The sequence below is a fragment of the Typopeltis vanoorti genome, chromosome 6, assembly GCF_054136105.1.
Source record: "Typopeltis vanoorti isolate ZY-2024b chromosome 6, IOZ_Tvanoo_1.0, whole genome shotgun sequence".
Lineage (NCBI taxonomy): Eukaryota > Metazoa > Arthropoda > Arachnida > Uropygi > Thelyphonidae > Typopeltis > Typopeltis vanoorti.
The window spans coordinates 155,257,367-155,783,667 of NC_143554.1; the positions used below are offsets into that span (position 1 = coordinate 155,257,367).

General features: G+C 37.7%; 1 protein-coding gene across 4 annotated transcripts; it reads left to right on the forward strand.

The window, feature by feature from the left end:
• The first annotated feature begins 15,430 nt into the window (after positions 1-15,430).
• On the forward strand, positions 15,431-439,747 carry LOC150106126 (uncharacterized). Of its 4 annotated transcripts, XM_090393871.1 has the most exons (25): positions 15,431-15,536; positions 25,237-25,330; positions 31,419-31,577; positions 33,631-33,789; positions 33,951-34,106; positions 36,064-36,222; positions 39,999-40,157; positions 74,568-74,723; positions 87,471-87,629; positions 87,775-87,930; positions 93,270-93,428; positions 98,569-98,736; positions 116,489-116,644; positions 137,063-137,218; positions 158,555-158,713; positions 175,958-176,116; positions 183,918-184,076; positions 207,406-207,564; positions 254,533-254,688; positions 329,723-329,881; positions 361,134-361,292; positions 382,806-382,949; positions 401,926-401,988; positions 416,022-416,084; positions 439,317-439,747. In XM_090393871.1, exons 2-25 carry the CDS (start codon positions 25,253-25,255, stop codon positions 439,638-439,640), a joined length of 3,684 nt encoding a protein of 1,227 aa, XP_090249997.1. In that variant the 5' UTR covers positions 15,431-15,536; positions 25,237-25,252; the 3' UTR covers positions 439,641-439,747. The 4 variants fall into 4 exon arrangements, with proteins under 4 accessions (XP_090249997.1, XP_090249998.1, XP_090249999.1 ...); XM_090393872.1 differs by lacking the exon at positions 416,022-416,084; XM_090393873.1 differs by lacking the exon at positions 207,406-207,564.
• The last annotated feature ends 86,554 nt before the right edge of the window (positions 439,748-526,301 follow it).

Here is a 526,301-nt window from a genome sequence, read left to right on the forward strand (position 1 = left end):
AAAACGAAAAGGAGAGGTGAGATTGTAATGTAAAACGGATTATACTGCATATTTTGTAACCAACAATAAATTGAAAGCTTTGAATACATTACCTCACACAACGTTAGTCATAAATATAATTGGGCGGTACAAATTTATCGATCAGTAATAGATTGTAAATTAAGAAGATGAAGACTATATTGTTACAAATGAGAAATTAGTAAAACATATTCTTGATATAGGAACTTTAGGGAGTTTAAAAGGAGATTGGATATTTTTTATTAGTAATATCAATGCCATTTACTTATTGCGGTTGGCTTCCGGTGGAGATTAAACTGCCCACTCAGTCTCCAAAAGGTAGACAGGGTTAAAAGGGCCTCGTCTACCTTTTTATGTACTTATTGCTGGATAAAATTAACCAACACGGAAAGTGTTTGTGGCTAAACTTAACTTCATCATTCATCATTATCATTGGTAAATCCTTTACTCTACCAATCATGGCAGGTGCAATATGATCTTATGATTTTCCTACCTTAAAAGCCATCAATGCCCACAATATACCAAATGGCTTGGCTTCTATAATTTTAATTTATTATGATCCTTTATAAAGGATGTATTTTGGGTGTAAAACACTTGCGTTCTTCTGGGTTATTTGCCTTATTTTTTGATGAAAAATCCCAGTTTATCTCGTTTAGGGCCTCCCTCGATGAGTCTAAGGAGAGACATTCTGTCTTATTGTTCTTACTGTTACCGACATTGAAACAAAGTAGGTAACAGTAAGAAAAGAAAAAAAAATGAAAAACTAATTAAAAGTTAATTTAAATTAAATTCGTCTTCTAACTAAGGCAGAAATTCTGTGGTGACACTTTCCATGATGCCCTAAGCACGTGCTTATTTTGCTTAATGGTTAATCCAACCTTGTGTGGAATGTTAAAAGGAACATGCTGTCTTTTCAAACGTTCAGAAATGTTTTTAAAATGTTGGATCATAAGTTATAAGTAAAGTATGTTGCATTATATTTTCCGAGAAAAATAAAAGAAATTAAAACGTGTAATAAAAGTAGTATTTGTCTCAAACTACACACATACACATACATTATTTATTTAGTATTACCTTATGTGGTCTAACTTGGTTTTTGCTAATAGTTCATGTAAAATAATTACAAAATTAAGTAATCAGCGCACTCATATATCACTTTGCATCTGAGAACAATGCCAATGGGAAGGACAGTTTGCATAACCTGCTTTCCAAATAAGATTAATCATGAAAAACAGTCAGATATGAGATCTGTACAGTGGCGATTATTCTTGCATTTCAGTATTCTGATGTGAGAGATCAAACATGTTCGTCCAAAACCAATATCTCCATCAGTGCATTCGAAAAGATGACTCTTCACGAATGAATGCAGTAGATTTGAACAATGAAGCAAACAAATAACTAATAACCAAAGTAATGTCATTACTTGATTAGTTATTAGTTTATTTCATTAAGTTTTGACTATCAATCGAACGTCGATTGTGAACTACAGTAAAGTAAATTGAGCTTCTTGAGTGACATTAATGAAGTGCCAATCTTTCTTAGTTCCAACACACTAGTGAATCAATCTTTCTAGCCTACTGGTGAATTAAATAAGAATAACGAACTATCCCGATTTCTGTTCCAATTGTACCGTTTAAACAGGAAAAGGGTATGATTGGATAAAATGAAGGCAACAGTCCTTCTCTAGTTCTGGCTACATGGATCCTCCATAACTTACGAAAATGACGTTCTTTGGTTGGAAATACCAGGATGCTCTTGTTCAGTTTAAACTAAATAAGAGCATCGACTAACAAGACTTTTATGCTCTGCCAAGAATCAACATTAGTCCATCAACATAGTTACAAAATACCAGATTATCCTTGATAGAAAAAAAAAAATAAAGATGCATTTTTGACGAATTTCTCAATATTTGCATCTTCGTCATTTGAAACCTTTGTTCCTAATCCTTCTCTATACGGTATCTTGGCTCCAACATTCTTATAAAACTTTCCTATAAATGAAATAGGCCCTTTTATCTCATACATTTCATTGTCTTGGCCATTCCTAATGACGTTTATCTAATGACCACATTCATTTTCTCATCCTTTTGTAAAGGTAGAGCTATGTACTTAAAAATTGATTTTACCAACAACAGCAGTGCAGTTATTTTTTTTTTAATCTTACTACACGTACATATCTTGTCTTGCCTTGTTTCAGATCAACTACTTCTAATATTCCAAATTTTTCCTCACTAGTTCAAACTTATCATTTAAATTTTTCATTAACTGGTCCGTCAGTAGCAGACTGTCTGCAAACTTCGAATACTATAATACTTCATCTTGTGTTTTACCAATGAACTCATCCAAATACTATTGCGAACAACAGTTCATTGTCAATCCCTGATTTAGAAGTTGAATAAGACACACCTTTTTTCTCAACAAGGGCTCCTTTTTACATTATACTTGATAGAGTCAGTATATTTACATTGAGTTATTTTGCTGTCCAAATCACGTCAAATGATTTGCCTAGGAATTCATATATGGCTTATCTATCAAAACTGCGCGATATAATATTTATATTCATCAAGTGAATAAAGGTCAACACATGTGAAAAGAATGTGCAAAAATAGATTTATTACCTTCATCCTTATTAGAAGGACAACACCAGGGAGAAAAAAAAAAGGGAACGGTAAACAGAATCCATCCTCACATCATCATCATCCATCGTAGGCGTTATCAAAACTTATGCGCCCAGCTCGTTCCATCTATTCTGTTGAAACTCCTTCGTTGAAATAACTAAACAGAACAAATGGAGGGCGATTTCTTTAGATTCTACAATTCTTCTTTCCAGTTCATCACAGCATCGAAAGATATTTTCCGATTTGTCCCAGATGACTAGATAAATGATAGAGTTTTTATCCTTAGTGCCATCAGAATTCAGGACGTGGTTAGACAGAGCACTTGCTCAGGTTCTGCATAGGTGATGTCTCTCTTATGTTCCTCTAGACGTAATTCGATGGATTTTTCAGTCTGGCCAAAATAAGGCATGTTTCAGTTGCTCAAATACAGTAAACCCCGGGATATTTCAAGTTGTTATGTTTTTGCTTAGGCGTACTGAGCAAGGAACGAAATTTAAGTAGGGTAGCAAGAGAAGCCCGGATATTATATTTTTTGAGAACTTTGGCTAATTTTGCAAAACGGAATTGATATATGGTAGGGATATGTAACCTTTTTCACTATTTCTATTTTCAGTATGGCGAAGAGGTGAATTGAATAGTAGCTTATTAACTGTTTGTTTTGAATAAATTTTACTGAAAGGTTGTTATGAGAAATTGAAGTTCTTTGTAGAGATAATGCTACGTTTTTGAGGCGGATAGTGATGGGAGTGTGCATGGAGATATCAGTTGGTGTGAGTGGGTTTTCTGTAAATAGAGATTTTTAATTTCTGAGATACACGAGTGAGTTTGACATCTAGGAACGGAAGAGAACCATCAATCTCTAATTCTGCAGTAGATTGGATTTTCGGGTGTTGACTGTTGAGATGGTTTCTAGGAAATTATTTCAGGAATCAGTCCATGACTCCAATTATGAAGATGTCATCTATATATCTTTTCCATAACCTAGATTTCAATGGAAATGAAAGATTGCTTTTGCCTCAAAAGATTTCAAATATAAATTCGCCGGTATGGGAGATAAATGATTGCCCATGACTAAGCCAAAGTTCTATTTGTAAATAGTGTCCTTAAACTGGAAATAACCAGAATTAATACAATGGGTTAATAAAAGTAATGGGTTAATAAATAAAAGTGATCCAAAGCAGTATTTTTTTAATTAACCTATTTTACATATAATGTAAATTTTAAGCGAAAATATTACAGTTTCTTTCATGTGACTAAAGAACAGATTCTTATTCATATCATAATAATATGCATAATATGCAAGTGATATAACAGCATATTTCGTGTATTATTAGTAATTATAATACTACCATAATAATTTACTATTGTAGTTCACAGTAATACAAGGAAATATGAATACATATTAAAGTTTACATTTTTTTTTCTTCCAGAATTGACAAAATATGATCATACTGAGTATGCACAATATATACAACCTAACACATCATATTTTCTGTTTAGTACAACCATATAGTAAATCATAATAATAATAATAATCACAATGACAATGATAAAGTTTATTGTCATACAGAGAATACACACACACACACACGCGCGCGCACGCGCAGGCACAATGAAAGATATTTTCTGTACAGTACAAAGATTCAGTACAAAATGCAGAATATTTAATTTTTTATAAATACAGTGGTATCTCGCTAATCCGAACTAATAAAAACCATGCTCGTTCGGATTAGCAAATTTTCACCGAAGAGACAACAACAACTAGCGTTTAAGACAAAAAAATCAGATTCTAATGGTACATCAATTTAATTCTGTAAATAAATGAAGTATCTGATAGAAAAAAAAGCTAGTATACTGTAATGTAAAACTTAAAAAATAATACAGTACACAGTTTAGTTTAGTAAAAAAATTACTTTGTATGTACCTGGATTGTTGAGGATTCTGATTTAATAAAATTGCTTAGTACATAACTTAATTTGCGTAAAATATATCAATTTCTTGTACACAACACGCAAAAAAAAAAAATGTTTACACAAAATAACAAAAAAAAAAGTTTTTTTTTATTTCTTTGTCAAAAAGTCACTGATTTTCTTTTGCTTCTTGGAAGCTAAACTTTTTTCGAATGCTTCTCGGAGCTGCATTAGCAATAAAATTTTGTGGAATGGCGTATCATTCTGCTTAGCTCATTCTATACATATATTAAAACTGTCAACTGCTTCTTCATGTTTTACTTTTTTTTCCTTCGAGTTCTTTATTGTCATCATCGTCTGCTAATTCATTCTGTAGCGTCATATTTATAATTTAAGCATCTGATTTGATTTCGAACTCACTTTCGGTTCTACCTGTAACCCACTCAGTAACATCTGTTTGTGAAATTTGAACATCTGGACTTATATTTTTATCCAAATTATGCACGTTTTGAATTTCCTCTTTTTGCGTATCACCGTAGTTATCTTGGTAAATTTTAGAACGCCACAGTTTTTTCCATGACGCTCGAATTGCTTCAGGTTCGACGACTTCCCAGGCAAACGTGAACACACAATCAAAATAGACCTACAGTATAACCGTGCAATCGACAGTATGAAAAAATACCGTACTGTAATAATAATAAAATAAATAATAATAGTTAAAATAATAATTATTAAATAAAAATAATAGTACACAATATAATAATACGTAATAAATAAGACTTTTTTTTCTTTCAAACCGCAGTTCGTATTACTGGAGGGTTCTGACTAAAGAGGTTCGGATTATCGAGATACCACTGTATAAATATACATTTTTAATTAGCTAAATATTTATCCATAGCATTTGGTGGGTAACTTGGATATGTCGTATTTGTGTCCTCGTATTGGTTTTGAAAGGAATTCGTTTTTTTTTTTTTTTTTTGAATGTGTTTGTATATGTATATGTATGGATGGATTAGCGCGAATGTGCATACAATTCGCTATACTGTACTATACAGTAATACAACACACTATTCAATAATTATCATTAATAATAATAATAATAATAACTGGAAAAGTGTATATAAATATACATAATTTTTCTGCTTTTTGATTTCAATATTTTTATACATTCTGCATTTAATACAGATATTTTACAACATATAATTTAATGATAATGATAGTAATAACAAGTCGATATCAATATCAAACTTTGTTTGATATTGATATCGACGTGGAATCGCCATCGAGTCGTTCCCGACTCCTGGCGACTCCACGAACATACACTCTCCATTCCGATCTGTCCCTGACCATGTCTTTCAGAACCTCCAAGCGCACCCCAGTTGCTTCTTTAACTCCATCCACCCATCTAATTCTTGGTCTTCCTCTTCTCCTGCTTCCATCAACTTTAGCAAGCATCATCATCATCTTCTCCAGACTGTCATTTGCTCGTATAATATGTCCGAAGTATGACAATTTTTCTTGATGATCATAGCTTCGAGGGAGCAATCTGGCTTTATTCTGTCTATCACTGATTTATTGGTTTGCTTTGCATTCTATGGTATTCTTAATAAGCGTCTCCAAACCCATAATTCAAATGCATCTATCTTCCTTCTTTCACTCTTTCTCAGGGTCCAATTTTCACATCCATATAGCATCACAGGAAATACCATTGCTTTCACGATTCTGATTTTTGTTGTGAGGCTAATATCTTGATCTTTAAAGATCTTGCTTAAATTTGTCATTGCTTTTTTCCGAGTAACAATCTTCTTCTAACTTTTTCAGTACAATAACCATCTTTATCAATTCGGGATCCTAGGGACACAAAATTCTTAACTGCTTCCATTTTCTCCCCATCTACTTCAAAATCATTAAGTTCACATGTTGCCATAACTTTTGTCTTTTTGAGGTTTAGTTTAAGCCCATATTTAGCACTTTCTTCTTTAACTTTCATAATAAGTTCCTTCAAATCTTCTTTGCATTCTGCTAGTAAGGTGGTATCATCTGCATAACTCAAATTATTAATATTTTTCCACCAATTTTAATTCCAACTGAAGATTCTTCCAGCCCTGCCATTCTTAAAATGTATTCGCTGTACAAGTTAAACAGGTACGGAGATCAAATACATCCTTGTCGCACCCCTTTACCTATTGTGAAATACTCAGTTTCTCCAAGATCTGTTCGGACAGTAGCTTCTTGTTCCTAATAAAGATTTCTCAGAAGGATAATGAAAGGCTCTGGACTCCCATTGTTCTTAACACATTCCACAGTTTCACGTGAGTTACAGAGTTAAAAGCTTTGCTATACTCAAGGAAACAAAGGCAGACATTCTAGTGATGTTCCTGTGCCCTTTCTATTATCCATTTTACATTTGCGATTTGATCTCTTGTTCTTCTTCCTTTTCAAAATCCTGCCTATTCCTCCGGTATTTCTCTCTTCATGAATGGTTCCAGTCTTTTCTGAATGATCTTAAATGAGACTTTACTTGCATGAAATCAATGCTATAGTTCTGTAATTTTCGCACTCTCTTGCATCGCCTTTCTTCAATAAAGGTATATAAACTGATTTTTTCCATTCCCTAGGCCATGTAGTTATGATCCAAATTTGCTGACATGGAGCTATTAAAATTTTAACTGCCTCTTCTCCCAGGGCTTTGAGCAGCTCAATGAGTATTCCATCTCCTCCTGGTGCCTTCTTACTAGATAGCTGTTGCAGTGCCCACCTCACTTCACTCTCCACAGGTACTGGTTCCAGTGTATAATTCTGCTTTTCAAATTTCTCAGTAATTTTGGAGTCCTTTCTGTAAAGGTCTTCTATATACTCTTTCCATCTTTCTTTGATGTCTGCAGCTTCTATAAGATATCCTTTTTGTTTACTTTTTCAATATTGTCACCTTGGCACTAAACTTCTCTGTCAGTTCTTTGTTTTTTTTGAAAAGATCTCTTGTTTTTTTCCTTTCTTGTTTTGGTCTTCTATTTGTTGGCATTCCAGGTTAAATTATTTTCCCTTGTCTCTTCTGGCTTGTCGTTGAAACTCTGCATTCAAATGCCGTACTTCCTGCAAATTTCCTGTGGGGTTCATTTTCCTCCTTTCCTGAGCTGTTTTGATGGCATCTTCTGACATCCATTTGGACTTCTTCTTCTTACAAACTGTTGGAATATTCTTCTTTGCTTCTGTTTTAATTATATCTTTAATGTCTTCCCATAGTTCATCTGGTTCTCTTTCGCACAAGTTAAGTGTGTTGAATCTGTTGTATTCAGCAACTATTGTATTCAGCTGGTATGCTTCCAAGATCATATCTGATAGACCTTTGTTGTGTTGTATTCAGTTTCCGTAGTTTCACATGTATCGTAGCCACTAATAACTCATGGTCTGTTCCACAGTCTGGACCTGGAAAGGTCTTGACAGACAGAATTGCACTTTTTCACCATCTTTGTCAAAGTATATGGTCAATTTGATTTCTGTGTTGTCCATCAGGTGATATCCATGTGTACAATCTTCTTTTGTGCTGTTTAAAGCAGGTTTAGCAACAAACAAAGAATTCTCTGCACAAAACTCAACTAGTCTCGTCCCTGCAGTGTTACGAATATATTTTTATTCGTATAAATATAAATTTAAATTTAAATTTAAATTTTAAATTTAAAATATAAATATTTATATTTTAAATTTATATTTATATTTAAAATTTTAAATATAAATATAAAATTTTCTGGCCGTACGCAACGGTACGCAGTACCGCACCTTTTTTCTTAAGTTTTTAAAAAATTTACGATTTATTGACAGCAAAATGTATTATAAATATTCCGGTAGATGGTGCTGTGTTCACGAATTGAATTTTCAGTTTTCATTACTCGTAAGTTGGTACCCTGCTTTCCTGTTTCATAGGTTGCTACGCAACCGAAAACTTTGGTACGTTCACTTTCGATTGCTTCCAATATCAGTTTATCAGTTCTTATTCACTCTGCAACAGGCAGGTGTTCACGTGAGTTTTGAATTAATCTAAGTTAAATCAGTGCAATCATTGTTCAAAGTGAGTAAAATAAGCAGTGACTTTATTGCCAATGAGTTAAAAAAGGAAGGCTGAAGAAGCAGAAATTGTTGAATCTACCTGTCATCCTGTAAAACAGAAAACTAGCACCGAAAATACACTTGGTGAAGAGAAAAAAGATTTACGATCATAAGGAGAGGGCAGCTCACAAAGCGTGCGAAAAAATAAAACCTGAAGCAAAAAACGAAACGTTAGAGAAAGTTTTCATAAATACTTTGTCTCATAATAAAGTCGTAACAGGAAAAGTGTTTCGAACCGCTTACAAAGTTGGGAGGAGAAATCAATCATTTAACATAACAACTTTGAAGACAAAATAAATTTACAGGAACTTAATGGCCTAGACATTGGATTTATTCTTCATTCTGCAAATGTTTGCATTAACATTGTGAGCCATATCGCAAATGAAATGAGAAAAACATTAATAGACGATATAGTGAACTCCAGGAACAAAATATCGTTACTTATTGATGAATCAACAATTGTGAGTAACACAACAACATTGATTGTGATTGTTCGTATAGTTCTTCCTGAACTTTCGGCTCCTGTGTCTTTTCCCTTATTTGATCAAACTATCACATGTAACTGCTAGAGGAATTCTAAACTCTTTATTTAGTATCTTGAGTGTTTAGGATTATCTGAAAATTACTTAAAGGAGTATTTATTGTCTGTACTTGTGATGGTACAGTCGTGTTGTTTGGTGAGCGTAATGGTGTAAGGAGGCTAATGCAGGAGACGTTTCCTAGTGTTATTTTCTGGGATTGTGCTAGCCAATCCCTTGAATTGTCTATTAGTGACACAGTGAACAATGTGCCAGGAGTGAATCGCTTTAAGATTTCATGGACAAACTTTATTTGACTCTTCATGCTTCACCTAAGAATGCTACAGAACTACAGGAATGTGCAGCGACTCTAGAACTTCAACTTCTTAAAATTGGCAGACTTTTACGCACTCACTGGGTTGCATCTAGTTTTCTTTTTCTGAAGTCCGGCAAGACATTGAAGCTCTCGTTCATCACTTTCTGGAGGCAGAAAAAGACAGCAGAAGAAGCAAAATAGATCGCTTTCTTTATGAGGGCCTTTTAAGAAAAATAACATCATGCAAATTTGTTCTTGATTTGGGCCTTATGTGTGATGCTCTCCAAGAACTTAGTGAACTAAGTCTAGATTTACAAGAGAGAAATCTTAACTTGTACAAAGTAGACAGGAAGATACAGTTCAACTTTTTGAAGAAATAATTGAAAATCCTGGTCTGTACTACAGCATTTCAATTCAAAGTCAGAAAAACATGAAGTCCAAAGGGATTGAGCTCCACAAAAATGAAAGACACAGTCCTACAATAAGTTCATCTGCTTTCTATAAAAGTCTGAAAGAAGCTGTTGGAAAGCGTCTGCTTGAAGGAGATGATACTGATTTGCCTGAATGTGCTGAGATTTTAGATTCCAAGTATTGGCCAGAAAATCCTGGGAAGCATCTGACATTTTGAAGCTGAAATTAAAAGTTAGCACGCAAATTTTGCTTAAATGAAAGAGAAGCAGTTCGTGGTTTCCATAAATATCTTCAAGAAAATAAAGTCCTAGACATACTACCTCCTCTAAAGCACACTTTGGGGATAATCGCAATATCTTCCAGTGAATGTGTTAGGGGTTTCCTCAGATAAATCCTACAGTAATTTCATTCAGGTCATCTCTGCATGTATGGACAATTTCTGCACTGATGTTCATCAGGATAGTAGGACCTCTTCTCACTCAATTCAACCCTAGAAAATATGTGGACTCGTGTCTGCTCCGAGGTCGTCATTTTGCAGTTGATACCAAAAGTAAGAAGCGATCTAGAGACGACGAGGGTATATCGGAGGATATGTTAAAAGTGTGGAAGTTGCTGTAATAGCATCTTCATGGTGAGTACCGGCACCTTTTTTTCCAGGAAAAAAGCATTGCGAATACCTAAACCAAAACGACCTGCTGTTCCTTTTTCCTCAGTTTCTCACACTTTTGCATTCCAATCTCCAATAAGTAGCCATAAATCTCGCTTTGGTTCTGCATCTATTCTATCACTTCTTGTAACTTGCCATAAAATTCTTCAATGTCTTCTTCTAATGTCTCTGTACTAGGTGCATGAACCTGAATGATGGTCACATTCATTGGATGTCCACTCACTCTGAGAGAAATGATTCTGTCACTCACTGGATTATAACCCAATACATACCTAGCCATCTTTTTCCTGAGTAAGAAAGATACTCCATTTTTTCGACTTGTCTCATGTCCTGATTAATACACCATGTAGTCACCTGACTAAAAAATTCCTGTCCATCTAAGTTCATTTATTCCCTATATATATACAGCTTCTTGCGCTCCATTCCCATCTTTATTATTTCCAGCTTACCTTAGTTCATACTTCTAACATTCCAAATTCCAATCCTGTGTTTTTTTTGTGAAACAGGGAGCCTCCCTTTTCCAACCAGCAACATCCGTGACCAAGCTTCCTTCCGGGTTTGACCTGGACACATCATGAAAACACAGGATTGGAATTTGGAATGGTAGAACTGGGAGCTCTCTGTTCTTCCCCAGTTGCATGTTGGATGCCTTCAGGCCCAGGGGTCTTACTATCCAGCACCATATCGTACTTTCTCATTTTTGGCATGTTCATGGAATGTTCTTGGCAAGGTACACAGGTGGTTTGCCATTGCCTTCCTCTGGAATATTTTCGACTTTCCAGTCTAGATCCGCCCTGTTCTGTGAAAACGGGGGAACCTCTGGATGTGACTCTTCGCCACGCAGTGTGGTCTTGGTAAAGAAGAGGCTAGGTCTCTGTAATAGAGATGTATTGCACATATTACACCCTGGAATAATTCCCTGTAAAGAAAATTATCCCTTACTTTGCTAGTATACAGAGCGTTATTGTTGTATTTTTATCACAACAAACACACCCACCCATACACGTGTGTGTGTGTGTGTGTGTGTGTGTGTGTGTGTGTGTGTGTGTGTGTGTGTGTGTGTGTGTGTGTGTGTGTGTGTGTGTGTGTGTGTGTGTGTGTGTGTGTGTGTGTGTGTGTGTGTGTGTGTGTGTGTGTGTGTGTGTGTGTGTGTGTGTGTGTGTGTGTGTGTGTGTGCAACCACTGCATGAGCATGGTTTAGCCTTTTTGAATGGGTGGTGGTGAACTTGAATATGCTGTATTTGTGTCCTCATATTGGAGTTTGAGAGGAATTCGTTATAGTGGTTTTCTTTTTTTTTTTTTTTTTTTGATGTGTTTGTGTATGTATATTTTCCTTCTAATTTCAGGTCTTGCTGTAATATTTATATAGCGCCTGTTTCAGCTCTCTGTAGGTCCTTAGGTTTCTCTCGTCGAATGGCAGTTTGTTGATCATGTCAGGTATTTAGAAGTTTCGGGTTTTTTCGTAGTGATTATTATACTTATATGTTACACAGTTTGCTAAATATGTCTTTTTATCTGATATGTTCTTCTGGTTAGTCTGTAGCATGGACTGAAGTAATGTTTTAGCATGACTGCGTGTATAGTGGCATAAGAGTTTCACCTTAAATATTTTGTGTTCTGTCATTGCTGCCCGTATGGGTGTGAGGCTCTTCCCTTTGTTCCCAGAATATCAGTTTTACCATTTTATTCTGCAACGATTGTAATCTGTTAAGTTTATTGTCTGCGCAAAATGCGTATGATGTAATTGCGTATCTTAAAATGTTTTCATATAATGCTTTATATATTAGTATTTTTGTTTGTGTCGGGGCAATATCTCTTAATCAACATAGTTTGATTGCTATTATTATTATTATTATTATTATTATTATTATTATTATTACTATGTGACATCACCAGGGAGTTCAAAGACTCATCGAGGCAACGATTAACCCCTTCCAACTACTATCCGCGCTCAAAGTTTCTTAACTTTTTGCGTAAGCCATTAGTAGCAGAGGCTTTACCAATTCTGAGTTTGTTGTGTAGATAATTTTTATGGCTATTCCAACTTTGATCAGCATCGAAGTGACGTGGGAGATAATGTGTTGTTTTCATCTGTGTTTTGTGGTTTGAGATAAATGTTTGTGTATAGGAGGAGGGATGTCGGATAGTGAGATTAATTATATATATATATATACTGTATATATATATACAGTATATACCGTTTTCAGTTAGCCAGTTAGTGATAAGATTAATGCCGTGTTGCATATTTGTGTAAACTATGATTGCGTTGTTGTGAATGGATATGGCCATTTACTTAAGGGGAGTTGGCTAATATCGTGTGTGTGTATGTTAAACAGAATGGGAAAAAGAGCAGCTCCTTGTGATACTCCACAAGGAGCTGTTCTGGTAACCACAAGCAAGTTACCACAGAGTTCTGGTTCCACAGGTTCTGGTAAACCATGGTTACCAGAACCTCTTTGCTGTCTGCTGATCCTATACGTGTGATGCGTTTTCTGTTTTTCATGTATGCTTTGAACCACTGGAGTCGATGACCTCCGATTCAGATATGTGTTAGTTTGTTCAACAAGATTTTGTGTGTTAGTATGTCAAACGCTTTTGTTACGGCAATAAAAGCAACTAATATTTCTGTTTTTATCTAACGCAGCGTTTATTAGGTCTGTGAAATCTTCCAGGAGTGTTGCTGTTCTTTTATTTTTTTTTAAAAGCAATATTGTATTTTGGGATTATGTAATTGGATAGTCTGCGATATATAATACACTCCATGATTTGGTTGATTACAGACAATGTGGCGATGAGATACATGATTGTCATTATCTTATCGTCACATTACTTCTGTGGTCTGTCATTACTTATATTGTTTCTTTCTCCATGTTTATGTATAGGAGTGATTAATGCAGTCTTTAGTGTTTCAAGTGTGTGCTCCGTTTCGAAGATTATATTTAACACCTTTAGTATAACAGGACATAGTGAGTGTCTTTCGATGTGTTTTGGTCTAATTTCGTATATTCTTGGTCCTTTGTTGCGGTTAATTTGATGAATTGCAAGTGTTTTTCTGATTTCGTCGTTTACTATAGTTTCGTTTAGGATGCCATTATACTGTTTTGTAATCTCGTTGAGTTTTAATGGTTCTGGTTCAATATATCATTGTAATGCAGTAATACAGTGACATAAAGGTTTGCCAGTTTACACGTTTTGACAAGCTGCTGTATAGCTGTTTGGAGGGGGCCCGTTTATTTATGTGGTCAATACGGGATGAAGTGATTGTGTTTTCAACTATCTCTTCTCGTGTATACGACCGTATGGATGGGCTTATGTTGTATGCTAATAGGAGGCCTAGATATCGTGCTGTATTGTTATTTATGTTCATAATGTTTATATTTCTGTCACCTATTATTATCAGGTATTCTGAGGTGCCTCCTTTTGTGGTAGAAAGCCGTCTGTTTAATTCATCTAGAAATTTTGTGGTCTTAAATTGGGTGATCTGTATATTGCGTTTAATATCAAGTTCTCTTGTTTGATATTTCTAACTTAGATGCATATATTTTCTGCAAATTCTAATTTATAGTTTATTTCTATTACTTCTAATTTATGGTTGCTAAATATTATTATACCACCGCCTTGTTTAGTTTGTTTGCAGTGTTTGTGTTGTGGTAGGTTTGGCATTTGGCAACTGGTTGCCTCCTCGTTTGTTATGGATATGCTGTTAGTACTAAAATATCTATGTTGTCTATCTATATATTTATGTAGTATATATTTATGTAGTATTTATGTAGCAAGCTTATTCTTCAGATAAGCTTGCAGTATCAGCCAATATTTTTGATTGCTCCTGATGTTGATATGGAGAATAGATAGTCCTTTTTGGAGCCAGTCTCCTGTTTCCATCTAGTCCAAGTACTCATCGCGAGAGGGCTCTCTGCTTCACTTCGCTAAATACATCTCACCTAAGGCTCTAAATAACAGGAACGCTTACAGGCGCCATCTTGGTTCCATCTTGGCGGTTAGAGCTCGTATCATTTATCCGTAAAATGAAGGCTGTATAACATTCATAAGCAGGGCTGGCCATCTCGGTGATGCAGTGGGTACAATACACCCAGGCATCACGATCAAGTGGGCACAGTCGGTACACATTAAACGTTATGTTAACCTGTTATATTCCGAATGTTTTTTTTTTGTTTTGTTTTGCTTTCCTGTGCCAAAATCATTTGCAAGTAAGAGGTTTTACAATACGTTTATTTCGAATCCTTTAATTTTTACCTTTGAAAAATATTTTAGAGCCCAAAAAGACTTCTTACATCCTGGCTCCTTTATAGAGAAGGCCGGTTCTGTTCATAAGCATTCATTTTACGTGGAATTCGTAAAGAAAGACTTCGTATGACCTTTATCATTGGTTGTACTGCTTTATATGTATATAATTAAACATTACCGTTCGCTATAAAGTCGAAAAAAATCAAGAGCTCAAACTAATACGACTCTGAACACAAAATGACAGCCAGTAAGCGTACCTGTTATTTAGAGCATTAAACTCACCTTTTCTACTACTACTTAATTCTCGTACTACGACACTACTACCATCAGCGCCATCTACCGCCCATCATTGATGGGTGGTAGATGGCGCTGCACACAAAAATTTGCACACAAAAACAGTATTTTTTGTGTGCAAATTGCGTGTGTTCTGAATAATAATAATAATAACTTTTACGCAAACATATACTAAATAAAGAGTTTCCCAAGTAATGCATACGGTGTACATCACGAAATGTGTCATTGCCTAATGTCAATTTAAAAAAATAACAAAATAAATGCACGCGCAGTCACACTATCTCACTTCCAAGGTTTACTAATTATCAACTGTCGGAATGATGATTAGCTGATAATTTAGAACAGCGTTAAAGAAACTAGTTTAGTTTTGCTTTCGGTTAAAACTAGTTTAATTTTGCTTTCAGTTAGACCAATAGTGAAACATCTGATCCATTAAGTGAGTATTCGCCTCTGTTTTTTCTTTTTTGTTTCTTTGCTTTTCGTTAAGTGCGTGCAGTTATGTTTCAAAAATAGATTAACGCGCAGTGTATTTATATTTATTTGCATAATCGTTTTAGTTAATATATGTTACACTGATGTGTATGTGTACGTCTGTAGATGCGTGGACGTGCATTGGCTACCATCCACTATGTTCTGAATTCACCTCATTTACTGCCTCAACATTCCAGTTTGTAGGACCTCAAAGCGACAAGCGTGATTTTTTTTTTTTAATTCCTGTTGCTTTTTCTTAATTTGATTTTCTTACTTTTTTTATCAAGAAATCTTGATAATTTCCTCATCAAGAAATCTTGATGAGGGTACGAAAAGTGCAGTATGAACAACATTTAGCTCATGCGACTAAAAATCCTAGGGAATTTTTTTGATATGTGGCCAATAGAGAAAGGAATGATTGTGGAAGGATTGCGCTGATTGGTGAAAATGGAGGAATGATAACCGCTGCAGAGGATATAATTGAGATATTTAATGATCGATTTATAAAAGTATTTCATTCTCGTGAATGTGATATTGTGCAGAACTTGAATGCAGTGGGAAAGGAGGAGGAGGAGGAGATGTTAGTAAGTGAGCAGGAGGTATATGGCGAATTGAATAAACTTGATGTAAATAAGGCTCTATGACTTAATGCTATTTTAACTCAAGTTTTGAACGAATGTTCCGGGAGTTAACAACAGCTTTTACATATCTTTTTAATGCGAGTTTTGCAATGACCCAAGTCCCAAAGGAGTGGAAACTGGTTAAAATTGTAAGGATTCAAATGGGAGGTAATAAGACTACGACTTTGAATAATAGCCCAGTCTGTGCGTCTGGTTTAAGTGTTAGAGAAGTTAACTAGGACCAAGTTTCATAATTGGGTTGACAATAGAAAAATATTCTTTGGTCGCCCGCATGGGTTTGTGAAAGGAAAATTGGGTTTTAGCAATCTGCTTCCTTTTTATAATAAAGTGACAAATTCATTGGATAAGAATGATGAATACACAGTGGTATATTTAGATTTTGCAAAGGCCTTTTGATAAATTGGCACACAACAATATAATAATAATAATTAAATACGAACGGATGGGGCTAAACAGTAGAATAGTGCGCTGGATTGGAGATTGGCTGTCTCATAGGTATTCGTGAGTTGTCTTTGGAGGAGAGATATCACAGAAGAGGAAAGTTACTAGTACTCTACCTCAGGGCTCTGTTTTGGAGCCGTTTCTGTTTAATTTGTATGTAAATTATATTGGGAGAAGTCTGTAAAAGTGTGAGTTCTTGGTTGATTTCTCTATGATTCCGCTGTAAGCCTAAATTTAAATTGAAAACCTCTACCTGCTTGGGCGAGAGATCGACTAGCTCGGAAATCGCCACTAGATGGTAATTTCAGGTCTATGAATTTGATGTTGTACGACAACATATCATTGCAGCAAAATCATTTGATATGGCTGCAAGACATCTATTTAACTGAAGAATTCGGATGCCAAACCATCGCAAGACTAGAGACCAGGCCAAGTCAGGGAGAGGTAACCACATGTTTGCAAGTGAGTCGTTCTGTGGTTCACAGACTGTGGATGCAATTCCAATAGCAACAGACAACATTCTGGATATATAATTAAGGAAGGCCACGAGTTACAAGAACACTAGGTAACCGATATCTATTCGCCGAAACAGGAGTGCTACCCCAAATCAACTACGATCTGATATCGAGTGAGCTACAGGAACATTAATATCTGCTTTCACTGTGAGCAGAAGGTTTCACAGTGATTTGCATGTTAAGACTCTGGTAGTCTTCAAGCCCTTATCCCTCACCCCACAGAAAAGAATGTCTGAAAGGGGAAAGGCTCCACATCATCTGGACGAAAGGACAATGAGTTGGTATTGTTTACAGACCAGTCCCGGTTTGCTCACAAAGCGATACCAGGAAGACTCTGATCTCGAGAGGATCAGGAACCCGTTATTATCCTTCTAATATCCGCGAAATGGACACTTATGATGGAGGTAGTATGATGGTTCGGGGAGGAATCTCATTGGGTGGACTCAACAAGCTGTTTGTGCTTCCTAGGCAACCACGAATGCTATATCTTAAACGGATGAGATTCTGAACCACTGTATCCGTCCATCTGTGTGTGCGTTGTGAAGACATTAATCCTACAAGACGATAATGCTCGTCCTCATGAAGTAAGCTTCGTTATCTTCGAGAAGAGACTATCATATGTATTGACTGGACAGCTAAGACTTTTGACTTTAATTCTATTGAACATGCCTGGGATGCTCTCAAGTCCATCCCTAAAACTTAAGGGACTTATGAGAGTTTTTCAGGACCAATGGTTGCAATTACCATCTAAGCTCCTGGAAACCATTATATGAAAATATGAAATATCGTTATGAGCGCTGTATTGCTGTAAAGGGCGACAACATTACTTATCGAGACGCTTTGACAATCTCATTTTGACTTCTTGTTTTTGACCATTGTCTTCATGTACCCATTTTAAACCATTTAATTACAATTTTTGTAGATGTTTCTTTCACATGTCGCATCTTTTTTTTTTTTTTTTACTGAATTGCATAAAAATCCATCATACAATTTTTTGCCAGTTGTCATAATTTTTCCACTTTGTTCCTTAATTTATAGAAATTAGCGCATGGCTCTTGAGAGGTATTTACCGAATGGATACAAAAGAGAGAGAGATTTTTCATCATCATCATCAAATTCCTGTCATGAACCCTCAAAGGGTGTACAGGATATGATAGTACTACATGAAAAATTTACATCATTACTAACTTCCTATCTACAATTTTCCTCCAAATCAGTATGTTACTTGTCAAGACTCCAACAATATCAGATCTTATATTTCTATCGTCTAAGGCACTTTGTACCGTATCAATCCACCTATATCTTGGTCTTCCTCTGGGTAGTTTTCCTGCCAACCTGGCAGAGAACGCTTGTTTTGCTAATCTTTCCTGTCCCATTCTATTTAAGTGACCATACCACCTGAGATTAGCTCTGCTAACGCATTCCTGGATGCTAACAATGTCAAGTTCTTCCCTAATATCCTCATTTTTAATATGATATTGCCATTGATGCCATCTGTTCACGCCTCTAATCTTTCTCAGGACTCTCATATCTGCGGTCTCTAGTCTTTGGTCAAGTGTTTTACTTCTGACTCAACTCTCAGATCCATAAGTTAAAACTGGTTTGAACACTGTCTTGTATACAGCTAATTTAGTGTTCTGACTAATTTCTCTCTTTTTCCATATGAATTTATTCAATTGACTTCCCACCATACCAGCTTTGCTGATTCTGTTGTCTATTTCTATATTTAATTTACCATCTTCAGTAAAAATTGTGCCTAAGTAGCTGAAATGTTTTACTTGTTCCACAGGTTCTCCATTCACAACACAGTTGACATTTTCAATGATTCTGCCTATTTTCATTGTCTTTGTCTTTTTATTGCTGACCTTCATACCATATCTATTACAACAGCTATTCAATTTAGTCAGAGAATCTTGCAGACTTGTAGCGGATTTATTTAGAAGTATAACATCATCTGCATAAAGCAAAGAGCTGACATTAACATCTCCAATTTTGATATCAGGTTTAATACCACTTTCCTTCATAATGTGATCCATATAGATAATGAATAACAGAGGGGATAAAGTACATCCTTGTCTCACGCCAGATTTAACATTAAACCATCTTCCTGTACTTCCTTCAATTCTAACTGCTGACTTACAACTCAAATAAAGACTAAGTATTGCTTGATATAATGCCCCATTGACACCATACAACTGCAGCGTATTGAATAGCTTCTCTCTTGGCACCATATCATATGCCTTTTCCAAATCGACAAAACTTAAATACAGATCTTTGTTATATTCCCATGCTTTCTCGACTATTTGTCGTAAAGTGAAGATTTGATCCTGATAGCCTCTATTTGGCCTGAATCCAGCTTGTTCTTCACCGAGCTTTTCTTCCACAATTCTTCTCAACCGTTTCTCAAGTATACTTGCATAGATCTTGCCAGGAACACTCAGTAGGGAAATACCTCTGTAATTTTCACATTCAATTTTATTTCCCTTTTTATATATGGGTACTATTAGAGCTCTACTCCAATCATCGGGAATTCTTCCCTCTGTCCAGGCTTTCTGAACTATTCAGTGCAGCCACTGTAAGACTTTTATACCACCATACTTCAGCATTTCTGGTCTAATATCATCTACTCCTGCTGCCTTTCCACATTTCAAGCCTTTGATGGCTTTCTCTACTTCAAGTATGGATATGTATTCCTGAGTGCATGCCTGGTCAGTGTTTTTTACCACTATACTGTCATCACTGCTTGTTTCATTTAGCAAGAGAGAGTTTTCAGATAATGGAAAATTATTTATTAATTCATTACTTGGAGAGTAGAATGCATTGCCTGAGTATCTTGTAAATGAGTTTCAGTAATGATAGATATTCTATTGGCAGGACAAAATTTTTGTTAGACTGTGGACTTTTGCAATGCACGTTTACTTATTTCACATTGTAGTATAATGTGATGTATACTTTTTATTTATATAAAGGTTGGTCGATTGGTAAAGCCTCTGCTATTAATGGCTCACGCAAAAAGTTAAGCAAGTTTGAGCGCGGTTAATAGTTGGAATTGGATCAATCGTTCAATGCTGTTGGCACACTCTCCCTAGATGAGTCTATGGACTACCTGGAAGTGTCACATAATAATAATAATAATAGTAATAATAATAATATGTAAACCTATTTCTATCTTTCATTAACGATGAAACAATAACATTGATGAGTCATTAACGAGAGTTAATGTAATAATAATAATAATAATAATAATATAGGCATATCACTAACCCCCTTATCTTAAAATTATGGTTATGAAAGTCAAAGATGAGTCTTTGACTCCATGAAGGTTTTTTTAATAATAAGGGAGTTGCATACGCAGTGGCATATTTAGATTTTGAAGGCGTTTGATAAATGCCAAATGACATGCTGGTAATTAAATTGGAACGAATGGGGCTGAACAGTAGATTAGTTCGCTGGATTGGAGATTGGCTGTCTGATAGTATCAGCAAGTTGTCTGTAGAGGAGCGATTCCCAGAAGAGAAAAGTTACTAGTGGTGTACCCCAAGGGTCTGTTTTGGGTTAATTGCTGTTTAATTTGTATATAAATGATATTTGGAGAGGTTTGAATGGTGATATGCATTTGTTTGCAAATGATGCGATGAGGAGAGCTATCAGAAGCAAAGCGAATGCTGTGGCTTTGCAAGAGGATTTGAGTACATTGACTGAATGGGTTAATGCGTTGGGTTCTCAGTTCAATCTTGCAAAGTGTAACGTTTTGAAATTTAGGAAGTAGAGTTGGGATATTGTAGTTATTATAGATCTGTAGATCACTGGGAATGATTGTAGACAAGGACCTAAAATTTCCGGAACATATTACTAAAATTGTGAGGACAACACAGCGGATAATGGAAATGATGCGGAGGACACCGAATTGTAGAAGTAAGGATAATTAAAAGAAACACACGTATTAACCACAGTGAAAATTATTTAATTGTAAATATTTCATCCTAAGTATCTTAGGACATCATCAGCACAGTAGTTTACAACAATAATAGGAATAACATACAGTTAGGACGCATGATTACAACAGAATCTCATTAAACTTGCGTAACAGAAGTTTGTTACAGAAGTAAAAAAAAAACTAATAATAACTATTTTACACAATTTTGTATGACAATTTCCCATACTTTAGGAATAGTAAGAACGTAACTGTAATGATTATGTTTTTGTTACGTTTTGTATTTGAAAGCTATTATATCCTTAAAACGTAACAAAAACATAATCATTACCAGAGCTGATAAAGGAAATACCACTTTGGTTCTTGATACCAATTCATATGACCGAAAAATGAATTTACTTCTTCGAGATCGTAATACTTACGCCAAATTGGATTATTATTATTATTATTATTATTATTCCTGATACCTCCAAGGAGTCCGAAGACTCATCGTGGGAGGACATCTACAACTGTCTCTGCACCTAGCCTCTACTACGAATCATCTCTATCAACGCCATCTGCCGCCCACCTCCAACACCACCACAACTAGTAATTTTTGTCTGTAAATTGCGTGTGTTCTGAAGGGCCGATTTGTATGTATGCGGGATGAAAAACCCGAGTTTCCGGGAGAAAAAACCCTGCTACCTCCGTATGAGATCGGCTAACTCACCTTCGATTGAAATCGACCAGATAAAGATTCCTCCCGTCGCGACGAGAATCGAACTTAGGCCTATTCCAATCGAAGGGCGCAATGTACCGTTATGATCCTACATAACGTGAACTCAGAAAATTAAATAAGCTACTTAATGAAACTTCCTCTTAGATCAAGAAACAATCAAAAAACTTAAGATTCTAGGATGTCTGGCATGGCATACCATGCCAGACCTCCTAGAATTTATGGTTTACCTAAGCCACACAAAACTAATGTTCCACTCAGACCCGTCGTAGACTGTGTTTACAGTCCAACTTACAAGTTATCAAGATTCTTATCCAACCTTCTCCGTCTTCATATAGGCCACTCAGTCTCTTCAATCAAAAATTCTACAGAGTTGGACACAAAAATGAAAGACATTCAACTGTCAAAAACTGACTTGTTAATCAGCTTCGACATTGTCTCCCTCTTCACGAACATTCCCCATAAAGAAACAATAGAATTACTAACTCAAACATTTCCGTCTGATATAGTTGAATAGTTCAAGTTTTTTATTGCATCAGGTTACTTCACCTGGAAAGGTCAAATTTACAAGTAAGAAGAAGGAATAGCAATTGGATCTCCTTTATCACCAAACCTAGCAAACGTGTTTCTAGAACACCTTGAGGAAAAAATATTCACTTTTGAACCCAAACCAAAAATTTATTTAAGATATGTGGACGACGTATTTGCAGTCTGGGATCATCCCGAACATGAATTACAACTGTTTCTAGATAAAATTAACCTCTTCATCATCGCATCAACTTTACGTTAGAAAAAGAATCTCCACAGGGTTTCTCCTTTTTGGATTTACACATTCAAAGAAAAGGAAATATTTACAATTAAATAATTTTCACTGTGGTTAATACGTGTGTATCTTTTAATTATGATCTCACCACAGGTTTCGTTATTTAAAAAAGAAATAAGGATGTTATGGTTCCCTTGAATAAGGCTTTGATCAGGCCACATATGGATTACCACAGATTTGGTTTCCTGGTGAAGATTTATTGGAAAAGGTTCAGAGACGATTGACTAAGGTGGTTTCTGGTCTCTGGAATGTTGAGTATGAAGACAGATTGACAAAAATGCAATTTGCAGGAATTGGTGGATAGAAGGAAAAGAGGAGATATGATCGAGACAAACACACTGTTAAGATGTTATTACAAGATTAATGTAGGGGAGATTTTGCATAGAATGGGTGAAGATAGGAAGGGAATAATAGATCTTCCCTGGAAGCTGTATAAGGAGAGTGTGAGCAAGGGGTGAAGAACAGGTTTTTTGCATGGAAAGCGATGAATGATTGGAATGCATTGCCTGAGAGTATGGTGAGCGTAGAGACAGTAAACATATTTAAGGCACGGTATGATAAACTGTGTGTAACAGTAGACCTCCCACGATGAGTCTTTGAATCCATGGAGGATTTTTATATTAATATTAGTAATAATAATAATTGTAATTGTAATTGGGAGTATTAAGCACTGTCTATTCTTTTAATAAATTTAGTTCAATCCTTTATCCAAGTGTAAGCAAACAAAGTTTGTGCCTGAAGTATCTTCCGGACTGAGGCAACTCGTGGTAAAGGTGCACCAAGCTTTCATCACTTGTCTTCGTATCTCCCATAATGCAAAGCACATCTCCTCGGACATGTATAATGCTATGCATTAAGGAAAGGGCCACTACCCAGACCGGTTTCTACCTTTATTGAGGTCTCGTAAGTGGGAGCCAGACACAGAGGTGGAATAATGGAGAAGTCATATTTACCTATATGAGTTGCCAAAAGGTGTCTCACCTTATTATTAAATTACTCTGGATTTAGAGAAAGATGTTGTAAGATTTTTTCACTTGGTTAGACTATAATAAATTTAATTTAATCCTTTATCCAAGTGTAAGCAAACAAAGTCTGCGCCTGAAGTGTCTTCAGGACTAAGGCAACTCTTGGTAAAGGTGGGCCAAGATCTCATCACTTGTCTTAGTATCTACCATAATGCAAAGCACATTTCCTTGGGGATATGTCCGCAAGATCCACCTTTACCACGAGTTGCCTCAGTCCTGAAGATACTTCAAGCGCAAACTTTGTTTGCTTACACTTGGATTAAGGATTAAACTAAATTTATTATAGTGAAAAAATCTTCCAACGCTGTCTATTATTATTCCTTTTTCTGTTATCCACTTATATGCATTGAAAGACTTCATTTGTATGGAATACTGTACAAGACAACAACAAAAAAAAAAAAAAGCCTAAAAAAAAGAAAATGAAACTTTTGCTAAGAAACCTATATGTGAGTCATCATAAAAATCAAATCAAATCAAGGACTCTGTGTCGATACTAGCGCCGTCTTGTAAGAAATATGTTATGCATAATCATATTATGAAATCATGTCGGATGGCTTTACGAAAGTTGACTCTAGTATTCAAGTAAGTTGAATTTCTTTTATTTTAAACAGCTTGGTGATAAATTCTATTTCCTCAATGAAAATTAAAAATGAAATTATTCAAATAAGCACAAATATGAATATAGTTCTAGGTAGAACACTTACGATGACGAAAATGTAGGCCTAACATCTATTTTATGTTCCAGTACATTTACAGTATGCATTGTGATATTATGTATTTATGTGACAATGCATATTATATTGTGTTAGACCATAGGTTCCCAAAGGGCGGTACCGCCCCCAATGGTCGCTGAAACCGTCTAGGGGGGGGGGGACTATAGTGGGATCAAAGCATTTGGGGACGTTCAGGGGTCTAGGGGTCGGTGGCTCTTTATAGAAGAAATTAATAATATATATTTAAAAATTAATTATTTTCGTGATTTTGCGATTAGACAATCATTTAAAATTTAAATGTTGCATTTTAATTCATCTTATGCCCGTCTTACACGATCAATTTTTTTATCAATTTTCTATTTCAATTATTTAATCATTTGAAAATTTACCATGTCAGATAGAAATAGATGTCAATTTTCTATGTCAATAAGAAAATAGAGCATGTATATATGTGTGTATAATAGGTTATGTTTACAGTAGCAAATATATTCGTTATATTTCATTTCAAAATGTATATAAAATATATAAAACCACTTTTCTAATTGATTTGTACAAAAATAAACCCAATTTTATATAATGGGGGCGTTACAAAATTTATGTTTTGCAAAGTGGGCGGTGGCCCGAAAACGTTTGTAAACCTAGACTATATATTACTTTACGAAAATACTTTAGGTAAAATACGAAATTTTACTTTGTCAATTTCTGAGTTTAATGAAAATTCTTGCTTTTATGGTTTTTTATTTATTTATTTATTATATATATATTTAATATAAGAGTGTTAGAGGAAAAAAATTCATACCCAAGAACTATGTGAATAATGAGTTTGTGGAATTTTATTTGATCCGTTCTTTTAAACAGAGGGCAGATCGCAGTGATGACTAGCGTAGAAAATGGTGAGATTACAGAAAAATGCTCCTACTGCGAAGAGTCTTTCCAGAACACTGAGATTAGGGTAATATATATGTATATCACAGATCCCATTTTAAATTTATAGTTCAAGGATGGGCTATATTATACGAGTGAAAAAACTTCACGTATCTAGCCATAAACTTTATAATTATTATAATTATTATTATCATTATCATCATGATTATTATTTTCCTATATTTCAGTTGGCAGGTATTTAAAAAAAAATCGGGTAGATATGTGTAATCTTTAATTGTATGAGAATGCCTACAAATATTCTTAAAATTAAAATCATTCTTGTGGTAGAAATTTCTGGGATATCCTTTACATATATGGGTTTTCTTATGTAGCGTACTGGTCTATTCTTGTTATGAACGTACAAAGTAAAATCTCTCCGATTTTTTTTTAATCCAATGTAAAATACACCTTTATAGAAATTCATATATATTTATTTGTGTTTAATTGATTAAAATCTCAGACTGAAAATATCCATTACTTGAGACCAAAACAAAGCAATTAAAATGTCATAATGTTGGTGTATTGTATTCTAAAGAATTCTCTGTAATCGAAAGGCCTGGTAGCTCATTGCGGGTGCATTTTCGTAAAATATTTTTAGCTAGTTCTTGAAGTTTGCTCCAAATCCTATTTCGTTTATTCCTTCAAAGATGTATTCATGGTTTACTGCGTCAAAAGCTCTTTCGATGTCTAAATCATAAATAAAACTCTCCGCACCTGCCCAAATCAATTGTTCCGTACGCATTCGCGGCTCGTGGCTTGAAATCGTGGGGGTGCTGCAACTTTCGAAATATACATACACACTTTAAGTACAGTGTATACGTGTTTGGATAAAATGTCAAAATTATGGTAAAAATTTAAAAAAAAAATTAAACATGAAAAAATATTGTTTATTATCGATAAAATTATACAGTTTGGTATAATTCAAAATTACTTAAAAATAAAACCCATTATCATAATCCCAATAATGTTCTAAAATAAAAACTATAACAAATGTTATGTCTTTAATTTAATGTCCAGATATTTAAAGAAACGGAGTAAACACGATTTACTCCGCATTACGCTAATAGCTTGCATCTCACTATGATGCTTGTTTGCGTAGCAATATTACACTGTGATGCTAGCGTCCTTCGCCCTCCTAAGTGCCACAAAATTGATTTTTATTAGTTTTTATACAAAATAAGAGAATTGTATAGGATTGTTGATGATAAAATTAAATATTACAAGCAGATATAAATAAATTAATAAATATATTTATATATCGAGAAAAATTAGGGTGCTGCAGTTCTGCAGTGCTTATGCACGAATGGCTCCTGTCCGTACGACAAGGTGACCCTCTCTCTCTCTATGGTCCTCTTTGTATTAGCACTTGAACCACTAATTAGAGCCATAAACACAATTAAACAAATATTCATAAATATTCATGGTGAAAGCAAAGCAAAATTGCTAGCTTATGCCGATGACATAATACTCACTCTAGAAAATGAAAAATATACAATAAAATAAAATAAAACAATAAGAATATTGGACTCCTTTGCAAAGGCCTCAGCTCTTAGGATGAACATGACGAAGTCTTGCTATTTGGTGGTCGGCGACTGGAAAAAGGAACCTAAAATACCTGCGGGAATGTTGAGAAAAAAATACTTGCCAGTATTTAGGAATAAAATTGGAGACCCAGACACATGTAGATCAATGGAAAGAGCTGTGAAGCAATGTTCAAAAATTAATAATATACGAAATAAACACCTTTCTGTGAAAGGCAAAGCTAGGATTTGCAATATATACTTAGTCTCTCGCTTGTGGTACCAAATACATAACATATCATACCACAGACAATGGAGAGATAAAATTCACATGGTTTTTTGCGACATACGTATCGGGTTCACAATATGAACCAATACGTACAATGCTCTTCCACGAAATAGAAGCTGGAGGTCTCGGTCTAGTTAATATACACCTAAAAACATTAATAATCAGAGCCATAAATGCAGTAAAAGCGCATAATAAATTATACCACCGATACTCAATTGCTTTTTTACAAAAGTGCCTTTCTGACAAAGTCATCAGCTCTCTTCGCTCGATCAAAAAAAAAAAAACACCAAGAATGTTCATTGAAATGGCTGAAGGATACCGGTTTATACAAGAAAATTACGGCATTGAGAAGTTACTACATACCAAATCAAGAGCAATATATGCAAAACTATCTATAACCATTTTTCCGATAACTCAGCATCCAGAACAAAAAGAGGAGAGATCAAACTAAGCTCAGTCTTAAAACAATGTATTTCGTCTTCCAATAAGTCCATTCTATAAAACATTTTTATTTAAAATTCATCACGTTTATTTTGCTTACCAACGAAAATGGGTTGTGGCAAAAGGAATACTGTTGGATGGGCTTGTAACCCGTCAGTTCTTTAAACAGCCAGAAACACTTTACCACATGATGATTTATTGTAAAAAAGCACTCTTTCAAAGACTCCAGAAGAAATCTGGAATCTTGAAACTATGGATGCTACGGAATCAAATAATAAATGAAAATCTAATATTTTGGCTAAACGAGAAAAAGTTAAGCAGAGTACAAACAATCATAATTATTATAACTATGTTTACTGTTTAGACATGCAGGTCTGAACATATTGACAGAACAGGCAGTGCAAATATACAAACAAAGTTTCATAGATACCTTCAAGATGTCATGAGGACCTCAATCCTTTTGAAAAAGATGAACGCAGAGGAATGAGAGCCCTTACGAATTCACTTGCATCAGATTAACCAAGGCTACCTTTCAGAAAGAACTTTATATATAAGTTAGTTTTGTGTGTGTATGTGTGTGTGTGTGTGTGTGTGTGTGAGAGAGAGAGAGAGAGCATAAGTTAATAAGACAATTTCTGGAATGCTAAGTGAATTTTAAGTAATCAAAATGTGTATTCTAATAACAGTGCGTTAAAAGAGCTAACAATTAAATAGTTAATAACAGTAAAACAAAGGTATTAAGAGTTAAAACCTGAATGTAACTAATAATGTAATTAATGTCATGTAACTATTCACTATTAATGTTAATGACTATGAGAAGTAAATTCACAAAATTAATTACTTGTAACAAATAGTAATATATTTAACGAGATTAAAGCATATGTAAATATATCTTCCATTTATGATATCTTGTATTTATCAGTAACTTGCTCAAGTTTTATAACACAATAACGGCTGAACTGGATAAGAGATATAGGTTTACAGTGATACTGCTGGACCTGGCTAAGGCATTTGACAAGATACCACATGGAATTCTAATCCGTAAACTGCAACATATGGGAATGGATATAGGATTGGTGAGATGGATAGGTGGGTGGTTGATGGAGAGATATCAGAGAGTAGTTTATTCAGGAGTAGCGTCCAAAAGACGGCCTGTGAGAAGTGGTGTGCCGCACGGTTCTGTTCTTGGACCACTGCTGTTTAATTTGTTAATTAACGATATAGGGAAGGATCTAAGAGGAACAGTTTTATTCGCTGATGATGCAAAGTTGGGTAGGGCAATAGTGAATGCAGAAGCTGTCAAAATCTTGCAGGACAACTTGGATAGATTGGAGTTCTGGGCTAAGGAGAATGGATGTCAATTTAATGTGACAAAATGTAAGGTTATGCATTTTGGGGTGAAAAGATTAGCAGCAGTATACCACATTGGTGGAACAGTACTCCAGGAGATTGATGAGGCCAGGGACTTGGGAGTGTTGGTGGATAGGGAGATGAAGTTTAGGGGAACATTGCAAAAGTGGCTAAATCAGCTCATCAACTCACTTGGTTGTTGAAAAATACTTTGACGAGCAGAGACAAGCAAGTTAATGTGCCTCTGTACCGAGCCTTTATAAGACCTCATCTCGACTACTGTGTCCAGTGGTCACCTAGGTTTCTTCTTGATGGGGAGAAGGTTGAGAGGATCCAGAGGCGAGTGACCAAGATGATAGCAGGTCTATGGAATGAACCTTATGAGAACAGGTTGAAGATTTGTGGGTTGCAGAAATTGATTGAGGCGGAAAAGAGGAGATATGATTGAGACATTCAAATTACTAAAGGGTTTCTATAGGATTAATTCAGAGGATATTTTTGAGAACAGGACTGGCGGTGGGAGAACTAGGGGACACCTATGGAAGCTGGGCAGTAGTGTGGTTAGCAATGGTGTTAGAGCTGGGTTCTTTACTTTCAGAGTGGTAAATGAGTGGAATAAGCTGCCAGAGTCTGTTGTGTGTGCTATGACAGTGAGTGCGTTCAAGGCAAGGCAAGGTATGATAGATACTGTGAGAATGTCGTATAATTGTGCTGACATGATGTTTAGGCCCCCCCCTCGATGAGTCTAAGTACTTCCTGGAGTTGCCCGTAATAATAATAATAATAATAATGTATTTATTTTTACTGCCATGTATTTATTTGTTATTGATTTAATAAAATATACTCAATGGAAGTGGTGCTTGCATCCTCTAAACTAGGCTGCCTGAAGGTAGACTTATGTTCAAGACTAGTCACCGACTGGAGGAACGTTTTGTAAGCGTCAAGCGGTTTTCGAGTCAGTCGATCCCTGGCACAGACCAGCAGGTATTTTTCCCGGAAATTCGGGTTTGGTTCAAATTTCGGGTTTAGTTCAAATTTCGGGTTTAGTTCAAACTCACAAAACTGCATTAGTTCCAGTTTTGTGATGCTGTATATTTTATGTTTATAATTACGCGCCATTTAATGCTTATTTAATATTTAGCTATTTAATGCTTACTGTACATCAGTGAAGGCATGAAAGCTTTGTGTTAGTGAGCCCCATCCTCTTCTTTGCGTTTCTCTCATCTGTATCTCCGGAACATTTTCAATTGTTCTTGCCTCTTGTCATAAAATCATATTTCCAAGTAATTACCGTTATTATTAATGCTTAATTATATATAAATAACTGAATTTATATATAATTTAGCATTAATATATTTGATTAATAAAGTAAGGTTTGTCAAATATATCTATTTCTCTGATATGTAGTTTTATCAGTTCCTCATTCAAGAAGTAGAAACCTATCGTATTAGTATATAGTGACTGTACTAATAGAGGTATAAGAGAGGGGAATCTTGTTATTGTGTTTGAATAACTGGTTGAAGCTTGTAGCCTTATTGTTATCTTTTGTGAAGAAAGCTTTTCTAGAAAATAGATGGATATAAAAAATAAGGAACTGGAGAAGCGGGTTCGGTAAGTGGAGCAGCAATTGAACTTTAGATGGATGTTGGACTGCTACGTGTTATTATATGCATAAATAAAAATGAAGGAATGATGAATGTAATTTCAGTGGAACTACGCCTGTGGAAATACCTGACAAGATATATCTTGTGTGAAAAGCGGTTTGGAGCAGGAAAAAAAAGGATCATCGATTAGTTGAACAGCTCCCTCTTTTCTACAGCATCGAGAATTTAGTTTATTATTATTATTATTATTTCACCATTTCCAAATCTGAGAAAAGTATTTTCAAATTTGTGCAACTTTAGTAGCCACACATTGTAAAGTAACGTCTAATAAATTTATTCTTTTTGGCGAAAAGAACAAATTTATCGGGGGCTGAAGCGAATTGCAATGTGCTTTTGGGTCAGAAAAGGCTTCGAGGAAACAGTACATGAAGTAAGATCTGGATATTATTAAAAGTAGCAGGTGAACAGAGATCATTTTTTGAGAACAAGAAGACAGGATTATGTTTTGGTAGTACTAAAGATGAACTATTTTGTCTTCATCCAATGAAGAACAGCATGGAGATCGGTCTGTAAGGCATCATCATCATCACTGACAACATCAAACTTCTCAGAATCATCTGATTAAATTCATTATTTTTTTTCACCATTAGCTAGTTGATTAACCGATAATGATATATTGTTCCTTAAGCTTTTCCCAAATACATCTCATTGTTTTAGGAATTTTCAAATGAAAACATTTCTATCAAAGTTGCGTTCAGTTCTACTGTCAAAAAAAAAAAATAAATAAAAAATAAATAAATAATAATAATAAAATCAAATAAAATAAATAAATAAATAAAATAAAATAAAAAGGCCTAGATATCTTAATAGAGAAAAGCCTGTTAAGATATTAAGATGTGTTTTCTTCGATAGGCTCATGAATCTCAGTGTGGCTCTTCTAAAATAAAGTGTCCAAATTGTCAGTCAGAAATCGTTCGCAAAAATTTGGACAGTCATCTAAAGAAAAAGTGTCCTGCGCTACGTGTCAAATGTTCTCCATGTGGAAAAGATTTCAGCCAAGCAGCCATTTCTGTAAGTTTTTTTTTTTTTTTTTTTTTAAATCCATGACATAAAATTCTGCAACTTAACAAATCAAGCAGTCCTTTCGCCGGACTAGTTGGCAGAACAGATAGCCTCTCCGTTCTCCCGCCTATATGCTGGCTGTGACTGTCCAAAGCGAATTTTACTGCGGCAAATACTTGTGAATATTTTTAGGTAGCAGATAATTGTCCTTGCCTGGTATGAGCACATTACCCATGTTTGAAAAAGTATCGTGTTTGGTCTCTAGAGTAGGATTCCCTATCATATAATCTAATTTTAATGGAGAGGTCCAAAAATCCGCTGAGAACTCGGCAACAATTGTAAAAAGGGTCCAAGCTATCAGTGGGTTCAACAACGCGACTCTTAAGGATGATCACCGAAAGTTTTGCGTGAATGCAGAATAACCGTAGTTAACGTCATGCGCTTCCAGACAAATGCGACCATCATATTATGATTATGCAAATATTTTTCAAAAATCCTTAGGGATTTTTTTCAGTAAATATTCGGTTTACCAAATATTTAGAATAACTACTTGACAAAAATTAATATGAGAATGATCCATATGATACTTGTATTACATCTTTCAGCATGCAGTCTTGTAGTGTTATCCTACTATCAAATCCAAGTTTACAAAAGTTTCTAAAATTAACACATTTATACATGTTAAATTTAAGGAATCAACGTAGTGTTACAAAATGATGAAGAAGACATACGGTACATGTCACAGCATTGAACGTGCAAATTGTGTTAGGTATTTTAATGAACGCCCTGAAAGCTTAATTTTTGTCTTTGTGTGACTTCTCCCTATGAAAGGTCATAAATCTCTTCCAATTTTCTTCTTTGTGCTGATGCGATTTTGGCAACACAAAGACAGAATGTTTTTTCTGAACTTAAGTTTTATTACAGTATTAGTTTTTTATGCCCCCCCCCTCCAATTGACGAGAGGTTATAAACCAATCGTACATATTTTAGTATCCTAGGTGATCTAAGAATTAAATAATCGCGAACCTTACCCTAGAGACAAGCATGGAGCTTTTTCAAGCAACTTCAGGTTCCCAACAAGCAGCGTGTCCGTCTATGCTTCTACAGGGGAATTCGAATACAACTGTTAGTTGGAGAGTCAGAAGGCTAACCATTCTGCCAAATACACCAGCAAACAAATGTTTATATATACTCGTGCGTGTATGCGTGCGCATGCGCGCTCTATACACAGTTATGTCAAGTTTTATTTATTAAAAAACAAAAGCTCTTATATGATGAGCAACCTCCAACTTATCCAAACCATTTGTTTATACATCGCTGTCGATACAATTAGTGATGTAACTCGCTTCTCGTCTAGTTATTATGAGAATAAGTAACAACATTAAATGTAATAAATATAAATATAAATTATAAAAATATAATAAATTTTATGTTTATTATATTTTTATAATTCTATTTGTTCTTAATTAGGTCTTAATTCTATTTGTTCCCCCCCCCCCCAACGTTCGCGAAGTTTTTTTTTCGCAGTGTATATATTGTGGAAAGTGATTTTGAGCTCTGTTTGTTTTACTTAAAGACATTCAAATATTACAAAATATTAGAAGACTGTGCTTTACTTATAATTGATTCATTTATAGTTTTTATGCTGGGAATTTTTACCCCTCCCGTGTCCTCTCATGTTTAATAAATTATTTTGAGCATGTTCACCCCCCCCTTCCTTCAGAGTTTTAGAAGATCGATGCTTTTATGTGATCTCCAGTGATGACGATAGTAATCGTTAGAATCATTAAGATGGAGTCTTTCATTATATTTTGATTATCGTGTAAATTGTTGAAATAAAGGCTTAAGTACCTGGAGTAACAAGCCTTTTACTTTATTGTTAAATACCATTTCTTATCCCAAGTTAGTATATTTAAATTGTTTCACTGAACATAACATGAATTTTCTCAGACTCCTTGTGTGTGTATGTGTTATATTTTGTCAATCACTGTTACCATACTGAGAATTCTTTACTTTAAAATTGCTGTATCAGTACGTACTTCCGTTGGTGCTTTCTTAACAGGATCACCGGGCTGTGTGTGGCAGTGTGAAGGTGAAATGCCCCAACTGCAGTTCTGAAATGGAACGCAAGAAAGTGGAGTCCCATTTAACTCAACGCTGTCCTATGCGACTGGTGAAATGTTCGTATTGCGACCAAGAATTCAAGAATGCTGAAGTTAGCGTAAGTTAATAATTATGTTGTTCCAATTGATGTGCTTAATAAATCATAATATTATTGTTTTTTTATTAAAACTTTTTTATTAAATAAAAAAAGTTATAAAGTTTCAGTCATATATTGAAAAGTGATAAAAAATATTTCAGTGTTATTGTTTCTCTTTTCAGAAACACGAAGAATGCTGTGATCAGTTAACAGTGAAGTGTGGAGATTGTCATTTTAAGATCATTCGCAAGAATCGCGATCAGCATACATCCGAGTGTCCCATGAAGCTTTTAAACTGTTCCCACTGTACCAGTCAGTTTCCGAGAAAGGATCTATCTGTAAGTTCGTCACAAATACAACATGTTAACATAACCTCTAGCTTACACCTTTATGTTTTCGATTGGAATGTGTTCGTGTGATTATTATTATTATTTATGGGCAATAAACATAATTACATAAATTATGAAAACGATGTAGAAAAGAAGCTGCCAGAACCTGAAAACTACTGGCATTGATGGTGTTACATAATCTCATATTTCATTTGATGTTTACGCTCTACGGTGCTTTTTTTTTTTTTTTTTTTTCTCCCTCTGTCACAACCCGGTAACGTTTTCAGAATGACCACTAATAGAAGCAAGTGTATCAAGCTAGATTTTCTGTAAGTGGTAATCCCATCCTCAAAAGATTATGAATGATGAATGTATACTGCACACTGATGCTGCGCTCGTGGGGGATAGAGAAGTTAGATGTTAGATAATCCTGTAGTGGCTTAAAAAAGTACCGTCAGGTCTCGAAAGCAGATACCCACAGCCCACCTTCTATGGCTGATCTGTTATATAACCTAAATGAATAAGAAAATCTCTTAGCTGTCAGAATGATAAACGTGTGTATTATTTCATCACTAGTTTCAAATATAACTCTGATTACGAATATAACAAGAGAGTATTAAGAACAATTCAGTGAATATAATAAAAACCTCCATAGCTCAGTCAGTCAGTATAGACGAAGCCCTTTGGTCGGAAAGACCTGGGTTCGATTCCCGTCAGTGAACATGAGGAACCTTTATGTGGTTTCCTTCGACGAAAGATGAGTAAGCCGTCTTATACCGGAGATAGGGAGGGAGTTTTTCGTTCTCCCGAATAGGTAAACCTGCCCGTGAACCAGTACCGTAAAGGGCGTGTCAAAATCAGCGTATTGCCGATATAAAAGTCCGCTATTTTATATTGTATTTTTAAATTTTGGCAATACGCCGCTTTAGACACACAAATTCTGCAACTCATTTTGATGGGATTAATAGTAAGTATTTAACATATTGCATTTAGTAAAATTTAACTTGTTACATTTAAATTTTTCAAAATTTTTGTCATTCTTGGGTTGGGGGGGTGGCACAAGTTAGACACTTGCCGCAGGCGCTTCATACCCTCGTTACTCTACTGCCGTGAACAACACACGCTTCTACAGACGTAGGACACCTCCAGGAATAAGGAGTAACCAACCTCTTCCCCAGGATTTCGGTTCCATCAAAATTTGTAACGATGGAAGAAACTCGGAAATCAGAAACATCGATATGCGATGAATTTTAGAGTTCAATTGGGCAAATTCAGTTAAACTCTTACGATAGATGTGCTGTATGGAAAAAAACAAAACAAAGCTATGTAATGCTGTTATCGGGTTAATGTTCAACAAGAATTTTGAAAAAAAAAAAAAGATTTTCTTAATGCTTAGCTTAAAAATAAGCCATTTATTTTAAAAATCTGTTTTGTAATATGCAGTAGTGGCTTTGTGGGCCATTCTCAAGCAATTTCCGGTGTATTTTGGTTGCTAGTCAGCCTTTGACCTCCACTGGATGTATTTTTGATACAGCGATAGTTCGGGATGGTCGTATCATACACTGTGAATTTCTTATAACAGGAATTTTTACTCTTAACAGCTGAACCTAAAATGCATGACAAGTACGCATCTCGACGAAATTTGTTTACGAGACCTTAAAAGACGTTGAGATACAAGAAATCCTATGTACAAAACATCTGGCAATGTTATCTAGTCGTTAATATCTGTTTTGTTACTGGCGCGCGCGCACACATAAGTATGTAAAATATTAAAAGAGCTGCTAGTGGTTTTCAGGTTTATCCAAACATTTCTGGGCATATTCTTTTCATTTTTGTTTATACTTTTGATGTGAATCCATTAACATGTAAGGTTTTGTTTGTTTCTTTAACTTATTCTCAATTTAAAAATGAATATATATGTATAGATTAATTATTGTTAGCTGTGTGCGTGTTCTGTACATTTCAGGAGCATGAAGCATCATGTGAGTTCTCGAGACTGAGTTGTCCGAATTGTAATACAGAACTAGCTCGCAAGAACATGTCCGCCCATTTGAACAGCAGATGTCCTGCTCTGTTTATCATGTGTTCCTACTGTCAGCAAAAATACAAGAAAGACAGAATTAGCGTGAGTTGAATTGTTTTATTTCAGTTAGTTATAATAATTATATATACAGTATAAACAAATAATTTGTCGAGTCTTTTTAGCCAGTCCACTGCGGAATCCCACTGCCATATCGTGTTCTTAATGCTTCGTAACATTAATTTTTATTATTATTCAAAGTTGTGTGAGTTTTGTGGTCGATTTTTCTGAGTTAAAGGGTTAAAAATTCCATTTCCCGAAGCAAAACTCTTAATCCATTTTTTAAAATCATCATTCTACAGAATACGGATTATTATTATTATGTTAGATCAAAAAGAAAAAGAAAGACTATAGGTGTGATTTTAGTCACACACTAGTGGATCGTTTTCTACCCCCTCCCCAGTAGCGCACTCAGGGTTTTTTCTTGGGGGGGGGGAGTTAAATAGACGATTTGAGAATACACACTACGCATCGCATACGGCCTATGACTGAGCATTTGTCTGGTTCCCATCTGCCATACGGCCGGGGGAGGGTAGCTATATGCTACCATTCTAGGGAGAGATGATTATGAGCAAGGTGGTTTCCCGTTGCCTTCCTTGCCGTAAGTATTTATGACTGTAACCTGTGTGTTCACGGGGCCGGTTTGCCTGCTTGCAGGATGAAAAACCCCAGATAAACTGGCGGAAAAAACCCTGCTGCCGACGCCCAAGACCGGCTAACTTGGCTATGGCTGAGGAAGATCCTTAAGCTCCTCACGTGGTGGACGGAAATCGAACCTAGGACACTCCTTCCCCAGGCATACGGTTGCGAAGCGCAAAGCCACTAGGCTAACCGCGCGGACATTGAGCATTTGTAATGATCGCTAATTCATAAGTAGTAAGTAGTATAGAAATAGAAGACACAACATAAATAAATAAATAAAAAAGAATTTTAATTAGAAAAGATTTTTGGAAAATTTTCTAGTGGTTTTTTTTTTGCGCCTTTTTTCTTTGGGGGGGGGGGGAACAGGCTGGCCCCTTGACCCTCCTCTGGGTGCGCCACTTCCCCCCCACCACCTCTGGTTCTTGAGTTCATCGATTTCTGCGCGTGCGTAGGAAACTCGGACTTTAAAAATTGATTTCTGAAAAGAACATACGATTTCAGTGATGCAAGATGGCATTTTTCTGCCATGCGTTCGTGCGCTCTTTCGTTTGTGCACAACCTATTTCTAAAAAATTAGGCTAGACTGTAATTAGGTTTCTGCCGGTGACGAAATTCCCTAGAAATTTTTAATTTTACTTGTCTCGAGTTCCGAGAGAAACAACTCAAGATGTGAGACCTTTCATAAATTTAAATTTACGAATTCTCAGAAAAATAATTTTTAATTTTAGTAAAATGTGTATTGTATCATATTATAATTATTATTATTATTCCTGACACCTGACACATATAGATTATAGACAATGATTGACATTTTATTTCGAATAAATGAAACTATTCAATCACTGAAACAAAATATGATGTCATTCGTTAATTTATACATCGATTTGTTTCCTTTAAATATAATGCAATAATAATATTCTTATGACTAATATGACTAGAAATCAAGTGCAACGAAACTGCAACATGAAATTGACATTTTTCTTGCACTTAGCTTCTCCGAGTCGGTTTATTCTCAGCATTCCTCCTCTTATCAAGTGGTTCATTAATTAAACAAAAACAAAACAAAAAAGGTAAACAAATAACATCCAGTACAATATGGTGTTATTATTTTTTCAGTTTTATTTTTACTGGTTTACATATCATAATGTGTTGGTGGGATAAAAATTCTCATAATTTTAATTATGTATACATATTATGGGCCAAGTGATTGATACGGACATTATGAATAATACCCGTATTAATCACTTGGCTCATAACACACATTTCTCTACAACATATGGGGATATATATATTATAAATTAATAAAAATAAATTAATTAATAATAGCTTAGCATTTTATTTTAGAATTTGCAACATTTTCAAATAATATATATGCTGCAGAGCCGTAACAAGCATTTCTTGTCCTCTTTTCAAGGTTTTCTTTTGGAGCACTTTACATTTTTTATGGAAATAAATAATAATGAATATAAATACGACATTGCAATAAAGTTTATTAATAATTTTTATGTTTTTTAAAATATTTTATATATTAATTAATACTTCAAATATGTAATATATTTTTAAACGAAAATAATTATTTTAATTGCGCTTCTCTTGCTTCCATTTCAGCAAATTCATCGATGATAGCATCATGAATAATAAATTTTGCGATTTCATATTCGAATTATTTTGTCACTTTCTCAATTTACTTTGAGTGATAAAGTTGACATTGAACTGATTCTTAAATTTAATCTGCGTCTTCTTGTGAAAAGGGGTTTAATTTTTTTTATCGTTGGGTGGACCCACTCATATATACGTGTTTTCATGTGTATCTGCTTAACTACAAGCTAGTGATGTAAGCATTATGTATGAGCGCGTTGGGAGCTTTGTCTGTTTACTTTTCAGAGTGGGTTTTCTTTTCTTTTCTTTCTTTCTTTTTTTTTTTTTTAATTAAAAAAAAAATAGAACTGTTTGCTAATAGTTAACAGTCGATTCTGAAAACAAACAAACAAAAAAAAAATTTAAATATAACATATTTGAACAGAACGAAATCTATCTTGCCACTCATATTTTTATTTTTATTGTAATTGTAAATGAGAAAGGCGCTCATGAAAAAATAGCGACTGCTTACGACAAAACATAAATTCAGTTTAACTTCTAATTAGTCGATCTGATTTTGGACTGTGCGAGAAACAATGGTTTAATGACTTTGAGGAATCATCATAATCAGATTAAAAATACGACTGGTATTAATAACGATAACTTGTTTTTCATAATTGTAAATGGTCAGTCATATTTTTAGTTTCAGAACCATTTTGCACAAAACTGAAAGCTCAAAAAAAAAAAAGAATGAAGGAGAAGAAAACAAAACAACAACAACAAAAAAAAACATCGTTTGATTTGAATTTCTTTTATAGGTTTAGATTTTATATGAATAGTATTCAATTGCAATGCCCGAGTTCTTTCTTTCTGGATCGTTTGTCATTATTTTTGTCACAGACTAGAATTGTGAGTATAGAATAAAATATTCACACTGTTATGAGTTTGTATCTCTCGATTTCATTCTATTTTATATCAAACTCATCATCAGATGAACGCTTTTGCTTTAGTATATGCCTACGAAATCCTATATTTTATAAAAAGGAAAGAATGTGACTAAAACCTTATTACTCAAAAATATAACAAATAAAACATATTTTAATTGAAGTTTATGATTTAAAAAAAATTTTTTTTTTTTACTCAAACTAAAAATTATGAACTTATGAAGTGGGGGAAGTATTTCATTAACTTTTATTTCTTGTGGGTTTATTATTATTTATTATTATTACATGACGGAGGAACTTTCGAGGGAAACCACACTAGATGCACTGCGCAACATCAGGTTTCAGTCTTCAGCATGTGCGTCCGCAGAGGGCGCAAACGGGGCCCTTGCTCCCCCTCTCCTCACGTGATCTACTTGTGTAAAAAAACCCCCCAAAAATTGAATAATTAAATAAAAATTTATTGGTGTAATTATTTGTCTCCAAGTTCTCCCCCCCCCCGGGAAATTTTCTTTGCCCCCTGGAAAATTTTCTACTGACGCCCATGGTCTTCAGTGACTATGAAACCTTATTAAAATATTTTGAAATTTTACGAAAAAAATTTTTTTTCTGGTATAGAGACAGTACCGAAAACGTGTACAATATTTCATTTATTTTCAGGAACATGAAGATTTTTGTAAACAACAGTCAATGAAATGTCCGCACTGCCCAGCTGTGTTCGCACGCTTGCATCAGAATATTCATAAAAACTCTGAATGTCCAATGAGCATTGTCAAGTGTGCTCTTTGCGAAAAGGAATTCCCTAGGAAAGAGCAGACCGTAAGTGTTTTCTAAGCTGTAGCAAATGTGGCTCAGTAAATGCATTACTGGTAGTTTAAAGAGAGAGGATAAATAGGCTTTATTATTTTCGCAATTATTTTATAAATGTAATTGAGTTCAGTTTTTAATATTATTTATTTAAAAGGAATGTATTAAAACATTTTATACGGTTTTGCATATTTTGTTTGCTCTTTAAAAATTTACAGTATTATTTGGAATGATTGATTATTACCCTTTCTGATATTAATATTCCCAATTTACCCAAGATCCTCTGTTAGTAGTCGTAATACTGCCTATATAAGAGTTAACCTGGGAATTTCCCTAATCATGGAGACTTTTGTGATGGTGTCAATTTTGCTAATTGGGTAATCTGTTACAGACTATTTTTTTCCAATTTCTAGAAGAGAAGGAAGAAAATTTTGAAGAAATTTTGAAGGGACACAGAAGTAATGGTCAAATTGAAGAAGTACTCTAATCGGGTACTTCTATTAGAAGATTGTTTTTATTGTATTATGCATTTTTATGTTATGATAATTAAATATTAAAAATTATCAAGCATGTGACTTATAGTATTAATGTAACCATCAGTTGATTTGGTGCTCTAGATTTAGTTTATGCTTTTAGTGAATCAACCTTGTTGTGGAGTATGTTTATATTACAATGGTTCAGGTTCAACAATTCTTAGGGAGGTCTTGGGTGCATCACCCCAAATATGGGAGCAATATTCAAAGGTTAGTTGGATCTGAGACTTGTGTTTAGAGGAAGAGAAGTAATGTTTTGAATGGGTTTTTAGACACTGAGGAAGCTATATATGTAATGTGCTTGTGCCAAGGATAAATTGGATGTGACAATGAAACAAAGAAGAGAAAGCTGATCTTGAAAGGAAATTGGAACATTATCAAAAGTAAGAGGGAGTGAGATAGGTTTTTCCTTGTGGGTATTGAACTTAACCAAGTTATCTTCACTCCATTTAAGGATGTTAAGGAGATCAGTGTTTAAATAATTGGTTATGGAAGATCTTGGGGCTTCTATCACCTGAGTACTGTAGGGCTTCTCAAATGAGGAAGAGGAATGAAGAGGACTGTTATCGGCAAAGCTGTGAATAGAATTTGAAGTCAGTGAGAGAGAGAGAGAGAATGAGAGAATTGTTGATGTAAAGGAGGAAGATCATAGGTGAGAGTACAGAACTTGGGTATTCCAGCATTGATGGAGAAATCTGATGAGAGGAAGCCATCCATTATGACATGCAATGAACGACTAGTGAGGAAGCTGGCAATTCAACCACAGAGTGCAGAAGGGAGGTCATAAGAAGGTAGCTTTTTTTCAATAGGCCTCAGTTTCCAGACACAATTGAATGCCTTTGAATTATCATGAGCAGTTACATGGGTTTCTCCAAATCTCTTCCTGGCCTGTGTCTCCAAAGGTAGGTGAGATTAGTTAGAAGGTCAGCTGTGGAACGAGAATACCAGTATCCATATTGGTGATCACTAATTAACTGATGAGTCTCCAGGAAGTGAAGAAGCTGTCTGTTGATAATCTTTTTCATCACTGAGATGAAAACAGCAGGACGATTGTTAGATGGCCGATTTTTGTCTTTCTTTTTTGATACAGTCTGGATGAAGGCTTGCTTGGATGCTATTAGGATTCCATCCAGAATTAACATCCAGGATGGTTGTTAATTTTGGAACACAAGTTTTGACCACAACTAGAGGAATGCCATCTGAAACCAGGAGCATTGTTAGTATTGTGATTAATCAGGGTTTCACTGATGTCCTAGCATAATTTGGTAAAGGACAGTCTTGTTTCATGGAGCAAGAAGATGCAAAAAATATCTTTTTTTTTATTTTGCAAAGAAATTTGATTAGAATATCACATGACAAAAAATTATTGAAACTAAAGGGAGTAGAAATGATTTGTAAATTAGTGGCATTGAATATAGGGCTGAGAGATATCATTGGGAGACACCAGATTTTTCAAGAGGAGATGTTAGCTAGTATACAGCAGAGTTATGTTTGGGCCACCATTGCTTGTTTATAATGAAAAGAATGACAGGAAAAATAGGCGTATGAGTGTGAACATGAACAAAATGAAGGATAGAGTGCTGTATGGAGACTCTTTAGTACGAGGTGTGTTAGTAGAGGATTTGACAAAATCATACCAACCTGGTGCGAACATAAAGGATGTAACTGAGTCTATTAGAGAGCAAAAGGAAAGGGTAAAAGAAATGATTGTTGTGGCAGGTACGAATGATTTGAAAGGAGATAAAATGGAAATGATAGAAGACCTTAATGAATTGTTTGAGGTAGCAAAAGAAAAGAGTGAGAGAGTTAGAATGATTAGTCTTTTGCCACGGTATGACAGTGAAATGCTTAAAAGGAGGGCCATAATTGCGAATGACTTTATGCGTGGGTTATGTATGACGAGTGGTGTGGAATTTGTGGATGTGTGGAGTGAGTTTGATGGGCAAAAGGATCTATATAAGATGGATGGCTTGCATTTGAATGGTTACGGTGTAAGGAGACTTGAGAAAGTGTTGCTGAATGTAGTCGATGTGCAAATTCAGGGAAACTAGATTTATTAAGGGGGGAGGGTAGATATACAGTCCTTAGGGAGCCAGTTGAATGTATGAATGAATATAATATGCCGAAGCAAATAAGGACAACGAATCAGAGAGGGATAGTTAATATAAGGCATCAAGGTAGGGTTGGGGCTAATGGGGGTCGCAAATTCATGTACGCTAATGCTAGGAGTATTAGGAACAAGAAGGAAGAGTTTTTGGCCATGGTTGGCACTTCCAGACCACAGGTTATTGGTATTAGTGAATCAAGGCTGACTGTAGATGATATAGCTAGTGGGATTGAATGTGATGGGTATAGTGTGTTCAGGAATGACAGAGAGAATAAAATGGGGGGAGGAGTATTGTTGATGATAGCTGATGAGCTCCAGCCAAGGAGAATAGAAGTTGAATTGCAGGATAGAGAAAAGAGCACATTTGAGGCCATTTGGTGTGAGATTGTGGCTAGCAGAACTAAATATACAATTGGGTGCTGCTATAGACCAGGTCATGGAAAAGATGATGGTGACAGTATGCACAAGCAAATAGAAGAAATGAGGGGAAGGAGGGTGATTATTATGGGAGATTTCAACTATGGTCACATTGATTGGAGTGAGGAGAGGACTCACGGGAGGAAGGAATTGGATTTTATGCGGTTATTAAGGGATAACTATCTGCGACAGCATGTAATGGAAAATACTAGAGGTCAGAGAGTGCTTGGCATAGTAATTACATCTGAGGATTTGGCTGTAACAAATATGACCACATTGCCACCAATTGGTGAGAGTGATCATAGGGTCTTGACTTGGGAGGTGGCTAAAGGTGTGGAAATTTCAATTAAAACAGGGTACATCTGGAATTATCGGGCTGGAAAGTATGACAAGCTTAGGAGTTTGATTGGTTCAGTGCCATGGCATGTACAACTGCAAGGACTAGAAGTTGATAGTGCATGGGAGGCAGCTAAGAAGTGTTTGCATGAAGCAATGGCTGTCTGTATACCTAGAGTCCGAATAATAAATCAAGTAGGGGTTAAATGGATGAATAACACGATTAAGCTTGAGCTGCATAAAAAGAAACAACTATGGAGGGAATTTAAGGAGAAAGGTGACTGGCAGGCACATGAACGGTATAAAGCGCAGGCCAGAAGGTAACGAGTGTGGTAAGAAAAGCAAAAAAGGATTACATTTGCCATGCAGGCTAAAGAGAATCCTAAACAGTTTTTTAGATATATAGCAAGTAAAAGGAAAAATGCACATGACAGAATGATTTTAAAGAATGCCGATGGTAGGGAGGTAACTGAATCAGTTGATATAGTTGAGTTACTGAGTGAGCACTTTGCAAGTATATATCAACCAGGTGGTGACATTGCAGAAACGAATAAACCTGTAGATTATATGGGAATTGTGGTGAATGAAGTGGAGGTGAGTAGTCTATTGTATAACCTCAATGTCAATACATCCGTGGGATTGGATGGTATACCAGCTCGTGTCGTACGAAAAGCAGCTAAAGAATTTTCAGTACCCTTGACCATTTTGTTTAATTTGAGTCTCGGGTCTGGGTTAGTTCCGAGGGGGGTGGAAAGAGGGGAAAATTGTTCCAATGCATAAAGGTGGTCCCATGACTGCCGTTGAAAATTACTGACCGATTAGCATATCAGGAATCATTGTCAAGGTCTTAGAGAAATTAGTCAAGAAAAGAATACAGGATTGGATAGATGTAAATGGGATATTGTATGGGGGACAACATGGTTTTGTGAAGGGTAGATCATGCCTCAGTAACTTGCTCACGTTTTATAACACAGTGACAGCTGAACTGGATAGGGTTAATGGGTTTACAGTGATACTACTGGACGTTGCCAAGGCCTTTGACAGGATACCACATGGAACCCTAATCAGTAAACTGGAGCAGATGGGGATAGATATAGGAGTGGTGAGATGGATAGGAGGGTGGCTGAAGGAGAGATACCAGAGAGTGGTTTTTTCAGGAGTTGAGTCTAAAAGGCGGCTTGTGATACAGGTGTGGCACAGGGCTCTGTTCTTGGACTTCTGCTTTTCAATTTGTTTATCAATGATATAGGAAAGGATTTGAGAGGAAGCGTTCACTTGTTTGCTGATGATGCAAAGTTGGGTAGAGCAATTGTGAGTGCGCAGGATGTCAAAATTTTAAAGGATGATTTGGATAGTTTTGAGGACTGGGCTAGGAAAAATGGATGTCAATTTAATGTGGTAAAGTGTAAGGTTATGCACTTTGGGGTGAAAAGAATAGCAGCAGTATATCGCATTGGTGGAACCGTACTCCAGGAGATTGATGATGCCAGGGATTTGGGAGTGTTGGTGGATAGGGAATTGAAGTTTAGGGGGCACATTGCAAAAGTGACTAAATCAGCTCATCAAATCACTTGGCTTCTGAAAAATACTTTAACATGTAGAGACAAACAAGTTGTTGTTCCTCTGTATCGAGTCTTGATAAGACCCCATCTGGACTACTGTGCCCAGTTATTGGCGCGAGGGTTTCTTCGTGATGGGGAGGAAGTGGAGAGGATCCAGAGACGAGTGACCAAGATGATAGCAGGTCTGTGGAATGAACCTTATAAGAATAGGTTGAAGATTTGTGGGTTGCAGAGATTGGACGATAGGCGAAGGAGAGGTATGATTGAGACATTCAAATTACTGAAGGGTTTCTATAAGATTGATCCAGAATATATTTTTGAAAATATGACTGGTGGTGGGAAGACTAGGGGCTATGCATGGAAGCTGGGCAAGAGCGTGGTTGACAAGGGTGTTAGAGCTAGGTTTTTTACTTGCAGAGTGGTGAATGAGTGGAATAAGCTTAAAGAGTTTGTTGTGGGTGCTACCACCGTGAATGAGTTCAAGGCAAGGTATGATAGATACTGTGTCAATGTCGAATAGTTGTTCTTGACATGATGTTCGGGCCTCCCTCGATGAGTCTGTCGACTCCTTGGAATTGCCCGGAACAATAATAATAATAATAATACCTGTATTATAGTTGGAGATTTGAAGAGAGATATTCAGTATTTTTTTTTAGAGAGACAATATCCAAGATATTGTCTCAAGATATCCAAGGGGGTCAACCTATAGTACACTCACTGTGGATGGGCAATGATGAACTTCTTAACATTTGGCTAGAAAAAATGTGGATGGTATTCCTTGGGAAACACATATAGTAGGAGACTGTTCAAGAGGGTAGCATTGGAAGAGATGAATGAAGAGGAGGAGGAGAAATTTGTCCTGTGTGTTTGGAGTTGAAGTATGAAAGGATGTTGGTTGGTTGCGCACATTGGGATTGATTTCACTGAGTGTGATAGGATTATTGATGCCTATTCTGATGAACAGCAACCATAGAAGTATTTATAGAAGATTCATGCCAAAGAAACTGAATTCCTGTGTGAAAGTGTGTAGCGATCACTTTCTAACAGTCCTTTCTTTAACTTTCTAAAATTATTATCATCATCATCATCATCATCATCAAATTCCTGCCGTGTATCCTCAAGGGGTGTACAGGATATGATAGTACTACATGAAAAAAAAAATTACATCATTATTAATTTCCTATCTACAATTTTCCTCCAAATCAGTATGTTACTTGTCAAGACTCCAACATTATCAGATCTTATATTTCTATCATCTAAGGCACTTTGTACTGTATCAATCCACCTATATCTTGGTCTTCCTCTGGGTCGTTTTGCTGCCAACCTGTCAGAGAACACTTGTTTTGCTAATCTTTCCTCGCCCATTCTGTTTAAGTGACCATACCACCCGAGATTAGCTCTGCTAACGCATTCCTGGATGCTGACAATGTCAAGTTTTTTCCTAATATCCTCATTTTTAATATGATATTGCCATTGATGCCATCTGTTCATGCCTCTAATCCTTCTCAGGACTCTCATATCTGCGGTCTCTAGTCTTTGGCCAAGTGTTTTACTTCTGACCCAGCTCTCAGATCCATAAGTTAAAACTAGTTTGAACACTGTCTTGTATACAGCTAATTTAGTGTTCTGACTAATTTCTCTCTTATTCCATATGAATTTATTCAGTTGACTTCCCACCATACCAGCTTTGCTGATTCTATTGTCTATTTCTATATTTAATTTACCATCTTCAGTAAAAATTGTGCCTAAATAGCTGAAATGTTTTACTTGTTCCACAGGTTCTCCATTCACAACACAGTTAACATTTTCAATGATTCTGCCTATTTTCATTGTCTTTGTCTTTTTATTGCTGACCTTCATACAATTATTATTATTATTATTATTGTTGTTCCGGGAAACTCCAGGGAGACGACAGACTCATCGAGGGAGGCCCTAACATCATGTCTGGAACAACTATTCAACATTCACACAGTATCTATCATATCTTGCCTTGAACTCATTCACGGTCGTAGCACCCACAACAGACTCTGGAAGCTTATTCCACTCGTTCACCATTCTCCAAGTAAAAAACCTAGCTCTAACACCCTTGTCAACCACGCTCTTGCCCCGCTTCCATGCATGGCCTCTAGTCCTCCCACCACCAGTCATATTTTCAAAAATATCCTCTGTATCAATCTTATAAAAATCCTTCAGTAATTTGAATGTCTCAATCATATCACCCCTCCTTCACATATCGTCCAATTTCTGCAACCCACAAATCCTCAACCTATTCTCATAAGGTTCATTCCACAGACCTACTATCAACTTGGTCTGTTTGAGGAAGTGGACCCTCTCCACTTCCTCCCCATCACGAAGAAACCCTGGTGCCCATAACTGGGCACAGAAGTCCAGATGGGGTCTTATCAAGGCTCGATACAGAGGAACAACAACTTGTTTGTCTCTGCATGTTAAAGTATTTTTCATAAACCAAGTGATTTGGTGAGCTGTTTTAGTCACTTTTGCAATGTGCCCCCTAAACTTCAACTCCCTATCCACCAGCACTCCCAAATCCCTGGCCTCATTAATCTCCTGGAGTATGGTTCCACCAATGCAATATACTGCTGCTATTCTTTTCACCCCAAAGTTCATAACCTTACACTTTGCCACATTACACTGACATCCATTTTTCCTAGCTCAGTCCTCCAAACTATCCAAATCATCCTGTAAAATTTTGACATCCTGTGCACTCACAATTGCTCTACCCAACTTTGCATCATCAGCAAACAAGTGAACACTTCCTCTGAAATCCTTTCCCTTGGACCACCGCTTTTCAAATTGAAAAGCGGTGGTCCAAGAACAGAGCCCTGCGGCACTCCACTAGTCACAAGATGTCTTTTTGACTCCACTCCTGAATAAACCACTCTCTGGTATCTCTCCTTCAACCACCCTCCTATCTATCTTACCAACCCTATATCTATCCCCATCTGCTCCAGTTTACTGATTAGGGTTCCATGTGGTATCCTGTCAAAGGCCTTGGCAAGGTCCAGTAGTATCACTTTAAACCCATTACCACTATCCAGTTCAGCCGTCACTGTGTTATAAAACGTGAGCAAGTTACTGAGGCATGATCTACCCTTCACAAAACCATGTTGTCCCCCATACAATATCCCATTTTCATCTATCCAATCCTGTATTCTTTTCTTGACTAATTTCTCTAAGACCTTGACAATGATTCCTGATATGCTAATCGGTCGGTAATTTACAACAGCAGTCTTGGAACCACCTTTATGCAGTGGAACTATTTTCCCCTCCTTCCACCTGCTCGGGACTAACTCAGACCAGAGACTCAAATTAAACAAAATGGTGAAAGGTACTGACAATTCTTTAGCTGCTTCTCGTACTACATGAGCTGGTATACCTTCCAATCCCACAGATGTATTGACCTTGAGGTTATGTAATAGACTACTCACCTCCTCTTCATTCACCACAATTCCCGTATAATCTACTGGTTTATTTGTTTCTGCAATGTCACCACCTGGATTATATATTCTTGCAAAGTGCTCACTTAGTAACTCAACTATCTCAAATGATTCAGTTACCTCCCTACCCTCGGCATTCTTTAAAATCATTCTGCCATGTACATTTTTCCTTTTACTTGCTATATATATAAAAACTGTTTAGGATTCTCTTTAGTCTACATGGCCAATGTTCTTTCGTAATCCTTTTTTGCTTTTCTTACCACACTCGTCATCCTTCTGGCCTGCGCTTTATACCGTTCATGTGCCTGCCGGTCATCTTTCTCCTTAAATTCCCTCCATAGTTGTTTCTTTTTTTGCTGCTCAAGCTTAATGGTGTTATTCATTATTTTAACCCCTACTTGATTTATTATTCGGACTCTAGGTATACAGTCAGCCATTGCTTCATGCAAGCACTTCTTAACTACCTCCCATGCACTATCAACTTCTAGTCCTTGCAGTTGTACATGCCATGGCACTGAGCCAATCAAACTCCTAAGCTTGTCATACTTTCGAGCCCGATAATTCCACATGTACCCTGTCTTAATTGAAAATTCTACACCTTTAGCCACCTCCCAAGTCAAAATCCTATGATTACTCTCACCGATTGGTGGCAATGTGGTCATATTTGTTACAGCCAAATACTCAGATGTAATTACTAGGTCAAGCACTCTCTGACCCCTAGTATTTTCCATTGCATGCTGTCGCAGATAGTTATCTCTTAATAACTGCATAAAATCCAATTCCTTCCTCCCGTGTGTCCTCTCCTCACTCCAATCAATGCGACCATAGTTGAAATCTCCCAAAATAATCACCCTCCTTCCACTCATTTCTTCTATTTGCTTGTGCATACTGTCACCATCATCTTTTCCATCACCTGGTCTATAGCAGCACCCAATTGTATATTTAGTTCTGCTAGCCACAATCTCACACCAAATGGCCTCAAATGTGCTCTTTTCTCTATCTTGCAATTCAACTTCTCTTCTCCTTGGCTGTAGCTCATCAGCGATTATCAACTATACTCCTCCCCCCATTTTATTCTCTCTGTCATTCCTGAACACACTATACCCATCACATTCAATCCCACTAGCTATATCATCTACAGTCAGCCATGTTTCACTAATACCAATAACCTGTGGTCTGGAAGTGCCAACCATGGCGCCAAAAACTCTTCCTTCGTGTTCCTCCCCCCATTTTATTCTCTCTGTCATTCCTGAACACACTATACCCATCACATTCAATCCTACTAGCTATATCATCTACAGTCAGCCATGTTTCACTAATACCAGTAACCTGTGGTCTGGAAGTGCCAACCATAGCCAAAAACTCTTCCTTCTTGTTCCTAATACTCCTAGTATTAGTGTACATGAATTTAAGACCCCCATTAGCCCCAACCCTACCTTGATGCCTTATATTAACTATCCCACTCTGGTTTGTAGTCCTTATTTGCTCTAGAATATTGTATTCATTCTTACATTCAACTGCCTCCATAAGGACTGTATATCTACTCCCCCCCCCCTTAACAAATCTAGTTTCCCTGAATTTGCACATCAACTACATTCAGCAACACTTTCTCAAGTCTTTTTACACCATAACCATTCAAATGCAAGCCATCCATCTTATATAGATCCTTTCGCCCATCAAACTCACTCCCCACGTCCAGAAAATTCACACCACTCGTCATACATAACCCATAATCATATCTATTACAACAGCTATTCAATTTAGTCAGAGAATCTTGTAGACTTGCAGCAGATTTATTTAGAAGTATAACATCATCCGCATAAAGCAAAGAGCTGACATTAACATCTCCAATTTTGATATCATTTTTAATACCACTTTCCTTCATAATGTGATCCATGTAGATAATGAATAATAGAAGGGATAATGTACATCCTTGTCTCACACCAGATTTAACATTAAACCATCTTCCTGTACTTCCTTCAATTCTAACTGCTGACTTACAACTCAAATAAAGACTAAGTATTGCTTGATATAATGCCCCATTGACACCATATAACTGCAGCGTATTGAATAGCTTCTCTCTTCGCACCTTGTCATATGCCTTTTCCAGATCGACAAAACTTAAATACAGATCTTTGTTATATTCCTATGCTTTCTCGATATTTGTCGTAAAGTGAACAACTGATCCTGACAGCCTCTATTTGGTCTGAATCCAGCTTGTTCTTCACCAAACTTTTCTTCCACAATTCTTCTCAAGTATACTTGCATAGATCTTGCCAGGAACACTCAGTAGGGAAATACCTATGTAAAATTCTCACATGCAGTTTTATTTCCCTTTTTATATATGGGTACTATGAGAGCTCTACTCCAGTCATCGGGAATTCGTCCCTCTGTCCAGGCTTTCTGAACTATGCAGTGCAGCCACTGTAGGTCTCTTATACCACCATACTTCAGCATTTCTGGTCGAATATCATCTACTCCTGCTGCCTTTCCACATTTCAAGCCTTTGATGGCTTTTATTACTTCAAGTATGAATATGTATTCCTGACTGCATGCCTGGTCAGTATCTTTTACCACTGTGCTGTCATCACTGCTTGTTTTTTCATTTATCAGATTTTCAAAGTAATTACTCCATACTTCAAGGATATCTTTTTCTCCTGCTTTCATGTCACCTTTTTCATCTCTAATTCCTTTTACAGCACTCTTTCCTTCATTCTTAAGTTTCTTCAACAACCTCCAGAATATTTTGCCACCTTCTTGATATTTATTTTCTATGTTCTTGCCAAAGTCCTCACATGACTTTGGTTTAGCTAGTTTTACACAGTGTTTAGCATTCTTGCATTTGTCTCTATATTCTCTAAGAGCACAAGCTGACTTATTTGACAGGAACTTTTGGTATGCTTTCTTCTTTTCCTTCACTGCCTGTTTAACTTCCTGTGTCCACCAGGGAGTTCTGATTTTTTTATCCTTACAGACAACCTCACCACATGTCTCTCTGGCAGAATCAATCAATGTTTTTCTTCAGAGTTTGCCACTGAATCTCCAAGGTTTGATTCCTGTTCTCAAACTCTTTCATTTTTTCTCAATAATCTTTGTGTATTTTAGTCTACAGTTCACATCTGAGAGCTGCTCAACTTTTATTCGCTTTAAAACTTTCTTACATGTTATTCTTTTCAATATGAAATTCAATTTTATCCTGCTCAAGACTAAATTGTGATCAATTCCAATTTCAAATCCTCTGTACACTCTGGTGTCCTGCACCAGGGAGAAAACATCACTATCAACAATAACATAGTCAATGAGACTTTTCTTATTCCTAGCCTCTTCTCTCCATGTGAATTTGTGCACATTTTTATGTTGGAACATGGTGTTAGTAATAATCTGTCCATGTCCTGAGCAGAAATCCAACAGATATTTGCCATTATTATTAGCTTCGCTCTTTTCTCCAAATTTTCCCAAAATATTTTTGTATGTCTCACAATCATTTCCTACTCTACTATTTAGATCCCCAACAAGGACCAACTTTTCATTTTTCATTGTGTCAGTTGCTTTTTCTAAAGCCTCAAAAAATGTCTCCACTTCTACCTTAGTAGAACCTTCTGTGGGACCATAGGCACAAATAAGTCTCATTGGTGTGCTTAAGGGTCAAAGCTGTATAACTGAGAGGAGACCTCCACATAGCCTTTAAAGGAATGTGGAGAACCGACCAGGGCTTCTGACCTAATGTCCAATCCTCACCTTCTCGTGGTGCACCCTGTTGGGTATCTACTTGGATACTGAACGGACGAGGATGGGCTGGCAATTTGGGATTTAGCCGACCAAATTATATTCTTATTGGTTAAACCAAAATATAGTATGATAAATTATTATTATTATTATTATTATTATTAACATCTAACTCCCACGTAGTCAAAAGACTCATTGCCAGAGGTCCATACTCTCTCTCTCTCTCTCTCATGCAAAAATATCATAGAATTGTGCTTTAAACCTATTCACAGTTTCATGCTCACCACACCTTCAGGCAATGCATTCCACTCATCAATCACTTTCCATACAAAAATCCTGTTTCTCATTTCCCCTCTAGGCACCCTCCATATACAGCTTTCAGGTATGGGCTCTTGTTCTACCCTTGTCTCCTTCTACTGTACGAAAAATCTTCTCCACATTAATCTGGTAACAATCCCTCACCAACTTTATGTCTCAAGAATATCCCCTCTTCTATTCACAAAACTGTGCAAGTTGCATCCCTCAATCTCTCGATTTATCTGACATTCCATAGAATTGACACTGACTTTTAAACTTTCTCTGGACCTTCTCCAATACATCTTCATCTGCCTGAAAACCAGGGAACCAAATTTGTACACAGTAGTCTATATGTGACCTGATAAAGCCTTATACAAGGGAACCATAACCTCTTTGCTTCTTCATGTCAATGTCCTCCTCATTATTGCCATAATTTTTATGATGTTCTTAGAGTTTTAGCAATGTGAACCCTAAACGTCAGGTTTCTATCAACCATCATTCTGAGATCTCTTGTGTCTTCCACTTCCTTCAGAATTTCCCCATTAATTGTATACTCTGAATGATAACCTTGCCTACCAAAATTCAAGATCTTGAACTTGGAAACATTAAACTGATTGCTGCAATCACTTGCCCGCTCACATAATCTATTGAGATCCTCCTGCAAGCTCAACATTTGCTCTGCTACTCATAGTTCTTCCCAACTTAACATCATTGGCAAACAGCTGTATATCTTCAGTGAAACCAGTCCCAATGTCTTTAAAGTACATGTTAAATAATATTGGTTCCAAAACAAGTCCCTGCAGTTCTTCACTAGTGACACTAGTGACCTTCCTCTTTTGAGATATCACTCCTCTATGCACCACCTGCTGATACCTATCTGACAGCTAGTCCAACTCACTAAACTGTTATCTAATCCCATCTGTTTCAATTTAGCTAGCAGTTTGTTATGTGGCAGTCTTATCAAAGGCGTTTGAAAAATCCAATTACAACACTGTATATGCATCTCCTTTATCCAGTGGATTTGTCACCTTGTAATATGTAAGCAGATTGCTAAAGCATGAATTCCTCCTAACAAAGCCATACTGACCATCATAAAGAGGTGCAAAGTAAAAAATTAGGAGCTGTTTGGAGTTAAATCTTAACCTAATTTTTTCTATGTAGAGGAGGCAATATTTGTAATATATTTGTTCCAAGAGAGAAGAGAGAGAGAGAGATTAAAGTTAGAGTTATCCCAAGAAGATAAATCTCATCTTGAATAGACATTTGAGTATTTTTAAGGATAGGTTCTTTTCTGTGGGAAATAATGCAGAGCTATGTTTTGCTAGCATTGAAGTTGACACGGTTTGCTAAATCCCATTGATGAATGTTTTGAAGATCAGAATTTAATGTGGTAGAGGTTAAAGGTTAAAGTCTGCAGGTTGTGGTGCTTTTGTGCTTTGCAAGGTTTGTCAAATGAAAAGGAGGAGGAGGAGGAGTGCAGTTTGCTATCATCAGCAAAACTGTGTATTGATTAGCAGTCTCCCTGTGTAGAAGTGGCATTTGCACTCTGTGATGCTTGACCGCACAAAGAAAGACTTGGGTTCAAATCTAGTCACCGACTAGAGGAATATTTTCTATGCCTTTTTTTTGACCGGTTCTGGAGTTGATCAATCTCTGGCATGGGCAAGCAGTTTTTTTCTCCTGGGTTTTAACTTGGGTTTTAACTTGGGTTTTTCATCCTGTAAACTCAAGAAAATCAGCTGTCGAACTCACACTTTTTCAGACATTAAAAATATTGTGTTAGGATTTGGGACCATGAGATGGTGGCACATGTTAGCCACCATAGATGGCTAACCATCTATGGTGGCTGATTAATTAGTGATAATTAGTTACTGATTAATTAGTGATAGCCTTGGGCCAGCCATCTCTGATTGGCTGCCAGTGGAGATTGAACTGCCTACTCAGTCTCCAAAAGTTAGATAGGGCTAAATCAGCCTCGCCTACTCCCTATATGGGAACCAAAAGGCGTTAGCTGATTTTTTTTTTTTTTTTGATAAATTATCTATTCAGTGGGAATAGATAATTTATATATAGAAGAAAGAGAGTGACTAAAGAACAGAGCCTTGTGAGACCTCAGCATTAGTTGTGTAAGGAGCCATGGTGTTTGTCTGGTCAGAAAGCTGACTAACCAATTGCACAAGTTGGGGAGGGGACCACATGTTGAGAGTTTACTTAATTGACCTCTGTGCCACAAATGATCAAAGCCTTGGAGATTTCAAGGGCAAACTTAACATTTGATAACTTGAGATTCACCAAATGTTTCCATGGCGTTTGTCTAATGATGGGTGACATAGGTTAGTAGATCTGCTGTTGGAATCTATACTAGCAGTTATTTATTAGTTGATAGCTTTCAAGATAGTATAGGAGTTGGGTTTAATGGTTCTTTCATTTGTAGAAAGAACTGAGGTGAGAAATTGGAAAGTAGTTTGAAGATAAAAATCTGTCACCCTTCTTAAGAAGGGCAACAGATCTTTATCTTCAAACTACTTATAGGTTGTATGAGCTAATTTTTAGACTGCTGGGTAAATACCAATGGATTAAGAAAGTGTAAATAGGCAGCATAGAGGTGGTGTCAACTCTGCAGCACAGACCTTTATAACAAATGGAGGAATACCATCAGAACAGGAGACTTTTTTTGGTATCCAATTTGAACAAACTTTTTCTGATCTCTTTCTGGTAAAAGGCCAAGTGGGACATTGAGTGTTTGGAACAGTTGGGGAATATTTACCATAATTAGCTAAGCACAAATTGGAGGTGAAATATGAAGTTAGGAGTTTGGCTTTTTCTGTGGGTGATGATGCATTTGTATCATTTAGGTGTAATAGTGGTGGGGGTAGTGTTGGGGCAGAAGTAATGGCCCAGAGGGCATGGCTGCTGTTTCACAAGGGTGCAAATTTTCTGTCTCTTTAGATTCCTGAAAGTCAGTTTTTGATGTGCTGATGGTTTTCTTGCAGCTGCTTCAGGATATGATATGAGCAGTATAGAAAGACAGAGTTTTGGAAATGTTTGCAGATGATGCAAAATTTGGGAATATAATAGCAGATAATTACTAGGGCACATCAGGATGATTGGAATAGTTTGGAAACATGCACATATGTTATGGAATAGATATGGAGATACTGGTTCACTGTTACCAAATGTTAAGTTTTACTCAGTGGCGGAAGAACTGAATTATACTTTATTATATCAGCGAAATTGGCACTTGCAAAAGTGATGGAAGCATAGGATTTAGTATATTAGTTTTACTTCCAAGCCTCCATATAATGCAAAGACATTGGGAGGTCAGACACTCACACTACAATAACTGTTATACCTTGCCTTGAAGACATTCAATATTGGAGCACTCTCCACCCACTCTGGTAATGTATTCTACGCACCTCTTGAAGCAAAGTTCTCCAATATTATAAACTTCAGTCCATCTTCTCTGGCTAGAGTGCATAACTTTGCACTTAGCAAGATTGCAATGACATCCTCATTCTTCCAACCAAAACACCAGGCTATTTAAATCCTCTTGTAACTACATCACATCAGAATTTCCTAGCATCACTCCCCACCTTCCATGTAAAATGCCTCTTTTTTCACTTCCTTACTCATATGACCTTTGTACTGGTTCCAGGGCTAACCTCTCATTCTTACATCATCCATTATCCTTTGCAATACCCTCTATATACTTGATACTCCCTTTCCCCTACATATATGTTTTGATCATATTATCTCCTCTCCTCTCCATCAAGCTCTGAAGACTACATTCCCTCAATCTATCTTCATACACACACGTTCTTAGTTATTTGCTTCTGCACTCTCTCTAATGTTTCCTTATTGCCAATATGGCTAGGTGACCAGATCTGTACATTTTCTAGAAATCCAAATGAGGCCTTAAACAGTGGAATTATTACCTTCTTATCCACATGTCAGTGTTTCTTGTATAATAAAAGCAATTTTCAGGATAACTCCCAACTTTTGCAATGTGTCCTCTGAACATCAGTTCTTTATTCACCACGATCCCAAGGTCCCTCACCTCCTGAAGCAAACTTCTCCAATATTACAAACTTCATTCCATCTTCTCTGGCTAGAGTGGATAACTTTGCACTACAAGATTGCAATGACATCCTCATTCTTCCATCCAAAGCACCAGCCTATTTAAATCCTCTTGTAACTATATCACATCAGAATTTCCTGGCATTACTCTTAATTTAGCATCATCAGCAAACTACTGAATATCTCCTCTCACACCCTGAAATATATCATTGATATATAAATTAAACAACAGTGGTCCCAAAACAGAATCTGGTGTTGCTCCAGTTGTCACCTTCCTTTTTTGGGACACTGCATGCCCATTTACACAAATCACTGATTCCTGTCAGTCAACCATCCCTGTAACCAAGCTACCAAACAATCTTTCTCCACCCTGCTTAATTTCAACAGTGGTTTATGATGTGGAGGTACATACTATTACGCACAATGCTTATCCAACTGTGCCTTAACTGATTCAGTGTGTCTACATTCACAACACACTCAGGCAATGCATTCCACTCACCAACCACTCTCCATGCAAAGAACCTGCTCCTCACTCTTCTGCTCATATCCTCCTTACACAATTTCCAGTGATGGCCTTTTGTTCTATCCCCACCCTCCCATTCCATGAAAAATTTCTTCCATGTCAACTTGTTAACAACCCTTGACTATTTTATATATCTCAATCATATCCCCCCCCATCCTCCTCCTATTCATGAGGTTTTGCAGTTTACATTCTCTCAATCTGTCTTCATACTCCACATTCCAAAGACAACAGACCACTTTTGTGAATCTTCTCTGGACCCTTTCCAACATATCCTTGTCACCATGAAAACCCGGTGACCAAATCTGTGCACAATAATCCATGTGAGGCCTTGATTAGGCCTCATATGGATTATTGCAGAGTCATGCAGGTGTTATGGTCTTATAAGAGGACTTGAATAGATTTTATGAATGGGTAAGTAAGTGGATGAACAAGCTTCTATAAGATTGTGCTCCCTAATTTACCATTATTGCGAGTGTTTTTCCATTGAAATTAACCATCAAACGGAAACCTAACAGCAGGTGCCGAGCAGCGGAATACTTTCAGTACAACCTGTAAGTGCTTTTAGTGTATTAAATCAGTTATCCTTCCAATTCAAAATCAGCCACGTGTAAGCGCACACGATACTACCATACGCAGCAAAGATATTGGCACTAAAAGCCAACGGCAAAATAGCACCACGTGTCTTGCCGGCACAGTGCTGTCGACTGCAACCGACAATCCAATTACGTGCCACAGCCACAAAACAGACAAAAAATGGCATATTCTGTGAGTTCTGTTGCCACTGGCTGCACGCTTCCTGTGCAAAAATTGACGAAGCTGCACATAAGCTACTTATTGAAATTAACCATCCGTTCTTCTGTTCGCTGCGCCTTCCTTTGGTAAAACAATTTCTGAACATAGGCAAGCATGTCGAAAATCTCGAACAGCACATCGATGCTTTAAATGAAACTTTTACTGACAAAATACTTGCAGTCAAAGCTAAGCTAAATCAAATAGAAAACCAGCACAGCGCAAGCTCTGCTCCACCAGTGAAAGAACTTTGCGATCTAATCGCATTAATGGTAAACAACTTGATGGAGGCTGAACACAAAAAACTCAATGCCATCATTCTGAACTTCCCGATGGAAAACAGAAAATCACTACAAGAGGACATCAAGAAACTAGCTGAAGAATTATTATTATTATTATTATTATTATTATTATTATTATTATTATTATTATTATTATTATTATTCAGGCCTCCATGGAGTCAAAAGACTCATTGTTGGAGGTCCTTCCTAAGAACATAAAGTCTGTCAAGACTCATCGAGGGGAGGTTCCCCTTAAGAAACACAAAGTCTATCATACCACTCCTTAAACTCATTGACCGTTCTCGCTCTCACCACTCCATCAGGCAATGCATTGCACAGTTCAACTACCCTCCGTGCAAAGAAACTACCCCTCACCTTCTTGCTCACAGTTTCCTTTCGTAACTTCCAGGGATGGCCTCTTGTCATCACTCCTTCCCGCTGTTCAACCAAGCAAAAGAACTCCCCAGTGTCAACCCTGTAACTACCTCTCAATAGTTTAAAAGTCTCAATCATATCACTTCTCCTTCTATCCAGTCCACATTCCCTCAGCCAATCCTCATAACCAAAATAGTACAGTCCTTAAACCATCTTTGTCATCCGTCTTTGTACTCTTTCCACAGTTAATTTATCCCCTTGAAATCCTGGCGACCAAATCTGAGAACAATAGTCTAAGCGTGGTCTGATCAGAGACTTATACAACGGAATAATAACCCTTTTATCTCTGCAGGTCAGTGTCCTTCTCATAATTACAGCAATCCTCTTTGTTACCTTCACCACCTTTGCAATATGTCCCCTAAATTTGAGGTTTCTATAAATCATCAACCCCAGATCTCTTGTCTCCCCTACTTCCTCCAGTATAACTCCTCCCATAGAGTATGCAGCATCCCATCGCTGTTTCCCAAACCTCAAGACCTTACATTTTGCTACATTAAACTGATCCCCATTCATCATGTCGAATGCAACATCGATCCCGAGAATATCATCAGGTGCCATCGTTTCGGGCCTATAAATAAAAGGAAGGATGGTACAAAATTTCTGCGCCTAGTAAAAGTGACTGGCGACACTCCGACAAGCACATCAAAAATAACAACAGCGATCAACAACAAGTTCAAAGACTCCCTCCCCCAATTGCGCGTATGTGCACAACCAGACTTATCATTTGCACAAAGAGAACGAAGACGCCAGCTTCGAAGACAACTTGAAGAAAAATGTAAAAATGGTGACAACAGTTGGACAATCAACTACAGACAAGATAAACTGGCGAAAAAACCAAGTGATGCCACTAACAGCCACCATGGAGACCAGCAGGTAGCCACCACATAGGAAATGTGCAAGACCTATACGGTCCAACAAACATCCCACAAAACCCTACACATCCACTTCACCATCATCCATGGCCTAAACTCCAACCTGAATAGTGTCCACTACCACCTACAGTCTACCAAACCCCACCTACTCTTCCTAGATTTCCCCAAATCTCCCCCCCCCCCAGCACCACTTATCTCAACCTCCCAAGCTACTCACTCTTCAACAACTTTCACCCCAAGGGTGAATACATCCTTGTCGGCACATACATCCACTCAGACATACCTTGCCAGAGAGCATCTAACCTAGAATCACCCAACTTTGTCCTTCTTTGGTTGAAAATATCCCTTCCCCCACACAGTTCAATTCATCTGCTGCCTCTATCGCTTCCCCAACGCAACCAACCATCCTGAGCTCTTTAATTTCCTCTCCCTAAAAGTTGACTTTCTCTAATCCCATTTTCCCCAACGCAACCAACCATCCTGAGCTCTTTAATTTGCTCTCCCTAAAAGTTGACTTTCTCTAATCCCATTTTCCCAAGAGCGAAATCATCCTTCTAAGAGATTTTAATGTCCACAACACTAGCTGACTTTCCTCCTCCAGTTGTACAGATCTTGCAGGCAGAGATGCAGAAACATTTGCAATCACCTTACACAACTTGTCGAGATGCCAACCAGAATACCAGATAACCCAAACCACTCCCCAAACACCCTAGATCTCTTCCTCACCAATGACCCCTCCAAATACACAGTGAAGGTAGTGAGCCCCCTGGGAAATTCTGACTACAACCTAGTGCTCATCTCCTCCCCCCCCATGCAACAACATTTACACAGACACTCCCATACAAGAGTATTTGGCACTATAACAGTGCTAAGTGGGACAGCCTCTGCAACTTCTATGCCGCATTCCCATGGTTGGACTATTGCTTCCGGCCTTCCAACCCAAACATATGCACCAAGCTTATTACCAAAGTAATCCTCACCAGCATGAATACGTACATTCCACACAACACTCTGAGCTGACATTCCCTAACGAAACCCTGGTTCTCCAAAAGATGTGCCAAGGCTGTAGAGATGAAACATCAGACATATGACAACTGGCTGAAATCAAGACCCTCATCCTCCCTCAAAGCTTACACCGAAGCCCGTAAAAGATGCAAAAAAACAATCGACACTTCCAAAACAGAATTTGAAAGAGCAAAAAGCAGGAAACTAGCAGCCTGTCCAAACAGCAGCCGAGCCTTTTAGTCTTTTGCCAAAACAATTGGCTGCAACTTCTGTCCAACACTATTCCCACCCCTATACACCCTGATGGCACTACTGCCTCATCATGCACAGAAAAAGCCAATCTTCTGGCTTCATACTTTGCTTCAAATGCATGCATAACTGACGATGGTAAATGTCCCCCAACCATTCCAGACACCCAACATACGATGCCCCCTATATCCTTTTGCCAGGATGAAATCAGAAAAATGCTGTCCCAATTAGACACAAAAAAGTCTCCTGGCCCTGATGGCATTCCCCCAATTGTTCTGAAATAATGTGCTCCAGAACTGACCTGTATATACTCTCCTACTCTGCTGGATATATAAACCTATATTCAGCCCATTCCCAAGAAGGGTGACAAGTCACTGCCATCCAATTACCGCCCTATCTCATTTACCTCAGTCCTGTCAAAGGTAATGGAAAAAATCATCAATTCCCACCTCCTACACTATTTTGAAGACACTCACCAAATAAATGACTGTCAGTATGGATTCCGCCACTGCCCATCAACAGGAGATCTACTCGCATACGTCACCCATCTCTGGACAAATGCTATGGAGAGGTTTGGCGAATCTTAAGTGGTTGCACTACATATCCAAAGCCTTTGACCGGGTCTGGCACAAAGGCCTACTAGGTAAACTACCATCATTCCGTCTGACCCAGGACTTCTGTAGGTGGATTGTCAGTTTTCTGTCTGGACGCACACTGTGTGATGGTGGATGGCTCCCTCTCCTTGCACCACTCAATCAATGCTGGGGTCCTGCAGGGTTCTGTCCTCTCACTAACCCTGTTCCTGCTGTACATCAATGACTTACTGCAATTGACCTCCAACCCAATACACAGTTTTGCCTCACCTCATCCTACAGAACATCAACCACCACCACCCTCAACTGTGATCTCCGAGCCATCCTACAATGGGGTTCGGATAACCTCATAAATTTCAACGCCAACAAAACCCAGTTCTGTACTATTTCCCATAAAAAAGAACAACGTTTTCCCAGTATCCTTTTCGACGATACCCAAATTTCCAGACAGCCTGAGATCTCGCTTCTCGGAATCACCCTCACATCAAACCTCTCCTGGCACAAACATATCTCATACATTGCATCCTCATCCTCAAAAAAACTAGGATTTCTCTTCCGCTCAAGATGTTACTTCACCTCTGAATGGTTACTAACATTATACAAGTCACAAATCCATCCAACTATTGAATACTGCTCCCACATATGGGGTGGGGCCCCTAAAAGCTCTCTCAAAATGCTCGACTCATTACAGAGGAGGGCAATTTGACTTATCAATGATCCACCCTTACTAACTCTCTCTCCCACTTTCACACAGACATTTGGTCTCTGCAGTAAGTATATTCTACAAATATTTCCATGGGAAATGCTCATCTGAAATAACATCAATAATTCCCCCGCTCAGTATTAAGCTCATAGGAACACGTGCAGCTGCTGCACAACATCCCTTCACAGTACACCTAGAAACAAACAGAACAAATTTCTTTTCCTCTTCCTTCATCCCTGCAACTGCTGCACTGTGGAACAGTCTCCCACCTGCTGTGTTTCTCAACAAATTCAATATAAAGTCATTCAAATCAAATGTAAACAAATTCCTCCTTTCCCAACCCACCACCCATACACTTTACTAATGTACTATAGGTTGACCAATCAACCTCCTGTGTATGGGCCAAACATTTAAAAAAAAAAAAAAAAAAAGTGGAACTGTCAGTTCAACGTTGCAAAGTGTAAGGTTTTGAGATTTTGTAAGCAATGATGGGATGCAAAGTATACACTTGGTGGAAAAACTTTACATGAAGTAGAGGTGATGAGAGATCTCGGAGTGATGCTGGACAAGGACCTGAAATTCAGGGGCCACATTGCACAAGTCATGAAGATGTCACATCGGATAATGGCAATGATGCAATGGACCTGACATGCAGAAATAGAGATGTTATGATGCCATTGTATAAGGTCTTGATCAGGACTCATATGAATTATTGTGCACAGATTTGGCCGCCACATTTTCTTGGTGATGAGGATATGCTGAACGGGTCCAGAGAAGATTCACAAAGGTAATCAGCGGTCTTTGGAATGTGGAGTATCGGGACACATTGAGAGAATGTCTGTTGTAGAGCCTTGTGAATAGGAGGAAGGGGGGGGGGATATGATGGAGACATGTAAACTAGTCAGAAGTTGTTATCAGTTTGACATGGCAGAGATTATTCATGGAATGGGAGAGGGGGGAGATAGAACAAGAGGCTATCACTAGAAACTGTATAAAGAATGTGAGCTGAGGAGTGAGGAGAACTTTCTTTGCATGGCGAGTGGTTGGTGAGTGGAATGCATTGCCTGAGTGTGATGTTAATGTTTTGAATTGAATTGAATCAGTTTAAATCATGGTTGGATGAGCATTGTGTACAATAGTATGTACCTCCCACGATGAGTCTTTTACTCCATGGAGGATAGATGTTAATAATAATAATAATAATAATAAACGTTGCCATGGTTTTTTTTTTTTTTTTTCCTCTGTGAGCAAACAAGGCACAAATTTAACAGGCACACATTTTATTTGCAAATCTTCTGTTAATATTCACTGGCATGACAAATTCGTCTCTTCAGAAACTTGCTCAGTGATCTTTTGATGATCTCTACTTGTTGAAGGCTGCCAGATTGTGGTTTGTCTTCAACTGACATGCTCCCCCCCCCCATTTTTGAAATGGGAAAACTACTCTTAGAACTCTGTTTTACCTAAAGCATTGTGCTTACAGGCTTGCCGAACCATGACAATAGTTTCTTGGAAGTTTATTTTTCACTTGGTTAGACTATAATAAATTTAGTTTAATCCTTTATCCAAGTGTAAGTAAACAAAATTTGCACCTGAAAATATCTTCAGGAGTGGGGTAAGGTAGTGCAACACCAGGCAACTCCGAGCAAAGGTGGACCGAGCTCTCATCACTCCTTGTCTCAGTATCTCCCATAATGCAAAGCACATCTCCTTGCGGACATATATACTGCTATGCATTAAGACAAGAGCCACTACCCAGACCAGTTTCAATCTTTATTGAGGTCTCGTCAGTGGGAGGCAGACCCAACCGTGGAGATACTAAGGCAGAAGCAATAGGAGAGGTCATTTACCTATACAAGTTGCCAACAGATATACCACCTTATTATTGAATTACACTGGATTTAGAGAAAGATGTTGGAAGTTTATTTTGCACTTGGTTAGACTATAATAAATTTAGTTTAATCCTTTATCCAAGGGTAAGCAAGCAAAGTTTGTGCCTGAGTTTCAGGTGCAAACAGTGGAAATCTGCTCACTCCTGATGCCTAGCAGCATCATCCATAACTAGAAAATGCACTCGTACCAAGTTCAGATTTCGGTTATTTTGAGTATCCCCCTCATATGTTAGCAGAAATATGTGAAGAGAAAGGTGAGGAGTTTATGAATGTGTTTGATAGACTGCATATAAATGGTTTTAGTGCAAATTATCTGGAGCAGCTATTCTTGGAAGAGAGAGTAATGAATGCAGAGAATATTTCTGAGGAAGTAAGTAGTGATGTAGAAGAGCAAAAGAGTAAGCTTTGAGAGATTAAAGGGGTGCTTATGAATGGGGGAGATGAGTTGTATGGGTGAGAAGAATGAGAAAACAGGAGTTCATGGCAGACAGGAAAATGGAGAAATCAGAGAAAACAGGGAGACATTGCTTATGAAGGTTTGATGCTGGAAGTGGGGGTGAATGTGTGAGCAGACATGAAAGGAATGGGATATCCAGAAATCTGACAGGGAAGCATTTGGGTCTGGTAATGAGAGAGTGAGAAATAGATAGAGTAAGTTGTGGAGTCATATCTTAGAAGTGGTAGGACTTGTTATAGGCTCAGAAATGAACTAGTATATTTGTATCTGAATGCAAAGTATGAGCAATAAGGGTAATGAACTTGTTGTAGTGACAGAGTTTGTTCACCAAAATGGTTGAAATAAGTGAGATTTGGTTGGATAAGAATGACATCCTGACAGGAATATAAATGGAGTGCTATGATGTTTTTCATAAGGATAGAAAAACAAAAATTGAAGTTAAGTGCTGTTGATGATAGATGAGGAATTCTGCACATGAACTAGGTAGAGATGCAAGGAGGAAATAGGGGGTGGTACATTTGAGGTAGTAACATGTGGGATACAGTAGGCTAGAATTAATTTTTAGTTAGGTATTGTGTACAGTAATCACAGTGAAATATATAAGCAAATTAGCCAAGCAATAAGAAAAGAGCAATCATTATTAATAATTTTAATTATAGCAGTATAGATTAGAATAAAGAGATAGCATCTGTAAGTAAATTTCTCTTTTTTTTTTTTTTAGGACATCTACCTTGGACAGTATGTTACACGGAATGTGAGAAGATCAAGGGTCTTAAAGTTGATCATCTCATTAGTGGATGTTATTATAAATGGGGTGTTGAATCGCCATCTATTTGGTGACAGGCACCATGAAGTGATCCCCAGGTAGTGGTAATGGTGATCCACATGAGGACTTCTGTGAGAAAAGTATATTTGTGCTGCTGGTGATTATGAAAAGCTCAAAAAGCCGTGCTATAGAGCAGAGGCATTGTCTGAATGTATTCCAAGTGAAGGTTAAATAAGGTGCGTGTGATATTGATGAATGAAGAGGTTAAGTATGCAGTAGGAAGAATGTATGTCATTATGGAGATGACATAAGATGAGCAGTAATAATCATTTCCATGAGGAGCACATTGACCAGGCAAGGAAGGTACTCATTTTGTAAGGATAGCAAAGGTGCAGTATAAGGAGGGTGTGAGCAAGGGAGTGAGAAGCAGGTTTTTTTTGTATGGGGAGTTGAGTTGTGAATGACTGGAATGCATTGCCCGAGAGCATGGAGTCTGCAGAGAATTTGAATGTGTTTCAGGCATAGTATGATGAGCTGTGTGTATGACAAAAGGGACCTGCTAGATGAGTCTGTGACTCCATGGAGTTTTAGAATAATACTAATACTACTACTAACGATAATAATCAACAGCAGTTAGCTAACAAAGAGCAAAAAAAAATTTTAAGGAGTTCTTTTGATATGTGATCAGCAGAAAGAAGGATAATTATATAAATACAGCATTGGTTGGTGAAAATACCAGAAGGATAACCACCATGGATAAAATAGTTGAGATAAATGAGATGAGTATTTTGTGAAGGTATTTCATCGTCGTGAATTTAAAATCATGCAGAGGTTAAGTGCAATAGGAAGAGAGAAGGAGGAACTGATCTTGAGTGATCAGGAGATTATGGGGGATTGAGTAAAATTTATGTCGATATGCTATATCACTGCATGTTTTGATGGGGAACTTACCAGGAAGGTCACATCTGCCTTGATGTACTTCTTTAATATGAGCCTTACATTGGTCCAAGTTCCAAAGGAGTGGAAGAAGTACAGTATTGTTCTGCTTTATAAGGGAGTAGACAAGACTCAAGGTCTGTAGTATAGGCCAATCTGTGTATGTCTGGAGTTGTAGTTAAAGTGTAGGAGATGTCAGCAAGGACCAAGATCCAGAATTGAGTTAACAACAGTATCATTCACTTTAATTGAGAGTATGGGGTGCAAAAGGATGGTTATGTTTTTACAATTTACTTAGTTACTATAATGGGATAGCAAGGAGATGCATACACATTGGTATATTTAGATTCTGCAAAGCCCTTTGATAGATTGCCACATGTCAAATTGGTAATAAAATTGGGATGGATTGAGTTGGATATTAAATTAGAACATTACATCGGAGATGACTGTCTGATAGGTATGAGCAAGTTGTGTATGGTGGTGCAGTATACTGGAAGAGAAAAGTCACTAGTGATGTGCCCAAAGAATCTATTTTGGGGCCATTACTGTGTAACTTGGGTGTTAATTAACGATATTGGTAAAGGAAAACTTTTGAGTGTGGATATTTAGTTGTTTACAAATAATGTAAGAGTCAGGAAGAACTGTGAGGAATATAGCAGATGTGACTTTACAAAAGGATTGGAGAGATTCTGTGAATTGTCGAGTGAGTGGAATTGCCAATTCATTATGCTGAGTAAAGATTTTAAAATTCAGGCAGGAAAGATGGGATGCAGAATATGCAATTGGTAAGGATATCTTAAAAGAGGTGGAGGAGATGAGGGATCTGAGGAGAGCGGGATAATTATTATTATTATTATTATTATTATTATTATTATTATTATTACGGGTATCTCCATGGAGTCAGTAGACTCATCGCAGGAGACCCAAGCTAGCAAAACAATATCTGTCATATCTCTTCTTGAATTCATTTACAGATGAAGAGCTCACAACAAAGTCAGGCAATGAATTCCACTCATTCACCACCCTCCAGGCAAAAAACCTTGTTCTGACACCTTTGTTAACCACACTCTTCTTTAATTTCCAGAGATGACCTCTTGTTCTTCCATCACTATCACACAGCGGAAACATTTCCCCTGCATCAATCCTATAAAAACCTTTTAGTAATTTGAATGTTTCTATCATATCCCCTCTTCTTCGCCTATCAACCAATCTCTGCAATCCACAAGCTCTCAATCTATCAACGTAGGGAGCATTTTTTATATCACTCACCAACTTGGTCACTCTTCTCTGAACCTTCTCCACAGCCTCCTCATCTCCAAGGAATCCAGGTGACCAGACCTGAGCACAGTAATCCAAATGTGGAAGTATCAATGCTTTATAAAGGGGAATAATAACCTCTTTATCTCTGGATGTCAGTGTGTTCCTCAACAACCAAGTAATCCTATGAGCAATCTTGGACACCTTAGCAATGTGTCCTCTGAACTTCATCTCCTTATCTACCAATACCCCTAAGTCCCTAGCCTCATCAATCTCTTGGAGTACCTTTCCATCGATGTAGTACACAGCTGGTAATCTTTTAATCCCAAAATGCAAGACTTTACACTTTTCCACATTGAACTGACATCCATTTTCTTTTGCCCATTTTACCAGCTTATTTAAATCCTCCTGCAAACTTTCAACATCAGCTTGATTTTTTATTGCACTACACAACTTTGCATCATCAGCAAACAACTGAATATCTCCCTTTAAGCCGTTTCCTATATTATTTATATACAAATTAAACAACATTGGCCCAAGCACAGAGCCCTGAGGCACACCACTGGTCACCTGCCTCATTCTGGACTCGGCTCCTCCATACACCACCTTATGGTATCTCTCCCTGAGCCATTCTCCTATCCATATCACCAATTTAATATCCATTCCCATCTGCTCCAATTTGCGTAACAGTGTTCTATGGGGTATCCTGTCAAAAGCCTTAGCAAAATCCAGAAGTATCACTGTGTAGCCAGTTCCCTTGTCCAACTCTGATGTTATTCTATTATGGATAGTTAATAGATTGCTAAGGCAGGATCTACCTTTAACAAAACCATGTTGGCCTCTATAGAGTATCATATCCTGATCCACCCATTCTTGAATTTTGTCTTTAACCAACTTTTCCAATATTTTTACCACTACTCCTGAGATGGTGATTGGTCTGTAATTCAATACTGCAGTTTTAGAGCCACCCTTATGCAAAGGAACCACTTTGCCTAACTTCCACTCCCTAGGGACCATACCAGAGTTCAAACTTAAATTAAATATCCAGGTAAGAGAGGTTGACAATTCATTTGCACATTCACGCAACACCCGAGCTGATATTCCATCTAAGCCTACCGCAGTGTTTGCATTTAAGTTTCGCAATATATTTAATACCTCTGATTCTTTAGCTTCAATTCTCACATTAGGTATTGCTATAGGTATAGAGATATCCTCACTTGGGTGATAGACTTTTGAGAAGTGATCACTCAGTAACTCGACTATTACATCTGATTTTGTCACCTCAATACCATCAGCACCCACTAAGGTTATCCTTCCGAAGTCATTCTTCCTCTTACTTGCCACATAGCGGAAGAACTCTTTGGGATTACCCTTGATCTCTTTGGCTAAGGTCTTCTCATAATCTGATTTAGCTTTTCTTACTATGCTGGTAACCTTCCTAGCTTGAGCCTTGTACTGCTCATGGGTGTCCTGATCGCCCTTCTCCTTGTAAATTCTCCATAACATTTTCTTTTTTTGTAGTTCAAGCTTGATACTACTGCTCATCCATCTAATGCCTGCCTTGTTTGACCTCCTGACCATGGGGACACAATCTGATATTGCTTTCCTCAGATACCCGCTGATTTTATCCCAAGCACTGCTAACATCTTTCCCTTGCAATATGTTCTGCCATGGGATGGCTGCAAGCTCACTCCGAAGCTTGTTATAATTGCCTAACCTGTAGTTTCGTACATACCCCTTCTTAATAGAAAAATCCACAGATTTTGCAACCTCCCAAGTCAATACCACATGATCGCTTTCACCAACTGGAGGTAACGAGGTCACCTTACTTAAGCATATAACCTCTGAACCAATAACCAGGTCCAACACTCTCACACCACGTGTCCCTTCAGTTACGTGCTGTTTCAAGTAATTATCTCGTAGCAGATGTATGAACTCCATTTCCTTTTTGCTACGTGATATTTCCTCCTTCCAATTGATATCACCATAATTAAAATCCCCCATAATAATCACTAAGCCTTCACTCATTGCACTAAGTTGCTGATGCATGAATTCAATATCTCCCCCTGTACTCCCTGGCCTATAGCAGCATCCAACTGTATATTTGGTTGCGTTGGTCACTATTTCGCACCAGACTGCCTCAAATGAACTCTCATTCACATGTCTATCATCATGATATACTACTTTCTTTGGCTGCAACACATCAGCTATCATCAACAGTACTCCTCCTCCTGTTCTATCTTCTCTATCCTCCCTGAAAATACTGTACCCATCACATTCAATTCCAGTGACCACATCTTCTGCTGACAGCCAAGTTTCACTAATGCCTACAACTTTTGGTGAGATTTCACTGACTAATGCCAAAAATTCTTCTCTCTTATTTCTAATGCTTCTAGCATTGGTATACAAAAATTGCAGATTCCCTCTAGATCTTGTACCGGCTTTAGAACTGATATATAAGTCACTAACTACCGTAGTCCTATGCCGATTTTTTTCCCCTCTCTTCTGCAATTTATTCTGCCTATAAGGATCAATAAATACACAATCAGTGCTAAAGTTTCTCTCTCTTACACTCAACCTTTTCAATATTAGTTTCCCTGCCCAATAACTTCAACCTGTTCAGAAAACAATAACTTCTTCAATCTCTTATGTCCTTCCATGTTAAGATGCAGTCCATCTCTAGCATACAACTGCCTTTTTCCTTCAAACACACTCCAAACATCAACAAACTCCAGACCTCTTTATCTGCACATTCTTGCAATCATATCATTCATTATCATTGCTCGTCTACTTAACTCGTAATTGTCAAAACGAGGCAGCACACACACTATTCTCCCATTGACACTTTTCCTCTTCACAATATCTAATAATGTTCTTAAATCTTTTCCTACCCGATTTATACTACCTCTCAGGTCATTCGTACCCACCATAACTATCATCTTGTCTGTTTCATGCCCTCTCTTTATTGCTAAAGCCACTCTTTCTATTGTACCATCAGCCAAGCACTCCTCATGCATACCACTCTCCATACCCTTAATCATAGAATCACCATATATTTTACCACTATTAACTTCATTCAAGTTCACACTCATGGACTCATTCTCTACACTATTCAGCATGACTCTCCCAGCTTCATTACTCAACTCTCTATTACTTACCCCCCCACTCTCACTACATCTCATTTCTTCTTGGCTACTTGTGGTTTTATTATGTTGACTCCCAATCACTCCCATACTATTTATTACTGAATCATTCACCAAAGACTCACCCATATGTAATCCTGTTCTAGTTACTTCAGCTAAAGTAATCTCTATAGTCCTAATTTCTCTGTTTAACACATTACAAGGACCTAAATTTTCCTGGATATGTTTGCTAAAATTGAACAGAGAACAGCAAATGATGCAGAGGACACTGATGTGTAGAAGTAAGGATGTTATGGTTTCGTTATATAAGGCATATCATATATGGGTTTTTGTGCCTAAATTTGGTCACTGATTTTCAAAAGGATGAAATAATATTAGAAAAGGTCCAGAGGTCATTGACTAAGATGGTTTCTGGTATCCAGAATGTTGTGCTTGAAGAAAGGTTTAGGAAATGCAATTTGCAGTGTCCAGTGGATAGGAGGAAAAGGGTGAGGGGTGATATGATAGAGACATATAAGTTGGTGATTGGTTATTACCAGATTAATTTAGAAGAGGTTTTATATAGAATGCAGTAGATGGGAGTGGTGGGAAGAACAGAGGTCATCCTTGGGTGCTGTCAGGGCAGGAGAGGGCATGAGATGCTGGTTTTTGGCCAAAATAGTGGTGAGTGATTGGAATGCATTGCCTGAGAGTATTGAATGCAGACAGTGAATGCATTTAAGGCATTGGTTTTACGAGTAGTGTGTGTGTGCGTGCGTGCGTGCGTGTGTGTGCGTGCGTGCGTGCGTGTGAGAGAGAGAGAGAGAGTAACTTCCAACAATGAGACTTTTGATCCCATGCAGGTCTAATGATAATGATAATATTAATAAATCTTCTTATCTACCATACTGCACCTATCAGATCATCTGTATTTGCCAAAATAATCATCTCTTTCATAATCTCTGTGACATATTTAGACTGTTGCATGTGATGCTACTGATATGAATAATCTCTTCTATTTTGTAACAGAACAGAATATGTTTTGAAACAAATGATTCGTATAGAAATTAATTATTATTATTATTATTATTATTATTTCACCCTCCATAAAGTCGACAGACTCATCGTAGGAGGTTCATTCAACTGACAACATATTAATCATACAGAATCTTAAAAGTCCTTAACACTCCTTGCATTAACAACTCATTCTGGTAATGCATTCCATTCATTGACAATTCTCCATGTAAAAAATCTACTCCTCTCACTCTTCTTCACCACACTTTTACATAACTTTCAGGAATGACCTCTGGTTCTTCCCCTCTCACCTGCTACTCTTTTTATAATCCCCTCTGGATTAATCTGATAAAATCTTCTTACTAACTTAAATGTCTCTATCATACACCTCTCTTCCTCCTATCCACCAAACTCTGCAATCCACATCTCTTCAACCTCTCTCCACAGCCAGCATTCCAAAGTCCCGATATTGTCTTAGTCACTCACCTCTGGACCCCTCTCCAATGTCTCCACATCACATTGAAAACCAGGTGACCAGATCTGAGCACAATAGTCCAAGTGTGGTCTGACCAGTTCCTTATACAGTGGGCACAACCACTTCCTTATCCCTGAATGTTAGAGTACTTCTTATCATAGCAGCACTACGATGTGCAACCTTTGCAACCCTAGCAATATGCCTTCTAAACTTCAGTCTACTATCAACCATCACTCCCAGATCTCTAATTTCATCCACTTCCTGCAGTACGGCACCATCGATATAGCACACGGCCTTATATTTCTGCACTCCAAAATGCAATACCTTGCACTTATTGATATTAAAACTACAACCCCACTCTTTTGTCCAAATAAAAAGTCTATTCAAATCTTCTTGAAGGGATTCAGCATCAGCAGTGCTACTTATAATTCTTCCCAACTTTGCATCATCAGCAAATAACTGAACATCCCCAGTCAGTCCACATGATATATTGTTTACAAATGTTAAACAGCAGGCGCCCAAAGAACAGAACCCTCGGGAATGCCACTAGTCACCCTTCTTTTTTTGAGACACTGCTCCATCATACACAATCTGCTCATATCGTTCAGAGAGCCAATCTCTGATCCATCTGGTCTATTCGCATCCTGTGCAGCTTGTACACCAACTTATCATGTGGTGATCTATCAAACACTTTTGCAAAGTCTAAGAATATCACTGTATATGATTTTCCCTTATCTAACACACTCGTCACCTTATCATAAAATGCAAGTAAATTACTGAAACAGGACCTATCCTTTACAAATCCATGTTGACCTTTATAAAGAATGCCATGTCCATCAACCCAATTCTGTATTCTATTCCTCACCAATCTTTCCAACACCTTAACTACAACTGCACTTATACAGACTGGCCTATAGTTGGAGACTTCTGTCTTGGAACCATGCTTGTGGAGTGGTACTATTTTGCCCTCTTTCCACTCCTTAGGAACCTTAGCCACCCCAAGACTTTCATTAAATAACCAGGTCAAGGGCATAACCAACTGTCATGCACATTCCTTAAGCATACGTGGTGATATGTCATCCATTCCCATGGCCTTATTCACATCTAACCCAACCAACATCTGATACGCCTCTGTTTCTTTCACTTCCATTTCTCCTAATACTTGTCTCTCTTCTGCCAGTATGATATATGCTGATAAAGTACTCGTTCAATAATTCCACTATATCCTTTGTAGCTGTTAGTCTGCTGCCCTGGCTATTCTTCAGTGTTAGTCTGTCATAATTATTCTTCATCTTGCTTGCCATGTAACGGAAAAATTCCCCTGAGTTAACCTTGGCCTGACCATCCAATCTCCTATCATACTGCACCTTTCCTTTCCTTACCATGCTCATCACCTTTCTAGCCTGCACCTTATACTCTTCATGGATCTGATCACCACCAACTGCCTTGTACCTCCTCCATAACATTTTCTTTTCCAGCACAGCTTGCTTGATTTCACTGTTCATCCATTTCACTCCCACTCTATTTACTCACTTAACCCTTGGTATGCAGTCATACATTGCTTTTGTCAGATACTGCCTAATGAGTTTCTATGCATTACCAACATCCTTTCCACTCAGCTCATCTACTCAACATACTGATGCTAACTGGCTACAGGAGCTTCCTATAATCACCTGCTTTATACTTCCACACCATTTTTGGCAGTGACCTTTTCTAGTTTCATCACTTCCCGAACAAGTACCTCATGATCATCTTCCCAACTGGCGGCAGTGGCAACAATCTCATTAACAACTACGTCTTGTGAAGTTATCACTAAATCCAAAACATTAAAGCCTCTAGTTGCTTCAGTCACATGCTGCTTAATATACATATCTCTCAGAAATTCCACAAACTCACTCTCCTTTTCCCATACACTATCTCCTCCTTCCAGTCTATATTCCTGTAATTAAAGTCTTCCATCAGGATCACCTTCATTTTACATGCCCAACTATTTGCCAACATTTCACAATCAGTATTCTCTGCATTCCCTGGCCTATAACAGCATCCTATCAGATATACTAATCTGTTGATTTCAACTACGCACCACACAGATTCAAAATCTGTGCATGTACCATCAACTGCAACTCTTTACAGACACAATTACTCTGTAATCATTAACAGCACTCCCCCCTCCTCTTTTCACATCTCTATCCTTCTGGAAAATTATGTATCCTTCTAATTCTATTCCCAACATCACATCCTCCTCCTCTGACAACCAAGTTTCGTTTATTTTGTGTATTGTATTGGTGGGATTAATTGTATACTAATTGAATGTACTACCACAACAACGTTTTTGGTATTCAGTGTAATTATCTATAACTATTATTATTCTGATTTTGATTATTGTTTTGATTATTTGGTTATTTGTTATTTATGTCTTTCTAATTTAATCACTGTAAATAGGGATTAAATATAACTTTATTATGATAAAATGAAATGAATTTTGATGCTTATTTGAAACAACCACAGTCCATCAATACATAATTAACTTTGTTTTGCAGAATCATGAAGGAACATGTCAGTTTGCAGTTATCGAATGTCTTTATTGTAAGACTGGGATTACTCGCATGTCCCTTACTGGACACACAGTACACTGTACTGAAAAACCTGTAGAATGCATTTATTGTAAAAATCAGTTTCCCATAGTGAACATTTCTGTAAGTAGAGATTAGCAATATTATTATTACAAAATTTAAAGTTCAAGGCAATTTACATATATATCATCATCATCATCATCATCAAATATCTGATATATACCCTCAAGGGGTGTACTGAATATGGTAGTACTACATGAAAAATTTACATCATTACTAACTTCCTGTCTACAATTTTTCCTCCAAATCAGTTTGTTACCTGTCAAAAACTCCAATATTATCAGATCTTATACTTCTGTCTTCTAAGGCACTTTTTACTGTATCAATCCACATATATCTTGGTCTTCCTCTGGGTTTTTTTCCTGCCAACCTGGCAGAGAACAATTGTTTTGCTAATCTTTCCTCTCCCATTTTGTTTAAGTGACCATACCATTTGAGATTAGCTCAGCTAATGCATTCCTGGATGCTAACAGTGTCAAGTAGTTCTTTCCTACTATGCTCGTTTTTAATATGATATTGCCATTGATGCCATCTGTTCATGCCCCTAATCTTTCTCAGGATTCTCATATCTGCTGTCTCTAGTCTTTGGTCATTTTTTTACTTCTGACCCACCTCACAGATCCATAAGTTAAAATTGGTTTGAACACTGTCTTGTATACAGCTAATTTAGTGTTTTGGCTAATTTCTCTCTTATTCCATATAAATTTATTCAGTTGACTTCCTACCATTTCAGCTTTCTTGATTCTGTTGTCTATTTCCATATTTAATTTATCATCTATACTAAAAATCGTGCCTAAGTAGCTCAAATGTTTTACTTGTTCTGCAGGTTCTCCATTCACAATGCAATTGATACTTGAAATGTTTCTGCCCATTTTCATGTGGTCCATTTTGTCTTTTTAATGCTGACCTTCATACCATATCTATTACAACAGTTATTCAATTTAGTCAGGGAATCTTGCAGACCTGTAGCTGATTTACAGGGTGTTCGGGATAAATTTGACAGTTTCGTAAGGAAAAAGAAAATCTTCTTTGTATCTATTAAATTTAATGAATTGACAAAAAAACATTACAGGCAGAGTTAATTACAATACTATCAACAAGATTTACTCAAAATAACCACCATTAGCATCGATCACAGCTTCAATTCTGCTTCGGAACCTCGAACAAGCTGATGCTACAGTCTCCCTGGGAAGGGCCGCAAAAACTGTTTTAATTTTATCCATTAACTGGGCTTTTGTAATACTGGAAGTGCGATTGGTGTCTTTTTAAACTGCGCCCCATACAAAATAATCCATGGGGTTAAGGTCTGGGGAGTTTGGAGGCCAAACATTTGGACTGGTGAAGTCGTAGAAATTTTCAGACAACCATTTTTGACTTTTCCCAGATGTGTGGCAAGGGGCCGAATCCTGCTGCCATACATACGGCCTACCATTGGCTACCCTTGTTATCCAGGGCTTGACTACAGTTAGCAACTCCACGAACAAAGCCCGAATTCCAATGCCAGGGTTCTTCAACACCTGTTCCTGCAGATTTGCGAGGAATTCTGCTGTACGAATGCAATCAGATCGTCTGCTAGGGATCTTTCTTCTTGCTACATCCTCGTAGTCACCATTGCAAGTTTCTAGTTCATGCCTGATTGTTTTTACTGTATTCAGGGAGCATTGGGCAGCAGTCGTAATATCCTTATTTTGATGGCGGGCACGAATCATCATGATACAAGTTATTCTCTTCCATGATTCAGGTGGGTTCCAGCTATCCATCCTTTCTGACATCTTGTATATGAATGAAGAAGGGTCCAAACTTTTAAATGAAGAGAAGTGTGTGTTAATACATGTAACTTACGGAAAAATATAATTAATTATAAATATGTCAAATTTATCCCGAACACCCTGTATTTAGAGGTATAATATCATCCACATAAAGCAAAGAGCTGACATTAACATCTCCAATGCTTAATACCACTTTCCTTCATAATGTGATCCATATAGATAATGAATAACATAGGGGATAATGTACATCCTTGTCTGACACCTTCCAACAATTTAGCATTGAACCACCTTCCTGTACTTCCTTCAATTCTAACTTCTGACTTACAATTTGAATTGTAAGTCAGAAGTTCTTCAAATAAAGACTAAGTATTGCTTGATATAATGCCCCATTGACATCATATAAACTGTAGTATTTTGAATTGCTTCTCTCTTGGCACCTTTCGTATGTCTTTTCCAGATCTACAAAACTTAAATACAGATCTTTGTTATATTCCCATGATTTCTCATCTATCTGTCAAAATCTGATCCTGACAACCTCTATTTGGCCTGAATCCAGTTTGTTCTTCACCAAGCTTCTCTTCCACAATCCTTCTCAACCGTTTCTCAAGTATACTTGCATATATCTTACCAGGAACACTCCGTAGGGAAATACCTCTATAATTCTTACATTCAGTTTTATTTTCTTTTTTATATATAGGTACTATGAGAGCTCTACTCCAATCATTTCCTACTCTGCTATTTAGATCCCCAACAAGGACCAACTTTTCCTTTTTCATTGTATCAGTTGCTTTTTCTGAAGAATCCAAAAATGGCCTAGAATTCGTCCTTCTGTCCAGGCCTTCTGAACTATGCTCCACACACACACACACACACACACACACACACACACACACACACACACACACACAATTTTTTCCCCCATATATTATAGTATATGAAAGTATATATAAGTACTATAGTAGTGGAAAGTAGAATATAAGACATAATAGGGATGACTGAAACAAAAATGACAAAATGTGGGGAGATTTTTCTGAGCAATAAATACAAAACATTGTATTCAAGCAATGACAATCACGGAAAAGAAGGTGTAGCTATAGTATTGAACACAAAATACGAGGCTAATCTTCTTGAATGGCAAGTAATATCAAGTAGAATGATGTGGGCAAATATCCGAATGGGAAATTGGACAATGTGCCTATCGTCCCACACAAGGTTCTACTAAGGCAGAAGTAGAGGAATTTTTTGAGGCTTTAGAAAAAGCTACTGACACAATGAAAAAGGAAAAGTTGGTCCTTGTTTGGGGATCTAAATAGCAGAGTAGGAATTTATTGTCAGACGTACAAAAATATTTTGGGAAAATTTGAAGAAATGAGCAAAGCTAATAATAACGCACATACCTGTTGGATTTCTACTCAGGACATGGACTGGTTATTACTAACATAATGTTCCAACATAAAAATGTGCACAAATTTACATGGACAGAAGAGGCAAGGAATAAGAAAAGTCTCATTGACTGTGCTATTGTTGATAGTGATGTTTTCCCACTGGTGCAGGACACGAGAGTGTACAGAGGATTTGAAATCGGAAGTGATCCCTATTTAGTATTAAGCAGGATAAAATTAAATTTCATACTGAAAATAAGAAATAAGAACATGTAAGAAAGTTTTAAAATGAATAAAAGTTGAGCTGATCTCAGATGTAAACTGTAGAATAAAATACACAAACATTATTCAAGAAAAAATGAGACTTTGAGAAAGGGAACGAAACCTTGTAGAGTCAGTAGCAAGTCCTGAAGATAATATTCATTGATTCAGCAGAACCACATGTGGTGAGGTTGCCTGCTAGGATAGAAAAATCAGAACCCCATGGTGGACACAGGAAGTTAAAGACGCAGTGAAGGAAAAGAAGAAAGCATATGTCGCGAGTGCACGTTTGAAAGAGAAGGATGGGGGGAAAGACAGGCGAAAAAATGTTAAAAAATCAGGAAAAAAGAAAAAGAGTGATTTGACAACCGTAACGGATGTTAAAAGGGACAAAAGTGAGGCGGAAAGAAACGAAATTGAGAGAACGAATGAAAGTAGAAATGGCGTGATGCAGAAATCGCAAGTAAAAAAAATCGAAAGAATGAATGATAGCAAAAAAAGAATGACTGATGGCGAAAGTTGGACGCATGTTGGAACGAAAGTACTGAACCAAAGAAAGGTGAATGACAGTAAAAGTGAGAAGAATGATAGCGAAAGTTGGACACATGTTGGAACGAAAGTACTGAAGCAAAGAAAGGTGAATGACAGTAAAAGTGAGAAGTATGATAGCGAAAGTTGGATGCATGTTAGTCCGAAAGTACGGAAACAAAGAAAGATATGTGAGAGTGAAAGTGAGAAGAATGATAGTGAAAGTTGGACATATGTTGGACCGAAAGTATGGAAACAAAGAAGAATGAATGAGAGGGAAAGTGAGAAGAGGTGGTCGAGAGTTAGAAAGTTAGAAAGATTTAATGATAGAGAGAATGTGTCGCGAGGTTCGGAAGGTGAATTAGATTGGATGAAGCAAGAAATGAAATGGATGCGGAATGAAATTAAGAGAATTCAGGTAAAAACTGTTAAAATAAATCATGATGGCATGTAAGAGTTAACAAAAGATGAGCGAGTGGCGTTGTATGGCGACTCCATTATTAAAGGTGTGCCAGAGGATAAAATGTACAAGATATGTTTTCCAGGCGGTAAAATGAGTAGAGTGATTGAGGCATTGAATATGAGGCGGGAACGAGCAAAAGAGTTAATTGTATTAATTGGTACAAATGATTTGAGAGAGAACAAAGAGCATGTCAAAATGAATGTCAGGAGACTGCTTGGAAAGATAAAGGAGAATAGTGTGACAGGAAGGGTAGTCAGTGTGTTGCCTAGGTATGATTGTGGTGAAATGAGGCGGAGAGCAAGGATTATGAATGATATTCTGGCTGAAATGTGTGAGGAGATGGGAGTACAGTTTGTTAATGTGTGGAATGAGTTTGAGGGACGAAGTGAGCTGTATGGGAGCGATCGACTGCATTTGAGTGGTTATGGTGTGAGTCGCTTGGAGAGACTGCTGCTGGAAAGTGGAGAAGTGAACAGAGAGAATGAATCAGATCAAGAGGGGAGTGATGTGGAAGAGCAGGAGAGTAAGACAGGAGAGATTGAAGGAGTGGAAATGAATGGGGAAGTGAGTGGTATGAGTATAGAAAATGAGAGAATGGGTGTGCAAGAGGAGCAGGGAAACGGGGAGGCTCAGGGTGGACAGGGATACACAGCGTGAGAAAGGTGGATGCTCCAAGAGGAGGTGAGAGCATGTGTAGGCAGGAAAGTAATGGGATGATCAGGGATCAAAAGGAAATAGATGGAATTGCAAAGGGTTCTAAAATGAAGAAGCAGAAAGGGAAATGGCCCCAGTCCAGCATGCAGAGATCACATCGAGTGAGTGGTATCAGTGGAACTAGCTGTAGATCCAGAAATGAGTTGTTGTGTTTGTATACGAATGCTAGAAGTATAAGAAACAAGGCGGATGAAATGGTTGCACTAATTGTGTCTGTGCACCCAGAGATTGTCGGAATAAGTGAGACATGGTTAGATGAGGATGACATCCTGACAGCAATAGAGATGGAAAGGTATGATGTGTTTCGTGAGGATAGAAGGGGTAAAAAGGGAGGGGGAGTGCTATTGATGATAGAGAAAGAGTTATGTCCATACAAGGTAGAGATGCAAGAGGGAAATGGGGCCAGTGGTTTTTAGGCAGTATGGTGTGAGATAGAGGTGAATAGAATCAAATACTTGGTGGGATGTTGTTATAGACCTGGTAATGTGGATGGTGGTGATAGTGAAATGTATAGTCAAATAAGCCAAGCAAATAAGAAAAGGGTGATCATTATGGGTGATTTTAATTATGGCAATATAGACTGGAATGAAGAGATAGCAACTGGAAGTAAAGAAAATGAGTTTCTTGAGTTTTTGAGGGATAACTACCTCAGACAGTATGTAACAGAGGGCACAAGAGGATTAAGGGTCTTGGATTTGGTCATCTCATCGGAGGATGTAATTATCAATGAGGTATCAAATCATCCACCAATTGGTGAAAGTGACCATGAGGTGATTACTTGGGTGGTTGCCAGCAGTGCAACACCCCTGTGAAAAAAGGGTATATGTGGAACTACAAGGGGGGGGGGTGATTATGAAGAGCTCAGGAAACAGCTTGCAGGTGTAGCATGGAATGAGGAGTTAGCTGGAAAAGAGATCAATGCAGCTTGGGGGATTTTCAAAAAATATTTAGTAGATGCAATGTCTAAATGTATACCATGGGTGAGAAGGTTAAATAAGGTAGGTGTGAGATGGATGAATAAAGAGATTAAGCATGCAATACAGAGAAAAAGGGCATTGTGGAGGCAGCATAAGAGAAGTGGAAGTAACCAATTTCATGAGGTCTACAAAGACCAGGCAAGGAGGGTGACTTGGTTGGTGAGAGTAGCTAAAGAGAGGTATGAACAGCAGTTAGCTAATGAAGCTAAAAAGAATCCTAGGGAGTTCTTTTGATATGTAGCCAGCAAAAGAAAGAATGATTATGGAAGGATGACATTGATTGGAGGAAATGGTATAAAGACAGCTGTTGCAGAATGTGTGGTGGAGATACTTAATGAGCAGTTCATAAAGATCTTTCAATCTTGTGAATGTGACTTCATGGAGAGTTTAAGAGCAGTTGATGATGGGGAGGAGAGACTGACTGTAAGTGAGCAAGAGGTGTTTGGGGAGTTGAGTAAACTAGATGTAAATAAGGCTGTGGGACTTGATAATATATCACCGCATATTCTGATGGAATGTTGCAGAGAGTTGACACCTGCCTTGACATATTTTTTTAATACGAGTCTTCCACTTGGTCAAGTCCCTAAAGAGTGGAAGGAGGGCAAGATTGTGCCACTTCATAAAGGAGGTGATCGAACTCAAGCATCAAACTATAGGCCTATCTGTGTATCAGGTGTTGTGGTTAAGTTGTTGGAGAAGTTTGTGAGAACTAGGATCCAGAGTTGGATTGACAACAATGGTATAATCTTTGATGGACAGCATAGATTTGCTAAAGGGAGGTCGTGTTTTAGTAATCTACTTACTTATTACAATAAAGTGACTGCTTCCTTGGACAGAGGAGAAGGATACACAGTAATATACTTGGATTTCGCAAAAACTTTTGATAGAGTACCTCATGATAAGTTGACAGTCAAACTAGAGCAGATGGGGTTGGATATTAGATTAGTGCATTGGATTGGAGACTGGCTATCTGATAGGTATCAACAAGTTGTGTATGGGAGTGCAATATCCAGGAAAAGGAAAGTCACTAGTGGAGTGCCTCAGGGATCTGTTTTAGAGCCATTACTATTTAACTTGTATATTAATGATATTAGCGAAGATTTGGATGGAGATATTCAGTTGTTTGCAGATGATGCAAAGTTGGGACGAACCATGAAGAGTAGTGAAGATGTTGTGGCCTTGCAAGAAGACTTGAATAAATTGAGTGATTGGGCAAGCAAATGGGGATGTGAGTTCAATGTTGCAAAATGTAAGGCTTTAAAATTTGGAAAACAAAGATGGGATGCAGAATTTATGCTTGGTGAGAATATATTGTTGGAAGTAGAGGAAATAAGAGATCTGAGGGTGATAGTGGATAAGGATCTAAAATTTAGGGGACACATCGCCAAAATTGTGAAGATAACACAAAGACTTCTGGGAATGATGCGGAGGAAGGACACTGACGTGTAGAAGTAAGGAGATTCTTGTTCCATTGTATAAGGCTTTGATTAGGCCACACATGGACTATTGTGCCCAGATTTGGTCACCTGGTTTTCAGAAGGATGAAGAGATGTTGGAAAGGGTCCAAAGGTGGCTGACTAAGGTGGTTTCTGACCTCTGGAATGTTCAGTATGAGGAAAGATTGAAAAGATGTAATTTGCAGTCTGGTGGAGAGAAGGAAGAGGGGAGATATAATAGAGACCTACAAGTTGGTAAAGGGTTGTTATAAGATCAATGGTGGAGAAGTTCTACAGAGAATAGTGGGAGATCAAGGGAGAACCTGAGGTCATCCCTGGAAACTGTATAAAGAGGGTGTGAGTAGGGTAGTGAGAGGCAGGTTTTTTTCGTGCAGAGTTGTGAATGATTGGAATGCCTTGCCTGAGATTGTGGTGTCTGCAAGGAGTTTGAATGTGTTTAAGACGCGGTATGATGAGATGTGTGTGAGATAAAAGGACCTCCTAGATGAGTCTTTGACTCCATGAGGTCTTGTTTAATAATAATAATAATAATAATAATAATATCAAAAGTTCCTGACAAATAAGTCAGCTTGTGCTCTTAGAGAATACAGAGACAAATGTAAGAAAGCTAAACACTGTGTAAAACTAGCTAAACAAAAGTCATGGGAGGACTTTGGTAAGAACATAGAAAATAAATATCAAGAAGGTGGCAAAATATTTTGGAGGCTGTTAAAAAATCTGAAAAATGGAGAAGAGAGTGCTGTAAAAGGAATTAGAGATGATAAAGGTGACATGAAAACTGGTGAAAGAGATATCCTTGATGTATGGAGTAATTACTTTGGAAAATTGTTAAATGAAACAAGCAGGAAAACAGCACAGTAGTAAAAAACACTCAGCAGACATGCAATCAGGAATACATGTCCATACTCGAATAGATGATATTCGACCAGAAATGCTCAAGTATGGAGGTACAAAAGTTTTACAGTGGCTGCACTGCATAGTTCAGAAGCCCTGGACAGAGGGTCGAATTCCAGATAATTGGAGTAGAGCTCTCATAGTACCCATATATATAAAGGGAAATAAAACTGAATGAGAGAATTACAGAGGTATTTCCCTATTGAGTGTTCCTGGTAAGATTTATTCAAGTATACTTGAGAAACAGTTGAGAAGGATTGTGGAAGACAAGGTTAGTGAAGAACAAGCTGGATTCAGGCCAAATAAAGGCAGTCAGGATCAATTTTTCACTTTTTGACAGATAGATGAGAAATCATGGAAATATAACAAAGATCTCTTTTTAAGTTTTGTAGATCTGGAAAAGGCATAGGACAGGATGCCAAGGGAAATGCTGCTCAAAGTGCTACATTTGTATGACTTGAAATTTTTCAGGAAATGACAATGCATACTAAAATATCATTATTATTAAGAGAGATCTCCAGGAAGTCAGAGACTCATAGAGGGAGGCCACATACCACACACACCAGCTATGATACTTATTCTTGAATTCATTCACTCTGCTTGTACACACAACATCCAATGGCAATCCATTCCAGTCACTCACCACCCTCTGAGAGAAAAATCTAGCCCTCATCCCCCTCTTAGCAGCCTTCATTCTCAGCTTCCATGGATGCCCTCTCGTCCTTTCCCCCACCCTCCATAAATTGAAATCCTGTATGACCTTTCAGAAGTTTATGTCTCAATCGTATCACCCCTCTTTCTCCTATTTGCTAGTGTCTGCAGTCTACAAATTCTCAATCTGTCTTCATAATCGGTATTCCATAATCCTGATATCATTTTTACTTCCTTTGTACTCTCTTCAATATATCAGATTCACAATGGAAACCAGGAGACCAGACCTGCATGCAATAGTCCAAGTGAGGTCTTATCAAGGCCTTGTAAAGAGGCATAAATGATATCGTTATCTTTGCATGTGAACGTTTATTTCAGTATTCCAATTATCTTTTGAGTTGTATTTGCAATCTTTGCCATATGGCCCCTGAACTTCAACTAACTATCTATTAACACTCCAAGATCCCTAGCCTCATCAGTTTCTTCTAGCCTTATCCCACGAATATAATATGACACTGGATATCTAATCATGCCGAAGTGAATGACTAATTTTACTGACATTGAACTGACACCCATTTTCCCATGCTCACAATTCCAGCCTATTCAAATCATTCTACAAGTACTACATATCAGTATATCTGAACTGTGGAATGTTGAATATGAAGATAGGTTGAGACGATGCAATTTTGAGAGTCTAGTGGATAGGAAGAAGATGGGTGATATATTAGATACATACAAGTTAGTAAGGGCTTGTTATAGGATTAACGTTGAAGAGGTTTTTCATAAAAATGTTTGGAGATTGGGGAAGATCAAGAGGTCACTCCTGGAAGCTATATAAGGAGAGAGAAGTAGGTGTTTTTGCATAGAGAGTTGCGAATGATTGGAATGCATTGCCTGAGAGTGTGGTGTCTGCATAGAATTTGAATGCATTTTAAGGCATGGTAATATGAGCTGTGTGTATGACAAAAGGGACCTCCTGGATGAGTCTGCGACGTCATGGGATCTTGGGATAATAATAATAAGACAAAATGGATAAAAGGTAACTTCTGTTAACTAAAAACTTACACTTCAGTATGACTTCACTGTCCCAAAGTTAAAAAAGCTTTGTTCCAGTGAAATCCTCCTCTTCGATATCTTCTGATGTAAACTTCCACCACTATACCCTAGCTAATTATTTTGTGCACTACTTTGAATACCTGTTTCTCCAAAGCATCTCTTAAAAATCTTTGTATAACAGAGATACATGTTGATATTTTTGTGGTTTGCTAATTTTTTATATTCAGATTTCAATACTTTGTACCATGATGAAAGCCATTGACCTTTGACTACACTTTACACTAGAAATAGAAAGCAACCATTCTATTTCCTTTTTAGATATCTTTATTTTTCTTCATTCAGAGGAGGATGAAGAAATATCACAGTGAACAATGTATTCATGCTTTATCTCATCACTGTCCTTGCCAAAAATTCCAGCATTGTCAAAATGTCATTCACGAAGCTTGTTCTCTTTTCCCCATTGAAGTATTGTTAACTCAAAAATACAGTATATCAAATCCACCTTCTTGTCTCTAATGGTTTCAATGAGTCCTTCATCTACGAAGCCATTAACAGTTATAGCATTTCTACATCTCAGTTCTCTCAGCAAGATGTTTTTATTAATAATGATAATAATAATTTATTAATAATATTAATAAAAATCTATTCCTCACACTCCTCTTCATGACACTCTTACATTTATATTTTATTTTAAGTGTCATGAAGAGGAGTGTGAGGAATAGATTTCTACAGGAAGGTTTTATGGCGAGGTACAGCACCACCTCAATCCCTCCAGCCATGGGTCTGAATTGTCAGCTATGCCAGTGCCGAGCCTGGATAAAAAATAGGAGTGATTGAGGTGGTGCCATACCTCCCTGTAAAAGGGACTCATGACCGTTGAGTCACCAAATGAAATAAAATATCACATTAATTTGTTTCCTCGTATTCTCCAAACTCTGCAGTCCATTCCACATTCATTCAACCTCGCTCTCTACAGCTAACATTCCAGAGGCGTGATATTGTCTTAGTCACTCACCTCTGGACCCTCTACAATATTTCCACTTCACAATGAAACCATCTGATTCAATCTGACCACAATAGTCCAAATGTGGTCTAACCTGTGCATTATGTGTTTCTAAGTCTAAAAAACTGCCATTTTCTTAGCCATTTGACAGGGTGCCACATGATAAGCTGATATTTTAGTTGCAGCACATGGGTCTGGATGTCAGATTGGTCAACTGGATTCAGGATTGGCTGTCTGATAGGTATCAGAGAGTGGTGTATGGTGGAGCAATATCAAAGAAGTAGAAGGTTACAAGTGGGGTTCCACATGGCTCAGTACTGGGACATATATTGTTTAACCTTTATATCAATGACATTGTCCATGGATTGCAAGGGGATATTCAGTTGTTTGCCGATAATGCAAAGCTGGGAAGGGTTATTAGTAATAGTGCAGATGTGGTAGCCTTACAAGAAGATTTGAATAAGCTAGATAGATGGGCAAATGAATGGGAGAGTTTCAGTTCTGCAGCAAAATGTAAGGTCTTGAGGTTTGGGAAACATCAATGGGAGGAGTTATACTGGAGGAAGTAGGGGAGACAAGAGAGCTGGGATTGATGATTAATAGAAACCTGAAATTTAGGGGACATATTGCAAAGGTGGTGAAGGTAACACAGAGGATTGCTGCAATAATGAGGACACTAACCTGCAGAGATAAAACAGTTATCATTCCATTGTATAAGACCCTGATCAGACCACACTTGGACTATTGTTCTCAGATTTGGTCCCCAGGATTTGAAGGGGATAAATTAACAGGACTCTACAATGATAGTTACGAGGATCGGCTGAGGGAATGTGGACTGCAGAGTTTGGTGGATAGAAGAAGGAGAGGTGATATGATTGAGACTTTTAAACTCTTGAGAGGTGCTTACGGGGTTGACACTGGGGAGTTCTTTTGCTTGGTTGAACAGCTGGAAGGAGTGAGAAGAGGCCATCCCTTGAAGTTACGAAAGGAAACTGTGAGCAAGAGAGTGAGGAGTGGTTTCTTTGCATGGAGGATGGTTGAACCATGAAATGCATCGGCTGATGGAGTGGTGAGAGAGAGAATAGTCAGTGAGTTTAAGGAGTGGTATGATGGACTTTGTGTTTCTTTGGGAGGGATCCCCCCCTCGATGAGTCTTGATAGACTTTGTGTTTCTTAGGAAGAACCTCCCGTGATGAGTCTTTTGACTCCATTTAGGCCTGCATGATGATAATAATAATTATACAGTGGCACAATCACCTTCTTATCCTAACATGTTACTGGAACTTTTTATCATATGATAGTGTACTTCTTTTTTTTTTTCATATCTAGAATAAGGGACCATTTTGACTTTGTGCAAGGGAGTTAGAAAGTTTTCTGCATGGAATGCATTATTTCACAGAGTTGCAATTGTGTAGAAAGTAAATGATTTTATGATGTGATTGAACCTAAAGTGGAGTTCCTGCAGTGAGTCAAAAAACTCAATTCAGGAACTCTAGATGGAGTCTCTTGATTCTGTTTGGTCTTAGACACAAACTCCCATCCAAGCATTGGTGTGTGTGTGTGTTATATTTTGTCAATCACTGTTACTATACTGCGAATTCATCAGTTTAAAATTGCTGTATCAGTACGTACTTCCGTTGGTGTTTTCTTAACAGGATCACCGGGCTGTGTGTGGCAGTGTGAAGGTGAAATGCCTCTACTGCAGGTCTCGGATGGAACGCAAGAAAGTGGAGTCTCATTTAGCTCAACAATGTCCTATGCTACTGGTGAAATGTTCGTACTGCGACCAAGAATTCAAGAATGCTGAAGTTAGCGTAAGTTAATAATTATGTTGTTCCAATTGATGTGCTTGATAAATCATAATATTATTGTTTTTTTATTAAATAAAAAAATATAAAGTTTCGGTCATATATTGAAAAGTGATAAAAAATATTTCAGTGTTATTGTTTCTCTTTTCAGAAACACGAAGAATGCTGTGATCAGTTAACAGTAAAGTGTGGAGATTGTCATTTTAAGATCATTCACAAGAATCACGATCAGCATGCATCTGAGTGTCCCATGAAGCTTTTAAACTGTTCCCACTGTACCAGTCAGTTCCTGAGAAAGGATCTATCTGTAATAAACTAAACATATTTGGTCGTTTGATAATTAAAAATACAAACTTATTTAATATTGACCATTTACAAACATCTTACATTACCAGTTTTGCCAGCAAACTGTGCTTTTTCAAGGCATTTAAGGAAAGACATAAAAACTAGTAAATGCAAATTGAAAGGAACATAAAAACGTTGTAAACAAACTAGTAGCTAAGGTTACACATTCGCGTAATAGAGAGGACTTATTGTTCTTATTCATTATCTCACATGTGTGTTCGTTGTAAACGTGTAATGTAATTACTGGTTAGCTGTAGTTCAGATTGATTCTTCTTGTCTGGGGAAGACAAGAAGAATCAAGCTCCCAGCACATTTCTACTGTAGTGATCCCTTTCATCAAGTCAATTTCTTATCAAATAGCCAGAATACTAAGAGCCTACAACATCAGAGTGGTCTTCAAACCAACCACCAGCATCAGACAGGTTTTAGGATCCCCAAAAGATAAGGTGCCATTCTACAAATATCCAGGAGTATATTACATTCCTTGCTCCTGTGGTCTTGCCTACACCGGTCAAACTTCACGGAGTTTAGAAATCAGACAAAAAGAACATGTTGGTGATGTAAACCACAACAGAAGTATCTCTTCCGGCTTAGCACATCATTTCTGTATGTCTAACCACACGATAGAGTGGCAAAACAGCTCCATGCCATATCTGGATGATGACTACAGACATCGTTTATTCAAGGAAGCCACAATAGTGTTAATAACCAGTGAAAACCTCAACAGAAATCAGGGTGCAATCGTAAACAGTTTGTGAAAAAACCTGATCCTCTCTCTAAATCCATCTGAACTACAGCTAGCCAGTAATCATATTACACGTTTACAACAAACACGCATGCGTGATAATGAATAAGTCCTTTCAGTATCTGACACTTGAACAAGTAACCTTAGCTACTAGTTTGTTTACAACGTTTTTATGTTCCTTTCAATTTGCATTTACTAGTTTTTATGTCTTTCTGTAAACGCCTTGAAAAAGCTAGACAGTTTGCTGGTGAAACTGGTAGGCTATAATGTAAGATGTTTGTAAATGGTCAGTATTAAATACGTTTGTATTTTTGAACTATCTGTAAGTTCATCACAAATACAAAATGTTAACATAACCTCTTCCTTCCACCTTTATGTTTTTGATTGGAACGTGTTCATGTGATTATTATTATTATTTATGCGCAATGAACATAATTACATAAATTATGAAAACAATGTAGAAAAGAAGCTGCCAGAACCTGAAAACTACTAGCATTGATGTCACAACCTGGTAACATTTTCAGAATGACCACTAATACAAGCAAGTGTATCAAGCAAGATTTTCTGTAAGTGGTAATCCTATCCACAAAAGATTATGAATGTATACTGCACACTGATGCTGTGCTCGTAGGGATGGGGGAGTTAGATGTTAGATAATCCTGTAGTGGCAAAGCAGATCCCCACAGCACATGTTTTATGGCTGACCTGCCCCGTGAACCAGTGCCATAACGAGGTTGTGTCTATAGCGTTGTATTGCCAAAATAAATAGATATGCAAGTCCGCTATTTTATATTGTATTTTTAAATTTCGACAATACGCCGCTTTAGACACTCAAATTCTGCAACTTGTTTTGATGGGATTAATAAGTATTTAACATATTGCATTTAGTAAAATTTAACTTGTGACATTTAAATTTTTCAAGATTTTTGTCATTTTTGGGTTGGGGGGGTGCAAGTTTGACACTTGCCACAGGCACTTTACACCCTCGTTACTGTACTGCTGTGAATATACGCTTTTGAAGACATAGAAATAAGGAGTAACCAACATCTTCCCTAGGAATTTAATTCCATCAAAATTTCTAATGATGGAAGAAACTTAGAAATCAGAAACATTGATATGTGATGAATTTTAGAGTTCAATGGAGCAAATTCAGTTAAACTCTTACGGAAGATGTGCTGTATGGAAAAAGCAAAACAAAGCAATGTAATGCTGTTGTCAGGTTAATGTTCAACAAGAATTTTGAAAAAAAGATTTTCTTAATGTTTGGCATAAAAATAAGTCATTTATTTTAAAAATCTGTTTCGTAATATACAGTAGTGGCTTTGTGGGCCATTCTCAAGTAATTTCCAGTGTATTTTGGTTGCCAGTCAGCCTCTGAGCTCCACTCAATGTATTTTTGATACATGGATAGTTCGGGATGGTCGTATCATACACTGTGAATTTCTTATAACAGGAATTTTTACTCTTAACAGCTGAACCTAAGAAATGCATGACAAGTATGCAGCTCAAAGAAATTTGTTTATGGGACTTTAAAAGACGTTAGATACAAGAAATCCTATGTACAAAATATTTGGCAATGTTATCTAGTCATTAATATCCATTTTGTTACTGGCATGCGCGCATACACATGCACACACACACAAACACATATGTAAAATATTAAAAGAGCTGCTAGTGGTTTTCAGGTTTATCCAAAAATTTCTGGGCATATTCTTTCAAGACTCCAGAAGAAATCTGGAGTCTTGAAACAATGGATGCCACAGAATCAAATAATAAATGAAAATCTCGTATTTTGGGCGAAAAGAGAAAAGTTAAGCAGAGTACAAACAATCATAATTATTATTACTACGTTTACTGTTTAGACATGCAAGTCTGATCATGTGCATGACAGAACAGGTGGTGCAAATATAAAAACAAAGTTCCATAGATACCTTCAAGACGTCATGAGGAACTCTATCCTTTTGAAAAAGATAAACGCAGAGGAATGAGAGTCCTTAGGAATTCACTTGCATTAAATTAACCAAGGCTACCTTTCAGAAAGAACTTTATATATAAGTTAGTTTTTTTTTGTGTGTGTGTGTGTGTGTGTGTGTCAGTGAGAGAGAGAGAGAGAGAGCATAAGTTAATAAGACAATTTCTGGAATGCTAAGTGAACTTTAAGAAATCAAAATGTGTAATCTAATAACACTGTGTTAAAAGGGCTAACAGTTAAATAGTTAATAACAGTAAAACAAAGGTATTAAGAGTTAAAACCTGAATGTAACTAATAATGTAATTAATGTCATGTAACTATTCACTATTAATGACTATGATAAGTAAATTCACAAAATGAATTACTTGTAACAAATAGTAATATATTTAAGAAGGTTAAAGCATATGTAAATATATTTTCTATTTATGATGTATTTATTTTTACTGCTATATATTTATTTGTTATTAGTTTAATAAAATATACTCAGTGGAAGCGGTGCTTGCATCTTCTGAACTAGGCTGCCCGAAGGTAGACTTATGTTCAAGTCTAGTTACCGACTGGAGGAAATTTTTGTAAGCCTATCGTCAACCGGTTCTCGGGTTAGTCAATCCCTGGCACAGACAAGCAGGTTTCTTCCCAGAAATTCGGGTTTTTCGTCCCGTAAACTCAAGAAAATCGACCGTAGAACCCACGTTATTTCGGACAGTAACATATCCTGTTAGGATTGGTTACCAAGAGAATGCAGCACTTGTTTTCCCATCTCTTCATCGGTGCCGCCTGTAATTAGTGATAGACATCGGCCTGCTATCTCTGATTGCTATCAGTGGAGATTGAACTGTCCACTCAGTCTCCAAAAGCTAGATAGGGTTTAAAGACCTCGCCTACTCCTATAAAGGAATAAAAGGTGTTAGCTGATTTAATTATTTATTTATTCGAAAATTCAGTAATGGCTGAAGAATTAACTTTTTTCATAATTTGACAGTAACAAGATTTCGATAAACGTTTAGTGGAAGGTCGAGAATCCTTTCCTAAAAATAATAATGAATAAAAAATGTAAACAAAATAAATAATTATAAAACAAACATAAAACTAAATGCAGGAGACTCATCTTTATTTAAAAATTCGAAGAGTCCCTTCCTAAATAGAATTCATCTTTTTAAATCCAAGTGACACATGCATAATTCTGATCTTTTTTCTGGTGTACCTACACAAGTGGGATTAGTTCCAGTTTTGTTATGCTGTATATTTTATGCTTATAATTATGCACTATTTAATGCTTATTTAATATTTCGCTATTTAATGCTTACTGTACATCAGCGAAGGCATGAAAGCTTTGTGTAGGTGAGCCCCATCCTCTTTTTACGTCTAACTAACTTTTCGTTGCGTTTCTCTCATCTGTATCTCTGAAACATTTTCAATTGTTCTTGCCTCTTGTCATAAAATCATATTTCCAAGTAATTACCATTATTATTAATGCTTAATTATATATAAATAACTAAATTTATATATAATTAAGCATTAATATATTTGACTTAATAAATTAGGGTTTATCAAATATATCTATTTCTCTGATATGTAGTTTTATCGGTTTCTCATTCAAGAAGTAGAAACCTGTCGTATTAGTATATAGTGACTGTACTAATAGGGGTATAAGAGAGGGGAATCTTGTTATTGTGTTTGAATAACTGGTTGAAGCTTGTAGCCTTATTGCTATCTTTTGTGAAGATAGCTTTTCTAGAAAATAGATGGATATAAAAAATAAGGAACTGGAGAAGCGGGTTCGATAAGTGGAGTAGCAATTGAACTGTAGATGGATGTTGGACTGCTATGTGTTATTATATGCATAAATAAAAATGAAGGAATGATGAATGTAATTTCAGTGGAACTACGCCTTTGGAAATACCTGACAAGATATATCTTGTGTGAAAAGCGGTTTGGAGCGGGAAAAAAAGGTTCATCGACTGGCCGAACAACTCCCTCTTTTGGACAGCATCGAGATTTTAGTTTATTATTATTATTTTTTTTTTTTTTTCACCATTTCCAAATCTGAGAAAAATATTTTCACATTTGTGCAATTTTAGTAGCCACACATTGAAAAGTAACGTCTCATAAATTTATTCTTTTTAGCGAAAAGAACAAATTTATCGGGGACTGAAGCGAATTGCAATGTGCTTTTGGGTCAGAAAAGGCTTCAAGGAAACAGTACATGAAGTAAGATCTGGATATTATTAAAAGTAGGAGGTGGTGAACAGAGATTATTTTTTTGAGAACAAGAAGACAGGATTATATTTTGGTAGTACTAAAGATGAACTATTTTGTCTTCATCCAATGAAGACAAAATAGTTCATCTGATTTACCGATAATGATATATTGTTCCTTAAGCTTTTCCCAAATGCATCTCATTGTTTTAAGAACTTTCAAATGAAAGCATTTCTGTCAAAGTTGTGATCAGTTCTACTGTCAAAAAAAAAAATAAATAAATAAAATTAATTAATTAATAAATGAAATAAAATAAAATAAAAAGGGCTAGATATCTTAATAGATAAAAGTCTGTTAAGATATTAAGATGTGTTTTCTTCGGTAGGCTCATGAATCTCAATGTGGCTCTTCTAAAATAAAGTGTCCAAATTGCCAGTCAGAAATCGTTCGCAAAAATTTGGACAGTCATCTAAAGAAAAAGTGTCCTGCGCTACGTGTCAAATGTTCTCCATGTGGAAAAGATTTCAGCCAAGCAACCATTTCTGTAAGTTTTTTTTTTTTTTTTTTTAAATCCATGAAATAAAATTCTGCAACTTAACAAATCAAGCAGTCCTCTCGCTGGACTAGTTTGCAGAATAGATCCTCTCCGTTCTTCTGCCTATATGTGTGACTATCCAAAGCGAATCTTACTGCGGCAAATACTTGTGAATATTTTTAGGTAGGTAGGAGATAATTGTCCTTGCCTGGTATGAGCACATTACCCATGTTTGAAAAAGTATCATATTTGGTCTGTAGAGTAGGATTCCCTATCATATAATCTAATTTTAATGGAGAGCTTTGCGGTCCAAAAATCCGCTGAGAACTCGAGAAAAAATTGTAAAAAGGGTCCTAGCTTTCAGTAGGTTCAACAACTTGACTCTTAAGGATGATCGCCGAAAGCTTTTGTGTGGAGGCAGAATAACTGTAGTTAATGTCATGCGCTTCCAGACAAATGCTGACATCACATTATGATTATGCAAATATTTTTCAAAACTTTCTTAGGGATTTTTTTCAGTAAATATTCGTTTACCAAATGTTTAGAATAACTACTTGACAAAAATTAACATGACAGTGATCCATATGATACTTGCATTACATCTTTCAGCATGCAGTCTTGTAGTGTTATCGTACTATCAAATCCAAGTGTGCAAAAGTTTCTAAATTTAACACATTTATACATATTAAATTTAAGGAATCAACGTAGTGTTACAAAATGATGAAGAAGACATACTGTACATGTCACACAATTGAACGTTCAAATTGTGTTAGTTTTAAAAGAGGTAAACCGTGAGTAGACATATCGGTACACAATAAATAACGGAAAAAACTCACGTAGAAAGATTATTTATTGGTATAATTTTACAAATCAGCTAATCTTTCCTAACTTTTTATTGTATTAATTTTTTTTTTTTTTTAGGAAAGTTATTGACCTTTTTAGTTATCTTACACCAGCTACTTAGGTGGCGCTTTTCGGAATTGTCAGTTAGTGTTTAATTTTGAGCTTAATGTACTGAAGATGCCTTTGATACACAGGCAAAAATTATACTAATAAATAATCTTTCTACGTGAGTTTTTTCCATTATTTATTGTGTACTGAAATTGTGTTAGGTATTTTAATGAACACCCTGAAAGCTTAATTTTTGTCTTCTTTGTGTGACTTTTCCCTTTGAAAGGTCATAAATCTCTTCCATTTTCTTCTTTGTGCTGACGTGATTTTGTCAACACAAAGACGGAATGTTTTTTCTGATCTTAACTTTTATTACAGTATTAGTTTTTTATGCCCCCCCCCTCTCCCATTGATGTTAGGTTATAAACCAATTGTACATATTTTAGTATCCTAGGTGATTTTATAATTAAATAATCGCGAACCCTACCCTAGAGATAAGCATGTAGTTTTTTTAAGCCACTTCAGGGTCCCAACAAGCAGCGTGTCCATCCATGCTTCTACAGGAGAATTCGAATACATCTGTTAGTTGGAGAGTCAAAAGGCTAACCATTCTGCCAACTACACCAACAAACTAATGTTTATATATACTCGTGCATGTGTGCGTGCGCATGCTCACTCTAGAAACAGTTATGTCAAGTTTTATTTATTAAAAAACAAATGCTCTTACATGATGAGCAACCTCCAACTTTTCTAAACCATTTGTTTATATGTCGCTGTCGATAGAATTAGTGATGTAACTTGCTTCTCGTCTCATTATTATGAGAATAAGTAACAACATCAAATATAATAATTATAAATATAAAAATATAATAAATTTTATATGTTTTTGTAGGGAGTTAGTGATCCTATTCCCTCCCCCCCCACACACACGTTCGTAAAGTTTTTTTTGCGCATATATATTGTGGAAAGTGATTTTGAGATCTGTTTATTTTACTTAAAGACATTTAAATATTACAAAATATTACAAGATTTTACACTTTACTTATAACTGATTCATTGATGATTTTTATGCTGAGCATTTTTACCCCTCCCATATCTTCTCATGTTTAATAAATTATTTTGAGCATGTTCTATACAAAGATAGAATTTAACTAATTTTGTTGTTTATTTTTGATAGAACAATTATAGAAAGGGAATATTTTTATCAACTACCACACGAATGAACAAAAAAGATTTCTTGGATGACTTCTTGTATTAATCCATGCTTACCTTCACAAAATTGCTTATTTTGGTATAATCGAAGTGCTTCCCGCGTTAAGCAGCTTTTAATAACTTTGCCAATCATGAAAAGGTTCAGACATCACTCCCCCCCCTCTTTAGTTTTAGAAGATCGATATTTTTATGTGATCTCCAGTGATGACGATAGTAATCGTTAGAATCATTATCACAAAAAGCAAATACTCCATCCTAACATTGGTTAATTTTAATTATCCTGTAAACTTGTTGAAATATACTTAAGTCTTAAGTACCTGCAGTAACAAGCCTTTTTGCTTTATTGTTAAATACCATTTTTTATCCGAAGTTAGTATATTTAAATTGTTTCACTGAACATGAATTTTCTCAGACTCTTTGTGTGTGTGTGTGTGTGTGTGTGTGTGTGTGTGTGTGTGTGTGTGTGTGTGTGTGTGTGTGTGTGTGTGTGTGTGTGTGTGTGTGTGTGTGTGTGTGTGTGTGTGTGTGTGTGTGTGTGTGTGTGTGTGTGTGTGTGTGTGTGTGTGTGTGTGTGTGTGTGTGCGTGCGTGCATTTAAATTTTGTCAATCACTGTTACCATACTGCAAATTCATCCGTTTAAAATTGCTGAATGTTTAATGCCAAATCAGTTTAAAATTGGCTTCTAGTTGAATGAAGGAATTCAATTAATACATCAGTAAAAGGTTAAAAAAAAATGACAAATGTGAGTTGTGCATTGTAGTAGTCTGATACTGAGGCAACTCTTGCTAAAGATTATGCTTTCCCATATACTATTGACAAGTTATTATTATTATTATTATTATTATTTTGGGCAACTCCAGGAGTCCTTAGACTCATCGAGGGAGGCACTAAACATCATGTCAACACAACTATGCGATTACATTCTCACATTATCTATCATACCTTGCCTTGAACTCGTTCACTGTCATAGCACCCACAACAGACTCTGGCAGCTTATTCCACTCATTTACCACTCTAAAAGTAAAGAACCAGCTCTAACACCCCTGCTAACCACACTCTTGCCCAGCTTCCATTGGTGTCCCCTAGTTCTCCCACACCAGTCCTGATCTCAAAAATATCCTCTGAATTAATCCTATAGAATCCCTTTAGCAATTTGAATGTTTCAATCATATCTCCCCTCCTCCACCTATCAACTAGTTTCTGCAACCCACAAATCTTCAACCTGTTCTCATATGGTTCATTCCGTAGACCTGTTATCATCTTAGTCACTCGCCTCTGGATCCTCTCCACCTCCTCCCCATCAAGAAGGAACCGAGGTGACTAAATCTGAGCACAGTAGTCGAGATGAGGTCTTATCAAGGCTCGGTACAGAGGTACAATAACTTGCTTGTCTCTGCTCGTCAAGGTATTTTTCAACAACCAAGTGAGTTGATGAGCTGATTTAGCTACTTTTGCAATGTGCCCCCTAAACTTCATCTCCCTATCCACCAACATTCCCAAGTCCCTGGCCTCATCAATCTCTTGGAGTACAGTTCCACCAATGTGGTATACTGCTGCTAATCTTTTCACCCCAAAATGCATAACCTTACATTTTGTCACATTAAATTGACATCCATTCTCCTTAGCCCAGAACTCCAATCTATCTAAGTCATCCTGCAAGACTTTGACATCTTCTGCATTCACTATTGCCCTACCCAACTTTGCATCATCATCAGCGAACAAATGAATTCTTCCACTTAGATCCTTCCCTATATCGTTAATGAACAGATTAAACAGCAGTGGTCCAAGAACAGAACCTTGCGGCACACCACTAGTCACAGGCCGTCTTTTAGACTCTACTCCTGAATAAACTACTCTTTGATATCTCTCCATCAACCAACCACCTATCCATCTCACCAACCCTATATCCATTCCCATATGTTGTAGTTTATGGATTAGTATTCATGTGGTATCCTGTCAAACGCCTTTGCCAGGTCCAGCAGTATCACTGTAAACCCATTACCCCTATCCAGTTCAGCCGTCACTGTGTTATAAAACGTGAGCAAGTTACTGAGGCATGATCTACCCTTCACAAAACCATGTTATCCCCCATACAATATCCCATTTTCATCTATCCAATCCTGTATTCTTTTCTTGACTAATTTCTCTAAGACCTTGACAATGATTCCTGATATGCTAATCGGTCGGTAATTTACAACAGCAGTCTTGGAACCACCTTTATGCAGTGGAACTATTTTCCCCTTCTTCCACCCGCTCGGGACTAACCCAGACCCGAGACTCAAATTAAACAAAATGGTCAAGGGTACTGACAATTCTTTAGCTGCTTCATGCAAGACCCATGCCGGTATACCATCCAATCCCACAGATGTGTTCACATTAAGGTTCTGTAATAGACTAGTCACCTCCACTTCATTCATCACTATTCCCATATAAACTAATGGTTCCTTCATTTTTTCAATGTCACCACCTGGATGATATGCTTTTGCAAAGTGCGCGCTCAGTAACTCCACTATATCGACTGATTCAGTGACCTCCTTACCATCGTCATTCCTTAAAATCATTTTGCCGTGTACAGTTTTTTTCTTTGGCATTATTCTAAATGACCCATTCCTATTTTTTGTCCTTAGTGCTGGCTCGGGTACATTATATACATTCTTACATCTTACATGTACATTCTTACATCTTATATATACATTCTTACATCTGTCTCACTGATGTCTGCATATGCATTCCCCCCCCCCCCTCCTTGGTAGTTCTAGTTTCCCTGGTTTTGCACATCCATTTTCACTTCATTCAGCAACACTCTTTTCCAAACTGATTCAAGGAAGTACTAACTTTTTATAGTTTCTTGTGAAAACTTGTATCTAATTGGTGTGTTGAAAATAGATATTTTGTCCACTTTTATCACAAATAAAGTTTTTTTTTTACTCATTTTAAAATTTATTTAATTTTCTTTCAATTAGGAAATACATGGCACTTTGAATAATACACAGAACAATGCATATAAATTTGACATATATTATAGTTATTCATTTTCTTCTATAGCAACATCAGCAGATTTGTGCACATCGAACCATCAACTGTCCTGATTGTGGTATTAAACTCATTCAAATGAATCTTAAAGCTCACAAGTCTTCCAATTGTCCTGTGAATCTCATGATGGTTGTAAGATGTCCTCACTGTGCTTGTGAACTTCTTAAAAAAGATCTTGCAGTAAGGCTAAATTGATTTTAATTTACTTAAAATGATTGCTTATTGATTACAATCAAAATTTGACTGGCATATGCTGATGATCCCTACATTATTGGGAAGATTTAGCTAACAAGAAACACTAGTACATAAACAATTCTGTATTTTTAATAAAATATAAATTATATTTTATCATCATCATCACCATCATCAAATTCCTGCCATGTACCCTGAAGGGGTGTACAGGATATGATAGTACTACATGAAAAATTACATCATTACTAATTTCCTATCTACAATTTTCCTCCAAATCAGTCTGTTACTTATCAAGACTCCAACATTATTAGATCTTATATTTCTATTGTCTAAGGCACGTTGTACAGTATTAATCCACCTATATCTTGGTCTTCCTCTGGGTCGTTTTCCTGCCAACCTGGCAGAGAACACTTGTTTTGCTAATCTTTCCATGCCCATTCTATTTAAGTGACCATAACACCTGAGATTAGCTCTGCTAATGCATTCCTGGATGATGACAATGTCAAGTTCTTTCCTAATATCCTTGTTTTTAATATGATATTGCAATTGATGCCATCTATTCACGCCTCTAATCTTTTTCAGGACTCTCATATCTGCGGTCTCTAGTCTTTGGCCAAGTGTTTTACTTCTGACCCAGCTCTCAGATCCATAAGTTAAAACTGGTTTGAAAACTGTCTTGTATACAGCTAATTTAGTGTTCCGACTAATTTCTCTCTTATTCCATATGAATTTATTCAACTGACTTCCTACCATACCAGCTTTGTTGATTCTGTTGTCTATTTCCATATTTAATTTACCATCTTCACTAAAAATCGTGCCTAAGTAGCTGAAATGTTTTACTTATTTCAGCGGTTCTCCATTCACAACGCAGTTCACATTTTCAACGATTCTGCCTATTTTCATCGTCTTTGTCTTTTTATTGCTGACCTTCATACCATATCTATTACAACAGTCTGCAAGATTCCCAATTTAGTCAGGGAATCTTGCAGACTTGTAGCGGATTTATTTAGAAGTATAACATCATCCTCATAAAACAAAGAGCTGAATTAACATCTCCAATTTTGATATTCTTAATACCACTTTCCTTCATAATGTGATCCATATATATAATGAAGAACAGAGGGAATAATGTACATTCTTTTCTCACACCAGATTTAACATTAAACCATCTTCCTGTACTTCCTTCAGTTCTAACTGCTGACTTACAACTCAAATAAAGACTAAGTATTGCTTGATATAATGCGCCATTGACACCATATAACTGCAGCGTATTGAATAGCTTCTCTCTTGGCACTTTGTCATATGCCTTCTCCAGATCAACAAAACTTAAATACAGATCTTTGTTATATTCCCATGCTTTCTCAACTACAGGGTGTTCGGGATAAATTTGACATATTTATAATTAATTATATTTTTCCGTAAGTTACATGTATTAACACACACTTCTCTTCATTTAAAAGTTTGGACCCTTCTTCATTCATATACAAGATGTCAGAAAGGATGGATAGCTGGAACCCACCTGAATCATGGAAGAGAATAACTTGTATCATGATGATTCGTGCCCGCCATCAAAATAAGGATATTACGACTGCTGCCCAATGCTCCCTGAATACAGTAAAAACAATCAGGCATGAACTAGAGACTTGCAATGGTGACTACGAGGATGTAGCAAGAAGAAAGATCCCTAGCAGACGATCTGATTGCGTTCGTACAGCAGAATTCCTCGCAAATCTGCAGGAACAGGTGTTGAAGAACCCTGGCATTGGAATTCGGGCTTTGTTCGTGGAGTTGCTAACTGTAGTCAAGCCCTGGATAACAAGGGTAGCCAATGGTAGGCCGTATGTATGGCAGCAGGATTCGGCCCCTTGCCACACCTCTGGGAAAAGTCAAAAATGGTTGTCTGAAAATTTCTACGACTTCACCAGTCCAAATGTTTGGCCTCCAAACTCCCCAGACCTTAACCCCATGGATTATTTTGTATGGGGCGCAGTTGAAAAAGACACCAATCGCACTTCCAGTAATACAAAAGCCCAGTTAATGGATAAAATTAAAACAGTTTTTGCGGCCCTTCCCAGGGAGACTGTAGCATCAGCTTGTTCGAGGTTCCGAAGCAGAATTGAAGCTGTGATCGATGCTAATGGTGGTTATTTTGAGTAAATCTTGTTGATAGTATTGTAATTAACTCTGCCTGTAATGTTTTTTTGTCAATTCATTAAATTTAATAGATACAAAGAAGATTTTCTTTTTCCTTACGAAACTGTCAAATTTATCCCGAACACCCTGTATTTGTCTTAAAGTGAAAATCTGAACCTGACAGCCTCTATTTGGCATGAATCCAGCTTCACCAAGCTTTTCTTCCATAATTCTTCTCCACCATTTCTCAAGTATACTTTCATATATCTTACCAGGAACACTCAGTAGGGAAATACCTCTGTAATTCTCATATTCAGTTTTATTTCCCTTTTTATATATGGGTACTATGAGAGCTCTACTCCAATCATCGGGAATTCGTCCCGCTATTCAGAGTTTCTGAAGTATGCAGTGCAGCCACTGTAAGACTTTTATACCACCATACTTCAGCATTTCTGGTCGAATATCATCTACTCCTACTGCCTTTCCACATTTCAAGCCTTTGTTGGCTTTTTGTACTTCAATTATGGATGTGTATTCTTGACTACTTACCTACTGAGTGTTTTTTACCAAAGTGCTATCACTGCTTGTTTCATTTAGCAATTTTTCGAAGTAATTACTCCATACTTCAAGGATATCTTTTTCTCCTGTTTTCATGTCACCTTTGTCATCTCTAACTCCTTTTACAGCACTCTTTCCTCCATTTCTAATCTTCTTCAACAACCTCTAGAATATCTTACCACTTTCTTCATATTTGTTTTCTGTGTTCTTGCCAAAGTCCTCCCATGACTTTTGTTTAGCTAGTTTTACACAGTGTTTAGCTTTCTTATATTTGTCTCTGGATTCTCTAAGAGCACAAGCTGACTTATTTGCCAGGAACTTTTGATATGCTTTCTTCTTTTCCTTCACTGCTTCTTTTAATTTATATTTTAATTTATATATAATTAAAATATATTTTGAATTTAAATTCATAAAAAAATATTTAAAAATTAAAAACTATTGAAATAATCTAAGAGAATCAGAAAATGTATTGGTCCACCTTTGCTTGGAGTAGCCTGGTGTTGCACCACCTTACCTCAGACCTGAAGATATTTTCAGGTGCAAACTTTGTTTGCTTACACTTGGATAAAGGATTAAACTAAATTTATTATAGTCTAACCAAGTGCAAAATAAACTTCCAACATCTTTCTCTAAATCCAGAGTAATTCAATAATATGGTGATACACCTGTCTCCAACTTGTATAGTTAAATATGACCTCTCCAATTGCTTCTGCCTTAGTATCCTCACGTTTGGGTCTGCCTTCAACTGACGAGACCTCAATAAAAGTCCAAACCGGTCTGGATAGTGGCCCTTCCCTTAATGCATAACAGTATACATCTCTGCAAGGAGATGTGCTTTGCATTATTGGAGATACTGAGACAAGGAATGATGAGAACTTTTTTCACCTTTGCTCAGAGTTGCCTGGTGTTGCATCACCTTACCTCAGTCCTTAAGATATTTTCAGGTGCAACTTTGTTTGCTTACACTTGGATAAAGAATTAAACTAAATTTATTACAGAAAATGTATGTTTCATGCCAAATTCTAATCCTATTTTTTGCACCTTACACACACATGCGCTGAACTTCCCTGTCAGTTCCCTGATCTTTTTGAAAAGATCTCTTGTTTTTCCTTTCTTGTTTTCATCTTCTGTTTGTTCACATTCCTGGTTGAAGTATTTTTCCTTGTCTCTTCTGGCTTGTTTTTGAAACTGCATTCAAATGCTGTACTTTTTGCAAATTTCCTGTGGCCTTCATTTTCCTCCTTTCCTGAGTAGTTTTGATGGCATCTTCTGACAGCCATTTAGTCTTCTTCTTCTTACAAACTGTTGGAATTGTGTTGTTTCCATTTGTTTTCAGTTTCCTTAATTGCACATATATCGTAGCCACTAATAATTCATGGTCTGTTCCACTGTCTGCACCGAAAAGTCTTGACAGACTGAATTGCACTTCTCCATCTTCTTTGTCCAAGTATATAGTCAATTTGATTTCTGTATTGTCCATCAGGTGATATCCATGTGTGCAATATTCGTTTGTGCTGTTTAAAGCAGGTGTTAGTAACAAACAAAGAATTCTTTGCACAAAACTCAACTAGTCTCTTCCCTGCAGTGTTACGTATATCTAAACCAAAATGACCTATTATTCCTTGTTCCTCAGTTACTCCCATTTTTGCATTCCAATCTGTGATAAGTAGCCATAAATCTCGCTTTGGTGTTGCATGTATCACTTCATATAACTTTCCATAAAATTCTTCTATGTCTTCTCCGGTGCCTCTAGTGGGTGCATAATCTCTTAGAGAAATGATTCTATCACTCACTGGATTATAGCCTAATACATACCTAGCCATCTTTTTCGTGATTAAGAAAGATAATCCATTTTTATGACTCGTCTCATGCCCTGAATAATACACCATATAGTCCCCTGTCTGAAAATGGCCTATACCTGTCCATCTAAGTTCACTTATTCCCAATTATCCAGCTTGTTTGCTGATGATATGAAATTAGGTAGAGTAATAGTTAATCAAGGCGATGTGGAGAACTTGCAATATGATTAGAATTTAAATAGGCTTTTGATATGGGCAAAAGATATGGGTATCAGTTTAATGTGGAGAAATGTAAAGTTATGCATTTTGGGAAAAATAGATTGCAAGCCATGTATCACATTGATGGTACTGTAGTCCAGGAAATACATGAAGCTAGAGATTTAGGGGTGTGGTAGACAGAGAGTTAAAGTTTAGAGGATATACTGCTAAGGTTGCAAAGATAGCCCATAAGATTATTTGACTATTAAAGAACACATTAACATGTTGACATAAGGAAGTTGTTATTCCTCTTTATAAGGCCTTGTGAAATTAGGTAGAACATCTGGATTACTGTGGTCGAGTCTCGTCCCCTGGGTTTTTTGGGGATGAGGAAGCAGTGGAGAGGATTCAGAGGCAAGTGACCAAGATGGTGAGTGTCCTGTGGAATGTTGCGCATGAGGAAAGATTGAGGATGTGTGGATTGCAGAAGTTGGTTGATAGGAGAAAAAGAGGGGATATGATAGAAACATTTAAGTTGCTTAAAGGGTTTTATAGGATAGATGCAGGAGAAATGTTTCAGCACTTGGCTAGAGGTCCAAGAACAAGAGGTTATCCGTAGAAGTTGAATAAAGGTGTGTTAGTTGGGATGTGAGGACTAGATTTTTTGCTTGGAGAGTTGTGAATGAGTGGAATAGGTTGCTAGAGTCAGTTCCAAATGCTTTGTCTGTAAACGGGTTCAAGGAGAGGTATGATAGATTGTGTGGATAGATTGGATCTCGGGCAGTGAGCCTTCAGACTCCATGGAGGTGCCCATATAATAATAATAATAATAATAAAATAATAATAATTTTGTTGTGAGGGATGATGCTGGGAAAGTTTCCGATTCTATCTGCCTGTTGTTTCTTCCTGGTGTGTGTGTGTGTGTGTGTGTATGTGTGTGTGTGTGTGTGTGTAATCGAGAAAAGCTTACCATATTATATATTATATATTATAAGATCATAAGAGGATAAATTAACCCTGGAGAGGTACACAGGCAAATAACCAAAATTATAACTACACAGTTTGGTGGCTAGAAGATGAAGTAGTGACATGATTGAGGTATATTTAAACTGTTGAGAGGTATTTATGGAATAGACATGGGGGGGTGGTATGATTTTTCATATAGTAGAACAAAGGGGAGGAACACAGAGAAGAGGACATACCTGGAAGCTGTGAAAGGAGGTGGTGAGTAGAAGCATGAGAAGTAGCTTCTGGCTTTTTTGCATGGAGGGTGGTTGGACTATTGAATTCATTGCCTAATAGAGTGGTGGATGTGCACATGGTGAACGAGTTTAAGGAATGGTATGATACACTATCTGTTGTCTAAGATGGGCTTCCTGTGATGTCTTATGACTCCATCAAGGGTCCAGAGTAATTTATTTATTTATTTAAAAAATTTTTTTTTTTTAGATTAAACAATTTATTTGCTAATCCGATAAAATCGTTAGCCTTATTGCAGCATAAATAAAATTATTTTGGCTTTGTTAAAAACAGTTGATGATTACATACTCTTCTGAACTAAATAATTTAAGTAGGTTGGTAAGCGCAGTTAGTAGTTGGAAGGGGGTTAATCGTTCAATGCTGTTGACACACTCTCCATCGATGAGTCTTTGGACTCCCTGGAGGTGTCAAATTTTTTTTGTTTATTTATTTATTTTTTTTATTATATTGCATGCATTTGCTACAGTTATTACATACGTTACATACATTTGATTACATATGATACATTACTTACATTTGTTTATATATGATACTTACATTACATACATTTGTTTACATATAATACATACATTACATATATCGGTTTACATGTGATAAGTACATTACTTCCATTTGGTTACATATGATACATCTTGGATGAGAAGTAATTTCTCTGCTTTCATCCTCGAAGCTTATATGTAAGCTTATCTGAGGATGACACCAGTTGGTTATTATTTATTGGTTTGTTTGCTGTGTTGGGAAGCTACAAAATCTATGATTGAGAAATTCGCGCGCACACACACGCACGCACGCACGCACGCACGCACGCACGCACACACACACACACACACACACACACACACAATAACTTGGAATGATGTATTGATGCGTTACTGAACTGGAAGCCTCAACGAACATGTTGTGTTTTATAGCTAAGATGAAAAGCCAAACGGCTATTTTTCTGGCGAGGTTGATAAATTGGGGGGATAAAAATCCCTTATTGTTTTTCAGCCAGTATGGAAACTCTAAGATCGAAAACTATGATCTAAACGTTTCATGCCAACGAACTATCGGTGAATCCAAGCATAAGTGACCACTTGGTAGTACCACACCAAGGCAACTCGATGCAAAGGTGGAGCAAGATCCCTCACTATTCTTGATATTTTCTCATAATGAAAAAACACACAGCTCCTAGGAGGTGTAGTACTGCTTTACATTATGAGGAAAGGTCACTACCCAGACTGGTTTCAACCTTTTTTGAGGTCTCATCAGTGAGTGGCTAGGCCTAGATGATATCAAAGTTTAAGTGAAAAGAACTTACATACCTTCGCTATACGAATGCCAGAAAGGTGTGCCACTATATTATATAATAACATATTATAGCTAAGATGAAAAGCCAAACGGCTATTTTTCTGGCAAGGTTGATAAATTGGGGGGATAAAAATCCCTTATTGTTTTTCAGCCAGTCTTAGCTATAATATATTATTATATAATATAGTGGCACACCTTTCTGGCATTCATATAGCAAAGGTATGTAAGTTCTTTTCACTTAAACTTTGATATCATCTAGGTCTAGCTACTCACTGATGAGGCCTCAAAAAAGGTTGAAACCGGTCTGGGTAGTGACCTTTCCTCATAATGTAAAGCAGTACTACATCTTCTAGGAGCTGTGTGTTTTCACATTATGAGAAAATATCAAGAATAGTGAGGGAGCTTGCTCCACCTTTGCATCAAGTTGCCTTGGTGTGGTACTACCAAGTGGTCACTTACGCTTGGATTCGCCGATAGTTTGTCGGCATGAAACGTTTAGATCGTAGTTTTCGATCTTAGAGTTTCGCATACTGGCTGAAAAACAATAAGGGATTTTTATCCCCCCAATTTATGTTATGTTTCATTAAATTTGTATGGTATTTTGAGTGCGTGTGTCTTGTTCATAGTATGTCCTTAGAGCTCTTTTCAGGCTATTGTAGTTTGTAAGGTTTCTGTATTCAAAACGTAATTTGCTTATAATGTCTAGGATGTAGAAGTTCATGTGCCCTTTCCGTAGTGATTATTGTATTTATATGTGATATAATTAGTTGTCTGAGGTCTTGTTATGCGATATGTGTTTCTGACTGTCCTGTAGTTGGCATTGAAATACGTTTTAGCAAAGCTGCATATTGACATAAATGTTTTACTCTCAGTATTTTGTGTTCTGACATTGCAGAGTATATAAAGTTGTTATTGTCTCTTTGTTCCCAAAAGATCAGTTTTATGATTTTGTACTGTAACGACATTAATCTATTTAGTTTGTGGGGTGCACCGAAAGCATACGTTGTTATAGCGTATCTTAGTATATTTTGGCATAGTGCTTTGTATATTAGTGTTTTTAGGCATTTAGGAACTATGTCTTTTAACCTGTAGAGTTTGCCAGTTATTGTTCGGAGTTTGTTGTGTAGATGGTTTATGTGGCTATTCCAGTTCATATCTGCATCGAAGTAAATTCCAAGATATCGCATTGTTTCAATCTGAATGATTGTGGTGGTTTCGCTGTTCTGTGTGTTTTTTATGTTGGAGAGTTGATGTTGGATGGTTATATATTTGTTATCAACTGGTTGAGTCAGTGGATTTCTGAATATCATTAATTTTGTCTTATCTGAGTTTAGGTGTATGGAGTTTTTCGTGAGCTAGTCTGTGATCAGATTTATGTCATGTTGCATATTTTTTTGGGCTATGTTTGTGTTATTATGGATGGATATTATCACTGTATCATCTGCATATTGGAATATCTTACCTTTGAGAGGTATCTGATTAATATCGAGCATGTGAATGTTGAATAGAGTTGGGGAGAGTACAGCTCCCTGTGGCACTCCACAGGTTACTGGTAGCTCCCTACTTCAGTTTGACCCAATACATGTGATATGCTTTCTATTTTGGAGGTAGTTTGTAAACCACCTGTGCAGAGGCCTGTCTATTCCAACATGCCTCAGCTTTTCTATCAAGGTTTGATGTGTGAGTTTATCAAATGCTTTAATTAGTCAATAAAGACTACCATGGCAATTTTTTTTTTTTGTCTAAGGTGGTATTAATTACGTTTGTAAAGCCTTCCAAGAGAGATGTTGTTCCCTTATTTTTCTGAAAATCATATTGTGTTTTGGGGATAATATGGAAGGTCTCTGTATATGCTGTGAGTTTCTTCAGTGTAATCCGCTCCATAATTTGATTGATAATCGGTAATATTGCTGTGGGTCTGTAATTGCTGATTAAATTTCTTTCTCCATGTTTGTATATGTGTGTGATTATGGCAGTCTTTAGCATGCTTGGTATCTGTTCTCTTTTAATTATTTTGTTTATTAATTTTAGTAGGATAGGTCCTAAGCTAGTTGCATGTTGCTTGATATCCTTTGGTCTTATACCATCAATTCCTGGGCCTTTGTTTGGTTTGATTTGATGTATTGCAGAGAGAAGTTCTGCTTCTTTTATCGTTGGGAACCATAATGTCTGTTTTGATTGTGGTCCAAGTGGAGAATCACGTTTTGTGATTGGGGGAATATTTGCAGTTCTTAGATGGAGTCTGCAAAGTATTGGTTAAAGTCATTTGCTAGTTGTTAGATAGGTTTTGCGTCTTTCATGAAGCTGTGTTTTATGGTTTCGGAGGCCGTGGTGTTGGGAGCATAATCTAGCATCTCGTTGATCAGGTGCCAGGTTTGTTTCATGTTGTTTTGTGCAGAAGTTAATTTATCTCTGTAGTAGTTTCTCGTTGCATTTCTTATTTGTGTTGTAAGGCAATTCCTTGTTATCCTATATTCAGTTTTTAAAGCTGTGTTATTTGTGCATCACTTTAATTCTTTCCATAGAGCGTCCTTTCTATGTATTTCTAGGATTAAGTTTTTGTGTTATCCAAGGATTTTGAGTTGTTTTTGAGCGAATTCTCACTTTCTTTGCAGCTTTCTTATATATTTCCTCCAGTGTGAGCCTAATGTTGTATAAGATATCTGCTGATTCTGATGCCATGTGTTCCCAGTTCGTTTTTCTTATTTCGTGGTTGACTTCTTCGTCTATTATTGTTTTGTGTTGCTTTTCTTCTGTGGCGCGTTGCATGGATATTGTCTTAGTATGCAGGTTTAGAGCCTTGAAGTAATAATCTGCTACTTTGCATTTTATGACTGATGCAGTGTAACTGTTTGGTGGTGCTCGGACGCTTATATGTCATAATTATAATTATGTGCTCGGACACATAATTATGACTGGATATGAAATCCATTTGGCACGGTTAATACATTGAGTTGTGAATTTTTGTTACAATGGATGATACTCTAAAAATGAAATTCTCCGAAATAACTCTTGAGGAATTTTGGATTTTTGTCCAAGCCGAATACCCAGCTCTCTCCACAAGGGCAATGAAAATTTTGTTCAGTTTTCAACATCACATTTGTGTGAGCTGAAAGTTTATTTTTCACTTGGTTCGACTATAATAAATTTAGTTTAATCTTTTATCCAAGTGTGAGCAAGCAAAGTTTGTGCCTGAAAATATCTTCAGGACATTCTTAAGATGGTGCAACACCAGGAAACTCGTTGGAAAGGTGGATGAAGCTATCATCACTCATATCTCAGTATCTCCTATAATGCAAAGCACATCTCCTTGCGGACATATATGCTGCTATGCATTAGGGTAAGGGCCACTACCCAGACCAGTTTCGACCTTTATTGAGGTGTATTTAAGTAAAGACCTCTCTAAAAATTAGACAATCCTGAAAGATCGTCCAACTCAGCTTTGTTCCACTCAGTGACAGGCTCACCCTGTGATGAAGAACTTCTCAGTGTTGGCTCTACCCAGTGGCAGGCTCACCTCACCACCAGACAGAGCCATAATCTCAGCGGTGGCTCTACACAGAGGCAGGCAAAAACCTACCCCAAGCAGAGCCTCTCATATATCTCTTCAGTGGGAGCCAGGCCCAGAAGTGGAGATACCAAGGCAGAAGTAATGGAGGTCATCCTTACCTATACGAGTTGCCAAAAGGTGTACCACCTTATTATTAAATTACTCTGGATTCAGAGAAAGATGTTGAAAGTTTATTTTTCACTTGTTAGACTATAATAAATTTAGTTTAATTCTTTATCCAAGTGTGAGCAAACAAAGTTTGCGCCTGAAAATATCTTCAGGACTGACTTACGGTAGTGAAACACCAGGCAACTCGTTGCAAACGTGGATGAAGCTATCATCCACCTATCTCAGTATCTCCCATAATGCAAAGCACATCTCCTTGCAGACATGTATGCTGCTATGCATTAAGGTAAGGGCCACTGAGGATGACCTCCATTACTTCTGCCTTGGTATCTACACTTCTGGGGGCCTGGCTCCCAATATAGACAAACAGAGGAGAGTAGCTATATCACATATTAGACATGATATTGCTGAAATCTGGAAAAGCCAACAAGCTCAAGTATCGTATTTCATTTTTAAAAAAGGCAAGTTCGTGCATATTTTTATTGTTAGTTTTATGACCCTAATGCTTTTGGTGTTCCCCAAGTTTTTCTTATAATCAAAAGTCTTCCATGACTTTGAAAAGGTTAAGAACCACTGAACCACATTAGGGTAAGAAAATGATATACCTTCCAGTTCTGTGGCCTTGTTGGCATCAAGTTTACTCAATTCCTCACATACCTCCTGCTCACTCACCATCAGTGGTTCCTCGCCCATTCCTACTGCTGTCAAGTCTTTGCTAAAGACTGCATATCCTTCCATCTCAATTCCTGTTAGAATGTCATCTTTGTTTAACCATGTCTCACTTATACCAACAATTTTTGGGTGAATGAACACGATCAATGCTACAATTTCATTTCCCTTGTTTCAAATGCTTCTAGCATTTGTAAACATACACAGTAGCTCATTTCTGTTTCTATAACAAGTCCCACTAATCACACTTCTTGGACATGACTCCTCTACACTCTCCCTATCCACTCCTGTCAATCATCACTGATAGTACACCCTCTCTCCAGACCTAAATATAGTCCCCACATCCTTGACTGTCGTAATCCTTTCTTGCACACTCACACATCTACTCTTGAAACCATCATCCACAGTTTTTACACAGTGTCCCCTGTCCAACCTGACCTCCTCTGTTTCCCTGTCCACTTTGTGTTTCTTCTGTCTTATTCTCTCCACTCGTGCCACTCATCTCTCCATTCACAAACTTGCCTACCTTACTCCCCTGTTATTCCACAACACCTCTTGTTTCCTTGGGTCTTACATTCACTCCAGTCATTCTCTCTTGCAGCAACAGTTTCTCCAACTGGCTCTCATCAAATCCATTTAAATGAAGTCCATCTCTTTTATACAGCTCTATCCACCCCTCAAACTCATCCCACACATTCACAAATTGAACTTTTTTCTCTGCACACAACTCTTCTAGCATATCATTCAAAACTTCACTCACATTCTCAACTCATTATTATCATATCTGGGCAACATGCTAACTACCTTACCTCCACACTGTTATCTTTTACCCTCCTTAGCATCATAACATCCCTCCTTACATTCTTCTTGTTACCAATCAGAGCATTCATGGCAACTACCATATTTGCCATATACCCATCATTTTGAATTTATATAACAACCTCCAGTGTGGGATCATGTTAAATATTGGCAGAATCCAAAATTATTGGAGTATATCCATTTTCCTTATCCAACTCTGCAGTCACTCTGTTATGAAATATGAGTAAATTGAGTAAACTAAAACAAAATCTATCCTAAAGAAAGCTGTATTCTCCTCTATACAAGATTAAGGTTGTATCTTTTAGTTATTCATGGAGTACATGCAAGTGGAAACAGTAATCAAACAATGGAAAAGAGGAGTAGAAATTAATCACGAATGTCATCCCATTGCCAGCAAAGATTGGTCAATTAGTAGAACCTAAAATCTAAAGAACTGCTACTAATGGCTCGCAAAAAGTTAAGCAAATTTGAGCAAGGTTAGTAGTTGGAAAGGGTTCAATCATTCGATGCTGTTGGCACACTCTCCCTCGATGAGTCTTTGGACTCCCAGGAGGTGTCACATAATAATAATAATAATAATAATAATAAATTGTTACCATTGTAGTGCCAACAAATAAAAGACTCAGAATGACTGAGTGAATGATATTACATAGAGAAGAAAATATGGACAAGGTTATGGTCTGATTTATGAAGAGGAGAGCTGGCTATAAATATCCGTAGTTGGAAGGAAACACAAAGGCATCTCATCTAGCTTGATCGGAGGTAGAGAAGGGGTGCCAATTTGAGTTGTGAATAGAAGTCATCAAGGAAGAAAGAAGTCTCACTATTGCCAAAAAAAAAAAAAAAATCTTCAGAAAGAAATTATTTGCCTCTGCCATAAAATTATCAAAGTCGAAATAAAGTTCAATTCTGTTGTGAAAATATGAAATTTTAAATTTCACATTTGATGCATGCACATATACATATTTTGTATCAGAGAATATGAGCAAAAGTATTGCTTACTTTAAAATTGGAGCAAAATATATAAACTAGCAGAAAATATATACATATCAATTTAAATAATAACTGTTTCATTCATTTTGCAAAGACCAATTATATAGAAAAACCAGCAAGGTGAAAGTGCAAAAAACAGTAGATTACAATATTTTGAAAAAAAATTAGTGATATGATTAAAGAATTGCATATTATTCTCTATAAAGCAAAGTTGTGGAAGAATAATTCGCAGATTTCCTTCAGGAAATCTGCGAATTATTCTTCGAAATATGATTTTGAACAAAGATAACATAATCTAGAACATTGGCAGATGGTTTTTTTTTTTTTTTTAAATAATATTTCAAATAATTATCGTCGAATAAGCGATTAGACAAAATTAGCACAAAAACATTAAACATTGATTCTCCAAGGTAATGCAATATTTAAGTGAAGAAAGTATGCAAGGATTTATATTTTGTCCTGGAATTTAAAACTGTACAATGAAAATAGAAAATAAAAATAATTTCTATATTTTTAGTCTCTCTAATATAACTAAGAGTCCAGTTGCCCAGCATAAAACAAGGAACTGCGTTCCTTGTTATGGAGAACTGAGACTCAGCTTTGCGAGATAATCTGGTTAAGTGTTCTCTACAGCATGAATGATTATCGCACCTTCTAAAGGACAGAACAGCCTAATTGCACTTCTTATCCATGTTCTTTCGACAGGTGTACTGAATCGTATCCAGATTTAGCTGGACGTATATATACGTCCTGGCTGGTTGGAGGGTTAATGTGGAGAAATGTAAAGTTATGCATTTTGGAAAAAAATAGATTACAAGCCATGTATCACATTGATGGTATTATAGTGTAAGAAATAAATGAAGCTATACATTTAGGAGTGGTGATAGACAGAGAGTTAAAGTTAAGAGGACATATTGCTAAAGTTGCAAAGGTAGCCCATAAGATCACTTTGCTATTAATAAACACATTAACATGTAGACATAAGGTAATTGCTATTCCTCTTTATAAGGCCTTGATATGCCCACATCTGAATTACTGTATTCAAGTCTGGTCACCTGGGTGTTTTTGGGGATGAGGAATTGGTGGAGAGGATTCAGAGGTCAGTGACCAAGATGGTGAGTAGCCTGTGGAATGTTTCCTATAAGGACAGGTTAAAGATGTGTGGATTGCAGAAGTTTGTTTATAGGAGAAAAAGAGGGAATATGATAGAAACATTTAAGTTGCTTAAAGGGTTTTATAGGCGATGTAGGGGAAATGTTTCAGCACTTGGCTAGAGGGACCAGAACAAGGAGTTATCCCTTGATGTTGAATAAAGGTGTGATGAATAGGGATGTGAGAACTTGATTTTTTGCTTGGAGAGTTGTGAATGAGTGGAATAGGTTGCTAGAGTCAGTTCTGAGTGTTTTATCTGTTAATGGGTTCAAGGAGAGGTATGATAGATTGTGTGGATAGATTGGGTCTTGGGCGATGAGTTTTCAACTCAGTGCCCATATAATAATAATAATAATAATAATAAGTGCCCTGAACACTGATATCCACAGTTTCCTTGATTTGGATGAAGGAAACCTCATCAACTTCAGTGCTTCCAAAATGCAGTTTTGGAAGCATTGAAGTTGACAAAACACAGTTTTGTTTGTTTCTGATAAAAAAAGACCTCAGATTTTCTCTGCTTACTTTTGATAATGTTCACCTCAACAGTCAAAACCAAATCAGTCTTCTCGGACTGACTCTTACTCCGATCCCTTTCTTGGCACAATGATATCACTGCTATAACAGCAACAGCTTTCAAAAAACTTGTCATCCTTTTCTGTTCAAGATGGCACTTCTCTACTGAACAGTCACCTATTCTGTATAAATCCCAAATCCAACCAACATTGGAATACTGCTCTCATGGGGTGGTGAAGATAAGAACTTCATAAAAATGTTTGATGCTGTTCAGAAAAGGGCAGTTCAGTTGAAAAATGAAATAGGGCAGATTGAACTAAATAGAAGGAGATATCAGGAGTGATATGCAACAAAAATGCACTGAAAGAAGTAAAAACAAGTATATATAAATCAGTCATTAGACTGGCCTTGTACAGAGCAGAGAAATGGGCAACAACTCAGGAGGAACAATTGGAAAGAACAGAGATGAGGTTGCTAAGATGGATAAATCTAACATCAAGGAAAGATCATAGGAGGAACCAAGATATAAGGAAGTAGATGGGGGCTAGAAAAATTAGTGACAAAATGAGAGAAAGTAGACTGAAATGGGCCAGCCATGTATGGAGAAGACTGATAGGCCACCCAATTCAGAGAGTGACAACAATAGAAGTGAAGGGTAGGAAAAGAAAAGGAAGACCATGGAAAAGATTGCAGGAAAACATCAAAAGGGGATATGGAAGAAGTTGGAGTGGAAAGGATTGATGTCCAAGATAGAAATAAGCAGACGAAAATTGTCTGAGCATCAGAGTCACTGTCTCATGAAGTATCATGGAGTATCTTCGCAATTCGGCTGCTTGTATATAGAGGCTAATGACCTTGCATCATTTGCCTTAGTATCCCATAATGCAAAACACACATACCCTTTTGGATGTATATAATGCTATGCATTATGGGAAGTGCCACTACCCAGACCAGTTTCTACCTTTATTGAGGTATGCTAGAGTGCAGGTATACCTCTCTAGAAATTCTGAGTGATCTACAAGATCTAAATCTCACTGAGTGACCCTAAAGGATCACTACTAAACTCATCATGCCAGGACAGGAAGCTCAGCAGTGGCTCCACTCAGTGACAGACAAAAATCAGCCATTAGGTAGAACCTCTACTAACCTGGAAGCAACCTGTTTAAGTGTGAGACTACTTCTCCAAAACTTGGGCAGTCCCTGAGATCATCCAATAATGGGTAACTTAAAGGATTATTTAGCTCATTACCCAGTGGTAGTTTTACTTAGTAATAGTCCCACCGAGAAGAACCCTCATTGGTGGCTCTACCCAATGGCAGGCCTGCTCTTCCATCGAGCAGAGCTGCTCATATCTCAGGGAAAAGCATCCACCAAAGCAGCTGCGAGACCACTTCAGCAGACTTCCAACATCTGCAGAAACCTGTTTAGATATGAGGTTTCCTCTACAAAAACTCAGTTCACCCAATAATGAGTGACCCAAATGATTATTTAGCGCTTTACTCAGTGGTAGTTCTACTCAGTAAGAGGCTCACCCCACCACTGAGCAGGGCTCTCAGCAGTGAGGTCCACCCTACCACTGAGCAGAGTTGCAAGTTCACTATAGCAGACTTTCCAAATCCATAGGAAACTGCATCAGTGGGAGCCAGATCCACAAAGGATACCAAGTTTGAAGCAATGCAGAGCTCATATATTTTCTATATACAAATTGTGAAAATTTTTGTCATTTTATTATTAAAATACTCTGGGTCAGAGATAGATGCAGAAAGTTTTTCCACTTGCTTAGACTATAAATTAAATATGCCCAAGAAATTATGTTTGTGGTTTAATCCTTTATCCAGGTGTAAGTAAACAAAGTTTGCATGTGAAGTATTTTCATGATCTCACCGATCCAGAGTATTTTAATAAGGTGATACACATTTTCAGTACTTGTATATGGTAAACATATGACTTTTGCATTACTCCAACCTTGGTATCTCTTCTGAGTCTGGTTCCCATTGATGAGACCTCAATATAGGTCGAAACCGGTCTGGGTAGTTGTTCATCTCATCATGCATAGCATTATACACATCCAAAAGGATGTATGCTTTGCATTATAGGTTGCTGTGGCAACTGATGTGAAGTCATTAGTCATTATATACAAGTTGCCCAGTCGTGAGATACCTCATGTGCAAACGATGTTTGTTTACACTTGAATAAAGGGTTAAACCAAGAATATCATTTTTTGGCATCTTTAACTTATAACCAATGAGTGCAATAAAGTGTGGAAAGTAAGTTTTTAGCAAATTCTGATCGAAAAAATAGAAAATTCTTGGTTTGGCATTCTCAGACATGAATTGTGTGATTGATGAATGCTGCCCATGTACTGTCCTTTTTTATAGAAGAAGTCATGTAGAAACCAGGAAATTAATTTTCCAATGCAACGGCATGATTGAGAGATTACTGTTTGTTTGACTTTCCTCTGTTCATTCAACATATCCACGCCATCTCAATCTATAGGCTCTGATTTATAATTCTTATATAGTTCTCTGTTATGGTTCTTATATAGTTCTATGTTATGTGCATATACACAAGCTAAATTCTTAATTCCACTGATGTTTTCTTCCAGTTGTTAAAACTGGAGACATCAATTTCTTATTGAATATAAATATAATATCAAATCATCTTTTTTTTTTTTTTCTAGGACCATGAAGAAACTTGTGACTATGCTACAATTATTTGTACTAATTGTAATGCAAAATTTTTCCGTATGGCTTTCCTAACACATACTTTAAAATGTTCTGCAGAATCTGTAGAACAGGTTCATCACGCACTTGAATCATTAGCGAAGGATATTTCTGTAAGTTGTTAGAATTTAGTATGGTTTATGTAAGAATTTTAAAAATTCATTTGTCATAGCTCATATTCATACAGAAAATTACTGCTGGTATATATAGTTGGTTTCTAAAATTATAATTATCAGGTTGGAATATAACAAAAAATATTCACTTTAGTTGAACACTGTTATCATATTTTTATTTTATTATAAGGTGGACCTTTAATAGAACTGGATGGATTTGTTTTAATATTATAATTTTTGAAATATTTGTTTTAATATTATAATTTTTGAAATATTTGTTTTTATAATAATTTATTTTTTTACAGTAAATTCAAATAACAATTAAGAGTTACATGTATAATTTTTCATGTACATATTTAATTTAGTATATGTAACCAGGCACAATAAATTATGTAATCATTATTGTCAGTGGATTGCAGGGGGATATTCAGTTGTTTGCAGATGATGTGATGCTGGGAAAGGTTATTAGTAATAGTGCAGATGTGGTAGCCCTGCAAAAGGATTTGAATAAACTAGACAGATGGAAAAATGAATGGGGTTGTCAGTTTCATGCAGCAAAATATAAGGTTTTGAGGTTTGGGACACATTGATGGGACACTTCATACTCTATTCGAGGAGTCAAACTGGAGGAAGCAGGGGGAGACGAGATCTGGGGTTTATGATTGATAGAAACCTGAAATTCAGGGGATATATTGCAAAGGTGGCGAAGGTAACACAGAGGATTGCTGCAATACTGAGAAGAAATCTGACCTGCAGAGATAAAAGAGTTATCATTTCGTTGTATAAGACCCTGATCAGACCACACTTAGACTATTGTTCTCAGATTTGGTCCCCAGGATTTGAAGGGGATAAATTAACTGTGGAAAAGATACAAAGACAGATGACAAAGATGGTCTCAGGACTGTACAAGGATAGTTATGAGAATCAGCTGAGGGAATGTGGACTGCAAAGTTTGGTAGATAGAAGAAGGAGAGGTGATATGATTGAGACTTTCAAACTGTTGAGAGGCGGTTAAAGGGTTGACATTGAGGAGTTCTTTCACTTGGTTGAACAGCAGGAAGGAGTGATGACAAGGGGCCATCCATGGAAGTTATGAAAGGAAGCTGCGAGCAAGAGGGTGAGGAGTGGTTTCTTTGCATGGAGGGTGGTTAAACTGTGGAATGCATTGCCTGATAGAGTGGTGAGAACAAGAACAGTGAATGAGTTCAGAGAGTGGTATGATAGACTTTGTGTTTCCTAGGAATGACCTCCCATGATGAGTCTTGATAGACTGTGTTTCGTAGGAAGGACCTCCCATGATGAGTCTTTTGACTCCATGGAGAACTGAATAATAATAATTATACCTTATTCAAGATAAACAAAAAAAGAATATATATATATATATATATATATATATATGTATAATTTTTAGTGAATGATTACAGAAGTACAAGGATGATGTTCCTTAGTAATATTAGTTCAGGTAATCAGTTTAAGTAATGTGACCTGGATGTTAATTGTAGTAATAGGATTATGCTTAATATGTTGTTATAATCTCACTGTCTTTGAAGCTATATTAAGCGTTTGTGAATAAAGTGGAATTATTGTTTACTATTTGTATTTTTGTGTGTATGTGTATGTGGTGTTTTCTATTGTGGGTTCAAATCCCGCTGTGGGCATCGATGTTTGTGGTTGTCTGTGAAAATACTAGTGTGGGCAGTAGATGGCGTTGGTGTAGATGATTGTAGTTGCAGTTTGTTGTAGTTGGTGAATTGAGTGGTGGAGACAGAGAGCTGTAGAATAGGTGCTGTCCCTCGATGAGTCCTTAGACTCACTGGAGGTGTCATTTAATAATAATAATAATAATAATAATAATAATATTGGATGTTCCAGAAACTTGATCCACTGCAAGCACCTTTTGAACAGCCTCATTTGACTACTTTCTTTACAGCTTTGATTTTCAATGTCACCGTTGCTCTTCTATCTGCAAACTAATATTTTGTAAGGCAGAGTGAGTTTTTGGACATTTGAAATCTCTTAATTGAGTAATTATGGTTGGCCCCCATGCATCATCAAAGGCTCCTTGTACATTGAGTAAGATCAGTAATCATCTTTTAATAAACATCTTTTTTTTTTTTTTTGCTGTAGACTGTCGTTTGTGAACTTTTTAATCTCCATGATTGCATCTAGAGTGCTTGATCGAGGTCTAAATGCATATTGATTGCAGCTTATTAGGTCTCTTGAATAGACAAAGTGCATGGGCATGCAATGTGTGTGTGTGTGTGTGTGTGTGTGTGTGTGTGTGTGTGTGTGTGTGTGTGTGTGTGTGTGTGTGTGTGTGTGTGTGTGTGTGTGTGTGTGTGTGTGTGTGTGTGTGTGTGTGTGTGTTTTGAATAGACAAAGTGCATGTGCATGCAAAGTGTATGTGCGTGCATGCTTGGTAATAATCATGAACAGCTTGGTTCAGATTCCCTGCTTTCAAATTAAAATGGATTGGTAATGACATTATGAAAGGTAACTGTGGGCCCAAAAGGATGTTGAAATGAATGTACTACACAAATGATAGAAGAATAAGAAATAAAGAAGAGTAGTATTTGGAATTGGTCAACCTGACTTGGCTAAAAGTTATCAGTATCACTAAGACCTGGTTGGCAGAAATGATATAGTTGCAGGAATAGAATGTAATGGATATTGTATTTTCACTGAGGATACAGGGAATAGGAGGATATGAGGAGGGGTATTACTAATCATAGTTGAAGAACTTTGTCCAACAAAAATAAAAGTTGGAAGGATTTTACATCTGAGCGACATGGTTCATACTTAAGGATACAGAGAAAAATGCAGATGCCATTCATCAGCAGATTAGCGCAGGCTGAGCAATTATTATGGGAGAAATTCAGAAGAATTTCCTTCTTCCAATGTATATTGGGATATACATTGGAAGAAGGAAATGGTACTTGGCAAGATGGAAATGGAATTAATATGGTTAATAGGGGTTAATTACCTGAAACAGTATGTGATAGAGGAGACAAGGCATTTAAGAACTTTTGATCTGTTAATAACATCAGAGAATCTATCCATAACAACAGTGGCAACTCTACCTCCAATCAGGAAAATTGACCATGCAGTCTTATTCTGGGAGATTGCTCAACACATAGAATTCACAGTCAAGAAAATGTTTATATGGGAAATTACAATGTAGGCTAATATTAACTAAAATAGATTTAATTAATATTCCAATATTTTGGCAAAGTGAAATTGCCATCAGCAGGGAACAAAAAATAATGAAATACATACATGCAGGTGCTATACTAAGTAATGAAGATGAAGCATGTTTCTGGTAGTAAGACTTATACGTTGGTTAGACATAACTGGTAATTAGTTTACGGAATTAACAACGCATATAAAGTATATTAATTAAAGGTAACTTTAATGAATAACTTCTATATTTCGGCAATGTCACATTGCCACCTTCAGGAACATAAAGATATGGTATGTGCACTCAGGAACTAACACAAAGCAAATGAGGAAGAAAGCAAGAAACTAATATTGTTCCTAAAGTCCTAATGGTGCCCTCTTGCAGGCTAATTTGGCAGTCTTGGCAGTTGGGCTGAAGTTCTCATAATGAAAGTCTCCCAAATTTGGGGCAGTTTCATGCACCCAAATTTGTTGAGGTTAGGAACGTTTTTTAGAGCTGCTGAAGATTCTTTGAATAATCTTTCGTATTTAAACTTGCTGCAATGAATTATTTTTGTTTTCTTCCAACGAATTTTATGGTGGGTATCCAAGGCATGGTCTGCCAGCCCAGAGTGGCTGTACTGGTGAAACCGGATGTAGTCTTGGTGTTCTGAAATCCTGATATTTGTTGTTCTGCCTGTTTGGCCAAAGTAGGACAATTTGCAACTGCAAGGGACCTGGTATACACCAGGTAGGTGTAGGGGAAGTGGTTGGTCTTTGGTAGAGCGGATAAGGGATGCCAACTTTTTATATGGTCTGTAACAGGAAGTAAGGTCATATTTTTTGAGGATATTGGTTATTTTCTCAGAGGTGCCCTGGATGTAGGGGATGGTGATAGACTTGGTGTAATCTTTATTGTGGAGGGGGGGGAAGGGGGTTGTGGTTTACAGGTTTTAGTATTTTTTGGATTTTTTTGGAGCTATAGCCATTGGCTAAGAAAGTGTTGAGGATGTGGTTTAGTTCAATAGTCAAAGGGCCTTGTCATCTAAGCAGATTAATTTTGCCCTGTTATATAGTTTTTATCACCCCATATTGTTGTGAGGGGGGGGGGGATTGCTGGTGAATGTATCTGCCAGTGTGGGTGGGTTTTCTGTAAACAGAGAAAACCAAAGATCCATCAAGCTGGCAGGTGATTAAAGTGTCTAGGAAGGTGAGGGTGTTGTTTTCCTCTTTTTCTAAGGTGAACTGGACTCTAGGGTGTTGGTTGTTTAAGTGTGCTAGGAAGGAGTGGAGTGTGTCTTAGCCATGTGGCCAAATAGCAAACACATCATCCACATAACGAAGCCAAATAGTGGGTTTTTGTGGGGCGGAGTTTAAGGCTTTCTCTTCAAATGTCTCCATAAAGAAATTGGCCAAGGGTGGGGAAAGTAGTGAACCCATGGCTGTCCCCTCTATCTGTTTGTAGAACTTTCCTTGCCAAACAAAATAGCCTGAATTCATTGTGAACTGAAATAGGGCTGAGATATCGGAAGGAAACTTGGCTTGGATGAGCTCAAGGGTTTCTTTGAGTGGGACATTAGTGAATAGGGAGGAGACGTCAAAACTGACCATTATGTCAGTGTGTTGGAGTGTGAGGTTTTCTATACTGGCTTTAAAGTGGGCTGAGTTTTTTATGTGTGATGGTGTGTTGCCAGTGTAGTGTGTGAGCGTTTTGGCTAAATGTTTGGCTAATTTATATCTGGGGGAATCAATGCCATCCACTATGGGACGTAATGGCACATTTTGTTTATGTATTTTTGGGAGTCCATATAATCAGGGGGGTCTAGAGTTATAAGGTTTAAGTTTGTTGGTGACTTCCACAGGCCACGAAGTGACTTTCTTAAGGAGTCTGTGGATAGTTCTAATCTGAGAGCTGGTCGGATTATATTCAAAGGGGAGGTAAGTAGTACGGTCTAGTACTAAAGAATTTAGCTTACCTTGGTAGTCTTTTTGATTGAGTACCACAGTGGCGCTTCCCTTATCAGCTTTGGTGATTACTATGTTTTTGTTGTTTTTCAATTCTTGTAGGGGTGTATATTCGTTTTTGGATAAGTTGGATTTTGGATGTTTGGCTTTGGTGAGAACACCGACTACATCCAGTCTCACGTTGTTGGCGATATGGTTAGGCAGGTTGCGAATTCCACGCTCTATTTGGATCATGATTTCTTCAGCAGGTATCCTTTTAGGAGCTAGGGCGAAATTGTGACCACGTGAAAGTGCTGTGAGTGCTTCAGGCTTTAAAACTGCTGACGAGAGGTTGACTACAGTGTTGAGTGGTGGCTGAGGTATGGAAGTAGAAGTCTTTGTCAGGTTTTCATATTTTTTCACATGCCGACTACGTATTTTTTCGAATTCCTTTCTTGCCGATGCGCCTGAGATGTCATGAAGTATAGACCATAGATCAAGGCCGAGTGTATTCGACAGCTCTTCCTCTAGTGCCCGTAAGGTTTTGTTTTCATCGGCAAGGAGAACACGCGTCGCAGTAATTTGTTCTCTTAACAGGGCGAAGCTAGTGCGGTTATAAATGCGTAGAGCTTTCTCGGAAGTGAATCGGTGCTTCAATTTGACACATTAGGGATCACTTTGTTATCCCGGCAGCGTTTTAGGAACGTCAGACGATTTTTTTGCCTCGATATCTTCAACCTCAATTTGCCATATTGACGGGCCTTTCGTGCGATTGCATCTCCGTAGATGATCATGATTCTGGTAGTAAGACTTATACGTTGGTTAGACATAACTGGTAATTAGTTTACGGAATTAACAACGCATATAAAGTATATTAATTAAAGGTAACTTTAATGAATAACTTCTATATTTCAGCAATGTCACATTGCCACCTTCAGGAACATAAAGATATGGTATGTGCACTCAGGAACTAACACAAAGCAAATGAGGAAGAAAGCAAGAAACTAATATTGTTCCTAAAGTCCTAATGGTGCCCTCTTGCGGGCTAATTTGGTAGTCTTGGCATTTCGGCTGAAGTTCTCATAATGAAAGTCTCCCAAATTTGGGGCAGTTTCATGCACCCAAATTTGTTGAGGTTAGGAACGTTTTTTAGAGTTGCTGAAGATTCTTTGAATAATCTTTCGTATTTAAACTTGCTGCGATGAATTATTTTTGTTTTCTTCCAACGAATTTTATGGTGGGTATCCAAGGCATGGTCTGCCAGCCCAGAGCGGCTGTACTGGTGAAACCGGATGTTTCATCCGGTTTCAAAGAAACCCTTGAGCTCATCCAAGCCAAGTTTCCCCCCGATATCTCAGCCCTATTTCAGTTCACAATGAACTCAGGCTATTTCTTTTGGCAAGGAAAGTTTTACCAACAGATAGATGGGACAGCCATGGGTTCACCACTTTCCCCACCCTTGGCCAATTTCTTTATGGAGACATTTGAAGAGAAAGCCTTAAACTCCGCCCCACAAAAACCCACTATTTGGCTTCGTTATGTGGATGATGTGTTTGCTATTTGGCCACATGGCTCAGACACACACCACTCCTTCCTAGCACACTTAAACAACCAACACCCCAGAGTCCAGTTCACCTTAGAAAAAGAGGAAAACAACACCCTCCCCTTCCTAGACACTTTAATCACCCGCCAGCTTGATGGATCTTTGGTTTTCTCTGTTTACAGAAAACCCACCCACACTGGCAGATACATTCACCAGCAATCCCCCCCCCCCATCACAACAATATGGGGATGATAAAAACACTATATAACAGGGCAAAATTAATCTGCTCAGATGACAAGGCCCTGACTATTGAACTTAACCACATCCTCAAAACTTTCTTAGCCAATGGCTATAAACCCAAAAAAATCCAAAAAATACTAAAACCTGTAAACCACAACCCCCCTCCCCCCCCTCCACAATAAAGATTACACCAAGTCTATCACCATCCCCTACATCCAGGGCACCTCTGAGAAAATAACCAATATCCTCAAAAAATATGACCTTACTTCCTGTTACAGACCATATAAAAAGTTGGCATCCCTTATCCGCTCTACCAAAGACCAACCACTTCCCCTAGACCTACCTGGTGTATACCAGGTCCCTTGCAGCTGCAAATTGTCCTACTTTGGCCAAACAGGCAGAACAACAAATATCAGGATTTCAGAACACCAAGACTACATCCGGTTTCACCAGTACAGCCGCTCTGGGCTGGCAGACCATGCCTTGGATACCCACCATAAAATTCGTTGGAAGAAAACAAAAATAATTCATTGCAGCAAGTTTAAATACGAAAGATTATTCAAAGAATCTTCAGCAGCTCTAAAATACGTTCCTAACCTCAACAAATTTGGGTGCATGAAACTGCCCCAAATTTGGGAGACTTTCATTATGAGAACTTCAGCCCAACTGCCAAGACTACCAAATTAGCCCGCAAGAGGGCACCATTAGGACTTTAGGAACAATATTAGTTTCTTGCTTTCTTCCTCATTTGCTTTGTGTTAGTTCCTGAGTGCACATACCATATCTTTATATTCCTGAAGATGGCAATGTGACATTGCCGAAATATAGAAGTTATTCATTAAAGTTACCTTTAATTGAAGATGAAGCATGTCAACTGAAAGTAGGCCTATAATTTAAATAATCTCTCCTAGCAGGCTAAATTTGACTTCCCTGGCTGTTGCGCTGAAGTACGGTGGATGAGAGCTTCCCAAATTTGGGACAGTTTCATGCAACCAAATTTGTTGAGGTTACGTTAATTTCTTAAAGCAGATGTATATTCAATTAAAAGTCTTTTATATTTATATTTGCTGTGATGGAGTAAAGTGGCTTTGTTTCAGCAGATTCTATGGTTAGAGTCTAAAGCATGGTCAACAAGTCCTGAATGGCTGCAGTGATTGAAAAGAAATAATCCTCATGTTCAGCAATTCTGATGTTGCCTTTCCTGCATATTTGGTCATGGTAGAATAGTTTACACTACATATTCTAATAATTATAATTATCCAGGTCATTTATATACCCACAGCCAGCAACTAACTCTGATTCTTCAGTGTTAGATTATCATATCATTGTGCCACCCAGAAAGAATGTTTTATATATCTCTAGCAATCAAATATTTATTCATTGCCATTTAACTATCCTTAAACTTCCTTCACTGTACTGATTTCCCCTTTCTTATTCATGTCAGTCATTTCATGAAATGCTCGGCTTCATCCTCTCCACAGTATATGTTTCACTCTTGTCCAAGTTCTTCTAACTCAAATAATGCTCCAATGTTAGAAAATCTTTCAAATCAAGATTAAGATGCAAAGAAGCTGTCTTGTAGGCCTTTTCAAGGTGAGGTAGTTGTTCTTGTCTGGAGGTGGAAGGATTATTTTACCAGAATTTTGAGTTCTTTCATCCTGCAAACCCTTCAGAAGAGACAAAAGAATATACACAATGAGACATAATACACTATTTCATAGTCTTAATTGCCTCTACTGTAATTGAAAATAATGAAAACCTAAGATCTTCCACCCTACTTTCATTGCCTGTTTTTCCCGTTTTTTTATTTTTTTTTTGTTTGCACTTAGCTATGATAGTCTTTTTCAGCCCATCCTCTCTCTCTCTCTCTCACACACACACACACACACACACACACACACACACACACACACACTACTGTTCTCTTTCTTTTCAAAATTTTTTCATATTTTTCAGTGCATACATAAAACAATTTGGAGCTCATTCACCAAGAAAAACACAGCTCAAAAACCACTACAGCTTCAAGTTAAAGGATTACATCCTGCCAAGTTACTTGAACTTTTGATCTAGGAACAATATTCATAAGCAGAAAAAATATACTGAGTTATATAATATAACTCAACAAAATAACAAATTGAAGAGCTGCTTTACATTTCAAAAGAATCATGTCTTTGTATTCATTTTAGAAATTATGGACTTTACAACCGTATTGTAAATAATTATTTTAATTTCCCGACGTTTTGACCTTAATATGAAGGTCATCATCTGGAGTATACACAAGTATACAAGGACAAGCTGAGTTACATTTCACACAGTATGCTAAAGAGACAATGATTTGATCAATGGTTATTCTACTGGCATGACCTCTAGTGAAAATATAATTTATATATATATATATATATATATATATATATATATGAAATAAATTCTACTTTAGAGTATTAAAGTAAAACACAACACAAAAACTAGGTGTCATTAATACTCTAAAAAACAAGGCTTTGAAGATTTGCTCCAAAGAAACAAGCACTTAAAGACGAATTTAAAGTTATCAGCAATACTTTCCTAAAAAATGCAGCCAAAACATTATCAACAAATTCTCTACAAGACCTCACTAAAAACAAAGATAAACTAGACTACAATAAAACTATAACCATTCCATACATTAAAGGGACATCAGATAAAAACCAAATACTACAGAAATACAACCTTAAAGCCACCTTTAAACTTCCAGCAAAATTAAAAAGCTTACTCAACTCATCCGAAGACCCACTCCCTCTGCTGGTCTACCCTGGAGTATACCGTATTTATTACACCCGTAATCTACCATATATAGGGGAAACAGGATGCACAATTCTTATCGGACAAAAGGAACATAAACAACTCATTAAATATAATAACTATGGTCAGTGCCGGCGCTAGGGTCTTTGCTACCCACCTGCAATTTCTATCTAAGCGCCCCTGTAATGATCTGGGCATATGTGTTTCTTCTACGATAATCAAAATTTAAATAATTTGAAAAATTTAAATAAATTTTGACAGAACAGCCACACGTTGGTCCGCTAAATGTAACAAACTGGGGGTGTTGACTAGGCAGGATAATCGTTAAAAACCCGAATATTCAAAAAATTCTCAAAAGTTAAAGCAAATTTTGATAAAGCCACTTCACTTTAATCGCTGAATATAATGATACAGGGATTATAGCCTTCTCACTGACCCGAATCGCTAACAAAATTAAAATGAATTTTAATTAAAGTTAAAATTTATTTGAACTAAAGTTTAAAAAATTCTTGCATTTTACTAAATTCTTAGTAACTTGTAAAAAATTTTTTAATAATTTTTATAAGTGGAACTATCTTTTAGGAAATATATAAGAGAAACTCAAGATAGATGAGAAAATAAGAAAAGAATTCAGAAATAATTAGAACATTTAATATAAGTATTCAAAAAATAAAATCTTTACAGAATAAAAGAAAATAAATTAAATTACATAAATATACTTGAAATTTTTTTATTAAAATTTTTGGGTTCTTGATTTCATATTCACAAAATTAGAAATAATGGTCTTAATGTCTAATTCCGCACATATATCATTTTCAATAGCTATTAACGACAAACTAACAAGCCTTTTTTGTGACATACTTGTTCTTAAGTAGGTTTTAATCAATTTCAACTTGTAAAAGGAATGTTCATTGCTCGCTACACTAACAGGTAAGGTTAATAGTATTCTTAAAGCAATTGAAAAGTTAGGGAAAGATAAATTATTGGACACAATAAAATTAAGAATATCGAAAGGACTTTTGAATATTTAAATTAACCTTCCGAAAAATATCCCGGAAAGCACATAACTCGTCATATAGTTCTATTGCATTTACGTCTTTATTGTCGCCGTCCTTCAAAAGAATCTCTAGACCGTCACAGTTTTTTCGTAAATCTTCATTATTATTTTGTAGTAATCTATACAATAAATTGAAATTATCATAACATGTTTTTAGCTGTTCAAAACGTTCTATTAATGAACACATTGCAACGTTTAGAAGTGTATAAAACACATTCACTCTAAATTTATCTTCTGGCGATTGTGGCATTTTATCATGATGCTCGTAGTCAAATTGTTATGTCTTTTTTCATCGTCGAACTTCCGTTCCAGTTTAAAATTCTTGTTCTCCACCCACCTCTTCACTCAGTTCTTTTGCCGTTTTTAGAACGTCTTTAAAATTTGTATCTGATCGATACTCTTGTAAGAATATTTTTAAGTTTTCAATAGATTGTAAATCAAGTGTAATGTTCATATTTTTGTCTTGAAGCATTTTACTCATAGGTTATTCTGTTAAGTAAATCATGCCAAGTTATAAGAGAGCAAATAAATTTGTTGTCCTTTATTTTAGCACATATTGTTTGTGCTTCATGCTGAGTTTCTTTATTAAAATTTTCATTATTTAAAATTTCAAAAAGTGCATCATAAATTTCTCCTAACTGATATAGTAGAGGGCAGATTGCATTAATTTTACTTTCCCATTGCATTTCTGATGCATGTTTCAATGTTAATTTTTTTATGAACTTTAAAAGGATTGCCCAACGTTTGTAAGAGAATGAAAAGAAATTGTATATTTCTTGAATAATTGCAAAGAAACTTATTGTATCTGCATTCACTTTGGCTGCATCATTATTAATGATTAAATTTAGAGTATGAGCAGCACATGGCACGTAAAAAGCTAGAGGATTTTTGTTCAAAAGCAAATTTTGGAGCCCATGTTTTTTCCCTTTCATATTTGCCCCATTGTCATACCCTTGACCCTGCATGTCTTCAATGGGAATGTTCCATTTTTCCAGTTGTTCCATTATTGTTGTACAAATAAAGGTCCTGTGGAATCTGATAGATCTGCAAAACCTAAAAAGTTTTCCCTGATCTTGACAGTTGCACTGTCACAGAAAACAAAGCTAATAATGGTCATTTGTTCTGTTTTACTTGCATCAGGTGTGCAGTCTAAAATTATGGAATAATATTTAGATTTTCAAATTGATAATAAAATTGTATCCTTGACTGCGTTACTTAAAGTTTCCAATATTTCATTTTGTCTGTCTTTACTCAAATAGTGTACTCTATTATTTCCTTGTAGGGTCCTTTCAACATGATTTTCCATAGCAGGATCAAACTTCGCCAACAGTTTGACTAATTTTTAAAAATTGCCATTATTCCTTTCATATAATTTATCAGATGATCTGCGAAAAGCAGCTAAATTTTGTTACCAAGGAATTTTATAATTTCAATCAAGCATTCTAAAACACTCGTCCAATGTTTCTTTTCCATTTCATACATGCTTTGAGTCTGGCAATCAATAGTAGTTTTGTTTTTTAAATTTTCATCAAGTTCCTTCCATTTTAAGAAATTTGTCATGTGAGTTAAACTAGTCTCATGTCTATGCAAAGTTGTACTTACATTTCTCCAATTGTTATAACCTTCTACAAGACTATTTCATTCAGTAGGTGCAAAAAGTTTACAACAAAAGCAAAAAACAGAATTTAAAGTTTCAGAATAAATGAGCCATGTTCTTGGCACGAGCTCCCCGTTTTCCATTCTTCTATTATAATACGTGTCGCCAAATTTACGACCATATGTATCTCTTAGATATATTATATTTTTCTTTTGAACAGACCTCATTTCAATTAAAATAACTATAATTTTTCACCAATATTTCCCCATTCACCTGGATCTTCTAAATTTACAGAGACTAACAATGTGTTAGTTTCGTGGTCAATACAACTAAATCGTCTTTTAAACTGTTTTTCACCTAAATCCTGCATCTTGTTATTATTATTATTATTATTATTATTATTATTTCCCAAAACCTCATGGAGTCAAAGACTCATCTGCGAGGTCCTTTTATCACACACACACACACACACATCTCATCATACCGTGTCTTAAACACACTCAAACTCCTTGCAGACACCACACTCTCAGGCAAGGCATTCCAATCATTTACAACTCTGCACGAAAGAAACCTACCTCTCACTTCCCTACTCACACCCTCTTTATACAATTTCCAGGGATGACCTCAGGTTCTCCCTTGATCTCCCACTATTCTCTGTAGAACTTCTCCACCATTGATCTTATAAAAACCCTTTACCAACTTGTAGGTCTCTATTATATCTCCCCTCTTCCTTCTCTCCACCAGACTGCAAATTACATCTTCTCAATCTTTCCTCATACTGAACATTCCAGAGGTCAGAAACCACCTTAGTCAGCCACCTTTGGACCCTTTCCAACATCTCTTCATCCTTCTGAAAACCAAGTGACCAAATCTGGGCACAATAGTCCATGTGTGGCCTAATCAAAGCCTTATACAATGGAACAAGAATCTCCTTACTTCTACACGTCAGTGTCCTCCGCATCATTCCCAGAAGTCTTTGTGTTGTCTTCACAATTTTGGCTATGTGTCCCCTAAATTTTAGATCCTTATCCACTGTCACTCCCAGATCTCTTATTTTCTCTACCTCCAACAATATATTCTCACCAAGCATAAATTCTGCATTCAATCTTTGTTTTCCAAATTTTTAAACCTTCCATTTTGCAACATTGAACTCACATAACCATTTGCTTGTCCAATCGCTCAATTTATTCAAGTCTTCTTGCAAGACAACAACATCTTCACTACTCTTTATGGTTCATCCCAACTTTGCATCATCTGCAAACAACTGAATATCTCCATCCAAATCTTCGCCAATATCATTAATATACAAGTTAAATAGTAATGGCCCTAAAACAGACCCCTGAGGCACTCCACTAGTGACTTTCCTTTTCCTGGATATCACACCCCCCAGATAGCTTGTTGATACCTATCAGATAGCCAGTCTCCAATCCAATGCACTAATCTAATATCCAACCCCATCTGCTCTAGTTTGACTCAACTTATCATGAAGTACTCTATCAAAAGCCTTTGCGAAATCCAAGTATATTACTGTGTATCCTTCTCCTCTGTCCAAGAAAGCAGTTACCTTATTGTAAGAAGTAAGTAGATTACTAAGACATGACCTTTCTTTAGCAAATACATGCTTTCCATCAAAGATAATGCCATTGTTGTCAACCCAATTCTGGATCCTAGTTCTCACAAGCTTCTCCAACAATTAACTACAACATCTGACACACAGATAGGCCTATAGTTTGATGCTTGAGTTCTATCACCTCCTTTATGAAGTGGCACAATCTTGCCCTCCTTCCACCCCTTAGGAACTTGACCCAGTCCAAGTTTCATATTAAAAAAATATGTCAAGGTAGGCGTCAACTTTCTTGCACATTCCTTAGGAATACGTGGTGATATATTATCAAGTTCCACAGCCTTATTAACATCTAGTTTACTCAACTACCCATACACCTCTTGCTTGTTTACAATCAGTCTCTCCTCCCCATCATCGTCAACTGCTCTCAATCTCTCCATGAAGTCACATTCACAAGACTAAAGACCTTTATGAACTGCTCATTAAGTATCTCCACCACACATTCTGCAACAGCTGTCTTTATACCATTTTTTTCCAATCAATATCATCCTTCCATAATCATTCTTTCTTTTGCTGGCTACATATCGAAAGACATCCTTAGGATTCTTTTTGGCTTCATTAGCTAACTGCTGTTCATACCTCTCTTTAGCTACCATCACTAACCAAGTCACGCTCCTTGCCTGGTTTTTGTAGACCTTGTGGAATTGGTTATTTCCACTTCTCTTATGCTGCCTCCACAATGCCCTTTTTCTCTATATTGCATGCTTAATCTCTTTATTCATTCATCTCACACCTACCTTATTTACCTCCTCACCCTTGGAATACATTTAGACATTGCATCTACTAGTTAGTTTTTGAAAATCCACCAAGCTGCATTGATCTCTTTTCCAGTTAACTCCTCATTCCATGCTACACCCGTAAGCTGTCTCCTGAGCTCTTCATAATCACCCCCCTTTTAGTTCCACATACACCCTTTTTCTCACAGAGGTCCTCACATTGCTGGCAACCACCCAGGTAATCACCTCATGGTCACTCTCACCAATTGGTGGATGATTTGACAACTCATTTATAATTACATCTTCTAATGAGGTGACCAAATCCAAGACTCTCAATCCTTGTGTGCCCTCTGTTACATACTGTCTGAGGTAGTTATCCCTCAAAAACTCAAGAAACTCATTTTCTTTACTTCCAGTTGCTATCTCTTCATTCCAGTCTATATTGCCATAATTAAAATCGTTCATAATGATCACCATTTTCTTATTTTCTTGGCTAATTTGATTATACATTTCATTATCACACTATCTACATTAACTGGTCTATAACAACATCCAACGAAGTATTTGATTCCATTCACTTCTATCTCACACCATACTACCTCAAAACCACTCGCACTATTTTCCTCTTGCATCTCTGCTTTGTATGGACATAACTCTTCCTCTATTATCAATAGCACTCCCCCTCTTTTTTTACTCCTTCCATCCTCAACGAAACACATCATACCCTCCCATCTCTATTCCTGTCAGGATGTTGTCCTCTTCCCATGTCTCACTTATTCTGACAATCTTTGGGTGAACAGACGCAATTAGTGCAACCACTTCATCTGCCTTGTCTCTTATACTTCTAGCATTTGTATACAAACACAACAGCTCATTTCTGGATCTAGAGTTAGCTCCACTGATACTACTCACTCGATGTGATCTCTCCATGCTCGACTGAGGCCATTTCCCTTTCTACTTATTCATTTTAGAACCCTTTTCAAATCCAGTTGTTTCCTCTTGATCCCAGGTCATCCCATTCCTTTCCTGTCTACACATGCTCTCACCTCCTCTTGGAGCATCCACCTTTCTCACACTGTGTATCCCTGTCCACCCTGAGCCTCCCCGTTTCCCTGCTCCTCTTGCACACCCAATCTCTCATTTCTATACTCATACCGCTCACTTTTCCATTCATAACCACCTCTTCAATCTCTACTGTCTTACTCTCATGCTCTTCCACATCACTTCCCACTTTATCTGATTCATTTTCTCTAATCACTTCTCTGCCTTCCAGCAGTAGTCTCACCAAGCGACTCACACCATAACCACTCAAATGCAGTCCATCGCTCCTATACAGTTCATTTCATCCTTCAAGCTCATTCTACACATTAACAAACTGTACTCCCATCTCTTCACACTTCAGCTAGCATATCATTCATAATCCTTGCTCTCTGCCTCATCTCACCACAGTCATACCTAGGCAACACGCTCACTACACTTCCTGTCACACTATTCTCTTTTATCCTTTTAAGCAGCCTCCTGATATCCATTCTGATGTGCTCTTTGTACTCTGTCAAATGATTCATACTTATTAAAACCATCACCTCCTTTGCTTGCTCCCTCCTCATATCCAATGCCTGAATCACTCTTCTCATTTTACCACCTGAAAAACATTTGTATGGACCATGTACATCTTATCATTCAGCACACCTTCAATAATGGAGTCGCCTACAATGTCACTCGCTCATCTTCCATTAACTCTTTCATGCCATCATGATTCGTTTTAATAGTTTTTACCCAAATTTTCTTAATTTCATTCCGCATCCATTTCATCTCTTGCTTCATCCAATCCAATTCAACTTCCAAATCTCACATTGCATTCTCTCTATCTTTCAATCTTTCTAATTTTCTAACTCTCGATCCCCTCTTCTCACTTTCACTCTTATTCATCCTTCTGTGTTTCCATTCTTTCGGTCCAACTTTCACTATTATTCATTCTTTCGATTTTTTCCACTTTCGATTCCTGCGTTATGCCATTTCCAGTTTATTCGTTCTCTCAATTTCATTTCCTTCTGCCACTCTGGCCTCACTTTCGTCCTTTTTAACATCTGTTACTGTTTTCAGATGACTCGTTTCCTTTTTTAATAATTTTTTAACATTTTTTTGCCTCTCTTTCACACCATCCTTCTCTTTTGAATGTACACTCATTTTCGGCATGACATTCTCGCTATTAACAATTTCTGTCATCATTTTCATTTTAGCATTCATCAGTTCCTCCTTCAGGTCACACTTCGCACACACCCTCCTTTCATCCACCCTAAACATCCACAAATCATGTATGTAATCGAAATAATAATATAGCACACCTCACACTTAATGAAACGACTGAAGTCTAAGTTAAAGTCATGGAATCACAAAGCCGTTGCCATGTTTCCTCTGCCGGTTACTACTCTAAGGTCTAATAATAACGAATTCGTAATTAAGTTTAGGCAAAACAATATTCCCCACACTAATAATAACTTTAGTGCATAACTTTTACAGCAGCTCTTACTCAAACAAATACTCACATATACTTAATTATTGCAAGAATAAATTATCTCAATCCGTAACCCTTCTTACTCACGTCCGCCAAGCATGACTCATGAGCGCCCTCTATTTCCTCTATCACCACAAATATATATGTGGTGATATATTATCAATTCCCACAGCCTTATTTACATCTAGTCTGCTCAACTTTCCATACACCTCTTGCTCATTTTTATAACACAGTCGTAAAGTTTCATAATTTCTAAAATGAATGCTGATCAACGTGTAACACTAAAGGAAAGGGATCTGTCTTTGTATGATAATAGATACATAATAGATGCTTAGCATGATAAAGGTCGATAAACTTTTGACAGATCATTATAGGATATTATAGGATATTTAATTATATGGAAGGTGGGGAGATGACAAGGGGGCATCTGTGGAAGTTAAGTTTGTTTGAATGGAACACTTTGGCTGTTGATGTAGTTCTATGAGGGAGCTGAAAAGTCAACACCTAGAATAACCACAAGAAAGAAAATATCTTAAAACCCTTTAACCTCCATGTTCATCAAATTAATGTTCTTTAATAAAATTTTTAAAAAAAGAACAAATTGATAATTTGTTCTTTTTCTTTTATTATTATTTATTATTATTATTATTATTATTATTATTATTATTATTATTATTATTAACATTTTATCTCCATGGATTCAGAGACTCATCGTGGGAGGTACACACTATTGCTCACAATGCTCATCCAACCGTGCTTTAAACTGATTCAGTGTGTCTACAACAACACACTCAGGCAATGCAGTCCACTCACCAACCATGCAAAGAACTTACTCCTTTCCTCACTCCTCTGCTCACACCCTCTTTATACAGTTTCCAGTGATGGCCTCTTGTTCTATCCCCGCTCCCATTCTATGAACAATCTCTTCTGTGTCGACCCAATAACAACACCTGACTAGCTTATTTGTCTCAATCATATCCCACTCTTCCTCCTATTCATGAGGCTCTGCAACTTACATTCTTTCAATCTCTCCTTGTACTCCACATTCTAGACCACTGACCACCTTTGTGAATCTTCCCTGGACCCTTTCCAACATATCCTCATCACAATGAAAACCCAGTGGCCAAATCTGTGAACAGTAATCCATATGAGGCCTTATGCAATGGAATCATAACCTCTCTATTTCTGCATGTCAGTGTCCTTTCCATCATTGCCATTATTTGATGTGATGTCTTCACAACTTGTGCAATGTGGCCCCTGAATTTCAGGTCCTTGTCCACCATCACTCCTAGATCTCTCATCTCCTCTACTTCCGTTAAAGTTTCATCACCAAGTGCATACTTTGCATCCCATCATTGCTTACCAAATCTCAAAACCTTGCACTTTGCAACATTGAATTGACAGTTCCACTTACCTACCCATGCATGCAATCCATTCATGTTCTTTTGTGAGGCCATAACATCCACTTCACTCTGCATTGCTCTCCCCAGTTTTGCTTCATCTACAAACATATCACTAGTTAAACACATCCCAATACAATTAACATACAAATTAAACAACACTGGCCCCAAAACTGACCCCTGCAGCACCACTTGTGACCTTTCTCTTTCAGGATACCTATCTGATAGCTAGTCACTAATCCAACTCAAAAATCTGTTATCCAGTCCCATCTGTTTCAATTTATTTAAGCACTTGTTGTGTGGCAGTCTATCAAAAGCCTTTGCAAAATCTAAATACACCACTGTACATGCATCTCTCCTGTCCAAGGTATTTGTCATCATCTTATAGTACATAAGTAAGTTAGTGAAACATGATCTCCCCTTAACAAACCAATGATAACAACCACAGAGAATAGTACTGTTATCAGTCCATTTTTGTATCCTACTTCTCACTAATCTTTCTAGTACCTTCGCCACAACTCCCGATATACAGACCAGCCTATAATTTGAAGCTACAGCCTTTATCACTTTTATGCAGTGGAACAATTTTATCCTCCTTCCACTCCCTTGGAACCTGTACATTGTAAGACTTTGTAAGGTTGTTATCATTGGTATTAAACAGGCATATCAATGATACTGTCAGTTCCCTGGAACATTCCCTTAAGATGCATGGTGATATGCCATCTAATCCTATCGCCTTATTGACATCGAGGTTATTTATTCCCTCAAATAACTCATGCTCACTCACGATTAAGCCATTCCTTCCTATGTTCCTCCCCCTCCTAGAATGAAACACCCTTATAAATTGATCACCGAATACCTCAACAATGTCTTCTGCAGCAGTTACCATTCTATAATTTTCATCCATTAACTTTCTCTTACCATGATCATTTTTCCTTCTACTTGCCACACATCTAAAAAATTCTCTAGGGTTTTTCTCTGCCTGATTTGCCAATTTCTGCCCATACTCCATTTTTTATTTTCCTTACTAACTGAGTCACCCTCCTGGCTTGTTCTTTATACTCTTCATGTAACTGATTATTACCATTGTTCCTCTTGTACTTCCTCCAAAGTACTTTCTTTTTTCAGATGTCATGCTTAAGCCCCTCATGCATCCATTTTACACCTACCTTATTCAGCCTTTTAGCCTTAGGAATACATTCACACATTGATGCTGTTATGTATTTCTTTGTCAGTTCCCATGCTGCATTTATTTCCTTACCACTGAACTCCTTGTTCCATGCTATAGCTCCAAGCTGTTTACTAAGTTTGTCATAACTACCAGCCTTATAATTTTACATATATCCTTTCCTCACAAGAGTAGCCACAATATCAGTGATCACTTCATGATCACTTTCACCAACTGGAGAAAAGTGTGAAACTCCTCTCGCAATTACATCCTCTGATGAAATGATCAGATCTAGAACTCTCGATCCTCGCATGCCCTCCTTTATGTGCTGCCTGAGATAGTTATCTATCAAGAACTCGAGAATTCATTTTCCTTATTCCCAAATGCTATTTCTTCATTGAAATATATACTACAATAATTAAAATCACCCATAATAATTATGCTTCCTTTGTTCACTAATCCAAGTTCTTTATATATTTCAGGATTATCATGGGGGGTAATCCTGATTATCAAACTTTTCAGCATGCCATTGTAGTGTGAATGGTTTTAAGAGAAAGTATGACAGCTGGTGTGTGTGATGTATGGCCTCCCTCGATGAGTCCTTAACTCCCTGGAAGTCTAATAATAATGATATTAGTAAATAGAAAATTTCATGTTTTTTTTTTTTTTCCTTTTCACAGAAGAATCAGTCATGTTTAAAAAGCACATCCAGTGGTCCAGACAGTAACCTACAAAGTAGCTCAGCAAATCTGAAGAAATGCATGACTTCTGAATATGTTCAACAGACCACTAATTGTTCTCATTGTGGAGATGAATTTTCAATGGAAGAAATTGCAGTAAGTTTTAGACTAAATATCAATATCATAATCTGTAGAGAGGACCAAAAAGGCTTCAGAGACAATCTCTTTCTTTCTTCTTAAAAAAAAAAATAAAAATAGAATAATAATCATGTGTATCTGTTAATCATTATTAATAATGAAAATCCTGAACATGTTGCTCCTAATTAGTATATATCTAATGTAAATGCTGGAAAAAGAAATAATATAAATACTATTTAAAATTCATGCAAATTATAGGAACTGAAATAAGAATTTTGTTCAAATTCTGTAAAATTGCTCTGATCCTTTAAACAAATAATATGTATTATATGCATTATAAAACAGCTGATATGTATTATAACATATATAATGGAATAACATAGCTTTAATAGATGTTAATATAATTCTTTATTTCTTCTTCCCATTGTTCCCAAAGGACTGTAGAGTAGGAAATATTCCTCACAGATATCTTCCTCTCAGTCCATGAATGACACTTTATTTTTAGCTTGATTATTATTATTATTATTATTATTATTATTATTATTATTATTATTATTATTCAGGCCTCCATGGAGTCAAAAGACTCACGTGAGAGGTCCTTCCTAAGAACATAAAGTCTGTCAAGACTCATCGAAGGGAAGTCACCCGCTGAGAAACACAAAGTCTATCATACCACTCCTTAAACTCATTGACCGTTCTCACCCTCACCACTCTATCAGGCAATGCATTCCACGGCTCAACCACCCTCCATGCAAAGAAACCACTCCTCACCCTCTTGCTCACAGTTTCCTTTCGTAACTTCCAGGGATGGCCTCTTGTCATCACTCCTTCCCACTGTTCAACCAAGTGAAAGAACTCCCCAGTGTCAACCCTGTAACCACCTCTCAACAGTTTAAAAGTCTCAATCATATCACCTCTCCTTCTTCTATCCGCCAAACTCTGCAGTCCAAATTCCCTCAGCTGATTCTCATAACTATCCTTGTACAGTCCTGAAACTATCTTTGTCATCCGTCTTTGTATCCTTTCCACAGTTAATTTATCCCCTTCAAATCCTGGGGACCAAATCTGAGAACAGTAATCCAAGTGTGGTCTGATCAGAGACTTATACAATGGAATAATAACCCTCTTATCTCTGCAGGTCAGTGTCCTTCTCATAATTGCAGCAATCCTCTGTGTTACCTTCACCACCTTTGCAATATGTCCCCTAAACTTCAGGTTTCTATCAATCATCAACCCCAGATCTCTTGTTTCCCCAACTTCCTCCAGTATAACTCATCCCATAGGGTATACAGCATCCCATCGATGTTTCCCAAACCTCAAGACCGTACATTTTGCTGCATTAAATTGAAACCCCCAATCATTTGCCCATCTATCTGCCCAGGAGTTTCTCCAATCATTTGCCCAGGAGTATCCAGAATAAGGGAGAAGAATTGGTGGCGCAGATAGCATCAGCCTGGCCAAAAATTATTGCGATCACTGAGACGTGGTTGACAGAAGGGGATATAACAACAGGAATAGAAGTCGCTGGGTATAGCATTTTTCATCAGGATAGGAGGTGAAAGCGTGGTGGTGGGGTACTGCTTATGATAAGTGATGACCTATGTCCTCTAAGAGTGGAGAATTTGGAAGGAAGTGAGACAAATGATTTTGAGAGCGTATGGTGTGAGGTAGAGGTAGGCAAGACAGGATATTTAGTGGGGTGTTGCTACAGACCCAGGAGCACAGAGGATGGAGACCAGAAGATGTTTAGACAGCTAAGTTTGGCGAGTGCAAGAAGAATGATTGTTATGGGAGATTTTAACTTCAGTTGTATAAATTGGAGAGAGGAAGATGCATGTAGCAATAGGAGAATGGAATTTCTAGAATTCTTGAGGGACAAATGTCTTAGGCAACATGTAACAGAGGGAACAAGAGGTTCAAAAGTTTTGGATGTGGTTATAGCAACAGAAGAGTTGATAATAACTGAGTTGACATCTCTCCCACCAGTTGGAGAGAGTGACCATATGGTGTTGACTTGGAAAATGAATAGACATGCAGGAGTATCAAAGAGACAGGAACTTATGTGGAATTATAAGGCAGGTGATTATAATAGTCTTAGACGTCAACTTCGGGAAGTTTCATGGAGGGAGGAATTGGAAGGCCGAGATATTGTTAGTGCGTTGGAAATTGTGAAAGAATATTTGTTATCAGCAATGATAACAAATATTCTTTCACATGATGTAAGATGTATTCCACTAGTGAAGAAGAAGAGGACGCAATTTGGAGTAAAGTGGATGACAAGCAATATTAAACAGGAATTGCATGCGAAAAAGAGGCTATGGAAGAGATATAAGGAGACAGGTGAAGAGATCCATGAGGAATATAAGACACAGGCCAGAAGAGTGACTAGTGTGGTAAGGAAAGCGAAACTGGAATATGAGAGAAGATTGGCCCTAAGATCCAAAGAAAATCCTAGGGAATTTTTTAGCTATGTGGCCAGTAGGAGGAGAAATGACTATGGAAGAATGATATTGTGGGATAAAAATGGGAATAGAGTGACTGATGCAGAGGACATAGTGGAATTGTTCAATGAACACTTTATTGGAGTATTTCATCCTAGAGGAGTCAGTTTTAATGCTAGAGGGATAGGACTGGTTCGAGGTCTGGAGGTACAGGAGGAGAGTGTGTTTCAGATACTGAGTACTCTGGATGTCAGTAAAGCTGTAGGACTGGATGGTATTTCACCACGATTTTTGAGAGAATGTGCTAGGGAATTGACAGTGCCTTTAACCTAGCTTTTCAATGAAAGTCAGGCTTTGGCAAAGGTGCCCAGGGAATGGAAGGAAGGTAAGATAGTGCCATTGCATAAGGGTGGTAACAGACTGGAAGTGTCTAATTATAGGCCAGTCTGTGTGTCATCAGTAGTTGTTAAGATCTTGGAGAAAGTAGTGAGGGACCGTATACAGCACTGGGCAGATGAGGGTAATGTTATCTGTGGGAGTCAACATGGATTTGTGAAAGGGTGCTCTTGTTTTAGCAATATGCTAGCCTTTTATAATAAAGTTACAAGAACATTAGATGAGGGAAAAGCATATACTGCAATTTTCTTAGACTTAGCAAAGGCATTTGACAGGGTGACACATGACAAGCTGATATTTAAGTTGCAACACATGGGTCTGGATGTCAGATTGGTCAACTGGATTCAAGATTGGCTGTCTGACAGGTATCAGAGAGTTGTGTATGGTGGAGCAGTTTCCAGGAGGCAGAGGGTTACAAGTGGGGTCCCACAGGGCTCAGTACTAGGACCTATATTGTTTAATCTTTATATCAATGACATAGCCAGTGGATTGCAGAGGGATATTCAGTTGTTTGCAGATGATGCGAAGCTGGGAAGGATTATTAGTAATAGTGCAGATGTGGTAGCCCTGCAAGAGGATTTAAATAAGCTAGATAGATGGGCAAATGAATGGGGCTGTCTGTTCAAATCAGCAAAATGTAAGGTCTTGAGGTTTGGGAAACATCGATGGGATGCTGCATATTCTATGGGAGGAGTTATACCGGAGGAAGTAGGGGATACAAGAGATCTGGGGTTGATGATTGATAGAAACCTGAAGTTTAGGGGACATATTGCAAAGGTGGTGAAGGTAACACAGAGGATTGCTGCTATTATGAGAAGGACACTGACTTGCAGAGATAAGAGGGTTATCATTCCGTTGTTTAAGTCTCTGATCAGACCACACTTGGACTATTGTTCTCAGATTTGGTCCCCAGGATTTGCAGGGGATAAATTAACTGTGGAAAGGATACAAAGACGGATGACAATGATGGTTTCAGGACTGTACAAGGATAGTTATGAGGATCGGCTGAGAGAATGTGGACTGCAGAGTTTGGTGGATAGAAGAAGGAGAGGTGATATGATTGAGACTTTTAAACTGTTGAGAGGTGGTTACAGGGTTAACACTGAGGAGTTCTTTCGCTTGGTTGAACAACAGGAAGGAGTGATGACAAGAGGCCATCCCTGGAAGTTATGAAAGGAAATTGTGAGCAAGAGGGTAAGGAGTGGTTTCTTCGTGTGGAGGGTGGTTGAGCCGTGGAATGCATTGCCTGATGGAGTGGTGGGAGTGAAAACGGTCAGTGAGTTTAAAGTGTGGTATGATAGACTTTGTGTTTCTCAGGGGGGGACCTCCCCTCGATGAGTCTTGACAGACTTTATGTCTTAGGAAGGATCTCCCTCGATGAGTCTTTTGACTCCTTGGAGGCCTGAATAATAATAATAATATCTAGCTTATTCAAATCCTCTTGCAGGGCTACCACATCTGCACTATTACTAATAATCCTTCCCAGCTTCGCATCATCTGCAAACAACTGAATATCCTCTTGCAATCCACTGGCAATGTCATTGATATAAAGGTTAAACAATATAGGTCCTAGTACTGAGCCCTGTGGGACCCCACTTGTAACCCTCTGTCTCCTTAAAACTGCTCCACCATACACAACTCTCTGATACCTATCAGACAGCCAATCCTGAATCCAGTTGACCAATCTGACATCCAGACCCATGTGTTGCAACTTAAATATCAGCTTATCATGTGGCACCCTGTCAAATGCCTTTGCTAAGTCTAAGAAAATTGCTGTATATGCTTTTCCCTCATCTAATGTTCTTGTAATTTTATTATAAAAGGCTAGCATATTGCTAAAACAAGAGCACCCTTTCACAAATCCATGTTGACTCCCACAGATAACATTACCCTCATCTGCCCAGTGCTGTATACGGTCCCTCACTACTTTCTCCAAGATCATAACAACTAATGATGACACACAGACTGGTCTATAATTAGAAACTTCCAGTCTGTTACCACCCTTATGCAGTGGCACTATCTTACCTTCCTTCCATTCCCTGGGCACCTTTGCTGAAGCCAGACTTTCATTGAAAAGCTAGGTTAAAGGCACTGTCAGTTCCCTACCACATTCTCTCAAAACTCGTGGTAAAATACCATTCAGTCCCAAAGCTTTATTGACATCCTGAGTTCTCAGTATCTCAAACACACTATCCTCCTGTACCTGTAAACCTTGAACCTGCCCTATCCCTCTAGCATTAAAACTGACTCCTCCAGAATGAAATACTCCAATAAAGTGGTCATTGAACAATTCCGCTATGTCCTCTGCATCAGTCACTCTATTCCCATTTTTATCCCATAATATCATTCTTCCACAGTCATTTTTCCTCCTACTGGCCACATAGCTAAAAAATTCCCTAGGATTTTCTTTGGATCTTAGCGCCAATCTCCTTTCATATTTCAGTTTTGCTTTCCTTACCACAGTAGTCACTCTTCTGGCCTGTGTCTTATATTCCTCATGGATCTCTTCACCTGTCTCCTTATATCTCTTCCATAGCCTCTTTTTCACATGCAATTCCTGTTTAATATTGTTTGTCATCCACTTTACTCCAAATTGTGTCCTCTTCTTCTTCACTAGTGGAATACATCTTACATCATGTGAAAGAATATTTGTTATCATTGCTGATAACAAATATTCTTTCACAATTTCCAACGCACTAACGATATCTCGGCCTTCCAATTCCTCACTCCATGAAACTTCCCGAAGTTGATGTCTAAGACTATTATAATCACCTGCATTATAATTCCACATAAGTTCCCGTCTCTGTGATACTCCTGTATGTCTATTCATTTTCTAAGTCCAAACCATATGGTCACTCTCTCCAACTGGTGGGAGAGATGTCATCTCAGTTAATATCAACTCTTCTTATGCTATAACCAAATCCAAAACTCTTGGACCTCTTGTTCCCTCTGTTACATGTTGCCTAAGACATTTGTCCCTCAAGAATTCTAGAAATTCCATTCCACTATTGCTACATGCATCTTCCTCTTTCTCTCCAATTTATACTACTATAGTTAAAATCTCCGATAACAATCATTCTTCTTGCACTTCCCAAACTTAGCTGTCTAAACATCTTCTGGTCCCCATCCTCCGTGCTCCTAGGTCTGTTGCAACACCCCACTAAATATCCTGTCTTGCCTACCTCTACCTCACACCATATGCTTTCAAAATCATTTGTCTCACTTCCTTCCAAAGCCTCCACTCTTAGAGGACATAGGTCATCACTTATCATAAGCAGTACCCCACCACCGCGCTTTCCCCTCCTATCATGACGAAAAATGCTATACCCAGCGACTTCTATTCCTGTTATTATATCCCCTTCTGTCAACCACCTCTCAGTGATCCCAATAATTTTTGGCCAGGCTGATGCTATCTGCGCCACCAATTCCTCTCCCTTATTCTGGATACTCCTGGGATTAGTATAAAGCATATAAATGCCATTGTTTCTATACCCAGCATTATCCCTTCTAGACTCCACTATGCTCAGTTTTACCTGACATCGTCTCCCTTCTCCCATGCATCCATTCCCACAAGAGACCACCCCTGCTATCATCCTCTCTGGGACACACTGACCTCTTCAGAACAGCAATCTCTCCAGATGCCTACGTCTTTCCTCATTCAAATGTAAATGGTCTCTCGTATACAATTCCTTTCTTTCCTCAAACGCACTCCAAGTATCCACATATACCAGTCCTCTCTCCTCACACATTCTTGCTATTATGCCATTCAATATCACCGCTCTTCTGCTCAGCTCATCATTATCATACCTAGGCAACATGCACACTATTTTTCCTCTCTCTGTCTTCTTCCATACAGTCTCAAGCAAAAATCTCATATATGTCTCGCTGCCCGACTTACATTACCACTCAAGTCATTCGTTCCTACCATCACAATCATCTCATCCACCCTTTCACATCTCTTAATTGCCATAGCCACCCTTTCTGTTGCTCCTCCTGGCAAACACTCCTCACGCATCCTATCTTGAACACCACAGATCATTGAGTTGCCATACATTATACCTCTTACCATTCCCTCTCTCCTATTGTTTCCATTCTCTCTTCTTCTTTCATTCCCATAGATCTCTCCCGTTCCCTCTCCTCTACTGCTATTCTCTCTTCTAGAATTCCCATACCTCTCTCTCTCCTACTGTTTCCATTCTCTCCTCTTCTAGCACTCCCATACATCTCTCTCATTCCCTCTCTCCTACTGTTTCCATTTTCTCCACTTCTAGCACTTCCATATCCCTCTCTCATTCTGTCTCTCCTACTGTTTCCATCCTCTCGTCTTCTAGCATTCCCATACCTCTCTCTCATTCCTTCTCTCCTACCATTTCCATTCTCTCATCTTCTAGCACTTCCATATATCTCTCTCTCTCATTCTCTCTCTCCTACTGTTTCCATCCTCTCGTCTGCTAGCATTCCCATAGCTCTCTCTTATTCCCTCTCTTCTACTGTTTCCTTTCTCTCCTCTTCTAACACTCCCTAAATTCTCTCTCTCTCCTACTCTGATTCGCCTTGCATTTATCTCTTCCATTCTCCTAATCTTATCTTTCATACTTCTGCTCTCATTCACAAGACATTCCACCTCCTCTTTCAACTCATCTATCTCCCTCTGCAGGTCAGTTACTCTTAATCTAAATTCACTCTCCCAAACAAAACCATCTCCTAAACTTTCACAGTCACTCACACCTTCCACACTATTAACTATTATTTTCTCATTCGTATATATCTTTTTTCATTCTCTCCTATCACACTACTCGTCTTCCTACATTCATTCGCTGTTCCTGGAGCAACAGTCAGATATCGATGTTTCTAATGCACTTATTTCCTCTAACTGCCTGCATTTTGCGCATATACGCTCTCCGCTCTCTTTCACAAGCCACATATCTAATTCCCGAGACGCATACATGCCACATGTACTGCATGCCACAAAGTCCCTTATGATATTTCTAATAATTGAGTTCTTAAATGGCGGAGGACTTGGCGATACGCCACTTGCGACTGCTAGTGAATCCATCATCATTCCTTACTGCCGAGTAGCGTAATCTTTAATGATTATTCAATTAATAAATTCCATTAAATAAATAATAGAAAAAAAATAGTACATACAATTACAAGCAAAAAAAACATTTAAGTACTAAATATAATTAAATTAAATTAAATATAACTAAATACAGTAATGAAAACTTAGCTTCTTATCTTCGTTTTGTCTTTCACCGTTAGGCATTCGATTCCGACGGTAACCAAAATATATTATATCGTGACAGCAACTAACTTCCAAAATACAACCACTGAAGTACACTCGTATTCAGAGAAACAATTTAGCACTCAAAAACGTAGAAAAATGGGGAAAAAAACGGACTATTCACCGATTAAAAATCACTTTCTTCTGCACAGCTCAAATTCACCGCCATGTGCTACAGCGATGCTAGCGCCACTCAAACGTTATCAATATTCATCTTGTACTGCTTCCAAAGTACCTTCTTCTTCTTCTTCTTCCAGATTTCATGCTTAAGCCCCTCATGCATCCATTTTACATCTACCTTATTCAGCCTTTTGACCTTCAGAATACATTCACACATTGATGCTGTTATGTATAACTTTGTCAGTTCCCAAGGATCATTTATTTCCTTACCACTCAACTTCTCATTCCATGCTACAGCTACAGGCTGTCTACTGAGCTTCTCATAATCACCAGCCTTATAATTCCACACATGTTCAATGCATATATGGCTAGCCTCAACCCAAGTGATCACTTCATGATCACTTTCACTAACTGGAGGAATGTGTGAAACCCCACTCACAATTGCATTCTCTGACAATATGATCGGATCTATAATTCTCGATCCTTGCTTGTCCTCCTTTATATGCCACATGAGATAGTCTCAAAGAACTCAAGAAATTAATTTTTCTTATTCCCAAATGCTATTTCTTCATTCCAGTCTATATGGCACCATAGTTAAAATTGTCCATAATAATTACCTCTCCTTTGTTCATTAATCTAAGTTGTTTATACGTTTCTTCATCACCACCCTCCACATTCCCTGGTCTATAGCAGCATCCACCTAAATATATCTTCCAGTCAATCTCCATGTTAAACCACACTGACTCATAATCATTGCCACTATTTCCTTCTTTCATGTCTACTTTATGTGGACATAAATCCCTGCTCTCATCAGTAGCCCTCCTTCTCCTCCCTTCTTGTCCTTTCCATCCTCTCGAAACTTCCATTTCTATTCCTGTTAGAATATCATCTTCATTCAACTGTTTCACTTATTCCAATGATTTCCCTTATTTCTGATACTTCTGGCTTTTGTAAACAAACACAGTGATTCATTTTTACATCTATAACCAGTTGTATCCACCTCGTTATGAACATTATTTGGATTGATATTTACAGTTTGCTTAGAATTAGATTGTAGAATCTGTCTGTATGAACATACATATGTTTACATAAATTGAGGATTCCTTGATGTAAGAAAAAATATTTTAGTTATTTTGCCATAGTGAAAAGTCTGGGAATTACTGATCTAATCCTTAGCCCACCCATGGTGTTATATATGATAATTTTACTGCTGAAAGTTTATTTTTCACTTGATTAGACTATCATAAAATTTAGTTTAATCCTTTATCCAAGTGTGAACAAACAAAGTTTGCACCTGAAAATATCTTCAGGACTGGGGTAAGGTAGTACAACACCGGACAGCTCGTAGCAAAGGTGGACCAAGCTAACATCACTCCTATCTCAGTATCTCCCATAATGCAAAACACATCTCCTTGTGGATATGTATAATGTTATGCATTAAGGGAAGGGCCATTACCCAAACTAGTTTCGACCTTTATTGAGGTCTCTTCAGTGGATGCCAGGCCCAGAGTGGATATACCAGGCAGAAGCAATAGCGAGGACATCTTTACCTATAGGAGTGCCAAAAGGCGTGCCACCTTTTTATTCAATTACTCTGGATTTAGAGAAAGATGTTGAAAGTTTATTTATCACTTGGCTAGACTATAATAAATTTAGTTTACTCCTTTATCCAAGTGTGAGCAAACAAAGTTTGCACCTGAAAATATCTTCAGGACTGGGGTAAGGTAGTACAACACCGGACAGCTCGTAGCAAAGGTGGACCAAGCTAACATCACTCCTATCTCAGTATCTCCCATAATGCAAAACACATCTCCTTGTGGATATGTATAATGTTGTGCATTAAGGGAAGGGCCATGACCCAGACTAGTTTCGACCTTTATTGAGGTCTCTTCAGTGGGAGCCAGGCTGTAAGGAGATGTATTTTGCATTATGGGAGATACTGAGATAGGAGTGATGTTAGCTTGGTCCACCTTTGCTACAAGTTGTCCGGGTGTTGTACTACCTTACCCCAGTCCTGAAGATATTTTCAGGTGCAAACTTTGTTTGCTCACACTTGGATAAAGGATTAAACTAAATTTATTATAGTCTAACCAAGTGAAAAATAAACTTTCAACATCTAAATCCAGAGTAATTGAATAAAAAGGTGGCACACCTTTTGGCAACTCCTATAGGTAAAGATGACCTTGCCATTGCTTCTGCCTGGTATCTCCACCTCTGGGCTTGGCTCCCACTGAAGAGACCTCAATAGAGGTCTCTTCAGTAGTTATGGGAAGGTCATCAGCATAGATAAAATTTATAGTTCCTGGAAAGATGGGGAGATCATTGACGTAAATGTTGAAAATGAATGGTGATAATACACTTTTCTGGGGGAGGCCATTTTTGGGGGGATGCCAGCAGCTGTTCCCCCCCCTGGTTCCACAAAAAATAGTGTTTGTTTTTGAAGAGTGATTGATCAGGAGAACTAGGTGATAGTCTCTAGTGATAGTCTGTATATTTTATTTCTGAGTGTGAGATGGTTTATGGTATCATATGCTGCAGTTAGATCTACAGACTGCTCCTGTGGCTAATTTTAGCTCATATATTGAGTGCGGTTGAGAATTTGTGATGTACAGAATTTGTCTGGTTTGAAACTAGCCTGCTCAGCAATAAGATGGGCTTCAATTAGGGGTTGTAGCCTGTTCAAAATTAATCATTCATGGAGTTTTAAGAGGTTGCTGAGTAGTGATATTGGTCTGTAATTTTTTCTTCGGTTGGAGTTTTCCCTGGTTTCAGAAAGGCCACCATTCTATCATGCCTCCAGATAGTTGGTATCCTTAGGGTTCCGAGGCAAGTTTGTATAGTTTTAATAACCACTCTTTAGTCCTGGATCCAAAATGTTTAATTTGTTTATTATAGATATTATCAAGGCCTTCAGATTTTCTAGGTTTTAATAGGTTTATGGCAGCATTGAGTTCATTGATGGTGAAATCGGAGCAAATCATATTTTGTTCCTCTCTTGGGGTTCTAGGTATCTTATTTTTTGGGTGCTTTTTTAGGGAATTTTCCATTCAGCAAAAGCTGGTGAGCAGTTTGAATGAGAAATCCTTCCTAATTCTATTGATAAAGTTCCATGCCTTTCTACTACTATGGGTCATATCAAGGGCTTCTATTTCTTTTTTCCATGGGGAATGCCTTTCCTCTGCCATCTTGGAGCATAATTTTTCTCCTGCTTGGATCCTCTGAGAAAGGGTTGGTGTTGTAACGTTGTAAGTAATTAGCATACTGAGTTTGTATGTCGCTGGAAAGGCCTGGAATGTAGTTTGTGCAGCATCCTTGGGGGATGTGTTTGGTGGAGATTTCCTCAGTATTTTTATGAATTGAAGTATACTCTCGAGTGTTTAGAGGGACTAGTTCTATGGAGTGGTCAAGATCTTCCATGAAACCCTTCCAATTAACTTTTTTTTTTTTTTTTTGGAAATTAAATTGTTGTCTGTAAGGGACTGTGTTAGGCATAATGGCTGGGTTGAATTGAAGCATTATATGTCTATGTTGAGTTTGTGGAATGGGATTTAAAACCTTTTTAATACAAATTTTGGATATTTTTGAGCTAATATGAGGTCAGGGTTATAGCCTTGCTTCCATCTGCCAATGTTGAAAGAAGCAGGGAGCTTTGGATTATGTATCAGATTTAGAGAAATGTTTTCACCCCATTTTTCAACAAGTTCTTCATATTCGTTGGACTTTGTGTAGCCCCAGTTAATACTATGGCTGTTACAGTCACCTAATACAACATTAGTCAGGCATGCATTATTATTGAGGAGAATGTCAGGGAAGGAGAAAGCTTCTCCTGCTAGTTTATAAACTGAAGTGATTGAGATATTTCAATGATTGTAATAATTCAATGTTTCTGTTGTTGTTGTTTGAGTCAATGGACGATGTAATTAAGTTTTCTTTTGGAAATATTGCACTACCATTTTTATCATGGGGTATCTCTTTGATGAGTTTCATGCCATGGATGTAAGGTCTTGCGGCACCTTCCCCTCTGTGAGTTTCTTGCAAACAGAGTACATCACAGTCATTATCTCTACAAATATTTGCAATGAGATCTTGTTTGACACTGGAGAAACATTCAATATCAAGTGATATTATTTTTACGCCTGGCTCCAGGTGCTTTCCTTCAGGGCAGGAATTTGGGAGCATTTTGGTTTGCAGGGTGGGCGCAGCAGCTAGGTTCTCATTCCTGCACCCTGTTAGGGGGAAGCTAAAGCTGCTATCAACCAAACGCAAGTGATCGAACTATATAATATCAGCAGTAGATTACCTCTTTCTCTTTAATCACTTACCCACACATTGTGCTCTTGTGTTCAGGACTGGATTTAAGGTTGTTGTTGTAAGCTATAACTCTTAAGAGCCCCCCCCCCAATCTACTGAGGAAATTTTAGATTATTATTATTATTATTATTATTATTATTATTACATCACACCTCCAGGGAGTCCAAAGACTCATTGAGGGAGGGTATCTACTCTACAATTCTTTGTTTCACTACTCCACCAACCTTCATCATCTACCACCAATGCCATCTATCGCCAACTACCACCACTAGTACTTTCACAGACAATCACAAACATCCATGCCCAAGGCAGGATTCGAACCCGCAGCCTTTTGGCTGGAGAGCGGATATGCTAACCACTCAGCCAACCAGGCTGGCAACTTATTTATACTAATGCAAAGACCCCTTGTAATGTAAGGCTCTAAGCTGCAGCTTGTGTAGTATATGCATAAATCTGGCTTTGATTATAGGTCCTGTGAGCTTTTCATGTTTAAAAATTTTTAATCATAATTTAAAAAAAAAAATACAACTTGTACACTATAAAGACTAATTCTGCTAATGTATATTAATATATATACTTTATATATGTTTTAGTTGGTATTATTTATTGTTCACCAGCAACAGTTTAAAAACATGTATCCTTGCAATGTAGAAAATTTTTCATTTCAGTATGGGCACGACGACTAGTAAAAGTTAGCTTTAGGCTAACTTTTACTAGTTGTGTGGAATTCCAGAACCATTATAATTTTAATTCTAGTCACCAGCTAGAATCAAAGTAGTTTTCCCGGCATGTACCTCCATAGTTCAGTCAGAAAAATGAGGGCCAACACTGTGCCTTTTGATTGGAAAAGACCCTTTGATTCTTGTGATGACTGAGAGGTATCTTTTATATGGGCTTTTTTTTCAGTGGAAGGTGAATTTTCCAATCTCATATGAGGGTTGCAGAGTTTTATTCTCCCAGAAACTTGGATTTTCATTTTGCATAAGGACTAATTAACCAGAGAAAACACATGCAATTAACAGGCAAAATGAGCTCTTAAATGCTTTGGAGCTATCACATAAGGATAATACTATAACACCCCCCCCCAACTTTACTAATTTATTTGCTCCCATCGTATCTTCTCTTCTCAATCTGTTTACTCAAATTATTGCATTCATTTAATCTCTCCTTCCTAAGCAACACTCCCCATGCTTGATATTATTATTATTATTATTATATCTGAGACCCCCAGAGAGTCAAGGACTCATTGAGGGAGGCTATATAAATCACCCAAACCAGCTATCATACCTTCCCTTAAATTCATTGACACTAGATTCACTCACTACCGCTAAGGACAAATTATTTCACTCACTCACTGCTCTCTGGGAGAAAAACCTAGCCCTTACTTCTTGACTGCAAATAAATTTACTTCCATGGATGCCCCCGTGTTATCTCCCACCTTCCATATAACGAAAAATTTCATCATTTGATATCCTATAACACCCAATCAAAAGTTTATAGACCTATATCATATCACCCCTCTTTCTCCTGTTAACCAGAGTCTGCAATCCACATGCTTACAATCTGTCCTCATAATCTAAATCCCATAATCCGGATATAATCTTTGTAACTCTTCTTTGCACCCTTTCCATAGCTTCTTTATCCTCTTAGAACTTGGGAGACCAAATCTGCACACAATAATCCAGGTCTTATCAAAGCCTTATAACGAGGCAAAATGACTTCCTCATTATTACATGTTAAGGTTCACTTCAACATCACAATTATCCTCTGAGTTGTATTTGCACCTTTTGCTGCATCCCTTGCCTCTTCAGTTTCTTGCCATAACCTCGCTAATATAATATGCCACTGGAACTCTAATCACAACAAAGTGCATAACTTTACACTTACTAACATTAAATTGATATTTTTCGTTTGCTCAAATTTCCAGTCTATTCAAATCATTTTGTAATTGCTGAATATCAGTAGCATCTTTATTTTATTATTTTTTTATTATTTATCTTTATTACAGTTACTGACTCTTCTGAAATGTTTCAAGGCAGTAACCTCATCCTGATGAATTCAAACAACTTATCCAAACACAGTAGTCCAACTGTATGTTTTCCCTCAACCTGCTGGTTGTGAGTAGGAATGCTACTTTACTAGTGAATTATTGTACACGGGTGGAACATAGGTAGAAAAGGGTGGTTTCCCATTCCCCCCCCTTTTCCAATAATATTCTATGTCTGTAGGTATATGTGTTCATAGAGCCAATTTGCCTGTTCTAAGGAATGAACAAATTGAGTTTGAGGACAAAAAAAATCCTCCATATGAGATGCTTATTTACCTCCGAAAAGCCCTGATAAATTTCTTCTCATAATCGAAGGTGAGTTATCCGATCTCATGCGAAGGTAGCAGGGTTTATTCTCCTGGAAACTCGGGTTTTTCATCCTGCATACAGAAAAATCGGCCCTTCAGAATTTACAGACAAAAATACTAGTTGTGGTGGAGATGGGTGGTAGATGGCGTTGATGGAGTTAATTCATAGTAGAGGTTCGGTGTAGTGGTTGAGACAGGTGTCCTCCCGCGATAAGTCTTCGGACTCCTTGGAGGTATCAGGAATAATAATAATAATAATAATAATAATAGGCAGGACTCGAACCCAGGTCTTTCCAGTTAAAGGGTTCCATCAGAATAAACTGAGATCAGAGTTTCCAGTCCTTTAAATGTAATTTTATCAAATTAAAAAAAGTTGTTGGTGATTCTCTTCAACATTGCATTTATCTGTCATGATAGTTTTACTACTGGCAGTATAATGGAAATGAGTATTATATTTCATCTAAGTTCTAAGTTTCCAGCTATCCATGATACTAGTCAAATCCTTTGTGTTTCAGTTCATCTCTCTCTCTCTCTCTCTCTCTCACACACACACACACACACAGAGAGCTTGGAAAGAAGTCAATGGACATCATAGTGTGAGGAACAGACAGCCACAGCACCCACCTTAATAAGATGTCCTTTCTCTGTAATGACTGCAGCAATCCTATGTTGCATACTTTCCACAAATGTATGATAGTGATCAATATGATATTTGGACAAGCCTCCGGAGCTCAGTCAGTATAGACGAATTCTGACAGGAATCAAAAGACAGGAATCAAAATACCTGTTTTTGATTCCTGTCAGTGACGTGAGAAACCTCTATCTGGTCTCTTTCAACTAAAGGTGATTTAGCCGGTCTTATACAGAGGTAGGAGGTTTTTTTCACCTGGAAACTTGGTTTCTCCCCCCCCCCCCCCCAGAACAGGCAAACAAACCGGCCTGTGAACACACATATCTACAGACATAGGACACTGGTAGGCATAGGGCTAACCACCTTGTCCTCAATATGGTAGCAGTTAAGTGAATAGAAATCCTCTGCACTGCAAGGTAATAGAGGAGTGAAGGAATAAGAAAAAAATAAGAAAGAATGAATTTTGGACCATTCTTCCTGTAATGAGGTCCTGGATCATTGTGGGGCAGACATCCCTTGACCTCACCTGACGCTGAAGTTCCTTCCATAGATGTTCAGTACAGTTGAGATCAGGACTCTGTGGATACGTCAAGTTGATGGCATTCATGTCCACAAACCATGCATTTACAGCAGCAGCAGTAGGTTTACATATGGTACATGGTCTTGCTGAAAGAGACAATGGTCAGTTCTGTAGAAATAACACAAAGGAGGGAGCACTGCACTGTTCAGAATGTTCAATACCTATCAGACTTCAATGTTCAAGGCACCACAAACAGAGGTCCAAGGTCAAACCAGGAAAAATGGGACAATTCCATGACACCACCACCTCCAAATTTCATAGTTGGAGTTATGCATTCTGGTAAGAGACATTTCAGACCCATCTTAGAAGGCAAACACTGTTACACACAAAACTCATCAAACCATGCTTTTAACTCATTCAGTGCATCCACATTCACTATGTCAGACAGTGCATTGCACGCATCAACCACTCTCCATGCAGAGAACCAGCTCCTTATGCCCTTGATCAGTCTACTTAGACTGTTTCCAGGAATGTCCCTTTGTTCTACCCCTTCTTTCATTTGTTGAAAAATTTCTTCCACAATAACCTTTGTAACAACTCTTTATAATTGTCTCACTGATATCCCCTCTCTTCCTCCTATTCACAAGGGTTTGCAAACAGCATTCCCTCAATCTATCTTCATAATTCCATCCAAGACCAGTTACTATCTTAGTTAGTCTTCTCTGGACCCTTTCCCGCATATCCTCAACACAATGAAAACCAGGGGACCATATCTGTGCCCAATAATCAATATGAGGCCTAATCAAGGATATTATTATTATTATTATTATTATTATTACCCAAGACCCCATGGAGTCAAAAACTCATCTAGGAGGTCCTTTTATCAAACACACAGCTTATCATGCCGTGCTTTAAAAATACTCAAATTCTCTTCAGACGCCACACTCTCAGGCAAGGCATTCCCATCATTCACAACTCATATCTCCCCCTCATATCTCTATCATATCTCCCCCTCCTCCTCCTGTCCACCAGACTCTGCAACTTGCATCTTCTAAGTCTTTCTTCATACTCGACATTCCAGAGGTTAGAAACTACTTTAGTCAGTTGCCTCTGGAACTTCTCCAACATCTCTTCATCTTTCTGAAAACCAGGTGATCAAATCTGGGCACAATAATCCATGTATGGCCTAATCAAAGCCTTATACAATGGAACAAGAATCTCTCTACTTCTACAAGACAGTGTCCTCTGCATCATTCCCGGAAGCCTTTGTGTTGTCTTCACAATTTTGGCTATGTGACCCCTAAATTTCAGATGCTTACCAACTATCACCCCAAGATCTCTTATTTCCTCCAACTCTGACAATATATCTTCACCAAGCGTAAATTCCGCATCCCATCTTTGTTTTCCAAATTCTCAGGGGATTGCAAGGGGATATTTAGTTGTTTGTGGATGATGAGAAGCTGAGAAGGATTATTAGTAATAGTGCAGATGTGGTAGCCCTGCAAGAGGATTTGAATAAGCTAGATAGATGGGCAAATGAATGGGGGATATCAGTTTAATGCAGCAAAATGTAAGGTCTTTGAGGTTTGAGAAACATCGTTGGGATGCCGCATACTCTAAGGGAGGAGTTATACTGGAGGAAGTAGGGGAGACAAGAGATCTGGGGTTGATGATTGATAGAAACCTGAAATTTAGGGGACATATTGCAAAGGTGGTGAAGGTAACACAGAGGATTGCTGCAATAATGAGAAGGACACTGACCTGCAGAGATAAAACGGTTATCATTCTGTTGTATAAGACTCTGATCAGACATAAATTTAGTTTAATCCTTTATCCAAGTGTGAGCAAACAAAGTTTGTGCCTGAAAGTATCTTCAGGGCTGGGGTAAGGTGGTGCAACACCAGGGCGACTCCTTGCAAAGGTGGTGGAGCAAGCTACTATCATACCTGTCTCAGTATCTCCCATAATGCAAAACACATTTCCTTGCGGATATGTCTAATGTTATGCATTAAGGGAAGGGCCACTACCCAGACTAGTTTTGATCTTTATTGTGGTCTCTTCAGTGGGAGCCAGACCCAATTGGATATACCAGCCAGAAGCATTAGCAAGGTCATCTCTACCTATACGAGTTGCCAAATGGTCTGCCACCTTTTTAATAAATTATTCTGGATTTAGAGTAAATATAATAAAATATATAAATATAATATAATAAATAATATATAATAATATATATGTAATATAATATAATATAATATAATATAATATAATATAATATAATATAATAAAAAATATAATAAAATATAATAAAATAAAATTTATTATATAATAAATATAATAAAATATAATAAAAAATACAATAAAACTAAATTTATTATAATCTAACCAAGTGAAAAATAAACTTTCAACATCTTTCTCTAAATCCAGAGTAATTTATTAAAAAGGTGGCACACCATTTGGCAACTCGTATAGGTAGAGATGACCTTGCTAATGCTTCTGGCTGGTATCTCCACTTGGGCCTGGCTCCCACTGAAGAGACTTCAATAAAGGTCGAAACTAGTCTGGGTAGTGGCCCTTCCCTTAATGCATAACATTAGACATATCCGCAAGGAGATGTGTTTTGCATTATGGGAGATACTAAGATAGGAGAGATAGTAGCTTGCTCCACCTTTGCAAGGAGTTGCCCTGGTGTTGCACCACCTTACCCCAGTCCTGAAGATACTTTCAGGTGCAAACTTTGTTTGCTCACACTTGGATAAAGGATTAAACTAAATTTATTATATTCTAACCAAGTGAAAAATAAACTTTCAACTCTGAAATCTGATCAGACCACATTTAGACTATTGTTCTCACATTTGGTCCCCAGGATTTGAAGGGGATAATTTAACTGTGGAAAGGGTACAAAGACGGATAACAAAGATGATTTCAGGACTGTACAATGTTAGTTATGAGGATCGGCTGAGGGAATGTGGACTGCAGAGTTTGGTGGATAGAAGAAGGAGAGGTGATATGATTGAGACTTTTAAACTGTTTAAAGGTGGTTACAGGGTTAACACTGGGGAGTTCTTTCACTTGGTTAAACAGCAGGAAGGAGTGATGACAAGAGGCCATCCCTGGTAGTTATGAAAGGAAGCTGTGAGCAAGAGGGTGAGGAGTGGTTTCTTTGTATGGAGAGTGGTTGAACCATAGAATGCATTGCCTGATGGAGTGGTGAGAGCAAGAATGGTCAATGAGTTTAAGGAGTGTTATGATAGACTTTGTGTTTCTTAGGGGGAGACCTCCCCTCGATGAGTCTTGATAGATTTTGTGTTTCTTAGAAAGGACCTCCCATGATGAGTCTTTTGACTCCATGGAAGCCTGGATAATAATAATATTAATAATAAAATTTTAAAACCTTACATTTTGCAACATTGAACTCACATTCCCATTCCCGTGCCCAATCACTCAATTTATTCATGTCTTCTTGTAATGCCAGAACATCTCTGTTCTTTATAGTTCGTCCCAACTTTAATCATCTGCAAACAACTGAATATCTCCATCCAAATCTTCACCAATATCATTAATAACAAATTAAACAGCAGGCCCTAAAACAGACCCCTGAGGCATGCCGCTAGTAACTTTCCTTTTCCTGGATATCACTCCACCATAAACAACTTGTTGATTACCTATCAGATAGCCAGTCTTCAATCCAATGCACCAATCTAATATCTAATCCCATCCACTCTAGTTTGACTATCAACTTATCATGCGGTAATCTATCAAAGCCTTTGCGAAATCTAAGTATATTACTGTGTACCCTTCTCCTCTATCCATGGAAGCAGTCACCTTATTGTAATAAGTAAGTATATTACTAAAATATGAACTCCCTTTAGCCAATTCATGCTGTCCATCAAAGATAATACCATAGTTTTCAACCCAATTCTGAATCCTTGTTCTCACAAGCTTCTCCAACAACTTAACTACAGCACCTGACACACAGATAGGCCTATAGTTTGATGCTCGAGTTCTATCATCTCTTTCCACTCCTTAGGAACTTGACCGAGTGCAAGATTCATATTAAAAAAATATGTCAAGACAGGTGTCAACTCCCTGGCACATTCCTTTAGAATACGTCGTGATATATTATCAAGCCTTATTAACATCTAGTTTACTCAACCCCATACACCTCTTGCTCACTTACAGTCAGTCTCTCTTCCCCATTATCAACTGCTCTCAATCTCTCCATGAAGTCACATTCACAAGATTGAAAGACCTTTATTAACTGCTCATTAAGTATATCAACCACACCTTCTGCAACAGCTGTCTTTATACCATTTTTCTCCAATGAATATCATCCTTCCATAATCATTCTTTCTTTTGCTGGCTACATATCGATTATTTTACAATATCCAGAACTTTATTTCTACAAGTTAAGGTCCTCTGCATCATTGCCATGATCAGATGCAATGTCTTCCAACTTGTTCAGGGTGACCTCTGAATTTCAGATCCCAGTCCACCAAAATTTCCCCGACAAATATATACTTTGAATCCTAATGTTGGCTACCAAATTTCAGAGTCTTACAATTTACAACATTAAAATAACAGTTTGATACTGTTTCCCACTCATACAATCTTGTATTTTATTTTATTTTTTTCACACTGTTAGTTATGGCATTCTTTCAATGTATTATCAGATTTTATTTTGCAGCTTTTTACTGTATCTTTTTTTAAATTAATTTACATACACTTGTGCTGTCAATTGTACCCTGTGCATTTATATCTACTTTCTAGAACAATCCAAATTTCAAAATATTTCACAAAATGGCTAAAAATATTATTATTATTATTACTGATGCCTCCACGGAGTCCAGGGACTCATCAAGGGAGGATACATGCTCTACAACTCTCTGTCTCCACCATTCAATCCACCAACTGCAATGAACCACTACACCAATGCCATCTACTGCCCCACACTAGTATTTTTCACAATCACAAACATCCATGTGTGCAGCGAAATTCGAACCCACAGCCTTTTGGCTGGAGAGCAGATGCTCTAACCACTCAGCCAACCAGGCCTGCTAATATATTCTTCTTTTTTCTGGTAAGTATTCTAGTGTTTCATTTCTAAATGGATGTTATAAAGAATCAAGGTATAGTAATTTAAAACTCTGCAAATATGACAAGAAATATATATCTCCTTACATTATAGGATTTTTCACTAATTTTGTTTCTAGTGAAAAATAAAGAAACTTGCATTTTTAATACTCATCTATCGATGATAACCCAACTGCTCACTTTTTTCTTTTTTTTTTTTTTGCAGAATCATAAAACTCTCTGTGGACATGCAACTGTGGAGTGTCCTGATTGTAAGGCAAAAGTTGTTCGTATAGCTCTCAACTCTCACTTGGCTTCCAAATGTCCAGAAAAGCAAGTGGAATGCTTCCATTGCAAGAAGAATGTCTCAAGAAAGGAGCTTTCTGTAAGTTGAGATCAGAACACCCTGATAATACTTAACAAGTAATTAAAATTAGTCATCACTAGTTATGGATACTTTTTTAAAATTAGGTAACTTTAGTTTCCTTTGTGTGTAATAAATGCAAATTATTAGAATGTTGTATATTCTTACTGTTGAAACTGAAGTTCCTTTCCAACTTTTTTTTTTTTTTTGCACAAATTCCAAATCATTTTTCCCTTTAACAAACTCATGGTTATCAGCATAGGTTTGTTAAAGGGAGAATCATGTTTTACTAACTTACTTATGTATTATAACAAAGTAACAAATACCTTGGACAGAGGAGATTCATATACAGTGGTGTACTTGGATTTTGCAAAAGCCTTTCATAGATTGCCACGAGACAAACTGTTAAATAAATTAAACAGACTTCTGAGTTGGATCATTGGCTGGCTATCAGATAGGCATCAAAAAGTTGTATGGGGGGGGGGGGGGTGCAGTATCCCAAAAGAAGAGTGTCACTAGTGGTGTACAGCAGGGATCAATTTTAGGACCATTGTTGTTTGATTTGTATGTTAATGATATTGCGATGGGTTTAACTAGCGATCTGCAGCTGTTTGCAAATAATGCAAAATTGGGGAGAGTCAAGCAGATATTATGGCCTTATAGGAGGACTTGAATATGTTATATGAATGAGAGGTAAGTGGAATGTCAGTTTAATGTTGCAAAATGTAAGGCTTTGATAGGTATTATTTCTTGAAAAATTGCCATATTAGGTTCCCATGTAAGGTTTTGATTCTTTCCCATAAAAGGGAATTACACCACACCACATTACATTACATTACAAAACCTTACATTTCCATGTAAGGTTTTTGAGATTTGGTAAGCAACGATGGGATGCAAAGTATACACTTGGTGGAGAAACTTTATAGGAAGTAGAGGAGATGAGAGATCTGGAAGGGGGGGGGGGGGGGATGGTCGATAAGGATCTCGAATTCGACGGCCACATTGCACAGGTTGTGAAGACATCACACTGCATAATAGCAATGATAGAAATACAGAGGTTATGATGTCATTATATAAGAGGCCTTATGCAATTGAATCATATGGGTATAAATTAAAGATACCAAGAAATTATCTACTTGGTTTAATCCTTTATCCAAGTGTAAACAAACAAAGTTTATGTCTGAAGTATTTTCAGGACTGAGGCAACTCATATGTTGAAGCTAATGACTTCACATCACTTGCCTTAGTATCGCATAATGTAAAGCACATATCCTTATGGACACGTATTATGTTATGCATTATGGGAGGGGTCACTATCCAGACCAGTTTTGACTTTTATTGAGGTCTCATTAGTGGAAACCAGACCCAGAAATGATACTAAGGTTTAAGTAATGCACAAGTCATATTTTCATATACGAGCCAAATGGTGTCACACCTTATTATTAAAATACTCTGGATTAGAGATAGTTATTGGAAGTTTTTTCACTTGTTTATACTATAAATTAATGATTTTTTGGCTACTTGTATATGAAAATATGACGTGCATTACTTCAACCTTAATATCATCCTTGGGTCTGGCTCCCACTGATGAGACCTCAGTAAAGGTCAGAACTGGTCTGGGTCCCTTTCCATAATGCACAGCATTATACATGTCCGTAAGGATATGTGCTTTACATTATGGGATACTAAGGCAAGTGATGTGGAGTTGTTAGCTTCTATATACAAGTTGCCCCAGTTCTGAAAATTCTTCACTTGAATAAAGGATTAAAACAATCATATATTATTATTATTATTCAGGCCTCCAAGGAGTCAAAAGACTCATCGAGGGAGGTCCTTCCTAAGACATAAAGTCTGTCAAGACTCATCGAGGGGAGGTCCCCCCCTGAGAAACACAAAGTTTATCATACCACTCTTTAAAGTCACTGACTGTTCTCGCTCCCACCACTCCATCAGGCAATGCATTCCACGGCTCAACCACCCTCCACAATATAATTTCTTGGTATTTTTGATTTATAGTATAACCAAGTGAAAAATCTTCCTGCATCATTTGGGTTATTGTGCGCAGATCTGGTTTCCAAGTTTTCATGCTTACAAGGATATGTTGGAAAGGGTCCAGAGAAGATTCACAAAGGTTGTCAATGGTCTTTGGAATGTGAAGTATGAGGACAGGTTGAGAGAATGTAAATTGCAAAGCCACATGAATAAGAGGAAGGGGGTGGACACGATTTGGACATCTAAGGTAATCAGGGGTTGTTATCAGGTTTACATGAAAAAGATATTTTATAGAATGAAAGAGGGGGGGGGGATAGAACAAGGGGGCCATTGCTGGAAATTGTATAATAGGGTGTTAACATAGAAGCATGTTATTTATATGGAGAGTGGTTGGTGAGCAGAATGCGTTGCCTGAGTGTGTTGTGAATGTAGTCACATTGAATCTGTTTAAGGCACAGTGGATGAGGATTGTGTGCAGTAATGGGTACCTTTAACGATAAGTCTCTAACTCCATGGAGGTCAGATATTAATAATAATAATAATAATGCTTACGAATAACAGGTGTGGTGAGCTTGCTGTTCAGCTGTAAAAGGATGTTGAACAGCTGTTACTCATGTTCCTGTAGGTTAAGCATAAATGTGGAGCATTATGGATGCTAGTTTTGCTGAACAATGTCCATGAAAATATCTGTATAATCACAATATGGAAACTGACCATCTATCAGATAGTGCTGAAGGTATTTAATTATAATTAGGGGTAAAGGAAGGATGGCAAGCTTGTGGAATGGTTAAGTAACATGAGCATGAGTGTAGTGACAGAAACATGGATTTTTTATTATTATTAATTATTATTAGCATCTGACCTCAATGGAGTCAGAGACTCATTGTGGGAGGTACATACTATTACACACAAAGCTCATCCAACTCTACCTTAAACTCATTCAATAAGTCTACAATCACAACACACTCACAATACATTCAAGTCACTATCACTCTCCATGTAATAAATCTGCTCCTCATAGCTTTGCACACACCTCCCTCATACAGTTTCCAGAGGTGACCTCTTGTTCCATTCCCCTTCACCATTCTATGAAAAAATTTCTTCCATGTTAACATCCCCCCTAACCAATTTATATGCCTCAGTCATATCCTCCTTTCTCCACCTATTATGAGGTGACTTTGCAAATTAAATCCTTTCAATATATATTCATACTCCACATTCCAAAGACCAGTTATGACTTTTGTGAATCTTCTATGTAACATATCTTTACATGAAAGCAAAGTGACCAAATCTGTTCACAGTAATCTATTTGAGGCCTGATCAAGGACTTATACAATAAATTCATAACCTCTGTTTCTGCATATCCTGATACTATGCATCATTACCATTATTGGATGTGACAGTTTCACAACTTACACAATGTGGCCCCTGAATTTCAGGTTCTTTTTGCCAACACTCTGAAATCTCTCATCTTCTCTGCCTCTATCAAAGTTTCGCCTGCAAGTGTGAACTTGGCATCCCATTGTTGCTTAGCAAATTTCGAAACCTTACTTTGCAACACTGAACTGATAGTTCCACTTCTCTGCCCATTCATACATTCTATTCAAATCCTTCTGTAAGGCCAATGACATCTGCTTGCTTTGCATCATTGTCTTTAATTTTGCTTCATCTGCAAAGTGTTGCATATTACCAGGTAAACCAATCCCAATATTATTAATATACAAAATTGAATAACAGTAGCCCCAATACAGACCCATGGCACACCACTAGTGACTTTCCTACTTCGGGTACTACACCCTTAAATGCAACTTTCTGATACCTATCTGACAGCCAGTTACCAACCAGCTCACTAGTCTGTTATCCATTCTCATATGTATTTAACTGTTTGTCGTGTGGCAGTCTATCAAAAGCGTTTTGCAAAATCTAAGTATACCACTGTATATGCATTTTCCTTGTCCAATACATTTTTATTTTTCATCTTTTAATAGTACATAAGTAAGTTGCTAAAACATAAAGTTACAAGAGCAGTAGATGAGGAAAAGGCATATGCTGCCATTTTCTTGGATTTAGCGAAGGCATTTGACAGGGTGCCACATGATAAATAAGCTGATATTTAAGTGCAGCACATGGGTCTGGATGTCAGGTTGGTCAACTGGATTCAGGATTGGCTATCTGATAGGTATCAGAGAGTTGTGTATGGTGGGACAGTTTCAAGGAGGGAGAGGGTTACATGTGGGGTCCCACAGGGCTCAATACTGGGACCTATATTGTTTAACCTTTATATCAATGACATTGTCAGTGGATTGCAAGGGGATAGTCAGTTGTTTGCGAATGATGTGAAGCTGGGAAGGGTTATTAGTAATAGTGCAGATGTGGTAACCCTGCAAGATGATTTGAATAAGCTAGACGGATGAGCAAATGAATGGGGGTGTCGGTTTAATACAGCAAAATGTAAGGTCATCGAAAATAAACAAGCTGAGATGAGTGAGAATATAAATGGAAAGGAAGAAGAAAATGATCCCTCAGTAATTAGAGACACCCAACAAGATGATGTGAAAAAAACCTTTCACATTTCAAGTGTGGCAGTAAATCAGGAGAAGGATATAGAGCCCACGGAAGGTAATGATAAAGGTGCAATAGAAATAAACGTTATAGAAAAAGAAAAAGGGAGAAATGACAGACGTCCTACACGTCCAGATCACGTGCAGTTACGCACCTTAGCTAGACTACAGAGAATTCAAAAGGTGAAAAAAGGTAATAGTAATGAGCGCACTAATTATGATGGATCTAAGAAAAACAGAAGTTCCCATAACAATTCAAGGTGGATCAGGCACAGAAAACATGAGGCTGATGTACAATCTCAGGGGCAGTTTAATTATGCCAACTTCCTTTGTTTTCTTTTCATGCTTAGAAGAATGATAAGTGGATTGTTAGGATGGAATTTAGCTATTGCTATGAAGGCTTACTGATTGTGCAAGTCTTATGAATAAGTTTAACGGAAAATTAAGTAGGTGCAAAACTTGGAAAGATAATAGAGAAATTAAATGTGTTAACGAGAAAGGAGCACCGTATAAAAACATTGAGGAGGATTACAAACCTGAGTATTGTCCACTCCAGAGAGAGAATAACACACAGCACACAGTTAATGTAAAGAAAAAAAATTTTTTTCATCCACATTCGTGTCATGAAAAAATTTTTTCATGAAAGGGTGGGCCTATGTAAAAACTCGATGTTATGAAAATTAATAAAATCTCTAGTACATTGATTTTTACTGTAGGAACACAACTTAAAAACCTTGTATATAATGTATCTATGTTTCGTATGTTTAAACTTTGTATAAAGATCAAAATAAGCCCAAAGGGAATTAACTCGCTCATTGTTTAAGAGCAGAAGTAGGATGTTTGAAACCAAGGGTAGTGTCTGTAAGTCGGCAGTTTCTTTTGCAACATATTTACAAGTCCTGTAGCAGTTGACCTTCAAGGTCAGTATTGAAAAGGGACGGCCTCCATCAGTCGGAAAGTCCCATAGGCCACGTAGCCGGATTAAGCACATCAAAGGGGAAGAATAGGATTTTGTCAAAAGTTCGAGAACTTGCTCGTAACTATGCACAAGACATGTACGGGGACATTTGGGGTCCTATAAACTTAACCCAAAGTGCAAGGGTATTGAGAATATAAGGCTTGGAATTTTGTTGAGAAGGGCTTCTTGTTTCCATCTTGAGTGAGCTATCCATGAGAGGTCGAGGAAGAAGTGCCGTTAGTTCCGGGGGGGGGGGAGACGGAGTTCCATCCACCAAGGGAATTTCCAGTCCAAAGCCAAGGATAAAATCGGAGGCGACAGTCTGAGAAGAATTCCTGCTACTGGTCCTGAAGCCTTTGCCACTCTGTTCGAGTACGTGCATGCCCATCAGCCTACGCAGTTCTTCACTGGTTAGTTTCAGACGCTGGAAGATGCCAGTCTTGTGTCCCGTTTGACCAATGCGATGATTCCTTAATGTTGCCCTGTGACTCCCATCAAGGAAAAGAAGAAAACACGGAACGGAGAAGAAATCCCTGAAGCCCCAGAAAAGAAAAGGAAAAGAAACAAGGAGGGAAGGCGTATGCAAGACAGTCAGAGACCCATGTGAGTCTGTATGTTAATTATTTTATGTTTGTGATATAAGAGAATTCCCCTCAAGGAACTGCTGAACTATTTAATATAGAAAAATTGTGGTTTATGGAATGTGAGCATAGTTAATTTCCCTAAGAAAAATTGGACTAATTAAGATTTCCTTTGATTAATGGGTGTTAATTTAATTGCTTATTATCACATCATAGAGCTGTTTTAATCAAAGGGAATGAAATATGCCAATGTGATTATCAGTCAGTTAACTAAGTCTTTAAGATGAGAATCTAAGAGTTATATAATGTGTGTGTGGTGCAAGGTTGATGACTAATTACGACATTGTTAATGCGCACCTAGAAATTTCTTGTTCTGTGTGAATAATATTTGGTATATGTGATATAGAATGCATTATCTGAGATTTTAATTAGAGAAAAAAATAAGAGAGTTCACTAAGTAATGTGTGTTAATTTAGTTGCTTATTATCACATCACAGAGCTGTTCTAATCAAAGGGAATGAAATATGCCAAAGTGATTATCAGTCAATTAACTAAGTCTTTAAGATGAGAATCTAAGAGTCATATAATGTCTGTGTGGTGCATGGTTGATGACTAATTACGATTGTTAATGCACACCTAGAAATTTCTTATTCTGTGTGAATAATATTTAGTATTTGTGATATAGAATGCCTTATCTGAGATTTAATTAGAGAAAAAAAAATAAGAGAGTTCACTAAGTATTACATTTGAGTAATTATTCAAGATTAATGAATTTCTTGTATGAGTGAAGTTTTGATTTCATGTATTGTATAGTAAGTATTAGATTAGTAATTAAATTTTGTTTATATATTAGTACATAACGGTTTGGCCTCATTTTTTTGTCTTTTGCAATGCACTGATTCAAAAATAAACTCGGATCTGTAAAGTGGGAGCCCAAAGGTTATTAGAGTCCTTTTTGAGATAAATAGATAGTTATAGGGCCAGGACTGCAAAGCAAATTGATAACTTGGGGATGATAAAGAGATTTTGTTGTGAAAGATTTAGTAACCTACTGGAAGTACTATATTTCTTGCACCATATCGAGACATGGATGGTGCAGTCAAAAATCTAAATAAATATTTCCATTGCTCTCGGGTAGAAGGAGTATAGAATACAGAAGGTAGGAATCTAGAGTATAAAAAATGGGAACGTATAAAATTAAGTAACGATATATGACATTGTTGCAGCATCACCTGGATATATATATAAGTAAAGCATCCCAAGATAATAATAGATCTCAAGAATCAACAAAATAAAAATATAACCCACATTTACAATCTTACCATCATTAACATAATTCTTCCTTCTGCTTGCTACTTATTAGAAAAACTCTCTAGGGTTTTTCTGGGGATAATTTAGTAATGTCTGCTCATGCTCATCTTTTGCTATTCTTACCAATTGAGTCACCTCCCTGGATTGCTCTCTGTACTCCTGATGCAACTGACTGTTACCATTATTCATCTATTGCTGCCTCCACAGTATCCTTTCTTCCAGATTTCATGTAGCACCTCCATAGCACAATTGGAAGAATGACGGTTGTGCTGTTCGATTAGAAAAGGCCTAAGTTCGATTGCCCTCATGATGGGAGGAATCTTTATATGGACTTTTTCAATTGAAGGTGAGTTAGCCGATCTCGTACGGAGGTAGCAGGATTTTTTCTCCCAGAAACTCGGGTTTTTCATCTGGCATACAGACAAATTGGCCCTTCAGAACACACGCAATTTACAGACAAAAAATACTAGCTGTGATGGTGGTTGTGGGCGGTAGATGGCATTGGTGTAGATGATTGGTAGTAGAGGTTCGGTATAGTAGTGGAGACGGGGAGTGTACAGTGGGTGTCCTGCCGCGATGAGTCTTCGGACTCCTTGGAGGTGTCACAAATAATAATAATAATAATGATGATGATGTGTAATCCTTTCATTTATTTGATATCTTATTCAGCCTTTTAATCTTTGGAATACATTCACACATTTGTGGGTTTGGATGGGCCCTCTTTATTTGAGCAATTTGTTATAAGGCAACATCTGCAGTGTGAGGTGTTTGGTGGGTGCAGAAAAATGTTTATATTGCTATATGTTAAGAGAAAGTTACATAACATATTTGGTGGTTCTGGCTCATGTCATTTAGGTGAAACTCACTGTAGGGCTTATTTGATTTCTTAAGGAAGAGGGTCCATCCAAACCTTTATGTTAATTTAACATAAAGAGAAGGCTTTCCAATCTTCATCACTTGTTCTTCATAAAGTGGTTGAATAGTCAGTTAGAGTCAGTAACTACATTTTATAGAAACCTGACTATAATTGGGTAGTTAATCCTGTCTAAATACTGTGCTATGTCTGTTATTTGCATGCATTCTCAGAATATTTGTTTGTCTTGTCGGAAGAGAAATCTTGCTGTTTCCTTATGAAACTAGCTCCCACACTCCTACTTGAAATTCCCTGATAAAGGTTCTTTACATCCTAAATAGGATTTCAATTTCTACCTGAAGAGTATCTGTCATCTCTGTATTTATTTGGTTATGGAGTCTCTTCAACAGAGGCTTTTCAACAGATTGTTAATTCATTGACCATAATTACTGTATGAATGTAGAAAGAACCTGCAGTACCAAGATGTTGATCAGGACTACTAATGAATTATTTAGTTAATGGCTGTTCTCACTGTGTGTGCACAGAAAGTATTACATGTACTTTCTGCACACACACCAGTCTTTATATCTGAAATGTGACTAATGCCATGACTATTTACTAAGAGAGAGAGAGAGAGAAAGCATAGTTTGTCAGATACAGATGATTTGAAACATAAATACAGAATGAGAGAGGATATGAAACAAAAGAAGAAGAAAAAACTTAACGAAAGAGAGAACTGAGAGTGTAAATCATTCATTGTGGAATAATAGGAGTAACTGAAAAGGAAGATCATGATAGCAGAGATAGCATTAGGTAGAACAAATGGTATTCAGATGGTGGGCGTGCAGAACAGTTTTAATGACAGATAGATCTATATTTGAAGAATGGCTTTCATTGAATAATTTGGGGTTAGTTGCTTGCAAAAAAAAAAAAAAAAGTGTTGGTCAGAAAGTGTGATACTGGACATGTAAAATCAGGGAAACTAAAACTGCTAAGGTAGAAACATGAGAATTAATATATATATATATATATATATATATATATATATATATATATATATATATATATATATATATATATATATATATATATATATATATATATATATATATATATCAGGGCTCCGATGGGCTACTGAGTGCATCCCCTAGGTGGTGGATGGGGGGAACTGATTACCACCCGTTGGATATCAGGGCAGCTCTGAATATGTTGAATAAAAGAGACTGGTGATTCCATGTGAAAATATTATCATTCACCAACCTGCACTGGGCCAGCATGGTGAATTTATGGCCTAGCCTTCCAAGATGAATCAGACAGAAATAAAATGGCCCTCATTCTCCAGAGGCCAGATTGTTACCACCTACGGCAGCAGGCAGTTAAACAAGAAGGCAGAGGTGCTAAGAATCCCCGGGTAACCAGATCATGCTGCCACTGGAAAATAGACCTTGGAACATTAAACTGTAGGACTCTAAGCAATGAAGCACAGCTAACTGAACTAGCTGAAGAGCTAAAGCCACTAAAATGGGACATTCTTCGACCCTGTCAAGTTAGACGTAATGGTGAAGAAATTCTTCAATTAAAAAATGGAGACATACTATATTATTCAGGCCAAGATAAGGAAAGAATCAGTGGAGTTGAATTTGTGATCAACAAAAAATTGAAGAACAGCATAATAGAATTTGACAGTATATCTGGTTATTGGTTCAGAGGTTATATGCATAAGTAAGGTGTCCTCGTTACCTCCAGTTGGTGAAAGCGATCATGTGGTATTGACTTGGGAGGTTGCAAAATCTGTGGATTTTTCTATTAAGAAGGGGTATGTACGGAACTACAGTTTAGGCAATTATAACAAGCTTCGGAGTGAGCTTGCAGCCATCCCATGGCAGAACATATTGCAAGGGAAAGATGTTAGCAGTGCTTGGGATAAAATCAGCGGGTATCTGAGGAAAGCAATATCAGATTGTGTCCCCATGGTCAGGAGGTCAAACAAGGCAGGCATTAGATGGATGAGCAGTAGTATCAAGCTTGAACTGCAAAAAAAGAAAATGTTATGGAGAATTTACAAGGAGAAAGGCGATCAGGACACCCATGAGCAGTACAAGGCTCAAGCTAGGAAGGTTACCAAAAAGCTAAATCAGATTATGAGAAGACCTTAGCCAAAGAGATCAAGGGTAATCCCAAAGAGTTCTTCTGCTATGTGGCAAGTAAGAGGAAGAATGACTTCGGAAGGATAACCTTAGTGGGTGCTGATGGTATTGAGGTGACAAAATCAGATGTAATAGTCGAGTTACTGAGTGATCACTTTTCAAAAGTCTATCACCCAAGTGAGGATATCTCTATACCAATACCTAATGTGAGAATTGAAGCTAAAGAATCAGAGGTATTAAATATATTTCAAAACTTAAATGCAAACACTGCGGTAGGCTTAGATGGAATATCAGCTCGGGTGTTGCGTGAATGTGCAAATGAATTGTCAACCCCTCTTACCTGGATATTTAATTTAAGTTTGAACTCTGGTATGGTCCCTAGGGAGTGGAAGTTAGGCAAAGTGGTTCCTTTGCATAAGGATGGCTCTAAAACTGCGGTATTGAATTACAGACCAATCACCATCTCAGGAGTAGTGGTAAAAGTATTGGAAAAGTTGGTTAAAGACAAAATTCAAGAATGGGTGGATCAGGATATGATACTCTATAGAGGCCAACATGGTTTTGTTAAAGGTAGATCCTGCCTTAGCAATCTATTAACTATTCATAATAGAATAACATCTGAGTTGGACAAAGGAACTGGCTACACAGTGGTACTTCTGGATTTTGCTAAGGCTTTTGACAGGATACCCCATAGAACACTGTTACGCAAATTGGAGCAGATGGGAATGGATATTAAATTGGTGATATGGATAGGAGAATGGCTCAGGGAGAGATACCATAAGGTGGTGTATGGAGGAGCCGAGTCCAGAATGAGGCAGGTAACCAGTGGTGTGCCTCAGGGCTCTGTGCTTGGGCCAATGTTGTTTAATTTGTATATAAATGATATAGGAAACGGCTTAAAGGGAGATATTCAGTTGTTTGCTGATGATGCAAAGTTGTGTAGTGAAATAAAAAATCAAGTTGATGTTGAAAGTTTGCACGCGGATTTAAATAAGCTGGTAAAATGGGCAAAAGAAAATGGATGTCAGTTCAATGTGGAAAAGTGTAAAGTCATGCATTTTGGGATTAAAAGATTACCAGCTGTGTACTACATCGATGGAAAGGTACTCCAAGAGATTGATGAGGCTAGGGACTTAGGGGTATTGGTAGATAGGGAGATGAAGTTCAGAGGACACATTGCTAAGGTGTCCAAGATTGCACATAGGATTACTTGGTTGTTGAGGAACACACTGACATCCAGAGATAAAGAGGTTATTATTCCCCTTTATAAAGCATTGATACTTCCACATTTGGATTACTGTGCTCAGGTCTGGTCACCTGGATTCCTTGGAGATGAGGAGGCTGTGGAGAGGGTTCAGAGAAGAGTGACCAAGTTGGTGAGTGATATAAAAAATGCTCCCTATTGATAGATTGAGAGCTTGTGGATTGCAGAGATTGGTTGATAGGCGAAGAAGAGGGGATATGATAGAAACATTCAAATTACTAAAAGGTTTTTATAGGATTGATGCAGGGGAATTGTTTCAGCTGTGTGATAGTGATGGAAGAACAAGAGGTCATCTCTGGAAATTAAAGAAGAGCGTGGTTAACAAAGGTGTCAGAACAAGGTTTTTTGCCTGGAGGGTGGTGAATGAGTGGAATTCATTGCCTGACTTAGTTGTGAGCTCTTCGTTTGTAAATGAATTCAAGAAGGGATATGACAGATATTGTTTTGCTAGTTTGGGTCTCCTGCGATGAGTCTACTGACTCCATGGAGATACCCGTAATAATAATAATAATAATAATAATAATAATAATCTGATCGAATAACAAGCATTGTTTTTCCTCAAAAAGATATACCCTTAAGATCATCCAAGATCATCAAGAAAATGCCACCAACAATAAGTCCTAATGAAGAAATCGAAGTCTTCTATCATGATGTATCTCAACTGTACAATAAAGGAAAACATCATTTCAGAAGTGTAATGAGAGACTTTAATGCTAGAATTGGTATACAACAATCAGATGAAAGCTCAATGGGAAATTTTGGATATGGCATGAGAGATGATAGAGGAGCAAGGTTAGTAGAATTTGCAGAGAAAGAAAACCTCTACATCATGAATTCTTTTTGAAGAAAAAAACACATGGGAAGTGTACATGGAAAAGCCCAAATGGAAAAACTAGTGAAATTGACTTTATCCTCAGCAATAAGAAAAACATCTTTCAAGACTGCTCTGTTATAAACACCTTCAACATTGGAAGTGACCATCGCATGGTACATAGTAAAATCCAAATAAACTGCCAAAAAGAAAGAAGAAAAATGTTTCGAAGACCAAAGAAAAACATAGATGTACACAAACTCCACATTAAAAAAGATATATTCCAACACAAACTAAACAATAGATTTAAACATCTTATTATAGATGACAATGCTTATCTATCAGAAAGTATTGACATTATTACTCAAAACCTTTTACAGTGTTCACTTGAAATAGCTGATACCACAGAACAGAAACAAGACAAAATTTCTAAAGAAACAATACAGCTGATGAAGAAACGAAGAGAAATGAAACAATCAAATAACCTATAGAATAACTGGAGAGATATGATATAGACTTACAAGTTAGTAAGGGGTTGTTATAGGATCACTGTTGGAGAGGTTCTACAGAAAACAGTGGGAGATCAGGAAAGAACCAGAGGTCATCCCTGGAAATTGTATAAAGAGGGTGTGAGTGGGAGAGTGAGAAGCAGGGTTTTTTGTGCAGAGTTGTGAATGATTGAAATAAGGGTAATGCCACAGTCGTTCTTAATACCAGTGAATACAATCGTAAAATGAACATTATCCTCCGCGATCGCGCTACCTACATCCCACTAGAACACGACCCCACAAAAACACAAGTTAAGAAACTAAAAATCTTACTCAAAAAAGTATCTTCCTGGTCCCTTGACGTCACGAAAAAACTTAAACCTTTCCACTCCCGTCCCCCCCGAATATACGGTTTACCAAAAATCCACAAATCTAATTCCCCACTCAGGCCTATAGTAGATGTCACCAATATGCACCTTGCTATAGACTATCTAAACAGCTGGCCAACTCTCTGATCCCCCTCACCGGAAGGTCCCCTTCCTATATAAAAAAACTCGACCCACTTTAAAGCCCTCACAGAAAATTTAACCTTGAATAAGACAGACATATTGGTAAGCTTTGATATCTCCTCTTTGTTTACCAATATTCCCTTAATTGACACCTTATCTCTCTTAGAAAACGTTTTTCCCTCTGACATCTTAGATCTCTTTTCCTTTGCCATTAACTCTGGGTATTTCTCTTGGAACAAAAAAATCTACAAGCAGATAGAGGGAACTGCCATGGATTCCCCCCTCTCACCCCCCCTTGCCAATTTCTATATGGAAGATTTCGAAAAACGAGCCATAGACTCAGCCCCACTCAAACCTTCTATCTGGCTAAGATATGTAGATGGTGTGTTCTCTATTTGGCCTCATGGCCCAGACACGTTAGACTCCTTCCTCAGTCATCTCAATAGTCTACATCCAAGAATCCAGTTCACTATGGAAAAGGAAAAGAACAATTGTTTACCCTTCCTAGACACTTTAGTCACACGCCTGCCTAATGATACACTTACCTTCACCGTATACAGAAAACCCACACACACAGGCAGATACATTCACAAACTCTCCCACCACCACCCCTCTCAACAATATGGCATTATTAAAACTCTTACCAAGAGAGCCCACAATCTTTGTTCCAGTGGAACCGCCCTCACTACTGAGCTTAACCACATACACAGCACTTTCCTCTCCAATGGCTACAGCGATCACAGTATCAAAAAAATAATCAACATCTCCCCCATTCCCCGTCCTTCTCGTCAACAAGATTTTAAAAATGCCATCACCATACCCTACATCCGTGGCACATCCGAAAAAATAGCCAAGATACTAAAACAGTACAACCTACACACAGCATATAAGCCCCACCGCAAACTTGCTACCCTTATCCGTTCTACAAAAGATCAGCTCCCTCCTCTCTCTCTGCCTGGAGTTTACAAAGTACCCTGTTCCTGTAAGCTGGCGTACTTTGGACAGACAGGCAGATCAGCATCCATCCGTCTAGAGGAACACAAGTCTTACATCTTCAAACACAACTATGGCCATTCAGGCTTGGCTGACCATGTTTTGGACACCACCCACAGAGTATCATGGAAGAAAACCACCATGCTCCACCACAGCAAATTCAAGAAAGAGAGACTTTTCTTAGAAGCAGCAGCAGCTCTCAAAAACCAACCAAATCTCAATAAATACGGTTGCATTAAGCTTCCGAAGATTTGGGAAACACTCATCACCCAGAGTTCCCACCTTACATTCCAGGCTCCCTACTACTGCCCTTAAAGGGTGCTCTACCTAGATAGGACTTTAGTGTCACCCACGTGGTTGGGCTTAGTATTGTTTGTTATTTGTGTATATGTTACATTAATTGTTTTTGTAATCCCCGTAGATGTCCTAGTGACCAGGACGAAATATAGGAAGTATTAAATTCTATTTTAATTCTTTTTGAGTGTTGTAAAAAATCCATTAAGCCTCCAACATGATGTCCTCACAACACTTAAGCCTCTACACACGTATTCTACACATGTTGCCTGAGAGTGTGGTGTCTGCAGAGAATTTGAATGTGTTTAAAGTATGGTATGATGAGCTGTGTGTATGATAAAAGGACCTCCTAGATGAGTCTTGAGTCTATGGGATTTGGGTAATAATAATAATAATAAAATTGAATACACCGAATTTTGCAAAATGATCAGGAAACGTATCACGGAAGAAATAAGAAAAATTAATTGTAAATTCATACAACAAACAATTGAAAACAACCATAGTCTCAAAAAATTCAAACAGCAATTAATGAACTGCAGTAAACAGATGGTTTCAGTCAAACTACAAGATGGGACCATCACCAGAGATAGGTATGCTATAGCAAAAAGAGTTGAAGAATTTTACTAAATATTATATCAGGATGATGAATTAAATGAAAAAAACACAACTATGAAACAGCTGACGTATTGTAGATTCTACAAGAAGAAGTTATGTGGAGCATCCAAAGCTTGCAAAATGGGAAAGCTGCAGGTGAGATTGGAGTTATAGCTGAACTTCTAAAAACAGGTGGAGAAATAATCTACAAACTCTTATCAAAATTATTTACTTTATGCCTGAAGAAAAACAATGTACCAAGAACAAGGAAGAAGACTATTCCCTAATTCTGATACATAAAAAGGTGAGGTAGAAGACATGACGAACTAAAGAACTATCAGTCTACTATCAATGGTTTACAAAGTGTTTACAAGTCTTAGCTCATAGGCTTTTTACGACTCTAGACCTAGCACAACCAAAAGAACAGGCAGGCTTTCGAAGGGGCTTTAGTACAACGGACCATATTCAAGTTGCACAGCAGATTATTGAACGGTGTAATGAATATCAATTACCACTATGCCTTGGTTTTATTGACTATGAGACAGCATTTGATTCAGTAAAAACTTGTGCAATATTTAAAGCATTATGAAACCAACAAGTGGAGGAACCATACATCAGAACCATCAAATCAGCACACACCAATAGAGCTCTATCAGAAGATACAACCAAAACAGAATCTAATGCAGAAGATTATAAAATGGAAGCTGCAATTATTTGGACACATCTATAGAATGAATGAGGACCGGAAGATAAAGACATTTATGTTTGCTATTTTGGATGGTTTAAACAGAAGAGGTAGACCATACGGAGAAAATGGATAGATGATATAAAAGACTGGTGTCGAATGGGTGTAAAAAAACTGTGACACTGTGCACTGGACAAAGAAAGGTGGAAGAAGATAGTGAAACAAGCATCAGACATCAATGGGCAGTGAGCCCATGGTTCATGATGATGATGATGATGATTATAATAAAGACCACTACGTAGACCAATTTCAACCTTTATTGAGGTCTCATCAGTCGGTACCAGACCCAGAAGTGATACCAAGGTTGAAGTAATGCAGAAGTCATATTTCCATATAGAAGTTCTCAAAAGGTGTCACACCTCATTACTAAAATACTCTGGATTATAGACAGATGTTAAAAGTTTTTTTTTTTCACTTGATTATACTATAAATTAAAGATGCGAAGAAATTATACTCTTGGTTTCATCTTTTATCATAAGCAAACAAAGTTTGTGCTTAAAGTAAAGTCACAACTGAGTTACTTGTATATAAGAACCTATATATACACACTCTTACTCAATGCATTCCACTCACTAATTTATACTCTCCATGTAAAAAAGTTTTTCTATTCCTTAGTAACCTGCTCACGTCATTCTTATATAGCTTCTAGGGATGACTTCTTATTCTACCTCTCTCTCTCTCTCTCTCTTTTTCTCTGTGTGATCTATGAAAAATATCTTCCGCATCAATCTAGTAACATCTTGTTGAATCCATAGAATCCTGAAATAATATTAATATGTCTAATTTTAATCTGTTCTGCTAATCTTTTACACTGTCATTCCCCTGATGATGATGTGATATTCTCTCGAAATGTCAGTTTATTTTATTTTTTAATAAATAAAGATTTTGTTTAATCAGTTTCTCTCTCTCTCTCTCTCTCTCTTTCATTATACTTCACAAATAATCATTTGTATAATCTAGAAGATTTTTTTAATCTTAAAATTTTAAACATTCTTACTATTCAGTGTAATAAAAATTGTTACTGGCTAAAATTACAAGAAAAAAAAAGCTTTTGTTTTTTAGATCTTTACTAATAATGAAAGTCAAAGAAGTCAAATCAAGTTAGTAAGTACTACTATATTTCAGTTTGTTGATTCATATATTCTTTCTTCTTTTCTTCTGCAGGGTCATGAAATGAACTGCAAACATGCAGTTGTCAAATGCCCATTTTGCAAAATTGAACTTGCTGTTATGAACATGGATTCTCACCTCACTTTGGAATGCCCAGTGAATTATGTTAAGTGTCATCACTGTGAACAAAATTTTCCAAGAAAAAAACTGCAAGTAAGTTTCAAAATTTCGTTATATAAAAATTAAGGATAATTAAAAATTAAAAATTTCATATAAGTAAGCATTTCACTATTTTTTGGCTTATTGAGAAACATCTTTGTAGGACATTTGTAAACATATTCATGCTATTAATAAATTAACAAGTGAAAGTTAGTGATAAGGGGGTGAAAGAAAGTATGAATGAGGTAAAGGAAGTAAAGTGTGGCCGAACGATAGGTAGCGAGATAGAGAGTGAAATTGTCGGAATGCAAGATTTAATGAAACAGATATTGGAAATGAAAAATGAAATGAAAAATATGTTGAGTGATGTTAGGCATCTAGTGGAAACTAATGAAAGTATGCAAGAAAACAGAATGAAAGAACAAAGAGTAAAAGAAGTGAGGATTGATTCCAGGATAGCTGTATATGGAGACTCCATAATTAGAGGGCTAGTTACTAACAGAGTCCATAAGGTCTGCTATCCGGGTAGAAGAATGAGTACAATAATTAAGCCGTTTGACATGAGGAAGAAACGAGCAAGAGACAGAGAGTTAGTTGTGATTGTGGGGACGAATGATCTAACTGGACATAAGAAGGATGTGAGGACGAATATCAGTAGACTATTGAGGAGAGTGAAAGATAACAGTGTAGTAGGAATGGTAGTCAGTGTATTACCCAGGTATGATGTCGATGAGTTGCGACGGAGAGCCAAAATCATGAATGGTATGTTGGCACAGCTGTGTGAGGAGAAGGGAGTGGAGTTTATGAATGTATGGCATGTGTTTGCGGGAAGAATGAAATTATATAGGCATGATGGGTTGCATTTAAATGGCTTTGGAGTGAGTGTGCTAGAGAAAGTGTTGTTGGATGAAAGTATAGTGTGTGGAAGTACAGTATGTAATGTGTGCCAGAGATCAGAAGGAAGAGATGAAGAGAAAAATCAGGAGATTTGTAGTTAAGAGACAGAAGTGCTTGGCAGTGGAAACAGTAGTAGTGTGAGAGAGGAAAAGAGAACGGGAATACAAGAGGAACAGGGAAATGTGGGGAGCTCGGGTGGACAGGGAGACATGTCATAGAGAGAGTGAATGCTGAAAGTGGCAGTGAATGTGTGTATGAAGATGGAATATATTGCAATGTGGGTGAAGAAGTGGAGACTGAGCAGGTATGTGGTAAGCGGTGATAAAGATGATTTGGTAGTTGTAGTGGGAAAATCACAACCAACATATGGCTTGAATAGGACTGGCTATAGACCTAAAAATAAACTGTTATGTTTGTTTACAAATGCTAGAAATATCAGAAATCAAGGGTATGAAATTTGCTGTTTTAAGGATACTTGTGACATAAGACTGAATGATAAATGCACGTAAACACAAGAAAGATATTTAATTAACCAAATATTTCGGTCTGGAAATAGCAGACCATCTTCAGTGGTATTACAAGAACAGTTTTAAAAAATATAAGCTAGAATATTAACAATAGATCATTAAAAATAGAACATGCCACGTGATGTTATATCACTAAGTATTAAGTATAAAATGGAACATTTTGAAGTAGAGACATGATTGAAAAAAAAAAAAATTAATGAGTAATCTTGATTAGACTTTCCCAGATTTTTGATATAGATATACAGTCATTACGATTCAGGTTGGGATGATGGAGTAAGGCCTCCACGCTTTCCTTGAACAAACGTTCGAACCTATAACGGGATCTATGTAAGAGGCGAGTCCTGGACCAAAAGATGCTGTGGTCAGTTTCAATCCCGTGTTGAGCCAATCCAGACTTTTCAGGTTTGTTGTGAAGAATGGAGGATTGATGTTCTTGGATTCTTTTTTCAAGAAAACGTCCAGTCTGTCCAAAATAGGAAAGATCACAATTGCAAGGAATTTGATAAACTCCAGGAAGAGATAAAGTTGAGCATTTGTCTTTAGAAGAAGGAAAATGAGAAGACAACTTGTTAATAGGTGAATATGTAGTTGTTAAATCATATTTCTTTAAAATTCTTGTGATAGGTTCTGAAAAATAGTAGAACAACAAAAGTAGAACAATTAGTTTTGGCTCTTCTGATGAGGCATTTTATAATTCCTGTTTTTTGACAAGGATGATGGGCTGATTCTTTAAGAATATAACGACCTATGAACGTTGGTTTCCTGTATACTGTAGTTGTAGGAATATTTGAAGGTGACTGGATGAGGAGAACGTCTAAAAAAGATAACTGGTTGTTTTCTTCTATTTCCATAGTAAACTTTATACGATGATGCAAGGAATTAATAATGTTTAAAAAAGAAGGTAAAGAGATATAGATGATATAGATATACATATAGATATAGATAAAAAAGGTATAGATGACATCTTTACTATTTGGCCTCACAGCAAAAACTCTTTACCTTCTTTTTTAAACAGTATTAATTCCTTGCATCTTCGTATAAAGTTTACTATGGAAATAGAAGAAAACAACCAGTTATCTTTTTTAGACGTTCTCCTCATCTCCGGTCACCTTCAAATATTCATACAACTACAGTATACAGGAAACCAATGTTCACAGGTCGTTATATTCTTAAAGAATCAGCCCATCATCCTTGTCAAAAAACAGGAATTATAAAATGCCTCATCAGAAGAGACAAAACTAATTGTTCTACTTTTGATTATCTACAGAAAGAACTTTCTACTATCCAACAACACATGAAACTCAATGGCTCTTCTAAAATAAATACTCAACATTTTCTCAATTCTTATAATCCTCCACAAAAACAACGTTTCAATATGTCGAGTGCCTAATCCTTATATCTCCAGTATTGCAGAACCTATCGCAAGAATTTTAAAGAAATATGATTTAACAACTACGTATTCACCTATTAACAAATTGTCTTCTCATTTTCCTTCTCCTAAAGACAAACGCTCAACTTTATCTCTTCCTGGAGTTTATCAAATTCCTTGCAACTATGAACATCCAGTCTGTCCTATTTTGGACAGACTGGATGTTCTCTTGAAAGTTCTCACTAGCTTCTCCAACAACTTAACCACAACACCTGAACCACAGATAGGCCAATAATTTAATGCTTGAGTTTTATCACCTTCCTTAAGAAGTGGCAGAATCTTGCCCTCTTTTCACTCCTTTGGAACTCGACCCAGTGCAAGACTCATATTAAAAAAATATATTGAGGCAGATGTCATCTCCCTGGCACATTCCTTCAGAATATGTGGTGATAGATTATCAAGTGGCACAGCCTTATTAACATCAAGTTTGCTCAATTCCCCATACACCTCTTGTTCACTTACAGTCATTCTCTCTCTCTCTCTCCTCCCCATCATCAAATGATCCCAATCTCTCCATGATGTCACATTTACAAGAATGAAAAACCGTTATGAACTGTCGATTAAATATCTCCACTATATCTTCTGCAGCTGTTGTCCTTATACCATTTTCTCCAATCGATGTTGTCATCCTTCCATAATCATTCATTTTTTTTTGCTGGCTACACATTGTAAGAACTCCCTAGGATTCTTTTTGGTTCATTAGCTAACTGTTGCTCATACCTCTCTTTTGTTACCCTTAAAACCAAGTCACCCTCCTTGCCTGGTCTTTGTAATCCTCATGGAATTTGTTATTACCACTTCTCTTATGCTACCTCCATAATGCCTTTTTTCTCTGTATCGCATGCTTAATCTCATTCATCCATTTCACATCTACCTTATTTAACCTTCTGCCCGTTGGAATACATTTATACATGCTTCTACTAGATAGTTCTTGAATATCCCCCAAGCTGCATTGATCTCTTTTCTAACTTCATTCCATGCTACACCTGCAAGCTGTCTCCAGTGCTCCTCATAATCACCAGCTTTGTAGTTTCACATATACCCTTTTCTCACAGAGATCTTCCCACTGCTGGCAACCACCAACTAATCACTTCATGGTCACTCTCACCTAGAGGGTGATTTGACTTTTCATTTGAATTACATCCTTTAATGAGATGATCAAATTCAAGACCCCCAATCCTCGTGTGTTCTGTGTTACATACTGTCTGAAGAAGTTGCCCCTGAAAAACTCAAGAAATCCATTTTCTGTACTTTCAGTTGCTATCTCATCATCCTAGTGTATATTGACATAATTAAACCCATAATGATCACCCTTTTCTTATTTGCTTATCCAAGCAAATAAGACGAGGGTGATCATTATGGTGTATACATAGTTGATTATACTGTTAATGTGATTTATATTATACTGTTGTTGTGATTATACATCAATGATGTTGATTATACTTTCCATAGTCACTACCATCCACATTACCAGGTCTATAACAACATCCAACTAAGTATTTCACTCTATTCACCTCTATCTCACACCATACTGCCTCAAAATCACTGGCACTATTTCCTTCTTGCATCTCTACTTTGTATAGACATAACTCTCTCTGTCATTAATAGCACTTCCTCTCCCTTTTACTCTTTCTATCCTTACTAAACACATCATACCCTTCCATCTCTATTCCTGTCAGGATGTTATCCTCATCCAACCATGTGTCATTTATTCCAACAATTTTTGAGTAAATAGACTCAATTAATGCAACCATGTCATTTGCCTTGTTTCTTACACTTCTGGCATTTGTATACAAACACAGCAGCTTATTCTTGGATCTATAGCTAGTTGCACTGATACCAATTATTTCACGTGACTTCTTCTTGCTTAACTCGAGCCATTTCTTTTTTTCCTTGTTCATCTTAGAACTTTCTTCAAATCCAACTATTTTCCCTTGATCCCAGGTCTTCTCCTTCCCTTTTTCTTTTTGTGCACATGTGCATTCACATCCTCTTGGAGTATCTACCTTTCTCATGCTGTGTTCCTCTGTCCATCCTGAGCCTCTCCATTTCCCTGTCTGTCTTGCACACCTGCTCTCTCATTTTCTATACTCATGCTCATTTCTTCATTCATAACTTTTTCTACCTCTTCAATCTCTCCTGTCTTACTCTCCCATTATTCCATATCGCTTCTCACTTGATTCGATTCATTCTTTGCTCTCACTTCTCTACCTTCCAGTAGCAGTCTCCCCAAGCAACTCACATTAAAATTACTTAAATGCAATCCGTCACTCCTATATGTTCACTTTGTCCTTCAAACTCATTCCACGCATTAACAAACTGCAATCCTTTCTTCTCACACATTTCAGCTAACATATCATTCATAATTCTTGCTCTCTGCCTCATCTCACCACTGTCATACCTGGGCAACATGTTTACTACCTTTCCTATCACATTATTCTCTTTTATCCTTCTCAACAACCTCCTGATATCCAATCGTTCATGTTTTTTGTTTGCAGTCAAGTCATTTTTATCAATTACAACTACCAGCCTTATTCTTATTTCCTCTGCAAGAATTCATTAAAGCTATGAAGTACATAAATCCCTACTCATATCGAGGCATTTCCACTGGGGATCACTCATTTAAAGTTCGTAAATCAATTGTAAATTCAATGTTAAGATAAGAAAATTAAATAAAAAAAAAGAAAAGAAAAGAGATATAGAGTGAATCTAGGAACAGGAGGTGCTTACCTCCAGAGGTCTTGAATCCCAAATCCAGCTTTCAAAGAATTCAACATCTTGTCAGATATTAAAGTTAACTCAGTGCAGAATTCATACATTTTCTATACAGGTAGTCAAATGATTGATGCAGAACCATGTTATTAATTTCCTGTGGATAAGAAATAGTTACAGAAATTTTTTTTCACTTGATTACAAATTATATTATACTCAACAAGGAATTATATTCTTGTTTTGTTCCTTTACTCAAATATAAGCAAACAAAGTTTGTGAGTGAGGTATCTTCATGACTAGTTTACTTGTATTATACATAGAGGCTTGATTTCACAACATTTTTCAGGATTGATCTAATATGAAGATATCAAGGCTATCTCCTCAACCCTGTAACCACCTCTCAACAGTTTAAAAGTCTCAATCATATCACCTCTCCTTCTTCTATCCACCAAACTCTGCAGTCCACATTCTCTCAGCCGATCCTCATAACTATCCTTGTACAGTCCCACTTAATATTATTATTAAGTGACACCACCAAGGAGTCCAAGGATTTGTCAGGAGATGGCATTTCACTCCACATAATGCGTTGTCTATATTACATAATCCTTCATTGACACAACACTTTCTGCTGCTACTAATAGTATTTCTGTCTGTAGTTAGTTAGCATAAGATGTTGCAACACAGCCACGAGGCCCTAAAATGGATGTATGGCACCATCTCATGAAACAATACAAAACTACTGGTGGTAATGTATTTTTGTCTATAAATTGCATGTATACTCTGCTCAATTTGTCTATATGCAGGATAGAAGAAGGAGAGGTGATATAATTGAGACTTTTAAACTGTTGAGAGGTGGTTACAGGGTTGACACTGGGGAGTTCTTTCGCTTGGTTGAACAGCGGGAAGGAGTGATGACAAGAGGCCATCCCTGGAAGTTACTAAAGGAAACTGTGAGCAAGAGGGTGAGGAGTGGTTTCTTTGTGTGGAGGGTGGTTGAGCCATGGAATGCATTGCCTGATGGAGTTGTGGGAGCGAGAACGGTCAGTGAGTTTAAAGAGTGGTGTGATAGACTTTGTGTTTCTCAGGGGGGGACCTCCCCTTGATGAGTCTTGACAGACTTTATGTCTTAGAAAGGACCTCCCTCGATGAGTCTTTTGACTCCTTGGAGGCTTGAATAATAATAATAATAATAATAATATCCTCTAAATCTGTCTGATAGATATCTCTCAGCAATTTATGTGACACAATCTCTGAATTTGTCCTCTTACTTGAAATTGTTTTAGTCTGTCTTTATTCTCTCTCTCTCTCTCTCTCTCTCTCTGTAGTATGTGTCCTTATCACCCAGATATTCATGTAACTGATATTCATGCAAAGTCTGATATTCATCAAACATTGCAGCTATTGCTTTTCACTCTTTGCTCATCTTTATGCATATCCTTAAACTCTCATGTTTCCATTTATATTAGTATTATTATGCAGGTTCCTCCATGTTGTTGATTCATTGAGATTGCTTCTTCTAATTGCACAGTACCTGCTATAATTACCATCTCTCACTGATACCATTCAACATACAGGGTCTGCGCAGTTAGCCTAGTGGCTATGCGCTTTGCAACCATATGACTGGAGAAGGAGTGTCCTAGGTTCGATTCCTGTCGGTGATGTAAGGAGCTTAAGGATCTTCCTCAGTCATAGCCAAGTTAGCTGGTCTTGGGTGCGGACAGCAGGGTTTTCACCCAGTTTATCTGGGGTTTTTTTCATCCCTCAAGCAGGCAAACCGACCCTGTGAACACACATGGATACAGTCAGGAATACTTAAGACAATCCCTCCAGCCATAGGTCTGAATTGTCAGCTATGCCGGTCCTGAGCTGGGATAAAAAATAGGGGGGGGATTGAGGTGGTGCCGTACCTCCTCATAAAAGGGGCTCACGGCCGTTGAATCACCATACAAAATGAATGAATGAATGAATGAATGAACATATAAGCATTCAGTACACTTAACATTTGACATGCGCACGCGCGCGCACACACACACACACACACACCACCACCACACAATTTGAGAATAGCTCTGACATATTGTGTCTGCTGTATTCATCCTGAATTCAATGTTTTATAGAAATAATCTTATTCTATGACCACTAAATTAAAATACTATAATGTTAAAAGGAAACAAATTTTTCCATTATAGTCTAATTATAGGAAATTTATTATATGCTTTAATATATTTTAATTGACTCAAATAATGTGGAGAAAAGTTTTTAATATACTTGCTGTTAATTTCTTTTGCAGAACCACGAACGTATGTGTGAGCTGGCTATGGTCAAATGTCCAAATTGTAAATCAAAAATGCAACCATCAAAGTTAAGTACACACATCAGTAACAGATGTCCAATGGTACGCGCAACGTGCAAGCATTGTTCCAAAGAAATAAAAAAAGTTGATCTTCATGTATGTTTCACATGTAATTTGTATTTCATAATCATGGCTTTAAGAAAACATTTTCTTTAAGTGAGGTCATATTAAACTAAGTGAGGTTCATATTAATCTGATACCTTTTATTTATTTATTTGTTTTTTGCTGCTACCATTCATGAAAAGTTGATGTACAGAATATCATTGGTGGGTCATAGTTAAACTTTTCAGAAATTCTATTCTAGAAATCAAACATGAACATTTTTTCAACTGTTTATAAAGTTTCAAGTGAGCCAGATAGTGGTCCTACTTTAGGTGAATGAAAAGTCATCCATCAACTAAAGTCTTGTCTTTCAGTGGTAGACATGACTATGGTGAGAGAGTGATACTGTCACGATATATATATATATATATATATATAGAAAGTTTTTTTAACGTTGGGTGTATTATATGTTAAAGATACCAAAAAATTTTATACTTGGTTTTAATCCTTTTATATAATACACCCAAGGTAAAAAACTTTCTACATCTTTCTCTCATTCAGAGATTTTTATTAAGAAGGTCAAGCACCTTTTGTCTACTTATATATGAGGTATATATGACTTCTGCATTACTTCAACCTTGGTATCTCTCCCGGCTCTGACTTGCACTGAAGAGACCTCAATAAAGGTCGAAACTGGTCTGGGTAGTGGCCTTTCCCATTATGCATTACATTATACCTGCCTGAAAGGGGAGGGGGGTGCTTTGTATTATTGGATACATACTAAGGCAAGTGATATGAAGTCTTCAGCCTCTATATACAAGTAGCTCAGACGTGAATATATTTCATGCGCCAAGCTTTGAGAAAAGTTTGGGAAAAGGGTTAAAACCAAGTATAAAATTTCTTGGTATCTTTAACATATATATATTACTATTATTATTATTATTATTATTATTATATAACACCTCCAAGGAGTCGAAAGACTCATTGAGGGAGGGCACCTACTCTACAACTCTTCGTCTTCACCAACCACAACTATCTTCATCATCTACACCAGCGCTTCCCAAATTGTAGGCAGTGGCCCCCTTGGGGCGCCGTTAGTTTTGTTGAGTGGGGGCATGAAATAATTAAACCAAATTTAAAATGTTTTAAGACATTTTTTGTGCCATTTTAAATGTGTATGTAAGATGCTAAAAATGCAACATTTGCATTTGTTTTTTGTAATATTCCCTGTGTATGTTTTATATTGAATATAAATACAATAAATATTATAATAAAATATGTCTGTGTTACAATTTTTTTTTTCCGATGGAGGCCATAAAATATTTTAATTTTTGCAAAGGGGCCTTTACATCCATGTTTGGGAAGCACTGATCTACACCAAGCCATCTGCCACCGACCACCACTACTAGTATCATAGACAATCACAAACATCCATGCCCGTGTGCAGGATTCAAACCCACAGCCTGGTTTGAATTCAAACCCACAGTCAATAATTTTAATGACTTAAACCACCAAGATAATTAAGAATAAAAGTTTAATACGGACACAATGAAGTTGGCTTAACAATGAAACTAGTTGTGTCCATATTAAACATTTATTCTTAATTATCTCGGTGGTTTAAGTCATTAAAATTATTGAACATATATATATGTCCAAATATAAATAAATATATATAGTAAATATATGTATGTTGCCGGTCTGGTTGGCCGAGTGGGTGGAGAGCAGATACGCCAACCACTCGGCCAACCAGACCGGCAACATACATATATTTACTATATATATTTATTTATATTTGGACATATATATATGTTCAATAATTTTAATAACTTAAACCACCGAGATAATTAAGAATAAATGTTTAATATGGACACAACTAGTTTCATTGTTAAGCCAACTTCATTGTGTCCGTATTAAACTTTTATTCTTAATTATCTTGGTGGGTTAAGTCATTAAAATTATTGAACATGTTCATAAACCAAGTCAATCTGCATATAAATATATATATTATTCAGGCCTCCATGGAGTCAAAAGACTCATTGTGGGAGGTCTTTTCTAAGAAACAAGTCTGTCAAGACTCATCGAGGGAGGTCCTTCCTAGGAAACACAAAGGCTATCATACCACTCATTAAACTCATTGACCGTTCTCACTCTCACCACTCTATCAGGCAATGCATTCCATGGTTCAACCACCCTCCATGCAAAGAAACCACTCCTCACCCTTTTTCTCACAGTTTCCTTTCATAACTTCCAGGGATGGCCCCTTGTCAGGACTCCTTCTCACTGTTCAACCAAGCGAAAGAACTCCCCATTGTCAACCCCGTAACCACCTCTCAACAGTTTGAAAGTCTCAATCATATCATCTCTCCTTCTTCTATCCACCAAATTCTGCAGTCCGCACTCCCTCAGCCGATCCTCATAACTAACATTGTACAGTCCTGAAACCATCTTCGTAATCTGCCTCTGTACCTTTTCCACAGTTAATTTATCCCATTTAAATCCTGAGGACCAGATCTGGGAACAATAGTCTAAGTGTGGTCTGATCAGAGTCTTATACAACAGAACAATAACCCTTTTATCTCTGCAGGTCAGTGTCCTTCTCATTATTGCAATCCTCTGTGTTACCTTCACCACCTTTGCAATATGTCCCCTAAATTTCAGGTTTCTATCAATCATCAACCCCAGATCTCTTGTCTCTCCTACTTCCTCTAATTTAACTCCTCCCATAGAGTATGCAATGTGCCATCGATGTTTCCCAAACCTTAAGACCTTACATTTTGCTGCATTAAACTGAAACCCCCATTCATTTGCCCATCTATTTAGCTTATTCAAATCCTCTTGCAGGGCTACCACATCTGCACTATTACTAATAACCCTTCCCAGCTTTGCATCATCCACAAACAACTGAATATCCCATTGCAACCCATTGCAATCTTTATATCAATGGACAATATCATTGATATAAAGGTTAAACAATATAGGTCCCAGTACTGAGCCCTGTGGAACCCCACTTGTAACCTTCTGCCTCTTTGGTATTGCTCCAACATACACAACTCTCTGATACTAATCGGACAGCCAATCCTGAATCCAGTTGACCAATCTGACATCCAGAGTCATGTGCCGCAACTTGAATATCAGCTTATCATGTAGCACCCTGTCAAATGCCTTTGCTAAGTCTAGGAAAATGGCAATATATGCCTTTCCTTCATCTAATGCTCTTGTAACTTTATTATAAAATACTAACATATTGCTAAAACAAGAGCGCCCCTTCAAAAATCCATGTTGACTCTCACAGATAATATTACCCTCATGTGTATATATATATGTAGAAAGTTTTTTACCTTGGGTATATATTATGTTAAAGATACCAAGCAATTTTTTAGGTCTGGTTCCCACTGACGAGACCTCAATAAAGGTCGAAACTGGTATGGGTAGTGACCATTACCTTAATGCATAGCATCATACATTTCTGCAAGGAAATGTGCCTTACATTAGGGGGAATATTCTAAGGAAAGTGATCAGAGCCTACTCCACCTTTGCAGCGAGTTGCCTAGTGTTGCACTACGTGCAGCCGCAAACTTGACTTACTTGTCTGTTTGCTTACTTGGGAAAAAGGATTAAAAACCTAGCTTATAAAATTGGTTGGTATCTTTAACACATATATATATGAAAAAGCTTTAGTGACTGATACCAAGAGAAAAAAGATGACATGGTATATTTGAAAAGATACTACTAGTTTACTAGTTTCGTTTACTAGTTTACTAGTAGTATCTTTTCAAATATACCATGTCATCTTTTTATTCTCTGTATCAGTCATTAAAGCTTTTTCATAATAATCCAACCGAGTAAAAATGAATTCTGAAAAAAAAAAAAAAAATAAAATAAAATATATATATATATATATATATACATACATACATATACAGATTAGATGAATGTGTAAACTTACAACAAATAAAAATCAATTGTATAGGGAAATATGTTGGGTTTATTTGGCTGTAATAATATAAAAGTGAAAACCAACTAGTTTTGCCACAGATACTTGTGGCTTCTTTTGGGTTAGGATGAACAAAAAAATACAATAAAAGGTTAACCTGAACTATAACATTCTGAAAATACAGAACATGTAGGCACAATTACAGTATTAGAAAGGAAAACCACATGGAGCATGGGAACTTTCACAGGTTGGTTATTGTTCAGTGATGTGTGCAAGATAGTCGTGTGAAAAGTTAGTATATCTTAGCTTAACTTTTGTATTTAAATATAAATAAGAGGATGAGCATTTATTTCACACATATTGATAAATTTCATACTTAAGATTTCAGCCGTTTATCAGAAGATTAAGTTTATCTAGGGTAGCAATAATAGTACCTCTGTGTCTTATGCCGTTCCCACTGAATACTGAAATAAATGTGTGCTGTTACTGCACAGTTTGTGTTTGAAACTGTTTTATGTTGTTGAGATAAAATACAGCATCTCAACGAAAACCAACCATAGCTATAGACTGAGACACCCTCATTCAGTCCTGGGGAAAAAAAAAGAAAAATGCTGATATTATTATATTATTATTAAATATAATAATATAATATAATGGGAGACCCATCCTAGACAACACAAAGTCATACTATTCCTAAAACCTGTTAACTGTTTGCATGATCACCATCCTAGCGTATAGTGCATTCCATGATTCAATCACCCTCAATGCAAATAAGCCACTTTTTATTATCTTACTCACCACTTCTTTTGCAATTTCCATGAATGACCTCTTGTCCTTGTTCCTTTCTATTGTTCTGCTATAAGTTTGAATATCTTAATCATGTCACCACTTCATCTTCTAGCTAAACAACACTGCAGTTTGCATGGTTTCATGGATACCCATAGTCCATCCTCATAACCAACATTGTACAGCTATGTTATTATTTTTATTGCACTTTGTATCCTTTCCAAGGTTACTCTCCTATTGGTGGATCACAAATTTCAAGCCCTCATATTTAACTGAATTGATGAACTGCATCCACATTCCTTTGCCCAAATTTCCTTATTCAAATCCATCTGATGGGCCACAACATGGGAATTACTACTAATAACAATTCTTAGCCTTACATCATCATCACATTATCTACCTACAATCCAGCAACAATATAATTAACAAAGATTAAACAGCAAAGGATTCAGTACTGAGTTCACTGTAGTCTCACTTATAACTTTCCTTGATACTCTTTTCTCCACTCATATTTCTCAGACAGCCAGTTACCTAATTCACTAATCTCATATCTAACTGTATGTGCTGCAATGTAAATGTCAACATTTTGTAAGGATCACTATCAGATGATTTTACAAAAAAAAAAAAAAAAAATCAGTACGAGTACATGATTTTCCCTCATCAACTGTTTTCATTACTTAGTCATAAAGCACAAGTGGATTACTAAAACAACAATTCCCCTCAACAAATTCACCTGACCTTCTCAGACATTATTACACTCAATTCTGCCAATTCTGTACACTATCTCTCACTAATTTCTCCAAAATCTTAACAACTACAGAAGAAATACAAACTGCCCCCCCCCATTGTACCACAACCCTTATACAATGACACTATCTTACTCTCCTTTAGCTACTTAGACACTTTTTCTAGTAGTGAGACTGTTAACAAATAGCCAGTTCCTTAACACCTTCTCTCCAACTCGTGGCTATATCTCATCCAGTCTCACCATCTTCTTGACTTCCAGCATACATAATATTCAAAATACATTCTCTGCATTCTCTGCAAAATACATTCTCTTATTAATCTCTCCCTTGACATGAATTAACTCATTTTATATAGTCATCCACTTTATACCAAAACACCAAAACAAAAGAGATGATGAGAGATCTGGGAGTGGTGGTAGAATAAGATCTGAAATTAAGCGGCCACATTAACCTCTCTTTTTCTGCCTGACGTGCAGAAAAAGAGAGGTTATGATGCCATTGTATAAGGCCTTGATCAGGCCTCATATGTATTATTGTGCACAGATTTGGTCACAAGTTTTCATCGTGATGAGGATATGTTAGAAAGGGTTCAGAGAAGATCCACAAAAGTGGTCAGTGGTCTTTGAAATGTGGAGTACGAGGACAAATTGAGAGAACGTAAATCCTCCTCTTCCTCCTATTCGTTAATAGGAGGAGGAGGGGGGATATGATTGAGACACATAAGCTAGTCAGGGGTTGTTATCAGGTTGACATGGAATAGAATTTTCATAGAAAAGAGAGGGGGATAGAACAAGAGGCCATCCCTGGAAACTGTATAAGGAGGGTGTGAGCAGAGGAGTGAGAGAAGGTTCTTTACATATAAAGTGGTTGGTGAATGGAAGGCCCAGTTGGATGAACTTTGTGTATAATAGTTCATACCTCCCACTATGAGTCCCTGACTCCATAGAGGTCAGATGTTAATAATAATAATAATAAGAAACATTTTATCTTTTAAACTTAAGGTGTATATTTTGCCATTGCTGCTGATAAATATTGATTAAATATCTCCATGCACTGCTAGTATCTTTCTCTTCAAGTTTTTCTACCCATGGAACTTCCCCTAGCTGATTTACAAGATTATTATAGTTTCCTGCCTTATAATTGTACATAAATTTCAGTTGTTTGCAGATGAAGTAAAGCTTAGAAGAGTTATTGGAGAGGGGGGAAAATGAATAAAGAGTTCAATTTAATGCAACAATGTAAGGTATCAAAGTTGGGAATTGTAGAGGAAGTGGAGGAGGCAAGAGACCTTGGATTGATGACTGATAGAAACTTGAAGTTTAAGTGACATATCACAAAGATGGGGAAGATAATCCGACAATTACTGCAATACTGAGAAGCAATGCTGACCAGAAGAGATAGAAGATTGATGATTCTATTGTATAAAGCCAAAAAACCTGCTTCTCATTCCCCTATTCACACCCTCTTTATACAGTTTCCAGGGATGACCACTGATTCTCTCCTGATCTCCCACTATTTTCTGTAGAACCTCTCCAGCATTCATCCTATAACAACCCCTTACCAACTTATAGGTCTCTATCATATCCCCCCCCTCTTCCTCCTGTCCACCGGACTCTGCAAATTACATTTTCTCAATCTTTCCTCATACTCGAAATTCTAGAGGTTAGAAACTACCTTAGTCAGTTGCCTCTGGATCCTTTCCAACATCTCCTCATCCTTCTGAAAACTAGGTGACCAAATCCAGGCACAACAGTCCATGTGTGTGGCCTAATGAAAGCCTTATACAATAGAACAAGAATCTCCCTACTTCTACAAGTCAGTGTCCTCCCCATCATTCCCAGAAGCCTTTGTGTTGTCTTCACAATTTTGGCTATATGTCCCCTAAATTTCAGATCCTTACCAACTATTCCCTCCCAGATCTCTTGTTTCCTCCATCTCCGACAATATATTCTCACCAAGCATAAATTCTTCATCCCATCTTTGTTTTCCAAATTTTAAACCTTACATTTTGCAACATTGAATGCACATCCCCATTCCTGTGTCCAATCACTCAATTTATTCAAGTCTTCTTGTAAGGCCACAACATCTTCTCTACTCTTCATGGTTCGTCCCAACTTTGCATCATCTGCAAACAACTGAATATCTTCATCCAAATCTTCACCAATATCATTAATATACAAGTTAGAGAGCAATGGCCCTAAAACAGACTAGTGGTGTGCTCCTCAGGTACACCACTAGTAACTTTTCTTTTCCTGTATATCGCTTCCCAATACACAACTTGATGATACCTATCAGATAGCCAGTCTCCAATCCAGTGCATCAATCTAATATCCAACTCCATCCACTCTAGTTTGACTATCAACTTATGATGCTGTAATCTATCAAAAGCCTTTGCAAAATCTAAGTATATTACTGTGCTCAGATTTGGTTACTAGAATTTGAAGGTGATTTGGAGAGGGTGCAGAAGCAGATAACAAAAATGATCAATGATATCAGGATTTGACAATATTAGTGAGGAGTATACTGAGAGCATGGACTGCATTTAATAGATAAAAGAAGAAAAGGTGATGTGATCAAGATGTTTAAAGTGGTGAGAGGTAGTTAAAATGATGACACTGGAGAAACTTTTCATAGGGTAGAACAAGGGAGACATTCCTTGTAGTTATGGATAGAAGGGGGGTTGGACTGTGAAATATATTGTTGCCTGATGTAGTAGCGAGAGCACGAAGAGTGAATGAGTTTAAGAAGTAGCATGTTAAACTTTGTGTTGTCTAAGATATGCCTCCCACAATTAGTTTGTGATGCTATGGAAGTCCTGAATAATAATAAACCCCTTTCTTTTTGATTCTTCAACATGTATATTCATTGTACAAATGAAAATTACATTGTCACATTCACTAGCTGGATACAAGGATCACATCTTATAATCATATCCTCTTATGATTATAAATCTCATGTTCTATTTACTACACATTGCCTGATAGTCTTCTCTCAAGAATTCTAGAAATTCCATTCTTTCACTTAGTTTATACTGCTATGGTTACAGTTTCCAGTAATGATCACTCGCTTTGCACCTGCAAAACATACATTTCATTCCTGATTCCAATAATCACTGTGCCGGCTGATGCTATCATTGTCACCAATTTATTTTCTTTATTTCTGATACTCCTTTCTTAATTTCTGATCTTCAACTTGTTATCGGTTCATTCCATAGACCAGCTACCATCTTGGTCACTCGCCTTTAGATCCTCTCTACCTCCTCCTCATTAAGAAGAAACCCTGGTGCCCAGATCTGGGCACAGTAGTCAAGATGGGCATTTATCAATTCTCAATAAAGAGGAATGATAACCTGCTTGTCTCTGCTTGTCAAAGTATTCTTAAGTAACCAAGAGATTTGATGAGTTAATTAGCCACTTTTGCTATGTGCCCCCTCCAAACTTCAACTCCCTATCTATCCACCAACACTCCGAAATCCCTGGCTTTGTCAATTTCCTGGAGTACAGTTCCATCGATGTGGTATACCTCTGATAATCTTTTCATCCCAAAATGCATAACCTTACACTTGCCATATTAAACTGACATCCATTTTCCTTAGCCCAGTCTGCAATCTATCCAAATCATCCTGCAAAATTTTGACTTCATGTATATTCACTTTTGCTCTACCCATCTTTGCATCATTGGCAAATAACTGAACAGTTCCTCTCAGACACTTTCTTATATCATTAATGAATAAATTAAATAGCAGTGGTTCAAGAACAGAGCCCTGCGGCACACCACTAGTCACAGGCCTTCTTTTGGACTCTACTCCTGAGTAAACTACTCTCTGATATCTCTCCATCAACCATCCTCCTGTCCATCTTGCAATCCTATATCTATCCCCATGTGCTGCAGTTTACTGATTAGAATTCCATGTGATATCCTGTCAATGGCCTTTGCAAAGTCCAGCAGTATCACTGTAAACCCATTACCCTTATCCAGTTCAGCTGTCACTGTATTGATGCTGCCCCCAAAACAGTATCCCATTTCCATCTATCCATTCCTGTATTTTGCTCTTGACTAATTTCTCCAATACCTTGACAATAACTCCTGATATGCTCATCAGTCGGTAATTTGTAACAGCAGTCTTGGAGCCTCCTTTATGCAATGGAACTATTTTCCCCTCTTTCCACTCCCTCAGGACTAACCCAGAGCTCAGTCTTAAATTAAACAATATGGTCAAGGGCACTGACAATTCCTTTGCTGCATCATGTAAGACTCGAGCTGGTATACCATCTAATCCCACAGATATATTCAAATTAAAGTTCTGTAATATACTATTCACCTCCATTTCATTCACCTCAATTCCCATATAAGCCATTGGTTCCCTCATTCCCTCAATATCACTGTCTGGATGATGTACTCTTAGTAATTCTACAATTTCGTCTGATTCAGTTACCTCCCTACCATCAACATTCCTTAAAATCATTCTGGCATATTAATTTTTTCTTTTACTTGCAGCATATTGAAAGAACTGTTTGGGATTCTCTTTAGCCTGCGTTGCTAATTTCCTTTCATAATCTGCTTTTGTTTTCTTACCATACTATATACCCTTCTGGTCTGTGCTTTATACTGTTCATGGGCCTGCTGGTCACCTTTCTCCTTAAATTCCCTCCACAGTTGTTTCTTTTTTTTGCAGCTCAAGCTTAATAGTGTTATTCATCCATTTAACCCCTACTTGATTTACAATCCGGACTCTAGATATACAGTCAGCCATTACCTCCTTCAAATGCTTCTTTACCACTTTCCGTGCACTATCAATCTCCAGTCCTCACAGTTTTACTTGCGATGGCACTGAACCAAGCAATCTCCTAAGCATATCATACTTACCAGCCTGGTAATTCCACATGTACCCTTTCTTAATTGAAAATTCCACACATTTAGCCACCTCCCAGGTCAAGACCTTATGATTACTCTCACTAGTGGCAGCAACGTGGTCATATTCATAGTCAAATTCTCAGATGCAGTTACTAGATTGAGCACTCTTGAATCCCTAGTATATTCCATTACATGCTGTCTCAGGTCGTTATCCCTTAGTAACTTGCATAAAATCCATTTCCTTCCTCCCAGGTGTCCTTTCCTCTTTCCAATGGCTCAATGTTATCATAGTTGAAATCCCCCCATAATAATACCTGTCCTCCACTCATTGAGTCTGTTTCCTATACATGCTATCTCCATCATCTATTCCATTGGCTGGTCTATAGCAGCACCTAACTGTATATTTTGTCCTGCTGGCCTCAGTCTCACACCAGATAGCCTCAAATGTGCTTATTTTCACTATCCTGCAGTTGAACTTCTGTTCTCTTTGGTTGCAGTTCATCAGATATCATCAGTAACAATATTTTTTTAAAACTAAATAACTTATCTTTCGGAGCTCTTCAAATGCAGTCCTACCATCAAACATGCCACCTGATGGCAGAGTGTATATTGGGCACATGGTAAATGACACAGCAGGTTATAGTATGAGAAGAAGATGCAAAAGATGGTAGATTTATATGGATTTATTTCAATTGCAGGTGAATTACCAGGTCTTATATGGAGGTAGCATGATTTTTCTCCCAGAAAATCGTATTTTTCATCCTGCATACAGACAAATCAGCCTTAAGAACACACGCAATTTACAGACAAAAAATACTATGATGGTGGTGGGCAGCAGAAGGCTTGGTGTAGGTGATGACAATGATTGTGTCAATTCACTGTAGTTGGTGGATTAAGTGATAGAAATAGAGAGTTGCAGAATAGGTGCCCTCCCTCGATGAGTCTTTGCACTCCTTGGATGTGTCATGTTATAATAATAATAATAATCATGGTAGATTGGTAGAAAAATGAATAAGGAATGGTAACAAAGATAGCATGAAAGATATAAGCACAAGTGAGAATATTAAGAAAGAATTGGTAAGGTTTAAGAATGAATTAAGAGTGAGATAGAACAATTGGAGAAGAGGTTAGAATTTCGAATTTAAGAAGGAAAGTGGCAGTTGAGTCAGAGATGAACGATTGTGGTGGAAAAGCTGAAAGTAGTGTAGTGCTGTATGGTAATAATATAGTGAAAGATGTGAAAATGAAGAAGGTGTTACAGGTATGTCTGACAGTAGCAACAATAGGAAGAGTGATTAGGCTATGGAGAGGAGAGGAAAAGCAGAGGAATTGACTTTGTTGGTTGGAACAAATGACTTGCAAGGAAGTGTGAATGGGGTAGCACATGTTTAAAGTGTTGCTAGAGACAGTGTAGCAAAAGAATGTGTTGCTAGGGTATGATAATGGAGAGCTGAGAAGAAGAGCAGTGATCACAAATAGCATGGTAGCTAGAATGTGCAGGAAGAGAGAATTTGAATTTGTTGATGTGTGGGATAAATTTGAAGGTAGGAGAGCTGTTTTCTACAGATGGTCTGCATTTGAGAGAGAGAGAGTGGAAGTGAGAAGCTGCATAGATTGTTGATGAGAGGAGGTGAGCATGTAGCCAGTGTCATAGAAATGGAAATTAGACAGTGGAACTGCAAATGTAAGATACCAGAATTGTGAGATAAGGGACAAAGGAAGACAAAATAGAGATGGCTTTGGTGGGATCAACAGAGTCAAATTACTGGAATGATGCATAATTTATATATGGGATATATATGCAATTTAATTTATATATCGGATAAGGAATTGTGGGAAGTGTAAAGAGTATTAGGAATAAGCGTACAGAGTTTGTGGTCTTGATACAGTTAGTCAGCCCGCATATCATTGATGTCAATGGGACATAGTTAACAGAGTATGATGTGCTTACAGAAATTTTTTTGATTGCTACAGAATTTTTTTGAAAAGAGAAAAAAGATAAAAGAGGAGATGGATATTATGGTTTCAGACCAGTTATATCCTCTCAAGGTGGAACTTGAGACCATTTGATGTGAAGTTGAAGTTAGCAAAAATTTTAGATATTTAGTGGGATGTTGCTATAAGGCCTGGGAATTCAGAGGGAGAAGATTCTGAAATGTTCAGACTGATGAGCGACAGGAGGTTTATAAAAATGGGAAATTAATTATGGCAACATTGACTGGAAGCTGGAAATATCATGTGTGAGTAAGGAAGATTGAGTTTCTTGAGCTACTCAGGGACAACTATCTTGTGAATCATGTAGTTGAGGCAACATGTGGGACTCGAGTGTTAGATTTAATAATATCATTTCATACAGTATGATAGAAGATGTCACTCCATTGCCACCAGTTCGGGAGAGTGGGTACAGTGATTACAATGATAAATTAAGGAAACATATTGGTGATGTTGATGAGATGTGGATCCTCAGAAAAATTCTTAGAGTCCCATGGACTGCCAAAAAAACTACTTAGAAATATTAGAGATAATTGGAGAAGATAGGAATCTGCTGAAAGCCATTAAGAAAAGGAAAACCACCTACCTTGGTCACATACTAAGGCATGAATCCCTACAAAAAACACTTTCAGAAGGAATGATACAAGGAAAATGAAGAAGAGGAAGACAAAGAACAGATTGGATGGGAAATATTAAGGACTGGACCTTTTTTTCCTATGAAGAATGCAAAAGAGAAGCAAAAAAAAAAAAACCATACATGGTGGAAGCTCACGGTAGTCAACCTCCTGGAAGGAGATGACATCTGACAAAAAAAAAAAAAAAATTCGTGAGGGATTTGGTCCAGAATAAATTACTTATGGCAGTGTTAGATTGTATTCCTCAGGTTCGGAGGATAAATAAAGTAGCAATAAAATGAATGAATCATGAAATTATGCAAGAACTTCTGAGCAAGAGGATGTTATTGAGGGAATATAAAGAAAACAGGGTACCAATTAGCAGCATGAGGAGTATAAGGGGAAAGCTTGGAAGGTGACAAGTGTAGTAAGGAAAGAGAAATTTTCATATGAAAGCTGAAGTAGCAAAGCAAAGCCCTAGAGAATTTTATGGTTATATTACTAGTAGAAAAACAGGGGTGAATATGGAAGGCTGACTTTAGTTGCTGCAGATGGAACAGGAGTCACATCTGCTGAAGATATAGTGGAAATGTTTAATGAGTATTTTGTTAGTATATTTCATGTAGGAGGGATAAGGTAGTGTTGAACAGCAATAGGAAGGAAGATAGACAACTCACAGTACAAGAATGGAAACTTTAAAATTTTAATTAACCATGATGTTAATAAGCCTGTGGGATTGGATGGGATAGCACTACATATATTAAGGAAATGTACAAAGGAACTGGCTGTAACCTTCACTTTGACTGTTCAACAGAAGTCTGGCAACAGGCACAGTACCAGAAGAGTGGAAAGAAGGAAAAATAGTTCATAAGGGAGAATCCATGTCCGTAGTGTCAAACTATAGGCCAATGCAGGGCCGTTTCTACATTTTGCAGACCCTGTGCGAAATGGAAAAGCAGGGTCCCTGAAAGTTAGTAACATTTATGGAAATTTTAAATGGAAGAATATCTTGTTAATTAATTAATTAAATCAACTATGAAGTGTTTGTATGTACATGATATATTATTTTATTATGTAAGTACATATTATCATATAAATACACCAGAACGATGATTTATTTAATAATATAAATAATAATATAAAAATAAGAAAAAAATATCCATTTTTACTATAAAGAATGAAATATATGTATAACAACTTATAAGATTTAAAAGAAATCTTAATATATTAAATTTTATTTAACCTAATGCGCTTATCAATAAAATCATTTATAACTATCTTCTTCTTCTTCTTCTTCTTCTGCAGCTTCTCCCACTTAAGTGAGGTCACTGTTTGTAATGAGTCTCCTCCACACCTTCCTGTCTTGGGCTGTCACTACATCCAAGTTTCTTCATCTTCAAGTCCTCTTCTACCAGCTCCCTCCATCTCTTCTTTGGCCGCCCACGCTTCCGCCTTCCTTGCACATCCATCTGCATGACCCTTCTTCCCACATATTCGTCCTCCCTCCTCATCACATAACCAAACCATCTCAACCTTGCCTCCTGTATTTTTGCTCCTAAGTTCATAACTTTCACTGTTCCCCTGACATAGTCATTTCTCAGACGATCCTTTCTGGTCACACTGCACATCCACCTAAGCATTCTCATCTCTGCTACTTCCATCCTGTTGATGTTATTTTTCCTCAGGGCTACAGTTTCTATAGCATATGTCATAGCTGGCCTCACTACTGTCCTATAAATTTTGCCTTTCAGATTGATCGGCACCCTCTTATCGCATAACACTCCAGCCATCTCCCTCCATTTCCTCCAACCCGCTTGTATCCTGCATCCCACTTCCTTCTCAGCTCCTCCATCTTCTTCCACTGTTGAACCTAAGTATCTAAAGTCTCTCACCTTCCTGATGACATTTCCTTCCAGCTCCAGATCTGTCTCCTGGCCGCTGCCAACTGCGCAACACATATACTCTGTCTTACTTCTGCTCAGTCTCATACCTCTCTCTTCCAGTACTTTTCTCCATCTCTCCAGTTTAGTTCCCGCTTCTTCTCTTGAATCTACACACAACAAGATGTCATCTGCATACAACATTGTCCAAGGCACATCTTCTCTCACCTCCTCTGTTACCACCTCCATCACAATATTAAACAGAAACGGACTTAATGCTGACCCTTGATGCAAGCCAACTGTTACTTGAAAACTTTCTGTCTGTCCCAAACAGGTCCAAACACTTGTCTTCACATTTCTGTACATTTCCCGCACCAGCCTGACATATTCTCCGGTACCTTCTTCTCCCTCAGACACCTCCAGACTTCTTGCCTTGGCACTCTATCGTATGCTTTCTCCAGATCAATAAATACCAGGTGTAGCTCCCTTTGTTTCTCTCGATATTTTTCCATCATCTGCCGTAACCCAAAGATAGCATCTGTTGTTGATCTACCAGGCATGAATCCAAATTGTTCCCTTGCAATCTCCACCTCCTTCCTCAATCTACCATCAAGAACCCTTTCTAGGATCTTCATTGTGTGGGACATCAACTTTATTCCTCTGTAATTTTTACAGTCTTGTTGTGCATCCCCTTTACCCTTGTAGATGGGGACAAGAGTACTCTCCCTCCATTCTTCGGGTATATTTTCCTGTTGGCAAACTTTCATGAACAGGTCCCACAGCAGGTCAATTCCCTCTTCCCCCCAGTGCCTTCCATGCCTCCACTGGAATTCTGTCGGGGCCCACCGATTTTCCATTCCTCATCCTCTTCATGGCCTCCGTCACTTCCACTCTACTGATGTTCTGCACCATCCCCTCAGAAGGCTGCCCATCTCCTCTGAGAGTCCTTGCATTTTCCTCATTCAAAAGTCCCTCAGAGTATATTTTCCATCTGTTTCTTATGTCCACATCTCTCCATAATACTCTTCCTTCAGCATCTTTGATCTGCCTCACATGTAAGATGTCCTTTGCTGCTTATTTCTACATTTCGCTAGTGGTAAATTTTTCTCTGTCCTTCCTTTGTTTCTAATTGATCATACAGATCTTGATATGCCATGGCCTTCGCCTGTGCCACAACTCTTGGCTTCTTGCTTTCTCTCTTTGTACACCTCTCTGTCCTCTTCCACTCTTGACTCATCCCACTTCTGCTTTGCCTTCCTCTTATCTGTCATTGCCACTTGTACATCATTATTCCACCACCAACCCTCCTTCTGCTCTCTAAACATTCCAGATGTCTCACCAAGCACCTCGACTGCACAGCTCAGGATTACTTTTGAATTATGTTTCCACCAATCCTGTACACTTTCCAGTCCATCCGAAATCCTCTCTAACACCCTCTCCCTAAAACGATTCCTCACACTCTCCTCTTTTAAGCGAAACCACTTAATTGTCTTCATCCCACGGCATCCAGAAGTTCTTATCTTCGATCTTATTTTAAAGTCTGCGCATAACATTCGGTGTTGTTGTGCTACTTGATCTGTTGGAATTACTTTACAATTTGTCACAACCTTAAGATGTTTTCTTCTAGTCAAAATATAGTCAGTTTGTGAGCTGTTGTTACCACTCCTAAATGTTATCAAATATTCTTCCCTCTTGTAGAAAAACGAGTTCACAATTGCCAGATCAAACGCTACTGCAAAATCACTTATAACTATCCAAATTCAAATTTTTTGCAATTTCATGCTCTATAGATATTATTGCCAGGGACGACAAACGTTCTTGAGACATAGAAGATCGCAAATAGGTTTTTATTAATTTTAATTTGGAAATTGACCTTTCTACTGATGCGACTGTAACTGGACTGGTCAATAATATTTTAAATGGCATAGTAATATTTGGATAAATATCCGACAAATTATTTGCAATTATGAATTTTAAAATATTAATGGATGCATCTTCTGGAACAATATTTCTAAAAATAATTAATTCAAATTAAAATTCAGATTCATCAATATCTTTATTTAATTTTTGATACAGCTGTTTGCAGCAAAATTTTAATTCATTTTCTGTAATTTTTCTTATTAATTTCATATCATAAAGAAATCCAAATGATTTTTGGTGAATTTCATGCAATTCAAATCTTTTTTTGACAGATTGTAGAGCAGTATCTAAAATTACAAAAAAGAAATTTATCCTAAAATTATCTTTGTTATCACCTATGACGTACTCGACTTCCTTTAAATTTAATTTCTATTTCTAATAGATTTGACAGTTCTTTAGCAATCTCAAAACAGCTATCAAATCCTGATATTCTCTGCTCTTCAAAGTACTGCACTAACTCTTTAATATGCTAATTTGCTATGTCTATGGGAATTTTTGCATTTTGTAATACTTTACTTACTAAATGAACTTTTGACAAAAGCTCATACCAAATTAAAAGGCTTAGTATAAACTCAAATGATTATCTGATGCAGTTATAAATAATTATTTTAGTGCATTTAAAAATTCTGGAATTTGAAAATGTACAGCTCTAACTGATTCTATTCTACATTCCCATCTTGTATCACATAACGGTTTTGGAGTTAATTGCTTAACAAATTTGTTTAATTTTTTGTATAACATTAAAAAATTTTATTGCTATAATTGATGATTTTGCAACATCCCCTAAAATCAAATTTAAATTATGACAGGTGCAAGGAGTATAAAATGCCTTTTCGTTTTCATTTAAAATGTAAGCACGGACTCCCTTATATACTCCTTTCATATTCGCTCCATTATCATACCCTTGCCCACTATAATCTGACAATTTAAGATTTAATTTATTCAAAAGTGATTTTATATTTTCATATGTACCTTTTACCAGTAGTGTCATTAGTTGTTAAAAACATAAAAAAGTGTTCACAAATTTCAACATCTGCTTCAAATATATGTAAAAATCTAAAAATTACTGAAATTTGCTCCTGATAACTAACATCAGGAGTAGAATTGAGAATTATTGAATAGTACTTTGCCTGTGGTATCATATTTACAATATTTTGGTTCCCATATCAACAATTAATTCATTTTGCACAATGGATGATAGATACGAATTTTGTTTCTCTCCTATAATTTTTTTCCCGAACATCTCATTAAATGATCTTTTAAAAGTGGATCAAATTCTGCAATTAATTCTATGATTCTAAAAAAATTACCATTATGGGCAGTGTTCAAAGTATCAAAATTACCTCTAAAAGCTAAATTTTGTTTGGATAAATAAAGAATTGCTGCTACTATTTGTCTTAAAACATTTCTTAACCGTTCTGCTTCAAATTTTATGAATTTTTATTTGCCTGATCAATTGTATTGTGATTTTTTAAATTACATTCCATTTGTGTCCATGAATACATGCATTTCATGTGCACTGGATTTTGTTCGTGTGACTTTAATCTTTCACTTACATGTCGCCAGTCAGAAAAGCCATTATTAGATAAAAAAATTATCATCAGAAGAAAATAATTTGCAACAAAAACAAAAAATAGAGTTGGAAGAGTTTGAATATACAAGCCAACTTCTGTTTTACTTCTCTCCGTTTGCAATTGTCCTAACATGTACCTCCTAACATGTACATTCTAGCTCTTGCATCTTATTTGCAATATTATAAATGTTGAGCTGTGGAAAAACACCTTTTTTGGGCCATGTTGCTGGATCATCAATAGTAAATTGTTCACCTTCCTCTGGTGTCTCAGTTTTCGGATCTTCAATAGTCATTGTTTGACCAAGCGCCTCATGTTCTCCGCTTCCTTTGAGTATTTCAGAACTTTCATTATTAATTAATGTTGAAGCCAAAGAACTGTTTGTAGTTATTTCAGAACTCCCGATAGATTTAATTATAAAATAAGTTAATAAATTAAAACAAAATTACTTACCTAATAAATAAAATATATCTAAAATAGATAATATTTGAAAATAAATAAATCTAATATAGATTGAAAACTGCTATTGAAGAAAAATTCTGATGTCGGATAACCTAAAACCAGTTTAAAAAAATATATTTTTTAAGATGTTTTGCAATAATGTCACATAAAAAAATTGCCATAACAGTACGTGTATATACTTACTTGTTCATAAAATCATAAACTAAAATCAAAAAACTTCTTAAAATTATTAAAACACCTGTTTTAAAATGCACTTTTCCCTATTTAACACTATGTTGTACGATATTGTTATATATCTCTTACAGTGGTTTCAAATACTACCGCTCTAGTGCTATGATCTTATTTCACTTACTATAACAACAACAATAGTTGGTTGTAAAATTATATACGTATATTTTTCTATATAATAATATTTTTTATATAATAATTACAATATTAATTTATATAATAATTTAAAAAAAATTAATTGATTTGCTTTTTTAAATTTTTTGTGCTTTGCAGGGCCCTGTGCCACCGCACAGTTCGCACACCCATGAATACGGCCTTGGGCCAATGTGTATATCGAGTGTATTGGTAAAGATGTTAGAGAGACTGGTTAGAGACAGAATATAAATGTTGATTGATGAGAATGGAAGGCCTCTGAGAGGGTAGCATGAGTTTGTTAAGGAGAGGTCATACTTTAGTAACTTGGTTATGCTATATAATAGGGTGACTAGCATATTGGATGAGTGAGATGTTTATACAGTTATTTATTTGGCTTTTGCAAAAGCATTTTATTGAGTACCACATGATAGACTACTTTTGAAAATTGGATAGGATTAGGTTGGACAGTCATTTGGTAGCTTGGTTACAAAGCTGGTTGAATAATAGGAGCCAGCAAGTTGTGCATGGAGATGCAGTGTTCCATAAAAGGAAGGTGATGAGTGGGAGGTGCCACAGGGTTTGTTTTGAGACCACTGCTGTTTAATTTATATATCAATGAAATAGTTCAGAGTGTAAATGGAGATATGCAGTTGTTTGCTGATGATCCTAAATTAGGAAAAGCAATGTCAGAAAATTCAGATATGTTGCTGTCACAAAAGGATTTGAATAGGTTGGTGTGTTTTGGGTTGAAGAATGGGGTCATTTCAATGTTGGGCAGAGAAAATGGAATAAGTTTTACCACATTGGAGGAACTTTGCTTCAGGAGGTGGAGGAAGCAAGGGATCTGGTCATCTTGGTGGATTGGGAACTGAAGTTCAGGAGATACATTGCGAAAGTCATAAGAGTTATCCAAAAAATCCCTGCTATAATGGGGTGATAGTTCCTTTCTATAAGGTTCTAATTAGGCCTCATTTCGATCTCTGTGTACAGATCTGGTCACCAGGCTCTGTTAGTGATAAAGAAACATTGGAGAGAGTGCAGAGGCAAATAGTGCAAAGCTGGCCTGATTGGTCAAGTGGTTATCGTATCCACTCTCCACTCGAAAGGCTGTGGGTTTGAATCCCGCCATGGGCATGAATGTTTGTGACTGTCTGTGAAAAATAATGGTGGTGGTGGGTAATAGATGGCATTGGTGTAGATGATGTGGTTCGCTGTAGTTGGTGGACTGAGGTGGAGACAAAGAGTTGTAGAGTAGGTGCCCTCCCTCAATGAGTCTTTGGACTCCTTGGAGGTGTCATGTAATAATAATAATAATAATTATTATTATAATAACCAAGACTGTCTCAGCATTCTGGAAGATTCAGTATGATGTCAGATTGAGGGAATGTGGTCTTCAGAGGGGAGGCAATATGATTGAGATATATAAGCTGTTGAGAGGAGACTACCAAATAGATACAGGGGAATTATTGCATAGGTTGATGGATAATGAATAAGAAATAGAAGTCACCTTAGGAGACTATTCAAGGGTCATGTGAAGAAAGGGGGGGGAGATTTTTTCTTTGTGGGAAGTGAACGAGTGGATTGCATTTCCAGAATGGGTGGTGAGTGCTCCAACATTTAATGTGTTCAAAGCAAGGTATGATAGTTATTGTGTCTGCAAGTATTTTACCTCATTCAGTGAGTCTTTTGACTCCATGGAGGTTGGAAGTAATACTAATACTTATTTAATCTTGTTATCTTCTTGATAACAATAAAGACTTCAATAAAGGGCAAAACAAGTCTGAGTTAATGATCCTTCTCATTCATGTCTACACATTCCTGAATTCTGTCTTTTAAAATCAATTTTTTCCAATACTTTAACCAACACTCCTGTGATACTGATAGGCCTATAATTTGCTACTCATAGAGAATACTTTATGCATAGGAACTGTTTTGCTGTATTTCCACTCACTTGGCACCTTCCCAGAATTGAGGCTCAAATTATACAGCTTGATCAGAGGGAGTTCCAATTCCCTTGCACATTCCCATAATACTGGGGCTGATGTGCCAACTTACACCATGGCTGTACTTGCATTAAGGTTCATCAGTATCATAAAGCACATACAGTTCATCTACCTTTATTTTCCCATAGTCAATGTTACATCTGGCACTGTTTAAATATTTTGTTTACTTCTGTTACCTCCCTACTATTGGCCCTCATTAAAGTTATCATACCATAATCATTCTTCCATTTACTTGCCACATGGAAAAATGATATATCATGATATATTTATTGCTGTTATTGTTCTGAGTCGATCTCTGATCTATGTAACTAATATGCTATCTATTATGCTATCTATGCAACTAATATGCTATCTAATATGCTATCTAATATATACCAGAAAGAAGTTGCTGTGACCAGGTCCTTGCAGGACCTGGTCACAGCAACTTCTTTCTGGCCTGAAGCCAGCTTGTTCAGTCGGAAGTGCTCTTTCGATGAGTGGTGAAATTTTTTAAGGAGAATTCTTTCAAAGAGCTTAAAGGTGGTGCAAAGCAAGGAGATAGGTCGCAGGTTTTTCACATCATTTGGATCTTTCCCTGGTTTGGGCACGGCAATTATTTTGGCTTCCCGCCATAGCTTTGGTAGTTTACCAGTCATAATGATTTCTGAGAAAAGGGCAGCCAGCCATGTTTGGTCATGTTGACCAAGATGTTTTAGGAACTCAGGGAGTATACCATCCACTCCTGCAGCTTTGCCATTCTTGGTTAGTTTTAAGGCTATTTGTACCTCTTCCTGAGATACTGGGTGCACGAGTTCAGGAAACTCAGGTTCCATCCTCAGGATTTGTCTGGTGGAAGCTTGTACAGCAATTTTCTTGGTAGAGCTGGGATGAATCTTGGAGTTTTTCAATAAATGGTTAGCCATTTAATCAGGGGTTATCTCTGTTGTTTTGTGTGTTGTTGGCTCTGCTCCACCTAATTTTCTCAGAAGTGACCAGCTTCTCCAACTAGATGTGACGAAATCGAGTTCATTGATGGTTGAGATCCATCTTTCCTTTCTGTTTTTATCCAGGGTTGATATGAGCTCCTTAGCAATAGTTGGATCTTCAGATTCCTCATATTTGGTTAGGAGTTCCTCACTTTCTCTACTCCAACATGGGATATATTGTTTTCTGTAGCCTCAAGGGATAGAGGCTTTTGCTGCCGATTTCAGTAGTTTAACAAATCTAGGATAGCAATTAGGAGTGGGTGGAATTGCTCTAATGGTTTGTTCGATTTGTGTCTGAAATGCAGTCCAGATGGACCTGCGGAGATTCCATCTAACGATTTGTGTTCCACTAATAACTTGGATTGATGTTCCTATCTCTATTAATGTAGGACGATGTTGACTATTAGGAAATCTGGTAAGGATGGTTCTAGTTGAATTCTAGCTAGATTATTACCATCCCAGTTGTTAGAGGAATAGCCACACATGGTGTGATGGGAATTGAAGTCACCAACATAGATAGCAGGGTGAGGAGGAGGTCGGTCCATCTGATTAGGCCAGGATTGCGATAGAGGTTCATAGACATTGTATATGGTGATATTTTGAACTTTAATACCTATGGAGTATTCTGTATTAGAAACACTGGGTTATATTCTTGAGACCAGGCTGGATATAGGTTGCTAGGCCAAGCTTGAGGTGGCAGTTATAAGACATGAAAATGAGTCCTGGGATCTTTAGTCTATTGAGGGCTCTGTCAGGCACATGGGTTTCCAGGAGAGCCAAGACGTCAATTGTTTTATATTTGGCTATTTTGCTGATGACTTCAGCTTTGGATTTAGATATCCCTTCTATGTTTAGTGAACATATCTTGAGGTAGTGTTGAATAGGGGACTGCAACATATTTTTTGAAGCTTTCCCTCCACCTGAACAAGCGACGCGATCCTTGTTATTCCGGGCGACAACGATCGAGCTTTTTATGGTTTGTATTCATCATAATTGTGAGTAGTCCAGGAGGCTTGGAAACCTTTGGATGCCTTGTTTGAGACATTAGCTTCATGTTGCCTGTGATTCATCTCTGGGGCTTCTTTTGTCTGAAGCACCAACAATGTACCACAAGTCAACACTACTGGCAGCGGCGGGGGGGGGTCTCAATCCCCCATTATCATGGTAAGTAATTAATATGCTACAATTTCTTTTACTGGTTTGGTATTATTAGATGACAAGTGAAAATAAAGTTATTGTTATTCTCATTGGATTGCCCATTACTAATCCAATTAAATATTTTTTCCTACCTAGAAACATGAGTCATACTGTGGTCGTGTTGTCACACACTGTCCACTGTGCATCACACGAATTCCTAGAATGAAGCATACTGAGCATATCCTTTCTGAATGTCCAATGACTATTATAAAATGTTCACATTGTGGATACCAGTTCATCAGAAAAAAGATTTCTGTAAGACTGTTACTAATTTTTGTATCTACGTTATATTTGAATTAACGCTCACAAATTCCATTTTTAATTGTAGTCATCATCATCATTATCATCATCAAATTCTTGATATGTACCCTCAAGGGGTGTTTATGATATGATAGTACTGCACGAAAAACTTACACCATTACTAACTTCGTATCTACACTAATAAGAGCAGATATGCTAACAAGAGCAGACAGCCAGCATGGCTGGCCGAGTGGTTAGCATATCTACTCTCCAGCCAAACGGCTGTAGGTTCAAATCCCGCCATGGGCATGGATGTTTGTGATTGCCTGTGGAAATACTAGTGGTGGTGGTCGGTGGTAGATGGCAGTAGGTGGGGTTGCGGTCAGTTGGTGGATGGAGTGGAGACAGAGCTGTGGAGCAGGTGCCCTCCCTCGATGAGTCTTTGGACTCCCTGGAGGTGCCTAATAATAATAATAATAATAATAACTAATCTACAATATCTCGGTCTTCCTATGGGTTATATTCTTGCAACCTGGCAAAGAACACTTTTTTTGCTAATCTTTCCTCTCCCATTCTGTTTAAATGACCATAACACCTGAGATTAGCTCAGCTAACACATTCCTGGATGCTAACAATGTTAAGTTCTTTCTTTAGATTATATTTGGTCATTCAAATACAATTATTTTTTACTAAATGATTTAAGGAAATTACAACGTCAACTAGGATTTACATTAAAATAAATTTTAATATACTGCAATATTTCAGCAATGTCACATTGGCATTTTCAAGAAACTTAAGAACAAGACACGTGCATGCAAGCACAACAAACAATAAGTGAGGAAGAAACAGGAAGCTATTATTTCTCTTAAAGTCTTAATGGTGCCCCCTAGCGGGCAATGTTGCTATTCTTGGGCGATTGGGCTGAAGGTCTTCTGATGTAGGTTTGCCAAATTTGAGGCAGCCTCATGCAGATCAAATTTGTTGAGGTTTGGATGTTTCTTAGGGCTGAAGCTGATTCCATGAAAAGCCTTTCGTATATTTGTATTTGCTACAGTGTATTATCGAGGCTTTCTTCCACCATATTCTATGGCAGGTATCCAGCACGTGGCCAGCAAGACCAGAGTGGCTGTATTGGTGAAACCGGATGTAGTCCTTGTGTTCTGAGATTCTAATATTGGCTGTCCTGCCTGTTTGGCCAAAGTAGGACAGCTTACAGCTGAAAGGGACCTGGTATACACCAGGCAGGTCTGGGAGGGGGGGGGGTCTTTAGTAGAACGGATAAGGGATGCCAATTTTTTATATGGTCTATAACAAGAAGTTAAGTCATGTTTTTTTAGGATTTTTGTAATTTTTTCCGAGGTGCCTCGGATATAGGGTATGGTGATGGATTTAGAGTAATCCTTGTTGTGAGGGGGGGGGGGGTTGTGGTTTACTGGTTTCAATATATTTTGGATTTTTTGGGGTGGGTAGCCATTGGCTGAGAAAGTGTTGAGAATGTGGTTTAGTTCTGTGGTTAGGGCATTGTCATTTGAACAGATAAGTTTAGCCCTGTTGTGTAGTGTCTTAATGACTCCATATTGTTGCGAGGAGGAGTGATGTGATTGTTGGTGAATGTATCTGCCTGTATGGGTGTTTATTTTCTATAGACTGAGAAAACCAAGGTTCCATCAGGCTGGCAGGTGACCAGTGTGTCTAAGAAAGGAAGGCAGTTGTTTTTTTCTTCTTCCAGGGTGAATTTGATTCTGGGGTGTTGGTTGTTTAAGTGTGTTACCAAGGAGAGGAGTGCATCGGAGCCATGTGGCCAAATAGCGAACACATCATCAACTCAGCGAAGCCAAATGGTTGGTTTTGGTGGGGCAGAGTTTAATGCTTTCTCTTCAAAAGTATCCATATAAAAGTTGGCCAAGGGTGGGCACAGTGGAGAACCCATGACTGTCCCCTCTATTTGTTTGTAGAATTTTCCTTGCCAAACAAAATAGCTGAGTTCATTGTGAACTGAAATAGGACTGTAATATCGGGAGGAAATTTAGCTGGGATTAGCTCTAAGGATTCTTTGAGTGGGACATTTGTAAATAAGGAAGAGACATCAAAACTGACCATTATGTCAGTGTGTTTGAGTGTAAGGTTTTCTGTGCTGGCTTTTGAAGTGGGCTGAGTTTTTTATGTGTGAAGGTGTGTTGCCAGTATAGTGTGAGAGAGCTTTGACCAAATGTTTAGCTAGTTTGTATGTGGGGGAATCAAAGCCATTCACTATGGGACGTAATGGCACATTTTCCTTATGTATTTTTGGGAGTACATAAATACGGGGGGACGGGGGGTATGGAGTTAAATGATTTTAATTTGTTAGTGATTTCCACAGGCCAAGAAGTGACCTTCTTAAGGAGCATGTGGAGTTTTCTAATTTGTGAGTTGGTGGGATTGTACTCGATAGGGAGGTAAGTAGCCCGATCTAACAATTGAGCTTTCAGCTTACCTGTGGTAATCCTTTTGGTTAAGCAATACTGTGACGTTCCCTTTATCAGCTTTAGTGATTATTTTTTTCTTGTTTTTCTTTAATTCCAGTAGAGATTTAATTTCCTTACTGGGCATGTTGGCTTTTGGTGGTTTAGCTTTGGTCAGAACACAAGCTACATCCAGTCTAATATCATTGGCAACGTGGTTTGGAAGGTGTTGTATCCCGCGTTTAATTCTTATCATAATATCTTCAGCAGGTATTCTTCTGGGCGCAATGGCGAAGTTGTGGCCACGTGCAAGAGCATCGAGTGCTTCAGGTTTTACACTAAATGACGAAAGGTTGACCACTGTTTCAGTTGGAAGTTGTGGTTTCGAGATCGAGTTCTTTTTCAAATTTTCAAATTTTTTGATCTGTCGATCTCGTACTTTTTTAAATTCTTTCTCCGCTGCTGCGCACGAGATGTCATATAAAATAGACCAAATTTCGTGGCTTAATGTGCTTGAAAGGTCACCTTTGAGTGCCTGTATAGCTAAGTTAGCATCATTCAGGAAATTGGCATTCCTTATCTGCTCTACTAAAGACCCCCCCGTAAGCTGTCCTACTGTCCTACTTTGGCCAAACAGGCTGGACAGCCAATATCAGAATCTCAGAACACAAGGACTACATCTGGTTTCACCAATACAGCCACTCTAGTCTTGCTGACCACGTGTTGGATACCTGATTTCTTCCACTGTAGAATACGGTGGAAGAAAGCCTCGATAATACACTGTAGTAAATACAAATATATGAAAGGTTTTTCATGGAATCGGCTTCAGCCCTAAGAAACAATCCAAACCTCAATAAATTTGGCTGCATGAGACTGCCTCAAATTTGGGAAACCTACATCAGAAGACCTTCAGCCCAATCACCCAAGAATACCAACATAGGGGGCATCATTAGGACTTTAGAAGAAATAATTGCTTCCTGCTTCTTCCTCACTTACTGTTTGTTGTGCCTGCATGCACGTATCTTGTTCTTAAGTTTCTTGAAAATGGCAACTTGACATTGCCGAAATATTGAAGTATATTCAAATTTATTTTAATGTATATCCTAGTTGACGTTGTAATTTCCTTAAATCATTTAGTAAAAAAATGCATAACCAATGTCTTAGCCTTTCCACGAGAAACATACAATTAAAATGAAATATATATTGATCTTTAATTAATATATATTGATTAAAGATCAGATTTGACAAAATCAACATTGATTTTTTCAAAAATCAATGTTAGCATTAGATGTTTATAAATCATGGTCAATTAAAGACCAATATATATTTCATTTTAATTATTAAGTTCTTTCCTTAATATCCTCAGTTTTAATATGACATCGCCACTGACACCATCTGTTCATGCCTCTAATCTTTCTCAGGACTCTCATATCTGTGGTCTCTAGTCTTTGGTCAAGTGTTTTATATCTAACCCAGCTCTCAGATCCATAAGTTAAACTTGGTTTGAACACTGTCTTGTACACAGCTAATTTAGTGTTTTGACTAATTTCTCTCTCATTCCATATAAATTTATTCAATTGACTTCCTACCATACCAGCTTTGTTGATTCTGTTGTCTATTTCCATATTTAATTTACCATCTTCACTGAAAATCGTGCCTAAGGAGCTGAAATGTTTTACTTGTTCTATAGGTTCTCCAATCAAAATGCAGTTGATATTTTCAACGATTCTGCCTATTTTCATTGTCATTGTCTTGTTATTGCTGACCTTCATACCAAATCTATTACAACAGTTATCAGTTTAGTCAGGGAATCTTGCAGACTTGTAGCAGATTTATTTAGGAGTATAACATCATCTGCATAGAGTAAAGGCTGAGATTAAGATATCCAATTTTGATATCAGGTTTATTATTATTATTTGATGCCTCCAGGGAGTCCAAAGGCTCATTGAGGGAGGGGTGCTTGCTCTACAGCTCTAATACAGCTTGCTCTACAGCTCAGTTTAATACCACTTTCCTTCATAATATGATCCATATAGATAATGAATAACAGAGGGGATAATGTACATCCTTGTCAGACACCTGATTTAATATTAAACCATCTTCCTGTACTTAATTCAATTCTAACTGCTGATTTACAACTCAAATAAAGACTAAGTATTGCTTGAAATATTGCTCCATTGATACCATACAACTGTACCACTTTGAAGAGCTTCTCTCTTGGAACCGTGTCATATGCCTTTTCCAGATCTACAAAACTTAAATACAGATCTTTGTTATATTCCCACAATTTCTCAACTATTTGTCGTAACGTGAAAATTTGATCCTGACAGCCTCTATTTGGCCTTTGTTCTTCACCAAGCTTCCACTTCCACAATTCCTCTCAATTGTTTCTTAAGTATACTTGAATAAATCTTACCAGGAACACTCAATGGGAAAATACCTCTGTAATTCTCACATTCAGTTTTATTTCCCTTTTTATATATGGGTAGTATGAGAGCTCTCTTCCAATCATCTGGAATTCGTCCCTCTGTCCAAGCCTTCTGAACTATGCAGTGCAGCCACTGTATGACTTTTATACCTGCATACTTCGGCATTTCTGGTCGAATATCATCTATTCTCGCTGCCTTTCCATATTTCAGGCTTTTGATGGCTTCTTCTACTTCAAGTATGGATATGTATTCCCGATTGCATGTCTGTTGAGTGTTTTTTACTACTGTTCTGCCATCACTGCTTGTTTCATTTAGCAATTTTTTGAAGTGATCACTCCATACGTTAAGGATTACTTAATTTCACCAGTTTTCATGTCGCCTTTATCATCTCTAATTCCTTTTACAACACTCTTTCCGCCATTTCTGAACTTTTTCAACTGCCTCCAGAATATTTTGACACCTTCCTGATATTTATTTTCTATGTTCTTACCAAATTCTTCTTATGACTTTTGTTTAGGTAAATTTACACAGTTTTTAACTTTCTTACATTTGTCTCTATATTCTCTAAGCGCACAAGCTGATTATTTGCCAGGAACTTTTGATATGCTTTCTTCTTTTTCTTCACTGCTTCTTTAACTTCCTGTGTCTACCGTTCGGTTCTGATTTTTCTATTCTTGGAGAAAAACCTCACCACATGCCTCTCTGGCTGAATCAATCTATGTTTTCTTCAGAATTTGCCACTGACTCTCCAGTGTTTGGTTCCTGTTCTCAAACTCTTTCATTTTTTCTTGAATAATGTTTGTGTATTTTAGTCTACAGTTTACATCTGAGATCAGCTCAACTTTTATTAATTTTAAAACTTTCTTACATGTTTTTATTTTCAGTATGAAATTCAATTTTATCCTGCTTAAGACTAAATTGTGATCACTTTCAATTTCAAATCCTCTGTACACTCTAGTGTCCTCCACCAGTGGGAAAACATAACTATCATCAATAACACAGTCAATGAGACTGTTCTTATTCCTTGCCTCTTCTCTCCATGTGAATTTATGCATATTTTTATATTGCAGCATTGTGTTAGTAATCACATCTCCCGAGCAGAAATCCAACAGGTATTTGCCATTATTATTGGCTTTGGTCTTTTCTCCAAATTTTCCAAAAATATTTTTGTATGTCTGTCAATCATTTCCTACTGTGCTATTTAGATCCCCAACAAGGACCAACTTTTCCTTTTTCATTGTGTCAGTTGTTTTCTCTAAAGCCTAAAAAAATTCCTTTACTTCTGCCTTAGAGAACCTTTTGTGGGACCATAGGCACAAATAAGTCTTATTGTCCAATTCACCATTCTGATATTTGTCCACATCACTCTACTTGATACTGCTTGCCATTCAAGAAGATTAGACTCAATATTTTGTGTTCAATACTATAGCTACACCTTCTTTTCCCTGATTGTCATTGCCTGAATATAACATTTTGTATTTATTGCACAGAAAAATCGTACCAAATTTTGTCTTTTTTGTTTCATTCACCATTATTTATGTTGATCTGTTACTTATCCAGTTCCAGTAGCTGACTTTTCGCTGTTTGCCTTGGTTCCCTGGTGAAAAGAACATGGACCTTGTTTTACCAGGCGACGCCCCAGCCGTCATGAAATTCTGTCATGTTGTACCATCATTTTATATTTTGCTTTAAGCCAATACGAATATATTTGGTTGGCTAAATCTCAAATTGCCAGCCCGTCCTTGTTTGCTGAGTATCAAGGTAGATACCTAACAGGATGCACCACAAGAAGGTGAGGATTAGAAATTAGGTTAGAAGACCTGGTCGGTTATCCACTTTCCTTTAAACGTGATGTGAAGGTCTCCTCAAAACAGAGATGTGGCCAGTGACCGTGGAAGAGACAGGAACCTCACCACATAGTTTACTATGGTAAGTAATGTTTTACCAGTGGGAAAACATCACTATCATCAATAACACAGTCAATGAGACTGTTCTTATTCCTTGCCTCTTCTCTCCATGTGAATTTAGGCACATTTTTATATTGGAGCATTGTGTTAGTAATAACATCTCCTGAGCAGAAATCCGACAGGTATTTGCCATTATTATTAGCTTTGGTCTTTTCTCCAAATTTTCCAAAAATATTTTTGTATATCTGTCAATTATTTCCTACTGTGCTATTTAGATCCCCAACAAGGACCAACTTTTCCTTTTTCATAGAAAAAGGAAAAATTTGTCCTTGTTGGGGATCTAAATGACCATAGAAACAAGGTTGGACCCTCTGCAACTTTTGTCTCTTGGAAAACTTACAGGAAAGAAGAGAAAGAAACTCGGGAACGTAAGACACTATGAAAATAGCATATGATGAAGATACCTTAACCCCTCCGCAGAGGGTATCTTCTGATCCCTCATGTCTGAAAACCAAGAGTCTTCTCTTAAGGCTTACAACTTGGAATGTAAGGACCTTATATGAAGCTGGGAAGTTAGATGACCTCATACAAGAACTTGAAGCGTTCACAGTGAGGTCAAATGGACTAATAGAAAAATAAACAGAAAGAGCCATTTAATTATATACTCATGTGGAGACAGTCATAGGAATGGAGTAGCATTTGTACTAAAAAATAAGATTGTGCAATCCTTACTTGGATTTTATTATTATTATTATTATTATTTGACACCTCCAGGGAGTCCAAAGACTCATCGAGGGAGGACACCTGCTGTACCACTCTTTCTCCATCAATCCATTAGCTGACTCCACCGACGCCATATACCGCCAACCACTACCACTAGTATTTCCACAGACAATCACAAACATCCATGCTCATGGTGGGATTCAAGCCCACAGCCTTTTGGCTGGAGAGTGAATACGCTAACCACTCAGCCAGCCAGGCTGGCAAAAAATCTTCTTGTAATAAGTAAGTAGATTACTAAAGCATGACCTCCCTTTAGTAAATCCATGCTGTCCATCAAAGATAATACCATTGTTGTCAATCCAATTCTGGATCCTACTTCTCACAAGCTTCTCCAACAACTTAACTACAACACCTGACACACAGATAGGCCTATAGTTTGATGCTTGAGTTCTATCACCTCCTTTATAAAGAGGCACAATCTTGCCCTCCTTAGGAACTTGACCCAGTGCAAGACTCGTATTAAAAAAATATGTCAAGGCTGGCATCAACTCCCCATACACCTCTTGCTCACTTACAGTCAGTCTCTCCTCCCCATCAACTATTGCTCTCCATGTAGTAGTCACATTCACAAGATTGAAAGACCTTTATGAACTGCTCATTAAGTATCTCCACCACTTAATAGTCCATGTGTTTTCATCCGGAAGGCAAATGTCACATCCTACTAATGCAGGAGAAGGAGCTAAGAGAACTTCAATGAGCTAAACTTACTGAAAGTGCCCATATGTGATGAAATCATGTTCTTAAAACCAACCTCAATGAAGACCATATTATTCTCCACTGATATCATTGCCATTTACGCTAATAATACTGTGCCAAAATTAAGTCTTTATCTTGAATTCTGTGTGCATTAGACTCTCAAGAACATTTCGTTTCACTAAAGGCGAGTTCGTAATAATAAGGACATCCTGGTTGAACAACACATTTCTGAAATACGATTTCAGATATGATTTATACGTATAAATGTGTGTTTTATACGTATAAATGTATAAATACCGATATATGCCAACACAAAAGTTTTTACTTTCTCTCCTTTGCAATCGAATCCTCATGATGCCATTAAAAATCATAATACTTATTCTTAATTTTATAAAGTGACAAGCACATTCATGAACCTGAATTGGTATAAAATTGCAGCTCAACCTTTTGATATTTTTATTGTCCAAATATATGCAACTACTTCTGATTACCCAGAAGAAGATGTAGAATGTTTCTATGAATGAATTAAATATGCACTTAATTCAAATTGCTACATCAGATGACATAATTATCGTTATGGGAGATCTAAATGCTAAAGTAGGCTCAGAAAATTATTATTATTATTATTGATTATTAATTAACTTAAGGAATTCACAATGTACACTAGAATATAAATTAAATTAAACTTTAATCTATATTTCCAATATTTCAGCAACATCACGTTGCCATCTTCAAAGGAACTTAAAGACGTGCACACAGGCACTACACACAGTAGATGAGGAAGAAGCAAGGAAGCTATTGTTTCTCCTAAAAGTCCTGATGGTGCCCCCTAGTGGGCTATTTAGGTATTCTTGGCTGTTGAGCTGAAGGTCTCCTGATGTACGTCTCCCAAATTTGAGGCAGTCTCATGCATCCAAATTTGTTGAAGTTTGGCATGTTTCTTAGGGCTGATTCCATGAAAAAGTCTTTGAAATTTGAACTTGCTACAGTGTAGTATTGTGGCTTTCTTCCTCAATATTTTGTGGAAGAAAGTGGCGTGTATCTAGTGCATGGTCTGCAAGACCAGAGTGGCTATACTGGTGAAAACGGATGTAGTCCTTTCTGAAATTCTGATATTCGCTGTCCTGCCTGTTTGGCCAAAGTAGGACATCTTACAGCTGCAAGGGACCTGGTATACATCAGGTAGGTCTAGGGGAAGTGGTTGGTCTTTAGTGGAGCAGATAAGGGATGTCAATTTTCTATATGGTCTGTAACAAGAGGTCAAGTCATGTTTTTTTAAGATTTTGGTAATTTTTTCTGAGGTGCCTCGGATGTAGGTAATTGTGATGGATTTAGAGTAATCCTTGTTGTGAAGGGGGGAAGAGAGTTGTGGTTTACTGGTTTCAATATTTTTTGGAATTTTTTTGGGTGTGGGGGGGTAGCCATTGGCTGAGAAAGTGTTGAGGATGTGATTTAGTTCAGTGGTTAGGGCATTGTCATTTGAACAGCTTAGTTTAACCCTGTTGTGTAGTGTCTTAATAACTCCATATTGTTGAGGGGGGGGGGGAGATTGTTGGTGAATATATCTGCCTGTATGAGTGGGTTTTCTATAAACTGAGAAAACCATGAAACTAGTGTGTCTAGGAAAGGGAGGCTGTTGTTTTCTTCTTTTTTCCAGGGTGAACTTGATTCTGGGGTGTTGGTTGTTTAAGTGTGTTTAGAAGGAGAGGAGTGTATCAGAGCCATGTGGCCAAATAGCGAATACATCATCAACATAGCGAAGCCATATGGTTGGTTTTTGTGGGGCAGAGTTTAATGCTTTCTCTTCAAAAAGTCCATAAAGAAGTTGGCCAAGGGTGGGGAGAGTGGAGAACCCATGGCTGTCCCCTCTATTTGTTTGTAGAATTTTCCCTGCCAAATGAAATAGGCTGAGTTCATTGTGAACTGAAATAGGACTGAGATATCAGGAGGAAATTTAGTTTGGATTAGCTCTACGGATTCTTTGAGTGGGACATTTGTGAATAAGGAGACATCAAAACTGACCATTATGTCAGTATGTTAAAGTGTAAGGTTTCTATGCTGGCTTTGAAGTGGGCTGAGTTTTTTATGTGTGATGGTGTGTTGCCAGTATAGTGTGTGAGCGCTTTGGCCAAATGTTTAGCTAATTTATATGTGGGAGAATTCATGCCATCCACTATGGGATGTAATGGCACATTTTCTTTATGTATTTTTGGGAGGCCATATATATGGGGGGGGGGGGGTATAGAGTAAAATGGTTTTAATTTGTTAGTAACTTCTACAGGCCAAGAAGTGACCTTCTTAAGGAGCCTATGGAGTTTTCTGATTTGTGAGTTGGTGGAATTGTATTCAATAGAGAGGTAAGTAGCCCTATCTAATGATAGAACATTAAGCTTACCTGTGTAGTCCATTTGGTTGAGTACTACAGTGGCATTTCCCTTTTCCGCTTTGGTGATTACTATTTCTTTGTTTTTCTTCATTTCCTGCAGAGCTTTATATTCACTATTGGATATGTTGGTTTTTGGTGGTCTAGCTTTGGTGAGAACACAAGCTACATCCAGTCTAGTATTGTTGACGATGTGGTTTGGAAGGTGGCAGAGCCCACATTCAATCTGGATCATTATATCCTCGGTTGGTATTTTTCTGGGAGCAATGTCAAAGTTGTGGCCACATGAAAGAACAATGAGTGCTGCAGGCTTCAACGTAACTGAAGAAAGGTTGACTACAGTGTTGGTTGGAAGGTTTGGTTTGGAGGTCGAGTTCTTTTTTAATTTCTCAAATTTCTTGATATGTCGACCTCGTATTTTCTGAAATTCTTTATCTGCCACAGTGTACAAGACATCATATAAAATTGACCAAAGCTCATGATTTAACGTGTTGGAAAGCTCTTCTCAAGCACTCGAATAGCTTTGTTTGCATCAGCTAGGAGAAAGAATGCGCGTGGCGGCAATTTGTTCCTGTAGCAGAGCATTGCTGGTGGCATAGTTATAAATTCAGAGAGCCTTTTGCGAAAAGAAACGGTGCTTAAATTTCACATAATTTTGGATTACCTGATTATCCCAGCAGCATTTTAAGAAGGTCAGATGATTCAGTTGTCTTGATAACTTCAGCTTCATTTTACCGTATTGGTGGGCCTTGTGTGTGATGGAATCTCCATGGATGATAGTAATTCTGGTAGAAAGGCTTATACGTTGGTTACACATGATTATTAATTAACTTAAGGAATTCACAACGTACACTAGAATATAAATTAAATTGAACTTTAATCTATATTTCCAATATTTCCGCAACGTCACATTGTCATCTTCAAAGGAACTTAAAATAAAGACACATGCATGTGGCCACAACTTTGCCATTGCTCCTAGAAAAATACCGGCCAAGGATATAATGATCCAGATTGAATGCGGGATCCACCAACTTTCAAACCACATCGCCAACAATATCAGGTCACCATCAGGACTTTTAGGAGAAACAATAGCTTCCTCGCTTTGTCCTCATTTACTGTGTGTGGTGCGTGCGTGCATGCACATGTCTTTATTTTAAGTTCCTTTGAAGATGGCAACGTGATGTTGCCGAAATATTGGAAATATAGATTAAAGTTTAATTTAATTTATATTCTAGTGCATGTTGTGAATTCCTTAAGTTAATTAATAATCATGTTTAACCAATAAGCCTTTCTAAAAGAATTATTATTATTATTATTATTATTATTATTATTATTATTATTATTATTACTATTATTCAGGCCTCCATGGAGTCAAAAGACTCATTGTGAGAGGTCCTTCCTAGGAAACACAAAGTCCATCATATCTCTCCTTAAACTCATTGACCGTTCTCGCTCTCACAACCCTATCAGGCAATGCATTCTATGGTTCAACCACTCTCCATGCAAAGAAACCACTCCTCACCCTCTTGCTCACAGTTTCCTTTCGCAACTTCCAGGGATCTTCCTGCATGGGAAACCAGAGCCTGGGACATAGAAATCCAAGAGGAGAAATATTAATACAGTCCTGTGAAGAAAACAATCTGGTAATAGCAAATACTTTATTTAGCCACCCTCCTAGAAGACATTACACATGGAAAAGTCCTTGAGATAGCTGTAGGAACTATATTGACTATATAATGATTAAAAAAAGATTCTACAAAAACATCTTACAATCCAAAACATACCCAGGGGCTGATATTGGACCAGACCACAAACCTGTGGTCATTAAAGCAGCAATAAAATTAAAGAAAACAATGAAATCTATAAATTTCAGTAAGGAAATACCATGAGTAGACATATTACTAACTATTATAATAACTAAATATATTCAAAGGAATATATTCAAAGGAATATATTCAAAAAGTATTCAAAGGAACTCTAAAATCATGATAGAATAGATAAGCTGATGCAAGAAGATTTGGAGGGACCTACTATTCTTACTTGGGAAGTAATAAATGCCATTAGGAAACTGAAACCAGGAAAAGCTCCAGGAATGGTTGAAATTATGGCAGATATCTAAAGGCTTTAGATGATAAGGCTATAAGATCACTGACTGACACATGTAACAAAATATACGAAACTGGACACCTGCCAAAAGATTTTAAGCACTCGACGTTCCTACCAGTACCTAAAAAATCGAAGACAATCAAATGTGAAGAGTACAGAACAGTCAGTGTGATCAGTCAGATAGCAAAAGTTATGTTATATATCATCCTGGAAAGAAATAAACATAAAATCAAATTGGAAATGAATGAAACACAGTCTGGTTTTCAGGAAAATAAAGGAACTAGAGAAGGACGGACTGTTCAACATTAGACCTATTATAGAAAGATATCTGGAGAAGCAGAAAGAAGTCTGTTTATGTTTTATTGAGTACACAAAGGCCTTTGACAATATACAACATGAACAACTAATCAAATGCATCAGAAAATTAGGAGTAGATGATAAAGATGCCAGATTACTAATAAATCTATATTGGGAGCAAACTGACGCAATAAAATATCGGGAGAAACCTCGGAGGAATTCCCATTAAAGAAGGGGTGTCAGACAAGGCTGTGTTCTTTCTCCTATATATGTTTAACCTCTATACTAAATATCTTCCAGCAATTAGAAGAATTTAAAGGAGTCAGCATAGGAGGCAGGCAGTGGCGCACCCAGAGGGGGGGGCCAAGGGGCCCTTCCCCCCAAAGAAAAAGGGAAAAAACACTAGAAAATTTTCCAAAATCTTTTCCTAATTAATAAAATTCATTTTTTTTATTTATGTTATGTCGTGTCTTCTATTTCTATACTACTTATGAATTAGCGATCATTGCAGATGCTCAGTCATAGGTCATATGTGATGCATAGTATGTATTCTCAAATTGTCTACTCAACTTGAGTTCTCCCTCAAGATTAAATCCTGAGTGTGCTACTGGAGGCAGGAATATAAATAACTTAAGATATGCAGATGATACAGTGCTACTGCTAACTGAAAATGAAAAATATCTTCAAAACCTACTAGCTGAAGCTAAGTGAAAAAATATGGACTTAATTTCAACTTCAAAAAAAAAAAAAACATGCTGGTAACAAGAGAAAAAGGGAAAATACCCGATATAAATATTAAGATCAGAGGAAATACTTTAGATCAAGTAGAGAGTTATATATATTTGGGTCAACTAATTACAGAGAATGGAAAGTGATATGGAAATATTAAGAAGAATAGAAATTGCTAGCTCAACCTTCATTAGCATGAAAAACATTCTGAACTCAAGGGAAATTCACACAAAAACAAGAATTAGGCTGTCCAAATGCTACGTATGGTCAACGCTGTTTTATGCAGCAGAAACCTGGGCAATATCAAAATATTATGAAAATAAACTAAAAGCCGTTGAGATGTGGATCCTCAGAAAAATTCTTAGAGTCCCATGGACTGCCAAAAAAACTAATTTAGAAATATTAGAGATGATTGGAGAAAATAGGACTCTGTTGAAAACCATTAAGAAAAGGAAAACCACCTACCTTAATCACATACTAAGGCATGAATCCCTACAAAAAAACACTTCTAGAAGGAATGATTCAAGGACAAAGAAGAAGAGGAAGACAAAGAACAGATTGGATGGGAAATATTAAGGACTGGACCTTTTTGTCCTATGAAGAATGTAAAAGAGAAGCACAAGGAGGTCTCCTCTCAGTTATACAGCCTTGACTCTTAAGCACCCCTTTGATTGTAGTGATGGGATAATTTTTTTTTTTTTTTGAAAATCTGTACATCTATGAAGTTATTATTATTATTACACCCTCCATGGAGTCGACAGACTCATCATGAGAGGTTCATTCAACTGACAACATCTTAAAATCATTAACACTCCTTGTATTAATAACACATTCTGGTAATGCATTCCATTCACTGACAATTGTCCATGAAAAAACTACTCCTCACATCCCTCTTCCCCACACTCTTTCATAAGTTCCAGGAATGCCCTCTGGTTCTTTCCCTCTCACCTTCTACTCTCTTTTATAATTCCTTCTGGTCTAATCTGATAAAATCCTCTCACTAACTTAAATGACTCTATCATATCACCTCTTTATTGCCAGTTCACAAAAATCTGCAATCCACATTTCTTCAACCTCTCTCCACAGCCAGCATTTCAAACTCCTGTTATTGTCTTAGTCACTTGTCTCTAGATCTACTCTAATGCTTCCACATCACATTGAAAACCTGGTGACCCAAATTTGAGCACAATAATCCAAGTGTGGTATGACCACTGCTTTATACAGTGACACAACTAGTTCCTTCTTTCTACATGTTAGAGCACCTTATCATAGTGACAATATAATGCGCAGTCTTTGCAATACAATTCTTCATCATTATGCGATCTTCAGCAATATGCCCTCTAAACTTCGGTCTACCGACAACCATCGCTCCCAAATTTCAAATCTCATTCACCTCCTGCAGTTCAATACAGTACACAGTGTAATAATATTAATATCTCCTTTCTTTTAATTTATTTATAGGCATACTCATGTGCTTGTAATTATTATTTATTTAATTACTTATCATCAAACCTTCGAACTGCGCCTTTATATTCCTTTCCCTATCAGTCATAATACCAAGTTTGTAGTCTTTTCTGAGCTAGTTCAATCACTGTTAATCCTCTCTGGCTATAATTTACTTTCCTCCCTTTCTCAAGGTCGCAAGTATGCTAATTTTCACGTGTACTTAGTCTAGATTCAGGAAGTGCTTCAGGCTGGAACCAATTCCCTTGTCTATCTTGCTGACTTTCTCATGAACTTTAAAATCTTTAAAAATTTATTTGTTTTTTCGACTGTGCCATTAAAGATCACGTAGAGGAATAGTATGTCTTTCCCTTATATGCAAGAGAAATATCCAGCTCAACACGGAAATATCTCTAAAGTTTAATTCTAATTCAAGCAACGTTTAAAACTAAAAATCAGTCAGTCGTGGCTATTCTATCTTCTGGACACACAGGTTCTATGTTTTATGAGACAGTGCATTGGCAGGGCAGAATCAGGCAAGCTGTTAACAAACAAAACTGTTTATTCATTCTAAATCAAGGTAATTACAAGGATTAAATCTACACGTATCAAAATATCTATCTCTGATCAACTCAGCTAAATAACAATGGAAACAAAGCAAAACACGTGTCTGGTTCTCTGCTCAATTAGATTAGCAATTCTCACTTAAGCCTTTTGATATAAAACAATATAAATGCTCATAACAGTCAGACACGTGGATAGACATATATACACTATAACATAACTTAACTCATGCTAAAACAGAATTAGGCATAACTAAACTTTGCAATCAATTTCCCCTTCATCACATAACATTAGCAAATTTCTTTGAACTCTATACACAATCAGTTCACCGTTAATCAGAAGTACTGCTTTCCGACTTCATGAATGTTCTTTTCGCTAACAAACTATGGGATCGGCATTCTTAGCCTTAATTTTCACAATCTAGGAAAGTTCTAGAAAATTCTTACTTGCAACCTTGTCAGCTAGCTCAGTACACTAGATCCTAGAGATCACGACCACGTTCCTCTTCCTTCTGGTGAAAACGACATTCGGGAACTAGATCTTGGTAACGATGATACAGCCTACATTCTTGGAGATCATCTAGAACTGCATGGTGGGACTTCTGGAATAGACCATCACTGCTGTTACGAACCTCCTATTATCGTCAGACTTCTACTGGCAGGACTTGAATCTGCTGTCCTTGGAACAGCTGGACACAGGAACCTCTTTGAGATGAGACCGGAAGCGAGAGACAGGAACAGAGCCTTTGGCCCTTCAATTTCACCCTTTTATCCTACTCTTCCAACCTTGGAATGGTCTCAGATTAAACCGCCCAGATATTCTCTGAGGGGTTTACTCTACCACCCCACTATCGTTGAATTCTGGTGAGAAAACCCGTAGCCCATTGTCTTTCGCAGCTTTCGCTAGCATCAGGTCTATATGTCTAATCCTGTCTGAGCTATTTCTTTGTTTGTAAGTGGGGGTTTCTGTGGTTTAGAAGTTCATAAGGTATATTCCGGTAATTGGTCCACATTTTTTTTATTAAGCTAAAAGCACAATAAAGAAATAAAACCCGACAAGTTTCGTAAGTCGTTTGACTTTCATCTTCAGGGGTAAAAGGTAACTGCAAGTTAAAACAACAAAAAGAGAAATTAATACTTCATACTATACAGTTGTAGCCATCTGACTGTTTATAAAATTAAAAAATCAGAATGCAGATTCAAAGCAGTGCTAAGTTTAAACAATGCTTGATGATGCCACATTCTGTTGTTCACGATCATAATGTCCGAGGTCTGACTGAGGTATATTTTTTATCAAAGCTGATCAAACTTGGTGTAGAATTAAGCCTTGGTTTTTAATGCATTGTGTGGGAATTCTAAGCATGTTTGCAGCTTCTTTAAATTTCCTTATGTAACAGTTTTTTTCTATATAAGACATGTTTGTTTTCTGCCAGAGTACATTGCAGCCGGTGGAAGTGGTATGGAAAGCTAGACCTGATTTGTGTTCCCTTCTGTTTTGTACATCCTTTTGGTGTTCGTTCATACATATTTCCCCAGATCTTCCTGTTTGTCCTATGTAGCAGATGCCTCAAGAATAATAAATTTTATAAACACCTGGTTTTTTAAAGGATGATGTGGAAGTTTCGGGGGATATAGAAATATTGAAATTTTTTCCAGCAGCAGAAAGGCTACTTTGATGTTATGTTTGTTTAGTAATTTAGCAATCTTGTCTGTAACATTCTTGATATATGGAAGCGTGATCGTGTTTTTGAAATCTTGTTTCTGTGGGATGCTTCTAACAAGTCTGTGGAGGATTTTTTTTATAGTCTTGGGTTAATAACCGTTTTTTTTGAGGATCTGTGTTAAATATTCCAATTCTTCATTTCTTTGTTTTTCTGTGCTGGAAATATTATAAGCTCTGTCCCTCAGGGTTTTTTATTAGACCTATTTTTTGCGAAGGATGGTGGTGTGAGGCCGCATTAAGAAATCTTCCTGTGTTGGTGGGTTTTCTATATATTGAGAAAGAAAGTTTATTATCTTTTTATTTATTATTATTATTATTATTATTATTTCCCAAGACCTCATGGAGTCAAAGACTCATCTGGGAGATCCTTTTATCACACACACATCTCATCATACCATGTCTTAAACAGACTCAAACTCCTTGCAGACACCACACTCTCAGGCAAGGCATTCCAATTATTCACAACCCTGCACGAAAAAAACCTGCCTCACACTCCCCTACTCACACCCTCTTTATACAGTTTCCAGGGATGACCTCTGGTTCTCTCCTGATCTCCCACTATTCTCTGTAGAACTTCTCCACCATTGATCTTATAACAACCCCTTACCAGCTTGTAGGTCTCTATCATATCTTCCCTCTTCCTTCTCCCCACCAGACTCTGCAAATTACATCTTCTCAATCTTTCCTCATACTCAACATTCCAGAGGTCAGAAACTACGTTAGTCAGTCGCCTTTAGACCCTTTCCAACATCTCTTCATCCTTCTGAAAACCCGGTGATCAAATTTGGGCACAATAGTGCCCAAATTTGTGTGGCATAATCAAAGCCTTATACAATGGAACAAGAATCTCCCTACTTCTACGCGTCAGTGTCCTCCGCATCATTCCTAGAAGTCTTTGTATTGTCTTCACAATTTTGGCAATGTGTCCCCTAAATTTTAGATCCTTATCCATTATCACCCTCAGATCTCTTATTTCCTCTACCTCCAACAATATATTCTCACCAAGCATAAACTCTGCATCCCATCTTTCTTTTCCAAACTTTAAAACCTTACATTTTGCAACATTGAACTCACATCCCAATCACTCAGTTTATTGAAGTCTTCTTGCAAGGCCACAACATCTTCACCACTCTTTATGGTTCATCCCAACTTTGCATCATCTGCAAACAAATGAATATCTCCATCCAAATCTTCGCCAATATCATTAATATACAAGTTAAATAGTACTGGCCCTAAAACATACACCTGAGGCACTCCACTAGTGACTTTCCTTTTCCTGGATATTGCACCCCCATAGACAGCTTGTTGATACCTATCAAATAGCCAGTCTCCAATCCAATGCACTAATCTAATATCCAACCCCATCTGCTTTAGTTTGACTGTCAACTTATCATGAGGTACTCTAACAAAAGCCTTTGTGAAATCCAAGTATATTACTGTGTATCTTTTTCCTCTGTCCAAGGAAGCAGTCACTTTATTGTAATAAGTAAGTAGATTACTAAAACATGACCTCCCTTTAGCAAATCCATGCTGTCCATCAAAGATTATACCATTGTTGTCAACCCAACTCTGGATCCTAGTTCTCACAAGCTTCTCCAACAACTTAACCACAACACCTGACAGAGAGATAGGCCTATAGTTTGATGCTTGAGTTCGATCACCTCCTTTATGAAGTGGCACAATCTTGCCCTCCTTCTACTCTTTAGGAACTTGACCAAGTGCAAGACTCGTATTAAAAAAAATATATGTCAAGGCAGGTGTCAACTCTCTGGCACATTCCTTCAGAATACGTGGTGATATATTATCAAGTCCCACAGCCTTATTTACATCTAGTTTACTCAACTCCTCAAACACCTTTTGCTCACTTACAGTCAGTCTCTCCTCCCCATCATCAACTGCTCTCAATCTCTCCATGAAGTCACATTCACAAGATTGAAAGATCTTTTTGAACTGCTCATTAAGTATCTCCACCACACATTCTGCAACAGCTGTCTTTATACCATTTCCTCCAATCAGTGTCATCCTTCCATAATCATTCTTTCTTTTGCTGGCTACATATCGAAAGAACTCCCTAGGATTCTTTTTGGCTTCATTAGCTAACTGCTGTTCATACCGTTCTTTAGCTACTCTCACCAACCAAGTCACCCTCCTTGCCTGGTCTTTGTAGACCTCATGAAAGTGGTTACTTCCACTTCTCTTATGCTGCCTCCACAATGCCCTATATTCATCCATCTCACACCTACCTTATTTAACCTTCTCACCCTTGGAATACATTTAGACATTGCATCTATTAAATAGTTTTTGAAAATCCCCCAAGCTGCATTGATCTCTTTTCCACCTAACTCCTCATTCCATGTTATACCCGCAAGCTGTCTCCTGAGCTCTTAATAATCCCCCTTGTAGTTCCACATATGCCCTTTTTTCATAGGGGTCCTTGCACTGCTGCAAGGATTTATTATTATCAATTATCAAGCATCCCACAGAAACAAGATTTCAAAAACGCCATCGCGCTTCCATATATCAAGAATGTTACAGACAAGATGGCTAAATTACTAAACAAACATAACATCAAAGTAGCCTTTCTGCCACTGGAAAAAATTTCACGATTTCTATATCCCCCGAAACCTCCACATCATCCTTTAAAAAAAACTGGTGTTTATAAAATTTATTATTCTTGAGGCATCTGCTACATAGGACAGACAGGAAGATATATCACGGAAATATGCATGAACGAACACCAAAAAGATGTACAAAACAGAAGAGAACACAAATCAGGTCTAGCTTTCCATACCACTTCCACCAGCCGCAACGTACTCTGGCAGAAAACAAACATGTCTTATATAGAAACAAACTGTTACATAAGGAAATTTAAAGAAGCTGCAGGCATGCTTAGAATTCCAACACAATGTGCAATAAAAACCAAGGCTTAATTCTACACCAAGTTCGGGCAGCTTTGATAAAAAAATATACCTCAGTCAGACCTCGGACATTATGATCGTGAACAACAGAATGTGGCATCATCCAGCATTGTTTAAACTTAGCACTGCTTTGAATCTGCATTCTGATTTTTTAATTTTATAAACAGTCAGATGGCTACAACTGTATAGTATGAAGTATTAATTTCTCTTTTTTGTTGTTTTAACTTGCAGTTACCTTTTACCCCTGAAGATGTAAGTCAAATGACTTACAATACTTGTCGGATTTTATTTCTTTATTGTGCTTTTAGCTTAATATTTCTTTGTTTGTATAATTTCAGCAGTTCTTAAATATTTTAACGATTTTACTCTAATATTTCACCAGATTCAATACAGCAAAAAAATTTGAGGTAAACATTAATTCAATTACAAGTATTTTGTATAATTTGTTATTTCCAAGTAAAGAACAATTTTAAATTAAATAAAATTTAAAAAAATTAAAGAAAAATCGGTATAGAAAAATTTTGTTCTAATTTTTCATACAAGATTTTACAACAGCCTTATATTTCTGCACTCCAAAATGCAATACATTGCACTTATTAATATTAAACTACAACCTCACTTGTTTGTCTAAGTCAAGAGTCTGTTCAAATCTTCCTGAAGGGAACTAATTTTAGCAGTGGTACTTGTAATTCTTTCTAACTTTGCATTATCAAGAAATAACTGAACATCTCCTGTCAGTCATTTCTGGAACTGTTCAAGGGTCATGTGAAGAAAGGGGGGGGGTTTCTTCGTGGGCACTGAACGAGTGGATTGCATATCCAGAATGGGTGATGAGTCTTCCAACATTTATTGTGTTCAAAGCAAGGTATGATGGTTATTGTGGTTTTCAAGTATTCTATCTCATGCAGTTAGTCTTCTGACTCCAGGAGGCTTGGAAGGCCAAATTAGTAATGCTAATACTAATTTAATCTTGTTATCTTCTTGAGTCTGTCTTTCCACTAATGAGACTTCAATAAAGATCAAAACAAGTCTGAGTTAATGTTCTTCTCATTTCTGAAATTCTGTGCTTTAAAATCAGTTTTTCCAATACTTTAACCACCATTTTGCGATACCAATAGGCCTATAATTTGCTAGTCTTGCTACTCATGGAGACTCCTTAATGCATAGGAACTATTTTTCTCTATTTCCACGTACCTTCCCAGAATTGAGGCTCAAATTATACAGCTTGGTCAGAGGAAGGCCAATTCCCTTGCACATTCCCATAATACAATGACTGATGTACCATGACTGTGCTTTCATTAAAATTCATCACATATAATTCATCTACCTTTATTTTCCCATAATCAATATTACATCTGGCACTGACACCCTTGCAAAATGAGCATTCAGCAACTTAACCTTTGATAGATTACTGCATGACAAGTTGATAGTCAAACTAGAGTAGATGGGGTTAGATATTAGATTAGTACATTGGATCAGAGATTGGCTATCGGTATCAGCAAGTTGTTTATGGGGGAGCAATATCCAGGAAGAAGAAAGTCACTGGTGGTGTGACTCAGTGGTCTGTTTTAGGGCCATTGCTGTTTAACCCATATATTGGCAAAGATTTGGATCTGGATATTCAGTTGTTTGCAGATGGTGCAATGTTAGGACTAACTATAAAGAGTAGAGATATGGTCTTATTATTCAAGAGATATTCAAGTATTATATGGTCTTATAATACTTGAATAAATTGAGTGAATGGGCATGGAAATGGGGATGCAAGTTCAATTTTGCAAAATGTAAGGTTTTAATTTAAATTTAAGATATGTTGGAAATGGTCCAGAGATGACTTACTAGTTTCTGATCTCTGGAATGTTGAATATGAGGAAAGATTGAGAAGATGCAATTTATAGAGTCTAGTGCAGTGGTCGCCAAAGTGGTCGATATCCGACTCCCAGGGGTCGATATAACATTGTTAGGGGTCGATTCGGGCTTGGAGGTCGATTGGGGGTCGATATAAAAATATAAGACATCATTGTATGGGTAATATTTAATTCGGTTAACTTGAATTACCTCCATCCTCAATGACAATGCAATTAAGAGTGAATCGTGGGAATAGTGACATGAATAGGATCTGTAAGATGGAGCAAGGTCATGAAAATAGTTACGGAGGCCAATGAAGTATGCCAAAATGACATATTTACCAATAAACGGATGTCTGTGGTTCCTGCCCGTCTGACGCAGCGGGAGCGAGATTGCATCACATGCACGGTAGCTTATTTACTTATACTTACATGTATTCGATCCCTGTCTCATTTTTGCGCATCTAAATACAAGTGAGCGTTAAAGTTCTAAAATTCATCAACATACATATTATAATTCAATCGTTACTCATTCATGAACTAAACTTCTCTATGTTGAAGAGTTGAGCAGTGCTGGTAGTAATACCAGTGATATTAATACCAATAGTTTATTAATATCACTAGTAATACCAGTGATATTACTAGTGATAGTAATAGTAGTAGTAATAGTAATATAATAATTGGTGTGAGGTAGAGGTAGGCAAGACAGGATATTTAGTGGGGTGTTGCTACAGACCCAGGAGCACAGAGGATGGGGACCAGGAGATGTTTAGACAGCTAAGTTTGGCAAGTGCAAGAAGAATGATTGTTATGGGAGATTTTAACTTCAGTAGTATAAATTGGAGAGAGGAAGATGCATGTAGCAATAGGGGAATGGAATTTCTAGAATTCTTGAGGGACAAATGTCTTAGGCAACATGTAACAGAGGGAACAAGAGGTTCAAAAGTTTTGTATTTGGTTATAGCATCAGAAGAGTTGATAATAACTGAGTTGACGTCTCTCCCACCAGTTGGAGAGAGTGACCATATGGTGTTGACTTGGAAAATGAATAGACATGCAGGAGTATCAAAGAGACGGGAACTTATGTGGAATTATAAGGCAGGTGATTATAATAGTCTTAGACGTCAACCTCGGGAAGTTTCATGGAGGGAGGAATTGGAAGGCCGGGATATCACTAGTGCGTGGGAAATTGTGAAAGAATATTTGTTATCAGCAATGGTAAGTTGTATACCACGAGTGAAGAAGAGGACGCAATTTGGAGTAAAGTGGATGACAAACAATATTAAACAGGAATTGCATGCGAAAAAGAGGCTATGTAAGAGATATAAGGAGACAGGTGAAGAGATGCATGAGGAATATAAGACACAGGCCAGAAGAGTGACTAGTGTGGTAAGGAAAGCGAAACTGGAATATGAGAGGAGATTGGCCCTAAGATCCAAAGAAAATCCTAGGGAATTTTTTAGCTATGTGGCCAGTAGGAGGAGAAATGACTGTGGAAGAATGATATTGTGCGATAAAAATGGGAATAGAGTGACTGATGCAGAGGACATAATGGAATTGTTCAATGAACACTTTATTGGAGTATTTCATCCTAGAGGAATCAGTTTTAATGCTAGAGGGATAGGACTGGTTTGAGGTCTGGAGGTACAGGAGGAGAGTGTGTTTCAGATACTGAGTACTCTGGATGTCACTAAAGCTGTGGGACTGGATGGTATTTCACCACGAGTTTTGAGAGAATGTGCTAGGGAATTGACAGTGCCTTTAACGTGGCTTTTCAATGAAAGTCAGGCTTTGGCAAAGGTGCCCAGGGAATGGAAGGAAGGTAAGATAGTGCCATTGCATAAGGGTGGTAACAGACTGGAAGTGTCTAATTATAGGCCAGTCTGTGTGTCATCAGTAGTTGTTAAGATTTTATGTTGGAGGTTTAATGGATTTTTTACAACACTCAAAAAGAATTAAAATAGAATTTAATGCTTCCTATATTTCGTCCTAGTCACTAGGACATCTACGGGGATTACAAAGACAATTAATGTAACATGCTCACAAAAACTTACAATACTAAGCCCAACCACGTGGGTGACAATAAAGTCCTATCTAGGTGGAGCGCCCTCTAAGGGCAGTAGTCGGTGGCCTGGAATGTAAGGTGGGACCTCTGGTGATGACTGTTTCCCAAATCTTCGGAAGCTTAATGCAACCATATTTGTTAAGATTTGGTTGGTTTCTGAGAGCTGCTGCTGCTTTTAAGAAAAGTCTCTCTTTCTTGAATTTGCTGTGGTGGAGCATGGTGGTTTTCTTCCATGATACTCTGTGGGTGGTGTCCAAAACATGGTCAGCCAAGCCTGAATGGCCATAGTTGTATTTAACGATGTACGACTTGTGTTCCTCCAGGCGGATGGATGCTGATCTGCCTGTCTGTCCAAAGTACGCAAGCTTACAGGAACAGGGTACTTTGTAAACTCCAGGCAGAGAGAGAGGAGGGAGCTGATCTTTCGTAGAACGGATAAGGGTAGCCAGTTTGCCGTAGGGCTTATATGCTGTGTGTAGGTTATACTTTTTTAATATCTTGGCTATTTTTTCCGAAGTGCCACGGATATAGGGTATGGTGATGGCATTTTTAAATTCTTGTTGACGAGAGGGACGGGGAATGGGGGAGGAATTGATTATTTTTTTGATGCTGTGTTCGCTGTAGCCATTGGAGAGGAAAGTTCTGTGTATGTGGTTAAGCTCAGTAGTGAGGGCGGTTCCACTGGAACAAAGATTGTGGGCTCTCTTGGTAAGGGTTTTAATGATGCCATATTGTTGTGAGGGGTGGTGGTGGGAGAGTTTGTGAATGTATCTGCCTGTGTGTGTGGGTTTTCTGTATACAGTGAAGGCAAGTGTATCATTAGGCAGGCATGTAACTAAGGTGTCTAGGAAGGGTAAACAATTGTTCTTTTCCCATTTCCATAGTAAACTGGATTCTTGGATGTAGGCTATTGAGATGACCGAGGAACGAGTCTAACGTGTCTGGGCCATGAGGCCAAATAGAGAACACATCATCTACATATCTTAGCCAGATAGAAGGTTTGAGTGGGGCTGAGTCTATGGCTTGTTTTTCGAAATCTTCCATATAGAAATTGGCAAGGGGGGTGAGAGGGGGGAGCCCATGGCGGTTCCCTCTATCTGCTTGTAGATTTTGTTATTCCAAGCGAAATACCCAGAGTTGATGGCGAAGGAAATGAGATCTAAGATGTCAGAGGGAAAAACGTTTTCTAAGAGAGATAAAGTGTCAGTTAAGGGAATATTGATAAACAAGGAGGAGATATCAAAGCTTATTAATATATCTGTATTATTCAAGGTTAAATTTTCTGTGAGGGCTTTAAAGTGGGTTGAGTTTTTTATATAGGAAGCTGAATTTCCGGTGAGGGGGGACAGAGAGTTGGCCAGCTGTTTAGACAGTCTATAACAAGGTGCATTGGTGGCATCTACTATAGGCCTGAGTGGGGAATTAGGTTTGTGGATTTTTGGTAATCCGTATATTCGGGGGGGACGGGAGCGAAAAGGTTTAAGTTTTTTCGTGACGTCGGGGGGGCCAGGAGGTTACTTTTTTAAGTAAGATTTTTAATTTCTTAACTTGCGTTTTTGTGGGGTCCTGCTAGAACACAACCCCGGAGTTTACAAAGTACCCTGTTCCTGTAAGCTTGCGTACTTTGGACAGACAGGCAGATCAGCATCCATCCGCCTGGAGGAACACAAGTCGTACATCGTTAAACACAACTATGGCCATTCAGGCTTGGCTGACCATGTTTTGTCTGTTTGATAGGTATCAGAGAGTTGTGTATGGTGGAGCAGTTTCCAGGAGGCAGAGGGTTACAAGTTGGGTCCCACAGGGCTCAGTACTAGGACCTATATTGTTTAACCTTTATATCAATGACATAGCCAGTGAATTGCAGGGGGATATTCAGTTGTTTGCAGATGATGCGAAGCTGGAAAGGATTATTAGTAATAGTGCAGATGTGGTAGCCCTGCAAGAGGATTTAAATACGCTAGATAGATGGGCAAATGAATGGGGGTTTCAGTTTAATGCAGCAAAATGTAAGGTCTTGAGGTTTGGGAAACATCGATGGGATGCTGCATACTCTATGGGAGGAGTTATACTGGAGGAAGTAGGGGAGACAAGAGATCTGGGGTTGATGATTGATAGAAACCTGAAGTTTAGGGGACATATTGCAAAGGTGGTGAAGGTAACACAGAGGATTGCTGCTATTATGAGAAGGACACTGACCTGCAGAGATAAGAGGGTTATCATTCCATTGTATAAGTCTCTGATCAGACCACACTTGGACTATTGTTCTCAAGTTTGGTCCCCAGGATTTGAAGGGGATAAATTAACTGTGGAAAGGATACAAAGACGGATGACAAAGATGGTTTCAGGACTGTACAAGGATAGTTATGAGGATCGGCTGAGAGAATGTGGACTGCAGAGTTTGGTGGATAGAAGAAGGAGAGGTGATATGATTGAGACTTTTAAACTGTTGAGAGGTGGTTACAGGGTTGACACTGGGGAGTTCTTTCGCTTGGTTGAACAGCAGGAAGGAGTGATGACAAAAGGCTTGGTTGAACAGCGGGAAGGAGTGATGACAAGAGGCCATCCCTGGAAGTTACGAAAGGAAACTGTGAGCAAGAGGGTAAAGAGTGGTTTCTTTGTGTGGAGGGTGGTTGAGCCGTGGAATGCATTGCCTTATGGAGTGGTGGGAGCGAGAACGGTCAGTGAGTTTAAAGAGTAGTATGATAGACTTTGTGTTTCTCAGGGGGGGGGACCTCCCCTCGGTTATTCTTTTGACTCCTTGGAGGCCTGAATAATAATAATAATATATACTATATTATACATACAATAAACACTGTAACTCTAAAATAAACAATCTAAAAACTCACATAAGCATCTTTTTTGCTTGTCCTATTATAATTACATAATAGTAAAATAGAGGTGGTCGATAAAACGTCAAGAAACTCTTGAAGGGGTCGACGGTCAAAGAAGTTTGGTGACCCCTGGTCTAGTGGATAGGAGGAAGAGGGGTGATATGATAGAGACAAGTTAGTAAGAGGTTGTTATAGGATCAATGTTGGAGAGGTTTTACAGCAAACAGTGAGAGATCAGGGAAGAACCTGAGCATATTCCGGTTCTGGAAGCTGTGTAAGGTTGGTGTGAGCAGGGGAAGGAGAAGCAGGTTTTTTGCATGCAGAGTTGTGAATGATTGGAATGCCTTGCCTGAGAGTGTGGTTTCTTCAGAGAATTTGAGTGTGTTTAAGGTACGGCATAATGAGCTGTGTCTATGATAAAAGGACTGCCTAGATGAGTCTTTGACTCCATGGGGTTGGTCCAAGGGGTTTGTAAATGATATATCATGCTATATCATTTACAAACAAGTTAAACACGAGGGGTCAAGAACAGAATCCTGAGGCACACTACTGGTTACACTCCTTTTTTGAGACACTACTCTATTATATACAACTGTCTGTTATTGTTCAGAACCAATCTCTGCTATATATCTAACTAATATGCTATCTATTCCCATCCTCTGCAGCGTGTACACCAATTTTTCATATGGTAATCTATCAAACACTTTTGCAACGTCCAAGATTGATTCTCCCTTATCTAACACACCCAGTCTTCTTCTTCTTCTTCATGTGGCTTCCTCAGTGAGAGGGTGCAGCACCATTTCCATCCAGTTCTCTATGTTGTTGGCTTTTGTTTTTGTTTCTGCATAGGTATGTGATCCTGTCCATGATCTTATATCTTCAAGCCATGTGCTTTGTTTTTTGCCTCTTGATCCTTTTCCCATAATTTTTCCTTCTAAAACTGTTAGTATCCTCTGTCCTGCTGAACCTCTCAGTACATGTCCCACTAATCTCATCTTTCTCAATCAGAGAAAGATGAGATTAGAGAGAATGAGAACACAGAGATTTTATTACAGGAAATTTCATTTCCTGTAATAAAGATGTGTGTTCTCATTCTCTGTAGGACATCTGTATTTGTCACATGAGATTTTCATAGCTCTCCTGTAGCATCACATTTCATACTCTGTTGTTGAATATCCAGGTCTCAGTTCCATATGTGAAGACTGGCCACACTAGTGTTCTTATCATTCTTTTCTTTGTCTAGATACCCACAGAACTTCTGAGCAGATCTTTATTTTTCCAGAAGACATCTTTAGCTATGGCTGTTCTTATTTTTATTTCTTTATCTTGCTTTCCATCTGCAGTCAAGTAGGTGCCTAAATATACGTATTCTGTTGTATGTTCAATTTTCACATTGTTTATGAATATTTCTGGCTCAGATCTGTTTTCTTTTGAGATTTTCATAAATTGGTCTTTTTTGCATTTATATCTAATCCAAAATGCTTTACTTTCTTCAGTTAGTAACTGCAGTAATTTGATTAATTTGTTTCTGTTTTCTGCTGGTAGAATGGTATCATCAGCATATCTAAGATTGTTGTAATTTATACCATTGATACTCATTCCTATCTTTTGTTTTTTAATCTGTTTTGTCACTGTCTCACAATAGACATTAAACAGATTTGGTGAAAGGATAAACCTTGTCTAACTCCTCTTTTTATTTTCACTACAGAAGCCTCAGAGTTAAATGGCTGCATTTTCTGTTTAGTGTAAATCATTTTTATAATCTTAAGTACATGATCTTCTATGTCTAATTTATCTAATATATTGAACATTTTATTATGTTTTACCTGGTCAAAGGCCTCCTGAAAGTCTATGAAGCATATGTAAATGTTCCTATTTCCTTCAAGTGATCTTTCTATTATTGTTTGTAGTTCCAGGATAGCATTAATGGTTCCCATTCCTATTCTGAAGCCTTTCTGTTGTTCACTGAATTCACTGCTTATGGCTCTTTGAATTTGTTTGTTAACAATGGTTAAAATAATTTTAGATGCATGGGATATTAGGCTCACAGTTCTGTAATCCTCGCAATTTTGTACATTATTTTTCTTTGGAATTGGTATGCAGATAGATGTAAAAACATCAGGTAATTCTATTGTTTTATAGATGTCCTGAATGAATTCTACTAAATAGTTGTTATTATTGCCAGTCAAAGCTTTCAGCAGCTCAGCCAGGATATTATTGCATCCAGGGGATTTATTATTAGGAAGATTCTTAATTACGTGTTCTATATCCTTTCTTGTCGGTAGAGTGGTATCTGTTGTTATGTTTAACTTAAGGTCTCGTGAATCATTTATCATGTTACCAATTTCATCATCATAGAGATCTGATAAATACTGCACCCATCTTCCATTTATCTTTTCCTTATCAATGATTTCCATCTTTGTCCTTGATATTATTAGACTGTGCACATTATTGCATCCAGGGGATTTATTATTAGGAAGATTCTTAATTACGTGTTCTATATCCTTTCTTGTCGGTAGAGTGGTATCTGTTGTTATGTTTAACTTAAGGTCTCGTGAATCATTTATCATGTTACCAATTTCATCATCATAGAGATCTGATAAATACTGCACCCATCTTCCATTTATCTTTTCCTTATCAATGATTTCCATCTTTGTCCTTGATATTATTAGACTGTGCACATTTTGCTTTCTCATTAAGTTCTTTCACTTTCAGGAATGCTTCTCTGGTTTTGTTCCTATTTTATAATTCTTCTATCCTTATCTAACACACTAATTACCTTATCATAAAATAAAGGTATATTGCTAAAACAACACCTATCCTTCACAAATCAGGGCTGATTTGTGAACAACCATGTCGATGGCATGGCTAACTGTTGTACACATTCCTTAAGAATACGTGGTCATACATCACCCATTCTCACAGCCTTATTGACATCTAACCCAATCAACACCTGTTACCCCTATGATTCTTTCACTTACAATTTTTCTAATACTTTCATCCCTTCTAAATATTGTCGTGCATCATTTATGCCAGTATGATATACACTGATAAAGTACTCATTCACTAATTCCACTATATCCTTTGCAATGGTTCACTCTGCTACCATAACTATCCACCAATGTGAATCTGCCATAATTATTCTTTCTCTTGCTTGCCATATAGTGGAAAAATTCTCTTAAATTAACCTTGACCTGACTAGCCAATCTTCTCTCATACTGCACATTTTCTTTCTTCACCATAGTTGCCACCTTCCCTAGCCTGCAAGTTATACTCTTAATAGATCCAATCACCACCAACTGTCATGGACCTCCTCCATAGCATTTTCTTTTCAAACACAGCGTTCTTGATTTTACATGCTTGTTCATCCATTTCACTCCTACTCTATTCATTTGCTTAACCCTTGGTATGCAGTTATACATTGCTTGTGTCAGATACAGCCTTATGAATTTCCATGCACAGTCAACATCTTTTCTGCACAGCTCATCTACCCAACATATTAATGCTAATTGACTAGAGAGAGAGAGAGAGAGAGAGAGAGCTTCCCATAAGTGTATGGGAAGTGGTATGAGTATAGATAATGAGAGAATGGGTGTGCAAGAGGAGCAGGGAAACGGGGAGGCTCAGGGTGGACAGGGATACACAGCGTGAGAAAGGTGGATGTTCCAAGAGGAGGTGAGAGAATGTGTAGGCAGGAAAGTAATGGGATGATCAGGGATCAAAAGGAAACAGATGGAATTGCAAAGGGTTCTAAAATGAAGAAGCAGAAAGGGAAATGGCCCCAGTCCAGCATGGAGAGATCACATCGAGTGAGTGGTATCAGTGGAACTAGCTGTAGATCCAGAAATGAGTTGTTGTGTTTGTATACGAATGCTAGAAGTATAAGAAACAAGGCGGATGAAATGGTTGCACTAATTGCGTCTGTGCACCCAGAGATTGTCGGAATAAGTGAGACATGGTTAGATGAGGATGACATCCTGACAGGAATAGAGATGGAAAGGTATGATGTGTTTCGTGAGGATAGAAGGGGTAAAAAGGGAGGGGGAGTGCTATTGATGATAGAGAAAGAGTTATGTCCATACAAGGTAGAGATGCAAGGGGGAAATGGGGCCAGTGGTTTTGAGGCAGTATGATGTGAGATAGAGGTGAATAGAATCAAATACTTGGTGGGATGTTGTTATAGACCTGGTAATGTGGATGGTGGTGATAGTGAAATGTATAGTCAAATAAGCCAAGCAAATAAGAAAAGGGTGATCATTATGGGTGATTTTAATTATGGCAATATAGACTGGAATGAAGAGATAGCAACTGGAAGTAAAGAAAATGAGTTTCTTGAGTTTTTGAGGGATAACTACCTCAGACAGTATGTAACAGAGGGCACAAGAGGATTAAGGGTCTTGGATTTGGTCATCTCATCGGAGGATGTAATTATCAATGAGGTATCAAATCATCCACCAATTGGTGAAAGTGACCATGAGGTGATTACTTGGGTGGTTGCCAGCAGTGCAAGGACCCCTGTGAAAAAAGGGTATATGTGGAACTACAAGGGGGGTGATTATGAAGAGCTCAGGAGACAGCTTGCAGGTGTAGCATGGAATGAGGAGTTAGCTGGAAAAGAGATCAATGCAGCTTGGGGGATTTTCAAAAAATATTTAGTGGATGCAATGTCGAAATGTATACCATGGGTGAGAAGGTTAAATAAGTTAGGTGTGAGATGGATGAATAAAGAGATTAAGCATGCAATACAGAGAAAAAGGGCATTGTGGAGGCAGCATAAGAGAAGTGGAAGTAACCAATTTCATGAGTTCTACAAAGACCAGGCAAGGAGAGTGACTTGGTTGGTGAGAGTAGCTAAAGAGAGGTATGAACAGCAGTTAGCTAATGAAGCTAAAAAGAATCCTAGGGAGTTCTTTCGATATGTAGCCAGCAAAAGAAAGAATGATTATGGAAGGATGATATTGATTGGAGGAAATGGTATAAAGACAGCTGTTGCAGAATGTGTGGTGGAGATACTTAATGAGCAGTTCATAGAGGACTTTCAATCTTGTGAATGTGACTTCATGGAGAGATTGAGAGCAGTTGATGATGGGGAGGAGAGACTGACTGTAAGTGAGCAAGAGGTGTTTGGACATGTTTGGGGAGTTGAGTAAACTAGATGTAAATAAGGCTGTGGGACTTGATAATATATCACCGCGTATTCTGAAGGAATGTGCCAGAGAGTTGACACCTGCCTTGACATATTTTTTTAATACGAGTCTTGCACTTGGTCAAGTCCCTAAAGAGTGGAAGGAGGGCAAGATTGTGCCACTTCATAAAGGAGGTGATCGAACTCAAGCATCAAACTATAGGCCTATCTGTGTGTCGGGTGTTGTGGTTAAGTTGTTGGAGAAGCTTGTGAGAACTAGAATCCAGAGTTGGGTTGACAACAATGGTATAATCTTTGATGGACAGCATGGATTTGCTAAAGGGAGGTCGTGTTTTAGTAATCTACTTACTTATTACAATAAAGTGACTGCTTCCTTGGACAGAGGAGAAGGATACACAGTAATATACTTGGATTTCGCAAAAGCTTTTGATAGAGTGCCTCATGATAAGTTGACAGTCAAACTAGAGCAGATGGGGTTGGATTTTAGATTAGTGCATTGGATTGGAGACTGGCTATCTGATAGGTATCAACAAGTTGTGTATGGGGGTGCAATATCCAGGAAAAGGAAAGTCACTAGTGGAGTGCCTCAGGGATCTGTTTTAGGGCCATTACTGTTTAACTTGTATATTAATGATATTGGCAAAGATTTGGATGGAGATATTCAGTTGTTTGCAGATGATGCAAAGTTGGGACGAACCATAAAGAGTAGTGAAGATGTTGTGGCCTTGCAAGAAGACTTGAATAAATTGAGTGATTGGGCAAGCAAATGGGGGTGTGAGTTCAATGTTGCAAAATGTAAGGTTTTAAAATTTGGAAAACAAAGATGGGATGCAGAATTTATGCTTGGTAAGAATATATTGTTGGAAGTAGAGGAAATAAGAGATCTGGGAGTGATAGTGGATAAGGATCTAAAATTTAGGGGTCACATCGCCAAAATTGTGAAGACAACACAAAGACTTCTGGGAATGATGAGGAGGACACTGACGTGTAGAAGTAGGGAGATTCTTGTTCCATTGTATAAGGCTTTGATTAGGCCACACATGGACTATTGTGCCCAGATTTGGTCACCTGGTTTTCAGAAGGATGAAGAGATGTTGGAAAGGGTCCAAAGGCGACTGACTAAGGTAGTTTCTGACCTCTGGAATGTCGAGTATGAGGAAAGATTGAAAAGATGTAATTTGCAGAGACTAGTGGAGAGAAGGAAGAGGGGAGATATGATAGAGACCTACAAGTTGGTAAGGGGTTGCTATAGGATCAATGGTGGAGAAGTTCTACAGCGAATAGTGGGAGATCAGGGGAGAACCAGAGGTCATCCCTGGAAACTGTATAAAGAGGGTGTGAGTAGGGGAGTGAGAGGCAGGTTTTTTTCGTGCAGAGTTGTGAATGATTGGAATGCTTTGCCTGAGAGTGTGGTGTCTGCAAGGAGTTTGAATGTGTTTAAGACCCGGTATGATGAGATGTGCGTGAGATAAAAGGACCTACTAGATGAGTATTTGACTCCATGAGGTCTTGTTTAATAATAATAATAATAATAATAATAATCACCTGCCTTATATTTCCACATATATCCGTTTTTTGGCAGTAATCTTTTCTTGTTTAACCACTTCCAAAAACAAGTACCTCATGATCACTCTCACCAACTGGTGGTACTGTTAATACCCCATTAACAACTACATCTTGTGAAGTTATCACCAAATCTAAAATATTAAAGCCTGTAGTTTCTTCAGTCATATACTGCTTAATATATTTATCTCTCAGAAATTCAACAAACTCACTCTCTTTGGTCCCGTACACTATCTCTTCCTTCTATTGTATATTCCTGTAATTAAAGTCTTAAATCAGGATCATCTTATTTTTATATGCCCAACCAATTTGCCTAAACGAATCACATTCGGTATTCTCTACATTCCCTGGGCTATAACAGCATCCTATCAGATATACTAGCATGTTAATTTCAACTTCATACGACATAGATTCAAAATCTGTGCATGTATTATCAACTTTGACACTTTGTAGCTACAATTCCCTTCCTTTATTTCCGATCATATCTCTCCATACTCAGAATCTGAGATATTATTTTGAATTATTATTATTATTCAGGCCTCCATGGAGTCAAAAGACTCTTTGTTGGAGGTCCTTTCTAAGAAACACAAGTCTAGCAAGACTCATCGAGGGAGGTCCCTCCTAGGAAACACAAAGTCTATTATTATTATTATTATTATTATTACGGGCAACACCAAGGAGTCGACAGACTCATCAAGGGAGGCCCTAACATCATGTCAAGATCAACTATTCATCTTTCACACAGTATCTATCATACCTCGCCTTAAACTCATTCACGGTCATAGCACCCACAACAGACTCTGGCAGCTTATTCCACTCATTTACCACTCTCCAAGTAAAGAACCTAGCTCTAACACCCCTGTTAACCACATTTTTGCCCAGCTTCCATATATGGCCCCTAGTCCTCCCACCACCTTCTATTCTCAAAAATATCTTCTGGATTAATCTTATAGAAACCCTTCAGTAACTTGCATGTCTCAATCATATCACCCCTCCGCCTATCAATCAATTTTTGCAATCCACAAATCTTCAATCTATTCTCATAAGGTTCATTCCACAGACCTGCCACCATCTTGGTCACTTGTCTCTGGATCCTCTCCAAGTCTATCATACCATTCCTTAAATGCATTGACCGTTCTTGCTCTCACCACTATATCAGGCAATGCATTCCATGGTTCAACCACTCTCCATGCAAAGAAACCACTCCTCACCCTCTTTCTCACAGTTTCCTTCGTAACTTCCGGAGATGACCCCTTGTCATGATCCCTTCCCACTGTTCAACCAAGTGAAAGAACTCCCTAGTGTCAACCTTGTAACCACCTCTCAACAGTTTAAAAGTCTCAATCATATCACCTCTCCTTCTTCTATCCACCAAACTCTGCAGTCCACATTCCCTCAGCTGATCCTCATAACTAACATTGTACAGTCCTGACACCATCTTTGTTATCTGGAGTTGTACCCTTTCAACGGTTAATTTATCCCCTTCAAATCCTGGGGACCTGATCTGAGAACAATAGTCTAAGTGTAGTCTGATCAGAGTCTTATACAACAGAATGATAACCCTCTTATCTCTGCAGGGCAGTGTCCTTCTCATTATTGCAGCAATCCTCTGTGTTACCTTCACCACCTTTGCAATATGTCCCCTAAACTTCAGGTTTCTATCAACCATCAACCCCAGATCTCTTGTCTCCCCTACTTCCTCCAGTTTAACTCCTCCCATAGAGTATGCAGCATCCCAACGATGTTTCCCAAACCTCAAGACCTTACATTTTGCTGCATTAAACTGAAACCCCATTCATTTGCCCATCTATCTAGCTTATTCAAATCCTCTTGCAGGGCTACCACATTGCACTATTACTAATAATCCTTCCCAGCTTCGCATCATCTGCAAACAACTGAATATCCCCTTGCAATCCACCTAACAATGTCATTGATATAAAGGTTAAACAAAATAGGTCCCAGTACTGAGCCCTGTATGACCCTACTTGTAACCCTCTGCTTCCTTGAAACTGCCCCACCATACACAACTTTCTGATACCTATTGGACAGCCAATCCTGAATCCAGTTGACCAATCTGACATCCAATCCCATGTGCTGCAACGTAAATATCAGCTTATCATGTGGCACTCTGTCAAATGCCTTCGCTAAGTCTTAGAAAATTGCAGTATATGCCTTTCCCTCATCTAATGCCCTTTTAACTTTATCATAAAAGGCTAGCATATTTCTAAAACAAGAGAGCCCCTTCACAAATCCATGTTGACTCGCACAGATAACATTACCCTCATCTGCCCAATGCTGTATACGGTCCCTCACTATTTTCTCTAAGATCTTACTAACTACTGATGGCAAATATCAGAATGCAATATGGTATTATAAATGTAGAAATCATTAATAATTTTAATTAATGTTATTGAGCTTATTTGTTATTAAATAGTTTTAATGGTGGCTTGATTTTTTTGAAGTTTTTCTTATGTTTTAATGAAAATTTAACTTGCTTATAATAATTCAAGTTGCAGTTGTTTATTCACAGTAATTATTAGTTGAATAGAAAAGCTTATCTTCTTCTTCTTCTTCCTATCATGGAATATAGGCCATGTGGCCTGTTCCAGTCTCATGCCATCTCTTTCTTGGTCTTCCGATTGTTCTTTTTCCACTTATTTTGTATCTGTATAATATTTTTGGTAGTCTGCTGTTGTCCATTCGATTTAAATGTTCTAGCTATTTTTGTTTATACTGTCTTATGTAGTAATTAATTGGTTTGATTTTTAGGGATTGTAAGATTTCTTCATTTGTTTTGTGGTCCCACTTGGTATATCCAGCTGTTTTTCTGAGGAACTTCATTTCTGCTGTTTGAATTCGTTTTTCATCTTTCCTTTTCATGGTCCATGTTTCGCTTCCGTATAGTAGAGTTGGTTTTGACAAGACATTATATAGTCTGATTCTAGTGTGTTTTTGTACCAAGGATGGCTTAAATATACTATTTATTATGCCATTTACTTTGACAAAGTTTGATATTTTAGTGTCTATGTCTTTTTCTTCTTCATATGATAGATCACATCCCAAGTATCTGAAAGTGTTTATTTGTTCTAGTATTTTATTATCTATCACTATTTTACTTCTTATTGGGTTTTCTCCTTTGAATGCCATTATTTTTGTTTTTTCTTTGGATATTGTCATATTATATTGCTTTGAGATATCATTTAATGATTTTAATGATCTTTGTAAGTCATCTTCTGATGTAGCTAATACTATTTGATCTTATGATTCTTCAAAATTTTCTGAAATCAGAATATAATGAAAATGGCTAGTTTTATTTCTAATTGTAACTGCTGTGAAGTGAAACTGAAACTAACACGAACAGTTTCTCTGTGGTATATGCTGTTTTTTTCCTTTTCTAACTTCTCTTAAATTTCACGGAGAAACCATATTTGAATCATAAATCCTAAACTAAAAACTTATTTATTTACCTGCTGAAAGGCAACTAAGTAAATAAGTTTTTAGTAAATTTAGTTATTGGAAATGAAAAATGAAATGCCAGAGATCAGAAGAAAGAGATGAAGGGAAAAATCAGGAGAGTGGTACTGAACAGACAGAAGTGCTTGGCAGTGTAAACATCAGTAGTGTGAGAGAGGAAGAAAGAACAGGAATACAAAAGGAACAGTGAAACAGGATGAGCTCGGGTGGAGACAGGAAGACATGGCATAGGGAGAGTGAATGTTGAAAGTGGTATTGAATGTGTGTATGAAGATGGAGTATATTGTGATGCGGGTGGAGAAGTTCAGACTGAGTGGTGTAGTAGGGAAATCGCAACCAACATATGGCTTGGATAGGACTGGCTATAGACCTAAAAATGAACTGCTGTGTTTGTGTACAAATGCTAGAAGTATCAGAAATAAATGGGATGAAATGACTGAGTTTATTCGCTCCCAAATTTGGGAATAAAGAAAATGAATTTCTTGAGTTCTTGAGAAATAACTATCTCAGGCAGCACATAAAGAAGGGCACGCTGGGATCAAGAGTTCTAGATCTCATCATTTCATCAGAGGATTTTCAAATTGGAATAAGTGAAAATGGTTGAATGAAGATGATATCGTAACATGAATAGAAATGGAAGGGTACAGTATTTTTCACGAGGATAGAGGGGCAAGAATGAAGGGGAAAGTGCTGCTAATGATTGCAGGTGAATTAAGTCCACATAAGGGAAAAAATGAAAGGGGGAAATAGTGGCAATGGTTATGAGTGGAAATTGAGAGGAAGACGTATTTAGTTGAATGTTGCTATAGGCCCAGGTGGTGATGAAGAAATGTATAAACAACTCAGATTAGTGAACAAATGAAGGGTAATTATTATGGGTGATTTTAATTATGGTGGTATAGATGGGATGAAGAGATAGCATTTGGGAATAAAGAAAATGAATTTCTTGAGAGATAACTATCTCAGGCAGCACATAAAGAAGGGCATGCAGGGATCAACAGTTCTAGATCTCATCATTTCATCAGAGGATGTAATTGTTAGAGGGGTTTCAAATTTTCCTTCAGTTGGTGAAAGTGATCATTGTTATAGTTATTATTGTTACATGACAACTCCAGGGAGTCCAAAGACTCATCGATGGAGGGCACCTACTCTACAACTATCTGTCTCCACTAACTACAACGAACCACCATCTACACCAGTGGTTCTCAAACTGGGTGTGCCGCAGCACCCTAGGGTGTTGCAAGTATGCTACAAGGGTGGCGCAAAATTTTGAATCATTTATTTGAAAAAAACAAAATATTCAATTGCCACAAATAACTAAATCAAAAACAAAAAAATTATATATTTTGATTTTAATGGATGAAGCGTATATAAAAATTATAATTTTTTGTATCACTCATATATTATATCCTGGGATTTCATTAGATCACCACGTCGTAGTAACTAGATATGTGACAGCACATAAATACTGGGGGAAAATGAACTAATGAATGGTTAGTTGTCCTGCTGTCTATTTTAATATTTCTCTGTTCAGTGTGACAAGTATTATACATGATCATTTCCCCTAAACAAAAATCATGAGTCTTTTGTCATCAGTGAACAAAGTACGATATTAAAGTCGTTAAATTCAGTGAGTAGAGGTTTTTCTTATTGTTATATATTCCAACTGTAACAAAAAAATAGAAAAAATCGACCATTATTTTCCAGACATTTCAGTCAATTTATACGATTGGATTCGAAATCCATTTGTAGAGTCAACATCAGCAATGAGTGAGTTAAGTCTTATAGAAGCCGAAGAATTAATTGATATAAGTAACGATCGTACGTTGAGATTGAAGCATTCAGAAATGTGTCTGAATTCATTTTGGATAACAACTATGAAGGAGTACCCCAATATAGGATTCAAAGCACTTAACATTTTATTGCAATTTTCTACATCTTATTTGTGTGAACTGAGTTTTTCTGCACTTGTAAATATTAAAACAAAGAAGAGAGAAAGACTAAAGGCCCTTGAAAATGAGATGAGAATATGTCTCTCAAAAACAAGGCCTAATATCAAAGAAATATGCAAACAACACCAGGCACATATTTCACATTAAGTTCATATTTTATTATCTGAACCTTTATAATAGCTTTTGTTTTGTATGTTTTGGGGTTGTTTGAAAATAAACCAATTTAGTTTAAATAAAATCTGTTTTCTTTTAAACACGCTTTCCTTCATATCTTTAGTATCTGTAATATCAATTTATTTATGGGTTATATATGCGAATCTTTCAGAATCAATTAATCGGCACTTTACTCTCTATAAAAAGCAAATAATACTAGGGGTGCCATGAAATTTATTTATTGATTTTAGTGTGCTGCCAGACAAAAAAGTTTGAGAACCACTGATCTACACCAATGCCATCTACTGCCAAACACCACCACTAGTATTTTCACAGACAATCACAAACATCCATGCCCATGGTGTGATTCGAACCCACAGGCTCTTGACTGGAAAGTGGACACGCTAACTACTCTGCCAGCCATGCTGGCAATCATGAAGTAATCACCTGTGTTGTGGCTAGTCATATGCAGACTTTTGTGAGGAAAGGATATATGTGGAATTATAAGGCTGGTGATTATGACAAGTCTAGCAGACAGCTAAGCTTGTCATAATCTGCTCATTCCATGTTATGGCTCTGCTAAGCAGAGTTATAGCATGAAACGAGGAATTAAGTGGTAAGGAAATAAATTCTGTACGGGAACTGACAAAGAAATACATAACAGCATCAATGTATACGAATGTATTCCGAAGGCCAAAAGGCTGAATAAGGTAGGTGTAAAATGGGTGAATATGGAGCTTAAGGATGAAATCTGGAAAAAGAAAGTACTATGAAGGAAGTACAAGATGAATAATGATAATAATCAGTCACATGAAGAGTATAAAGAGCAAGCCAGGATAGTGACTCAGTTAGTAAGCAAAACAAAAGTATAATATGAGCAGAAATTGGAAAATCAGGGAAAGAAAAACCGTAGAGAGTTTTTTAGATATGTGGCAGGAAGAAGGAAGAATGAACATGGTAAGATAAAGACAAGGGATGAAAGTGGTAGAATGGTAACTACTGCAGAAGACATTGTTGAGGTATTCAGTGATCAATTTATAAGGTTGTTTCATCCTGATCAGGGTGGTATCATAAGGAAATTAAGTGTAGAGGACATAGGATGGAATGGCTTAATTGTGAGTGAGCAGGAGGTATTTGAAGAAATAAATAATGTTGATGTCAATAAGGCAATAGATTTTTGATGACATATCACCATGCATCTTAAGGGAATGTTCCAGGGATTTGGCATGCCTGTTTAATAGGAGTCTTATAACAACACAGGTTTCAAGAGAGTTGAAGAAGAGTAAAATTGTTTCACTGCATAAAGGTGGTGATAAGGCTATAGCTTCAAATTATAGGCCAATCTTTGTATCTGGAGTTGTGAAGTACTGGAGAGATTGGTGAGAAGTAGGATACAGAAATGGTTTGATAACAACAGTATCCTATGTTGTTATCAGCAAGGGTTTGTGTTTTATAACTTACTTATGTACTATACTGGATTTTGCAAAAGCTTTTGATAGACGGCCTCACACGACAAGCTGTTACATAAAATGAAAGAGATGGTATTAGATAACAGACTTCTGAGTTGGATTAGTGACTGGCTGTCAGATAGGTAACAGAAAGTTGTAGATGGGGTGCAGTATCTCAAAAGAGAAAGGTCACAAGTGGTGTGCTGTAGGTGTCAGTGTTGGGACCATTGTAGTTCAGTTTGTATACTAATGATATTGGGAAGGATTTAACTAGTGATATGCAGCTGTTTGCAGATGATGCAAAATTGAAGAGAGCAATGCAGAGTCAAGCAGATATTATGGTGTTATAGGAGGACTTGAATAGATTGCATGAATGGGCAACGTTACAAAGTGTCAGGTTTTGAAATTTGGTAAGCAGCAATGGGATGCAAAGTATACACTTGGTAGGGAAACTTCAAAGGAGGTAGAGAAGATGAAAGATCTAGGAGTGCTGGTTGATGAGGACCTGAAATTCAGGGGTCACATTGCACAAGGAGTGAAGACACCACATCGGATAATGGCAATGATGCAGAGGACCCTGATATGCAGAAACGAAGAGGTTTTGTTTGCTATGTATAAGGCCTAGATCAGATCTCATATCATTTAGTGTGCACTAGATTTTCATGGTGAAAATCTAGTGCACAATATCAAGGGTCCAGAGAAGATTCACAGAGGTGGTGGTCAGTGGTCTTTGGAATGTGCAGTATGAGGATAGATTGAGAGAATGTATGTTATAAAGCGTCGTGAATAGGAAAAGAAGAGGGGGGGGATATGATTGAGACATATAAGATAGTCAGGGGTGGTTATCAGGTTGAGATGGAAGAGATTTGTCATTGAATTGCAGAGGGAGGGGTAGAACAAGATGCTATTGTTGGAAACTGTATGAAGAAGGTATGAGCAGAGGAGTGATGAGCAGGTTCTTTGCATGGAGAGTGGTGGCAAGTGTAATACATTGCCTGAGTGTGTTGTGAATTTAGACATATTGTATCAGTTTAAGGCATGTTTGGATGAGCATTGTGTGTGCAATACTGTGTACTTCCCACAATGAATCTCTAACTCCATGGAGGTCATATGATAATAATAATAATTATTATTATTACTGTGATAGGAGAGAATGAGAAAATAATAGTTGATAGTGTGGAAGGTGTGAGTGAGTGTGAAAGTTTAGGAGATGGTTTTCTTTGGGAGAGTGAATTTAGATTAAGAGTGACTCAATTGCAGAGGGAGATAGATGCGTTGAAAGAGGAGGTGGAATGTCTTGTGAATGAGAGCAGAAGTATGAAAGATAAGATTAGGAGAATGGAAGAGATAAATGCAAGGAGAATCAGAGTAGGAGAGAGAGAGAATTTAGGGAGTATGAGTGAGATGTATGGGGGTGCTAGAAGAGGATACAATGGAAACAGTAGAAGAGAGGGAATGAGAGAGAGGTATGGGAATGCTAGCAGACGAGAGGATGAAAACAGTAGGAGAGACAGAATGAGAGAGAGATATGGAAGTGCTAGAAGAGGAGAGAATGGAAACGGTAGGAGAGATGGAATGAGAGAGAGGTATGGGAATGCTAGAAGACGAGAGGATGGAACCAGTAGTAGGAGAGACAGAACGAGAGAGGGATATGGAAGTGCTAGAAGTGGAGAAAATGGAAACAGTAGGAGAGAGGGAATGAGAGAGATGTATGGGAGTGCTAGAAGAGGAGAGAATGGAAACAGTAGAAAAGAGAGGTATGGGAATGAAAGAAGAGGAGAGAATGGAAACAATAGGAGCGAGAGAATGGTAAGAGGTATAATGTATGGCGACTCAATGATCCGCGGTGTTCAAGATAGGATGCGTGAGGAGTGTTTGCCAGGAGGAACAATAGAAAGGGTGGCTATGGCAATTAAGAGAGGTGAAAGGGTGGATGAGATGATTGTGATGATAGGAACGAATGACTTGAGTGATAATGTAAGTCGGGCAGCGAGAGATATGAGATTTTTGCTTGAGACTGTACGGAAGAAGACAGAGAGAGGAAAAATAGTGTGCATGTTGCCTAGGTATGATAATGATGAGCTGAGCAGAAGAGCGGTGATATTGAATGGCATAATAGCGAGAATGTGTGACAAGAGAGGACTGGTATATGTGGATGCTTGGAGTGCGTTTGAGGAGAGAGAGGAATTGTATGCGAGAGACTGTTTACATTTGAATGAGGAAGGACATAGGCATCTGGAGAGATTGCTGTTCTGAACAAGTCAGTGTGTCCCAAGGAGGATGATAGCAGGGGTGGCCTCTTGTGGGAATGGATACTTGGGAGAAGGGAGACAATGTCAGGTAACACTGAGCCCAGTGGAGTCTAGAAGGGATAATGCTGGGTATAGAAACAATGGCATTTATATGCTTTATACTAATGCCAGGAGTATCCGGAATAAGGGAGAGGAATTGGTGGCGCAGATAGCATCAGCCTGGCCAAAAATTATTGCGATCACTGAGACGTGGTTGACAGAAGGGGATATAACAACAGGAATAGAAGTCACTGGGTATAGCATTTTTCTTCAGGATAGGAGGGGAACGCATGGTGGTGGGGTACTGCTTATGATAAGTGATGACCTATGTCCTCTAAGAGTGGAGAATTTGGAAGGAAGTGAGACAAATGATTTTGAGAGCGTATGGTGTGAGGTAGAGCTAGGCAAGACAGGATATTTAGTGGGGTGTTGCTACAGACCCAGGAGCACAGAGGATGGGGACCAGGAGATGTTTAGACAGCTAAGTTTGGCAAGTGCAAGAAGAATGATTGTTATGGGAGATTTTAACTTCAGTAGTATAAATTGGAGAGAGGAAGATGCATGTAGCAATAGGGGAATGGAATTTCTAGAATTGTTGAGGGTCAAATGTCTTAGACAACATGTAACAGAGGGAACAAGAGGTTCAAAAGTTTTGGATGTGGTTATAGCATCAGAAGAGTTGATAATAACTGAGATGACATCTCTCCCACCAGTTGGAGAGAGTGACCATATGGTGTTGACTTGGAAAATGAATAGACATGCAGGAGTATCAAAGAGACGGGAACTTATGTGGAATTATAAGGCAGGTGATTATAATAGTCTTAGACGTCAACTTCGGGAAGTTTCATGGAGGGAGGAATTGGATGGCCGGGATATCACTAGTGCGTGGGAAATTGTGAAAGAATATTTGTTATCAGCAATGGTAAGTTGTATACCACGAGTGAAGAAGAGGACGCAATTTGGAGTAAAGTGGATGACAAACAATATTAAACAGGAATTGCATGCGAAAAAGAGGCTATAGAAGAGATATAAGGAGACAGGGGAAGAGATGCATGAGGAATATAAGACACAGGCCAGAAGAGTGACTAGTGTGGTAAGGAAAGCGAAACTGGAATATGAGAGGAGATTGGCCCTAAGATCCAAAGAAAATCCTAGGGAATTTTTTAGCTATGTGGCCAGTAGGAGGAGAAATGGCTGTGGAAGAATGATATTGTGGGATAAAAATGGGAATAGAGTGACTGATACAGAGGACATAGTGGAATTGTTCAATGACACTTTATTGGAGTATTTCATCCTAGAGGAGTCAGTTTTAATGCTAGAGGGATAGGACTGGTTCGAGGTCTGGAGGTACAGGAAGAGAGTGTGTTTCAGATACTGAGTACTCTGGATGTCAATAAAGCTGTGGGACTGGATAGTATTTCACATAGTTTTGAGATAGTTTTGAGAGAATGTGCTAGGGAATTGACAGTGCCTTTAACGTGTCTTTTCAATGAAAGTCTGGCTTTGGCAAAGGTGCCTAGGGAATGGAAGGAAGGTAAGATAGTGCCATTACATTAGGGTGGTAACAGACTGGAAGTGTCTAATTATAGGCCAGTCTGTGTGTCATCAGTAGTTGTTAAGATCTTGGAGAAAGTAGTGAGGGACCGTATACAGCATTGGGCAGATGAGGGTAATGTTATCTGTGAGAATCAACATGGATTTGTGAAAGGACGCTCTTGTTTTAGCAATATGCTAGCCTTTTATAATAAAGTTACAAGAACATTAGACGAGGGAAAGGCATATACTGCAATTTTCTTAGACTTGGCAAAGGCATTTGACAGGGTGCCACATGATAAGCTGATATTTAAGTTGCAGCACATGGGTCTGGATGTCAGATTGGTCAACTGGATTCAGGATTGGCTGTCTGATAGGTATCAGAGAGTTGTGTATGGTGTAGCAGTTTCAAGGAGGCAGAGGGTTACAAGTGGGGTCCCACAGGGCTCAGTACTAGGACCTATATTGTTTAACCTTTATATCAATGACATAGCCAGTGGATTGCAGGGGGATATTCAGTTGTTTGCGGATGATGCGAAGCTGGGAAGGATTATTAGTAATAGTGCAATGTGGTAGCCCTGCAAGAGGATTTAAATAAGCTAGATAGATGGGCAAATGAATGGGGGTTTCAGTTTAATGCAGCAAAATGTAAGGTCTTGAGGTTTGGGAAACATCGATGGGATGCTGCATACTCTATGGGAGGAGTTATACTGGAGGAAGTAGGGGAGACAAGAGATCTGTGGTTGATAATTGATAGAAACCTGAAGTTTAGGGGATATATTGCAAAGGTGGTGAAGGTATCACAGAGGATTGCTGCTATTATGAGAAGGACACTGACCTGCAGAGATAAGAGGGTTATCATTCCGTTGTATAAGTCTCTGATCAGACCACACTTGGACTATTGTTCTCAGATTTGGTCCCCAGGATTTGAAGGGGATAAATTAACTGTGGAAAGGATACAAAGACGGATGACAAAGATGGTTTCAGGCCTGTACAAGGATAGTTATGAGGATCGGCTGAGAGAATGTGGACTGCAGAGTTTGGTGGATAGAAGAAGGAGAGGTGATATGATTGAGACTTTTAAACTGTTGAGAGATGGTTACAGGGTTGACACTGAGGAGTTCTTTTGCTTGGTTAAACAGCGGGAAGGAGTGATGACAAGAGGCCATCCCTGGAAGTTACGAAAGGAAACTGTGAGCAAGAGGGTAAGGAGTGGTTTCTTTGTGTGGAGGGTGATTGAGCCGTGGAATGCATTGCCTGATGGAGTGGTGGGAGCGAGAACGGTCAGTGAGTTTAAAGAGTGGTATGATAGACTTTATGTTTCTCAGGGGAAATTTTTTCAGGGGAAAGATTTCTAAGACTTTATGTCTTAGGAAGGACCTCCCTCGAAGAGTCTTTTGACTCCTTGGAGGCCTGAATAATAATAATAATAATAATAATATGACTAATTGAAGAGAAGAATATTACAGGAACTAAATAGTGTCCTTCACTTATGTGGGCCTTGTAATATGTTGCAAAACCTACTAAGGCTGAGGTATCATGTTTCACACTGGCTTGTGTATCTGGAATTGTATTTAAGATGTTGGAGAGGTTAATGAGGAAGAGCCTATCACTCCATTCCCAGACTGGGTTGCTAGGCAGGAATCTCTTTGGAGTCAGCATTGGTTTTTTAGGGGGATATGCATTAGCAAAAAATTATCAGTATATTACAACAGGAGGGCAGTTGTTTTCGACTAAGGATATTGTTCTTTATTTTTAATGTGAATTCCACTCATGACAGTTTATAAGCTCACAATGCACTACTAGATGCTCTATCAACTATCAGTTGGATGATTCAGAATGCCTTCTGTAGTTTTATTTAGCTCATTAAATTCTCATCTTTAACATATGATGTTAATTTATATTCAAGCACATTCTTATCTTTTAACCTTGCTGTTAGTCCTATTATTCTTTAATCTCCAGAAATAAACTTTTATGATTAATATAAGCTCACAATGCACTACTAGATGCTCTATCAACTATCAGTTGGACGATTCAGAGTGCCTTCTGTAGTTTTATTTAGCTCAATAAATTCTCATCTTTAACATATGATGTTAATTTATATTCATGCACATTCTTATCTTTTAACCTTGCTGTTACTCCTATTATTCTTTAATCTCCAGAAATAAACTTTTATGATTAATACTGTTGGCTTCTTTTATCATATTCATTCTTTGTCACTAGTATATTCCTAACATTACTTTCATATTTAACTTCTTATAGAAACATGAAGAAGCCTGTGACTTTGCACCTGTGACTTGTCCCTACTGTAACATTCAAAGGATTCGTAGAAACCTGGATGGACATGTATTAGAATGTTTATTAAAACCAGTGAAATGTTCTCATTGTCAATGTGAATTTCAGAGACAAGACATTTCAGTAAGTTGTTATGAATGTTAAGTATCCAGACTAAAGAAGTAAACACTTATATAATAAATTTAGTTTAATCCTTTATCCAAGTGTGAGCAAACAAAGTTTGCACCTGAAAATTAATGCTTAATGGCCCTTCTCTTATTGCATAACATTATACATATCCACAAGGAGATGTGTTTTGCATTATGGGAGATACTAAGATAGGAGTGATGTTAGCTTGGTCCACCTTTGCTACGAGTTGCCTGGTGTTGTACTACCTTACCCCAGTCCTGAAGATATTTTCAGGCGCAAATGTTTGCTCACACTTGGATAAAGGATTAAACTAAATTTATTATAGTCTAACCAAGTGAAAAATAAACTTTAAACACTTATATATAGGATGATAATATATTTGTATTAATTATTGACAAGGGTAAAAATGGAAGTATGTGTGGTATGTTGTTATATCCAATTTCTGATGAACAAATTACTGTGGACTCTTCTACAACGAAAAAATCTACTCTTTTTTTTTTTTTTTTTTTTTTTTTTTTTTTTTTTTAAGTGATAAATCTCTTTCTTCCCCTACCACAGGAAATATATCTCCAACATTTTGCATAGTTGATTAGTACCACCTTTTAAAGTACATTTAAGATTGCCACGTTTTGTAAGATTATAGAATCTGGAAATCCTTAAGAGACCAAATATGAAACTATTTCCAAGTTAGTTCTGGCTTCCAGTAAGCAGAATGGTCATTTCAGATTGTTTGATGAAATTCATCCATCACTCAAAGATATTCACACACATTCATTGTTGCCCACATTATTTGAATGCACAGCCTCTTAGTTAGAGAGCAGATAACTCAGTTAACTAGGCCTGCAAATCTTCAGGTCTAGATTGTAAAAGTCTTGTACAGATCACTACATGAAAAGGTAAGTTGTAATTTATATTGACGAGGATAGGGCTGAATAATAGATTAGCAAATTGGATAGAAGATTGGCCACCTTATAAATATCAGTAAATTTTGTGTGGAAGTATCTCAGAAAAGCAAGGTGGCTAAATGAAAATTTCAGGGCACACTTAATATAAATGTTAATGATATCGAGAGAAGTTTAATGAGTGATGTGATTGTATGTTAATTGTATACCGATTAAAGCTAGGTAGATTAATGAGGAGTGAAGCTGATTTAGAAGATATCCAGGAGGATTATAATCAATTTTCTGTATGACTAGATAAGTGGAGTAACTAATCCAATCCATTCAATCTGTGCACTATTTTGCAAATAGGAAGGTGAGGATAGAATAGTTTCTAATTAGTTAATAGGAATGTATGGAAGAAATAAGAATCATAGAGTGATTTTGGGCATGGGGTTGAAATTTAGGATACACATTGCAAATATTGCAAGGAACAACTCAACAGAATATGTCAATGATAAGGAGGACAAGGATATTTAGTAATAATGACATTTATTTCACTGTACAATGACTTAATCAGTCTGTGTTTAGATGATTATGTTTAGATTTCCTCATCTGTCACCTTTATAAAAGCAGTGTCAGGTTTTTAGAATGTTGAGTATAAGAAGAGATTATGGAAATACGATTTGCAGAGCTTGATAGATTGGAGAAAGAGAGAGCTGATATGATAAAGACATACAGATTTTTAAGGCATTTGTAACAAAGAACATGTAGACAAAATCTACATTGTGTACAAGACAATGTAGACAAAATTTACATGTAGTTGGTTTAGATGTTACTGGTTAATCATAACAGTACTTCGTCACCGAGAAAAGAAATATAATTGAACTTGCTACTATTTCACTGGTTTTCTACCTAGCATCTTAAGAACACACATTGCAACTGTGACAAGATTGCAACACTCAGCTAGATAGTTGTAGAAACAGTTCAAACTGTAACAGAAAAAAAAAAAAAAAAACAGTTGTTAGTGTGTAATTTGAGTTCTAAAGATGATGAATATAAAATCAGTGAATTTATTAGTAAGTCCAGTTATATATTTTTCTCTTGAGGTTGTTTATATCATGAGGTACTATTATGAACACAGAGTCTATCATATCACTCCTTAAAGTTGTCCATGCCTTTACTCAATCAGACAGTGCATTCCACAACCTAAGCACACCCAAATAAAGCCGCTCCTTGCCCCTTGCTCATCATTTCCATTTGCCTTGGAAATGATGGACCCTTGTTCCTTGTTCCTTTCCCTTATTCTACCAAATGAAATCTCCCATCAGAGTCACTTTGGTAAGTACTACTCAACTTCATGTTGGAGGTTTAACCCTTTCTGACCTGAATTTTTTTTTACAAGTGAAAAAAATTTTTCTTTCTATTTATTTTGCCTTTAGGTCTAAAAAAGCAAGGATATCAAGTATTTTTCTGAAAAATACATTTTCATTTTTCAGAAAATGAATGGGGATGAACTGATTATTTTTTTAATTCTCTAATCACTGTAGCCATTGGATAAGAAGATGTTGTGTATGGTTGAGTTCAGTTGAAAGAGAAGTTCCACTGGAACAAAAATTATAAGCTCTATTGGTTAATGATGCTAATCATTAACTAATAGAGCCTATTAACGATTGTTTAATGAGTTTTAATGATGCCATATTATTGAGAAGGGTGGTGGTGGGAAAGTTTGTGGATCTTCCTGTGTGAGTGGGTTTTCTGTATGAGGGTGGTTGAAAAGTTCTCAGCCTAACAATGAAAAAATGAATTTGTAATTTCATAATTATTTATATTTTTCAACACAATTTCCCTTAAGACAAATACATTTATTCCATTGATGCTCCAGTGCCCTTATCCCATTACTGTAGTGGTTCTAAGTAAGATTTGCAAAATATCCCTCTGCAGCTGCAATCACCTCTTGATTCGAAGAAAAACACTGAACATCAAGGATGAGTTTTAGTTTTGGGAAGAAATAGAAGTCAGAGGGAGCCAAATCTGGGGAATAGGGTGTATTCCAACAATTCATAGTGCAGATCTCTTAATTTTCCCATTGCCAAAACACCTTTGTGGGCAGATGCATTGTCCTGATGAAAGATGATTTTTTTTCTTCTGCAAACCAGGTCTTTACTCACAAATTTTTTCATCTAGTCTGGTTAAAAGATCGGAATAACATTCCCCGGTTATTGTTTTACCATTTTTTCAACATAATTAATAAACAAAATTCCTTTAGCATCCCAAAACACCAATGCCATGGCCTTTCCTGCTTATGGAACTGACTTTGTCTTCTTTAGTGATGAACAACCGGCTTCTGTCCACTGTTTTGACTGCTGTTTGGATTCTAGTGTGTAATGGTGAATCCAGGTCTCATCCATAGTAATAAATCGATGCACAAAATCCATGTTATTCTTGTTAAAACGCTCCAAGCTCTGTTCAGAGATTTTCATGAGAGTGTGTTTTTGATCTGCTGTGAACAAGCGTGGCACCCATCTTACACAACGCTTTTTCATTTGCAATTCTTCATGCAAAATATATCCTACACATTGCTTTGAAATGCCTATAGTTTCAGCAATTTCACTGCACTTTGACTTGCCGGTCATCCAATACCATATTATGCACTTGATTAATGATTTCTGCTGTTGTTACACCTTTTGGGCTTCCTTCACGTGGATCATCTTCAAGGCTGGTACGGCTACGTTTAAACTTGGCAGCACATTTCTTAATTGTTGAAAATGAAGAAGAGTGCCCATAAACTTTTCTGAACTTCGAATGAATTTCTTTTGCCGTTAAACCTTCCTTTACAAAGAATTTTACAACTGCACGATACTCAATTTTATCCATTTCAAAGGATACAGACAACACTTTTGCTTCAGACAGCTGTATAAAAGAAACTACTTGATAGAATGACTTGTAATTTCGCATGGATGCTTATGACAGATGTACCAACTTAAAAAAAAATCTTGCTGATAGTGTTGCATCTATGGTCAAGGCCAAGATCTTTTCAGACCACCCTTGTATACAGTGAAGGAAAGGTTATCATTTGGAAGGCATGTTACTAGCGTGTCTAGGAAGGGTAAACTATTGTTATTTTACTTTCCATCATAAATTGGATTCTTGGATGTAGAGTATGAAGGTGACTGAGGAAGTAGTCTAATGTGTCTGGGCCATGAGGACAAACTGAGAACACATCATCTTAGCCATATAGAAGCATCTTAGCCACACAGGAAAAGCCTTTGGCTCTTCATATAATTAGCCATATAGAAGGTTTGAGAGGGACTAAGTCTGTGGCCTGTTTTTAAAGATTTTCCATGTAAAAATTGGTGAGGGGGGAACCCATAGCAGTTCCCTCTATCTATTTGTAAATTTTTTGTTCTTCCAGGAAAAATAACCAGCGCCTCCGTAGCGCAATTGGAAGAACAACGGTACATTGCGCCCTTCGATTGGAATAGGCCTAAGTTCGATTCTCGTCGCGACGGGAGGAATCTTTATCTGGTCGATTTCAATCGATGGTGAGTTAGCCGATCTCATACGGAGGTAGTAGGGTTTTTTCTCCCGGAAACTCGGGTTTTTCATCCCGAGTTTTGTCTTTAAATATCTTTAAATTTTATCTTTAAATATCTCAGCGCCTCCGTAGCGCAATTGGAAGAACGACGGTACATTGCGCCCTTCGATTGGAATAGGCCTAAGTTCGATTCTCGTCGCGATGGGAGGAATCTTTATCTGGTCGATTTCAATCGATGGTGAGTTAGCCGATCTCATACGGAGGTAGTAGGGTTTTTTCTCCCGGAAACTCGGGTTTTTCATCCCGCATACATACAAATCGGCCCTTCAGAACACACACAATTTACAGACAAAAATTACTAGTTGTTGTGGTGTTGGAGGTGGGCGATAGATGGCGTTGATTCGTAGTAGAGGTAAGGTGTAGAGACAGTTGAAGATGTCCTCCCGCGATGAGTCTTCGGACTCCTTGGAGGTATCACGAATAATAATTGATGGCAAAGGAAAATAGATCTAAGATATCTGAAATAAAATCGTTTTTTAAGAGTGTTAAGTGTCATTTAAGGGAATATTGACAAAATATGATGTGCTGTCAAAGTTTACCAATATATCTGTATTAAAGTTAAATTCTGAATCAAGGTTTTGAAATGGATAGAGTTTTTTTATATAGGATGTGGTAAGTCCAGTGAGGGCATAAGAGAGTTTGCTAGCTGTATTGAAAATTTGTAGCATGGAGTATCAGAGTATCAACTATAGCTCTTAGGGGTTGGGGGGGGGGGGGAATTAGATTTGTGGATTTTTGGTAAACCATATATCCAGGGGGGGGGGGAGAACAAGAACCGAAGGGTTTGAGGTTTTTTGTAATGTCTGGCAGCCAGGAAGATACTTTTCAACTAAATTTTTTTAATTTCTTAACTTGTGATTTTTGTGGGATCATGATCTAGGTAGCATGATCTCAGAGAATATGGATACCACTCAACAGTTTAAATATCTCAGTAATATCTATGAATTCAAATTTATTATTAATATTATTATTATTATTCAGGCCTCCATGGAGTCAAGAGACTCATTGTGGGAGGTTTTTCTTAGGAAACAAAAAGTCTATCATACCATTCCTTGAACTCATTGACCATTCTTACTCTCACCACTCTATCAGGCAATGCATTCCACTGCAGTTCAACCACTCTCCACGCAAAGAAGCCACTCCTCGCCCTCTTCCTCACAGCTTCCTTTTTTAACTTCCAGGGATGGCCCCTTGTCATCACTGCTTCCCGCTGTTCCACCCAAGTGAAAAAATTCACCAATGTCCACACCCTGTAACTGCCTCTCAACAGTTTAAAAGTCTTGATCACATCACCTCTTCTTCTTCTAAATACCAAATTATGCAGTCCACATTCCATCAGCCAATCCTGATAACTGATATAGTACTGAAACCATCTTTGTTATCTGCCACTGTACCCTTTCCACAATTAATTTATCCCCTTCAAATCCTGGGGACCAAATTTGAGAACAATAGCTAAGTGTGGTCTGATCAGGATCTTATACAACGGAATGATAACTCTTTTATCTCTGCAGGTCAGCATTCTTCTCAGTATTGCAGCAATCCTCTGGGTTAACTTCACTACCTTTGCAATATGCTCCCTGAATTTCAGTTTTCTATCAATCATCACTCCAGATCTCTTGTCTCCTCTACTTCCTCCAGTACAGCTCCTCCAATATCGAGTATGCAGCCTCCCATCAATGGATCCCATACTTCAAGACTTTACATTTTGCTGCATTAAGCCGATACCTCCATTCATTTGCCCTTGTGTCTAGTTTATCCAAATCCTCTTGCAGGGCTGCCACATCTGCACTATTACTGATAACCCTTCCCAGCTTTACATCATCTGCAAACTGAATATACTCTTGCAATCCATTGACAATCTCATTAATAAAAAGATTGCAAAATACAGGTCCCAGTACTGAGCCCTGTGGAACCCCACTTGTAACCTTCTGCCTCCTTGATATTGCCCCAGCATACACAACACTCTGATACCTATCAGATAGCCAATCCTGAGTCCAGTTGACTAACCCAACATTTAAACCCATGTGCTGCAACTTAAATATCAGATTATCATGTGGCACTCTGTCAAATGCCTTTTCAAAATAAAAAAAAAAAGGCAATATATGCCTTTCCCTGATCAACTACCATTGTCACTTTATTATAAAAGGCAATCATATTACTAAAGCAAGAGTGCCCTTTAACAAATCCGTGTTGATTCACTGTAGATAACATTACTCTCATCTGCTCAATGCTGTATACAGTCCCTCACTAATTTCTCCAAAACCTTAACAACTACTGATGACACACAAACTGGCCTATAATTAGACACTTCCGGTCTGCTACTCTACTTATGAAATGGCACTATCTTACCTTCCTTCCATTCCATGGGCACCTTTCCCGCAGCCAGACTTTCATTTAAAAGCCAGGACAAAGGCACTGTCAGTTCCCTAGCACATTCTCTCAAAACTCGTGGTGAAATACCATCCAGTCCCACAGCTTTACTAACATCAAGAATACTCAGTATTTGGAACACACTCTCCTCCTGCACCTCTAAATCTCAAACCTGCCCTATACCTCTAGTATTAAAATTTACTCCTCCAGGATGAAATACTCCAATAAAGTGCTCATTGAAAAACTCCACTATTTCCTCTGCATCAGTCACTCTATTCCCATTTTTATCCCACAATATCATTCTTCCACAGCCATTTCTCCTCCTACTGGCCACATAGCTAAAAAATTCCCTAGGATTTTCTTTAGATTTTAGATCTTAGTTGTAATATCTTCAGGTTCCTCCGCCATTGTAATATCTTCTGCTGTCTGCGCCATTGTAAACATATTTTATTTTTTCTGCCTATATATGTAATATCTCTTTATCTTTACTCTCTTCTACCTTTATTCTATTCCTAATTCTTTATAGCTTTACTCTAATGTGCTCTTTTGTCTCTTATCCTTTCTCATTTACTCTTCTGCATACTATGATTATCCACCTTAGTGTGTTTCAGATACTGAGTACTCTGGATGTCGGTAAAGCTGTGGGACTGGATGGTATTTCACCACGATTTTTGAGAGAATGTGCTAGGGAATTGACAGTGCCTTTAACCTAGCTTTTCAATGAAAGTCAGGCTTTGGCAAAGGTGCCCAGGGAATGGAAGGAAGGTAAGATAGTGCCATTGCATAAGGGTGGTAACAGACTGGAAGTGTCTAATTATAGGCCAGTCTGTGTGTCATCAGAAGTTGTTAAGATCTTGGAGAAAGTAGTGAGGGACCGTGTACAGCATTGGGCAGATGAGGGTAATGTTATCTGTGAGAATCAACATGGATTTGTGAAAGGACGCTCTTCTTTTAGCAATATGCTAGCCTTTTATAATAACGTTACAAGAGCATTAGATGAGGGAAAGGCATATACTGCAATTTTCTTAGACTTGGCGAAGGCATTTGACAGGGTGCCACATGATAAGCTGATATTTAAGTTGCAGCACATGGGTCTGGATGTCAGATTGGTCAACTGGATTCAGGATTGGCTATCTGATAGGTATCAGAGAGTTGTGTATGGTGGAGCAGTTTCCAGGAGGCAGAGGGTTACAAGTGGGGTCCCACAGGGCTCAGTACTAGGACCTATATTGTTTAACCTTTATATCAATGACATAGCCAGTGGATTGCAGGGGGATATTCAGTTGTTTGCAGATGATGCGAAGCTTGGAAGGATTATTAGTAATAGTGCAGATGTGGTAGCCCTGCAAGAGGATTTAAATAAGCTAGATAGATCGGCAAATGAATGGGGGTGTCATTTTAATGCAGCAAAATGTAAGGTCTTGAGGTTTGGGAAACATCGATGGGATGCTGCATACTCTATGGGAGGAGTTATACTGGAGGAAGTAGGGGAGACAAGAGATCTGGGGTTGATGATTGATAGAAACCTGAAGTTTAGGGGACATATTGCAAAGGTGGTGAAGGTAACACAGAGGATTGCTGCTATTATGAGAAGGACACTGACCTGCAGAGATAAGAGGGTTATCATTCCGTTGTATAAGTCTCTGATCAGACCACACTTGGACTATTGTTCTCAGATTTGGTCCCCAGGATTTGAAGGGGATAAATTAACTGTGGAAAGGATACAAAGACGGATGACAAAGATGGTTTCAGGACTGTACAAGGATAGTTATGAGGATCGGCTGAGAGAATGTGGACTGCAGAGTTTGGTGGATAGAAGAAGGAGAGGTGATATGATTGAGACTTTTAAACTGTTGAGAGGTGGTTACAGGGTTGACACTGGGGAGTTCTTTCGCTTGGTTGATCAGCGGGAAGGAGTGATGACAAGAGGCCATCCCTGGAAGTTACGAAAGGAAACTGTGAGCAAGAGGGTAAGGAGTGGTTTCTTTGTGTGGAGGGTGGTTGAGCCGTGGAATGCATTGCCTGATGGAGTGGTGGGAGCGAGAACGGTCAGTGGGTTTAAGGAGTGGTATGATAAACTTTGTGTTTCTCAGGGGGGGACCTCCCCTCGATGAGTCTTGACAGACTTTATGTCTTAGAAAGGACCTCCCTCGATGAGTCTTTTGACTCCTTGGAGGCCTGAATAATAATAATAATAATAATAATAATAATGCCTATGAATACTGGAAATTTATTTGTCAGACTGCGCCACCAATATATCATTTAATTGGCATGAGACTAAATAAAACTTCCGGTAGATTTCTTCTACTTTTATTCTATTCCTAATTCTTTATAGCTTTACTCTAATGCATTTTTTTTGTCTCTTATCCTTTCTCATTTATGCAGTATGCAGTAGAATGATTATCCACCTTTTGTATTTACTAGTAGAATGCCTATGAATACTGGAAATTTATTTGTCAGACTGTGCCACCAATATATCATTTAATTGGCATAAGACTAAATAAAACTTCTGGTAGATTTCCCTCTCTCTCTCACAAGTGAAGATTCTTTTATCAATGTTTACTTTAACAGTCATGGTTTGTAAGTAACTGAACTGTGTTTTTATTGCCATAAATTATTTCCCGCTCACAAGTCCGATTTATTTAAGGACAGTGCAGTTGAAAAATAAAAGATCAGGCAGCACTCTTTTAGCAAATAATTAAAACACATTTATTTGCAAATTATACATGAATTAAACAATAGGAAAATTGCTTTCTCTATCTATTTAAAAAATCTTTAGCATAAATTAGAACCTTTTTACTTTAACACTAATTAACTTCTTTAACTCACAATCTTATTTACTCTCTGCTTACAAATTCAACTTAGTAAACCTCTAGTTTACTTGCAAAGAGGTTAGCTAACTCTGTGTTAAGTTATTTTTACAATTTTTATATTTACTTCCAATATGCCTATCGATTCTCTTAATGACACTTCTTTCTGCTATTAACCAAATTCTTAAAAGTCTTTCTATAACATACTATAAGAGGAACTGTACAAAAGTATGGAACTTATAAAGGCTCTGTATCGCACATTCAGTCAAAAGTCTTGCACAAAAAGTTCTAAGGCAATTCTTTCATCTCACATCTTGAGCTTCCTTTGACAGGATAGGAATTGAAAGCATGGTGGTGGTAGAGTACTGCTTATGATAAGTGATGACTTATGTCCTCTAAGCATGGAGTCTTTGGAAGGCAGTGACACTAATAATTTTGAAAACGTATGGTGTGATGTAGAGGTGGGCAAGACAGGATATTTAGTGGGGTGTTGCTACAAACCAAGGAGCACAAAGGATGGGGACCAGGAGATGTTTAGACAGTTAAATTTGGCAAGTGCAAGAAGAATGATTGTTATGGAAGATTTCAACTACAGCAGTATAAATTGGTGAGAGGAAGATGCATGTAGTAATAAGGGAATGTAATTTCTAGAATTCTTACAGAAAAATATCTTAGGCAACATGTAATAGAGGGAACAAGAGGTTCAAGAGTTTTGGATTTGGTCATAGCATCAGAAGGGTTGATAATAATTGAGATGACATCTCTCCCACCATTTGAAGAGAGTGATCATGTGGTTTTCACTTGGAAGATGAATAGACATGCAGGAGTATCAAAGAGGTGGAAACATATATGAAATTATAAGGCAATTGATTATAATAGTCTTAGACATCAACTTGTGGGAAAGTTTTAAGGAGGGAGGAATTGGAAGGCCAGAATATCATTAGTGATTGGGAAATTGTGGAGGAATATTTGCTAGCAGCAATAGCAAGCTGTATTCCATAAGTGAAGAAGAGGACACAATTTGGAGTAAAGTGGATGACAAACAATATTAAACAAGCACTGCATGCCAAAAAGAGGCTATGGAAGAAATATAAGGAGACAGGTAAAGAACAGATGCATGAAGAATATAAGACACATACCAGGAGAGTGACTAGGATGGCAAGGAAGGCGAAACTGGAAGAATAAGAGAAAAGATTGGCCCTAAGATCTGAAGAAGATCCTAGGGAATTTTTTAGATATGTGGCTAGTATGAGAAGAAATGATTGTGGAAGAATGACATTGTGAGATAAAAATGGGAATAGTGTGACTGATCCAGAGGACATAGTGGAATTGTTCAATGAACACTTTATTGGAGTATTTCATCCTGGAGGAGTAAATTTTAACTAGAGGGATAGGGCAGGTTTGAGGTTTAGAGGTGCAGGAGGAGAGTGTGTTCCAAATACTGAGTACTCTGGATGTCAGTACAGCTGTGGGACTGGATGGTATTTCACCACGAGTTTTTAGAGAATGTGCTAAAGAACTGACAGCTCCTTTGACCTGGCTTTTCATTGAAAGTCTGGCTATGGGAATGGTGCCCAGGAAATGGAAGGAAGGTAAGATAGTGCCATTGTATAAGTGCAAAAGCAGACTGGAAGTTTCTAATTATAAACCAGTTTGTGTGTTGTCAGTAGTTAGTAAGGTCTTGGAGAAAGTAGTGAGAGACCGTATACAGCATTGGGCAGATGAGGGTAATGTTATCTGTGAGAGTCAACATGGATTTGTGAAAGGGCGCTCTTGTTTTAGCAATATGCTAGCCTTTTATAATAAAGTTACAAGAGCAGTAGATGAGGAAAAGGCATATATTGCCATTTTCTTGGATTTAGCAAAGGTATTTGACAGGGTGCCACATGATAAGCTGATATTTAAGTTGCAGCACATGGGTCTGGATGTCAGGTTGGTCAACTGGATTCAGGATTGGCTGTCCGATAAGTATAATAGAGTTGTGTATGGTGGGGCAGTTTCAAGGAGACAGAGGGTTACAGGTGGGATCCCACAGGACTCAGCAGTGGGATCTATATTTTTTAACCTTTATATCAATGACATTGTCAGTGGATTCTACGGGGATATTCAGTTGTTTGCGGATGATGACATGGGAAGGGTTATTAGTAATAGTGCAGATGTTGTAGCCCCCTAAGAGGATTTGAATAAGCTAGACTGATGGGCAAATGAATGGGGGTTTCAGTTTAATGCAGCAAAATGTAAGGTCTTGAGGTTTGGGACACATTGATGGGATGCTGCATACTCTATTGGAGTAGCTATACTTGGTGAAGTAGGGGAGACAAGAGATCTAGGGTTGATGATTGTTAGAAACCTGAAATTTAAGAGACATATTGCAAAGGTGGTGACGGTGACATAGAGGATTACTGTAATAATGAGAAGGACGCTGACTTGCAGAGATAAAAGAGTTATCATTCCATTGTATAAGACCCTGATCAGACCACACTTAGACTATTGTTCTCAGATTTGGTCCCCATGATTTGAAGGGGATAAATTAACTGTGGAAATGGTACAAAGGCAGATAACAAAGGTGGTTTCAGAACTGTACAATGTTAGTTATGAGGATCAGTTGAGGGAATGTGGACTGCAGAGTTTGGTGGATAGAAGAAGGAGAGGTGATATGATTGAGACTTTTAAGCTGCTAAGAGGTGGTTACAGGGGTGACACTGGGGAGTTCTTTCACTTGGTTGAACAGCAGGAAGGAGTGATGACAAGGGGCCATCCCTTGAAGTTACGAAAGGAAACTGTGAGCAAGAGGGTGAGGAGTGGTTTCTTTGCATGGAGGTTGGTTGTACAATGGAATGCATTGCCTGATAGAGTTTTGAGAGAGAGAACGGTCAATGAGTTTAAGGAGTGGTATGATAGAATTTGTGTTTCCTAGGAGAGACCTCTCGTGATGAGTCTTGATAGACTTTGTGTTTCCTAGGAAGGACCTCCCGCAATGAGTCTTTTGACTCCATGTAGTCCTGAATAATAATAATAATAATAAACAGTCGAACATGTAGAACTGCTGGAATATGATTGTGGATGTCTAATGTGTGTGTGTGTTTAATGCATCTATAGTATTCTGTATTCTTTTTTTACTGGTACAACCATGGGTTAGAGGTGATGTTATTGATTGGCAAAAGGGTGCCATTGTCTTTGAAAGAGAACATGGACATTCCTTGCAAGAGGTGGCAAAGATTTTTATAGTGTCTGAATTTATAGTTAGTAGCATCTATTTACAGTGGAAGAAGTATGGAAGCTATCACCATAGGCAGAACAACTGTGGTAGAATCTCTATGACAACAAATTGGGATCTCAAGTGTTAGGGACAACTACCAACAGCTGAACATTCCCACATTCGTCAAGAACTGCTTCGACAGTATAATGCTGGACCCAGTATCAGAAATGAACCTTACAGAGAGGACACTGTATGGATTAGGCATTATCAGCCATATTGCACAGATATGTCGTAAGTTAACAACTGGCCAGAAGAAAAATCACCTTGCTTGGGCAAAGCAGCATTGTCACTGGACTGTTGACCAATGGAGACAAATAATATGGTTCAAAGAATCCAGATTCTGCTTGTATTCCAATGATAGCTGCTCCAGGGTCATGCAGAAGGCTGGAGTAGCTTTTAATCCTGAATGTATCCAAAGAGCTGTGCAATAAGGTGGTGGTGGTGGTGGTGGCACTGTCATGTTTTCGAGTGTATTTCAAGTGCTGGCCCATTCGTTGAGGTGTTCAATCGCATGAAATCCACGAGTTATATGACACTTTTAAATAATGAAGTTTTGCCATTTTTCCAGATTTTGGTACCGGGACACATGGTAGATCCTGAGTTTTCAAGATTATAACTCCCATATAGCTATAATTGTGCTGGATTGGTTTGCAGACATGAGAAACATGTTCCTCGTCTCAATTGGCCAACCAGTTCACCTAATGTGAATGTTATTGAAAAAATCTGGGAGATGTTAGAAGTGCCATTGAGAAGAAACATCAACACCCTGCAAATTTGGATAATTAAGGATCCTTTAAGTATGGAGTGGAATAAACTTGATATGCATATGATGAGTCATACTGACAGCATGCCATAAAATAAAGTCCAAGCTGTAATTAAAGCAGGTGGTGATATAACTCTATATTCATGAATAAAACTTGCATTCCATAATTTTTTTGTCCAGTGTGCTTATGTTAATACAAGTAATAACTTGGATGATATACCCTTGCAAAGTAGTCACTCAGTAACTCAACTATTTCATCTGCTTCTGTTAACCTCATGTCCATCATCACTCATGTCCACCATCATTCAGGCTAATCTTCCATAGTCATTCTTCTTCTTACTTGCTACATAAAGAAAGAACTGTTGGGATTTCTTTTGGCTTGCTCAGTTAGATTCTTTTTGTAATCAAATTTTTCCTTTTTTGCCTGAGCCTTGTACTGTTTATGAGTTTCTGGTCACCTTTCTGCTTATATACCCTCCACAAGATTTTCTTCTTCTGCAGCTCATGCTTTATGATATTACTTATCCATCTAACTCCTACCTGATTAACCCTCCTTACCTTAGGTATACAATTTAATATTGCTTTATCTAGATGACCTTAACTATCTACCATACACTACTAACATCCTTATGCTGCACTGTCATGGTCATAGTGGTGTGTTTGTTTTACGTATTTTTGGCAGGCCATAAATTCTCAGAGTGGTCAACTGGTTAACTACAACCCTACAAACTGCATCAAAAAGCAAAAAACAGAATTAATCAAATCAGTGATCACATGGCCAGAGAAAACAGTAAAAAACTAATACTGCACTATGCCCGTGCTCCCAGAATTTATGGCCTGTGAAAATTATACAAAACAAACACACCACTACAACTGATAATTGAAGGTATCGACAGCCCTAATTATCACTTAGCCAAAAAGACACTAGCTGCCACATTCAAGGAATTGGTAGATCATTCCTCCTCCTACATAAAAAATATCCAACACTTCAATAAAAAAGATTAGAAACATCACACTCAATGGTGAAGATTTATTAGTCAGCTTTGACATAGCTGCCCCTTTCATTAATGTCTCGATGAATGATACTATTCTTCTCATACAGAACACATTTCTGTCTGATATCACAGTCCTCTTTCCCCACATACTTTGCTCCAGGTATTTTGTGTGGCAAAATAATTTTTACCTACAGAAAGAAGGTACAGCCATGGGCTCACCACTTCCCCCCACCACCACCTCCCATAACTAACTTTTAGATGGAAGACTTCGAGCATTGAGCTCTAGATTCAGCAAGTCTAAAGCCCCAAAGTCTGGCTCAGATATGTTGATGATATTTTTGCTGTTTGGCCCCATGGCCACAAAATATTAAATGCATTCCTAAACCACTTGAACAAACAACATAAATGTGTAGAAAGGCTTATGTGTTTGTTGTACATGTTGATTAATTTTGACAGTATATATTAGAACACAGGCTGATAAGTAAATAATTATTTATTGACTTATTGCTGATATTTTGCTGGTATTCTAATGAGCATTTTCAGAGCACAAAAAACAGTTTATCACTGTGTGTGAGACAAAAACAATCTGGTTTAAAAATGGGACTGGTTTGAACAACAACACAAAGACTAAAGTCCTAATTAGGCACCCTGTATGTAAAAAAAAATGGAGAGAGAAAGCAGGTACCAGTTATTTCTTAAGATGACTGTCTCCCAAATCTTAGGCAAATTTATACAGCCATACTTGGTGAGGTTTGGAGTATGTTTCACAGCTTCTCTTGATTCTAAGAACAATCTCTCTGACTTGTAAAAAACAGAAGTTTTGCACAGAAGCTTTTACAAGTTAGAGAGATTGTTCTTAGAATCAACAGAAACCATGAAACATACTCCGAACCTCAACAAGTATGGCTGTATAGATTTGCCTAAGATTTGGGAGACAGTCATCTTAAATCTTAAGACATAACTAGTGCCTGCTTTCTCTCTCCATTTTTTTCATTTTTTTTTAACATAGAGGATGCCTAATTAGGACTCTAGTCTTTGTGTTGTAGCTACAATTGTTCAAACTAGTCCCATTTTTACAGCAGATTGTTGTTGTCTCATGCACAATGACAAACTGTTTTTTGTGCTCTGAAGATGCTGGTTAGAATACCAGCGAAATATCAGCAATAAGTCAATAAATAATTATTTACTTATCAGTCTGTGCTCCATCAATATATACCATTCAAAATTAATCAACACAAACAATATAAATGTATTGAATCCATTCGCCATTAAGATTGAAAACAATAGCTCCCTTCCTTTTCTAGACACACTTGTCATGTGTCTTTCCTCTCCTTGGCTGCCTCTCCTTCATGGTCTTCTGCAAATGTACACACATGGGCTAATACATACACATAAAAATTCATACCACATCCAACACAAAAACTAGGGATCATCTGTACTTTCAAACACAGAGCCCTAACAATTTGCTCCAATGAACAGGCTTTGAACAAAGAATATGAAATTATTGTTATTATTATTACATAACACCTCCATGGAGTCCAAAGACTCATCAGTGGAGGGCATCTACTCTACACCTCTATCTCCAGCACTTTTATCCCAACTTTTTTAAAAAAATGGCTACAATAAAAAAACAGTTCACAAGATCCTCCACAAAAATGTCATTAAAAGCAAGAAAGATTTACAAGAATTTAGATTCATCTTACTTTTATGTAGTGTCATGTACCTTGTGTCCTGTACATATATATGTTTTCCTGATGTTTTTCAAAACGTCAAATGTTATTTTCTTAATTATAAGTCTAGTAATTATTCTACCAGTGCATTGTGTCCCCATAAATTCTTCACTATCTCTCAGTAGGTCTATAAATTCCATTTCCCTCCTGAAATGTGAGCATTTTTTCTTCCAGTCTATATCTCCATAGTTGAAGTTCCCCCATAATAATCACTCGACTTGTACTCATTGTACTAATTTGCCAATGCATGCCTTCGAATATCAAGCATGGAATTCCTTGGGCCTATAGTAACAATCAACTGTATATTTTGTCTAACTGGCCTTGATCTCACACCAGACTGCTTCAAATGAACAGTCACCCTCCTGCCTATCTCCTATTCTTTTTTCCTGCAATTCACCTGCTATCAGTAGTCCATCCTGTCTTCTCTATTTTCCCCTGAAAATACCAAACCCTTCACATTTTATCCCTGTAACTATATCATCTGCTGTTAGCTGTCTCACTACTGCCTATAATAATATTATTATTATTATTATTATTCGTGACACCTCCAAGGAGTCCGAAGACTCATCGCAGGAGGACACCTATTGTACAACTCTCTGTCTCCACCACTACACCGAACCTGTTTGGAAAGGTTGCACTAACTAATGCCAAAAACTTCTCCATCTTGTTCCTGATATTTCTGCCAAGTAAACAGAAACTGCAGCATACCTTTAGGCCTCCACCCACTAGCAGTATACAAATTAAGAAGAAAGGAGGCTAACATTTATCCCTGGGATAGATCATTTTTTAACTTTTTCTGCTTACCGATTTCTTTTCTTGAAATCACTTGAAGTATTTATTGCTTATCATATTGTTTACTGGATAGACTGTAGTTATGCATGGGATGACTTGAATGAGTTTGTATATTAGACCCTCCCTCCAAACAGTGTAAGCTTGCTTCTGTAAATAATGTCAATGTTAGGACCTGATAACAGCAAATACAGAGGTCACCTAAAACCTGTTTGTTCTATAGGTATATTTGTTCCATAATAGTATGGTTAATTCTGTTAAAAATAAGCTTTTCTAGGAGTTTGTTATGTGTAGTTAAGTAGCACAATAGGTCTATAGCTCTGAGGTTGATCCTTTGGCTTACCAGGTGGTAAGGCAAAGCCACTTGCTGGCCTGGTTGGCTGAGTGGTTAGTATATCCACTCTCCAGCCAAAAGGCTGCGGGTTCGAATCCCGGCATGGACATGGATGTTTGTTTGTGAAAATATTAGTAGTGGCGGTCGGTGGTAGATGGCGTTGGTGTAGATGATGTAGGTAGTTACGGTTGGTGGAGTGGTGGAGACGGAAAGCTGTAGAGTAGTTACCCTCCCTCGATGAGTCTTTGGACTCCCTGGAGGTGTTAAGTAATAATAATAATAATCATAATAAACAGGTGTTTTAGTAGAGCCATGATTTTTGTTTTCTTTAACTGGTTTGGGAAGATTCCAGTTTTCAGAATATCTGAAATAAATTGTGCAAGCCACTTTTTTGGCATTTGTTCCCATATTCAGGAGAAATTCCATATGGAAACTATCAAAACCTGGATCTCTCAGATTTTACTTTTCTCAGCACTAAATCATGTCCTTTGCAGAAAAAGATCTTCAAAATTCTGATTCATAGGTTAATCAGAATTTTGATTTAAGTTCTTGAAGTTCTCTGGTAATTTTTGTGTGGTTTTGTCATTCATAGATTTTGAAGCATTTATGATATGATTGGTGATTACATTTCATGTAATTTTAAGTAGTTTCTTAAATTCCTGTAATCTCAATCAACTTGCATAAAAGACTCCTTGCGTTTCTTCTTGAATATTTGAAATTTGAGACATTCTATGGTCTCCAACCATCTTTGTCTTCTTGAATTTTCTAAACTGTAGAATAATGAAGGTTGTCATCTTCCAATCATGAGGAAAATCCTAGGAAACTTCTCATATATAGTCAACACAGGCCCATAATGGGACCGTTGTTGTTATTCAATTTGTATACTAATGATATTGGTATGGGATTAACTAGTGATATACAAAACTGGGAAGAGCAACACTGAATCAAGCAGATGTTATGACCTTACAGGTGGAATTGGATAGCAGGTAAGTGGATCTTTCAGTTCAATGATGCAAAGTGTAGGGTTTCAAATTTGGTAAGCAACAATGGGATGCAAAGTATACACATGGTTGGGAAACTTTAAAGAAGGTAGAGGAGATGAGGGATCTGGGAGTGGTGGTGGAGGACAAGGACCTGAAATTCAGGGGCTACAAATTCACAAGTGGTGAAGATATCATTTCGGATAATGGCAATGATGCGGAGGATCCTGACGTGCAGAAATGAAGAGGTTATGATGATCAGGCCTCATATCAATTATGTATGCAGATTTGGTTGCTGGATTTCATAGTGACAAGGATCTGGTAGAAAGGATCCAGAGAAAATTCGCAAAGGTGATCATTGTTTTTGGAATGTAGAGTATGAGGCTTTGTAATGTAAATTACAAAGCCTCATGAATAGGAGGAGGAGGAGGCGGGGAGGATTTGATTGAGACATATAAGCTAGTCAGTGGTTGTTATCAGGTTGACATGAAGAGATTTTATACATTCTACTCACAACACCTATGATCGTTTTGTCAAATCACTTATATCTATATCCAAAAAAAAAAAAAATTCCTGGAGGATTCTAAAAGGATTACATCCCTAGCTGAAATAAACAGAGTGACTTCCTGTAGAATGAATTCCTTATGTGCACTGATCCTGGGGATCACTGCTCATAAGGAGATTTTATACCTCATCATCATCATCATCAAATTCCTGACATGTACCCTCAAGGGGTGTATAGGATATGATAGTACTACATGAAAAATTTACATCATTACTAACTTCCTATCTACAATTTTCCTCCAAATCAGTCTATTACTTGTCAAGACTCCAGTATTATCGTTATCAGATCTTATATTTCTATCGTTTAAGGCACATTGCACCGTATCAATCCACCTATATCTTGGTCTTCCTCTGGGTCGTTTTCCTGCCAACCTAGCAGAGAACACTTGTTTCGCTAATCTTTCCTCTTCCAATCTGTTTAAGTGACCATACCACCTGAGATTAGCTCTGCTAACGCATTCCGGGATTCCGAAAATGTCAAGTTCTTTCCTAATATCCTCGTTTTTAATATAATATTGCCATTGATACCATCTGTTCACACCTCTAATCTTTCTCAGGACTCTCATATCTGCGGTCTATAGTCTTTGGTCAAGTGTTTTACTTCTGACCCAGCTCTCAGATCCATAAGTTAAAACTGGTTTGAACACGGTCTTGTATACAGCTAATTTAGTGTTCCCACTAATTTCTCTCTTATTCCATTTGAATTTATTCAATTGACTTCTTACCATACCAGCTTTGTTGATTCTGTTGTCTATTTCCATATTTAATTTACTATCTTCACTAAAAATCGTGCCTAAGTAGCTGAAATGTTTTACTTGTTCCACAGGTTCCCCGTTCACAACACAGTTGACATTTTCAACAATTCTACCTATTTTCATTGTCTTTGTCTTTTTAATGCTGACCTTCATACCATATATATTACAACATCCATTCAATTTAGTCATGGAATCTTGCAAACTTGTAGCGGATTTATTCAGAAGTATAACATCGTCTGCATAAAACAAAGAGCTGACATTAACATCTCCAATTCTGATATCATGTTTAATACCACTTTCCTTCATAATGTGATCCATATAGATAATGAATAGCAGAGGGGATAATGTACATCCTTGTCTCACACCAGATTTAACATTAAACCATCTTCCTGTACATCCTTCAATTCTAACTGCTGACTTACAACTCAAATACAGACTAAGTATTGCTTGATATAATGCCCCATCGACACCATATAACTGTAGCGTATTGAATAGCTTCTCTCTTGGCACCTTGTCATATGGCTTTTCCAGATCGACAAAACTTAAATATAGATCTTTGTTATATTCCCATGCTTTCTTGACTATTTGTGTGTTGAGTTGGCGGAGTTGGCAGTTCAGTGTTGCAAAATGCAAAGTTTCAAAACTCAGGATTGGTGGAGTTGGCAGTTCAGTGTTGCAAATTGCAAAGTTTCAAAACTCAGTAAACAAAGATAGGATGCTAAGTTTAAGATTGGTGAGAACATCCCACACTGGTCATGGATGTTTGTGTTTGTCTGTGAAAATACTAGTGGTGGTGATGGGCAATAGATGGCGTTGGTGTAGATGATGATGGTTGTTGCAGTTCATTGTAGTTATTGGATTGGGTGGTGGAGACAGAGAGTTGTAGAGTAGTTGCCCTCCCCCGATGAGTCTTTGGACTCCATGGAAGGATCTCGTAATAATAATAATAATAATAATAATAATAATAATAATAATAATAATTTGTCGTAAAGTGAAGATCTGATCCTGACAGCCTCTATTTGGGTTGAATTCAGCTTGTTCTTCACCAAGCTTTTCTTCCACGATTCTTCTCAACTGTTTCTCAAGTATACTTGCATAGATCTTGCCATAGGGAAATACCTCTGTAATTCTCACATTCGGTTTTATTTCCCTTTTTATATATGGGCACTATTAGAACTCTACATCAATCATCGGGAATTCGTCCCTCTCTCCAGGCTTTCTGAACTATGCAGTGTAGCCACTGTAAGACTTTTATACCACCATACTTCAGCATTTCTGGTCGAATATTATCTACTCCTGCTGCCTTTCCACATTTCAAGCCTTTGATGGCTTTTTCTACTTCAAGTATGGATATGTATTCCTGACTGTATGCCTGTTGAGTGTTTTTTACCACTGTGCTATCACTGCTTGTTTCATTTCGCAATTTTTCGAAGTAATTACTTCATACTTCAAGGATATCTTTTTCTCCTGTTTTCATGTCACCTTTATCATCTGTAACTCCTTTTACAGCACTCTTTTCTCCATTTCTAAGCTTCTTCAACAACCTCCAGAATATCTTACCACCTTCTTGATATTTATTTTCTATGTTCTTGTGAAAGTCCTCCCACGACTTTTGTTTAGCTAGTTTTACACAGTGTTTCGCTTTCTTACATTTGTCTCTGTATTCTCTAAGAGCACAAGCTGACTTATTTGACAGGAACTTTTGGTATGCTTTCTTCTTTTCCTTCACTGCCTCTTTAACTTCCTGTGTCCACCATGGAGTCCTGATTTTTCTATCCTTGCAGACAACCTCACCACATGCCACTCTGGCTGAATCAATCAGGGTTTTCTTCAAGAATTGCCACTGAATCTCCAAGGTTTGGTTCCTGTTCTCAAACTCTTTCATTTTCTTTTCAATAATCTTTCTGTATTTTAGTCTACAGTTCACATCTGAGAGCTGCTCTACTTTTATTCGCTTTAAAACTTTCTTACATGTTATTCTTTTCAATATGAAATTCAATTTTATCCGGCTCAAGACTAAATAGTGATCACTTCCAATTTCAAATCCTCTGTACACTCTGGTGTCCTGCACCAGGGAGAAAACATCACTATCGACAATAACATAGTCAATGAGACTTTTCTTATTCCTTGCCTCTTCTCTCCATGTGAATTTGTGTACATTTTTATGTTGGAACATGCTGTTAGTAATAACCAGTCCATGTCCTGAGCAGAAATCCAACAGCTATTTGCCATTATTATTAGCTTTGATCTTTTCTCCAAATTTTCTCAAAATAATTTTGTATGTCTGACAATCATTTCCTACTCTGCTATTCAGATCCCCAACAAGGACCAACTTTTCCTTTTTCATTGTGTCAGTTGCTTTTTCTAAAGCATCAAAAAATTCCTCCACCTCTACCTTAGTAGAACCTTCTGTGGGACCATAGGCACAAATAAGTCTCATTGTCCAGTTCCCCATTCTCATATTTGCCCACATCACTCTACTGCCTGCCATTCAAGAAGATGTGTTTTGTGTTGAATACTGTGACTACTCCTTCTTTTCCTTGATTGTTACTGCCTGAATATAACATTTTGTATTTATTGCTCAGAAAAATCTCACCAGTTTTTGTCTTTTTTGTTTCAGTCACCTCTATTATGTCGATCTGGTACTTATCTAATTCCTCAGCTAGCTCCATTTCTTTGCCATTCAGGCTTCTTATATCGATAGTACCGATCTTTAACTCTGGTGATGTTGAGTTGGTGTGTGTTTTCAGATTTTAGACCTTCTACTCACAAAACCTATGATCATTTTGTCAGATCAATTATATCTATATCGGAAAATAAAAAAAACATTCCTGGAGGATACTAAAAGGATTACATCCCTACCTGAAATGAACAGAGTGACTTGCTGTAGAATGAATTCCTTATGAGCAGTGATCCTGGGGGTTGCTGCAGGCCTTCACCTCTAGATTTCACCTGTAATTTTTTTCCTCCTAACCTTAGAGAAATACTATTTGAAAATTGCCATAAGTCACTAATTTAGGAGATTAAGTTACAGGCACTGAAAATTTTTCTCCCCTTTATTGTTGTATTTTTCACTTGGTCAGACTATAATAAATTTAGTTTAATCCTTTATCCAAGTGTGTGCAAACAAAGTTTGCTCCTGAAAGTATCTTCAGGACTGCTGTAAGATGGTACAACACTAGGGCAACTCATTGCAAAGGTGGAGCAAGATACCACCCTTCCTATCTCAGTATCTCCCATAATGCAAAACACATCTCCTTGCGGATATATATAATGTTATGCATTAAGGGGAGGACCACTACCAAGACTAGTTTCGAACTTTATTGAGGTCTCTTCAGTGGGAGCCATGCCCCAGTGGAGAGTGGCCCTTCCCTTAATGCATAACATTATACATATCTGCAAGGAGATGTGTTTTGCATTATGGGAGATACTGAGATAGGAGGAGTGTTGGTAGCTTATTCCACCTTTGCAAGGAGTCGCCCGGTGTTGTACCACTTTACCCCAGTCCTGAAGATACTTTCAGGCACAAACTTTGTTTGCACACACTTGGATAAAGTATTAAACTAAATTTATTATATTTCTCCCCTTTAGTTGATCAAGCCACTGTGCATCACCAAATTGTTCCCTTAATTTATCATGGTCCTCTGTTTTGTAATTGCACATATCCCTTTTGTCTGTGAAGCTGGTACTTTCATCATGTGATTCTGATGCAGTGGTTCTGATCTTCTGTTATCACTGTATGAGGTGATCATATTGAATCTAACACTCGTGTCCCACATGCTACTTCAATTACATGCTGTATAAGGTAGCTCAAAGAGGAATTCGAAGAATTCAATCTCCATACTCAAACATTAGTTTCTGCTTCTATTCAATGGAATCAGAAAATAATGGCAGATGAAAGTGATGAGTGATAGTTACCTATTATTATTTCCTTTATATCATGCATTAGTTTTATCTGTCTGATCATTTCAGAATAATCTACATTCTACATTTCCTGGCTAAATTTAGACTCAGATTACCCATCCATATATGCAAGCCACTTGAACAGCCATCACGAGTGCTCGAAATATTCTGGAAATAACGATTGTGATATTACTTTAGTTGAATAGTCTGCAGAACAATACCGCCAATTAATCTTTAATGTCAGAGATCAGGGAACATTCAGATTTGCTGCTTGGAACAGGAATCACAACCCTGATATGAAGAGAATTTGAGATAATTTGGGAAATGATCTGAGGAAAGTTTGGAGAACTGACATCTAATAAGTGATATCAGTGAAACATGTTATAGATCCAGGAATGAACTGTTATATTTGTATACAAATGCTAGAAGTGCAAGAAACAAGCAAATAAAACGGTTGCATTAATTGAGTCTGTTCTCCCAACAAATGTTGGAATAAGTGAAAAATGATTGGATGAGGATGGCATCCTGACACAGAATAGAGATGGAAGTATATGATGTGTTTTGTGAAGATAGAAAGGGTAAAATACAGAGAATGCAATATTGACTCAGACCATTATTTATTAATCATTACTATTAAGATCACAAACCAGAGAAATAGAAACAATACAAGAACACAAAAACAAAGCATGAGCAATTTGAGATTGAACTATTACAGCAAGATAGTATCAGAGAACTATACCAAAGAAGACTTACAAATCATACAAAGAAAATAATTGAAGATACAGTTATAGAAAATGAACGGCAAAACATTAAACAAATAGTAAAACAAGCTGGAGGAAGCCATAGGAACAAACTGCAAAGAAAAAGGAAAAGACTCAGAACCTAGAACCCAGAAATAGAATCTTTTATAAGAAAGAAAAAAAGAAATGTACCTTAAATGATTAAACGACAGAATCATAGGAAATGGAATAGAATATGAAACAATCAGAGTAATAACAAGAAGAGAAACCAGGAAACTCAGAAGACAAGACTGGGAAAAATTTGTATCAAGATTAGAGCATGATATAAATGGACCTTAACTAAAGAGCTATAAAATCAATAAAAAATTACTCAAGAAATAAAAGATAATCTACAATTAGAAGGCTCCTCCACAGAAGAATGGACCAATCACTACACCAGCTTCTAAACAATAATAATCAAATTGAAATAAAACAAGTTATAAGTCAAGAAACAAATGAAGAACCAGTACAGTTAAATGATCCAAAGAAAATATTGGAAAACTAAAAAATAGAAAAGACCAATTACAGAAACATCTACACGTATTGAACAAAATAATAGAACAGTATGACATGAAGATTATTATTATTATTATTATTCAGGCCTCCATGGAGGTGAAAGACTCATTGTGGGAGGTCCTTCCTAAGAACATAAAGTCTGTCAAGACTCGTTGAGGGGAGATCCCCCGTAAGAAACACAAAGTCTATCATACCACTCCTTAAACTCATTGACCGTTCTCGCTCTCACCACTCCATCAGGCAATGCATTCCACGGTTCAACCACCCTCCATGCAAAGAAACCACTCCTCACCCTCTTGCTCACAGTTTCCTTTCGTAACTTCCAGGGATGGCCTCTTGTCATCACTCCTTCCCGCTGTTCAACCAAGCGAAAGAACTCCCCAGTGTCAACCGTGTAACCACCTCTCAACAGTTTAAAAGTCTCAATCATATCACCTCTCCTTCTTCAATCCACCAAACTCTGCAGTCTACATTCCCTCAACCGATCCTCATAACCAAAATTGTACAGTCCTGAAACCATCTTTGTCATCCGTCTTTGTATCCTTTCCACAGGTAATTTATCCCCTTCAAATCCTGGAGACCAAATCTGAGAACAATAGTCCAAGTGTGGTCTGATCAGAGACTTATATAATGGAATGATAACCCTCTTATCTCTGCAGGTTAGTGTCCTTCTCATAATTGCAGCAATTCTCTGTGTTACCTTCACCACCTTTGCAATATGTCCCCTAAACTTCAGGTTTCTATCAACCATCAACCCCAGATCTCTTGTCTCCTCTACTTCCTCCAGCATAACTCCTCCCATAGAGTATGCAGTGTGCCATCAATGTTTCCCAAACCTCAAGACCTTACATTTTGCTGCATTAAACTGAAACCCCCATTCATTTGCCCATCTATCTAGCTTATTCAAATCCTTTTGCAGGGCTACCACATCTGCACAGTTACTAATAATCCTTCCTAGCTTTGCATCATCTGCAAACAACTGAATATCCCCTTGCAATCCACTGGCAATGTCATTGATATAAAGGTTAAACAATATAGGTCCTAGTACTGAGCCCTGTGGGACCCCCACATGTAACCCTCTGCCTCCTTGAAACTGCTACATCATACACAACTCTCTGATACCTATCAGACAGCCAATCCTGAATCCAGTTGATCAATCTGACATCCAGACCCATGTGCTGTAACTTAAATATCAGCTTATCATGTGGCACCCTGTCAAATGCCTTTGCTAAGTCTAAGAAAATTGCAGTATATGCCTTTCCCTCATCTAATGTTCTTGTAACTTTATTATAAAAGGCTAGCATATTGCTAAAACAAGAGCGCCCTTTCACAAATCCATGTTGACTCTCACAGATAACATTACCCCCATCTGCCCAATGTTGTATACGGTCCCTCACTACTTTCTCCAAGATCTTAACAACTACTGATGATACACAGGCTGGCCTATAATTAGACACTTCCAGTCTGTTACCACCCTTATGCAATGGCACTATCTTACCTTCCTTCCATTCCCTGGGCACCTTTGCCGAAGCCAGACTTTCATTGAAAAGCCAGGTTAAAGGCACTGTCAGTTCCCTGGCACATTCTCTCAAAACCCGTGGTGAAATACCATCCAGTCCCAAAGCTTTACTGACATCCAGAGTACTCAGTATCTGAAACACACTCTCCTCCTGTACCTCTAAACCTCGAACCAGTCCTATCCCTCTAGCATTAAAACTGACTCCTCTAGGATGAAATACTCCAATAAAGTGTTCATTGAACAATTCCACTATGTCCTCTGCATCAGTCACTCTATTCCCATTTTTATCCCACAATATCATTCTTCCACAGTCATTTCTCCTCCTACTGGCCACATAGCTAAAAAGTTCCCTAGGATTTTCTTTGGATCTTAAGGCCAACCTCCTCTCATATTCCAGTTTTGCTTTCCGTACCACACTAGTCACTCTTCTGGCCTGTGTCTTATATTCTTCATGCATCCTCTCTTCACCTGTGTCCTTATATCTCTTCCATAGCCTCTTTTTCACATGCAATTCCTGTTTAATATTGTTTGTCATCCACTTTACTCCAAATTGTGTCCTCATCTTCACTCGTAGTATACAACTTACCATTGCTGCTAACAAATATTCTTTCACAATTTCCCTTGCACTAATATCATTAGTGCATGGGAAATCCCAGCCTTCCAATTCCTCCCTCCATGAAACTTCCCGAAGTTGACATCTAAGACTATTATAATCACCTGCTTTATAATTCCAAATAAGTTCCCGTCTCTTTGATACTCCTGCATGTCTATTCATTTTCCAAGTCAAAACCATATGGTCACTCTCTCCAACTGGTGGGAGAGATGTCATCTCAGTTAATATCACCTCTTCTGATGCTATAACCAAATCCAAAACTCTTGAACCTCTTGTTCCCTCTGTTACATGTTGCCTAACATATTTGTCTCGCAGATCTCAATCTCAATAAATAAAGATCTCAATAAATAAATGAGGATCTCAATAAATAAAATGAAATCAATAGCATTTCAAGGTAAAGAAATTAAAACATGCAAACTAGTCATTCACAACAAAGTAATAGAACAAGTGAACAAATTTAAATATTTAGGAAATGACATTTATAAGCCCCAATGGAGAAATCAACATTGCATATAAAAAGCAAAAATTCCTAGCAGTCATTGGAACTTTGAACAGACACTTCAATAAACAGATGTTTACAACAACCCAAATAAAACTATACAAAATAATAGCCAAACCACTTCTGAAATATGGCAGTGAAACATGGACTTGGGGAGAACGAGATAACCGACAAGTGGAAGCTGCAGAAATGAAGTTCTTAAGGCTGCTCGCAGACTACAAAAGAATAGACAAGATAAGAAATAAGAAAACATTTATCCATAATTAACATACCAGAAGATATCACAAACTAAACAAAGAACTTGAAAAACCATGTAGAAAGAATGAATGTGGACAGATGGCCAAATATTCCCTGGAAATATAAATCAAAGGGACACCAATCAAGAGGAAGACTCAGGAGAAGATGGGCAGAAGACTTTTTAAACCCTGAAAATATTACGGGCAAACAATTGCCTAATATGCAAAGTCAAGAAGAAGAGGAAGAAAGGGTAAAAAGGGAAGATGAGTGCTATTAATGACTAAGAAAGAGTTATGTCCATACAAGGTAGAGACATAAGAAGGAAATGGTGGCAGTAGTTTTGAGGCATTATGGAGTGAGCTAGAGGTGAATGGAAAGAAATACGTAGTCAGATGTTGTTGTAGACTGGTGATGGGATGGTAGTGACCATGAAATGTATAATCAAATTAGCCAAGCAAATAAGAATAAGGGTGATTATTATGGATGATTTGAATTATGGCAATATAGACTTTGATGATGAGATAGCAACTGGAAGTAAAGAAAATTAGTTTCTCTAGTTTTTGAGGGACAACTACCTCAGGCAATATGTAACAGAGGGCACACAAGAATTCAGGGTATTGAATTTAATCATCCCATCAGGGGATGCTATTATAAATTAGGTGTCAACTCACCCTTAACTTGGTGTGAGTGACCATGAAGTGATTACCTGGGTGGTTGCCATCAGTATGATGACCTCTGTGAAAAAAGAGTATGTGTGGAACTACAAGGGTGCTGATTATGAGAAGCTCGGGAGACAGTTTGCAGGTATAGTATGGAATGAGGAGTTAGCTGGAAAAGAGATCAGTGCAGCTTTTGGGCTTTTCAAGAGATGTCTAGTAGAAGCAATGTAAATGTATCCCAAGGGTCAGAACATAAATAAAGTATGTGGGAAATGGATGAATGAAGAGATTAAGCATGCAATACAAAAAGAGTAGTGGTAATAATCAATTACATGAGGAATACAAAGCACAGTCAGTTGGTACAGGCAGCAAAAATGAAGTATAAGCAGTAGTTAGCTAATGAAGCCACAAAAATCCAAAAGAGTTCTTTCTATATGTAGCCAGAAAAATAAGAACGATTATAGCAGGATGGCATTGATTGGAGAAAATGGTATAAGAACAACTGTTGCAAAGGATATAGTTGAGATATTTAATGAGCAGTCCATAAAGTTCTTTCATTCTTATGAATGTGACATAATGGAGAGGTGAGAGTAGTTGATGACGGGGAGCAGAGACTGACTGTAAGTGTGCAAGAGGTATATGGAGAATTGAGCAAACTTGATGTTAATAAGGCTGTGGGACTTGATAATCTATCACTACATATTTTGAAGGAATGTAGTAGGAAGTTGGCATCTGCCTTGGCATATTTGTGTATTATGAGTCTTGCACTGGGTCAAGTTCCAAAGGAGTGGAAGGAAGGCAAAATTGTACTGCTTCATAAGGGAGGTGATAGAAATCAAGCATCAAATTATAGGCTTATCTGTGTGTCAGTTGTTGTGGTTAAAATGTTGGAGAGGCTGGTGAAACTAGGATCCAGAATTTAGCATATCATGTATTTGCTAAAGGGAGGTTATCTTTTAGTAATCTACTTATTACAATAAAGTGACATTGGTCAAAGGTGATGGATAAACAGTAGTATACTTCGATTTTGCAAAGACTTGTGACAGATTACCGCATGATAAATCAATAGTCAATCTAGAGCAGATGGGGTTGGATATTACATTAGTGCATTGGTTCAAAGATATGCTGTCTGATAGGTATCAGAAAGTTGTGTATGGTGGACGCAATATTCTGGAAAACAAATGTCACTAGTGGTGTGTGGCTCAGGTGTCTGTTTTAGAGCCATTACTGCTTAACCTGTATGATAATGATATTGGGGAAGATGTGGATATTCAATTGCTTGCATATGATCCAAAGTTGAGACAAACTACGAGGAGTCAAGCAGATGTTCTGGCTTTACAAGAAGGCTTGAATAGATTTATTGATTGAGCACTGCAGTCAGGATGCCAGTACAATGTTGCAAACTGTAATTTTAAAATTTTGGAAAGAAAGATTGAATGTAGAATTTATACTTGTTGGGGATATATTGTTGGATCTGGAGGAAATAAGAAATCTTGGTGTGATTGTGGAAAAGGATCTAAAATTTAGAGAAAGTTGCTAAAATTGTTAGGACAACACAACAAATTCTGGGAATGATGCAGAGGACACTGACTTGTAGAAGTAAGGAGATTTTTGTTCCATTATATAAGGCCTTGATTAGGCTGTATATGGATTATGCATAGATTAAGTGGGCTTTCTTTCAAAAGGACAAAGAGGTGTTGGAAAGGGTCCAGAGGCACTTGACTAGCATAGTTTCTGATCTCTGGAATGTTCAATATGAGGAAAGATTGAGAAGATGCAATTTACAGAGTCAAGTGTATAGCTGGAGGAGGAAGAGGGATGATATGACAGAGATGTACAAGTTGGTAAGGGGTTGTCAGGATCAATGTTGAAAAGGTTTTTCATAAAATGGTGGGAGATCAGAGCAAACAAGAGGTCATCCCTGGAAGTTGTACAAGTATGGTGTTTGAGAAGCAGGTTTTTTTGCATGTAGAGTTGCGATGATTAGAATGTCTTTCCTGAGAGTGTGGTATCTGCAGAGAATTTGAATGGGTTTAAGGCAAGGTCTGGGATAATAATAATAATAATAATAATAATCTATGCTTTGTATCTCAAAATAATGAAGGTCATCATATTCCAATCACGATGAAGGTCATAGGAAACTATCCGTATAGTCAACAGAGACACATGATATTGAATTCTGCAAATCATGGAAATCTGCAAGTGGGGCTGCTGAGAAAGAGGATGTTATAGAGAAGGTACAAAGAACAGTGTATTCAGCAGCATTCAGAGTATTGATCACAGGTTAGGAGGGTAACCAATTTAGTGACAAAGGGGAAAGTAGCATATGAACATAGATTGGCTGAAGTTGCAAACTCCTAAAGAATTCTGCAATTATGTGTCAAGTAGAAGAAACACTGAACATGAAAGATTGACTTTAGTTTCTTTCTGGCAATCGAACATGGTAATATCTATGGAACAATATGGTACAAATGTGCAGTCAGTATTTTGCTAGTGTATTTCATGTTGGAGGAAGAGTTGGGGAATAGTATGGATGACAATAGGAAATTAGACTACTGATAGATTAAGGAAGTAGATTTAAGGAAATAAATAGAAATACACATAGATTTAGGAAATGCGCAGAAGAGCTGGTGTGGTGCTCTTAACACGCTTGTTCAGCAAGAGTAGTCTACCAACAGGAACAGTTTCAAAAGACTGGAAAGGAGAAAGTATTGGACAAGAAGAACTCAAAGTGAGTAGATAGGGTTGATGGCAACAGATAGCAAAAGTTGAAAAAGTTACCTGAAAACTGCTACTATAATGTAAAGAATCCTGACAAGTAGGGAAGACGAGGTGATAGTTACACTAGGGAGGACTATATTATCTTGGTCACTTATTTAGTTTTAAGAAGAAACAAGATAGTAATAATTATTATTATTATTATACAATATCCCTATGGAGTTAAGAGACTCATTGTGGGAGACCAAACTAATTATTATACACACAAATCCTGTTATAACTCTTTAAACTCATTTGCTGTCAGGGCACTCACAACTAATTCTGGCACCCAATTCCACTCATTCACCATGGAAAAAAATCAAGTCTGCATACTTCTACTAACCATGCTCTTACACAACTTCTACACATAGCCCCTAGTCATATGACAAATATATGCCTATTTGTTATATATTGAAAAATTATCTTTGCAATATCTCAAAAGTTTCTATCATGTCTCCTCTTTTCCACCTACCAACTAAACTTTGTAATCCACAAACCTTCAACCTGTCCTTATAGGGAACATTCCACAGACTTGTCACCAGCTTAGCCACTCATCTCTGAATCTTCTCTACCATTTCTGGTTCTCAAGAAGCCCAGGTGACTAAACCTGTGCAAAGTAGTCAAGATGTGGCTGAATTATAGCCTGATGGTTGGTGGTAGATGGCATTGGTGTAGTTGCAGTCAGTTGGTGGAGACAGAGTTGTAGAGCGGGTGCTCTCCCTTGTTTTTTGCTGACCTGGTTGGTCGAGTGATTAGCATATCTGCTCTCCAGCCAAAAGGCTGCGGGTTTGAATCCTGCCATGGGCATGGATGTTTGTAATTGTCTGTGAAAATACTAGTGATGGTGGTGGGAAGTAGATGATGTGGTGGAGACGGAGAGTTGTAGAGCGGGTGACCTCCCTTGATGAGTCTTTGGACTCCCTGGAGGCATCATGTAATAATAATAATAATAATTATAAAGAGTGGTGATAACTTTCCTATCTTTACTTGTTAGCATGTTTTTCATCATCCAAGTAATCCTTTGAGCCATTTTACAAACTTTTGCAATATGCCCTCTGAACTTCAATTGTCTGTTCACCATTATCCCCAAGTCCCTACCCTCATCAATTTCCTGCAATCCAGTACCATCAATTTGATACACCATATGCAACCTTTCATCCTGAAGCACATAACCTTACATTTGCAACATTAAATTGATAATCATTATCCTTTGCCCACAATGCCAATTTATTTAAATCATCCTGCACGATAACTACATCACCTTTATCAACTATTGCTTTCTGAAGTTTTGCATCATCAGCAAACAGCTGAATATCCCCTTTTAAATATTTCTGTGCATCATTGATATACAAATTAAAGAACAGTGGCCCTGGTATAGAAACCTGATCTCCACTAGTCACTCTCATTCTCCTATATTTCACTCCACCATATACACTCTCTGGTGTCTGTGTGACCCCCCCCCCACCCATCCATGCTACTATATCCATTATCTTTTTCTCCAACTTTTGTAATAGTTTTCCATGTGGTATTCTATTTGCATAGGCCACATTTGCAAAATCCAGCAATATCATGGTGTAGCCATTTCCTTTATCCAATTCCACTGTCACTTTATTATAAAATTTGAATAAATTAATAGGACCTACCCTTTACAAAGTCATGCTGCCCACTATAGAGACATTCATCTCCATCCACCCAATGTTGGATTTTACCTTTAACTCACTTTTCCAATACTTTAACAACAACTCCTGATATATTAATTGGTCTGTAGTTTGCTCTACCTCTGTCTTGGAGCCACCTTTATGCATTAGAACTATCTTATCATCTTTCCACTTTCCTGGAACCTTGCCAGAGCTGAGAATTAAATTGAACAACTTCATCAGATAAAGAACTAAGTAGGAGAATCACTTAAGGAAACAAAAGATTTTGGCTATACAAAGATCATCTATTAAAAGATTTACCTACATTAACCTAAATTTACCTAAATTAATAGGACCTACCCTTTACAAAGTCATGCTGCCCACTATAGAGACATTCATCTCTATCCACCCAATGTTGGATTTTACCTTTAACTCACTTTTCCAATACTTTAACAACAACTCCTGATATATTAATTGGTCTGTAGTTTGCTCTATCTCTGTCTTGGAGCCACCTTTATGCATTAGAACTATCTTATCCTCTTTCCACTCTTCAGAACACACGCAATTTACAGACAAAAAAAATTACTAGTTGTGGTGGTGTTGGAGGTGGGCGGTAGATGGCGTTGATGGAGATGATTCGTAGTAGAGGTTAGGTGTAGAGACAGTTGTAGGTGTCCTCCCGCGATGAGTCTTCGGAATCCTTGGAGGTATCAGGAATAATAATAAAAGATTTACCTACACGCCTAAAAAGAAAGCTCTTTAATATATGTGTTATTTCAGTGTTTACCTATGGAATTGAGACATGGGTAACAACTAAAAAAAAGACAGGCTGCATATCGTACAAAGAAACTTAAGTAAAGAATGCTCCACATAACAAAAAGGGATAGAATAATAAATACTAGAGAGAGAGAGAGATTATCTAAATTAAGTGGATATTGAATCCAACATCATTTCAAAGCCAAATACAGAAACTATAAAAGTTTCGTGTGAACATTGACCACAGAGCTAGCAGAAATACACTGCCGCCATACTACGAGTTGCCCTAGCCGAACCGTATAGGTGACGATGAATGCTATGAGCATCCTTATATTCGCCTTCTATTGGTTTGTTATAAGGTTTCACTAGTCTGACAGCTGTTTCAAACTCATTGGTTTTCATCAGAGACTAATGTTTAAGTAGTCTCACTCTAAAAATTAGGCGACCCCCCCCCCGACCACTCCTTACGAGTGACCGAAAGATCATCCAACTCAGCATTGGCCATACCCAGTGACAGGCTCACCTTACCACTGAGCAGAACCGCTCATATTCCAGGGAAAAGCATCCACTGAAATGGCTCCTCATGGACCACGCCGGAAAGCACCCTCCCCAGAGGCTCAAAATGCTCTCAAGGTAAACCCACCAAATCAAAACTTCCCTCAGCGAAAGTCAGAATGGGCAGAAACCTAGATAGCAAAAACTCTCAGTACAAAGGAACTCAAAGCGTTGGAGAGGTGTATTTTCCGTAAGCGAACTCTCGGTTGGTGTGTAAAGTATTTACTAAATAAAGAGCCAAAAGGCTTCACTTCGGCGATGCAAAATTATCTAAATGAATATTGAATATTCATTTAGATAATTTTCATTTATATTCATTTATATAAAGTGGATATTGAATCCAACATCATTTCAAAGCCGAATACAGAAACTATAAAAGTTTCATGCTAGAGAGAGAGAGATGACTGGAGTGGAAGATATTGTAAAGCATGTAAATGGAGGTGGGCTGGCCATATTAATAGACTGATGAAAGGTGGGTAGAATTAAGCACCTGGATACCAGTAGAAAGAGAAAGAAAGAGAAGAAAACATCACCAGAGAAGAAGATGGAGGGATGATCCACAAAGGTTTGACATGAGATGATAGACATTGGCTAAAGACAGCTGGAACTGGAAACTAAAGTGAGAGGCCTATATCTTGCAGTGGATGAAAACAGGTTAAAGAAGATGAAGAATTTTGACTGTATAAAACAACAATCTAGCCACATTTGGATTTTTGTGAATGATCTGGTTATACGGGCAGTAATAAAACATTGGCAAGGGAAAGTGCAGAGGCAAGTAACTAAGACTCTCTGAGGATTCTGGAATTTGAGTATGAGGCCAGATTAAGGGAATGTGGTCTGCAGAGCTTGGTAGATAGGAGAAGAGGTTATATGACTGAGACATAATAAGATGGTGAGAGGGATCTATCAGATAGATACTGGGTTCGTGCAAGCTCCTGATAAGATAAGTATTATTTTCAGTTATCGTTGATAAAATTACTTAATATTGCGAGTTTTGTTTGCCTTGCATATTTTAGTGCATCTGTTTGTGTGTTTTTGGTGTGTTATAACTTATTATTTGATAAAACACGTTGCAATAATTATGGCACCTGTACAAAGGAAAATGGCGGCCAGTAATGATGGTTCGCCATCGTTATCAAAAAACGGCAGTATAAAAGAAATGAACCAGTGTACTAGCTGTGAAATGTACGCTTTGCGGAGTGCGGTCGGAGTGTGGATAGATGATAATAAAGGATTGAATGTGTGTATAAAATGTAGGGAGAATGAGGAATTGAAGTGTATTTCGGATCGTGAGTGTGATATTTTTGTCAAACTTCAGAATGATGAAAATAGCGATATGACAAGAAACGGCAAGGTTGTACATGAGAATTATGAGAGTGTGAATGTAGAAAGTGTGAATGATAGTATTAATGGTTTCTCAGAGAATAAAAAAGATGAGATAGATGCATTGAGTGAGATTGCGTTGTTGAATGGTGCGATAGAAAGGGCAAAACAGCAGCTAGAGTGCATGAACAAAAGTCGACTGAATGAACCAACCAATAATAAAAGGTATGACAGGAAAAATAGGCGTATGAATGTGAACATGAACAAAATGAAGGATAGAGTGCTGTATGGAGACTCGTTAGTACGAGGTGTGTTAGTAGAGGATTTGACAAAATCGTACCAACCATGTGCGACCATAAAGGAAGTAACTGAGTCTATTAGAGAGCAAAAGGAAAGGGTTAAAGAAATGATTGTTGTAGCAGGTACGAATGATTTGAAAGGAGATAAAATGGAAATGATAGAAGACCTGAATGAACTGTTTGAGGTAGCAAAAGAAAAGAGTGAGAGAGTTAGAATGATTAGTCTTTTGCCACAGTATGACAGTGAAATGTTTAAAAGGAGGGTCATAATTGCGAATGACTTTATGCGTGGGTTATGTATGACGAGTGGTGTGGAATTTGTGGACGTGTGGAGTGAGTTTGATGGGCGAAAGGATCTATATAAGATGGATGGCTTGCATTTGAATGGTTATGGTGTAAGAAGACTTGAGAAAGTGTTGCTGAATGTAGTGGATGTGCAAATTCAGGGAAACTAGATTTGTTAAGAGGGGGAGTAGATATACAGTCCTTAGAGAGGCAGTTGAATGTAAGAATGAATATAATATGCTAGAGCAAATAAGGACAACAAACCAGAGTGGGATAGTTAATATAAGGCATCAAGGTAAGGTTGGGGCTAATGGGGGTCTTAAATTCATGTACACTAATACTAGGAGTATTAGGAACAAGAAGGAAGAGTTTTTGGCCATGGTTGGCACTTCCAGACCACAGGTTATTGGTATTAGTGAAACATGGCTGACTGTAGATGATATAGCTAATGGGATTGAATGTGATGGGTATAGTGTGTTCAGGAATGACAGAGAGAATAAAATGGGGGGAGGAGTATTGTTGATGATAGCTGATGAGCTACAGCCAAGGAGAATAGAAGTTGAATTGCAAGATAGGGAAAAGAGCACATTTGAGGCCATTTGGTGTGAGATTGTGGCTAGCAGAACTAAATATACAATTGGGTGCTGCTATAGACCAGGTGATGGAAAAGATGGTGGTGACAGTATGCACAAGCAAATAGAAGAAATGAGTGGAAGGAGGGTGATTATTATGGGAGATCTCAACTATGGTCGCATTGATTGGAGTGAGGAGAGGACACACTGGAGGAAGGAATTGAATTTTATGCGGTTATTAAGGGATAACTATCTGCGACAGCATGTAATGGAAAATACTAGGGGTCAGAGAGTGCTTGACCTAGTAATTACATCTGAGGATTTGGCTGTAACAAATATGACCACATTGCCACCAATCAGTGAGAGTGATCATAGGGTCTTGACTTGGGAGGTGGCTAAAGGTGTAGAATTTTCAATTAAGACAGGGTACATGTGGAATTATCGGGCTCGAAAGTATGACAAGCTTAGGAGTTTGATTGGCTCAGTGCCATGGCATGTACAACTGCAAGGACTAGAAGTTGATAGTCCTTGGGAGGTAGTTAAGAAGTGCTTGCATGAAGCAATGGCTGACTGTATACCTAGAGTCCGTATAATAAATCAAGTAGGGGTTAAATGGATGAATAACACCATTAAGCTTGAGCTGCAAAAAAAGAAACAACTATGGAGGGAATTTAAGGAGAAAGGTGACCGGCAGGCACATGAACGGTATAAAGCGCAGGCCAGAAGGGTGACGAGTGTGGTAAGAAAAGCAAAAAAGGATTACGAAAGAACATTGGCCATGCAGGCTAAAGAGAATCCTAAACAGTTTTTTAGATATATAGCAAGTAAAAGGAAAAATGTACATGGCAGAATGATTTTAAAGAATGCCTATGGTAGGGAGGTAACTGAATCAGTTGATATATTTGAGTTACTGAGTGAGCACTTTGCAAGTATATATCAACCATGTGGTGACATTGCAGACATGAATAAACCAGTAGATTATACGGGATTTGTTGTGAATGAAGTGGAGGTGAGTAGTCTATTGCATAACCTCAATGTCAATACATCTGTGGGATTGGATGGTATACCAGCTTGTGTAGTACGAGAAGCAGCTAAAGAATTGTCAGTACCCTTGACCATTTTGTTTAATTTGAGTCTCGGGTCTGGGTTAGTCCCGAGCGGGTGGAAGGAGGGGAAAATAGTTCCACTGCATAAAGGTGGTTCCAAGACTGCTGTTGTAAATTACCGACCGATTAGCATATCAGGAATCATTGTCAAGGTCTTAGAGAAATTAGTCAAGAAAAGAATACAGGATTGGATAGATGAAAATGGGATATTGTATGGGGGATAACATGGTTTTGTGAAGGGTAGATCATGCCTCAGTAACTTGCTCACGTTTTATAACACAGTGACGGCTGAACTGGATAGGGGTAATGGGTTTACAGTGATACTACTGGACCTTGCCAGGGCCTTTGACAGGATACCACATGGAACCCTAATCAGTAAACTGGAGCAGATGGGGACAGATATAGGGTTGGTAAGATGGATAGGAGGGTGGTTGAAGGAGAGATACCAGAGAGTGGTTTATTCAGGAGTGGAGTCAAAAAGACATCTTGTGACTAGTGGAGTGCTGCAGGGCTCTGTTCTTGGACCACTGCTTTTCAATTTGTTCATTAATGATATTGGAAAGGATTTGATAGGAAGTGTTCACTTGTTTGCTGATGATGCAAAGTTGGGTAGAGCAATTGTGAGTGCACAGGATGTCAAAATTTTACAGGATGATTTGGATAGTTTGGAGGACTGGGCTAGGAAAAATGGAATGCAGTTTAATGTGGCAAAGTGTAAGGTTATGCACTTTGGGGTGAAAAGAATAGTAGCAGTATATCGTATTGGTGGAACCGTACTCCAGGAGATTGATGAGGCCAGGGATTTGGGAGTGCTGGTGGATAGGGAGTTGAAGTTTAGGGGGCACATAGCAAAAGTGACTAAAACAGTTCACCAAATCACTTGGCTTATGAAAAATACTTTAACATGCAGAGACAAACAAGTTGTTGTTCCTCTGTATCGAGCCTTGATAAGACCCCATCTGGACTTCTGTGCCCAGTTATGGGCACCAGGGTTTCTTCGTGATGGGGAGGAAGTGGAGAGGGTCCAGAGACGAGTGACCAAGATGATAGCAGGTCTGTGGAATGAATCTTATGAGAATAGGTTGAGGATTTGTGGGTTGCAGAAATTGGACGATAGGCGAAGGAGGGGTGATATGATTGAGACATTCAAATTACTGAAGGGTTTTTATAAGATTGATCCAGAAGATATTTTTGAAAATATGACTGGTGGTGGGAGGATTAGGGGCCATGCATGGAAGCTGGGCAAGAGCATGGTTGACAAGGGTGTTAGAGCTAGGTTTTTTACTTGGAGAGTGGTGAATGAGTGGAATAAGCTTCCAGAGTCTGTTGTGGGTGCTACGACCATGAATGAGTTCAAGGCAAGATATGATAGATACTGTGCGAATGTTGAATAGTTTTTCCAGACATGATGTTAGGGCCTCCCTCGATGAGTCTGTCGACTCCTTGGAGTTTCCCGGAACAATAATAATAATAATAATAATAATACTGGGAAATTATTGCACAGGATAATAAGTGATGAGAGGACAGCATGCTTGAGAACTGTACAAAGATCATGTGAACGGAATACATTGCCATAATTTTTTGTGAATGCTCTAGCACCGAATGTTTTCAAAGCATGGCGTGATAGGTATCATGGTATGTGAGTATTTATCCTCTTATAATGAGCCTTCTGATTCCATGCATAATTTGAAAAATTACAATAATAATAATAATACAGTTTTGCTAAAGAGTGGTGAACACTGAAGTAAAGAGTTGATTTTTTACATGGAGAGAGCGAAGTGGATTGTGAATAATATGAAGAGTGTGAGCAAGTTTTTAAAGTTCATTATGATAAATATATTATTGTTTGAGAAAGTCCTTCTTCATATTATTTGGTTGATAATAATAAAATTAATAGTTATAATCAGTGAAAGTAAAAACATTATACTAGTATTAGTTACTTCAAGCTTCCATGGAGCCTGAATATGCATCAGGTCAAACAAACTCATTTGCTACACAAGCAAAACACTTCTCCAATTTCCTCGATACTCTCTCTGATGTTTCCTTATCATCAATATAGCCGGATAACATCTATGCACAAAAATCCAAATGAGGCCAAAATTATTGCCTTATATAGTGGGACTATCACATCCTGATTCATACAAGTCTGTTTTCCTTGCATCATTATTATCATTATTGTTATTACCATGGAGTCCCTTAGACTCATCTAGAGAGACCCTAAACGTTATACCAAATACTGTCCATCATTTGGGCAATATCTATCATACTTGGCTTTGAACTCATTCACAGTCAAGGCACCCGCAGCAGATTCTGTCAACCTATTCCACTCAGTAACTATACTCTTGTTTAATTTCCATGGATAGCTCCCACCACCAGATCTCTACAGAAAAATTTCCTTAATCTTGTAGAAACTTTACAGTAATTTGTTTGGCTCAATCATATCACACAATCAATCACAGAGTGTCCTGTCACTTAACAATGAGAGTCGGTAGCTGGTATTGCTAGACCAAATATAAGTTTTATTTTATTTTTGGAACATTTTTGAAGAATTATATGCAATTTATCAAAAATTTAATTAACACGTTCGCTGCCATGCTCCTCTGGCATAGTTTGTTACTGCAAGCCAAGCACTTTCTCTTCTTCAAGGTCAGTACAAGTAATCTCGTAGCTGGCAGTAATCGACATACGAGTATATTCGTAGTTGGCAGCGAACATGTTAATTAATGAATGAGACTGAATGCATATTAATTATCGAGGTTATTAGTTGGTTTTGTAGAAAATTTTGTGTATAACACTTAACAGTTCATGACAGCAAAAATGGCAGTGAGAACATTGCATGCTACAAAAATCAAATAGGTTGAGCAGTGTACATTTTACTAAGATGATTCGTTGTCAGGAGCATAATATTTATGCATGGGCAAATGTGACAGATGTGTTTGTTGAGAAATTAAACAAAAGAAGTGAAAGGGTGAGGGTTTGCATAAAGTATTTGGAGGAAATAGGTGCATTAGAAATATCAATTTCCAACCTTGTTGCTCCAGGGGAATGAATGTAGGAAGACAAGTAGTGTGATAGGAGAGAATTAAAAAAAAATAATGAATCAGAAAATAATAGTTGATAGTGTGGAAGGCATGAGTGACTGTGAAGGTTTAGGAGATGGTTTTGTTTGGGAGAGTAAATTTAGATTAAGAGTGACTGACCTGCAGAGGGAGATAGATGAGTTGAAAGAGGAGGTGGAATGGCTTGTGAATGAGAGCAGAAGTATGAAAGATAAGATTAGGAGAATGGAAGAGATAAATGCAAGCCGAATCAGAGTAGGGGAGAGAGAGAATTTTGGGAGTGTTAGAAAAGGAGAGAAAGGAAACAGTAGAAGAGAGGGAATGAGTGAGAGGTATGCGGGTGCAAGAAGACAAGAGAATGGAAACAGTAGAAGAGAGGGAATGAGAGAGAGGTATGGGAATGCTAGCAGACGAGAGGATGAAAAGAGTAGAAGAGATGTAATGAGACAGAGATATGGAAATGCTAGAAGAGGAGAGAATGAAAACGGTAGGAGAGATGGAATGACAGAGAGGTATGGGAATGCTAGAAGATGAGAGGATGGAAACAGTAGGAGAGACGGAATGAGAGAGGGATATGAAAGTGCTAGAGTGGAGAAAATGGAAACAGTAGGAGAGAGGGAATGAGAGGAGAGAATGGAAACAGTAGGAGAGAGAGGTATAGGAATGCTAGAAGAGAGAATAGCAGTAGAGGAGAGGGAATGAGAGAGACCTATGGGAATGAAAGAAGAGGAGAGAATGGAAAGAATAGGAGAGAGGGAATGGTAAGAGGTATAATGTATGGCAACTCAATGATCCGTGGTGTTCAAGATAAGATGCGTGAGGAGTGTTTGCCAGGAGAAACAATAGAAAGGGTGGCTATGGCAATTAAGAGAGGTGAAAGGGTGGATGAGATGATTGTGAGGGTAGGAACAAATGACTTATGTGGTAATGTAAGTCGCGCAGTGAGATATGAGATTTTTGCTTGAGACTGTACTGAAGAAGACAGAGAGAGGAAAAATAGTGTGCGTGTTGCCTAGGTATGATAATGACGAGCTGAGCAGAAGAGCAGCAATATTGAATGACATAAGAGCTAGAATGTGTGACAAGAGAGGACTGGTATATGTGGATGCTTGGAGTGTGTTCGAGGAAAGAGAGGAATTGTATGCGAGAGACCACTTACATTTGAATGAGGAAGGATGTAGGCATCTGGAGAGATTGCTGTTCTGAACGAGTCAGTGTGTCCCAGGGAGGATGATAGCAGGGGTGTCGTCTTGTGGGAATGGATACTTGGGAGAAGGGAGACGACATCAGGTAACACTGAGCCCAGTAGAGTCTAGAGGGGATAATGCTGGGTATAGAAACAATGGCATTTATATGCTTTATACTAATGCCAGGAGCATCCAGAATAAGGGAGAGGAATTGGTGGCACAGATAGCATCAACCTGGCCAAAAATTATTGGGATCACTGAGATAGAAGAGGATATAATAACAGGAATAGAAGTCACTGGGTACAGAATTTTTCTGCAGGATAGGAGGGGAAAGCGTGGTGGTGGGGTACTGCTTATGATAAGTGATGACTTATGTCCTCTAACAGTGGAGGCTTTGGAAGGCAGTGAGACAAATAATTTTGAGAGTATATGGTGTGAGGTAGATGTGGGCAAGACAGGATATTTAGTGGGGTGTTGCTACAGACCCAGGAGCACAAAGGATGGGGACCAGGAGATGTTTAGACAGTTAAATTTGGCAAATGCAAGAAGAATGATTGTTATGGGAGATTTTAAATAAAGTAGTATAAATTGGAGAGAGGAAGATGCATCTAGCAATAGGGGAATGGAATTTCTAGAATTCTTGAGGGACAAATGTCTTAGGCAACAAGTAACAGAGGGAACAAGAGGTTCAAGAGTTTTGGATTTGGATAGAAGAGTTGATAATAACTGAGATGACATCTCTCCCACCAGTTGGAGAGAGTGACCATATGGTTTTGACTTGGAAAATGAATAGACATGCAGGAGTATCAAAGTGACGGAAACTTATGTGGAATTATACAGCAGGTGATTATAATAGTCTCAGACGTCAACTTCGGGAAGTTTCATGGAGGGAGGAATTGGAAGGCCAGGATATCATTAGTGCATGGGAAATTGTGAAAGAATATTTGTTAGCAGCAATGGTACGTTGTATACCACGAGTGAGGAAGAGGACACAAGTTGGAGTAAAGTAGATGACAAACAATATTAAACAGGAATTTCATGCGAAAAAGAGGCTATGGAAGAGATATAAGGAGACAGGTGAAGAGAAGATGCATGAAGAATATAAGACAGGGCAGAAGAGTGACTAGTGTGGAAAGCGAAATTGGAATATGAGAAGAGATTAGCCCTAAAATCCAAAGACAATCCTAAGGAATTTTTTAGCTATGTGGCCAGTAAAAGGAGAAATGACTGTGGGAGAATTATATTGTGAGATAAAAATGGGAATAAAGTGACTGATGCAGAGGACATAGTGGAATTGTTCAATGAACACTTTATTGGAATATTACATCCTAGAGGAGTCAGTTTTAATGCTAGAGGGATAGGGCAGGTTCGAGGTTTAGAGGTACAGGAGGAGAGTGTGTTTCAGATACTGAGTACTCTGGATGTCAGTAAAGCTTTGGGACTGGATGGTATTTCACCACGAGTTTTGAGAGAATGTGGTAGGGAACTGACAGTGCCTTTAACCTGGCTTTTCAATGAATGTCTGGCTGCAGGAAAGGTGCCCATGGAATGGAAGGAAGGTAAGAGAGTGCCATTACATAAGGGTGGTAACAGACTGGAAGTGTCTAATTATAGGCCAGGTTGTGTGTCCTCAGTAGTTGTTAAGATCTTGGAGAAAGTAGTGAGGGACCATGTACAGCATTCGGTAAATGAGGGTAATGTTATCTATGAGAGTCAACATGGATTTTTGAAGGGGCGCTCTTGTTTTAGCAATATGCTAGTCTTTTATAATAAAGTTACAAGAACATTAGATGAGGGAAAGGCATATACTGCAATTTTCTTAGACTTAGTGAAGGCATTTGACAGGGTGCCACATGATAAGCTGATATTTAAGTTGCAGCACATGGGTCTGGATGTCAGATTGGTCAACTGGATTCAGGAGTTGCTGTCTGATAGGTATCAGAGAGTTGTGTATGGTGGAGCAGTTTCAAGGAGGAAGAGTGTTACCAGTGGGGTCCCACAGGGCTCAGTACTAGGACCTATATTGTTTAACCTTTATGTAAATGACATTGCCAGTGGATTGCAAGGGGATATTTAGTTGTTTGCGGATGATGCGAAGCTGGGAAGGATTATTAGTAATAGTGTAGATGTGGTAGCCCTGCAAGAGGATTTGAATAAGCTAGATAGATGGGCAAATGAATGGGGTGTAAGTTTTATGCAGCAAAATATAAGGTCTTGAGGTTTGGGAAACATCGATGGGATGCTGCATACTCTATCGGAGGAGTTATACTGTAGGAAGTAGAGAAGAAAATTGATCTGGGGTTGATGATTGATAGAAACCTGAAATTTAAGGGACATATTGCAAAGGTGGTGAAGGCAACACAGAGGATTGCTGCAATTATCAGAAGGACAGTGACCTGCAGAGATAAAAGGGTTATCATTCCATTGTATAAGTGTCTAATCAGACCACACTTAGACTATTGTTCTCAGATTTGGTCCCCAGGATTTGAAGGGGATAAATTAACTGTGGAAAGGGTACAGAGACGGATGACAAAGATGGTTTCAGGACCGTACAATTTTGGTTATGAGGATCGGCTGAGGGAATGTGGACTGCAGAGTTTTGTGGATAGAAGAAGGAGAGGTGATATGATTGAGACTTTTAAACTGTTGAGAGGTTGTTACAAGGTTGACACTGGGGAGTTCTTTCGCTTGGTTGAACAGCAGGAGGGAGTGATGACAAGAGACCATCCCTGGAAGTTACGAAAGGAAACTCTAAGCAAGAGGGTGAGGAGTGGTTTCTTTGCATGGAGGGTAGTGGAACCATGGATTGCATTACCTGATGGAGTGGTGAGCGCGAGAACGGTCAATGAGTTTAAGGAGTGGTATGATAGATTTTGTGTTTCTTAGTGGGGGGACCTCCCCTCGATCAGTCTTGAGAGACTTTATGTTCTTAGGAAGGACCTCCCACGAAATGTCTTTTGACTCCATGGAGGACTGAATAATAATAATAATAATCATACTTATGGACTGAGGTGATTCAAATGAGAGTCATGAATGGGAAGAGAATACTAGATGAAGGGAGAAAGGCAGATGGATGTAAGACTGAGAACGATAGGAAGAGTTAGTGTAAGAATATGAGTGTGGAAAATGTGACTGTGAATACAGAAATGATTGAGAAAGGAAAAGAAAGCGTACATGTGGATGTGAGCCTGTCTGACAGTTGAAGTCCTAACTGATGGAGCAATGGGAATGATTGGTGGAATGCAAGAACCGAAGAATGAAATGATTAAGATAAGAAATGAGATGAAGTACATACAAAATGAAACTAGACATAACGTAGATACTAAACAGAAGAGTGCTAAAGAATAAAATGAAAGACAGTGGAGAAAAGGAAGTAACAAATGACCCAAGAGTAGCACTATATGGGGATTCTGTTATAAAAGGTGTGGTAGATCACAGGTGCACAGGGTTTCAAGGAGGGAGTATGGTGACTGAGGTGCTAGATACGAGAAGTAAGCATGCCAGGGAGTTAGTTGTGTTGTTGGAATGAATGATTTTGTTGGGCATAGTGAGAATGAGGATGGATATCAGGAGATTACTGAAGAGAGTGAAAGACAATAGTCACCTGGAAAGGCTGTTGCTGGAAGGAAGTGTAATGTGAACAAAGTATCAATGGAAGTATAGAGATCATGTAAATGAGAAGGAGAGACTGGACAAGTTGAACAGGGAAAGTGAATCAGGAAGACACAATGTAAAGTAGAGTTGATTACGAAAGCAGTAATGAATGCATGCATGGAGATGGGAACGGCTTGAAATACATGTGGGGGGGGGTAGTTGAATCTCAGGGATATGGGAGAAATTATAAGGGTGAGCAGACAGCAGCACAGGTGTGGAGAAGTCACAGATGAGAGATGGGATGGATAGGACTGTTTATAAACCAAGGAATGAAGTGTTATGCTTATTTATGAGTATCAGAAATAAGGAAGATAAGGCAAGAGATAATTTTAACCATGCTACCGACCAAGACGTCTATACACGTCAAGGATGTGAAGTGCATATTAAAATTTTAATACCATTGATATTACATTGAAATATATGATGGATACGAAGCATATGAGGATGCGTATTTGATCCATAATGACTGGTAAGGTGGTTAAATAAACTGGTATCTCTCAATCAACCCCCTCTTATCCACTTCACCAACTGTGTATCCTGTCAAAAGCCTTTGCAAAGTCCAGAAATGTCACTGTAACTTTATGTCACTCAACTGTCACTATGTTATAAAAGGTGAATAAGTTGCTGAGTCATGACCCACCCTGAACGGAACCATGCTGTACCCCATGTAGTATTTCATTCTTGTTGACTCATTTCTGTATTTTGCTCTTAATCAACTTATCCAATACATTCACCCTGATTTTTGAGATGCTGGTCAGTCAGTAGTTTGCTATCTCAGTTGTGGAGCCTCCTTTATGCAATGGAAGTTTTTCCTCTTTCCAACCCTTGGAACCAACCAAGAGCTAAAACTAAATTTAAATAATTCGATCAAAGCCACTGCCGATTCTCTAGCACTTCATAAAACTTGAGCTGGTATGCCATCTAATCCCATAGCTGTATTCACATCAAGGTTCTGTAACATCCTGTGCATCTCCACTTCATTTACCTCTATTTCTATGTAAGCCCATACCTCCTTTGTTATTGCAATATCTCCACATGTGCACAATGCTCAATTAGTAATTCAGCTATTTCATCTGATTTAGTTAACTACCTGCCATCGACATTCTTTAAAATTATTCTGCCATAAACATTCTTCCTTTTACTTGCAACATACCAAAAGAACCTCCCCTTTGAATTGTCTTTGGCCCGCACTACTAATTTCCTCTCACATACTCTGATTTTGCCTTTCTTACCATATTGGTCACCATTCTAGGCTGTATTTTGCACTGCTCATATGCCTGCAGGTCACCTTTCTCTCTACAGCAATTTTTTTTTTTTTTTTTTGTCACTCCTGCTTATTAATGACATTCATCCAGTTTAACTCCTACTTGATTTATGTTCCTCATTCTGGTCTGCTATTACTTCCATTAAACATTTCTTTGCCACCTCAAATGCACTATTTAGGCATTTCAGTTTCTCATGCCATGGCATTGCTTCAAGCATTCTCCTAAATTTATCATATTTACCAGCCTTGTAATTTTACATATACCTATTCTTAACTGAAACTTCCACACATTTAGCCACTTCCAAGGTTATGACCATATGATCACTCTCATCAATTGGTGCAAATTATGGTCATCTTGGTTATAGACAAATTTTCGATGCAATTACTAGATCTAGCACTCTCAAACTCCTAGTACATTACATCGCATACTGCCTTAGATGATTATTATTATTACATATCACCTCCAGGTAGTCTAAAGACTCATTGAGGGAAGCACCAACTCTACAACTCTTCGTCTCCACTACTCCACCAACTGCAACTACTTCATCATCTACACCAACGCTACCTAATACCAACCATCACCACTAGTATTTTCAAAGACAATCACAAATATCCATGCCCACGGTTGTATTCGAACCAGTAGCCTTTAAGCTGGAGAGCAGATATGCCAACCAGACCTTAGTAAATGCATAAATTTTAATTTTTTCTTCTTCTTCCCACATGTCCTTTTCTCTTTCCAGTCACTGTTTGCATAGTTGAAGGCCCCATAATAATTTCCTGCCCTCTGCACATCACCCTTCACATCACATCCCCTGGTTTATAGCAGCAACAACTGTATATATTTCTTTTCTTCACATTTCACTAACTGTATCATTTTCTGTCACCAGTGTCTTTACTAAAACCAATAACCTTTGGACAATATGAATTAACCAAAGACAAAAGCCTCCCCCTCCTCCCTCCATGTTCTGAATGCTCCTGGCATTAGTGTACAAAAAAGTGTAACAGCCCTCCTCCCACCCAGGGCCCACTACTATCCTAACTGTCCAATACTTGTTTGTTACCAGGTACTAATTTAGGCATTTTTTTTACATTCTTACACTCATTTGCCTCACAGATATCCTTGTAGTCATTCAACAGCTCCCTTTCCTCCAAAAAAAATGTCCCTCGATCCCACCTGATTCTCCATTTCATCCCTCTAGTTTCCATGATTTTTCACATCTAATATTGTTTCATTCAACACTTTTTCCAGACTCTGAACGCCAAATCCATTTAAATACAAAAGATCAATGTATAAGTGCTATCATCCATCAAACTCACCATACACATTCACAAACTCCTCCTCATCATTTCTCCTACATAATATATGCTTTCAGTACAGTGAATGAAAGCATCGCTACAGGACATACATTCTATAAGCATATGATAGTGATCAATGGGAATGTTGGACCATTCTTCCTCTAAGCATGTAATGAGGTGCTGGACTGTTATGGGACAGATATTTAATAGGGTTGTGTTCAGGGTTCTGAGCAGACCAGTCAAGTGTAGTGATGTTCATACTAGAAGGATAGGACAGGTTTGAGGTTTAGAGGTACAGGAGGAGAGTGTGTTTCAAATACTGAGTACTCTGGATATCAGTAAAGCTGTGGGACTGGATGGTATTTCACCACAAATTTTGAGAGAATGTGCTAGGGAAATGACAGTGCTTTGACCTGGCTTTTCAATGAAAGTCTAGCTGCAGGAAAGGTGCCCATGGAATGGAAGGAAGGTAAGATAGTGCCATTGCATAAGGGTGGTAGCAGACTGGCCTATCAGTAGTTGTTAAGATCTTGGAGAAAGTAGTGAGGGACCGTATACAACATTGGGCAGATGACGGTAATGTTATCTATGAGAGTCAACATGGATTTGTGAAGGGGCGCTCTTGTTTTAGCAATATGCTAGTTTTATAATAAAGTTACAAGAGCATTAGATGAGGGAAAGGCATATACTGTCATTTTCTTAGAGTTAGCGAAGGCATTTGACAGGGTGCCACATGATAAGCTGATATTTAAGTTGCAGCACATGGGTCTGGATGTCAGATTGGTCAACTGGATTCAGGATTGGCAGTCCAATAGGTATCAGAGAGCTGTGTATGGTGGGGCAGTTTCAAGGAAGCAGAGGGTTACAAGTGGGGTCCCACAGGGCTCAATACTGGGATCTATATTGTTTAACCTTTGTATCAGTGACATTGTCAGTGGATTGTAGGGGGATATTCAGTTGTTTGCGGATGATGACGTGGGAAGGGTTATTAGTAATAGTGCAGATGTGCTACCCCCTAAGAGGATTTGAATAAGCTAGACTGATGGGCAAATGAATGGGGGTTTCAGTTTAATGCAGCAAAATGTAAGGTCTTGAAGTTTGGGAAACATCGATGGAACGTTGCATACTCTATGGGTGGAGTTATATTGGAGGAAGTATGGGAGACAAGAGATCTGGGATTGATGATTGATAGAAACCTGAAATTTAAGGGACATATTGCAAAGGTAATGAAGGTAAGACTCTGATAGTGTTCTCAGATGTGGTCCCCAGGATTTGAAGGGGATAAATTAACTGTGGAAAAGGTACAAAGGCGAATAACAAAGATGGTTTCAGGACTGTACAATGTAGTTATGAGGATCGGCTGAGGGAATGTGGGCTGCAGAGTTTGGTGGATAGAAGAAGGAGAGGTGATATGATTGAGACTTTTAAACTGTTGAAAGGTGGTTACAGGGTTGCCACTGGGGAGTTCTTTCACTTGGTTAGGTTAGGTTGAACAGTGGGAAGGAGTGATGACAAGAGTGGTTTCTTTGCCTGGAGGGTGGTTGAACCATGGAATGCACTGCCTGATGGAGTGGTGAGAGCGAGAACGGTCAATGGGTTTAAGGAGTGGTATCATAGACTTTGTGTTTCTTAGGGGGGAACTCCTCTCGATGAGTCTTTTGACTCCATGGAGGCCTGAATAATAATAATAAATCATGCAGTTATAGCATCCTTATAACATGGTGCATCGTCTTGCTGAAAGAGACAGTGGTCATTTCTGTAGAAACACCACAAGTAGAAAGTATTGCAGTGTCCAGAATGTTCAGATAACTTTAGGAGTTCAGTGTTTGTGGCACCACTGAGGTCTCAGGCCAAACCAAGAAAGACAGTACATCACTACCTTCAAATTTCATAGTTGGCGTTAGGTGTGCAGTTAAGAGATGTACATTGGGCATTTGCCACACCCACACTATCCATCTTCTCAGCAGAGGTAGTAGCATAATTTTTCTCTCCATTATGCACTTTGCACCACTGAAGATGATGCTGCATCTTGGATCAGGATGTGGAGCATATTGCTGTTCTACCATGAAAATCCATAATGTGAGCCTCAGTTCTGAATGTTTTTGTGCTGATTCATATTCATGTTGATTCCTAGAATTCTGCATTTAAGGTGTCAGCTGACAAATGGCAGTTTTACATATTCTCCATTTGTAGAAACCTACAATCACATTCAGTAAGTGTTGTGGCTCATCCACTGTGGTAGCATTTGCAATAGACTCTGTGCACTTTCATCTCAGTATGGTATCATTCATTGTTGACCTGGGTTGGTCCAATTTGTCAATAATTTGCCAAACAGATAAGTGTGCAAAATGGCATCCCTCCAAATGTCTCTTTCAAACTCCATCAGTTACATTCTTGCAGCTCTTTCACCCTGACACAGTTGCACTGACTTTAGGACATCATAATTTCTGGAATTTACACTGGCTGCACACATGTGACTCGTTACATGACATGATGCACCTTGCACAATGGGGTGTCCATTGACTACTTTCCAAGCAGTGTGTATATATATATATATATATATATATATATATATATATATATATATATATATATATATATATATATATATATATGTTAAGAATACCAAGCAATTTTTAAACCTGGTTTTACTCCATTTCCCAAGTAAGCAAACAGACAAATAAGTCAAGTTTGCGCCTGGAAGTGATGCAAGTCTAGCTGATCCTACAGGTAGTGCAAGACCAAGGCAACTCGTGGTAAAGGTGGCATGAGCTCCGATCACTAATCTTTATATTTACCCTTAATGCCAAAACACATCTCCAAGAAGGAGATGCATGATGTTTTGTATTAAAGGCAAGAGGCCACTACCCAGACCGGTTTCGACCTTTATTGAGGTCTCGTCAGTGGGAGCTAGGCTAGAAATACCAAGATTTAGTAATACAGAGCTCATAAGTATTTTACCAGAACAAGTTACCATAAGGTGTTTTAACCTTATTAAATAAAAATCTCTGGAGGAGATATAAATGTCGAAACCGGTCTGGGTAGTGGCCTCTTGCCTTTAATACAAAACATCATGCATCTCCTTCTTGGAGATGTGTTTTGGCATTAAGGGTAAATATAAAGATTAGTGATCGGAGCTCATGCCACCTTTACCACGAGTTGCCTTGGTCTTGCACTACCTGTAGGATCAGCTAGACTTGCATCACTTGCAGGTGCAAACTTGACTTATTTGTCTGTTTGCTTACTTGGGAAATGGAGTAAAACCAGGTTTAAAAATTGCTTGGTATTCTTAACATTTATTATACCCAAGGTAAAATACTTTCATAAAATACTTGGGTAAAATACATACATATATATATATATATATATATATATATATATATATATATATATATATATATATGTATATATATGTATATATATGTATATATATATATATACACACACACACATACATGCATATGCACATACACACACACACACACACACACACACACACACTGGTCGATTGGTAGAGCCTCTGCTACCATGCTCAAACTTGTTTAAAAGTTAAGCAAGTTTGAGCACGGTTAGTAGTTGGAAGTGGATCAATCGTTTGATGCTGTTGGCACACTCTCCCTCAATGAGTCTTTGGATTCCCTGGAGGTGTCACATAATAATAATAATAATAATAATAATATATACATGCATACAGCAGAATGGGTTTCATTTCATAATAATAACTACATGGAGATCTAGTGTTATTACTATTATTATTATTATTAACACCAGATCTCTATGTTGTCAAAAGCTCATCACAGGAGACAAATACGGTTACACACAAAGCCCATTAAACCATAAACTCATTCAATGTATCTGCATTCGCCACAGTGTCAGAGCCCATTAAACCATAAACTCATCATTCAATGTATCTGCATTCGCCACAATGTCAGACAGTGCATCCCACTGATATCAGCCACTTTCCATTCAAAGAACCTACTCCTTATGTCCCTATTCGCACTCTCCTTATACAACTTCCAAGCCTTTCCCCCCCCCTTGTTCTACCCCTTCCCACATTCTTCGAAAAAATTCTTCCATGTTGACCTGGTAACAGCCCTTTACCAACTCAAATGTCTCAATCATTTCTCTCCTCTTCCTTCTATTCACAAGGCTTTAAAAACTGCATTCCCTTAATCTGTTCTCATATCCCATATCCTAAAGACCAGTTATGACCTTAAACTTCTCTGAACCCATTCCAGTATATCCTCATCACTACAAAAAGCAGGAACCAAAATCTGTGCACTATAATCCACATGAGGCATGATCAAGGCCTTATACAAGGAAACCAGAATTTCTTTATTTCCAAAAGTTAAGGCCCTCCACATCATTGCCATAATCTGATATGATGTCTTCATTACTTGTGCAATGTGTCCTCTGAATTTTAGATTGTTTTTCACCACCACTCCAAAGTCTCTTCTTCTTCTTTCCCATATTCCATCAGGAACATCAGGGTCTGTAAATGCTTTCCATCGATTCCTTATCCTCTATTGGTTGTAGGTTCAGCAAAACTCTTCTTCTTCTTACATTCTATTAAAGTTGATCTCCTCCATGTATTTTTAGGATAGCCACGCTTTCTCTTTCCTTGTGGATTCCATTCCAGGGCTGTGTGGCAGATTTCTTCATGATCTTTCCTGAAGTGTATGTCCAATCCATCTATATTTTTGTTTTTTGATTTCAATGTTGACTTTTTGCTGATTTGTTCTTTTCCAGAGGTCCACGTTAATAATAATAATTGTGGCCACCAAATTCGAAGTATGCTCTGCAGACATCGGTTTATGAATGTTTGCAATTTTCTATGTATTTCCTTTAAAACTAGCCATGTTTCATATCCATATAAAAGAACTGATTTAATACATGCATTAAATATTTTTAATCTTACATCTGTGGGAATATTTTTCATTTTCCATACTCTTCTAAGTTTAGCATATGCATTTCTTGCCTTTTGAATCATTATGTCAACATCTCTAGTTGCTCCTCCATTTGGATAAAACACTACTGAGATATATAAAATGTAAAACAGTTGCAATTTTTCCATTTTCAATTGTATTTTGTTTTGAATATTTGCATTTCTGTGAGCAATTAGACATCTGCATAGTGTAGATCTCACAATATTTTGTTTATTTTCTATGATATTCCTTTGGCATATTTCATTGCTGTCTGTTCTAGCATCAGTATAAATAATATGGGAGATAGCAGACATCCTTGTCACGCTCCGGATACAGTTTGAAAGGTGTCAGATATCCATGCAGCACCTGGCATTGGAATTTGTTATATCCTTTCTGTATGAGGTTTATTATCTTCTGTGGCATTCCTTTATTTCAAAGTACATTTCACACACAATCTCAAGCAATGGAATCAAAGGCTTTTTCATAATCCCCAAACAGCAAATATAAAGGAGAGTTAAATTCACACAACTGTTCGATTATTATTCTTAAGGTGACAGCGTGGTTCCATACAGGATCTTTCCTTTCTTTTAATATATATATATGATACATAATATATACATGATTTCTATACATGATCTGTTTGGCCTAAAAACAGACTGCTCTCTTCTCATGCCCTCATCTAAAATATTAAAGATTCTTCAAAGAATAATTTTGCAGAAAATTTTGCTAATGACACATTTCAGGTTTATGACTCTCCAGTTATTACAGTTTCCCAAATCTCCTTTCTTGGTATTTTACTGTATTTCCTGTATTCCAATTCTAGGCAATATCTCTTTTTCCCAGATATCTTGGAATAGTGGGTAGAGCATATCTGTGGTTGTTGTTGTTTCAGATTTTAGAACCTGTGCTGCGATACCATCGTGTCCTGCCACTTTCCCATTTTTCATTTCTTTAATTGATTTTTTAAATTTCCAATTTAGATGGTGAGCTGGTATCAATTTTTAATTCATCTGCTCCTTTTTTATATTTCTGTTTGTATTCTATCACTGCTATTGTTCAAGATTTTACTAAAATGATGTCTCCACCTTTCCAATTGTTCTTCAGTTAACACTAGAATTTTTCCATTGAGATCCTTCACTGGGACATTCTTTTGCATGGCTTCTCCAGAAAGTCTTCTTATAATTATTATATTTACGGCTATTTTGCCTGCTTCTGTTTAGGAGTACCCCTGTTTAAATGTCATTGGCTTTTTACTCACGGATTCTTAGGGCATTGCAGATGTATATTTACCAATAAATATATGTAAGAAAAATTTACACATACCTTTTCTGGGTGTTGTGGCTTTTCTTCTTTCTGCGATGCGCAAACTACTGCAGTTAGGATGTTTTGGAAGGAAGTGTGTATGGGGGGGGTAGGCAATGTGGGAGAATTAAAATAGAAAATGGAAAAAACTTGTTTTTTTTTGTATAATATATATACATGTATATTATATTATTAGGGATGGGCGGATCGTTTTTTCATATAGGGTGGGAAAGGGTGAAAGGGGTTGAAAACAGCAACGACCAAGCATAGTTGAAACGGACCGCATCCCGTCAACCCCCTTTTCCCACCCCACCCCCTCTAAAAATCAGTTGCTGCTTTCAACCCCTTTCACCCTTTTCCACCCTATATAAAAAAACGCCCTGCCCATCCCTAATAATATAATATATATGTGTATATATATATATATTATACAAAAAAAAATGGTTTTTTTTTCCATTTTCTATTTTAATTCTCCCATATTGCCTACCCCCCCCACACACACACACATTTCCTTCCAAAACACCCTAACTGCAGTAGTTTGTGCATCGCAGAAAGAAGAAAAGCCACAACACCCAGAAAAGGTATGTGTAAATTTCTCTTCCTTTATGCTACATATTTATTGGTAAATATACATCTGCAATGCCCTAAGAATGTGTGAGTAAAAAGCCAATGACATCTAAACAGGGACACTCCTAACCGTAAATATAATAGTTTGTTAAGAGGAGCAACATGGGAGTTTTCCCAGAAATAATATCCATAATAGTTTTCTTATAATACTGTATAACTGTCTACTGTTATATCTGTCTGCAGCTTGTTGTGCCCTCAATGAAAGTTCTTCAAACCATCGCTATTTATCTTTTCTAGCACTTCTCTTAACTTTTTTATTTTTAATCTTATATTTGTCTTTAAGCTCATTTTCCTTTTGGGGAGTATTTCTTGCACATAATATAGCCGCCATAGCGCAATTGGAAGAATTGCGGAACATTGCATCCTTCGATTGGATGTTCATTTCTCGTCGTGATGAGGGAAATCGTTATATGAGCTTTTTCAGTTGAAGGTGAGTTAGCTGATCTCATATGGTGTTAGCAGGTTTTTCTCCCGTAAATTCGGGTTTTTCATCCCATATACAGACAAATCAGCCTTCAGAACACACACAATTTACAGATAAAAAAAATACTGTTGTTGGTGATGGGCTTTAGATGGCATTGATGGTAGCAATGTCGTAGTTGGAGAATTGGGTCATAGTGGAGAGGAAGAGATGTATGTAGCGAAGCAGAGTAATGTGCCCTCCCACAACAAGTCCTTGGACTCCCTGGAGGTGTCACGTAATAATAATAATAATAATAATAATAATAATAATAATAATAATAATTTCAGCTTTATTTTTACCTTTCATCTGCTAGTCTCCAAATTTCCATCAATAACCATTCTTCTTTCTTTCTTTTAGCATATCCTAAAACATCTGCTGTTCACTAAGGCTTTTTTTACCTTTTCCCATTTAGCCTCTATATCATCATTCCTTATATCCTCTCCTCCTTCAAAATTATTATTCATATTTTTCCTTAACTTTATTTTAAACTCATTGCAGACTCCAGCATTTTGTAATTTAGCAATATCAAATTTCTCTCTATTAAATGTTTTCCCCTGATGATTTTTTAGAATATATAACTACATAGATCCTATTATTAGGTGATGATCTGAGCCAATATCAGCGCTTCTTTTATTTCGGACATCTAATAACATTTTCCTGCACCTTTGACTATAGTAATATGATCTATTTGATTCTGTGTTTTGCAATCTGGTAACACCCAGGTTACTTTATGTATTTTCTTATGCTAGAAGATTGTGATGCCTATTACTAACTTATATTTGCCACATAGTTCTACCAACATACCATTTACATTTCTCTCTCCCAAACCATGCTTGCCCATTACATTCTCCAACTCCTCATCATTTGTACTTACTTTAGCATTGAAGTCACTCATGAGAAGTATGCTCTCATTACCATGTGTCATTATCATTATTATTATTATTATTATTATTATATAACACCTCCAGGGAGTCCAAAGACTCATCGAGGGAGGGCGCCTGCTCTACAGGTCTCCGTCTCCACCACTCCACTAACCGCAACAATCTTCAACCTTCATCATCTACACCAGCGCCATCTACTACCGACCACCACTATTTTCACAGACAATCACAAACATCCATGCCCACAGCAGGATTCGAACCCACAGCCTTTTGGCTAGAGAGCGGACACGCTAACCACTCGGCCAATCGGGCCGGCATTATCATCAAGGTCTTATCAAGCAAACTTTTTCTGTGAAACTTTTCTTTTTCTTCAAAGGATGCATTCTTAGTTGGGACATAACACTGAACAAATCTTAGTCTTCCAAATTTAGTTTTAAGATTTACTGTTATTATTAGTTCTGAAATTGGTTCCCGCCCAATTATTGCTTGACTAAATCTTTTGCTCATTCGGATTCCAACTCCATATTGATGTATATCAATTATATTAGGCATCTGTGAATAAAGAAACACATTCTCACTACTGCAGTATAAATTGGGGAGAGGAAGATGCATGTAGCAATAAGGGAATGGAATTTCTAGAATTCTTGAGGACAAATCTCTAAGACAACACGTAACAGAAGGAACAAGAGGTTCAAGAGTTTTGGATTTGGTTATAACATCAGAAGAGTTGATACTAACTGAGATGACATCTCTCCCAACAGTCGGAGAGAGTGACCATTTGGTTTTGACTTGGAAAATGAATAGACATGCAAGAGTATCAAAGAGATGGGAACGTATGTGGAATTATAAAGCAGGCGATTATATTAGTCTTAGACTTCAACTTAGAGCAGTTTCATGGAGTCAGGAATTGGAAGGTTGGTATATCATTAGTGCTTGGAAAATTTTGATGGAATATTTGTTAGCAGCAATGATAAGCTTGTGAAAAAGATGCTATGGAAGAGATATAAGGAGACAGGTGAAGAGCAGATGCATGAAGAATATAAGATACAGGCCAGGAGAGTGACTAGTATGGTAAGGAAGGTGAAACTGGAATATGAGAAAAGATTGGCTTTTAGATCCAAGGAAAATCCTAGGGAATTGTTTGGTTATGTGGCCAGTAGGAGGAGAAATGACTGTGGGATAAAAATGGGAATAGAGTGACTGATGCAAAGGACATATTGGAATTGTTCAATGAGCAATTTATTGGAGTATTTCATCCTGGAGGAGTAAATTTTAATACTAGAGGGATAGGGCAGGTTCGAGGTTTATTGGTACAGGAGGAGAATACTCTGGATGTCAGTAAAGCTGTGGAACTGGATGGTATTTCACCACGAGTTTTGAGAGAATGTGGTAAGGAACTGATAGTGCCTATGACCTGGCTTTTCAATGAAAATCTGGCTGCGGGAAAGGTGCCCATGGAATGGAAGGAAGGTAAGATAGTGCCATTGCATAAGGGCGGTAGCAGACTGGAAGTATCTAATTATAGGCCAGTTTGTGTGTCATCAGTAGTTAGTAAGATCTTGGAGAAAGTAGTGAGGGACAATATACAGCATTGGGCAGATGAGGATAATGTTATCTGTGAGAGTCAACATGGATTTGTAAAGGGGTGCGCTTGTTTTAGCAATATGCTAGCCTTTTATAATAAAGTTACAAAATCATTAGATGAGGGAAAGGCATATACTGCCATGTTCCTAGACTTAGCACAGGCATTTGACAGAGTGCCACATGATAAGCTGATATTCAATTTGCAGCAGATGGGTCTGGATGTCAGATTGGTCAACTGGATTCAGGATTGGCTGTCCAATAGGTATCAGAGAGTTGTGTATGGTGGAGCAATATCAAAGAGGCAGAAGGTTTTAAGTGGGGTTCCACAGGGCTCAGTACTGGGACCTATATTGTTTTACTTTTATATCAATGACATTATCTGTGGATTGCAAGGGGATATTCAGTTGTTTGCGGATGATGCGAAGCTAGGAAGGGTTATTAGTAATAGTGCAGATGTGGTAGCTCTGCAAGAGGATTTGAATAAGCTAGATAGATGGGCAAATGAATGTGGGTATCAGTTTAATGCAGCAATATTTACGGTCTTGAGGTTTGGGATACATCGATGGGACACTGCATACCCTATGGGAGGAGTTAAGGAGAAGTAGGGGAGACAAGAGATCTGGGGTTGATGATTGATAGAAACCTGAAATTTAGGGGTCATATTGCAAAGTTAGTGAAGGTAACATGCAGAATTGCTGCATTAATGAGAAGGACACTGACCTGCAGAGATAAAAGGGTTATCATTCCGTTGTATAAGACTCTGATCAGACCACACTTAGACTATTGCTCTCAGATCTGGTCCCCAGGATTTGAAGGGGATAAATTAACTGTGGGAAAGGTATAAAGGTGGATAACAAAGATGGTGTCAGGACTGTACAATGATAGTTATGAGAATCGGCTGAGGGAATGTTGACTGCAGAGTTTGGTGGATAGAAAAGGAGAGGTGATATGATTGAGACTTTCATACTGTTGAGAGGTGGTTACAGGGCTGACACTGGGGAGTTCTTTTGCTTGGTTGAACAACAGGAAGGAGTCATGATAAGGCCATCCCTAGAAGTTACAAAAGGAAACTGTGAGAAAGAAGATGAGGAGTGGTTTCTTTGCACGGAGGGTAGTTGAACCACTCCATGTCCTAATTTTCCAATCTTTAGTAGATACCAAGGAGTCTTTCCGATTTCTTCATTTATTCGACTTGAAGACCTCTCTGTAACTCAGTCAGTATAGATGAAGCCCTTTGGTCGGAAAGACCTGGGTTTGATTCTCCTCAGTCATGTGAGGAACCTTTATCTGGTCTCTGTATACTAAAGGTGAGTTAGCCAGTCTCATACGGAGATATAGGGGGTTTTCACCCAAAAACTCGGTTTTTTCGTTCCCCAGAACAGGCAAACTGGCCTGTTTGTACCCATGACAGTTTGTATTCATGATAGTAATCCATGTACACACACACACATGGATTACTGTCATGAATACATCCCAGCCATATGCTGGTCCCGAGCCCGGATAAAATTGGGGGCTGGGGAAAGCAATGGTGAACTGCCCTGTAAAAAATCTCACCAGGAATACTTTGTGGGCAATGCCTACAAAGTCACATATGGTTGGAAACAACTGATAAGGAAAATCAGATATGATCTGAGTTGATAACAGTATTTAAATTTTTGGAGATTGGGGCTTGTCAGCCCACAGAGTTCCTATTCTGTGGTAGGGCTGCTACTTCATCATCCAGACATGCATTTTATACCCAAGCATTTACTCTTGTGTAGATGTTTCGGTTATACCACTGATACCCGGTCAGCAGAGCTTTGTTTGTTATAACAGGTTCTACCATGAGAAGGTGAGGGTGGTATTTGAGTGGGTCAAGGACTTCATAATGTTATACATTCACCACCCCTTAGAACCCCAAAGGCTCTTATCTCCTCAAATTTCCCTGCCATTTGTATAGTTTGCATGCCATTATTGCCTACCAAATTTCAGAACCCTACACTTGGCAACAATGAGTTGATAGTTCCATACTGTTGCCCACTCATACAATCTATTCACATCCTCCTGTAAGTCCATAAGATCTGCTTGATTCCTTTCCACTCTTCCCAGTTTTGTATCATCTACAAACAGTTGTATGTCACCAGTTAAACCTATCCCAATATCATTAATATACAAATTAAATAACAATATTCCAAAAACTCTCCCCTGTGGCACACCACTAGTGACTTTCCTCTTTCGAGATAGTGCCACTACCCAACTTGCTGATACCTATATGTTAGCCATTCACTTATCTATTTCACTAGTCTATCTTCCAATCCCATCTGCTTCAGTTTAGTGACCAAAGTGTGCTGTGGGAATCTATCAGAAGCTTTTTCAAATACTAAGTTTAGCACTCTATATGCATCTCCCTTGTCCAGTACATTCATTACTTTGTTATAGTACATAAGCAAGTTTGTAAAAAATGACCAACCTGAAACAAACTGATGCAGACAAGCACAAAGAATATCACTGTTATCCACCCATTTTTGTATCCTATCTCTTACCAAACTCTCCAATATCTTAACTACAACTCTAGATTTACAGATTGGCCAATTCTCTGTAGCCCATAGCCTTATCATAACATTGTGAAGTGGAACAGTTTTATTTTCCTCTAAACCTCCTTTGGGACTTGCGCTGTTGGGAGACTCTTGTTAAACAGGCAGTCTAAGGCTGATGCCAACTCCTTGGAACATTCCCTTAAGACATGTGGTGATATGTCATGAAGCCCTGTTGCCTTATTGACATATAGCTTACTTAACTCCTCATATAACTATTGCTTGCTCACCATTAAGTCTTCTCTTATTTCATTAGCTACACTTGAGCTTCTGATTTCACACTGAGTGAAGCAAGCAATAAAGCAATAAAAGCAAGCAAACACCCAGATGAACTGCTCACTGAACACCTTGACTATGTCCTCGACAGCAGTCAATTATATCCAGTCACTATTCTGGCCTGCTCTCTCTCTATACTCTTCATGCAATTGATTATTACCATTATTCATCCCATGCTTAATTCCCTCACTCATCTATTTTACTCCTACCTTATTCAGCTTTCTAAATACATCCATACACAGTGTGCCCATTAAGTAATGAGACAAGAATTATTTTATCAAAACAAAGAACTCTATTTGGAATTGTCAATTATGCAGATTAAAAATAAACTCCCTCCAACTCCACACAACATTTACATCTGTTGTACATTTGTTCAAAGGCACAGTAAGTCATCCTGAATGAGAACCTCCTTCAGTCTCTTAGTCACACCATGTTGGATGTCCTCAATATCTCTGAAGCACTCCCCCTTTCATCATCTGTGGGAAGAGGGAAAAAGTCTGGGGGAGCTAAATCTGGTAAATTGAGGATGTTCAATCACCCAAATCAACTTTGAAGCCAGAAACTGCTTTACAGGCAGTGCGCAGTATGTGGGCACGTTGTTATGCAACAGAAACCAATTGTTGTGGAACAGTTCATTCCTGACTTAGTTGCTTGCGGGTGTGCAGATGATGCAAAGTAGCCTAACTAGTGTTTATTCTCCTGTCATAGCAACAATTTCCCTAACTTTTACCACATTTTCATTTGTCCATGCAGAAATTGACCATTCACAACATTGTTCATCCTCCAGAGACCCCCCCCCCCCCAAGGCAGATTTTTGGTTACAGCAGCAAATTGTAATCGACACAACATATGACAGGTCAGCTTCCAAGTTGGCTCTGTTCAAGCATAGGTACATGGATATCTCAGCAAACTGTGGCAGGACGTCTGCAACAACTAGGATTATACACCTGAAGGCCTGTAGACTACGTCTCTTTATCCAAAACTCATCATAGAATATGGGTTTAGTAGTGTTGTATCCATAAAATTGGACAAAACGCTAATGTGCCAATGTATTCTTTACAGATGAGAGTTGTTTTAGTCTTTTAGTCTTTCCTTCGATTCTAGACAACACTTCTTCTGGCATGAATGTGGTACTGCTTACCACCGTGAGAATATTCTTGAAAGGGATAGATACGATGGTGCTGGGGTCATGATGTAGGGAGGCGTTATGCTTAATGGACACACTGAGCTATAAGTGCTAGAACAAGGGATTATGACTGGTGAATGATATTGCAATGAAGTTCTTCAGCATCGTGTTCAATTGTTTTGCTGTAGGTGAAGAATTCATTTTTATGGATGACAATGCCACAGCACATCTTGTGTACAATATCACATTGTACACAAGCAGTGGAGATACTTCTGGAGACTGAGAATATTTAATTGAATTGAGTAGCCAGCAGGGTCCCCAAATCTCAACCCCATAAAACATTTGGGATGCAACAGGGAGAAGCATTTTTGCTGCTCGAAATTCCCATCCTGAAAACAAACATGGCCTTATCCTTGTGATGAAGGAGGAGAAGTGGGCCAGTTTGCCTGAAGAACTTGAATCACTTTGTGCTAAGCATGGTACAACATTGTGAGTGCTACATTGCATTTCTGGACAGACATCTCTCTCTCTCTCTCTCTCTCTCTCTCTCTCTCAGATCTCCTCATGTTTGAGGACTCATGACCTTCCTGATGATGCTTTGCCATTTCTTTCTCTCCTGTGCTTCTCTTATTGCTTGTTCTAGTTTAAGTCCAGTGATTCTTGATATTCGGCCAATCCACCTGTAGGGTGATTGTTCTCATTTTCTTTTTCCACACAGTTTACCCTGGATGATTATTTTTTCCAGGCAGTTGCCTTCCCTTCTACATATATGTCCAAAACATAGCATTATTCTCTTGTCAATTATGTTTATCAGTCTTGTGTGGATATTCACTTCTTCTAGGATACTTTTGTTTGTTCATTTTTCTGTCCAAGACACTCTTAACAATCTTCTCCAGCACCAGAGCTCGAACACCTCAAATCTTCTTCTGTCATCTTTTGTCATTGTCCAAGATTCAGAAGCATAGAGAAAGATCGAATAAACTAAGGTTTCTACAAGCTTAATTTTGGTCTTTTTGGAGATGTGCCTGTCTTTCCAGACCTTAGTTAAATCAGCCATCGCTTTCTTAGCTAGTGCTGTTCTTCTTTTTATCTCTTTTTTACATCCATCTTTTTTTGTTATTATCACTCCAAGGTAATTGAAATTGTTGACAATTTCAATTCCTTCTACATCAATCTCTTCTGCATTGTTTAAAACCATTATTTTGGTTTTGTCTTGATTTATTCATAAATTATGGCTTAAGCTTTCCCATTCTAATTGATTTAGGACGGATTTTAATTCCTGTTGATTTGTTGCTATTATCACTGTGTCATCTGCGTATCGTAGGATAGTGATTGTTCGGCCACCTAATTTAATGCTTCCATTCCACGTTTTTAGGGATCTTTTCATTATAGTTTCACTGTAAAGGTTGAATAGTAATGGTGAGAGTATGCATCCTTGTCTTGAACCTTTTTCAAATTGGAATGCATTGGGACTCTGAGTTTTCAATTCTTACTGTTGCTTGATTTTGTTGATATAAGTTTTATGATTCTTGCATGATGTCCCATAAAATATCCCATTTTATACAATCAAAGGCCTTGGAATAATCTATAAAGCATAGATAAAGGCTTAAGTTGAATTCCCTTGCTTTTTCGATTATTTGTCTGATTTAGATATATGATCTCCAGTTCCTCGACCTTTTCTGAATCCTGCTTGTTCTTCTGATGGTCTATAAAACTTTGTAATCTTTCCTTAATAATGTGTAGTGAAATCTTGCTGATATGTGAGATAAGGGCAATGCTGCAGTAGTTTTCACGTTTGTTGTGATTGCCTTTTTTGTAGATTGGGATAATAGTTGAACTAGTCCAGTCATTTGGCCATCTTCCAGTCTTCCAGAGTTTGTTGCATAAATCATGTATCCAGTTGACAGCATTGGTTTTTGACAGTGTTTCAGCATTTCAGCTAGTACTGAATCAGGACCTGGGGCTTTGTTATTCCTTAATTTTTTGATTGCTTGTTCTACTTCACTTTTGAGGATCTCCGTTTCTGTTTCCGTGTTTTCCATAGCTCCTTCGTTTTCTTGTTGAATAGCTGGGTCCTTATAAAGCTTCACACAATATTCTTTCCATCTTCTGGCTATGTCATTAGTGTCATTTAAGATCTTGCCATTTTCCTCTGTGATTATATTAAGTTTTGGTTTGAATTTTTTGGTTATATCCTTAACCTTCTTGAATAAATCTGTTGTTTCATTAGAGCTGGAGTGTCTTTCTGTTTCTTTACAGATGTTTTGGATATAGCTATTTTTATCTTTTTGACATGATTGTGAGTGCTGCATTGCATTTCTGGACAGACATATTTCATACTAAAATGTCTCTCTGTAGAGTTTGCTGTAAGCACTATAGATTAATTCCTTAACTATGTCTTTAGGAAATTTGGGACTTTTGCCAAATATATATTGCAATTTAATTTGTACTAAATTTATAACACTATTTTTTTTTTGTAGGAGTTTATGTAGTTTATGTAAATTTATGTCCACATTTGCCTGTGGTCATGAAAGTTTTTTCATACACAGGTAAAAATGAAGTTTGCACTTAGCTTTTGGACACCAGTGTAGTACCGAATATTTCCAGAATGCATTAACTGTGTTATTTGAGGCATTGGTGGATATATAATTTTATTAATATTTCCTTAGCATCATCTCTTAAAATTCTTTATCATCATCAAAGACCTGCAGGAAGTCATACATCACCCACACCATCTGTCATACCTCTTCATTCATGATTTCAACATGCAAACTGTTCCACTCACTTGCTCTCACCCTTTTCTTAACTGCAAACATATTTAACTTTCATTGATGCCCCTTGTCCTTTCCTCATCTTCTAGATAGTAAAAAATTCATTATATCAATACATTTCATCAGTAGACTTCTATCATATCACCTCTCTTTCTCCTATGCCTGCAGTCCACATATTCTCCATCTATTATCATATGCTACTTTACATAATCCCAATATCATCTTTATAACTTTTCTTTGTACCCTTTCCACAGCTTCTTTATTATCTCCAACCTCAGGATACCCAATTTGCACATGCTAGTCCAGATGTAGTCGTATGAAGGCCTTGTAAAGAAGCAAAATGACTCTCATATTCTTAGCATGTCAGTGTTTGTTTGAACATCAATTATTCTCTAAGTTGCATGTACAGTTTTTGCTGTGAAGTAAGATCCCTTGCCTCATCAGTTTCTCCATGCATAATCCAATCAATATGCTGATGAAGGGTGTGAGGATTACATTTTTTACATGGAGAGTTGTTAGTGAGTGGAATGCATTGCCAAGTGCAGGTAGTGTAAATAACTTCAAAACTCATTATGATAGATATGTTGCTAGTTGAGTGGACCTCCCACAATGAATCTGTAAACTCCATGGAGGTTACCAAATAATAATGATGATAATAATAATAATAATAATAATAATAATAATAATAATAATAATAATAATAATAAATCTCTTAAATGTTATGCCAGAATGCAAAGCGTTAGACTTATTAGCATTGAAATGATAACCATTATCAATTACCCACTCTTCCTGCCTATTCAAATAATTCTGTAAGTGCTTTATATCATTAATTAACCTCTCTGATTGCACTGCCTATCTTTAAGTCATCATCAGCAACAAACAATGAATATCTCTTGTCAGGTCCTTCCCAATCTCATTAATGTACAGATTTAACAACAATGGCCCAAAGATTAATACTTGGGCTACACTCACCTTGATACCTGTCCCTCAGCCACCCACTTATCCAAATCAATAGTGTAGTTTATCTTATCCCATCCCACATTCTCCAGTTTACTCAACAGCCTTTGTGGTATCCTATAAAACGTTATCCAACATTATCCAACATTATCAATAGTGTATTCATTCCCTTTATACAGTTCATCTGTAACATTATCATATAAGAGCAGATTGCTTACATATGATAAGTAAGTATACCCATTATATACCTCCCTTTAGTATACCCATTTCAGTATGTGAATTCTTACTAACTTCTTTAAAATCCTCAAAACCCACTCTTTTTTCCTGGCGGTATGCAATGGTACGCAGTACCGGCACCTTTTTTCTTAAATTTTTAAAAATTTGCAATTTAGTGACAGCAAAATGTATTATAAATATTCTGGTAGATGGCACTGTGTTCACAAATTGAATTTTCAGTTTTGATTACTCGTAAGTTGGTACCCTGCTTTCCTGTTTCATAGGTTGGTACGCAACCAGAAACAAGAAGTTGTGTTCACTTCCAATTGCTTCCAATATCAGTTTATCAGTTCTATATTCACCCTGCAACAGGCAGGTGTTCACGTGAGTTTTGAATTAATCTAAGTTAAATCAGTGCAATCATTGTTCAAAATGAGTAAAATAAGTAGTTACTTTATGCCAATGAGTAAAAATAGTAAGGCTGAAAAAGCAGAAATTGCTTTAAGAGTTTCATGGACAAACTCTATGTGACTTATCATGCTTCGCCTAAGAATGATCGGGAACTACAGGAACGTGCAGCAACTCTAGAACTTCAACTTCTTTAAATTGGCAGAATTTTAATCACTCGCTGGATTGCATCTAGCTTTCGCACTGTTTCTGCAGTTTGGCAAGAATTTGAATCCCTCATCCATCACTTTCTGGAGGGAAACGAAGACAGCAGAAGAAATAAAACAGATCGCTTTCTTTATGAGGGCCTTTTAAGAAAAATAACGTCATGCGAGTTTGTTCTTAATTTGGGTCTTATGTGTGATACTCTCCAAGAACTCCAAGTCTAGATTTACAAGAGAGAAATTATAAATATTCTGGTAGATGGTACTGTGTTCACGAATTGAACTCAATATTGACTTGTACAAAGCAGACAGGAAGATTAAGAATACAGTTCAACATTTTGAAGAATTGAAAATCCTGGTCCATACTACAGTATTTCTCTTCGAAGTCAGAAGAGCATGAAGTTCAAAGGGATTGAGCTCCACAAAATGAAAGACACAGTCCTGCAATAAGTTCATCTGCTTTCTATAAAAGTCTGAAAGAAGCTGTTGAAAAGCGTCTGCTTGAAGGAGATGATGATGATTTGCCTGAATATGCTGAGATTTTAGTTTCCAAGTATTGGCCAGAAAATCCTGGGAAGCATCTGACATTTGGTGAAGCTGAAATGAGAAAGTTAGTAAGCAAATTTTGCTTAAATGAAAGAGAAGCAGTTCGTGGTTTTCGTGAATATCTTCAAGAAAATAAAGTCCCAGGCATTCCTGTAAAGCACACTTTGGACAAAATTGCAATATCTTCCAGTGATGAGAAAGGGGTTTTCTCTCAGATGAATCTTATAGTAACTTCATCAAAGTCATCTCTGCTTGTACAGACAACTTCGACACTGATGTTCATTAGGATAGTAGGACCTCCTCTCACTCAGTTCAACCCTAGCAAATATGTGGACTCATGGCTGCTCCGTGATCATCATTCTGCAGTTGATACCAAAAGCAAGAAGCGATCTAGAGACGATGAGGGTATATCAGAGGATATGTTAAAAGTGTGGAAGTTGCTGTAATAACATCTTCATGGTGAGTACCTGCACCTTTTTTTCCAGAAAAAAAGCACTGCTCACAACCATTCCAGAAATATGGATAGGTTGATAGTCAGACACATCAGTCTTTGTACTGATCTATTGCAATGGGATTATCATACATTATTTCCACCTCTTGTAGAATCTTTCCTGGGCTGAGACTCAGATTATACAAACATGTCAAGGGCCAAGCCAATTCTACAGAACATTTCTTTAGCATACATGCTGATATCTCATCTTTTCTGATTATCAAACTCTTATCCAGGTTATGCAGCAGCTCTAGAACTTCCTCAATCACTATTCTAATGTAGTAATAACACTATGAGCCATTACATACACAAGTTTGATAGATCTTAGCAAAGTGAGCACTCATTATTTGAACAATCATAACTGTTTCTGACACAAGGGCACCACCTGCTGAAAAAGTTATTCTTCCATGTTCCTTCTTTCTTTTACTTGCAGTGTAACAATAAAATTATTTTCAGTTGCTTTTAACCTGCCTGCACTGCCATGTTTTTTTTTTTTTTCATATTCTACCTTATCTTTCCATACATCACTCATAACTTTTCTGGCCTGTGTTTGATATATTTTTCTAACTCCTCACTCTTATTCTCATGATATTCTCATGCTGGCCTGGTTGACCGAGTGGTTAGCGCCGCTTTCCAGCCAAAAGGCTGCGGGTTCGAATCCTGCTGTGGGCATGGATGTTTGCTATTGTCCGTGAAAATGCTAGTGGTGGTGGTGGTGGTGGTGGTTGATGGTAGATGGCGTTGGTGTAGTTGCCTTTCGTTGCAGTGAATTGAGTGATGGAGACAGAGCTGTAGAGTAGATGCCCTCCCTCGATGAGTCTTTGGACTCCCTGGAGGTGTGGAGTAATTATAATAATAATAATACCGGCAGGCACATGGACGGTATAAAGCACAGGCCAGAAGGGTAACGAGTGTGGTAAGAAAAGCAAAAAAGGATTACGAAAGAACATTGGCCATGCAGGCTAAAGAGAATCCTAAAGAGTTTTTTAGATATGTAGCAAGTAAAAGGAAAAATATACATGACAGAATGATTTTAAAGAATGCCTATGGTAGGGAGGTAACTGAATCAGTTGATATATTTGAGTTACTGAGTGAGCACTTTGCAAGTATATATCAACCATGTGGTGACATTGCAGACATGAATAAACCAGTAGATTATACGGGATTTGTTGTGAATGAAGTGGAGGTGAGTAGTCTATTGCATAACCTCAATGTCAATACATCCGTGGGATTGGATGGTATACCAGCTCGTGTTGTACGAGAAGCAGCTAAAGAATTGTCAGTACCCTTGACCATTTTGTTTAATTTGAGTCTCGGGTCTGGGTTAGTCCCGAGGGGGTGGAAAGAGGGGAAAATAGTTACACTGCATAAAGGTGGTTTCAAGACTGCTGTTGTAAATTACCGACCGATTAGCATATCAGGAATCATTGTCAAGGTCTTAGAGAAATTAGTCAAGAAAAGAATACAGGATTGGATAGATGAAAATGGGATATTGTATGGGGGACAACATGGTTTTGTGAAGGGTAGATCGTGCCTCAGTAACTTGCTCACGTTTTATAACACAATGACGGCTGAACTGGATAGGTGTAATGGATTTATAGTGATACTACTGGACCTTGCCAAGGCCTTTGACAGGATACCACATGGAACCCTAATCAGTAAACTGGAGCAGATGGGGATAGATATAGGGTTTGGTGAGATGGATAGGAGGGTGGTTGAAGGAGAGATATCAAAGAGTGGTTTATTCAGGAGTGGAGTCTAAAAGACGGCTTGTGACTAGTGGTGTGCCGCAGGGCTCTGTTCTTGGACCACTACTTTTCAATTTGTTCATCAATGATATAGGAAAGGATTTGAGAGGAAGTGTTCACTTGTTTGCTGATGATGCAAAGTTGGGTAGAGCAATTGTGAGTGCACAGGATGTCAAAATTTTACAGGATGATTTGGATAGTTTGGAGGACTGGGCTAGGAAAAATGGATGTCAATTTAATGTGGCAAAGTGTAAGGTTATGCACTTTGGGGTGAAAAGAATAGCAGCAGTATATCGCATTGGTGGAACTGTACTCCAGGAGATTGATGAGGCCAGGGATTTGGGAGTGTTGGTGGATAGGGAATTGAAGTTTAGGGAGCACATTGCAAAAGTGACTAAATCAGCTCATCAAATCACTTGGTTTCTGAAAAATACTTTAACATGCAGAGACAAACAAGTTGTTGTTCCTCTGTATCGAGCCTTGATAAGACCCCATCTGGACTACTGTGCCCAGTTATGGGCACCAGGGTTTCTTCGTGATGGGGAGGAAGTGGAGAGGATCCAGAGACATGTGACCAAGATGATAGTAGGTCTGTGGAATGAACCTTATGAGAATAGGTTGAAGATTTGTGGGTTGCAGAGATTGGACGATACGCGAAGGAGGGGTGATATGATTGAGATATTCAAATTACTGAAGGGGTTCTATAAGATTGATACAGAAGATATTTTTGAAACTATGACTGGTGGTGGGAGGACTAGGGGCCATGCATGGAAGCTGGGCAAGAGCGTGGTTGACAAGGGTGTTAGAGCTAGGTTTTTTACTTGGAGAGTGGTGAATGACTGGAATAAGCTTCCAGAGTCTGTTGTGGGTGCTACGACCGTGAATGAGTTCAAGGCAAGGTATGATAGATACTGTGCCAATGTTGAATAGTTGTTATTGACATGATGTTAGGACCTCCCTCGATGAGTCTGTCGACTCCTTGGAGGTGCCTGGAACAATAATAATAATAATAATAATAATAATTATAATATTTTTTCCATGTGGTTTTTTTTAATTTTTTTTTATGGTTTTCTTTGCTTAATAAGGTTGCACATCCATTTCACTCCCAGTCTCTTTATTCTTTGAATTCTAGGGACCCATTTACATACAACATCTTTTCAAAGCTTCTCATGCTCTGCTGATATCCTTCACATTCAGTAGCTGATACCATGGAGTTGAACTTAGTATTCTTCTAAGTTTGTGATAATTTCCAGCTTTATGGTTCAGCATGTAACTTGTCTTAACTGGGACAAGTTACATGCTGAACTAGTTATATTATATTACTTATACTAGTTATAAGTGCTAGTTATATTGATGTCCAAGTCTTAACTGGGACATCAATATAACTAGCAACTTCTTAGGTCTGTACAGCATGAATACTATCACCAACTGATGGAAAAACAGTGACATCCTTAACTGAGACCTCTTCAGATAATTTAAGTCACCCATAATGCATTTATTCATGCACAGTAACTGACCTCCAGGTCTGTAGCAAGATTCAACCATTTCATCCCATTAGCCTACATTTCACTCACGATAACCTCAAACTTAATGCTAGATGAGGCATTATTATAATAGTCTTAGACGTCAACTTCGGGAAGTTTCATGGAGGGAGGAATTGGAAGGCTGGGATATCATTAGTGCGTGGGAAATTGTGAAAGAATATTTGTTCGCAGCAATGGAGTTGTATACCACGAGTGATGAAGAGGACACAATTGGAGTAAAGTGGATGACAAACAATATTAAACAGGAATTGCATGCAAAAAAGAAGCTATGGAAGAGATATAAGGAGACAGGTGAAGAGAAGATGTATGAAGAATATAAGACACAGGCCAGAAGAGTGACTAGTGTGGTAAGGAAAGCGAAACTGGAAAATGAGAGGAGATTGACCCTAAGATCCAAAGAAAATCCTAGGGAATTTTTTAGCTATGTGGCCAGTAGGAGGAGAAATGACTGTGGAAGAATGATATTGTGGGATAAAAATGGGAATAGAGTGATTGATGCAGAGGACATAGTGGAATTGTTCAATGAACACTTTATTGGAGTATTTCATCCTAGAGAAGTCAGTTTTAATGCTAGAGGGATTGGGCGAGGTTTAAATGTACAGGAGGAGAGTGTGTTTCAGATACCGAGTACTCTGGATGTCAGTAAAGCTGTGGGACTGGATGCTGTTTTACCACGAGTTTTGAGAGAATGTGCTAGGGAACTGACAGTGCCTTTAACCTGGCTTTTCAATGAAAGTCTGGCTTCGGCAAAGATGCCCAGGGAATGGAAGGAAGGTAAGATAGTGCCATTGCATAAGGGTGGTAACAGACTGGAAGTGTCTAATTATAGGCCAGTCTGTGTATCATCAGTAGTTGTTAAGATCTTGGAGAAAGTAGTGAGGGACCGTATACAGCATTGGGCAGATGAGGGTAATGTTGTCTGTGAGAGTCAACATGGATTTATGAAAGGGCGCTCTTGTTTTAGCAATATGCTAGCCTTTTATAATAAAGTTACAAGAACATTAGATGAGGGAAAGGCATATGGCATATACTGCAATTTTCTTAGACTTAGCGAAAGCATTTGACAGGGTGTCACATGATAAGCTGATATTTAAGTTGCAGCATATGGGTCTGGATGGATTCAGGACTGGCTGTCTGATAGGTATCAGAGAGTTGTGTATGGTGGGGCAGTTTCAAGCAGGCAGAGGGTTACAAGTGGGGTCCCACAGGGCTCAGTACTAGGACCTATATTGTTTAACCTTTATATCAATGACATTGCCAATGGATTGCAAGGGGATATTCAGTTGTCTGCGGATGATGTCGAAGGATTATTAGTAATTGTGCAGATGTGGTAGTCCTGCAAGAAGATTTAAATTAGCTAGATAGAGGGGCAAATGAATGGTGGTGTCATTTTAATGCAGTAAAATGTAAGGTCTTGAAGTTTGGGAAACATCGATGGGATGCTGCATACTCTATGGGAGGAGTTATACTGGAGGAAGTAGAGGAGACAAGAGATCTGGGGTTGATGATTGATAGAAACCTGAAGTTTAGGGGACATATTGCAAAGGTGGTGAAGGTAACACAGTGGATTGCTGCAATTATGAGAAGGACACTGACCTGCAGAGATAAAAGGGTTATCATTCCGTTGTGTAAGTCTCTGATCAGACCACACTTGGACTATTGTTCTCAGATTTGTTCCCCAGGATTTGAAGGTGATAAATTAACTGTGGAAAGGATACAAAGACGGATGACAAAGATGGTTTCAGGACTGTACAAGGATAGTTATGAGGATCGGCTGAGGGAATGTGATCTGCAGAGTTTGGTGGATAGAAGATGGATTGGTGATATGATTGAGACTTTTAAACTGTTGAGAGGTTGTTACAGGGTTGACACTGGGGAGTTCTTTTGCTTGGTTGAACAGCGGGAAGGAGTGATGACAAGAGGCCATCCCTGGAAGTTACGAAAGGAAACTGTGAGCAAGAGGGTGAAGAGTGGTTTCTTTGCATGGAGGGTGGTTGAACTGTGGAATGCATTGCCTGATGGAGTGGTGGGATCGAGAACGGTCAATATGTTTAAAGAGTGGTATGAGAGATTTTGTGTTTCTTAGGGGGGACCTCCCCTCGATGAGTCTTGACAGACTTTATGTTCTTAGGAAGGACCTCCCACGATGAGTCTTTTGACTCCATGGAGGCGTGAATAATAATAATAATAATAATAATTTTTATTATTATTATTATTGTTGTTGTTGTTGTTTTCGTGAGTTTCTACCCAAACTGAACCTCAAATTATCTCATGTAATTAGTAGTATCATCCTCCTTTTCTGTCATTCTTAAAGATACTTTAACCCTTCACATTTGATTGCAGTTATTACATTTGACTTTGAGAGCCAGGTTTCACTAATAACAACATTCTTAGGCTACATTTTGTTCGCCTAAGCAACAAACCAAAGCCCTGTATTTCTGATGCTCCTGTCATTTATATACACCTGCAATCTGCTTAGCCCAGTTGGACAGCTTTCTTTTTTTCATTCACAGACACTCTCAGAAAGTCCAGATCAAATGTCTACAGCAGAGGTCGGCAACGCAGCGCCCGCAGTGAATTTTTAGTGCACCCTCAGAGAAATTATTGTAAACTGCTTATTGGTAATTTTGCAGCGTAGATCGCAGTATATCGGAGAGATACATTCATTACTAGTATGGGCTAAAATGCAAGAAAATATAAAGTAAAACCATTGCAAATATAATACATGATGGTACAAATTAAATGAATATTGAATCCAACATTATTTCATAGCCGAATATAGAAACTACAAGTGTTTCTTACCAAATATATAGAAACTAAAAGTTTTGGGGGATGCAAGCATAAGTAGTGCCTTATGGGCAACTCGCAGTAAAGGTGGAGCAAGCTCCAGGCCTCTTTCCTTAGTATTTTCCATAAATGTAAAGCACATCTTGCAGAGGTCAGCAACCTTTTTAATATGAAGAGGCAATATAAAATTTGAAAATTACGGACAGCTCATGACACAGGCATTTTTTCTCTCATTTCAGGCTTAGACATTCTATGATTAGTTGTTTTTAAGAAAAACGAGATTTCAAATTTTAACATTATTTTGTTTACCTCGCTTTTACAACATATTTTTGTCACATATGAATGAATATAAAATACCATAAAAAATAAAAAATAAAAAATGAATACAAAAAGAATATTCATGTTAACATTTGGCATGTATCTGTCAGATCAGATGTGAGCACCTTGCTTTATCAATCATAATGGCAAATGTATTTGTTTATTATGCAATAATAGTGTGGCTATTTCTAAAAAAAGTAATACAGAATGACATTTCAAACCATTCATGCCAATTGTAATTTTAAGTTTAATTATTTAAATCACGAGGAGTTGGCAGCGCAGCGCCCACGGTATTGCGCCCTTCATATTAAAAAGGTTGCCAACCGCTGGTCTACAGGTTCACTATATTCATAACCATGCCAGTGACTTTTATATCATTATGATGTTTGCATACCTTAACTGAAGTTACACGTATTCTTATCATTCCTTCGGATGATCTAGTTTCCCCTGATATGCTGCACTAGATCTCAGTCCAATACAATGCCTGCCTGGTTGGCCGAGTGGATAGCATATCCACTCACCACCCAAAAGGCTGAGAGTTTGAATCCTGCCATGGGCATGGATGTTTGTGATTGTCTGTGAAAATAGTAGTGGTGGTCGGCGTTAGATGGCATTGGTATAGATGATGAAAGTAGTTGCGGTTAGTGGAGTGGTGGAGATGGAGAGTTGTAGAATAAGTGTCCTCCCTCAACGAGTCTTTAGACTCCTGGAGGTGTTAAATAAAAAAAATAAAATAAAATATAATTTTTCTAGGCTCCTAATGTCAAATCCATTCAAGCACAGGCCACTATCCTTCTTATACAAGTCTTTTCTGCTATGAAATGCAATTCATGCATCCAAAAACTCACACCCATTTCTTCTACACCTCATGTTATTACATCTTTTGCTATCATAGCCCTCCTTCTTAACTCAGTAATAATGTCTGTCATAATATTTTTTTTGTCAGATTTAAAATGGAAATCTTATTCTGGGATTCTCAACAGGATCATGAAGAGTCTTGTGGATATGCAACTATTGAGTGCCCTGCTTGCAATACTGGAATCAATCGTATGGATTTAGACAGCCACACAACCTCAGAGTGTTGCATGAAACAAGCTAAATGTCCCCATTGTGCATTAAGCTTTCTAAAAAGAGATATACTGGTAAGTAATGAGCAAATGTTATTTTTTTTGGTATTATTTTTATAAGTTGTATTTTTATAATAGTAATTTACACATGAAATAGTCAGCCTCTCATCTTTTCATGCTCTGCTAGCATAAAATTGAAGAAAATCTTGAAATAATCACAACATCTTGAAATCTTGGATAATCATAGCTTATCAGAGGTCCAAAGTGGCTTTGAAAAAGTTCTATGTCTCTAGAGCAGGGTTTCCAAACTATGTAAAAAATAAATTTTAAAAAATACAAAAAATATGGTGTGCAAGATAGGATGCATGAGGAGTGTTTGCCTGGAGGATAGAAAGAGTGGCTTTGGTAATTAAGAAGGGTGAAAGGATGGATGAGATGATTGTGATGGTAGGAACGAATGACTTGAGAGGGAATGTAATTGGGTGGCAAGAGATATGAGATTCTTGCTTGAGGTTGTACAAATGAAAATGCAGAGAGAAAAGATAGTTGCCTAGGTATGATAGTGACGAGCTGAGCAAAAGAGCAGTAATATTGAATAAACAATGTTCCCTAGTGGGGCATTTGGTTAGCGCGTGGTACTTATAAGACAGTACAGGGTAGTTGAACCGTGGAATGCATTGCCTGATAGAGTGGTGAGAGTGAGAACAGTGAACGAGTTCAAGGAGTGGTATGATAGACTTTGTATAATAAATTTAGTTTAATCCTTTATCCAAGTGTGAGCAAACAAAGTTTGCTCCTGAAAGTATCTTCAGGACTGGGTTAAGGTGGTACAACACCAGGGCAACTCGTTGCAAAGGTGGAGCAAGCTTAGCTTGCTCCACCTTTGCAATGAGTTGCCCTGGTGTTGTACCACCTTAACCCAGTCCTGAAGATACTTTCAGGCGCAAACTTTGTTTGCTCACACTTGGATAAAGGATTAAACTAAATTTATTATACTCTAACCAAGTGAAAAATAAACCTTCAACATCTTTCTCTAAATCCAGAGTAAATTATTAAAAAAGGGTGGCACACCAATTGGCAATTCCTATAGGTAGGTAGAGATGACCTGCTAATGCTTCTGCCTGATCTTCCTGATATCTCCACTTGGGCCTGGCTCCCACTGAAGAGACCTCAATAACAACAACGGGTGGCGGCTAATGATGAGAAAACGATTTACCAGATCGAAGAGAAGGGCCAGATTCTACACTCAACCCACGAAATACTCCGTCACTTTCATCAGCAGTATATCGGCATCTTCTCTGACCAGCAGGGCACAGATGACTTCAGTGAGTGCGACGCAACACGTTTTCCCGATCATCTTGGTGCCCTGCATGACAGGCCGATAACTGCAGCCGAAATAAAGGCTACGTGCAAAATGATGAAAACAAAGAAGACCCCCAGGGCCAGACGGACTGGGGATAGAATTCTATAAATCTATCTGGGAATTTGCAGTGGCAGCATTAATAAACATCTTTAACGAATTCTTCACTTCGGGAAACATCCCCGAGGAATTCGTTAAGAGCTATACCATATTTATCCCCAAGAAAGACCGAGATCGGACTTTGTCGAATAACTGGTGTCCAATCTCCTTAACCAATTTAGACTATAAGATCTTTGCAAAAATTATCTGCACACGCCTTAAGGGCGGTATCGAAAATGTAATAACAAGCTCACAGGTCTACGGGATCCCCGGTAGATCTATGGAACTCAATCTCTTCTTGTTAAGAGACTTGATCAGACTGGCTAAGGAAAAAAAATACCCCCTGGCACTTCTCTCCACCGACCTGGAGAAAGCGTTTGACAGCGTCAACCACAGGTACTTGCAGAACATCCTCCAAAAAACAGGCGTGGGCCCGAGACTTCGGCGTACAATTAAAAACATGTACGGGGAAGCCACAACCCAACTATCTATTAATGGGTTTCTGACAGAACCAATCCGCATAAAGAGAGGGGTTAGGCAAGGCTGCCCGCTAAGCCCCCTCCTCTTCTCCCTAGTATTAGAACCCCTAATCAAAAGAATTGATAACACCCCCGCAATTAATGGTATTCCACTGCCCCAAGTCTCCAGACAATGCAAAATAGTAGCATATGCGGACGATGTAGTGGCCACACTCAGAGATTCTGAGTCCATCTATATCTATCTGCACATGCTGCAAAAGTTCAGCATAGTCAGTGGTCTTCGCGTTAACGTACGAAAAACTAAAATCAAAAGTTTTTGGAAATTTCCATAGCACTGGACTTCCCTACGGTTTAACGCTATAGACACAGCCCCTAACAATACTAGGCGTGCCTTTTTCAGACACCCTAGCACTACCAATCCAAATATTGCAGGAGACAAGCAGGGACAGGATAAGGCTGTTCAAACCAACCTTTTTCTCCTTTTATGGCAGAGCGACAGTAATAAGAACAATCGTCACCCCAATGCTGATGCACACTGACAACATCACAGGCATCACACTGTCACAAGAAAAGAAATTATCAAAAGAACTCATTGATTTCTTCTGGAATGGGAGAAAACACGAAGTAAAGAAAGAATACCTACAACTCAAACAGGAAGAAGGGGGTTACGCTCTGCCCGATCACAAAAGCTTGCTACAAGCAAACACATTCAAAACCGCACAGAAGGCCTTAAACTCCAACCACATTTCTGGCCTGCTAATTAGATACTTTTTAGGACTTTTCCTCCCCCTCTTTGGAATCACGGACTATGCTGGACCCCGCTCAAGGGGGGTGCCCAAGTGGTACTGTACATTAGTTAAATCAATCACAATACTCAGAGACAGAGGAATAGCAATCCTCACACACAAACCCAAAGCAGTATACTGGGATTTCTTCCAACTTTCCAGGCGTGATACACCCAATCTCAGGACAAATAATGAAATTCTCTTCAGAAATATCAAAAACAGCTGGGGACAGCCTTTTCATCGAGATCTAGCCTGGAGAATAGCCTACAGGAGGCTCCTGGTGAAACAGGTGAAATCCTGGTATGTACCTAGCCAGTGCGACCTCTTCTGCGATGTCTGCCAGGACGTGGAAACGGTGGACCATTTCTTTTATTTTTGTCCACCAGCCCAAAACATCTGGCAGAGACTCAACACAGCATTGGGAATCCTCATGCTGATAGTAGAAGAGGTCGTATGGCTACAATTCCCCCCACCAGTCCAAAAAACCCAAAAGTTCGCTATCTTACTAATCAACGTGTTAAAATATCACATTTGGAAGGTACGGAAAAAATCCCAGGTACAAGACGCAAATTTAATGTATGCAAGAATAAGGAAAGGTTTCTTTTTCTACCTACCCAAATTTCTTGCACAAGAAAGGCACTTACTAGGAGATTTTAAATTTGTGAATCAATACTGCAAACCACCGACAATATACTTTCTTATACAGGGACGCATCAAGCCCTGTATATCTCTTTAGAACCCACAACCCCCCCCCCCCTAGGAAAAAGAATAACCACTCTGTCTTCCCTAGCCACAAAGCTTTCGCTGGCACGGTTTCTTTTACTCCAAATAAGGGGGGTAGAGCTGAGAACTCCGGCTGCGAAAGCTTACAGAGAGGTGGTCCTGCTCCTCGCGAGCGGCATCTCCCGGGCCAGTCTCTACCCCATTCTAAGTCCCAATAGTGCCAGGTCTATAAGTCCCTATTCATTTCAACTCACCAGACCTTAAGTCCTGTTATTTTATTATTTGAATTTTTTTTAATTTAAATAATAAAATTTATATTTTAAATGTATTCAAAAAAAAAAAAAAAAAAATTTCCTTTTTTTTTATTTTTTCTCTCCGGACCTTAAGTTCGACCTCTATGATCAATTCATATATTTAGCCCAGACTATAAGTCCTCAGTTTCTCAATAACAGCAGTAAAATTTAATTATCCGGAATACAAATAAGGATATTATATTTAGTAACACAAAAAGATCCTCTAAGTAAATTATTAATTTAGATAAAATCATATGCGAACCCTAGACAAAAGTCTATGTTTAACCTTTTTTTTTCTGAAATGGAGATTATGTGTTACAGACCAATTAGCCTAATACAGCTAAACAGGTTGACTGAGGCCTCTTTTACCTCCTACTATCCTACTCTATCTTACATCATACTCCTCTCTTACTGTCTGCTGACCCTCAGCACGCTTTATTCTCCAAAGGCCAATGATGAGAGACATGAACTCCCATTCTACCTCAATAAAGGTCGAAACTAGTCTGGGTAGTGGCCCTTCCCTTAGTGCATAACATTAGACATATCCGCAAGGAGATGTGTTTTGCATTATAGGAGATACTGAGATAGGAGTGTTGGTAGCTTGCTCCACCTTTGCAATGAGTTGCCCTGGTGTTGTACCACCTTAACCCAGTCCTGAAGATACTTTCAGGCACAAACTTTGTTTGCTCACACTTGGATAAAGGATTAAACTAAATTTATTATACTCTAACCAAGTGAAAAATAAACCTTCAACATCTTTCTCTAAATGATAGACTTTGTGTTTCCTAGGAAGGACTTCCTGCGATGAGTCTTTTGACTCCATGGAGGCCTGAATAATAATAATAATAATAAAATATATAAAATTGATAAAAAATAAATAAAAATCCTTATCCCATCCATATTTACAAAAACACACTATATGTTTGCAAATAATCTTTCCTGAGTGGGAACAACATTAAAAAAAATCACCATACCACTCCCAATGCCTTATACTCTCTATATACTCTCAATGGACCAAAGAGGAAGACCAGGGCAACTGGTCTTCCTCTTTAGTCCATTGAGAGTAGTAGCCACCAGGGTCCCCAGATTTATAACAGCCTGTACTCTCGGAGGGATTGAGCCCACCAGATGCCGGAGGGTTGCCAGAGGTACTTCCAGCCATGCCTGTTGCAGCATTGTTCACAACTGTGCCTTAGACGTTATCTCAGGTACGTGGCTCTGATGTTTTGCTGTACGGCATCCTAGAGAGAGATTCAATCGGATTTAAATCTGGGGACTCTGGTGGCTACTGGATGGTCCCGAACTAAGACCAAAAACAGACCATTAGCTGCAGGATGCGTGAAGGCCTAGAAATTGTATGTGATCAACCAGCACATTCTGGTAGCTTGTAGTGTTTAAGGACCTCTCCAGACACACTTAAGGGACCTAATGTGTCACATGAGGGCTCCTCAAACCATCACAAAGCCACCAACTCCTTGAACAGAGCTGACCTGACATGGCCAAGGCCTCATGCTGTCAACGCCACACCCGTGCCCTCCTGTCAGCTCGGTACAACTGATAATGGGATTCATCATACCACATGACTCTGATCTGCAGAAGCTCAGTTTTGATAGTCCCCGACACCAGGCAAGGCGTAATGCCCAATGATGTGCTGTCAGCAGTGGTACATTTTTAGGGCTTCGGCTCCTGTAGCCCATGGCATGCAGGGTATGCCATACCATTCATTTGCTGACACTGCTCAGACCTCTGACATTGAAACTGGATGTGATTTGTGCTGATGTTGCCCTGTGGTTGGTCTGGACAGTCTACGTTGACCCTGGTCAATGGCATGTGACTGGCTTCCACTTGCTACATCCATTAATGGTATACTCATGTAGACCCTTGATACCGAGGCCACAACTACCTTACATGGCATGTGGTGGATGCCAGCTGTGAGACACACTTGTAGGATTACTACAAGTGCATCCAATCCTACACTTGTAGGATTTTATCTTGTCTCATACAGTGATAATAGATGAAGGTTAATAATAGATGATAAGAAAGATAGTTACTGTTTGTTGTGGTTGGTGGATTGGGTGGTGGAGACAGAGAATTGTAGAGTGGGTGCCCTCCCATGATTTCAGATGAATCATGGAATTATGCAGAAGCTGTTGAGACTTTATGGAGGAAGTATAAAGAAAAGAATAAATATCCCTCATCAGCACAAGGTACAGGTTAGAAAGATGACAAGAGTAGTGAAGAAGTAGAAATCGGAGATGAAAAAAGATTGGCTGAAGCCTGCCACAAAGTGAAATTCTAAAGAATTCAGACATGTGGCTAGCAGAAGGAAGGGTAAATATGGAAGGTTGACTATAGTTGGTAGATATAGCAAGAGGATTACAGCTACAGGTTTATTGATATTTTGTGACTATTTCAGGTTAGGTGGGTTGACAGTAGTTTTAAATAAAAGTGGGAAATAGCAAAGCATACCAGTCATTCATGAAAATGAAGCATTTGAAATTTTAAATAAATTTGATGATATACATATGGCATCCTACAAACACTGAGCCAGCTCTATTTATTCAAATGACACAGCCCTTGAAACTGAGCTGTGGTAGTTTTACAACATCTTTTTAGCCAATGGCTACAAATCCTATAAAATGATAAAATACTACATACAACCCCTTTCCTTCCCTTGTGCAATCAACACATAAGATCACAGCAAAACTATTCACATCCCATATATTAAGGGTACCTCAAAAAAGTCAGACAAAGTTCTCTACAAATATGATCTCCATGCCACTTTCAAAAGACCCATTCAGCTGGTTTCCCTTGATGATCCATGGTGTGAAAGGTAGGATGCATGAGGATGTTTGCCTGCTCTGCTCGATAGAAAGTGTGGCTATGGCAATTAATAGGGGTGAAAGGATGGATGAGATGATTGAAAACTTGGAGGGTGCTAGAGTCACCAGAGAATGTGGCGGGGATTTTGAGCTCTTCTGAAAAAAGTGCTTTTTATTCGGTGAATAGTCTGACTTTTGTCGAGATAGATTTGTGCTACATTGTTTTTCTGGAATACGAGTGTCCTTCAGTGTTTGTTTTTGGAGTTAGTTGTTGTCGCCATATTGTGTATTTTGGTTACTGAGAAGACGGGGTCGGAATTGGATGCATGATGGTGGAAGAGAAGACAAAGATAACATAAATTTTAATTATTTAGTTTTATTTTATTTATATTTAGTATACATAAAAGTTTTGTTTGTATTTTGTTTGTACTTTTACTTATATAGTTATATTCCCTTATACTTATTTAGCGTTTAGTTTTAATAGTTCCTCGATACTATTTTGAATAATGGCAACAGGAGCAGTTAAAATTACAAATGGCGTATCACCAAGTCCTTCCCCATTTAAGGACTCCATTTTGCATGATATAATACAAGATTTTGTAGCATGTGGGACTTGTGGAATGTATGCGTCCTGGTGGTTGTATATGTGGCGGGTGAGAGAAGGGGAAATGCATATATGCGTAAAATGCAGGCAATGGGAGGAACTTGGTGAGTTAGAGATGACTATAACTGACCTCATTGAGACTATAACTGACCTCATTGAGTCAGAGGCAGGAGATTCTCCATGTGGAGAGATGAGTGGTGTCACAGAGGGCGAGAATAGCGAGAGAAATATGAATAAAATAATGAAAGCGGGGAGTATGGAAAGGTTGAAAGATTGTGAAATTTTTGGAGATGGTCTCAGTTGGGAGGATGAATGGCAAATAAGAGTGGCTGACTTGCAGAGAGAGGGAGATGAGCTGAAAGTGCAGGTGGAATGTCTAGGGAATGAGATGAGAAGTGTGAAAGATGAGATTAGGTGAATGGAGGAGATGTATGCAAGGTGAATCAGAATAGGAGTGAGAGAGGATTATGGGACTGGTAGAAGAGGAGAGAATAGGAACAGTAGAAGAGAGGGAATGAGAGAGAGAGAGTTAAGTGAATGATAGAAGAGGAGAGAATAGGATAAGTGGAAGAGAGGGAATGAGAGCGAGATATGGGAATGATAGAAGAGGAGAGGGGTGCGTAAGGGTCAAAGCTATATAACTGAGAGGAGACCTCCACATAGCCTTCAAAGGAATGCGAAGAACCAACCAGGTGTTAAGTCGGAGGAATTAACATTGTTATCACTCTATTGAGAAAAATAATGATTCATCAGAATAAAGAAGCACTTCGTAGAATTCTTAATTTGGTTTTGTTATCTTATCTTAATTTAGTAATGTGAAATTTAAATGTATTATTATTGAGTATTTGCTTGGTCTAAAATACTGTAATTGACTAACCATTTGCTGGGTATAATAATCTAAATGTGAAACGGCCGACTTCTGAGACACGTGGTGAAGTATATCTGTGATGTAGCATGGTGCTCCCCCCCTTCCACCGTAACGCTACAAGAGTTACGAAAGGATGCCACGAGCAGTGCTAAGTGCCGCGCGTTGTAGTGAAAGTATGACATACACATCGATAACGAATGAGAGAAACGGCGTGGTGTTTAGCGATGTAAGAGATGTAACGCTGCGAACCAGGATTTTAGACGTTTTCCTGCTGCTGTATTCCTGTGCCACGGAAGTCTGGCTGGTATGGAGCCTCCATGTGGATTTCCTTTGTTTGTGGAAGTTACAACCGAATGACCAAGAGAACTTACCAGTCAGAAACAAAAGCCCAGCAGATCTTAATGGTGAAAAACTACAGAGTAATTCCAGTTGAAGTATAGAGGGAAATCGTAAAGAAATCCCAAGGAAGTGTGAAGAAAAGCAATAATATAAGGTAGTAGTCTGACGAAAGAATTGATGTGGCCAAATAGAATATCCAGCAAATGGGTAAGGTGAAAACTTTATGTCTACTAACTATGGAATTGTATGAGAAGATTTTAATGTGTGTGTGTGCTGAGAGACATTTCTGTTGAACTGTTGCTGATTGAATTTTGGAGGAAATTTAATGGTGTCTCATAGATGTGTCTTGAAAGAGAATTAATTATGATTTGTTCTGGCTTAAAACTGAGATATGTGGAAAATTTGAATAGGATTGTTAAGGAGAACCTTGAATGAAATTTGATAAGTATTAAAAGAGAGATTTTAATGATTAATGATTACAGTAGAAAATTGAGATTAAGTGACTAAATGTTAGCATTTATGTTTCTGAGATAGAATTATATAAAAAGGGGAAAATTAACTATATGTATGAGAGTTTAATGATGTATATGAATTTCAGTTCAATGATTATCTAAGTGCTTCTCAGTGTAATATATGAATTATAACTGTAATTAAATGTTTTGTTTTAATGTGAATATTGTCTTGCCTGTATCTAGATCCTACTGCACTTGCCCATAAATTATAACGAACCACACACGGGCGGGAAACTGTATTAGTTAAGGTCATGACTGCAAAGTGTATATTTATAGCTGAGAAGAGTGAATGCTGACTGTGTTCTATCTCCTTGGTCCTGCATTTAGTATATCCTAGGATTCAGGGTGGCGCAGCTTATACAAATAAATTTTCTCTGAATTTGAAGAGGGATTTAGAACTAGTGCTGAGACAAAGAAATTGGCATCCGCCATTTGCAATTCTTTGTCTCACAAAACAAACAGCTTCACTCTTATCAGGGATTCGGCCAGCAGTGTAATAGAGATAAGAAAGGGCAATTTAAGGACAGGGTATGACACAACACAGGGCTTCTGACCTAATGTCCAATCCTCACCTTCTCGTGGTGCACCCTGTTAGGTATCTACATGGATACTGAATGGACGAGGATGGGCTGGTAATTTTGGATTAGCCGACCAAATTGTATTCTTATTGGCTTAAACCAAAATTTCAAATGATGGTACAACATGACAGAATTTCATGCCGGCTGGGGCGCTGCCCGGTTAAACAAGGCCCCCGTTGTTTTCGCCAGGAAACCAGGGCGAACAGCAAAAAGTCAGCTACTGGAACAAATCCTAAAACTTACCTCAACTCAATATCACCAGAGTTCAAAATCGGTACTATCAACATAAGAAGCCTGAATGGCAAAGAAACGGAGCTAGCTGAGGAATTAGATAAGTACCAGATCAACATAATAGGGGTGACTGAAACAAAAAAGACAAAAACTGGCAAGATCTTTCTGAGCAATAAATACAAAATGTTATATTCAGGCAATGACAATCAAGGAAAAGAAGGAGTAGCCATAGTATTCAACACTAAATACGAGGCTAATCTTGTTGAATGGCAGGCAGTCACAAGTAGAGTGATGTGGGCAAATATGAGAATGGGGAACTGGACAATGAGACTTATTTGTGCCTATGGTCCCACAGAAGGTTCCACTAAGGTAGAAGTGGAGGAATTTTTTGAGGCTTTAGAAAAAGCAACTGACACAACAAAAAAGGAAAAGTTGGTACTTATTGGGGATCTAAATAGCAGAGTAGGAAATGATTGTGAGACATACAAAAATATTTTGGGAAAATTTGTTGAAAAGAGCAAAGCTAATAATAATGGCAAATACTTATTGGATTTCTGCTGAGAACATGGACTGGTTATTATTAACACAATGTTCCAACATAAAAATGTGCACAAATTCACATGGAGAGAAGAGGCAAGGAATAAGAAAAGTCTCATTGAATATATTATTGTTGATAGTGATGTTTTCCCACTGGTGCAGGACACCTGAGTGTACAGTGGATTTTAAATTGGAAGTGATCACCATTTAGTCTTCAGGATAAAATTGAATTTCATATTGAAAAGAATAACATGTAAGAAAGTTTTAAAGAGAATAAAAGTTGAGCAGCTCTCAGATGTGAACTGTAGATTAAAATACACAAATATTACTCAAGAAAAAATGAAAGAGTTTGAGAGCAAGAACCAAACCTTGGAGATTAAGTAGCAAGCTCTGAAGAAAACACTGATTGATTCAGCCAGAGAGCCATGTGGTGAGGTTGTGTGCAAGGATAGAAAAATCAGAACTCCATGGTAGACACAGGAAGTTAAAGAGGCAGTGAAGGAAAAGAAAAGAGAACATGAACAAATACCACGACTGCACCATCACAAGTTATAGACAATAAATACTCCTTTCAGTAATCTTCAGATAATCCTAAACACTCAAGATAACTAATTAAAGAGTTTCGAATTCCTCTAGCAGTTACATCTGATAATTCGATCAAATCTAGGAAAAGACTCACAGGAGCTGAAAGTTCAGGAAGAACTACACGAGCAATAACAATCAATTTTGTTGTGTTATTCACAGTTGGCGATTCATCAATAAGTAATGATATTTTGTTCTTGGAGTTCACTATATTGTCTATTAATGTTTTTCTTATTTCATTTGCAATATGGCTCACATTAATGCAAGCATTTGCAGAATGAAGAATATGTCCCATGTCTAGGCCATTAAGTTCCTGTAAATTTATTTGTCTTCAAAGTTGTTAAATGATTGAATTCTCCTCGCAACTTTGTAAGCAGTATGAAACACTTTTCCTGTTATGTCTTTATTATGAGACAAAGTATTTAGGAAAACTTTCTCTAATGTTTTATTTTTTGCTTCAGATTTTATTTTTTGGCACGCTTTGTGCACTGCACTCTCCTTATGATCGTAAATCTTTTTCCTTAATGACATGAACTATTATTTGCAATATTCTCCAAAATGACTGATTTTACCATTTGCCCTCCGCTGAAATTTTCTCTCCCATGTGTTTATCGATGGAAAGACTTCCGACATCATGACACACTTTACAGCCCAACATTTTATTCTTGACATACAGTCACTCGTTTCTCTCACAGAAGTCATTTTTCTGCAAAAGTATCCAACATTCGGGCCAATCATTATCAGAATCTGCTTCCTTTTGACCACGTTCATCTTCGTTCTTGGTTTCGTGATCCTCTTTCAGTGCTAGTTTTCTGTTTTACAGGATCACAAATAGATTCAACAATTTCTGCTTCTTCAGCCTTCCTTTTTTTACTCATTGACAATAAAGTCACTGCTTATTTTACTCACTTTGAACAATGATTGCACTGATTTAACTTATATTAATTCAAAACTCATGTGAACACCTGCCTGTTGCAGAGTGAATATAAAACTCATAAACTGATATTGGAAGCAATTGGAAGTGAACACAACTTCCTGTTTCCGGTTGTGCGTACCAACCTATGAAACAGGAAAGCAGGATAACAACTTATGAGTAATCAAAACTGAAAATTCAATTCGTGAACACAGTACCATCTACCAGGATATTTATGATACATTTTGCTGTGACTAAATCACAAATTTTTAAAAACTTAAGAAAAAAAGGTGCTAGTACTGTGTACCGCCAGAAAAAATTTTCTGGAGACTTGAACTCTCTGAAGTTCAATCACCCCACAAACAGCATCAATCCATCTATCTCACTGAAAGCCTACCCCCTTCCTCTTTTTTTCCAGAACATTACCTTCTATTACTGTTCTGAGAAGGTTTTCTTTTCATCCTTTCAATGTGTCCAAAGTATTTTAACTTTCTTCTGTCAATATCCTTAAGGAACCTTAAATTCTACTAATCCTTTCCAACACCCATTTATTTGTATGCCTTTCAGTATATGATATCCTCAACAGCCTTCTGTAACACGTTTTATAATACAGTGACTCAATTGGATAAAAGTAATGGGTTTACAGTGATACTGCTGAACTTTGCAAAGGCCTTTGACAGGATACCACATGGAATTCTAATCAGTAAACTGCACCACATGGAGATGGATATAGGGTTGGTGAGATGGATAGGAGGGTGGTTGATGGAGAGATATCAGAGAGTAGTTTATTTATTCAGGAGTAGAATCCAAAAGAAGGCCTGTTACTAGTGGTGTGCCATAGGGTTCTGTTCTTGGACCATCGCTATTTAATTTGTTCATTAATGATATAGGAAAGGATCTGAGAGGAACTGTTCAGTTATTTGCTGATGATGCAAAGTTGAGTAGAGCAAAAGTGAATACACTTGAAGTCAAAATTTTGCAGGATGGTTTGGATAGATTGGCAGACTGGGCTAAGGAGAATGGATGTCAGTTTAATGTGGCAAAGTGTAAGGTTATGCATTTTGGGGTGAAAAGATTATCAGCAGTATACAACATTGGTGGAATCATACTCTAGTTAATGAAGCCAGAGACTTGGGAGTGTTAGTGTATAGGAAGTTAAAGTTTAGGGAGCACACAGCAAAAGTCACTAAAGCAGCTCATCAGATCACTTGGTTACTGTTGTCACTTGGTGCCGCCTTCCTGGCTGGCTGAGTAGTTAGCATATCTGCTCTCCAGCCAAAAGGCTGCGGGTTCGAATCCCACCGTGGGCATGGATGTTTGTGATTGTCTTTGGAAATACTAGTGGTGGTTTGGATGCAGATTCTGGATGGTAGATTGAGTTGTGAAGATAGTTGTAGAGCAGGTGCCCTCCCTTGATGAGTCTTTGGACTCCATGGAGGTGTCAAATAATAATAAGAATAATACTGAAGAATACTTTGAGTAGAGAGCAGCAGGTTATTGTTCTTCTTTATCAAGCCTTGATAAGATACCATCTTGACTTCTGGATGCAGATCTGCATGCCAGGATTTCTTGGTGATGGGAAAGCGTAGAAAGGATGCAGAGGCAAGTGGCCAAGATGGTAGCTGGTCTATGGAATGAACCTTACAAGAACAGGTTGAAGATTTGTGAGTCACAGAAACTGGTTGATAGACAGAAAAGGGGTGATTTGATTGAGACATTCAAATTACTGAGGAGTTTTTACAAGATTAATTCAGAGGAAATTTTTCAGAACAGGTGTGGTAGTGGGAGAATTAGGGATCATCATGGAAACTGAGCAAAAGTGTAGTTATCAAGGGTGTTAGAACTAGGTTTTTTACTTAGAGAGTGGTGAATGAGTGGAATAAGCTACCAGAGTCTGTTGTGAGTGCCATGACTGTGAATGAGTTCAAAGCAAAGTATGATAGATACTGTGCAAATGTTGAATAGTTCTTGCCATGATATTTAGGGAATCCCTCGATGAGTGTGAGGAGTGCTTGGAATTTCCCGTAATAATAATAATAATAATAAAAACACCACATCTCAAAAGCAGCTATCCTTTTCTTATCAGACTTCTTTAGATTCCAAGTCTCACATCCATAAATCGCTGTTGGAAAAACAACTGCATCTAAATCTTCAACTTTGTTAAGGAGAAAAGCAGTGGCATTGTACAATATTACTAATATTAGTATAACATAGCACACACACACACACACACAAGCATACTAAATATAAGTGGAAGATTTTAGGTAAAGAAGCCTAAAGTCTTAAGAGGGATGCCAGCCATGGCAATTAGACAGATGTTCTAGAAATTGTTGTTTCCCAAATCTTGCAAAGTTTCACACAACCATATTTATAAAAATACCTCACAAGATTCTTTAATTAGGAGGGAATACATTGAAAAACAGTGGCATTGTACAATATTAGTATTATTAGTATAGCATTACTTAAAATGGAGTCTGAAAACTCATCTCCAGAAGTCGAACACTCACAGACCACATTAACTATCATATCTTGCCTTAAACACATTCAATGTTGAAGCACTCACTACCCACTCGGGCAATGCTTCCACACATTCAAACTACATGCCAAACAAAAAATCTCTTTTTCATCTTTTCACTCACACCCCTTTGTACAGTTTTTCCAGAAATGATCTGTGCAATAATTCCTTTATATCTATTTGGTAAATTTTTCTCACCAAAGCTTACACATCTCAATCATATCACCCCTCCAATAAGGAAAAAAGCAAATCAGATGTGAAATTATAGAATAGTTTATGTTTTAGGGTGATGAAGATGTTATTGAGGCTGGTTAAATATTGGTATGCAAACTTGGATTGATCAGAATATAAATATTTCCTGAGAGAGTGATAGAGAGAGAGAGACCAGCATGAGTTTGTTAAGAGGAAAACTTGCTTCATTAACCTAGATACACTGTACAATGGACTTTATATGTAAAATTGGTAGATTTGTATACACAGTGGTACCTCGACTTACGAACTGCTCGACATACTAACTTTTTTCATATCTCATTTTGACCTCTAGATATGAGCCTAGATTTGAGATACGAACCATGATGCTTTTCTTTTGAAATGAACTAAAGCCTGTTTTACATTATACTTTTTTTTAACTTTTTTTATGCACGTTTAGCTGCGCGTGCTGAATCATCTCCAGTGTAACGATCGTTGTTACTACGTCGTATTTATCTGAAAAATGACGAATGCTGCACGTATTTGCTTTATTGTGTATCTATTTTGGTTTGGGTAAACAAACAATACACTTCGTGAAGTTTTTTTAGGTTTGTATTTATTATGTGTACTGTATGTATTTCTTTTTATAAGTGATGTGTTTTATTGTAGCTTCATATTTATTTTCTGAATAATCTACCTGATTATTCAGAAAATACATAATTTCACTGATCAGCGTATTATTTTCAACATGGGGCCAAAGAAAACTAAGAAAGAAGAAAAGAAGAAATTTACAATAGATATTAAGAAAGAGATTCTGGAAAAATATGAGAAAGGAGTCAGGCAAAGTGATCTGTGCAAGCAGTATGGCTTGGTCAAATTCACCATAACTACAATTGTCAAGAATGCAGATTTTTATAAGGAACTAAATGTGGCCAAAGGAGTATCTATTGTATCCTCTCAAAGAAATAAAGTTATGGAAGAAATGGAAACTTTACTACTCATCTGGATTAATGACATGCAACTGAAAGGAGATGGTGTATCTCAAAACATGATCTGTTTACAAGCTCAAACTATTTACAAAGATCTTTCACAGAACTTGCCATCCACTAGCAGTAGCAAAGACATTGGCGAAGTTTAAAGCTAGCAAAGGATGGTTTGAGAAATTCAAGAATAGAACCGGTATCCATAGTGTTGTTAGACATGGAGAAGGTTCTAGTGCTGACAAAGAAGCCGCTGAAAGGTTCGTGAAGGAATTTCAGAAACTGATGGAGTCAGAAGGTTATAGGCCAGAACAAGTTTTCAACTACAATGAAACTGGGCTTTTCTGGAAGGAAATGCCTAAGAGAACGTTCATCACTAAGGAGGAAATGTCATTGCCAGGACACATGCCAATGAAAGACAGACTAACTTTGCTTTTTGTGCCAATGCCAGTGGTGGCCTGAAGATAAAACCTCTGTTGTTTTACCACTCTGAAAATCCTAGAGTCTTTAAAAAGCAGAAAGTTAACAGGCCCAAACTCAGTGTTATGTGGAGAGGTAACAGCAGAGCCTGGGTAACCAGGCAATTCTTCTGTGAGTGGATGATAGAGGTCTTTGCTCCCACAGTGAAATGATACCTACAAGAAAAGAGTCTGCCTGAGAAAGTTCTTCTTATAATGGACAGTACTCCAGCACATCCACTACTGTTGGAAGAACATTTAGATGAAGAGTTTAATTTCATCAAAATTAAGTTCTTGCCTCCTAATACCACACCACTCCTACAACCAATGGATCAATATGTTATTTCCAACTTCAAAAACCTTTATACCAAAGCTCTTTTCCAAAGATGTTCCGAAGTTATCACCGACACAGAATTAACCCTCAGGGAATTCTGGAAGAATCACTTCAATATTCTTCATTGTTTGCGTCTTATTAGTCAGGCATTGGAAGATGTTTCTGTGAGAACTCTAAAATCAGCCTGGAAAAAGTTATGGCCCGACGAGGAACTGCACTGGAAGGACCTGAAAGTGAAATTGACATTGTACAGATACAGTTATCTCCCTGGGAAAGACCATGCATTTGGAAGTTGATGAAGCAGATGTAGAGGAGCTGGTAGAGGAGCACAGTGTTGAGCTGACCACTGAAGAGCTACAGGAGTTAAGAAAAAGCAGGAAAAAGAAAAGAATGAGTAGGAAAAGCAAATGTCTTCAGAGGACGAAGAAGACAGCAACAAAAAGGGAGCAATTCCAACATGTGATGTAAAAAAAATCGTGCAGCACTGCAGCAATTTGCAAGAATTGGTTAACAAGTGGCATCCAAATGAAGGTGTTGTTTCTAGAACCACCAATATTTTCAATGACGATGTCATTAATCACTTTAGAAGGGTGTTAAGGAAACGACAGATTCAATCAACGTTGGATAGATTTTTTTAAACCTCCCTCACTTAAGAGACAAAAAGAAGCAACTGATGACAACAAATTGAAAACTCCTGAACCACAAAAACCAGCCACAAGAAAACTGATTTTTTTTTACAATTTAATGGAAGATGATTTTCATACTAATCATGTAAAACCAGGGATTTCATAAATAAAAATTAATATGTAACAGTATACAAAATGCATATTTATAGTGTAAAAATGCATCTTCTCACTCCTTCTCCATTTCTTTGCATTTTCTTCATTTAGTTGAGGATAGTTTTTTATATTTTGAATTTTTTTTTTTTAATTTTGAATCTGGGAATGGATTAATTGATTTCCCATAACATATAATGGAAAATTGGGTTTCAAGATACATACTTTTCGAGATACGAACTCAGGAAGGAATTAAGTTTGTAAGTCGAAGTACCACTGTATATAGTTGAGGTATTCAATGAGCAGTTTATCAGTGTAATTAATCTTCATAAATGCAGCATCATGAGGAATTTGAGTGTAGAGGGTATGATGAAGGAGGGACTGATAGTGAGTGAAGAGTGTCAAAAATTAAGCAAACTTGATGTTAAAAAATAAGGTAGTAGGACCTGACAACATATCGCTGTGTAACTGGAAGCAAAGTTCTAAAAAGGTAATGGTACCATTTACATACCTGTTTAACATGAATCTTGCAACAGGCCATATCACAAAGAAGTGTAAAGAGAACAAAAATTCTTCCACTTCACAAAAGGAATGATAAGAATGACTCTACAAATTATAGGCTGATTTATGTCTCTAGGGTTGTGGTTAAGATGTTGGAGAGGTTAGTGAGGACTGGAATTCAGAATTGAGTTGATAATAGCAGTATCTTCCATATATTCCTTAACAAACCCATGCTGACCCATAGGTCAGCATGGGTTTGTTAAGGAAAGGCCGTGTCTTAGCAATCTGCTTATTTAATACATCAAGATGACAAATTCATTGGACAAGGAAGATGCATATTATTAATATGGGCTACTCCATGGAGTCCTGAGACTCATTGGGGGAGGCTCTAAACATCATGCCAAACACTAACCAACATTTGCGCAGTATCTATCATACTTTGATTTGAACTCATGGCACCCACAACAGACTCTGGCAACCTATTCCACTCATTCACCACTCTCAAAGCAAAAAATCTAGTCTTAACAATCTTGCTCAGTTTCCAAGGATGGTTCCTAGTTCTCCCACCAACATTTGCACAGTGTCTATCCTACTTTGATTTGAACTCATTCATAGTCATGGCACCCCCAACAGACTCTTGCAACCCATTTCACTCATTCACCACTCTCAGAGCAAAAAAAATCTATTTCTAACACTCTCTTGTTCAGTTTCCAAGGATGGTTCCTAATTCTCCCACTGCTATATCTGTTCTGAAAAATTTCCTGTGTATTAATCCTGTAAAAAATCCTTCAGTAATTCAGTAAAACCCCTTCAGAAATCTTTCAGCCTGCCTGGGTTGACCTAGTGGCTAGCATATCTGTTCTCCAGCCAAAAGGCTATGGGTTTGAATCCTACTGTGGGCACGGATGTTTGTGATTGTCTGGGAAAATACTAGTATTGGTGGTGCTGGGCTGTAGATGGTATTAGTGCGGTGGATGATGGTAGTTGCTGTTTGTTGTGGTTGGTGGATTGGGTGGTGGAGGCAGAGAGTTGTAGAGTGGTGCCCTCCATCTATGAGTCTTTGGACTCTTTGGAGGTTTCACATAATAATAATAATAATAATTTGTATGTCTCAATCATATCACCCCTTTTCTGCTTGTTAACCAATTTATGTAACTAACAAATCTTCAACGTCTTCTTGTAAGGTTCATTCCATAGATCTGCTAACATTTTGGTCACTTGCATCTAAATCCTCTCCACCTCTTTCTCATTGCTAAGAAATCCAGGACCAAATCTGTGCACAATACTCAAGATGGAGTCTTATCGAGGCTCGATAAAGAGGATTAATAACCTCCTTGTCTCTACTTGTCAAAGTATTCTTCAGCTACCAAGTAATCTGATGAGCTGCTTTAGCCAGTTTTGCTATGTGCCCTCTAAACTTTAACTCCTTATTCACTAATACTCCAAAATCTCTGGCTTTGTCAATTTCCTGGAGTACAATTCCATCCATGTGGTATGCAGCTGGTAATTTTTTCACCCCAAAATGCATAACCTTACACTTTGCCACATTAAACTGACATCCATTTTCCTTTTCCAGACTGTCAGTCTAACCAAATCATCCTGCAAAATTTTAACAACATCTGTATTAACTATTGCTCTACCTAATTAAGAACATCTGTATTACCTATTGCTCTACCTAATTTTTCATCAGCGACAAACAACTGAGCAGCTCCTCTCAGATCCTTTTCTATATCATTAATGTACAAATGAAATAGTAGGAGCTCAAGAGCAGAGCCCTATGGTACACTACTAGTCAAAGGCCTTCTTCTGGACGCTACTCTTGAATAAACTACTCTCTGATATCTCTCCATCAATCATCTTCTTATCCACTTTACTATCTTTGTATCCAACCCCGTTTGCTGCAATTTATTTATTAAATTCCATGTAGTATCTTGTCAAAGGCTTTTGCAAAGTCCAGCAGTATCACTGTAAATCTATTACCTTTATTGAACTCAGCTGTCACTGTATTATAAAACATGAGCAAGTTATTGAGGCACAACCTTCAGAAAACTATGCTGCCTTCCCCCATTCAGTATCCCATTTTCATTTATCCATTCCTGTATTTTGCTGTTAATCAACTTCTGTAGCACTTTGACAACAACTCTGATATGCTGATTGTTTGGTAATTGGCTACATCAGTCTTGGAGCCTCCTTTATGCAATGGAACTATATTCCACTCTTTCCACTCCCTTGAGACTAATTCATAGCCGAGAGTTTGATTAAACAATGTGGTCAAAAGCATTGACACTTCCCTAGCATCTTCACATCAAACTCGAGCTGATATACCATCTAATCCCATATTTGTATTCAAATCAAGGTAGTGTGCACCTACATTTACCTCCGTTTCCATATGACTATTTGCCTCTCTCTCTCTCTCTCTCTCTCATGGAGAGAGAGAGAGAGAGAGAGAGATAGAGATATGGAGATATTGCTCTCTCTCTCATAGAGAGAGAGCAATATCTCCAACTGGATGATATACTCTTGCAGTGTTCACTTAGTAAGTTAAGTCTACTATTTTGATTTGATATTTTAAGTATACTTGTGACATATAGATTGAATAATATAAGCACGTAAACACAAGAAGATATTTAATTAGCTAAATATTTCGGTCTGAAAATTGCAGACCATCTTCAGTGGCACTACAAGAACAGTTTTAAAAAATACAAGGTGGAATACTAACAATAGATCATTTAAAAATAGAACAAGCCACGTGATGTTATATCACTAAGTATTAAAGAGAATCTTTTTAAGCAGAGACATGAGTGAAACAAAGATATTAATTAATAATATTAAATAACAAAATTAATATGAATTAATGAGTTATCCTGATTAGACTTTCCCAGATTTTTGATACAGATATATAGTCATTCCGATTCAGGTTAGGACGATGGAGTAAGACCTCTATGCTTTCTTTGAATAAACGTTCAAATTTATAGCGGGATCTATGTAAGAGGCAAGTTTTTGACGAAAGGATGTTGTGGTTAGTTTCAATCCTGTGCTGAGCCAATCCAGATTTTTCAGGTTTGTTGTGATGAATGGAGGATTGATGTTCTTGGATTCTTTTTTCAAGAGAGCATCCAGTTTGTCCAAAATAGGAGAGATCACAGTTGCAGGGAATTTGATAAACTTCGGGAAGAGACATAGTTGAGCGTTTGTCTTTAGGAGAAGGAAGATGAGAAGATAATTTGTTAATAGGTGAATACATATCTGTTAACTCATATTTCTTTAGAATTCTTGAGATAGGTTATGAAATCCCAGAGATGTATGGAATTGGAACTCGACGTATTGAATCTTTGTTGTTTAGTGGTGGATTATAAGAATTGAGAAGATGTTGTGTACTCTTTTCGGAAAAGCCATTGACTTTCATGTGTTGTTGGATAGTAGAAAGTTCTTTCTGTAGAAAATTAGAAGTAGAACAATTAGTTTTGGCTCTTCTGATTAGACATTTTATGATTCCTGTTTTTTAACAAGGATGATGGGCTGATTCTTTAAGAATATACTGACCTGTGAACATTGGTTTCCTGTAAACTGTAGCTGTAAGAGTATTTGAAGGTGAATGGATGAGGAGAACGTCTAAAAATGATAACTGGTTGTTTTTTCAATTTCCATCGCAAACTTTATACGATGATGTAAGGAATTGATATTGTTTAAAAAAGAAGGTAAGGAGTCTTTGTTGTGAGGCCATATAGTAAAGATGTCATCTATATATCTTACCCAAAAGGATGATTGAGGGAAAATAGATGAGAAGAGGACTTTTTCTAGATGTTCTTAATAAAAGTTGGCTAAAGTAGGAGAGAGAGAACTTCCCATGGCCATTCCTTCTACTTGGCTGTAAAATTTGTTTTGACATAAGAAATATCCAGAGTGTATTACGAAATCGAATAGTTTTATAATGTCTTCTGGAAAGATGTCAGCCAGTAATTTTAAAGTCTCCTTGAGAGGTACATTTGTATATAAAGATTCTATATCAAAGCTCACCATAAGATCTGTAGGTGACAATGAGATATTTTTCAATTTTTCTAAGAAATCTGAGGAGTTTTTTAGAAAGGAACTAGAGTTGCCTATGTGAGATTTCAATAATTTAGCTAGATATTTGGCTATACAGTAAGTAGGAGAATCAATAAAATCTACTATTGGACGAAGAGGAAAGTCAATCTTATGCATTTTAGGAAGACCATAAAATCTAGGAGGTCTTGCAAAATGAGTTTTAAGTCTTTGAATTGTGTCTCTGTCTAAACTGATGACTTCATCTAGGAGAGAATTTAATTTCTTTTGTTGTCTGTTGGTTGCATCATAATCAAGTTCTTGATATGTGGAGCAATCTCAAAGTAAAAGAGAAAGTTTTCTTCTGTAATTTGCAGAATCCATAACTACTGTTGCTTTTAACTTATCAGCTTTGGTGATAATGAGGTGACTGTTTTTTGTCAAGGACTTAAAGATTTCATTTCAGAAAGAGATATGTTGGAAGGAGGAAGTTTGGCCTTAAGTAGAGAAGAAGCGACTTCTAGGCGAAGAGCATTAGCTTTATCACTAGTTAGATGACTGAGGTTCCGTTCAATGTTAACTAGGAAATCTAGATATAGCATCTTATTAGGAACAATGGTTTAGAATGGAAAAATCATGTCCTTTTGACAGGTGCAGGTTTCGCTATCAGTTAGAGGACGTCCGGATATATTGACAATCCTATTAATAGTCATCATATTTCTGATCTTCACACCTATATTTCCACAAACTTGGATCCACATCTTTCACACATAGTTCTAAATGTGGCTAAACGTTCTACTCAACGAGCATATAATAAACTAAGTCAACATCTAAACTGCAAATATGAAGCTCTTTCTTCTAAACAATTCAAGTCCCTTAAACTCCAGATAATTGGATTGTCAGTATATCCAGACATCCTCTAACTGATAGCAAAACCCTCATCCTGTCAAAAGGACATGATTTTTCTATTTCCTAATAAGATACCAGCCATACAGACCATTTTTAAATGATCTGTATGGCTGTTATAGTTATAGTATTCTATCTTGTATTTTTTAAAACTGTTCTTGTAGTGCCACTGAAGATGGTCTGCAATTTTCAGACCGAAATATTTGGCTAATTAAATATCTTTCTTGTGTTTACGTGCTTATATTATTCATACTATTTTGATTGATTCAAATTTTGATTGATTCAGTTATCTCCCTACCATCCACATTTATTAAAATCATTCTTCTATGAAAATTGTTCCTTTTACTTGCAATATATTGAAAGAACTGTTTCAGAGTATCTTTGGCATGCACTGCTAATTTCCTTTCACACTCTGCTTTTGCCTTTCTTTCCACACTTATTACCCTTCTGGCCTATGCTTTGTACTGCTCATATGTCCTGGTTATTACCAACTCAGCCGTCACTGTGAAATTCTGATTAACCACCCTAATCTCAACAATAATGGTGGCATAAAAATTCCAAGAATTTGGATGGCACATATTCAGCCTACTTAGTATCTAGCATACTTTAGGACTTGAAGCAATTTTCAGCTTTTATTGGAAACTATTCCATATCAATTGGTTGAAATTTATATGTATAATCACAGTTTTTTATTTTTATTTTATATATATATATATATATATATATATATATATATATATATAGGCCGAAACTAGTAGTGTTTTTATATTAAAACCTTTTTACTTAAATCTCAGTTCTAGTCATTCAGCTCTTCATAAAACTATGTATGTTAACCGAGTTAATGATCATTCTGTCATATATATATATATAAACATGTTGCTCTCCAGCCCAATGTAATTTTGTAACCCAACAGAAAATAATAATAATAGGACTCTAGGTTTGATGTAGTAAAGGTTTTTTTTTTTTTTTCACCAGAGGTCAGGCCAATAATTGTTGTAACAATTGGTCAGTAACTTTAGCAAACCATATAGATTGAAGTGCAGCTTGTTTCTCTGTATATATGTGTATGCTCCAGATGATGACCTTGATATGAAGGTTGAAACGTCGAGTGTTCATTTTGGTGTATATTAAACTAAAGTTTTGCTCTAACATGGTAGTTGCCTCCATAATTTTCCATAATGCATTCTGATCACCCTTCACAAAGCCGTGCTGCCCACTATATAGAGTATTGCATCCCACTCCTCATATATTAATTGTTCTGTTGTTTGTTACCTCCGTCTTGGGGCCACCTTTTCATAATGGAACTATTTTACCCTCTTTTCACTCCCTTGGAGGCTTGCCAAAGCTGAACTTAGATTGAACAACCTCATCAGAGGTAATGCCAGTTCTCTTGCACATTCACACAGTACGTTGTCTTACATGTCCTTCAGTCCCACTGCTGTATTCAGATTAATATTTTTCAAAATGCTAAACACCTTCTGTTCATCTATCACAATTTTGACATGCATCTCTGTCATATTAGCAACTGCAAAATCTCCACCTGGATACACCTTTGTGAAATGATCACTCAGCAACTCAACAATTTCTTTTGCCTCTGTTTCCTACTATCAGTATTGATTAAAGTCATCCTATCATAGTAATTTTCCTCTTAATTTCCTCTGAAAATTCCAAGGATCTGGATGGCACACATTCGGCCTACCTAATATGAAAGATCCAACATAAGTCAGGACTCTAGCCAATCCGTAACTAGTATTAGAAACCATTCCATACCAACTGGCTGGAATGATGTTAATATATATATATAGTAGACAACACTAATAATAGGACTCTAGTGTTGATGTATAATTTTATTTTTTTATTTTTTATTTTTTTTAATTTTTTTCACCAGAGGTCAGGCCAACAATTGTGGTAGCAGTTGGTCAGTGTCTTTAACGAACCAGTTTGATTGTAGTATAGCTTGTTTCCTGTGTATATTTGTATGCTCCAGAAGATGACCCTGACATAAAGGTCGAAACGTCGAATGTAGATTTTAGTTATATTAAACTAAAGTTTTTATTCAAACACAGTAGTTGTCTCCATAATTTTCAAAAATGCATTCCTCTTACTTGCTACATAATGAAGAAAATCTTTTGGTACTTTGGCCTGCTTAGCTAATTTTCTCTCAGAATTTGATTTCGCCTGTGTTACCATACTACTCAAAGTATGCTGATCACCTTTGTATTTATATTCCTTCCACAGTGTTTTTCTTTTTGGTAATTCTTGCTTCATATCTTTACTCATCCTCTTAATCCCCACTTGTTTTATCATACTGACCTTAGGTAAGCAGTCTGATACTGCTTCTCTCAAACAGTCTCTGACCACTTCCCATGCAGAACTGACATTCTTTTCTTGTAACTTCTCAAGCCATGACACTGCTCCAAAATGCCTCCTAAGTATGTCAATATTATCGGAATTCCAAATATTTAGCAATTTCCCAGAAAAAGACTGCATGGTCACTCTTCCCAGTTGGAGGCAGAGAATCTGTCTACTTGATTATGGATTCTACATCTTCTGATGCTATTACCAGATCCATCACTCTCAAACCCTTGGTCTCCTCTATAACATATTATTTCAAGTAATTATCCCTGAGCAACTGTATAAGTTCCACTTCTATCTTGCCATGCCTCCTTTTCCCTCTCCAATCTTTGTCCTCATAGTTGAAGTTTCCTATAATAATTGTTTAGCCTCTATTCAATCTGCTAATTTATCTGCTAATTGTTGATAAATGATATCTACATCTTCATGTGGATTGCCCCCTCCCCATCGGTCTACAGGAAGATGTAGACGTCAGCAACTAACAATATAGTTCATCCTATTGGCTTCTTCATCACTCCAGATTCTAATGAATCTCCCAACACTAAAAATCCTCTTTAATTTCTAATTTTGTTGGTTGTAATTCTTCAGCAATAATCTCCTCCTGTCCTTTTCTCTCTATCCTCCCTGAAAATACAACATCTTTTACATTCAAACCCTGTAACTATATAATTTTCTGTCACATCTCACTGATGCCTATAATGTTTTGCCAAATCAAGCTGACCAATGCCAAAAACTCCTGATACTCCTGGCATTGATGTATATACATTTCCTATATTTATAGGAAATGCTTTGAGAGTGAGACCTCAGAGAGAATAAAATATATGATAGGGCAGACTAGAGAATGTTAACAGAAGTTCAGAAGATGTCAATGCCAGCGATATTGTTGAAAATGCAGTGGTGGGAAATCAGGAGAAGACACCTCCTGAAATTTCTTCCATATTGTTCTCAGAAGAGAACATTATGGAAGAAATAGTACACTTATGTGGAGTTCTTCCGGCAAGTGTGAGATCAGAAGATTGCAGAAACATTGTTCAATTGCTAGAGAGAGAGAGAGAGAGAGAGAGAGAGAGAGAAAGAGATGAAAGGAAATCAGTTGTTGCCTGGCATTTCTGCAGTCTTTCAATCTTGCGTGAGATTGTAGAAATGTGAGGCGATTGATAGTCACTCCAGATATATGGAATGAAAAGATTGCAATGTACTATATTGATGGATCAGTACTCCTGGAAATTGATGAAGCTAGTACTTTGGGAATGTTGGTAGATAGAGAATTGAAGTTCAGAGGACATATTGCTAAGGTGGCTCACAGGATTACTTGCTTATTGAAGAACACGTGAATAAGCAGAGATGAGAAACTTTTCTTTGCCTGTTAGTGTGCACTGTGCCAAGCTCTGCACTGTACATTCCCTTAATTATTATTATTATTATTGAAATCCAAACTATCCATAATATCTATTATATCTCTCCTTGACCTCACTGATAGACAATGCACTCACAACAAACTGTGGCACCCCATTCCACTTATTCACCAACTCTCTTAACAAAATATCTACTCCTCACACCCTTGTTAACTACATTTACTCCATTTCCAGTGATGAACCCTTCTCTAGCCAACTGCTGATATATTTCATCTGCAACAACTCCAATTCTATAAACCCTTTTAGTAATTTCTATGTTTCAATTATATCCCCTCTTTTATGCCTCTCCACCAACTTTTGCAGTCCACAGAATCCACCCATCTATTAATCCCTCCATCTCTCCATCATTTCAGCTGTGTGATAGTGATGGAAGAACAGGAAGTCATCCCCGGAAAATAAGGAAAAGTGTGGTTAACAAGGGTGTAAGAATGCGGTTTTTTGCCTGGAGGGTGGTGAATGAGTGAAATGCATTGCCTGACTCAGTTGTGAGTTCTTTGTCTGTGAATGAATTCAAGAACAGATACGATAGATATTGTTTTGATAGTTTGGGTCTCCCACAATGAGTCTACTGACTCTATGGAGATACCCTTAATAATAATAATAATAATAATAATAATAATAATAATGATAATATTAATGTGGAGGATCACAGAATCCCCCCATCTATTTTTCATAGAGTACAGAGAGGCATGGGTAGAACTATACCCTTTATAAGGAAGGTGTATAAGGCGGGTGTGAGCAGGGGAGTGAGAAGCAGATTTTTTTTTTTTTTTGCATGGAGACTGGTAAGTGGGTCTTGCCTGAAAGTGTGGTGATTTCACAAACTGTGAATGGGTTTAAAGCACTGTTTGATGGACTTTTTTAGTCTCCTGCAATGAGTCCTTTGACTCAATGGAGATTAGATGTTAATAATAATGATAATATTAATCTGTTGTCATAGGTAACTTTCCACAGCCCGCTCACCATTTTGGTGACTTGCCTCTGGATCTTCTGAACCGCTTCTTCATCCCCAAAAACCTGACTTGAGCACAGAAGCTTCCCTTGGTGAATGAGTGGAATGAGTTGCTCCAATCTACTATGCGTGTTTTGTCTGTCAGTGAGTATAACAAGGATGATGATGATTTATGATTTTAATGGCACAAGGACAGTGAAGGTCATACTATACCATATCAAAGGTTATAACATTACACAAGGTAAAACATTCACAAACATCCATGCCTGCAGTGTGATTTGAACCTGCAACCTTTTTGTTAGAGAGTGGGTACACTAACCACTTGACCAACCAGGGCAGCCGAGTTTAATGAGAGGTATGATGGATACTGTATATACAGTTTGAATCTCTTGTATTGTGCTTTCAGACTACATGGAGACACATGTGCAATAATAATCGTAATTTAAAAAATATGCTGCAGAGCTAAATGGAATGGAGAAAAATGCAATATGATTGAGACATATAAGCTAGTGACAGGAGACTATAATATAGATATTGGGGAAATATTACATAAAGTAGAAATAGTGGAATGGTCGTAGGAGGAATGACAGAACATGTGTTTGTAAACTGTATAAGGGTGAGAGAGTAGAAATTTTGTATGTTAAGTGGTGAATGTGTGACACATTTTGCAGGAGGGGAAAAGAATGCTTCAACACTGAATGGATGTTTTCAAGTCATGTTATGTTTTGTGGACTGTACAGAGTTTGGTCTCTCATAATGAGTCTGACTCCATGTTGGCTTGAATATTTTCAAGATATTAATACTGAACAAATATTCTGTGATGTAATAGATTCATGAGTTCTTTAAAGAATGCAAGGGTTCAAAGATAAAATTTTTATAAGCAGCTGCTGATAGTTCCTGAATTTTTTAAAATTATTATTATTTTTATTTATTTTTTGCACTATAACTTTGTTTATACAGTAATTGCCCATTTTTTATTATTATTATTATTTATGAGACTTGAACAGAGATGCCGAAGACTCATCATGAGATGTTCCTCTCTTGCACATACTACTCATCATACTGTACCTTAAAAACTCACATTTTCTGCAGTTACCACACTCTTGGGTAATGCATTCCAATCATTCACCACTCTCCTTGAAAAAAAACCTACTTCTTACTCTCTTGCTCACACTCTTCTTATACAGCTTGCTGGAATGACTTCTTGTTCTCATTCTCTCTCTCTCTCTCTCTCTCTCTCTAACCATTCTATGAAAAACTGCTTTCACATTATAATAATAATAGATTTAGTTTAATCCTTTATCCCAGTGAGAGCAAACAAAGTTTGCGCCTGAAAATATCTTCAGGACTAAATATAGTGTTGTACTATCTTATCCAGTAAGTAGTGCAACACCAAGGCAACTCGTGGCAAAGGTGGAGCAAGCTACCAGGCACTTCTAACCCAGTATCTCCCATAATGCAAAACACATTTCCTATGTGGATATGTATACTGTTATGCATTAAAGGGATTGGCCATCTACCCAGACTAGTTTCGACCTTTATTGAGGTCTCTTCAGTGGGAGCCAGGCCCAGAGCTGGAGATACCAGGCAGAAGCAGTAGCAAGTCATCTGTGCCTATGGGAGTTGTCAAAAGGTTTATCACCTTTTTTAAAAATTACTCTGGATTTAGAGAAAGATGTTGAAAATTTATTTATCACTAGGTTAGACTATAATAGATTTAGTTTAATCCTTTATCCCAGTGAGAGCAAACAAAGTTTGCGCCTGAAAATATCTTCAGGACTAAATATAGTGTTGTACTATCTTATCCAGTAAGTAGTGCAACACCAAGGCAACTCGTGGCAAAGGTCTCTAAATCCAGAGTAATTTTTAAAAAAGGTGATAAACCTTTTGGCAACTCCCATAGGCACAGATGACTTGCTACTGCTTCTGCCTGGTATCTCCAGCTCTGGGCCTGGCTCCCACTGAAGAGACCTCAATAAAGGTCGAAACTAGTCTGGGTAGATGGCCAATCCCTTTAATGCATAACAGTATACATATCCACATAGGAAATGTGTTTTGCATTATGGGAGATACTGGGTTAGAAGTGCCTGGTAGCTTGCTCCACCTTTGCCACGAGTTGCCTTGGTGTTGCACTACTTACTGGATAAGATAGTACAACACTATATTTAGTCCTGAAGATATTTTCAGGTGCAAACTTTGTTTGCTCTCACTGGGATAAAGGATTAAACTAAATCTATTATAGTCTAACCTAGTGATAAATAAATTTTCAACATGCTTTCACATTAATCTGATAAAAACCCCTTACCAACTTATTTGTCTCTATCATAACCTCTGCCTCCTCTTCTTATCCATTATATTGCAAATTGCATTTTCTCAACCTTTCTTCATGCTCAACATTCCACAGACTGTAAACCACTTAACATTTGCCTCTTGACCCTTTCCAATATCTCTTCATCCTTTTGAAAACCAGGTAACTAAATCTGTGGCCTAATCAAGGTCTTATACAATGAAAACATAATCTTCTTACTGCTACATGTCAGTGTACTCCACATCGACATAATTTGTTGTGCTATCCTCACAATTTTGACAATGTGTCCTTTAAAAACTTTAGATCCTTATCCCATATCACCCCAAGATCACTTGTTTCCTCCACCTCCTGCAATATATTCCCACCAAATTTATACTCTTCATCCTATCTTGCTTTCTGATTTTTTTAAAACCATACTCTTTTGCAACATTGAACTAACAACCCACTTCCATGCCTATTTACTCAGTCTATTCAAGTCCTCTTGTAAAGTCCCTTTTCATCAAGTTCTTCCCAACTTTGCATCATCTGCAGGCAACCAAGTCCCATTGAAATGTTCCCAAATACCATTAACACATAGGTCAATTGCAGTGGTTCTAAAATAGACCCTTGAGACACACCACTAGTGACTTTCCTCTTCTGGGATATTGCTCCCCAGTACACAACTTGAAGATACCTTTCAGATAGTCCATCTCCAATGCACTAATCTAATATCCAATCCCATCTATTCCAGTTTAACTATCAACTTATCAGTGCTTTATCAAAAAAATCTAAGTGTACAATATCTAAGTGTATCACTATGTATGCAACTCCCTTGTCTAATGCACTTGTCACCTTATTGTAATAAGCAAGCAGATTAGCGAAATGTGATATTCCTTTAACAAAGAAAATACAGAAAATACCAAAAAAAAATTATTAACCCAATTCTGATTCTTGGTCCTCACTTACCTCTCCAGCACTTTAATCTAAACATCTAAACACAAATTGGCCTATAATTTGAAGCATGTCTTGTCACCTCCCTTATGTAGTGCTTATAATCTTGCTTCCTTCTGCTCCTTTGGAACTTGGTCCAATGTAAGACTAATTATTAATTAAACATCTCTCTATAGTCTGAAAACTCATCACAAAAGTATGACTAACTATTCACACAATACCTATCATATTGCTCCTTGAATGCATTCAATGACTGAATACTCCTGAGTAGGTCTTTCAACCTATTCCTCTCATTCACTAATCTCCAGGCATGAAATCTAGTCCTTAAAGCCATTGCTAACTCGATTGCTACAAAATTTTGAGGAATGATCCTTTATGCTCTCCCTTCTTGTCATGTATAGAAAATTTCTTCTGTATCAATTCTATAAAATTGTTTTAGAAACTCATATATTTTATCATCTCCTCTTTTTTCTGCATAACAGTCAGTTGTTTATTGCACTAACATTCAGTCCATCCTTACAGGAAGGAGTACTTCATATCACCATCTTGGTCATTTGCCTCTGGATTCTCTTTACCATTTCCTCACTCTATGGAACATAGCTAGCTAGAAATTATCAAGAATGAAGTCCATTGTGAATGTCACTTATGGTATAGATGACCTATCTACATCCTTACAGATTTTTCTTTAAAACAGTTGAATGGCTGCTGTCTTATGAAGAAAGACAAAGGAAAAAAATCCTCTGTTTTGAAAGAAATGATTGTAGTGCACTATCGTGGCAACATTGAACAGCTTGTAGAGAATGTGAAAATTAGCCAACCAAAAGGCAGTGTATTTTTTATATAAATAGACTACACTAGTTTACTAATCTGATTTTCAGCTTAGGACACCTTTCTGGTAATAACTGTTTTGTAACACAAAGTTTCAATTCTCAATATTTTATTATTTTATTTCTTCCACAGGATCACGAAAGGTCTTGCAAATATGCTACTATCACCTGTCAATACTGCAAAGACAATATCCTTTGCATGAATTTGGAGGCACATTTACAGTCAGAATGTCATGCAATACCTGACAAGTTTTCAGACTCTGGAGATGGATTAACTTCAAGGGATATTATGGTACGTATTAAATTTCCTTTTTGTTATTAATAATTCTGCATTCACTTTGCTTCATTTATTAATTAATCAACTTAATTTCACTGCAACAGCAGACAGAGAATGGCATATAATTTGAAGCCTAAGTCTTGGTCCCCTCTTTAGGAAGTGGTGCAATCTTACCTTCCTTCCATTACTTTGGAATTTTGCCCATTGTAAGACTTATGGTAAACAAGTATATCAAGGCAGATGTCAACTCCTTGCAACATTTCCTAAAAACACGCGGTGATATATCATCAATTCCCACAGTCTTATTAACATCAAGCTTACTCACTTTCGATGTATAAGGGAAAGGTTTGCTGGAAGGTTTGTGTAAAGAAGGATCCTGTTTAAGATATGTTTTTTGGAATAATTAATTGTAAATAACTGCAAAGACAATATCCTTTGCATGAATTTGGAGGCACATTTATGGAGGCACACATATATTTCTGGCTCGGTTGGCTGAGTGGTTAGCGTATCCACTCTCCAGCCAAAAGGCTGCGGGTTCGAATCCTGCCATGGGCATGGATGTTTGTGATTGTCTGTGAAAATGCTGGTGGTTGGTGGTAGATGGCACTGGTGCGGATGATGAAGATTGAGGTTAGTGGAGTGGTGGAGATGGCGATTTGTAGAGCAGGTGCCCTCCCTGGAGGTGTTATGTAATAATAATAATAAGAAGAAGAAGAAGAAGAAGCGTGTATTTATGAGTAAGAGGTGCAGTAAAAGTTGTGTGCTTGCAGTGTTTCTAGTGTATGGGCTTGTTTGTCGAGTGTGTTTACAAAATCGATAAACTTAGAGCAGAGTATAGTAACTGGAAAAAGGATGGTGGAAGGATTGTCTTTACAGGAATTTAAGTTTGATTTTAGTTGTTTTGTGAAATGTGAGGTATGCATTTGTTTGATTATGTAGATAAATTATGGTGAATGGAAGAGGGGGGGGGGTGAAGTGTGATCTGAATGAGGACTTCATGAGTGGCACTGTATTGATAACTGAAAGTGTTAGTAGCAAGAATGCCACGAGAAGAATGAGTGCTTGTCTGATAGTAGAGAGGGACAGTATAAAATAGCAGTGAAAAACATTCTAAAAAAAGTTTAGAAAAAGTTATCATGTGATCTGATGAACTCAAAACTCAATGGTAAGAATGACGGAAGTGATACGAATGTAGTGGAAGTTGAAAAACAAAGTGCAATTAATGGTAATATGGTGAGCAGCATTGATGGCAATAAAATGGAGAGAGTGAAAGAGAAGGAAAAAATAATGCAAGATTGATGGTGGATAATGACCAGAAAGTCAGGAGCCACATTGCACGAGTTGCAAAGATATCACATCGGATAATGGCAATGATGCAGATGACCCTGACATGCAGAAATAGAGAGATTATGATGCCGTTATATAAGGCCTTGATGAGGCCTCGTGTGGATTATTGTGCACAGATTTGGTTGCTGGGATTTCATTGTGACAAGGATATGTTGAAAGGAGTCCAGAGAAGATTCATGAAGGTCATCATTGGTCTTTGGAATGAGGGATACGAGGATAGATTGAGAGAATGTAAGTTGTAAAGCATTGTGAATAGGAGGAAGAGGAGAGATATGATTGAGACATATAAACTAGTTAGGGGTCGTTATCAGATTGACATGGAAGAAATGTTTCATAGGATGGGAGATGGGGCTGGGGGGGGGGGAGAATAAGAGGCCATCACTGGAAACTGTTTAAGGAGGGTGAGAGCAGAGGTATGGGTAGCGATTCTTTCCATGGTGGGTGGTTGGTGAGTGGAATGTATTGCCTGAGTGTGTGTGTGTGTGTGTGTGTGTGTGTGTGTGTGTGTGTGTGTGTGTGTGTGTGTGTGTGTGTGTGTGTGTGTGTGTGTGTGTGTGTGTGTGTGTGTGTGTGTGTGTGTGTGTGTGTGTGTGTGTGTGTGTGTGTGTGTGTGTGTGTGTGTGTGTGTGTGTGTGTGTGTGTGTGTGTGTGTGTGTGTGTGTGTGTGTGTGTGTGTGTGTGTGTGTGTGTGTGTGTGTGTGTGTGTGTGTGTGTGTGTGTGTGTGTGTGTGTGTGTGTGTGTGTGTGTGTGTGTGTGTGTGTGTGTGTGTGTGTGTGTGTGTGTGTGTGTGTGTGTGTGTGTGTGTGTGTGTGTGTGTGTGTGTGTGTGTGTGTGTGTGTGTGTGTGTGTGTGTGTGTGTGTGTGTGTGTGTGTGTGTGTGTGTGTGTGTGTGTGTGTGTGTGTGTGTGTGTGTGTGTGTGTGTGTGTGTGTGTGTGTGTGTGTGTGTGTGTGTGTGTGTGTGTGTGTGTGTGTGTGTGTGTGTGTGTGTGTGTGTGTGTGTGTGTGTGTGTGTGTGTGTGTGTGTGTGTGTGTGTGTGTGTGTGTGTGTGTGTGTGTGTGTGTGTGTGTGTGTGTGTGTGTGTGTGTGTGTGTGTGTGTGTGTGTGTGTGTGTGTGTGTGTGTGTGTGTGTGTGTGTGTGTGTGTGTGTGTGTGTGTGTGTGTGTGTGTGTGTGTGTGTGTGTGTGTGTGTGTGTGTGTGTGTGTGTGTGTGTGTGTGTGTGTGTGTGTGTGTGTGTGTGTGTGTGTGTGTGTGTGTGTGTGTGTGTGTGTGTGTGTGTGTGTGTGTGTGTGTGTGTGTGTGTGTGTGTGTGTGTGTGTGTGTGTGTGTGTGTGTGTGTGTGTGTGTGTGTGTGTGTGTGTGTGTGTGTGTGTGTGTGTGTGTGTGTGTGTGTGTGTGTGTGTGTGTGTGTGTGTGTGTGTGTGTGTGTGTGTGTGTGTGTGTGTGTGTGTGTGTGTGTGTGTGTGTGTGTGTGTGTGTGTGTGTGTGTGTGTGTGTGTGTGTGTGTGTGTGTGTGTGTGTGTGTGTGTGTGTGTGTGTGTGTGTGTGTGTGTGTGTGTGTGTGTGTGTGTGTGTGTGTGTGTGTGTGTGTGTGTGTGTGTGTGTGTGTGTGTGTGTGTGTGTGTGTGTGTGTGTGTGTGTGTGTGTGTGTGTGTGTGTGTGTGTGTGTGTGTGTGTGTGTGTGTGTGTGTGTGTGTGTGTGTGTGTGTGTGTGTGTGTGTGTGTGTGTGTGTGTGTGTGTGTGTGTGTGTGTGTGTGTGTGTGTGTGTGTGTGTGTGTGTGTGTGTGTGTGTGTGTGTGTGTGTGTGTGTGTGTGTGTGTGTGTGTGTGTGTGTGTGTGTGTGTGTGTGTGTGTGTGTGTGTGTGTGTGTGTGTGTGTGTGTGTGTGTGTGTGTGTGTGTGTGTGTGTGTGTGTGTGTGTGTGTGTGTGTGTGTGTGTGTGTGTGTGTGTGTGTGTGTGTGTGTGTGTGTGTGTGTGTGTGTGTGTGTGTGTGTGTGTGTGTGTGTGTGTGTGTGTGTGTGTGTGTGTGTGTGTGTGTGTGTGTGTGTGTGTGTGTGTGTGTGTGTGTGTGTGTGTGTGTGTGTGTGTGTGTGTGTGTGTGTGTGTGTGTGTGTGTGTGTGTGTGTGTGTGTGTGTGTGTGTGTGTGTGTGTGTGTGTGTGTGTGTGTGTGTGTGTGTGTGTGTGTGTGTGTGTGTGTGTGTGTGTGTGTGTGTGTGTGTGTGTGTGTGTGTGTGTGTGTGTGTGTGTGTGTGTGTGTGTGTGTGTGTGTGTGTGTGTGTGTGTGTGTGTGTGTGTGTGTGTGTGTGTGTGTGTGTGTGTGTGTGTGTGTGTGTGTGTGTGTGTGTGTGTGTGTGTGTGTGTGTGTGTGTGTGTGTGTGTGTGTGTGTGTGTGTGTGTGTGTGTGTGTGTGTGTGTGTGTGTGTGTGTGTGTGTGTGTGTGTGTGTGTGTGTGTGTGTGTGTGTGTGTGTGTGTGTGTGTGTGTGTGTGTGTGTGTGTGTGTGTGTGTGTGTGTGTGTGTGTGTGTGTGTGTGTGTGTGTGTGTGTGTGTGTGTGTGTGTGTGTGTGTGTGTGTGTGTGTGTGTGTGTGTGTGTGTGTGTGTGTGTGTGTGTGTGTGTGTGTGTGTGTGTGTGTGTGTGTGTGTGTGTGTGTGTGTGTGTGTGTGTGTGTGTGTGTGTGTGTGTGTGTGTGTGTGTGTGTGTGTGTGTGTGTGTGTGTGTGTGTGTGTGTGTGTGTGTGTGTGTGTGTGTGTGTGTGTGTGTGTGTGTGTGTGTGTGTGTGTGTGTGTGTGTGTGTGTGTGTGTGTGTGTGTGTGTGTGTGTGTGTGTGTGTGTGTGTGTGTGTGTGTGTGTGTGTGTGTGTGTGTGTGTGTGTGTGTGTGTGTGTGTGTGTGTGTGTGTGTGTGTGTGTGTGTGTGTGTGTGTGTGTGTGTGTGTGTTGTGAATGTACTCACATCGAATCAGTTTAAGGTAGTTGGATGATCATTATGTGCAATAGTGTTTGTATCTCTCACAATGAGTCTCTGACTCCGTGGAGGTCAGATAATAATAATAAATAATAATTTAAAAGCTGAGTTTGTTAAGATGAGGCAAGAGATGAAATAGATGCAAAGTGAAATGGAGAGAATTTGAAATATGAATGTAAGAGTGAAGAAGATGAAAACAAATGATGTCAGTATGAAAGAGGTAACAAAAAACCTGTGAGTGATGTTGTATGGGGGATTCAATTATTAGAGATGTGGTAAACAAGAAGATGCAAAAGGTTTGTTTTCCTGGTGGTAAAAAAAAGAACAGAATGATTGAGGTGTTGGATATGAGGAGTAAGAGAGCTAAAGAGTTGGTAGTGGTAATAAGGACAATGACTTCAGTGGGAACAAGGAACACATAAGAAAAAGATGATTGTTATGGCAATATAGACTGGATTGATGAGATAGCAACTGGAAGTAAAGAAAATGAGTTTCTTGAGTTTTTTAGAGACAACTACCTCAGGCAGTATGTAGCAGAGGGCACATGAGGATTGAGGTTAATGATTACCTGGGTAGTTACCAGTAGTATGATGACCTCTGTGAGAAAAGGGTATATGTGGATCTACAAGGGTGGTGATTATGAGGAGCTCAGAAGATTGCTTGCAGGTCTAGCATGGAATGAGGAGTTAGCTGGAAAGGAAATCAATGCAGCTTGGTGGATATTCAAGAATTGTCTAGTAGAAACAGTGTCTAAATGTATTCCAAGGTACACAAAAGGAAACATATATTACTTTCAAGTCTCAACAAAATCCAAACCGGACAGAAAACATGGAAACGACTGCAAACTGGAAAAGGTTAAGAAACTTTGGAAAAAGAAAAACGTGGTGAAATATGCTACATGGAACATTAGAAGCATAGCACATAAAGAATAAGAATTAGGTATTGTTTCTGGGAAAATTCCCATGCTACTCCTCTTAAACACTATTATTATTATTATTATGGCTATTATAGCCTGTTTTTGTTTAGGAGTGTCCCTTATTTTAAATACATTGGCTCTTTTTACTCAAAAAAATTTATATATATATAGATTTTAGGGCATTATGGGTGAGTATTGAAGGCAATTATAGCAGAATAAATGAGGAGGAAAAATTTTATACATACAATGTTTTGATACTAGGATGTCTTCAAAGTCCATGTTCCTGCTGAAGGTTGTTTATAACAAGGGGGAAGGGAGCATGGGGGGGGGTTGACACGGGAAGAATAAATAGGAAACCTGAGTTTATTTAAATAATATATATATTATTGTGTTTAAGGGAGCTTTTTTTGGGGGGGGGGAGGGTTTACTTATGGGAAAACTGGGGCAAGGGAGAACGTTAACAGGGTGCAAACCGTTTCGGTTGACTGACCATCATCAGAACATTTCCAGAAACCTAAATTTTTCCTCCTATTTTATTCTGCTATAATTGCCTTCAATACTCACCCATAAACAAAACAGTAAACAAAAATGGAAAGCAACTCATTGATTATACAATATATAATCATTTAAAAATAATGAATACATTTTACAAACATAAAAATATACATAAATATATGTGGTATGCAAGAGAACAAAAATATATATATATAAATTTTTTTGAGTAAAAATAGCCAATGAAGGAGAATTAGATAAAATTTTAAATGACGAAAATATAGAAATTGCAGTTCTTACAGAAACAAAAAAGAAACTTAAAGGAACAAAAGAAACAGCTAACTACAATATCATATATAGTGGAGTGGACAAACAAATACATTCAAAAGCTGGTGTAATGATTTGGATCCACAAATCAATTAAAGCAAAAATACCTCATTATACATACTGGAATGAAAGAATATTATTATTATTATTATTATTATTATTATTATTATTATTATTATTATTATTCAGGCCTCCATGAAGTCAAAAGACTCAACGTGGGAGGTCCTTCCTAAGAAACACAAAGTCTATCATACTATTCCTTAAACTCATTGATCATTCTTGCTCTCACCACTCTATCAGACAGTGCATTCCACGGTTCAACTATCCTCCACGCAAAGAAACCACTCCTCACCCTCTTGCTCACAGCTTCCTTTCATAACTTTCAGGGATGGCACCATGTTTTCGATTCTTCCCGTTGTTCAACCAAGCAAAAGAACTCCCCAGTGTCAACCCTGTAACCACCTCTCAACAGTTTAAAAGTCTCAATCATATCACCTCTCCTTTTTCTATTAATCAAACTCTGCAGTCCATATTCCTTCAGCCAGTCCTCATAACTAACACTGTCCAGTCCTGAAACCATCTTTGTTATCTGCCTTTGTAATCTTTCCACAGTTAATTTATCCCCTTCAAATCCTGTGGACCAAATCTCAGAACAGTAGTGTAAGTGTGATCTGATCAGATCACACTTAGATTATACAATGGAATGATAACCCTTATCTCTGCAGGACAGTGTCCTTCTCATTATTGCAGCAATCCTCTGTGTTACCTTCACCACCTTTGCAATATGTCCCCTAAATTTCAGGTTTCTATCAATCATCAACCCCAGATCTCTTGTCTCCCCTACTTCCTCCAGTATAACTCCTCCCATAGAGTATGCAGCATCCCATCGATGTTTCGCAAACCTCAAGACCTTACATTTTGCTGCATTAAACTGATACCCCCCATTCATTTGCCCATCTGTCTAGAAGTCGATTAAAAATAAATAAACAAAATTTAACAGTGTCGGAGTGTATGCCCTTGAAGAAGGAAATGAAGAAGAAAATTATTACTTTTACAAAGAGTTACAAAGAATATATGCAAAATTAAATAAAATAGACCATATAATTATAGCCAGAGATCTTAATGATAGAATAGGAATGAAAATAATTAACAATAATATACAAAAATTTGGAGAACCAACAGTAAACAAAAATGGAAAGCGACTCATTGATTATACAATATATAATAATTTAAAAATAATGAATACATTTTACAAACATAAAAATATACATAAATATATATGGTATGCAAGAGGACAAAAATCAATAATAAACTACATTATTATTATTATTATTATTATTATTACCCCAAGACCTCATGGAGTCAAAGACTCATCTGTGAGGTCCTTTTATCACACACACACATCTCATCATACCGTGTCTTAAACACACTCAAACTCCTTGCAGACACCACAATCTCAGACAAGGCATTCCAATCATTTACAACTCTGTACGAAAAAAACCTGCCTCTCACTCCCATACTCATATCCTCTTTATACAGTTTCCAGGGATGACCTCTGGTTCTCCCTTGATCTCCCACTATCCACTTCTCCACCATTGATCTTATAACAACCCCTTACCAGCTTGTAGGTCTCCATCATATCTCCCTTCTTCTTCCTCTCCACCAGACTCTGCAAATTACATCTTCTCAATCTTTCCTCATACTCAACATTCCAGAGGTCAGAAACTGCCTTAGTCAGTCGCCTTTGGACCCTTTCTCTTCATCCTTCTGAAAACCCGGTGACCAAATTTGGGCACAATAGTCCATGCGTGGCCTAATCAAAGCCTTATACAATGGAACAAGAATCTCCCTACTTCTCCTGTCAGTGTCCTCTGCATCATTCCCAGAAGCCTTTGTGTTGTCTTCACAATTTTGGCGATATATCCCCTAAATTTTAGATCCTTATCCTCTATCAACTCCAGATCGACTATTTCTTCCACCTCCAAAAATATATCCTCACCAAGCATAAATTCTGCATCCCATCTTTGTTTACAAATTTTAAAACCTTACATTTTGCAACATTGAACTCACATCCCAATTTCCATTACCAATCACTCAATTTATTCAAGTCTTCCTGCTAGGCCACAACATCTTCACTACTCTTCGTGGTTCGTCCTAACTTTGCTTCATCTGCAAACAACTGAATATCTACATCCAAATCTTCTCCAATATCATTAAAATACAAGTTAAGTAGTAATGGCCCTAAAACAGACCCCTGAGGCACTCCACTAGTGACTTTCCTTTTCCTGGATATCGCACCCCCATACACAACTTGTTGATTCCTATCAGATAGCCAGTCTCCAGTCCAGTGCACTAATCTAATATCCAACCCCATCTGCTCTAGTTTGACTGTCAACTTATCATGAGGTACTCTATCAAACCTTTGTGAAATCCAAGTATATTATTGTGTATCCTTCTGCTCTGTCCAAGGAAGCAGTCACTTTGTTGTAATAAGTAAGTAGATTAATAAAACATGACCTCCCTTTAGCAAATCCATGCTGTCCATCAAAGATTATACTATTGTCGTCGACCCAACTCTGGATCCTAGTTCTCACAAGCTTCTACATCAACTTAACCACAACACCTGACACAGAGATAGGCCTATAGTTTGATGCTCGAGTTTGATCACCTCCTTTATGAAGTGGCACAATCTTGCTCTCTTTCCGCTCTTTAGGAACTTGACCAAGTGCAAGATTCGTATTAAAAAAATATGTCAAGGCAGGTGTCAAGTCTCTGGCACATTCCTTCAGAATACGCGGTGATATATTATCAAGTCCCACAGCCTTATTTACATCTAGTTTACTCAACTTCCCAAACACCTCTTGCTCACTTACAGTCAGTCTCTCCTCCCCATCATCAACTGCTCTCAATCTCTCCATGAAGTCACATTCACAAAATTGAAAGATCTTTATGAACTGCTCATTAAGTGTCTCCACCACACATTCTGTTTTGACCATAATTAAAATTACCCATAATGATCACCCTTTTCTTATTTGCTTGGCTAATTATAGCAAATGAAAAAACAGCAAATCTCTTCCTAGATGTTAAAGTTAGAAGAGAGCTAGATCAATATTTAATACAGGCAAAACTAAGATTTCCACCAAACTGGCTACAAAAAATACAAAAACATAAACAAACTAGAGAAACAAAATCTAATTACAAGTAAGACTACTAAATGATTCAAGTATAAGAAATTTATACCAACAGAGGACTGATAACTACTTAGAAAAAATACAAGAAAATGAAGACATTGAGAAAGAATGGAATAATATAAAAGAAATTATCACATCAGCAGCATATGAAAATCCAGGAACACACAAAAAAATCATAAAAATAAAAAATTACATATACGGGACAATGAAATAAAAACAATAATTGAAAATAAAAAGCTGGCTTTTAAAAGATGGTTAAGTAGCAAATAACAAGATGAAATTGAATATAAAAAAAAGATGAGCAACAGTCAAAAGAGAAACCAGAAAGAGACACAGAGAAAGCTGGGAAAAATTTGTATCATATCTAGAAAATGACATATACAAAATAAGACCTGGTGCATACCAAATACTAAAACACATGAATGCAGATATAAAAGAAACTGCAAATATAAATTGTAAAATAGATGTAAATGAATTCTTGGATTACTTTACAGATCTTTGGACAGATAATACTGGCATCAAAAATAATTACACCAGAAACTTACAAAATACCTTAAATTATATGATAACAATGAAAGAATTAAAGGACAACCTAAATAAAATAAAAAACGGCAAATCAGCAGGAGAAAATGGGATAAACTCCGAACCGTATAAATTTGCTGGACTCAGTAAGGACAACAAAAGTGCAGTATGAGCTGAAATTCACAAATCAGGTGAAGTAAAACCCTACATAGTTTTTTCAATATGCAACAAGTATAAGGAAAAATGATTATGGTAAAACGATATTAATGGTGAAAATGTTAGAATGGTGACTGCTGCAGAAGGCATTGTTGAGGTATTAGTGATCAATTTATAAGGATGTTTCATCCTCATCAGAGTGATCATGAGAAACATAAGTGTAGAAGATGTAAGTGAGGATGGCTTAATAGTGAGTGAGCAGGAGGTAGTTGAGGAAATAAATAACTGTTATGTCAATAAAGCAATGGGATTTGATGACATCACTTCACCTGTCTAAAGTGAATGTTCCAGGGAATCAGTAGTAGCATTGGTATTCTTGATTAATAAGTTTTATAACGGCATGGGTTCCAAGGGAGTGGAAAGAAGGTAAAATTATTCCACTGCATAAAGGTGGTAATAAGGCTGTGGCTACAAATTATAGACCAGTCTCTATATCTCGAGTTGTGGTGAAGGTACTAAAGAGTTTGTGAGAAGCAGGACACAGAAATGGGTTGATAATAACAGTATTCTCTTTTGTTATCAGCATGGTTTTGTTAAAGGGTGATCGAGTTTTACTAACTAACTTACTTCTGTAATTAACAAGGTGACAAATGTCTTGTACAAGGGAGATACATATATTTTGGTATGCTTGGATTTTGCAAAAGCTTTTGATAGACTGCCACATGACAATCTGTTAAATAAATAAAAATGGATGGGATTGGATAACAGACTTCTGAGTTGGACTGGTGACTGGCTGCAGTATCCTGATAGAGGAAGGTCACCAGTAGTGTGTCTCAGGAGTCAGTTTTGGGAACATTGTTATTCAATTTGTATATTAATATGTTGGAAAGAGTTTAACTGGTGATATGCAGCTGTTTACAGATCATGGAAAATTGGGGGAAGGCATAGAAAAGCAGATGTTATGGTTATGAGGACTTGAATAGATTGCGTGAATGGGCAGGTAAGTGGAACTATCAGTTCAATATGTTGCTAAGTTTAAAGTTTTGAAATTTCGTAAGCAATGATGGGATGCAAAGTATACACTTTTTTAGAAAACTTTAAAGGAGGTAGAGGAGATGAGAGGTCTGGTATTTGTCATGGACATATACCTGAAATTCAGGGCTATTAGGGCGGTTCTATAAGTTTCCGACCTGAGTAACTTTGAGAGATGATAGAAAGAAAACAACTGTGTTACTTTTCAACATAATCTTCCTTTACTTCAACACACTTTTCACATCTTTGAATTAACATTTCTATGCCCTTGAAAAAATAGTCTGTACTTTTGACTGCAAAATTGCCTAAAATTGCATCTTTCAGCTCATTTTGCAAATTTTCTTCCTTGAAGGTCTTTCTTCAATTTTGAGAAGAGGTTGTAGTAATCACTGGGTGCTAGATTTGGGCTTTAGGGTGGGTGTTCAATCTCCTGGAAGCCACGGTGCTTAACTGCAGCCTTTGCAACAATAGCTGTATGGACTGGAGCATTGTCATGAGCAGGCAAACACCATGACCCAGTCTCCTCTCCTTTATGGCATCACACAGTCTGTGCAGGAATGAAGCATAATATTCTGCATTCAGTATTCAGTGAGGATAGAAGGGTAAAAAGGGAGGGGGAGTGCTATTGATGATAGAGAAAGAATTATGTCCATACAAGATAGAGATACAAGAGGGAAATAGGGCCATTGGTTTTGAGGCAGTATGGTGTGAGATAGAGGTGAAGAGAATCAAATACTTGGTGGGATGTTGTTATACACCTGGTAATGTGGATGGTGGTGATAGTGAAATGTATAGTCAAATAAGCCAAGCAAATAAGAAAAGGGTGATCATTATGGGTGATTTTAATTATGGCAATATAGACTGGAATGAAGAGATAGCAACTGGAAGTAAAGAAAATGAGTTTCTTGAGTTTTTGAGGGATAACTACCTCAGACAGTATGTAACAGAGGGCACACAAGGATTAAGGGTCTTGGATTTGGTCATCTCATCAGAGGATGTAATTATAAATGAGGTGTCAAATCATCCACCAATTGGTGAAAGTGACCATGAGGTGATTACCTGGGTGGTTGCCAGCAGTGCAAGGATCCCTGTGAGAAAATGTATGAGACAGCTTGCGGGTGTAGCATGGAATGAGGAGTTAGCTGGAAAAGAGATCAGTGCAGCTTGGGGGATTTTCAGAAACTATTTAGTAGATGCAACATCTAAATGTATTCCAAGGGTGAGAAGGTTAAATAAGGTAGGTGTGAGATGGATGAATAAAGAGATTAAGCATGTAATACAGAGAAAAAGGGCATTGTGGAGGCAGCATAAGAGAAGTGGAAGTAACCAATTTCATGAGGTCTACAAAGACCAGGCAAGGAGATTACATTAGAAAAAGATGATTTATTAGTCAGTTTTGACGTCTCTGCCCTCTTTACGAATGTCCCAATCAATGACATAATCCTTCTCCTACAGAACAAATTCCCTCCAGATATCATGGCACTCTGTATTACGGTCAGGCCATATATTATTTTGTATGGCAAAACGCCTTCTACTTACAAAGAGAGACAGCCCTAGCAGCCATGGGCTTGCAGTTATCCCCCCCCCCCCCCCCCCCGTTGCTAACTTTTACATGGAACATTTTTGAGCAACTTGCCCTAGATTCCTCTTCTCTAAAACCCAAAGTCTGGCTTAGATACGTTGACGATGTTTTCACGATCTGGTCCCATGGCCAACAGACATTAGACACATTCCTTAGCCACCTAAACAAACAACACAAACGCATACAGTTCACAATTGAAATTGAAAAACACAACACACTTCCGTTTCTAGATACACTTGTCACACGTCTTCCCTCTGGCAATCTTTCCTTCACTGTTTTCCGAAAACCAGCACATATGGGACAATATATACACATCAACTCCTACCACCACCCAACACAAAAATTAGGTGTCATCAACACGCTAAAAAACAGAGCTCAGACGATCTGTTCCAGTGAACAGGCACCGAAAGACGAATTTAAAATTATCAGTAATAACTTACAAAAAAACGGATACAGCCAAAACACTATTAACAAAATTCGCTACAAAACCACAATAAAAAAACAAAGAAAAACCAGACTACAGTAAAACTATAACCATTTCCTACATTAAAGGAATATCAGACAAAATAAACAGAGTAGTACTACAAAAGTACAATCTCAAAGCCACCTTTAAACCTCCTGCAAAATTAAAAAGCTTACTGAACTCATTCAAAGACCCACTCTCTCCACTAGCCCACCCTTGAGTATACCGGATTTATTGTACTTGCAACATATCATATATAGGAGAAACAGGACGCACAATTCCTATTAGACAAAAGGAACATAAATGACACATTAAATATAATAATTATGGTGAAGCTGGTCTTTCTGATCATGCCCTGAATACCTTACACAGAATTGACTGGAAAACCACCAGCTGTCTACATCACACTAAAACATGGTATGAATGGAAATTCAAGGAAGCCTGTGAGATTTTTATCAACCATCCTAATCTGAACAATAATGATCGTCTAAAAATCCCAAACATATGCAAGGTATATATTCGACCCACAGAACCTTCCTCACTAAGAACAACTATAAACAGGACTGTAGAAAATCCAGTATTATAAATCAAAAATAAGAATTGTAGCACCAATTGTTTCTGAAAGAAAACCTTCTAAAAGAATGTTTATTCCTGTCATTGTAAAATAGAATTTAGCTTGATGTAAATTATAATTTTTTTTTTCACCAGAGGTCATGCCAATAGAATAACATGTGATCAAATCATTGTTTCTCTAGCTTACAGTTAATGATGTAACTTAGCTTGTCCTGTATATTTGTGTACGCTCCAGATGATGATCTTGATGTGAAGATCGAAACATCGGGATAATAAAAAAAAAAAGTTTTTTTAACATGGTTGTAAATTCCATAAAATGTTTAAAATGAATGCTGATCACCATGTAACCCTAAAAGAAACTCAATTTTTAACATTACAGCCGCTTAGCATGCCACATGCTAGTCAAACGAGTGCTTCCACCTGAATGATGCAGGTAGAGAATTGAAACTGGTACACTAACCTCCTCATAGATAGTGCTATCCGTCATGCATGGTGTTTTAAAATTGGTGTGAATTTTGTATGTCAGGCCGGAAACTTTTGGAACCTGCCTCATACATTTGCATATGTGAAGATGTCAGATTGGATAATGGCAGTGGTGCAGAGGACCCTGACATGCAGAATTCCATTGTATAATGCCTTTATCAGGCCTCATATCACACACAGATTTGGTCATCGGGTTTTCATAGTGATGAAGATATGTTAGAAAGGGTCCAGAGAAGATTCACAAAGGTGGTGAGTGGTCTTTGGAATGTGGAGTGCGAGGACAGGTTGAAAGAATGTAAACTGCAAAACCTCATGAATAGGAGGAGGAAGGTGGGTATGTTGATTGAGATATATAAGTTAGTCAGGGATTGTTATCAAGTTGACATGGAAAAAAATTTTTAAAGAATGGGAGAGGGAGGCAGAGCAAATTGCATCACTGGAAACTGCACAAGGAGGATGTGAGCAGAGAAGTGAGGAGAGGGGAAGCATTGCCTAAATATGTTGTGAATGTAGACACATTGAATGAGTTTAGGGCACGGTTGGATGAACTTTGTGTGTGATAGTGGGTACCTCTCACAATGAGTCTCTGACTCTGTGCAGGTTAGATGTTAAGAATAATAAAAAAAATAATAATAATCTAAGGATAGAGTTACTACACTAGGATACTCAAATGCAGCAGCCACACACTTACAGACAGGACCGGATTAAGACCCATAGAGGCCCTAAGCACTTAAAAGATTTTGGTGCCCCATATATATGTAATTCAAAATATAAACAATAATAAACCATAAAATAAATTTTTATTTTTCAAAATGAAACAAAACTTATAGTAAGGTGGAAAACAATGTTTATTTTTGTATACTTCAACTTTATTTAGATTTGAAAAATTTTCTCCTATTTTTTTTAATTGCAAAGTCTTTGATCAGATCCTCAAAATTAATCTTATGTAACACATCTGCTTCTATACTTAGTATAGATAAGGCATTCAACCTGCCTTGTTGCATAGTTGTTCTGATGGGATTTTTAATATACTTCAACTGAGAAAATGAATGCTCAGCTGAGCAATGCAGTTTGGACATTAACGTTAAAAATATACTAAAGGCAATGTCTGCATTTGGAAAGGCACACTCAATATTGTCTTCTACAATTATTTTATAAAGTTCAGCATGACTGAATCTTGTTTTTACATTTTTTATTGCACTGAACTTATGGCGCACATATGAATGAAACTGCTGAAGCTCAGCTGAGAAATTAGTGTTCAAGTCCTCTGGGTAAGCATCAATCAGCTTTTGACAACACTGAGAATACCTTTCAATTTCAGTAGATGATGAAGTCACTGAAGTAGCATTATGTGGCACATCACTTAGAAAAGAAAATCTCTGATATTTCTTTGTATATCTGTCCTCTTCTTCTCATCTCAGTTTCAAGTTTGTCAGCAATTCTGTAAAAGGTGGTGATATGAAATTTATCTCTGGCATTCAGATATACTTATGGAGCATCTCCGTCATTGGGTACCTTCTTTCTGATATGTTTGCGAGTTTGAGCTGCCTTGTAATCAACATCTGGTAGCACTTTTCTCCCTTTCATCTCTTCCTTGAATGGGCACAACTCTTTTGCTATCACCTATCACAATTATTTTGCTATATTGATGCAGATTTAGGTTTGAGCATTATTTAAAGAGAGTTCTGAAGCACTTCTAGACTGCCCTAATTTAAATTGGAATGACTGTTTCTCTATTGCTAACTGGATGAGATTTTTCATAGAATATATGGAAAAGGGTATGAACAAGAGGCCATCCCTGGAAGCTGTATAAGGTGGTTGTGAGCAAGGAGGTGAGGAGTAGGTCATTCCAATCATGCACCACCACCATATGAGAGAAAAATCTAGCCCTCATCTCTTCCAGAAGTTTGTAAGTCTCAATCATATCACCCCTCTTTCTCCTGTTTGCTAGTGTCTGCAGTCTACAAATTCTCAATCTGTCTTCATAAACTACTCCATAATCATGATATCATTTCTAACACTCTCTCTCTCTACTATATCAGAATCACAATGGAAATTAAGAGACCAGACCTGTGCATAATTGTCCAAGTGAGGTCTTATCAAGGCTTTGTAAAGAGGTAAAATGACATCCTTATCATTGCATGTGTTTCAGAATTGCAATTATCTTTTGAGTTGTATTTTCAATCTTTGCTACCTAGCCCTGAACTTCAACTTCTTATCTACTAACACTCCAAGATCCCTAACCTCATTAGTTTCTTCTAGCATAATCCCACTAATAACATGACACCGGATATCTAATCATGCCAAAGTAAATGACTTTATATTTACTGTTATCCATTTTCCCATGCCCACAATTCCAGCCTATTCAAATCATTCTGCAAGTACTGCATATCAGCAGCATTCCTGATTACTCTACTCTCTTTGCATCATCAGCAAATATCTGTATGTTGCTTGTCAAATCCATATCATTAATTGAATAACAGTGGACAAAGATTAATAAAAATAAAAAAAAATCTTTGTACTGGTTATGGGCAGTACTACCCGTTCATCACCTCCAGACATCATATCCAGACTTGATATAGGCCTAAGCCTTTACAAGTATTTTACCCTATGCCTGTTCTAGTTATCATTGTAATCATTCTCTAGTGGCAATGCCATGCCACCAGTGTGCCCTGTAGGGCCCTCAAGGAAAAAACTTTTATATCCTTCTGTGTAAACCCAAGCTGTTTTAAGTCCTTATAGCTATCTGCGCTCCATATGCCATGTAAAGAGATGGTGGTGCAGATAAACCTCGCAGTTTCCCCATGCTCCTCCCGTATCTTACTAACTAGATTTTGGTTATTCTTATAATAGTTTACCTTATTATTATGGCTATAGGCTAGTGCCCTTTTCCCACCACCTGGGCATCAACTACCCAAACATCATCATCTCATTCACTAAGTCTGGCTTACGCAAACTCGCAGAGGCCCTATAATGTGGTTCCACCACTGTCTCCCAACCTTTGTTCTTAAAGATGTTCAGAATGGAGACCATGGCATCATGCCTCTGCATGTGGACTCCATGTGCTGAAGCGACACTGGGCTATATAAGACAATATCTCACTGTAGTGGCAGCCAGCCCTACAGTTTGAGTCGTCACTACCCCATCGAGCTGTGTGGGCTGGGCTCGAGTAGGCAGGGCATTGATACTTGTCCTGATAAGGTCAATATACTCGAACCCAAGGAGGAGTCTGGTGCCATCCCTTACCCAGTTATGCTGGGGAGGCACCAGATATGACTCTTTTAAAGGAGCACCATCTACAGAGCAGTGCAGCAGAGATGCCTATCTCTTGTGTTCTGTGGGAGCTGACTCAATTAAGGTATCTTGGTAATGAGACCAGCCTTTAGCCCACCTATAAAGTCTTCTTGTATTAATGGGATATAGAAAGCCTCTCTACAGATAGGGGAAGAAGATAGTTCAAACTTTGCGATTTTGGACAGCCGCAGGCATGGGATCAGCCAGCTATGTGATGGAACCCTGAGCCAACTGTCCTTCACCCTCACATGGAAATATGCAGTAGGGGTGTCAGGCGGCAGTCGGAGCCATGATCTCATGGCTGAATGGATAGCCCTGTCCATTCGGGACAGTACCGAGATATATGTCCTGCCAAGCACTAACTTGTGGTAAAAGTGAGGTAGGAGATAGTGGGAAAGCAGCAGTGGTGGCCTGTACATAAGCACTGCAACACTGCAGCATCCCCAAGGAAAAAATGAAAAATTTAAATTTTGTTTGTGTTTATAAATAATAACAATGCTTACAACATTATATAAATGCAATACAACATGTTAAAGGTTACAGCTTATGTTTTGACATTGATTGAATAGTTAATAATTGGAATTGTTTGATTAATGCTTTAGATTACGAAACAGATGCACTGCGATCTAATGCCGATATTCATTTGCGCTTGTCATTGCACATTACATCATTCCCATACTGTTCAAATTGCAGTGTATTTTTAGTATCCATACTCACATTATTTCTGTGAGATATGAAATGTTTATTATTGGTGCTTGTGCATGGTGAACTATTTTTTGTTAATCTTATTTTATTTTGTTACAATAACATATAATTATTTATTTATTATAGATAAAAGGCTGAATTATGATGAGTGTCACTGTTGAAAATATGAAAAGAATTATATTTTTTCAGTTATCATTACACAAAACAAATGCACTGCGATCTAACGCCGATATTCGTTTGCGCTTGTCATTGCTATTGATATGAAATTTTTATTATTGGTGTTTGTTCGTGGTGAGGATGAAATATTTTTAATAAAGCAATTTTGAATATGTAAATTTATTTATTCATAAATTCGTTACTGATTAGGAAATACATTTTTTTTTTTTTTTTTTTTTTTTTGTATATACAGCACCCCCACTTAAAATTTTCACTGGCTGCCACTGGAAAGGAGAAACAGTTTTTGCTAGGGCTTGAGAGAAGCTTTCCTCCAAGAAGCAATCCCAGCTTCTAGGATAGAAGGGAGAGAAGACTTTCCCATTGGTGTAAACATGATACAGAGGTATCTCCACTCTTCCAGGATGGTCAAAGCATGCAACGGCCTACTGTGCTTAAGGTCAAGACTATAGAGTCTCGACCTTAAGCTTCTTGTCACGACCAGAGGGGACAAGAGCTAAAGAGCAGGACTTCTCTATGTTAATAGAAAGGCCTCAAATAGAGAAAAAGTCAACTGCCTGGTCAAGGTGTTCCTGCAAGCTTACCTTAGTAGAGACTACGAGAATAAGATCGTCTGCAAAGGCCATAGCATTAAAGGAAGAAGCGTCTAGAGAGTAACCTATATGGCTAGGAAGAGAGTGAAGAAACTCATCTATGATGCAGTTAAAGAAAAGAGAAGATAGAGAATCACTCTGGTGAACACCCCGCGCTGCAGGAATAGAAGTCACATGTGATCCTGTATTGATAGTGATGGAGCTACCCAAGTATAGCTCCATAACATAGGAAAGAAAGGGTTCTAGACATCCAGCAATAGACAGCACTCGAAGGAGAGCAGGAAAGGGGACTCTATCAAAGGCCTTTTGGAGGTCTAGCAATGCCATATATAGAGGCTTAAGGTGGTGTTGGGAATCAGAGAGAAGAGAAGAAAGAAGATACATATTCTCGGCACAGCTGTCTGAAGGAACAAAAGCTCTCTGTCTATAATCATGCTGTATATATTGCAGAAGTTGTTTAACTAAGATTTTATGATAGAGTCTAAGTATCACAGGGGAGATGGTAATAAGTCTAAAGTCTGATGCATGGCTTGAAGTTTCTTTCTTTGGAATGAAGATAGCTCTTGAAGTGCATAGGTATGGTGGTATTGCTTTACTGGAAAGGAGAATATCCAATAAGTCTTGAAGAATCTTCAACGGCACCTTCCGAAGCCTAACATGAGAAAGTGGATGGGATGGATATCACAGATCAGTTAAATGATTACCTCCATGGTGAATTCTCTGAACACTTGATGCCTCGGTGCTTCCCATCCACCTCTAGCAGACTTACATGATGATTTTGTTAAATTCTGGAGTACAGTCTTTTCTGCTCCACCTCCACACTTCCCTAATGATGACCAACCTACGATATTCAGGTTGATTCCTGCCCTTCAAATATTAGGAAAGAACTTGACATTGTCAGCATCCAGGAATGCGTTAGCAGAGCTAATCTCAGGTGGTATGGTCACTTAAACAGAATGGGCGAGGAAAGATTAGCAAAACAAGTGTTCTCTGCCAGGTTGGCAGCAAAACGACCCAGAGGAAGACCAAGATATAGGTGGATTGATACGGTACAAAGTGCCTTAGATGATAGAAATATAAGATCTGATAATATTGGAGTCTTGACAAGTAACAGACTGATTTGGAGGAAAATTGTAGATAGGAAATTAATAATAATGTAAATTTTTCATATAGTACTATCATATACACCCCCTTGAGAGTACATAGCTGGAATTTGATGATGATGATGATGATGATGATGATGATATAATTTATATAAATAGGTTAATAGGATTGTGAGGACTAGATTTTTCCCTGGGAGAGTTGTGAGTGAGTGAAATGAGTTGCTAGGGTCAGTTGTCAGTGCTTTGTCTATTAATGGGTTGTTCAAGGAGAGGGATGATAGATTGTGTGGATAATTTGGGTCTTCTGCAAAGAGTTGTCTTTGGACTTCATGAAGGTGCCCTTACAATAATATTAATAATAAGGTGCAGGTTCTTTGTATGTTAGTGAGTGAATGCGTTTTATGCACATGGTGTGGATGCCTTGAATGAATTTAAAACACATATTCGATGACCTCTGTGTGAAACAGCATGCACTTCCTGTGATGCATTTTTTAACTTCAAAGAAGTCTGATTTTAATAATAATAAAACATATACAATAAATGGATCTTTGAGATAAAAGTGTAAATGAATGCATACATAATTGAAAATAACTGTGATAAGTAGATCTTGAAGAAACAGAAATTTATCTCATTGAAGTTGGACCTAAGACAACCAGAGGTCATCTCTGGAAACTGTATAAAGCGGATGTGAGCAGGGGAGTATTTTGCATGCAGAGTTGTGAATGATTGGAATGCCTTGCCTGAGAGCATGGTGTATGCAGAGAATTTTAGTGTGTTTAAAGTGTGGTAAGATGAGCTGTCTGTATAATAAAAGTACCTCCTAGATGAATCTTTGACTCCATGGGGTTTTGGGCAATAATAATAATAATAATAATAATAATATTTGTGAAGTCAATATGGATGACTTTGAAAGTTTTTTCTCCTGGAAACTCAGTTTTTCATTCTGTAAACCCAAGAAAATTGACTGTAGAACCCACACTATTTCAGAGAAACAATATACTGTGTTAGGGACTACATGATGGCAACACTTGCTGCCTCTTTTCATTAGTGTCATTTATAACTGGTGACAGCCTCATGCCAGATATCACTGATTGGCTACCAGTGGAGATTGAAATGGCTTCTCAGTCCCCAAAAGTTAGATAGGGCTAAAATGGCTTCACCTACTCTCTTATAGGGTAGGGAATTAAAGGCATTAGTGAATTTTCTTTATTTTTTTATACTATTTATTTCCAGCATTTGTCCTTCCATGTTGAAAGTTAATAGAGTACTTAAGCCTCACCATTTGTTGATCATTTCTTTTTCATTTTTATCCAATATTTTTTTTTTATATTTAAAATTAACATTTATTTTATTCACTTAAGGCTAACATAATGATGGGCAATGCATAAGCAACATAACCAAATTCTGCAAAGTATGCCTTTTTGCAAAAAAAATCATACTTGTATAAGAAATATGCTTTTTGCTGTCATATCAGCTGAGATTCTTTTTCTCATTATCATTTTTTTTTTATGTTTGGTTCTGATTCTTTTTTTGAACAAACTTCATCTAATATTTTCTTAAGTCAACATTTACTGTATTCACTTAACTTTCTCTCTCTCTCTCTCCTAGAGTCATATTAATTTGTATGATGAGAAAGACAGGGTGTCAAGCAAAGAGGAAATCACAGCTAGCTTTGATGGGGAGAACAAAGTGGAATCAACTACTCATAACTGTAATAGCTGTCAAAATGAAATATGCAGGAAAGAAAAGGAAGTAAGTATGAATACTCAAGTTCTTCAAAATATGATACCATCTTATGGTTTACCTTCCACACTTTACAGCTGAGTCACTAATTTCCTCACTTCAGATTTCTCCACTAACCATTGATGGTAGTGTATCCAGTTCTTCTTATTTATTAGCCAAACCTTGTGTTAGGCAAACATTCTAAACTTCAAGATCTATACCAAATACCTTAAACGCTGATCTTGCCATTTCTAGTAGAATAAAAATAATCTTGTGAGCTTCACTGCTACCAAGCTGCACTTATGTCTTTTTTCTTGCAAGAACGAGCTCATTTTCTTCCCCTTACCTTTGATAAAACTATGGTATTCGGGTAAGATTTGATTTCTCTTCTTCGGCTGACTTATATCTCTAGCCTTAACAGACACAAACACATCATATATATAGCTTTCACAGCTTCCTTTTATACATTGTTTCCTTTTACATTCAAGACACTACTCCTCACTTGTACCACTGCTAATACCATATAAATCCCAAATTCATCCAGGCTTAGAATAGTATTCTCACAGAGAAGTGTATCAGCCACTTTTATAATGGTACTCACAAGATATCAATCCAGTTAATAGATAATCCCTCTCTCTCACGAATTTGTTCAAATTACCTTCTCACAAACATTCTGTTTTTGTATTGTCTTTTCTGTGGGCCTTTGCATAGGCTATGATCTGTGAACTGGTCACTAACATTCTTTAACTTTCTTTAAGCCTTTAAGAAATCACAAGCAACACCTACTTATTCATACACAGTTCAACTTCATATTTAATGAGCCACATTCTCCTCTTTTATTCCATTTGCATGTGTTCTTTGGAACAGCCATACAGTGGAATCATAACATCCTTACTTTTACATGTCATTGCTCAACACATCATTCCAATAATGTGCTCTGCTATCCTCACAATTTTAGAAAAATGTTGCTAAAATGTTGCTTATCTACCAGCACTCCAGATCCATCATCTCCAACTCCTTCCCACCAGTCTTATACTCTGCATCCCATCTGTGCTTTCCAAGCTTTAAAATCTTGCACTTTGTCGAACTGGTGGTCCCATTCATTTGCCCATTCAGAAAGTCTATGCAAGGCATATTTTTATATGAGCAACTCAATGGATTCCTTAGACTAGCTGAGGGAAGCCATAAACATCATGCCAAGCACTAACCATCATTTGTACAGTATCTGTTATACTTTTATTTGAACTCATTCACAGTCATGGCACCCAAAACAGACTCTGGCAAACCTATTCAAGATATGTATAGAAGAGTGAAAATGATGAAAACAAATAATGTTGGTATAAAAGAGGTAACAAAAGACTCCCAAGTGGCATTGTATGGTGATTCAATTATTAAAGGTGTGCTGGAAAACAGGATGTACAAAGTATGTTTTACTGGAGGTAGAATGAGTAGAGTGATTGAGACATGAGAAGACTATGAGAAGTAAACAAGTGAAAGAGTTGGTAGTCGTAATAGGTAAAAATGAATTGACGTTGAACAAAGAACACATCAGATTGGATATCAGGAGATTGCTTAGACAGATAAAAGAGAATAGTGTGATAGGAAAGGTAGTAAGCATGTTTGCCTAAGTATGACAGTGGCGAGATGAAGCAGAGAGCAAGTATTATGAATGATATGTTAGTGGAAATGTGCGAGGAGAAAGGAGTGCAGTTTTAATGTGTTGAATGAGCTTGAAGGACTAAGTGAACTGTATAAGAGTGATGTACTGCATTTGAGTGCTTTGGTGTGAATTGCTTGGTGAGACTGCTGCTGGGAGGTAGAGCAGTGAGTGCAGAGAATGAATCCGATCAAGTGGGAAGCGATGTGGAACAGCAGGAGAGTAAGACAGGAGAGATTGAAGAGGTGTTATGAATGAAGAAGTAAGCAGCATGAGTATAGAGAATTAGAGAATGGTTGTGCAAGACAGACAGGGAAACGGGGAGGCTCAGGGTAGACAGGGGAACACAGTGTGAGAAAGTGGATGCTCTAAGTGGGATCAAGAGAAATCAGTTGGATTTGAAGAGGGTTCTAAGATGAATAAGGAGAAAGGGAAATGGCTTGAGTTGAGCATGGAGAAATCACATCAAATGGGTGGTATCAGTGGAATTAGCTATAGATCCAGGAATGAGTTGCTATGTTCGTATACAAATGCTAGAAGTGTAAGAAATAAAGCAAATGAAATGATTGCATTAATTGCATCTGTTCACCCAAAAATTGTTGGAATAATTGGGTAAACAGACTCAATTATTGATATAATTGATAGAGAAAGAGTTTTATGTCCATACAAAGTAGACATGCAAGAGTGAAATAGTGCCTAGTGCCAATGGTTTTGAGGCCATATGGTGTGAGATAGAGGTGAATAGAATGAAATACTTGGTCGGATGTTGTTATAGACTGGTAATTCGGATGGTAGTGACTATGAAATGTATAATCAAATTAGACAAGCAAATAAGAAATGGGTGATCATTATGGGCGATTTTAATATGGCAATATAGACTGGGATGATGAGATAGCAACTGGAGGTAAAGAAAATGAGTTTCTTGAGTAGTTGTCCCTCAAAAACTCAAAAAAACTCATTTTCAGTATGTAACAAAGGGCACATGAGGATTGAGGTCTGGGATTTGATCATCTCATCAGAGGATGTAATTATAAATGAAATGTCAAATCACCCTTCAGTGGTGAGAGGGACTATGAAGTGATTATCTGGGTGGTTGCCAGCAGTATGATGACCTCTGTGCGAAAAAGGTATATGTAGAACTACAAGGCGATTATGAAGGGCTCAGGAGCAACTTGCAGGTGTAGCATGAAATGAGGAGTTAGCTGGAAAAGAGATCAATGCGGCTTGGGGAATATTCAAGAACTATCTAGTAGATATCAATGTCTAAATATATTCCAAGGGTGAGAAGGTTAAATAAGGTAGGTGTGAAATGGATGAATGAAGAGATTAAGCATGCAATACAGAGAAAAAAGGCATTTTAGAAGCAGCATAAGAGAAGTGGTAATAACCAATTCAATAAATATTACAAAGACTAGGTAAGATGGGTGACTTGGTTGGTAAGTTTAGCAAAAGTGAGGTATGAGCAGCAATTAGGTAATGAAGCCAAAAAGTATCATAGGGAGTTCTTTTGATATGTGGCCAGCAAAAAAAAGAATGATGGAAAGATGACATTGATTGGAGAAAATGGTATAAGGACAACTGGTGTGGAAGATATAGTGGAAATCTTTAATAAGCAGTTCATAAAACTCTTTCATTCTTGTGAATGTGACTCCATAGAGAGATTGAGAGCAGTTGATGATGGGGAGAAGAGACTGAGGGTAAGTGAGCAAGAGGTGTATGGGGAGTTGAGAAAACTAGATGTTAATAAAGCTGTGGGACTTGATAATATATCACCACATATTGTAAAGGAATGTGCCAGGGAGTTGACATCTGTCTTGACATATTTTTTTAGTCTGAGCACTGGGTCGAGTTCCAAAGGAGTGGAAGGAGGGCAAGACTGTGCTGCTTCATAAGGGAAGTGATAGAACTCAAGCATCAAATTATAAGCCTATCTGTGTGTCAGGTGTTGTGGTTAAGTTGTTGGAAAAGCTGTTGAGAACTAGATACAGAATTGGATTGACAACAGTGGTATTATCTTTGATGGACAGCATGGATTTACTAAAGGGAGGTCATGTTTTAGTAATTTACTTACTTATTACAATAAAGTGACTGCTTCCTTGGACAGAGCAGAAGGATACACAGTAATATACTTGGATTTTGCAAAGGCTTTTCATAGAGTACCTCATGATAGGTTGACAGTCAAACTAGAGCAGATGGGATTGGATATTAGATTAGTGCATTGGATTAGAGCCTGACTATCTGATAGGTATCAACAAGTTGTGTATGGGGGTGCAATATCCAGGAAAAGGAAAGTCACTAGTGGAGTGCCTCAGGGGTCTGTTTTAGGGCCATTACTGTTTAACATGTATATTAATGATATTGGCAAAGATTTGGATGTATATATCCAGTTGTTTGCAGATAATGCAAAGTTGGGACGAACCATAAAGAGTAGTGAAGATATTGTGGCCTTACAAGAAGACTTGAATAAATTGAGTGAATGGGTATGGGAATGGAGATGCGAGTTCAATGTTGCAGAATGTAAGGTTTTAAAATTTGGGAAACAAAGATGGGAATCAGAATTTATGTTTGGTGGGGATATATTGTCGTAGGTGGAGGAAATAAGGGCTCTTGGAGTGATAGTGGATAAGGATCTGAGATTTAGGAAACACATTGCCAAAACTGTGTGGACAACACAAAAAAATTCTGCGAATGATGCGGAGGACACTGACTTGTAGAAGTAGGGAGATTCTTGTTCCATGGTATAAGGCTTTGATTAGGCCACACATGGACTGCTGTGCACAGATTTGGTCACCTGGTTTCAAAAGGATGAAGAAATGTTAGAAAGGGTCCAGAGGCAACTGACTAAGGTAGTTTCTAACCTCTGGACTGTCGAGTATGAGGAAAGATTGAGAAGAGTAGGTGCCCTCCCTCATTGAGGGAGGGCACCTACTCTACAATTCTTTGTCTCCACCACTCAAATCTACCAACTACAGTGAACTGCATCATCTACACCAATGCCACTTACTGTCCTCCACCAACAACGCTAATATTTTCACTGAAAATTGCAAACATCCATGTTCATGGTGGGATTCAAACCCAACAGACCTTTGGCTGGAGAGCTGATACACTAACTACTTGGTCCAGCCAGGCTGGCTGTCCCAGGTTGGGTCTTCCCCAGGCATAGTTCACCATCTTTCAGGTCCCAACCTGGAACAGCCTGGTTGGACCGAGTGGTGGACCTCCACCAGAGTTTCCTCTGGCGGAGGTCCGCAGCATTTCTGACATGCAAATCGATCGTCAGACCTGGGTATATGGATGAAAGACTAATCGAACCATCTAGTAGCTGGTTCTCTCCAAAGTTTTCCTCAGGATAGCTGGCACTCGAGGGAATCAGTCACATCTGGTAAAGCGAACGAATGAAAGAGGCCTTGTGGCCAAAATGACCTCAACCTATTCTCAAACTTTAAATGGGTGAAATGTTTGGCTTGCTTGACTCAAAGCCTGGATGAGATTGCCCAGTGGGCCACTTTTGGTAAACAGAACTGGCACTGTGGGATGAACCAAATGCTGGGTTACAACACCTGATGTGAGGTGCTCATGAGACGCCCATGAAAGGTGTTGGTTGCTACAGACAGCAGGACGATGACTATGGAAATCGAAATCTGCTAAGGAGTGTGTAACGACTCACCTAACAAAGCAACTAGCCCTGAACATGAATGGCGCTCCAGCATCAAGCCTATATCCAGCCGCTGCCACAGATAAGCTTGACTCTTGCGTGGCAGTGAGCAGGAGGGTTGCAGTGGCATGCATGGAAGGTGCTAGGCATAAGCCCACCTGGAGTCACCGTTGGTGCAGATCTTGGTTGTAATAGCAAATACTCAAGTGAGATCCTTAAGGACTGAGGTGGAGGAGGATTCCATGTGAACAGCAGTTGAACATGGGTCAGTTGGTTCTAAGGAATAGGAGAAATCCATTCTGAAGCAGGACATTGTGAGAAAAAAGGTAGTTTCATCAGAAGACCGAAAGGAAATCAGGTTAATATTCCCAAACCCAGACACGGAGATCAGTGCTTCTTTGGCCAAGTGTGGTAACCCAATCAAACTCGGATAGGAGTCCTGGGGAGAGTTGGCATTTCATTGTAAGGGTTGGACTCCCTGGAATCATGTTTGTCCGGAGATAGCGATGCTATCCCCATAAAGCACCATGCCTCCTGCAGTGTCCGGAGAGCTCCTGTCAGCCCTTGAAAATCTGAGGGAGAGAGAGTGTGATTTTCATGATGGACTGTACCCGTATCTGCAGCAGGTCTCCAAGGTGAATAGCCTCTAGTCGATAGAGTAAGGGAAGCTTGTAAGATAAATCTGTAACCTCAGGACAAGGATTGGCTCTGAGGACCAGGCTGGTTGGGCTGGGGTCTGAAGTGGGTATGTCACTGCACCAGGATTGGGCGAAACTGTCCAGTGATGGAACGGCTGAGCCCAGACCAGTGTCAGGGCTTTCTCATGGAATGCCTCAGCTGTGTGCCATGGCTGGCCCTTCTGGAGCAACCATTCTAGCTGTTAACTAACAGCTGACTCAGAACTGGTACGGGAATCCGACTTTCTAATTAAAACAAACCAATTTGATGGTTTGTTGAGAGGTGTTGCCCCCAATGTGTTTGTGGCCAGTGGTTTGAATGTTAAGTGAAAGAATATCAATCAAGGGTACATGGTGAGAGTAAACATGACACAATTATATGGGCATTTTGCCCAGACATGTCATTTAAAGCCCTGGTTCAGTCAGTTCTTAAGCCTGTGTTCAAAAACCCTGGTGGCAGGCCAGGTCTGGCACACCTCTTTGAGGTACCCATAGAGTGAATGCCGAGTGCTACTCTTAGAAACGTTGGAACTTGTTAGTTTTTTGAGGAGGTGGTGTACTCCATTCAACTCTAACATCGTGACCATGGTTGCCCTTATGGCTGAAATTACTAGAGGTCATAGTTGGCTAGAATCATGGCCATGTTTTGTGTACATCTCCAACTGAATGCCTTTAGGTTCGAGATGTGGGATGATGACAGAATGCCTCTAAATCAGAATCCCATCTAGCTACTGCAACGATACCATTCGTACTTTGTGTGTTGAAAGCCAGCATTGCTTTTGTGCTCTTATGGTGTGATCACTCTGGTGATGAGGCCACTAGAATGGAAGCATCAAGACAGCTGTTGAGACTATGCGACCACAGCTTCCTATTGCACATCACTCAAGTGTGATGTACAGGCACCAAATTGTCTGCAGGCCACCTAGGTACTAGTTTAAGTGTCATGTTTGGAAGAGCAGCCACCATACTGCCATCTAGTCCTGAAGGTTTGTGCACCAGAATTGACTCCTATCCTATGTACCTATACATAATCTCTTATTCCACTGGTATCTACCCCACAGCCTGGAAACTGGCCTATGTTCAACCCATTTCCAAGAGGGGTGACAAATCACTGAAAACATGAAATTTATGCTTACATCAACCTCACAACAATCAGCCTCAAAGCCATTATCATTATAGCTTTCTTCAATTTCCACACTGAGAGGATACAATGCTTCTGAATACAATGCATCAGTAATACTCCACCTGCTCTTTAATCCTCTCTGTATTTTATAAACACACACACACACACACACACACACACACACACACACACACACACACACACACACACACACACACACACACACACACACATATATATTATGTTGAGCCCATAAACAAGAGGTTGGTTAATCAACCGAGCAATACATGGTACATTACTCCATGTGTGGGCAGTTGGGAAAAGAGAAACTTGTTTACATTTGATTTAAAAGCCTGTATATCGTATTCCTATTAGTGAGATCGTATTCCGATCTTGCTCACCTCAGTCCTGTCTAAAGTAATGCAGAGAATCATCAATTCCCAACTCCTACACTACCTCGAAGGCACTCAGCTAATAAATGACCACCAGTATGGATTTCATCATTGCCAATCAACAGGAAATCTACTCACATATATCATCCATCTCTGGACAAATACCATGGAGAAGATTGGCGAATCTCAAGTGGTTGTATTTGATATCTCCAAAGCTTTTACCAGGTCTGGCATGAAAGCTTACTAAGCAAACTCCAATCATTGGTCTGTTTCAGGACTTCTGCAGTTGGATTGCCAGCCGTCTGTCTGGATGCATGCTATGTGTGATGGTGGATGGTTCCATATTCTCTCACCATTCAACTAATGTTGGGGTTCCACAAGGTTCTGTTCTCTCACCAACCCTCTTCCTTCTATATATCAATGACTTACTTCAGTTGACCTCCAACCCATACACAGTTTTGCAGTTGACAGCACATTGCACTCCCTGTCATTTGATAAACCTTACTCTAGACAAATCACCTCAACCACTACTGCCCTCAATTTTGATCTCCAAGCCATCCTCCAATGGGGTTTAGATAACCTCATCAATTTAAATGTTAGAAAACCCAGTTCTGCCTTATTTCTCACAAAGAAAAAGAACTATTTTCTCCCAGTATTACCATTGACAACACTCAAATTTCCGGACGATTAGATTCCTCTTCTTGGAATATCCGTGACATCAAGCCTCTCCTGGCATAAACACATCACAAACACTGCATCCTCAGTTTCTAAAAAAAAAAAAAACTAGGATTTCTCTTTCACTCAAGACATTACTTGTACAAGTCACAAACACTTATACAAGTCACAAATAGGCCCAGCTATTGAATACTGCTCTCAAATCATTTGGGATGGAGCCCTAAGAGTTCCCTTGAAATGCTTGACTCAATACAGAGAAGGAAAATTAGTTTGATTAATAACCCATCTCTTACCATCTCACTTTTCCTACTTTTGCACTGACATTTGGTTTCTACAACACATGTATTCTATAAATATTTCCATGGCAAATGTTCATATGAAACAGCATCAATAATCCCCCCACTCAGTACCAAGTCGGTTGGAACATGTGCAGCTGCTACCCTACATCCCTTCACACTACAACTTGAAACTCACAGAACAAGTTTCTTTAACTCTTCTTTCATCCCTGCTACTTTGTATTGTGGAACGGTCTTTCTTCTTATGTGTTTCCATAGGAATACGATATACAGGCTTTTAAATCAAATGTAAACAAGTTTCTCTTTTCCCAAGTACTCACATATGGGCTCGGTTGATTAACCAACCTCTTGTTTATGGGCTCAACATAATATGTGTGTGTGTGTGTGTGTGTGTGTGTGTGTGTGTGTGTGTGTGTGTGTGTGTGTGTGTGTGTGTGTGTGTGTGTGTGTGTGTGTGTGTGTGTGTGTGTGTGTGTGTGTGTGTGTGTGTGTGTGTGTGTGTGTGTGTGTGTGTGTGTGTGTGTGTGTGTGTGTGTGTGTGTGTGTGTGTGTGTGTGTGTGTGTGTGTGTGTGTGTGTGTGTGTGTGTGTGTGTGTGTGTGTGTGTTTATAAAATACAGAGAGGATTAAAGAGCAGGTGGAGTATTACTGATGCATTGTATTCAGAAGCATTGTATCCTCTCAGTGTGGAACTTGAAGGAAGCTATAATGATAATGGCTTTGAGGCTGATTGTTGTGAGGTTGATGTAAGCATAAATTTTAGATTTCGTGGAGTGTTGCTACATGCCATAGAATGCAGATGGAGTTGATTCTGAAATATTCAGACAGTGAGACTGGTGAGTGACAAGAAGGTAATAATAATGGGTGACTTTAACTATGGAATCATGAGAGCTTGGTCCAAACTAAATTTATTATAGTCTAACCAAGTGGGAAAAAACTTCCAACATCTTTCTCTAAATCTAGAGTAATTTAATAATAAGGTGATAAACCTTTTGGCAACTTGTATAGGTAAATATGACTTCTCCATCGCTTCTGACTTAGTATCACCACTTCTGGGTCTGGCTCCCACTGACGAGACCTCAATAAAGGTCGAAACCAGTCTTGGCAGTGGCCCTTCCCTTAATGCATAGTATTATACATGTCTGCAAGGAGATGTGATTTGCATTATGGGAGATTATTATTATATTATTATTACCCAAGACCTCATGGAGTCAAAGACTCATCTGTGAGGTCCTTTTATCACACACACACATCTCATCATACCGTGTCTTAAACACACTCAAACTCCTTGCAGACACCACACTCTCAGGCAAGGCATTCCAATCATTCACAACTCTGCACGAAAAAAAACCTGCCTCTCACTCCCCTACTCACACCCTCTTTATACAGTTTCCAGGGATGACCTCTGGTTCTCCCCTGATCTCCCACCATTCTCTGTAGAACTTCTCCACCATTGATCTTATAACAACCCCTTACCAACTTGTAGGTCTCTATCATATCTCCCCTCTTCCTCCTATCCGCCAGACTCTACAAATTACATCTTCTCAATCTTTCCTCATACTCGACATTCCAGAGGTCAGAAACTACCTTAGTCCTTTGTACCTTTGGACCTTACCTTACCTTAGTGCCTTTGGACCCTTTCCAACATCTCTTCATCCTTCTGAAAACCTGGTGATCAAATCTGAGCACAATAGTCCATGTGTGGCCTAATTTAAGCCTTATACAATGGAACAAGAATCTCCCTACTTCTACACGTCAGTGACCTCTGCATCATTCCCAGAAGCCTTTGTGTTGTCTTCACAATTTTGGCAATGTGTCCCCTAAATTTTAGATCCTTATCCACTATCACCCCCAGATCTCTTATTTCCTCTACCTCCAACAATATACTCTCACCAAGCATAAATTCTGCATCCCATCTTTGTTTTCCAAATTTTAAAACCTTACATTTTGCAACATTGAACTCACATTCCCATTTCCGTGCCCAATCACTCAATTTATTCAAGTCTTCTTGTAAGGCCACAATATCTTCACTAATCTTTATGGTTCATCCCTTGTTTGCAGATAATGCAAAATTGACTTTCCTTTTCCTGGATATCGCACCCCCCATACATAACTTGTTGATACCTATCAGATAGCCAGGCTCTAATACAATGCACTAATCTAATATCCAACCCCATCTGCTCTAGTTTGACTGTCAACCTATCATGAGGCACTCTATCAAAAGCTTTTGTGAAATCCAAGTATATTACTGTGTATCCTTCTCCTCTGTCCAAGGAAGCAGTCACTTTATTGTAATAAGTAAGTAGATTACTAAAACACGACCTCCCTTTAGCAAATCCATGCTGTCCATCAAAGATTATACCATTGTTTTCAACCCAACTGTGGATCCTAGTTTTCACAAGCTTCTCCAACAACTTAACCACAACACCTGATATACAGATAGGCCTATAGTTTGATGCTTGAGTTCGATCACCTCCTTTATGAAGTGGCACAATCTTGCCTTCCTTCCACTCCTTAGGAACTTGACCAAGTGCAAGACTCGTATTACAAAAATATGTCAAGGCAGGTGTCAACTCCCTGGCACATTCCTTTACAATATGTGGTGATATATTATCAAGTCTCACAGCCTTATTTACATCTAGTTTACTCAACTACTCCCAATCAACTCTCAATCTCTCCATTTCTAGATTACAGTCACATTAGTTCCCATTACAGTCAGTCTCTCCTCCCCATCATCAACTGCTCTCAGTCTCTCCATGAAGTCACATTCACAAGATTGAATGATCTGCTTTGTATTGTGGAACGGTCTTTCTTCTTATGTGTTTCCATAGGAATACAATATACAGGCTTTTAAATCAAATGTAAACAAGTTTCTCTTTTCCCAACTACCCACACATGGAGTAATGTACCATGTATTGGTCAGTTGATTAACCAACATCTTGTTTATGGGCTCAACATAATATATATGTGTGTGTGTGTGTGTGTGTGTGTGTGTGTGTGTGTGTGTGTGTGTGTGTGTGTGTGTGTGTGTGAGATACTGAGATAAGGGGTGATGAGAGCTTAGTCCACCTTTACCATGAGTTGCCTCAGTCCTGAAGATACTTCAGATGCAAACTTTGTTTGCTTGCACTTGGATAATGGATTAAACTAAATATATTAAAGAAGAAAATTACATATGTGAGTAAGGAGGTTTGAGCTATTCAGGGACAAGTATCTTGTGCAGCATATAGTTGAAGCAATATGTGAGACTTGAGTGTTAGATTTAATAATAACATCTCATACAGTGATAACAGTTTTGACATGGTGAGTGAGTAGGCAGATACAAGCTTTACAGAACAAAATGGAAGTGTGCAGTTACAGAGAAGAGGGATATGATAATTTAAGGAAACAGACTGATGATGTGCAGTGGCTTGATAACTGAAGGGGAGAAAATTCTGCAGTACCTGGAAACTGGTCTGTATTCAGTTATTTATATCAATGCCATGTGGTATTCCTAAGGTTAAACGATAAATAAAGTAGGGGTGAAATGGATGAATGATGGAAAAATTCATCCATAATGTTCATAAGAGGAGATTATGGAGGAAATATAAATATCAGGGAAATAACAGGAACTATAAACAAACAAATAATAAATAATTATTTATTTATTTATATAAATATAAATAAAATAAATAAATGAGGCAGGCTAGGAAGACGATGAGTATAGTAAGGAAAGAGAAATTTGTATATGGACTGACTGAAGGAGTAAAGCAAAAGCTTAGAGAATTTTATAATTATGAAGAGAGGTTGATGTTCGATGAGTATTTTGTTGGTGTATATCATGGAGATGAATTAAGGGTGGTGTTGAATAGCAGTATTATTATTATTATTATTATTATTATTTGGGGCAACTCCAAGGAGTCGACAGACTCATCCAGGGAGGCCCTAACATCATGTCAAGAACAACTATTCGACATTCACACAGTATCTATCATACCTCGCCTTTAACTCATTCACGGTCATAGCACCCACAACAGACTCTGGCAGCTTATTCCACTCATTCACCACTCTCCAAGTAAAAAACCTAGCTCTAGCACCCCTGCTAACCACATTCTTTCCCAGCTTCCATGTATGGCCTGTAGTCCTCCCACCACCAGTCCTATTCTCAAAAATATCTTCTGGATTAATCTTATAGAAACCCTTCAGTAATTTGAATGTCTCAATCATATCACCCCTTTTCCACCTATCAATCAATTTTTGCAACCCCAAATCTTCAACCTGTTCTCATAAGGTTCATTCCACAGACCTGCTATCATCTTGGTCACTTGTCTCCGGATCCTCTCCACCTCCTTCCCATCAAGAAGAAACCCTGGCGCCCATATCTAGGCGCAGTAGTCTAGATGGGGTCTTATCAAGGCTCGATATAGAGGAACAATAATTTGTTTGTCTCTGCTTCTTAAAGTATTTTTCAGCAACCAAGTGATTTGATGAGCTGATTTAGTCACTTTTGCAATGTGCCCCCTAAACTTCAATTCCCTATCCACCAACACTCCCAAATCCCTGGCCTCATCAATCTCCTGGAGTATGGTTCCACCAATGTGATATACTGCTGCTAATCTTTTCACTCCAAAATGCATAACCTTACACTTTGCCACATTAAATTGACATCCATTTTCCCTAGCCCAGTGCTCCAAACTATCCAAATCATCCTGCAAAATTTTGATATCCTGTGCACTCACAATTGCTCTACCCAACTTTGCATCATCAGCAAACAAGTGAACACTTCCTCTCAGATCCTTTCCTATATCGTTAATGAACAAATTGAAAAGTAGTGGTCCATGAACAGAACCTTGCGGCACACCACTAGTCACAAGCCGTCTTTTAGACTCCACTCCTGCATAAACTACTGTCTGGTATCCTTCCTTCAACCACCCTCCTATCCATCTCACCAACCCTATATCTATCCCCATCTGCTCCAGTTTACTGATTAGGGTTCCATGTGGTATCCTGTCAAAGGCCTTGGCAAGGTCCAGTAGTATCACTGTAAACCCATTACCCCTATCCAGTTCAGCCATCACTGTGTTATAAAATGTGAGCAAGTTACTGAGGCATGATCTACCCTTCACAAAACCATGTTGTCCCCCATACAGTATCCCATTTTCATCTATCCAATCCTGTATTCTTCTCTTGTCTAATTTCTCAAGACATTGACAACGATTCCTGATATGCTAATAGGTCGGTAATTTACAACAGCAGTCTTGGAACCTCCTTTATGCAGTGGAACTATTTTCCCCTCTTTCTACCCCCTCGGGACTAACCCAGACCCGAGACTCAAATTAACCAAAATGGTCAAGGGTACTGACAATTCTTTAGCCACTTCTCGTATGACACGAGCTGGTATGCCATCCAACCCCACAGATGTATTGACATTGAGGTTTTGCAATAGACTACTCACCTCCACTTCATTCACCACAATTCCCATGTAATCTATTGGTTCATTCATTTCTGCAATGTCGCCACCTGGAAGATATATATTCTTGCAAAGTGCTCACTCAGTAATTCAACTATATCAACTGATTCGGTTACCTCCCTACCATCGGCATTCTTTAAAATCATTCTGCCATATACATTTTTTCTTTTACTTGCAACATATTGAAAAAACTGTTTAGGATTCTCTTTAGCCTGCATGGCCAATGTTCTTTCGTAATCCTTTTTTGCTCTACTTACCGCACTCGTTACCCTTCTGGCTTACACTTTATACCGATCATGTGCCTGCCAGTCACCTTTCTCCTTAAATTCCCTGCATAGTTGTTTCTTTTTTTGCGGCTCAAGCTTAATGGTGTTTTTCATCCATTTAACCCCTACTTAATTTATTATTCGGACTCTAGGTATGCAGTTAGCCATTGTTTCATGCAAACACTTCTTAACCGCCTCCCATACACTATCAACTTCTAGCCCTTGCAGTTGTACATGCAATGGCACTGAACCAATCAATCTTCTAAGCTTGTCATAGTTACCAGCCCGATAATTCCACATATACCCTGCCTTAATTGTAAATTTCACACCTTTAACCACCTCCCAAGTGAAGACCCTATGATCACTCTCACCAATTGGTAGCAACGTGGTCATATTCGTTACAGCTAAATTCTCAGATGCAATTACTAGGTCAAGCACTCTCTCTGACCCCTAGTATTTTCCATTACATGCTGTCGCAGATAGTTATCCCTTAATAACCGCATAAAATCCAATTCCTTCCGCACATGTGTCCCTCCTTCTTCCAATCAATGTTACCATAGTTGAAATCTCCCATAATAATTACCCTCCTTCCACTCAATTTTTTTCTCGGGTGGCAGTATTGATTTTCGAATCGATTTCTGTTTCCAGATGGCGTTGCTTTCGGCTGTAGTTTCGTTTCTGCCATCACGGTGACCTGCATGCTTGCAGCAGTAATGTAGTGATGAGTGATACCGTGATTTTTCAATCACGGTACGAATTGATATTGCTGAATTTCTGCTATGTAATTTAGCATGTGAGTTGCTCTCAAGTTGCAGTGGTGGATTATCCAGTTAGTAACATGGAGAAAAAAAGACAGAAAATATATTTCGGTAGAAGGAAAGATGGCAATTCTGCAACGTGTAGATTGGCATGCCGGAACACGTGTGCATTTAGCAAAAGATCTTGGACTCTCCGTGTCCACTTTGAACACGATAGTAAAAAAAAACAGGTCAAGCATTGAACTTAATGCAAAGCAATCTGGCGCTATGTCAACGAAAAAAAAAAAAAAAAAAAAGAGCAAAAACAATCAACAATTAAAGATTTTTTTTAAATAGATAAATGTAAATTATTGTAAATTTATTTATTTTCAGTTATTAAATTTTGTAATCGAGTTGGTAGACTCATACTAGCAGTAAGTCATCTTTTAGCCTTTTTTTAATGTTTTTTTACATTTCCTGCTATTTACACTTTTTTCCATCAGTCCCCTGAAAAGTGTAATAAAGGGTTTTACTGTATATATATATATATATATATACAGAGGCAAGCTAAATTACATTTCACATAGTATGCTGAAGATACAATGATTTGATCAACAGTTATTCTACTGCCCTGACCTCTAGTGAAAATAAAATAAAATTACAATAAATAAATGAAATAAAAGAAATTAGCTACATCAAAGCTATATTATGTTTAAGACATCAGAGAAAATTCTGTCATATAGATAGTTTTGTTACAGTGAAAATGATGTCCTAAATTAACTTACAATTGTTATATTAGATTTAAGATCCTGGATTACCTATAGTTCTATTTAAAATTAACTCTTAGGGAGAAAGGTTATTTGGGTAGAATATGTGCCTTCCATATTCATGGGATTTTTAGACCATCATTATTGTTAAGATTAGGGTGATTGATAAGAATTTCACAGGCCTCCTTAAATTTACGTTCATACCATGTTTTGGTGTTATGTAAACAACTGGTGCTTTTCCAGTCAATTCTATGTAAAGTGTTCAGCGCATGATCAGAAAGACCAGCTTGACCATAGTTATTATATTTAATATGTCGTTTATGTTCCTTTTTTCTGATAGGAATTCTGCATCCTGTTTCCCCTATATAGGGAAAGTTACAGGTGCAATGTATACCCTATACTCCACGGTGGGCCAGTGGAAGGAGAAGGTTAATCTTCCATAGTCATTCTTCCTCTAACTTACCACATAACAAAACTATTTATGATTTCCTTTGGCCTACTCAATTAGATTCTTCACATATTCTTATTTTGCTTTCCTTGTCATGCTGGTCATGACCTGTTCATGAGTTTGCTAGTCACCTTTCTCTTTATATACCCACAACAGCATTTTTTTTTCTGCAGCTCATGCTTAATAATATTACTCATTCATCTAATTCCTACCTGATTAACCCTCCTTAACCTAGATATACAATTTAATACTGTTTCCTCTAGATGACCCTTAACTATATCTCATGCAATACTAACATCATTACTCTATAGTGCTTTATGCCATTGTACAGATTTAAGCTTCTTCCTAAGCATGATTTTCCCAAGTCAAGACTGCATGGTCACTTTTACCAATTGGAGGCAATGTTGTCACCTTGGTTATGGATAGTTCTTCTGAACCTATGACCAGGTCTAATACTCTTCCACCCTTAGTCTCCTTCATCACATGCTGCCTTAAGTAATTATCTATCAGTAGGTGTATAAATTTGCTTTCCTTCCTGCCATGTGATCATTCTTCCTTCCAGTCTATATCTCCATAGATGAAGTTCCTATAATAATCACTCGACCTGTACTCATTGTACTAATTTGGCATTGCATGTCTTCCAGATCATCTGTGGAACTCCCTGGCCTATAGCAACAACCAACTGTATATTTTGTCCTACTGGCCTTAATCTCACACCAGATTGCTTCAAATGAACAGCCACCCTCCCACCTATCTCCTATTCTTTATTGGTTGCAATTCATATGATATTGTCAGTAGTAATCCTCCCCATCCTATCTTCCCTGAAAATACTAAACCCTTCAGATTCAATCCCTGTAACCACATCATCTGCTGTTAGCCAAGTCTCACTAATTTCGATAACTTTTGGCGAGGTCACACTTACTAATGCCAAAAACTCCTCCCTCTTGTTCCCAATACTTCTGGCATTAGTATATAGAAACTGCAGCATCCCTTTAGTCCCCCACCCACCTTTAATTTTTCTGAATTGACTACCCTATTCAATATTTTTGCTTGAGTTACTAGATTTCTCACTTGGTCATTCTCACACTCACTTGCTTCGTGGGTGCCTTCACACAAAATCACTTATTTCCACCCTAATGCTTTCCCTAAAAGTTTCAATGAATTTGCACTTCAGCATGCTTGGTGAACAAAGCTCACCTAACACCAAAGCCATTTAGATGCATGCCATCAGCATTGTACAAGTCTTTCTTTCCATTAAACAGAAACTACAGATGCATTAATTCTACATCCTTTCTTTTGCACAATCTATGTATACACTCATTGCTATATATACAATGTATACATTCTATGTATATCTCTATGCCGTCCTCTTCAGTTCATCTCTCTATCATAGCATGATAGGAGATTTACAACCTGCACTTTCTCCCTCTTCAGTTGTGCTTCTTCTAACAGCTCCTTTACATCCTCCCTCATAGAATACAGCTCTCAAATCATTTATACCAACAAAGACAATCATTTCCTTTGACTTACCCTTTTGCATCTGGATGATGTGGATAATATCATGAATTTTTGCACCCGGGAAACATGATTTTGTCATACTTTCATTAAGTACTCCCCTGATCATTGGGTCTCCATACATAATTTTCTCCATAACTTGTTTTTCTTGTTTGTTCGGTCAGTCTTTATTATTCCTTCGGATCGCCTGTTTCTTTTTTCAGCCCTGCTTAACTCTTGCCACTTCTTCAATTTTGCACTTTGTCATAAGCATTCTATTTCTTTATTAATATCCATTTCATTCTCCTCTATTTCTGTCGGCACATGTTCATCATCAATGACATCATTTTCCATCTTACCATTGGTATTTGTTACATTCACATCACCTAACAGACACTCACTTTTGAAACATGCTTAATACATACTCTCTCATACTCTCTCTCTCTCTCTCTCTCTCTCTCTCTATATATATATATATATATATATATATATATATATATATATATATATATAGAAATGTAGCAATACGAACAATTCCAGAAGAGTGGGGAAAGAAGGAAAAATAGTGCCACTGCATCCAAGTCAACAGTGTCAAACTATAGCCAGCACGTATATCAAGTCTTATGGTGAAGGTGTTGGAGAGGCTAGTTAGAGACACTACAAACCTGAATTGATGAGAATGAACTTTCAAGAAAGTAACATGGGGTTGTTAAGGGGAGGTCATGATTTAGTAGCATGATTATATTTTGTAATAGAGTGACTAGTGTATTGAATGGAAGAGATGCTTTCTTCATTACTATTTATCAGGCCAAGAATTGATAAAGATAGACATTTTGGGATGATGGTGGTGAGGGACTACAAGAAAAAAGTGAGTAGTACAACTCAGAGGATAACTTGATGTTGAAGAACACACTAACCATGAGAGATAATTAGATTATTACACCTCTTTATGGGGATTCTGTTGACATCTGGTTTTCTGCACAGATTTAGTCATTAGGATTTCTTAAGGAAGTGGAAGCAGCAGACAGTAATAAGAGGCAAATTAATGAACAGTCTGTGGAGAATGAAGGGTTGTTGAAATCATTTGAACAGTTGAAAGAAGAAAATGCTAAATAAATAAATATATATATATATATATATATGGATTTCTTTTTTATGTTGATTGCAAAATAATTCTTTAGAAATTTACTGAATAAAATACCACAAGAACTGCAAAACTATAATATCAATGTTATTTTTTACCTCTTTTTTTTTTTACCTAAAATTTATATTTTTTGTTAGTGATATCCGTTATCCATTATTTATTTATTTATTTATTTTCTGTTACAAACAGTTATTCATTACCAATCTTGAATCCTCCTTTTTTTTTAGAGACTGATGAAAGAAAATAATGAGTTGAAAAAATTCCTCAGGATCACAGTTCCTATCCTTCAGGTTAGTTGAAAGCATCAGTTATGTAAAATAGTGATATACATATTATTATTATTATTATTATTATTATAGGTTACAGGGTTGATACTGGGGAGTTCTTTCGCTTGGTTGAACAGCGGGAAGGGGTGATGACAGGAGACCATCCCTGGAAGTTACGAAAGGAATCTCTGAGCAAGAGGGCAAGGAGTGGTTTCTTTGCATGGAGGGTGGTTGAACCATGGAATGCATTGCCTGATGGAGTAGTGAGAGCGAGAATGGTCAATGAGTTTAAGGAGTGGTATGATAGAATTTGTGTTTCTTAGGGGGGACCTCTCTTCGATGAGTCTTGATAGACTTTGTGTTTCTTAGGAAAGACCTCCAATGATGAGTCTTTGACTCCATGGAGCCCTGAATAATAATAATAATATTATTATTATTATTATTCAGGCTTCCATGGAGTCAAGAGACTCATCATGGAAGGACCTTCCTAGGAAACACAGTCTATCATACCACTCCTTGAACTCATTGACTGTTCTTGGTCTCACCACTCTATCAGGCAATGCATTCCCCAGTTGGTTGGGGACATCCCTGGAAGTTACAAAAGGAAGCTGTGAGCTTCCTTTTGTAACTTCCAGGGATGTCCCCCTTGTCATCGCTCCTTCCTGCTGTTCCATCAAGTGAAAGAACTCCCCAGTGTCAACCCTGTAACTGCCTCTCAACAGTTAAAAAGTCTCGATCATATCACCTCTCCTTCTTTTATCCACCAAACTCTGCAGTCCACATTCCCTCAGCCAATCCTTATGCCAATCCGAATTCGCTACAGCTGGCAGATAAAAGAAAATTTTTCTGAGATTATAACCTTATTATAAAGTATACCGGGGCTTCGGATGCACAACCTCAATGCAAACATTTCATAAAATAAAATAAAATAAATCTATGCAAAGAGTTTAATAGAGCCATGGAATTAGATAGAATATTATTATTATTACCAACATCTGACCTCCATGGAGTCACAGACTCATTGTGCAAGGCTTAAACTCATTCAACTTGTCTACATTCGCAACAAACTCAGGCACTGCATTCCACTCACAAACGACTCTCTATGTAAAGAACCTGTTCCTCACTCCTCTGCTCACACCCTCCTTATGCAGTTTTAAGGATGGCCTGTTGTTCTACCCCCCCCTCACCCATTCTGTGAAAAATATCTTCTATGTCAACCTGATAACAACCCCCTGACTAACTTGTATATCTCAATTATCCCCCCCCCCTCCTCATCCTATTCACGAGGCTTTGCAATTTACATTCTCTAAATCTGTCCTCATACTCCACATTCCAAAGACCATTGATCACCTTTGTGAATCTTCTCTGGACCCTTTCTAACATATCGTCATTACCATGAAAACCTGGTGACCAAATCCATGCACAATAATCCATATGAGGCCTGATCAAGGGCTTATACATGGGCATCATAATGCCTTTATTTCTACATGTCAGGGGCCTCCACATCATTGGCATTATCCAATGTGACTTTTTCACAACTTGTGTAATGTGGCCTCTGACTTCCATGTCCATCACCACTTCCTGATCTCTCATTTTCTCTACCTCCTTTCCCATCAAGAGTACATTCTTTGCATTCAATGTTCTCTCTAAGCTGTGCACATGTGTGCGCATGCACACATGTTTTATAACTAGCGCACAAAGCAAAAAATATGCACGCACTAGATTTTCAAGATGAAATTAAAATTTATTAATTAAAGAAGTTCCACCTAAACATTAACCCATAAATTCTTTAAAAAATATGGTAACTCGGCAACGCTCAAGCCTATAACCTCGCATTTTTTATTACATTCTCGAAGTTGCACAAAACTTATAAATTATTAACAGTAACCCTATTTGAGGCTAGCGATTTGATGCCAAAGTGAAAGGGGTGTGGCTTAAATTATTAGTTGTTAAGATGAATAACTCTTTACTTTCAGTTCAACATATTAATGAATATATGGAAAAGTATGTTCAACTCCCAGATAGCTGGCGAAGCAAAAATTATGCATTTGAATTTCTGGAAACAATCAATTTAATTGTTGAAAATGACATGTTTGAGCAAATTGCATCTGCAAATTTCCACACCTTAACCATTGATGAAAGCACTGATATAACTGTTAACAAATGTCTCATTCTCTATTTTAAGTTTAGACCTAAAGATTGTAATGGATATAAAACATATTTTGGTGGAATAATTCAGTTGCAGGCATGTGATGCCTCCTCCATTGTGTTAGCTATTAAACAGTTTTATCAAGAAAAGAAACTTGATCTCGAAAAAATTGTGATATTTACCTCTGATGGAGCCACAGTGATGCTGGTCAAAGTTAATGGATATTAACTTTGCCCAGGGGATCTGTGATATGCGGAAGGAAATTGAACATTTTTCTGTGGATATTTTTCACAGAATGGGTGAGGGGGGTGGGTAGAACAAGAGGGATAGAAACAATCTGGGGATCTGTGATATGCAGAAGGAAATTAAACTAATCAGAGATATTGATACATTAATGAGAACAGTGTACACACTCTTTTCTCGTTCCACAGTGAAAAGACATGAATTTAAAGAAATTGTCGAGGCGTCTGAAAATGAAGCTATTGCCTTCAGACCACTCAATGAAGTGCGGTGGCTATCCAGACATTTTGTATTACAGGCAATAATAAAAAACTATGAGGGACTGATCACATATTTTGAAAAAGACAAATCAAATGATCCCGTAGTTAATTGTTGTCACAGTCACAATAAATTAACTAACGTGACATTCAAAGTAGCTTTTAATGTTTTAATGATGTTTTTGAAGAAATGGCTTCCCTGTGCAAAATCTTACAAAGGAGTAACCTTACACCACTAGACAGTCATAATTGTGCCAGAGGGAAGATTAACAAAATCAGGAATCAGTATTTAGAAGGTGATGCTTGCTGGAGTGACAGAGTAAATGCTTTACTTAAACAAGAAGAGACTGAACCAGTAGATACTAGGCTCCTGTTAAATTTTATAAATTGTTTATGTGCACATTTAGAGGATGGATTCCCTGAGAATGAGTTACAAGAATGGTCAGTGTTTGATATCTCCTCTATTTCACATTGTGATTTCTCATTTGGTAGTGAACATGTTAATGCCCTTTGCCTTAAATATCATGATTTTCTGGATGATACTATAGAAATAATTAGTCAGTTTAATGATTTCAAATTTTCTGTACAAGAAAAAATTAAATGCAAAATGATATCAAATTTTACACAAATGGTTGTATTTGCTCTTCAAAATGAGCAGTTTTGTGATTTTGCAAAGTTGATGAATATTGGAGGATCCTTCCTTGCATCTAGTGCAGACTGTGAGCAAGGTTTAGTCTAATGAATTTTTTAGTCTAATGAATCGAATAAAAAACCAACTTAGAAACCGTTTAGGAGAATGTCATTTGGATATGCTAATGAGAGTGAAAAGTTACCAATTATATGGAAATTCAATTAATTTAGATAGTGTGTATAAAGAGTGGGTGAATGCCAAAGACAGAAGAGAGAAAAATAAAGAGATAGAAGCTAGAACTAAACAAGATGAGAATTATTAACGGACTTATGAATGTTTAACAAGGTGAGAATTAGTAATGGGAATATTTTATTATGTATGTTTAGAGTTATTTGCAAAGTTAGAAAATTTAATTAAAGGCAATCAATCACTAGTGTTATCTTTTTTTTTTACTTTATTTCTTACTTCTAATCAGATCAATATTAAATATATATAAAATATTTATGTTAGCTCTGTGATTGATGTCACACAACTTACTTGGTGATGGTAATAATACACACACTTAGAATCCTATCTAGTACAGTTGGTATCATGTTGGCCTCGCATGCATGAAGTCCCCGGATCGAGTCCTGCCCAAGGCTTGTGAATCGCGATTTCCAACTGTTTACTGGGGAGGCTACTGCTATGTGTAGGAACACGGTGAGGAGTTGGGATGACCTGGCTGATATCCCATTGACACCAGAAGGTAAAGAGTGAACTAAAATCTTTTAACTTTTTTGCTTAAATGATCACTATGGTGACTCGTATGGGTGTGCACATACTTTTCAAAAGAAGGCAAATTTTACACACACACACATGCAAATTTCTGCACACACTCACAGCAAAAAATTAGAGGGAACATTGTTTGCATTCCACCATTGCTTACCAAATTTTAAGGGTGTTTGGGTTATTGTGAGAGCATGACATGATTAAGTTTACATTGTTATTTATCTCCTGTCAACAATTTTCTTCCAAATCAATCTATTGCTTGTGAGCAGTCTATTATTGTTATTATTATTATTATTATTATTAAACAAGACCTCATGGAGTCAAAGACTCATCTAGGAGGTCCTTTTATCTCACACACATCTCATCATACCGGGTCTTAAACACATTCAAACTCCTTGCAGACACCACACTCTCAGGCAAGGCATTCCAATCATTCACAACTCTGCACGAAAAAAACCTGCCTCTCACTCCCCTACTCACACCCTCTTTATACAGTTTCCAGGCATGACCTCTGGTTCTACCCTGATCTCCCACTATTCTCTGTAGAACTTCTCCACCATTGATCCTATAACAACCCCTTACCAACTTGTAGGTCTCTATCATATCTCCCCTCTTCCTTCTCTCCACTAGACTCTGCAAATTACATCTTTTCAATCTTTCCTCATACTCGACATTCCAGAGGTCAGAAACTACCTTAGTCAGTCGCCTTTGGACCCTTTCCAACATCTCTTCATCCTTCTGAAAACCAGGTGACCAAATTTGGGCACAATAGTCCATGTGTGGCCTAATCAAAGCCTTATACAATGGAACAAGAATCTCCCTACTTCTACACATCAGTGTCCTCCTCATCATTCCCAGAAGTCTTTGTGTTGTATTCACAATTTTGGCAATGTGTCCCCTAAATTTTAGATCCTTATCCACTAACACTCCCAGATCTCTTATTTCCTCTACTTCCAACAATATATTCTCACCAAGCATAAATTCTGCATCCCATCTTTGTTTTCCAAATTTTAAAACCTTACATTTTGCAACATTGAACTCACATCCCCATTTGCTTGCCCAATCACTCAATTTATTCAAGTCTTCTTGCAAGGCCACAACATCTTCACTACTCTTTATGGTTCGTCCCAACTTTGCATCATCTGCAAACAACTGAATATCTCCATCCAAATCTTTGCCAATATCATTAATATACAAGTTAAATAGTAATGGCCCTAAAACAGATCCCTGAGGCACTCCACTAGTGACTTTCCTTTTCCTGGATATTGCACCCCCATACACAACTTGTTGATACCTATCAGATAGCCAGTCTCCAATCCAATGCACTAATCTAATATCCAACCCCATCTGCTCTAGTTTGACTGTCAACTTATCATGAGGTACTCTATCAAAAGCTTTTGCAAAATCCAAATATATTACTGTGTATCCTTCTCCTCTGTCCAAGGAAGCAGTCACTTTATTGTAATAAGTAAGTAGATTACTAAAACATGACCTCCCTTTAGCAAATCCATGCTGTCCATCAAAGATTATACCATTGTTGTCAACCCAACTCTGGATCCTAGTTCTCACAAGCTTCTCCAACAACTTAACCACAACACCTGACACACAGATAGGCCTATAGTTTGATGCTTGAGTTCGATCACCTCCTTTATGAAGTGGCACAATCTTGCCCTCCTTCCACTCTTTAGGGACTTGACCAAGTGCAAGACTCGTATTAAAAAAATATGTCAAGGCAGGTGTCAACTCTCTGGCACATTCCTTCAGAATACGCGCTGATATATTATCAAGTCCCACAGCCTTATTTACATCTAGTTTACTCAACTCCCCAAACACCTCTTGCTCACTTACAGTCAGTTTCTCCTCCCCATCATCAACTGCTCTTAAACTCTCCATGAAGTCACATTCACAAGATTGAAAGATCTTTATGAACTGCTCATTAAGTATCTCCACCACACATTCTGCAACAGCTGTCTTTATACCATTTCCTCCAATCAATGTCATCCTTCCATAATCATTCTTTCTTTTGCTGGCTACATATCGAAAGAACTCCCTAGGATTCTTTTTAGCTTCATTAGCTAACTGCTGTTCATACCTCTCTTTAGCTACTCTCACCAACCAAGTCACTCTCCTTGCCTGGTCTTTGTAGAACTCATGAAATTGGTTACTTCCACTTCTCTTATGCTGCCTCCACAATGCCCTTTTTCTCTGTATTGCATGCTTAATCTCTTTATTCATCCATCTCACACCTAACTTATTTAACCTTCTTACCCGTGGTATACATTTAGACATTGCATCCACTAAATATTTTTTGAAAATCCCCCAAGCTGCATTGATCTCTTTTCCAGCTAACTCCTCATTCCATGCTACACCTGCAAGTTGTCTCCTGAGCTCTTCATAATCACCCCCCTTGTAGTTCCACATATACCCTTTTTTCACAGAGGTCCTTGCACTGCTGGCAACCACCCAAGTAATCACCTCATGGTCACTTTCACCAATTGGTGGATGATTTGATACCTCATTGATAATTACATCCTCCGATGAGATGACCAAATCCAAGACCCTTGATCCTCGTGTGCCCTCTGTTACATACTGTCTGAGGTAGTTATCCCTCAAAAACTCAAGAAACTCATTTTCTTTACTTCCAGTTGCTATCTCTTCATTCCAGTCTATATTGCCATAATTAAAATCACCCATAATGATCACCCTTTTCTTATTTGCTTGGCTTATTTGACTATAGATTTCACTATCACCACCATCCACATTACCAGGTCTATAACAACATCCCACCAAGTATTTGATTCTATTCACCTCTATCTCACACCATACTGCCTCAAAACCACTGGCCCCATTTCCCTCTTGCATCTCTACCTTGTATGGACATAACTCTTTCTCTATCATCAATAGCACTCCCCCTCCCTTTTTACCCCTTCTATCCTCACGAAACACATCATACCTTTCCATCTCTATTCCTGTCAGGATGTCATCCTCATCTAACCATGTCTCACTTATTCCGACAATCTCTGGGTGCACAGACGCAATTAGTGCAACCATTTCATCCGCCTTGTTTCTTATACTTCTAGCATTGGTATACAAACACAACAACTCATTTCTGGATCTACAGCTAGTTCCACTGATACCACTCACTCGATGTGATCTCTCCATGCTGGACTGGGGCCATTTCCCTTTCTGCTTCTTCATTTTAGAACCCTTTGCAATTCCATCTGTTTCCTTTTGATCCCTGATCATCCCATTACTTTCCTGCCTACACATTCTCTCACCTCCTCTTGGAGCATCCACCTTTCTCACGCTGTGTATCCCTGTCCACCCTGAGCCTCGCCGTTTCCCTGCTCCTCTTGCACACCCATTCTCTCATTTTCTATACTCATACCACTCACTTCCACATTCATTTCCACTCCTTCACTCTCTCCTGTCTTACTCTCCTGCTCTTCCACATCACTCCCCTCTCGATCTGATTCATTCTCTCTATTCACTTCTCTACCTTCCAGCAGCAGTCTCTCCAAGCGACTCACACCATAACCACTCAAATGCAGTCCATCGCTCCCATACAGCTCACTTCGTCCCTCAAACTCATTCCACACATTAACAAACTCTACTCCCATCTCCTCACACATTTCAGCCAGAATATCATTCATAATCCTTGCTCTCCGCCTCATTTCACCACAATCATACCTAGGCAACACACTGACCACCCTTCCTGTCACACTATTCTCCTTTATCTTTCCAAGCAGTCTCCTGACATTCATTTTGACATGCTCTTTGTTCTCTCTCAAATCATTCGTACCAATTAATACAATTAACTCTTTTGCTCGTTCCCACCTCATATTCAATGCCTCAATCACTCTACTCATTTTACCGCCTGGAAAACATACCTTGTGCATTTTATCCTCTAGCACACCTTTAATAATGGAGTCGTCATACAACACCACTCGCTCATCTTTTGTTATCTCTTTCATGCCATCATGATTTATTTTAATAGTTTTGACTTGAATTCTCTTAATTTCATTCCGCATCCATTTCATTTCTTGCTTCATCCAATCCAATTCACCTTCTGAACCTCGCGACACATTCACTCTATCATTAAATCTTTCTAACTTTCTAACTCTCGACCCCCTCTTCTCACTTTCCCTCTCATTCATCCTTCTTTGTTTCCGTACTTTCGGTCCAACATACGTCCAACTTTCACTATCATTCTTCTCACTCTCACATATCTTTCTTTGTTTCCGTACTTTCGGACTAACATGAGTCCAACTTTCGCTATCATTCTTCTCACTTTTACTGTAATTCATCTTTCTTTGGTTCAGTACTTTCGTTCCAACATGCGTCCAACTTTCACCATCAGTCATTCTTTTTTCGCTATCATTCATTCTTTCGATTTTTTTTACTTGCGATTTCTGCACCACGCCATTTCTACTTTCATTCGTTCTCTCAATTTCGTTTCTTTCCGCCTTACTTTCGTCCCTTTTAACGTCCGTTACGGTTGTCAAATCGCTCTTTTTCTTTTTTCCTGATTTTTTAACATTTTTTCGCCTGTCTTTCCCGCCATCCTTCTCTTTCAAACGTTCACTCGCGACACTATCGGTACTAGCACTTTCTGTCATCAACTTCATATTCGCATTCATCAATTCCTTGTTCAGGTCACATTTCGCACACACCCTTCTTCCATCCGCACTAAACATCCACAAATCATTTATGTAGTCGAAGGAATACATATAACAGACCTCACACTTAACGAACCGACTGAAATCCAAATTAAAATCATGGAATGACAATGCTGCCGCCATTTTTTTTTTTTTTTTTCTCTGCAGGTTACTAGGTCTAATATTAACGTTTTCGTATTTAGTTTAAGCAAGAAAAAAACCCCACACTAATAATATCGGTAGCGTACAACGTTTACAGCCGCTCTTACTTAAACAATTACGCATATATACTTAATTATTCCTAGTAAAACTTATCTGAATCAGGAGCTCTTCAAAACACGTTCGTAGCGCTTGACCCACTAGCGCCCCCTTATATCTAACATTTCATGCCTCTAAGGCAGTTTTGACCAAATTAATTCATCTGACCTGTACTTGGTCTTCCTCTGGTCTCTTTCCAGCTATCTTGGCATCAAATACCTGTTTTGCTAATCTTTCTTCACCCATTCTGTTTAAGTGGCCATACCACCTTAGATTAGCTCTGCTGACACATTCTTTATTATTATTATTATTATTATTCCTGACACCTCCAAGGAGTCCGAAGACTCATCGCGGGAGGACACCTGCAACTGTCTCAACCACTAAACCAAACCACTACTACGAATCATCTCCATCAACGCCATCTACCGCCCACCTCCACCACTACCACAACTAGTATGTTTTGTCTGTAAATTGCGTGTGTTCTGAAGGGCTGATTTGTCTGTATGCGGGATGAAAAACCCGAGTTTCCAGGAGAAAAAACCCTGCTACCTCCGTATGAGATCGGCTAACTCACCTTCGATTGAAATCGACCAGATAAAGATTCCTCCCGTTGCGACGAGAATCGAACTTAGGCCTATTCCAATCGAAGGGCGCAATGTACCGTCGTTCTTCCAATTGCGCTACGGAGGCGCTATTCTTGAATGCTAATAATGTCAAGTTCCTTTCTAATGTCTTCATTTGTAATATGATTCTCCCTCGATGAGTCTTTTGACTCCTTGGAGGCCTGAATAATAATAATAAATAATAATAATAATAATAATAATAATAATGATTCTGCCATTGATGCCATTGTTCACTCCCCTAATTTTTCTCAGAATCCTCATATCTGTGGTCTCTAGTCTTTGATCAAGTGCTTTATTTCTAACCTAACTCTTAGATCCTTAACTTAAAAATGGTTTAAAACCTGTCTTGTATACTAGTAGTTTTGTGTTTTGGCTAATTTCTCTCTTATTCCATATAAATTTATTCAGCTGGCTACTCAATAGCTTTGCTTATTCTGTTGTCTATTTCCAGATTTAACCTGCCATCTTTACTAAAAACTGTGGCTAAATAACTGAAATATTTTACTTGTTCTATAGGATCTCCACTTAGAATGCAGCCTGAAGTTTTCTTCAGGCTGCATTCTAAGTGGAGATCCTATATTTTCAGTTTGTATCTTTTTATTTCTGATTTTCATGCCAATTTATTTAGTGTTTCTTGGAAACTTGCACTAGATGTGTTTAAGAGTAGATCATCTGCATAAAGCCAAGAGCTAAGTTTGACATCGCTAATTCTAATATCAGACTTGATGCCACTTTCTTTCATAATGTGATCCATATAGATGAAAAATAAGAGTGGAAATAAATGTTCATTCTTGTCTTAACCCTGATTTTACATCAAATCATCTTGTTACATTTCCATTATTCTGACAACTTAAATATAGACTGTATACCTAGCTCTGTATAATGTTCTATTCAAACCATATAATTGTAGAATTTCAAAACATTGAAAACATTTGTCATAACATTTCCAAAACATTTGTCATATGTCCTTTCCAGATCCACAAAACCTAATTACATATCCTTGTCATATTCCCATGATTTCTCAACTATTTGTCTTAAGAGTGGAGATAATGAATTCATGGTTCAGGCCAGTAGCGCACTCAGGATTTAATCTTCGAGGGGGGCCTGAGTTGAGTAGATGATTTGAGAATACACACTATGCACTGCATACGACCTATGATTGAGCATCTGTAATGATCACTAATTCATAAGTAGTATAGAAATAGAAGACACGACATAACATAAATTAAAAAAAAAAAATGAATTTTAATTAGGGAAAGATTTTTAGAAAATTTTCTAGTGTTTTTTCCTTCTTCTTTGGAGGGAGCCCTGCCCCCCCCCCCTCTCTGGGTGTGCCACTGGTTCAGGCTAACCTCTATTTGGCCTGAATCCAGCTGTTCATCTCCATGTTTCTCTTTCATAATCTTTCTCAATCTCTTTTCAAGACAAACAAGCTGTGTTTCCTGTCAAATCCTTAGTGTCATTAATGTACAGACTGAATAACTAGGGAACAAGTGGTACACCCTTAACCAGTGGTACAGCGGTGTACCACTGGTTACCTTAACCCCTTAATGCACCAATTAAAAATCAGAAAGCGGTCGTTTTTCCGCCAATTTCCTTTGGGCGAGGGTGATTTGCTGGATCAAATTCATCATTATTTGAAAAATGTAGAAATTGTTTTATGGCCTCGAAGCGTTTCCCGCTTTCATCTTCTGAACTAAATAACCAGTCTTGATCACTATCCACGATAGGGTAATAAATGTAACGTAAAAATAAATAACAAACAAATGTTATAAAATATAAATGGCCTCGATTTATTCGAATGGAGCATGGAAGAAAACCACCATGCTCCACCACAGCAAATTCAAGAAAGAGAGACTTTTCTTAGAAGCAGCAGCAGCTCTCAAAAACCAACCAAATCTCAATAAATATGGGTGCATTAAGCTTCCGAAGATTTGGGAAACACTCATCACCAGAGTTCCCACCTTACATTCCAGGCCACCTACGACTGCCCTTAGAGGGCGCTCTACCTAGATAGGACTTTAGTGTCACCCACGTGGTTGGGCTTAGTATTGTTTGTTATTTGTGCATATGTTACATTAATTTTTTTGTAATCCCCGTAGATGTCCTAGTGACTAGGACGAAATATAGGAAGTATTAAAGTCTATTTTAATTCTTTTTGAGTGTTGTTAAAAAATCCATTAAGCCTCCAACATGATGTCCTCACAGCACTTAAGCCTCTTCACACGAATAGCATTGCTATTATGTCCACATAAAGTATACATGAAAGAAGGAAACAGTGGTAATGATTATGAGGCAGTGTGGTGTAAAGTGGAGGTTGACAGGAAGATATATTTAGTTGGATGTTGCTGTAGGCCAAGGAATGTGGAGGATGGAGATGAAGAAAGTATAAACAACTTGGATTAGTGAACAAAGGAAGAGTAATTATTATGGACGATTTTAATTATAGATCGCAATGAAGCAATAGCATTTGGAAATAAGGAAAATGAATTTCTTTATTCCCAATTGCGTGGAATCTTGAGGATGGCATGTGAGGATTGCGAGTGTTAGATCTGATCATTTCTTCAGAGGATGTAATTGTAAGTGGGGTTTCACACTTCCCTCCAGTTGGTGAGAGTGACCAAGAAGTGATTACCTGGGTTGTGGCTAGCTATATGCAGACTTCTGTGAGGGAAGGATATATATGTGGAATTACAAGCCTGGTAATTATGACAGGCTTAGGAGACAACTTGGAGCTATAGCATGCAATGATTAGTTGAATGGTAAGGAAATAAATGCTACTTTGGAACTGACAAAAAAATACATAACAGCATCAGTATGTGAATGTATTCAAAGGCCAAATAGCTGAATACTGAATAAAATACGTGTAAAATAGATGAATGAGGGACTTAAACATGAAATCTGGAAGGAAGTACTTTGGAGGTGGTGCAAAATGAGTAATAGTAATAATCAATTATATGAAGGGTATAAATTACAAGGCCAGAGAGTGATTCAGTTAGTATATAATGCCTTTATCAGGCTTCATATGGATTTTTGTACAGAGATTTGGTCACCGTGAAATCATGATGATGAGGATATATTAAATAGAGTCCAGAGATGATTCACAAAGGTGGTCAGTGGTCTTTGGAATGTGGAGTATGATGACAGATTTAGAGAATGTAAATTGCAAAGCCTCATGAATAAGAGGAAGATGAGGTATGTGATTGAAGCATATAAGCTATTCAGGAGTTGTTATCAGGTTGACATGGGAGAGAATTTTCATAGAATATGAGATGGGGGCAGAACAAATTGCATCACTGGAAACTGTATAAGGAAGTTGTGAGCATATTAGTGAGGAACAAGTTATTTACATAGAGCGGTTGGTGATTGGAATGCATTGCCTTGAGTGTGTCGGGAATGTAGACACGTTGAATCAGTTTAAGTCATACTGAATGAGCATTATGTGCAATAGCATGTACCTCTTACTATGAGTCTCTGACTCCATGGAGGTCAGATAATAATAATAATAATAATAATAATAATAATAATAATCAAATGAAACTGGTCATAGAACAGAAGCCTGTAGTGTATTACCTCATTTTTCACATTCCTTTTTTGAGATGCTGCACTCCCATACACAACATCCTGGCTCCTATTGAACATGTATCCCTGTAATTAAGGTACTAACTGTAACCATTCATTCCCATCTTGCTCAATTTCAACACTGGTTTATCATGTGATACTCTATCAAATACTGTAGTGAAGTCCTGATAAATCACTGTATCAGCAAACAAAGTTTGTCTTTGAAGTATCTTCAATGACTAGCCACTTGTATATATAGAGTTTGCTAACTTCACATCAATTACTTTATTATCACATAATGTAAAGCACACTTAATGTAAAGCATACTGGTTTTGACCAGTATGGGTAATGACCCATACTGGTCAAAACCAGTATGGGTCATTACCCATACTGGTTTTGACCATTCGTGAGGTCTCATCAGTGGGAGCCAGATTCAGATGATATTAACAAATTAATATGGAATGGATTGTTTGTAGATTGGATATAGAGAGGGGAAAAAATTAGACATTCCCAAAAGTTGTATAATAGCGTATTTATTATTATTAATTATTATTATTATGAGAGACCTCCAGGGAGTCAGGAACTCATCAAGAGAGGCCACATACTACACACACCAGCTATCATAGTTATCCTTGAATTTATTCTCACTACTTGCACACACAATATCCAATGGCAATCCCTTCCAATCATTCACCACTCTATGAGAGAAAAATCTAGTGCTCATCCCTTTCTTAGCAGCATTCAATCTCAGCTTCCAAGGATGTCCTCTTGTTCTTTCCCCACCTTCCATAAAATGAAAAATTCCATCAACTGAAATCCTGTATGATCTTTTCAGAAGTACAAGAGAGTCTATTGATTGAATTATTGTTAAGAATAACAATAATGATTTATTTTACAATTTTATCATTTTAGAAACTCAAAGCAGATCAAGAACATCTATGCAATAAACAAAGAAGTACTTTGGGATTGATTGAGGTTTGTTTTTAAAAAAATATTTTCTAGTAAAATTAAATTTCATAATAAAGATGCAACTAAAAAACTCAATACTTAATTTATACCTATTGTTTACAGTATAATCTATGATGCCCTATCCAAGCAATATACAAACATTGCATTAATAAAATATTATACCCATGCAGTGTTTGTATTTGTATATAGATGCCACCATAAATAAATATGTTTATTTATTAATGGATTAATAAGACAAATGTCTGTCTGACAGGGGTCAAGCTGATAGAGATGCTGAAGAATTTGCTGTTAGTAGTGATCTAACACAAATAGTCCATTTACCTCCCAAAATACCAAGTAATCCTTCCATCCAGCTAATAACACTCCCGACTTTTTCTTAACGAGAACTTCTTCCACATGCACTGAAGATGTCAGTTCTTCTTCTGTTGGTAACTGAGATAATGGTAGATGGCCTTTATCATACAGTGAAATACTAACAATGTGATGTTTCTTATGGGAGGCCTAAAGTAGTGAATGTTTGGCCACACAGCAAGAATTTTGGTTTCTGTAATCCACCTACCTTTGACATGCAGTATGAACGATGTCCTAAGAGCTTGCAAAATATGCTTACAGACCCAAAACCTCCTCTAATTTGAGGATGCATAAGTAAAAACAGTGTGGCCCTGCAGCAAGTGATAATGCAGGCTGTATTTATCAGTAAGGAGTCATGAGGCATCCTAGTCAACTGTGTCCTAATTCCACTGCCACATACTCTGTCTCGTCATGCTTGGAGAGTGTGTATGGGGGGAGCGATCCAAGTAGTAGAATAGGATGGTCAAGTGAATGGCTGCTCTCTGTATAAGTTTCATGCCCAAAAGTCTGTTACCTCAGACTGTATGTCCCTACTCAATCATTTCACTTAAAAATGTACAACATATAATGACAGTGTTGTCACTGCTACTGACATAAATCTCCCTTGAAAACTGTCTCAATAATAATTATTAGTATTATTATTATAGCACTCTCATGGCACTATTTCACTCACTCATTAAAAATTTCATCCTCACATCCTTGCTAATCACTTGTGCTCAATTTCTAGAGAAAACCTCTAATTCCCCCCCCCTCGAGCTGTACTGAAAAATCACTCCATCATTCCCATAAAACCTTTAAGAATTTGTATGTCTCTGTTATATAACCCAGTTTTCTGCCTATAAACAAATCCTCATAAGGAGCATTCCACTGACCTACTTTCACCTAAGTCACTACTCACCGACAGATCCTATCACCCTCTTCCTCAGCCCAAAGAAATCCAGATGGCCATATCTGTTTACAGTAGTCCAGAGGGGCCTTATCAAAGCCTTATAAAGAGATGTAATTATATCTCTGTAAGGGTGTTCCTCAGTAACTAGGTAATGCTATGAGCTCTTTTAGTCACTTTTGCTATATGCTATCCAAACCTCAGTTCCCTATCCAACAATACTCCGTAAACCTTGGCTTCATCAATTTCATGGAGTACATTTCCATCAGTAGTTTCCATAGTACGCTGCCTAGGAGGATCCAGAAAAAATTTCCTAATTGTTTTTACAGAATATCCATTTTGTTTAAAGATAAGAGAAAGTTGTTCAATTTCTTTTTGGAGTTCATCTGGCTCATTTAAAAGAGATCTTGCTCGGTGTCCTGAGGTAGAAATAGTTCCGAGCTTTTGTGGTGGAAAGTGATGAGATTGACAGTGCTATCTGTTAGTATGAGTTGGTTTTCGGTATATAGAGATTTTAAATCTATCAGAGCATCGAGTAAGAATTACATCCAGGAAAGGAAGGCAGTTATTTCGTTCTAGTTCAGCAATGAATTTTATATTAGAATGCTGGTTGTTAAGATGTTGAAGAAAATCTACGAGAGATGTGTGTCCATGACTCCATATAATGCCATATAATGAAAATGTCATCAACATAACGTCTCCAAAGTTTAAGTGAGAAGGACGATATGGCTTTTGTTTCAAAATCTTCCAGGAAAATGTTTAATGGGCAACCCTTCCAGGATAAAGGGTTGCCCATTGCTAGGCCTTGGTTTTGTTTGTAAATGGAGTCCCTATATGGGACTAACAATGGGCAACCCTTTATCCCCAGTTCTTGCAAACATTTTCCTGGAAGATTTTGAAACGAAAGCCATATCGTCCTTCTCACTTAAACCGAAACTTTGGAGACGTTATGTTGACAACATTTTCATTATGTGAAGTCACGAACACACATCTCTCATGGATTTTCTTCAACATCTTAACAACCAGCATTCTAATATAAAATTCACTGCTGAACTAGAATGAAATAACTGCCTTCCTTCCTTTCTTGGATGTAATTCTTACTCGATGCTCTGATAGATTTAAAATCTCTATATACCGAAAACCAACTCATACTAACAGATATCTTTTAACAGATATCACTGTCAATCTCATCACTTTCCACCACAAAAAGCTCGGAACTATTTCTACCTCAGGACACAGAGCAAGATCTCTTTTAAATGAGCCAGATGAACTCCAAAAAGAAATTGAACAACTTTCTCTTATCTTTAAACAAAATGGATATTCTGAAAAAAACAATTAGAAAATTTCTTCTGCATCCTCCTAGGCAGCGTACTATGGAAACTACTGTTTTTAAAGGTAGCATCTCAATACCTTACATTAGTTCAGTCTCCAATAAATTGGCTAAAGTCCTTAAAAAATACAACATCAGGACATTTTTCACTACACTCCCTAAAGTCTGTTCTCTTATAAGCTATCCGAAGCCTATTCATCATAACTTGAAATATCCAGGTGTTTACAAGTTATGGTGCGATTGTAATATTCCTTATTTTGGACAGACTAACAAATCTGTTGAACTGTGTATTGAGGAGCATAAGAGAGACATATCCTATAAAAGGCCACATGCATCTGCGCTATCCAGTCATGTTCTTTTCTCTAACAATCCTCATGATAATCTACAGAGTCACTCAGTGTGCTGGGATAAATCCGAAAAAATTTTTCTCTGTATCGATGAGTTTGAAAGGAAAATCATGGAGTCCGGGGAAATCCTCCTTAATCCTGAACATTTGAACAGCAATTTGAGTTATAACATCCCTGATAGTCATACTGCAGTTGTTCAATACTGGCGTTCACGAGAACGTGCAAGCAAGCATGCAACAGACAATAGTGCGTTAGATAGAACGGCTTGAAAAGTACAACGTTTTTTGTGACAATTATGTATTGAATTTTTTGCCTGTAATTCTCAGTTTTTTGTATCTTGAACTTTTATTACTGTGTTCTACCTTTAGTGGATACCTGAAGAAGGCTGTAAAAGGCTGAAACTAGTTGTATCATTATCATTAAATTTAATATTTTATCTCGGTTTAAAGTCATTTAAAATTTATTATTTAAAATGTGTCATTACAACTGAGTAGAAACTCAAGAATACATATATATATATATATATATATACAGTGGTGTCTCGTACTTCGAACGTTCCAGAGTTCAAATGCTTGAGAACACAAGAAATTTGATTCGCAGTTCGAACTATAGTCCAGGAACTCAGAGTCATCTAGCATTAGACAGTTTCAGCATGCCATTGGGCATGCTTCTCCCCCAGTAATTTTCCTCACTCACTTCCCCGTGCCTGCGCAGTGTGTGTGTCTGTCTTGTCCTTTACTTTACACAGCCTAATCATTGCACGATATGTTTATGTAGAGAATTTTTAACTGTTTTTGGCATTTTTTATTGCCCATGGCATCCAAGAATGTAGAAAAAACAAAACTTAAAAGAAAAGTTGTAGTATCGACAATTGATGAGATGAAAAAAGAAATTATCATGAAACACAAAAGCAGTACACGTTTGACAGATCTGGCAATGATGTTTAAAATGTCAAAGTCAACGGTAAATAGCATTCTTAAGAATAAGAAAGCAATAAAAGCAGCAAATGTGGCTAAAGTGTGACAACATTGACCTCCAGGAGATCACATGTTATCGAAGAGATGGAAAAACTGCTTTTAGTGTGGATAAACGAGAAGCGATTACGTGGTGACGTTATTACTGAGAAAATTATTTTTGAGAAAGCCAAACATCTGCATAGTGAACTTTAGAAACGCACACCTGAGACCAGTAATGAAAATGGGGAGTTTAAAGGAAGTAGAGGCTGGTTTGATAAATTCAAAAAATGAACTGGAATCCATAGTGTTGTCATGCACGGAGAGGCCGCGAGTGCCGATGTAGAAGAATCGGATAAATTTGTAAAAATCTTTAAGGCGTATGTTGATAGTGAGGGATTTGTATCTCAACAGGTTTTTAATTGCAATGAAACAGGTCTTTTTTGGAAAAAAATGCCCAAAAGGACCTATATCACAAAAGAAAAAAGACGGCACCAGGATATAAACCTATGAAAGATAGAATTACTTTGCTGCTTTGTGGTAATGCTAGTGGACACTGTAAGATAAAGCATTTGCTTGTTTATCATTCTGAAAATCCATGTGTTTTTAAAAAGAACAATGTCATAAAGAGCAAATTTTGTGTTATGTGGAGGGCCAACACGAAAGCGTGGATTACCAGAGAGTTTTTCACTGAGTGGATTTATCAAGAATTTGCTCCCACTGTAAAAGATTATCTTACTGAAAAAAATCTACCATTAAAAGCTCTTCTAGTGATGGACAATGCTCCTGCTCATCCCCCAAATTTAGAGGAGGATTTAGTTGGTGAATTCAGTTTCATCAAGATAAAATTTTTGCCACCCACTTCCATCATACAACCCATGGACCAGCAAGTGATTTCAAACTTCAGAAAACTGTATGTTAACGTTATGTTTCAAAAGTGTTTTGAAATAACCAATGCCACAGAACTGACTCTTAAAGAATTTTGGAAAGAGCATTACAACATTCTTCATTGCTTAAGGATTGTCGATAAGGCATGGAAATTAGATTCTATTAAAACAATGATTTCTGTTTGGAAAAAACTCTGGCCAGATTGTATTTCAGTCAGTGAAGTAGTTGTAAATTAAATTGTGTCTTTGGGTAAAGCTATGAGATAGATAAAATAAAAAAAAATTATTGAAATTTTTTGGATATGGGAATGGATTGTTTCGCTTTCCATTATTTCTTATGTAAAATCTTGATTCAGACTTCGAACGATTCATAGTTCGAACGGGTTTCTGGAACGAATTAAATACGAAATACGAGGCACCACTATATATATATATATATATATAACTGATAATCTTGTCTTAATACTCTTTACTAGGAAATGCCTTTAGCCTGTCATCCTCAGTCTTGCATCCTTTGGTACATGGGTGACCAAATCTGTGCACAGTATTTAAGATTTGTCCAAAACACAGTCTTATAAAGTGGGACAATAACTTCCTTATCTTTACCTGTTAACATTTTTCAACATCCAAGTAATACTTTGAGTTATTTTTTCCGACATTTGCAATATGTCCTCTGAACTTCTACTCTTTGTCCACCATTATCCCCAAAACCCCTTACCTTGGACGGTCGGTCATATTTTCAGGGAGCTCCCGAAAGCTAAGAATAATTTTGAATGAAAATTAGAATATAGGTTAAAATCATAACGTAATATTGTCTAATTTTGGTAGCTTGTTGTGTCTGTGTGATTTTGGTGTGAATTCTGTTATTTAATTCAGTATTTAACGATACATTTCATAGATTTGAATATGGCGCCAATGCGATGTAAGATAATGGCGTCCAAAAATATGACGGCATTGTTCAAAAACTATAATGAGAGAATTTGTCCAATGTGATGTGTGTGGAATGTATGCATTCCCGAATGAGGCTGGAGTTTGGATTGAAAGTGATAGTGGTGGGAGAATGTGCAGAGAGTGTAAGCAAAGTGAGGAGTTGAAGTATGTGTCAGGTTGTGAGACAGTTATTGTTGAAGAAAGCCAGAATGAGAGTGAAAATAATGGCGTGATAGGGAATTTCGATGTACAAGATGGCAATGAGAGCGCTGATCTAAGAAAGAGTGAGAGCACCTATACAGAAAGAGAAAATGGTTTGAATGATAAAAAAAATGAGGAATTATTTGTAGGAAGTGAGATCACTAAGTTGCACGCAGTGATACAAAATGCACAGCGGCAATTAGAGCACCTGCAAAACTCTTTCCAGAGTGATTCGGTTAACGTAAATAAACGGCGTAAGAGTGGGAGAGTTTCTGAAATGAAGGAAAGAGTGTTGTATGGTGACTCATTATTAAGAGGAGTGATAGATGGGAGTGTAACTAAATGCGTACAGTGCAAAAACAGAGGGTGAAAGAATTAATAATTGTGGCGGGTACAAATGAATTGAAAGGTGATAAATTTTTTATGAGAGAGGACTTGAAAGTATTGTTAAAGGTAGCGAAAGAAAAGAGTGACAGAGTTAAAATGGTGAGTCTGTTGCCGCGGTATGACAGAGAGGAATATAGAAGGAGGGCCATAATTGCAAATGACATTATGCGCAGGTTATGCAGGAGGTGTGGTGTGGAATTCGTGGACGTGTGGAATGAGTTTGATGGGCCAAAGGACTTATACAAGATGGATGTGGAGTGCCACATCCATCTTGTATGGATGTGGCCCTCCACATTTGCCTGCATTTGAATGCACTTGGTGTGCGGAGACTGGAAAAAGTGTTGCTGAATGAAGTGAAAATGGATGTGCAGAACCAGGGAAACTAGAACTACCAAGGAGGGGGGAGAGTGGATATGCAAACTTCAGTGAAACAGTTGAGTGTAAAAATATATATAATGTACCCGAGCCAGCACTAAGGACAAAAAATGGGAATGGGACATTTAGAATAACGCATCAAGATAGGGGTGGGACAATGGGATCACTGCACTTCATGTATACTAATGCCAGGAGTATTAGGAACAAGAAGGAAGAATTTTTGGCCTTGATTGGCTCTTCCTGGCCACAGGTTATTGGCATTAGTGAAACTTGACTGACAGAAGATGATATATTTAGTGGGATAGAATGTGTTTACGTTATAGTGTGTTTAGGAGGGACAGAGAGAATAAAATGGGGGGAGGGGTGTTATTGATGATAGCTGATGAACTGCAGCCAAGGAGAATTGAAGTTGTATTGCAGGATAGTGAAAGGAGCTCATTTGAGGCTATTTGGTGTGAGATTGAGACTGGCAGAAAAAAATATACAGTTGGGTGCTGCTATAGACTAGGTGATGGAATAGATAGTGGAGATAGTATGCATAAACAAATTGATGAAATGAGTGGTAGGAGGGTAATTATTATGGGGGATTTCAACTATGGTAACATTGATTGGAAGGAGGAGAGGACACATGTGAGGAAGGAAATGGATTTTATTCAATTATTAAGGGATAACTATCTGAGACAGCATGTAATTGAAAATACTAGGGGTGTGAGAGTGCTTGACCTGGTAATAGCATCTGAGAATTTGACTGTAATGAATATGACCATGTTGCCACCTATTGGTGAGAGTGATCATAAGGTCTTGACCTGGGAGGTGGCTAAAGGTGTGAAATTTGATTAAGACAGGGTATATGTGGAATTACCGTGCTGGCAAGTTTGACAAGCTTAGGTGATTGCTTGGATCAGTGCCATGGCATGTACAACTGCAAGGGCTGAATGTCGATAGAGCATGGGAAGTGGTCAAGGAGCATTTACAGGAGGTTAGGGTCCGAATAATAAAACAAGTAGGATTAAATGGATGAATAAGCTTGAGCTGCAAAAAAAGAAACAACTGTGGAGGGAATTTAACGAATGGGTGACCTGCAGGCACACGAAAGGTATAAAGTGCAGGCCAGAAGGGTAACGAGTGTGGTAAAAATAGCAAATGCCAATTATGAAAGGAAACTAGCTATGCAAGCAAAAGAGAATCCCAAACAGTTCTTTCAATATGCTGCAAGCAAGAAAAAAACTGTACATGGCAAAATGATTTTAAGGAATGACGATGGTAAGGAGGTCACTGAACCAGTCGATATAGTGGAGTTACTGAGCACGCACTTTGCAAAAGTATATCATCCAGGTAGTGACATTGAAAAAATGAAGGAACCATTAGTTTATACAGGAATTGTGATGAATGAAGTGGAGGTGAATAGTCTATTACAGAACCTTAATGTGAATACATCTGTGGGATTGGATGGTATACTGGCACGGGTCTTGCGTGAAGCGGCTAAGGAATTATCAGTTCCCTTGACCATGTTGTTTAATCCGAGTCTCGGGTCTGGTTTTCTCCCGAAGGCATGGAAAGAGGGGAAAATAGTTTCACTGCATAAAGGAGGATCCAAGACTATGGTGGCCGACCGATCAGCATATCAGGAGTTGTTTTCAAGGTCTTGGAGAAAGTAGTCAAGGGAAAAATACAGGAATGGATTGATGAAAATGAGACCCGAGACTCAGATTAAACAACATGGTCAGCATGGCTTTGTGAAGGGTAGATCATGCCTCAGTAACTTGCTCAAGTTTTATAACAAGGTGACGGCAGAACTGGATAAGGGAAATGGGTTTACAGTGATACTGCTAGACCTGGCAAAAGCGTTTGACAGGATAACACATGGAATTCTAATCCGTGAACTACAACATATGGGGATGGATATAGAGTTGGTGAGATGGATAGATGGGTGTTTGATGGAGAGATATCAAAGAGTAGTTTATTCAGGAGTAGAGTCCAAAAGACGGCCTGTGACTAGTGGTGTGCCGCAGGGTTCTGTTCTTGGACCACTGCTGTTTAATCTGTTCATTAACGATATAGGGAAGGATCTAAGTGGAACAGTTCATTTGTTCGCTGATGATGCAAAGTTGGGTAGGGCGATAGTGAATGCAGAAGATGTCAAAGTCTTGCAGGATGACTTGGATAGATTGGAGTTCTGGGCTAAGGAGAATGGATGTCAATTTAATGTGACAAAATGTAAGGTTATGCATTTTGGGGTGAAAAGATTAGCAGCAGTATACCACATTGGTGGAACTGTACTCCAAGAGATTGATGAGGCCAGGGACTTGGTAGTGTTGGTGGATAGGGAGATGAAGTTTAGGAGGCACATTGCAAAAGTAACTAAAACAGCTCATCAACTCACTTGGTTGTTGAAAAATACCTTGACGAGCAGAGACAAGCAAGTTATTGTGCCTCTGTACCGAGCCCTGATAAGACCTCATCTCGACTACTGTGCCCAGATTTGGTCACCTCGGTTCCTTCTTGATGGGGAGGAGGTGGAGAGGATCCAGAGGTGAGTGACTAAGATGATAGCAGGTCTATGGAATGAACCATATGAGAACAGGTTGAAGATTTGTGAGTTGCAGAAATTAGTTGATAGGCAGAAAAGGGGAGATATGTTTAAGACATTCAAATTGCTAAAGGGATTCTATAGGATTAATTCAGAGGATATTTTTGAGATCAGGACTGGTGGTGGGAGAACTAGGGGACACCTATGGAAGTTGGGCAAGAGTGTGGTTAGTAGGGATGTTAGAGCTGGGTTCTTTACTTTTAGAGTGGTAAATGAGTGGAATAAGCTGCCAGAGTCTGTTGTGGGTGCTATGACAGTGAACGAGTTGAAGGCAAAGTATAATAGATACTGTGAGAATGTCGAATAGTTGTGTGGACATGATGTTTAGGGCCTCCCTCGATGAGTCTAAGGACTCCCTGGAGTAGCCCGAAATAATAATAATAATAATATGCAACCTTTTCAACCTGAAGTGCATAATAAAAGTCATTATCCACATTGTCCACAATGCTTATTTATTTAAATCATCCTGTAGCATACTACATCACCTTTATTAACTGTTGCTCTCCCCATTTTTCCATTATCAACAAACAACTGAATCTTCTTCTCTCTTCCATCATCTATGTGGATGATGACGATGAGGCCAAATGAACTATTTCCACTTCTGTCTGTCCCGGGAGAGTCCGAACAATTCTGTCCAGTTTGGTGTCGCTTGTTGTGATTTGGTTTGCAGGTCCTCTTTAATTTGTCTATCCATCTAATTCTGGGCCATCCTTTGAATCTTTTAACTTCCATCATTGTATTCAGGGCTTTAGATGGTAGTCTTTCTTTTCCCATTCTGGTCACATGACCAAACCATTACAGTCTTCTTTCTTGGATTTTGTCTATTATTGTTATTTCTTGTTTTAGTCATTTCCTTATGTCTTCGTTTCTTAGTCGATCCAGCAGAGATACTCCAAGTAATCTTCTTAGCCAACCCATTTCAGTAATTGAGATTCCAGCATTCACTTCCATAGAGAAGTATTGGGAGGACCATTGTTTCCTAGATTCTTACTTTTGTTACTTGTTTGATGTCTCTTGACTTCCATATTTTATTAAGTCATCCAAAAGTTTGGGATGCTTGACTGATTTATTTATATCTTTTATAATTTCGCCATTGTACTCAATAACTCATCCAAGGTAGGTGAAGTTTTCTACCTGCTCTAGATTCTTACTATCAATTTCAATTTTCAGATTGGTGCTTCTTTTTCCTATTTGCATAATTTTTGTTTTGTCTATATTTATGGTTAATCCAGATTTTATACATTCCTCCTTTATTTTATCAGAAATTTGCTGTTGATGTTCTTCTGTGCTTGCAAGTAATGCAATGTCATCTGCAAATTTTAAATTTGTTACATTTTTCCCATATATTTTGATTCTGAAGTCTTCATTGTTTAAGGCCTTATTGGTTGCTTCTTCCAGTGCAAGATTGAACAGGTCTAGTGACAGACTGCATCCCTGTCTTACTCCGCTCTCTGTGTGGAACCAGTTGGTTAAGGTGTCCTCCATTCGTACTGCACTTTCAGATTTCTCATACAGATGCTTTATTATTCTTATGGTTTTGTTGGGAATTCCAAATTCTTCCATAGTTTTTCATAGTTCTCTTCTATGGATTGAATCAAATTCCTGATAAAAGTCTACGAAATTTATGTAGCAACTTTGGTTGTACTCTAGTGTCTTTTCTATTAGTTGTCTTAAGGTGAATAGTTGATCAATTGTGCTTTTCCCTGGTCTGAAACCTGCTTGTTCTTCTCCTAGTGCCAGTTCTATATATGGCTTAATTTGTTTTTGGAGTACTTTCGTAAAAACCTTACTTGGAATACTGAGGAGGCTAATGCCTCTGTGATTATTGCATTGTTTTATCTCCTTTTTTGTATATAGGAGTTATGACTGATTTGGTCCAATCAGTAGGCACTGCTTCGTGTTTGTAGATCCTTTCAAATAATGTTTTTAATGGTTCCAAAAGTTGTTCCTTCCCTGCTTTTAAGAATTCTGCATGTATTTGATCAAAATTCAAAACTAGGAAAGCCAGGTGCTTTCCTAGTTTTGAGTTTTTCTATGCTGTGTGCTATTATTTCTTTGTTAAAGTTATTTGTTTCCTCTTCCATTTCAGTGGCTGGAATTGTAATATCCTTGGAGCTGTTTTTATTATATAAATCTTTGTAGTATTCTTCCCATCTGGCCATTCTTTTTGTTTTACTTTGAATTAGCCTTCCCCTCTTTTTTTTGATAATTTTTGTCTATTTTTTATATAATCCATGTAGGTTATTTTCTTTTGATAGCTTTTCTGCCATTTTGCATATTTCTTCTAACCAGTTATTCTTGTCTCTTTTAACTAGTTTTCTAATTTCTCTGGTTAATCTATTATATTGATTTCTGTTATAGTTCTGTTTTAGTTTAATGCTTTTCCTTTGATCGCTTAACCTTTTTACTTCATTCAAGATCCAATCCTTTTTACTTTCTCTTTCTGTATAACCTATGGTTTCTTCTGCCAAATTTAATATTATTTCCTTTAATTTGCATCAATGTTCTTCAATGTTTATATTCTGTTTTATTAGTTCCTTCAGGTTTTTATCTAGTTCTAGTTGATATTTTCTTAGAATATTGTTGTCTTGTAGTTTTTTTTACATTCAGTCTCCTTTTGACTCTAAAAGTGCTTCCAGATTTTAACTTTATTCTTAAGTTTGCTAATACTAGCTTATGGTCTGATCCACAATCTGCACAAAAGGATCTGCAATTTAGGATACTTGATTTCCATCTTTGGTTTACAATAATATAGTCTATCATATTCTTCGTTGGTCTGTATGGTAAAATCCATGTCCATTTTCTTTGGGGTTTTGGATGTTTAAAGAGAGTGTTGGTTATTGTTAGTCTATTATTTGAGCAGAAGTTTATCAGTCTTTCGCCATGTTCATTGCTTTCTCCATACCCGAACTTTCCGATTATTCTTGGCCAGGTATCCCAGTCTTTGCCTACTTTTGCATTTAAGTCCCCCATTACAATTAGCAGATTTTGACTTGATGTCTGCTGTACTGCTTTTTTGCAAATCTGTATAGAACTCCTCAATGTCTTCTTCTGATGATGTCGAAGTTGGTGAGTATACTTGAATAATAGTTAGTGATCCGATTGATGTTTTAAATCTTGCTTTAATTATCCTAGGTGAGATAGGATTATAGGACAATAGAGAGTTTTAAGCCTTTGGTTTTAATATAAGTGCTACTCCTTCTTGGTGTTTGTTGTCCTCCCTGCCTGAAGTTAAGATTTTGTACTGTCCATGGTGGAATTCTCCTTTTCCAGTCCATCTGGTTTTGCAGAGTCCAGTCACTTCCCATCAGTAGTTGTCTAATTCATGCAGTAGTACTTCCAACTCCTTCCTGGTGAAGAGTTCTTACATTTCATGTTCCTATGCTTGTTATGATTTTCCTGTCTATTAGGTGACGTTTTGTTCCAATAGCATATTTTTCGCCTTCACTATCTTGGTTCCCTAATAGTGGGCGTGACCCTTGTTTGACCGGGCAACGGTCAAGCAGGCATGTATCTTTAGGTTGGTTAGAGTTCATTCGGTTTCAATGGTTAAGTTTTCATCAAGTGTCAACCACCACTTCTTGACTTGAATTCAGCCGCTTTTTTTAGTAGATAGTGGAAACTACAGTTCGAGAGGAAAGAGTCACCCCCCCTTGCCCTCAAGTTGCTCTAATAGCACTGGGGGTGGGAGGGAGTAAGAAGTAAGAGAGAGTAGAGGGAAAGAAGATTAGAAGACCAGTCTCCAGATATGATATACCAAGTGTATATTGTATGAAGTAAGATCAGGTCTAGCTTGGGTATCTCAGGTTTGCCATGCCCGTACTCACCAATGTTAGCCCCAATATGCTGAACACCTCCTGTTCATCTGCCTGAATGTCGATGTGTGTCTGTAACATCAACAAACAACTGAATATCTACTCTTAAATCTTTCCCGATGTCATTGATATACATATTAAAGAGTTAGTGGTCCTAGTACAGAACCCAGAGGTACTCCACTAATCACCATAATTCTCCTAGATTCCACTCCACCATATACTACTCTCCGGTGTCTGTCTGCTACTAACCTCATATCCATTCTCATTTGCTCCTCTTGTAGTTGTTTTCCATGTGGTATTCTGTGAAATGCCTTGGCAAAGTCAAGCAGTATCATGGTATAACCATTAACTTTATCCAATTCTGTTGTCACTTTATTATAAAATGTGAATAAGTTACTAATAAGTTACTAAGACAGGACCTACCCATTACAAAGCCATGCTGCCCAGTATAGCGTATTGCATCCCTATCCACAGACCATTGTATTTTACCTTTCACCAACTTTTCCAATACTTTAACAATCACTCCTGATATATTAACTGGTCTGTAGCTTTCTACCTCTATCTTGGAGCCACCTTTATGCAATGTCACTATCTTACTCTCTTTCCATTCTGCTGGAATCCTGCTAGAGCTGAGACTTACATTGAACAACTTCAACAGAGCCAATGCCAATATTCTCTTGCACATTCATGTAGTACACAAGTTGACATGCCACCTGTCCCATTGCTAAATTCACATTGATATTTTTCAATATGCTGAACACTTCCTGTTCATCTGCCTGAATGTCGATATGTGTGTGTGTGTGTGTGTGTGTGTGTGTGTGTGTGTGTGTGTGTGTGTGCGTGCGTGCGTGCGTGCGTGTAACATCAGCAACTGTAAAATCTTCACCTGGATGATACACCTTTGCAAAATGATCACTCAACAACTGAACTATTTCTTTTGGTTCAGTCACCACCTTCCTACCAAGAGCATTGTTTAAAGTCATCCTACCATAGTCATTTTTCCTCTTACTTGCTACATAATGAAAAAAACTTTTTTTTCATTGGTTATGATTTGTCCTTTCTTATCTACTCATCCACTTAATCCCCACTTGGTTTTCTTCCTGATCTTGGGTATGCAGTCTGATACTACTTCTCTAAAACAATCTCTGACCACTTCCCATGAATTACTAACATTTTTTTGGTGTAGCTTCACTAGGGATCCCAGATACATTTGAAAAAAATAAGGGACACTTATGACTGAGGGTGAAAGTTTAGTATGCGCATCCATCACATATGCCAGTCTTACAAAATGATTCCAACTTTCCAAGTGTGTGTGCATGGTAAGGTTTACTATACACACACTTTACTAAGTATAAGTAAACAAATAGTAAATCAAATTGTTAGGCTGCATATTTTCATTAAGCCACTTTAAGGTGCCTTCAAATGGTTTTTTACTTACTATTATAGATACAAAATAGATTGTTAATATAGTAATGCTCTTCTCACCTGATAAATCAATACTTATTGTAAAATCATTCTTCAGTGAGAATTGTGTAGCTTTTCATGATTCCTAAAAACAAACAATTGTTAAGTGAAATTCATTCTTCAGAAAAGTATTGCAAGAGTGAGCAAGACTGATTAATAAGAACATTGAATTTCACTTAACAATTGTTTGATTTTAGGAATCATGTCATGAAAAGCTACACAATCCTCACTGAAGAATGATTTTATAAGTATTGTTTTTACAGACAATTTGTTTTTCTCATCAGCCCACGGTGCGTTCATGCGAGAAAATAATCGTTCGACGCACGTGTTTGTTCCAGGGATACACATAACGAACTCCACTACTTTCTTTAAATTTGATAGTTCTCCTTCAACATTTTTTAAGAGATCCACCCAGACTTCATCTAAATGTTTGGATTTCAACATGTTGTTCACTTTACTATCTTCTTTGGACTTCAGAGCTGTTTTCATTACTTCATATCATTACTTCATCAAACAAATCAGATTCAACAATGTTTAATATGGCAGCGGTCTGATTAATAGTTTGGACTGTTTGAAGAACATTTTCCCAACATAATGCTGTTCTCAGTTTCACCCAAGACATACTGTCTAATTTCAGCATATACTGTGATCATTCTTTTATATATGACACACATGTGTTATAGAAATCAATTTTCTCAGATTGGAATGCCTTTTCACTAATCAATCTTTTCACTCTTTTCAATCTTTTCACTCTTGCAACTCAAGAAGTAGCTTCTTTTTGATGGTAGTTGTCAAATTTTCATCTCTTCTCATTTCAATTTTTCCAACCAGTGACTGTATAATTGACTGTGCTTCAGTGAAAGATATCGTTTTGCCTTCTATGCTCCTGATAGTAGTAGTATGGAACATTTCACATTGCAACTCCAGAAAAGTAGAAAACAGCTTCACATTGCAACTCCAGAAAAGTAGAAAACAGCTTCGACACTGGGTTCTGGAAAAAGTCTTTCAACATTGTTGAACATTTATCTGTTGAAAGAAAATAGACTTTAAATGCTTCATACATTTCATTCAACCTTTTGATAGCTGGATGCAATGACAGCCACCTCGTCTTCGAGTATCCTAGAACTATTTTATACTCATTGTCCACAAATTCACAAAATTCTTTTAGGGACTGGACTCTTACAGAGTATATATAAAAGTGTTGAAGTATTTTAGCTATAATAGCCTCAGTATCTACAGGCAATGTATCAGCTGCAGTTTGCACAGCATTGTTTAAAATATGAGCTGAGCAACCAACTCCAATCAATTCAGAGACAAACCTGGTTCTCAATTAATGGTGCACGTTGTTTCTTCCCTTTCTCGAACACCCACCGAAGTTAGTACTAGTATTGTCCGCTGACAAGGCTATGACTTTATCTTAATCTTCCAAGATTTTAACAAGTCCCATATGTAATTCGTAAGTCATTCCGCGCTTTCACTAGGAAGGTCTGTAAATTCAAGAATCATGGTTTTAACACCTTTTTCTGGAACGAAATATCGAACTGTCAATGGCACTAATTTTGAAACACCATGGTTTGAAACGTCAATAAGGATAGATATATAATTTGCTTTCTCCATTTCCAGTTTGAATTGCTTGATTGCAAATGGAGCCAAAACATTTACAATTAACTCTTGTGTTTTTGTTTGCCCACACGTTAATTTTCTATCATATAACTTATGTATTATTTTAGATGTACAATCCATTGACTGAAAACTCTGGTTGTGAAAACATGTGTGATATGCGAAAGTTGCTCCTTCTGCAGCAAGATTCTTTTCCACTTCCCTCATCTCTTTCTTGGTAAAGAAATCACTGACTTTTGCACTGGTACTAGCTCGAGATGCGGATTTATGTCTTTTCGTAGCAATGTGCTGGGTAATGTCAGACTTTCTGCCATGCTCGATGCTAAACAAGCCACCACAAACTGTACACTCTACTTTATCTGTCTCACCTAATTTAGTAGATTTTTTTTAAAATGGAAATTGAGTTTTTATAGCGTCTATATAATCATGCTTCCTTTTCGGCATTTTCAATGTTCAACAGGGCCACAGGAGAATTGAAAAACCATACATTTTAACAGCAGTCGGACAGTCATTAATACTCTGCAAGCACCAAACTGTTTCTCTCGGAGCAAGCTTCTAAAATGGTGTGGGCCAAGCAGACCGTTCCATGCTATTTAAAACTGAGCCAATATCACGGCACACACCAAAATGTCAATGCACATGCGCACTGTTCTAATGAACTTATCATTGTTGCAGTGTTGCTATCACCTGCCTTGAAAAAATAATGCATCTATAGTAATGACAGAGAGCGATGTTTGTAATAGAATAGAAATTGTAACTCATCAATTTTGTTATTCAGTCTTGAACTCTAAAATACAAGACAAAAAGCTGTCCCGAAGAGTTTTTCTCAGGACAACAGGACGATCCCACATTTTATGGGCCATCTAGGATCCCTAAGCTTCTCAAGTCGTGGCACTTCTCCAAGATGACTCTGAGGTCTGTTATATATTACCAGCTTTATAATTCAATATAAACCTTCTCGTAGTGGAGAATTCTTCATGTTTAGCAACGTATCAGAACATGACTGCATGGAAACTCTCTCTCTCCAGTTGGAGGCAGAGCGTCTACGTTAGTTATATCTTCTGATGCTATTACCAGATCCAACATTCTCAAACTCCTCTCTATAACATGGTGTTTCAGGTAACTTATATATAGTGACAGATGAGTGATAAAATAGAAAATAATTTATTTCTAAAGCACTACTAGTTTCATCATTCTAGGAAATTTCATTAGGTGCATTACCAGAGTCTCAGCTTTATTATTATTATTATTCAGGCATTCATGGAGTCAAAAGACTCATCGCAGGAGGTCCTTCCTAGGAAACGCAAAGTCTGTCATACCACTCCTTAAACTCATTGACCGTTCTTGCTCTCACCACTCCATCAAGCAATGCATTCCATGGTTCAACCACCATCCATGCAAAGAAACCACTCTTCACCCTCTTGCTCACAGTTAACATCCAGGGATGGCCCCTTGTCATCATGCCTTCACGATGTTCAACCAAGCAAAAGAACTCCCCAGTGTCAACCCTGTAACCACCTCTCAACAGCTTAAAAGTCTCAATCATATCACCTCTCCTTCTTCTATCCACCAAGCTGTGCAGTCCACATTCCCTCAGCCGATCCTCATAACTAACATTGTACAGTCCTGAAATCATCTTTGTTATCTGCCTTTGTACCCTTTCCACAGTTAATTTATCCCCTTCAAATCCTGGGGACCAAATCTGTGAACAATAGCCTAACTGTGATCTGATCAGAGTCTTATACAATGGAATGATAACTCTTTTATCTCTGCTGGTCAGTGTCCTTCTCATTATTGCAGCAATCCTCTCTGTTACCTTCACCACCTTTGCAATATGACCCCTAAATTTCAGGTTTCTATCAATCATCAATCCTAGATCTCTTGTCTCCCCTACTTCCTTCAGTATAGCTCCTCCAATAGAGTATGCAGCATCCCATCGATGTATCCCAAACCTCAAGACCTTACATTTTGCTGCATTAAACTGAAACCCCCATTCATTTGCCCATCTATCTAGCTTATTCAAATCCTCTTGCAGGGTTACCACATCTGCACTATTACTAATAACCCTTCCCAGCTTTGCATCATCCACAAACAACTAAATATTCCCTTGCAATCCACTGACAATGTCATTGATATAAAGGTTAAACAGTATAGGTCCCAGTACTGAGCCTGTAGGACCCCACTTGTAACCCTCTGCCTCCTTGAAATTGCCCCACCATACACAACTGATACCTATCGGACAGCCAATCCTGAATCCAGTTGACCAACCTGACATCCAGATCCATGTGCTGCAACTTAAGTATCAGCTTATCATGTGGCATCCTGTCAAATACCTTTGCTAAATCCAAGAAAATGGCAGTATATGCCTTTCCCTCATCTACTGCTCTTGTAACTTTATTATAAAAGGCTAGCATATTACCTAAAATCCAGTGATGTTTGGGTGGGTTTTGGTGCCACTGGTTTGGGTGCCATTGAGAGTTTGATATTTCATTCCAGAAAAAGGTGTTAAAACCGTGATTCTAGAATTTACAGACCTTCCTAGTGAAAGCGCAGTGATGTTTATAATTCTTCTGATCCTGATGATGATGATGATGATCAATCCACTATACATTACACTTACGCTGACATATACTGAAGTTTTGCTATCCTTACCAACTGAATTACCCTTCATGTGTGTTCTTAGTATACCTCCTGGAATTGATTATTACCACTCCTCTTATGTTGACTCCATCTTGCCTTTAATCTCTTCCTTCATCCATTTCATACCTACCTTATTTAAGCTTCTTTTTAATACATTTGAACATTACTTCTACTAGATAGTTCTTGATTATCACCCAAGCAGCATCTCCTTTCCACCCAACTGCTCATTGCATGCCACAACTCAAAGATGTATCCTGATCTTCTCATAATCACCAGCCTTGTAGTTCCACATATATCATTTCCTTACATGTCTGACAACCATCCAGTTAATCACTTCATGTTCATCACCAAGTGGAGTGAGTTTGACACCTCATTTATAATAACATCCTGTGATGAGATGATCAAATTCAAGACAAACAATCCTCATGTGCCACTCTGTTAACTACTGCCTGAGGTATTTGTATCCCAAAAATCTTTTTCTTTACTTCCAGTTGTTATCTGGTCACCTATTTTGCCGCAATTAAAATCACCCATAATGATCACCCCTTTCCAATTTACTTACACATTTCTTGTTCATTATCTCCTTATTACCAGGTCTGTAGTAGCAATATCCAATGAAGCATTTCATTCTATTCAGTTCTATCTCACCTCAAAACCAGTATCACTATTTCCCCTTGCATCTTTATGTTGTATGGGCATAAATCTTTTTCTATTATCAATAGCACTCCATCTTCCTTTTAACCTTTCTGTCCTCACAAAATACATCATACCCTGCCATCTGTATTCCTGTCAGGATGTCATCTTTATCCAACCATGTGTCACTTATTCCAACAATTTTTGGGTGAACAAACTCAAACAATGCAACCGTTTCATTTCCCATGTTTATGATATTTCTAGCATTCATATTCAAACATAACAGGGTCATTCCTGAATCTAACACAAGTTTCACTGATACCACTCATTAGATGTGACTTCTCCATACTTTCCTCAAGCCATTTTATTATTATTATTATTAAACAAGACCTCATGGAGTCAAAGACTCATCTAGGAGGTCCTTTTATCTCACACACATCTCATCATACCGGGTCTTAAACACATTCAAACTCCTTGCAGACACCACACTCTCAGGCAAGGCATTCCAATCATTCACAACTCTGCACGAAAAAAACCTGCCTCTCACTCCCCTACTCACACCCTCTTTATACAGTTTCCAGGGATGACCTCTGGTTCTCCCCTGATCTCCCACTATTCGCTGTAGAACTTCTCCACCATTGATCCTATAGCAACCCCTTACCAACTTGTAGGTCTCTATCATATCTCCCCTCTTCCTTCTCTCCACTAGTCTCTGCAAATTACATCTTTTCAATCTTTCCTCATACTCGACATTCCAGAGGTCAGAAACTACCTTAGTCAGTCGCCTTTGGACCCTTTCCAACATCTCCTCATCCTTCTGAAAACCAGGTGACCAAATCTGGGCACAATAGTCCATGTGTGGCCTAATCAAAGCCTTATACAATGGAACAAGAATCTCCCTCCTTCTACACGTCAGTGTCCTCCTCATCATTCCCAGAAGTCTTTGTGTTGTCTTCACAATTTTGGCGATGTGACCCCTAAATTTTAGATCTTTATCCACTATCACTCCCAGATCTCTTATTTCCTCTACTTCCAACAATATATTCTTACCAAGCATAAATTCTGCATCCCATCTTTGTTTTCCAAATTTTAAAACCTTACATTTTGCAACATTGAACTCACACCCCCATTTGCTTGCCCAATCACTCAATTTATTCAAGTCTTCTTGCAAGGCCACAACATCTTCACTACTCTTTATGGTTCTTCCCAACTTTGCATCATCTGCAAACAACTGAATATCTCCATCCAAATCTTCGCCAATATCATTAATATACAAGTTAAATAGTAATGGCCCTAAAACAGATCCCTGAGGCACTCCACTAGTGACTTTCCTTTTCCTGGATATTGCACCCCCATACACAACTTGTTGATACCTATCAGATAGCCAGTCTCCAATCCAATGCACTAATCTAATATCCAACCCCATCTGCTCTAGTTTGACTGTCAACTTATCATGAGGCACTCTATCAAAAGCTTTTGCGAAATCCAAGTATATTACTGTGTATCCTTCTCCTCTGTCCAAGGAAGCAGTCACTTTATTGTAATAAGTAAGTAGATTTCTTTTACTCCTTGCTCATACCAGATCCTCGTTCAAATCGAACTGTTTTCCCTACATCCCAGGTTATCCTCTTCCCTTTTTGTCTACACACCCATTCACATCCTCTTGGAGCATCAACTTTTCTCATGCTATGTTCCCCTGTCCTCCCTGAGTATCCCATTTTTCTGATTTTCTTGCACTTGTTCTCTCATTCTCTACACTTATGCTACCCACCTCTTCATTCATAAGCACTATTTCTCTCTCTCCTTTCTTACTCTGCCACATTTTCACATTGCTTATTAATTGCTCAGATTCCTTCTCTGCACTTATCACTCTCCCTTCTAGCAACAATCTCTCCAAATGACTCACACCAAAACCATTCAAGTGCAGTCCATCGCTCTTATGCAGTTCAATTCATCCTTCAAACTCATTCTGTACATTAACAAATTATACTCCTTTCACAATCTTCGCTCTCCTCCTCATTTCATCACTGTCATACCTGAGCAACACAATGCCTACCTTTCCTATCACACTGTTATCTTTTATCCTTCTCAACAACCTCCTGATATCCAATCTTGTGTTCCTTGTTCCCAGTCAAATCATTTGTCCCTGTTACCACTACCAACTCTTTAGCTTGCTTACTCCTCATATCCAATGTCTCAATCACTATATTCAGGAAAGCAAACCTTATGCATCTTCTTGTTTACCACACCTCTAATAATCGAATTCCCATACCCTGCCACTCGCATGTCTTTTGTTACCTCTTTCATCTTCATCACATTTCCATACATATCTTGAATTCTCTTCATTTCTCTCTGCATCTGTTTCATCTTTTTGCATCCTTTTTTTCAGTATCATTTACTCTTGCTATTTTATCATCAGTCACACTCTTGTTTGCCATCAAGCTCGCTCCCCCACTTGACCATTAACTGCAAATGTTTTAGAACATCATTATTGCCCACTTTATTGTTTTTCTCTGCTTTTTAACATCATATAACTTATCACCCACTTTATTGTCAACTGAACCTTTTTCCCATGTTATTATTTCCACACGCACTCTCTCTCTCTGAACATTCACACAAACTTCAACTGCTGAGTCAGTCACAATGGCAGGTTCTGTACTTCTATTTAAACTATTTAAAGTCATATTTAAGCAAGCCTCATGGTTCATCAGAATATCTCTTTTCCTACATACCCACACTCATTCTTTTCTCTTATTCTGTGATATCTGTGACATCTTCCCACACATACATACTAGATTCACGACTGTACCAATTTTGAGAAATCGTCGCTGTTTACTTTGTCTTCTGGAGAGACTTACACAGTGATTTGCCTTTAACTGTCATGTTGTACCAGTGTGCTAACAAAAACAATGAGCTTATGATGTTATCATAAACTTGTTGTTTATGATATCAAAATTGATAGGAAGTTGAACTTCAAGAATCATATGGCAGAGATTGCAAATATAACTCAGAGGATAATTGCAATGCCGAAACAAACATTGACATGTAAGAATAAGGATATCATTTCATTCCTTTACTTGGCAAAAGAGTGTGCTAAAGATGATATTGGGACTGTGGAATGTAGATTCTGAAACAGATTGAGAATTTGTGGACTGCAAACACTAATAAACAGCAGAAGAGGGTTGATATGAGAGAGGCCTACAAATAGACTTGATGTAATTTTTAATTTTATAGAAGTGGGGGACATGAACTAAATTTTTCTCTCACAGAGCAGTATGTGATTGGAATTGGTTGCCTTTGGATGTAGCGAATGCAGGTAGTGTGTGAATGAATTCTTGAAAAGGTATGAAAGCTGGTGTGGCTTATATGTAGCCTCCCTCAAAGACTCCCTTAGCTTAGTTAATACAGACGAAGCCCTTTGGTCAGAAAGACCTGGGTTGAAATCCCATACAAGATGTGAGGAACCTTTAACAGTTCTTTTCGACTAAAGGTGAGTTAGCCGGTCTCATATGGAGTTGGAGGGTTGTTCCCCACCCCACCCCCCCACCCCACCCGGAAACTTGGGATTTTCATTCCTCAAAACAGGCAAACCGGCCTCACGAACACACATGACTACAGTCATAAATACTTGGGACAAGGATAAAGGGGAAAAATGACATACTTATTCTTACAATTCCTACACTCATTCTTTTCTCTTATTCTGTGATATCTATGACATCTTCCCATACTTATGTTTATGTTTGTATACTATGTTTGTCAATATATACACACATACACATATGAAGCTTGCTTTTCAAAATTAAAAACTGATATTTTGGTATGTTTTTAGGCAGAGGCCCAAGCTGCTGCCTCTATATGGAATGAAACAACAAATAATAATATGGAGAATATTAAGTCAGTAAGGAAACAACTTGCCATTTTGTTACATGCAAAAAGATGTCAAGAAATGAGAGATCAGCTCAATGGACAGACACATTACTGCTATGTCCAGCATTGCCAATCAACTATAAATGTACTTAATCATATATCTACTTGTAAAACTGGAGAAACTTGTCATTTTTCAATGTGTTCATCTTCCCAAGTTATTATGTCACACTGGAAGAGCTGTGCAGTTGGTAACTGTGCTATATGTACTCCTTTTAGGAAGGATTAATATCATTGGTAAAAACAAGATAATTCTTCTTTTGTAAGCTTCTTATATAAAATATACTGCACTGGTGAAATTTGTACCTGCTTTTAAATAAAATTGTTGAGAATGAGTGGCTTTTTAATGTGGTTTATTTTGCATCAGTTCTCACTTTTGGTGCTTGCCTTGACATATTACATACATCCTGGTCAATCCATTAATTTCATATCATGATTACATATACGAGGGTAGTCTGAAAAGTTCTCAGCCTTGACTATAGATGACAACACTGTTGGCAAGATTTTTTTTTCTAAGTTGGTACATCTGTCATAAGCATGTGAAATTGCAAGTCATTCCATCAAGTAGTTTGTTTTATACAGCTGTCTGAAGCAAAAGTGTTGTCTGTATCCCTTGAAATGGATAAAATTGAATATCGTGTGGTTATAAAATTCTTTGTAAAAGGTTTATACCCAAAAGAAATTCATTCAAAGTTCATAAAAGTTTATGGGCACTCTTCTCCTTCGTTTTCGCCAATTAAGAAATGGGCTACTGGGTTTAAATGGGCCGTACAAGCCTTGAAGATGATCCACGTGAAGGATGTCCAAAAAGTGTAACAACACTAGAAATCATTGATCAAGTGCACAATATGGTATTGGATGACCGACGAGTCAAAGTTCATGAAATTGCTGAGACTATAGGCATTTCAAAAGAACATGTAGGATATATTTTGCATGAAGAATTGCAAATGAAAATGCTTTGCACAAGATGGGTGCCGTGCTTGCTCACAGCAGATCAAAAACACACTCGAATTCAAATCTCTGAACAGTGCTTGCAGCATTTTAACAAGAATAAAGCAGATTTTGTGCATTGATTTATTACTATGGATGAGACTTGGATTCACCATTACACACTAGAATCCAAACAGCAGTCAAAACAGTGGACAGAAGCCGGTTGTTCAACAGTAAAGAAGACAAAGTCGGTTCCATCAGCAGGAAAGGTCATGACATCGGTGTTTTGGGATGCTAAAGGCATTTTGTTTATTAATTAATTTTAAAAGGGTAAAACAGTAACCGGGGAATGTTATTCCGATATTTTAACCAGACTAGATGAAAAAATTCGTGAGAAAAGACCCGGCTTGCAGAAGAAAAAAAATCATCTTTCATCAGGACAATACACCTGCCCACAAAGGTGTTTTGGGAAAGGGAAAATTAAGGGATCTGCACTATGAATTGTCGGAACATCCACCCTATTCCCCAGATTTGGCTCCCTCTGACTTCTATCTCTTCCCAAAACTAAAACTCTTCCTCGCTAGTCAACGTTTTTCTTAGAATCAAGAAAAATCTGATTGCATCTGTAGAGGAGTATTTTGCAGATCTTACTGATAACCACTACAGGTACAGGATAATGGCACTGGAGCATTGCTGGAATAAATGTATTAGTCTTAAGGGAGATTATGTTGAAAAATAAAAATAATTTAGAAATTATAAATTCATTTTTTCATCGTTAGGCCGAGAACTTTTGAGATCACCCTCATATATATATATTATTGAAATTAAAGTCATAGGTTTGTTTTTTTTTGTTTTTTTTTGATGAAAAATAAAACCAGAAAAGTTTTAAACACATAGTACGTTTGTACCATGGAAGAACTGTGGATTAGATAATCGAGAAATTCTGCTCGATTATCTAATATAATCAAGCAGATTATATTAGATAATTGATGATAAACGCAAGTATTATTATTATTATTATATTAATAATAATAATATGTGTGCCAACAGCATCGAATGACTGTCCCTTCCAACTACTAACCGCGCTGAAACTTACTTAACTTTTTGGATGAGCCATTAGTAGCAGAGGCCCTACCAATCAACCAACCTTTGCTGGCAAAGGTTGGTCAATTGAATGACTTAAGTAACTCCAAGTCTTCCATAAGTGGGTAAATGGTCTTACACCAAGCAGTGATATTCATGCACCACTTAAAAACATTCATAGTGTTCATACCAGTGGGTTCAGATCTACAGCCAATTGAGTGAAGTGTGGATATAATTGCCACTCAAATAAACTAGGCAGAAATTGGAAAATGCCTATTAAAGATTCAAGTAATAATATATATATATATTACTGGACATTACTGGAGACCCACGCTGACCTTTATACAGCAATACCTATGATTACTTCTCCTTAAACTGTCAGGACACTCACTGCTATTTCTGGCAATCTATTTCACTCAATCACTACAGCTTCCTGGGATGATTCCCTAGTTTTCTCTCTATTCATTATATATATATTGAAAAATTTCTTTTGTATCAGTATAATAGAACCTCTTTAGTAGGTTTCTATTATGTTCCTTCTCTTTCTACCTATCAACTAAACTTTGCAACTCAAACACTTTAAATCTATCCTCATAGGATAGAGAACATTCCACAGATCTGTTATAAGCTTGATCACTCAGCTTTGGATCCTCTTCATCACCTTCTGATCCTCAAGATGTGACTGAATCATAGCCTTATAAAGAGAGAATAATCTTCCTGTCTTTATTAGTGTTTTTCAACATACAGGTAATCCTTTGATTTGTTTTTCCAACTTTTGCAATACATCCTCTAAACTTCAACCCTCTGTCCACCATTACTCTCAAATCTCTAGCCTCATCAAATCCCATCTAGGATGTGAAGACGAATTGTATGGTATTCTCAACAAAAAATAAGAAGATAAGTTAGTCAGTTAGATTATAAGAGTAAAAGGAATTTTTCTACCAAGAAACTTAGTTATTTCCCTCTGCAAAGCAGACTAACTGGCCAGAGAATTCTCACCCACACACATGCACACACACCAATAAACATAACAGACTGTAGAGGGGTGACATAACCATCCTACCTTTATCAAAATCAGATTTATGAAAGAACAACATATTTATAATAGCTCAATGAGGCTTAATACATAAATAACTGAAGATGGGTTTCAATAAATATTTTATATTGTAAATAATATTCATAACTGATGTGAAACCACTTGCAACAATTGCTGGAGGACTCATGTGGCATATAAGTAATTTGTTCTTATAATACTATCCATTATAGGTTCCCAGCTGCAGTATTATTATTACAATTTAAAAAAAAATCATCTTGTAATACATAAATATGTTAGCACCAGATAATGTTTTTCAATAATAGTTCCATATAAAATCCAATTATTTTATTTTATTTATTTTTATGTCAATCCTTTCCACAAAAGGTTAAAACCTATAGTATTATGGGTAATATAAGGGCTAGATAATAAAGATCAGGCAGGAGTTAAAGCAACTGGAGAAGTATGTAGTGAGTAATACAAAGGATTCAGGAAGAGTTAGAAGTCAGTATATTATGATTCTAATTGGGGTTGTATTTGATTAGAGTGTGATAGAGCCATTTTTCTGGTGCAAAGATTAAAGATGTTAGTGTTAGAATGCATGCAAGTATTGGTATGTCTGGCAAGTATGAGTGATTTGAAAGGTGCCAAGCATGGAAGAATGAGAAATGGATTGAAAGCATTACAGGTAGAAAAGTGTAAAGAGAGTAAACATTGTAAGTCTGTTTCAGGATTATAATAACAGTTATTACTGTGCTCTGATGATGCTGGATAGAAAACCAGCGAAGTATTAGTAATTAATAAATGTATTTTTATCTCTTGATGTCATACTGTTAAGCATTATTATGAATAATGGCCAACAACTAAGCCTTTCTTTTATGTATGGTTATGAAAGCCAATCTGGACAGGTCATGGGCCTAAAAGGACCATGCATACCATGAATTATTATTTATATTATTATTATTATTATTATAGGAATCTCCATGGAATCAGTAGACTCATTGCGGGAGACCCAAACTATCAAAACAATATCTATCATATCTCTTCTTGAATTTATTTACAGATGAAGAGCTCACAACTGAGACAGGCAATACATTCCACTCATTCACCACCCTCCAGGCAAAAAACCTTGTTCTCACACCCTTGTTAATCACACTTTTCCTTAATTTCCAGAGATGACCTCTTTTTCTTCCATCACTATCACACAGTTAAAACATTTCCCCTGCATCAATCTTATAAATCTCTAACCTTTTAGTAATTTAAATGTTTCTATCATATCCCCATCTTTTCCACCTATCAACAAACCTCTGCAATCCACAATCTATCAATGTAGGGAGCATTTTTTACATCACTCACCAACTTAATCACTCTCCTCTGAACCCTCTCCACAACGTCCTCATCTCCAAGGAATCCAGGTGACCAGACCTGAGCACAGTAATCCAAATGTGAAAGTATCAATGCTTTATAAAGAGGATTAATAACATCTTTATCTCTGGTGTTAGTGTGTTCCTCAATAACCAAGTAATCCTATGTGCAATCTTGGACACCTTAGCAATGTATCCCCTGAACTTCATCTCCCTATCCACCAACATCCCTAAGTCTCTAGTCTCATCAATCTCTTGGAGTACACAGCTGGTAATCTTTTAATCCCAAAATGCATAACTTTACACTTTTCCACATTGAACTGACTTCCATAACCTTTTGCCCATTTCGCCAGCTTATTTAAATAATCCTGCAAACTCTCAACATCAGCTTGATTTTTTATTGTGCTACCCAACTTTGCATCATCGGCAAATGACTGAATATCTCCCTTTAAGCCATTTCCTATATCATTTATGTACAAATTAAACAACAATGGCCCAAGCACAGAGCCCTGAGGCACACCACTGGTCACCTGCCTCATCCTGGACTCTGCTCCTCCATACACCACCTTCTGTATCTCTCCCTGAGCCATTCTCCTATTCATATCACCAGTTTAGTATCCATCCCATCTGCTCCAATTTGTGCAACAGATTCAATGGGGTATCCTGTCAAAAGCCTTAGCAAAATCCACAAGTACCACCATGTAGCCATTTCCTTTGTCCAACTCAGATGTCATTCTATTATAAAAAGCTAATAAATTGCTAAGGCAGGATCGACCATTAACAAAACCATGGTGGCCCTATAGAGTATCATATCCTGATCCATCCCATCCTTGAATTTTGTCTTTAACCAACTTTTCCAATACTTTTACCACCACTCCCGAGATGGTGATTGGTCTGTAATTAACTACTGCAGTTTTAGAGCTGCCTTTATGCAGAGGAACTACTTTGTCTTCCTTCTGCTCCCTAGGGACCATACCAGAGTTCAAACTTAAGTTAAATAACCAAGTAAGAGGCATTGACAATTCCTTTGCACATTTATGCAACACCCGAGCTGATATTCCATCTAAACCTACAGCAGTGTTTGCATTTAAATTTTGTAATATACTAAGTACTTCTGCTTTCTTAACTTCAATTCTCACATTAGTTATTTCCACAGGTACAGAGATATCCTCACTTGGGTGATAGACTTTTGAAAAGTGGTCACTCAGTAACTCTACTATTACATCTGAATTTGTCACCTCAATACCATCAGCACCCACTAAGGTTATCCTTCCGAAGTCATTCTTCCTTTTACTTGCCACACAGCGGAAGAACTCTTTGGGATTACCGTTGATCTCCTTGGCTAAGGTCCTCTCATAATCTCATTTAGCTTTTCTTACTATGCTGGTAACCTTCATTTAATGCTCTTCAGGAGAAATGCTGGAACTTGAAACAAGGTCTAATGACAATGGAAATGATCAGAGAATGTTGAACATAGCTTCTCTTGTCTCAAACCACAGCAGGACAGTCGTTAAAAGATGCAACAGTACATCTGGGCCCAATGTGAATGCTGCAATCCATGCATACTAATGATAAAAACATCCTCAACAAAGATGGGGAAGCATTATGGTAACTTATGGAGACTATATGTAAGTAACAGTTTATTATATAAATTGTTATAAATAAAATACTAATAAATAAACTGTTACAAATAAAGTAATTATTTGATGTTATGGGCTTCATCATTATCTGGAGAACAAATTATATAATATGCACATGCATGCACGCACACATGCACACACACACACACACACAGAGAGAGAGAGAGAGAGAGAGAGACAAGCTGCATTTCAACTAACCATTTACTACAACTTTTGTTTTATATTTTGAGTTCAATGCTATCTGATGAAAAGACATGCTGTTAGAAAGCTCCTGAAGGATCAGTGATTTTATTATTATTCAGGCCTCCATGGAGTCAAAAGACTCATCGTGGGAGGTCCTTCTGAAGAAACACAAAGTCTATCATACCACTCCTTGAACTCATTGACTGTTCTCGCTCTAACCACTCCATCAGGAAATGCATTCCATGGTTCAACCACCCTCCTTGCAAAGAAACCATTCCTCACCCTCTTTCTCACAGTTTCCTTTTGTAACTTCCAGGGATGACCTCTTGTCATCATTCCTTCCCGCTGTTCAACCAAGTGAAAGAACACCCCAGTGTCAACCCTGTAACCACCTCTCAACAGTTTAAAAGTCTCAATCATATCACCTCACCTTCTTCTATCCACCAAATTCTGCAGTCCACATTCCCTCATCCAAGTGTCAGCAAACAAAGTTTGCGCCTAATGCTCTTGTAACTTTATCATAAAAGGCTAGCATATTGCTAAAACAAAAGCACCCCTTTACAAATCCATGTTGACTCTCACAGATAACATTACCCTTATCTGCCCAATGCTGTATACAGTCCTTCACTACTTTCTCCAAGATCTTACTAACTACTGATGACACACAAACTGGCATATAATTAGACACTTCCAGTCTGCTACCGACCTTATGCAATGGCACTATCTTATCTTCCTTCCATTCAATGGGCACCTTTCCTGCAGCCAGACATTCTTTGAAAAGCCAGGTCAATGGCACTGTCAGTTCCATAGCGCATTCTCTCAAAACTCGTCGCGAAATACCATCCGGTCCCACAGCTTTACTGACATCCAGAGTACTCAGTATTTGAAACACACACTCTCCTCCTGTACCTCTAAACCTCGAACCTGCCCTATCCCTCTAGCATTAAAACTGACTCCTCCAGGATGAAATACTCCAATAAAGTGTTCATTGAACAATTCTACTATGTCCTCTGCATCAGTCACTCTATTCCCATTTTTATCCCACAATATAATTCTTCCACAGTCATTTCTCCTCCTGCTGGATACATATCTAAAAAATTCCCTAGAATTTTCTTTGGATCTTAGGGCTAATCTCCTCTCATATTCCAGTTTAATGTTCCTTACCATATTAGTCACTCTTCTGGCCTGCGTGTTATACTCTTCATGCATCTTCTCTTCACCTGTCTCCTTATAATATACAATATGCAATTCCAAACAATATGCAAAAAATCCACTATACTCCAAATTGTGTCCTCTTGTTCACTCGTGGTATACAACTTATCATTGCTGCTAACAAATATTCTTGAATAATTTCCCACACACTAATGATATCCCGGCCTTCCAATTGCTCCCTCCATAAAACTTATCCAAAAAAAAAGTCTTAGACTATTATACTCACCTGCCTTATAATTCCACATACGTTCCCGCTTCTTTGATACTTCTGCATGTCTATTCATTTTCCAAGTCAAAACCATATGGTCACTCTCTCCAACTGGTAAGAGAGATGTTATCTCAGTTATTATCAACTATTCTGATGCTATAACCAAATCCAAAACTCTTGAACCTCTTGTTCCCTCCATTACATGTTGCCTAAGACATTTGTCCCTCAAGAATTCTAGAAATTTCATTCCCTTATTGCTACATGCATCTTCCTCTCCCCAGTTTATACTACTGTTGTTAAAATCTCCCATAACAATCATTCTTCTTGCACTTGCCAAACTCAACTGTCTAAACATTTCCTGGTTCCCACCCTCTGTACTCCTGGGTCTGTAGCAACACCCCACTAAATATCCTGTCTTGCCCACCTCTACCTCACACCATATGCTTTCAAAATCATTAGTGTCACTGCCTTCCAAAGTCTCCACTCTTAGAGGACATAGGTCATCACTTATCATAAGCAGTACTCCACCACCATGCCTTCCCTTCCTATCCTGAAAAATGCTGTACTCAGCGACTTCTATTCCTGTTATTATATCCTCTTTTGTCAACCACATCTCAGTGATCCCAATCATTTTTGGCTAGACTGATGCTATCTGTGCCACCAATTCCTCTCCCTTATTCTGGATACTCCTGGCATTAGTATATAGCATATAAATGCCGTTGTTTCTATACCCAACATTATCCCCTCTAGACTCCACTGGGCTCAGTGTTACCTGATATCATTCCCCCTTCTCCCAAGTACCCATTCCCACAAGAGGCCACCCCTGCTACCATCCTCCCTGGGACACACTAACTTCTTCAGAACAGCATTCTCTCCAGATGCCTACGTCCTTCCTGATTCAAATGTAAGTGGTCTCTTGCATACAATCTCTCTCTGTCCTCAAACACACTCCAAGCATCCACATATTCCAGTGCTCTCTTGTCACACATTCTAGCTATTATGTCATTCAATATTGCTGTGCTTCTGCTCAGTTCGTCATTATCATACCTAGACAACACACACACACTATCTTTCCTCTCTGTGTCTTCTTTCGTACCACCTCAAGCAAGAATCTCATATCTCTCGCTGTCATATTTACACCACCACTCAAGTCATTTGTTCCCACCATCACAATCATCTCATCCACCCTTTCACCTCTCTTAACCTCCAACGCCACCCTTTCTATCGTTCCTCCTGGCAAACACTCCCTACGCATCCTATCTTGAACACCACAGATCATTGAGTCCCCATGCATTATACCTCTTACCATTCCCTCTCTCCTATTGTTTCCATTTTCTCCTCTTCTTTCATTCCAATATCTCTCTCTCATTCCCTCTCTTCTACTGTTTTTATTTTCTCCTCTTCTAGCATGCCCATACCTCTCTCTCATTCCATTCTCTCCTCTTCTAGCATTGTCATACCTCTTTCTCATTCCGTCTCTCCTACTGTTTCTGTTTTATCCTCCTCTAGCACTCCCATACCTCTCTCTCATTTCGTCTCTCCTACTGTTTCCATTCTCTCCTCTTCTAGCATTCCCATACCTCTCTCTCATTCCCTCTCTCCTACTGTTTCCATTTTCTCCTCTTCTAGCACTCCCATACCTCTCTCTCATTCCATTCTCTCCTCTTCTAGCACTGCCATACCTCTGTCTCATTCTGTGTCTCCTACTGTTTCTATTCTCTCCTCCTCTAGCACTCCCCTGCCTCTCTCTCATTCCATCTTTCCTACTGTTTCCATTCTCTCCTCTTATAGCATTCCCATACCTCTCTCTCATTCCCTCTCTCCTACTGTTTCCATTTTCTCCTCTTCTAGCACTCCCATACCTCTCTCTCCTGTTTCCATTCTCTCCATTTCCATTTCCATTCTCTCCTCTTTTATCATTAACAAATTTCTCTCCTCTCCTATATCTAATTTTTTAGATATAGTTTAGACAAATATCACAAATGTAAGTGAAAAACAGAAAAGAAAAGTAAAAGAGATGGCAATTCTTGTAAGCAGTAATAATTTAAGTACCGACAAATATAGTATGAGAGAAGATATGAAAAGTCTGTGGGAAGAGGAAAGAAAGAAATTTTTGTTGATTTATTGAGAGTTTTCTTAGATCAATTGGTGTATTTTTAGTATATTATTGTAGGTTTAGTGTATTTATTGTACTAGAGCAGTTTGTATCATAACTGTAGAAATATTATTAGTTTTTACTACTCTTACTACCCTGTTTTTACTACTTTTACTACCCTGTTGTGACAAGTTTCCCTGGAAACTTGTCACAACAGGGCAGTGTGTAAAGCATGATCTTTCGATGAGCAGAAATGTTGCTGCATTGATGATTATAATATGTCCGAGAATAAGTTGCCATTGGAAATATCCTAATTAAAAGAAATTATTAAAAAATCAACCAGAGAATTAGAAAAAGTGGAAACACGTTTAATAAAACTTAGACAGGATAAGAAAAAGGATCAGAAAAAGAAGAGGCAGGAAAGCACTGAACTTACTACTAATAATAATAATAACAACAACAACAAGTTAATTCAGTTAAAATCTAAGAAAAAAGAGGTCATATAGTATAGTGATTTCATCATAAAATTTGCACTTGCTGAGGGAGTTACACTATTTCTAACTTCCTGGGAGCAAAAATTAAAATTATCACAAATGTAACTGAAAAACAGAAAAGAAAAGTAAAAGAGATGGCAATTCGGCAATTCTTGTAAGCAGTAATAATTTAAGTACCAACAAATATAGTATGAGAGAAGATATGAAAAGTCTGTGGGAAGAGGCAAGAAAGAAATTTTTACAATTGCTACCCAGATATAAATTAAAGATGCCAAGAAATTATATTCTTGGTTTCATTCTTTATCCAAGTGTAAGCGAAGTTTGCACGTCACTACTTCTGCAAACTTAACTACTGAGCTACTCACATATAGAGGCTAATGACTTCACATCACTTGCCTTAGTATCTCATAATGCAAAGCACATATCCTTAGGGACACGTATAATGCTCTGCATTATGGGAGGTTACTTCATGTGCAAACTTTGTTTGTTTACACTTGGACAAAGAATTAAACCAAGAATACATTTTCTTGGCATCTTTAATTTACAGTATAACCAAGTGGAAAAACTTTCAACATCTATCTCTAATCCAGAGTATTTTAGTAATAAGTTGTGGCACCTTTTTGCTATATATGGAAATATGACTTCTGCATTACTTCAACCTTGATATCTCTTCTGGGTCTAGCTCCCACTGATGAGACCTAATTAAATGTTGAGACTGGTCTGAGTAGTGACCCTTCCCATAATGCATTGTATTACACATGTCCATAAAGATATGTGCTTTGCATTATGTGATACTAAGGCAAGTGATGTGAAATCATTAGCCTCTATATACGAGTTGCCCACTCCTGAAGATACTTGATGCACAAACTTTGTTTGCTTATGCTTAAATAAAGGATTACACCAAGAATATAATTTCTTGGCATCTTTAATTTATAGTATAACCAAGTGAAAAAACTTTCAACTGCTATCCAGATATGATAGTACCGAGTTAAGGAGGGCAATGATAACAAATAATCAATGTGCAGGCTACATAGAAAAATGGATTCGAGTTTTTAGATATGTGGAGTGCATTTGATGGCAGAAAAAACTTCTATAAGAGGGATAGGTTGCACTTGAATTTATTTGGCATCAGGAGTCTGGAAAAATTACTTATTGGAATGAGATCTAATGCAGAGTCAGGGAAACTAAATCAGCAAGGGAGGAATGGAGAAAATGTGCATGAAAATTTCAGCTATGGTATGCAAATATGATGAAGATATGAATGGTTTTGAACAAGTTTAAACATCTGGAAAAGAAAATGTTCTACAATAAGACCAAATAGATTGCATATCTAATTATAAGAATAGGCCAGGTAGTAATTTGTTAGGTATATATATACAAATGACAGGAGCATCAGAAACAAAGTAGATGAGTTTGTTGCTTTTATTGAATACAATGTGGTCTAAGATTGTTGGCATTACTGAAACCTGGCTATCACAATCAGATATGGTAACTGAGATCAAGTGTAATGGGTATGTACTATTTTTAGGAATGACAGAGGAGATAGGAGGAGAGGGGAGTAGTACTAATGATATCAGATGACTTAAGTACCGTTAGGATAGAAACACAAGAAAACAATGATGGTAATAATGTTCCACATAGCAGTGAGTTTGAGGCTGTCTGGTGTGAAGTGGAGGTTAACATAACGAAATATATAGTGAGGTGTTGCTACAGACCTGATGGCTCAGTTGAAGGGGGATGATGAAATGTATCACCAATTTAGCCTCACGTGTGCCTTTAATTATCCAAACATTGATTGGGTAGAAGAGAAATCTCATGATAAGAATGAAGAGGAATTTATTGACTTGTTGCAAGACAACTTTCTGAAGCAGCATCTGAAAGAAGGAACTCGAGGTCAAAGAGTGTCAAATTGGTTCATAGCATCAGAAGGGTTCTCTGTTAACACGTTCGCTGCCAATTACGAGTATACTCGTAGTTGGTAAACCAGCTACACAAGCCAGCTACGAGTATACTCGTATGACGCTTACTGCCGGCAACGAGATTACTGTACTGACCTTGAAGAAGTGAAAATGCTTGGCTTGTGGAGCTAGCATCAAAACTGTGTATTCTCATAGATGGTATATGCTCTGCACAAGCCAACTACAAGTATACTCGTATCACGCTTACCGCCGGCAATGAGATTACCGTACTGACCTTGAAGAAGTGAAATTGCTCGGCGTACGGGAACAGACCATGCCGAAGTAGCGTGGCAGCGAACGTGTTAATGACAATTTTACAAGCAGTTGGTGACAGTGATTATGCCATGCTTTCTTGGGAAGTATATTGATGTACCAATTAGAACATTTTACATGCTAAAATACAAAGCTGGAAATTATGATCCATTTAGGAGAATACCATTTTTGTCCCATAATATGAGCTACTGAATGGGAAAAATGTCAGTAAAGCATGTAAATCTTTGATACCACCTCATTTAAGTACTTAAACGAGGTGGTATCTAAATGTATGCGAAGAGTTAGAAGAATGGGAGTGAAATGGATGTGCATGAAATCCATAAGAAGAAGATGATGTGGAAAGGATATTGTGAGAATAAGGGTGAGAGAAATTATGAATTATAAAGCGCAGGCCAGAAAAGAACGAGCATTGTGCAAAAAGCTAAATCAGAGTATGAAAAGAAATTGGCTATGCAGGCTAAAATCAATCCAAAATAATTTTGTTATTATGCTACAAGCAAAAGAATGAATGAATGGGAAGAATAACTTTAGTGAATGCAGATGGTACTCTAGTGTCAGTACCTAATGATGTTATTTAATTAATCAATGCTCACTTTGCTAAGATATATCAACCAGGTATATGTAACATGGTGCATAGTGCTATTGCTGCATTGGATGAAGAGTTAAAGGTGTAGGAAAATGAGATTAAAGAGCTATTGCATAACCTCGATAAGAATTTGTCAATAGGGACAGATGAAATATCAGCATGTTTGCTGAAGGAATGTTCAGCCAAATTGGCTGGGTCTTTCGCATGTTTTTATAACTTGAGTCTCAGCTCAGGAATGATACCACAGGAATGTATGATAACTCCATCACACAGGAGTGGTCAAAAACTGACATGTCCAACTACTGACCTATCAGTATCTCTGGTGTGGTGGTGAAGAATTTAGAGAAGTTGTTAAGAACTTGTATGCAGAAATAGGTAGACAAACAAGCTGTACTCTGCAAGGAGCAGCAAGGGTTTACTAAAGGAAGGTCATGTTTTGCTTCTGTGCCTGTGATCATAACCAGGTCGAGAACCTCTGATCTAGGTGGTGACATTGAAAGATAGGAGAATAGAGATTGAAGAAATGGAGGTGCTTAAAATATAAAATAGAACCTCAATATGAACACTGCCATGGGATTAGATGGCATATCGGCCAGTGTATTATGAGGAATGTGCAAACGAATTATCAGCTCTTCTGACCAAGCTGTTTAATTTAAGCCTCAGTAGTGGTAAGGTGCCATTGCAGTGGAAAGATGGCCAAGTAGTCCCATTGCATAAAGGAAGCTCCAAGACAGAAGCAGCAAATTATAGACCAATCAGCATCTTAGTGGTGGTGGTGGTGAAGGTATTGGAGAAATTGGTGAAAGACAGAATTCAGGACTGCGTGGATAGGAATATGATACTATACAAGGGACATGGTTTTGTGATAATTTGCTTACTTTTTATAATCAAGTGACAATGGAGTTCAGTAAAGGATATTATTATTATTATTATTATTCAGGCCTCCAAGGAGTCAAAAGACTCATCGAGGGAGGTCCTTCCTAAGACATAGTCTGTCAAGACTCACTGAGGGGAGGTCCCCCCCTGAGAAACACAAAGTCTATCATACCACTCTTTAAACTCACTGACCGTTCTCGCTCCCACCACTCCATCAGGCAATGCATTCCACGGCTCAACCACCCTCCACACAAAGAAACCACTCCTTACCCTCTTGCTCACAGTTTCCTTTCGTAACTTCCAGGGATGGCCTCTTGTCATCACTCCTTCCCGCTGATCAACCAAGCGAAAGAACTCCCCAGTGTCAACCCTGTAACTACCTCTCAACAGTTTAAAAGTCTCAATCATATCACCTCTCTTTCTTCTATCCACCAAATTCTGCAGTCCACATTCTCTCAGCCGATCCTCATAACTATCCTTGTACAGTCCTGAAACCATCTTTGTCATCCGTCTTTGTATCCTTTCCACAGTTAATTTATCCCCTTCAAATCCTGGGGACCAAATCTGAGAACAATAGTCCAAGTGTGGTCTGATCAGAGACTTATACAACGGAATGATAACCCTCTTATCTCTGCAGGTCAGTGTCCTTCTCATAATAGCAGCAATCCTCTGTGTTACCTTCACCACCTTTGCAATATGTCCCCTAAACTTCAGGTTTCTATCAATCATCAACCCCAGATCTCTTGTCTCCCCTACTTCCTCCAATATAACTCCTCCCATAGAGTATGCAGCATCCCATCGATGTTTCCCAAACCTCAAGACCTTACATTTTGTTGCATTAAACTGAACCCCCATTCATTTGCCCATTTATCTAGCTTATTTAAATCCTCTTGCAGGGCTGCCACATCTGCACTATTACTAATAATACTTCCCAGCTTCGCATCATCTGCAAACAACTGAATATCCCCCTGCAATCCACTGGCTATGTCATTCATATAAAGGTTAAACAATATAGGTCCTAGTACTGAGCCCTGTGGGACCCCACTTGTAACCCTCTGCCTCCTGGAAACTGCTCCACCATACACAACTCTCTGATACCTATCAGACAGCCAATCCTGAATCCAGTTGACCAATCTGACATCCAGACCCATGTGCTGCAACTTAAATATCAGCTTATCATGTGGCACCCTGTCAAATGCCTTCGCCAAGTCTAAGAAAATTGCAGTATATGCCTTTCCCTCATCTAATGTTCTTGTAACTTTATTATAAAAGACTAGCATATTGCTAAAACAAGAGTGTCCTTTCACAAATCCATGTTGATTCTCACAGATAACATTACCCTCATCTGCCCAATGCTGTACACGGTCCCTCACTACTTTCTCCAAGATCTTAACAACTACTGATGACACACAGACTGGCCTATAATTAGACACTTCCAGTCTGTTACCACCCTTATGCAATGGCACTATCTTACTTTCCTTCCATTCCCTGAGCACCTTTGCCAAAGCCAGACTTTCATTGAAAAGCCACGTTAAAGGTACTGTCAATTCCCTAGCACATTCTCTCAAAACTCGTGGTGAAATACCATCCAGTCCCACAGCTTTACTGACATCCAGAGTACTCAGTATCTGAAACACACTCTCCTCCTGTATCTCCAGACCTCGTACCAGTCCTATCCCTCTAGCATTAAAACTGACTCCTCTAGGATGAAATACTCCAATAAAGTGTTCATTGAACAATTCCACTATGTCCTCTGCATCAGTCACTCTATTCCCATTTTTATCCCACAATATCATTCTTCCACAGTCATTTCTCCTCCTACTGGCCACATAGCTAAAAAATTCCCTAGGATTTTCTTTGGATCTTAGGGCCAATCTCCTCTCATATTCCAGTTTCGCTTTCCTTACCACACTAGTCACTCTTCTGGCCTGTGTCTTATATTCCTCATGCATCTCTTCACCTATCTCCTTATATCTCTTCCATAGCCTCTTTTTCGCATGCATTTCCTGTTTAATATTGTTTGTCATCCACTTTACTCCAAATTGCGTCCTCTTCTTCACTAGTGGTATACAACTTACCATTGCTGATAACAAATATTCTTTCACAATTTCCCACGCACTGGTGATATCCCGGCCTTCTAATTCCTCCCTCCATGAAACTTCCCGAAGTTGATGTCTAAGACTATTATAATCACCTGCCTTATAATTCCACATAAGTTCCCGTCTCTTTGATACTCCTGCATGTCTATTCATTTTCCAAGTCAACACCATATGGTCACTCTCTCCAACTGGTGGGAGAGACGTCAACTCAGTTATTATCAACTCTTCTGATGCTATAACCAAATCCAAAATTTTTGAACCTCTTATTCCCTCTGTTACATGTTGCCTAAGACATTTATCTCTCAAGAATTCTAGAAATTCCATTCCCCTATTGCTACATGCATCTTCCTCTCTCCAATTTATACTACTGAAGTTAAAATCTCCCATAACAATCATTCTTCTTGCACTTGCCAAACTTAGCTGTCTAAACATCTCCTGGTCCCCATCCTCTGTGCTCCTGGGTCTGTAGCTACACCCCACTAAATATCCTGTCTTGCCTATCTCTACCTCACACCATACACTCTCAAAATCATTTGTCTCACTTCCTTCCAAATTCTCCACTCTTTGAGAACATAGGTCATCACTTATCATAAGCAGTACCCCACCACCACGCTTTCCCCTCCTATCCTGACGAAAAATGCTATACCCAGCGACTTCTATTCCTGTTGTTATATCCCCTTCTGTCAACCACGTCTCAGTGATCGCAATAATTTTTGGCCAGGCTGATGCTATCTGCGCCACCAATTCCTCTCCCTTATTCCGGATACTCCTGGCATTAGTATAAAGCATATAAATGCCATTGTTTCTATACCCAGCATTATCTCTTCTGGACTTCACTGGGCTCAGTGTTACCTGACATTGTCTCCCTTTTCCCAAGTATCCATTCCCACAAGAGGCCACCCCTGCTATCATCCTCCCTGGGACACACTGACTCGTTCAGAACAGCAATCTCTCCAGATGCCTACGTCCTTCCTCATTCAAATGTAAACGGTCTCTCGCATACAACTCCTCTCTTTCCTCAAACACACTCCAGGCATCCACATATACCAGTCCTCTCTTGTCACACATTCTCGCTATTATGCCATTCAATATCACCGCTCTTCTGCTCAGCTCATCATTATCATACCTAGGCAACACGCACACTATTTTTCCTCTCTCTGTCTTCTTCCGTACAGTCTCAAGCAAAAATCTCATATCTCTTGCTGCCCGACTTACATTACCACTCAAGTCATTCGTTCCTACCATCACAATCATCTCATCCACCCTTTCACCTCTCTTAATTGCCATAGCCACCCTTTCTATTGTTCCTCCTGGCAAACACTCCTCACGCATCCTATCTTGAACACCACGGATCATTGAGTCGCCATACATTATACCTCTTACCATTCCCTCGCTCCTATTGTTTCCATTCTCTCCTCTTCTTTCATTCCCATACCTCTCTCTTCTACTGTTTCCTTTCTCTCCTCTTCTAGCACTCCCATACATCTCTCTCATTCCCTCTCTCCTACTGTTTCCATTTTCTCCACTTCTAGCACTTCCATATCCCTCTCTCATTCTGTCTCTCCTACTACTGTTTCCATCCGCTCGTCTTCTAGCATTCCCATACCTCTCTCTCATTCCATCTCTCCTACCGTTTCCATTCTCTCCTCTTCTAGCACTTCCATATCTCTCTCTCATTCCTTCTCTCCTACTGTTTCCATCCTTAAATGGCTACTCAGTGACATTGCTAGACTTTGCAAAAGCATTTGACAAGATTCCACCCAGAACTCAATTGCACAAATTTCCATTGCAAATGGCAATGGATATAAATTTGGTAATTTGGGCTAGAGGGTGGCTGTTGGACAGATGTCGTAGGTGGTGTACAACAGGGCTCAGTACTTGGTACTCTGTTGTTTAATTTGTATAATCAATGATATAGGAAATGATTTGACAGGATATATTCAGTTGTTTGCTGACAATGACTAGGAATAGCAATGGTAAATGAAAACAATGCAGAGATCCTGCAGGAAGACTTAAACAGTCTAGAATTATGGACAAAGGTAAATGGCTACCAGTTTAATTTAGCCAAGTATAACTTTGAGAAGAGATCAGAAGCTGTGTACTATATTTATGAGGCCAGGAATTTGGGTGTGATTGTGGACAGGGAATTTAGAGGGCATATTGCAAAGGTAACCAAAACAGCACATCAGATTGCATGGTTGTTGAAGAACACACTAACAAGCAGGGATAGAGAGGTTATTGTTTCTCTACATAAGGCACCATCTGGACTACTGCTCACAGATCTGGGCTCTCAGATTCTGTAGTGATGAAGAAGTTGTGGAAAGGATCCAAAGGCAAGTAACAAAGATTGTGGCAGGTCTGTGAAATGCTCCCTATGAGAATGGATTGATGGTCAGTCTATAGGCTTCAAAAATTAGCTGATAGACAAAAAAAAAAACATGATAGAAGTGTTTAAGTTATTAAAGAGATTTTATAGGATTGATACAGAGGACTTTTTTCAAGTACATGACAAGAAGGGTTTATGTATATATCTGTTTAGTTATGTATATATCTGTTAGGAAGAGTGTGTTGGAAGTAGGTTTTTTGCCTGGAGGGAGATGAATGGGTTACCAGAGGTTGTTGTGGGTACTTCATCAGTGAATGAGTTTCAAGAGAAGTATGACAGATATTGTGTGAATGAAGGCTAGTGTGTGTGAATAAATGGATCTCCCACAATGAGTCTTCTGACTCCATGGAGATAACTGTATAATAATAATAACTTACTGGCCTCTTTCATTTTGCATTAGTACCTGATTTCAGTATGATGATATAAGGATCAAGTACCTGTACAGTCTGTGGAATGTGTGAAATGCATGATCAGAAATGCTGATTTCCCATATTTATTGGATCTGACATGTTGCTTACCACTTTCACCCATAAAAGACAGGTCCCAAAATAAAGAGCTTTACTTGAAAGGAAGGTTCAGAGAGCTATACTTTGGTTGAAGGTTCAAAGGTAAACAATTAAGGTGATATTTGCATAGTATTCTGCTTCTTTATTTTTCATTTTTTCATATTCCTTTAATATATGGAATGCTATGGCCTTACTGTAGTATTGTTGTGTAGATTTCACTCAGTGAAATCTGTTGTTTGGATATTCTAAATTCTATTTTTTTTAATTAGTTTAAATTATTTTTTTTTTAAATATCCAAATAGAATTTAAATTTAAATTCTCTTTGAATATTCGATTATTTGAAAATGATCTAGATCAGCATTTTCTAAGGTGTGGTCCATGGATATAAACGACATATAAATAAAAGAGTAAACACAAATGTGTACCTAGTGTTTATTCAAGTTTAGTAACACGGATAACACAGAAAGCACACATTTAATCCAGACTTGTTACCCAACTAATATCACATAAAATAACAAATTAAAATTGTATATTTTTTATTGATATTTATTACACACCTGCTTATTTAATTTGCATATTAGCAAATCACATGCTTACATGTAGGTATGTATTCATGATAGGCTGCAAAAAATTATACAGATAAAAAAACAGTCCTTTCCTTCATACTTACACGTTGATCAGAATATATCATGAAAATTATGGAAACAACTACCGTGTTAGAGTAAAACTTTAGTTTAATATTATAAACTAAAATAAACACTCGACATTTCGACCTTCACATTAAGGTCATCTGGAGTATGCACATATATACAAAGAAACAAGCTGCACTACAATCTACATGACATGCTAAAGTTACTGATCAACTGTTACAACTATTGGATGGACATCTGATGAAAAAAAGAAACTTACTACATCAAAGCTAGTCTTATTATTATTATCTATTAGGTTACAAAATTAAATAAAGCTGGAGAGCAACATGTTTACAAAAAGGAAAAAAAAATTAATAAATAATAAATAAAATAAAATTATTACTTTTATAAGTATGCATATAAATTACAACCAACTGGTATGGATAGTGGCCAATAAAAGGTAAAAAATTACTTTGAGTCCTAAAGTCAGGGTTTGCTAGAAACTAATTGGGCTGAATGTGTGCCATCCAAATTCTTGGGATTTTTATGCCATCATTATTGTTAAGATTAGGTGGTTAATCAAAATTTCACAGGCATCTTTAAATTTCCGTTCATACAGGTTTTTGTATGATGTAACGAGCAAGTACTTTTTCAATCAATTTGGGTGTGGGGTGTTAAGAGCGTGATCCGAGAGGATTGCTTCACCAAAATTGTTAAATTGAATGTATCGTTTGTGCTCTTTTTTATGGATAAGGATTGTATGTCCAGTTTCCACAATATGAGGTAGGTTACAGGCAGTGGTGAGCTATGGAAATTTTAACAAAGGGCTTGCATTGTCGAGCAAAAAAAAAAAAAAAAAAAGCCTAACTTAGCCCTTATAATACTTATATTGCGACTTTGTAGCGCTTTTGAGAGATATGATAATTCCTGTAGGATATCAATCATTGATGCTAGATCTTTTAAAAATTCCAAATTGAGAAGTATGTTTAAAAAGCCCTTATATTTATTGTTCGCTGCAAAATGCTTGCATAAAGCTGGGTAATTTCTCCACAAAGCAAGAGCCGTTCGTAAACTGCAAGCTGCCCATCATGGTCCAAACACACGGCCGATCTTTAAAATTTCGATACCAAGGTCTTTTGCAATTGTATTTAATTCTCGTTGATTTTTTGGTGATTGATGATCAAAAGCATATAATTTATCCATAAATATTTCAAAATAATTTATTTCTTTAATGTTTTTTTATCGAATCGTCTAATGCTAATTGTAAACGATGAGCACAATGCCAAATCACAACGTTGGGAAATATTTGTAGAAGTTTGATTGCAACACCTGATTTGTTTTCTAACATTACACTAGCTTCATCAGAACAAAATGTAATGAAATGATTTTTTATATAGTTATTAGAAAATCCATATGAATTAAAGTAGCAATTATAGTAGCATGTATACATTCCAGGGTGGTATTTTCTAGTTCCACAAGATTATTAAACAAGAAGAACAAGGGACTCGCAAATTTGAGAAAAATTTAACAAAGGGCCCCTTATAGCTCACCACTGGTTACAGGTGCAATAGATGTAATAAACTCCAGGATGTGCCAATGGGAGGAGAGGATCCTTAGAGGAGTTGAATATGTTTTTTTAATTTTAAAGGTGGTTTAAAAGTGGCATTAAGATTATAATGGTGTAGGATTCTATTAATTTTTTCTAATAACCCTTTAATGTATGGGATAGCTATGGTTTTACTGTAATCTATATTATTATTATTTTTTGGATGAAGTTTTATGAAGAACTTTATTAATAGTATTTTTGCTATAGCCATTATTTATATATATATATATATATACAGATAAAAAAAACAGTAATTTTTTTATCTGTAATAATAAATAATTTTTAATTCTTGTTTAAGAGCTTGTTCTTTAGAGCAAATTGTTATAACTCTGTTTTTGAGGGTGTTAATGACTCCAAAATTTTGCAAAGGGTGGTGATATCAGTTAGCATGTATATATTGGCTGGTATGTATAGGTTTGCAGTAAACAGCCTGAAGGAAGACGTGTAACTAGTTTATCCAGGAAAGGGAGTGAGTTCTGATTTTATTATTATTATTATTATTATTATTATTATTATTCCTGACACCTCCAAGGAGTCTGAAGACTCATCATTTTCAATTTCAATATTAAATTGTATGCACTCATATTGTTTGTTCAGGTTGGTTCAAATGTTAAAGATACCAAGCTATTTCAAGTCTAGCTGACCCTGACCTGCAGGGTCAGCTAGACTTGCATTACGTGCAGGCACAAACTTGACTTATTTGTCTGTTTGCTTACTTGGGAAATGGAGTAAAACCAGGTTTAAAATAGCTTGGTATCTTTAACATTTATTACACCCAAGGTAAAATACTTTCTACATTTATATCTCCTCCAGAGATTTTTATTTAATAAGGTTAAAACACCTTATGGTAACTTGTTCTGGTAAAATACTTATAAGCTCTGTATTACTAAAATCTTGATATTTCTGGCCTGGCTCCCACTGATGAGACCTCAATAAAGGTCGAAACTGGTCTGGGTAGTGGCTCCTTGCCTTTAATACAAAGCATCATACAACTCCTCCAGGAGATGTGTTTTGCATTATGGGTAAATATTAAGATTAGTGATCAGAGCTTATTCTACTTTTACCATGAGTTATCTTAGTCTTGCACTACCTGCAGGGTCAGCTAGACTTGCATTACGTGCAGGCGCAAACTTGACTTATTTGTCTGTTTGCTTACTTGGGAAATGGAGTAAAACCAGGTTTAAAATAGCTTGGTATCTTTAACATTTATTATACCCAAGGTAAAATACTTTCTACATAAAAGTTAGCAGTTGGGGGGGGGGGAGGTGAGCCCATGGCCATACCTTCTTTTTGTAGGTAAAATTTATTTTGCCACACAAAGTAACCGGAACATAGTACGTGGACAAAGAGAGCCGTAATGTAGGGTGGAAATTTGTTCTGTAGGAGAAGAATTGTGTCAATGATTGGCACATTTGTGAAAAGGGCAGAAACATCAAAACACAGTCATCAGGAAATAGACAGCCCTAATTATCATCTAGCCAAGAAATTAGCGTCAACACTCAAGGAGTTGGTAGGGCATTCCCTCTCATATATAAAGAACACAGAACACTTTATATAGGACACAATACTTATATAAGTAATCTTTTTTTATTCCTTTTTGTAAACATGTTGCTCTACAGCTTAATTTAAATTTGTAATCTAATAGATAACAATAATAATAATAAGACTCTAGGTTTGATGTATTAAGTTTTTTTTTTTTTTTCATCCTATATAAATTTTTTTGTTCAGTAACTTTAGAATGCCATGTAGATTGTAGTGCAGCTTGTTTCTTTGTATATATCTGTATACTTGAAAGTTTATTTTCCACTTGGTTAGAGTATAATAAATTTAGTTTAATCCTTTATCCAAGTGTGAGCAAACAAAGTTTGCGCCTGAAAGTATCTTCAGGACTGGGTTAAGGTGGTACACACCAGGGCAACTCGTTGCAAAGGTGGAGCAAGCTACCAACACATCTATCCTAGTATCTCCTATAATGCAAAACACATCTCCTTGCGGATATGTCTATTGTTATGCATTAAGGGAAGGGCCACTACCCAGACCGGTTTCGACCTTTATTGAGGTCTCTTCAGTGGGAGCCCGGCCCAAGTCGAGATATCAGGCAGAAGCATTTGCAGGTCATCTCCACCTATAGGAATTGCCAATTGGTGTGCCACCCTTTTTTAATAAATTACTCTGGATTTAGAGAAAGATGTTGAAAGTTACAATAGACATATCCGCAAGGAGATGTGTTTTGCATTATAGGAGATACTAGGATAGGAGTGTTGGTATCTTGCTCCACCTTTGCAACGAGTTGCCCTGGTGTGTACCACCTTAACCCAGTCCTGAAGATACTTTCAGGCGCAAACTTTGTTTGCTCACACTTGGATAAAGGATTAAACTAAATTTATTATATCTGTATACTCTAGATCAGTGGGTCTTAACCTTTTTAGTGATCGGCACCCATTTGAATCTAAAAATAAGTTCTTGCACCCCCTTGAAAATGTATTTCTATTTCTTTATTTAGGAAATTACATCTATTGCAAGATAATTTATTTATTGAAAAATAAACACATACATTTACATATACATACAAAACAATATCTCAATTTTTAATGGCTATGCTATTGTTGTTTATTCATAATACTTATGAAGCGAGGCTCCTTTTTTGAAAGAGCCACGCATAAGTCATCACTTGCATTTAAGCGATTTCTGGCTTTTGTTTTTTGTGCAAAAGTGATGAAAATCCCATTTCACACAGGTAGGTGGTGGCAAATGGTAAAAGTGTCTGCAATGCTGCTTTTGCCAGCTGTGGATAAGGTTATAACTGTGTACACCAGAATTGTTCTAACTCCAGTTTTTCAAATTCCATTTGAATATGTGCATTGGCTCATATTTCAATAAGATCGTCTTTTATTAAATAGCTGTCGTCCATCGAATCTGAGTCAAAATTTAGAAACTTCTCTCATACCCCCAGGGGTGCACACACCCCAGGTTAAGAACCACTGCTCTAGATTAATTAGTGAAAGAATAATTGCTAAGTGCTTGTATAAATATAAATATACATAGTTATGGAACGGCATTACAATATGTCATTAACTCGTTTAATTGTATAAATAGCCCAACAATGTAATTAGTAAATATTAGAAAAATTGGAAATGTTCTAATTTTTTACACTATTTTAATTTATGGTGTGGGTAGAAATAGGTATTTCATTTTATATAATCTATAGTAACTCTTTGCATCACATTATAAATAAAAGAGAAATAATCTTTTCATATTAATATTATATAGTTTTAAGGGATTTCTGGCAAGGAAGCTAGTAAGAAATTGTTGGATTGAGTAGATTGGAATGATTGCTTATCCAGCCATGATTCAGTCTAATGTATTATATTCTCAACCCTGTTTGCCTGTTTTTTACTTGATAAAAAAACTCAGTTTTTAGGAAATAAAAATTTATTTAAATACCAGTGGGATCAGAAGTTCTGATAAACACACAGAACAAAATGATCTTAAAGCAATTGATATAACCACAAGAAAGAACATATCTTAATACCTTAATGTATCTACATATCTTAATGAAAGAACATATCTTAATAAGATATATTCTTAATAAAAAATGTTCTCTGATTATTACATCAATTTGTAATAATCCAAGATATTATAACCCGTGTGGTGGCCGGGATAAGAATAGCCCCAATGTAGCTCATGCATGTCGTACGAGGTGACTAAAATGGGTACCCTGGGAGGGCAATGGATGGCAATGCTGTAGCCAGTGAAGTTCTAAATGAGGCTCAGCTATTGATGTTACCCTCCTGCCATGATTAGAACTTTATATAGCTAAATAACACCTTATCCTTACACTGTCCTCTACAGATAGGAAATGAAACCCCATCCCCTACAGATAAATGATGGAAAGGGAAGATGAAAAGCATTCTTGCTTCGCCCCTTTAAGCCAGTCCTTATAAGGACTATTTGTAATAATTTGTTCTTTTTCTTTTTTGAAGTTATATCAGTTGCTTTAAGATCAATTTTATTCTACGTGTTTATCAGAACTTCTCAGCCCATTAAAATATTACAGAGATTTGCAAACATTAGCTGTGTTTCTTAGACATCCGAGTTGATTAAAAAAAACAATCAATTAAACCATGTTTTTCAAAAATTGTCATAATTTCTTAAACCTTTATCCAGAGCATTCAAGGGATATCACTTAAGTTCAGGGATTGATTACTTAAGTTGTTTTAAGAACAAATAAACAAATAAAAATATATTTAACGTGGATCTGATTGTTAACTGTGTAGATTAACAACAACAGTGAAACTGCAAGAAAGTGTGACATTTTTATTTCAGTATTTCCTTCCTTCTTTCTTGTGTTAAGCTTATGCATAGACCACACTGGCTTTGAAAAGCAATCTGACGGAATATTTTGGTTAATTGCTATTCCCATATCCTCATTAGTCACTATTCCTGTGACTAATGAGGCGAACTAACTCACCCTCATTTGAAAAGCTGTGAAAAACGTTCTTAGCATCCTAGATTTCGATATTAAAGTTTCTTTAAAATATATAATCATTTAAAATTTAATAACAACAACAATAATAATTTTAAACTTTAATTTTCACATTGTAAATCTAATATCATGTAAGAACATGCTCTTATGTTGAAAAAGCAATCGTTTCAAGAAATTGGCATCAATAGAGAGCTTACTTTTGTCAAAATTGCCTTCTGCCTAGATAAATAACCCCCCCCCCCACGTATAGGCGCATTTAATTGGTCTCAACAAGTGTGCACTTAACATTGATTCTAATTTCAGCTTTTGATGAGAACGGACGTATTATTTTAGACTGAGCCTGATTACGTTGTATACAAGGTTTCTCAGTAATCTCACATTGCACTGCTGCTGACACAGTTTGATTCCTACTGTCTACCCCTCTGCACAAAACATGCAAGAGGTCAAATGGCCGGCAGGCCCCACCCGCAATGTTGACCAGTGGTGGATTTAAGGTTTTGTAGGGGGGGGGGTAGGTTTCCAATCTGTGGCCAAGTGAGACTGATACTCCTTTCCCCAATTAGTAGGTCGCAACAAGACTAAATTTTGCTAGTAGACCAACTCAGTTTACAGGACTTTTTGCTGGCAGGCCCCTAGCCCTGCAGGATTATTTGTACTGCTGTCAAAAATTTCTGTTGGCAGGAGATTGCCGCTTTGATATGGAAAACATCAAAGAGCAGATCCAGATCCTTAATAAGGAGCAGTCCCTAGAGGTACTGAAACTCATAATAGGCAAACTTGAATCTGACTGGCTGGGTTTCATAAAACAGTACATTCACTCAAATGATCAGGATGGAGAGGAGGAGGAGAATGAGATATCACAAGAAGAACTCATTGCTGCTCTGTCACCAAAATCCCCCTCTCAAAACAACTCTCAGGGAGAGCATTCTAACAAAAGAAGAAGAACTACAGAGGACCAGATGGATGAAGACTAACCAACACCAGATGGCCTGAGGAATACCGAAAAGGTTCCGCCTGTTATCCTAAGGGACAAGGACAAAATGGACCACTGTCACATCAGCCCTTAGGGAACATAAAATCTTATATTCCTGGGCTAAAAATCAAGATGGAGTCAAAATCCAGCCAGCCTCAGTCACTGACTACAGACAATTGACAACGCTAATGGATAACAAAAGTCTTCCTTATCACACTTTTGCTTTACCCAATGAAAAGAATCTCAAAGTAGTACTTCGCGGGGTAGCCGAGGATGTCGCCTCTGAGGAGGTCGCTGCTGACCTTGTGGGTCGGGGCCTAACACCAGTAAAAGTGAGCAGGATGCTCAGGTCAGATAAACGGCCAATGCCACTGGTGCTCGTAGAAATTGATAAGGCACAGAAAGAGATATATGAACTGACTGCGATCTGTGGCCTCAGAATTTCTACTGAGCCACTAAGGAAATAGTCATCAGCTGGGCAGTGCCATAGGTGCCAAAGGTTTGGCCATGCCCAAAATCTTTGCAAGGCAAATTACAGGTGTTTGAAATGTGGCGAGGGCCACCAGACCGTTATGTGTATCAAGCCAAGATCCACACCAGCTAAATGCGCCATTTGTGGAGGACCTCACCCTGCCATCTACGTGGGATGCATTACACACCCAAAGAACCGAAGGTCAGCAAAAACTACCCTTTCAACACATTTCAATGATGCTCAAGATAACCGTGCAGATTGCACCCTGGTCCAAATTATCTCCAACTTGACAACTCAGGAAAGGAAACAAATGCCCAAAACTTATGCAGAGGCAGCACGAACAAAGGCTGCTCCATCCCGTGATCAAATAAGCTCAAATTTAACATCAGTATTAACTGCCTTACTAGCTACCATGTCACAAGAATTCAGCATGACAAATCCTTTGCCATCCTCCACAAAAAGATTCCTACAAGGTACCCACTCAATTCTGACAGCCCTCAATAATGAATAATAGAAAATTCCATCCCAACTCTCTCATGATCACTGCATGGAACGCCAATGGACTGAGTAACAAAATCCTAGAAGTGCAAGAGTTCACTCAGAGACACAATCCTGATATAATACTAGTAAATGAAACACATCTCAGGCCAGCTAATAATCCTAAGTTATGGAACTATATTATGTACAAAACAGATAGACTCACCAGCAGTGGAGGAGGAACAGCTTAAAAACTACCTAAGCCAGAGTGTTCTGATCAATCCACAAACCAAGAACCTAGAGATAACAGGCATTGAAGTGCATACCAACAATTCTGGCAATATCAAAATCTATGCTGTATATAATCCACCCAGCATTCCATTACTGGTATATGACTTGGACACCATTCTCAGCTTCACAGACTCCATCATCATGGCTGGTGACTTTAATGCCAAACATACAGCCTGGCATAGCTCCACAATTAACAACAAAGGTCAAACTCTAAACCATTACTCAACACAAAATTCTATTGTTGTAGCCAGATCCACAGAGCCCACCCATCACAGCTCAGTTGGAAGCTCAGATGTACTTGACATAGTCATCCTCAAATACATCAGATACCAATATCCGCTGGAAACATTAAACGAACTTTCATCCGATCACAACCCTATTCTGTTTCAACTCAGTACACAAGAACAATTCTCCCTCCCCACTCTTTCATATCTTGGGACAAACTCTCCAGAATTCTCCCTGATCACATTGGCCCAGTCCCTGCTATTTACACTAAAGAGGAGATAGAAGTTGCTGCAAACAACCTTACTAGTCAAATCAAAAAAGAAATAAAGTCAGTTACCCAAACTACAGTCTTTCACCCTAGTGGTCGGATCCCCGAGGAAATCATGGATTTAATCAGACTGAAAAACAAAACCAGAAAGAGGTACCATAACACAAGAGCCCTTCAAGATAAAACAAATTTGAATAAATTAAACAGACAAGTCCGAGAAGCCCTCCAAAAACATCGAAACCAAGATTGGGAATCTAAGCTAACTAAATTAAACCCAGAGGATAACTCCACTTGGAAGTTCCTGAGAACCTTCCGCACTAAAAGACAACTTTTACCCCCAATTCAGACCAAGAAGGGAATAGCCCATACTGACAAGACAAGGAAAAGGCAGAGGCTCTGGCAGACAGCTTGGAAACTCAATGCAACCCCTCTTATAAAAATTTGAACATCAATCTCATCTACAAGATTCACCGCCAAGTCAGGCAGACCATAATACAACAAAAGGATGACCTGGTACCAGTCACAACCACTTCTCCAACAGAAGTTATAAATATCATAACCCACCTGAACAACAATGAAGCTCCAGGTTCAGATGGAATTGCAAACAAAATAATCAAACTACTCCCCAGAAAAGCCATTGTACATCTAGTCAACATAATTAATGCCATTCTCAGACTCAAGTATTTTCCCTTAACATGGAAGATAGCGAATGTCACGCCAATCAAAAAGATTGGAAAAAACACCCAGCTCCCTGAAAGCTACAGGCCTATCAGTCTTCTGTCCAGCCTCGGAAAGATCGCAGAAAAAGTAATCCTTACAAGGCTTCAATCAGAAACGGATAAACTAGGTATAATTCCAAATGAGCAGTTTGGATTTAGAAAAAAATCACACCACCGTTCAGCAGATCCACAGGCTGATCGAATTCATCTCTGAAGGCTTCAACCGGAACCTTCACACAGTTGCAGTCTTTTTAGATGCTGCGAAGGCTTTTGATAAGGTGTGGCATCAGGGCCTTCTCTACAAGCTCATCACATTCTTTCTCCTGACCTCCTTGCTGTTTTCTATCTATATAGCTGATATCCCTCAAAACCCAAGCTCAACAATCACTGCATTATATATAGGTGATACTGCATTATTAGCAAGATCTCTCTGCCCCAAACTAGCTATCAAAAGACTCCAAACCAGTATTCACACTCTAGAGAAGTGGTTGATGGACTGGAGGATCCAAGCAAACCCACAGAAGAGTTCAGCCATACTGTTCACTAGAAAGAAGCCTCAAATCAAGGACGGTATACATTTACTAGGAGTTAAGATCCCATGGCAGAATACAGTCAAATATCTCTGCGTAATTCTCGACAAAAAACTACAATTCACCAGTCATATAAAACACATAAGTTCAAAGACATCCAAAGTAATAGCACAGCTCTACAGATCAACAGAAAAAGTAAACTGGATACTCAGAACAAACTACTCATATACAGGATGGTAATATGCCCAGTCATCACTTACGCATCTCCTGCATGGAGTCATACCTCGAACACAAATATTCAAAATCTACAAAGAATACAGAACAAATGTCTGAGAATGAGTTTAGATGCCCCATGGTTTATCAGAAACTCCCAGATTCATAGAGAAGTCATTCCCTACATCACCTCCCCCATTCACGACCTAGCTGAAAAATTCTTCATCAAGACAATTAATCATCCGAACCCACTGATCAAGCAAGCTTCAGACTACAATGAAGCAAATTTCTGCAAATGCAAAAGACCCAAATCAATTATATGCTCAGCTGAACACAGCTAATCTCACTGTCCTAAAAGCTCAATAATTTCTCCACTCAAAGAACTTTCCTTTTCAGACAGAGGGGAATATGAAAAGCATTTATTATTACTATTACTATTATTATTACTATTATTACGGGCAACTCCAGGGAGTCATTAGACTCATTGAGGGAGGCCCCAAATCATATTCATCACAACTATTCGACATTCATACAGTATCTATCATACCTCGCCTTAAACTCATTCACTGTCACAGCATCCACCACAGACTCAGGGAGCGCATTCCACTCATTCACTACTCTAAAAGTAAAGAACCCAACTCTAACACCTTTACTAACCACACTTTTGCCCAGTTTCCATGGATGTCCCCTAGTCCTCCCACAACCAGCCCTGTTCTCAAAAATATCTTCTGAATTAATTTTATAGAAAGCCTTCAGTAATTTGAATGTCTCAATCATATCCCCCTCCTCCGCTTATCAACCAATTTTTGCAACCCACAAATCCTCAACCTGTTCTCATATGGTTCATTCCACAGACCTGCTATCATCTTGGTCACTCGCCTCTGGATCCTCTCCACCTCCTCCCCATCAAGAAGAAACCTAGGTGACCAAATCTGAGCACAGTAGTCGAGATGGGGTCTTATCAAGGCTCGATACAGAGGAACAATAACCTGCTTGTCTCTGCTTGTCAACGTATTCTTCAGCAACCAAGTGATTTGATGAGCTGATTTGGCCACTTTTGCAATGTGTCCCCTAAATTTCAATTCCTTATCCACCAACACTCCTAAATCTCGTGCCTCATCAATTTCCTGGAGCACGGTTCCACCAATGCAGTAAACTGCTGCAAATATTTTCACCCCAAAATGCATAACCTTACATTTTGCCACATTAAATTGACATCCATTCTCCTTAGCCCAGACCTCCAATCTATCCAAATCATCCTGCAAAATTTTGACGTCAACTGCATTCACTATTGCCCTACCAAACTTCGCATCATCCCGCAAACAAATGAACTGTTCCTCTCAGATCCTTTCCTATATCATTTATGAACAAATTAAACAGCAGTGGTCCAAGAACAGATCCTTGTGGCACACCACTAGTCACAGGCCGTCTTGTGGACTCTACTCCTGAGTAAGCCACTCTCTGATATCTCTCCGTCAACCACCCTCCTATCCATCTCACCAACCCTATGTCCATTCCCATATGCTGCAATTTACTGATTAGAATTCCATGTGGTATCCTGTCAAAGGCCTTAGCAAGGTCCAATAGAATCACTGTAAACCCATTACCCTTATCCAGTTCAGCCGTCACTGTGTTATAATACGTGAGCAAGTTACTGAGGCATGACCTACCCTTCACAAAACCATGCTGTCCCCGATACAGTATCCCATTTTCTTCTATCCAATCTTGTATTTTCCTCTTGACTATTTTCTCTAATGATTCCTGTTATGCTGATTGGCCGGTAATTTTCAACAGCAGCCTTGGAACCACCTTTGTGCAGTGGAACTATATTTTCCCCTCTTTCCACCCCCTTGGGACTGACCCAGTCCTGAGGCTCAAATTAAACAAAATGGTCAAGGGCACTGACAATTCTTTGGCCGCTTCACGTACGACACGAGCTGGTATACCATCCAATCCCACAGATGTATTGACATTGAGGTTCTGTAATAGACTAGTTACCTCTACTTCATTCATCACAATTCCAGTATAAGCTGTTGGTTCTTCCATTCCTGCAAAGTCACCACTTGGATGATATACTCTTGCAAAGTGCTCGCTCAGTAATTCCACAATATCGACTGATTCGGTTACCTCCCTTCCCTCAGTATTTTTTAAGATCATTCTACCATGAGCATTTTTCCTTTTACTTGCAACATATTGAAAAAACTGTTTGGGATTCTCTTTAGCCTGCGTGGCCAATTTCCTTTCGTAATCTGCTTTTGCTTTTCTTACCACCCTTGTTACTATCCTGGCCTGAGCTTTATACTGTTCCTGCGCCTGATGGTCACCCTTCTCCTTAAATTCCCTCCACAATTGTTTCTTTTTTTGCAGCTCAAGCTTAATAGTGTTATTCATCCATTTAACCCCTACTTGATTTATTATTCGGACTCTTGGTATACAGTCAACCATTGCCTCCTGCAAACAGTTCTTAACCACCTCCCATGCACTATCAACATCCAGCCCTTGCAGTTTTACATGCCATGGCATTGAGCCAAGCACACACCTAAGCTTGTCATACTTACCAGCCTGGTAATTCCACGTGTACCCTGTCTTAATTGTAAATTCGACTCCTTTAGCCACCTCCCAAGTCATGACCTTATGGTCACTCTCACCAATTGGTGGCAACATGGTCATGTTCGTTACAGCCACATTCTCAGTTGCAATTACTAGGTCCAGCACTCTCTTCCCCCTGGTATTTTCCAATATATGTTGCCATAGATAGTTGTCCCTTAATAACTGCATAAAATCCAATTTCTTCCTCCCATGTGCCCTCTCCTCTTTCCAGTCAATGTTACCATAATTGAAATCACCCAAATAATTACCCTCCTTCCACTCATTTCTTCTATTTGCTTATGCATACTATCCCCACCATCCACTCCATCACCCGGTCTATAGCAGCAACCAATTGTATATTTTGCCCCCCAATTGATATTTGCTTATCATCTTCTGTCAGCCATGTTTCACTACAGCCATGTTACCATAATTGAAATCACCCATAATAATTACCCTCCTTCCACTCATTTCTTCTATTTGCTTATGCATACTATCCCCATTTATGCTTCGCCCATCAAGTCTGTACCGTTATGCACTAAACATTTACGGAACACTGTTGTTGGGCGAGGATTTATCACAAGCGATGATATCCTCGAGGATTTCACGAGGATTTATCACAAGCCCCTAAATGTTCAATCCGAGTTTATTCAGTCTATCTGGAGTGAACATGGGGTCATAGATGAATGAAGTACCGTCACATATCAGAATTCCACAAATACACAAGGACTAAAGTTTACTGGTGGCTCATAATATGTCTCTTCAAGATATTTGCCTTGCAAAACAGGAACCGATGTATGTGCAATATATATTCTTAATATTTCAGATTAGTTGTTTGGTAAACATATTAATTTTGAATTAATATATCAACTTTAATAAATAAATATATATATATTTATAATTTGGATTTTTAAAGAAATAACATAACTGTTATGACTTTAAGTAATTATTATTATTATTATTATTAAACAAGACCTCATGGAGTCAAAGACTCATCTAGGAGGTCCTTTTATCTCACACACATCTCATCATACCGGGTCTTAAACACATTCAAACTCCTTGCAGACACCACACTCTCAGGCAAGGCATTCCAATCATTCACAACTCTGCACGAAAAAAACCTGCCTCTCACTCCCCTACTCACACCCTCTTTATACAGTTTCCAGGGATGACCCCTGGTTCTCCCCTGATCTCCCACTTTTCTCTGTAGAACTTCTCCACCATTGATCCTATAACAACCCCTTACCAACTTGTAGGTCTCTATCATATCTCCCCTCTTCCTTCTCTCCACTAGACTCTGCAAATTACATCTTTTCAATCTTTCCTCATACTCGACATTCCAGAGGTCAGAAACTACCTTAGTCAGTCGCCTTTCGACCCTTTACAACATCTCTTCATCCTTCTGAAAACCAGGTGACCAAATCTGGGCACAATAGTCCATGTGTGGCCTAATCAAAGCCTTATACAATGGAACAAGAATCTCCCTACTTCTACATGTCAGTGTCCTCCTCATCATTCCCAGAAGTCTTTGTGTTGTCTTCACAATTTTGGCGATGTGTCCCCTAAATTTTAGATCCTTATCCACTATCACTCCCAGATCTCTTATTTCCTCTACTTCCAACAATATATTCTCACCAAGCATAAATTCTGCATCCCATCTTTGTTTTCCAAATTTTAAAACCTTACATTTTGCAACATTGAACTCACATCCCCATTTGCTTGCCCAATCACTCAATTTATTCAAGTCTTCTTGCAAGGCCACAACATCTTCACTACTCTTTATAGTTCGTCCCAACTTTGCATCATCTGCAAACAACTGAATATCTCCATCCAAATCTTCGCCAATATCATTAATATACAAGTTAAATAGTAATGGCCCTAAAACAGATCCCTGAGGCACTCCACTAGTGACTTTCCTTTTCCTGGATATTGCACCCCCATACACAACTTGTTGATACCTATCAGATAGCCAGTCTCCAATCCAATGCACTAATCTAATATCCAACCCCATCTGCTCTAGTTTGACTGTCAACTTATCATGAGGTACTCTATCAAAAGCTTTTGCGAAATCCAAGTATATTACTGTGTATCCTTCTCCTCTGTCCAAGGAAGCAGTCACTTTATTGTAATAAGTAAGTAGATTACTAAAACACGACCTCCCTTTAGCAAATCCATGCTGTCCATCAAAGATTATACCATTGTTGTCAACCCAACTCTGGATCCTAGTTCTCACGAGCTTCTCCAACAACTTAACCACAACACCCGACACACAGATAGGCCTATAGTTTGATGCTTGAGTTCGATCACCTCCTTTATGAAGTGGCACAATCTTGCCCTCCTTCCACTCTTTAGGGACTTGACCAAGTGCAAGACTCGTATTAAAAAAATATGTCAAGGCAGGTGTCAACTCTCTGGCACATTCCTTCAGAATACGCGCTGATATATTATCAAGTCCCACAGCCTTATTTACATCTAGTTTACTCAACTCCCCAAACACCTCTTGCTCACTTACAGTCAGTCTCTCCTCCCCATCATCAACTGCTCTTAATCTCTCCATGAAGTCACATTCACAAGATTGAAAGATCTTTATGAACTGCTCATTAAGTATCTCCACCACACATTCTGCAACAGCTGTCTTTATACCATTTCCTCCAATCAATGTCATCCTTCCATAATCATTCTTTCTTTTGCTGGTTACATATCGAAAGAACTCCCTAGGATTCTTTTTAGCTTCATTAGCTAACTGCTGTTCATACCTCTCTTTAGCTACTCTCACCAACCAAGTCACTCTCCTTGCCTGGTCTTTGTAGAACTCATGAAATTGGTTACTTCCACTTCTCTTATGCTGCCTCCACAATGCCCTTTTTCTCTGTATTGCATGCTTAATCTCTTTATTCATCCATCTCACACCTAACTTATTTAACCTTCTCACCCGTGGTATACATTTAGACATTGCATCCACTAAATATTTTTTGAAAATCCCCCAAGCTGCATTGATCTCTTTTCCAGCTAACTCCTCATTCCATGCTACACCTGCAAGCTGTCTCCTGAGCTCTTCATAATCACCCTTCATAATCACCCATAATCACACTTCATAATTAAGTGGTATATAATAATAATAACCAATCAGGGCTGTGTAGCTCAGTGGAAGTGACACTTGCATCTCCTGCCCTAAGCTTCCCGAAGATAAACTTAAGTTCAAGTCTAGTCGCCGAGTGAAAGAATTTTTTCCTAAGCATCTCTTCGACTGGTTCACGCGTTAGTCGATCTCTAGCACGGCAAGCGGGTGTTCTCTCCTGGAAACTCCGGTTTTCGTCGCATAAGCTCAAGAAAATCAAACATAGAAACCATTATGTTCTAGATAGTAGCACACCCTGTTATTTACCAAGAAATGGCAGCTCTCGTTTGTACGTGTCTTCATTGGCGGCCTCCTATAATTAGTGATAGACATGGCTCAACTATCTCTGAATGGCCGGTAGAGATTGAAGTGCCCACGCAGTCTCCGAAAAGCTAGAGAGGGTTAAAAGGCCTCGCTTTTCAATCCTATAAGGGAACGAAAGGCGTTGGCTGATTTTTTTGATTGGATAACCAAAATTCCAATATTTTGGTTAAAATAATGAAAACCGTGTTTCATTTATAAATTGAATAAAATTGAAATCCCTACTCATTTTTGAAAGAAGAATATTAAACAATTCTTTTTGTGTGTATGACAGTAAAGGAACTGAATGTATTCCGATGAAGAACTTAAATGAATTCATTAAAAATATTAAAAAAAAAAACGCTGTTATTTAGGCAATGTGAGCTTATTTACTCCTGGAATGTAAGAATGAGAGAATATCAAATTATCAAAGTAAAGAAAACAGGATAAAGATGTAGTGTTATTTTCTGAACTGAAGGTCATCTCTGTATGAAAAAGTCAAATATTATAATAATCCTTATCTTTTTAATCGCTTTAAGGACTATTTTTCATTCTGGATGTATTAACAGAGATATGCGTTGCCATTATTTTTAATGCAGTTTTAGCACCTAACCTGATTTAATATTTGGCAAAAATAGCAACCGATTTTTCGATTTAAAGTTTCCACTTTTCATCAGTTGATGGCATTTTTAATTATGTGTACATTCTATGAAACATTCGAGTTTATTAATAGTCGAAGAAAATCTGTACTTTGATCAAATGACTTTATTTCTTTTTAACATACAAAGCTAATGCGAAAAGAACAGTACAGAAACACTTTTCTTCCTCATTCTTCTTGTCGGAGAACATATTACATTTTTATTTTCATCTGGAATTTCATCTTCTTCAAGTACATTTAGTTCCAGCATTCTTTTACTTGTGTTCGATGATTATTTATTTCTTTCTTTGTCTTCTTTTTTCTTCTTCAATGCTACGATTATTTTCCCATCTTCGGTGCTTCTTTCTTCTTATATTGTTTATTTTGTTCAGTTTGTTGGAGTTCCCCACCCAAATATGTCCATCTTTTCTTTTGAAAAGGTGTAGTGTCTTTAAGATTAAAATTAAAGATTAAAAATTTAAGAAAAAACTCTTTTGGAGTTTTTTTTTCTTAAATCTTATTCAATTTCAGGATTATTTTCTGTCTTTGGTGGTTCTTTCTTGTTCTTCTTCTTCTTTTTTTTTTTTTTTTTTGAGTTTTTTGGAGTTCCCCACCCACCCTAGGGGAACTCCCTTGACTTGATCACTTAAATCTCAAAACTGCACAATAAAAACGATTTTCTTCCTAATTTTTTTTTTTTTTCAGAAGACACTCCATCTTTTCTTTTATGAATTTCTTCTTAGAGTATACATTCAATTCTTCGATTCGTTTCCCCTCTTCAGCGCATGCTTGTTTCTTTTTCTTTTCTTTCTTTTTTTTTTTTTTAGTTTTTTGGAGTTCCAACCCTAGGGAAACTCCCTTATCTTTTCCACCGTGTTCCATTCTAGGCTTTCGGAATTTTTTTGCCACTCTTTCTCATTCTGAAGAAGGTTTTATTCCTTTCATGAATTCTCCCTTCTTGAAAGTGCATCCTTCTTGGCATGGGGGGGGGGGGTCTCGCAATACTCCTCAAGAATTTTCCTTTCCAAGAGGTCTCAATCTTTTCCTCTTCAATAAAGTTCTCTTGCGGAAATCGATGCTTCCATTTTTCTCTTTCTGATCCATATCTTGATTTTTGTTCTTGCATCTGCTAAATATGAAAATAAAAGAATATATTAATTAGCATTGAATAATAATAAGTACTTAAACAATTACTATCTCTCAAACAAATTAATGTAATTACAAATTATATGAAGAGCCAAAGGCTTCAATTCGGCGACGTGAAATTATTTAAGTTAAGGGATATTACATCCCATATTGTTTCATAGCCGAATAAGAAACTCAAAGAGTTTCATGCCGAATACAGAAACTATATAAAGTTCGGTGTGTCCAAGCGTAAGCAAATACCTGGATAGTGCACACATAACCCATTTGGTAGTGCAACACTGAGGCAACTCATAGCAAGGGTGGAGCAAGCTCCGATCACTGTTCTTGGTATTTACTCATAATGTGAAACCCAGCTCCTTAAATAAATAAATAACCTTAAATAAACATCCTTGCTATGAGTTGCCTCAGTGTTGCACTGTCCAGGTATTTGCTGAACTTTATATAGTTTCTATATTCGGCATGAAACTCTTTGAGTTTCTTATTCGGCTATGAAACAATATGGGATGTAATATCCCTTAACTTAAATAATGTAATTACATCCTACATATACCGTGTAGAATTTAAACAGCAGTGCTACATTTTACAACTCGAACATGTGGCTCAATACAGATTTTAAATAATATCATTCTAATATGCATAATGTGCATTTGGTATAAAATAGTCTTTAACATATTATGAGATTTGAAATAAAATTGGAAAATTCATTACACGTCTGGGTTGAAAAACGTTTACCCAACCCTCACATGTGGGAATAAAGCATTAGTCATGGGCAGTTAGATTTAGCCATTGGAGAATATCTACAAGGAATTGATTCCATGTCTTATGCATTTTCAATGAAATATGCTATGAGGGAGCAGGCAGAATTGTTCAGGGAAAAAAAATCAAAGGCAGTAAATTGTTAAAATTAATTAAAAAATATATATTACTCAATGAAGTATAAGACAACAATATTCCGATTGAGATATAAACAGAATGTCGAAGGAAATACAGAAAACTGGATTAAGAAGGCTATATTCGGTTAAAAATATTCCCATGTGTGTCATCATACTTACTATTTATATATCTTTGCTTCACCCTCGGTACATTCACATCTTGTCTGGAGTTCTGCGATGGTTACCATATGCAAGAATATCCTTTTTTTTTATCTTCTGTAAAATTCATTCATTTATCGCTCTCTTTATCGAGTTCTTTTTGGTTTACGATCCTCAGGAAGTAGCTCCTCATTAGCTGCACTCGGTATTTCAAATCTTGCAGATTCATCTCCTGCTATCAGAAGCTAGCCAGAAGAGTCCACAATTGGGCTGAGAAACTATGAAAAATATTCACATCTCTTCTTTGCCGCCCACGCTTCCTCCTTCCTTGCACATCCATCTGCATGACCTTTTTTCCCACATATTCGTCCTCCCTTCTCATCACATGACCAAACCATCTCAACCTTGCCTCCTATATCTATGCTCCTAAGTTCGTAACTTTCACTGTTCCCCTGACATAGTCATTTCTCAGACGATCCTTTCTGGTCACACTGCACATCTACCTAAGCATTCTCATCTTTGCTACTTCCATCCTGCTGATATTAATAAATAATATCTATATATATATATTTATCAGCATATTATATATGCTGATAAAAATAATATCCATAGCATACGTCATAGCTGGCCTCACTACTGTCCTATATATTTTGCCTTTTGGATTGATCGGCAACCTCTTATCGCATAACACTCCAGCCATCTCCCTCCAGTTCCTCCAACCCACTTGTATCCTGCATCCCACTTCCTTCTCAGCTCCTCCATCTTCTTCCACTGTTGAACCTAAGTATCTAAAGTCCCTCACTTTCCTGATGACATTTCCTTCCAGCTCTAGGTCTGTCTCCTGGCCGCCGCCCACTGTGCAATACATATACTCTGTCTTACTTCTGCTCAGTCTCATATCTCTCTCTTCCAGTACTTTTCTCCATCTTTCCACTTTAGTTCCCGCTTCTTCTCTTGAATCTGCACACAGCAAGATGTCATCTGCATACAACATTGTCCAAGGCGCATCTTCTCTCACCTCCTCTGTTACCACCTCCATCACACTATTAAACAGAAACGGACTTAATGCTGACCCTTGATGCAAGCCAATTGTTACTTGAAAACTTTCTGTCTGTCCCAGACAGGTCCGAACACTTGTGTTCACATTTCTGTACATCTCCCGCACCAACCTGACATATTTCTCGGGACTTTTCCCTCAGACTTCTTGCCTTGGCACTCTATCGTATGCTTTCTCCAGATCAATAAATGCCAGATGTAGCTCCCGTTGTTTCTCTCGAAACTTTTCCATCATCTGCCGTAACCCAAAGATAGCATCTGTTGTTGATCTACCAGGCATGAAGCCAAATTGCTTCTTTGCAATCTCCACCTCCTTCCTCAATCTTCCATCAAGAACCCTTTCTAGGATTTTCATTGTGTGGGACATCAACTTTATTCCTCTGTAATTCTTACAGTTTTGTGCATCCCCTTTACTCTTGAAGACAGGGACAAGAATACTTTCCCTCCATTTTTCAGGTATATTTTCCTGTTGGCAAACTTTTATGAACAGGTACCACAGTAGGTCAATTCCCTCTTCCCCCAGTGCCCTCCATGCCTCCACTGGAATTCTGTTGGGCCCCATCGATTTTCCATTCCTCATCCTCTTCGTGGCCTCCGTCACTTCCACTCTACTGATGTTCTGCACCATCCCCTCAGAAAGCTGCTCATTTCTCTGCGAGTCCTTGCATTTTCCTCATTCAAAAGTCCCTCAAAGTATATTCTCCATCTTTTTCTTATGTCCACATCCCTCCATAATACTCTTCCTTCTGCATCTTTGATCTGCCTCACATGTAAGAAGTCCTTTGCTGCGTTATTTCTACATTTCGCTAGTTGGTAAATTTTTCTCTGTCCTGCCTTTGTTTCTAATTGATCATACAGATCTTGATATGCCATGGCTTTCGCCTGTGCCACAACTCTCTTGGCTTCATGCTTTCTCTCTCTGTACACCTCTCTGTCCTCTTCCATTCTTGACTCATCCCACTTCTGCTATGCCTTCCTCTTATCTGTCATTGCCACTTGTACATTATTATTCCACCATCAACCCTCCTTCTGCTCTATAATCTTTCTAGATGTCTCACCAAGCACTTCGATTGCACAGCTCAGGATTATTTTTGAATTATGTTTCCAGCAATCTTGTAGACTTTCCAGTCCATCCAAAATCCTGAATAACACCCTCTCCCTAAAACGATTCCTCGCACTCTCTTCTTTTAAGCAAAATCCACTTAATCGTCTTCGTCCCATGGCTTCCAGAGGTTCTTATCTTTGATCTTATTTTAAAGTCTGCGCAGAGCAGTCGGTGTTGCTGTACCAATTCATCTGTTGGAATTACTTTGCAATTTTCACAACCTTAAGATGTTTTCTTCTAGTCAAAATGTAGTCAATTTGTGAACTGTTGTTGCCACTCCTAAATGTTATCAAATGTTCTTCCCTCTTGTAGAAAAACGAGTTCACAATTTCTAGATCAAACGCTACTGCAAAGTCCACAACCCTCTCTCCTTCCTGGTTCATCATTCCCACTCTGTGGCCACCATGCACCCTTTCACGGTCTCTATTCTGTCTCCCTATGTGTCCGTTCAAGTCTCCTCTGACAATCTTGTTTTCTTCCAGTTCATTTCTTCATCTAACACGTTCCAGAACTCATCTTTCTCCTCTGCTGTACAGCCAACTTGGGGGCATATACACATAATACGACCACCCGCTCTTCTCCAAGACACAATTTCATTCGCATGATCCTTCTACCCACTTCCAGTACTTTGCCCTTCATTCTGCCACACACCAGAATTCTTACACCATTTCTTCCCTCGTTATTCGCTCCAGAGTAGAACAATTTATATCCATCTCTCAGTTCCTTTGCCTTCCCCCCCTCTTCTGCCTTGTCTCCTGCACACATAAAATGTCCAACTTCCTCTTCCTGATCATGTCTGGCACCTCTCTTCCCCTTCCCGTCATGCTTTCAACATTCAGTGTTCCCACTCGCAACATCCTCTCCACCTGCTGGGCTCGCTTCTTTAACCGCACCTGCCCTTGATGCGGTAACCCTTGTTCACTTCTCGCAGCTGTAGGGCGATGTGGCTGTGCGTCGCATAAGGGGTACGCCCTAGCCCTTATATCATTTTCTCTTTGACTCATATCATAGCTAGAGTTGGCAGTGAAGTTTTACGACCGGATGCTCTTTCTGACATCAACCCTCGCCATTTATCCGGGCTTGGGACCGGCAGCTATTGAGGCTAGCTTGCCTCCTTCAGTGGCGGCATAAGATGAAATGGCTTAGCAAGATAGGAAAGATTCACCCCTAGCCCTCGAATACTCTAATAGCATCAGGGGGAAGGAGCAAGGAGAGGAGAAAGAAGCAAAGAAAGAAGGGGAGGGACCAGTCTACAGAATAATATAACAGATATATATTACATGAAGTAAAGCATGGTCCAGTATCTGGTACCTCGGTTTTGCCATGCCCGTACCCCATATATCTTCTCTTTCATTTTCCAATAATTCATCAAGTTCCATCATTTCACACTGTTCATTGAAACGTTTTCTTGTCAAAGAGTATTTCTCTCACTAGTATTTGTAGAGATGACTACCACTGATGCGATATTATATGGACAACAGATGCGATATTTGCGCTAAGGCGATTGATGGAGAAATATAGAGAGATGCAAGTGGAGCTGCAAATGGTGTTTATAGACCTGGAAAAGGCATACGACAGAGTGGCCAGGCAGGAGGTATGGAGGTGTATGAGGAAGAAGGGGGTGTCGGAGAAGTACGTGAGGATGGTGAAGGAGATGTATGAGGGAACAGAAACTCAGGTCAGGTCTAGTTTCGGTATGACAGAAGGGTTCCCCATTGTCGTAGGGCTACACCAAGGGTCAGTTCTGAGCCTCTACCTCTTTGACCTGGTAATGGATATACTAGTGGAGGATGTCAAGAAGGAGGCACCATGGAGCATGCTGTTTGCCGACAACATTGTTCTATGCGAATCATCCCGAGAGAAGCTTGAAAATTAACCGGGAGAAGACTGAATATATCTCAACGGGGAGTGACGAGGATATGATCATATGACTTCAGGGTGAAAGGCTAATTTCAGGGAAGAAATTCAAGTACCTTGGGTCGGTGGTCGAGAGGAATGGTGACCTGGATGAGGAAATACAGCACCGAATAACATGCGGCTGGATGAACTGGGGGAAGATGAGCAGGGTCCTGTGCGACAAGAGAGTGAGTTGTAAGAGGAAAGGAAAGCTGTATAAGATGGTGGTGAGGCCGGTGATGCTTCATGGCGCGGAGACATGGCCTATAACAAAGGCACAGGAGAGGAAGATGGAGGTAGCGGAGATGCGGATGTTGAGATGGATGAGTGGTGTGACAAAGAAGGACAGGATAAGGAATGACTACATCAGAGGGACGGTTAAGGTGGGACCAATTGGCAAGAAGATACAAGAAAGTAGGCTGAGGTGGTTCAGACATGTAGAGAGGAAGGGTGAAGAGTATGTTGGTAAACGAGTGGAGTATATGGAGTTGGACGGAAGGAGGAAAAGAGGTAGGCCCAAGCTCAGGTGGAGGGATAAAGTGACAGAGGATCTTAGGGAGAAAGGATGGAGTCCGAAGGACGCCCTGGACCGGAGAACTTGGAAGAGGAAGGTTAAAGATCGGTGTGCCGACCCCGTTTAACATGGGATAAGGCATAGTGAAAGAAGAAGAAGAAGAGATGACTACCATTTCATCAACACATACACAAAGTTAATCATGCATATATATTTTCGATTTATATTTTTTAAGTTCATCTGTTTCACACATTTCATTTGGGGATCATAAACCTGATTATTAGCCTTAAATGGATGCAAACAATGCTGACAATGAAATAAATAACCGATATCATTCACTATCAGAATTCTTCAATCAATTTAGTCATAATGAGTTTGTATATCTTTAAAGCAAAGTAATTTTAATAGAGAGATAAGAAAAGGATGAATCGTAATTAAGTATTGCAGTGTAATCTTAAAATTCTACCAGGTGCCAGTAAAATTAATAAGAAACCTGTTCATAACTTGAAAAAATTGAACTTGAAAGAGTATACATAGAAATAAAGCCTTTCATACGCAATCATTTGAATGAATTTAAATTATCATTATTTCCAAATCACTGTTCATTAAGTGATGTCTAATGGATTAATGAAAACTGGAATAAAAAGTTGCTTTTGTAACCGACATAAAATTCAGAGAAAATAATGACATCATTATAAGAAACAGAATAACTAAATGCACGGAAAAGAGACCAGTTTTCTTGGTGAGTTGTTTTGGATTTAGGGCCTTAGAGGCACTCATGTCTGTCTGTAAATTGCGTGTGTTCCTCTGGCCAGAATGGCTGCTTTTCGGGATAACAAACGCAGGTTTAAACTTGCTTATCATGCCTCTCCTGAAATGTATTCATTGCGACCGTGAATAAATTTCAGGAGAGGCATGATAGGTGTGTGAATAATAGTTAGTGGGTCTCTGCCAGTACAGTAATGAGGGTGTGAAGTGCCTGTGGCAAGTGTCTAACTTGCGCCCCCTAACCCAATGCAAGTGTCTATATTTTTTTTATATATCACTAATATAATTGCGCCTCCCTAACCCAAAAATGACTAAAAATTTGAAAGATTTAAATGTAACAAGTTAAATTTTGCTAAATGCAATATGTTAAAGACTTACTATTAACCCCATCAAAATGAAGTGCAGTGTGAAGCGGAATTTGAGTGTTTAAAGCAGTGTATCCGAAATTTAAAAATACAATATAAAATAGCGAACTTTTATATTTATTTATTTATTTTTATTTTTTACATTTTTTACGTTTTGCGCCCAAAACCTAGTTGCGCCCGTGGCGGGCGCCTCTTTCGCCACGGCACTGGTCTCTGCAATGTGTTGACTCCATGGAGTCATTTAATAATTTATTATTATTATTGAAAACAATTTATTGAAAACAATCTGCAACATCTGTAGCTACAATTTTTAATATTATTATTTGTATTAAAGTGTTTTTCGTTTATATACACAGAAGTGTGAAGATTCAACTGCCCTAATTATTGCTGAAATTAGGATTGAATTTTGAGAATACGAAGGATTTATATACTGTATATATATAGGATCATACTTGTGTGCTTAGATTTCAGGCTAGAAATCTGATACCTCTGGAAACATATCTTCACAACTCGGGAAATCGACGGCAAGAATTTAATCTATAAAAATTGCTACAAATAGTAGATGAAATTTCTACAGATGGCGCAGCCGACAGGATTTAATAAATAAACATATAATGCCTTTCACACTTGCAGTGAGTTTCTAAATTATCTATACATAATAATCACTAATACTAATTAATGCCCTGTAGGCTGACAAGCTGTTGTGAAGGTAGGAGGCCCTATCAATGATATTTTCCTTTTAGATGGGATCGAAAGCTAAGCTGTTCGTACCAAATGGCATCTTCACTACCGACTGTGCTATGGAGACTCCTTTATAAACTGTTATTTAACTATTCTTTTTTTAACTCACGAAATAATTTATTGTGTCAGAAAATGGGAAATAACTTTAGTTTGACATGACATTCCCTTTTATAGAGTAACCTAAGCTAACTCATCTCCTTCATCTGCCCAGAAGAAGAGATATTTCAAGGCCAGATCTATTCGGTTCATTTTGTGATCATTTCTGTATCCAGTAGTTTACATCTGGATAACAACTCGTGACAACTCTTTTCGCCTTAAACTGGATTCATCTCTTTATAAATTTCTTCTGCAGAAAGTCCTTTTGTCTGCTACACGCGCTGCTTATCATCCTAGACTGGGGTGCTGCCTAGTGATGTTTGTAACTTACCTACTGACTTTCCCTGATGCTTAAGAATGTCATCATCAAAACATATCACTGATGAAAATCATTTCAGCACATGCGCCAGTATGGTGGCGACACTTCCGAGTCTTAGAGGGAAGGCAGGTTTTGAGAAATATTCTAAACTGCAGAAAGAACTCTAAGTTGATTATGTAGATAGCTATCTCTTCTCAGAGATCTTCACTGACATTCAAGTTGAAAGCTATTTATGTAAAACGCTAACATTTCAAAACTATAATAAATACCACTTAGGTTCTCCAAAATCACCTTAGTTCTTTCCTCTGGTTTTGCTTCAGTCCTTTTCTGATATATTAATATATCACAGTATAAATGCACACAGCATTTCTTTCTGTTCTGCTTTAATATTTACTTATGCTATTTCATAAACAGAAAAATGAAGAATGCAAAAGCTTGATAATTTTCCATTGATAAGACAATTGGAAAAATAAAATCCAGTCTTTCATAAAACGTCAAAAATTAATTAGTATTGATGTTTATCTAATGTTTTTTCACGAACATTCAGTCAGATTAAGATTAAGATTAAATTGGAGCCCATGTAGCTCAGTAGAAGTGGCGTTTGCACTCTACAGCGCTTGTCCGCACGACGAAAGGCGTTCGAATCTAGTCGCCGACTAGAGGAACCTTTTCTCGACCGGTTCCAGAGTTAATCGATCTCTGGCACGGGCAAGCGGGTTTTTCCTCCCGGAAACTCAAAAAAATCGGCCGTCGAACCCACACTATTTTCAGACATTAAAAATATTGTGTTAGGGTTAGGCACCACCAGATGGCAGCACTTACTAGCCGCCTTCTTCACTGCGTGCCGATTAATTAGTGATAGCCTTGGACCAGCTATCTCTGATTGGTTACCAGTGGAGATTGAACTGCCCACTCAGTCTCCAAAAGTAAGATAGGGCTTAAAAACGGCCTCGCCTACTCCCTATACGGGAACAAAAAGCCGTTAGCTGATTTTTTTTTTTTGATATTTATATATATATATTGCTTAGAACAGAACTTCGAAATTTTGAATAGAACTTCGAAACCATATGTTTAGTTTTTAGGACGGCACACTGAGAAATATAACCATACTTATATATCCCATTCAAAGAGAATTAGATTATTAATATTATTATTAGTAGTAATAGTAATAATAATAATAATAATGGTAGTAGTAGAGTTGCTACTACTATGGTACTAAGCCTCATCTCGAGAGTAGTTCTGTTCTCTCCTCCACATGGCACTTTTCCTTAAGGCTTTTGCTCACTACCTTCTCCGCCAGCATTTCCACTTACTTGCCATGAAAAAAACATTCGGGTTTGTGATTATTCTTCCAGATGAATAAAAGGAATTTTCCAGTGTTTCTGCAATTTGCTGATGCAATCTGAAACCAACCTTATTTAAATTTAAAAAGAAAATCACGTACTAAAAGTTTAGATTTGCATCTAAACAACAGAAAACTGCAGAACAACAGAAAAATGAAAGGGAATTCACAATAAATGACTCAAGTTGTAGCCAACTTCAAGCGGGATGTTATCAATTAATGATTAACTATTCATCAATCAATGATTAATGAATAGAATATTGTAGAGCACCCTGCTTAACTGGTGATGATATCATTGATAAATGAAAATACGATGATGGGAAAAACAGCAAGTGTCATATCGCCCACATAAAATGACTGAAATCGATAAGTGAAGGATGAAGATCGTTGCTTATCCCTCCCATTGGGTATAACGGGATTCGTTCCTTCTGCCTGAGCATAAAAAATTGAAGACAACTTTGATTTTCCGTATAGAAACTCGTATAGATGATAAGATGATAAATAACTTTATAAGTTATTTAGCATCCCCCAATGCACTGATTCCGCATAGCGCACATTCTATGATATTCTTCAACTTAAATGGACATATTTTGATATTACTGCTGCCAGGATTTTAATAAAACACTAATGAATTATCAATGCAAACAATACGCAATTAGAAGTTCTGTATTTGCAGTTAAATAAAAAAAAAAGAATAATATAAATAAATAAAAAAAACAGGTTTCATTTCGGCAATTTTGAAATGTTTCGTAGAAGAAAAAAGGTTTTTTTTTTTTTTTCAAGTTCCTATTTTTATATAATTCCCAACCACGAAACGCTTTAATCCTAGGGCACATGACAACCGCGTGTAGAGCGGGATAAGGATTTTTTGGTTTATTTTTCATGTATTTTACACTTTTTGTACTTTATTTACAAAGTAAAATACAATAAAATAGATGAGCACTAGTATGTACGTAAGTCGGACAGATTTTTTTAAAGAGTAAAGTAAGAAAATGAAATAAACTTCTGAAGAATCCGTTTTTATCTTTAGGGAATTAGAAAGGCCATCCCAGAACAGAGGTCGTAAATATTGTAGACAAAAATTCCAGTTCAAGCAGTTCTCTCTGAGTATAGTTCTTCGGCTAACAAACTTATAAAACGTTATGTGGCATCTAAATCCATGAAATCAAGACGGATTACTCAAGATATGCAGTTTCTGTTTCTTTAAATTACAAGTAATCAGAATACTGTCGTGCTAAAAGGTGATTAGGTTCAACTTAATCAAAAATTTAGTAAAATTTATTATCAAAAATAAATTTTATAATCAAAAATTTATATGGTTTAATCCTTTTTCCCAAGTAAGCAAACAAGCAGGTAAGTGAAGTTGGCGCCTGAAGTGTTTTCGGGTCTGAGGCAACTCGTGGTAAAGGTGGAGTAACCTCTGATCACTTTCCTTAGTATCCCCATAATGTAAAGCACATCTCCTTGCGGACATGTATGATGCTATGAATTAAGGGAAGGGCCACTACCCAGACCGGTTTAAACCTATATTGAGGTCTCGTCAATGGGAGCCAGATCTTGAGATGCCAAGGTTGAAGTAATCAGAACTGTCCGCAAGGAGACGTGCTTTACATTATGGGGGATACTAAGGAAAGTGATCAGAGGTTACTCCACCTTTACCACGGGTTGCTTGTTTTCCTATACAAGTTGCCACAAGGTGCTTTGACCTTACTAAATAAAAATCCTAGGATGAAAAAAAGAAGGGTCTGGCTCCCACCGACGAGACCTCAATAAAGTTTGAAACTTGTCTGAGTAGTGGCCCTTCCCTTAATGCATAGCATCATACATGTTCGCAAGGAGATGTGCTTTGCATTATGGGGATAGTAAGGAAAGTGATCAGAGCTTACCCCACCTTTACCACGAGTTGCCTCAGACCTGAAAATACTTCAGGCGCAAACTTGACTCACCTGCTTGTTGCTGTGATGCTGTGGCTTGCAAGAGGACTTGATTACATTGGCTGAATGGGTAAATGCGTGGGGATGTCAATTCAATGCTGCAAAGTTCTGAAATTTGGGAAGCAAAGATGGGATGTGGAATACACAATCGGTGGAAATATCCCGGAAGAGGTAGAGTAGATGACAGATCTGGGAGTGATTATGGATACGACCTAATTTTTTTTTTCAGGGACATGTTACTAAAATTGTGAGGACATGAAAGCAGATAATGGGAATGATGCTATCGGCACTGACTTGTAGAAGTAAGAATGTTATGGTTCTCTTGTATAGGGCTTTGATCAGACCACATGGATTATTGTGTGCAGATTACATATTTGGTCTCTTGGTTTTTAAATGGATAAATATGTACTGGAAAAGGACCAGAGACGATTAACTAAGGGGGTTTCTGGTCTCTGGAATGTTGAGTATAAAGAGGGATTGAGAAAATACATTTTGCAAAAATTGGTGAATGGAAGAAGGAGCGGGCTTTGATCGAGACGCAAGCTGTTAAGAGGTTATGATCAGATTAATGTCGAGGAGGTTTTGCATAGAATAGATGAAGATAGGAAGAAAACAAGAGGTCATCCCTGGAAGCTGTATAAGGAGAGTTAGCAAAGGGGGTGAGGAGCTGGTTTTTTGCATGGAGAGGGTAAATGATTGGAATGCGTTGCCCTAAAGTGCGGTGAGCGCTGAGACAGTGAACATATTTAAGCAGCGGTACGATAAGTTGTGTGTAACAGCGAGATCTGTCACGATGAGTGTTTGACTACATGGAGGTTTTTATAATAATAATAATAATAATAATAATAATAATAAAGCCACATTTTGCATCTCGTTTTAAAAGACGCACACGCTCCCGCGAGGGTTAGTCGTTGCCAGGATGGTTAAATCGATTTTATGTCAACCTCCTATTCATCAAACTCATTGTCGTGTTAAGCACTGCTATGTAACCAGTAAATATGATTTTATAATTTATTTTTATATGTTTATTATTTAAACTGACGATCTGTTGTAATTCTGGTTTACTATTTGGCTGAATATACTTCAGTGAGATTTTCTAAGCCTTTTTTCGACCGGTTCCCGAGTTAGTCGATCTCTGGCACGGGCAAGCAGGTTTTTCCTCCCGGAAACTCGGGTTTTTCGTCCTGTAAACTCAAGAAAATCGACCGTAGAACCCACATTATTTCAGACATTAAATATATTGTGTTAGGGTTAGGGACCACGAGATGGCGGCACATTTGAGCCGTCTCTCTTCACTGAGTACCGCTTAATTAGTGATAGCCTTGGGCCATCTATCTCTGATTGGTACTAGTGGAGATTGAACTGCCCACTCAGTCTCCAAAAGTTAGATAGGGCTAAATGGCCTCGCCTACTCCCCGTATACGGGAATAAAAAGGCGTTAGCTGGTTTTTTTTTTATTTTTTTTTATGTGTGTGTGTGTGTGTGTGGCGATCAGCTTTTACTCGGTTGTTATACATTTGAAAAAAATAGATTTAATGACTCCAAGACCGAGATAACATATAAAGATTTTAATGATAAATACCACTAGTTTCGGCATATAGCAGCCTTCTTCAGGTATTTATAAAGGAAAGGAATACTAATAAACATTGAATTATTTAAACAAACTGGAAATTACAGGTACAAATTGCCTCACATAATCGATACATAAAAACGTTGTATTTTTCAAGTTGTTCCAACTGGCGTGCCATTGTTTGTTGCAATTGTGCGTGCAAGTTCACGTGAACGCCAATATTGAATAACTGTAGCATGGCTATCTTTGATGTTATAACTTAAATTGTTGTTTAAGTGGACCGGGTTCAGTAGGATTTCCCTTGATTCTACGATTTTCCTTTCAAACTCATCTTCACAGCGAAAAATATTTTCTGATCTATTCCAGCATACAGAGTGGCTTTGTTGGTCATCATTAGGATTATTTGAAAAAAGAACATGACTGGATAACGCAGTTGCATGAGATCTTTTGTATGAGATGTCTCTCTTATGCTCTTCTATGCGTTGTTCAATAGATTTGTTAGTTTGACCAAAGTATGGGATATTGCAATCACACCACAATTTATATACTCCAGGGTACTTAAGGTTGTGATGAGTAGGTTTTGGATGGATAATTCAATGTTTATTAGTATTCCTTTCCTTTATAAATACCTGAAGACGGCTGCTATATGCCGAAACTAGTGGTGTTTATCATTAAAATCTTTATATGTTATCTCGGTCTTGGAGTCATTAAATCGATTTTTTTCAAATGTATAACAATCGAGTAAAAGCTGATCGCCACATCTATAGCCTAAATGACGAGGCGTCTCTAATGAAAATACAAAGGAATTTTAAAAGAACATTGAAGAAAATAGGATTGAAAATAAACAGGTTAGTTTTCCTCAAACGTTGTAAGTTCCGTGCAGTTTTTCCCAATTTCATCTCTTTTAAAGAAAAGATAACGGAACGCGCTAAAAGAATCTATCGTAAAGCTAAAATGGATCTCCTCAGCGAAAGAATTACAGACACAAAACGTGGTTTAGCTTTTTTGTTCAGCACTAAAAGATCTTTAACTCAAAAACTTGAAGAAATTATGGATAATGTTAACTTACATGATTTTATCATTAACAGTGAAGCACAAGCCAAACGAATACAAAACAAGAATAAATATACTCTTATCAGGAAATTTAATAATCTAATAAGGACACAAAACAGATCTGGTCATAGTGATGCCCGTATTAATCCTGAAAAGGTTGTAGTGAACAAATCTTCTCATATGTTAACGGATGCAGAAACGAATATTCTTAGCAAAGGTCTCAATGTTATTCCCTCACCAAAATTTATCCCTAAAGAATCTCTTCTTACAAAAATAGAAAAAGCAAGTTCACTCATTCCTAATCATTTGGCGAAACTTCTTCGTATTGAATCGATTTTTATTATAAATAATGCCAAACCTCCAACAGATAATATTTCAGTGGCTGAAAGAAAAGCCCTAAAAAATCTAAAACAGAACAGTAACATTATTATTTTACCTGCAGATAAAGGCAACTCTACGGTCATCCTCAACTCTGAAGATTACCACAACAAAATGCTTCAATTACTTGAAGATAGTTCAATATATTCAATTCTTCAGGAAGATCCTACAAGAGAATTACAAAACCGTACAAACAACTTGTTAAAGACTGCGAGTGAACTTCCTCATAATATTCGCCTCTCATTACGCTCTCTACATCCTCTTATCCCACGCATCTATGGAGTTCCAAAAATTCATAAAGAAAACATCCCTCTTCGCCCAATTGTGGAAGGAATTGATTCACCTACATATAAACTTTCAAAATATTTAGCAAAGTACCTCAAGTGTTTCTCCAATAAATCTTCATCTTTCATCAAAAACACCACAGATTTTGTTTCTCATATTAAAGATATTCCCATCGATGATAATGATATTCTAGCTAGTTTTGACATTATATCTTTATTTACTAACGTTACTACGGACGAGGTACTTACATTACTACAGGACAAATTATCCAAAAAAAATGTTCACTTTATTAAAGCATTGCATTCATTCTGATTACTTCAGATATAAGGACTCTATTTACCAACAAAAACAAGGCCTGGCAATAGGCAACCCTTTGTCCCCAGTGCTAGCTAACATCTTTCTTGAAGACTTTGAAAAGAAAGCCATATCTTCCTTCTCATTTAAACCAAAAGTTTGGAAAAGATATGTTGATGATATATTCATTATTTGGAATCACGGGCACACACCTCACAGATTTTCTTCGTCATCTAAACATCCAACATCCTAATATAAAATTTACTGCTGATATAGAAAATAATAACTCTTTACCTTTTTTGGATGTTATGCTTACACGATGCTCTGTAAGATTAAAAATCTCTATGTACAGAAAACCTACGCATACCAATAGATATCTGCATAATCTTTCTCATCATTTTCCACCACAAAAACTTGGAATTATATCTACCTTAGGACACAGAGCACGTTCTCTCTTAATTGAACAAGATGAACTACAAAAAGAAATGAATCACCTCACTTTTATTTTTAAACAAAATGATTACTCTGAAAAAACAATTAAGAAATTTCTTCTGAACCCTCCTAAGCAGTGCACAACAGAGACTATTAATTTTAAAGGTAGCATCTCCATTCCATACATTAGCACAGTCTCTAAGAAAATAGCTAAAGTCCTTAAAAAATATAATATCAGGACCTTCTTCACCACACTTCCAAAAATCCGCTCTCTAATCAGCCATCCAAAACCTACTCATCACAACCTTAAGTACCCTGGAGTATATAAATTGTGGTGTGATTGCAATATCCCATACTTTGGTCAAATTAACAAATCTATTGAACAACGCATAGAAGAGCATAAGAGAGACATCTCATACAAAAGATCTCATGCAACTGCGTTATCCAGTCATGTTCTTTTTTCAAATAATCCTAATGATGACCAACAAAGCCACTCTGTATGCTGGAATAGATCAGAAAATATTTTTCGCTGTGAAGATGAGTTTGAAAGGAAAATCGTAGAATCAAGGGAAATCCTACTGAACCCGGTCCACTTAAACAACAATTTAAGTTATAACATCCCAGATAGCCATGCTGCAGTTATTCAATATTGGCGTTCACGTGAACTTGCACGCACAATTGCAACAAACAATGGCACGCCAGTTGGAACAACTTGAAAAATACAACGTTTTTATGTATCGATTATGTGAGGCAATTTGTACCTGTAATTTCTAGTTTGTTTAAATAATTCAATGTTTATTAGTATTCCTTTCCTTTATAAATACCTGAAGAAGGCTGCTATATGCCGAAACTAGTAGTATTTATCATTAAAATCTTTATATGTTATCTCGGACTTGGAGTCATTAAATCTATTTTTTTTTTCAAATATATATATATATATATTTTTTTTTCCCAATTTATATATATATACTTTTACAAAGTATATATATATACTTTTTCCCAATTAAGCAAACAGACAAACCAGTCAAGTTTGCGCCTGAACGTGGTTCAAGACTTATGGTGGTGGTGGCAACACCAGGGAAACTCGTGGTAAAGATGGAATAAGTTCTGATCACTTTCCTTAGTTTTTCCCGTAAATGTAAAACACATCTCCTAGGAGATGTATGCTGTTATACATTATGGGTGTGGGTCACTACCCAGACCGGTTTCAACCACCACCATAAGTCTTGAACCACGTTCAGGCGCAAACTTGTCTGTTTGTTTACTTGGGAAAAAGGATTAAAACCAAGGTTATGAAATTACTTTGTATCTTTAACACATATTATATCCAAGGTAAAAAACTTTTCACATATATATATATAAAATTGTGCATCCTGGTTTCCTATATAGAGCAAATTGCAGGTGCAATAAATACGATATACTCTGGGGTGGGCCAGCGGAGGAAGTGGATCATTCCTCCGAATAGTTACAATTTTATTGTAATCTAGTTTATTTTGCTTTTTAAGTGAGGCCTTGTGTTGTGAAGAATTTTGTTGATAGTATTTTGGCTGTAGCCATTTTTCAGGAAGGAATTGCTGAAAACTTTTAATTCATCTTTAAATGCTTGTTCATTGGAGCAAATCTTCGAAGTCCTGTTTTTAAATGTGTTAATGACCTCTAGTTTTTGTGTTGGGTGGTGGTAGGAGTTTATGTGTATGTATTGGCCAGTATGTGTAGGCTTCCGGTAAGCAGTGAAGGAAAGACTGCCAGAAGGAAGACGTGTGACAAGTGTATCTAGAAAAGTAAGTGTATTCTGCCTTTCAGTTTCAATTGTGAATTGTATGATTTTGTGTGGTTTGTTTAGGTCGCTGAGGAAGGTATCTAATGTGTGGCAGCCATGGGGGCCAGAGAGCTAAAACATCGTCAACGTATCTAAGCAAGACTTTGAGTTTTAAAGATAAGGAATCTAGAGCACGTTGTTCAAAAGCTTCGTATTAAAGTTAACAATTGGGGGAGGGGGGACAATGGTGAGCCCATAGCTATGCCTTCTTTTTGTAGGAAGAAAGTGCTTTGACACACAAAATAGCCAGAACGTAGTACGTGCGCAAAGAGCGCTGTGATATCTGAAGAGAATTTGTCCCTGTAAAAGAAGGATTGTGTCATTCGTTTGGGACATTTGTGAAGATGGCAGAGACGTCAAAACCGACTAATAAATCACTTTTTTCTAGTACAGTATCTTCGATTTTGTTTACAAAGTATGTTGTGTGTGTATTTTAATATGGGGGGGGGTGATCTGCCAACTCCTTGAGTGTTGACGCTAATATCTTGGCTAGGTGATAATTCGGGCTGTCGATTCCTTCAACTATCGGCCGGAGTGGTGCGTTCTTCTAGTGAATCTTGGGTAAACCGTAAATTCTTGGAGAACGAGCGTAGTTCCGAAGTAATTTTTTAACTGTATCTTCGGACCAAGAAGTGACTGATTTAAGTAATTTTTCCGTTTTCTTTTTTATCCGATTAGTTGGGTTATAGTTAACAAGTTGGTGGTGCCGTTGTCTGAGACTGATTGATTATTTTTTTCTAAATATGTTCTTCAGTTTCAAATAACTGCGATACTGCCTTTATTAGCTCCTGTGATTGCGACGTCCGGATTTGATTTTAGCGATTTCACAGCAGCCAATTCAGATTTGGTTAGTTGCTAGTTATTGTTTTCGTATTATTTAAATTGAAAACGTCCGAAAGTATTTAATCAGCTATGATGATCGGGAGAAATCTTAAGCTTCTTTCAATATGGTACATAAAATCTAATTTATTAATCGTCGTGGGTGCGACAACAAAGTTGAAATCTTTGGTAAGTAGCGAGAGTTCGTTGTAAGCAGTGAAGGTTATCACTTACTTCTGGTTGGTTGTTATCACTGGCTTGTGGTTGGGTGTTTTCATTCACTGCGGAGAAATTCAAATTTGTCCATTTAACAACTATGGTGAAGCTGGCCTTTCTGATCATGCCCTCAATACCCTACATAGAATTAACTGGAAAGGCATTTCGTTGTTTACATCACACCAAAACGTGGTATACGAACGTAAATTTAAGGAGACCTGTAAAATTCTTATCAACCACCCTAATCTTAACAGTAATAATGGTATAAAAATCTCAAGAATAAATATGGAAGGCACATATTCTACCCACATAACCTTTCTGCTAAGAGTTGATTATAATCAGGACTGTAAAAGTAACGAGGATCGTAACGCTAATATAACCACTCTCATATTAAATTAATGACATCACTTTTGCTGTAATAAAACTATCTCTATGAAATTTTCTCTGATGTTGTCATAAATAGAATACAGTTTTGATGTAATTATTTTATTTTTATTTATTTATTTATAGACTTCACTCAAAAGCGATCCGTGTCACTTTCTTGTTGTGTTATTTTATGTATATATTTATCATCATCATCATGCCTTTCAAGAATTTAGGCCTAGCGTGGCCTGTTCCGGCCTTAGAAGTCATCGTTGAATTTTTTAAGAGGACGTCATATATAAATTTATATTTATATAAATTAAACATTATTTAAATTAATTAAACATTATATAAATTTATATTTATATATTTATATAATGTTTATATTTATATATATAAAATTTTTATGTTTCATATTTATTTAATATTTTTATATTTATCTATTTATATTTATATATACATTTATATAAATATTATATGATATTATATACATTTATATTTATGTGCATATAAAAATGTATTCAAAAAGGTAAAATGTTTATCAGTATTAACAGAGTTATGCTTCCATTAATTTGAAAATGTTAAATTAAAAACATACATCAGCCATAAACTTGGATACGATGACAATTCCCTTTATATAAATACTTGGTAGATCATTTCATTTTTTATTTTTTAGAACGATTCTTATCATACTTAGTAAGATATATAAATAACATTTCTATTTTTATATTGAGTATAGCGACCATTTCCTAACAACGCACAGTTTGAGGTTTTTAAAAAAAAGCATATATAAACGAAGCAATCTTAAAATATCTTTGAGGACCTTTTTCTTGACCACTAGTATTAATAATTAATTAAAGACTTATTTTATAAGCTAGCCAAGTAAATAATAGTTTAATATCCAACGTTTCACTGACTAATATCTGTCAGCATTTTCAAAGGAATACACTGGTAAGCGATAGAAAGTAACAAAAACTAGGAAACTAACTGACACTTCGAAAAATTATATAAAGTTATCACTGAACGTGAAACAGTGATATGATACGCGTGTCACAAGTACAACGGTTTTTTTGTTGAGATATTTAATGTAATTTTCGTGAAAGTTCATTTCTTTTTGGTTAAATGATCTGATTAGAGTTTTCCATATATCTGGTAAAATTAGGCCTCGAGATTAGCCCATTCAATATTATGGTTGGTAGAGGCAAAGTGGGAAGAAAGGCCTAATATATCATGTCTGTTATTCCTAACATAGCCTATGTGTCCCTTCTTTCTTGTTTCAAAGCGTTTGTATAGTCTCAAACCTATTGAGACCATACAAAAGTTTATCCGATCACCGAAAGATAACCATCCTTTCTACAAATATTCTGAAGTTTATAGAATACCCTGTTCATGCGGTATTAATTACATCGGACAGACATCATACATCTCCGCTATTAGACTTCAAGATGGCAGCATCACAGAAGATCCAAGTAAAATCATTTCCGAAATCCTACAATATTACAAGAATGCATACAGCTCTACAGGAACATCCGTTCACGACATTCACGAAAGACCGAAAGAAACAAAAAAATCTCTGGAACAGATCGGAACCATTTAAAAAACCTAATCACTCTAGATGAACTCAAAACTGCATGCACATCTTTGCCAAAGAGCAAATCTCCTGGCCTTAATGGTCTAACAAACAGAGTTTTTCCAGGTCTTCTGGAATCAACTAGGAACACTTCTTAAAACACTGCAAGGATCATACTCCAATCGGCTCTCTTAATCCGTCACGAACTCAGTAGCATGATTGATACCAAAGAAGGGAGACCACACAGACGTCCGAAGGTAGCGTCCAATCTCACTAATTAATACCGATTGCAAAATCATTTCCAAAGTTATTGCAAACCGACTAAAGCCAACATTGCCTGAAGTTATTGACGAACATCAAACTTATTCTGTTACAGGAAGATCAATACATGATAACCTCCATCTAGTAAGCGATCTCATCCACACTGCAAAGAGCCAAAATGAAACTTAGCACTCGTCAGTCTTTCAGAAGGCTTTCGACAGAGTAGAGCACGAGTACCTTCATGAAGTCCTAAAGGCATTGAAACAGTCCAATTGTTACACAGAGCTCTTCTGTTTAAAAATCAAAGAACAGGCTCACCTGCTCTTTACCATATACTCCCGAGGGATCAAACAAGGATGTCCCCTCTCTCTCTCTCTGGACAGTTATACACAATAGCCATAGAGCCTTTCTTAAGAAGAGTACACGACGCCATGATCTCCAAATGAACAGCATAATAGAACTACATCAAAAAATAAGCCTATCAGCATATGCTAATGACGTCACAGTAATAATCCGTAATGACGAAGAAATGACAGTAACTGATGAAGCAAACAGATTATATGCACAAGCCTCAGGGGCCAAATTAAACTCTATGAAAACCACTGGCTTGTGGTTAGGCAGATAGAAGACTAGAACTGATTCTCCGATTGAATGTACCTGGTCAAATGAAGGACAAACATACTTAGGTGTACACCTTGGCAACATCAAAATATATAATACACTTAAATGGACACAGCTGTACAACCGATTTAAACAGCTGCTAGGAAAATGGAACAGCATTCGTTCAATGTCTTCACTTAGAAGAAGAGTCCTAAACCAGATGGCTGCGAGATGGCATATCCTCAAAGCACGTTTCCTCTGGAATAATGGACAACTTATTCTGTACTCTGAAAGCCACTCAATAAGGAAGGTAAAGGCCTGATTTCCCTTGGAAAAAAAGATTATATCCTTCAGGATAATCTTTCTCCAAAAGACACTTCAATTCAATTATACTTATGTAACCACCTTCGATTACATTATGAATTCATCCACCAGAAGACTTACACTTTAAACAATCCTCCGAATGGCCAGGTCTGCACCATCACCTCCTAAACTACCTCATTTTTTACAGAGATCATTCTACAACAGTGGAAAAATTCAGAACTTCATCACACACACTGACAGGATCAACATAGTCGGCTGTACTTACAGAACCACTGTTTTCGAACAGAAACATAACAAGTCTCACAACTGGCCAGTCCTTTCTTTTCTCTACATGGAATTCGGCAAGAATAAGAATCAAGAATCATATGGGATCTTCTGATCCAAACCCTAAAGTAGAAAACATTCGCATGCCTACCACTGAAAAATCCAAAATCTGAAAAGCAATATTAACAGATGCAAGCTGCTATTATAAAAAGCCTTTCCAGATGTTCGCTACACCTCAGGGAATCCGAATTCCATCTCCGCTATGGCATAACATCTTGCCAACTCCTACTAAGCTCTACAAATTTCAACTTAGAGAATCGGATGTCTATTGCGAAGTTTCAGATACCTTGGAACACACATATCTTTATGATTTTCCAGATCACTCTGTTTTCTGCCTCTCCCATCCATCTCACTTCTGCAATTTGTTCCAGTTCATCTCTCCACCTTCTTCTGGGTCTTCCTCTTTGTCTTGCTCCATCCATTGGTCTCCACTCTGTTGTTTTTCTAGTCCATCTCCCATCACTGCATCTGGCAATATGGCCAGCCCATCTCCACTTAGCCTGTTTAATGTATTTTACAACATCCATGACACCTGTTTGAGATCTTATCCAGATATCTGTCTTTCTATCTCTTAATGTTATTTTAAGCATACTTCTTTCCATGCGATGTTCTGTTGTTCTCAGCTTTTTGTTTAGGACCTATGTTAAAGTCCATGTTTCTCCTCCATATGTTAGGACAGGAAGTATGCACTGGTCGAAAGCTTTCCTTTTTAGACTCATAGGGATGTCACTTCTGAATATGTCTCTCATTTTCCCATAAGTCATCCATCCAAGGTGAATTCTTCGTTCAATCTCTTTTCTGCATAAAGGTTTCTAATTGAGTGGCAGATGTGCGTATTTATTCGTCTATTGGTTACTGCAGTTTCTAGAAAGAGAGAATGAATGTGTAGACATCGATCAACGCAGATTCTTCATATGTACTTTTAAAGGTCTGTACTGCAATGACCTTTGGATCACCAAAGCAAACGAAAGTCGCATCCAGAACAAGTGCGTTCGGTCCCACTAATCAATACAAATGATGTCAGCCAAACAATTAGTCAGTCTTGTGCTTCCTGGGTATTTGGTTCGATTTTTTTTATTATCAGATCGTCTTATGAATTCAATTGATTTTCATTATAAACAGCATATGATCCAAGAAATAGCATTTGGCATATTTCGCTTTATATTACTCTTATAAATATCTTTATTCATTCTGTTGTCGTAAGAAGATTAATTTTTTTTTTCACTTCAGATTTTCTTTACTTATTATGACTCTATTATTATTTATTTTGTTTAGCTTCGCTTCTTATTAGTAGAAGAGGATGAAGAATTTCTTACCTCTTAGTGTAGGTGTCTACGTTCCGGTTTCCTGTTCGCAGAGTTTACGTATTATTTCTTTTATTTTCTTTTGTTTTGTGGTTTAACCTTTCGCTCAAAGTAAAACCTCAAAGGAACAAGGAAATGAGATATCCAACACCGACAGTTGCAGTAGTATCAACAAACACACACACGTGCCATGTTGATTTTGCAACAGAGCGCTTGAAGCTCGTAATGGGAACAAACAGCAACAACGCTACGAATACGAGGTTTTGAAGGTGGGAAGGGATTAGTAATAATAATACAGTGAGTATAATGAGAGCTTATTTCATCTTTGCCCTACTCCCAATGCTCAGATGTCTGTCCCAGTGCCTGTAAAGTCACTTGGCTAAATCCGCGCAAATATTAACCAGAACTTTTCAAAATAAATTATTTCAACCCCATTTGCGAGTGATTACGCAACCTTCATGCGATGTTCGGTTGCGTTTTTTTTGTTTTTATTTGACGCCACTTCAACTTCTGAGCATCAGCAGTGATACGCAGGAGTGGTCCGATTACTAATAACAGAAATGCGACGTCACTGAGCTCACAAATGCAGACAGGGTTACAACCAGTCCCTCACACCCGATTAGCACCCAACAGATCGTAATTCACAACTTCTCCGAAGACCTCACAGTTGTTGACGTTCCTGCGTGCATTACTCGTGCTTCGATCGCGTTTGAAAAATATCACGACTGCACGTGCGATACCCGAGCGTGCGCATAAAGAAACGAGATGACACCACTCGCAATCCTTTCCAAACATTTTTCATACCCTCATTATGAAATAGAAAGGGGGTGAGCATCTTGTTTACATCTCACAAACAGAATACGAACGGTACCAACTTCCGTAGTATGCTTTTCAGAAACAGCGTTTTGTGTCGCTGCAAAATAACTACCTATGACCTATCTACGACGATACCTACGTGTAGCTTTGGCCTTTCGTCATGAATTCTTCATTTCTGAATGAAGTCAGATTGATTAGTGCAGCATCGACGAGGGTGATTTCAATTCTTTCTTCCAAAGCTTCATTCGTATTGATGGAAGATTTCCATTCGGCAAAGCATCCCCCGTAAAGGGATGACAAAAGGGCGTTCTTTTTTCTAGAGAAATCAGCAAAACGGATGACGTAACTGAAAAGCAGTTTAATTTGAATCTGACGGAAAATGACGTCAAAACTTGAATGATTTGAAAATATTCCAACCGAAATAGCCGGAAAGGTGTGTTTCAGGAGGAACACGTTAACTTTTATCACGAACTTCTACCCAATTCTAGAGAACATCAGGTGACGTAAGATGTAAACTGCGCTAAAAAAACACACAGAACATCCGGGGAAAAAAAAAAAAAAAAACAGCGCGGCGGATCATCACTAAAAATGGGGAAAATACTCTTGTCATGGGAGCATTGAGTTACCTTGATTTGGTGTTAGAATATTACTATTATTATTATTATTCACATAATTGATGCACAGTCAAAACAAGATTTAAACAACATTATTTGAACAGCAATTTGACTGGTGATTCAGAACAATTCAGATTCTACCCAAGAATAGTCTGTCAGGTAGCGTCGTAAAATATGTTCCAAGTAATGCTGCTTATTGTAGGTCATATGGGGTCACTTCGTTGATGTTTAATTGCTGTAAATAGTTGGATAGCTTCTTTGAAGTTGCATCAAGTGCACCGATAGCTATTGGGATGACTTTGGTGTGTTTAAGCCACAGCCTGACAACTTCGACTGCCAGATCTCGATATTTAGTAATTTCTTTCCCGCAGTTCTTTGTAGTTAATGTTGTTATCACTGGGTGTTGCGATATCAATACCCAAAATTGTCGATGTTCGATAATTGTGATGTCAGGTCTATTGTGTTCCGAATGCCGATCAGTTTGTATTCTCAAGTCCCAGAGAATTTTTGCTGTTTCGTTTTCCAATACTGTTTCTATTTGATGCTGCCACCAATTATCAGAAGTAGGAAAGCCATATTTTTTGCATACATGCCAATGAATATTATTTTGGCCACTTGATCATAACGATATTTATAATCAGTTTGAGCTATCTTGATGCAGGCACTGATTAGATGTTCTACAGTCTCATCTTTCTGATCGCATAATCTGTATTTGCTGTTATTATTGATGTTCTCAATTTTTGCTTTGATTGCATTAGTTTGTAATGCCTGTTCTTGAGCTGCTAGAATAAATCCTACTGTTTCTTTTTTTTCTTTGTCCATATTGTCGCCATTGCCACGTCAATTTTGTCCTCAATATCTCAAAGAAATTGGCTGTGGAATAGTTTATTTTCGGCGCGCACATCGGTTATTTTGCTGTTTCTTTTCGTAATCGGGTTTGTTTCCTGTTGCTTTTAGAAGGTCCTGTTGTGTAATTGCTTGAAGCATTGGCTGAGAGCTATTGTCGATGTAACTTCTTAAACTAATTTCTTCTTCTGCTTCCACAGTCTGTCTCACTTGCAGCAGACTCCGTCCACCTATTCTCCTTGGTAGGTACAAGTCAATGTAACTTCGTCGATGTAATGTATGATGCACAGTCATTAGTTTTCTAGTTTTGCGGTCCAATTTGTCCAGGTCTTCTTTTGTCCAATCTATTATGCCAGCTGTGTATCGGATCATTGGTATAGCTCAAGAATTCATTGCTCTAATTGTGTTTAATCCATTTAGTTTTGTTTTCAGAATATTTCTAACTCTTTTAATGTACTCTGCTTCTGCCTGTTGTTTAGTTCGAGTGAAGTATGTCACTAGCTTCTAATATTCCTAGGTATTTATATTGTTCATCAGCTGAAATTGCTTTTATATATTTCTCTTGATTAAAATTAAAATTGCTAGAGCGATTAAATTTTCTTCGTTTAATAGATAAAATTGCGCATTTAACTAAACCAAATTCCATTTTGATGTCCTGGCTGAAAAATTATTATCAACGCTTCCATAATAATGCTCTTGCTATGGAAGCGTTGAGTTACCTTCATTTGGTGTTAGATTATTATTATACAATTCTTTACATCCCTAGACCCTTCAACAACTCATAGTTCTTTTGTGAGATCACATCTGATACTCATGCTACTCTACAACCTACCAAGTGTAGTGAGGTAACCATATACAGCATTGGGCAGATGAGGGTAATATTATCTGTGAGAGTCAAATGGATCTTTGAAGGGCGTCTTGTTTTAGTAATATGCTAGCCTTTTATAATAAATTTAAAAGAGCAGTAGATGAGGGAAAGGCATATGCTGCCATATTCTTGGATTCAACGAAGGCATTTGAGAGGGTGCCACATGATACGCTGATATTTAAGTGCAGCACATGGGTCTGGATGTCAGGTTGGTCAAATGGATTCATTATTGGCTGTCTGATAGGTATCAGAGAGTTGTGTATTTTGGGACAGTTTAAAGGAGGCAGAGGGTTAGAAGTGTGGTCCCACAGGGCTCAGTACTAGGACCTATATTGTTTAACTTTATCAATGACATTGTCAGTGGATTGCAAGGGGATATTCAGTTGTTTGCAGATGATGTGAAGCTGGGAAGGGTTATTAGTTATAGTGCAGATGTGGTAGCCCTGCAAGAGGATTTGAATAAGCTAGAGAGATGGGCAAATGAATGGAGGTGTCAGTTAAATGCAGCAAAATGTAAGGTCTTGATGTTTGGGACACATCGATGGGACGCTGCATACTCTATGGGAGGAGCTATACTGGAGGAAGTAGGAGAGACAAGAGATCTGGGTTTGATGATTGATAGAAACCTGAAATTTAGGGGACATATTGCAAAGGTGGTGAAGGTAACACAGAGGATTGCTGCAATAATGAGAAGGACACTGACCTGCAGAGATAAAAGAGTTATCATTCCTTTGTATAAAACTGGTACTTTGACTATTGTTCTCGGATTTGGTCCCCAGGATTTGAAGGGAATAAATTAACCGTGGGAAGGGTACAAAGGCAGATAACAAAGATGGTTTCAGGACTGTACAAGGATAGTTATGAGGATCGGTTGAGGGAATGTGGACTGCAGAGTTTGGTGGACAGAAGAAGGAGAGGTGATATGATCGAGACGTTTAAACTGTTGAGAGGTGGTTAAAGGGTTGGCGCTGGGGAGTTCTTTCGCTTGGTTGAACAGCGGGAAGGAGTCATGACAAGGGGCCATCCCTGGAAGTTACGAAAGGAAGCTATGAGCAAGAGGGTGAGGAGTGATTTCTTTGCATGGAGGGTGGTTGAACCGTTGAATGCATTGCTTGATAGAGTGGTGAGAGCGAGAATGGTTAATGTGAGTTTAAGGAGTAGTACGATAGACTTTGTTTCCTAGGAAGGACCTCCCGTGATGAGTCTTTTGACTTCACGGTGGCCTGAATAATAATAATAATAATAAACGACTAGCCTTCATAATTCAATTTATCACCGCAAGATATACCAGTGGAGAGTAAGTGAGGTGCGCACTGCAACAGATATTCAGTAAGAAAGCACCAGGAAGAGAGGTATACCCATTGAGCTGATCAAAGCCCTGGGAGAAGGGCAGTTAAAATTTTAACTGCTCTATGCCAGCAAATTTGAATCACAACTACATGGCCTAAGGAATGGAAAAAATCAATTTATATACCTTTATTGAAGAAAGGCGGAATCCTGTTTGGATTCTGAATAATACTTAATATATTTCAGAAGTCATTTCATCAGTTAATACAATTTATTGTCAACAGTTGTTTATAATCGACGTATTGCGAAATTTTTACATGTAACTTGTGAAGTGTTAAACCAAAAACATCATATTAATTTTAAAAGTATATTGTTTTATAAAAAATAGTGAAACTTATGAATATAAAATAAAGATGGCAGGTTCTGATATGCAGAATAATGAATCAGATAGTGATACTGCATACTCAGAAACATCAATCAAGGAAGCTAAAATGATGATATCCTGTTGTTTGTAGATAATGCAAAGTTGGGATGAATTATGAGGAGTAGAGTAGATGTTGTGGCCTTACAAGTAGTCTTGAATAAATTGAGTCAATGTGCATGGGAGTGGGTGATACTAGTTCAATGTTGCGAAATGTGAGGTTTTAAAATTTGGAAAACAAAGATGGGATGTAGAATTTAGTTTTGGTGGGGATATATGGATATATTGTTGGAGGTGGAGGAAATAAGAAACCTTGGGGTGAATGTGGATAAGAATTTAAATTTAGAGGACATATTGTCAAAATTTGAAGAGCAGAAATATAGACAGGAACCAGTACCAGTGGAGAGTGAAGTGAGGTGGGCACTGCAACAGATATTCAGTAAGAAAGCACCAGGAAGAGAGGGATACCCATTGAGCTGATCAAAGCCCTGGGAGAAGAGGCAGTTAAAATTTTAACTGCTCTATGCCAGCAAATTTGGATCACAACTACATGGCCTAAGGAATGGAAAAAATCAATTTATATACCTTTATTGAAGAAAGGCGATGCAAGAGAGCGCGAAAATTACAGAACTGTAGCTTTGATATCTCATGGAAGTAAAGTCTTACTTAAGATCATTCAGAAAAGACTGGAACCATTCATGAAGAGAGAAATGCCAGATGAACAGGCAGGATTTCGAAAAGGCAGAGGAACAAGAGATCAAATTGCCTATGTGAGATGGATAATAGAAAGAGCACAGGAATATCACAAGAATGTCTACCTTTGTTTCCTTGACTACAGCAAGGTTTTTGACTCTGTAGATCATGTGAAACTGTGGAATGTGTTAAGAACAATGGAAGTCCCAGAGCATTTCATTGTCCTTCTGAGAAATCTTTATTACGAACAAGAAGCTACTGTCCGAACAGATCTTGGAGAAACTGAATATTTCGCAATAGGTAAAGGGGTGCGACAAGGATGTATTTTATCTCCGTACCTGTTTAACTTGTACAGCGAATACATTTTAAGAATGGCAGGGCTGGCGGAGTCTTCGGTTGGTATTAAAATTGGTGTAAAAATATTACTAATTTGAGGTATGCAGATGATACCACCTTGCTAGCAGAATGCAAAGAAGATTTGAAGGAACTTATTATGAAAGTTAAAGAAGAAAGTGCTAAATATGGTCTTAAACTTAACCCTCAAAAAGACAAGTTATGGCAACATGTGAACTTAATGATTTTGAAGTAGATGGGGAGAAAATGGAAGCAGTTAACAATTTTGTGTTCCTAGGATCTCGAATTGATAAAGATAAAGAGGAGAGCTGTGAATGATTGGAATGTATTGCCCGAAAGTGTAGTGTCTGCAAAGAATTTTAATGTGTTTAAGGCATGGTATGGTGAGCTACTCGGAAAAAAAGCAATAACAAATTTAAGCAAGATCTTGAAAGATAAAGATATTAGCCTCACAACAAAAATCAGAATCGTGAAAGCAATGGTATTCCCTGTGATGCTGTATGGATGTGAAAGTTGGACCCTGAGAAAAAGTGAAAGAAGAAAAATAGATGCATTTGAATTATGGGTTTGGAGATGCTTACTAAGAATACCACGGACTGCAAAGCAAACCAATAAATCAGTGATAGACAGAATAAAACCAGATTGCTCCCTTGAAGCTATGATCATCAAGCAAAAATTGTCATACTTCGGACATATTATGCGAGCAAATGACAGTCTGGAGAAGATGATGATGCTCGCTAAAGTTGATGAAGAAGAGAAAGACCAAGAAATAGATGGGTGGACGGAGTTAAAGAATCAACTGGAGTGCGCTTGGAGGTTCCAAAAGACATGGTCAGGGACATATCGGAATGGAGAATGTATGTTCATGGAGTCGGCAATGACTCGATGGATCTTAACACACATTGTCAAAATTGTGAGGACAACATAATGAATTTGGAGGACGCTACCTTGTAAAAGTAAGGAGATTCTTGTTCCATTGTATTCTTGTTCCATGACCAAATCTGCTGTGCACAGATTTGGTCACCTGGTTTTTAAGAGGACAAAGAGATGTTGGAAAGGGTTTCAGAAGCATTTGACTAAGGTAGTTTCTGATCTCTGGAATGTTGAACATGAGAAAAGGTTGAGATGATGCAATTTGCAAAGTCTATTGGATAGGAGGAAGAGGGGGTGATAGAGCCTTACAAATCGGAGATTAAAGAACAAGATTTCATTCATGGAGGTTTAATAAGGAGAATGTGAGCAGAGAAGAGAAGGTGATTTTTTGCATGGAAAGCTATGAATGATTGGAATGTATTGCCCGAAAGTGTAGTGCCTGCAAAGAATTTTAATGTGTTTAAGGCATGGTATGGTAAGCTGCGTGTATGACAAAAGGGACCTCCTAGATGAGTCTGTGGCTCCCTGACGTCTTAGTATAATAATAACAGTGTACTCGGATTTGTGGGCTGGACAAAATATAAATACTGAAACTGTTCTAAGTTTATTAATACGTTCAGAGAAAATAGATGAATCAATGCAAGCTAAATTTATGACTTACCAAAAATGCTCTACCTAGCTGCTAGAGCATTTTTGGTAAGAAGACATAGTTACTTGCTGAATGATTCAGATTTTGGCATTATCAAATTGCATGCAAAGAAGTAATAAAAAAAACCATATTTTCCATTGTTGATTGGTATAAAATCATCAGAAAAAAGAAAAAACATACATTTCGTGTGGCTGAGATGAGTCATGAGGACTTTCTTTCCACAAAACTGTTAGAAGATTTCATCACTAACAGAAAGAAAACAATTACAGGATTATCATTCAACTGGCTCAAATTAGTAAGGTCAAACCCACAAATTCTATAATTCAAATAGAATTTTAACAAAAAATAGTGATACTGAGACTGAATGCATATAAATTATTGAGGATGTTAGCGAATTTTTTGTTCTAACAACTAATTAGGGGGAAAATGGAGTTAGAACTAGGACAACCAGATGCAGAATGCAAAAAATCGAGTGTGTATATGAGTAGTAGACAGATGGAATGCAGTGATTTGAATGAAAGTCAGGAACTAGAAATGAAGAGTACCAGACAAAACGCAGTGATGGATGTAAGACTGAGAATGATAGACAAGAGTGAGCTTGAGAATGTAAGCATGAAAAAATGAACTATAAATGCAGAAACAGAAGTGAGTCTGACTGATGAAGCAATAATGGAAACAACTGCTGGAATGCATAAATTAAAGAATGAACTTATTAAGATGAGAAACAAGATAAAGCATATATACAATGAAATTACACGTATGGTGGACACAGACAGAAGAATGTGAAAGAATAAAATAAAAGATCGTGGAGAAAAAAGAATGATGATGCTGTTCGCAAATAATTTTTAAATCAGTTTTAAGATTGGGAAAACTTCTTTCCGCACTTGCTACTCTAACAATTGTTAGCGTAGCGACGGAGCCAGAGGGGATATGATAGAAACATTCAAATTACTAAAAGGTTTTTATAGGATTGATGCAGGGGAAATGTTTCAGCTGTGTGAAAGTGATGGAAGAACAAGAGGTCATCTCTGGAAATTAAAGAAGAGTGTGGTTAACAAAGGTGTCAGAACAAGGTTTTTTGCCTGGAGGGTGGTGAATGAGTGGAATTCATTGCCTGACTTTGTTGTGAGCTCTTCATCTGTAAATGAATTCAAGAAGAGATATGACAGATATTGTTTTGCTAGTTTGGGTCTCCCGCGATGAGTCTACTGACTCCATGGAGATACCCATAATAATAATAATAATAATGATTCAAGAGTAGCACTATTTGGAGATTTTCTATCATAAATGGTGTGGTGAATGAGAAAGCACCTCCGTAGCTCAGTTGGTATAGACAAGCCCTTTGGTTCGAAAGACCCAGGCTCGAATCCCAAGGTGTATAACCTCAGACCTTGTTACATTAAACAGCGTCTATAGTGCATTTGGAACTGGCAGAACAATGAGACATTGAGATCTTTGATTGGAAAAGACCTGCTGCCATGAAAATAGGAATTTTTGTATGAACTTTTTTTCAGTTGAATGAATGTTAGCTGATCTCTCAGCAGGTAGCAGGGTTTCTTCTTCAGACACCTCAGCTTTTTTGTCCCACATACAGGCAAATTCTCGTGGAAAGGCTTAGACGTTGGTTATGCATTTTCACTATATAATTTAAGGAAATTACATCATATTAGAATATATATTAAAATAAATTTTAATATACTTCAATATTTCGGCAACGTCACGGTGTCATTTTCAAGAACTTAAGTACAAGACACGTGCACGCAGGAACAACACAACAGTAAGTGAGGAAGAAGTAGGACGCTATTATTTCTTCTAAAGTCCTGTTGGTGCCCTCTAGCGGGCAATGTTCGTATTCTTGGGCGATTGGGCTGAAGGTCTTCTGATGTAGGTTTCCCAAATTTGAGGCAGTCGCATGCAGCCAAATTTGTTAAGGTTTGGATCGTTTCTTAGGGCTGCAGCTGATTCCATGAAAAGCCTTTCATATTTGTATTTGCTATGGTGTATTATCCTAGCTTTCTTCCACCGTATTCTATAGAAGGCATCCAGCGCATGGTCAGCAAGACCAGAGTGGCTGTATTGGTGAAAACGGATGTAGTCCTTGCGTTCTGAAATTCTGATATTTGCTGTCCTGCCTGTTTGGCCAAAATAGGACAGCTTACAGCTACAAGGGACCTGGTATAAACAAGGTAGGTCTGGGGGGGGGGTTGGTCTTTAGTAGAGCAGATAAGGGATGCCAATTTTTTATATGGTCTGTAACAAGAAGATAAGTTATGTTTTTTTAGGATTTTTGTGAGTTTATCCAAGGTGCCTCGAATATAGGGTATGGTGATGGATTTAGAATAACCCTTATTGTGAGGGGGAGGGGGTTGTGGTTTACTGGTTTCAATATTTTTTGGATTTTTTTGGGGGGTAACCATTGGCTGAGAAAGTGTTGAGAATGTGGTTTAATTCTGTGTTTAGGGCATTGTCATTTGAGCAGATAAGTTTAGCCCTGTTGTGTAGTGTCTTGATGACTCCATATTGCTGTGAGGAGGGGCGGTGGGATTGTTGGTGAATGTATCTGCCTGTATGGGTGGGTTTTCTATAGACTGAGAAAACCAAGGTTCCATCAGGCTGGCGGGTGACTAGTGTGTCTAAGAAAGGAAGGCAGTTGTTTTTTTTTCTCTTCCAGGGTGAATTTGATTCTGGGGTGTTGGTTGTTTAAGAGTGTTAAGAAGGAGAGGAGTGCATCGGAGCCATGTGGCCAAATAGCGTACACATCATCAACGTAGCGAAGCCAAACCTTTAGTTTTTGTGGGGCAGAATTTAAGGCTTTCTCTTCAAAAGTCTCCATATAAAAGTTGGTCAAGAGTCGGGAGAGTGCAGAACCCATGGCTGTCCCCTCTGTTTGTAGAATTTTCCTTGCCAAACAAAATAGCCTGAGTTCATTGTAAACTGAAATAGGGCTGTGATATCAGGAGGAAATTTAGCTTAAATTAGCTCTAAGGATTCTTTGAGTGGGACATTTGTGAATAAGGAGGAGACATCAAAACTGACCATTATGTCAGTGTTTAACCAGGCAACGCTCCAGCCAGCCCTTGTTTATTCAGTATCCAGGTAGGTACCTAACAGGGTGCACCACGAAGCCCTGGTCGGTTCTCCGCCTTCCTTTAAAGGCTATGTGGGGGTCTGTCTCCTCTGTTATATTATATATAACTATATCTATCTATCTATCTATATATATATATATAACTTTATGTCATTATTATTATTACTATTATTCTAAACAGAGTAGTAGTGGTCAAAAGAGGCATCATTGAACAAATATCATAAAATTTCTTCTCATAATGAACATTCTAGTCTTTAATAAATTTAGTTTAATCCTTTATCCAAGTGTAAGCAAACAAAGTTTGTGCCTAAAAATATCTTCAGGACTGAGATGAGGTAGTGAAAACTTTGTTTGCCTACACTTGGATAAAGGATTAAACTAAATTTATTATAGTCTAACCAAGTGCAAAATAAACTTCCAACATCTTTCTCTAAATCCAGAGTAATTCAATAAAAAGGTGGTATACTTGTTGGCAACTCCTATAGGTAAATATGACCTCTCCTAGTGCTTCTGCCTTAGTATTTCCACGTTTGGGTCTGCCTCTCACTGACGAGACCTCAATAAAGGTTGAAACCGGTCTGGGTAGTGGTCCTTCCCTTAATGCATAGCAGTATACATGTCCGCAAGGAGATGGGCTTTGCATTATGGGAGATACTGAGACAAGGAGTGATGAGAGAGCTTGGTCCACCTTTGCTCGGAGTTGCCTGATGTTGCACTACCTTACCTGAATTCTGGAGTCTTTTTGATTCCAATGTTTGTTCTGATTAAAAACTTTAATGGAACATCTGCACTAGACATATTAAAGTAAGTAGAGCTTACATGTGTAACAAAAAAATTATATATTAAAGTGTTTGTTCTGGTTTTTCAATGCTGAATCCTGTCCAAAGTTTTCCTATCATTGCAAAAATCAGGTAACCAAATTCGTGCACAATGTTCAAGACCTTCTTCAGGGGTATATCCACATGACCATTCAACCACATCAGCATTCATCCATTTATAGTATACATAATATTACATGAGTATCTCCACGGATTCCAAGACTCATCATGTGAGGCCCCATACCTGTTATACATGCAATGTCTGTCATACCTCTCTTTAAACTCATTCACAGACAAAGTCATTACTGCTTACAGCAACCATTCCAGTAGTTTTCACATCTTCTCACATTACATACTAGTTTGTAGTCTTTTTAACTCTTGCAATGTGTCTCTTAAACTTTAGACTGTCAGCAATCACTTCATAATTCAATGCATGGCTTCTCAGGGAGATTTTCCACTACTATTCTCACAGATAAGTGGGAATAGTAGTTCAATGTAAGTGCATGCAAGCTTTGCAGTTCTAATATCAAAATGGCTATACTGTACTGAACATTGTGAAGATGATGCAGAGGATTTCTGCAGATAGTGAAGACTGATAAATGGGAAACAAAAAAGTTATTACTCGGGCTACTGCATATCCTCAACATCAAAAACAGAAACCATAGCCTTATTTCATGACATCTGGAAATCTGTTCTGTATTATGTAACATACAAGACCTCTGTCATACCAATAGTTACTGACAGTCTTTACATGACACAGAGTGTGCACAATGTATTTGATGATGCATATGATTAGCTATTATGTTATCAATTTCTTTCATTTAAAAAAACAAAAGATAAGTGTTTATTAACTAATTTTTATATGCAATACTATCGTAATATTCTTAACCCCCATCCCCCAGAGGGTACATATCAGAATTTGATAACAATTATGGTGGTGCCATCCTAGCTGAAGGAATCATATGGGATATATGAGGGTGGTCTGAAGAGTTCTCGGCCGCAACCATAGATGGCAACACTATCACCAAGTTTTTTTTTTTTTTTTTTTCAAGTTATTACATCTGTCACAAGCATCCATGAGAAATTGCAAGTCGTTTGTTTTATAAATGAGAAAATCAAGTAGTTTGTTTTATACAGCTGTATGAAACAAAAGTGTCGTTTGTATACCCTGAAATGGATAAAATTGAATATCATGCAGTTATAAAATTCTTTGTAAAAGAAGGTTTAACGCTAAACGAAATTCATAAATGTTTGTGGACACTCTTCAACTTCGTTTTCAACAATTAAGAAATGGGCTGCTGAGTTTACACATGGCCGTACAAGCCTTGAAGATGATCTACGTGAAGGACGTCCAAAAAGTGTAACACCACCAGAAATCATTGATCAAGTAGACGATATATTACTGAATGACCGGCAAGTCAAAATGCGTGAAATTGCTGAGACTATAGGCATTTCAAAAGAATGTGTAGGATATATTTTGCATGAAGAATTGCAAATGAAAAAGCTTTGCGCAAGATGGGTGCCGCACTTTCTCACAGCATATCAAAAATGCACTCAAATGAAAATCTCTTAACAGTGCTTGGAGCATTTTGACAAGATTAAAACCGATTTTGTGCATTGATTTTTTTTTTTTTTATTATGGATGAGACTTAGATTCACCATTACACACACCAGAATCCAAACAGCAGTCAAAACAGTGGACAGAAGCCAGTTGTTCAGCACCAAAGACTAGATCAATTTCCTGCATTACTTTGGCAATGCAGGAAAGGTCATGGTATCGGTGTTTTGGGATGCTAAAGGCATTTTGTTTATTAATTACCTTGAAAAGGGTAAAACAATAACCAGGGAATATTATTTTGATCTTTTAACCTGACTAGATGAAAAAATTCGTGAGAAAAAACCCATTTTGCCAAAGGAAAAAATCATCTTTCATCAGGACAATGCACCTGCCCACAAAGGTTTTTGAGAATGGGAAAATTACGGGATCTTCACTATGAATTGTTGGAACATCCACCCTAATCCCAAGATTTGGCTCTCTCTGACTTCTGGCTCTTCCCAGAACTAAAACTCTTCCTCGCTGATCAGCGTTTTTCTTCGAATCAAGAGGTGATTGCAGCTGTAGAGGGGTATTTTGCAGATCTTACTGAGGACCACTACAGGGATGGGATAATGGTGCTTTAGCATCGCTGGAATAAATGTATTAGTCTTAAGGGAGATTATGTTGAAAAATAAAAACAATTTTCAAATTACAAATTCCAATTTTCATTGTTAGGCCGAGAACATTTCAGACTACCCTCGTAGTATGAGCAGTCAAGATGTACAGTGATTGCTAAAGTTGATATTGGAGTCTATTTCAAAGTAAGTCAGACTAGATAGTCAGAAGATGGTAATATACAACACTTATCATGGTGTGACCTCTCCTCATAATATAAAGTATTACATCTCCTAGGAGCTGTGTTTTCACATTATGAGAAAATATCAAGTATAGTGAGGGAGCCTGCTCCACCTTTGCTTCGAGTTGCCTTGGTGTTGTACTACCAAGTGGTCACTTACGCTTGGATTCGCCGATAGTTCTTCGGCATGAAACTCGTAGATCGTAGTTTTCGATCTTAAGAGTTTCGCATATTAGCTGTAAAATAATAAGGGATTTTTATCCCCTTTATTTAGCTAATTTCGCCAGAAAATATAGCCGTTTGGCTTATCGCTTATCATGGTGTGTTTGTGCCATCTTTTTAGAAAGTTTTTTTTTTATATTTTTGGTACACTTTTTTTAAAATAATACTGGTTTCACTTTTTGTGATTATTATAACTTATTTTGTAGGATCTTTATTTTTAGCCTTTTTTGTATTTTTTATACCTTATCAATATTTATTACTAACTTCTTATCAACAATTTTCCTTTGAATTAGTCTCTTATGTGTCAGGATTTTCTATTTAGGTCCTCAACACTTCTGCGTCAGTCTATCTAGAACCTTCTTCTGAATCTTTTCCCTGCCATCTCAACATCAGAAATTTGTCTAACCTTCTTTCTCTCTATACTATTTAAAGACTAGAAGCTCTTAAGATAAGGATTAAGTAGTAATGGAGAGGTTGAAATGTATTCAACGAAGTAGAGTGCCCTCCAGCAATGAGTCTTTGGACTCCCTGGACGTGTTATGTGGTAATAATAACAGATCTGCTTGGCTCACAGATTCCTAAATGATAACTATGTCAAGTACCTTCAGAAGATCATTTTTAATATGATTCTGCTATTAATGTCATCTGTTCACTCCCCCAATTTTACCTCAAATCTCTCATTATCTATGGTCTCTAGTCTATGATCAAATGTATTTTTTCTACCCGAGCTCTCAGATCCATATCAGTTAGAACACCATCTTAAATCAAGTTGTTTACACTAGTGGCCGAAATTGTGGAAATCCTTTGGAAAAAGTGTATTTCTGAGGTCTGATGGCTCATAACACCACTTTTTTTTTTTTTTTCGAGTAATACCATAAAATTATATATCAATGGAAAGATAATTTAATTGAGAATGTAATGCAATAACTTTTATGAAGGATTTTTTTATTAGAACAGCAGTTATAAAGAAGAAAAGTGAAACATACACAGAAAAAAATTAGATATACAAAAATTCTCACAATGTGAGTTAATACTTAGTTGAGTAACCTTTAGCGTTAATTACAGCCTTACGCCTTCCCATGGAGTGAACCAAGTTTTTTAGTTCTGCAGCTGTTATAATGTGAAACCAAGATTGAATTATTGCTTCTATTAATAATTGGGTTGCTCCTGACTAACAAGTTTCTTTAGTCGGCTCCATGGATTTTCAATTGGGTTAAGGTTTGGGCTATTCCCGGGCCATTCCAGCAGTGGAATATGATTTTGAAACTACTTTTTGCACACAGCAGCAACATGACATGGAGCTGAATCCTGTTGAAAAATAAATGCTTCATTATCTTGGAAAAGATCAAGTGTGGAAGGCTTCAGTTTGGGCTCAGGTATTTCATTTATGTATTTTTGGGCATTTATATTCCCATTAATCACGCAAATTCTTCCCACACCTTTTGATGTCATACAACCCCAGATCATAATACTAATTGGGTGTTTCACGATAGGTGCAATCAGGATGCAAATCTTCTCCTTACTTATTTTATGCCATCACTACCAAACAGGGAGATTTTGGTCTCATCACTCCAAATAACAGTCCCCTTGTTCCGCTGTACAGTTAATAGCCCAATTTAATCTTTTACCTTTGTTTGAAAGATAAAAATGGCTTTTTTTCAGGGAATTCTAGCATTTAGACCAAATTCCTGCAGTCTGTGCCAAACAGTCCTTGCACTCAACTTCCCATTGTATTGTCCCATTTCATCTTGTATACACCCAGATGAATTTCTTCTGTCAAGTAGGCACAGTCTCTCAATTCTTCCATCATCACTTGCTGTTGTGCACCTTTTCCTGCCTTTACCAGTCTGGTTTTGTAGTGACTGAGTCTCCTTATACCTCTTCAAAAATTTAGAAATGCCACCTTTGGTTAAGTTTCCACCAATTTTTCTTCTAATTTCTTCATGACTGTAGCCTTGTTCACTTAATAGTACTATTTTACATCACTTTCTGGTCAACCAGTCAATTCTTTAATTTTATTACGTTTTACAAGCTCGCTAAAAATGAAAGAATACAAAAAAAAAAACCCAACCAACTTGATAGCAATCACATAACACACTGACAAATGTCCTGCTCTCAGCTCCAATACATGACATCAATAGCTGAATCCTACTGACCTTATTGGCTCATTGCCAAAACAAGATGACACCTGATTGGCTCTCTAAACAATCATGCTCATTGGCTACATTCAAATGAAGGAAAGCTACTTCATATCAACCTAAGCAAGTTATGCTTCTTTTTTCTGGTTATTTAGCTATAACTTTTCATAGAATACAAATAATCGAACAAACTTTGTTGCATTACATTCTTGATTAAAGTATCTTTCCATTGATATATAATTTTATGGTATTACATTACATCAAAAAACAAAAAGTGGTGTTATGAGCCATCAAGCCTCAAAAATACTTTTTCCAAATGGTTTCCACAATTTTGGCCACTAGTGTATGTTTTATTAATTTCGCTTTTATTTTATTCATTTCACTTTTATTCCCAAATGTATTCACAGTTGATTCCTCATAATACCAAGCTTTACTCTTAATCTGTTGTCTATTTCTATATTTAATCACTCAAATGGTCATATGGATGAAATACATAAATTAATTTACGCCCCATATCCAAGATATCTAAATGATATTTCAGTTTCAGTGGACACCACATTCAGTTATTTGATGATGTGTAAACTTTTGAAGGCTAGTAAAGGTGGTAATTAGCTTGCCACTGTCATTAAAAATTGCATTTAAATAGCTAAAATGTTTTATTTATTCTATAGGTTTATCATTCAGCTAACAGCAGATACTTTCAATGTTCCTGATTCTTTTCATAATCTGTCTTTTTACTGCTGATTTTAATTCCAAATCTGTTACAGCAGTTATTCAATTTAGTTAAGGAATCTAGAAACTTGTATTCTGTTTATTCAAGAGCATAACATCAATTTGCAAAAAGTGCTGAGATTAACATTTTCAATTTTGATATTAGCATTAATGCCACTTTCTTTCACAGTGATCCACATAGATTATGCATAAAAATGAATAAAGTATTAGTATGCACTCGTCTCAACTAATTTTACATCAAACCATCTTCCTGTACATCTTGCAATCAATTATAACTGCTGACTTATGGCTTATACGTAAACCATGTATTGGTGAATATAACATCCAGTTTACATCATGCAACTGTAGTTTGTTCAGCTTTCCTCTTGGTACCTTGGCATATGCATTATCCAGTTCTACAAAACGTAAATATAAATTCTCGTTATATTCCCATTAATTCTCAACTATTTCTCTTAAAGTGAAAACTTCATCCTGACATCTGCCTATTTGCCCTGAACCCATCATATTCTCCTTTTAATTCTTCTTCTTAGCGTCTTCTCAAGCATGCTTGCATAAATTTTACTTTGCATATTCAAATATGCAGTCACATGGGTAAAAGATAATGGGTGTCAATGTAATGTGGAAAAATGTAACAGTATGCATTTTTGGATAAATAGATTACCAGCTGTGTTCCAAACTGATGGAAATGTACTCCAGGAAATAGAAGCTAGAGATTTAGGATGGTAGTAGACAGAGAGTTGAAGTTTAGAGGACATATTGCTATAGCTCAATAAGATTACTTTGTTATTGAAGAACATACTAACCAGTAGAGATAAGGACCTTACCCACATGAGGATAGTCTATTTAAGCTGGGGATGCTCAGACCGCGGCCCTCCGTTGATTTGCTGGCGGCCCGCCTCACCGTGTATTATTTTAACTTTAACAAGTTACACGATAGGTAATTTTTAAAAATTGTACATGGGCAAAGCAAAGTAGCTGTGACATCACGATTGCCTGTCCACTTACGATAATCGGTTAGTAATAATGTTAACAAATTTTATAATTCGTCTATTTGTCATATGAGTATTTTGTTGTCGTAGGTGCGGTTGCTACAATTAATTATCACCCCTAGGAAACGGTAAAAAATAAATTCTACAATGGATAAAGCAAGGCCAAGTAGGAAACGCAAACTACAGGATTAAAAAAGGCAGTTTCAGGATAGCTGGACCGAAAAATATGGTTTTGTGCAGTCGTTTAATAATATTGTGTGCTTGATTTGCAAACGTGCTGTAGCCATACCAAAATAATACAATATAAGGAGACACTATGAAAGTCTGCATTCTACATTTTCAAATCTACCCTAAGAACTACGTAAACAAAAGATTTCATTTTTGAAACGAGAATTGACAGGTCAGCTAGTGATATTTACAAAACCTATTCAAGATTCGGAAATCACAACAGAAATAAGTTTTGAAATATCTCGCCTTACAGCAAAAAGGTGCCGACCATTTACAGATGGAGATTTCGTTAAAGATTGCCTTGAGATAGCTGCTAAAAAAATTAGTCCTGAATCAGCCAAAAATGTTCAGAAAATTCAATTAAATAGGATGACTGTGCAAAGAAGAATTACTGCAATGTCGGAAAATGTAAAGGACCACTTAACATCTTATTCAAAGAAATTTGCCTATTGCCAGTTGTTAATATTTGCACGTGGAATAATGCAAGAGTTTGAGGTAAGCGAGGAGCTGATTGGAATGAGTTCATTGTCAGAAGATCAAACAAAAGGTAATGACATGTTCACTGGGCTTTTGGAACAGTGTTCCAAAATTGATTTAGATCTGACAAAATTATCAGGTATCACGACTGACGAGGCTCCTTCCATGATAGGAGCTAATTCTGGATTGATAACATTATTGAAACAGCATTTGGGATGGCACGACGATGAGTTGATACAATTCCACTGTATAATCCACCAGGAGAGCTTGTGCCCTAAGAAACTTGGATTTGAACATGTCATGAAAGTTGTGGTTTCAACGATTAATTTTATAAAATCCCGTGGCCTTAATCACCGGCAATTTAAAAAGTTTCTTGAAGACATTGAAAGTGAATATGGTGACTTAATTTTTTACACAGAAGTGAGGTGGCTAAGTCGTGGACAAACATTGGAGCGGTTCCTAAATTTAACTGATGAAATTGAAATCTTCATGACTGAAAAAAACAAAAACGTCCCTGACATAAAAAATCCGGATTGGTTATGTGACTTAGCCTTTCTGGTTGACATTACTAATCATTTAAATACGTTAAATATGCGACTTCAGGGCAAAGATCAATTGGTTACTCAATTTACGGCCACATTTTGTCTTTTCAGTGCAAGTTAAATCTATTTCAAATCCAACTGAAGTCAGGGAATTACATCCATTTTCTTAATTATAACAGTTTCTGAAAAGTTCAATGTCAACTTCAAAACTGTGCATGTTGAAAAGATTGATAACTTGATATCAGTCTTCAAGGATCGGTTTTCTGATTTTAAAAAAGTGAAACCATTGCTAGATTTATTTAGCAATCCGTTTGCCATTTTGTCCGAAAATGCACCCGCATCAGCACAGCTTGAACTCATCAACATTCAAAATGATGAGAGCCTGCGAAATAAATTTAACGAAGGCAATTTATTAAACTTCTATCGTGGTGTCGATAAAAACAATTATAAATGGTTGCTAGATAATGCATTAAAATGTGCAAGCCTCTTTGGCTCAACATATATTTGTGAACAAACTTTTTCAGTCATGAATATTAACAAATCGAAAAATAGGAACCGCTTGACTGATGAAAATTTAGAATCAATTTTGCGGTTGGCTACTACAAGACTCGAACCAATATCAAAACAATTGTCAAATCAATGCAATGTCACGCATCAAATTAAATTCACTTACTTTTTATTACCTTTTTTGTAACAATTATGATAGGTATAAATAAAATAAACAATATATATATTTTTTTTATATATAGTAGATAACTTTCGGCGGCCCTCCCATAAGTAACAGTGGAACTATGCGGCCCTCGGCCTTAACAAGTTTGTGCATCTCTGATTTAAGCCATCCTGCAGAATCTTTATATCATCATTAATTTTCTGCTATCCCTCTTAAAGAGTGTTCTGGCTACTATGACAGCACTATCATTAATCTCCTATCAACAATTTTTCTCCAAATTAGTCTATTACTTGTCAGTACTTCAATATTGTCTTAACATTTCATGCTTCTTAGCCACTTTTGACTGAATCAATCTATCCAGACCTTGGGTTTCCTCTGGGTCTCTTTCCTGCCATCTTAGCATCAAATAACGGGAGAAATGTATTCCTAATATTTCCTCTCCCATTCTGTTTAAGTGGCCATACCACCTTAGATTAGCTCTGCTCATATATTCTCTATTCTCGAATGCTAAGATTGTCAAGTCCCTTTCAAACATGTCCATTTTTACTATGATTCCACCAATGATCCCATCTATTCACTCTCTCCTGATTTTTCTCAGAACTCTCATATCTGTAGTATCTAGTCTTTGATCAAGTGTTTTGTTTTAAACCCACCTCTCAGATCCATAACCTAACACTTGTTTGAACACTGTCTTGTATGCTGCTAATTTGGTGTTTTAACTAATTTCTCTCTTCTTCCATATAAATTTGTTCAACTGGCCTCCTACCATACCAAGTTTTTCTTATTTTGTTATCTATTAATTAAACACACACGCTCACAAAAATAAATAATTTTTATTACTGCAAATATTTTGACTAGAAACTAACTGGTCATCATTACTGCATCACCATAATCATAAAATGAAGACAGAACATAGAATGTTAATCCTATTTACAGAGATGAACCACAGGCTAGAATGCCACCTTACTGGTGGTTACAAAATAAAATAAGATTACAATTAAAGCCAAAATTAAAATTAAGTGATTTTTAATACAAAATTAAATTTAGATGATGAAATGAAATGGCACAGCAAGATATTAAAAAATGGGGGGGGGACACATTATAGCTTGTTATTTATGAGGATGAAACTACCAATTCTTGGCAAGAGGGAAACAGTGATTCCAATCAGCACTCTTTTTTAAATAACCACTTAACCTAATCCTGCACTGATATAAAAGACGAGTACTGCACCAGAGGACATTGTGGTTAGTGTCCATTCCATGCTGAGATAGGCCAATTTTTCAAGTTTATTGCTGTTGATATAAGATTGGTGTTCTTGTAGTTGTTTTTCAAAGAACAACCTGTTTGTCCGAAGTATGAGCAGAGACTGTTTTGTGGATTGTAACAAACACGAGATTTTGTTGATAGGGAAGAAACAGAGGAACTAAATTGTATCTTTTCAGGATGTTATTAATCACTTCAAAGAAACTTGCAATGCATGACATAGGGAGTCACCATACAAGTTCAGGGTTCTTGAGTATGGACTTGTAAGTGTTCAGGATGCATTTAAACTTTGTTGAAGTGAGTCTATATGTAGTGTGATGCATTGAATTGTGCTCCATTCTTGTTGGAGAGCTTGGGAACTGGAGCAAATAACATGTACTCTGTTGAGCAAAGATTTGAAGATGCCTATTTTTTGAGATAGATGATGTGCTGAATCATGTTGCATGTAAGCCTGTGAAGGTTTCAGGTTGCTACATCTAACAAGGACCACTTTTTCCATTTTCTTTATGTCAGCTACTTGCTTTAATGACTCCAAAAATCCCTTCACTTCTTCCTTAGAACCTTTTGCAGGATCATGGACTCAAATCAATTTCACTGTCAATTTCTCCATTTTAAAGTTGTCCCACATAACTCTACTTCATACTACTTTGCAAACAAGTTTATCTTCATGTTTGGTGTTGAATGCCATTGATACCTACTCTTTCCTTTCCTTTCCTTGATCATTATACCCTGAACATAACATCCTAAACTTATTGTGTAGGAAAATCTCACCTGTTTTTGTCTTCATCTCACTAATGCCCATTATGTCATTTTGGTACTTTTCCAGTTCTCCTGCAACTTTGATTTACTTTTCATTAATATTCCTTATATCGATGGTTCCTATCTTCAGTTCTTCTGATGTTGGGTTTATTTTTCTTCTTATAGATGTTGAATTGGAGTTTGTTCCAGTAGCTGGAATTTCATTGTTCATCCTAGTTTAAACCCTGCTGAAAACAGCAAGGGTTTAACATTTAACCAGGTGATCCAGACAGCGTGAAATCTCATAGCATTGTGCCATCGTATATATTTATATTCGTGACTTAGCCAATAAAGAGTACCAATTTGGTTGGCTCCAAGCCTATCCTTATTTGTTCATTATGCAGTGGATACCTACTGATGCAAAGCTAACCAATAGCTTTTGTATCATGAACAAACAACTGAATATTTCCCCAATATTATTTCCTATATCAAGGATGCATAAATTAGACAGCAGAGGACCAAGTACTGAATCCCTCCAATACTCCACCTGCCTTCTCCTGGACTTAACTCCCCCCCCCCCAACACAAACTCCATGCTTTGATATTTGCCCTTCACCAACCCCTTATCTAAATCACCAGTTTCATACACGTCCTCTCATTTGCTCCAATTTACGGAACAGAGTTGCATGTGGAGTCCTGTCAAATGTCTTTGCAGCCCAACAGTATCACTGAGTAGCTAGTTCCTTTGTCCAATTTGTAACATTATTATAAAACAAGTCTTTCACAAAACATGGTTTTGTGAAGGACTTTCCCTCTCCCCATAAATTATCATATTTACTGTCTATCTGTTCTTGAATTCGGTCATTTACTAACCTCTCTAATAACAACTACTCACTCCTGAGATACGAACTGACCTGTAATCTGCTACTTGTCTTGGAGCGTCCTTTATGTAGTGGAACTATTGTGTCCTGTTTCCACAGATCTGAAGCTCAAACTGGATTAGCATCTACTCTGACCAGCCTTGTCAGAGTAGATGCCAATTCTCTTGAACATTCTTATTATACAAGGCCTGATATACCATCCAATTCCATGGACGTGTTCACATTCAAGTTCAGCAATATTGTAAGCACATCCAATTTATCTACCTCTGTAATCCATCGGTCAATGTTACAGGGGCACTGGAATACTTTCACTTGATTGATATACACACTCACAAAGATCATTAACTCAACTATTTCATTTGCTTCTGTTACCTCCCTACTATCAGCACTCATCAGAGCCATTCTTTGTCACATAGCACAATAGCACTTTGGGATTGCTTTGGTTCCACCAGCTAGCTTTCTCTCATCATTAGTTTTGATCTGCCTTACAATACAGATCACCCTTCTTGCTGATGCCTTGTACTTCTCAAGTGCTTGCTGATTACCTTTCTTCTATATATTCCCTGAACTTTTCATCATCTACTTGCATTTCTACATTTCATGTTTTTGATGGTATTTTCTACCTCAAGTTTAGATATACACTCCTGATTATATTCCTCTTAAATATTTTCTACCAATGTTCTGCAACTTCTTATTTCATTTAACAATCCTTCCAAGTATAATAAATTTAATTTAATCCTTTATCCAAGTGTGAGCAAACAAAGTTCGCACCTGAAAATATCTTCAGGACTGATTGAGGACTGCCTCAGTCCTGAAGATATTTTCAGGCTCAAACTTTGTTTGCTCACACTTGGATAAAGGATTAAACTAAATTTATTATAGTCTAACAAAACTGCAAAATAAACTTCCAACATCTTTCTCTAAATCCAGAGTAATTTAATAATAAGGTGGTACACCAGTTGGCAACTCATATAGGTAAATATGACCTCTCCATTGCTTCTGCCTTAGTGTCACTACTTCTAGGTCTGCATCCCACTGATGAGACTTCAATAAAGGTCGAAACCGATCTGGGTAGTGGCCCTTCCCTTCAATTAATATATGTCTGCAAGGAGATGTGCTTTGAATGGTGGGAGATACTGAGACAAGGCGTGATGAGAGTTTGGTCCACCTTTGCTACAAGTTGCCAACAGATGCACCACTTTGTCTCAGTCCTGAAGATATTTTCAGGCGCAAACTTTGTTTGCTCATACTTGGATAAAGGATTAAACTAAATTTATTATGGTCTAACCAAGTGCAAAATAAACTTCCAACACCTTCCAAGTACTTACTCCAAACATTTAGAATGTCATTATCTTTAGTTGTCACCTTTGGAGTGACAGCAGTTAACGTGCACATTATTATTTAACAGGTGTACTTATTTTATCTGGATGACTAACTTCCTACTGCTAGCAGCTTATACTGTGTTTTTTCTATGAGGAACAGCAGTGATTTTTTTTTTCTATTAGATGTGATAAAACATTAACCACAGAGTGGAGTTCCCTTCGTAAACCAGGTGACCAAATCTATGCATGTTACTGTGCCTGATGAAAGCACTGTACCGTGGAAGTATATCCTTTTCACTACCATTATTTATTGTTGTCCTCACACTTTTAGCATGATTCCTAAATAAACTGTTTACAAATCCTGGATCCCTCATCTTCTCCACTTTGTTCAATATCTATCACCAACTGTATATGGTATACCCCATCCTGTCATTCCGATTTCAAAACCTTTTACTATGTAGCCACTGAATTGTCATACCATTCATGCTCAACCAACCATCCTATACAAATCCTCATGCAGAGCAATATCATCTACTTCACTGCACGTAACTCTCCCCAACTTTGAATAATTTTCAAATAATTATATTGTAAAATCTCGCAAGAAATTAAATTTTATAAATTTTTTGCTATAGATTTTCCAGTTTTTTTGTTTGAAATTATGAAAGAAAAATGTGTAAATAAGATGTTAAAAAAATTTTCTGTAAGAATGTACATACATTTGACCTGTTAGTAAAGCTTAATAGGAATTAAGCCAGATTAGCACTGATAAGTACCATCCAAAGATCATATGGTCGAATGGCCAGCAATGACGTCACTTTTGTTACTGGCTAATCTTGGCAAGTTCATCATTAAGAACAAAGGGCTGAAAATCTGAATAAAAGGGAATGAGGCGCTTGGCTCAAGACTTTTTATTATTATTATTATTATTCCGGGCAACTCCAAGGAGTCGATAGACTCATCGATGGAGGCCCTAGCATCATGTCAAGAACAACTATTCGACATTCACACAGTAACTATCATACCTTGCCTTGAACTCATTCACGGTCGTAGCACCCACAACAGACTCTGGAAGCTTATTCCACTCATTCACCACTCTCCAAGTAAAAAACCTAGCTCTAACACCCTTGTCAATCACACTCTTGCCCAGCTTCCATGCATGGCCCCTAGTCCTCCCACCACCAGTCCTATTTTCAAAAATATCTTCTGGATCAATCTTATAGAAACCCTTCAGTAATTTGAATGTCTCAATCATATCACCCCTCCTTCGCCTATCGACCAATTTCTGCAACCCACAAATCTTCAACCTATTCTCATAAGGTTCATTCCACAGACCTGTTATCATCTTGGTCATCATCTCTGTCTCTGGATCCTTTCCACTTCCTCCCCATCACGAAGAAACCCTGGTGCCCATAACTGGGCACAGTAGTCCAGATGGGGTCTTATCAAGGCTCAATACAGAGGAACAACAACAACTTGTTTGTCTCTGCATGTTAAAGCAGAGGGGCTCCTTCCCTTCGTCCAGGACGATTGTTCTTCCCATTGCCGATGCCAGATTTTTCAGCTGCCAGCCCTCTCTGTAGGCTCTAGGTAGCTACAGCAGAACCCTAGCTAGTTCAACAGAGAAAAACTCTATGGGAAACCGCCAGAGCAGTCCAAGCAACTCGAAGACTGACCAGATGGAAAACGCTCCAGTCGCGATGTAGTTTGCTGTGTGTAAATTGGACCTTCCACTAGTGATAGTTAGCAAGTAAGGAACTATTTTATTGTATTTTGTTAAGAGAGTGTATACCTCGGAATCGTATGTGATTGTAAAATATTACATGTAAACAGGCGGTAACTTGGTTATAAGTTGAGGGAAGATTATGTGTTGTTAAGTATATTTAGTTTATGAGCGTGTATGTGATAACGTCAGAAATAGTGCTAAATAAGTATTGTATGTGGCTGGAAGAAAGTTTTTGTTATAATCCTTATAGGAAGAATAATGCTTACTTGTAAGCTTATGTGATAGGAGAATTATGCTACCTTGTAAGCATATATATGCATAGTTGTGTCACAAAAGACATCTTTATGTTAATGTAAAATGAGTTTCTATTGGTAATGAACGCACAGTACGTTCTGTTACTAGAATTGCATTTTTTTAGTGTGTTAAATCTTTTGAGTGAAGTAATCTCTCAGTAATTATTATGTGCTCTGTACCTATTCCACCAGATCGAAAATAAATGTTTTGTAATTACCTGGTTTTATTTCTTAGCCAATGCACTATCTCGGAAATATTAGCGAACCTACGGACATAGTAAGATATAACTAACCACGACTTGCATGTAAGGAAATTGTATAAACATATTGATTTATTCCTGTTTTCTTCTCACCCTAACTTTCAAGCAATAGAAAGTCAATTAGGTGGCGCAGTCGATAATAAATATAAATTTCCTAATTGATATTGCACGAGTGTTTAGGGAATGCTTACGTTAGATAGGCTTGTTACACGAGGTCTAACTAACCGCAGAGAAAGCAGGGGACAGAAATTGGTCATGGTGAGATTAACATTGTGAGGCACAGGTCAAGCAAACAGAAGCCTAACCTTGAGA

Excerpts from the sequence above, each read along its gene's own strand:
- LOC150106126 (XM_090393871.1), top strand. The coding sequence starts at position 25,253 with ATGACTAGCGTAGAAAATGGTGAGATTACAGAAAAATGCTCCTACTGC. Across the intron at positions 207,565-254,532 it reads TCATCAGAAAAAAGATTTCT|AAACATGAAGAAGCCTGTGA; the intron begins GTAAGACTGTTA and ends AACTTCTTATAG. Across the intron at positions 329,882-361,133 it reads TTCTAAAAAGAGATATACTG|GATCACGAAAGGTCTTGCAA; the intron begins GTAAGTAATGAG and ends TTTCTTCCACAG.